The sequence below is a fragment of the Aquila chrysaetos genome, chromosome 4 (genome assembly GCF_900496995.4).
Source record: "Aquila chrysaetos chrysaetos chromosome 4, bAquChr1.4, whole genome shotgun sequence".
NCBI lineage: Eukaryota > Metazoa > Chordata > Aves > Accipitriformes > Accipitridae > Aquila > Aquila chrysaetos.
The window spans coordinates 5960919-6537634 of NC_044007.1; the positions used below are offsets into that span (position 1 = coordinate 5960919).

Sequence of the window (576716 nt, forward strand, 5' to 3'; positions counted from 1 at the left end):
CAAATGTACATTTCTGGGCTGGAAACGCACATTGCTGGGTCATGCTGAGCTTCTCATCAACCAACACCCCCAAGTCCTTCTCCACAGGGATGCTCTCAATCCATTCTCCACCCAGCCTGTATTTGTGCTTGGGATTTCCCCGACCCATGTGCAGGACCTTGCCCTTGGCCTTGTTAGACTTCATGAGATTTGCATGGGCCCACCGCTCAAGCCTGTCAAGGTCCCTCTGGATGGCCTCCCTTCCCTCCAGCATCTTGACAGCACCACACAGCTTGGTGTCAGCAAACTTGCTGAGGGTGCGCTCAATCCCTCTGTCCACGTCGCCAACAAAGATGTTAAACAGCGCCAGTCCCCATACCGACCCCTGAGGAACGCCACTCATCACTGGTCTCCACTTGGACATTGAGACATTGACCACAACCCTTTGAGTGTGACCATTCAGCCAATTCCTTATCCACCAAGTGGTCCATCTGTCAAACCCATGTCTCTCCAACTTAGAGAGAAGGATGTCATGTGGGACAGTGTCAAATGCTTTGCACAAGTCTGTGAACATAGGAACTGTGACAGCTGAGGGGTCCAATTCATGATCTTTATAGATGGCAACATGTTAAGCTTCTATAAGGCTGTGACTTGGGATTTCAAGCCTGATTTGAAGAGCACTGTATGAAGCACCTTGGTCTGCCACATCCTCTTCTCTCAGAGGGAGATGGTAATATAATCCTGTGTCTGGGTTGCATGTAAGCTGCAGAACAAAGAAAAGTGCATGAAGGAAACTGAGGGGGTGTTAAAGCTATGATACCAAGCTAGCTGGTGACCTTCTCACCAGTAGCTTAATGACTTTGACACCAATTTGCAGCTGTTCGTCAAAATTTAAAGGTGAGACCTCAGCACAGAACATCTGAAGGATTTCCTCCAGGTACAGTAATTAGGGCATAATTAGAACAATTTACATGGGAAGCATGTACTGTTCCTTCCCTGGGAACACTGAGATCTCTCCTCCCCGTGCTATGGCTCAGCTGCATCCATCAATGCAGGGGCTGGGCATCACACTGTTATTTCTTTCCTATTTCTGACTAATTATTTAGGAGAGACTTAGGCCTCTGCTGCACAGAGAATCATGTTTTGGGAGAATAGAAACATAAGAAATCTGGGAACAGGAGATTGTCATCTCTCAGCCACTCCTATCGCCAGGTGCTGAGCCTTTCTCTTTGATCTGTCTTAATGGGCAAGAGGCAGCAAGTTTTCTGACTGTGCCAGCTTTAGGTCTTGTTAAACCATTTGAGCTCACTGTTTCCTGTAAATATAAGCAAATACGAGTTTCCAAGGGAAATCCCAATCAACAGTGTTAGCAGCTAAAACTGGAGGACCTCTTCCATCTCACTAAGTATAGCCTCCTAAAAATACTTCATTTTGCCCCTCTGAAGGTGGTTTTTCACCCTGCTTTCCTTCTCATGTGCGTCATCATGTCCGAAGATGACTCCTTGTATGCTTTATGTATTGCTTTGGTCTTGATAATGGAGGACATGGGCTTATTACTAGTCTGAAACCTTCATCTTCAAGCTGATCCATACTTCCAGCTGTGGAAGACCAGAGAAATCCTTGGTATTGGCTAAGAGGGTGAGAATCACCCTGAGTTTTCATTCACATTATAAGCACTCACTTCCTTGAGGGTATTTTTGATCTTACACAATTCTGTTGATGACATTTGATAAAATTCCGTTTGAATACTCAGCAATAAGAAGAGCTCACTCAACACCAAAAGTAGCTCGGGAATTTCATTGGATGGCTTATTGAGGATTAAATGGCTTTCAGTGGAAAATCATCTTTCCTATCAAAGTTTTTCCTCATCTCAAATACAAGGCAAAAGCTTTCTGGAATATATTTCAGGGCAGCCTGAAATAGATTGTTCTTACCCTTATCTAATTTTCACTTGAAAAATAGTTACAGGTTTTCATTTTCCCTTCACCTCACCTTCCCTTCATTTAAACTGGGTGAACTAAGTATCTTTATGCTTCTTTTCCATTTCATCCCTTGCAGGCCTTTTACCACCTGTGCTATGTTGCTTTGTTTCAAGCTATTTTAAAACTTTACAACTTCAATTTCTATGAGACTGAGCAAAATACTGGCATGACAGACATCATTAGTAAGACTACATCAAAACTATTCTTTCATAAGGGGATGTTGTAGACAGAAATATTCAGCTCCCTACATTCTTCAAAATAGGTACCACTTGAACATCATAAGAGGAAGTTATATAAGATAGCTTTCTTTCTCTAATATGTTGCTTTTTCAAATATATCACCCTGCCAGGCACGCTAAAAAATGAAGCTGCACAGAACAGTATTGATTAGCATATCATTAGTTTCATGAGTAGAGCCTGGGATTATGGGTATGCTGTGGGTAAACCTGGAGATGCTAATGACAGCTGTGAGCAGAATTCAGATGAAGATGGACCATGCTCAAGCACCAGCTCTCAGCAGAAGTGGAACAGTTCAGGTGTATAGCTGGCTATAAATGGGAACCTGTACTGAATAGGACACAGAGTGGCAACCTGATTAAAACCTCTGTGTCCATCTGGAGTAGCTCCACTGAATTTAATGTACATAGAATCATAGAATCATTTTGGTTGGAAAGGACCCTTAAGATCATCGAGTCCAACTGTTAACATAACATTGCCAAGTCCACCACTAAACCATGGCACTAAGCGCCACATCTACACGTCTTTTAAATACCTCCAGGGATGGTGGCTCTACCACTTCCCTGGGAAGCCTGTTCCAGTGCTTGACAACCCTTTTGGTGAATAAATTGTTCCTAATATCCAATCTAAACGTCGCCTGGTGCAACTTGAGGCCATTTCCTCTTGTCCTATTGCTTGTTACTTGGGAGAAAAGACTGACCCCCACCTCACTATAACCTTTCAGGTAGTTGCAGAGTGATAAGGTCTCCCCTGAACCTGCCTTTCTCTGCACTAGATAAAACCAGTTCCCTCAGCAGCTCCTCATAAGACTTGTGCTCCAGGCCCCTCACCAACTTGGTTGCCCTTCTCTGGACACACTCCAGCACCTCAATGTCTTCCCTGTAGTGAGGGGCCCAAAACTGAACACAGGACTCGAGGTGCGGCCTCACCAGTGCCGAGTACAAGGGGATGATCACCTCCCTGCTCCTGCTGGCCACACTATTTCTGATACAGGCCAAGATGCCGTTGGCCTTCTTGGCCACCTGGGCACACTGCTGGCTCATATTCAGCCGGCTGTTGACCAGCACCCCCAGGTCTTTTTTTGCCGGGCAACTTTCCAGCCACTCTTCCCCAAGCCTGTAGCGCTGCATGGGGTTGTTGTGACCGAAGCGCAGGACCCGGCACTTGGCCTTGTTGAACCTCATACAGTTGGCCTCGGCCCATCAATCCAGCCTGTCCAGATCCCTCTGCAGAGCCTTCCTGGCTTCCAGATCAACCCTCCTGCCCAACTTGGTGTCATCCGCAAACTTACTGAGGGTGTACTCGATCCCCTTGTCCAGATCATTGATAAAGATATTAAACAGAACTGGCCCCAGTACTGAGCCCTGGGGAACACCACTGGTGACTGGCTGCCAACTGGATTTAGCTCCATTCACCGCAACTCTTTGGCCCCAGCCATGCAGCCAGCTTTTTACCCAGTGAAGCGTACACCCATCCAAGCCATAAGGAGCCAGATTCTCCAGAAGAATGCTGTGGGAAATGGTGTCAAAGGCTTTACTAAAGTCCAGGTGGACAACATCCACAGCCTTTCCCTCACCCACTAAGCAGATCACCTTGTCATAGAAGGAGATCAGGTTAGTCAAGCAGGACCTGCCTTTCATAAACCCATGCTGACTGGGCCTGATCACTCAGTTGTCATCTCAAAGCTGAAGTCAGAATAGCTGAGGTAGGAGTCACATCCGTAATACAGCCACTTGGATCCAGATGTCTTACTGAAATATGAACATGGTGTTGCCACTAAGGCTGCTACAGACTTTAAATGGCACAAAGTAATAGTACCGAATAAAAACACAATTGATCACACATTCTCCATGTGCCACCTATATGTGCTGTCCTGGTGTCCCCAGGAAGTTCCCCTACAATTAGTTTGTGATTTTTCACTATTGCATGGAGGCCACTTGCTCCAGGGCTGACCAAACATAGCCATTAGAAGATAAGATCTCATGAGATGACAGCCTGTGTAGTGTCACTTGTTTCTTTTTATGGACTTTTTTGCTTCTATGTCTTTTGCTGCTTTTGTGAAGCAGTGTTTTGGGTTTGTGTGGTGGGGTTTTGGTAGGAGGGGAAGGGGCCACATGGATGGCTCCTGTGAGAAGCTGCTAGAAGCTTCCCTGGCTCCAAGTCAGACCTGCTTCTGGCCAAGGCCGAGCTCATCAGCGATGGTGGTAGCGCCTCTGGGAGAACAGATTTTAGAAGGGGAACCTGCAGTGAGTGAAGGGATTGGAATGTGAGAGGAACCCCTCTGCAGATCCCGAGGTCAGTGAGGAAGGAGGGGAGGAGGGGATGCCCCCACAGCCCCTGGTGAGACCAGACGGCAGGCTGTCCCCCCCCAGCCCATGGAGGGCAGCGGGGGAGCAGATGCCCACCTGCAGCCCGGGGAGAGAGGAGCCCACGCCGGAGCAGGGGGATGGATGCCCCACAAGATGGCCGCCGCTCCCTGGGGAAGCCCGTGCTGGAGCAGGCCGTGACTGAAGGACTGCGGCCCATGGGTAGGACTCATGTTGGAGAAGTTCATGGAGGACTGTCTCTCGTGGGAGGGACCCCACGCTGGAGCAGGGGACGAGTGCGGAGTCCTCCTCCCCCTGAGGAGGAAGGAGCGGCAGAGACAAGGTGTGAGGAACTGACCCCAACCCCCATTCCCCGTCCCCCTGCGCCGCCGGGGGGAGGAGGTGGGGAGAACTGGGAGTGGAGTTGAGCCGGGAAGGAGGGAGTGGTGGGGGGAAGGTGTTCTAAGGTTTGGGTTTACTTCTCTTTATCCTTGTTTTGATTTGATTGGTAGTAAATTAAGTTGGTTTTGTTTCTTCCCCAAGTTGAGCCAGTCTTTTGCCCATGACCATAAGTGGTGAGTGATCCCTCCCTGTCCTCGTCTCAACCCATGAACTTTTCTTTATATATTCTCATCATCATCCCACCAGGTTCAGGGTGGGGAGGAGTCAGCGAGCAGCCTCATGGTGATTTGTTGCCAGCTGGACTTAAACCACGATAAACAGTATCACAGATAAGGTCACTTTAGCCTACCACAGGAGGATGAATTAGCCAATAGAGCGTGTATTCAAAACTGGCATGTATGTCACGTTCAGATTCAGCTCCCTTATCTGTAGCCACCTAAAATTTAGGAATCTAGTCTAAGTTACTTTCTAGACTCTGACAGTAGTTAGTGGAGAGAAAGAAGTAGCTCCAGGGGATAAAACATCCCATGATAAGACAGAAATCTAAGATAGGTTGGAAGACTGATTTTCTGGGGCACATTTTTCTTCTGGCTGAGTTTTACCCTACCCACCATGAGTTTGGATTTTAGAGCCAACTTTCTGGATTAGCTATTTGGATAATACTATCCACAATTTATGATAATGTGGTGGGGCCTAGCCTACAGCAGCCTACCTGAAATTATGAGCTGAGATTGTCGTTTGGTTGAATGAGTTATTTCCCCATCCTGCCATCTTCTCTCTGCTCACCATCCCCTGTGCTTGGCTTTTGTAGGGCAGGCTTTCTCACCCTTCTCCTAATCAGAATGGCTGCACTGCCTTCACTTCTTCCACTTTGAATTTTTCTGTAACATGGAAGACCAGAATGCTGGAGTATGTAGGACTCGGTGGAGGACACTACCTAGCCCAGTGAATAAGGCGGTAGCAAAGAAAGGGAGTGGACCTGAGAAAATGGGCGTCCATTTATTCTTCCCCTGGCCCCAACCCTCCTGTCAAAAGCTGCACACAGATCGAGGAAGTTAACATGGTAGAAGAAGCAGAAAAGAGAAAATAACAATCCAAGGAAGTAATGATTTTTGCTTTGGCTAGTGTCGTGGTTTAACTCCAGCCGGCAACTACGCACCGCGCAGCTGCTCGCTCACTCACTCCCCCCTAGCAGGATGGGGGAGAGAATCAGAAGGGTAAAAGTGAGAAAACTCGTGGGTTGAGCTAAAGACAGTTTAATAAGTAAAGCAAAAGCTGCACATGCAAGCAAAGCAAAACAAGGAATTAATTCACTACTGTGCTTTTTCTTCACATCACTTACTTGTTTATATCTGCCACCTTTTTCCATGAAAAGTATCAGCCTACAAACAAAAATTACTAGACCTAGAAAGAAACACCAGCTGTAAATCTGAGTCTTGTGGGGCCATAGCACATTACTTCCTCTGGAAGCATTGCTTTCCCTTTTAGGTGTAATCATGCAGGAAGTTTAACATTAAAAACAACAAAGGAAATTCTTACTGATTTATTCAACATTGTAAAGGCATAACAAAAAAGCAAGAAGTTATCCCTGAAGTGCATTTTAAAGGACGTGCACTGCATAGCAAATGGATTTTAAAGTAAAAGTGTGGAAAAATGAATTAATTCAAAGTTTGCTCATGATACCTGAAACAGAAATGCATAAATGAAGAAAAAGTGGAAGGAAAAAGGTTATTCAGGCATTCCAGTGTAAAAGCTGACTGCTGTGGAGAAAAGGAAACAATCAGAAATGGTTATAGCCACAAAAATAGAGTTTTGTTATGCATTCATGAATTTACAGAAGTTTACATGCTTAAATCTCATTGCCAACTGTAAAAATTAATGACTTGCTTAAAAGTCCAGATTCATACTGCTAGTTTTCAGATACTTAACTGAAACCACTGCTTGTGTCTGTTTGGAAAATGGATCTTCTATAGAGAGATCCTTCTTCAGAGTAATTTATCCCATCCTGAGGTCTGAGTCCCTGTCTGGACGATTCTGGCTCTACTCACTGGGTACACAGGCTCCTTAGAGAGAGGATGGATAAATTTTTTTCTACTTGATAGATTACATCTGGTCCTCAGTGTTACTCTGGATATTGGCTTTTCAGAGTTCACATAGTAAACCCAGATATAGGGATATCTGCTGTGAACTGAAAATATGCATCTGATAATGAAGGCGAGGTTTGTTCATTTCAAGCCTTGGTATACAGGCAGCCCAAATAACATGCACACATATTGTCAGATTCTTAAAATCATGTGTTTCCTAATGCAAATGGAACCACTGGAGCAACTCATAAAGAAAAAAAAAAAGTAATCTTGGTAATGAGATTGGCTATCTTTCAAATAAAGCGTTTTGCTTTATCTGTTGGGCTTGATGCATGGTAATAGCAGGTGAGTTAGACAAGTAATGATTATGAACCCTTGTGTTATTACAACTCTGCAGATATCTGTGCAGGTCAAGAACCAGTGGCATGTAGGGTGATTTTTGAATGGGAAATTGCAGAGGAATGCGAGGGCACCTGGGCATAGCACCAGTGAGGAGCAGCAGAGTCCCAGTGCGTTCCCAGTAGGCACTTTGCAGGGCTGGACCCCTACTCTGGCAGCATCCTGACTTCATGTCAGAGCAAGAGGTGGATGTCATCACTTGAAGGAAAGCTGGAAGCAATACTGTGTTTCATTTAATCCCTTATTGTTAAGGCTGGTGGAAGGACAGCAGAAATTGATTTTGTTTTGAGGTACTAATGAGTCAGCTAAATGGGATGGGGGATAAATTATAAAACTGCTTAAAGGAGCTTGTTTCTGATGTGTAGAGGAAGATGAAATGATCAAAGGGAGCTCACTGACACTGATGTGCCCAGCTTAGCTGCAGCCGGGTGAATGAGCAAAAGGAAAGCTGCAGTAGCCAAAGAGCAGAAAGGAGATGAACAGAAGAGAGGGTTTTATCTGTGTGCACAGCCAAAGTAGGGGAAATACTGTTTGAGAGGGTTTTGTTAAAGAAAGGACTTATAATATGTAGAAGGGAGAAATTTCTATCCTGACTAAAATTAAAAGGCAACAAACCTAAGTAACAACCAGCTGAGTGCAGTTCTGCGGCAGAGGTAGGATGGAAAGAACGCTCTGGTCAACATAAGATCATGAGTCTGGCTGAGATAATTCTGAAAAATGAATGATAATCAGCCTTGTGGGATAAAACCTTGATAAAGCATGCTTCCTAACAACATCTCCAGCTTTTCTTGTGCACAGCTGAGAAGTTGCTTTCATTCCCACTTTCACAGGACAGTCACATGTAATAATTAACTAGCCAGTAAACACCACATCAAACGGGAGTAGCACAAACTGCTTTTAATAAGAGCAATTAGGAATGACAGAACAAATAATTTCACTCTTCTCAGATATGTCAACTGGTACAGAGACCTATTTTAGTTAACAGCATATGGCTGCTTGAAATAAATCATATAGGTGAAGGGGCCAGCTCTGGAAAAGCAATGATTAATAGAGACAAGGGGACAGAAGGACTTTGGTAAGTAAGCCTTTGCAAGTGCTTGCTTTGGTGTGGCTGCCCAGTAAATGTCTGCTCAACTACCTTACTCTGGAAGTACCAAGATTGCAGACACTGAGTTTCCAGAGGTAAATTTCTCAGACACTCACCACTTTGCTCTTGAATGCGTTTAGGAGTGCCTCAGTTTTGGAAATCCTGATCTGCTCATGTATCTATCCATATAAAGTCTCTTGTGGTGATCAACTACCTGTATCTGTCTGGTAGAAAGGCTTGGAGCATCCCTTACAGATCGGGCCTAGAGCAGGAGACAGAAAGATATTATGACACCCTTTCATTCAAGAGATGAGTAGTTAGAGCGCTCATGCAGGTTTGGGAGATTTAACTCCTTCTTTTGCCTAAAGGAAACATAGAACCACAACTCCAAATCTAAGGCAAAGACCTTAAACACTTGGTTTGAGGATGTTCACCAAACTACTAGGGAGTAGCTCTACTCCTCTAGTTCATTGAAGAGGTTTCACTTTAATTTAAATAGTGATACATTCTTTAGGCTAAGAGAGAGAGAGAAAGTGTGTTTTGCTTAATGGTAAATCTCCCCTTGGAACAAAAAAGGGAAAACTTTTTCAATCTTTGCTTCACTGAGCACCTAAGGGAGGAAATATAAGTTAATGAAATGTTTGCGGCAGGCAGGGGGAAGTTCTGTGTAGTCACTGGGTTCACATAATCTTTTTTAGACTCTCAATCCCCAAACAGTCCCCCCTTCAACATGAGGGTCACACTAGTTCTAAAACTGCTCTTAGTATTTCTCAGAACAAAACCCTTTGGGCAGACTGAGAGGAGGAGATGTGGATTAAGATCGGCACAAGCAGGGCAAGGGAACTGATCTTGAGAGTTTACCATGTGACTGTGAATAGTTTATTCATTGAATTTTTGGATGAAAACCATAGCTGTGGCTGCTCTAGCTGTGTTTCATAAGGAGCCTGGGTACAGAAAATACAATCATGGAGTGCTTATGTTTCCTTCATGCTTTCCCCTTGCAAATCTCTTTGGTAATACTGGAAGAGGAATTGCGATCTTATGAGTCCTCCCTGGGTTAGATATGATCTAGACCCTCATCTACTCTGACCCCTCAAAGCAAACCCATGTACAAAGATACACTGTATGCAGCAAGTTAAGTGCCTGGAGTGACTACTGTCATTTCTGGTGCATCATGGATAAAACAGGAGATAAAGAAGGATTTTGCAGCTCCTAATTTTGAGGGCTCTCATCCTGAAATCCTGTTGACTCACAGTAGATTATATGCAAGCACTGTGCATACTGATGGGAATTAAATCTATCTTATGCCCAACAAAATACAGGAATAAGTAGTTAGTTGGAAGGAAACATCTGGGCCATTCAGTGCAACCCAGCACTCTGTGAACACCAGGAAAGATCAAACCAATATTGCCTTTAGATGAGTCTACAGAAGGTTTCTTGCATATATGTAGTTGCTCTGATACATGTGTGGGTAAATACATATGGTTGTATCTGCAAAACAAAGGTACTAGTGCCTGAAGACTTTGTGTACAAAAGTAAGTGATCAGGGATGTTTTTGTTATCTTGAGCTCCTACAGTAGGAGGGAATTAGTTATTGGAAAATACAACTGGATGAGCCTAACGACAACTTCTAGTTAATTACGGGTCTGGTTAGGCATACCTTAGCCATCAAAAAGATGATTACAGATCAGCATCTCTGATCTACAGCCACTGAGTTCTCTACCCCAGATCCACAAAACAGACAATAGATGTGAAGGGTCTGTGCTTGTCTGAGGGTCATAGACCACAGCTGCAGGATACTTGAAGGCACGCTGGCCTACTTTAGATTTGAAGCATGCATTTCTTCTGAAAAGAAAGTCAAAAGCCATCTGAGCTCCACCCTGCAAAGCAGAAGCCAAGATGGATCCTATCTAACTTACAGCAGATGAATCAACTGCAGGGGACATTTTTAAAACAAAAAAAGGAAAAAGGTAAACAAAAGGAAGCCATGTGTGGTCTGAAAGTCATTCTGGAGTGGGGGACAAGTCTCCCATTTCTACTGCTGTAGTGTAACATGCTGCACTCTCCTACGCTGCAATGTGAGTGATATATATGCTTTTAGCTCGCTCTTACTTGCTTCTGCTGTAGGCTCAAACCCACTAGATATGCAGGAGAATTGACTGAAACCTGACCAAGCTAACCAACCAGACCTACCAATGAAACATGCAACTTTAAAATCAAGTTTGGTCTTTATAAAGTTTAATCTAATAGCAGCTAGAAAAGGAATCCACTTCAAGTTTAAGAACTGAAGTTAGCTGTGTTCAAGTTCATGTGTTTCACTTGCCGTTCTAATTTTAGCAATAATTAGCTGCATGTATTTTTTCCTCCTAACAGGAAATGAGGTTTTAGCTCTACCTTTGGGCATACAATTGATTTCTCATCATACTGGAGTTGCTATCAACCTGTGCTAATTGGCACTCTAAACACTCAAATTAAAGAGGGAGAAGGCTTATTCTGTCATCCTGGAAGCAGTTTCTCCAGAATAAGACTGGAACGTGCTGGCAGAGCGGCATGATCAAGGTAGGCTTTACAATGCCTGTGCTGTAACTGTTTTGAAGAGATACAAGGTGGGTCCCCAGGGATTCAGTATATTACAGTTTGCCCTGCCCTAAATTCACTTCAATCTGTTTCAAGGGATTATTGATCTGAGTGTTAAAGTCATTGGCCTCAGCATTTAACTGAGGATATGAAGAAATACATTCAAGTTAGCACCACCAGGTCAAAGACACATGTGAGACAGAAACCATTTCTGGAGTTCCCATGAATTGATCCAATAAAAGATAATATCTTTGCTTTAAGTCCTTGGTTCCCACACGTCACACTTTATTTCTATATACAGTCATGTCTCCATGGTAAGCCACTCTGAATTTTTTTTTTTTTTTTTTTTTTTTTTTTTTTTTACCAAGTCAGTAGAAAGCTAACAGAAAACCAAGAAAGTGAAAAGTTTTAAAGATAAGCTAGAAATTATCATAGAGGACAACAGGAGATAAGGAGATAACTGGATATAATTCATCTTCTACTCTGGGCTGATAAATAGTCATATACAATTGCTCATGGAGCTGTGTTTTGAAGTAATGGGTAGCAATGTGTCCTTCAGCACCTGCAGTTCTCGGATGCTCTGGGCACAAGGACAGTATGGTTTAGGGCTGAGAAATTCCAATTAGCCCGACAGCAGCAGAATCCCAACCCCATTCATTTGAAACCATAGGGTAGGATTGAAATGTCAGAATTAATGATTGGAAGATGTGAATAATCGGCTCTGCGAGCTGGGACTCATCCAGAGCCCTTAATATTTGGAGACTCTCTTAAGCCCTACAGCATGAGATTTAACATTCTTTCTTAATATTTTGATAGGGTGAATTATTTTAATTAAAAATTTTAATCATCAATAAAAATAACTGTGAGTACTCCTGATATCTATGTAGATACTCTATCCCATTTAGAATTCTGCTATTTTTTGGCCTCATCCCCATCCTATAGCAATTAATTACAGTTTAATCACATGGTGAGTTAGAAATGACATTCCTTTGATCTGCCTTCATTCCTCACCTCTTAATTTCTTTGAACATCTATCCGGACTCATGAGAAAGAAAAAATTTTCTCCAGAGCATTCATTATCTTATATTCTTTTACCACATCCCGTCCTAGCCATCTGTTTTCTAAAATACATAATTGCAGCCTTTCTGAGGTTAGAATTGAAAAGTAGTCTACAATGTCCTTTGAAAAACGGATCACTCGCACTTGGAAACTTTTTCCCATGAACAGCAACTCCTGATACGCTGCATTCAGCAGTGAGCTACTACGCATATTTGAATGCTACTTTACTTTATTATCTTCATGTTTCTCACTCATGTGGGTCATCTAATTGAAAGGGATATAGGCACACTGACTTATAGCAACACTGAGGCTGAGATTCTCTTGTTGCCCGATTCATCTTACCTAATCTGTTCACTACAATTTGTTATACCTCAGACTTCTCAAAGTGCAGAAATGTGAGTGTCCTGGTTATTTGTTTGGGGGGGGACGACACCTTCTCTGACACCACATACCATAGCACCATAGCAGTGCCCCACCAAAACCAACCAACCAAAAGAAAAATTTTAACCAGGTCAAATAATTTAACTTTTCCTTTCCTTCCTGACTCTGCCCCCATATAACTGGCAAGCCCTTAACTAAAGCCCATGACCCAGGAATTATTTTTAAAGCAAGTGTAAGCTCCATTACCTCATTCGAGCTCTTCTGTTATGTCGAGGAAGGTTTGAAGCTATGTAGGTGTGTTCCCAATAAAAAGATGCTGCTCTTTGCTGGAGTGGTGAGCTGTCACCAGCTAATTTGGGGTTGTTGGGTAGTGGAATTCCCATAGTCCTGCAGCTATGGGATACAGAGCATTAGTGATGTGCTTTCCTTTGAAAGCAGGCGCTGTGGGTCTGGGCTGTGCCTGCTGAAGGATCAAAAACGTGAGATGAAGACATGCATGGTTGTTCTCCCTAAAACAGGGAGAGCTCTTCCATGCTTTTTCTGGGTCTCATGTAAGATAAAGAGCCATGCTTCAGCCCTCATTTGTCTAGATATGAATGATAGGATGCGCAGATATGCTAAGATAATTGGGAGTCTAAGACCTTGCTTAATGAAATTAAGGTAGAGAAAACTGCCTATAAATATACTTGGAAGAAAAGAAAGGTAACACCACAGAGGGAACAGAGGTATTTAAGCTAGATAATAACAGACTTCAGTAAATAAATGTTGAACGTTAGACAGATTTTTTTTTTTTTAACCAGTGAAAATCCACATAGGTAAACCCCTCTGAAATGACCGAGAAGAGGATAGTGAGGAAGAAATTAAATCCTGCAGGGAGATAAAAATTAATGGGTTCATCTTAGATGTCTGTCCTTCTGCATGTGAAACAAATAAACCAAACCCAATCTGCTTCTATGTGACTTAAACTTGAAAAGCTAGGACAGGGATAATGGGGAGGGGACAGGAACACTTGGAAATTGTTTCAGGAGTAAAAATAGAAAGAAGAGCTAAAGGTTAAAAAAAAAATGTTTGAAATGTGATTCTTTGGAAATATAACCTGCCCTCACAGCAGGGAGCAGAAAGGAAAAACTCAGCACCTGAGATTGAAAAATGCAGGAGAAACACAACAAATGGCAAGTCCTTACATGTGGCAGTTGCTTGGTTATATGCGTAGAGGGCAAGAGGATGCATCAGGAAAAGTCACATTGCACAGGAACAGAGCAGCTGATACCATCAATGTTTGCACATCACCTCATTAACACCAGCAGGTTCTTGCCAGGTGCTGTCTTGTTTCAGGGCTGGAGAGAAGGGCTGGACACAGCCCTGTCACCACGGTGCTATTTTTATCCATAAGCAGAAGATTTCTGAGTTGGAAAGGTCTTCAGCTAGTAAAAAGTAGCACATTTGATTTTAGGAAAGACTCACAGCAGCTCTCTGTATTCAGGTGCAACAAGCAAGCCTTATGCTTGTTTTATTCCCCAGTACAGCTGCATGGTACAAGTGAAAATGCACAAAATATTGTAAAAGACACAAAAAGCCTTCTGTGTTGGTTTGTTTTTTGTTTTGTTTGGGTTTTTTTTTTTCCCCCAGAGGAAATAATCACTTACAACTCCAACTTCAGTTGTTAGACTTTCAGTTTCTCAAACTTCAGGCCTGAAATACAAACTGAAAACAAAATAGTGCTGTTGCAGACAAAAGAAAGAGGGAAAGAAAAAAAAATCACTTGGATGCCATTGTTCTAGGTCTAAATCAGACTGACAGTCATCATGGTCAGCTATATGTTATAGCAGAATCTCATTATTGCAAAATGTAGTTATCTGCATCACTCAAGTAAAATTTTATTCAGCTACTATCTCATTGTTCTGCTTTTGCAAACACTAGTGTATTAAATACATATGTCTCTAAAGGGATTGTTGCTCCTAATGCCAACACGCTTGCTTTCAGACAAAACAAAATGAAACCAAGCTTCAATATTATACATATAAACTATATGCATTGACATGAGCCACCACTTGCGGCAAGACAAGCTCACCTAATGCTGTTAGTGATGCAGTGGGTGTAGATGAATATGTATGCACATGTTTGGGATCTTAGTCCTTCCCACCACTTAACATAATCTAGATTGTGGTGGAGCTTCTCCTATAAACACTCTGCCTTCTAAGGCATGTATGTTTATTTTTAAAAGACACCACCCAGAAGAGCAAGCTTGCTGAAACTGGTAAGTTATTTGAACTAAGAAAGAATGAAGATAGAGAAAAGCAGATTTAGAAAGAAAGAAAAAGTTATTTTGCATTAGAATAGGATAAAGGGGTAAAGTAAGGTGTGGAAATAGATGTTGCAGATCAATATTGTGCTCTGTGCAAGGAGACATTTCAAATCTCCTAGCTGTCTGTCAGTCTTGACATTAGTTCATTATTGTGCAAAATTTTGGTTATTTTTTCCCTGTAATTGAAATGCATTGAAGACTCCTGTTTGAATGAGGTATCAAGATCAGCTGTCAAAAACCAACTGTAAAGGAGGTGAAATACCATATCATCTGTAACTTCATTAATGGTATTGTCTTCCCCATGATGATGGCATTCTGTTCTCTCCATCATATTGTTTTAGTTATCTGGTTGAGGCAAAGGTAACATTTTAAGATATTTACTGATAAAATAAGGGAAATCCGTGTTGCATAATACTTCCAAAAAATTATTTCTTCTGTGCTGCACGTGGAAATTGGGATGCTAGTCTGTGAGCTTTCTTTCAGAATCTTGGTATATTAGTATCCATAATGAAGCGTGATGCAATAAAAACCTTGTTGAAACAAATTATTCAAATAAAATGAAAAGAGTAATCTGTTTATTTATTTGCTGATCCCCAGCTTGACTTTCCAGCTCAGTGGCTTGTGTAAAGTTCTCCTGTAAGTTATGGGCTTGCACACAGTTGTATTAGGCTAATCATAGAAATTAAATTAGACTTTTTAATTTGAGACTATTCTGTCTTTTTTTTTCTTCCTGGGTAAAATATCTATGTCTGCTGCTTCTAGAGCAGCAGAAACTATTCCAGAGAGTAGCTCAGAAAGGAGGATTGCTGTAGTGGTAGATTGTTGTAGTGATACAGATCTTAAGACATGATGCAGTCTTCTCCATTTGGGATTGACTGGTTTGGGTCAATTAATAGGTTCAGCTGCTCAGGTGAGTTTGACTGTTAGGGATGAGAAAATTCAGAAATGTGGTTTTCTTTTAAAAAAGAGAAAAAAATGAAAAATGAGAGCAAGCTGGAAATAAAAGATCTAAGATAAAATTACTGTTCAGCTCCAACCCTTTGGGAAAGGATGGTAGCAGTGAAGGAGAAGTCTATCTGGAAATCTCCAAGTGATAGGGGACATTGTACCTATAAGTGGTTCCTGCAGGGTGCAACTACAATGTATGATCCTACTGCAGAAAGTTTTGTGGAACAGCATTGCAGGCCAGCTAAAATGGAATGAAATTAGCTGTTCACCAACTCTTTGTTGAACACCACCAAAATGGGCTGAAGGAGGTGAAGTCCTCCAAGCAATGTACTTCTTGTCAACATGCTGAGGAGAACTACTGAAGACCTAAGGGAGGGCTAAACGTACAGGCATGGATGTCTGTGGAAGTGTGGGTTGTTTGTTTTGGTGGTTGGGTTTTTTGTGGCTTATTTAAATTTCCTGGGGTAATGCTGGGAGAACCATGTGGTGCATTGTCCTGGAAGACAGGCAGAATCATTTTCAGAAGGAACAGAAGTTGTGGACCACCACTTTGATTGTTGTACAGGCTGGTTGTCTCAGCAATGCCACAAAGTAACAGGATACAGGCAGAGGGATGGGTGGCATCCATAACAAACCATTAAAATACTGTGGTTTTATTGTGGAGGGATGTTCCACAATAGTCAGACAACCAACCCTGCTCCCAGGGAAAGCAGCTGCCTACCTTCCCCTGGAGCAGAATGACTAAAATTTACATCCTGTTTGCCTCACTTGAAGTCTTGGCCTCTGCAGAGCTTTTCCACGCAATTTATCTGGCTCGACTGGAGCTTAGTGGTTCGCTCGCTCTGGGTGACCTCCTTTCTGTCATGAACTCGGGTAACTTTTTCCACAGACCCTTCAGTGTGCATCGCTGTGGTTTCCTGGGCTTGGCAAGATATTGCACACACCCTTCTAATCAAAGGCAATGCCAGGTAGAACTTGCTGGAGTGTTAGCAATGGTTTAAACACAGTGAAATGTAGTGTGTGAAAGGAGATACTTCAAAGGACATTTGAACTGATGAATGTTTTGAATGTTTACTGATGTTACGCTCTGCCGAAATTGCCAGAGATGAAGGTGTGTGGTAAGAGCTAGCGAGGGAAGGTAGAAGGTTGTGGGTGTTCTCCTGGCTGTTTGTGTGTTTCCCCTTTGGGATGTCCATTAGTGAGGTGGGCCGGGGTGCTCCAGCAGTTCTAATCTTGCTTTGCTCCTTTTAACTCTCCTCTAGAGATCGGACCTTCCCTGGTAGGTATTCTTTAGCTCTGCCATCTCTCCTGCTGGTATTTATTTACAGATTCATTAAGTACTATTTTCCATAGTTAGTTTAATTAGGGACTCCTCAGCTCTGATAAAAGATTGTAATAAAGCTTATATAATCCCTGCCTGGCTTATTTGTTTGCAGGCTAATTCTCCAGCCATGTTAACTTAATAAGACATCTTTTAATATTCTGCTCCACCTGTGTTTCTGTGATCCTAGTGGAAAGCTTTGCTGGGAAACTTGGCCAGCCTGTATGCAAGGGGGCTGCTTCAAGGCCCTGATTTTTGCACTTGTTTCGGAGCTTCTGCAACTTCACAGTAACACTGAAATCAGTGAAATGGACCCCCAAACTAGAAAGGTCTAGGCTCTTCCTAAAGATGGGTTCTAAACTAAGCACTCGATTACTTTTTTTATGATAATATTTTTACTCTGGATATGCACTGGATAGGATTTGTGGGATGAAATCCTGGCATCTGAAGACTATTTATTAACTCTTATTTATTCTACTCCACTCTCGTGAGACCCCACCTGGAGTACTGTGTTCAGCTCTGGGGCCCCCAACATAAGAAGGACATGGACCTGTTGGAGCCAGCCCAGAGGAGGGCCACAGAGATGATCAGAGGCCTGGAGCACCTCTTCTATGAAGACAGGCTGAGAGAGTTGGGGTTGTTCAGCCTGGAGAAAAGAAGGCTCTGGGGACACCTTGTAGCAACCTTCCAGTACCTAAAGGGGGGCTACAGGAAAGCTGGAGAGGGACTTTTTACAAGGGCCTGTGGTGATAGGACAAGGGGTAATGGCTTTAAACTGAAATAGGGTAGATTTGGATTAGATGTAAGGAAGAAGTTCTTCACTGTGAGGGTGGTGAGGCACTGGAACAGGTTACCCAGAGAGGTTGTGGATGCCCCATCCCTGGAAGTGTTCAAGGCCAGGTTGGATGGGGCTTTGAGCAACCTGGTCTAGTGGAAGGTGTCCCTGCCCATGGCAGGGGGGTTGGAACTAGGTGATCTGTAAGGTCCCTTCCAACCCAAACCATTCTGTGATTCTATGCCTCTGATTGTGCCAGATGCTAGTTGTTCTCAGGCCCCTAACTTGGGTGTTAAATGCTCTGGTGTCTGAGTTATTCACACAGAGCTGAGAGATGTGACACAAGACCTGTAGTAGCCCTGGTCTCTTCTGGAGTGGGAGCTGGAGGGCAGCAGGGGAGCCTGAGGCATCTGAAATAGCATCAGATATCTCCATTTAGGCAGCTGAATCCCACTACAGGTGAGAACCTGTCTGATGTAAAAGCATGTCCTTTTTTACCATAGAAGAATCTTCTATTAAAGCATATTCTATCTAAATTTGATAGCTTGTATTTTAGATAGCATATACTGTAGAGAACAGATGTTTTGATGTTTGGCACTTCTGGCCACTGTTACAGTGACTAACAACCAACACAGCTCTTTTGCAAACACAAAAATCTATTAAGCCACAAGTTTTTAGCACTTTCACCGAAGAAAAAAATGTGTCAGTTTTCCATGTCATTCAACATTTCTGTGCATGTCTTTTTAATTGAAAATAACAAGCAATGATATAATAGGAAGACTATGTAAAATTCCTTTTTAATCTGAAGTTTCAGAAAAGAAAAAAACAAACACATGGAAAATAATTTGAATAAGGTGGGGCAAGCAGCTGAAACCCTGTGGGGTTTTTTTTGTTCAAAAGCTTTCCCCAGGCACTGTACTTTTAGATGCTTTGTTGCATAAGCATCTTGTAACACAAGGCTGGACTGTGTTGTCATGGAGACTTTCAGGGTACCTCATCATTTTGCTAGAAAAGACAAATTTCAGAGTGGCTGTCATTGTATTAATTTAGTCACAGGACCAGAATTCCCATTGGTGTTGTCCCTTCAGTCCTCGTTCTTGTTTACACTAAATCTTTTTTATGCTGTTGCAGAGTGTAAAGGTGGTTGCATGTTCTTTTATGAAGCTGTCTTCATGTGAATTCACAGGGCACAGTGCAATAAATTAATGTGAAGAGGGATTTATGGCCAGGTTGAGAAAAGTGTGCAGAAAGGCTTCAGTTTCATGAAGGCAGAAATCTGTGCTGCTATCACCAGAAACCCGGTTTACTGTTTGCTCTGTCATGTGGCACTGACCGCCTGGAGCCTGGAGAAAAAACATCTAGTTGCTGTCTAAGATAAAACCTGAATAGTACCATTATTTCTCTCTGTGATGATTCCAGATTCAGTACCATGTACCAAAAGATCCCCAGCTGACATTGGAAATGCTGAATTTGAATGCATTTAGTTGCAAAATGGTTTGTGTGTGTTAGGCTTTCTCTGCTCACAAAGACTTGCAATACAGAGATAAATTTGCCTAGCACAGTGCCTAGTGCTAGGAAAGCTTCAGACCTTCAGGGCCAGTGGTCTTAAATGCACACAGGTGCCTACCACTCCTTCAAATGGGATTTGCCCTGCAGTTATGCAGCAAAATGGGTATTGCTCCTGGTGTCTGCAGGCTTGGCCTCAGGCAGCTGCCCACCTAAAAGGGTTTAAGAGAAAATCAACATATAACTGCCACAAGCAGCTTCCAAACATGATTTTTGCTCTGACTTGTGTCTCAACCTCCCAGCCACCCTCAGCTCAAGTTTGCCCTGACATCCACCCCAGCCTCCCTCTTTGGGAATTCATGAATCCTCCTTCGCTTCATCCTCTGCTTTCCCTGCCCCAGCCTCGTATGCCCTCAGACCTTTACGATGCTTTTGCTCCTCTCTCTCTGCTCTGCCTGTCAGTCTCCCCTCTGCATGAAACCAAGGAGGTTACCTTATGCTGCTGGTATCAGACAGTTATGAAGAATTTGCAGGGATGCAAATCTCTATCCAAGCCCTTCCCCAGGAGGTATGTGTAGGTGGAGTTGACAAATGACATGAAGCCCTCACAAGGCTTTTTCAGACAGACGATGTAGAAAGAAAATGGACCTGTGGTAGTCTGGGTTGCTGTGTCCTCTCTGCTGTCTCTCAGATTTATTTCACCTTTGCAGGATATAAAGATTATGGAAACCTATTTTAGGCTGATGTCCTGAAAGGACTGTTTGTCCCTATGACTACTTTATTTTTTTTCTTTTTTCCTGTCCTCAGCTGGAGGCAAATCAAAATGTCTCTGGGTGGTTGTAAATTGTCAATGTGCATTCTCATTATATCTTTCCAAGTCAATTGATTTCAGGACTCTGAGATAAGACACCTGCACCCCGCCCCCGTTTCAGGGAGCAAGGGGGCTACACTTTGGGTTTTAGCTGCTTGGTGAAAAATATCTTTGCTTTCCCCTTCCGAATGATGTTTTCTTCCATGTTAAAAGATTGGGGCGGTGGGGGGGAACCAGTAAAACCCCAACTGATCGTAGGGAGAGAAAAGGTTCCCCAATGCACAAAGGCTCTTCCCTTCCTTTTTTTGCCTTCTAGATTTCTCTTTCAAACATCTCCCCAAATGCTTCAGTCCTCCTTTTGATCACTCCAGCACCCAAGACACACCATCTCCCACCCCATGGGTCGTCCTGGGGCTCTGAACAGATAGAGTCAGGCGTGCTCCACCGACAGAGCAGCAGAACAGGATGGGTCCTGCTTGCTCCAGGGCAAATTATGTGGTGGGGCTCAGCGCCATTGCAGGACCACCTGGTCTCTGGTACTTCCATGCAGAAAGCCAAAACTCATGTTGAGACAAGTGATGAGAAACCTGAGTGATGAGACATAACAGCTCTGCAACATCTGCTAGCTGTGCTCAGAGCACAGTGGCGCAGATGTAAAAGGGAGGTTAGGTACTGGGTTTGTTGGTAGCGATTGCTGCGGTTGCAGTAACACCCAAAGCTTCACTAGCCAGAGCTGCTGTTGGAACCAAGGGCAAATTTGCCTGCTAAAGGGATGATATATTTTATGAATCATCTTGTGGTTCCTCCTCCAGGGTGCTGGTTCCATTGGAAATGCTGAGGGAAACCTCATCCTTAACGCATGAATCTAGGAAGACTCTGCCCTTCTTGAATCTTTTTGATCTGAAAAAGTGAATTGAGAATCTCCTAAGAATTTGACAAGTTGCTTTTAAGTCTTCTGGGACTTGCTTCTGATATTCCCACACATAATTTCCCACAAGTCTGAAACGTCCCCAAATTCCTAGAGATGCTTGCATCCGTGGGAAGGAGAGTCAGGTCTAAACTGTCACACAGATTACTTTTGTAGAGCATCTTGGCATCTCTTCTGGTCCCATCTTAAGTCAGTGGGTACCTTTCAATTTACATTTCCTGAGAATAGTTTCCAGAGAATGTTGTATTCTGCTGAACACCCCCAACCTATTCATCTTTACATCAGTGTTCAGCTTCAAGAAATGCAATGAGGTAGGAAGGGAATTATCTGGTGTCTGTCCTCACCTTCAAGTGTGTTGTAGTCTGGAGAACTGAGAGCTCCTACAGAGTATGGGTTCCTGCACTGCTTCTCAAGAATAACCAAAGACAAAGATCCTATGAGTTCTCTCAGCAGTGGGATGCAATATCTTTCTAAAAGTGGGCATTTACTCTTTATGCTTTTATTTTATTTTCTTTTATTTTGTGGTATATACAGGGATTTCCAGCAGAAAGTGTTTCAGTTGCTGCTTTGCTAGTCAATGACATCTTTGTTAAGGCTGTGTTTTTCCCCAAAAAACAATTGAAAGAATTAGAATCAGGTATGCAGTAACAGAAGAGGACTGGTTATGGTTGTGGTCTCTGTAGAAGATTCTAGGCAGGTTATTTAAGGCCTTTTGACATGATACTGTTGGAAAGGGTATCCTGATTTTAAATGCTTTTTATTTCAAATGTGTTGTAGGTGCTTAGTTCCACTAAAAAGCCTCTAGGTCTCAGGAAAGCTAGGCTAGGCTAAGTGTTTGGTGGTTATTTTAAGCAATCTTTTGCATTTAGCAAGCCACCATAAATCTTACTTAGAAATGTCAGTATATACATTTGTAAAATATGGACATGATAAAGCAGACTGGAGCTTTTAAGAAATGACAGAAAAGCAACTTCTTGTGCCTCTTTATCTGGCTCTTGTTGGTCTTCTCCAAATGCAGCACATTAGCCAAATTACTTGCAGTGCATCCTACTAATGCAAAGTGTGCTTGTGGAATAGGTAGGGATATTTCACAGCCCCTAAAGACATTCCTCTACAAGCAGAAATAAAAACCCTTAAGATGTATAAAATCCTGCAGTAATCTCTTTCTTTAAGAGATCTTTAAATCTATTGTATGTAGTGATTGACTAGAATGTCCCAATTGCGTTTGCATACAGAGAACTTGGAAGAGATCGATTCAATGATTTAGTTAATTGCCCACCCTGCTTGGCTCAGGTGGGTGCATATATACCAGTTATATTTATCTGGGAGGTGCTCCTTCCCTCTCTGTCCTTTGGACTTGTTGTTCCCTGTGCTGTTACTCAATCAAGGCTTATGGGAAAAAAGGGATAAATAAAAGAAATGAGTAAGATGCTTAAGCAGTCTGTAGCAGTGCAGCAGTGTGGAAGGTACACAAGGTGCCCTGCACATCTGACCTCTCCTTCAGATACTGCTGCATGCCTTGTTAGGTAGGAAAGCTGAGATGGAGGAATTAAGACCATGGCAATTAAAGTGTTGCCTCACACTCAGAGTTCTTTGTGTATCTAAATACAGTATTTAGGTAACGTTTAGCTGATCAGTATCTGTGAAAAATGTTATTTAATTTGATGTATGCCCTACTTCAGAGCATGTCTACAAGGCAGGGAAGTTCTGTTGCCACATTTTTAAAGATCGGGTGCCTCAGTATGTGATAGAGAAGTGACGTGGCTCGTATGACTGAAGAAGTCTGTCCTGGGCTGGGATTCAGAGCTAAGTCTCTCGAGCAGCGAACAGAAAACTTTGCCACGTACCAAATTGCCAGCTCTGACTTCATGCCACTGAAATATGGCAAACAAAGCTAAAGATACCAGCCAAAGACATTTAGAAACCCACTGTGAGCAGACACAAGTCCTGTGGCACTCTTAAGCCACCTCTGCAAGCCAGTGAGTTACCAGAAATCTTCTGGAGCAGAAGAGAAAGGACAGATTCAGGCAGGATTTTAAGAGTTAGCTTTAGACACAAAGATTATGCTAAATGGGACTTGTGGATAAATCCCCAGATGAGTTTTGATTTCATTAGTCAGTGGGCTGAGACCTCACTATAGAGCATACGTACGATCTCAGCGTCAACTTCCTTGCTTTTATTTCCTCCTTCCTCTTGTCCGCGGATGCACATATCTCTGTAATTTAGTGAGACAGGTGCTGTGGCCATAGATTACGGCAGCCCGGGGGAAGTCTGAGAATTGCATGTAATATGCCAGCTTGCAGCTACACAGCCAGCTCTGCCAGCTCACGCGGGTGAGGGTTCGACCTTGCTGTTCTGCTTTGGAATGCCATTCTGGATGCCAGAACAGAACACACTGCACTTGAGCGCTGTGGTTGTCCGTAAGCTCTTCAGAGATGGAGAATGATCTTATATCCTTCTGTCCATCAGTGAATGAAGCCAAAGGCTAGACACTCTGACTTCTGTCACCTGAAATCCTGGGAAGATTGCCATAACACACTCTGTTTCATCTTCCTTTCTAGCTGTCAGCTTTACTGCTGCCTGACATAGCACTGTTCACCCGAGGCCCTCCAAAGTCAGAGAGTCCTCAGGTAGTCAGGCTGGAGAAGGGGGAATGAAATTTCCTTATTGTGGTCCCACTTCTGCCCCTAACCTAATAATCAGGTTTTGTGTGTCTTTATGTGTAAGTCATTTTAAATATCTGATACCATTATGAAACACCTACCTGCCAACCACGGTGGGACATCATAAGGCTTAATTAAATGTTTGCAAAGTATTCTGCCATGCTGAGACACAAGGTGCTACAGAAGGCAAAATATTATTACAGATAAAAATTCTATCACAATCTGGGAAAGTAGGTGTCTATTTTAAAAAAAAAAATAGTGTCTAGTATAGTCACTTGCTGTTGCACTCTGCAAGCACAGTGTAACTCATGAACTCTAAGAGCTTCTCCCCCAAAGCAGGTCCTTGGTTGACACATGAAGCTGTCTCACTCAAAGCAAGTAAATTGTGAGTGTAGGACAGATACAGAGCCAGAAGGTAGGATTAATTCTGTTTGATTTTTTTTTTGTGGTTTTTTTTGTTTGTTTGTTTTGAATGCTTACCTTGTTGTCATCAAGAACTGAGCTATCCACTTAACCTCTCTCTTTAGTCAGGGGAGATAAATAAGTTCTTCTACCACAGTCCCTCAGGCCAGTTTTGGCTCTTTCTTTGGCGCAATATGAGTTTTGCCCTAGATTGTCACTAGAAAGGTTTAGGCTTTTAATTGTATTTCTATATGTACACTGTATATATCTAAATAGTCTGTGTCTTGAAATGTGGACCAAGTCAGCCAACACACTGTAGAAGGATTTTGGGAATAAGCATAGAGCTCCCTTGTCATAAAGAAATCCTGTATATAATCATGATGGGTCTAACATTCTGCAATGCATCTGAAGTGCTACAGTATGCCAAAATATCTCCAGCAAAGGTGAAATCTGGCTTATGCTGAGACCATGAAGATAACCTTATCTCAGTCACTGAGTCTCAAAATGACTTTCACAGAACTTTTCCCCCAGAACATGAGGTGGGCATCAGTATGCTGTTCAGACAGTGGTGGTGTTTTTTTTCTGCAGATGGAGATCTTCGGTTGTTGTTTATCATATCCGCAAACTGCTCAGCTTGCTAAGGGTGAGACCCATGGATTCTGCTTGTTCATTCACTTTCCGTGCTGTTACTTGTTTTGCATTTGATATCCTTCTCTGGGTAAAGCAACTAGCACTTATGTGTCACTAAGTGGTAGCCATAAAGGAAATCAGCTACGCTTGTCTCTGCTGTCACTAGAGGGGAGCAATCCTAAAGGCAAAAGAAGATGGTGTGAATCATCTGTAAGAAGAAAATAAAATTCCCATCTCCTTCTGCACAGTCTCCAGGCATCATTTGTACTCCAGCACAATCACAGCCGGTGGGAAAACTCTAGATATTATTACCACTCTTGTTTTTATTACCACCAATCTGGAATTAGAGCCGTATATAGTGCTATTTGTCACAGTGCTATCTGAGAACAGATTACAAACATCACGATGGAAAACTAGGGCAGATAAACTGAGGATCATTTGAGGTATATCTCATGTTCTCTTGCTGGGACAGTAAAGCTTGTTTTGATCTTCCATAACTTTAAGGTATAGAAGCCAACAGGTTCATGTTACTCAGAAGGAATTAACGGAAACATTAGTGCATAAAATATTTTCCTGGGAAAATACTCCCTCTTTCCTCTCCAGGGGAAGCTATATGGTGTACATTTTTGGGAAGTTATTGCAGAGCTAACAGGTAGCAGTGGAGAAGGTGGAAGTGGTGCTGGAAGACTGGAGTGGTGGGAAGATACAATGGCTAAATGTTGGGGTCTGCTAGAGGAAATTGGACTTGGACCAGTTGGTAAAGGCAGAAAAGCATTAAGATCTGATATGTAAGCTGTGTTCAGTGATGTTGCAGCTCCTGTTTGTCCAGCATAAACTACTTGAAGCAGATTTGATTTTAATGGGGAAGCTTCCTGATGTTGACTGAAAATTGAGCTTATTAAATTAATTCTGATTGTGTTTAATTAAAACCTAAAAACAATCTGCTATCTTTGGCTCTATCAGTGCTGAACACTTTTATAGGACAGTAAAGTTATAAGAGCAATTAATATATGCACTAATGCAGAAGGTCTAAATATTTTCAGTGCAGTCAAAGTATCTTAAATAGCACTTAACAGCATTGCTCTTTGCTGTTACTCAAAGAAAAAGATTATCATTCATTTGAATAGGTGTTAAAAGCATTTGTGCTTTTGGAAGCATTTGGAGTCATGGTGATTTGTTCTTCTACCCTGGCCTTAATTATTCTCTTTCTTCACTAATGCCTGTGGTCTAATCCAGTGTACCCAATCATTAAGGCAAGAAATCTTGCAGGTAAAATGTAGGCTGGGATGGGTCAATAGCTCTGCTTGCTCCTTCTTCCTTTCTCGTCCTGTTCTACCCCTACTGTTGCCTTCATGTCTCCAGGAAGGAGGTGGGACTGGGAATGATCTTGAAATGGTAGTTGTGCCGTGTGTTCTCACGCAGCCTCCCACCTCTGCTTTGCCAGTTATCCCCTCCACAGTTAGAGCCAGCCCAAATGGATTTGAAGTTACTCATAGCCTCGTTAATCAGGTGAATTGGTGGTACTTGTAGGTCAATGCTTTCTGTTCCTCTTCCCTGTTTCCATCAATTTTCAGTATCACCTACGTGTTTTGGAGGTGAGAAGAGACCAAAGCGCGAGGAGAGTTGCTGTTCTGGTGAAAGGACTTAGAAACAGATCAGGAGATGAACCTGCTGAGGCAGAGATGATGGGAGGAACTGGGATGGATGGACCTCAGACTGATGGGAATAATCGAGTATCAGGAAGGTTTGCTCTAAAAAACCTGGAACCACTTGACTAAGAGTTTCTTTTTCCCATCTGGGATGCAGAAATAGTTCAGTGATGTGCACCATGTGTGGTTATAAAACATAGATTAATTTTTCTGTGAGAAATGCATAAGTAGACTTCTTTTTCTTCTGGTCCAAGTGTTTGTAGAAAGCAATCTTTTTTTGTGACAGATGAAGTAAACCAAATTTTAAAGCTCTTTGACTCCTTCAATTTAATTATTTTTTTTTTTTAAATCTCTTTTCTAGTTGTCTTTGTGTTCAAGTCGGCCTGCTTATACACTAACTGAAGAATGATTTGTAAAGAGATGAATCCTATAAAAATGCTTTCCATGGTGTCTTGTGCATCCTGAATTCAGGACTGAACTCAAACTTAAACCACTTTAAGAACAACTTGAGAGTTGTTCTTGAGAGTTCATTGAATCTTGAGAGTTCATTAGTAACAAAGATCAGCTAGTGAAAGATGAACATAGACATATTGAAAAAGCATACAAATCAGTGAAAGCAGAGATGTCTATGTTTGTCTGTTGCGGTTTTTTTTTTTAGAAGCAGGTACAATCAAATGCTCTCTTTTCAGAGTTGTCAATCTGAAGTGTTAAAAATTCACAGAGCTAAATTATACTGGGTTCTTTTTCTATCTTGTCTCTCATTTTTTAGGGATTACATTTGAAAGATTTTTCTCTAACAATAAGGATTAAATATGCTACATGAAAATTGAATTTTCACTTCAGACCTCTGTTTCTGCAGTGGAGTAATTTAAGAAAAACAGCAAATGTTGTCCAAAAAGAAAATGTCAACTGAGTAACAGCAGTACTGCAAAGTTCCTTTGGATTTCAAGAGAACAATTGCTAAATAAAGCTAAACTATATGTTTCGTCAATGCTAACTGTTAGTGATGTGAAAAGATGTGCAAGAAAAAAAAGACAATGAGACAGTATCATAAAAAGATGACTTTATTGTGAAGCTGAAGGCTGACTTGCATATTGTGTAAAAGTGCATCAGATGTCCAGCAATTGAAGTTCTAAGCTGTCTGCCTTCTGTATCTTGGCAATTTTATTCTGAGGGATATGGACAGAACAGCTAGGCTCAATTATTACTCACCCGTGGACTCTGGATCAGCATTAATCACAGTACTGACAGTCAAATAAACACAGGATGTGCCATGTACCAGAGATATTCTGTAAGCAGAGAGTAGAGGCATAGCTCTCAATGTGAGTACATGCATATACAGCCACGTGACCTGGAGACCAGCTGGTTGGAAACTCACAACTACTTCATAATACTGACGAACACAAGTGTTGATCCTGTGGTGAGTGGAAGGAAGCTCAACTTGCATTTAAATAGCAATAATTACTATAGATTATCATGGTAGAAAAGGAAGTCAAAAGCTTAAGCCTTGGTTCTACATATGGCTATGTGAACAAGTTACCACATGTTAGACAGTCTTCTACATGATTTTTTTCATTGTGATAAAGGCACCAGTACAGACTTTAATAAAAATAAAAATTAATAAAAAAACCCAAACCAATTTAAACAATAATGCTTTTTTAATAGCTTCAGCTTCATACTAGTTTGACATGGCTATCTAATCTGTTCCAGACATCCTTTTATATTAAATGTCTCAGTAATGGAAGATGGTGTCCACATTCCCATTACTGCTATGAAGATCAAATGCATAGTCAATATGATGTACAGTAAAAGAAAACCAATTATTAACCAAGATGTTAATGAAAAAGGTTAGCTAGAAAGATGGAGATTGCACTTGGCCATTTATTTTGTGTGATTAAATTCCAATGGATCATGTGGTGCATTCTTCAGAGTTTCTTTAGAGAAAAATGAATAGGGGAAAAAAACCCAACAGAATGGCTTGGGAGACTTAATAGCATATTGTCAGTCATTCACAACTCAAATCCAGTCTCATTTATGAGTGAGGAAAAGGTTTTATTGTCTTATGTCTGTGAGGAGGAAGGGTGTGGTTCATGGTTCAGTTCCAGAACATATCAGAAAGAGCCCCAAAAAGTTGATCCCCTTGTTTTTGTTAAACAGTTTGTTGGGAGGAAGTCATTAGTACAGTCAGAACATTCCCCTTAACAATATGATTATGCAGACATCAAAGACTAAGGAAAATGCTGACTAAATGGCTTTTTAAGAGCTTATCTGTCTCAGGAATTTGCCTGGAATGACATGCAGTTTCTTCAGAACAGTGTTTTTGTGTTAGTTAACATATGTCTGTTTGGGACCAAACTTAGAGAAGCCTCAAAAGGTCACTTGGAGCAGGATGAGCATCACAAGAGGAGGTTGGGAGTGATGTATTGGCTGTCCATGCTGAAGTTCACCTTGCAACAGCTTTGCTGTACAGCCCAAGAGCTGCCCGGGACAAAAGTAGGTTGTCTGGGAGAAATTTGCTTTTGCCATACTAGCCACAAGGAGGACACAGTTTTCCACGACTATTCATTGCATTGTATCTGAATGTAGTAAGAACCTTATTTGTTTCTATCTGCATCAGAACTAAAAATGGCTTTTCTGCGTTTGTGGGGCCTATTTGATATCATTCAGCTGGAGGATGTATCCTTCATGAAATGGCAGTGGATTTAATCTCATTCTCAGACTAATAGCTTGCATATGATATACTCTATCATCCTGAAAAAAACATCTTTGCAGGGGGAAATCTTGCAAAAGTATTCATGTCTCCAAGTTGTTCTTGCACAATTCTTCTGTTGTGTTGTTCTGGCAGGGGTTCCTTTTCTGCTGTATCGCAAAGATTTTGAGATAGTTAGCTCTGGCTGCATCATGTTCAGTGCCTTGCCACAGGCAATGATCCTGTGATAGCCTGAAATTCAGAAATTTGTCATGCGCCAGCCTAACATATCCCAATGTCATGGGAGCTCCCAGTTTGTGTGAGGGATAAAAAGCATCTCCAACATGGGATTGTATCATCATACGTTTGCATTGCAAGAATTTGTGCTAACAATCTACGTGTGTCTTCGCACAAGGCAACATGCAAAGCAGAAACAGTTCTTGACAAATTTAATTTAAAAAAAAGAAAGAAGAAAAAGAAAATCCCTGCTTTTCACAAAATTACAGAACATATTAGTCACCTTGACGTAGAGCCTATTCATCTTTTCCATTGTAATTGTAAAATGAGTTCCCTCCTTGAACCAAAGCACAAATCCTTCTTTCAGGTGAAAAAGCATAAGCTTTAACAATATGAGAAAATTCATTTCTTATTGCCATCTGCCTCTGGGATGTGAAAAGGAAGGGGATTGATGCTGTATGGGCTCTGCTTTTGTGATTTAGTTAATCCTGCTGTGATAAAGTCCCACATCTGAAGTAGTGACTGTCAGCAGTTCCTCTGCAATAATGCACATGAAAAAGAGTGTGAACAAAAGAAATACAAAGCCAAAAGAAAAAAGAAAATGCAGGAATTTCAGTTGTAATACTCCATGCCAGCCTCATGATCAAATTAGGCTTACCAAGCTGGTGAAGAGGGCTTTAAACAAAAGTTACCAGGGGAGGGGAACTTCAATCCATCCCACTCCTACCAGTTTGATGCCAGTGCCAGCAATAGATGCCCAGAGCCTGGAGAGGGATCACAGGTCAGCAGGAGAGCACCTGAAGAGCAGCACAGAGGAATTCCAGCCACTCCAGGCAGTAAGTCAACCTTTGCAGGGGCCCAACTCCAACGCCTCTATGTAAACGCACGTAGCATGGGGAATAAACAAGAGGAGTTAGAGGCATGCGCTTGCAGGGCTATGATTTTATTGGCATCATGGAGACGTGGTGGGATGGCTTCTATGACTGGACTGTTGGAATGGAAGGGTACAGGCTCTTTAGGAAGGACAGGCAGGTGTCCAGCAGGTGATGGGAGGTGATTCTCCCCCTCTGCTCTGCTCTCTTGAGACCCCACCTGGAGGACTGCATGTAGCTCTGGGCCACCAACACAAGAAGGACAGGGACCTGTTGGAGCCAGCCCAGAGGAGGGCCACAAAGATGATGAGAGGGCTGGAGCACCTCTCCTATGAAGACAGGCTGAGAGAGTTGGGGTTGTTCAGCCTGGAGAAGAGAAGGCTCTGGGGACACCTTGTAGCAACCTTCCAGTACCTAAAGGGGACCTACAAGAAAGCTGGAGAGGGACATTTTACAAGGGCCTGTGGTGATAGGACAAGGGGTAATGGCTTTAAACTGACAGAGGGTAGATTTGGATTAGATGTAAGGAAGAAGTTCTTTACTGTGAGGGCAGTGAGACACTGGAACTGATTGCCCAGAGAGGTTGTGGATGACCAATCCCTGGAAGTGTTCAAGGCCAGGTTGGATGGGGCTTTGAGCAACCTGGTCTAGTGGAAGGTGTCCCTGCCCATGGCAGGGGGGTTGGAGCTAGATGATCTTCAAGGTCCTTTCCAACCCAAACCATTCTATGATTTTATGATTCTACGGTTCTATGAAATTAAATATTCTTTGTTTTCGTGTTCACTGCAGATTTTCTACCTTCTGGAGAGTTTCATAGGAAAGATGGTCCAGTGCTGTGTGAAAAAGCCTGTGCACTCAGAAAATGGAAGTTATTGGCTTCTGTCATGACCTCTGGCTTGTCACTTGGGCCTTCTTGCTGAGGACCCTGTCTTAATTACTTTTAACCACAGAATTAGCTTTGAACAGCAGTTTTGTGTCACAGGCTTCTTTATTCAGCAAATAGCAAGCCCAGGAATCCATGGTTAACCAGGATACCATGAGATGGAACTGCCCAACAGCTGCCAGGTGAGGGATGTAGTGCAGGTCCCTGTTATGTGCATTTAAACATGTTCCTGTACATTATATCATATATTTTCCTATTGGCCGCTTTTGTTTGTCACACATTTATTTGAACTATTTAATCTGTGTGCTAAGCATTTACTTAAATTCCAGATATTATTTATGCTACAGGTTTAATTTATATTTCATTATATACAAGTGTTTTGGGGTAGACCTTGTGCAATACATGTGATCCTGCTGTTGATGGGCCACTCCAGACTGATAGCTCAGCACCATGCTATAGAATCAGAATGGTTTGGGTTAGAAAGGACCATTAAAGGTCATTTAGTCCAACCCCCCTGCAATGAGCAGGGACATCTTCAACTAGATCAGGTTGCTCAAAGCCCTGTCCAACCTGACCTTGAACGTTTCCAGGGATGGGCCATCTACCACCTCTCTGGGCAACCTGTTCCAGTGTTTCACCACTGTCATCGTAAAAAATTTCTTCCTTGTTTCTAGTCTGAATATCAGATGTGTTGCTTATCCTAGTAATTCTCCTGCTGTATCCTCCTTTCTGTGGCCCAGTTGTGTTGGCTGAGCCCCTTGTTCTTCAGGTTTTTGCCTGTATGCATCACCCTTCATTCAAGCATTTGAAAGCACATACTGAATACTCAGTGACATACTGTATAAACCTTACTGTGGTGGGTTAATGTTGGCTGGCCATCAAGTAACCACAGAGACTTTCTCTCACTCCTCCTCAGCAGGACAGAGGAAGAAAATAAGATGAAAATCTCATGGGTCAAGATAAGGACAGGGAGATCACTCAACAATTATCATCATGGGCAAAACAGACAAATTGGGGAAGCTTATTTTGATTTATTGCCAATTAATAATAAAGTAGGATAGCGAAAAATAAAAACAAAACTAAAACCACCTTCCCACCCAACTCCTCTTCTTCCAAGGCTCAACTTCACTCCCAACTCTTCTACCTCCTTCCCTTTGAGCAGTGTAGGGGAATGGGGAATGGGCTTCTTGACAGTTCATCGTGCTGCATCTCTGCTGCTCCTTCTTCCTCACGCTGTTCCCCTGCTTTAGTATGGAGTCCCTCCCATGGAAACAGTCCTTCACGAACTTCTCCAGCTAAGGTCCTTTCCACAGGCTGCAGTTCTTCACGAACTGCTCCAGCGTGGGTCCCCCATGGACCAGAGGTCCTGACAGAAAATTTGCTCCTGAGTGGGCTCCTCTCCACAGGCTGCCGTTCCTGCGAGGAACCTGCTCCGGTGTAGGGTCTCCATGGGCTGCACCTTCCTTCAGGGCGTTTCTACCAGCTCCGGCGTGGGGTCCTCTCTCCCCGGGCTGCAGGTGGAGATCTGCTCCCCCGTGGACCTCCCTGGGCTGCAGGGGGACAGCCTGCCTCACCAGGGTCTTCCCCACGGGCTGCAGGGGAATCTCTGCTCCGGCGCCTGGAGCACCTCCTCCCCTCCTTCTGCACTGACCTGGGCGTCTGCAGGGCTGTTTCTCTTACATGTTCTCACTCCTCTCTCACAGCTGTTGTGCAGTGTTTTTTACTCTTAAATACATTATCCCAGAGGCGCTACTAACTTCTCTGATGGGCTCAGCTTTGGCCAGTGTTGGGCCCGTCTTGGAACTGTCTCTGTCTGACATGGGGGCAACTTCTGGTCTCTTCTCACAGAAGCCACCCCTGCCCTCCCCGCTGCTACCAAAACCTTGTTGCATAAACCCAGTATCTTTACATTAGTGATCCAATAGCTAGGTGTAATGTTTCATATGAACTCTTGAGTAGATTATTTTATTTTCTTTTCTCCACACACAGAACCTATCTGGATGTCAGGGAACCCTTCCTGGTGTAGGTAGAAAGTTCAAGGTAAAAAATGCTATTAACATGCAATTTTTTTCCTCCCTTATAATGAACATTTATTCTAGAATGGATTTTTTTTTAAAGGTGATTTTATCATAACCCCATAAAGCTTATCCTGAACGTTCTTAGGAAAGCAAAAATAAAAGAACCACAAAAATGTCTTTTCCTCTTCCATGAAATCTGAACTGATTTTTGAGACTGTTATCCTTTGTTTCAGCTGGTACCCAGACTCTGTACAGCATGGTGGGAGAGTTACCACAGGCATCAAGGATTGTTCTGACTATTGAGAGAGATGCTGGGCACTGAGATTTGAAAAAATCAGAAGCCTCGTTCTTCTCTAGGAAAGCCGATGGTGTTTCGGTGAAAGACAGGGCAAGATCCTGTGACAACAAAGCTGAACTCTTATACCATTGCTTGCAGATGCTGATCTTTATTCATCCTGAAAATTGCCACACAAACTGAGAGGAAAGGATCGTGAACATTTATCTTATAAAGCTCTTTGTAGGAAACACCAGTCTCAGTTGGCCCAGATGCAATCTTAGATAGGGTCAGTATCATATCTCTTAGAAAATATTTGACCTAGTTCAAGGACTGTTTAAAGAACTCAAAGGTAGGAACACACTAAGGAAGAAGGGTTTTTCCTGCTGCACTAAGTGAAAGGTCTAACGTCACGGAGTAGCTCAGAATAGAAGATTGCATTGTTCCCTCTGGTCTTATCTTGGAAACCACAAATGTCTGCAGTGGGAGATCTGTGACCTTTGCTAAGCTTTGTAATCCTGTCTTAGATTTAGCCTAAGAGTAGCTACAGTGCCATATTTGTTAATATTGCACTTAGTTCCCCTCAAAAAACTGAGTCTGTGTCAATTGAAATTATATTTTTAGCAGAACAGATTGCAGGATTCCTTTATTTACTGATGTAAAGGTTAAAAATGCAGCCTTTGTTAATCCAAGTACACTAAAAGTATACGTGAATGTTCGGATGACAGTTGACTTTGGACTGTCTATCACGTTTGTGTGCCAAGCACTGAAAACACGTGCTTGCCAGCAGGTCCAGGTTGGGAGATGATACTTGCAGCAGGAGCCACTTCTGCCCTAATTGGAAAACATCTGAGCTTTCTGAGAGTGCCGTGCCTCCTCCGGGGAGGAACGGGAGCTGGGAGGTATCCCAAAGTGCTGCTTAGCCCCGTGGGTTTGGGCCTTGCAGCAGAAAAACTTTGGTGCCTTATGCTTTGTAGTGGTCATTTTGACTGTGGGATCATGTCTAAAGTGTCTCCAACTGGAGCCCAGAAAGACCTGAGCAGTCTGTGACTTAAAAAGGAGGCTTCCAAGATGACTGGCCCTTAAAAATGATATAGTGTGTTTTCTGAATAAAATGAAATATGAAATGAAATAAAAATGAAGCAGCAATATATATTGTTAAATTGACACTAGAATTGAATGAGGGTAGAATTCATGGCTGTGCACTGTGATTTAAACACATCTCTGTTTTGTGCTCCCTCTGCTCAAGAGACTGTTTCTACCTTAACCAGAAAGGAAATATTGAACAGTATTATTTGTTTCTTTTGCTGGAAGTACCTTTCTTAATTTAATTTTAACTAGTTGGTGCCAGATATTGTCCCTCTGTAAGGGCTGTGTGAGGCAATAAATATCTGCCATGCAGAAAGCCAACTCAGCCAAGGCTGTTGGTTTATTTTAAACAACTGCTTTGATTTTTTTTTTCCTCTGGATTTACTCTGTAGTAGGAGATGACACTGTTGTCTTGTGCCATTAACGTTCTTGTCCAGTGGCACAGCCTGTTAATTAGGGAAAAGAGATAAATTAAGAGCCAGGTGGCAATCTATAAATATTGATTTTAAAAGATTATTTTTCTTTGTATCGGGCTTTAGCGTTTTTATTTCAGTACAAAAATAAAAAGAAATATGGGTGGTGTTTCTTATAATTTTTGATAGCCAAGTTTCAATACTACTAATGTTACAGTAGTGTTTGAACCATTGAACATCTCAGTGCCTTTTATTTAGTTATGTCCTTCTTAGATTTTTTGCTCACTTTGAGATTTCTAGGTGTTGCTATCTATTTCTTTCACAGTGATTGGTTTTCTGAAACTGCCTGATTTGTGGGGTTTTTCTTTTTCCTCAGACTTTTGAGAGATGCAGAAACAAATTATTAGATTTGACCCCCATAGAAAATATGAAATTATTCTGCAAGACGTTTGAGGGTGTCTAGTCGTGTCAGAACTGAGGGATATAATTTACTGCTAAGTGATCCTTTGGGCCAAGGGAACATCTGCCCCTTTTAAACTATACCTTAGCAGTAGTATGAGAGTTGTGATGGGAGGAGGAAATACAGCAGCAGTGATCCAGAAATCATTGCTGCCTTGACCCGTTCCTCCTTTTGGTTTGCTTCAGAGCCAGAATTTCAGTTAGCCTACCTCTTGGTCAGAGCATAGAAAAGGGTGATTGCAAGTGGGAGAAGGCACAGAGAGGAGAAGGCTTCTTGGCCTCCTACAAAGACTTGGTTGCGTGGACAATTTTCTGCGTGGACTGTAACTCTCCTTTTCCAGCATACTTGATTCAGACAACTCTAATGTGCAGACAGCAACTCTCCAAGCAGAAAGTAGGCAACTTAAAGAGTACACAGCAATGATTTGTCGGCTAATATACACAGTAGATATCTAAGTTTAATGAGCTAGCAGGTTAAACATTAATATGCTCACCACAGTGTTTCTGTAGGCAAGGCACTCATCAATCAGACGGGGAAGGGCTCATCTCCATTGCTCCCTGGAACAGGCTGATCCCTGATGCTGCTGAGCTGCCATCTTCTGATTGCCTGTTTTTTTAATCAGGGTCTCATAACTTTTCCATGTCAATATTTTTTCCCTCTTGAATTCTGGAACCGCTAGCTAATGCATCTCTGCTATTATTTTTCTGTCTTTGTTTTCACTTTTCTGGTCTTGTACAGTTTTAACTCTTGGGTGTTCTCACCATGAGGATGGACATGTTCACAACCATGTCCCAACAACGGTTTTATTAGGAAAACAGAATCAGGGTTATGCAGCTGTTCTGCACCAAGCTGGGTCTTGGTTCACAAACAGCTGAGTCCTTCAGCCAAGGGCAATCAGAGCCATAAGGAAATAAAGAAAAACTGGGCATTATAATGGGTAAGCCTCTACTGGATGTATCTGCAGGCTGTCGCATGTTTTATATTGAAGTATTTAAGAATAGGTTATGGACAGATTTATAGCCTGCTACTACTGGAGGTGGAGAAGACAATATCTCATCAGTGAAGTCTAATTTATTTAGCCTTTTGTGTATGTAGACTGCTTTATGGTCCATTCTTACCACGACCAATTTGCTGATTTGCTAGCAGACTGATTTAGGGATGTATCTGTAATATTCCATGATCCATTTTATCTTCTTCTGTTCCTTTCAATACTCTTTGAAATCGGACCTTACAGGGTTCAGGATTAGTTTCCAGCTGAAAAGGTAATGTTCAACTTGCTCCTTTCTCCTATACTGTCTGTCTTCTTGACTGAAAGCTAAAATGCTCTTTGCGTTACACTTGGAGTTAATACTGTGGATCTGACAGCGGTGTGCGTGAATTGTTGCTGCTCTGCTGACTTGGATTTATGCTCAGAGTTACTGTATTGATTGTCTAAGATGGCATCTGATTTTTTTGTCTGAAATTATACTGTACAAAACCCAAATAGAACTTGTCTCCATCTGAAGGCTGATCTCTGAATCCGTGCCTCCCTTCTCTTCTTCTCAGTGTTTTCAGTTTAACGTGCATTAGATAGGAAGGGGCTTACACTGCAACATGTTAAGCAACCATGTAGATACTCTGTCTGGTAAAACAGTTGTTCAATTACACCTTAATCTTTCTTCATTTTATTTATTTTTTCTTCATAATCTTAACTTTCCTTTAACTTCACTTCTGATCCCTGGACCCTAATGTGAACAGCAACTTACTACCTGATTCTTCACTGTTCCTATAGCTATTTTAGTCTAGAAAACTAAGCCCAGCGTGGCGTGAGTTAGAGGGGGAACGGGATTGCTACAGTGCTGTAACAGTGGGACCCTTGGCTTCTAGAGAGCAGCTTGTATCAATTTCAAAGCAGCCAACGGTAGGCCAAGGAACACCATTTGCACAGTGAGAACCAGATGTTTCATTACCTGTAATTCTATTTCTGCATGTCAGAGTTGAACACCAAATTTTGTGGCTTTGCACCAGTCTCGTAAGCTGGCGAGAGGCTTAGCGCTACCAGGTTGGGCTAAAATTCAAATCTTTTTCATTGCTGCCCTGAGTCAACAAGGTCTTAACAAGAGTGGAGGACCAAGAACTGTGGAATAGCAAATAGAGTTTCTACATAGCAGAGTAGAGAGCTGATGAGTTAATATACACCCAGGTTGCATTATTTTTCCAAGGGAGTCAGGAGGAAGCACTTTCTCACTGAAGCTCTTGCTGACTTTCCTATTTCTGCCCTGTACACATCTGAGGACACGTCAGGAGCTCCCTGAAGGGAAACAAGAGTCTCTCCACAGCTAGAGACCTTCTGTGAAACTAGTCAAGGTGAGATAATTCAACCTTTGGGTAATGCAGGGGCTGCCTCGCAGGTTTTGTTAGGGTGTACAGTGGTGGCTGGACTAGTACCTTTAAATGTGTCAAGATAATTTGACCTTCCATTACTGAAATCCCTACATACTTCTGGAGACAGAATGAAGGCATAAGCCAGGTCTTGGTGATGCTGCCCTAAGGCTGATTAACAGAATTTATGATCTCTGTGTTGGACACTGGGAAAATAAGGATCTTTTGTTTCTGGTGGACTAGACACAAGATGCTTGAGGACTGGACTTTTTGATCCGCAGATCAAACTAGACTTTTCTAACATGAAAGATGCATTTGGAAAGGGGTGAAAAAGGCTATTACTATGTTATGTACCCTACAAAACCATCCACAGATGGGATATTTTGATAAAGCAGCTGTCCCATCCAAATGTAGCAGAAGCAGTTGGTTGGTTCCCACTGAGACCAGAGAGACACTTGGCAAGATTCTAACAAAATGTTAATGTACTGTGAATGTATCTGCCAGCCAGCCATGTGAACTGTCACTGTTCTCTGCTACACACTGCAGCGTGGCAAGGGCAGGGCCACGGGCACTGAATTTCAAGGCATTTGTCAGAGTTGTCCTCTTGGTACCGTCTCAAAACAGATTGCATGCCAGCAGCCAAGTTTTGTTCAAAGGGAACATCCAACTGCATTACTGTTAGCATCTTTGCAGCATTATGGGCTAGCTGTGCTCGTCCCCGAGTGATTCCTAAGCCTTCATCTGAGGAGCAGGCTTACTCATTGTAGAGCAGGGACACCTGATGATTTTTATTCATTTATCTATTTATTTATTGCTACGTTTTAAGCAACCTTTAAATTGGCATAATGTACTTATCGAGCAGCACTGATTCGGAGGAGAGAAGAAACACAGTGTCAGACAGACTTCACTGGGTTGTGCTGTACAGCTATTAAAAGACTGGATCACAGCAGGAACTTGGGCACCGTGAACGGATGCATCTAGGAGGGGTGGAGTGGTGGAGGGGACTGTGCATCCCTAAAATAGGCACGGCATTTGATGCAGCTCTTCATGACACCTAAATTAGAATGGTTGTGGGTGTGTGCCTGACAGGTTGTCCCTGCTGAAGATGTTACTGCACCACTGTCATCCACAAAGACTGAAAATAGGTAGAAAACCTGGAGAAGATCTGCATTTTTAAGAAATGACTAGAACGTCTTAAACACTAGGAGAACACCGCTCTGGTCAGATGGTGTCATGTGCTGCAGGCATGCAGATTTGCTGGCACTTTTGAAGAGTGATTCCTCTGTTGCACTTTCGCAGAGGTTCATGTAGATGTGTCTCCAGTTGAAATCCATTGTATGCTCTAATCCATGCTGTATTCCCCAGTGTCCTACAAGGTATTTTAACATTTAGTTTTGCTACAACCAGTTCCTACAGTTCCCAGAAATGAAACTAACCTTGATGCATTGACCCATGTTCTTTTTAGCTGAACTCTCTAAAGCAGCATTGCTGCATGGGACCATAGCTTTTTTTAAGTACACATTGAGTATGATTGTAATAATGATGCTGACTATCGCTTAAAAGGGTAAAGAAAGCATGTTTTCTTGCTATTATTGTGGATATTGCTTCAAAAGTAGGATGTCTAAGGTAAAGTAAATGTGAACAGAAGACCAGAGGCTTTGGGATGGTTGAGCAGTTGCTTTTTGATAGAATAATTGCTTACCTTTTCTGAAAATGAGACTTAGACATATGTAATTGAAGTATCCCATACGTTATTTTATATGCCTTTGTTGGAGATGATAGGAAACTGAAATGACTGCAATACCAAGACTCACATACCTTTAGTAGTTACTAGTGCCAATATAACTAAGCTCTTCTTTAATTAATGTTTGAATATAATTAAGCAACAGCAGAATGTAAACTTAATGCTGAATTTATCATAGAAGAACCTTTCACTTACACAAAGAACAAGAGCTAGGAAGAATGAAAATTATGAGTCTTCTGAGATTATGTGAGTGTATTAGTCTGCATATTGCCTACTACATCTCTGTTTCTGAAACAACTGCACCAGAAGGTGGTTTACCTTTCTGTCACTTAATACACTGAGCAACATTAAATACCTTGATGTAATTAATTATGAAAGTAATTTTATCTTAATCACTGCATATCTTCACAAACAATCCTTGCTGCGTCATATAAATTGCCAGTAAAAAATGAAATTAAAACAAACAGGCACATAACATGAAAAGTTAGGGTGTGCAGCTTATGAGACATAAGTAGCAATATAGGAAAAATATAAGCCTGTGTTTTCATTTTAAAAAGAGCCTATAAAATGCTTCTATGTAAGTTTGTTTTTAATGCAGATGAGACACCTCTTCGAAGGTCAAAATACTGGGAGTTTCAGGGTGTTTATTTAAAAACATAAGCACGTATTTATTTTAAAATAAAACATGGCCCCCCTTTGACAAAAAGTCATCAAGTCTGCTGTGTGTCTGGATTTGCTTTTCAATCAAATCACATTCAGATTATAATATAACAATGTTTATCAAATGTGTGTTTCTGTGAAATTTCTTGTGTTTTTAATGAAGAAGATAGGTAGATATATGCTGCCAGAAAGTTCCTGTGAGAAAGCAAAGAGTGGGATATGATGGGAATGATTCAGGAAAGAGCAGTGAAGAAAGAAAGGCAGGCTCCGGTCTGTGGGAGCAGAAGGTCATGGAAGGAGAAGATAAAAACTTGATGCAGGCAAAAGGAAGACAATAAAAGTTGTTAAAGAGTTTGGCTGACAAATATTAAGCTTTGGGCAAGAGAGATGTTTCTTTCCTAAATGATTATTCCAAATACAAGGAGAAGAGAATGAAGACCTCAGAAAGAAGCAAAGGCTGCAGTAGCTGCAGTGATGGAGAAAAGTTGGCCGAATGCTTGAGGTGGATGGTCCATGTTGCTAGATGCTGCAAAAGAAGAAATCAAAGAATTTAGACATGCCTGTTAGAAAGCAACAGAGAGGATGTTCCACTGTGGCTGTGGAAGAAAAAGGATAATCAGTTAACAGATATTTTTAGGGGAGGGAAAGGCCATTAAGTTACCAATGTTAATTTCATGCATAGAGCTGCCCTTGATCCCAATCAACAACTGCTGCTTCCAGTTCCTGTCTGAGCTGCAGTACGCATCTTAGATGGAGATGTCAACTGATGATGAAAGAAGGATGGAGAAAACAGTTGAGAGGCCTGATATTTTTATTTTTTATATGATCTTGTTGGAAAATCCTACTGAAAATAGTATTGGAGTTCTCCGATCTTGTCACACAGGCTGTAAATGAATCTGCCAGATGTGAGGGACAAGTGAACCTCTTGTTAGAGTTGGCTGCTTGATGGCCTGCATGGAGATGTGAATGCAAAATTGGGCAGAGGCCAGTTGAGCTTTTGGAAATTGCCAGGTTTGGGAGACAGAAACAAATGCTGGGTGAGTGTGGTGAGTGTTTGTCATCAAAGGAAAGCCCATATGTGTCAAAGGGGTGAACTAAGGACAGGTCCTGGGGACACATGACCAGTGGCAATGTGTTCAAGAAGATACAGGAGTTACAACACGAGACAACTGAATGAGGGCTCAGTGCAATAGCAAAAGGAAAAGGGGCTACTTTGTCACAACAGACGAATCAGACCACATCCAGCAGCAAATAGATCCACTGTAAAGACATCAAAATGGTTTTCAACAGGAACAGAAGAAACTAGACTGCAAGGGTGCAGCTGTATTTCTAAATAAAACAGGCCAGGCATTGGTCTCCAGGCCTGACGTCAAATGGCAAGGCGTTGCTTGTACCCACACAACTACACTCCCTCTCCTCCCATTTCGTCAGCCCACATTGCCTTCAGGGAATGGTTTCTGGCAAGTGCTCTTCCTAAACCTGCCTGAAAGGCTGCTAACTGACATTCTAATTACACTGGAGCATGCATGTGCTAGCAATTAAAAGCCATGAGTGACTGCAGCTAACGTTTGAGTCCATGTCATGGCCCCGTTTTTATGTACTAACACATCTCTCACCCAATGAAACAGGGTGGTGAGGCCATTAAAACCGCAAAACAGAGTCTGCCACCACAGTTTGAATATGTGGAGAGGGACTTATGGGTTCAAAGATGGGGGGTGAAAAGTATGTTCTTGCTGTACTTGGGAGACAGGCATGAATATGACAGGCACTGAATAAGGAGGAGAGAATTAGGCTGAAAATGAGCCAGTCAGAAACCCTGGAGTGATGGGGTCAAGAGGGCAAGCCAAAGAAATAGAGATCAAGAGCAGGGGAGACAGCTCTTAGTCAGCAGCACTGGAACAAAATCAAATGAATTTCTCTCTAATGGCTGGGGGTCCTTTTATATCATTTCTCTGCAGTGCTGGCAGCAGCAATATTTGCTGTAGCAGATGTGGATTTAATTAATATGCAGCTTATTTCTTTCTCTGGGTCACTCTGAAACCTCAAATGGAGGGTGAGAGTGTGTACGGTGAATTGCTTGCAAATTCAAGTGGGGTAAGAGGTGATGGTGGGGTCACTCCTGGAGGTCATGGTGTGAAGGAAGCAGAGATTGCTGTCTCTCACCCTCATCTCTCAGCTCAAGTTGAGGTCAAGGGTACGAGTGAGACATAGTTGTTTTTTCTGAAATTGGAGCCCTGGACACTGTAGCCAGTACAGTCTTTAGGGAACTTTTACAGCAGCTCATTAAGTTCCAGACTATCGCATTTGGCATGGCTGTGTAGGTCACTACAAAATTTGTTTTCTACTCAGCTGCACTTCCCTGAACCCACTGAAGTCCACTTTCTCAGGAGGTGTTTCCCTAGAGAGTGCTCTGTGATAGCAAAGAGTTCTTACAGGAAAGGATTGAAGGGATGGTGTCAGCAGCAAAGGTCTACTTTTATTCTGCACATCTCCCCCTTCCCTCTTGCAGACGTTTTCACAAAGCTGCCACAATTGGCTTCTATAAAATTGATTTAAATAAAAAACCAAAAACCAAACCTGAAAAGTAAAGACCTTGGGGGAAAATACTGAGATTTGTGGAAGTGAGAGGTAGATTTTTAGAAAGATGTGAAGATTCTTATTTTGATGGATAGATTTATGTTTGTTGAATGGGATTGCAAAGGATTTTAATGGAAAAATTCACTCCATAGCAAGAGTTGCAGTGTACAGTGAGACTGGAAAAAACATTTCTATTCGAATGCCATTCACACAGGGTCAATGTCTGATATCCATGGCAAGGAAGCTCTGTGGGCAATTCCACATCAGAAAGGCTGAAGCAGAGCTAGCTGGGCTGAGCCTTTCAAATGTGTTTTTGGCTGATGCAAGATTGGGGGAGGATAGTTTCAGTTGGCACGTGTCACTGAATGGAAAATGATAGCAGCACTACAGAATGGCTAAATAGGTGGCTGAGAATAAATTTGTTCGATAATACCAATAGTTGGAAATGTTGGTAAAGAGTGGACAATTCAGGATGAAGGCTTAAGACAGTCTTAGCAAAGATTGCTCTGATTCCTCTGCTTGTTACTGTCTGCACTCCTAACATCATTTTGCAGCTCACATCCCCTGTTGAACCTACCTCTGCTTTCTAACCCTTCCGTGATGACACCAGACTTTGTCCAGGACCTGCCTGCTAGCCCAGATCTATAGGATCATAATCTGACATGGTTGAAAGGAAGCTTTGCAATGTCCATCTCCGTGCTCCAATGTGAGGCTCCAAAGAGTGACTGATTACCCTCTATGGCCAGTAATTTTATAAGGCACTCTCTGCTGCAGGTTGTAGGCATAATAATTAGTTGGACTGAATTTGGCTTGGCTGATTTATAGCAGGAGAGGACAATAAAGTCTTTTGGCTCCAGCTATGGGGTCATTAGTTTTTTAATCACCAAGGCAATACAGGGTTGTCTCTGATGATAACAGATTTCTTGTTCCCTCTTTCTATTTAGAAATATCTCATTTGCTAAGTGGCTGCCCTACTCTTCTTGAAGCACAGCCAGGTAACAAACAACAGAAAGAGATTATATTAAAACATTCATGTTAAAAGAAAGTACTCAGAGCTAAAACCACTGCCAAGGGCTTGTTCAAACTCAGCTTTAGTGGTTTGATTTCTAATAGCGGATTTGTTTGTTCCCCATCTGAAAACAGAACATGAAGCAACATAAATGAGACCCAAAATTTCTAGTGTCAGAACAGAGAATGGCAGTCCTACTTCATGGCTAGGAATGAACTGTGTTCATTTGTGAAGAGTGATCTTTACAACGAGGTCATTCATTTGTATTATGGTTCTGCTAAGGAAACTCTTCTCAAGGGTTGAAAAATATTTTATATGAAGAGAGAGAGATGAATTAGTATTACTGTTGTAGTCTGAGGGCCTAAGGATTTATGTAAAGCAAGGTCTGTAAGGAGAGGCAGTGTCTCTTAATAATAGACATACCAAGACAGACAACCTTCCAGGCACAGAAATCCTTTTTAAAAGTGACTAAACATATACTTGTGCTAAAGAGCTTCCTGCCTAGCTGTGAGTATACGAGTAGGTAGATCGAGTTGAATGGGACAGTGGACTCATCTTAACATAAAGTGATTAAAGGCTAAACTAGGACTGTTAGGGATGTCTCCAGGGCATCACCTGCCCCCTGGGAAAGGGGTCCATGCTTTCCTATCAATTGTAGTGACATCCACAGCACTTGTCTCGTTTTGTATTTAACTTTCAGCTCCTGGTGTGCTGAGGATGGTGGAGAACTGTGGTGTCCTGCTTTCCTGCATTTGCTCTTCACATCCCCAGTACTCCCACTTTATCTCATGGCTGCCTAGTTTTTAGCCTCCTGTGAATGATGTGGCAGTGAAAGCTCCACCAGTGAAGTGTTGAGAGGAAAATGAGGGATGCAGGAAATATGGAGCTGTACTACTTTTGGGCAACTCAGCTGCCTCTCCCATACAAGCATTGTGTTAAGGCTCTGCTGGTAACACTGCAGGAGCTCACAGTCTCCCATCACCTCTACTCACCTTCAGACTGGACGTGTCTGTTTAGGACCAGGATGTCTGGACAGGATTTTGTAGCATCTTACCCTTCCCATGATCACTCTATATTCCATGACAAAGAAACCCTCCTTCCCATCATCTCAAGTCTCTTCTGTATCAGATTCTGTTCTGTCTCCTGAAAGTCATTTACCTTTTACTGAGTCCTGCTTTTCATTCAGAGCAGTGAGTCCTTTCTGCAAGGTCTAAGTATGAGAGGCCTGCTGTTAAAAACCATGAATGAAGACTTAGGCTTTGTTTTTGAGTTTTGTCTTGGCTGATTTGACACCTATTTTATTTCTGGAATATTTGTTCAAATAATGAACTTCTTTTTTCTGTCCCATTTTTAGCCTACCACTATGTTCTTGCAGTTTACTTGCCTTTTTCCAGCTGCTCTGACTTTCCTGCTATGGTTTTCTTCTGCTTCCAGACACCACAGAGTTAGTTCCTAGGACTGACACAGCCACTTAATGATCTCCCTGGACCCTCAATTCCTCTTAATCCTTTGTTTTACAAAGTAAGTTTTACCATCTCATTGTTCCATCCAAGCACTTGTTGAAGCCCAAAGTTTAATTCAATTATTAGGCTGATGTTAATTTACATTTACATTGTTTTTCCTGCTCAGTAAGAGGTAGCCAAAATCAAACCCATATCAAATGACTTTCATGTCTCTTTCTCTCTAAACTGGCTTTTCATCAACGTGCTCCAACTTCATGGCTCTGGTGAAGTGCTCCATGCCCCTCTCCCTCTACACATGTTTGCATGAGGGACTTGTTTAAATTTTCCAGTTACTTTTCCAGGAAAAGCCACCCTGGTAGAAAGTGTTGCAGTCCTACCTACCTAGACAGAATTAAGGTAATATCTCCTTATCTCTAGCCATCATCCCATCTCTCATGGATTACTGCTGTTACACACATTCTTGAGCTGTGATCTTCAGTCCTCATTGTCTTCAGTGATAGAATAGAATAGTTCCAGTTGGAAGGGACCTACAACGATCAGCTAGTCCAACTGCCTGACCACTTCAGGGCATGGATTAGCCTAACTCTATTCAGCAGGGAAAAGGCGATTTGCATCAGTTTTGCATTATACCCATCACACTCTTTGCTGCTCTGAGTGTGTTACTCAGAGGTGGGCCTTCCTGGGCAAATGGATCCACCTATGTCAAGTACCCTTATGTACAACAGTCTTGGCTGTGGGTCTCTGTTGACAGATGTTAGGATTTTTGAGACCTTGGAAGTAATTAAAAAAAAAAAAAAAAAGATACGTTTCTGACCTTTTCACAGGCTCGTAGTGGAAAATCAAGGGTTACTGCCTCTTTTGTGCAAGTTACAAACCCAAGACTTTCCTGCACTGTTTTCTACAATGAACTCTTTTTGATGTGAATCTAATACTGATCTCATTTGTTGTGGGCTAACCCTGGTAAGCAGCTAAACATGACACAGCTCCTCACTCACTTCCACGCCCCGCAGTGGGATGAGGGAACAGGAAAGAAAGAGTAAAAGCAAGAAAACTTGAGAGTTAAGATAAAAAATAAAAATAATTTCTGCTACTTTTAGGGAAAGACATCTCATAATTGATCTGTTTTCTGCATTCAGTGATGAATATACCCAAGTTAATTGTTTCAATACTTACTTACCTTTTTCTGATACAGAAAACATAGTGTATGTCTAGCCTGACTTTCTTTAATTTACAATCCTAACTATCCAGATCCTGGCTTTAATTCTGCTCTTGTAAGAGAGCTTTGCTTGATTGTTTGTGTAATGAAGAGAAATGTTAAGAGCAGCTGGTGGAAGATACTAGGACTTGTGTTTTCCTGGGCACAGGAAGTTTTATTTTGGAGCTATTACAAAGACTGTTTCACAGGGGGCAACTTTGGCTTGCCAGAGTGTGTGCTCTGGCATTAACCCAGCAATGCACTGTACAATCTGCTTACCTTTGACAATGCAAAGATGCTTTACCACCTCACTGGCAAAAGTACTGCAAGTCCCAGAGGATCAGACCAGTGAAGACTGCCACAGAGCAAAAAGGGCAGAGTCCCTTTATTCCAAAAGGGGTTCTTACACTATTAGTTGGCTCAAGAGAAAGTTCAGAGAAGATTATAGATACACCTTCAGTGTTCAACCCTGTTTTGTGAATGGTTCATTTCGAACCAATTTTTTTCAGGTGCCAGATGGCATTCAACAGCCCTGGTTTTTCATTCCATGTGTTGAAGTATCAACCATTCACTAGATGCTCATAGTCAAACTGTGCAAGACCAAAGGTCTTACTGGCCCTGGGGTTTGAAGTGGATATCCAAGGGGGAGTAAAAAAGAGGTGAGTATCCTCGTATTATTTTCCCCTGAGGTATCTCTTCCAGTCTTCTACTATTTTCACCTTCAGACACTTCCTGAGTCACAATTCGTGGCTATGCTTTTGGAAGCTCTCAGTGGATTTCTCTTCACTGAACTTGTCTCATCTCGCTTTGACACCATGCATGCTCAAAATTATTCATCCCGTCTCTGTGGTGCGTAATGCCCCTGTCCAGTCCACTTCCTGCCCCGTCCACCCCCCAAAACAAAACAAAACAAAACAGCAACCCCCCCTAAAACCCAACCCAACAAACCAAAAACCCAAACCCACAATTCTTTGCACAGACAAAGCAAAGAAACATGTTTCCTAACCAAAGTCTACAAAAGCCTGGATTGTTGCAACCCAGGAGGGTTGTTTCATGGAAAAAGAAATATTTAGAGCTGTAGGTGTTTTAAATCAACACCTTAGCACCTTTCAGGCGTTGTATACTTAAGGGGTAGGAAGTGATATATTACAAAATGTAAAAAGTCTATTGATGCTCTGCTTTTTTTTCCCCACTTGTTTCTTGGAACCAAAGGCCAGATGGTGGCCAGGCCGATGAGGACAAAGAAGGCAGTAGTTCATTCGGCTCTCCTCATTGGCATCTTTTGAAAATAGCAAGGAGTAAGAAAAAACACATCCTTTTCCATTTCCGAGAGAGCACAGAAGAGGTTCCAGTACCACTCAGATGCATGTTAAGAGAGCAAGGTTTGATGAAGCTTTGACCTTTCCTTCCCATTTAGTGTCCTACATGGCTAAAGATACCAAGGAAGATAGGATAAAAATTCTTCGTTAGGAACTGTGGCAGTAGCAGATTACTTTTTCTGGTATCAGAGAAGGAATTGTACCTTTCTCTCAAGTTTTACTAATTTGACAGTTCCTGAGGAAAGTTGTAGGTCTGTGCTAACCTCCCACATACATTTAGCTGGGAATGTACTAACTATTCTGATAGTATAGTGCATTTTAAAAAAAAAAAAACCAACAAAACCAACAAAACAATTATTACGAATGAGAAGGAGGTATTGCTAAAATTCGATCAGCTCCATGGCTTTTTTTGGCTGAGGAAGGTGATTCCAGTGGAAGAGATTCTTATCTTGGTGAGACCTCAAGAAAAAGATCAAATAATCAAATGGGCTGAAACAAAATAAACATCTCCAAAATTCTTGTCCTTTTTATTTCAAAGACTTTGGAATACTATGCAGTTGTCAGGAGGTTTTAAGTAGTTTCACTCAGATTTAAATAACTGCTTCACTTTTACTCTGTTGAGAGCTCTGCTATTGCCTCTTGCTAGCTTTCTAAGGTCAAGTCTCTGGCACTTTGGATCCTGTGGTACTGTTCCAAACCAAAATCAGCCATGTAAGCTGGTTTCACTCCATCTTGCATGTAGATGTTTTGCACCTTTTCCAGCCTTACCACCTCTTTAATAGTGTCTGTTAGCTTTTGTTTCTCTGGGGTTTTTTTGCACTTTAAGTATTGATGAAACTTCCTGAGTGAGTTTTTGTTCTTTAGGGTGACTGTGAAAGGTAGTATGCTCAAGAGACCAGCAAAGGCAAAATGAAACCTTAGCATACCATTTTGCCGATGTTCCTTATTTATCTGATGCATTCGGAATTCACTGGAGACCTGCAAAGAAATGCACTTGTTTGAGGAATGATAAACACATCTGGAAACAGCAGTAGAGCTCATATAATCTTAGAGGGAAATAGGCACTTCCTTTCCTACTCCTGAGCTTCCTTCTCTTCTTCCTCTCCTCAGTTACATCTAGAGCAAGAAAGTAGATTGATAGCTAAGTGGTTAAGATTGGTGATACTTCCTATCTACAGAAAGCTACTGAAACATATGTTGTTCACTTCTGACCTCGGAGGTGCCTACTGTATTGAATGAATGAATACATCAACTGTGCTTACCCACTTAGGTGTCCAATCACATAATAAATTTGAATTACTCTCTTTCCTACCTACTTTACTTCATTGAGGACAGAATTGATAGCGATGACATACCTGTTTGTAGAGAAGTATTTGGTGGAGGTGTTGGTTGATTCTTTATAGTTTTTGAACTAGTGGTATATGAACTGTAGCTCTATATTCAGCACAGTTTCAAGAACAGGCTCTGAAACAATTTGTCAGCCTTGATACTGAGCCAAAGATACTGAAGATGAATTCAATGAGAGCTGATGAGACCAGCACATATCTAAAGGTTAGGTTAGAGCTATGGGTCTGGTTTTCTTGGAGATCAGGTTCTTGAAAATTTTTAAGAGTAATGCACTTTCAGTAAGCCCAATAGTTTGAAATTTGCCTTAGCTCTGTGAAAGCACAATGAAGATTCTCTGTGCAAAAAAGCTGTAGTTTTTCTCTTTCAAAATAATGAATATGGTTTCTCGCCTTCTTTGGCAAAGAGCAAAAGCAGGCTTCTATTTCTAGCATCTGTACTTACTAAAGAGTAGTGTGAAGCTGTAATTCCTGAACTAGAGCTTTCTGTATTTTTATTTTCTTCGGTTTTCTAGAAGATAGCAAATACTCTCTTACTTTTCCAAGCCTATCCTGCAGGGCTTAGATCAGGAACTAATTTGCCTATCAGTCACTCAGCCAGCTCTATATTTGTATTTTCAGTGGAGACTTGATTACATAGACTCAATGTGGGGTAGATGGTGTCTGGCTTGCAGTGATATACTTGGAAGAATTCTGTATATAAAAGTATATTCAGTGGGTGAAGAAGTGAAAACGCATAATTTAATTCCATCCTTGTTTAATTCAATGTTTGAGTAAAATGGTAGGAAGTGTTGACTGTAGATCAACACAAGCTTTGCTATCCTGGAAAATGCCATGGGGGGAACATCCATTTCATTTGTGCTACTCAGTTCCCTTCGGCATAGAAGGACTATATTACAACAGTAACTGTGTTTTCATATTGAAAAAACACTGCTTATTTTTGTTCTCTAGTGATCAACGCTCAAAATGAGTTTAGAAGACAAAGTGTGGCATTAGGATTCTGCATCCAGGGCGTATCACCTCACCAGGAACAACACACCTGGTTAGCTTTTCCCAGTGAGACAGAAAGCTGACCTCCTGAAAAATGCCTACAAATGTTTAGTCTGAACCAGTGTGCCTGAAAATGGGGATTTTGGTCATACTTGGTACAAAAACAAGATAGTGTTATATACCACCCGACATCCCTTTGCTTTGAAGATCATTCATGATATTTGTGGATTCAGTTGGTCTCTTTAGTTACCCTCTTTTGTTTTCCAAATGGCTAAACAGGAATTCTCTAGAGAGCCAACCTCACTTACTCCACATGACTCCTATTTACCCAGAAATTCAGATGTTTTGATAAGTCCTGCAAAAGAGAAATTTTCCTTGGAGAGAAAGACTTCACGGGTAATTGGCAAAACATGAAGTTTATCTATAGTCCATGTAAGACAGACCTGTAAGGGTAAAGACTGTCATGAGGACAAAGTAGATTGCTCTTGTGTTTTCTGTGGCTTAGGAAGGAAGAGAGCTGGGAAGGTGTGCAGGCTCTGATTTATGAACGCTAAGGCTGAAAAGGTTCATCATAGTTATTTAACCCAAGTCCCCCCGAAGGGCAGATGATAGAAGAATTTTTGCACCATGTTTGTATTAGAGCATATCTTTCTTTAACATATCAAGTCTTACTTATAGGAGCTGAGTGTCAGTAAGCCCTATGTTTTTTCTTATAAACCATGCAGTATTTGTGAAGAACATCATGGCAAAGGAAGTATTTGAAGGAGAATAAGGTAGCCCACTGCATGTTTCTGGAAGGTTGCTTGAGGGCAGGAACACCAGGGAAAGATCAGAAAACATCATTTGAAAACTTTAGTGAGCTGTGATTCTTACTAGTGCTGAATGAGGGATTAAGTGAGGAAAGTACAAAAAGTGAGGTGAAAGGTTAGTATTCAAACTTCTTTTGGCAATGGAGGACAGGTAAAGGGTTACTGAAACAGAAAATAACCCCATGGCAGGCTAGGAAAATGGCCTTTGAAACATCATGCCAAGTAGACAATGAGCACAGCAAAACTGCATTCATCAAGGCCAGGGAAAAGGCTGTTGCTAGTCAGAGAATGAGATAAGGAGAGCCAGGGGATGAGTTTTAGGTATGTGCAGAGATAGCAGAGCCTTTGTGGAATGAAACTGCCAACATACAGCCTAAATGTAGGGACCTAGATATTTTCATTTAAGTTTAAGATCTTGCTAGATTAAACGTTGTATTGCAGGCATAGTAATGATTAAATCCATAGTGATAAAGAGAGTGAGTGGCTGGAGGTCAGCTTTTTAGGGGGAGCTTGGCCATAATTCAGCAGAAGCTCTAGAGCTGTCCATGCTGTGTGTTGTCACTGCTATTTATTTAATATAGAGTAGTGCATACAGAAAACCTCTTTCTTAATTTATTTCATTATTATAATTTTTGTTCCCCAAAAGTATCTTTGAAAGGGAAGCTGAAAATAAAAGTTTTCATTAAATGCTGCCAAACATGATGTTTGTAATTAAAAACAGTAAAGAATAAACAAACCTCCAAATCCCTGTATAATCAAACACAACCTTTTACAATAGCTGGTTTTCAACAGTTAGTAGATTTGTGGGGAGCATGCAACAGGAAAAGAAAAATGTTAGCTTTCACAAAACATTGCCTAGAAGTTATGGAGAACATGAGGTGCAGGGTGAGGATCTTCTAGTCAACAGAAGTGTTCCATATCTCAGGAAAATAAAGATGCCTTGGTACCTCTATTTCTTTCAGCGTAATTGGAACCAGACTTAATGTTATAGAAGAAATACTAACATTTAGAGTGATGGTGGAGGGGCTGTAAAGAATTCCATGTAAGGATCTCATCTACAGACAGAAAGCCAAGATGATCTTCCCAAATAACGTTCCTCCGCTAGATGAAATATCTATGTGAAATACCCATAATGATTCTTTGAATATATATTCAGGCAAGACATTCTTCCTGTATTAAGTCCCCTAGGACTGAGCCAAGGGTTGAGACTGCAACAAGGAGCATTTTGCAATTTAGCTATGGCCTGATCTGTACTGAACAGTTTCCTCTGCAGTTGGTAATGTTCAATGCTCTGTCATTACCCTGAAAGAGCAGCTTTTGTCTCTCAGATGATCAGGACAATGACGTTTTTGTAATGGGAGTATGTTTACGATCACTTTGTTTTTCTTATCTCTGACTGATGTTGTGTTGTATTGATAGTGGTATTAGGAAAACCTCTACTGACTCGTGAAGAATGCAGAAAGATTTTATGGGACAAAGGCAGTCAGTTGTCTATGTAGAGTAAGTTAGTTCAACAAAGATAAGTCAAGGCAAAGATACTAGTTGTGGCTCTGCAGGAAGCACATGTCATGCTTGGTATTTGAAAAATCAGTCCTCTGGGTTGCAAACTTTTACAGTCTTCCATTTGTATGAGCTTATGAACCAGCAGCTCAAGCTGGTGAACTTTTCATTTGATAACTGAAGCAGGCGGAGTTTAACAGTTACATCCCCTTCCCTTCCTCCTTTCCCATTGCTATTTCACAAAGATTTTCTCCGGGAAGACTAACAAGTCTCCCTCTTACCAAACTGTATATGCATTGATATTGGAGTATTCGGGAGACTAGGGGTACCAAAGATACTCTACTGCAGTCTTTTCCTACATAGCTCTCACTGATGTTTCGGTAGGCCTAGTTTTGTGCTCTCAGCACAAGGCCCTAGAAAATGCAAGTGCTTCTTACTGTAAGAAAGATTAAAATCCTTGCACTTGTTCACATTGAACTCTTCATAGAATTTCAGAGTCTTTCTGGAAAGACTGTGGGAAGCAAATTAGTGATGAACATTTTTGCAGCCAGAACGGGAAAAAAACCAGCATGGGGAAAACATCATTGCATTGTTGTAAGAAGATAAAATTCTCAGTTTTGTTATTGTGAAAACTACAAATCTTAATGGGAATTTAAAAATTCAGAATATATTGATATGCTCTATCGAATCTATTTAGAACTTTTGAAACATCTACTTAAAAATCTCTTAACATTTTTGTCTTTGTTTGTTCCCTGGCCTCCTTCTCTGCCACATACCTCTGAAAACCCAGTGCGGTAGGTTTGTATTGTCTCAAACATTTGTACTTGTGTGCATTTTCTCTCTAGAAAAGATTAGTAAAACATGCGTAAGGATTGAATATACTTACTGAAGTAGAGGTGCAAATGAATAACCCAAGTAACCTAAGAAGTTAATAACAGTAATTGAGCCCTGTCCCAAAAGAGGGAAAAGGATCCTGATCATTACTTTACTGATGGTAGAACTGAGAGCATGAAGAATGGTGCTTGTCATTTCACACTCTACTGTGATACAAGCAGAGAAGCAACCACATAAGATGCTGGAGAAAAGAGACAAAGCTAGAATTCTCTCCCGTTTGTTTATCTTTCCATGGCTGGAAGGTGGCTTGAGCTTGTTTCTTGCTTACTTCAGAATATCCTGACCCCTCTTCTCCATCTTCTCCTAAATGCTTTGATTGTACCTGCCTGTATATGGAAGATTATTTATTGCTTTAATTTCCGTGGTATGTGGTTGCTGTGGTTTGCTTCAGACAATATCCTGTGGCTTTGGCTAGCTTCCAGTTTGGATACCTCCTTGTGTTCATTGTGGCATCTTTATTTTCATATCTGCTGATGAAATATGTTGTCTTGAACGTTCCTTAGGGAGTTTTCCATGCTCTCCCCCTCATCTCACTTTTTATTGATGTTTTGTATTCCCAATGAGATTTGATACCCAAGGACTTCTAGTTCTCTGTGTTAATTTATTGTCTCTCAGCCCTAAGCAACCCAATAGCGCTACATGCCATATTAGCAGCTTTCAGAGATCTTGGCTTTAAATTTGAATTCTGTGAATTTGCATAAGTGTTTGATTATGTTCTTATCTAACAAGGGGGTGAGAAAATATTTTGCCTTTTAGCATGACCATACTGATGATCAATTTTGTTGTTCTGCAGTGCCTGAAGGCTTAGGATAGTAGTGGTAATGTGTAGCTTTCCAAGGACAGTCTGGCTTGCAGGCCATCTTTGCAATTTGATTGGGCTGATGAAAAAAAAAGAGCCAGGATAAGAGATTAAATTTCCATTTTCTTTCATATGAACGTTATTTTCTCTTGGTTCTTTTTGGTAATGAGAATTGCATGCTTCTGTGCAGTTACGTAGCAGGATTTCCATAATTGCAATTTAGCTCTGCTGGCTTACATAAATAACTATCCAACTCTCTCCTGCCTCTTAATATTGCCTTCTAATGGGCTTACCTCCCTGTTGGAGGGTGTATCATCTTCTATGTGGATAAATTCTGCTGAGCATGGGGTAAGACTTATTGCTAGTGCCCTGCTGCAGAAATTTTTGGCATGTCCCAAAGGTCCAGTTCATCTAAGAGTCTTCCATCAGATTGCAGATGAAATGAGTAAAGGAACAAAAAACTTAACAAAAAAAGAAATTAGGGTTTCTTTATTTTGTTGTTGATGGAGGTCTTTCGCCTTCGCTGAAGCAGATCATGCCTGGGTTCACTACTTCTGTCACTAAGCTAATTGCTGTGGAGTGTTTGGTATCTCTGAAAGTTTTTTGGGGCAGACTTAACCACTTGAAGTGTCCTTCCCAAACAATTTAAAGATTAGTTTTGAGATATAGAGGAAACTCCATATTCCAATATCAGTACCACCTAGCAGGAGAGACCACCAAATGTTACTACAGCATTGCAGTATAGATGCTCTGAATACTCTAAATATATTACATTTGGGGGTTTAACTTTGAGTAGTTCCTCAATGTTTCCTTTCACTTCCACAAATGAACCCCTTCACATCTCTAAAAGGATCCCTATTGCATTCACTCTAGCTATTGCTCTTTCAGGAACTTCATACTTTAAACAAAACAAAACAAAACAAAACAACAAAACAAAAAGAAAATTTAGAATTATGCAGAAAGGAAATAAAAATAGAAATCAAGACTAATTTTGTGCTCTGCCCCTGGCAGTCAGCCTTTGCTTCCCACCTTTCTCTCTTTCCATGAGTGTCTCTAATGATTGTTCCTCTTGCAGGCTCCACCAAATTTGCTAAGCCCAGTTAACTCCCCAAGTTTGAAATGGCTTGTTCTTTCCTCAGAAGCAATGCCACCAAGCAGCTAGTAAAAATGAAGGTCATCACTTTCTACACTCTTTGAGAGACACTCATTAATGGCCAGATATTGGAGGATCACCCCCCAACAAACTCTGGCTGAAACTGCTGGGAGAGATGTAGCTGCAAATACAGTCCTCTTCCAGTTTCAAACACTGCTGTCAAATTAAACTGCACAGTGCTGTCTAAAGGCACTGTCCAAAATATGGTCCTAAGAGAAAGACTTTAAGAAAGTGTGTGTGTGTGGAATCACTTCCATTGGCTTCTATTATTCATGTTCAGCAGTACACTGATGAGTGGCAAATTCATTTATTCTTTTGCATAGCTCAGGCTTTCATACAGAAGCGGAAAGATATTTCAAAAGCCAGATAATGTGATTATGAAAGCATAAAGAGTATCAGAGAGGGTGTGTGAAGACAGAAGTAGAATTCAGTGTGGTAACTTTTTTTTTTTTTTAAGAAGGCTGAATTTTAAACAAACAGTTCCCTTTTATGTCCACTGTAACTGGAATCACAGTTGCTGTTAAGAATATTGGAAAGAAACTTTTATATGTGTTAAATGTGTAAACAATCTATTTTACTTTCTTGAAAGACATCTCAAACAATCATTTGGTCTAAAGTAGGATGGTCATCATTATTTGGAGAGAAAAATGTGACTACTTTTACAGTTTTAAGTGCTTCAAAATAGATTTCATTGAAGCAAAAACCCCAACTACTTCTGATTTTGCCATATGCAATTTTAAAAAGCAAAGTAGAAAACACATTGTGATATATAAGGACTGTGTTGGAGGCTACTGAGAAAAAAGTACATCTTTACTTGAGATACTATGTGCAGAACTGATGCCTTATCTCAAAAAGGATATTTCAGACCTCAAATGAATGCAAAGAAGGGTGATGACTCTAATAGAGTGTTGGGGGAGGTCTCCTCTGAAGCAAAGCTATTAAGTTTAATACTATAAAAGAAAAAAAAAATAATACTCTAGAGGAAGTAGATCAAGAGCTTCTGTGTTTTCCTTATATCTGAACATTTGGACCAAAGCACAGACAATGAAACTAAATAGTGAGAAATTCAAATTCAACCAACAAAAATGTTCTTTTCCACACAATTTGTGATTAAGATGTGCAAACTCCTGAGAACAGCAGTGAAAGTGAATTAGAAAGGGATTAGATGTTTATACATGGATAACAAGAGACTCAGGGATGTTGGTGGTAAACGTTTTGGAGCGAATCCTAAATGTTGTGCTTTGTGGTATCCAGAAGACTGATAAAGATCAGGTGAGATGGATCATGTTTCCCCCATGGGAGTTTTAAATGTGTCACCCTTTGAAGCCTCTAATTCCAGGGAGATACAACACACTAATAAATAGATGACTTCTCTGATCCAGGATGGTAATGTGGGATAACAGGTAAAAGTGCCTTAGGCTTTCAGCTAAGAGTTTGAACGTGATTCAGCAAACCATGGGAATCAAGTATGTACTCGAAATTAAACACTTGTCTAAATGAGGTGTTGTATAGGAATATGTTTACTGTCAAGAAAATGTTCCTCACCATAAAATGTTACAGGAAGAAGCTGCACAAATGAATGAAGTCAGCATGAATTTGAAGTTTTCCACTGAAAGTTGTAAAGTTTTTTCTACCTAGTGTATAGTCAGCCTTAATACTTTTAGAGAATATTGCAGGCAGGCCTGAAGTTTCTTCTGCTTAGCAAAATGTTTTCACTGCTGCAATGGCCTCTCCATCACAACTGACTGGCTGTATGCTTGATTTTTTTTTGTTGCAATGGTGCACAAATTCAGGAGCTGCATTCTAAATAGATCTGTGCAACATAAGCATATGTCTGTACCAAAAAAAAAAATTCAAGAGACCTGTGAATACCTGTTGCTTTTCGAGTTGGAATGAAAAACTTCAGATCCTGGGGGTTTTTTGTGTCTAATTTACTATCATTAATCCTGCTGACCCATCTCTATTTCTACGTGCGTTGTCTTTATGAAAAGATCGACGAACAATGAGAAAACTCAGGTTTCCAATTAACCTGCCGGGCACCTTGTTTTTTTGTACTGTGTGGATTCTGTGGGACAGTAAAGAAGTTTAAACTCTGCACTTGGTTGATATGTGTATTTTGAGATACATAGGGTTTCCTTTCCTGTTCATACACCATTTAATACAACACAGTTACAGGCTGAACAACGTACAAGTACACCTATATCCTTTCTCTAGGAAAGTATAAAGAAGAGGCAAGACATAAGAGGTGTTGTGTTTTTGAAAACATATTTCTGGATGGGCAATGCATTTCTCTGATACTTTATTGTTTAATTTTAACTTCAAGTAAATATTGTAGACAAAAAAAATTCCTTGATGTGTTTTTGCTCAAGAGCAAGGTGTATGCTCCCTTTTTAATGGATTCATAAAGGGAATAGTAGCAATGCTGTTTCAGCCTTTTCCAGCATCTAAATCTTGCTAAACATTTCAATAAAAATCATAGCTACGGTGAATAGTAATTAGGTTTATGAACGAAAGAACAGTTACTTCAGGTAATAGAATGAGGGCCCCTATTTCTCACATTGCCCAGGCAAACATCCGTTGTTGTTCACAGTTAACATAACTGCAGGTCACAATTGTTTCATACAAAGCAAGCAGTGCAATTCCGGTTTGAGAAATTTAAGGCCAGAATATATCCTTGTACTTTTTAGTACAGTTGTTAAGTTTTACCCAGTTAGCCTGTGCTTAGTCCTAAAGCTAGCTGAAATTTCAACTGCAGTTACACTGGGACATGAGATTTACCATCTCTTAGAAAGATGACTCTCTGCCCTATCTCCAGGTATTAGCCAACCTTTTCCAGTTTAGATGACCAGGGTGTTCAGAAGAACTAGTTGAATTTGTCCAGCTAGACCACACCAGGTGCTCTATGCACCCAGTTAAGCATTTAAAAACTGATGAAAAATATTTAAAGGAACAAACTTTATAAGAAGCTTCCAAACTTCTCATTGACAGACCCTGATATGAGTTTGATATTCAATCATCTACCTTTTTTAGCAGTTCACTTCAGTAAAATTTCCCTGGTTTATAGTGCCTCATATGCTGCCCAGTTTCTTTGACTGTTTTGAGTAGCTCACAAATTTTTAAAGTGCACTGTGTTCTTGAACACCTTCTCCTGCTGTGTCTGGTTGCTTAGGGGGGCAGAGGAGGTGAACATAGTCAAATAAATTTTTTGTACCAAAATAATTGGATCAATTCTGTTTAGTCTGCCTTATCAGAATCCTTTCGACTTGGCGAAGTTCTGCATTTCAACGGATAATAGTCCATAAAAAGACCCTTTTTCTCCCATTGAAAAGGTTAAATAAATAATGAAAGGAATGAGAAATACTGCACTACACTCTGACATTATGCAATCAGTGTGGCTGATGTGATTTATCAGTCTTTTACAACTCCTTTTGCTGCCAAAGGAACTGTTCCATGAAAAATATTCTGTACAGTGGTAGAGACAATTTTTTAGGTATGTCTTATTTTTATGGCTCACATCAATGTAGATTCACTAAATTTGTAGAAAACCCCCACCAGTTACAGAAATCTTCCCTTTGCTTCCTTCCATCCTTATTTTCCACCAGAATTCCCCGCATGGGGACTGTGCCCTCCTGCTTCCCTCTGAACCACTAAGCCAGCAGCCCAGAGTTGTATGCCCACAAGGAACACAACTGTTTTCGTTGCTATACGCTTAATATTTAATACGTAACATTCAGCTCTGTGTTCTAAGTTAAATCGTTCAATAGACTTTGTATTATTCAATAGGGGAAACTTAGAATGTTAAACAAGCAGGAATTTAAGATTCATTTATATGAATGGGCCTGATTACACAGCATTTCCTTGCTTTATTGTAGGTTCATTATTACTTTTAATTCTTTCATTATTTGATTAAGTTGAAAGTGAAGCAGTTTGCCATCCAGGACACTTCTAGCATTGACCTCCTTTCTTCTAGATAAGTACAAATATGCAGCTGGTACCTAGCCCGAGTGCGTAATGCATGCAAAATTAATAGATGGGCAAAATCTGCATGAGTGTTACAAAACCAGGACAAATGAATGTGCTGGGAATTTTTTTTTTTCCCCTCCATATAGTTTCTTACAGAGGTTTAGAGGTATTTTTGCAGACTATTCTTTTATTAAAGAGGGTGGAGGATTCATACTTGCTGGCACATGTGAATTACTTATGCATTCCCAGCTCCTATTGTTATTTATCTCACAATAACAACGGGACTCTCCACTGGACTGATTTGCTGTGCAAGCATGTACTAAGACTAAGGCATCTTCAGTGAACCACAGAGCTCACAACTGAGTCTAGAGAAAGGACAAAGAAGAGCAACACAGATTTTCTATGTTTTATTTATTGACCAGGGATTTAAGTACGAAAAAAATCTGGGGCCAGTTTTACCAAGGTATTTGGTTGCCTCACTTCGATTTAAATGAATGAATTAAGTGCCAAATTGCCAGTTAAAAAAATGGCTGACAGTGACATCTAAAAAAATTATACCAGGTCTTGGCTAGAGGCATAAATTGCCCTCAAGTTTGCTTATACCCATTCTAAAATAAGTCAATTTTTTAGCCAACAACCACTGGAATAATTTGGTGCTTGATAAATATTACTAACCCTCCCCACAGCCCATGCAAAACCTAAAGCTGCTATGACATGATTCCTCAAGAAGTAGGAGACATGGCTGTTAGCATTTATCCTATCTTTCTGCAGCAACAGAAATTCAATCTAACAAATCCCCTCTGAGATCTGAGGGAGAAGACGACGTCTAGTGGTATCAAGAGAAGCAATTTTTTTCTCTTTTCAATCCATGACAAACCTTATCAATCTTGCCTGGGCAAAACCACCATTCTTGGATCGTTAGAAATCATCTTGTAATTTTCCAAACTAAGTCTATTTCTGAACGTTATATATCCAACTGATCTTGTGCCTGTATCATACTTAAAGTTAGCTAACTCTTCCACTATCTTGACATTCCTCCTTTACAAGCATGAGTCACCATATTCTCCCTCAACCTTTGTATTCCTATGCCAAGTCGAGCTTTTTGTGTATCCTTGTTCCTCAGTGCTCTTAGCTGTCCTTTTTTATTCCTCTTCCCATTTACATTCTTTTCTCTTGAAAGCAGGTGCTTGCTCGTGGGTCTGAGCTCTCATATGCACAGAAAGGAAGCTCCTTGGAGACGAACAAAGATGAGGCGCAGTCTGTTGGATATGTGGCAATAAGGGCCATAGTAGATCACAAAGGAAATAAATAAACTTTGAAGACACAAACTGGTGTTTACTTCCAATCCAGGGAACACAGTTTTATCCTTATTAGCATATGGTTTAGTATCCCTTCACTTTTAGGTCATTCGATGGCATTCTGTTTTTCCACACAGACATGTCATAACATCCCTGCTGAATTCACAGCAACTAAGTATATCACACTATCAGGTGCCCGTGCCCAGGCGCCGTCAGCGGGGCTGCGGGGCGGCCTGTGTGAGGAGAGGCCGGGGCTGCCCCGTGCCGGACACAGCCGGTTCCAGCCGGTCCCAGCCGGCTCCAACGGCCCCACCGCAGGACACGGCTGAGCCCCTCAGCCAAGCTGGGGGAAAACAGGTTCCAGAAAGGGCCGAAGGCGGCACAGGCAGAGGAGGAGGAGGAAGCCGAGGAGGGAGCAGCAGCAGCAGCAGCAGCAGCAGCAGCAGGAGGAGGAGGAGGAGGAGGAGGAGGAGGAGGAGGGCGGGAGGCGGTGCAGGCCCGCAGCAGGGATCCCCTGCAGCCCTGGAGAGACCCCGCTGGAGCAGAGACCCACCCTGCAGCCCGGGGAGGGCCCCACGCCGCAGCAGGGGGATCTTTCCTGCAGGAGCTGCGGCCGGGGAGAGCCCGGGCGGGAGCAGGTTGTCCCTGAAGGACTGCAGCCCGGGGAAGGGCCCGCGCTGGAGCAGGGAGACGTGTGAGGAGGGAGGAGCGGCCGAGAGGGGCTGGGGGGGACGGACCGCAACCCCTGTCCCCAGCCCCTGCGCCGCCCCTCGGGGGGACACGAGTCGGGAGGGAAGGGGTGAAGCTGGGAATGGGGAAAAGTTGGGGGGAAGAATGGTGGGTTTTTAATGTTTGTCTTTGTTTCTCACTATCAGAATCTATTTTAATTGGTGATAAATTAAATTAATTTTCCTTGGTTTGAATCTGTTTTGCCCATCATAGTAATAGGTAAGTGATCTCCCTGTCTTTATCTTGACACATGAGCTTTTTCATCCTATTTTCTCTCCCTGACCTGTTGCTTCTCAACAACAGGAGCTGCTTGGGAGTGAGTAAGCAGCTGGGTGGGAGTTTGGCCCTTAGCCAAGGCTAACCCACCACAGAGAAATGCAGGAATGGCCACATTATCTGGTTCTTACAAGGCTGCTCAGCGATTTTTAAAGGATCTCCATGTCCCTTGTGTTTCACCAAGGGGGAAATAGCACCTGTTATGGGATCAATTGATGTGCCCATTTCACCCTGTCTGAGGGTTTATCATGCTCATGTTGCATTTCTTCTCTGTTTTTGCATGGCTGAGGAAGTGTCTTGCTCTCCTTGCTGGGCCAGAAAAGACTGGAAGCATGAAGGTCGTGGTCTGCATTTTTGCATGCTTGTGAGAGCCCACTGTGAGCCAGAGGTCATATAACATGGATACATGTGTCCGTACCCAAGTTAGTAAGTCCTTCTGAGATCCCTTGAGATATATTAGTTCAGGCTTTGAGCCACACTAATACAGCTGCATGTCTCTGCCTAAACACTCAGCCAGCAGAGACTGGCTATTTTTGTTTCCTCTGCCTGCATGAATCCACAAGATATATTCCGAGTGACCCTGCACTGAGGTTTGCCAGGAAAAATCATGGCTTGAAGAATAGCAGATTTTTTAATTTATTTCAGCATTTAGAAGGAAGCAGCTTCGCAAAACTTCTAGGCATGATCTGCATAGCACTAAATGTTATGTGTGTGAGATACTGCAGAGTCTATATTTGCATTTATGCTGAGAGAGCAATGCTGCAAAAGGAGGTGTGTTTGTAAATAGTACTGAGACATCCCTCTGAATTACAGCAGTCTGCTAGGTTCCTGGTGGTGAGAAGAGACACGCTAAGGATGTGCAAAAGAGTTAAGCATAATTGCTTCACCCCAGGTGTGATTCAGAGCTTTCTGTGAGGCTGTGACTGACTTTTAAAAAAAGTATTCTCTCAAGCTGTCCTGAGATATGAGGTGAATTGTCTCAAATGTTTATGGGCTGGCTGCCTTTGGCAGCGCGAGGGAAATAAATCCTCTAATGTGCATAAATGTGCATGTCACTTCTGCTGTGCATGTGACTGTCTCTCTACCAGAGACCACCAGTGGCTGGGAGTGATAGAAATCCCATCTTTATCACCCAAATGCAGGAAAATCAGTGTATGAGGTTGCAGGGAAGGGGGGTGTCATAATTACACATCAGTGTTTACAGGGGTGGCAGAAACTAAGAATCAGGCTGGAGCGAGGAAGCATGCGGTGAAATGAGTGCCAAGCAAGTGAATCTCATTTTTAATGTGCAAACATTTAGCCCTGGGTGTTGGTCAATGCCTCTCAGATATGCTTGCAGTACCAGCATGTGCACAAAGGTGTGAAGGAACTTACTGGTTTGATCTGCGCTAGAGCTCACTCTGTGTAGAGTCTTATTGCCATAAGTTATTTCCCATCAGCTGCAGGAAGCATGTAAGCAACAGTCCTTCAACCTGGAAGTCTGAATGAGATTTTTCTTCCCATGAAGTTTCCTGCTTTGGCTCACAAGGAATATTTAAGAGAAAATAAAATGCTAAGCAATTATGATCACTGGCATAGATATTTAAAGTTAAAATAATCCCAATTGCTCATGGAATGCAAAAATAAAGAGTAAAATTGCTGGAAAAAAATTTTTAATTCAGTGGCTGAATGACGAGCAATAAACTTGATGGTTTGTTTCTAATCTGCCCTCTAGTGTTCAGGACGCCTTATCCTCTGGTGGGTGCTCCTGTCCATGGACTTTGAGCATGGCAAATGAACAAGGGAAGTGCAGAAGAAAAGGAAATGGAATAATGATTGAAATAGTGGAAAAAACTTTCTAATGTCCTTCACAGTATGAATTAAAAGGATTCAGTTTATTTCATTGATTTGTCATATTAGAAAAACGGGAGAAAAAAAATACATTGTAAAACTGATCAACAAGTCCGATCTCATTTCAGATTTCTTAGTCTTTTAGAAGATGAACCTGATAAAGTCTTTATATTCATGTGAAATTATGGAAAGATTGATATGTAGTTCAGAGATTATTTTCCTTGTGATTGGAATAGATTTGTTGAACTTTCCTAGAAATACCTTTAGGGTAATTTAAAATGTAAATTTATGGTAATTTAGACCTTGAGAAATATAAATATGAGAATATTTTAGAAAACAACTTTGTTTTGAAACTGAGCTTATCCTTTAGAACCAGCATTGTATTAGTCATCTTCTCCAAATATTTTTAAAATTTCAAATTCAATAGAAAAAGAGGTTTCGCATAAAAAAGTATTAACTCATTCTAGAAAGATGGATTGAAACTGTATTTATGCTAAATCTGTGCTAAAATGATTCATAATTAGCTTAGTTCCATAAGACCCAAATTTATATTTGTGCCTGTGTGTACAAAAGCACACACACATGTATAGTATCTTGTCAATACATGATTACGGACCAAATCATATTGTGTGTGTATACTAATATATGTAATGTCTGTGTGCATTTGTATAAAGTCATATACATATATTTACAGAGTGTATCTGTGGATATATGTATGAATGTATTTATATACATATATTTATGTGTATATATGTAGGTGTGATCCTAGATCATTGAAACATAAGGAACTAGAAAACTGGGACTTCTGAATTGTTTATGTAGATTCTGGAGGATCTGGAACAGGGTGCTCAGCCTCATACTTCAGACCACCAGCTGAGTTTCCCACTATGGTATTAAATGGTACTTAAGACATTTGACTCTTAGCCCCAGCTGGAAGCAGAGATGTGCAGCAGTGCTCATGCTGTCCCAGGGGAGACCCTTAGGAGGCTACAGTGCCTGATACCTCTTGGCTGTAGGCTGGCCCACCTTCACTGAATGGACAGAGAAATCACTAGCTTTGGTAAACGCTGGTTCTGGTCTCCAGGCAAATTTCCTGAAAATCGGGAGACCTCTCAGACCTCCAGCAGGGATTCAGTCTTCTGGCTCCCTAAGAAGAAGTAGCTCAAAATGACTGATAGCTTGATTCTGATATTTTTCCTAGCTACTGCTGAGGGGAGGCTGGGGATAAGCTCAGATGGGTGTCCTTTGAATGGCTTTCTGGAGACCCAGGTCTCTGCAGAAGAGAGACCTCTCCTACCTAAGCAGACTCAATTACCCCACTGGGATTTTCCTTCCAAAGCACGACTAGCCAAAGCACACAGTCCTGTTGCTCAGTGCTAGGATTGACAAAGTCTCCCATTTCAATCTCTTTATGCCCTGTGCAGAATCACTTCCAACTGCTTGTTGGGTGACACATCATTATTCTGCACCCACCCTGACCCTGTTTTTCCTTATGTCACAGCTGTAGCTCAGCAGAGGATTTATTGAAGTTCACCCAGAAGTGAGTAATGACCCTGTTTGGTGACAGAACAGAGCAGAACAAAACCAGTCCCACTTTCCTCTGTTTCAAACAAAAATACAGGTGTGAGATATCTGGCCACATTAGCGAGACTGCTTTTTGCTGGAAGGGAAAGGTATAGCTAGCTTCTGAGGACTGGGATTCTGGAGGAGCATGTGGAGTTGATAGCAAGATAGCCAGGGTTGGAATGAGCCCTCTCAAGGTTTTTGCCACCTTATGGCCAGTGACATGCAACATGCTATATGTTGTGGTTTCTGTTAGGAGGTATGGCTTTGTGCTGTGGCCAATCAAGCATAAGGACACTCTTTTGCCTTGTTAAAATCAAAACACTGTGCTGGTTTGGGCTGTTTATGTAGATTGCAGAGGGGCTGTTACCATCCCTTGTCCCATGCAGAAGGGCAAACAAGGGCATGGTCTGTGATGGGAACTGGACAAAAAAATAGATAAGGGTTCATCACTTCTCAACAGGCAGGCTGTGAGAAGAGCCTTTACTGGTTTTCACCTTGATCTTTCCCTCCTTTCTCTTTCACATATCTTTCATACCTGGGTATTGGCAGGGAACCGGGTCATGCAGACTTTCAAGGCAGAAGGAAATATTTACTTTTCCCTTTGTATTGAAGAGAATGAGTCTTTCTCTTGCCCCATTTAATTTCAGAGCTGGGTAATGAATGGGTATGGCTGTGTTTGTGAGTAGAGAAGAAAGGAAAATAAAAAGAATGTGATGTAATGCTCTGATAAATTCAGTGATTATCTTTAGCATTTTTTAGTTTTCCTTTTTATTGGTTTGACATGTACCTGCTGTGCCAATCTGTTAGCCAGAATGTCGTCACTGAGAAGTACGCATGCATATGATCTCAGTTTTTCCTTTTACAGACTGAGTGCAAGGCAGGCTACTAAGGGAGGATTTGGAAAACTGGGAAAGTGACTTCTGTAGTGAGCCAAGTCATAGGTATCATAGCATAATTCAGGAGGTCTTTAGCTCAGCTCCCAGCTCAAAGCAGAGTCAGTTGCGGGGTCAGTTAAGATTGCCTAGGGCTTTATCTAGTTCCGTCTTGAAAACTTCCGAGGATGGACACCACACAACCTCTCTGGAAATGTGTTCCATTGCTTGACTGTCCTGATGGGGAAAAGGTTTGAATCCCTCTTATTTGAGCTTATGCCTATTGTATCTTGTCTCCCTGCCATGCGCTGCCATTAAGAACCTTCTTCTATCTTCTTGATGACCTCTCCCCATAGGTAGCCTCTCCCCTCAACAGTCCCTCCAAAGCAGTCTTTTATCCAGGCTGAACAAGCCCTGGTCCCTCACCCTCTCCTTACTGGGCAAATGCTTCAGTTGCTACCTTCTCAGTGGCCCTCTGCGAAACTTGCTCCAGTTTATCCATTGTTCTTCCTGTACTGGGGGGACCAAAACTGGATGTCGTATTTAGGTGCGGCCTGAAGAGTGCTGAGGAGGGGACGGATAATCCCTTCCCTTCATCTACAGGTTGTGGCCCTGTTGTTACAGCCCAGGAGGCTGTCGGTCTTTGCTGCCAAGGCTCATATTCAGCTCACTGCCCGCCAGGACCCCCTGAGCTTCTTCTGCAGTGCATCAGCCACAGCCCTTGTTGTTCCCAGTGCTTCTTCCTTCCCAATCCCCTACACTGAATCAATGGTTCCAAGGATACAGTAGTGTTTGTAAGAGACATGTTTTGCAGTTCTCCTCATTGGTAGCTGGATCTATATATAACAATAAACTTGATGTTTTATGCCATGATGTTGCTGTGGGCAGAGTAGTGCCAGGTGCCTCACGCTCCCACCTACACCATCTGCTATGGTGTGTGCACATAGAGTTTCCTACTTGCACTTATGTGGCAGGGAAGACCATAAAATATACTCTGGTGATGGAGCTGTGCCCAGGGCTTTGGCTCTGATTAAGGCTCTGTTGCTGTTAGTGCACGTGGGAATTTTTCCTGCTGGGGTGGAATGAGGCAGGGGGAACAAAAACATGGTTTTACCCTCAGATCTGGGAAGCAAAGAAGGAAAAGCTAAGTGCCTTTCCTTCTGTCACATGTATGCCCAGCCTTTGCAGTCATCCCCTGGACTCTGACCATGCTAAATTATGTAAGGTGAACTGCAGCTGTTCCTCTAGAATAACAGGGGCAACTTACAGGGAAAATCCTCAACAATCTTCTTTTTTCTTCTTTTGGAGCTGGATAATTTCTTGTCTTAATCAGTATTTTTGGTAATAGCATGAAGAAGGGTATTCTGCTTTGATTGAATGCTGAATGTGGGTTCTGCTGCGGGGTTCACTTTACTGGGAAACCAAATCCCTACTCGTTCATGTCAAGCCTCCAGCTGAGAAGTTAGGAAACACAAATGCCCAAGTCCTTCTACCTCTGGTCATTCAAATATCTTTAAGTGTCAATATCCAGGCTGTATGGTCTCAGTGTTAAAGATACGCCTACATGGGCTGGGACATGCAACGAGAGGGTGCTACATTGTCATCATCCCAGATTAGCTCTAACTCCACATCTACTCCATCTTTGTCCTCCCCATTGAGATAAACCATTTGGTGGCATGTATTATCACTGACTCTTGTCATATGCTCAGTAGAAGAAAATTGACAAATAAAGAGAAGGAAATGTGTTTGAATTGTGTACCTGTGGACTTCAAGGTAAATCCTATGGTATGGCAAATCCCTGAAGTCTTCCAGCTGCTCTCTGCACCTGTGGTTTACCTCTTGCTTTAGACTTGGAGTAGTTCTTATTTTCTCTTCAATAAATAATAAGATATAAGAAGAACAGCAGATATCTACACAGATATTTAGACATGGTTCTGTGAGTTTTTATGCAAGATAATATCTTTCACCTTTCTTTGAACTACCACAGACCGAAAAGTGTCATATAGCTTGCATAGCCCTTTTATGAAAGCCCTTAATATTTAGCTTATCTTAAAGTTACAACATGTGTGTTTCAAAACCACTGTTTGGCCTTGCATGCAAAGAGAGGAGGGCTTTTTCGGCATTCGCTCTACAAAGCAGGTCAGTTTAGTTTCTTCTGATTAATTTTTCTAGCCACCCAGAAGACAGGTGAGAACTAGTCCTTTAACACTATGTAGCCATGGTAGGATTTCAGAGGTTTAGTAAGACTGCGACTCAGACACCATGCTCTGAATGGCAAGCAATCTTCTGCTTCCAATCCTCAAATTATATAGGCAAGCTCAAAAATTGTAAGGCACTTCAACAAGTCCGGGTACACAAAACTCCCACCTTTCTATCTGAACTGTATTTGTTCTCTCCCAAACATCCCAGAATTTTCTTTGATTTTCCAGTTCATTCCTTTCCTGAAAATAACAAAGAAAATGAAAGCAGGCATCAAAGGAAAAGCTTCCCTGAAATGAGCCCGCAGCTGCTCTACAAAATGATCAGAGAAGGTTCCTGGAATCTTGTCCCCAACATCTGATTATCCCTTAGGCTATGTGGTGCATGCGCTTGCTATAATGCACAGCAATTACACAGTAGCTGTATTGCTATGGCTGCGGCAGGGTAACCATGGGACGGACACTTCTCTGAGTTGATTCAGGGACAGGAAAAGTAGAAATGAAATTTACTTTAACACCAGAAATCCTTTGTTATTTTTATTTTTTAAAGTGAGAGACCTCATGACATTTTAGCCATTTACAGAATGAAAGAAGGAAGTCATAGTCTCTCAACCATTAATGCTTGTGAATGGGTTACTTTGATCTTCCAGCCTTCTCTGCAGACTTGCCAGAACAGAGGAACTCAGCTTTATGGTATATATAATTTTCATGGCCTTTTGGTTATAGGTTCATTGCTCCTCTCTACCATCCCTTAGATTACTTTATTGTAGCTGTTACAAACTTGCTAACTTGGCTTGCCTTGCTGAGGGAGGATCTGAAGCTTCATGCCTTCTAGTAACTCAAGAGAGGAGAATGAACACAAGGTAGTGAGAGAGGGAATCAATGGGTATGTATCTTTGCTTGTAGATTCACTTCAGCAATGTTGTAGGAGATTCACTTGAGCAATTTTACATTGCATTTACACTGCATCCAATAGCTGTGCAAGTCTTTCCAAAGCAGTCTGCAATCTAGACGTGCCTCCAAAGTTGCTACACTGAGCTCCTTCCACCTCATGATGCTATGAATGACCCATTTGCTGAAAGCCATTTTGAATATGAGGTAAGGAGGTGTCCACTAGCAACTTCTGTTATTAACAGGGGTGGCTGGGACACTGATAAATGTCCTATTCTGGTTTTATTCCAATGGAATCTATAGAGCTGTGGTAGAAAGGTGGCACTCATCAGTCTGGATAACAACATCTTAAATTGCTTTGCCCAGACTTGTTGGAACTGTTTGGAGTTTGACTTTTCCCTGATCTTACTCCTTCATACCATTGCATTTCCACCTTCAGCTGAGTAAGACAATAATGTCTCGAGCAGTTTCCATCTTACCACTGGTTAAAAGGGCTTTGGAATGTCGTTGACCGAGAAAGCAATATGGTAGATGGAAGTTATAGGTCAGCACTTAAAGCAACGTAAACTAGGTGTTCAGATCTCAAATACTAACTTCCACCACTGTTGAAAGTGGTAGTTTGCCACTTGTTTTTTGTACAACAGATTGCCATCCAGTGGCTGAATAGCGTGTTGCATGCAAGGATATCTTTGAGTAAGCTGTTTGCTACCCTACCCATTTTCTACCTGTAAGACATTTTCTCAAGCACATTTAGCTTATCTGTACCGTGGTTCACCTAGAGAAAAATGAGGATGATGTTTCTCCTCTACTTGCAAGGCTGAAATGTGAAGCTTATTGGAAGAAATGTTAGACAAGTGTTTGGGTCTGATTTTTTTTTTTTTTTTTTTTAATCTTTATATGCAAACTCCACTTAATAACAAGGTACTACTAGTACTGTCTGCCAACTGGCATTTTGCATTATAAAAGGCATATATAAAAGAGAAGCTGAAAACCACTAGGGAAGAGTCTTAAACAAACAAGCCCATCTGGCTGTTTAGTGAATTAATATGTATTTTAGGCGGGAGTGATACCAATGACTGTTGTTAAGGTTGTCCAGCATTTCTTATCCTAATACTCTAGCTTTTATTGCTTATCATTTTGCTGTATCTTAATTGCTTGGGCTGAAACACTTTATGCAGGGGCATCTGCCTTGCACTGAATTAATTTTGGAAAACTGCAGCCAAAATAGTTTAGCTGTTTCCATAAAAGAATCTAGGAGAAATAATCAGTTTTGTCCAGATTAGAAATGGATCATATGCTTTTCTCTGGAAGACTTGCACTCATGTGCTTGGGAGCAGATACTCCAAAGAGAAAAGAGAAGAAGAAATGTGGTCTTTCTGTTCCATCCATCCCTCAGAACTTCTGTCTTAAAACAGCCCAGAAACCTTTGGATAAACTCAGTTTTTTCTGGTGTTTAGCAGCAGCTAGACATAAACACCTAAGTTTCTCTGGTATGTTGACTGCACTGGATGTTTTCCAGTCTGTGTCAAAGAAGAATTTCTCTGGAACTTTTCTTCCTTTTTCTGGGATGATATAGGTTAGACCAGATCTAAGGTGGGACATAAGGTGGGAGGTGGGACACCCAAGGTGGGAGGAAGGCTGCCTGCACTGTGCCCAAGCTAAATAGGGGAGGAAGTTGCCCTTATGATTTACAACACAACATTGGCAGAGGGAGGTCTAGGACGTAACAAGACCTAGGAAGAGACCAAGTGATTTGGGATTAGGATATTGTAGGTTGACTGGAATGATTGTGTGTAAGGTGTGACTATACGTGTATGGCAATATGTGTGTGTGGAGGAAAAATGAGGTTATGTGTAAAACTAAGGGAGAGGTTAGCAGTGGGTGAACTAAGTGGGCAGAGATCAGGAATTTGTAGAATCCATGCTGGGAGCAGTGGAGTATAGGACTCGTTCATGATTTCACAGAATTGTTGATGTGGGAAGGTATCTCTTGAGATCACATTTTCCATAGCCCTGGTCAAAGCAGGATCAGCTAGAGCAGATTGCCCAGAACAGTGTTCAATCCAGTTTTGAATATTTCCAATGATGGAGACTCTACAAGCTGTCTGGGCAACCTGTTCCAATGTTCAGAGAGTTCAGCACTGACCTTCAGAAAGTCTCAGCTGCTTGTGCGGATGCCTCTGAGAAAGTCCATGCCTTGTTTTCCATACACAAAATAAATGACAATGACAGCCCTTTTTCCATTGGGATGTTTAGAAAAATAATGATTGATTGTGATTCTGTGAGGTACTGCAGTAGTGAGGGAAGTGCTCTGCAGCTCCTGAGGCTGTCCGTAACATGATCTTTCAGGCCTGGGCTGGGTTATTCACAAAATCCTCCTCCCCTGCCATGGGCATAAAGCTGAAGATGGAGGATGATAATCTTGCATGCTTGGGTTCATTTTTTGCTTCAGCCATTGGCAAGATAAGAAACATGCCTCTAAACCAAATAACTGCGTTTTGCAGAGGACCCTAGAAAGTTGTGCTTAAGTAGGTAGCCGATATTGGTCACTCTTTAAAGATATCCAAAATGTGTTTATCCCTCATTCCTATAGTTCACTCTCAGTAGGTGAGTTATTTTCCAGAACTTTGGTCTATGGTACACAAAGACACTTTGGAAATTGTTTTTGAACTCCTAATGCTGCTGTAGCTCCTTCAAGTCCTATCAGATGTTTGTATCATGTTAAGCATTTGAAATATGCTTAGTTTATTTATTCTGGGTTTTCTACCTAGGATGCAATCTTCCAGAGTCATGAATAAGAAGGCCGTATCCTGAGATTTCCAACTGCCTTTCAGGTAAGGGAAGCACTGGTGGGTAAATGTAGCTTTTTCATATTTAAAGCAAGGCTTTTTACCTGGCTGGTTGGCTGTAACAAGTAAGATGCTGGACTACAAATTGAATGGCAGAATGAAACAAAATGTTAAATGGATAGCAGCTGAATGAGGAGTCTGTGGCTTGAGGATGGGATAAGTGTAAGGACTTGTAAGGAGAAGTATAAGCTTACGCCCTTGAAGCTTTTCTTGGATACAACTATTAAAGCAAGCCAAGTCTTTATGATACTTGTATATATTATACTAAGTGTTTTTTGTGTGAAATACAAATGATAAATTATACTTTATACTGTGAGGGATTATTCTTTTTCTAGTGCTGTAGTCTTTACCTTTAATTTCCCTGTATGATACATGAAAATGCTGTGTTATTTTAGAAACACCTTTATACTGTGGTACTTCTCAAGAATCTGTTATATTTTTTAGAATCATAGAATGGTTTGTGTTTGAAGGGATCTTTACAGATCACCTAGTTCAATGCCCCTGCCAATGGCAGGGACATCTTTCCCTAGATCAAGTTGCCCAAAGCCCCGTCCAACCTGACTGAACACTTCCAATGATGGGGCATGAATGATGGAGCTCTGACTGTCACTAGCTACATCAAAATAAATACAGATATGTTTTAGTTAACCATTCTGGACATATTTTATCAAATAGCTGCATGAAAGGCATCTTCTGATCCCCTCTCCTGTTTTTCTCCTTCTTCCTTTGCTTAACTGCTCCTTTGTTGCATAGCGTGAAACTGGATTATGTGAGACTCTGTTGCTTTTCGCACCAGAGGGTGTTTCAAATCCTGTTATAGCAATATGGTGCAATGCTTCCTAAAAGGGTCTTGCCATCTGAACGCTCCTAGAGGGTATAGAGGATCCAGAAGAAATCAAAGCCTCAAGACTGAAAGTGCTTTCTGTTCTTGTGGGCCAGGTGCTTTCCCTTTGGACCTTACCTTTTCCCGAAATTATAAAGACTGAGTAGAAAGAAACAGTCCCTGGAAACTGCATCGCAACCAAGAGGTAAATTCAGCATCTCAGTTAGTTAATCAAAAGAGAAGCTTAACTTTCTCTGTCCATTATCTACAGAGCTGTTGAGTCTCCTGCTGCTAGCCTGAAGCTTGCATTTGGCCCTACCTTCTGCTCCCCAGCCGTGGTGTTGACGTCACACATCCACATTGCGCTGTCACAGGGGTTTTGTGCTGCAGGCTGTGTCCCAGAGCTTGAAGAAAGCTGTTGCAGCCAGGATGTGGTCTCTGCCCGCGACCACTCATTGGGTGCTCCAGGTGGAAGCTTAGTGTTGTGGTCTTTCCCTGCCACATGAGACAGCTTGCGAGAGACATACTCGCTTCCTTGTCCTGTTCGTGTGTTTAACTCACATGCTTGTGCCTCATCGTGTAAGGTTTTATGTGCTGAGATTCAGATACCTGGGGAATTTTGCAGTTCTGAGCTGATTTCAATTAATTTAATACTTTTTTTTTTTTTTTAATCCTGATTTTAGCAGAATTGGTAGACTGACTCAAGTAGTGTAGAGTAGCAGACTGAAAAGGAGTCTACAGCCTGTAGAACTTATTCCCAGCCCAATGTGGGGCCTGCAGGATGGACTGCTCCACTGAACATCTATTAGGTATCCTGCTACCTAATGGGAATATCTGCTCCAAGTTATTATTAAATAACCCAAAGGCTCGACACAAAGAATCTAGAATATGACATTTGCTGCCTATGCTGGGCTCTGGGACACCAAGTATGCCCAAGGATCTCTGTGGTGTTGAGATTTCAGCCCATCTGGGAACATTCAGCAGCTAAACAGGCACACAGGTATCTTCACTGATGAAACCTCAGGCTCCTGTGGGGTTAAGGTGGCAGCTAAGAAGGCATTTCCAAAAGGTATGTTTTGGTTTTAATGTTTTTTGACAGGCATCAGAGCTCAGATGTCTGATTTGGTGGGATAGGTCTTCCAAAGAAGAGTTGGGGTAGGATTTGCCTTTACCTCAAGTGTTGTAGATAAGTACAGGTAAGTTAGTCAGCCTTGGTGTCTTCCTAACAACAGGGGAGAGAAAAGCAGAGACAAGGGAAAGTTTAACTGATTTGTTTCAGAAGTCTGTGTTAGGCTAAGTTGATTTACCTTTCTTCAGTATTTAAAGCAAGAAAATAATCTAGACATGACTAAGGTGCATAAACATAGGTGTCTAGTACCACCTGAGATGTCCTAACAGGTCTGTAACTCCTAAGCAGGGCTGGAAGATATGAGATAGGCTCTACCCTTGAAAATGAAAGCTATGACTAAAAATTCAGCCTTTCCTCTAGGCTCTGTCAAATATGACTGTGACATGTCCTTTCTTTATAGGATCATATCTACTTATGAAATCAGCATGCTTTACATATTGTAACATGACTTACTTCCCTAGTGAACTGGTGAAAGTCATTGATCCCACCATGCAGGACCTCCTTGTGTGACTGAGGTCGAATGAAATTTTTTTGCCTTTTCTTTTGTTTGGTTGGGTTTTTTTGTTTTGTTAGAGCTTTATATCCACTTTGTACTCCCTTGGCACAGCTGAAGATGTGCACTCTGCAGGGTCCAGACACTGAGGTATAAGAGCCATTGGTTTTAGTGGGTTCTGCATGTCCTTAGGGGTGGATTTTTCCTCAATGTTGCAGATTAGCACCAACAAGAGAATTAAGGTGGGCAGATCCTCAGTGGTGTAACACAGCTATGCTGAGCCAAAGCACCTGAAGCCAAAAGGACCAACTATCTTCTGCTATTCTGATGTGCTTTCTTGAAATCAGAGATGCAGCTCTCAAAAAAAAGCCCTAATGAGCAAAGTTGGAAAATATAAGCTTGCAAGCAGATTACACATACCTCAGCAGATACATTTTGCAGTATGCTCCCTGATTTAGCAGAAATAAAATCTGTTTGTGGTTTCAGTGATCTATTCAGAATAACCATGGGTTTTGCTGTCAGCTAGTTAGTTATGGAGTGGGTGATTTAGATTTGCTCACAATCATTACTGCGATAACATTGTCTCCCCTTGTACTCAAAATTACAGTAGGGAATACATAGTCCACACATGCACCAAATATTATTTTTTTAGCTCTTGAGAAAGGGTTCAGACTACTGTCTAATTTTACATGCATGACATTTTTAAAGATTAAAATAAATAACATGTTTCTTATTTCTTTTTTGAGTGGTAGAAAGGCCTTTTGAGTCAACCATTCCATATAGTCTCTGAGTGGACATCAGAATTGTTGCCTAAAAGGATATTAATTAAAAAATCTATAGGGGGAATGGTTTATATGATGACTAGTTTTGTAAGATACATGGAGGCTGGGAAATGGGAAGCTATTCCAAGGGAGTCTGACAGTGTATGCTGGCTGGCACATTTTGCTTCTCAGTTGGGTGGTTCCAGGTTCTCCCATAGTAATAACGTATACAGAAAATGCCTTTATATGAACCACATTGTGACTCTGCAAATGAACATGGTGTGGAGACACTGTCTTCTAGAATACCTTGAGAAGAGGTGCCGCCAGCACACCTCTTACAGCTATTTCTCCAGGTCTGATACTTTAATAGGAAACACCACCTAGTGCCTCTTCTTGGTGGCTCAAGCTCATAGATTCGTATCATCTGCAGCATCCAGGCTGCAAGCAGAGCTCTGGCAGTAGGAAGCAAATCCCTTTAGAAAGTTTTAGCTAGTGATTTTTCTTTTTCAGTGGGTTTTAAACAGGGTTTCACAGTGTCCTGCAAACAGTACCAGCTCTTGAAAGAGCTGTCATGGCTTATGAGCGTTACGCAGCTTTGCGCTGACATTTTTGGATGGAAGTGACATTTGATTGTTCTGACCTTGCTGTGTCTTGTGATGTTCCGGTGCAAAATGAGAGCCTCATGACATATGTATTTGATAGATAAATGGCAACTGAATGCCTTGATTTCACGTGTCTCTCTCAGTTAGGACTCTGCATTTTGATCATGTGGCAGTCCATCCACCTGAGGTCTTTTTCCTTTCTTATTTTCAGATCCCTAGAGAAAGGGAAATTTCAGCTTGCTTGCTTCATGCAATTAAGCATGAAAGTATTAGTGTCCTGGGCTGTGTAAGAGGGTTCCTTTCTGAAAGGTTTTTTCCCCACCGTTTTGTGGTAAAAGGTAGTTCTCTCTCTCACAAGGAACTCGCTTATAAGGGGTTTTCTCTATGCAACCCCCCCCCCCCCTTTACACAAGAAGACAGTAAAATCCCACTTTCAAGTCCTATTTTAAAGAAAGAGGACTGTCCTTCAGTTTAAAAGAGAAAAAGTTTAAAATTGCATCAAAACAGGAACTTTGAAAATGATTCCCCTCCTCAGCTTTGCTGTTTTGTTCACTTCCATATGAAAATGCAAGGCATCCCTGAAAAATGAGACTCCAGCCTCCTGGAGGCTGGTGTTCGACCTTTGCAGGGCGGCGAGCCCTTTACCCGCAAGCGTAGCCCGCAACCATTTCGAATGCATCCCTCCATCTGTTTTCCCGGAGCCCCAACGCCGCGCCAAGGAGTGACCTCCGTCCTCCCCGCTGTCCCTGTCCCTCTGGAAGGACTCCGGCGTGAAATCCCCATGCCCGTACACCGAGGACCATTTGACCGCGACGGGTGTCGAGGAGATTTGGGTGCTGGGGCAGCTGTTGCGCCGAGCGGTGCCCGCCGTCGCCGCCGAGTTGGGTAACCATAGCAACAGCATCACCGCCAGCATCCTCCTCCTCCTCCTCCTCCTCACTCGGGCTCTCTCCTCCTCCTCAGCATCGTCAGGAGCAGCAGCAGCAGCAGCAGCAGCAGCCCTGGCAGGAGCCAGAGCCCGGCAGCTGAAGCTGCAGCCAGCTGCCTGCCCGTCCCCTACCTGCACCGTCACCCAGCCACAGCACCCACCCCGGCCCCACTGCTTCCCACGGGGGGAAAAATAGGAGAGAGGGAGGTGCACCGCAGAGGGATCCCAGACAACCCAGGTAAGAGCCGTGGGGCTGCTCGCAAACTCCCCGCGATCGATGCGGTGTGTGCCTGGCGTGTGTTTGCGTGCGAGTGTTTGTTGCTAGTTTTCTGGCTCGCTCCTTCCACCGGCGGTGTGGTGACAATTCAAGGCAAGCTTGTTTTCCGGCTCATGTTTCTCATCTCTGCCATACTGTCCCTCTCCCTCTCCTCCACCCAGATACATAAGGAATAATAATATTCCGAAAGGTTGGTAGAAAATGGGGTGATCAGGGAACCCAACGTGATCGGTGTTGAACAGCTGCGCTTCCAAAATAAAAGTGGACAGCAGCAGTAGAGCAAAGGTTGACATGGTAATTAATAATCCTTAAAAAAAAAAAAAAATCATGCGACAGTGCACTTCTGTCTCAGCCCACTCCACAAATAAATCTCTCTCATCATATTCAGCAGAGAGCTGTAAACCAGAGAGGTGTACGAATAGCCAAGACTAGAAACCTCACTGTGGTCCACAACTGGCACATTTACCTTAAGTGCTTTAAAGCCAGACTAAATCATTGCAATAGCAATACAATCATGCCTGTGAATATATGTATACGTATATTTGTAAAAATACTGCTCTTACACCTTTACACCTTCTAAGAAAAAAAAAAAAAATTCTTCTTAAAAGCTGTGGGTGTGATGGCCGGGCAGTAAGAGATGCTCACTTCATCTGTGTGTGAGAAAGCATGTTCTGGGTACATTTAAAAAGGTAGGAAGAACAGCTCTAATCCAAAGGCATATGGGGACAGTCCTTGTCATTTGAAAAACAGAAGAGATCCAAAGCTGTGGAGTGTCCTTGTGCAGGCAAATATCTGTGGATGAGTGTATACTTGTCCGAGGAGCATGAAGGGGGAGAAAATAAGAAGTAAGTTTAAGCCAAGCGGTAAGTGTTTGCTGTGTAATGACTGCAGAGAGCTCTTTCCACTTCCACGTAACTATTTTCATTTATTTATTTATTTATTTTGTCAGCAGTAAGGAGAAAGAGAGCTGCTGCTGCTGTCTCTATCTCCTTCTCTAAACCCCTTTTCTCCCTGTCTGGTGTCCTGATCTTCCCCTGTCCTCCCCAAATCATCCCTGTCTGTGTGGCTGGAAATGCCGCTGGCTTTAATGATGATAAACATTTTAAAAGAAGGTTTTTGAGCCTGTCCTATAATATGATACAGCTATAATTCTGCTTCTTATTTATACTGTGGGGACAGTCTGGGTATGACCCAATACCAAGTAATATAGCAAAGGCAAAAGGCACCTGTCTTTTGTGTTAAACCTGATTTGAAAATCACAGGTCTTTTTGGTCCGAGTCCTGTGTTTTTCTACTTGTCTGCAGATCCTTGTAAAATCAGCAGGAGCTGGAAGATAATTTGACATTATAGGTATAGAACAGAAAGCAGAATTGGGCCCACCTTTTCTCTCTGATTATAAGTATCCTCCTCCTGCAAGCTACAGGAAAACAAGGAATTTTGTTAGGCAGGACCTCATGCCCAGTTCTTATGCAGAAATGTTGTAAAAAATTACCTGGGAATTATGTCCCATGCCAAGGGAACTTAGGATGAGGAATATAAAAAGAAAACACAGACAAGTATTTGGAATCAGTGCTTTGATTTGCAAAATAATTTCCTTAGGAACCTGACCTTATCATCACAACAGGTCTTCTCTACAAGGAGCTGTTTGATCCATGTTAATAACAGTGCTCATGGACACCAAGTTTAACTGAAGGGGATGATTTTGGATACTTATGTTAATTAAACTGAGACACTGTAGGGCTACAGTCCTCAGGACACTAGACTAGCCTGGCCGCATTACACAGTGTATTTTTGTGTAAGATTTGGTGTCTACTTCAAAACTAGAGGATATTTAAATCTTGCAACTTTTCCTTTATAATAATAGAGATGGAAAAAAAGTGCCTCTAAAAATGCCTGTAAAAAGAGCACAAACCTGATCGTGCTTCTGACACTGAGATATCAGTAGCAGAATCAAAATCCTGTTTATACATGTTGCAAATATGTAAATTTTGTCAAGGGGCACCTCAGTAAGGCATGGAGCAGCGATCCTCTCAGCAGCGCCAGCAAATGACTGAAGGTCAAAGGGCTTCGGGGTTTACACATTAACACTTTGCAAATATTCTTATGTAGTCTTACATCGCTGCTAGCTGTGGGCAGATGATTATGGGGAAGTCAGAACTCATACGTGGACTTTTGATTCCTGCGGAGCTGCAAAACTTCTTTTAGAAATGAGTCTGGGATAGGCAGGAAAGGTTGATGTTTTCATGAGCACTCCTTTGCCATAAAAACCCTCTGCGGAGGGCTGTTTATGGTAAGTCAGGGCACTGAGTCTGATAACAGTGTAAACAGCAAGGATGTTCCCCACCTCAGATAACCAATTTTTAATGCTCAGTGACCCCCACCCTTAAACCTCTTTCCCTTGTTTAAACTGCAAAGCTTAGTAGAGATTTTTTTTTATTTTGCCTTGTGGCTTGTTCTATTATATTTTATTTGTTTAGTAGTGTAGGAGAACACCGTCTTTCTTTTGCTTTGTGCATGGCTGTTAAGAGCTGGTCTCTTGATGCCCACTTAGTGTTGTTCACTAGCACTGTTCTAAGGAAAAAAGCTATTTTTCTATCTAATGATATTACTAAGCATCTTTTAAAATCCCGATTCTTATTTTCATTACTCACCCACTGTGTCTCTTGGAGCTCAGAACAAAGGAAGACTTATACAATAGTTGCTCTTCTAAAGTCAGCGTTTGCCAACAGGTTGAGACAGGGATTTCTGAAATGCTGCAGCCAGGGCTTTTTTTTTTTTTTTTTTAAATAAGGAAGCTGCCGTTTTCCAGATCCTACTCTGTAGTAACCTGAGGCAAGAGACGATTTGATGATGAATGTTGTACCTTGCATTTAGTTTAACAATGTTATTCATTTTATTCTGAGGCTATGTGTAAACTGCCATTTATTACTCCATTCAATAATCATACTCTGTGATTTTCCCTGTTGCAATATTGTAATTTTTTCCCTTTATACTGTATGGTGATTGGCTAGATTTGCTGCTTAATGAGACAGACACGTAACCATGGAAAATAAAAGTTTTCCCAGTGAGTAGGGGGAGGGTGAGATCCTGCCTTGTAACTAGCAGGAGTTGCGGCCCATTCATACCTGATAAGGAAATAACCTTTTAATGCCAATATTCATCTTCTTGAGGGATCAGTCTGGTGTTGGCAGGTTCTCCTCAAGTCTAAATCATACCCATGCCCGCTTAGTATGGACTTTTGTGTCCACCTAGCAGATACCCTCACTAGCACCTGGAAAGTTTATAATTCCTTTCTAGTCCATTGGCTGAGGTAGTGGAAGCTCTTGGTCTCTCTGCTCAGCATCCCCTGGGGTCCACCAGCTTCCTTGCTCCTGGATTAAAACCTTCCCCCCGAGTTGGTGAGATAGATAGACTGTGAGTCTGTGCTTCCCAGCAGCACAGCATTAAGAAAAGTGTGTCTAAAAGCATGAATAGTGCAGGTGTCTCACTTTGTGTGTATTTCTTCTGATCTACCCTCTACCCAGTTCCCTTCCTTGCATGCTGGCAAAGGCTGACATGCTGCAAAAAATCCAGGGCCTGCGATGTAGCCTGACCTTTGCTAACACTGTTCCAGGAGGTAATGGACTGAAACTACCCAGAGCAGTTGTGGCTGCTGGGCTCATCGGAGTCCTTCTTCAGAAGGTCAACACTATGACATGCCTGGTCTCAACTTGTCGGGCGAGTGAGTCAGAAGTTGGCTTCTTCCAAATCTTCCAAATCCAAGAAGATATGATTTTATTCTCTCTCTAATCCTATTATTAGTGCCTGCAATGTTAAGGACTCTGTTATTCAGCAGTTTTACTTCTTCCCAGTTTCACTGCAGCAGACGGAGCATCCAAACAAAGTGTAAAAGGGAGAATTTCTTTCTTTTCTACACTGAGATGCTTCTGACATCCATGTGTTGTCCCAGATCAAAAGCAAATCCCTTGGAGGGGGGTGGGTGCTCTCTCTGGTCCTCCTACAAATCTGCCAGGATTCTCTTGGCATTTCTGCTTCTCTCTCGGGTTCAGACATGCCTTGGTGTGTTTTCTTTGTGTCTGGAGCCCTCACACCTCAGATGTGGCTATGTTTCAGTACTGAAGTAAGCCTTTTTTATGGCTGGGTCAGATAAAGAGTGATTCTGGTTTTGCTGACATCCGCAGAGAAATCTAAGCTCATCTTCAGTGGACACAGAGGGATCCACAAAGTTTACTTCTCTTACTGCACGTGAGGCACTGTAGGTAGATGCAATATCCTGATATGTTCTTGATACCTGTTGTGTTTTCTCATCCTTAGGATCATAGGTGTAAGACAGCTTAAGCAGTAGTTTGACCTTCTGCTGGTATATATACTTACCAAATCCTTGCTTTTGTATTTTCTCATCTGTGTCTAGCAGGTATATTTATCTACATTTGTTCTTATTTGTTCTTAGCTATATGGTGTTGTCATGGATAGGTCAGGCCTTATGCATTCTATTGGACTTTAAAGGTGGAATTGCAGATATTACTCATTATACGACAGACTTGTATTGATAATGCGTAGCAGTGGTGCTACAATAAGTAGGAATCTGTCTCTCTCGCATGGAAATTTCAAATTCTGACCTCCTGGTAACAGTGTGGCTTTTAAGGATTCACAGCATGCAGCACAATGACAAGAGGGACTTTCTTAATGTAATTTGGCTTGATAGGGACTACTTGTGCTATTAGGACCCCAATGCCACCATTTAACAGCCTGGAGAGCAGCAGGCTCTTTCTTTGTCCAGCTAGCTGGGCAAACAAATCTCTCCTGTTGTCTTACTACCCAGATCTGCATGACTGGGAAGGAATCTGGCTCTCCCAGCATCTTCTACCACGTAATTTTGGTTCCTAACATGCTGCTAACATTGCATTTATTTCTGATGCTAGAAAGCAGTGTTCCATTACTGGTTCTTGGCCCAAAAACCCATGAGTATTACATGGAGGATGTGGCTTGAGTGAAACGTTGTTTGTATCTCTGTCAATTTGTCAGCCCATACTGGCAAAACCACTGTGGCAGTAGGAAAAGCAATCCAGTTTTCTGAGAATGATTTCATAAAGAACAGAGCAAAAGGACCAGTATTTCCCTCCACTGAGTCCTCTACAAGTGGGGTGTTTCAGTATGAAAATTTCCATCCCTATTATATTATCTCATTTCCACCCACAGCCTCTTGTTTTTCTCAGTGGCTGTGACTTGACCTTATTGTGGGCAGATGATGCTTGTAGATGGTGTAACCTCATGGTCTAGCCAAATAGGCCCTTGACTTGTGAGTGTCAGTTTTGAGGATGTTTGCATGAAACAACTGCTGAAATGATTTTGTTCGCATAAGAAAGTCTCCCACTTGTTTTAGAGGTGGTGGGGAAGCATGGGGCAACACACGATTATGGAAGATCATGCCCTTTGTGTACCACTTTTCTGGATTTGTGTGATCTAACAAAATTTGGGTTCTTACTGGTATTTTGGCTTCTGCAGAGGACTGAGACACTGAGCTACAGGTTTTGAGCCTATGATGCAGGCTTGCTAGCTGCCAATACCCGTAGCAAGTGTTCACCCTCTGTGTGATTGAGTACCTGAGTTCAGCAGGTACTGGCTTACATCTGCACAGCTCTTCTGTACTATTAGGACCCAACTATCCCACGTCTTAAGACATGAGGATCTCTGTGGGACAAGGCAGATGGAGTTCATTAGAGCTGAGCAGCATCTGCTGCTGCAAGTGACTCTTCTTACAGGCGCTTACAGAGTACACTACGCTGCATAAATCTATTCTACACCATGCAGCAGCACAGCCCTATTTATTTTCTTTGCCTGACTGTCTTAGTTTAAAATCTCAGCTGAAAACTTCTCTTTTCTGTCCATGTCTCCTCATTGTTTTCTCTCTGTTTTCCTCTCTCTTTGCAGCTGTGTCTAAGCTGAGCTGTGTGAGGGTACAGTTTGCCAGGGTGGATGTTAGAGAAAATAAAGTTGCATTGTGTTATGTTCTAGAGTGCTTTGCTCTACAGTCACCCAGCCCTTTCACCGCTGGAGGCTATAGGATGCTTGCTACTGACCTCAGAAACAGCAGGATTCAGCCCCATGCACAAAAGTCTTTTCAGAAGGAAAGATAATGCACAAGGCTGTGAAGAGATTGTTTTTGAGAAAGGCGTGGAAGCCTGAAGCCTGTTGGTGGAAAAGCTTTTGTTGGCTGCCATAGATGGATCAAAGTCATGCTACTGTTTTAGCCTGGGATGTCACAACCACCAGAACGTTCCTTGTCTTTGTGTGGGGAACCGAGCAGCAAAGTCGGGGCATTGAGAGACAGAAGAGTGACAAGGTAGAGAGATATTACTTCAGCGAGGCTGCTGTTTTTTGCAAGAAGTCAACAACTGCAGGTTGGCCCAAAATGGAGAGGAATAATAATTCCAGAAGGTTATGTGAAAAGCCCTTAGATACGTTCTGTCTTTTATGGTGGGAAAGGGAGGAATAGGTTTTGGATTGCATCAATTCTTTTGTCTGCAGAAGGAAGAAAGATTGTTGGGGAAAAAAAAAAACAGCGAAAAAACTAGTGAGGAATGATCAGCAGACTCTTGCTGATTTTTGGTAGCACTGTAAATTAGGCCTTGTTTTCTTTAGGTGACTTGCGTTGGTAGTGGGTGACATTAGTGCTTTATTAAACTTGCCGTGCTGAGAAGCTCATCGGTTTAGTGTAGCTAATAATAATACCCTAATCGAGAAACAGAAGGTGGGATAACTCAGCATCAGAAATTGGAATGCAGAAATAGTCGCTGCTAGTTGAACTAAAAATACACAATAGCATAACCCGCTTGCCTACAGCAGCACATGCTGAACACACATTGGGCTCTGGTGGTGGGGGAAATGGCTTTCCTTTGTTTTCAGCAGCTGCTAGATCAGCAGTGCTCTGTGGTGACCCGCGTGTGTGACTGCCAAACTCTACCTCAGATGTGCAAGGCCCCTTGTAGCAAGTTAATTAGTACCCTTGGCAAGTTAATAATTCTCCAGAGCCATAAACAGACTGTATAGGGTGAAGCAGACTATGTAGGATGTCTTGGGAAGCCAGTTTGTCCTAGGGTGGGACTATGTGAACTTGGTAGCACCTGATGAGGTGGGAGTGACGTGCAGCAGGGACAAGGATGTCACCACGGCTGCTCTGTTCCTCTGCTCCGTGCTCCTGCTTGGGGATAAACAGCAGATGTCAAGATCCCTGCTGAATTATGCGCCTTGGAGTTATCACTGTGCAAGGGATGTTTGTGCTCAAAGAGGTTTATCCATTTTTCTCTACGGCCTCCCAGGGCATACCCAACCTCTCAACTTAGGCTTTACAAGGGTGAAATTTGATTTAGCCTGTATATGTTTTTTTCTGCTATGAACTTTGAAGTCTCCATGACAATAAGCTAAGAGTGGCCCAGATGTGGTGGTGATGGGGGGCCTTCAAATAGGTTAGTTAGATTAAATTAGGACACATCTAATGACAGAATCAGCAGCGCAACATGGAGTATCTGCTGCATTGTCAGATGGTAGATCAAAGATGAGGAACACACTGTAGATGAAGAAAGGTTCTCAAGGAAAAGACGGAGTTAACTGACTGTGTTGGGCACAAGTGTTGAGACATCGTCTCTGGATAAAGGACATAAACACAATATATTGCTAAAAGAGTGAAGACAAGAAGCAAGGGACGAATGCTCTAATTTGAAATTTCTGCATTACGTGTAATAAAACCCTGGCTGCGGTGGGAATCCTTCACTGGTTTGAATACAGAGACAACTGTGGCTGGGATAGGAGTGGGCAAGGGTATGACTGTAGCTGCTTTGTTCACCACACCTGCAGACAGGAGGAATACAGGTGCCTGCATCAGCACTCCTGCCTTGCTTCCCCCCGCAAAGTCAGGTGTCTGCTTACCATACAGGCACAGGTGCTTCCCTCAGAGTAGAAAATGACAGTATATTTAATGAAGAAATGTAGCTAACAGAACTGTTTTTAAAAGATTTAACCTAGAGGTAAGCCCTTTCCTCAATGCACCTGAGCTTTTCTTCTGCCCTTTTTCCTTCTGTGCTATATTACAACCAGTAAATCTGAGGACATCAGTCTCCCTTGTGTTGCACCTGAGACTCTTTGGAGTCATGGGGATCAGCTGTGGACAGGCCGGGCAAAGCACAGAGGTTATTTCTCTTGCAATAGGTGCCTCTTGTGTGGACTTCTCTGGGCTGAGGTTACTCTAGATAAAGGGGGCACCAGGAATGACAAGCGTGCTTTCCTGTCCTTCTTAGCCAGCCTTAGCTTCTTTCTGGGACTGCTATTCTACTTACTCTTTGACGAAATGAACAGCAAAAAGCCATTTTTGTTCATAGGATAGGTTCATATGATAATTCAGGTTGGAAGGGAACTCTATTCCAATCACTTGGTCAAATAAGGGTCATCTGTGCGGTTAGATCAGCTTTCTCAGGGTTTTATCCAGACCAGCTTTTTACTCATCTATAATGAAAAGTGGGTGGCCTGTAAAAGCTTTTGAATTGCCAGGAGTAGGGTCAGCAGGAGCTTCAGAGAGAGATTGTTTGAGAGAGAGAGAAGATCTGACAGCACGTGCAAAGAACATTTCCATAAGGACTTCTGACCGTGGAGATACCCAGAGGAAGCTGGCAGAGACTCTGAGAGGAGAGCAGCATGCAGAGCATGACAGAGGTGAAGATGAACTTATCAAAAGCATCTTTGGGCTGTCAAGGGCAGGTTTATTCCCAGGCATAAATGGCTTCCTCTGGGGACTTGGGGAATACGTGTTGCCAGGGGGAAAGTGCTGATGTTTATAGTGAAATGGGTCCGGCTTGCCCTGCTTCCGTACGTGGCAGATGACTGTTCTGGGAGATAATGCCTCAGGTCAGTGATTTAATTATGTCTAGTTTGGAGACCTTTTACCATACCTGAGATAACTCAAGGCTTAAAGGATGACTTTTGGAAGAATCATCTGTTCAGCAGCAATAATCAACAATTACTAAGAAAAGATCACCTTACTTAGTCATTTCTCTCTTATCCCATCTTTCCACCAAAAGCTCAGTTTATAAATGCTTTGCTTTCAGGACCAGTACCACTGATAATCAGAACCCCCTCATTGTAAGAACATTTAAAAAAGAGTTTGAGGACCAATTATATAAATGTTTCCTCTTTTGTAAAACAGCTTGGGACTTGTAAACATACTGGGTCCACATCTCTCTAAATAATTCATCATGATTAATTATTTAGTTGTGTAAGCTGTGTTTTACGTAAGGAAATGCTTTTCTTAATGTGAAGGAAATGCAGATATTTTAGATAATTTTGAAAGAAGTAGCTGCCATTTCACTGTTTTGCTTCTGTCTACGTTGCAATTGATTTTTGTCATTAGTGTGTTCTTCAGGACTGGCTAATACCAGGTCTGTAGCATGTCAAGGTGACTTCCTCAGCAGCAAAAATCACAAAACCTTTCAGCAGAATAAGGCTTATCAGAAGTCAAGGAGTCCACTTCTTACTGTAGATGTGCAAAGGGCATATTTTAGAATCATTGTTTATTTTCCAGATGAAATTGGGGATGACAACTTTAATCCATGGGAGAGGAGTAAAGGTGAATGCTGTTACTGATGGAGGCTTTTGTTCAATGCTTTCATTTTTGAGCTTCATTTGTGAGATTAACTTGAATTTTGTTCTCTTTTTTAATATTTGGATAATTCTCTTGCATCTTCTTTTCTCTCCCCTTCCTTTTCCTCCCTCAACAACAGATGATTTTGAAGACAGCATGAATGAAACAAAATGTTGGCATGGTCTAGCTGGATTTCCTGACAAGATAAACATTAAGTTAAATGTGAGACATATGCCTTAGTGTGTGACTGTAATTTTATAGGTTCTTTTATATGTTATGGTTGGCAACAGAATCCCTGTAGCCTATTCTGGCTAGAAAGAAGAGTATTTCTTAGTCTTAAGACAGACATACAATCTAAAATCGGTATATACCACTAGCTGTACGGTGTTAGGGGTGGAGTGAATCTTGGTTATGAGTAGTTTCCATTCCAACACATTTTATAAATAGAGATGGTTATTCAGCCATGGTGCATTTGTGATAGGGATGATGGTGTCATTGTCAGCAGTCCTCTTTTCTGCCTTTATCCCACCTTTGGTGTTAAACTGTCTGGAGGCAATGCAGCTCCACTTACTCCTGCTGTGGCGTATAGACTTGCATTGGGTGAGGATATTTCCTCTAATGGTTGCACGGGTACAAAATTGGAGGGATATTGGCTCCAGCTCATCCTGTGAGACATGAGTTTGTGCAGCCAGACCACTGGAGAGAGGATGAATACCATGCCCCTCCCTGCCCATCCTTGATTTTGGGGACCAGTCACACAATCTGGGAGCCCTTTGAACTGCAATGAAGTCTGCTCAGCCCCCTTCACCTTTTTATGCAAGGATCTCCATGCAGAAATGTTGTTGCTAGTTCACGTACAGGAAGATGCAGGCCCATGAGTATTTGCATTTTATATGAGATCCTGGTCATGGGTGGAATTTAATTTGCTTTACTTTAGTGATCTGCAGTGGAGTCAACTTCATCCAAAGTAGCCACCAGCTTTCTTTTTGCAGACAGGGCAGAGAAACAGATATTTCTAAGGCACTACACAGACAACTTTTTTGAAATGCCTAATTTAGGATAGAAAGATCATGCTCAAACTTTGTCTCCACTGTCTAAATAGGAACCTGGACAAATAGTGGAGGAACAGCCATTTACACTGTAGGTGTCTGTCATTTTACTAAGTGTATACAATCTTATTTACTGTCAAAGTATGGAACAGAGCACGGACATCCTGAGCCTTATCCCTCTTCTCCAGGCACCACTGTCACTTGTTTGTAGGTTTCCTGAGATGTGTGGCATAGTGATATTTTTGGGTGAAGGATCATATGCAGGCCTCCTGCCTTTGTTATTCAGGTTTCCAGTCTGTTCTGATATTTAGCATGGCAAGACCACCTTTCCTCTGATCTGCCATCACGTTCCTCTGTATGGTGTCCCACTTCGGACTCCTGGCTGGTTGTTGCACTACCACAGCGAAGGAATGGTGAAGCAGCCCCTAGCCTTGCTTCACATTTACTTATACTGAAGGATTTTAGTCGTAAGATATAGTCAGGGAATAAATGGCATATTTGGCAAAAATGTAGTGTGTTTGGAAACTGCATTTGAGCTTTGAGGATGCAAAACCCATGAGCCAGCTTGGATAACAGAGGCACTATAACTGCCTTAGCCTGGTGCCCAGCTGCACCAGGGACATCACTGGGATCCACAGCTGTTTGGTGGGGTGCTTTAGCCCAAGCAGAGCAGCATCCTTTCGTTGCCCGTGAGAGAGCTTTTTCAGAGATAGCTTAAGCACACCTCTGCAGTGGTTCAGATGTGCAGTACCCTTTGTTTGGAGTATTAATTTAGTGCTTTGTGTGGGTGCATTTATGGGAACGCACAGCTTCTCTTAAAGAAATACGCATGTTTCTGGTATTTGCAGATGTTACGGCTGCACATTAAGAGAGAAAAAAAAAAAAGACATTTTGGTAGAGGAAATTTCCATTATTCACCAGCAGTTCTTTGCAGACAACACTTTTAGTTGTGAACATCTTATTTGTACCTTAATAGCTTTTTCTGTGTGGGGAGAGAAGAGGGTTGGAAGTTGATTCCCAAAGGGATGAAGTATGTCTGGTAGTAAGCTAATCAACAACCCTGTGAAAAGAATTGTACCTTAAGGCCTTGTTCCTACAACCGCTATTAGAGTGACAATAAGACATGCTGAGGCTTGGGCCTCATTGCCTTCGTCAGGACTCCCACCTGGACTTTGCCTTTTGTTACTCTAGAGCCTAAACTTCTAATGTGGTTGTAGATTTTTTTCCTGGCTCATCCACGGCAAGTCTTTCTGACTGGTTGAAGTCAAGGAGAGCAGCAGTATGATGCCAGACGAATACCTAAAGCCTGAGGTGTGTGGAATTGAGGAAAAATTGAAAAATCCAGACAGTAAACTAAGCCCCAGACCCATGCCTGTCTTCCCCCACCCCATGCACAGACCTGTCAACCTGGATTATGTATGTAAGATGCAGTCAATGTGCCTCCGTCTCCAGGTCCCATGGTGCCCAGTACCACACTTCGCAAGCCACCATCTCTCATGGCAACTGCTCTCCAGCTGGGGGATGTGCCGTGCCAGTCCAACCTGCAGTGCCCTCACTGGCTGGTGGTGCAGGAGGGAGGCCGAGATAGTTTGCTGCTGCAGATGCTGCCATGAGTGGCTCTAGCTGCCGGCGAAAGTTGTGGCCCTTCTCCAGCCTAAGAATAGACAATCCTGTTGCATGACTGTGCTGATGCTGTTAGGGGATCTGATGGGACAAAGAGCACTGATCGTCCAGTTCTTCCCCTCTGTAGAGCATGCTGCGTTTTGGAAACTTATTCCAGAAATTGTCATTCCTGTGTCCTCTTGGACATTGCTGACAATATGTTGAGAAGACAACTTAAATGCTTGTTTTCTTCTCTCTTCACCGTTGTGCAATGTAGTACATGACCTTGCACAACTGTTGTTCACTTGATTTCTCTGGTTGCTCCGGTAGGATCTGCAGGTCAAGAGGGTGGGTTGTCACCAGGAACCTAAACTATTAATTTAAAAATGTTGTCTCTTCCAGTCTGGAGCAATGGAACTGCTGAGACAGAATACAAACTCCTGCCTTTTAAGAACAATATTTACCTTGTTTTGTTTATGAATCTTTGTCAAGTCTCAGCAAATCTACTGTAAGCCCCAAATCAGTGTCGAATACATAGGTTTTTTTCCAGATCATTGATTTAATGATCAACAAAGTAATAAAAGTGGTAGAAAATGCAGAATTATTACACTTAGGTGAGACTTGTGGAAACTTAACAGAGCTGTATGAAGGAAGGTGAAATTATCTTTTGATGAATACAAAGTAGTGTACAATGGAAAGAAGTACCTTGAATGATTCATAGCCCTTGCTGAGTTCTAAATAAATTCTCACCACTTGAGGGGACATCCTTCAGAAAACCTTTCTGCATGTATGGTTATCTCAGGAAATAAAATCCTTTGTGAGTAAATAGGATATTTGGTGCATAAGAACTGGGTTGAAGATTATTTCTCAATATAAGAATTAATCATGGGGTTTTGGTTTTTTTTTTTTGGTTTTTTTTTTTTTTTTTCCCTGCAGTGAAGTATTTGTCAATTAAAAAATGTTTTCACTTAAATTAAGATCAATCTGTGGGAAGTATTGATCTTCTAAAATTTGTTTTGGGAAAAAGCTGGAAATTAAGTGTTCTGTAATCCTATTGGAAAGTTCAGGGTTTGTTTTGTTTTGAAATGCCTTTTTTTAATTTCAAATTGCAATTGTTTTAGGGGGAAAAAAAAAAAAAAGAGCTATATAGATTTTTTTAAAAACCCAAAACCTCAAAATGAAATGTGCTGATTCACTGAAACACAGTGTTTCAGATCCATCAAAATATTTTTACTTCTGTCAAAAAATGCTATTTTGTGGGAAATAGAGAGTTTTCATTTTGAGTCTGAACACAAATACCCACCCACTCACAGTCAGGAAATTGCTTGCTATAGGTCCCATGGGCGTGCTCTCCAAAACATTACAATGTCTTACCAGAAGCATGGCACGGCATCTCCTAAAATGGTGCGTTGTAATCTGGTCATTGACTCCTATGGAGTCCACATCATAAGTAGAAGCCTTTAGAAGCGGGTGACCAGAATTATTAGTGATAGGAATAATTTTCTATGCTTTGGATTTGAGTAGAATGAATATGTTATTTCAGCTGTGAATGTAGAAAATCCCTTAGCTGAAGGGCCAGGTACTGATGTTCTCAGCTCCTATGAAGTTAATGGAAAAACTTCTCCTTGGATGGGGAAGGGTTTTCACTCCTGGTTTTAAGATCAGCAAGGTAGTTTGTGACATTTACTCAGGCTTGCAGCCTGTCACCAAAACATTGATCACCACCCTCTGAGTGTGGCCTGTTAGCCAATTTCCCACCCATCTCGCAGACCACCCGTCCAGTCTGTATCTTGCAGTTTGTCTCATAGATACAGTTTGTCTAATTTTTCATTTCAGGATTTTTTTTTACTTTTCATTGACACTTCTGTCATTGGTCTTGCTATTGTCTGTGTGCCATGTTTGTCTCCAGTATTCTGAAGTCAAAAGGTGAACTCCGACATCTATTTCTTGGATCATTAACTGCTATCCATATGTAGACATGTTTGTAGGTTTTTTTTTTTTTTCAGGGCTGAAATTATTAGGTCATAGTGCACATAACACTAGACTTTAGTACATAGAATACTATCTGTATTTTGCTTTGCTTTTTAAATGTCACAGTGCCTTCCTTGCTAAAAGCATTCCGAAAGCCTGGTTTTGGTGCTGCATACTGTGTTATGCAAGATTTAAAAAAAAAAAAAAAAAAACCAAAAACCCAAACCTGTTAATTTTTTTTATTTTATTTTATTCTGTAAAGGTGAAAATTCCATTTGTTCAATGTATAAAAAAAAGAATACTGAACTCTATACTGAAAATGGAGGGGAGGAAATATAAAGGCACTGCAGAATGCCGGGGCTCAGTATATACACAGAGAAATAAGACACTTGTGACAACAGAACACAAAACTGAAAACGGTTTTTTCCTTTTCCAAGTGCATGGTGAAGTTGTCCTATAATAAATTGATTATTAGCAATCTCTTCTTCAGGGCTCAAAGGAGACCCATCTTCTTTACCACAGTAGATTAAAACATTCAGTGTCATTCTCAGGAAAAATCCCCATTGTGCCATAGTAGGATTTAATATTTGCCATTATCATGTAGCTGTGATTGTAAAAGGCAGTTGTTAAAAACCGCAGTGTTCATGATGGTGCGTATAAAACAGGAAGGCTAAAGGTAGCAAAGCTCCAGTAGGCATTTTTCTTTTTTTTTTTTTTTTTTTTTTTTTTTTTTCCTTCTAGCTTAGAAACACCCCTTCACAGCTTGTGCCCTCTCTTTTCCCTCTTTGCTAGCATCTTCTAAGACTTCCCCTAGGTGACTTGTAGGATGGGGGCAGAGTTATGTTAAATAGCTCTCAATATAAAGGACCTCTCATAATGCTTGGACCCATTTTTATCTCCATGTCCCCATACCACAGATTGCTGCAGAAACAAGGGAAATCGTCTCACAGCTACTTCCCTGCAATTGTGTTGTGCCGTTACTGGTTCATGCTAACCATCCCAAGCATAATTCCCTGAGTGGAAAAGGTCTTGACTTCAGTGGTGCTTCAGCACGTAATAGGGTTGGCCTGTTCATCTCCAGTTTCGTGGACACGTGCCGACCATTGCCTCCTGCTGACTTGCCCTCAGCTCTTCTCTCCTCATCTCTGTTGTCCCTGCGTGGGAACCTGCCACATTTCGGTTTCATCTCAGTGATAAACCCAGCAAACCACCATGCTGACAGCTGGGGCATGGCTCCCAGGTATTTGCTTTCCCTTTTGTCTTTCTCCCCATTAGCCAAGACAGAAAGCTGTGCTGACCGGAGGGTATATCTCCTCCCTTTCCCTCAAATCTCTTTCATCTCCCCTTTTGCCCAGTTTGGGAAGGATGATCTTGAGGTGGGCCTATCCTTGTGCTTCTTTGTCTCATAAGAGATGCTCAACTCCTTCCCTCAATTGGCTTGGTGTCTCTGTCTCTGGAAGGAGAATGTAAGTTCTGCATCCTGGAAACGTGTTCAGCTCTGAGTATTGAACAGGTCCCAGAAAGCAACTGAAGTGATGTAGAAATAAATATCATATTTTTACTGATATCTGTAGCCCCTTTGTCTTAGGTGGGCTTGAGATTGCTGTATTTTCTGGTAAAAGAAGTTGGATCATCCATGTTCTTCCTTTCATTCACTGGCTTCCCTGTCCATAGCTTCATTCCCTTTCCTTCCAACCTATAACCAATCTCTGTTTCTCCAAAATCTGAGCATCTTTCCATAGGAAGGGGGCTTTCTTTCCCATCTCTTTCTTCTCCTAAAAAGCTCTAACCATCCAGACCCCCTGTACTGGGGAGGTGACCAGTTTTTCCAGGTAGGACCACGTTCTTATCTCCGCTGCCATCTGTCTCCTGAAAGGACCCCATCCTCTTTTAACCTAGGGAAAGAAGAGAAAGAAAATGGCAATCTTTAAAATTATTCCCCTCTAAATGGTTGCAGCTAATTATGAAGGCTACAGCTACTGTGAGATCAGCTAATAAACTCCTTGAACGGGTCTCTGAAGTCTGTATTAGAAGTGGATGAGTCATAGTTGCACCAGCTGATTGCAAATAAGTGGGTGGGAGGGGAATAGGCCTTGTACTTTGTACTGGCAAGGTATGAATAAAAAGCTATCAGCAGGCCTGGGAAATGAGCAGGGGTGAGTTTGGACTGACAGCTCTGCAGCAGGGAGATGGAGTCAACCAAGTGCTTGTCAAAGAAGTAAAGCCTGAGCTTTTAAGTGAAGTCACACCTTGAAAGCAACCTGTCTGAATGATGGAAGTGGGAGATCAGCAGAGGATCGGTCAGGCTGTGAGGCTATGTGTTTTAGCGCATGCAGTGTAGGATTTAGGCTCTGCTCCTTGGTCTGACTACTTGCATGTAGCTCCTTGAACACCAACATTTGCAATAGGAATGCACTGTCATTTGAGTCAAATCAGAAAACACGTTCAAGTTTCAGTGTTTAAGATCAACACGATGAAACTATCTGCATCTGTGGCCTGTTACAGATGGAGACTCCAGATGCAAAAGCGAGTTCTGAACCTGTGTCTGAGCCTAAGATTTAGTGAACTTATGTCAGAAGGTCCTCGCTTGCGCCCAAGATCTTGCAGAGGCTAGGGTGTGTTGTGTTTGATTTGCAGCAAAACTCTACAGCTTTTTTTGAGCGAGGACAACCTAGAATGAAGGAAACTGGGAAAACGATTTTGTACACCCCACTGCAGCAAAACACCCTGCCCTTCCATGTATTGCTGCTCAGCCTAACTGCTGTTTGGCTGTTACAGCACTAGATCAGAAGAGGTTTGTCAGCCCTGTGAAGCTAAGCCTTGGCCGGTAGCTGCTTTCCAAGATGCAGGAGCAAGTACCATCTGTGTGGACATCTTCTGCAAACACTGCCCCACTGATGGATGAAAGTTCCTGTGGGTCATAAAAGCATGCATCAGTTTGCCGTGTTCCACTAAAAATGGCTGTTTGTGTGATTTGTATTTTTGAAAGATAAAGCAGCCAGAAGGATTTACAGGATTAGTGTTCACAGATGGTAATATTCAAGAGTGATGGGGAGGGTCAGGCATAAGGTTCAGAAGATATAGGCCTTATTCTTTGTCATTGAATGTACTCTTAAGCAAGTTAGTTCTGCTTATCTTGGCAAACTCATCTAGCCTAGACCAGCTACAGTGTTTTCTGCTCTTTCTGAGGAGATAATGCAGGAGATAACCTTTTTGGGCACATCTTGTTTGGGTTTTTGAGATGTCATCTGGCCTTTTAAGGTCTGCATGTTGGCTTGCTGCTTTCAGCATGTCATAGGATAGACAAAGCAGGATACAGTCCTGCAGGTGGATAGACAGCAGTGGATGGAGAATCATCAGTTAGGTTTAGCATGGGGCCAACAATGCATTTCATATGGGGAAAATAAGAAACTATGGACAACTCGTGCTTGGAGGATGAAGACAGTATGAGAATGTGGTCTCCTTTCAGTATGAAAAACCAATCCACACTGGCCGATCTAGTTAAAAAGACACCATTCCACGGCAGGTTGAAGGAATTCAGCCAGACATATCATCAATAACCGATTATTTGCAGCTAAAATTAGACCTGGAATTGGCATTTTGTATCTTAATTAAAACAAAGCTATCTTTATCAATAAGCTATGACAACTTTGAGCAGACGTTTCCTAGTGAATGTTAATTCCTCAGTCTCTTTTGATTAGTAGATGGGATTACATTAAAATCGATCCTCCTCCCGAGGTCCATTTGTGTGCTCTCTCTCAGTATTGAATTACGTAGCTGGCCTCGTGCCAGGCACAGGTCCCCCATCGGGACAATGAAATCACAGCTGCAGTGATGCTCATTTGTGTTTTACGGTATGCCATTTATTTGTTACAAAAGGCTCGGGAGACTTAACGCCTTGGTGAGATATTATCTTAGGCTTCAGATCTCTGTCAAACCTTATTACTCTCTTTTCAGTTTGGTTTGCACATAACTGGCTTTTGAAGATAGGAGGGGAAAGGGTAAGGAAGAAAAACAATGTCATATTTAAAATCTAGCTCTAGTGAGATTTCCCTAGTTGTACAGGCTGATCCAAGGGAATTGTTGAGTTTCAGACTGGGACAAAATGTCACTGGAGGAGCTCAGAGAAACAGGCATTGGTTTGGAAGCGTGTGGATCTTGTAAAAAGATGGGTTCCTCTGGCTCAAAACCGAGCTTTGAACTGCAGAGCCCTGAAAGAAGCTGTTCCAAAATTGTGCTGACCTGTTGTAATTGTTCTCTGAGGGTCCCTGTGAAGCTGGTGGAAGTCAATGACATGGTCCTTACTGAATTCAGGAGCAGAGAACTCCTCCAGTGTCTGTTTTCTGTTTTAATGTTGTGTCTTAGAAATTGAGAGTAATTAAAGCTATGAACAATTCTTCCTAGGGAAATTGAAAAAACTTCACAAAAAGTAACAGAGAAGAGCTGTTGACAGTCTGGAAAGTGTAAGAGCTGGACAGCTTTCCATTTAACTCCCTCCCACCTTTTCCATCTGTAGCTCTTGTCATCAGTCAGCAAGCCAGCCAGGAGATGGTGATAGCTAAACGGTGTGCATTCCCCTAAGGTTCGAGATTATATCTTTCCTTTCCTCTCTGATATCCTTTAATAGTCGGCTTTTATAAAGTGTGCTGTGTTCCTTGACTTGTGCAGTTGTGATCTGGAAGCTATCTTCCAACACCTGACTGGTTCACTTGGAGTTACATGAGCATCTCGTGAGAGTGTGAACTGATGTCTCAACTGAGCTGCTAAGCATAATTTTGAGCCTGCCAAGGCTCAAATGTGAAGTGGAAACATATATATAATTTAGGCAGGAAATATAAAACATTATGGGATTCCTTACACTGTTGTAAACAATATTCTGTTTCACTTTGCTTATGTGATTTGGCATTTCTAACAGAATTAATGCTCTGTGATAGCACTAAGAAGGACGCTGCCTGAGTGGAATGGAAGTAATGTGGGATGCGAGTGACTGATGTTCCTTGAAATGAGGAATAGAAGAGACTTCAGATAGCAGACTAATTATGTAGCTTGTTTATTTTTCAACGAAGGGCTTATTACTACAATTGGTGTCAAATGGAGAAGAGGAATCAGTTATTCACTGTCTTGGATCTGTTTACTCTCAGATCTGCAGGTTTGTCTTCAAATACCTAGAGATGTGGTGGTAAGAGTTTCAGAGGAAGAAAGATGGACACAATACCTTGCTATATTTTATAGCAGTGAATCTCTGGTGAAGAGCTACCTTGAATCCCATGTTCAATTTTATTTATTTATTGTGGTAGCAATACCCAGGGTTCGGGGTAGGTAGTTTATCATGTTTGATTGTGCTTCAGCCAATATTTCACCTGCACCTCACTCAAGTTTTCCAAATATATTAACTGCTACACAGCATTGTATGTTTCTCAAAATTATACAAAAATTTGGGAGGTAAGGCGTAGGTGCTAAATGTTTATTTTTTTACTGTGATCTTTCCACTCAGGAAAAAGCAGCCTTAATTAGACTGGTTAAGACACAGAAATGCTAACAACCTTTACCAAGTGAAGTTGATGATGATAATTCTGTCTTGGAACGACAACACGAACATGAACATATGTAGCTTTAAAACAGTCTACTGTCTTTGTAGTGCACTAAGGCAAGAAACTTCCAGTACAAAACTGAAAAAGAAACATAGGATACCTTCAGTAGTATGAGTCTTATTAAAAAAACCACCCAAAACCTACTGATTGGTTTCTGTACTTCAGATGTCTTTCTAAAGCTGTGGAGAACCTGCATAATCCAGTTTCTTCTGTTTTTGTTTGGCATCTGCAACGTAAAAAAATGGTTTCTTCATGCTGCTCTTTTCCTGTTGAATCAGGGCCTTTGCACTCTGTGTCTCCAAAGATGCTGTGGTGTAGGTTTGAGGTGTGTTTTCTTGAGATGCTCCCTCATCTGACTCTGTTCAGGGTAGTCCATTTTATAACAATAGCTGACCAAAAAATGAGGAATGGTGAATTTACCTCTGTATTTCAGAGTGTTTCTTCAGTCTCATGTGGCAGAATCTCTTTATGCAAAGGATTGTTTTGTTTCATTTAATTTTCCTAGATGTTAGTGGCTTTCTCCCAACACAAAGAAAGTTTGTGCTAAGCAAACCAGATCTATTTTTTTGCCTACCTACCTGCATGCAAGCTGGAAGTTGCTTCTTTCCGCAGCAAGCTCCCTACTGCTGTAATGAGCCTTGGAGAGCCTTGGGTTTCTGTGTACCCAAGCTCTGTGGCTGCGCTCCACACGCTTGTATTGCCAGAAGTGACTGTTTACCCATAATGCTTCAAATGCTGTTTTTCAGCTCAATGATTTATTTTGGGGATTGGGGAGAGGCTGCAGATCTCTTTGACTGCCACAAAATCAAATAAACTAGTAGATCTCTGCATATTTTTGAAAGCAAACTGAGCTGTTGCTTAGATTTGTTTAATTTTACTAGAAATGTGAGGAAAAGCATTTTGGGAGCAATCAATCCAGTGGTGCCAACTCAGTATTTGACAGACAACATGAAGAAACATCGCAAAACAAAGAAGAGTGATTTGGAGCATACTGTGGGTAGAAAGGTCTAATCCCCCGAAGATTCACTTGCGTGAGTTTAGGCAAGGGTTTGCACTGTTAACCTGCAGTCTCTCTACCCTGGGTGTTGTGCCTCCAAAATCAGGCTAGACTGCAAATGGACTTGAGCTGCTATGCATCTAGGTTGACCTCAGTATCAAGTTTTGTCTGGAAAAGCAGATTTTGTTTTCTTAGGTGTTGCAAACAAGTTCACTGTACAAATGCTCCATACACAACCAGTGAGACCAGTTTTTGCACATTGTCCTGGAAGAAGACTTACAAGGCAAGTCATATTGCCTTTAATTTGGTATTTTTTCATTAGTGGAAGGATGATTTTACTTGATTTCTTGTCTAGAGAGACAACATTTTGTTTGAGCTCTCTGGTTTAATGTAAAGAATAGATTAATTTCTTTGGGATTTCTCAACCCAGTAGACCATAGTAGATAATTCACTTATAACTTTTTTACAGTGTCTGAGCTACAGTAATGCTGCTCTTGCTCCATCAGTGATGCAAATCATTAATGACTCCGTGGTGAGCCAGGCTGACCCCTGCCCAAGTCACTCCTTGCTGCAGGTCACCATCCTCTGTTGACCAATGCAGAACGAGGTGGCAGCACTTCGTGGCCAATTAATTGTCAAAGTGACTTTAATGAAATTGGTGAATATGAGACAAAGTGAAGAGTTCAGAGCCTGCTTTGAAGCAAAAATGAAGTCTGATTTGCAATGAGTATATTCACTGCCACCTATGAGCATGATGAAAATTTAGAGTTTCTACTAGTTCCGGGTATTTTAAGCTATTGAAACTGATCTCCAGGCATGGAAGCAGAGAAGCTTTTTTTTTTCCTTCCTGCCTTCCCCCTGCAGTAATGCTAAAGCACGTGAGATGGACACAGCCAATGATTCCAGTCAATCATTGTGTGTAGATAAGGTGGCTCCTTGAGAAATAAATCTGCATACCTAGAATGACCTGCTGGTGCCTAAACTAGAATAATATCCCTATGAAAGTTAGCTTCTCAAGATAGTGACACTCTAAAGTCAGGGCAAGGTGTTTATTGGCTTAAATAAGACCAACGTTTCACCTGCTAGTTTTTCAGAATTAAGCCTTCTCAAGCTTACTGCTATGCAATCAATAGCTGCTGCAAGAACAGTATCCACAGATGGAGGGTGAATAGCTCTGTAGTAATTTCAGATATGAAATTTTGTTTTTCAGTTTATCTGCATCTAGCAATTTCTTAATTATAGTACCCAGCACTTACAGCTATTTACCTCTTCAAAGCACTGCACAGTTATTAACAAATTAATTGCTGCGTTCAGCTCTGGGGCCCCCAACATAAGAAGAACATGGACCTGTTGGAGTGAGTCCAGAGGAGGGTCACAAAGATGATGAGAGGGCTGGAGCACGTCTCCTATGAAGACAGGCTGAGAGAGTTGGGGTTGTTCAGCCTGGAGAAGAGAAGGCTCTGGGGACACCTTGTAGCAACCTTCCAGTACCTAAAGGGGACCTACAAGAAAGCTGGAGAGGGACTTTTTACAAGGGCATGTAGCGATAAGACAAGGCCTAATGGCTTTAAACTGACAGAGGGTAGATTTGGATTAGATGTAAGGCAGAAGTTCTTCACTGTGAGGGTGGTGAGGCACTGGAACAGGTTGCCCAGAGAAGCTGTGGATGCCCCATCCCTGGAAGTGTTCAAGGCCAGGTTGGATGGGGCTTTGAGCAACCTGGTCTAGTGGAAGGTGTCCCTGCCCATGGCAGGGGGGTTGGAACTAGATGACCTTTAAGGTCCCTTTCAACCCAAACCATTCCATGATTCATTGCCCTGTAAAATATCCTGATAGTTATATGATTATCTGGTCCTCCAGTAAGTGAGAATAAACAGACTGGTTGTAAGACTAAGCCACATATGGTAGAAAATTCAAAGAAATTTTTGTAATGTGACAACACTGAGACCACCCATTATGAATGCTTGTACTGTAAACTTTATCCAATGCTGCAGTATAATTCCCGTATTGTGGCAGATGACTTGGGAAGAACAGCAAGAGCCAAGGGAAGTTTGTCCAGTCATGGGAGCAAAGAAACTTCTTCTGTTCATATGGGAATCCACTGTGGTGGGAGTGTGGCTTAACAGGCGGAGAACTATCATCTTTGTAAGCTCCTCCTGAGAAATGGGAATGGAAATTCTATGGATGAAAGGACTAATGTCTGAAGTATTGCAATTAGAAGCACTATAAGTGAACAGAAACTGAACTGTCGTTTTAGGAAGGGGGAGCTTCCATTTTATTGATATTCCTTCTTTGCCTTCCACAAATTTAAGTATTTCCTTCTAAGAAAATATGATCTAACATGAAGATTAATTAGACTGTTAACCACATTTATCTCCTTTACACAAGAGATCATTCCCTGATGAGGGGGAGAAAGGGATGTTTGATAACGTGTAATGAAAATATGGCAATTTAGGGAATTAATATAGTGTAGTGGCTGACGCAAATGTTTTTCTATTTAGAAGACTAAGGATGTTCGGCTGTCAGAGCCTTGAGAGTTAAATGCTAGGAATGATGGACCCCTAGTGTCAAGGCTCTAAAACAGGCAAGGGGAAGAGTTGCTTGCTGAGGGCAAAGATGAGTTCTAAATGACATGGGAATTGTTCAGTGCCTAATAAAGCTTCAATTGCTTTATCCCCCTTACAAAGTCTACAAGTTTTAAAATGCAGATGTGCCTATTTAAATGCATTTATCATATTAGGGCATCTTTAAGGCTTGCTTTGATAACTTTGCTTAGACTTTTTGGGGACTGAGGTACGGGTTTAGCCTTTGTGAGTGATAATGGGAGTATATTTAGACTGTTGGCATGAAAAGGCAGCTTCTCTGTCTAATAGCTTTCTTATGCTTCCTTCCTGTGTTGTCTAACGGGTCCATGCAGATTTAGGTTAATAAAATGGTGAGATAAGAAATCACTGGTTGCCTTCTGAAGGATGCAACCACACGTCTCTTGAAAGACAGACTTCTTTTGTGTCCATTTAACCTCTGAGGCACTAGGAGAAAGCAATACGTTCCTGTTTGAAAATTTCCATCCCTTGGTTTTGGACCATCGTCAACGTGTTGTGTGAAACACAGCTTTGAATTACAAAGGTTCCTAAGGCAAGTGGGTTTGGATGGTGCCCTGTCAACTTGAAGCTGTAAGCGCAATTACATTCTTCTTGGTGATACAGTCCTGCAGCGTGATACTTTTAGACTTCAGTTTCATTTAAGTTTCCTCCATAGCTTATTTATGCTCATCTCAGGATCACATTTCAATATTTTTAGAGCCTCAAAGGAATTGAAGGTCCAAAGATTGCAAAGGAATAAGGCATGAGCCCTCTTCCCTGACAGAAAAGTACCTGGAAGTTATGGAGGGTGGAGACTAGAAATTACCTGCTCAGTTTTCATCACTTTTGAGATTATGGGTTCTCTGTGTGAGGCTGTGGGTCCTCCTGCAGAGGACTCTTTCTCTCCTTAACCCTTCTTCTTTTGTTCATTGCTCTCATTTCTTGATTAATTTATTCCCTTTCCTTGGAACATTCATGTTGTTTTTATTTTTAAAACCAGGTTATGCATCTCTTTCCAATAGCGTATGTCTGTTCTGCAGCTTTTAGCTGGAGTTTTTTGCAAGAGACACTGAGTCAATGATTTGGCCACTAGATGCTCTTGCCAGATTTGTTCCCTGCCATTACAGTAGGACTGACAGCATCTGTCTGGGTTTTGGTTTGTTTGGTTTTTTTTTTTTTTTTTTTTTTTCATTTAAAGGAATGAATCTTCCTAGCTGATGAAACCCACTAGCAAAAAGGATGGTTAACCTGTCAACGATGTTTATCCATATGAAATTATCTCATTCTGAAGATGTAGTTAAGATACTGTTTTCTGGGGTTAGGAATAAAGTCCTCAGACTTTAGTTTATTCTAGCACTTTAAAATTTAGCATTTAGAACCTTCTTTTAAAAGATTAGTGCAAAGTTGTTGACTAAATGGTTCAGTACATCCTCTTTATATAACCCTTTTGCTGGGCTGGATTCCAGATTTTCTTGATTTCATATGGTTTATATCTCCTCAAGAGAGATTAATTCTATGTTAATTACCATATTAGGGTCAGCTAAGTTAACAAATATGATTTGTGATTTATATAACTTTAAAAGCACTTTACCTGCTAACTGGTTTTGGTGTCATGTTTGAATACATTCAGGAAGGATGTTAATAATAATAATAGGCCAAATATTTTCACATATGAATATAAAGATCTAGGCTTTAATAAGTGGCTTTGTATTCTGTTGGACTTTGTGCGAGGGGGACTACCAATACCAATGGGAAGGAAGTTTTAAGTCTTTACTGAGGCTCAGTGACTACTACTGGAATACTTTATTCTGATTTCAAATGGGTTACTAGAAAAATGAAGGGTTTTAAAAAGAGTTTCAAAAATATTGAACTTCTTGGAAATAATGAGAGACTGAGAAACAGTCTACTCAGCTGAAAGGCTGAAATTCTGATTTTCCTATTTGAGTGCACTGGAAACTCTGCAGGCTCCCCCAATTCTATTGACTGCAATGGGGAGAGTACCTGGGTGCACATGTAGACACCTAAATTCGCGTGTCTGAATATGGAACTGAATCCCATATGAAAAGGTTCTTTAAATATTCTACATCATTACGTGGTAGTATGTGCTTCATAGTCATCTCTTTCTCTTTGTCTCAATGGTGTTATTGAGTGTGTCTTCCACGTTCGCTTTCAATACCTTTTTGTGGGTATTCCATGTAATCTTACTACTGTGGTATGACCAATAGTCATATCATGACTACTTTGTCCCACATCGCCCTGTGTCCCATTGCACTGCTGTTTTTCAGCAGTGTTGGCAATCTATAGTACCTATGGTTTGCATCATTTGATCCAAAGTCCAGTAACTTTCCTGCGACTCTCTGTCTACCGAAGCTTCCTTGATCTGTGGCGCTTCACTCTGATGTTATAAAGACAGAAAGTTCCTGAAGTTCTCAGATGTACCCCACTGGAGACCCATAGATTTCCTGGGACAGGGACTCTGTTTTAATACAGAACCTACTCTGTTACAAGTAAAGCTCACTACAGATTCAGCACTGCACGTGCATTTTCAGGGTTGGTTGGTTTTTGTTTGTTTTTTTTTTTTGAGAGTCTGATGCATTTTTATAGCTGAAAGCATTTAATAGGAATGCAGATTGTTACCCTTCTTTGAAACTACTGCTGCTCAAACTCATTTTGTATTGTTACCAGAGACACTGATCCTGGGGGAACCTGGCTTCTTCATAAGGCACTCTGTTCCCTATCTTTCAAAAAATCTAGTTCTGCTCTTCATCCCTTCCTACCAGAGTTGGTCAGGTTGTATGGATATAAACCAGCACAGAATTAATCCATTCTGTGCTCATCATTCTTAATTAAAATTTACCACATTTAACCTTTGAAATGATCTTCCACTCTTCTATTTAGAAATTTTTTTTTTTTTTTTTTTTTTAAATTCCTTGCTGTTTGGCTGTGCTGTCAGCCAGAAGCTATTGAAAAACTACAATTCTAGCAGAGAATAGCATGAACATCCCAGTGGAGATCTGTCTCTGAAGTGATAAACTGACCAGGTCCTAGTTCCTCCCATAAACAGTCATGCTGTGTGCAATGTTTTGTATATATTTCACCGAGGTTTAAAAAAGGATGCTTGATTGAAGCATTAAAGATTTTGAAACACTCCCATTGTCTGCCTGTAATCAGTGCTATGCAAAAGAGTTTCAAAAGTATTCGAGGAGAGATTTCAGGTCTAGAAAAACTAATCATGAGACTGCAGTAGGGATAAATGCAGGTTGGTAGCCATTGTCCAAGCCCTTCAGCCAGGTTTCCACTTTGCCAATTCCAAAGCTGTCTTGTTAAATATGAGCTAAAGAAAACACTTGTGGCATGAAGTAGGAATGGTTGGTGGGCATTTGTGGAAAGTGGTTCAATACCAGCAGCAAGCTGCTGGAGCACAAATTGCCTGGTGTGCTGGAGGAAGATGATGATGTTTGGAATAGCATGGGAAAACCACTATCATTTGAAGTACTTTCCTGGGATGTGTAGCTCTCATGCCTGAGCATTTCACTGTAGCCTTTGAGCCAAGTGAGCGCTATTTATTCTGTGGGTTTGGGGTTTTTGTTTGTTTTGGTTTTGTTTTTTTCTATAAAGGGAGTAGAAACATAAAAGGAATGACTCATCCAAAGTCAGTTATAAACTGTGTCACAACACAAACAAATTCAGATTTCTTGTATCACAAGGTTGCACAGTGTTCATTGAATCATTCTTCCACCCTGAGGTGAGAGCAGGGTGCCAGGCTGTTTTGTATTGAACAAATACCTATGCAAGAGTGGGACTGTGAAATGAAGTTTTGGAAAGCATACAGGGACCACAGCAAGCACAGATTTGAAGAGCTGCTAATGTTTGCTGTGGATCCAGCCAAGAAACAAATGGTGGAGAGATCCAAGAGCTAACTAGATCAGGTAATTTCATGAAAATGGTTAGTGAATAGAACTAACGTTCACTAATGTTTAGTGAATAAAAATTATGCTTATAGTGACTCTCTGTCTCTTGACCAGTTACAATGGCTGAACTGACTATGAGGAAAACAGAGGCAAAACTCATAGACAGAGGAAAATTCTTTTAGAGTTCATAGGACTTTTACACCTTTATGTAGTTTCCTTTGTTTGGAAATTTGGCTATTTAATTCCTTCCAAGTTCTTAGCAACATCCAAGAGTGCCAGCAGCTACCCCTGGCTATATATGAAAATCCACTCTATACTGGCAGGCAATGGACAGATAATAATTTCATTTCTTCTCAGCTGAGTTATGAAAACGTGATATTTCTGTACATAAACCTTAGAAAGTCCAAATTATACAGAATAGTGAAACGTATATTCAGAGACATCAGGCAACCAACCCCATGCATCTATATTTTATCTTCTGTTCAAGAATAGCTGAAACATTTTAGTCTTCAATAGCATCAGACAACTACACGACACCTTGGAGATCATCTAATGATGATGAAAAACGTAGTTTGTTAGACAGCTCTTCTGATCTGTTTGAACTCTATGAAATAAAAGCTCTTATGTGTGTAAGAGAGGAATTTTTCAGTGGAAAACCACAAAGTGACCTTCCAGAAGCAGCAAAGATTGACATAAGTCTCACTGTTCTATTTGTAGGAAATATTTTCTTTTAATGTTCTTTAATTCAGATAGTGACATGAATGCCTATTAACAGCAACTAAATGGAAAAAATTAAAAAAAAAAAGTCCAAAGCCAGAAAACTCCTCTGTGATTCTGGAAGAGTAATCACAATTGTGTGATCGCTGCTGGTTTTGAGCAATTCTTGTAAGAGAAAGGCAGTGAATCCAGTTCTGACTGGGCTTGCTGCAGAAGCCTAGGCTTTAGTAGAGATGTATTTTGATTTCTTACTGGTTTTGCTTCTGTAACTTGTTTCAACATTGTTCATATTTGTCAGGATCATCAAACTTGAGGGTGCCCTTTTTGATTTTGGATTTGAGCCAGCAGTTTAAAAGGGTGCTCCCTCAGCAGCAAGTACTAAATCTCAGTGAAGTGAAAGATGAGACAACAGCATAGTGACTGGCTGCAATTTGAAGCGTTTTCAGCACAAATGACAAAAAACACTCTTAAAACTGCACGGTCTGCTTTTCAGTGTTGACGTGCACTTGGCATGTTTGTACAAGTCTTCATTCACGTTCTCTTTATGCTTCGAATAAGCACTTGGGGTATTTTCAGACACTCTGTGTCAAAGGATGTGCTCAGATATGGAACAAAACCCTACTATTATCAGGCCCGATGCGGGGATTGCTAGCCATGTTCACAAACAAGAGGAAAGTGGTCTTCTAGACATATAGATTTTCCCATTAGATATCATCATCCAAGCAACAAGCATGGAACTGATATAAAGAATTGTCCTGCAGTCACATTATTTAACTCGACATGTGTGTATAATTTTGTGCACGTGTCCTTTTGTACGCATGCATGTGTCGGTAGGCATATGTCTTCTTTCAGTTTTTAATAAACATATTTTGAATTAACATCAGCCCTGCCATTGGGATTTCTAGTCTTCCGGTGTCTGTGGTCTGTTGACTAAGGAAATACTTCAATGGTAATATATCTTCATATCTTACTTGCAATCTTTAGATACCCAGCGATTCCGTCTCCCTCCTGAGGAAAAAGAAAATACTGTTTCTTTTTAAAACATTTAGCCACCTTTTTGTAGTAACAAAACATTCTGGGCTGTTGAGTAGCAACGAGGAATGAAGACAGACTTCACAAAATACAGCATTGTAGATACCTCCCGTGTACACTTCTTGCTGCAGTAAAGTGTAGTAATCCACTCACTCCGCTCAGCTGGAATTTTATATGTTTCAAAGTATAAGAACTTAGTATATTTTAGTGTGAAAATCCCTGGAAAGGAGGGATGGGACCTGCTTCATTGCTTTAAGCTATTGACTGGGTATAGCAAGATTAAGAATTTAATCATGAATTTACCTAAAACTGAATTGCATTGGATACTTCAGATTCAAGACTGCTCCCTGGTATTTCAGCTCTCATCTTTGCTGGTTGAATGTGTAGACATATATCACTGTATTTGTATTCCAGGTTGACACAGTACCTAGTGTCTGGGCTAAACCTGAGCTTTCTTTACTGAAGTCCTGATTGAAGCATCAATAGTGGATTATTGGGTTTGAGGTTGCTAGATCAGATGCAGTCTATGGCTGAATATTGATTTCTCACATCCAAAATAATGCACCGGAAAGGAAGAATTCACCTTAATTTTTTTCTTTTTTGTCTTTTCTGACTCCTCAAACCAAGAAGCAGCATTTCCTCAGGGTGGAGGGAGGGTTTTAGCATGGGGAAAGAGGGAAACAACAACTGGTTTCTCATCCTGTAAAGAATCCCATTCACCCAGGTTGTGCCATATGTATGCTGGCCAACAAAATACAGCTCCTAAGGTCAATTTTCATGTGTACCAGCATTGAAGGAAGACGATATCTTTCATATCTTGTTCCTGCAGCTCAGCCTGGGCCAATATTCACATTTCCTGTAGTTTACTGTCTTGGCTTGTTGGTCTTGGGATTTTGAAGTAGACAATTAGCAGTGTTTCTGTAATTTAAAAAAGGGAAGAAAAATCAATTTCTTAAAGTTTGATCACATTATGTGGGGATTTTTTTTACATTTTTTTTTTTAGTATTTTGGGTTTCTATTCAGTGTAGTGGTTGCTTATTTCAACCTTTCATGCAGCAACAGGAAAAAATGAACTAGGACCTAAAATTGGAATGCTTTTATTGCAAACCCTCCAAAATTAACAACATTTTTCCCAGGCATGGTGTTGACCATGGAAATACTTTCTTTTCTTTCCTTTTTTTAAAGTTTTTTGTTTGTTTGTTTCCCATTACACCAAATGTCTGGTTATTAAATCTTCAGATGGCAATTAAACAATAAAGAAACAACAATAACAGCAGACCCAGCACAGAACAAAGAAACAAAAAGATGCTCCTATGATCCTCTTTGTAGTCATTTTCTTATAAGATTTTTTTGAGACTTTGTCCATTCCCAGCTTCATATCCTACTTCGCCTTGCATTGCTCCCACTTGAGCTTGAGGTAATATTATTGAATAGGTGGCTACAGATTATAGAGGTAAGTTCACAGATGGGGGAATCATCCACATGTCAGATGACACCTTGTGCGTTTTCATTTTTTCCATTATCCTCCTCCACTTTTAATAAAAGAAAGAAATTTCTCTTTGACCTTTTTATCTTCTCAAAAATTTCCCTATTTTTAAATAAATGTTGCCTAACTAGGGTGCAATGTAAGTACTTTATTAAGCAGAAAGTTTTTATATCATAGATCATGACTATATTAAGAGAACCTTTCACATACGAGTGAGCCACATGATGTTTGCTTTGTGCAAGAAAAGGCAAATTCAACACTTTGCTCTGCAGTCTACAGCTCTTAGCACTTTAATGTCCAGTGGTTAGTGTTGATAGGAAAGCACCAGTATGCTTAAAAATTCTGGGGGAAAGTTATTGCCTCCTGACCATACCACAGATGCTTTCAACTCAGGTAAATGAATAAATGCTTTACTGTACAAATCTGAAGTTGCAGAGTGTTCTCCTTAAAGCAGTATCAAAATGTATTGCTGAACAACCTTGGCAGCTGGGGATACATACAAGGAGTAAATTTACATGATGAAATTTTGAAAATTTGTCATGTGCAGGTACACACTAGTTGGAATGGAAATTTATGCACCATACTGTTCCTCTGCACACATAGTAGTCTTGTGTATGTTAGAGTTTATGTGATCACACATTTGTTAGGCAGGTAGCTACATGCCTGTTATAATGAACATGAGTGGTTGTGTTCTGTTTTGAAAATCACATTTTATTTCCTAACTGAGACTAATGGCGATATATTGACTGCACAAAAACAGCTCATTGGTGGATGTGTTTAGAAGAAATGTCAGTTCAGCTGACTAAATGACTTTGAATTACTAATGGGAGATTTTTACAATAAAAGAAAATAGCTTCTATTGTTCCCTCGATTTAGATTATGAAAAAATCCATTGAAATGTTAATCTCTACCATGACTGCTGCTGGCTAACAGTTGTGTTGATGTCCTCTTAGCAACAGTGAATAGCTCCTAAAACGGATATTTTGGTATTTCAATCTCTTCCTGGCACAAAAATTATACAGAGGGATAGGAACGAGTTCTGAATTGGTGGGTTGTTTCAAAAAAAGTATGTACCACAATATAATTTGTTTAATAGCTATTTGAAAAAGCAGATGTGCAGATAGTGTATTGAGCTAAATGAGGTGTTGAAGGGGTTAGGCATTTGCTTGCTTGGCACATGCATACTTCAGTAATAGAAGACTTTCAGGCAGGCTGTATACAGTTCGTTTTCAGTAATTATTAGTTACTTAGATTATTGGTGACTTGCTGATGTTAAAGTACCAGTGTGATTCATTTTAATGTACTTTGTGGTGCGGACATAGAGGCTGATTTCCAGACTAGCTGGGCTTCCACAAATTGCAGTTACTGTAAGCTGCAGGTGTTCAGAAGCTCTTGAAAGGAGAGGTGAGCAAAGAGACTTCAGAAAAACTCTGGTTTGCCTGCAGTGCTGTTGCAGCTGCAGCCCCTGCACCTCCCCTCACATTTAGAGTTAAGTAACATCAAAGCTCAAGTACCATCCATGAGATTTTAGGAATTTTAAATTCTCTATTTGGGTGGTTTGATCACTAGAGAAGACTACCTGAAGCAGAAATTAATCTCCCATTTCCCAGGAGAGAGGTTTGCCAGTGTTGTAGAGGGTTTTCAGTTTTAGAATGGGTCTTTTGTGATTTATTTAAATTGTCATATTTTGTATGAAAAAAATTAAACATTAATGACAGTGCAGTTGGAGCCAATGTCTCTTGCACCCTCTCCAAATTCTTTGGCCCCCACTTGAAGGCAAATTTTCTCTGACTAATCAAGTTTTTAATTATTTGTATGCTTTGGAACACAGCCACTGGGCAAAAGCCGGGATGAATCATCTTAGAATTTCCCCCTGATTACAGGACTGTGAGGACGGTGAGTACTGGGCTCCCTGTTCTGGTTTGGGAAGATGGAGGATATAAAGGTGAGCACTCTGCCTCTCGGCAGTGACCTAGCCACTGGAATGAGAAATGACACTGATCTAACTTTCTTCTCTCCTCTTTTTTATGAAATAAGGCTCTTGCCTTTAATAAAACTGCCCTGGAGAAGAGAAAAAAAAGTTTCACCTAGTATTTTTAAAATACTGATATATGTTTTATATTTATTCCTATATGCATTTAAAGTGGGGAAGGATAGGGTGACAAGAGGAACAACATTTTCATTTAGGTTGATCTTTATATTACCCAGCCAGTAAACTTACATCCTCTTCCAGTCTTCCCATTCATCCTTTAGAATCTTTCTGCTTGTTCACCTCTTTCACAACACAAATATTAAGGAGACCCCAGGAAAAAGGTGTTCATCTTTCTGTTGCAAAGGCCAGCCTATGGATAGTAGCAGTGGAGAAAACAGTAAATTTACAATTAACACATTAACTCTTTGTTTTGATTTCAGAGCTAACGCTCTCGTACAGTTTCAAAACCAAGTTCTGCTGAGTAAGGAGATGACAGCTACTAGTCAGTATTTTCAGGTTTCACCTCTCAATATTCTTTAAATTAGACTCAAAATGTGAATGCAGAAAGTGATTTAATACTATGGAGAAACTTTGCAGAAAGGGCTGACCCTGACTATTAATTGCTCCACATATTGCTGCGGTGTATGAGCACAGGTATGCATTTAAGTTTGCAACCCTGACAGTCTTTTTCTCTAGTCTGCCTCATACCAATGTCATCAGGTCTTTTGCTCTCATTTCTTCCACTCCTACTTTTACACTTAACTTTGTAACACGGTGGACGTGGGCATATATGAGGCAAGGAATGAGAAGGGTACCTCGGCTTGGGCATCATCAAATCCATCACCTTTATATCTTGACCCCTGGACCTCCCAGGCCAAAGACTCCAGTGCTTGTTGTACCACCAGCCTACAGTGCTCACCTCCATCCTGGGCTACCCTCGTCTCTTCGCTCTGCTCTCCACACGTGCACTGCTTCGTTTACCCTTCTGCACCCAGGCCTGCAGGATTGAGAAGCATGGAGTGGTTCGGGTGGCTCGGTAAAAGCTGTGAGTCTCACAGTCGTGAGCAACTCTGTGTAGGTGTTTGTCAGGGGCCTGCTATGAAAGCTCAGAGAGCTGCAGAGCTTCCACCTACTTCCCTCTTGAGATAGTACCTACAGCCCATCTCATTTGTCTGATTGTTCTCATGCTGTAATCTCAACATTGCAGAGTCCTGGGGTATAAGAAAAGGACAACAAGGAGGTGGACCTGACAGCCTTTGTATAACACTTGAGGATTTTTTTTCTTACAGTTATGACTGATGAGTTATGCATTGAATTTTTGCTCTGAAATATTCTTGCCCCTGAAGAAAAAGCCACAATAGCTCTGTTGATGACTTTCTCTACAGTTGATGAGTTTCTCTACAGTTGATGACATTTCTCTACATATGCCAGCAAATGTGGCACTTCATGGTACCCTTTCCCCTTTTATCCTTCCTGTTGTAACAACACAGATGTGTAGTCTTAAATGCCCTGATTTAGCTATGCCTCTCGGGAGGGGATCATCCTTATGCTGTAGATTTATAGTCAGTTTAAATAGGCATCATGATTAGATTAAACCGTCTGTCATCCATAGCATGGCTGCAAAGGACTGCAAAACTTGGTCATATAATTAACGACTAATTTGGGTTGGAAGGGACCTCTGGAGATGATCTGGTCCAACCCCTGCCCAAAGCAGGGGTGCCTCTGAAGGTATACCAGCTTGCACAGGGACATGTCCTGTTGAGTTTTAAATATCTCCAGGGGTGGATATTCCACCACCTCTCTGGGCAAGTTCCCAGTGTACAACCACCCGCAGAGTGAAAAATATTTCTCTTCCCTCCGGTCATAATTTCCTTTGCTGCAACTTATGCCCATTAACATCCAAGCTAAATATTTTGGCTGATGTAATCAACTCTGTCTCGTATATAAGGTGATCCTTGGATATTTATGCAGATTTTTCTGTAGACAGAGAATATTGTTGTAGAGAAGTTCCTTACTGCAGAAAAAGAGGACAGAACTTGGATGTCAAAGATTTCACCTGCCTTTTGTGTAAATCCTGGGTGCTCTGAGTGACATCTTTGTTAAGCTAATATTCTACTGGACCCATAGCTTCCAGCAGCAGGTGCAGGTCCTTGGCTTTGTACATATCAATCAGGATAACACAGAGGTTAGCACCATTCAACTTCAACTGTTGAATGCTCAATCCTACCAGACCCACCTAATTTCTCATCTGTGAACCAAGAAAGCCCAAAATATTAGCTTGAGGATGTGGATGTTAAAAAAACTATATGAACAGAAATACTTAGATAAGCAGAGAAGGAAATAAGTGAGGTATGACTCTGCAGAGCTGAGTAAGAAGATGAGAAGTCTTTCCTGTGAAGAGTCAAGATGGAAGTACTTTAATAGAGAAAAGTGACTGGTTTTGAGGTGTCACTACAAATCTGGTACATTACTTTGCAGGTTTGGCCCTTCGTACGTGTAACTGAGCGTAGCTCTATTGACTTCCCTACATATCCACTGCTTCAGGCTAGATGAGCATTTTGTCCTTAGTTTATTTTCATTTTTATTTAGTACCCATGGCACAGTGATATCACAGTTACTGTGCAAGGAATAGAATGTTGTGTTGGGTTTCCATGGCAAGGTTTTGGTAGCTGGGGGGCTAGAAGGCTGGCTTCTCTGAGAAGCTGCTAGAAGCTTCCCCCATCTCCGACAGAGCCAATGCCAGCCGGCTCCAAGATGGACCCGCTGCTGGCCAAGGCTGAGCCCATCAGCGACGGTGGTAGTGCCTCTGGGAGAACAAATTTGAGAAGGGGGAAAAAAGTTGCTGGGGCACAGAAACTGCAGTGGGAGAGAGGAGTGAGAACATGTGAGAGAAACAGCCCAGCAGACGCCCAGGTCAGTGCAGAAGGAGGGGAGGAGGTGCTCCAGGCGCCGCAGCAGAGATTCCCCTGCAGCCCGTGGGGAAGACCCTGGTGAGGCAGGCTGTCCCCCTGCAGCCCAGGGAGGTCCACGGGGGAGCAGATCTCCACCTGCAGCCCGGGGAGGACCCCACGCTGGAGCAGGGGGATGCCCGAAGGAGGCTGTGACCCCGTGGGAAGCCTGCGCTGGAGCAGGGTCCTGGCAGGACCTGCAGACCCATGGAGAGAGGAGCCCACGCTGGAGCAGGTTTTCTGGCAGGAATTGTGACCCCATGGGGGACCCACGCTGGAGCAGTCTGTGCCTGAAGGACTGCACTTTGTAGAAGGGACCCACGCTGGAGCAGTTCATGAAGAACTGTAGCCTGTGGGAAGGACTCACATTGGAGAAGTTTGTGGAGGACTGTCTCCCATGGGAAGGACCCCAGGGTGGAGCAGGGGACGAGTGAGGAGTCCTGCCCCTGAGGACGAAGGAGCGGCAGAGACAACGTGTGAGGAACTGACCCCAATGCCCATCCCCAACCCCCTGTGCCACTCGGGGGAGAAGGTAGAGAAAATCAGGAGTAAAGTTAAGCCTGGGAAGAAGGGAGGGGTGGGGGAAAGGTGTTTTAAGATTTAGTTTTTATTTTCTCATTATTCTACTCTGATTTGGTTGCTAATAAATTAGATTAATTTTCCCCAAGTCAATTCTGTTTTGTCTGTGACAGTAATTGGTTGAGTGATCTCCCCCTGTCCTTATCTCGACCACAAGCTTTCCATCTTATTTTCTCCCCCTCCCCAACCAGCTGAGGAGGGGGTGTGATAGAGCAGCTTGGCAGACACCTGGCATCCAGACAAGGTCAACCCACCACAAATGTGCTAAACAAATACCACAGATCAAACTGGAGGAAAAAATTGTGATGAAATATTTTCCTATCGGAAAATGCTGCTTTTATCAAAAAAAAGGTAGCAATTTTACAAGAAGGTGTTGATTGTGATGAAATTTTGCTTTGAGGGGGAAGAATAAACAACAGAACTGAAACATACTGAAACACATCAGCAATGCCAAAATCACCTGTTTCAAAAAAAAAAAAAAAAAAGGTATTAGAGGCTTCCTTTCACTCTAAAGCAACAACAACAACAACTACTCTGTGCCTCTCAAAAAAGAAGAAAAAACCTCTCCCAAGTTTGTTCCACTGAAAGTCTTTCATAGGAAACCAAAATTCAGCATTGGTTCTGATTCAAAATCCAACCTTTATCTCTGAGGAATGACTTAATATTGCTTTGTTTGGATCTAGTCTATGAACAATGTGATCGGGGGGACTGCTCAGGGTCCCCATTCAGCCATGTACTTACATCTGTTGCTTTCTCAGCTTGCATCTGTAAATATACAGAGAAGTTCAGGACTGCAGGAGGGATTGACCAAATGGGTGTCCTTCCTGGAGATTTACTCCATGCTTTGTAATTTCACTGAAGGTCCTCCAAAATAATTTATCATTTATATACATAGAATCATAGCCTGATTTAAGATGACTTCTATAAGTCACCTAGACAAAACCTGTGCTTAAAGTAGAGCCACCTTCAAAGTTAGGTCAGGTTGCTCAGTGCCTTGTCCAGGTGAACTTTGGGTATCTCCACGGATGGAGATCCCACAGCCTTTCTCGGCACCTGTTCAAATGTTTGATCGAAGTATATACATATAAGTATATAAACATTTCTGTTATTTGTCAACTTGTTTTTGAACTTCAGAATTAAATAATTCTGTGTTTTTCATAATTTTCCTTTAAAAATTTGAAAACGAATTTTTTTTTTTTTCCTGTCTCGCCTTTGTGTAACAGGAGATGAACATTCCTGTATCCAGTTGCATCTGAGATCTGGAATTTCAAGAAAAGAGCCAAATATTTGGAAAAATAATCACATTTTCACCATTTCCTCTTTTATGTCTTTGTCCTCTCCCTTCTCTTAATCCAGGGTGTGGAATTTTTCACTGAAAGAATTAAGTCTTTTGCAGTAAATGTCTCCAGGTTAAGTGTGTAAATAAAATAAATAGAAAAAAACACATCACAAATTTTTAAGGTTGGAGAGTTATTACAAAATAAGACATGTTAATATTTCCCTTTAAGTTTTGGAGTTTGGCTGAACGATAAAACAAGCAGAACTTTGCTAAAAACAGTGGAGCACTTCCTATTGATAAGAAGGGTCTTGGCATCTCTTGGCATCTCATCGCAGGTTCTTAACAACTTTGGTAAATATTTAAAACATACTGTTTAAAAATTAATACAGCAGCCATCCCTGGTGAAATGAAATAATTGAGCCTCTAGGCACCACCATCATAATACAGCTAATTAGAATAATATCAGAGAAATGCAGACCAAAGAATAAACTTCTAATACTGGCTCCATAGGACATTATAATCCATTGGTCTATTTGGGGTCCTTTGATCTTTCCTCAGCTGCTGGAGGTACCCAAGCACCAAAGGAGACACTGAAAACCGCAAGACTGATGTTTTACACTACAATCATCTCCCGTGTATTTTTTTCCTCTTTCATGAGTCTTATCTGCTTTCTGTTGTAAATTTCAAGTTCTTTTTTTATTGTCTTTGGAATTTGTTCCATTTCACTTCCTTATACAAAAAATAAAACCTCTCCAGGTGTGGAGGATGCTACAGCTCTGGGTGCTGCCCGGATGGGTGTCACGGGTATCACTCAGTGTCACTGGGAGATGACTTGGGACAGGTTTGCCTCATAATCACCACCTGCATGCAGAGACACTCTGCGAGGAGGGGAGGTTGTGCCTTGCCGTGCAGATGGCACGTACACCTGGTGATCACAAATACCTGGCGCTTGGAGTGGGTTGCAATGAGTGAGGTACCCAACCTCGCTGAAGTTGGATCTGTTCTGATGGCAATATTTTCCCCATGGTTCTCAAGTGAGCATCAGGATATCTTTCCATCTCTTCTCCAAAAAGCCCTCAACATTGTAGTATGTATTTTGTATTGCTGGCTGGGGACACGTTTGCCTTGGTGACCCACGGGGAGGAGGAGAACCATGTCCCGCTCCACCACGGCAGTGCTCCCCATAGCCCTGTGCCTCCAAGCAATTAATTCACCACAGCAGAGAGATCTCAAACCGGTGGCAGTGTCAGCCTGCATTAACCAGAGGCAGGATGCGTAGCAAGCCGCTGCAAGAGTTCTGTTTATCCTTTTGGCTGTAAAAATCCCACTGCTGTGGAGGCTTACAATCCACTCTGATCCTAGATTCCCCTCCTCCTAATTCTTAGCCCTGCTGCCTAAGATCACCTTGCCTAAGCAAGAACTGGCTTGCAGTAAATAAGGCAATAAATACTTCATTTCAACAGGCCAAGTGACTTGACCCACGATGATTTCTTCTGGCTGCCCTACGGTATTTTGTGGAGATGTGGGTCTCTGTTCTTCCTGTAGCTGGGAAAGAGTGAGGAAAAACTCCATCAGCAGAAAGGACCCTCTGCTTCCCCAAGCCTGTTGAAGCAGGATTTCTGCTTAAATTAAACAGCTTTTCTTATGTAAGATGGGTGCAGTTCTCTGGAAAGCTGTTGTGTCTCCCACAACCTGAACTTCCAGTCTCATATCCTGGCTTTTTTCTACTGTGGCAACATTCCCCCTATACAGTCTGTTAAATATAGGCTGGGTAGTTGAAAGATAACTGAACGTTTGTTATAGCAAATGAGGCAATAAATGTCTGAGGTTATGGCGGGCAAAAAAGTCAAGTTATTTATCAAATTGCCATAGGAAATAGCTTTGCCAAGCGTTACGTAATAAACTTTCAATTATCATTTTTATACTCCTACTCCAGAATGCTTCTCAGATCAGATTTGCTTTTGTTGGTTAAAATAGGGTGAGAGGTGAGTTGTTTCGCTCTGTGAGGAGAGAGGAGATACATGTCCCTGTGTGTGCTTATGTACTCTTAGCTGTGCCTCTACAGTTCTCTGTTGCTCTCTTTTTTCCCCCTCTTTTTTTGATGATGTTCTTTTTCTTTTTCTGCCTGGGGACTTCCCCCAACCCTGGATTAACTCACCTACATGCTGATATTGAGGATTTTAGGATAATCCACTAAATGGCTCTTAGAAAGGTACTTACCTTCAGATTCAAAAAGATGATTATACTTTGTTATTGTTGTTGTTATCTTTGTAGTATCATCTTTTGCCTGATATGAACTTCCCAGCTGTATATCGGCTTCTCTGTCATCTTCCTTGTGGTATAAGAGAGAAGGATTTTCCCTTCTGCTGACACCTGGTTTGACATGCTAACCAACAAAACACAAGCTGTGTTTAACGTTCAACCTGTCCTTGATTTCACTGAAAGTCAAGTCAAGCCCAGATGAACTTTTCTGTAGAAGCAGAATCTCTGTGTCAGTTGATGAGGAAAAATACCCAAGGAAGAAAATCCTCAGTAGTTAAATGAAACTAAAGCTCTAAAGTAATTGCTTAGAGCACAAAGAGATATTGGAAAGCAGTGAAAAATTCTTGCAAGCAGCTCACTACTGAGCAAACAAGAAGGCAAATCAGAGGTAGGAAATAGTAGGAAATCAGTAGTGAACAAGCTCAGAAATTTGTTATGCCATTGTATGGTATGCCATCAACAGTGAGTATGCACTTTAAATAGTTTATATTTCTGTCTGTTTAAATGGTTTATATTTCTGTCTTTGTTTCTGAAAATGTAGAGTGGAGCACAAGTCATCACAAACACAGAATAGTTTCTGTAATGAAAGAGGCAAATAGACTGGTGTATTCAGCTTGGGGAGGAACTATCTGGGAGCCAGAGCACTACTGCAGAGGGCTGGAAGGGTCTGTAAGGAGGATGGCTCCTTGCTTTTTCGGACTCTCTTGGTCTCTAAAAATATGTTGTAGGCCTAGAGGGACCTTTAGTTTGATCATTTATGAACGTGCTTACGGCATTCTTTGTTCAGCACTTTTCTCCTGATCTGCTCTTAGCAAACATTTCACTGCCTACACGTAGTTATAGAATAAGGATGATAATGTAAGTTTACTTCCCAGGGGAATATGGAGATGAAGCACTGCTGAAGTTCCCATATGATGGGTTTTGTAGAACCACTAAGTTTTGCCACTGATATATTTTCTACTCTTAGGAACAGTAATGAAATACAGTGTTTTATACCAGAGTCCTTATGCATAAATGTTCATAAGTTTGCTCAGAAGAGGCCACACATGGTCAGTCACTACTGACATACCCCAGAATACTTTTATCCAAGCCCAAAAATTTTCTGAAGGGTGGAAACAAATTTTTCTCCTCTTCAGAGTTTATACTCTCCTCACTTTATTTTTATACAGTGCTGTTGTAATTTTTAAGATCTGCTATATCTGGAATCAGCTCCGGCACCTGTCTGCTTAGCCAGCAATTCACAAGCTAGCCTTGTAAAAGCAGTCTCTACGAAAACCTGCTTGTTAAAAAGCAAGCTTCCTCACAAGCTTTCTAGGGTACTGAATTCCCACTGAAATCCAATACGTTCTTTTATAACTCCGAAATAGCTAGTGATTTCAGAGGGAGTCTGTGATGTGCTGGTTCTGTAGAATTACAACCTTAACAGCTGTAACATCACTAAAAGGCTTATTCCGGAGAAAGACCGTGTCGTAAATGAGGTGTTCAAAGACTGAAAGTTCCAGGTGCAGCTTGCTAACTGTGCCTGCTGCCAAAAATGATGCTCCCCAGGAAAGTCCTACTCTCTCCACATTTATGGTTCTTCTTTTAAAATACTCAAATTTTAGAAAGCTTGAAAATAAAGGGCACCAGTAAGGATTTTTGTTGGTTTCTAAAGTGATGGAGTTTCAGATTATGAGGTCCCTGACAGATGAATTACTATAGTTAGATCTCTGAAGGTTAAGGGCATTGTCATACTTATGCGTCCTCTGTCCCTTCATGGGAAATTTTTGCCACGCTAGCCAAGGAGAGTAAGGGTGGGAGGTATCTGAGGTTCATTTCAGAGTTCAGCTTATTAGATGAAATATTGATGAAAGTGGTATCTTACTAAGGAAATGTGTTGGAAACTCAACAGCACACATAGCTTCTTCAGCCTGTGCTCTAGCAGACAAACTTCTGGTGGAAGGCTGAGAGTGACAGATAAGGACTGCTTAGAACATCAAGACTAAAATTCTCAAAGCCAAAGCCAGGAATTTAAATGTAGGAGTTGCCAGGCAGGGCATAAGGTGGGGACATTTGGTAGTAACTGAGTGTTGACAATGTTTAAGCCATGTATCTCCACTCTGATCCTTAGGGTGCTTCCTTCAGTCCACAAACCCTTTCCCTTTACAGCCTTTGCAACCAGCATTTTGGCTTTGGGATGAAAGCACTCCTAGATGCTGTATTTGCAGTACAGTTTGCTCTTTACCATATGCTTTAAACATGTCCAGAAGATGCTTTCTGAACTGGGCCACTCAAGGGACCTCATCAAAAAGATGCATGTTTTGAAGCTGCCCTGTCCCATTCAGCTGGGAAATGGGAACAAAGCTGCTCAGCCCTGCCAAAATTATGTCAGTTGGGCCTTATACAGAAGTGGAGGTACCAAGAGAGCTCTGCCAGTAAAAACTCAGATAAGACACTGCATGGGGTGGAAGAAGAGAAGTGGGAAGACTGGTTCCTGACCTTAATTTTGGCACAGTAGGGCTATAAATACCTGAGCCATTTTGTGCTTCTGGATTTTAAATATTTGAGAAATTTGGGCATTTTGTTATGCCTAAAAACCCCATAAAAAACAAATTGGAGTTTATTTTTTGTGCAGAAGATTCTATGGGCACAGCAATCTGGATGGAAGAGAAGTTGAAGCATGTTGATTTTTCTTCAAAAGGGGTTGCTTCAGATTTAAAGCAGTGTTTTGCCAAGTTCCAAGGGTTAGTTACATATTGTCACTCTGCCTCTATAGGGCTGATTAAAATGGGTCTCCTCTCTCAGCCTGGTGCTCTCAGGACACAAGTTACCATCGTATCAGAGAAATACAAACCAAAGGGAAGAAAATGTAAGATTTACAAGTTCTTATCCAAAACAGATTCCTGACCTTTTTTTCATCTATATGTCTAATGATGGGTCCATAAAATACTTTAAAAACCAGGTTAATTTTAGAATTGTTTTATCTTTTTCTTAATGCTGTTACATGGGTTTGACTAAGAAAAGTATATTGTTTGTTTCAGAGCACAATTTCAAATTTGCGTTGAGCTGAAAGGATCAATAATAAATTCCAGCTCAAACTGTGAATCTTCTGATGCTTTTCTAAATGAAATCCAGTGTTGTGTCAGGGATATTTTTATCCCTCTGACACAGAAATCATGTTTTTCAGAAGCCTCGACTGCAGAAATATTGGCTTAATATACAAGAACAGAAAAGGACAAGATATTTTAAACATATAGTGGGAAATATCCTTCCATGGCATAAGCAGGCAAAAAAACCCCCTTGATCTCAGTCAAACTAGTGATATTCGCTAGCTGAGCACCTGACTATGACGAGAAATATTCCAGATATCATGTTGTTCAGATTCCCTGCTGTTTGATAATTAATGTTCTTTATACAGTATCAGCCCACAAACCCATTCATCTTGACAGATTCGTGAGAACACTTTCTGTAATTTTCAGAGTCATTTGTATCTCCTGATCTTAGTAGTGACATGTAGTCATATGAAAAAAATTTGAAAATAGCCATTTTACTGCTTTGGATGGGAGTGGGACCTTTTCCGGAGGAAGTTTTATTGATGGCCAAATTTGGAATGTTTCATAAATGAGATGCAGAATTTAAGTAATTTTTTACTTCTACAGACACAGACGTTTTTTTCTAGCTTAGCATGTGCATGAAATAAGATTATGTGCAATGAGTAGATTTCAGTAGAATTGCATTTTATGGCTTAGTATATCTTTACTTTGACCACACAAGTAGAAACAAGCTTCTTCCACTATGCTGAAAAACAAAAAAAAGCAATTTCCACACAAGTTATTACAAGTTGTTCTATCTAAAGGAGAGACATCTGCAAAGAGGGGTAAATGTCAAAATCTACACTGTGCTAGAAGGGTGTACAATGTTAAACGTGTTATTTAGCCTGCAATGATTTTACTTCTACAGTACTGAAGCTGCTTTTGAATTTAGCAGATATGGTATCAAAGTTCACTTGATGTTTTAGATGCTCAACATCAAATTTGTGTGAGAATCTAGATCACTAAAATAATAGTCGTCTGTGCTTTCTAGTGCACATAGTGTTGCTATAGATAAAGTCTTAACAGTGACCTCAGATGCAACTTTGGAGTAAGAAGACAGATACAGTGGTTTTTATTTTCTCATTTCTCTGCTATCACCAAATAGGTGTTTAACACTTATAGACAGAGTACAAAGCTATTCTGTTGACGCCAGCATGACCAGAATTTTACCCAACATCATTACTCTTATTGCAATCAGTATATTCCAGGAATCACTGGGCTATTACTCAGTGTGTGATGTTGTCTTTGCTGCCAAGATTTTATCTCGAAAGACACACAGATGGCATATTTCTGCATATAAACACAAAGTAAAAAGTGCTGGAACGGCCTAAAACATGTTCATCCTGCGAGAGTTAGGTCCTGCAAACAGGACTCCAACTCAGCCAACACTGACTCTCCTTTGCAGGATCAGGATGAGATTCTAGACCACGTGAAATGTATATCCTGGCCCACATTTGATTTTATTACCTAGTAGCCTGTGTGTTGCTCAGCTGCTGTAAAGCATGAAACGCACACTCAGGAAATGCTCTGCCATCTTCTGTCTCTGCTGTCAGGACATTATGGAAACACGACTGCATTTCCCTTATGACAGAAGTTGTAAATAGCTTGGGTCGTCTGTCTTCATCTGCTTCACAGTGATATTTATTCAAATGCAGAAGAACAGAACATTTCACAACTTGCTATTTATGGCCTGATGAAATCATGTGCCTGCCATACTCGTATGTTCTGTCTGTTTTCCTAATTTTCAGGGCTGTGTGAGAATTACATTTCATGCATGTCTGGCTGCTAATTGGAGGATGAAATCAGAAATCCAAGATAATGTTTATCCAATACAACAAGTTCAAGATTGTGATTAAAACTACGAAGACTTGTTGAGACTTCGCCTCTTGATATCACACTTTTTTTCAGATTTTAAGCTTTTTTTTAAGAGAGGCATCTTGTGAGACACTGAAAACTGATGTTGATGATGATAACGCGAGTTGGAGAAAATAAGCCTCTATATTTTCTTGCCCAGAATGACAGGCCATCACTCCTGGGGAAGAAGTGGTTTGCTGCTTTGTTACTTTGTGCTAACAATAATTCACATTTCTTTAACCCAGAGGAGCATGAAAGTGCTCTCCAGCATACATATATTTCATTTCTTTCCATGAGCTGAAGAAAGCAGCTATTTTATAGCATCAAAACTGGAAATTGGTTTGAAACAGATAATATGGCAGTGGAAAATTTATTAGCCAGAAAATGTAATTCCTTTTTTTGGGAGTTAGGTGAAGGGCAATGGAACTTCTACCTGTGAGTGGACAGGACTTAGTTTCATAGTATAATTCCTGTTACATCTAGGATCTTTTTTGCTGTTATTCAATCTTACCTTTCCTTTCCATGGAATTATTAGAAATTAGGAAAATATAAAGAAGATTAAAAAAAATGCCATTTAAAATTACTGAGTGTGATTAGTCTGATGTTCATACACTAAGTCCCTACATTGAAGTTTTGCATCCATTTTTAAATCTTGTGATTTATTTTTCTGTTGAGATATACAGTCTGTAGGTCAAAGTTGCATTTAGATGCCTAGCAATAGTTTTTTTGTCTGATAAGTATATAATTGAAAATTCTGTTTTCTTTAAGGGGATTGTTTTGAGTTGTGTTTTGGAGAGCAGTGAAATCTAGCAATTGAAAATTTAGAGTTTCAAATGCGTCTTATTTGTCTATAGATATGTGTGGATGTCTAGTGGTATTTCTAAGAAGCAGGTATCTAGTTCCCAATCAATACCCACTTTTCCAGAAGTGGGATTTCTCATCTGTCTTTAAGAAGTCTACATCAGAGATAAGCACTGAGATTCCCCTACTAATCTGTGGAGAGAAAGGGTGTGACTCATTTCAGTGTAAAATGGATGTAGAAAAATGGGCCAGAGGAATCTCTTTCTAAAGGTGTTTATTTTTTTTTCTCTTTGCTAGACAAGCAGCCCATATGTAGAGATAGACAATGTATATACCTAAAATAGGTGAGATGAATTTCAGTTTGAGAGTGGAATGCATTCCCATATTGAGACACCTTCATTTAGTTGTTAATGCACACAGCGTATGTAGAGATCCAAGTGTCTAAGCTTCCCTTACAGCCAAAAGAGATGCAGTCACTAGAGGCTGAATTAGTTCAGCTGGGTGACTGTTTCAGGTTAAGTTCAATCACTTTCTAGGCTTTATTCGTTTGTAGACTTTAGAGGAAAGACTCAGTTGCCTAACCATAAGTGTCTGATGCTATTTGAGAGGCTTTAGGATGCCTCATCTGGTATTTAGCTGCTGCTTCAAAAGGAAACGGGACTCCCCTACATTGTGGGTAAACTGCCAGTTGTGAATAGATGTCTTATTTTATACCTTAGGGGGTATAAAATGGCACTAGATGTCTATGTTTAGGCATTGGAATTTCTCCCTAGGTGTCTAATTGCTACTGAAAATAGAGTTTTAATAATTTCATATATAGTGTTATGGGTGAAAATAGTAGAGGTTCGACATTCTGGCTATGCATTTGAGTCTGCGAGATGTCTGAAATTACCCTTTTCCTGAAGTTTCTGACATAAACATTCACAGCGGTCAAAATGAGAGGCAAAAATGCCATTGCTTCTAAGAAGGCAACAAAAAGACCTTGGAGGCCCTCTGTTTATTGCATCTTGTTGATTTTCAGATTAAAACTGAAATGTTTGCTTGCACAACAAGCTAGTGTCTAAAATTCAGAGTGAGATGCAAATGTGAAGCTAGTTTCAGCCCTGCAGGCCCATCATCACTTCTATTGTAAGTTCTGGAAATAAAATTACACTTCTGACAAAAACCATACAGAATTTTTAAATTGGCTAAACCCTTTACAACAGAGGTAAAATGAGGTCATAAGAAATCCAAGAAATTTGCTGGGTTTTGTTCACATTTTGTTAAGCTGCACATAGCACTGAGTGCACTGTAAGTTCTCCTGATGTTCTACATATTGATGGTATTTCTAATACAAAAATCAAAAACAATGAGGGTTAAGCATTTGATTGTAGGACACCAGGAATGATTAATCTGTTACCAAGAATTAGGCTATGAAAACCCCTCAGGAACAGAGCAGACGTTTGTGCCAAATATACCTGCTGTGAACAGGGATGTTCACGTGACAGGGACTTTTATTTAGATGTTGATGTACCTAATTTTCTTATAGCTTTATGGTTAACTACATTCTTTTGACTTCAATTTCATGCGCACCTCACTTTCTTATTTAGAGACTGAGGAAAAGTCCTCTGCTTGTTTTAATATAAATGCTTGATCTGTGCCTGACAATCATGTCACATCGTGCTTTAGAAGCTGTTAGAGCTTCTCCTAAGCTGAGTCTTCATTCTTAAGAGATCTTGAATGTTCCCTGTGAGGTATGTAAATGCAAGGAGCTCAAAAATTTAGCAGGGTCAGGATTTGGAGGCTTGGCCTCTATAGAGTTCAGTTACTTAGCAAATGCTGTCAATAATTTTTGAGATGACACTTTATTTCAAAGTATTAAGCAGCAAATTATCTGATGAGTTCCAATGTTCCAGGGGAAATCTGAATAGTATTGTCTTTCAGGTTGGCATAAACGTAAAAACCTGAGCTGTGTCTCATCCTTGTTTACTAAAGATTCCTGCTTTGAATAAGAAGTGTTTAATCCAAAATGCTGTCCCAGTTTCTGCTTGGGTGATGAAATTTCCTCTGCTCGTAGATAACCTCTCTGCTTCTGATTAGGTGTTTTATTCTTAATGAATTCCTGGCCTGGAGTACCTGAAGTTGGTTTGGTTTGGTTTTTAGCTCAGCAGCTTGGTGTGTGACTGTGCAATTGCAGTGTTGTAGAAGATATTTGTGGTGATATATATTTTCATCAAGATATTCTTGTTCCTGGAATTGCATTGTACTAGTGAAATGTGAGCCAAATAATCAAAATTGCACCTTTGCTGGCTGCAAATTGGTCACAGGGAGTACGCAGTGTTGGGTGCATCACTTCATTTTGCTGACATTATCCCACACAATATGAAACGGTCTAGCAGGAAACATTTCATTTTTTTCAGGTGGAGTTACACCTTTCCATCTGCTTTTTTAATGAAACTTCATGAAAATATCCAGCTGGACCAATGGATACCAAGTAGTATCTTCATACAGTGTATTTTTATTGGATGCATATCTAATGTTCTAAAGACATGAGGAAGAGTGGTAGTAAACTTTCTGTCCCTACTGAAATGACAAAGCAGGACTTCAGGGTGGAAAAGCCATGTAGCTGGGAGAATTCCTCCATAATTTCCAAATTTGCAATATTTTGTCCTGGGAAGAGTTCCCTTGTGATGGTTTCCTAGAATCTTTTCCCATGTTATGTCTATTTGAGTATAAATATTTGTATGGGAAGTGTTGGAGTTTCTACAAAGTTACAGTATTTAGTGTGTTCACAGTCTGGTTCTGGCTGCCAATTGAAATTGTGTGTCTGCATTACCTAAAACAACAAAAAAGTAAATAGAGCTCCGAGATAACTAGCTGTAAGCCATGGGAAACTAGTAAAAGCAGTCATCACTGCTATATTGTAAATAGTCCAGTACCCAAAACACACTTACTACTGCTATATGGCAGTGATCAAGAACAACAATGAAACATTCCTTAGTTTTTCTAAGTATTTCTGCTGTATGGTATACAGTGCCCCTGTGGACACAGAGCTTTGACAAAGGACGTTAAAAAAACCCAAACAACAAAAAAACAGGCAAAAAAGTTACCCCTCCTTTATTTTGCTTGTCAGGAACTATAGTCTGACAATGAATTAGGAAGGACGGTTGAGTGGACGTAAGACGGAGAACTTCATCACAGTGTTTTGAAGACGTGATGTCTGTACAGCCTTGTCCTCACAAAGTCTCCAGATTTCTGTACCTGATGGGGTTTCTCACATGAATGACCATATGAAATTTGTTCTACGAACTACATTCTTTCCCCAACTTTCTTCTGTGACTTGCTAGAGATGGAATACTGAGTGAAGAGGAACCAAGTATGGTTTTGCTATGTAAGTTTCTGTATTGCCTTCATTCTCCAATGACTGTTACTGGAACTGCTGCCCATTATTTGTATATTTTTCAATAGTATTGCTGTTGTAATGAAAAGATTATAAAGTGTTTGATGTCATTCCTCTCTGCCTCAGCTTTTGGAGTGATCATGAGGATAAAACTCTGCTGCTTCCAGCTTCCAGCTTTGCTATTGGCATCTTCTGGCAGGATTGTCCTATGCATAGTCTTGTCTGTGAAAGAGGAGTTAGGAGAGAGGTTAGACACTTACCTAGACCAAGAAAATCCTGACGAAGCCTTCAACACTTTGCTTATAAGGCACCTAGTTATTGACAGAAGGACATAACGGGCCTTTCCATTAGTTGTAAAGATGATCAATTCCCACAAAAGGCCCCAATGGATCCAAAATCAAATTCCTTCCTTCACTTCATTATTAACCCCACTGAAGACCCTGAAGGAAGGCACTGCTCATAAGGTTTCAGGACTTGGTCTGTGCTTACAATGGCAGAATAACAGCTCTGGTTAACTCTGCAGTTAAACTCAGTTTAACTCTGCAGTTAAACTCCTCTAGAAACCACCGTGGCCTCAGAAGCCCCATTTGAAAGGGCAAAGTTTCTCTGTTGCCAACGCTTCAGCAGGTGATTCTCTCCTGGGTGTAGAGCTATTATGAACACAGTTCTGTCTGATTGTAGCAAGAAGCATCTCCTGCTGCCATCTGCTTAGACCTTACAAACTGAGGGCTATGTCTAAATAGTGGTCTCTATAACTTCAGGCTATGGCTACCCTGCCTGCCTTAAACCAGCCTGTTTGGGCTCTGGTGCCAGTGTAAATTGTGGCAGTAAGAGGCTCATTACAGGCTGCAAAAAGACTGCAGAAAGAGGGTGTTTTCATGCTGTGCATACTGTGCTGCTACCACCAGACTGTTATCTGCATCAGAAATGTGCTGTTTATTGCTGGTTTATGTACATCTGCAGCATGCCATGGACATCGAGTCTGCTCACACTTAATCATTGCTCGGAAAGCAGAATTTCAAGGGACATGGAGGTGGCGTGGTAGGATGGTGGTACTGGTGCCTCAGAAGCTGCCTTTCTAGAAAGCTCCCTGTGTTGCCCAATTTTGCTTGGCTGGAAGTATTTGGGCACAAGCAAAGAGGATTTCATAGCCTCAAGCTGGTTATCTTTATCTTGTTAGCATATCTCTTTCCTCTTCAGGCACTGTTTGCTTTGCAACTCAAGTAAATGCATTAAGGACAACAAGCCATTAAAGTGCATTAAGGAAACAACTCAAGTAAGTGTGTTAAGGACAACACCAAAGCCGACACTTAGATGCTATGGAGAATCAGTAATTTGTGCCATGTAATGGATTACAAGTCCACCAGCTCTCTGCAGGGAAATCCAGCTCCCTGTCCAAGTGAACCTCAAGAGCTCAACATCCATCGCGCAAGCCCTTACTTGTTTGTGAAGGGTCGTTATCTCCATGAGATGACCGAGCAGCATGATCACAGCGTGACAGGTTTGTCAGGCAAAGCTTGAGGGACAGCTGTTCTGAGGCTGGAATAAGAGCCAAGGCCTCCAGGAAAAATTACAGCCCTTCTGTGAGGCAAACTTTCTAGCTGTGCAAAGCAATCCTTCTGGTGAAGTTTATGAAGATGCTGGCCTGAATTTGTGAAAGAACTGTTTTTCCTGTTGCTTTGATAGACTCTGCTAGCCTCGTTTTATTCAGCAGCTGTACCTCAGGCCCCGTTCTGTTGGCTCCATGTCTAGCAGTGGCTCACTTGGCCCTTTCTTTTTTTGTCACAGATCAAGCAACGCCATGACAAATAAATCAGCCTTTTCCTCTGTTTGTAAACCACTTAGTTTAGCTCTTGCTCTACAGCAAAACCTGGTGCAGTTATTTATATCAACATGGCCCCAAGCACTTAAAACAAGTCAACATTCTGATTATGGCTCTGCATATTTTATTGCCTATATTTAAATCATGCTGCTCTAAACCGGCACCTGTTCCTCCATTACCGCATTCCAGTTTAATAGTTACTGTCTGTCCAAAGAGCCATCATGATGGAAAATGGTCTACAGATTCTTTACTTTCTGTACTAGTCAATGACCCTTGAAATAAACATTTGTTTCAAAGTTTGTGTGCAATTTGTTAAATATTTTACTGCTGAGGTTGGTTTTAAAAAATGGGGGTTTTAATTGTTTATTTTTTGTGGGGGGTAAGCCTGAAAGTAAAACACCATGCTATATTAATTTCAGTATTGCAGATATTCCCTCTTCCAGTAGTACCAAGACCCTAGTTCTGCTGATGCTGCTCTGACCATGTCTCTCTGTCAAGTTGTCTTGCCAACATCCTTATCTTCTTCCTGCACTGTCCCAGCCTGTATTTTTGGTGATAATAATCGAACCCACAACTGCTTGTCAAGCTTTCAATGCTCTGAGCTCTCATCTTGCCCAGTGTGTAAGAGTATGATGCTGCTTGCTGTGCTGTTCTCTTTTGGCCCAGCGCTGCAAACACACAATTCAACACCTCCTTACCAGCATCAATAGCTTCACTGATTCCACATGAAACCTTAACGCAGCTGCTGATTATGTTTACTTTGTTCTCAATTTCAGAGAATTTTATTAAATAAAAAGGGCTGTGTTAAGAGCTTTTAGCTTGCTCAAAACTTGGATCAAGCAATCAAGATATCAGAGAACGTGACTTGCTAAATATGCACATATTTTCTTGACTCAGCAGAGTCCTCTCTTTTTTCTTAGGATCCCTTGTCTCCCTTATAACACAGCTTCTTAAATCTGAAAAAGGGAAGAAACTCTTCTAAAAAGTCCAGATTCATTCCCAGAACTTGTCTGTCCTGAACACTGCAAGAGGCAGATGTGATTTTGTAGATCAGTGTCTGATCATAACATGATGCATGTGCATTAAGCAAGGAGAGAACGCAGACTCCGTGGCCAACCTTAACTTTGGCATTTCCTATCTTCTAAGTGCTGAACACCTTTCAATCCAGTGATACTCTGACTGTTGATTCCAGCTAGATGTCTACATCTGTATCATGAAAGGCGAAATATTTTAGGGCAAAAAAAAGGCAAAATGTTGTATCATTGAGTATTTGCTTGTTTTTTTCCTTTATCCTTTTTAAACACATATAAGGCAATAATATCTACAGAGACACACACATTCTGCATCTCCCACCCCTTTCATGTGTGATTCTGAAAACACACTCAAAATCCTGTTTAAATGTGCAATTTTGCTATGAATGACATTCATCTAACTGGATGCGAACTTGGCTTGTATGTCTACACCTGAGCAAGTTGCCTTCAGATCCCTTGCTAGTCAGCACAAAAGTAGGTGTCAATGGTCACAGGAATCTTTATTACAGTGTGACTCTAAACACCTCACACATATGAAGGCATTTCTAGTTAGTGAGATGAATTTCATGGGCAAGTGTCTGTGCTTCAAATTTTTCACAAACAAGGATAATCAGTGTGATTAATATAAACTATGTGCTTACTTACAGTGTCCTCAGAACATCTGAAGGAGACTATAACTTGTCCAAGTGAAACTCTGTAGTGAATTTGATCAGGCAAAATGCAATCTAAGCATTTAAAATCTGAGAAGGACAGCTGAGTTTACAGCACAGTTAGACAGTACCATGAAATTTTTCGTGACCAGAAATGGAAATGCAGTCAGAACAATGCCAAAAAACATATAAACCATTAGCCTTTCACTGTCTTAGCTGTCACTAGTTCATTAGCTGTCACTAGGTAGTAGCATCACGGTGATGTTCAAGTCCCTCTGTTATCTACTTGGATTCTTTGGTGATGTCTCTATTGATGTGACAGTTTGTGTTCAAAAGCAGATAGCTCCTTTACTTGTGCATCAGGCAGCCACATGGCTCTTGCAGGAGGATGCATCTCATCCATCTTCTTACATGTCCTCTCCAGCCTTAAAGCACCTGATGCTGGAACTTTTCCAAGGAGGATCTCATCAACTTGCTGTCACGTCCAGATGTGGCCTATTCAGAAGACAGATAGAATTGATCTTTAGGTGTTGCTAAAGATTTGAATAAGGTCAAACATCTTGATATACTCCCAAGGACTTAGTATAGACCTATGTCCATGGAGTTTGGAGATCAGTCAGGTATGAACTTGAGTAGAACTTAAAAAAAAAAAAAAAAAAAAAAAAATATTGTGGGGTTTTTTTTGAGCACAGGAAAATAATATATGGTTCGTGTCCTAAAGGGATCTAATTTCCTGTACGAAACCAACAAAAAAGCCCAGACTGAGAAGAATATAGCTCCTTTTATTGGTGAGGGGAGCACAGTCACATGTGAGAACGATGGATAATTCTGTCTGAGTGTCCTAAATAGGCTTCAAATAACTTGCTGCTTTTTAATGCAATTTGTGTTTCTAAGACTGACAGTGGGAATATCAGAAAAAAAGATTCAGGTGAACCATGGGAATTAAGACACAAAAACTGCTGAAGACTGAAGATGATGGTGTTCTCAGGAGTCTGGAGTTTTAGCTCACAGTTGTGCATAAAATTTTAAAACTTCTTTTTCTTTTCAAGGTCATAAAGAAGAAACAAAATTTGGGGAAGGAAGAGGTAGGGAAGGTGTGAAGAAGAGAGGATTATGTAGCAGTGGGAAGCTAGTCCAAGTGAAAGTCTGTATTATCTCCTTTTTCCTTCTGTTTTTCTCTCCCTCCTCTTCTGTCTGAATTTTTCCTGCTGTTACATTTTGTGCACAATACCAACAACAGGTTATTATTAACTGGTGTAAGCAGATAGTGATTTGTGCTGAGCTGAACTCAGAACTGGTGTCCTGACAGGCACGTGCTAACAGAGGACAAATCGAGGTTGCTCTTCATTCTTTTTTTTTTTTTTTTTTTGAGTGATCTGACCTAAATTTGCACAGCTGTGTTCACATTTAATCCTGCCTAATAGCTCAAAGGCTTTATATCTCATAAGAGCAGCCTACTGGCACCTGACATTTATTCTGGCCCTGGTTCAGTTCTGCCCTACAAATCCTCTGACACAACCTGGTATATTTGTTTTTTTCCCTAGTAGATTTATTCCTCCATCTAAATACCCTTGAAATGACCAGTCTATGAAGGGCATAATCTAGACCATTGCTTCTCAGCCTTCTTGGATTTGGTGACCTCTGCAAATTCTCCAGTGTGGATTGGTCCCACAAACAGAATGTGAGAGGAACTGAAGTTGTTGATTTGTTTTCCTAAGTGAATTTTTTTGGATCCAATAGGTACACTGTTTTCACCCATGACTATGTGTACCATATATTTGAAGCTATTATCTAGAGTGAAGGTTCTCAACTGTGAGGTGTGAGTGGTTTTACTCATAACGTTAATTTTGTTGCTGGAGGTTGAATGGGTATCTACCCCTAGTGAGCTAGGTATCACTGGTACTTTGTGAATTCCACTTGTGCTGGCAAAAGACAAAGCACAGTGGAGTTTGTAAATGTAAAAAAAATTACATAAAATAAACCAAGTCCTTTCTTATTTGCTCCACTCTGAATGCTCTTTGAGTTATGAGTAATTTTTTAAAGGATCATTCATTATTTGTCTTCTGTTTCTCTAACTCATAACATTTTGGCGGTAGCAATCAAGGAACCTTGGGAAAAAGTGATTCATGGTGTAGTACTCTTTATGAACATGTGTCTAATGCATTTGACAATTTTGTGGATATTGATTTTCCTGGGAATATTAAACAGCAAACCTTTTTTTTTTTAATATTGGAAGATTATTATCAGGGCTTGCATCCAAATTGAGTTAGCTCATTAGACTATAATAAACAAATTAGTCTTTAACCTTTTGAACTAGGCTAAATGCTTATGCAGTGGAAAAAAACCATGTTTAATAGATATGATTGAATAAGACTAAGTGTCTTGCATTTTTTTTTACCTGTATCACAAGTCTTTACTTTGGCTTGCATATTGAAGAAAAATTCAAAGGATTACAACAGACTGGAAATGTAAAAACCTTAGGAAAAATAGCTGCAAGGGATTATTGCTATCTTGTGCTGTGATACTAGCTCATTCTGCGAACTGTACTGGGTAACATCAGGTAGTTGTAAAGATTGGGGATCTTACAAAGTAATCCCTGATACTTCCATGACTAGACAGAGCATTAGAAGGTTTCTCATGGCTAAGAATAACACGATTTCTGAAGAAGACCTGGGACTGAAGTCTTAAATGGTAATACATATTAAAACAGAAAAATCACAAACAAGAAGTGACCTGAAAGCTGTGGAATTTGTAAGTGCATTTAGGAAATAAACTAACAAGCCTTCTGGCTGACTTCTAAACCATAGAATCGTTTAGGTTAGAAAAGACCTTTAAGATCATCAAGTCCAACCATAATTGTGTATGTGCATCTTCTATGCAAATTTTATTGCATATATTTCTTGCTTTCAACTTCATTACATACTGTTGAGTGAGGCCAAATATTGAGTGAGATGATATCTGTTTTCCCCCGAGTGTAGACATTTTGATTTATCAATCTGTTGAAATTCTTGTACTTGAATATGACAAACTGGTTACTAGGCAGAGCTTTTCGTTACTATTAAAGCTGTGGCAAAAGGTGAGTCTTGAGGGATCGCATGCTTCCATGGTTTTCCATGACTCAGAATAAATGTTCTAGCTTGTTGACTGTGTTATAATAAGATGAAAGCTCTAATTAAACAAGTCAAAGGGACATAAACCCATGCTTGAATCATTTTGCTGAAGTAAACCCATAATCTTTGGTGGTTTCCTCAGGGTTGACACGTGTCTCAGGAAAAAGGAAGTTTCTTAATAATTCAAGTAAAAAGTTTCTTAATAATTCAAGTAAGAAGTTTCTTAATAATTCAGGTAAAAAGTTTATATTCCACTAATTCTTTAGCCTCAGCAGTGCTGGGAAAACAAACAAAACTCGTTTAGGAAAAGAAGAGGTATTCTGAATAAAATTCAATGCCACCTCTACCCTAGAATAGTCTAAAAATATATTACTCATGGGAGATTCAGGTTCTAGGCCCTGTTATGTCAACAATTTGTACTGAGAAAGGCTAAAATATAAAATATTGTAACTACTTATTTAATAGTTTTGCTAAAGAAGCCTTGTCTTTCTGTGTATCTTTAATATTGTATTTAGATTGGCTCCTTTTAAAAGTGTAAAGGAGATTTCTTGCCATCATCCAAAATCTTAGAAGAGAATTACTGGCTTGCTTAGTTTTAACGAAATGAGGTGTTAACTTTTGAAATCATTGTTTTGTTGAAGACCTCACCTCTCCCATTTTACTGATGTGCTGGCAGAAAAAAAATGGCAGGTTCTTTAAATTGGAGAAGGGTTAATGACAATGTTGTAGTGAAAGGACTTACTGACATCTGTGACTGCTTTGACTCAAGCAATTAATGTATGCTCAGAAAAGGCTATTGAGATGCAATCACTGCCATAAAACTGGAATCCAATTCAGCTGCATGAAGGTGAACATTGGAGCAATTTAATTAATAAAGAAAAAAAAACAAACAAAAAAGAGACTTGGTATAATCAGTGCAGTTGTCTTAATTCTTCAGTCTCAGAGCTTTTTTTTTTTGTGTGTGTTTATCATCCTCCTTCTACTGTGTTCCTCTGTTCCTTACTTAGAATTTTACAGTGGGTGAAGGCATTTGTGGAGAGAAGAATAAGGTTATCTCACTGTGACTTTATTCTAAACACTTAATCAAGAAATTCTTAATAAATAAAGAAATAAACAAATAAAAATGTCCAGCTTGCAACAAACTCCAGCTTCTGAAGAAATTCACAAGAAAATAAAAGATGCTTTAAAGCAGTGAGGACAGTGGTGCTATACTGGAGATAGTACGTGCTGTGTTTCCTGAGAGGCAGCTTTATTCTCCTACATGAGTGTTTCTAGGTTTATGAGTCATTGCCCTTTATCACACGGTTTTGTCCTTTTGTCCTTGGTGTTTTGTGATTTAGGTTTTTTTTGCTGGCGTCTGTGATGGAGATGGGCAAGAATGGTGAAAGCACTAAAAAAATATCTGGTTTATTTTTCACTCATATAATTGCACAAATGATAGAAAGTTCATGGACTGTCCAAGTATGCAGTGTCCTCTCCTTATTTCCACCTTGCTCTGTCCCCATCTCACTTTCCTCTACTCCCTTTGGTTGGGTTGATGCTGATTGCTATCTCAGCAAGGAATTGTCAAACTTGTTTTTAGCTTCAGGGTGTTTAACAGTTGTGTGTGTGGTACGTAACCAACTAATCACCTGCTGTCAGAGGGCTCGGTCAGTTGACTCTATCTCTAAAATGTCATTAGCACAAAAACTGTGAGTCGAAAAGATTGCAGGGAGCAATGGAAGATAAAGCTGAATAAAGTTATCGCGGTTTGACCAGTATCATACGTTGAACAGTCTCCAAACCAGAAGGTATCTCCACTGACAACAATGGAGACGTGGGGAGTAAAATCAAGCCTTCCTTTAAAAATGCAAGTGAGACAGTCTCCAATCTTTAAACATATACATTTTCATAGAGCTTTATTTGTATGAAGGATTCTGATTTTCAGTTAGCATCTCTTTGCTGCAAGTAGAATGACAATTGAAAGTGACTGTCTCTTGCGAGGACACCGACTCCGGTTGGAAAGACAAACTGTCAAAGTGGTGACCCGACTCATAACAGCGGTGCATGCAGGACAGCACGGAACAACCAGTGGCAATGGCAGCACCTTATGAAGCAATCCAGTGCTTTGGAGTGATGAGAATGATCATGGGGACTGCTTTTACAGAAGCATATGACCAAAACAATTCCCATGTTGCTTTAGTAGCTTTACGTTGATATTTACTAGTGCTGTCTTCAGTTGTCTTCTGGAAAATACCAAGAGTTTGACTTAAAACCAGACATTTTAGAAAAAACAATGTGCTAAAGCCCTCCCAAGAATCACCTCTATATTTTTCTTTAAACTGTTTATTAGATAAATTGATGATACTTCAGTGCCGGCAATATTCCCTACTGCATTTACAATGCTGATGTAATGGCATCCTTCACTTCAGTATTATTTTTACCGACTACACCTCTATTTATAAACTAAGGTTGTCCCACATAGTGATCAGTGAATAAGGGGTGGTCAGAGGTCCTTTACAAGCCCTGGTTTCTTTAAGCAGGCACCTGGTACAGCACAGAAAAATTAGTGCATCATTTTAAACACCTGTGTATTCTTGATCCAGGGGGTGCCCACAGCTGTTTTGTCAAATTTCATAGCTTCTTTCATTAAAGCATGATGCCCATGTGTTATGGGTTTGTGTGGTGGGGTTTTTTGGTAGCAGGGAAGGGGGCCGCAGAGGTGGCTCCTGTGAGAAGCTGCCAGAAGCTTCCCCGGCTCCAAGTCGGACCCGCCTCTGGCCAAGGCCAAGCCTGTCAGTGATGGTGGTAGCGCCTCTGGGAGAACAGATTTCAGAAGGGGAACCTGCAGTGAGTGAGGGGATTGGAATGTGAGAGGAACCCCTCTGCAGATCCCGAGGTCAGTGAGGAAGGCGGGGAGGAGGGGATGCCCCCGCAGCCCGTGGTGAGACCAGAGGGCAGGCTGTCCCCCCCCAGCCCAGGGAGGGCAGCGGGGGAGCAGATGCCCACCTGCAGCCCGGGGAGAGAGGAGCCCACGCCGGAGCAGGGGGATGGATGCCCCACAAGATGGCCGCCGCTCCCTGGGGAAGCCCGCGCTGGAGCAGGCTGGGACTGAAGGACTGCGGCCCATGGGTAGGACTCATGTTGGAGAAGTTCATGGAGGACTGTCTCCCGTGGGAGGGACCCCATGGTGGAGCAGGGGACGAGTGCGGAGTCCTCCTCCCCCTGAGGAGGAAGGAGCGGCAGAGACAAGGTGTGAGGAACTGACCCCAACCCCCATTCCCCGTCCCCCTGCGCCGCCGGGGGGAGGAGGTGGGGAGAACTGGGAGTGGAGTTGAGCCGGGAAGGAGGGAGCGGGGAGGGGAAGGTGTTCTAAGGTTTGGGTTTACTTCCCATTATACTTGTTTTGATTTGATTTGTAGAAAATTAAATTGATTTTGTTTCTTCCCCAAGTTGAGCCTGTCTTTTGCCTATGACCATAAGTGGGGAGTGATCCCTCCCTGTCCTTGTCTTGACCCACAAGACTTTCTTTATATTTTCTCCTCATCCCACCATGGCCAGGAAGGTGGGGATCAGAGGAGGATGGTGGGGAGTGAGTGAGTGGCTATGTGGTTCTTTGTTACCAGCTGGGCTTAAACCATGATACCATGTCTCTGAGGAGGTTTTCTTTGAACCTTACTAATTGCCATGATGATGAAGTGCACCAGAGGCCACTTTTAGTACTTGCCAGGTGTTCCCTGAAGTACCAGGTCCTGCTGCTGTGGGCTCAGTCCCTATAGCCATCTGATGTAGATTTATGTGCTCTGATCCTCTGGTGTGCCAGTAGGGTGGATGGAAGTCCAACCTGGTATAGTAGCTATTTACTCTTTCATTCTGGTGATCAGTGAGGGAAATACAGTTACAGGAACAGGTATAAAGCATGCAAAATAAAATGTAAATATAGTGAAGACCTGTGTGTGTATTTCCAAGTATTTAATTTTTCATTTACCCTAGCTAACCTTAGCTTCATGTAATTCTTTCTGTCTTTGACAATATTGGTGCTGGTCTGGACTGGCTGGCCATTCATTCACACCTCTCCTCTTTAAACTGGTGTCTTCAAAAGCATGGAGTTTCCTTTGATCCTGAGCTTTTTGTCTGGGGAAATATGCCTCAGCACAACATGCAGATTTATCCAGAGGCAGTTCTTCCAATTAGCGCTCTCCTCAAGGCTAAATACCTTGTCAGAGTATTGCTTTGTGGTATTGTGTGGTTTTCTCTTGGCTTCCCACACAGAGTCTGCTTTGCTTTGATACTGTACATTCAGACAAGACTATCAAACATATAAGCAGGTGGATATGTGATATACATGCCTTGTAAACTGTATACAACTCCTTAGGCTGTGTAGAAAGGCAAAAGGAGAAAGGATTAGTCTCATTCCTGTTGAAATGGTGGGGAAAGAAAAAGAAGAATAGTACTTTGTCAAGTAATAGTGTTTGAGTTTACCTCCACTGCTCCTAAGTCATGGCCTGACATGACCTAATGTAGAGTTCCTTACCCTGGAAGTATATCAGCTGGGTAGCTTAACAATTGTCCTTCTTTTCTTTCTCAGAGTTGTACGCAGTATATGTAATATATGTCTACATCTTGTGTCCCATTCTTGTCATTCCAAAGTCAACATCTGCAATGTTAGTTTTTGAGAAGGGTGAATGAAAAATCAACAACCTTTTAACTTTGGAAAGAGCTCTCTTTGAAAAATGATAGTGCTTGAGAGGATAGCCAGAAAGAAAACATAGTTTAAAATAATGAGTGTAATAAGACAGTTAGTTGGAAAATTACTAATAAGGAGTGAGCACTGAGACTTATCAGGCAGCTATGGCCTAATGCTTATCTGAGGACTTCATGTATCAAAATTCTCTTCATTCCTGCTTCACTGGAGGAAATGGTCAAATCTCTGCGTGCCATGGAAATTACTGGTTAGCACATATGGAGAAATTCTTCACTTTGCAGTCTGAGCTAGATGTCCCCTTAAAGACCCATATGTCCCAGGGGAATTATTAATAGCCTTGACATGGGTCTTCCTCATAGATTGTACTTGGCTGCTGTCAAATAGCTACCGAAATGATGTTTATGAATGTGTTAAATTTGATCTCTAGCTTCTCAATGAAGCTATAGACAGTTTCCAGACAGCTTGCAGATTGCCAGAAATAGACTTGCAAGGAGAAAAGGGTAAATAGAAAATTCAGAATCTGTCCTAAAGCTGTAAAAGCCCTTGGCTTGCCTCTGCTACAATTAGGGAAATGTTAAGGGTTTACACTGGTGCATTAAATAGAGCTGGTTTGGAAACTTACTTTCTCAAAGCTTCCTTGAGTAAGGTATGACCTCCTGAGGTCCCTTCCAACCTGAATTATTCTATGATTCATTGAATGTGTGAGATATTATCTGTAAATGGCTGTAATGCTTCCAAATCTTTATCTGGCTGTTGTGGTCTATTAGGTGCTTTGATTGTCAGCATTTTCCTTAGAAGAATCTCTTCCGTGATTAATCTTTAAATTATTCATATTCCCTCAGAAGCTTCCCTTCCAGCTTTAGTTAAGTCATAGGAGGGGTCAAAAGCAAGAGAATTCTGAATTCTGCTCTCATCTGTCTAGGGTTTTTGTCTTTTTGGCCTGTGCTTTTACAGAAATGAGCTGTGCTGACCCTGGATATCTGCCATTTGGTAAAACAGGAAGAAAAAAATCAATTTCCCATACAAGAGTAGCCAGAGAGTTAATTAAAATTTGCTTTGAGATTCTTGCACATAATACGTTATTTACTTTTTGCTTCTTATACTTTCCATAATATTATCATTTTGTCCTCAGGCTTAATTAGACTTTTTACCTCTCTTAATAAATGCTTTGATCTGGCTTTTAGCGAGTCTTCCTGAAGATGGAGCCCAATGATGTTACTGGAAAGATTCCAGCTGATTTCAGTCAATTTCAACTTTGCATGAACCCTAAGATGCTGAATAAAATGTAGTAGTCCATTCATGGATTTGTTAAGTAAAATACTTCAAATGTTTATAATGCCTGTGTATATGTGTTGTTTAGGTGATGACCTGAAAAAATCATGTCTGAGGTCCAGGGAACGGTCGAGTTTTCTGTGGAGCTACACAAATTCCATAATGTGGACCTCTTCCAGAGAGGGTGAGTTGATGTTTCCATTAATTTGCAGCTGGTAACAGAGGAGTAGTTTACAGAAAAGAGTTAAACTGAAAAACAAGTTCTTTTCTGCCAAATGCAGTTATATTTCATGCAATCTCCAGGGCAGGGAAGGATGTCATTGGGCTTTCATTGCTGTCAAGGAAGATCAATGTACATTACTTTCACTATAAAGTCAGACTGACTGACTTGTTTTTGTAATACAATGTTGTAATGCTCCAAATTATTTTAAGCATCTGTTCATATATAAGTACAATAGCTGCTTTAAATGCTTCTGGACTGGTTTTTAGCCTCTGTGCTAAATGATAGCTGCATTGAACTATAATGAAAACATGTTCATTTTAGGGTCATAAATCTAACGACTGTATTTTTTTAATGAAATTTAGCTGAATCCCACCATTTCAGAAGGGAAAATGAATATTCATGTTTGTCTAAAGCTCTAGTTCTGGTGGCCCTATTGTTTTTTCATGTCCCTGTAAGTTAAAAAACCATGTACAACTTCTAGTTTAAGTAAACTTTTGCCCCTATTCTTTTGCACCACTTCTCCTGATAGTTTTTTATAACAAACTGGTGGCTGGGATTGGAGAAGCCTGACCAAGTGTGAGTTGTTACTGCTTGCATGTTGGACCCCACAGGTGTTTTTCAGTGTGGAAAAGATAAAATAAAGAAACACTTTCTAAGGAGACAAGAAGACCCAGATAGGTCAAAAGAATGTACTTCATGGACAACAGTGGGTCTAGCAGTATATTATTTTCTTTCTTCTATGAAGACTGATGTATACAGAACACTAGATATTCTTTCAAGCCTTAGCTTGGCACAGGGGTGATTCACAGCTGATTTGTCCATCTTGAGCACCAGTTCCTGCAAGAAAACCATGGAATTGTTGCAGGTATTGGGGTAGATTAGGTAGAGCTGTTTCCAGCTGTATGCAGGCTTTTTGTTATTCGTTTTTACTGTGACGAACTATGTGGAAAAGATGCTGTGAACGAGAATGAAGGAAACATGGCTCTATTTTGTTTTAACAGCTGGCATCTGTCATTCTGTTCATGTCTCCAAGTGAATATCCACCAACTTCATGTTAGAAAGCATTCTGACTATACCAAGTACTTGTGTTATATCGAAAAGAAAAATCCTCCGTGCTTGTCGTGTTTGGTTTATCTGAGTTGTAAAAAAAGTCTCCTGTGTATTCTGGTCCTTATGACCTTAGAAGACAGTCCTAGCTATAGATTTTTTTTCTTGGCATCTGGTGATCAGTGACTTTGATTTTCCTCACATTTGAAAATCCACACCCATCTGTGGGTTCAGTGACTTTAGACAGTAAGACGTTCAGAGGTTAGCCAGGAATCTTCCCACTTCTCATGTTACTGTGTGACGAGCTGCCTGGTTTTGTCATATTCGTCTGCTTTTGCATTCAATAATTTCCGTAAAATGCTTTCTTTGGCTTTGACAGCCAGATCAAATCCCTGGTGTGGGGGTAAACCTAGCATTAACACAGCTAATATATTCTACTGTCACACTAATGAGTTCCTAATTACCCTTGCTTTTTTCCCCACTGGTGCTTACCTTGCTTTACTGATTAATATTCCAAACACATGGTACTATAGGTTATACTGCATTAATTTGTTTACAGTAATTTTTCTTTCTATGTATCCTGCATAGTATTACATTTGCTTTCCTTCCATAGTTTTAACCTTTGCGTTTCCAACAAAATCCTGTATTATGTTTCTCATTTGCCAATCAGTATCCTCTGGCTGGCTTTATCTAGTCAGCCACTCCTATCACTGTAGCATGACAGTGTGAAGAAAAAGAGTGGATGAGCTTGCCAAATTTCATTTTAACTTGGGCACACTTTTTATTTTTTTCCCCTACTGCCATTGTTGATATTCACTATAGACACCTGGGATATCTTGGATTGACATACGGTCTCTCAGATGAGAGGGTGGTAGAAGTAATAATGATGGGAATTTCCTATTTAACCAGTGTTTTTCTTCTTTGAGTGCCTTGTAAATTGAGTCAATATCATTCTGTCTTGCTGAAGGCCAGAATGGTGATTTATGAAACGTTGTCCATCAGGATAGCAGCAGAGCTGAAATGAATCTTAATTTCTGTGGGAACCCAACGTGCTGTGTTTTTTAACAAAAGCAAGAACAACAATGAAGAGTATTAGTAATAATTTGTCACCTACTTTTCCTCTTAATACTTTGGTACAAAACCAGAATAAAAAACCATAGTCAAAAACCTGATTATGTATCTCCACAGATACATAACAGTCTTGCTACTGTATGCCTAACTGACATAAGGTTGAAATTCCTGGGTTGGAACCATGTAACTGTGCATAAATAAGGATGGTATTTTCCAAAACACTTAGTCTTGGCTAACTGTCCTTCTAAACACAGTACCTTTAGGGAGAGTGTGGCTGGGCCAACAGTGAGCCCTTTGGAGAAGAGCATTCCATGCATAAAGGAATGAATAAATCAACAAGATTTAGCAAGAGAATCCAGGGAGAATCAGTCTTTCTGGAGCCGTTAGGTGATGGTTAATAATCAAACTTGATTAAGGACATGATCTGCTGGCCATAAGCCACAGAGTCAAAGTGCTTTAAAATGTTAGGCCTTCAGTAATGGTCCTGTTCTATTTTTGATTGCACTGGAAGCTATACTGAATTCTGTATGCACACACAGCCAGTTGCTACTTCTCCCTCCCCACAAGAAATGGAAGCTCCTGAATCTATCTGAATTACACCTTGTGATATTTGAATCAGGTTTCTTAACCTGTATGAATGGTTAATATTGAAAAGAGTCTCTGATAGAAAAGTAACGAGTTTTTGGTTTTGTTTTTGTTTTTTCAAATATTTGTTATGGTTATATGTTTCTGGCATATATAACAGAACAGTCATTAGTAAATTATGTGTTGCAGGTAGTTTACTTTGGTCAGTTGGTGTTAAATTTATCTTCTTCTGAAGCACAAACATAACAGTGTCAGTATTTATAGACATCAAAGGTTAAAGGCTGTAGGTGCTGCTATAGGGGAAGAAAGAACCTTTTCTTTGGTCAAACCAAAGGATTTGCAATGCTGTTTGATGCCAGAGTTCTAAAGGTTAGGTAATAAGTAATGAAATTTCTGGGTGAAAAAAACATTTTTAATTTTTTCATCCTTAATTCTTTCCATCATGTGCTGCTTAATAACTGGTGACAGATATTTTCTCTAGTGAAATTAGCTAACTCATTCTGATTTTTTCCTTAATGGAGTAGGAAATAAAATTATCCCTGACTGCCAGAGATCAATTAATTGATTTGTCTGGTTCTGTCAGAAGCAATCCTTCTGCACCTTTTTTTTCTTAAAGCTTTTCAAAATCTATTTGACAGAAAAAAATTTGGGTTTTTTTCTGTCAAAAACTACTGTGTTCACAGGGTAAGTAACTTTGAATCTGTGAGGGAATAGAGGGCAAAAAGAAGGTGAAATAGTGACTTAATAATGCTAGGATTCTGGTGATGATGTATTATAAAACTAGGATCAAGGTAAGTCATTAGTTACCAATCACAGGACTGAATGAACTCCTTATCAGTCTTTTCGCTCCTCAAATTCCAGGCTGCAATTTGTAAGTGTCTAACACTTACACTGGTGGTTTATGTGTGTAAGGGGTGGTGATGATTAAAAATAAGTGCAAAAATGAAGTCCAGCTTCTTCTAAAATGCGTGCAACATTGCCCTGGAGAAAGATCAGAAAAGATCAGTGGTCTCAGAATTTGCAAGACCCTACAGGTATTAGACCAAGTATCAGTAGTATTCAGAGCTGCTGAAAACAGGATCTTCTGCCTTAACAGACTAAGCCTTTATGTGGCAAAACATCCCTGTTGCCTACCAGATGGACAACAGTATTTCAGTGTACTTAGTCATGAAATCATCCCTTCAGAGAGAAAATGCAGCAGCTCCTTTCCTCAGCAAACTGAGGTTTGGCAGTCAACCATGTCACTCTTGTCAGGATGCATACCTGGAAAATACACATCATATTCAGAGGTTGACACCTTACTTCCCAGAGTCTTTGAGGTACAGTGTCAGGCTGTGCAAAAAAACCCAACCCCATCATTTGAAAGTCTAGGACAGAGGCGAATCTTGTTACTTTGTTCATAACAACATACATTTCTTCAGACTTCCCATGTGTAATGAAATACAAATCTCTTTTAGACTGTAAATCTGTGTCATTTTGAAAATAGTTACCTAGTTCATTTATGATGCATGGATTCTTTTTAATAAAAATGAACCCCCCCACCAAAAAAAAAAAAAAAAAAAAAAAAAAAAAAACAAAAAAGAAGAGGGCTAGTAGGCATGCTGAAGTGATGCATTTCTAGAGTAATGAGTGCTGTCCCTTGGAACAGATGTATTGACAGAACTGACTTTTTTTCTTGGCATGAAGACTTATTATTTCTGTGACTCTTGAACAGACCTTCACTTTAAGGCAGCATCAGATCCGCCCCCCCTCCTCAAAAAAAAAAAAAAAAAAGCTCAGGAGTAAGAAGGCAATGACTGTCTATGTGGTCATACTGTGACAGTCAAGAACCTGTTGCACTGAACTGACAGGGTTGAAAGCAGCGTAGCGCAGACTCATACTCGTGAAAGTAGCTGCTGTTCAGTAAGCTAAACATCAATGTCCCAAAGTGTAGCAACTGTCCAGGAGAATCATGTATGATGAGTTATTTTCATGACAGTTGGTGAAGACCATTCTCTCGTTTGGTTGGTTAGTGTAGCCATCTTTAATTTTCAGGCACCCTGTGTCTACCAAAGAGAGGTGGGATCTTCAGTGCCAGTGGTAGGGGTTAAAGATTGAAACTAAATAGAGTGGAGCCTAAGATATGAGACATTTCTGCAGGTGAAGAACAGCATTTCAACAAATTCCATTGACCGATGATCAAAAAAGGGGAAAGTAGGATACTCTTGTATCTGGAAATTATCTTTCTCCTTCAGATAAGCAATACTCTGAGTTATCTTACCCTAAATACATTAGGTAACTGTTCTGTGTCACTTTACTTACAGAGAACTGAGCCAAAAGCCAACTCTAACTCACGTGATAGGTTGGCTAACCAAAGCAATATCACAGAATTAGTACAATCTAGATTCAGAAATAAGGGGCCTGGATAGATAGTACTCAGGAACCTGAGACAATGTTTCACATGTTAGATGTGGCAGAGGACCTTAGTGTGTCCTATCTGAAATGCAGCCAGTGTACAGTGATGAAAACTGTGTCTTGCCTGCTGGAGTTCCTTCTTCTGTGACCTACTGTGGCCAGTTCCCTTTGTGTCTTTTCTGCCACTTTTGTGTAATAATTGATGATTGTACGATTAACCAGAGGTTGTAGAATCAAGTGACATTATGCAGAGAATATGCGTATCCATCTGTTGCATATAAGTGTGTCACACTACAATGGTTCAGTGAGTAGGAGAGAAAGGAGAGGTGAACCTAAGCAAGACACAAGTTAGCAATTAGACGACAGCTTCTTGTAGAGTATGGCTCACTATCCTTTGATGAAAGGTATACATATATAAATATATTTATATACACATAACTGGTCTGCCTCGCCCACAGCTTGGGACTGTCCCTAGGCTGCTTCCTGATAATAACCATAACAGATAGGACTGATATGCCTATTATCTCTCCTTTCATAGGATATACTCTCTTGCTCTGTTGTCCTAATGTCAATTTTTCTGAGCTGCAGAAATGTCTCCATGAGGGAGTTGCTACAAAACGCTGCACACTGTCTCCTCAGCCCCACAGGCTACTGTGAGCACAGTGGACACCAGATCATATAGGTAGTTGATGTAGAAATCAGAGGATAACTTAATTTCTGTCTTCAGAGTACTTTGCAGCCTGTGGCCAGATTCTAGACAAAGGGTCTTAAGCTCAGGATTAAACATGGTGATCAGCAATTAATTTTTTTTTTTTTTTTCAAAGTAGAACTTTGTGTCAGAAATGGAAAATGCACCTTCATGAAGGATCATCCCTTCTCTGGGACCTGACTGGAGCAGTGCAGTGAACCCTACAGGACAGGGGATCAACTCTAAGGGTCAGGAGTCTTAGAACTAACCTGGCATTTCTGACAAGAGCACACAATAATGTGTTTGCGTGTACAAAGAGTATAAAGTTAAAATAAAAAACACTCTACTGCTCAAGTTTCTACCCAAGGGGAGAGAATAAAAGTTATATGAAAGTTATATGAAAGTTACCTGAAAGACATTGGTCTCTGTGGAAGCACTACTGAGGGTTGCTCAGATATTAGTGATGAGTATCATATAAAAATCTCATACAGAATGGGATTAAAAAAGAAAAGGCTTGTCAGCTGGTGTGTTTATGTAAACGTTTGTAACTAAAGGCGGCTATAAGATTTTTGGATGTTTAGACAAAATGCATACCATAGCAGAATGGACACTTTGAAGTGATCTTGTCAGCAATGGGTTGTTATAACAGAATAAAATAATACAAACATCTACATCTCGGACAATATAGGGGTTTCACTGTTCTTCCAGCCTCAGTTTTCAAGACTGCTAAGCACTCAGGAAATCAATTCAAACAATGTGTCATTATATGTTAATCAGGCTTCTATAGACTTCTTCAAATCTCCTGACATTAATGGAAGTCTCACCATTGGCTTGTTGGATTGTGTCTTCTCTGATTTACAGGCTGGCAAGCAACGCACCTCTGTAACTTGTGCCTCTAAAAAGCTTCTTTGTGATACTTAATATTAATCAATGACATTTCTAGTCAGATTTCTATGCCTGAGTTTGTAGCTAAGCCTTTGGCAATGTCTATGCTTTTGATGCAGGTCCTACCCCTTTTTTTAAAAGCTGTGTTTCCTGGAGTCAGGCATTAGACAAGAAACTCTTGTATTATTTAAAATTAACGTTTTAATGCTCATGATTGCTATGAAAACCATGGAAGGTTGTATCCCAAAGCTTCAAAAATAATTTCTTATTTATTAGTTTTAAAATACATATTTAAAATATTAACTCCAGGTTACATTCACTTGTTAAACAATCCCTTGTTGCTAATCAGTGCAAAGAGTGGAAAGGAAGTGTGTTCCTTGCAAGCCTTTTATTTAAAAAAAAAAAAAAAAAAAAAAAAAAAAAAAAAAAAAAAAGAAGAAGAAAACCCCAAACTTGGCTAACTGTTGTGTTTGGCTGACCAAAAACTAAACCTTTGTCCCTTAACATCTGGATACTAACTCCTTTAAGGAAAGCAAATATCACCCCAATCCAAGTGACATTTACATTGCTACTTTGATGACTTTCTGAGAGAATTATGTCAGAAAGTAGCTTAAATTTCACCTACCATGATTTACATTTACATGGACATACGCTTCAAATGTTGACTGCAGTTCCTAATTCATAGAGTTACAGATGGACCTGTGTCTACTGCTGGGAATCTCTCAGCTCTGAGCATGTGTGTATGTGGAGGGGAAGAGAGTCTAAGCCCTCAGGCTTGTGAAAGGATGTGTACGTGTTGCAACATTTTTTTACTTAAGAACAAGTGAAGTGACACGTTTTTTAAAGCACTGAACTTAACTAGAACAAGCCAGAAACATGACACTAGCATAGATTGTGTTGGTGCAATTATTCTAAACAAGAGAGGGTGCCAGAAATTACTGAATGAGCATCTCTGGTAATAAAATAACTCTGAGGTGCTTCAAAAACCCACTGTGTTCATTGTGTGCAATTTTTTGGGAATGGGAAGTTATTCCCCAAGTTTTCATGTGAGGGTGATTGTGGGGCTTTGCAGTTCTTCTGGCTCTTTTCCTCTCTAAAGCACTTTGCAAACAGCAACTAATTGAGGCAGATGAAGTTATCTGTGTTCAGAATGTGTTATCACGTTGTTACATGCTGCGCATATCCCTAGAGGAAGCATGGCGTAATCACCAGCAGCAAATCTTGTCTTTAAATATAGGACAAGATGTTGAGAGAACAGCTACCCTTCCTACAGTTCCTGTTGCAAGAGGGGAAAAAAAAATATCCTATGAGGGTAGTCAGTCTCTGGAATTTGCTGTCCGGAGAGTCTGGGATATTTCCATCCTTGGAAGTTTTCAAGATCTGACCGGATATGGCCCTGAGAAATTTGGTCCAAATTCAATAATTGGTTCTGCTTTGAACAGGCATTGGGCTGGAGACCGTCCAAGTTCCCTTCCAGCCTGAATGACTCCCTGACTCTAGGATGAGTGTGACCATAGCCTTCCTTGGCATCGAAACAACCCTGTGCAGCTTCCATCTGCATCACTCAGTTTCAGCCCATGCAGTAGACACTATGTTTCAGTGATTTATTGTCAGCATCATGGTCTCCAGTAATTTGTCTAGCTGTTTATCTTACAGCACAAAATAGGTTTATTTGATTAACATTAAAAAGTTATTTTTGCTGAGAAATGCAGCTTACAAATAAAATTAAGTTCTGCTTCTCATCTATATGCAATGCTCCACACCTTAAGTCTTAATGTTATTGTGTCCAGTTCCTCAACAAATGTGTCACATCCTGAAGGACCCCAATTTTCAATGCTGTGCTTAATGCCACCTGATTCTAAGAATTTATGGGGTTTGTGTCATCAATTCTCCGTGATATCATTAAGCACAAATACTCAGAGGGTAAAACGGTTAGACCTGAGTGCATTAATGAAGATCACAGCTGTCTCTAGCAGACCCAGGAATGAAAAGCAACCACTTACTGTATAAAGTCTATTGGTTCAATTAGAAATTCACCTCAAAGACATGGTTTTAGCCCATTAATTGAAAACCTTTGCTTTGCTGAACTTAAAACTTAATTAACTTTAAGGGTGATCAAAGCCACTCTGTGATACTCCAGAGGATAATACTTTAAATTTAAGATCTCTGCTTGTAAAAATGTTTCTATTTTATGAATTGGATTCATAAAAATGGGCAAAGCACTGCTCAGTTGCACACCAAGAACTTTGAAGAAAATCTTAAGATGGTCAATTTTTAATGTTATAGATGATAGAATGAGCTGTCTTCCAGGTTAATGACTGACGAGCATTAAAAGCTGGCTAAATCCCAAAAGTTTCATTTTAGTTTCTTCTTCTCTTTTTAACTATATTTTTTTACCCAAGATTTTAATCTAACATCACACCTTGCATTTTATTTCCTAAGAGAGTGGATCCCATCTGTTTGCGTGACATTCCTTTCGGCTAGCACTCTCTGTATGATATATTTTAATGTATGTCTTCCAGGAGCAAGCAGAATGCCTTCTCTCTCTGTACCCTTACTTCTTGACTTCTGAATTTTCCTGACGTGTCCAAAGCTATCCACCTGGGTAGCCAGAATATCTATATCAAACTGTGCTCTGCATAAGTATCAATGCCTTTTATCTTTGGATCAGAAATCACTTTACAACCTTTACTGATCCTTCAAAATGTCTTCCTTAAGTCCTAGTTGTTTATAGTCTACAGATGGGAAAAAAACTGAGACAACTCTAACAAGACTAGGATTAGAAAGAAAGCTAGGAAGTGAATGTATTGATTCACTAGATTATAGTTAAACTTTTTTTTCCCTGATACCTATGACTAAACAGTGGCCAATTTGCTGAATGTTGTACAATGTGTACTTTTAAATAAGTTGTTTTAATGACTTGATATCATTGTAGTGTTCATGACCAAGAAAAATCAGCTGCCATCCCATGTGTGAAAGGTGACTGAAGTAAAGTGAGCACACTCTTTCTTGACATATGACTCAGCCAGTTCTTGTTGTGCTACATGGGCACCAAATGGGAGCAGAACAAGTGGTGAATCTGGCCCATATGGGTTGAGAAGTGATAAGATGACATTTGGAGTTCTCATAAGCTCTCAAATTAATATAACATTTCTGGGCTCTCCAACATGTGTTTGTTTTAAATATCCATGTTGTCCAGAATTTTCCCTCTGATATTGCACATGCCTGGTTTCAACTCTGTATTGATGATTGCTGGGAATTATATGTGAAAAGTTTCACACTGCCATGCAAATTAGGGTTGAAGAGAAAAAACACACCAGTAATTTCTCTCACTGTTATGTCCCTAATTTAGTGCCCCATGCCCATCATTTTCAGAGAGGAAGCACTGCCTAGTGGCTAGGAGATGTGGTTCAGCTCTATTGCCCTGCCCTATATTTGAAGAAATCTTGTCTCTTGTCAATACTGTCCACACACTTCAGCACAGCTTTGTAAGGTGCATTTTAATGTAACTGTTCCAAACTCAAATGATCTATGACTGTTATTATTTGTGGGAGTAAGTAATGAGTTTGGGGAAATTTCCTGAGGTGGGCTTGAACAGCCTTTGAGCTCATCAGCTATTATCTACAAACATTGGAGTAGTAATAATATCTCAGAATATTGTTCTTAACAGGGTACAATCACAAATTCTCAGATGCTGTGATAGTAGAAAACATCATTGTGCATGGGAAAATTTTGTTCTGGAGTCTCTCTGACTTTTGTTTTCCAGATACTTTTGTATTCAGCTTAAAACATCCCAAAGTCTCATTTTCAGAATGGAAAACTGTACACGATCTCCAGATAGATCCTTTTAAGATGGCTTATGTTGGGAACCCAAAATCATTACTCTTTTTTGACACTTCATCCTTCAGAGTTGCCTTGAGATAATAACTGTTTGTGTAACTGGATAGTTTAATTCTATGGGTGCAATCAAACTATATGGTGTGTATACTGCAGACAAGGTGCACTTGAGATGCAATGGAAAAAACAGTTGGCCTTTGTCCTTGCATTAATGGAGTTCAGTATATTGTGTGTCTGGATGGGAAGATCTTTTTTAGCACTTTAATTACTTACTGTGCTTGCTGCAGCAAAAGTGCATTAACAAACGCAGATCAATTTCTCCCATCAGTCCATGTCCACTTTGTTACTTCAGAACGTTCACTCATTTGTGGGGGTAACATCTGCCAAGAAAAGGTTTCACAAATAAAATGCAGCTGAAAAATTAACTGTTCTTTAGTAATCTCTTGTTTCTGTTTGGCTATGCGTGATAAATCTTTATAATGATGTCCTGCAACAAATGAGAAGTCAGTTTATAATGTGAATGTTTGGAGTGATGTCTGCAACCAGCCAACACCAAAAATGCTGAGGAAGCCATGGATTTTTAATTTATTTTGTGGTTTTTTTGCTGACCAGTTTAATGTATTCTCCTTGGTTTAGTTATGGCCAGGACTCACAAGTCCTCCTCATAAGATAAACTTTGCGAAGCAGAGGAAAGAAATAAATTGATGTAATAGACCTACTAGAGCTTAAGAAAAGTGACTGGGTGTGAAGATTCTCAGATAAGAGCAGCCCTGGTTTGTTCAACTGCTGCATAATGAAAGAAGGCTAAATCCTTTAACGGAAGACATACTGGACTAAAGTTCTTACTTTTGGCAATGGGCACAATACTTAAATGTTCAGATTTTAGTAAATAGATAATTTCATTTAAGCCAGTAGGTCAAATTATCAGTTTGGGATGAATAAATCTATTTAGGGCTTGCCCTAAATGTGTTCAGATAAAGAAAATACACCTCTGCTCCCCTACCTTATGGAGTTATTGAAAGGCTAAATACATTGGCGGTTTTTGGAGAATAAACCAGTAAGAAATATTTCAGAGAATGAAGTGGATAGGAGGTCTGTAAGCATTGAAAGCTAAGAATTTTTTTTTATCTAACCTGAGCTTCTGACAATTTTTGTTCCCTTACTTAAAGCCGTCACACCCATTTCTACACAGGGTTTCTCTGAAAATCCTTGATCTCTGATACACGCTACAGCTCAAAATTGAATTAAAATTGCATTATGAGTCACAACAGGCAACCAGCTTTCCCATTAGTTTGTGACTTGGTGTTTGCAAAAGGGTATGGATATGTGTGATCTTCTAGCAGATCTCACCAATGGTACTGTGCCTTCTGATAACAAGAAAAAAGCTGTCTTTCATTGATGTGGCAGCACTTTGGATCCAATATTTTGCTTTAAGAACTTTTTTCCAAGTAGAAAAGAGCTATTGGATGAAGTTGAACGTTGGTGTTGTCTTCCTTCACTTGCCCTGTCTGTGATGATGTGGCATCCCAGTAAGATGGAAAACAATCAAGAGTACTAGTAGTCTGTGATTCCAAATATATTGTATTCTATTTCAGATAACATACAAATGATGCAAGTTTCTGGAAGTCACTGCTCCATGGTTTAATTGAGTTCCTGTAGCAGTGCTGTCTCTTTTAACTTCCATGACTTTTCACAAATTCTATAGTCAATAAGATAACCTGTCCTTATGGCACTGATTTGAATAATATCCAGCCTCTTTTGGCTCTAGGAACACTTGAGTTCTCATCTTAAAGTTGTATGGTACTATTCTTGTAATTACCATTTGAGCTTTTTTTCTGGGGGAAAAAAAAAAAAAAAGAACTTTTTTCTGAAGTGTTTTCTACCTCCACTGTGCTCAGTGATGTAGAACTCAGTGTTTCCCTGTGAGGACCCACTGGGACAGTGCCCAATTTTACTGTGTTACATGTTCTAACTGATGAGACTGGCACCTATCTAAACCCATATCAGTCTATTTGTTGAGTTGGTGAGATCTCTTGAAGGATGTAACGTTCATGCCTTTTGGACATCTGTCTTTGTTCTCTGTATTTCACAAGAGAATATTGTATTTCAGTGTGAAAATAGTTTCCTCTTGCAAGGTTTGTTGTCTACAGCCCTATATGCATCATCATATCAAAAGTTTTATGTCCTACATGCTAACTCTGCTTTCCTGTGTTAACATTGCCATAATTTTTGATGAACAATGAGAGAAATTCTGTTATCTCACTCAAACTTTTGTAGCACCTAGATTACTTCCATGGTCTTGCAGCTGATGGCTGAAATTTTACCCTTCTATTATATCTTCTTGCCAGTAAGAAGTCATTAACATTTTCCCCTGTTGTCAGCTTCTAATGCTTCTCTCCTTGAAAGCAATGCTGGGTTATTCTTGACCTATTGCACTGCTTCTCGACTTTGCAGAACTTAGTTGATGGTCAAGCCTTTTTGCTACCTGCTGATAGACACTGTTCTTTTAGGATGGTCCAATCCAAAGATTAGCCTGGTATCGGATGGCATCCTATATTTTACAAGATTCTCTCCTAGCTCTGTACCAGCAAGGTACACAATACGCTGAAAGTCCTGGCAAAGATTAATGATAGTAGGGAAACAGTTAAAGGGAGCCAGTGAGGCTTCAATTCTCTAAGGTAGGTGGCCAATTGATTTGGTTGGAGAGAGAAAGAATAAACAGATTAGGATTACTTCATCAATGTCTATCCATACTCTTGCGATGCTCCTGAAGTGAAGAGAATATTCTTAAGATTAGGCTGCTGCCAGAGTTATTATCTGGTTGAAATTAACATTTATTCCACTATAATGAAACACCGAGTTTACAGATTCAGGCACCGTCTGAGATTCTTTTTAGACTTGCCTGTGATAGGGGTTTGAGGAGTCCTGGCTCCCTTTGCAGGATCTCATATGTTTGATAAAAGATTTCACATATCTGTCATTAGTCTCTTAAATGCTGGCATGAAGATCCAGATCCAGAGAGGCTTGTTTCTGATGGTGTTATCAGACTGACTGTTTAGGTGCTTTACTTTCCAGAGTGGAATTTACAAATCTGATACATAGTGAATGGACAGAACAAGATAGGTGAGTCACTGTATTCTGAAACAGGTTAAAGGGTTAGAGAAATAAGAATGTGTAGCTCCATCACAGTGAATTCACTAATGTCAGAGGAGTCCTCAGTTTTTATTCTTGCTTCTGCTACTGCCTAATATACAATGCTGATTTGAGATCCAATTGATATTTTTATTCGATGAAAACAGGAACAGCCTCAGCAGGAATGAAAACAATACCATATGGATAAGCACAGAAAAGATAAAAGATGCAGATGATCTCAGAAATGGGAGGGAACTGGACCTAGCTATGGTTTGACTTAGGTCACAGAAAAACTGCAGAAAAGTATAGCAGCACTCTCTCCTCTGGAAGGAGTCTGCACAGACCTTGACTGAGCAGATGTGATACTGAACTTCAGCAAAGTGTTCAACACTGTTTCCCACAGCCTCCGCCTAGACAAACTGGCAAGATACAGACTGGATGGGTGGTCTGCAAGGTGGGTAGGAAATTGGATAACAGGCAGCAGGCAGAGGGTGGTGATCGATGGTTTTTACTCAGGCTGGCAGCCTGTCGCAAGTGGGGTCCCCCAGGGATTGATACTGGGCCCCACACTTATTCAACATCTCCATAAATGATCAGATTGACAGCACCCTCACCAAGTTTGCTAATGACACCAAGCTGGGTGGGGAGGTGGACACGTCAGAAGGGAAAGCCGTCTTACAGAGACCTGGACAGGCTGGAACAGGGGGCAAGCAACAACTGTATGAGGTTTAACAAAGTCCTGCACCTGGGATGACCTAACCAAAGAGCCCAGTACAGGCTAGGACCTGTGTGGCTGGGGAACAGCCTTGCTGAAAGGGACCTGAGGGTGCTGGTGGACAACCAGCTAAATGGGAGTCAGCAGTGTGCCACTGCAGCAGCAAAGGCAAAGTGGATCTTGGGATGCATCCATCGGGACATTACTAGCAGAGATAGAGATGTGACCCACCCACCCTGCTCAGCACTTGTCAGGCCACAGCTGGAGTACTGGGTCCAGTTCTGATCCCCACAATTCAAGACATGGACAGACCGGAGAGGGTCCAAAGGAGGGCCATGAAGGTGATCAAAGCAGGGCTGGAGAACCTGACCTATGAGGAACAACTGAAGGAGTTAAGTCTTCTCTCGCTGGAGAAGAGCAGGCTCGGGGGAGACCTCATCACAGTATTCCAGTACTTAAAGGGCTGCTACAAGGAGGACAGAGGCTCTCTCTTCAAGAGGAGCCACATGGAGAAAACAACAGGCAATGGGTACAATTTACACCAGAAAAGGTTTCATCCCTGTATAAGAAAGAAAATTTTTACAGTGAGAACAATCATTCACTGGAACAACTTCCATAGCAACATGGTAGAGTCCCTATTGCTGGAGGGTTTCAAGATGTGATTAGACAGGCTGCTAGATCATTTCATTCAGGCTCCCTTTCCCATGAAAGGCTGAGCTGGGTGATCTTTTGATGTCCCTTCCATCCTAGGCTATTCTATGATTCTTTGACTCTATGAAAAGTATTTGATTTGTGGATCCTGATGGAAGATAAGTGTGGGTTTCACTTCTAGCTGTTTCAGAAATAAGTCCCTCCTCATACCAAAAGCAGATTAGCAACCAGCTTGGAGACTTTACTGGTGTAAGGCTAAGTGGCTGCAAACTCTTGGCACTTCCAGGATTTGGTGGCAGCTTAGGTGGACACATCAGTTGTCTCTACTGCTGTGTTATTCAGAACTGCTCTGGTTCTATTTTGTGTTCTGTGAAAAATTTCTCCTGGCAGAAAATTTCTGAAACACAAGTTTTTGTAATTCCTTACATGATTAATATTAATATTTTTAGGATTAGCTCAAAAATGAGGTCAGAGCTTTAGTAGAGGGTACAGATTCATGATGCAGTTAGGAATGAAAACTCTTTTCACCTCCCTGTACAGATTTTCTGTAAAGGAGAGAGGACTCATATTGACAAAAACATTGTGAAGAGAGGTTGCGATGCAGTTAGTGCTGAAACCATTCTGCAGAAAATGGGATTTCCGTCTCTAGAGCTGTCAGGCTTGTGCCAGCACCGAGTGTACTTTTAGAAGAGAGTATTCATCCTTCTTGGAAGAGAGAGAAAAGTCCCTCCAGTGCTGCTGAGAGTTCAGTGAGAAAAATAGGTAAATTTGGGTAAGATCTCATATTTAGCAATTAGTTTTATTTTTGTGGAGTGAGTGGGTAGAAATAGAGATGACCCATTTCCTGAGAAAGAGTAGGAAAGAAAACCTGATGCAGAAAGTAAAAATGAGGAAAGTAAGGAGAAAGGGAGGAGGAGAAGGATGATTTCCTTGGGGTGCACTGATTTGGTCACACCCAGTCCTTGTGTGGCAGAAATGCACCTGTGCCTGAAAGTCTGGAGTCTCTTCATCTACTCATTCAAGGGGTGAGTTTCTTGATTTATCTCTTGAAACACTGTTTGTAGGAAAAGGAAAGCTGAAGAGTCACTCTTATCCAGTGGATCAGGTGTCCATGCCCAGGCGCTGGCAGGGGGGCTCTTCAGGCAGGGCCTGTGTGAGGAGAGGCCGGGGCTGCCCCGTGCCGGACACAGCCGGTTCCAGCCGGTCCCAGCCGGCTCCACAACGGCCCCACCGCAGGACACGGCTGAGCCCCTCAGCCAAGCTGGGGGAAAACAGGTTCCAGAAAGGGCCGAAGGCGGCACAGGCAGAGGAGGAGGAGGAAGCCGAGGAGGGAGCGGCAGCAGCAGCAGGAGGAGGAGGAGGAGGAGGGTGGGAGGCGGCGCAGGCCCGCAGCAGGGATCCCCTGCAGCCCTGGAGAGACCCCGCTGGAGCAGAGACCCACCCTGCAGCCCGGGGAGGGCCCCACGCCGCAGCAGGGGGATCTTTCCTGCAGGAGCTGCGGCCGTGGAGAGCCCGGGCGGGAGCAGGTTGTCCCTGAAGGACTGCAGCCCGGGGAAGGGCCCGCGCTGGAGCAGGGAGACGTGTGAGGAGGGAGGGAGCGGCTGAGAGGGGCTGGGGGGGACGGACCGCAACCCCCGTCCCCAGACCCTGCGCCGACCCTCGGGGGGACACGAGTCGGGAGGGAAGGGGTGAAGCTGGGAATGGGGAAAGTGGATGGGAAGGGAGACACCCTTCTTTATTGCTCCTCCTTTCCCTCAGGGTTAAGCCAAAGGCCTAGGAAAAGGGCAGGGAGCAGGTATTGTTTTAATGTTTGTCTTTTTTTCTTACTACTGAAAATGTATTTTAATTGGCAATAAATTAAATTAATTTTCCCCAAATTGAGTCTGTTTTGCCCATGCCTGGTAAGTGATCTTCCTGTCCTTATCTCAACCTATGAGCTTTTTCTATCCTATTTTATCCCCCTGTCCTGTTGACGAGGAGGAGTGAGTGAACAGCTGGGTGGGAGTTTGGCCCTTAGCCAAGGTTAACCCACCACAGATACACAACGTTTGCAATTACAAAAATATTTTTCTTTACATACAAGGGCAGAATATTTCATTTTGCTGCCAAAGAGTTTTTCACTACGCCATGAAGAATCACATACAAACAGGGACATTTTGAACTCTAAATGCATTGTTACAGGAGCTAGAAGTAAACTGACTCAGAAAAGTATACAAGGTGGATTATCATAAAGTTCTTCTTAATTATTTTAAACATACTATTAAACTAAAAAATGGAAAATCATTCTGTTGCATTCTGAAGTGATCAAAAACCCCATACAACTCAAATGTAAACTTTGAACCTAAATTGCAAGTTTATTGCAAAACATTTCACTTGTGTGATGTTTCCTGAGAACCTGCACACATCTACAAACACCGATACAGACATTTTCTCAGTTAAATGCTATTTCAAGAAGCCTTCCTGACTTAGCTTTACCACAGGCTCCAGGCAGTGTATGGAAGAGCCCCAGAAAAAAAGAGTGAGAGTGTGTGGCGCAGGAGCTACCAGTAGCTGGTAGGTGGTTGTTCACAGCAGCCATCACCATTCCCACCATCAGCATTTCCTTCTCACCTTCTTGGCAGTAGGAGAAACACCTCTAACAGCCCAGGGAACCTCACCCTCACTTTGGAAGTCATTGGAGGTGGCAAGAGGAAGGCTTTCCTCAGCCCTCAAAGCTCAGTCTTACACAAACATTGAACAAGGTGACAGGTCTGTCTGGCAGCTTCCTCCACGATACCCACTGCTGCTCTGCCAGGGCACGACAGCAAGTTAGTCAAACACAACTGCAGCACTCCAATCCAGACTCCACAGCCATTTATCACATCAAGTTTCTACAATTCTCACCCCAGTTTTATTCTCAAGCTCTTTAACTTTTGATGAAGGTAGACCTAAAATTAATAGTGTAATAGGAAGGCAATCCATACCCTCCTTGCAGTACAGTAAGTAGCCCTTGTCTCTAGCTAGAAGGCTTAGTGGGTCTAATGAAAGCAAACTTCTCACCTACAAGGAGATGGTAGCATGCAGACACAAGGAAGCATGACAAAGGGAGTTGTTCATTCAATAAGAGGAAATAATTAAATTCTAAATGTATGGCAGCCCTCCTTTTTATTTTTTATTCTGACAGAAAATCCTGTTTTAACAACAAATGCTGTGCAGTTCTGCAGACCTGAGAGGTACTTGGTGTGATTCATTCTCACCCAAGCAAATGGTATGCAAGGGCTCTCAGCATCTTCTTAAAGTGCTCAGCATGTCCCAGAATCAAACATAGATATGTCTACAGTCCAGGATTTAGGGCTGGAAGCTCTCAAGAGCTGAGTGCTCTGGGTACGATGTGGAAAAGATATAAACAACTTTTGGCAAACGAGCACTAGTGTTAACAGGAGAGCTCCCATATTTCAGTGCATTACTGAATCAGAGCCTACACTTGGCACTTGATGCTTTTGAGGCAACGCTTTCATTTGGATCCAGGTAAGTTGCAACCTTGATCATTTTTATACTTCTAGCTTCATGTAGACTTCATCAGAACATCTCTTCTCTGCAGAAACTTGCAGTCCTACAGGCCATAAAAGCTCCAGCCCTTGCATCCCTGCAGCTCTCTGACAATTATACCAACCACCACTCTTTACATCTCCTTTTATGCTCATCTGAGGGGCTCTTGCCCTTTTATGCTCATCAAGATAGCAATGCTGCCTTTCAATTGGTCCCATATCCATACTCTTAAAGCAATTTGCCCTTTACTTCCCTTTCAGAGAGCGTAGTAAAGTAGGGGTGAAGAGGGCGGGCAGTAGAATGGTGAACAGCTGAGTAAAATGAAAGAAATGTGCTTTATTGTTGGAAAAGAGAGACAGAAAGGAAAGGGCAGAAAAATAAGGACCCCAATAAGGATATGAGTACTTATATCCTTGTCTCAAAGGCAATAAGAAACCTTGAAAACATAGCTTAATTTAGTCTCACAGTCAAGTAGTAACCTTTTTCAGTTTGCTCTTACATTATGTGAGCAGCTAGAGATCAAGAAATTTTGTGCTCTTCTAACTGAAGCACCTGGAGAACCTTACACTGTGATAATCTCAGAGAGATAAGTAACCCTTAACTGACCTGGGTGAAACAAGAGGCACTCTGTAGCAATCATTTTATAGATATAAAATGAGCTGAGTATTCCTGAAAGTCATTGGTTTTTTTTCTTGTTTCAAGCTTTTATATTATATCTTTCTTACTAGAATAAGACAAATATGGTGTCTCATGAGAGTTCTAAAGTGTTTCTGTAATGCTTGTAGACTGAAATGGATAAACAGGTTTGGAGATGTGGTTATTTACGCTAAATTTTTCTAAGTTTTGTATCTCATTCCTGGAAACAGGAGACAACAGAAAATGATAGCCAGGAAATGGCTTCTTGGAGGCCACTGCTTTAAAAATTATACAGATTTTTTCATATCTCAGAATTTCCCAGAAGATTGAAAGCCAAAGTGACCTTGAAACAGAGATGCAAACTGAGTGGGGACATAATGGGTATGTGTACCCCAGCAGACCAAGGAGAGATTTTCAATTCATTCACAGCCTGGCAGTTGTCTAATCCCAAATGAACACAAAACCTGAGTATCTTCTAGCCATTGACTCTGAACTAGCTTCCAAAAGAAGGAAGTTTGGGGACATAAGCAAAGTGAAGATGCAGCGTGATCTGACACACAGTGAATCATGATCCTGGGACAAGTTGTGACACTTAGTCCATCCAGCAGATCCCTAAATTCTGCTGTCACTGAATTGGTCAGCTCAAATATTTGGAAGTCTCATACAAGTTGCACACTTCCTATGATGGAAGAAAGTCATGCACATAGGTCAAGTTGCATGATCTCAGCAAAAGACTTGATTTGTCCAATGGCTATGCCTGTATCTCTCGCAACTTCAGTACAGTCTCCTGGTCCCTGATCCCAGCCAACCATTGCTCTGGTACCGATCTACCATCACAGGACTCAGTTTTGGTCATTGCTGACTGGCTGGCAGAACGAGGAAAGGAGAGGATACGTGTTACCATACTGCAATTCGACAGTGCCTCCCACCAAGGCCTGACATTTAGAGGAGCCCAAAAGGAATCCACACCCACTGCTGCCTCTTGTCCCCATAGCAATTTAGTGTTACTGTCCCTGCTTCACATCACTGACCCAAGCCATCAGGTCTCCGCTCTGCTCAGGTGCATCAGCAGATACAAGGTTGAAGCGTCTGGCAATAGCACACAATGCACTTCCCAAGGGCAATGTAGAGATGCATAAAACTGAGCCCAGCGATGGCAGATCAGTACCAGAGCAAAGAGGAATTCAAAACAGCCATGCATCATAAATTCTGAGAATTCAGCATTTCTATCTGCGTCCAGCTGAATTCCTAAGGTACTTGTCAGAAAACAGAAATTTATCTCAGAAGTACAAAGACACTGTTTCAGTGGTTTCTGCTGAAATTAAGCTTTATTTATTCTTGTTGGGTATTTTTAAGGGGAGTATATTTTTTGCATTCAATTCACAGAATCATAGTATACCTCAAGTTGGAAGGAACCCATAAGGACCATTGAGTCCAACTCCCTGCTCCTTGCAGAACTACCTAAAACTAAATCATATGACTAAGAGTGTTGTCCAGATACTCCTTGAACTCTGACAACCATTTCCTAAGATGTCTCAGGTGAGTTTGAGAGGAATTTCATCCTGTTCTCTTTTGGAGCCTGAATCCTAGAACTCATTACAACTCTATTTTCTCCTGTTAAAGAGAATGGGGTTGCAATGGTTCAACTCTTCTCAAAATGAGGTTCTTAATTCAGAGAGACAGCCTTATTTATGAGGGTACCTCCTATGAGATGTAAATACAGATTAACACATAACTGTGTCATACATGTAACAAATAATGAAATAAAAAAAAAAAAGCAGCATTTCCTGTTCTAAAAGACTAAAGATCTCAGTACAGAATCAGAAACAAACACTCAAACAACAGCTAGGAAATGTGGACACTTTTCAGTGTTTCATGATTAGGGCATGGAGCAAAAGCTGTACAGTTTTTGTACAGAGCATTAGTTTTTTGATGTTTCACATATCCTGTACAACTCCATAAGACAATAAAAAGAAAGTGATATGTCACAAAAATGTAAAAGAAATAATGCAACCCCTTGGCTCATGTTATAAATACTTTCTAGGACTGGAAGTGGAATTTTTAGCAAAGGAGAAATTAGAGCTTCAGTGTCTGGCAGGAAAGGACCACTCGAGCTTGCCCTTTCAAATGAAAAAATAGGATGTAGAACATGAAGACCAACTGCATAGTAATCAGGACCTGGCTAAGTAATAATTGGAGCCTGTATATCTAAACAAGCAAATTCAGTCCTTGAAAAACAGCTTGAAAACCAGTGGCAATTCATGTATAAATAAGCTATAGAAAGGAAAATTAATGGAATGCAAGAAATTAAGGAGCTTGAAGAACAGTTAAAACTTAAAGTAACATCACAGACTTCTGGAATGCTTAGAGAATACAAGGTAGAATTTTTGCAAGCAGAAATAAAGCAGAAGATGGATGAATACAATAAGTTTTTATTAGAAAAGGAGCAAAACCATCAAGAATTTATGGCTTGTGACAAAGAAATAGAGAAACTGGTGGCACACATACAAAAACTGAGAACAGAGGTACTGAAGTCTTGAAGACGGTAAGCTAGTTGGAAAAACAACTACAAAAAATTAAGAAAGTGGAAACAGAATTTAAAAAAAATGAAGAAAGATTACAACAGCACCAGTACAATAACCTGATTCAGATGTCTGCTCTACAGTTTAAATTGGATGATACAAGGCATGGCATACCTACAGAAGGCAGTTCTGATCAAGTGCTAAAGGAACAGTTAGAGGCAGAACAGGAAGCACTTGTGACAAAAGAAAGAGATTGCAGCCTTATTAGACCAAATAGAACAATATAAAGATAATTTGATCAGTAAAAATTAGGAGATATCACAGCTGAACTTGCAGTTAGAGATGCAGGAAAACTATAGGACTTCCAGCATCACTCAGCTTCAGTCAGAGAATGCACACCTGAAGGTGGACCTGGGTGTTGTGGGTTGACCTGGGCCAGCTGCTAGATCCCAACCAGCCTCTCTCTCACTCCCCTGCCTCAACAGGACAGGGGGAGAAAATAAGACAAAAAAGCTCTTTCGTCAAGATAAAGACAGGGAGATCACTTACCAGTTATTATCACAGGCAAAATAGACTTGATTTAGAGAAAATTAATTTGCTGATATTTAAAAATGGAGTAGGATGCTAAGAAACAAAAACTAAAACACTTTCCCCCCACCAACTCCTTTCTCCAAGGCACAGCCAGCCATACTCTTTCACTCCTCACTCCTCTCCCTGCCTTTTTCCCAATCTCAACCTTATTCCTTCATTCCCAGCTCCTCTACCTCCTTGCCCCTGCCAAGTGGCACAGGGGCTGGGGACGGGGGTTGCGGTCCGTCCCCCCCAGCCCCTCTCGGCCGCTCCTCCCTCCTCACACGTCTCCCTGCTCCAGCGCGGGCCCTTCCCCGGGCTGCAGTCCTTCAGGGACAACCTGCTCCCGCCCGGGCTCTCCACGGCCGCAGCTCCTGCAGGAAAGATCCCCCTGCTGCGGCGTGGGGCCCTCCCCGGGCTGCAGGGTGGGTCTCTGCTCCAGCGGGGTCTCTCCAGGGCTGCAGGGGATCCCTGCTGCGGGCCTGCACCGCCTCCCGCCCTCCTCCTCCTCCTCCTCCTCCTCCTCCTCCTCCTCCTGCTGCTGCTGCTGCTGCTGCTCCCTCCTCGGCTTCCTCCTCCTCCTCTGCCTGTGCCGCCTTCGGCCCTTTCTGGAACCTGTTTTCCCCCAGCTTGGCTGAGGGGCTCAGCTGTGTCCTGCGGTGGGGCCGTTGGAGCCGGCTGGGACCGGCTGGAACCGGCTGTGTCCGGCACGGGGCAGCCCCGGCCTCTCCTCACACAGGCCACCCTGCAGCCCCGCTGCCAACATCTGGGCACGGGCACAGAATACATCATAAAAGCTTATAAATGGGCTGTATCAGTGATCAATATATGTTTTATAAGCATTGTTCTGTACTGATACATGTTTTCCCAGTCAGCACCATCTACAGCCGCTATGAGCACTGTGCTGTTACAGTTTGGTGGGTGCTCATGAAGGGAAAATTTGCAGACAGACTGCTCGTGTGCAGATGTTTGTGGACCATTGACACTGGCTGTTCTTTAGCAGAAAGGGATCAGACAGTTTGTCTGAAACATTTGTGGTTGTATTGTAGGGCTTCCTCATGCACATGGGTATTGCACACTGTACTTGCTTATACAGTAATGTGATCATTTTTCTGATATGCTCCATAGGCTAATTTATCTGTCTGTCTTCAATCTGAGGTGTAAAATTATCACCTTTTCCCATGTTCTCCTGTTTGAATAGCCAAAGAACGCACCAAAATAGTTATATACAAAACAGCCAGTAAAGGAACAGGGGATGGATTCATACAGTGCACTGCCATTTGACTCACGCACTTTATAGACCTGTGAAATATTATTGACTCTGTTAGATATGTAACCTAAGGCAATATCACCACAAGCAAGGAAAATCCTCTGTTGTTTGATGCAAAGTCACAGAATTTTTTATGGCTATGCCTCTGATTTTTTTCACTGAAGTGAAAGGAGAAATAGTGATCTGGTTGCCTCTTTTACCCAGGCTTTCTCCCTATACCTTCAAGACAGGTATTGCTTTTCATTTTTCACTTTTTCAGCATGAAGCTAACTGGATGGGAGGCTTTTTTTTTTTTTTTAAGTTTCAGCCCGCAATGTCTGTATAGGAAATGATAGTGTGTTTGACTGAATATTGATTACTGTGTTTTTCTGGGAATCAGCCTGGATGATCACAAATGTTTCCTCTGTCCTGCATAAACTTCTGGAATATGTAGCAGGCAGCTCTCAGATGGTAACATGCTTGGGAATCCTCTTCTGGGGATCATCAGTGCAGGACAGAAAGGTCTGATAATGTTTCCAGAGAGGGAATGTCATTTTTTTCCAGCTGAAAACCCTTTCTTATGGCCAATGAAGTTACGTCTTGCATAGAAATTTGAGGTCTCTTCTCCTGCTGTTTTCATGAAGTAATCTGTCTTTTTCCTTGCCTGTAAAGCTTTTCCTCACTGACTTCCAGAACAGTTTGCTGCCTCAGCTCACCGGCAGCAGTAGTTCAACAGAGAAGTTTTGTTGACAGGGGCTGCCGGAGGGCAACTCCAACAGTGGTCTGTGGAGCAACAGAAACTCCAGGCTGGCTGATCAGGCTCAGCATACAGCTAGTTTGTTTGCAGTGTGTATTAGCTTAAGGGTTGTTTATTAAAATATAGCCTAACTTGAGATGAAAGCCTTGGAGCTGTTCAGGTATAATTCAAAGCAGGTGGAAACTATGGAGTTTTGAACTTGTCTGGCTCCTACGACAGTGTTACTGAGCCAATCTTTTTGATTTCCATGCTGCAGGAATGATCAGGGAGGAGCAGTGTGGTCTGTCTTGGTGGGAGTGATCTGGTTTGGTAGCGTGATGGATCAATATTATCCAACAAATTGCTTCTCTCAAACTACTCATCCCTTCTTAACCTGGGCTTTACAATGCCATTACCAGGCAATGGCAGGGGAAGACAAGTAGGCAGCAACCTGTAGGACTAGATGTGAGCTGAGATGCTCTGGCATTGATCTGAGAGGAGGAAGCAAGGGAAGGATGGAGTCCAAAGTGTCAGTAACAGGGCTGGTACCAGCCTGCTCCCTTGACTTGTCTCTGTTGGTTTTGATGTAAATCCTTTGGGGTTAGGTACTGCCCTGTGGTATGGTTAGATCACTAGAGAAGGCACAATGAATTATCTGAAGCTAAAACATTTTATTCTCCTAAAATTAATTATTTCTCCTGTGCATTTGAGTGCAATGTAATAATTAACAAAGACAGCAAAAAACCCACAACCCTCTGCACCCTGCCTGGTCATTAAGTGAGCACTTAACATCTGAGAGTGATTTAGGTGCTCGTGAGAGGAGGTCTGACCACCACAGTGCCAAGAGACTGAAAGGTGTCAGTAGCTTTGCCTCTTGAAGGGGGAGGCAAGGGGAGGCAGTGCCACCCAACACATCTGTTTCTGGAGTCAGGCTCCTGAGGGAGGCTTTAAGGTCAGCATGCTAGGTGAGTCAATACAGGTCGTCAGGGATTAATATGTGTCCTGGCACAGGAAAACAAAGTGAGTATTCAAATTATCTATTTAATTGTAAAGATGAGAAATTCACAAATGGCCAGTGAAGGTGGTGATGGCAAATTCGTTGCTACTAGGGTGCCCCATGCAGTCTGTCTGGCAAGAGAAGAGGGACTTGGAGTGGTATGCACTGTCTGCGTAAGTAATGTTGGTCCTGCAAATAAGAAAGATCCATGTCATATAAATCATCTGGAAATTTACTGAGCTTCCCCTAAAAGCAAATTGGCTTTTTCATTCCTGCTTCTGTTACAAGGTTGTTTCACAGTCTTAATCCTTTGCCAGCTACAACTTCTTATGTCTAAATTACATTTATTCATGGGCAGTTTAAATGTGGTTGTTCTTGTGCCAATGTTGTACTTTCTTGTACCTCACTCTTCTTCTTCCTTCCTGATGTTTTTCCTCCCAATGTATTTATAGATGGAGAGGGGATCTGATTGCTCTGTGTTTTGCTGAGTTAAGTGTGCCAAGTTCCTTTAGTTCTTTTCTTAAAATCAGCTTGCTGTTTCCTGATCTTCCCTTACACAGCGTCTCTTCCACATTAGCTGGAGATTTTCCGTGGTCTCCCTACTTTACTGAAGTCTAAATAATTTTTTCTGTACTGCTCTTGTCTTGAAAAAAAAACCAACCCACAACCAGCTGCTTACTCAAAGAGAGGTACTACCTAGCCTAACTCTAATGGGCCAGACCTAACCTAATTGTAGTAAGCCAGGAATTGTATGGAAATTTCTCATTTACTTCCTAATTATTCTTTCCTTCAAAATCTACTGTAAAACCTTATGTATTTCTGGGGCCACTCTCAGGGACCCGTAGTGATGTCCAATTCAGCCCTGTGAGAGACTGAAAGAGTTAATGTCTCAAACACTGTGGTGGGGCAAGTTCTGCTTAACGACTAACTCTTCACAACAAGGAACTCTGCCTAGCAAGGAACCACAGGTGAAAAGAAGCGGATCAGCACCCATCAGCAACAGGAGGGGGAGGGCGTGCGGGAGGGTGCGCAGCTCCCTGGTCTGATAATGCCGAGCAGGGCAGCTCACCATGCGTGGCCAAAAATCACGTCTGCAGGGAAAGGGAAGTTACTCCCCAAATGACCCCCCAAGCCCAAAGGCTCACAAACTGATCGTGACACCTAATTAGCCTAATGAGTTTGAGCACCCGCCTGAAGGAGGAGCAAGGATGATAAACGGGCGTGAACTGAAGCCCCAGGTGCACCCCCCCTCCGGAACTGGACCCCTCGGCTGACTGGACCCACGCTGGACCCAAGACCGGTGAAATATTTCTCTTTTTCTCTCTCTGTCTTGTTCTTTTTCCATTATCCCCACATCCCATCCCTTTAAGACACAAAACCATTGACCAAGTCTGGGACTAGGAGTGGATCCAGCTGCCCCTGGGCCCTTCTCTGAGGATGAGTCCAGAAAGCAAGGGGGTCTGCTCTGAACCTCCTGACCCGACGGGAGGGATCTCCTCATTCCCTGAATTGATGTATATGCTTACCATGGGTTACACCATTTACTGAGGTAGTCTCATGCCAATTCCTGTTGTGAGAGACCCCACCACCTGCTGTTACACCTTCCAAGTTCAGTTTGCTCCTGTCATGAGTAAAATCTTTAACTGATCGTTTGGTGTCGTTTCACCTTAATTTAGCCCGAGGGAATTCTGAATTAAACACAACTCCCTGGTCTGTCCAGCCCGTGTGGTGACAAGCCCCTTTGCAAAATTACTGTTTAGCTTCTGCTCATCACCAGCCCTTCTGTACCATTATGGATTCCTTGCATCTGTTGTAAACCTGTTTTACCAAGCGTCCAGTTCATGTGCCACTTCAGCCAAGGTTCTCCAGCTTCATCTTCACTAAGCATGCTGACTTCTTTGATTTTAGCACTTTGACTGTGATCTATTTCAAAGCTTTGTACTCCCTCCCTTTAGTCTTCCTATCTGTGCTCTTCATTAAAAAAAAAAATTGTAAGCAGGAGGACAAAATAGCTTGCTATTTTTGGAGGCAATATGATTTATCATTACTCTCAGACCCATGTCACTATCAGGCAGTCCTTTCTTGCACATATGTGGTGGAGGACCTCCTGTAACTATTTTTTTGGTGGCTTTTGCAGTGTTTACCTCAGCCTGATTTTCCAGGTTTAGGAATAGATTTTGACCTCCAGGTCCTGTTCCTATTCTTTGTAGTTTTTCTGTTCATGGCTCATATCATTTTGGAGAGGTTCACTCAGCTGGGTAGAAATAAAGCCCTTGTCTGTAGGATTTCTTCCCAAGCCTTAAATGGAGGCAGCAGCTACTTGCATAAAGAGAGAGAAGCCATGTCTGTGCAATTGCCTCCACCCAGACAGCAACCAACCCTCAAGGCTCTGCTGCTGCAGTGTCCACACAGCGAATGTTCCACTCAGCTGAGAACAGGTCATGTAGACTCTAGGAGAGCTCAGGCCACTAAACTGATCCCTCTTTTGCTTTGGTGGATTGGAAGAGGCTGGTAGGATGATCAGCCTATGAGGCCACTTCCCGATGCGACTATTAGAGCCAGCTGGAGATGGTTTGCTTCATTCTGAGGAAAACCAGAACCACTGTATGGTCAGTTGTACCTGTTGCTTCTCAGCATGATTTATGCCGTTTCTAGTTCAGACAGTACCTCACTGTAACAGAATGAGTGGTCTTAGTATGTCAAAACCATTTTTCATCTACCGCCCTGTTAGCAGAGACTGAGCACAGTATTCAGTCATACAAGTGTGGATTTTTGTAGAGGTACTGACAAAAAGAGTGTTTTACTTGTTATTTGTGCTCACATTAACATAGTTCTGTTTTACATCTTGGTCTCATTATTACTTGTACTGGCATAACCAAGAGGTGTGTAGGACGGTGGGGTGGGGAGGCGGAGATATTTATCTGTGTTTGCTGCTGAAGAAAATGTATGAGACTCTGCGTCTTGCAGTGGCCTGTATTTTGATCAGGAAAACCCTCCTCATAATGCACAAACTATTATGAAGTAGCATCCATCTTCACAGTGTGGGAGCAGGAACCTTCATTTTTATTTTTTTGCTTAGGCATAAAGTCCCTGTTTGGCAATTCCTCCCTGCCTGCAAAGACTCAGAGGAAGCTCTGAGGAGGAATGGATAGTATTTGCCTGTCTTATGATTTAAATATAGATATGTGGCTTAAAAATAAGAAAAAAAAAAAAAAAAACAGGTAATGGGTTTTATTCACTTTCCTGTATGGAGGTTGTTTATTTCAACTGGACAACAAGAGGTCTGGTGAAATTCAAATGAGATGTCTTTAGCTTTTTCTGGCCACCCGAGGTGAAGCTGTTCTTTGCTCATATTCTGCTTATGATATTTATAACCTCCTTTGGAGCTGCTGTTAACATTTTGCCTGAAACTTTCATTGAAAAATTACTTGTTCTCAAAGATTTTCAGGAAAACTATTCAATTTTAAAAGGAATAAACTGATAAATTGTGAGCATTTCTATTTCTATTTAATTTTTAATTTAGTCTTTGGGTTTGAGCCTTTAACACTTTCACTGCCCTGTGTGTTAATTTCCATGAATGTCACTGGGGTGTTGGGGGACTCCGATCTCAGGTCCTCTGTCACGTCCCAATTTCTCAGGATGACGACTCAGGTTCGCCGACTCCCAGGTCAGGACTAAGGTGAAATGACACCAGGGATCCTTTAACACACAAAACTCAACTTTTATTCACTCACAACAAGAATTCGCATGAAACTACGTCAGTAAACCGTATAACGTGTGCTAACCATACGTCCCCAAACATATACTACAAGCCTTGCTTATCTGGGGATCGCTTCAGGGAAGAAAATAAGGAGAACTCTCCCATTGTGTCAGAAGGTCCAGAGTGGACCCCCTTGATTTCTAGACTTCTTCTCAGACAGGAGCCTGGGGGCAGCTAGATCCACTCCTAGTCCCAGACTTGGTCAATGGTTTTATGTCTTAAAGGGATGAGGTGTAGGGATTATGAAGAGAGAGAGAGAGAAAGAAAGAGAGAGAGAGAGAGAGAGAAGAGGAAGATTTCACCAGTCCTGGGTCTAGCGTTGGTCCTGCCAGTCTAGAGGTTCAGTTCTGGAGGGTGTGTACATGTGGGGCTTCAATTCATGTCCTTTTATAATGTCCTTGCACTTTCTTCAGGTGGGCACTCAAACTCATTAGGCTAATTAGGTGTCACCTGCAGTTTGTGATTTCAGAACCTTTGGGAAATGGGTCAGTGGGCTTGGGGGTCATTTAAGGAGTAACTTCTCCCTCCCTGCAGGTATGACTGTTGTTCGATCTTCGGCCATCTATGGTGAGCTGCCCTGCTCAGCGTATCAGAATAGGAATTGTGCATCCTCCAGCAGGGCCTCTGTGTCCTGCTGTCCTGCGGTTCGTTGTTATGCAGAACTTACCCCACCACAATGTTTGAGACATTAACTCTTTCAGTCTCTCACAGTCCTCTACATTGCTGTCCTTCTCTGCCATTAATCTAATTGACCATTGAAATGCATAAATATGCACAATTGCACAGATCTGGAAACAACAGGATCTTCAGAAACCTTTTGTGTCTTCTGGGCATGGGACCATTCCCTAAAGTTTTTCTTTAGGAAGAATGTATCCAGGTTATAAATATCATAAGCAGAATATGAGCAAAGAACAGCTTCACCTCGGGTGGCCAGAAAAAGCTAAAGACATCTCATTTGAGTTTCACCAGACCTCTTGTTGTCCAGTTGAAATAAACAACCTCCATACAGGAAACTGAATAAAACCCATTACCTGTTTTTTTTTTTTTCTATTTTTAAGCCACATATCTATATTCAAATCATTCTAGTTCCATGATGGTTTATACCGGAATTGCTTTATGCCATTGCATTACCAAGGCCAGACCTTTTGGCATCAGGTGCCAATCAATCTGCAATAAATCATTTATTAGTAACTGATTGGTATCATACTTTTTATTAAAAATGAGAACATATTTGGTCACCTATAAAATGAGTGGCATTTTTGGCTGCATTCCTTAATATTGCAGACCTTACTAGTCTCCAGCTTTGCTTTACATATGGACATTTAACCTTAGAGTTTGACCTTAATCTGAGAGTTCCTTAGGTTTCTATGACTTTTCTATGCAGTTTTTGTTTTCAGCAGTTGAACTTGGTGGGTACGTGGGAAGATGTCTATTTATGACTTCTAGAGTATCTCTGACATTCAAATTAATTTGCCAAAATTAAGGGGATGAACAGGGAAAGGCTAAAATATGATGAAGACCTAGCTCTTTTATGTTGTTACACCTTGTCCATTTTGCAAAGGAAATAATAAAGGGTGGAAATGAGCTTGTTATGAAGTCATCAGTACTGACATATTTTCACGTGGTTTTGATATCCAAGGCTATATAGTAGTCAACAGTTCTAGTCCAGATGATGAGTGAAGCCAAGGTCTGCCCAGCATCCTCTCTTAGGAGCTGAATGTCCCTAAGTCCACTGAGAGTTTTAACTACATGGCCGTTGAAACTGGCACCCCAGGCACCTATGTATAGTCTCCTCAGCTTCAGGTGACTTAAACTGGAGCACCAGCCAAGCCACTGGAAAACAGTTTTCTAATGAAAGTATTGAGGGCTGCTTGAGATGCTTCTGAACATGGGACACATGATGAGGGAAGGCAGATGTTACCATTGCGAGGCAGTAGGTAGCCAGTTGGATATTTCCTGAAGGAACTGCAGCCTGTGGAAGGGTCCACAGTGGAGCAGCGAATGTGTGAAGAGGGTGGAACAGCAGAGAGGGGCTTTTATGGACTGACTGTAACTCCCATCCCCATCCCCCTGAGCTGCTTGGGAGGAGAGGAGTCAGAAAGAATGAAGCTGAGCCTGGGGTGGGGAGGGGGGAGGTGTTGTTTTAATGTTTGGTTTTATTTCTTACGACCCAATTGTGAATAAATTAAATTAATTTTCCCTCAGTTCAGTCTGTTTTGTCTGTAACAGTAACTGGTTAGTGATGTCCCTGTCTTTATCTTATCCTATTTTTCATCCTACTTTCTCCCACTGTCCTGTTGATGAGGGGGAGTGAGAGAGCATCTGGGTGGGAATTTGGCCCGTAGCCAAAGATAACCCACCACAATCTTAAGCAGCACAAATCTAAAAGAAGTAGCCAAATAGTTATACGGTGCTATTCTTAGAAATAACTCTAGTGGAATGGACACGTAGTAAAACATTAATATCTGCACACTGAGGAGTGTCCCGTTACTCTACTGTGGCAATCCTCCTTTAATACCACATTCCTGTTATTTGGAAATGATTAGACTGTATGGGTAGTCCAAATAGGGTATTTTTGTCACTTAAAAAATTGTATGGCATGTAATTTTAATGAAAATACAAAGTGACTTAAGGCATAATTCTTGCACTTGCTCTGGAAGAAATCAGGAGCAATAGCGTTAATTAAAAACTCCTACCACAGCACAAGGACAGCGTAAGGGAGAGAAAGATCAGGCAATTTAGATTTGGTTGCTGTTATTTTTAACTAGATACTGTGTGTATTTAGAATCTGAGCTTCTTTTATTTTCTTTTCTGAAAACTCAAATGTAAGTGGAGAATTTTCATGCCCAATTTCTTGCCTAAAACAGATACCTAAAATTCTCAAAGGTTGTGCTGGAACCATATCCAAGTTGGCAAGGATCTGCGAGTTGGAACAGGTAGGGTAATGTGAGCTTTCAGCTGTGAAGGACCATGACACAATTGCCTCTGAAGTGGTTTTTTTTTCTCCCAGTCAAGATCAGACAGATCTGGTTTATCTGCTATTACACCCCTAACAAAGATTTTATTGGTAAGTGTAACCTGTATGTGCTGTTGTTTATACAGCAGTTCACAGAAAACTAGGTGTTTTAACTGCTTATTTCCAGATATGGTTATATTCTTCTGAGGAAATAATTCTGCTAAGTGTCATAATGTCTTTAGGGACTGGGTGGACCTTTACAGTTATAATTTAACCTTTATTTCTGTATTTAGGGTCTTAGACAAAAATCAGGCTGAAAATATCTGCAAGCACTTGTGAGGTATGAGGAATTTGTAAACAAATAGACCAAACAAAGGGTAGGAGAGAAAACACAGAGAAAAGGGGTGTTACAGCAGGTCAGTGGGAGATCTGCAAACAGGTAGAGGTATCCTGAGCTACAACGAAGTGGATTAGGTACTGTACCGTACACTGACTTTTATTCCTCGTTCATGAAAGTGGTAATAAGGGAAGACTGGGATGAGGGTTTTTTTCTCTGTTTAGGCTGAGCTTATATTTGCAAACTTTCTAAAGTAACCTGCACCATGTGTAACTTAAGCCAGTGAAATCGCTGATGTTTTCTTTTTCTGTCTTCCTTCATCTAACATAGTGATCACCTATGGGATAGCAAATAACTAGAATACAGCTGGTTTAGATATGATTAACGCTAACATTTTCATGATACGGTAGCCTCAACATGGAGCAGCAGAATGATAATCACTATGTATAAATTTAATTTTCCTAGATGTGACATTAGCACATTTGTTGTCTTCCCATAGAATTTTCCTGTTTCTGTTTTGTATTAAATTTTTGTCACTCCTTGTCTGATCTCACTGCCATTTAGCATAGATATTTCTCTATGTCTCTTTTCCCTAAAAGAAGCCAAGAGCTTTTCACAATCTTTCCTCATTTGTCACACATCAGGCCATTGTGTATACTCTGCCTGCTGTAAAATAAGAGGGCCCTGATTAAAATCAGTATAAACCCACTTTAGTTAAAACTAAAAAGCAGAAGAAAAGACTCAGTGCTTCTGAGCATGCCTGCTCTCTCGAGCACTTCTGTTTGAGTGTGGATGCCCAGGATGTGTTCTTACAGAATTTTAGGCTGGATCAAGTGGTCACCTATCTAACATTATGTAATTTTTAATTCTTTCTCCCCAGGTATTACCAGATAAGAGTGGGACTGAAGATCCCATCCAGGATTCCCCACAGGCTGTTCGCTACGATTGCAGGACAGACAGGTAAGCATGTCCCAGAGGGATGTGACATGACTGGAGGTAGGGCAGCATGGAGGAGGAGAGTGTGTGTGGGAAACGCGTGAGCCTGGATTTGAATCCAAACCTGAATTTCCCTAATGATCAGTGGCTGTTCAGCTCTCTGTTGTGTTATGGGTTTGGGCTGAGTTGAATTTGAGTTTTGCTGCTTGTGTCTGTCAGAAAAGCAGAGGAAATTCTCACCATCTTATCTGCAAGCAGTCTCTCTTATATGTGGCTTTCCTTGCTGACAGTGGAAAGAGTTGGTGTACTAGAGGCGATTTCTGGATTAAAATTGTTTTAGTGTGTAGTGGGTTGACCCTGGCTGGACACCAGGTGCCCATCAAGCTTCTTTATCACTCCCCCTCCTCAGCTGGACAGGGGAAAGAAAATATAATGAAAGGCTCATGGGTCAAGATAAGGACAGGGAGATCACTCAGCAACTGCCATCACGGGCAAAACAGACTCAACTTGGGGAAATTATTTTAGTTTATTACCAATCAAATCAGAGTAGGATAATAAGAAATAAAACCAAATCTTAAAACACCTTTCCCCCACCTATCCCTTCTTCACTGACCCAACTTCACTCCTGACTTCTCTACCTCCTCCCTGCTGAGCACGGGAGTGGGATGGGGAATGGGGGTACAGTTAGTTCATCACACGTTGTGTCTCCTGCTCCATCCTCTTCAGGGGGAGGACTCCTCACACTCTTCCCCTGCTGCAGCGTGGGGTCCCTCCCACGGGAGACAGTCCTCCATGAACTTCTCCAATGTGAGTCATTCCCATGGGCTACAGTTCTTCAAGAGCTGCTCCAGTGTGGGTCCTTTCCATGGGGTGCAGTCCTTCAGGCACAGACTGCTCCAGTGTGGGTCCCCTGTGGGGTCCCAAGTCGTGCCAGCAAACCTGCTCCAGCGTGGGCTCCTCTCTCCACGGATCCACAGGTCCTGCCAGGAGCCTGCTCCAGCGTGGGCTTCCCACGGGGTCACAGCCTCCTTCGGGCATCCCCCTGCTCCAGCGTGGGGTCCTCCCTGGGCTGCAGGTGGAGATCTGCTCCCCCGTGGACCTCCCTGGGCTGCAGGGGGACAGCCTGCCTCACCAGGGTCTTCCCCACGGGCTGCAGGGGAATCTCTGCTCCGGCGCCTGGAGCACCTCCTCCCCTCCTTCTGCACTGACCTGGGGGTCTGCAGGGCTGTTTCTCTCACATGTTCTCACTCCTCTCTCCAGCTGCTGTTCCACAGCAGTTTTTCTTCCCCCTTCTTAAACCTGTTCTCCCAGAGGCACTACCACCATCACTGGTGGGCTCAGCCTTGGCCAGCAGCCTGTCCATCTTGGAGCCGGCTGGCATTGGCACTGTCGGATGTAGGGGAAGCTTCTAGCACCTTCTAGTCTCCCCTGTAGCCCCCCCACTACCAAAACCTTGCCACGCAAACCCAATACACAAAAGCTGTTGTGTTAACAATAGCTTTTAGAGAATAACTTATAGAGTCCTTTTGACATAATGTCATGCAGAGAGGAATAAAAAAATGTGAGTGCAGGATTATTGAGTTCCTGAGCTTGGATATCACATTCTGGCTTTTTTACTTTTTATATTTGAAAATATTCCAGTTATTCTTTTGTGGATTAAAAGTTTTCTTTTCTCTAAGTAAAAAAGTTTTTTTCAGTTTGGAAGTCTGGTTCAATTAACTAAGATACATTAAAATTCAAAATTATTAGACAAATTATATTTGTATAAAATGAAAATAGTTATACAAAAATATGAAGAAATCACCTGAAAAACAATTCTGAAACTCAAAATCTGAATAAATGAATTTATTTGGGAAATAAATAAATAAATGTGTGTAGTCCAGGTTTGGAAAACCTCTTAGTGTGAAAAATCCCCAAGGAAGAAAGGAAATTATTTTTCATCATGTTCCAGTGTAATTTGCCCTTGGCATATCCAGAATCCCCTGGACTTCCTTTGCTCTCTGAAAATGTCCTCAAATTGCAGTAGTTTCTGGCATAAGTAGTCTTGAACTAGTGAAATACTCCTAGTATGAAGATAGCTAGAATTTTACTTTCTAAGGGCAAAAACCCCTCAACAGCAAACACCAACAAACCCAAACTACTCCTATTCTGCATTGAACCAGCGATGGCTATATTATTTAAGGAAGAAACTGAGCTGTTTTCTATATTTACTTTTTATTCAGATTAGTATTTTCTTCTGCGTGATACATCTTCAGTGTCCCATCTTCTTTCACTTCTGCTAGAAACAATTTATGTAAAAGCATGGCCAGGAGAGAAGCGAGGCAGGCAGTGTGGTTACAGGATTAGCAGCTGGCTTCCATAGTGCTAATACAATCCAGACTGGAATCTAATAGCTTTATAGGGCTAACATCAAGACAGGGGGTATTTAAGCTGTTAAGGCTTTAAACAGTTTTTCCTTGGCTATCTTTGCAAGTACTTCCTAATTGATTTCCTAGGTCTGCAAGAGAGCATCGTTTAATGGGACTGAACTTAAAGGCAAACAGGCCATAATGTTCTTTTTGTTCTCATGCCTCTGATCTCTCTCAATGTGGGGATAGCTGGGATTGGACTAATTAAATTGCTGTGCATGTTTCAATAAGACACTCCTATTAAAGTAGTATTACAACAAAACAAGGTTGTTATAAAATAGTGAATAAACTCCTACCTCAGCAAGAATGAATGCAAAATAGGTGGGATGATACATGAGTTTGATTTAAAGGAAATATTTTTAATCTTTTCCTTATCAGGTTCATAGGATCTATGAGAACTGAGAATATGTTTTGAAAACAATTATGTAAATTTATAAAGTAAAATCTGTGAATATATGCAGTAATAAATTATATAAAATATGTAAATATATAAGATAAATTAGAGGTAGTATTTATCTTCCAGTGCATGTGGCCTTTTATTTTCATTAAATTTTGCAGGATTTACAATCAAACCATGGGAACTCACAGCATTGATTGTTTGCTTCCCACTAGATGTTTTCAGCAACAGAGGCCAAAAATAAGTAGTTTTCAAGAATTCAGCAGAGGGGAAGCTTAAGCCTGTATTGGGCATTCCTTTGGTGGTCGCCAGCCAAACCTGAACAGCAAGGACTCCATCCATGGCACAGGGCTGACAGGTTGTACAGGAAGCCTTGATGACCTACTACATGGTCCATATGTTGGCCGCATCCTGTCTACATTGTTGGAAGAGAATGGGCTATGTGCCCCAGTTGAAGCAAAGAAGAGCTGTGCTGGAGCCCAGTAGCTCCTGTGGTTTGGTCACTTAGGTCATCAAGGCTGCACATTAGCTTGTATTGAGTCAGGCTGTACGAAAATAAATATGCCATGTAGCATATATACATATGCACATATATATATTCATAAAAATACATACATTTCATTCATACTCCCAAGCATTTTTAGCAAGGTCGGTTTCCTTAGAGACAAGAGAAGACTGGTGGCTGGTGACTTTTTCAGCAATGAAAAGGAGAGAGGGAATAAGGCTTGTTGTGCACGGTCTTTAGTTGCTCTCATGCAGGTTTTCAACCCCTGTGAAATTTAGCTTCCTGTCTCTGAACAGATATCATGACTGATGCAGCCTGCTTCTGGCATATAAAGAACAAATTACGCTCTCTGCTTTTTCTTGTGCAGCTCATAACAGCACATACTTCATTGGCCTCAGCATCGGTTCTGCAGGGCTGAGCAAATGCAGACATATCTTAAAGCTAAACTCTAGAAATGCCTTTCTGAGTGAATTTATGGGGCTTTTGCTTCTGGTGCTCTTCAGTAGCATGGCTTGTTAAAGTTGCCATGTGATGGTGTCCACCTGTACCATACAGTGGGCTGAATCTGCATGACTCAAGAACGAACAGCTAAAGGAATGGGAAAAATGAATATGCCATCTCACAGTAGCACATTTGTATAATTAGCTCCTTGGCTGAGTTGTTTTATGATCCACTAAGTGTATTCTATAATTTTTTAGGCTACCGTATAAATTCTGGGACAAGGATACATAGAAGTTAGGAATGCGCATCCAGTGATTTCCAGGCTATATACATACAAGATGAAAAACTGCAGGAGCTTACCTAAAAAACATATCTTTAAAACATTTCTATTTTAAAGTTTACCCATAAGCACACAAGATCATTGGTCAAAACACTGGGAGAAATAACACTGGTCAGGAACAGTTAGGATTAGCTGTTTTATCTTGATTTCCTATTCTACCTGAAAGCGTGGAGAATGGTGGAGGCCAGAAAAACAGTATAGGTAAGGATTATTTAAGGAAGATGGTATGCATGGGGTAAATCTTAGCAGCATTATTGCCTATGAAGAATATGTGGGTGGATTACATTGTTGAAGATACCAGTTAAGCCAAATCTCAGGAAAAGTATAAATTTTAATTTCATCTGCACTGTTTTGCAGTAGTCTACACACCACCTGGATGCATTATTGTTTTGAGAGAGAATTATATTCTTTATCAGTGAAAGTTGTAGTCAGGTTTTTTAATAAGTTCTGTTCTTAGACCCACTATGCCTCATTCTCATACACTGCAACCATGGATAGCTGCTTGCCTACCAGCTTGCCTAGCTGTTTACCTTACTGGCCAAGGAAATTTTTTTGGTGGGTGAACATTAAGAAAAAAATTATTTTGTATAGCATATAACTAAAGAAATTAATTAGGACTTTGATTTGTGTCCAGATTTCCTTTGTTTGTCCCATCCAGAAGTACTACATTGCCAATTTTCAAAACTTTTCAAATAGACAATTATTTTTGAAAACTTGGCCTGAAAATCTAATTGCAATATCAAGTATTTAAGAAAAATTATTACCTGCTAGGCTAATATTTCTTAGATGGTAGCAGTGTTCCACCTAATTTTAGTCAGTTAAATTAGGTTATTGTCTAAGCATGCAGAAAGCCAAAGACAGCCAAGGAATGTGGTTCTTTCTTCATCTATCTCATATAAGGCAGGGGAGATAAGATGCAATATTTGTTCCAGACAAGTCGAGAAAAAGTAGCTGTCACTGCCATTACACATTAACTCTTTTGATTGGTGATGTAGAGATGTTTCATGTATACACAGTTTGATGCTTTCTCATAAAATGGAATAACTGACATTAGGTGACAAGAAAAAATTAGCATGATTTAAGTTGTGATATGCAAAAAGGAAAGTAGGAGAGAGTATCAGAAAATGAAGAACATCACTGTAACCTGTGTCTGCATTGTGCGATACAAGTTCATGATCACCCACACTGAATGCCCTTTCCTATAAATTAAATGTTGATCTGTGACTACCTTGCACCTAAGACCTAATCTGAAGGGTTATTTATGTTTCTGATATGCTCCTTAATGAACTGTTTGTGCCCATTTATAATAAACAATTAGTGATTCTAATCTCTTTATTAGTATTTGGATATCTCAAAGAAGTTTCTGGTGAAGGAATTCTACTTTGATTATTAAAGAAAAACCTTTTCTTGTAAATGGCTTCTTAATGCAGTCAAAACAAGTATTTGCAGTTAGTTGCTCATTAGAGCAAGAAGAAACAACACCATGACTTGTGGAACAGTATGAAATTGCAATCATTAGTTTCAGTAACTTTTTGAAAGGTAATTTCTACCTCCGTTAAGTAAAGATAAGCTTACTGCTTTTGAGGCATGAGAAAAGGGGGGAGATTCACGCTTTAGCAAACACATGGTTCTGTTTTCAAAACTTATTAAATTAATCTGAAAATAAATATGTATTTTATATATAAAATAAAGCATACCTGACAAATACAAATTATATCTAGAGGGGACCTTACTGTGAGAGAAGTTATTTTGGGGATGAGTTGTCTTAAAGAACCTCATTAGCTGAGGGAACATAAGAGATGATCACACATTTTAGGAATTGTTAATCCACAATCTCAACAGACCTAATTCTATGATATTCCAAGAGAAAAGAAGAAAGAAACAGAAAAAGATATGAAAAGGAGTAAACTGAAGATATTTCTGACTGACGCACTACTTCTGTGTGCATGTCTCAATCCTCTTCCAGTCAAGGCCTTTCATAAATGGCTCAAAGGACAGAAGGTGAAAAGATGTATTTGTGGCTGGGAGATTTTCCGTTGCAGACCCTGAACTATGCAGGACAGCCTCCCTTTCCCCTGCCAGAAGCTGGGGCAGATCATGTAGATGGCAGTGGCTTAGGCCACAGTCTTGGAGATGCTGAAGAGCATCCCAACCCAAAATTGAGACCTGGTCAGTGGAGAAAGTCAGAACTAGGAAGGGTCTGTAAGCACCAACACATACCACAAGTCTCTTCCCCACGCAGTGAGTGTGAGACACAAAACTTCATCATCAGTAGCCACCTGAAGGTCTGGAAGAAACAGAATCCAGTTGTTCAGATTGAGAGACCCAACACAGTATTTCTGCTGCTTGAGACCAAGAATGAACTTCAGCTCTGTGGTTAAATAGGCCATACAGCTTTTTCAGACCTACCACTGGTGTGAGTTGGACCTTCACAGAGCTCTCTTCCCTTCCAAGTTTACTTACACGTCTCTGATTTCCCCACGGAGCGATCCTTGCTGCCTTCAGTCTAATGTAAGGTTCAGTCTTGCAAGTTCTTTAAAATCCACCACGGCTCTAAACATTGAATAGTCATTTACACTAGTTCAGTAGGTAAATTGCATCTGTACAACTGTTTCCTGCTGCTCTGCACTGATGAAAAACTTATGTGGTGCCCTATTCTGATGTCCCACGCTTTACTCAGGGAATTTTCTCATCTGAATTAATATTTGGAATAAATACATGGAGTGTCAGCTACACAGGTGACACAACAAAAGAATATTTGCTCACCTAAGTTTCTGAAGCACAGAATTATTTTCAGACGTGAATTCTCTAACTGAACAAGGCTCCTGGGGAACTGGCAATGAGTTTAGAAACAGAAATAAACATTACAAAAAGCATAGATTCTGTTTGTTTTAACAAACCATTAAGTATTTAAGAAAGCAAAGACAAAACTTTCTGCTGATCCTAAGTGGGTCAGCTATTCTATCATCTCACATTTGGGCATGTCTGAGAAATGAACCTCAGTTTATAGAGCAATACAGCGATAAGAGACTGCATTTATGTTAGGATCTTTCATACAAGGAAATTGATAGGACATCTTGCTTTTTATCATCACTGAATCTATGTATGGGTAGAAAGGTAGTTTTATGTAATTCTTTCCCTGAGACTAATTCAAAATGTCAAAAGGCAAGGTTAAGATAAAGGATTCATCTCAGAAATGTGCAGCTTTAATCAAAATTCATGCTGAGGGAGAAAACATTCTGAACTTTTTGATCAAGTAATTTAAAAATAATGGTGTCTCCTTTATATATAATTTATCCTAAATAAAACATCTGCATTTATTCCAAATATAAATATGCTAAACATAATATTTCAAAACTAAAACAGGTCTCTTCAAACATTTAAATAGGAAAATGATGATGCATTGAAAGAGTTTGTGTCTGGAAAGTGTTGTCTTTGCACTTTTAAAGTAGGCTTATTTTAGCTCAGTTGTAAAAATGGAGGGTGTGCACGAGTATTACTCTGCTAAAGAATGTGTATTTTCAAGCTTCAGCAATTGAGTTTTCAAGCCTTCTAAAAAGCAGATATGCAGCTTAGTACATGCAGATAAATGTGGCAGGTTCAACTCTGTTTTTTTACCTTTAGAGCTGAAATTTTCAGAAGTCACTGGTTATTTGTATTGCTTCAGTCTTTTCTTTTTTTTTTCTTCAGCCTGAAACACTGAAGTTTCAGCAGAAAGGTACTTCTGAAACTGGGATGTCAAAGTGGGCTAACTAAATAACCTACAACAGCTTAAAATCTGTACTATGATCTAGTATTTCCTGTTCACTGAGTGCCAAAAAGGTGAATTTGCATTAAAAAATGGATAGCTTGCGACAAATTATGAAAGTCTTGACAATTGACTGCTACAAACCAGCATATAACAATTTTATATAGATCACAGGAGAAAAAAACACAAAATGTACCCAGAATTCTATGCAGGAGACAACCCTGTTTTACCAGCAAAGCTCTTCAAGTCTGTCGTCAGAGCCAAAATCAGAATGGGTTTGCCTTAGCAGTTCATGGCAGCTATAAATTCCCATGAGCTCCAAGTACCTGAAAGGATGGTAGAGCAGAGTTGGTGCTAAGATTGTATAACAGGTACATTGTCTTTCTACGGATGTGAGAGGTAAAACTGAAAGTTTGTCCCTTATCTCTTGAATTCAGTGTGAGCTTGGGGCAGTATCATGTGTAACGGACAGCTGTAATAACCTCGTAGTAATAACCTCATATTCCTTTTAGGTAAGATATATCAGAGGGAATACAACATACCAAATAGAGGTCTATAAAGATACTAGAAAATTCTGCTGAAGATGCTACTGTGCTGGATTTGTATTAGCTATGAAATAGGCAGACATCACAACTGAGTGTTTTCATAGAATCATAGCATCATAGAATCATTTATGTTGGAAAAGACCTTTAAGATCATCGAGTCCAACTGTTAACTTAACACTGCCAAGTCCACCACTAAACCATGGCCCTCAGCACCACATCTACACGTCTTTTAAATACCTCCAGAGGTGGTCAGTCGACCACTTCCCTGGGAAGCCTGTTCCAATGCTTAAAAACCCTTCTGGTGAAGAAATTTTTCCAAATATGCAATCTAAAACTTGCCTGGCAGAACTTGAGGCTATTTCCTCTCATCTTATCACTTGTTACTTGGGAAAAGAGACCCACCCCCACCTCACCACAACCTCCTTTCAGGTAGTTGCAGAGAGCGATAAGGTCTCCCCTCAGCCTGCTTTTCTCCAGATGAAACAACCCCAGCTCCCGCAGCCGCTCCTCATAAGCCTTGTGCTCCAGGCCCCTCACCAACTCAGTTTCCCTTCTCTGGACACGCTCCAGCACCTCAATGTCTTCCCTGTAGCGAGGGGCCCAAAACTGAACACAGGACTCGAGGTGCAGCCTCACCAGTGCCGAGTACAGGGGGACGATCACCTCCCTGCTCCTGCTGGCCACACTATTTCTGATACAGGCCAGGATGGCGTTGGCCTTCTTGGCCACCTGGGCACACTGCTGGCTCATATTCAGCCGGCTGTCGACCAGCACCCCCAGGTCTTTTTCTGCCGGACAGCTTTCCAGCCACTCTTCCCCAAGCCTGTAGCGCTGCATGGGGTTGTTGTGACCCAAGTGCAGGACCCGGCACTTGGCCTTGTTGAACCTCATACAGCTGGCCTTGGCCCATCGATCCAGCCTGTCCAGAGCCAGGCTCTGTAGAGCCTTCCCACCCTCGAGCAGATCAACACTCCTGACCAACTTGGTGTCATCTGCTGTTTTCTGCTCTTGTCTTTCTGTTTTTCTAAAAACTGTTTTCTACAGTTTTTATATATTTCAACTTGTAAAAGAAAGGGTGTAGACACCTTTGCTGAAGGCTATGAATCACCAGTTAAGGGAAGATCTTCTATGCATCTAAAATGCAGAAAGGAGTGAGGGATTATATGAAGGAACATGCAGCATGTCTGTAGCCATGTGTTAGAGGGGTTCCCCAGTAAGGAGCTCGTATAGCCTGATTACAGTCTTGGTCACTTCAGCCTCTTCATAAGTTTTACCTTCAGATTTAGCAGGAAATTCTGGGTTGAAAATTTTGCTACCAACCAAGGTGATAAATATGAAGTCTCACCAGTCATCTGAGCTGAAAGACTCTGGGGTCTAAATTAGTAGGAACTAAATGACCACAATTTCAGGAAGGTGCAACTGTATTTTTGTATGGACACCACAAGTATTTCTAAGTCTTTCTTTAAAAATACTTATGGATGGTGGATTATGTCCCAGTGTTCTGCTTGGCAAATCATTACAGACACGCCACAGGGTTTGATGGCTTCTTGAGAGTATAGGTTGTTAGGATGTCCTAGTGACTATGTTAGGATGTCCTAGTGACTATGGGATGTAGAAGATCATCAAAAATTACGATTTAAATATCCTGAGTTCTATAGATGACAGTTGCTATGTAAGAAGTAGATATTCATTGGTTAAAACATATGTATATACAATTACAGTTAATAGTGGTTCTTCCTTGGGGAGAGTATCTTACATGATTTATATATAAGCTCTCTAACAAACCTTATTTCACTAAGTTTTCTGTATGAGAAGGAAATAGTTGTCTTGTAATGATGTGTTAGGTTGTATTCTAAGGGCAGGCAATAAATCATCTGTAACCTGAGTTATGGCTGTGAGACGGAAGAAGCCCTGGGAACCTGTGACTAAGGGTAAAAATCATCTTATCTAACTGCTGATATCTATGCTGTGAGTGTCTCCACCTAAGCCAATCAACCAGTCTCCCTTTAAATTCAGAGGAGAGAAACAGGTAATTCGAGGGAGTAATTTAACATATCTATTTTAAGATGAGTTGAATCACACCTATTTCTGTCCATTTACTATAAAAGAAGTTGCAGAAACTTCTGCAGAGAGACATTTCTATTGTGTTTGTCAAAGACCTGGCACAAAAAGGCTGTGATTGCAGTTTGTGCCTTCATGTATGTATGCATACAAATTAGGCAAGTAATAATAAAAAGTAGGAAAGGTGACACAATATACAGAGAGAGCAAATGGTACCCTTGTCTTTCCTAGCAAAGAATCAGAGACGATAGCTTGATTCAGGATTTTGCATAATGCTTCCAAATGGTTTTTCAGGGTAAAATATAAGAGAAAGGAGAAGACACTAGTGTGAGAACAACTTTCTTATTCTTTTCTTTGGACCTCATTCTGCCACTAACAGGAAAAAAAAAGCAAAATTATCTAAAACATGGATTCACATTTTCCTTCTGGAATGTCACAGTGATTTATTAATTGAAAATGAAATTGTGGAAGTTGCATTTGTTTATTTATATTTTGTAAGACTAAAACTATGATTATATTTTCACCATAAAGTTCATAAATGGACTAAGAAGATACTAGGAAATAGAAGCCAGGCTTGAATATCGATGAACCAGGAATTGAATTTGAGGTTCAGCAAAGCATTCTGTTCTATTAACTGTTCTCTAGGACATGACTCTGTGGTCAGTAGCATTGAAGCTTAACATTATGTATTAGATATGACCATAAATTAGAAAAATGAGAGAAATTTCTGTGCATTCAAGTGTACATTCAAGAGCCTTTCAGAAGTATTTGCTTAATTTACTATTCCAGCCAAGGAATGTTGGGTGAACTTCCCGTCAGTAATGCTGACAGGGACTGCTCTGAAAAATCTTCTGGCCCACAGATTAGAACAGGGAACATAGACAGCAGGACAAACTCTGTGTCCTTGTCTCTGTCTTATCTGTAAAATGATGGTACTGCTTTAAAGATGCAAATATATATATATAACTTAGTAATTTTCCAAATGTGTAGGATAAACAACAGGAATCCAAATAGCTAGAGACATATACCCTCTAGCAGGTGATTCAAAATCTTCCATCAGCAGAAAAGCTATGTCCAGGTAGGATAATGATGTCACAATGAGAGGGAAAAGTTCTGAAGGATTTGTTCATGGATTCTTTTATGTCCAGAAAGGACTATTTTTATAGCTTGTCTGATACCCTCTGAACCTAAGCCATAAAATTTCAATAAGAGTTTTGTGCACAAAGCACAGCTCTGGTGTTTGAACTGGGGTATATCTTTGTAGAAGGATGTTCAATGCTAATTTTTAAGAGAGGGGTGTTTCTGGAGTGTTGTTTTGGGGTTTGGTTTGTTGGGTTTTTTTTCATTTCCACTGGAGAGAAAGGATTGGCCTGCTTTCTATGAATAACTCTTTATAATAGAAACCAGTGGAACACCCATTGCCTTTCTAGCAACTATAATCAGAAAGATATGATGTCTCCTTCTTTTGTGGTTTTAGTTAGTCTTCATCTTTTTTGTGCTCTTTGTATTGTTGAAAGAAGCCAAAAACAAAAAGTCAGATACGATCTGTTGGATTGGGCTTTGAGCAACCTAATCTAGACAAAAATGTCCTTGTCCATGCTAGGAGGGTTGGAACTAGGTAAACTTTAAACATCTCTTCCAACCCCAACCATTCTATGATTCTGTGATTCTAAGTATGAATGCGATGCAATGTTGTGTGGTGGGTTGATTCTGGCTGGTCACCAGGTGCCCACCAACGCCGCTCTATCACTCCTCTCCTCAGCTGGACAGGGGAGAGAAAATATAACGAAAGGCTCGTGGGTCAAGATAAGCACAGAGAGAGATCACTCCTCAAGTACTGTCATGGGCAAAACAGACTTGACTTGGGAAAATAATTAATTTAATTTAATTTAATTTAAATTAATACCAATCAAATCAGTGTAGGATAATGAGAAATAAACCCAAATCTTAAAACACAGTCTCCCCACCCCTCCCTTCTTCCTGGGATTAACTTTACTCCCTATTTTCTTTACCTCCTGCCTGCCAATGGCACAGGGGGATGGGGAATGAGGGTTGCTGTCAGTTCATCACTCATTGCCTCTGCGGCTCCTTACTCCTCAGGGGCAGGGCTCCTCATTCTTCCTTTGCTCCAGCGTGCGGTCCCTCCCACGGGAGACAGTCCTCCATGAACTTGTCTGTCACGGAGGCTCACAAAATCAAACAGGTGTTAAACTCAATCAAATTTATTCTTCAATCAGAATCATTTAGAACACTGACAACATTAGTAAAACACAGGTTCAGTGATGTAAGGGGAAGAATTACACAACCAACTTTTAAGAATTCTTAAGCTTTAGAAATGATGACCCAAAATGCGCATATCACTCACCTAAAAGATGCGGGTTCTCACCCTGCAGCAGTTACCTTGGGTGGCATCGCGACCCAAGGGGACAGCCCCTGACTGCAGACCCACTGCTCCGAGGAGAACCGACTCAATTTGCCCCCTGGCAGGGCTTCATTTATAGCCTAGTTGAATCTGATCTGTGGTCGAATAAGGTCATGTTAGTCTTCATTGGCTGAGGGCCAACGCTTCCTTATTCCTGACCGAGGTGTGTACCTGGCGGTTTTAACTCGACCCCACCATGCGAGGTCGACCTCAACCTTGACTTCTGGGGTTTTTTTCTCTTTTTCCATGGCCGAAATATTTCACTGTCTATCAGGGCAGGTGTACTTGCTGCATTCTTCAATGTGGGTCCCTCCCATGGGCTGCAGTCCTTCAGGCACAGACTGCTCCAGCGTGGGTCCCCGCGGGGTCACAAGTCCTGCCGGAAAACCTGCTCCAGCCTGGTCTCCTCTCTCCACAGGGTCACAGGTCCTGCCAGGAGCCTTCTCCAGCACGGGTTTCCCTTTGGGCATCCCCCTGCTCTGGCATGGGGTCTTCCGCGGGCTGCAGGTGGAGATCTGCTCCCCCGTGGACCTCCCTGGGCTGCAGGGGGACAGCCTGCCTCACCAGGGTCTTCCCCACGGGCTGCAGGGGAATCTCTGCTCCGGCGCCTGGAGCACCTCCTCCCCTCCTTCTGCACTGACCTGGGGGTCTGCAGGGTTCGTTCTCTCACATATTCTCACTCGTCTCTTCTGGCTGCTGTTGCACAGCAGTTTTTCCCCCTTCTTAAATCTGTTCTCCCAGAGGTGCCACCACTGTGGCTGATGGGCTCGGCCTTGGCCAGCGGCCTGTCCATCTTGGAGCCGGCTGGCATTGGCTCTGTTGGACATGGGGGAAGCTTCTAGCAGGTTCTAAGAGAACCCACCCCTGTGGCCCCCCCACTACCAAAGCCTTTCCATGCAAACCCAATACAACATGACCAGCATGAACAAAGAGTATGGGTTTGAATGCGGTAATTTCAATTTTCTTTTTACAGTTGCCTTATATACCCGTTGAGTGTGAGAAGAAATGAGTAAATAAATTGTACTTACATTTCATTTTGATGTTTAAGTTGCACAGACGGCGTGTGCGTGATGGTATAAAACTGCCTAGAGTCGAATCGCTTTCTCACTGATGATGTGTGTACTGCCCTTAAAGAAACACCTCATCGTGTAGGTGCTCTCATATCTTTCAATTTCTCATCTGTAGCGGGACTTTTGAGACATGCTGTAGGCAGCCCGTCCAGCAGTGCCTAGCAACCTACTACAGCAATGCTGATGATGCACTGATCAGTCCTGGCACTGGACCATATATCCCAGTGGAAAAACACCAGTTTTGCTTTAAACTTTGCTTGCCAGCATCTGTTTGCATGGAAAGTGAATCTGGTTTAACGGCAGCCTTGAACCATTTGCTGCCTACAAGGCCTGATCTTGCTCGCTCTCTGACAAAAAAACTTGAGAGGGAGTCATTAGGAAGTCAAGGGAACTACAGCAAACTGTGGTGGAAGGTAGAGGTCTAAGGAGAACGAGACCTCAGGTTTGTATAACATACTGAAGTATAGAACAATTCAAACCTTCTTCTTCCTCCTTTAGACTTGCATTCCCTGCTGGTGTGACAGCACAGAGCCTGCAGTTAATGCTGGAACTCAGCTCATTTCCTACAGATTTCTGCGTGCAAAAGTAATGTTGTGTATATATTTATACATTTACTTAAATACCCTTTTTGTCTTGGATTTCATGCAAAACTTTTACTCCTTTTCAGAAGATTAAAGCAATGGGTGTCCTGAACAGGGAACAACTTGCATTGTCTTTGCACCTGCATGAATGATTAGGAATCACTTGAAGCAGGATAACAAACCAAACGGCTCAAAGAGGTGCAAGTTATGTGGGAAAACCCCCACGCTTTGTTTTTCTCCTTTTCTATATCTGGGTTCATGCAAATTTGGGTCCTCTTTCATGTTCCATGAACAAATAACTTCCTCTACACTACATGTAGCCTCTCTGAATATGGCCTGATCTGTCAGAAGCAGACACTTTCTCTGGTAGCTGCTGTAAAATTCTGTGTAGTAAAATGCTGGTTTGTGACTTGAAGCTTGAAAACAATCCTGTTGGCTTAAATAGATGCTTCTCATTTATTAGATAAGCACTTGCTTAAAGGTTTGATAGATTGGGGATGAATGTTAGGAAAGCTCCTGATTTTACCTTGATTTTAAATTATATAGCTGGTGGCATAAAAATATATGGTGCAATAGCATGCATTTTATAGAAACTAAGAAAGTTCAAAATGGCAGACTTGGCTTTTACAGACAGGTGGTAAAATCTCACCTTCTACTGTAGATACCGTCTAACTTAGTCTTCCCCTTGCATGCGTGTGGAGGAAGTCATAATGCATATTAAAAATTTGTTACCACAACACCCTCCACTGGTAAGATCATAAACTCCCTGAAATTGCACTGTGTCCATTTAAGTGTGCCTCTGAGGACTGCATGTAAAGTGGGTAGATCAGTAGAGTAGTCGACTCACTACATCTTTCTTTGTCAAAGTAGAAAGTGATAAAGTTGGTCTCCAGCCACTAAGGGCCATAATTTTTTGCCCTAGTACTGCAGACTATAACTTTGAGAGATCTGTTTCACAAGAGTATTTTATAAATGCTGTGAATGATATTTGAGGAGCAAAAGAAAATATATTATGAAAAAAAGCATATAACTGATGGATGGTACTCTGCCTTCTGTTTTTTCTTCTTAAAGAAATTATATTGCACATTACCTAGTAGGCATCAGATGTAGTATCAAAACCTGATATTTGAACAAAAAAAAACCCCGACCCAACCCAACCCAAAAATAAATTAGAAAAAAAAAAAAAAAGGAAATAAACACAGTATCCCTTAAGAGTAAGAATAAAGCTTTCTCATTATGTTGGAAGAAACAGTCACAAAAATGTGTTACTCATATTTAGTTCAGAGAAACTTATTTCAGCATTTGTTGCTTTTACAAAAGAAACTCAATTGAAAGTATAGTGTGGAGAAAATCCTGGTGTTACTGACATTTCACCTGGTAAACAAATAAAGAACACAAAAATGAAACTATGGCCAGTAACCAATGTATATATCCAACACCCTGTGTCCAATGTACTCACTCAAGCCAGTGAATACCAGAAGCAAAACCTCAGACAGAGCTTAACAAAACCAAAAAACCCTGTATGTTTGTAGCACTGAACAATTTTGAAGTTATAAATGTGCCTGTGTGGCATGAGAGAGCTGGAGGATTTGAGGACCCAGGAGTATTTACTAGCCCTTAATTCCTATGATTGCTGGGCTCTTTTTCCCAGCTCTGATCTTGAGCTATCAGCCTTCCTCTGTTTTAGTTTCCCCATATGGGTAATGGGGTTAATTTTATCTGTATCATAAGGGTATTGTGAAACTTAATTACTTAATATAAAGAGCTTTGATATTGTTGGATATGTGACAGTGTAGGAGACCAGAGAATTATTTATGGTCTTGAAACTTTTTATGGTCGGTTCACAATTTAGAGAGCAATACAGTGGATCCAAAGAGGGAAATGTTTGACCTACTATTTCTACCACGCACTGTGTAATGAGTTGCAATAAGAACAGTAATCTGGGAGTCTGTAATGTAATTAAAACTGCTGACTTTCCTTCTAGGTGGGAGGTTTTTGAATATGGCTTATGTCCTAAATGGAAGCATGCTGCAGTATCATCATAGCTGATGTACAACATCCAAAATCAGGAGGCTCATGAAAATAGTTCTCCCCCACCTCTACACATTAACCTGCCAGAAATAACTAATATGCATTTGGAAGATCTGCAGCAGTGGACCAGCTTCTGCTTTTCACAATCTGAATACGGCCAGTGGCTCTGCGGTGACATCAGTCCCGTAGTCCTTCACGGCGAGAAACAAGGGGTTAGTTTGGTGGAAGGTGTTGGCCCTAAGCACTCCAGTCTAGGTGGAATAGTGGTGGAGTGGAGGGGTTTCTAAGACCTTCTTTTTTCATTATGTGCAAGGGAAAATATAAACCTACTTCTTTTATATACTCATCAAAACTATTGTCAATTCACCACAACTCCAATATGGGAGACTCCTCTCAGAGTGTCTGGTGCCTTGTTGTGCCTGATGGACACCTCTGGATCCAGGTCCAGGAGGTGAATCAACTGAGCTGAGCACAGAGCTGAATGCAGAGCTTTCTTGGAGGTCGGGCTGCCACCCCGTTGCAGGAGACTGCACTACTTCACTTGCTCCATGACCCTCTGTGCCCATCAGAGCTTGGAGCCAGAGGGACACTGGATGCACAATTTGTTATGAATATGAAACGGAGACCAGCTGAGATGAGTGTGCAGTTAAGGACTATCCAGAGGGAAGGAGAAATAAGCCTCAAATAGCAAAAATCACCCCCACCACCAGCTTAGCTACATCCCTTCCACACAGCGCCTGGGTAGCATAATATATGCAACCAGATACTGCCTCGGTGGAAATTTTCTCTGTAACACCTTCTTCACCTTAGGGCTGCTCTTAGGCAGATGACATTTTCCTGTTTGCTGGGCAATGTTCTTTCACTTTCTGGGAAACTTAAGCTTAATGCCTGTCATGTATATGGAGGAAGGTGCATATTTATGTCTTCAGAAGCAACAGAGCAAACAAATTAAAAATGTGGGCAAAAAGAACTATTTCATTTTAAACAGCTCATATATATTGATTAATGATTTTTGGTATTTGCTTATTAACAGCTACCAGGTCTTGCCACTTCTGTGTAGCACTTTCCATCTGCACCTCTCAGCTTGCCTTATTACTGTGAGTTAACTCAGCTTTAAGGCCAAGTTCTTGTGAGGTAAACAAGAGCTTATGTCTGTACTGTAAAGCACAAAAACATATTGAAGATCTTTAGCCTAGCTTTGACCTGGTACATTCTGCGACTTAATACAATACCTTCTCTAAACCAACTTACCTCCTGAGAGCATTGTACTTGTGCTGAATGTTTCTTCATCAGCGCATTGTATATTATTCATCCTGCCTCTTGATGTGATAGGAGTTTGCTGGCTCTTATCTTAAGTGTATTTGCACCATGCTCTGTTGTGCAGTTAGTATCATGCCAATTTTTTTCCCACAGTTTTGACCACAAAAAACCGCCCATAGCGCTGCTCACATGTAGGCCAAAAATTTTGTGTTTTGTCCGCAAGCTGTTCCAGGAGCTGGAAAACAGTATAACTGGAGGACAAGTTTTATCCATGGAAATAATGGAAATTACTGAGTGTGGTTCTTTAACGCAACTCTCCCTGAACCTCCTCTCTTTCCACTGAATAGTAGGAGGTTTTCCAACAGTAATGGTGCTTTGGTGAAGGTGAGGGCCTCGTGCAAGTCCAGTCTACTGTTGTGCTGAGAGGACTTCCAGTCATGGTGACTAATATTGTCTCAAAATTTCCTGGATTTGTCTGTTTATGCTTATCCATCTTTTATCTCTCATCTTACACTTCACCTAGAAACTGTTTACAAAAGTGAATATCACTATGATTTGGATTTGAGTTTTGCATATGTCTATAGTTTCTACCATACCCCTGATAGGGTTGAATCGTCTCTTGCATATCGGTCTGCCAGTCTTGGCATTGGACTTCAACTCACAATCTCAGGAGGAGGAAAAGGAATGTCTCACATGATCTTAGCAATAATTACATACTTGAGTAGTCTTAGAGTCAGATTGAGTAGCCTAAGATTATAGTGCAAGTTTCCTCCATAAGTAACACTGGAAGGACTTCATTCCACGTATCTGAAGGATGAATTTTAGGTTACAGTGATTTTCTCCTATTAGGTCTTGATTTCTCTCCACTGATCATAAAAAAATATCAACTTATTTAAGTTGCCTGTCTTTTCTGTGACTAAAATGAGACATGACAAATCCTGTGCTAAAAATTTTATTCAAGGCTTGCACAAGTTCAAGTGCAACTGAGTGGTAGTACTGGTATGATGTGGATCTGGGGAGCCTCATCAGTAGGCTCTGTTCTAAGAAGTATGTGGAAGTTAGGATTTGAGTTTTCACCATATGACCTACTCAGAAATAGCAAGGTTTAATTCACTCCCTTTTAAGTAGTGGGAAGTAGTGTAATAACTCCATTCAACCACTAATAAAGTAGGTAGTGTATTTGTGGGAGAAGACAAATCTCTTGTACATATAACACAATAAGGATCTCTGTGTTACTAGACATAATAATATTTGATTGAAAATACACTCACCAGAGCTCAGAGTCTCAAGATTTAGATTAGAAGAGACTACAAAGGACCTCTGACAGGATCCAAGGAATTACCATGTGCTTTTGTTCTAGTGTTGCACACAGGAAGCAAAAGCAGAGTTTTAGACTTCTATAATAAATTTTGCTTGTTTGTGGATTATAATAAGAAGGCTGGTTTTTGTTGTTGCTGTTGAATTGGGTTTTAGATTTTAATGAAACCAAATTAAACTGCAAATGGTTGTGTCTTTTGATTTCCAGTAATATAAGTTTCTACAATATCAGGAGAGGGGAAGACAACAGGGAGTCTAGACTGTTGCTGAACTGTGAGATCTGGCTTCAGTTTCTTACTCTCCAAAAGGCTTTCTCTCCAGTGTTAGGCAAGAGACAGATTCAGATCTTCAAAGTCCCTTGAAGGTCTAATTTGCATTGGCTTATACTGAGGAGACAGGCCCAAGTCATGCTCTGCCTCAGGTTCCCACCTGTAAAGGGAGTACGAACAATATCTACAATCAGCTTTGTGAGGGATAAAGAAGGAGGTGAAGAACTCGCACTGTGAGGATGTGGTGGAGGCTATAAAAATGTTCATGTGATGGATTGCCTCTAAGCCGTTCAAAGAATTTGAAGGCTTTCATGTCATATCAAATAGATTTAATCTAGAATGTTGATCACTGTTTACATTGCACAGCACCTGGTTTTGGCAGCAGTTAACTGCAACAGGAAATGGAGTGATTACACACAATGAAGTAAACTCTTTGAACAGTATCATCTGGAGGTGGGTTTTCATCCATTTATTGTTGTCCTTTTGGGATAAAAAGGAAAGCCCATTTTAAAATGTCTTTTTTTCAAAAAATTATTTTTATTTTTTAGTTTAAGTAGTCAGCTCTTTCCCCAGACTGAAATGAAAGTTATTTAATGTTTTTCATCTTTTTAATTGTGAGCCGAGAGGAGCCAATGGAAGTTATCAGGAACTTCACCTTCATTTACATAATTGCTATGTGGAATGGGAAATTGGCTTATGCAAGGAAAGAATCTGAGGCTCATTAGTGACAAGCATCTTCAGAAGCGAGAGTGCTCCCTGACATAGTGTTCAGTTGCAGGATGTGGGTGGTCTTAGGGGATACAGTTCACGTTAGCCAGCCAATTAGTGAAAACACAAGTGAATTGAACTGAATTTAGTGCTTGCCTGTGTCTGTGAGGTTGCTGGCCTGGTGATTGCAAACAAAAGCCTGATGACTATACTCATACAGCAAAACAAGATGGTGAATACAAACTTCGGGATGTATGGGAAGAGGTACTTCTATTTCATACAGTGTGACCACGATAGACCGAATATGTGCTTTGTAGTCTGAGGTGTGATGTAGAATATAATAATGGACAAAAAGGATAAAACCCCCTCCTTGTTCTTTAAGCCTTTATGTCTATCAGCAGCCTGGGGAAAAGGGAGATGCAGATACCTGAGGTAACCAGTCTATTCCTGCACGTAAGTTTGATTGCATTCACTTATGCTTCTTGATTCAAATGGCTGATCCACCACTAGGGAAAGGGTAAACAGTATGCTGATGGTGTTTTTGTATAAACAAGAAATTATGAAATTCCATCCTATTTCCCTAAAATAATTCAAGAAGGAGCAATACTTCCATGGGGATTAGTCATAAGGCTCACATACTTTACAGTCCACTGAAAAGCTTATTCTCTTCTGACCCAAACCTCACATTAAAGGCACATGATTTTTATGTCACTCCTATCTCTGCAAATATAGTTCAACATAGGCCAGAGGAACCTCAGCAGTATCCTTGATTTAAAAGATCATAAGGTGGCATTAAACAAGTGAAAAGCTAAAGATGTGACTGGATGAGTTGATCATAGTGTCTCCTTTTTTCACCAGATGATCAGAGACTCCTTGTTGTTGCAAGTTTTGTGACAATCCGAGTACAAGGTAGACTTTAGTATACAACCACTGCTGAAAGGGAACAGCATGAAGGGAAAAGCCATCCTCAGCTTGGAAGAGTTAGTTCAACCTTACGAAACATCTTAGTAGATTGTAACAGAAAAGAAACAAAAACACTCCGGTAGGGATTACCCTTTAAAGCCTGCAGGCTTGAGTTGAAAACCATCTCTTTTTCATATATTTTGAGAGAGTTCCCAGAAATGACCCAATTGTAAATGCTTCGACAATGTTCTTAAGCAGGAAAAGCACAGCTGGACTGAAGAAAGAGCTGCCGTTCCAACATGACCTCTCTTCAGAGGTGCTGATCCAGCTTTAGTTGAAATTGTGCTTAAAAATGGTGCACTTATATTTCTTTTCCTGAGAGAGTACTTTCTCAAAAAAAAATCAAAGTTCATATTAAAAGTATGAAGGAAAACTAGTTGAATTTGAGTAATTTGAGTAATTTTAGCCAGAGAAAAGTAGAAGTTAGTAAAATAGTAACAAGATACTAAAGAAACATTTACCAGGTGTTGATGTTAGTGTGCTTTAAATTATTCATTTTGTTGTAGAAATTAAGATTCAGTCAGCTGCTCAGCCCTAATTCTGGCTGATTTAGACACAGTTTCTGCAGGATTCAATCCTGCAAAGAACCTTCTTGCCTTTATCCTCTGCAGAACTTCATCTGTAACTAAGAAAAACAGAGAAAGAATATTTTTCTTTTCAAAGAAAAACAAAGCCTCGTTGTTTTATTTTGGTGCTAGTTTACTAAACTGACCACTTTTCCAAAAGTCCTGAGCTTCTAACAACCATCTTGGGCTCCAGAAAGGTCTGCATGTTTCAGAGAACCAGGATACTTTGCTTTTGCCCAGATTTCATTATAGAAGAGTACAGGGTGAGGGTATTGGGTGAGGACGTGTGTACTAATGATCCAGCTTTAAGAATATGGAGCCAGGATTTTAATCCAGTCACATGTAATTTACTTAGTGCCACAGACCAAGTGTCTGATAAAGCTGGAACAGGAGTTAGTAGTTTCAAGTTCAGTGCTGAGGTCATTGGAACAGGATTAGCATTTGTGCCGTGGTTTTTTGTCCTTGTCAACTCTGTATTTTTTGTAATAAATAAGGGAGGAGCACAAACTCTTCACAAATCACCAGTTAAATACCTACCTGACTGTGCATGTCTTCTATTTCAAGCTTATTTTGTTAAGAGGTTTCACAATAACTCCCACTGTTGCCTTCCAAAGATAAGATTATTCCAGCTCTGACCATCATTGCAAGGTTGGGTCACAAATTGATAGGAAATGTGATGGAAGTTCTTGAAGAGCTATCTGCAAAAAGTTACATCTACTGGTTTTGATTGACATGTTAAGCCTCTGCTGCTGTTTACTTACTCAAGGCTAGCTGTCCAGATAGAAGCATGATTTAAAATGTATAAAATATAAAGTAGACATGTGGTAGGCAGTGCAAGGACAAAATACCTGGCTTCAGTGCACAGAAGAAAACATGAGTATTAATACAGGAAGAGCAATGTGATAGAAAACTACTGAATATCAGTTGTAGTTTTTAAAATGTCTATCCAGAAAGTCTGTAACAGCTAAATATTAACTACTGCATGGAAATGGTTGTCATGCTGTATGGATAAACTCTGCAGTTCTGCTATGTCTCTAGCTGCTAAGCTCCTTCAATTCATGACTTGTTGACTGCACCTCTCCTATAAACAATATAAATTCTAAGTCTGACCTCTGAATTTGACCTTTCAGACAGAAAGAGAACAAAGGAGTATCCAGGATGCTGAAATACCACAAACTTAAACATCACCAAAGGAAATTTTTTTCAAGAAAATAAACCTCTGAAACCCACTGATGCCAAATACTGTTGAATTTGGTAACAGTGGACAAAGATGCTAAGAATATCCAGATATCTCAATAGGGATGTAAAGTAAACTGAAGGGATGCATATGGATCCCTCAAGAAATTTGTCTGCTTGTGGAACACTAAGGAAGCAACTAGATGTCCAGTACACTATTCCACATCTTTACCCGGAAACCAGGGAAGTTTGAACAGCTCATGCAGTAAGGTGTTTGTTACACAATAGTGATGATTTAGTCCTGAGAAAACCTATAAACTTTCCTTCCTTTCCTCTTTTTTTTTTTTTTTTTCCTTTTTTATTCTCCTTATAATTTATGAAGGTTTTCTACCATTTCTCCTAAAGTTCTTGCCAAGCCTATTCTGGATGATTTCCAATTTCCCCACAGTTTTTCATTCTTTTTGCCTGCGTGAAAAGTTCCCATCAAGTCTTTAAATTCCCTCTATTAATTTTAAATAAGAACAAGCTAACTCTTAGTCTTTTCCCCGTGATTCATATCCACAGGCTCTTATACAATTTCCCATAGCTCTCATTTTCAAGGACAGCCATCCTTACAAGGACGTGGGTATGTGGAAAAGCCTTATGCAAAATGCACTGTAATTTTTTTCTCCTTCTTAGTATCTGTAGGACAATCTTAACCTAAATCACCATTCCCTGGGTAATGGAAAACAACATCTCCTTGGGTTCCAGCATTTGTAAAGGCACTGAAAACAGAAGGGAGTTTGTTTCTACTAGTTTTGAGTCTTCTTACCCTACTGTATAGGTACTTTTCTGACTAATCTAGTGCAGTATTTGCTAGTTGAGTTCTCCAATATTTGTTCCTCTCTTAGACTTTCCTACCACCGAAATCCAGAAGAACAATGCACTTATGTGTTCCTTCTCTTAATTCAAAGGTAGCAGCAGAAATGATGGGTTGTTTCCAACATCATGTCACTTGAATATAAACTATTCATTTTCTTATTCTTTGGGAAAGAGTTTAAGAGCTAGGAAAGGAGCTGAAAGCAGCTGCAACACAGACCTGATCTGTTGTCTCACAGACCTGATCTGTTGTCTTCTGCAAATTTTGTAAGAAGTTATACCTCCAGGAAATGACCCTATGGACTTCAATACAAATCTTGCAAATCACATGTCCTGAATATTGTCAGCTTACATCAGGGAGGTGTATTTGTCGCTATGGGCTGCGCTTGGGATTGTTACTTCCAAAATTATTAGGAATGTTGATGGATAAGTTTAGAGGATGAAGAAAAAGAGCCAAGGTTTTATTAAATCTTTAGAAAAACTTATGAATATGATTGTCACCAGGCAAAAAAATATCTAGAGAAATATCTGCACAATTTATCTACAGTGGAAGCCACTAAAGACTTGCATCCCCGGTTCAGCAGTATTTCTCAGCCAAGTTAGATATAACAGCTGAGGGCAGTGTGGTAAATATTGTAATAAAACTCAGAGCTCAAAATGGCAGCCGCAGACTGGTTAAATGAGAGACAAAGTGAAGGAGAAATTAATATGTGGGAAACTGAGGGACAGAGATGCCTCATGATTTGCCTAATGTTTCTCAAGAAGATAGTGATAGCACGGGAATCCAGATCTCTTGAGTGCTGCCTAAATTACTGTAGCCACATACTCCTACAACATGATGTCTAATTCAACGGCAGCGCATATGTCTGTTTGGTAGTAAATACCGGATTTTCTTCATACTAGATGTGAGTTCATTCCCAGCTTTGTCATTGATTCTCAGGACTACCTTGAGTGATCTACCATAACTTTGTGCAAGTTTACTCTCTATAGTGTGGTGGCAATAAGAGTTTATTGGCACCTTTATTTGTCTTGGAGAGGTAAAGGCATTTAAAATTCTGAGTATAGGGGAGTTTATATGAGATTTTTTTTGATAGACAGGATTTGGCCCATTTAAGTTTCAAAGTCTTAGATGAGTTTTATTGAGGAAGGTAGGTAGGATTAGATTCAGGACCCTTTGTCTTATATATATTGCTTAGTCCACTTAAGAGCTTAGTGCAGGACCATGATATATATGCAAAGTTTATGCCAAATAAAAAGACAGACTGTTCAGAAAGTGATAACAGATCCTTTTCTTGAATGACCCTTAACTCAGACTGAAGACGATGAATAGCCTTACCAGAAAACAGCCCAGAGAAAGAGAATGGCTAATGATACTCTTGGCACATCACAGACAGAAAGAACATTAATGCAGTTTAATGAAATCCCAGACAGAAAGCCAAATGGCTTTTGCCGGACATGCATTGACAAAGTATGATTGGTCTCTTGTTGATATATGTGCATGTGTGATCCAGATGAAACTACAGGATTTCAACTGAGATAATGTGCATAATTAAAAAGCAAAAAAAAATTTACCGACGCAGTGGTAAAGGTTGATGGAATCTAATTGGAGAAGCAAATGAATAAGAAAAAATAATTCTATTGCATTTTTGTGCTGAGCTGTATAGACAGTTCAGCAATTAATTCACTAAACGGACAAGAGCTGGCTGACCTAGGAAAGGAGCAATCTCATGTCTCAGCTGGATGGGAAATTTTAAAATACCTGCTCAAAGGAATGTTTAAAAGATATAAAACACACAGAAGACTATTTTGGGTTTCAATTAAGCTTATGGCTTATATGGAAACAGTTCCTATTACACATTAGCAATATAGTTTGCTTATTTGGAAGCTACTTTATAATGATATTGTTTTTATTTTAAACAGAAACTGTTTTTCAGCAAATGGAACTGCGATCTATTTTTGTGTGCATGTGTGTTAATATTCAGGTGAAATTTTTATTCCTTTAGCCTCTCTAATAAGTGGACAAAATTGTCTTTGTACAATTTTGCTTGAGTATCTAAGTGCCACCTGCCTGCTTCAAGGGTTGTGTTGAAAATATGAGGCCTTGACATAACTTACCTGTGGTCTGATTTTGCCAATCTCCATCACATTGACTGCCTTTCTGGAGGCTGGTTTGTATTTTTTCACCTTGGGAAACCAGTGCTGTACATCTGTACCTGTGAAATGTCTCCAGAACAAAGATTGTGTAGTAATTTGTGGAAAGAATTGGGGTCAGAAGAGGAACATCTGATTTATAGCTGATATATCTTGCCCTGGGAAATCAGCAAGTTTTTCCATCCATTTTATGGGCAGGAAAGGAGGTATATGTGTTTCTACCCTTTCTCCCACTGTATACAAATACCAAATCTAGTGGTCAAAATCACAGACCACCTGGGCACTAGGATCAGGTCTCTCCTGAATGAGCAAGGGATCTGGTCAGGTCCACTTGAACGTGGAGGAAGAACATAATGTGGAGGGCTCACCTTGCAAATGTGGATGTGACAAACCCACCTTGAACATCACACTAGAAATTGAACCTGCAGCCTGTAGAATGAAAGATCCTCACTGCAGCTGAGGAATCAGGTCTCTTGTATCTAACTTAACTCTGAAGATTGATCATAGAAAGGATATGAAAGACGTCCTGACTGGTATTGTACACAAAGAGGAAAAAAACTGTAGGACCTTGAAGCTTTTTTTGTGTGTTTACTTTTGTGATCCAGAGTGGGGTTCAGAAACCTGTATTTAAATACCTAGATAACTTGCCTGGCTTTTCAGAAACACTAACCAGCAGTGGTGGCTTCGTCCAGTGGGAGTCTGAGGTCCTTCACTCTGAATCCTCAGGTTTTTTATTTTACGGTGGGATCTTAGGGACTACCTCTTTACATCTGACAAATTAGATTTATTGTCAGATTTTTTGTTAGACTGTCACAAAATGTTTTACTTATTTAGCTCACAGTAATTTACGCTCTGAGTAAAGTGCAACTGGCCGTAATGCTGAAGATAAAAGTTTAGTAAATGTACGACCTCCATCCATCACCTTCTTGAACACAGCAGGCATTGCAATAGTACATTAGGAGAGCATTTAGTTCCCAATCCATACCATTGATCAGACGACTTGAAAGAGTTACAGGCCCGTCTGGGAAATCTTTAATTTCCAGTTTGACTTGAAGTCTGTGATTTCAGCTCAGGACTTTCCTGATTCAGTTGCTGTTGTGTTGATGAGATGATGCCAGGTATGCCATGCAGCACTGAGGGAATAACAGGTCCTAATCTTATATCCATGCTTGAAGTGTCTGTAAAGTACATATATTCACATTTTTATATGTATTTCAACTCCTACATATCTGGATCTTCAAACATTTGTGGTGATCCAGCTGTCAAAACATGTGAGCAGTGGTGAGAAAAGTGGAAGGAAATCTTACCATTGGTAGCCAGAGGAAAAGACTAGCTGAAATGAAATGCTGGAAGTGTTCTCTTTCTTCTATAAGCACCACTCATTTACAAAGAGGTTGCAGAATTTATAATGGGCAACAACTACCTGATAGCTGGAATGAATTAACTTAAAACATACTATTTTCCATGTTCCTTCTTTTTAAAAAAAACAAACCAAACACCCTGATTTCTGCCAGAACAGTTCTAAACTTCCTGGAAGGTCAGTATGACAGTCTGAAATTGCCACAGTCTTGTGATGATGAAAGAGCTGTTTAGTGTTTGGGGTTTTTAAAAGGCACTTCAACTCTTCATTTGCCATATTTAGGACTGAATTATTTTTATCATTCAGTCCTTTCACATTACACAGCAATGCAGAGTGACATTGACACTGGAGGCAGTTATAAAGCATTTCCCTGAATGGTGTAAATTGACGTTTATACAAATGGACATTTATACAAATGTCCATTGGACATGAAAGTGAAATCTTGCATTTTTTTGATCTCATTAGGAGTTTTATTGTTCTCTAAATGGGCTGGAATCTCTCTTCCAAAATTTAATTTTAGTATTGAATCCTTCTTTGCTCCAGTTCTTCAGTGCTAAAAGCCAGATAATTTTGTGACAAGGTTGTTTCTTTTCTCTCTTTCACTCAGTACAACAGCATAGGGGCAGTGAAGGAAAACTCAAAACACTAAGAGCTCTGCTACAGTACATGTCAGTGGATATTTATTAGACACAGTCACTTTCTTTCCCAAAGTCACCCTTCCTAATGTACTTGGTGGGAACTGTACTTTGGCTCTTATTATTTCTCCAGCTTGTTATGAATTTCTCCCATATGTTAACACAGACATGTGTGCATCAACTGTAACTACTGTGTACCCAAGTCCAGAAAACCAGAGAAAGGCAACCATCTCAGTGTCTGGTTTGGGGCGGAATTGTTATAAAGAAGAAATGAAATTTCCAGCTGAAGTTTGCAACAGTTGCCACTACTTGATTAGTTGTGGTGGAGACCTATAATTAACTCTTATTTAAGAAGGCATATGGCTCCAACAGATGGTAAAGGAAAAAAAGCAAGTTAGATAAACAGGGCTATTTGCACAAGCTTTCTGGTCTCCTTTGGTTATATATTGCAGTACGGTGCTTAGGTCCTAGCAAGATGGCACACTGTTCATTCGAGGAATGCCCACATGTCTTAATTATTTCTAAAAAATAGCAAAATTAGTATGACCTGCAAGTGTTTAAGAATTTTGGCAATAGTAGAAGAAATTAGAAGACAAGGAAACTTAGAAATTAGAAAATCCATACCTATTTTGTAGGGACTCTGAACAAGAACCAACTCTCCTTGTGATGCTTGTGGGAATTTCAAATGTTGAACACCAAGAGACAGGACAGCCCAAAATGTGTGTCTGGATGGGTGAGGGAGGTAGTCCTCCACTAGACAGATCTGGGTTATGTTTATGACAGTACCAACCAGGACAATGTGTGCTGTAGAGATCACTCATATTACAAGTAGGTGGGCTACAGCTAGTCCAGACCGAGACTTTAAAGTCAATACTATCTATACCCATTTATTATCGCCCTCCCTGTTCACCTATGTTAATAGACTATGTGATTGCTTCCAATTCGCTTCAGGGCAAGGACATCTAGCTCAGTTTAAAATGCCTTCTGCTGTGATTTACCAACAGTTGACTTTCCACTGAAGCAGATTAGGAAAGATCACATGAACTGCTGACACAACATGTCTGTGTGGGTAGTAACATAAGGTTTGTGGGTAGGAAGGTTTCAAAACGCTCACATCTCTTTCTCAAGTGAGTGTGTTGCAATGCCCTTCATCCGTCTGTGCACGAGTGACCTGGGAGAATGAATCTGTCTGCGTTTAAAGGTATCATAAGTCTCTGAGATTTTTGTGTGTGGGAACCCAAGTATAGAGACTACGATATGCTTCTTGTGGCTCTGAATTAATCTGAAATACAAATGTTTAAGTGTGCACTGTTATTCATAAAGAAATATTTACAGTAAAGCTCTGTTTACAACTGCATCATCTTGATTTTCCCACGTTATTGAAGAGCATCTCTTTCATTAAAGCAAAACTTAGCAGAACCCTGCTTTTCCATTTATCTGAACAGCAGCATAATAATACTGCTTTTCTCAGACAGCAAGATTCAAGAAGTTGCCAGCAATTGAGTAATTATCTTGTTTCCAGTGCTATAGTCATAAAGGCATTAAAGAGGCTATATGTGAAGTTAGATCTGTTTTCCATATGGATTTTTTCCTGACTGTATAATGACTCCCCGTTCATTTTAGACCTCTCATACAATGCTCAATAAACCATGGAGAAAGAATTCTGGAGAAAGCAGGATGTAAACCTGAAGTCATCTTTCTAAAAGGCTGTATTCCCTGGAGTTGTAATTTTATATTTAGAATTAAAAAATATGGCTTTCTTTTTTCTCTGCCTCTCGTGGGGGATAGGAAGCGATGTGATCTCTCCAGCAGCAGACTGTCAGGACTGAGTCGTCACATTTCCTTCTTCCTTATTTTGAAAGAGTAGTAATTAATCTTACTTCTCTGGGCTACTGAATAGAGGACAGAGTCAGGGTAAACTCTATCTCTGCTCTTTCTTTGTCAAACCCCAAAGCTGAACTATGCTAAAAGCAGAGGTAATGAAGGGATATAAGTATGATGTTTTCCCCTGTAATTCTCAGCAAAGCTGTAGTGAAGTCCTACAAGTTTAACAGAAAAGTTGTATAGGAGAAAATTTGCTGTGAAGGAGGTTTTAACATGTTTCCTCTGGAGAACACAGTTTTTCACGTTTCATTTCAGTCTCATGCTCCCTGTTATGTACAGAAATCTAACATTATTTAAAGCTATTCTTAGCAAGGTAATAAATTTTAAAATAAACCAAGGACCTAATTCCAAGGCTTTCTTCATGCTTTTGGTACCTGTTGGAAACAGAGTTAAAAAGTAATGCAAAGTGATGTCATGATGATCACACTTGCTGTGCATGGTCTCTGTAGTACTACAACTGAGAACCTCTTCCTTTCTAACTGTTGTTTTTTCTTCAGAAACTCCCTAAAACCTACTGCCTTTCACTCATGGCTTTGAAGGTACTCTCCTATCATAGGAACATTACCTCATGTACAAATTCTGAGTTATGGACTGTACAATTAGGCATTTACAGATTTTAAAGCCCTGAAAAAATAAATATGAGCAAACTCCAGCATTTCTCAAAGGTCAGGTTATACTAATATTTTTGGGCAAATCTTAGGGTCTTAGATGGGGATGCTTACCATCCTTGAAAAGGTTTGTTGGTTAACATTTATTCCAGTTTTCTTTGTCAGTTACAGACATCAGGAGGAAGAATAATCACATGGAAAATCATATAAGCATAATATGGAAAGCATCTAGTTGTCAAAATTGGAGCATGCTAATCACTTGCATGCCAAACAGATTGCAGAGGGCATAAAAACCGGCCAATCCTATTGCTTTGCAAACAGCAAGGGTTCATATGACTTAGGTGGCTCTGGGAAAATCATTCATCATCAAGTCTTAGCCACACCAAGACATTGCCATTTCAAAGTCTCTCCTTGACAGAAATCAGAGGTTGAGATATGCGCGTGTCATTGTCAGCTGATTCTGCCAAGGTGAGTTCATTGTTTGTTTGCTCCGTGGAAAAGTTATTGACATAGAACAACTATAAAACATCTCAAACTATTTTTATAGAGGTTAAAAAAAAAAGTGAGTAAAGGATGGTTCAAATAAAGGAGATTTAAAGGGAAGAGGGAACATAATTTAGGCATGATGAAAGCAGAGGAAGGATGCTATAAGAACTCAGAGTTGAAAAAATTAAGGAAGTGGGATATCTGGAGAGGCCAATTGGGATAATTGGCCAGTGGAGTTTGGGAGGAGTGCTAATCTATCTGGTGTGTGTATTAGAATCATAGAAAGGTCAGGGGAACAGTTCTGACCTGCAGAATATTATCAACATCTTTGATTATTTTCCTCTAGAAATGTCTTCCTCTCGTCACATGAACAGAAGTGGTGTGAGGATGCTTCCGGGGGAAATAACACAAATGAGAACATTTGAAAACCAGGAAAATTTAGGTCCATGTCACAGCTTTGAACCAGCTGAGGGATGCTGCCAGCCTGGCCAGGCAATACTTTCAGTTAATGTACCAGTGAGTCCTTCAAGTAGAAGGGCAAGCTATTCTGGCATATCACACCCCTTCAAAACACAAATAGAGTAGCACATTAGTCAACTAAAGTTGATTTCATTATCAACTTTATCAAATTATACCTACTACAAGCAGCAAAGCCATGGTTAAGTGAGTTTGACCAGCTGTCACATGTCTCTGTAGAGGACTATGGTTTCTGGTGGTGTCCTTCAGATTCCAGTGTTTTTTCTTGAAGAGGTTAACCCAGGTTTTCTTATCCATTGCTTACTTCTTCTTACTTTCCTATCCCAACTCTCACTATATGCTCTGAGGCATTATGCAAAGCTATTCTATTCTCTTCTGTTACGTTCTGTTATACTCTATTCTATTTATTCTATTCTATTCTATTCTATTCTATTCTATTCTATTCCATCTAATTTTTCTATTCTTTTTTATCCCATTCTTCAGGGACTTTTGCACATCTGCCACAGACACCCACCACCAGCCCCCCAGTGCCATCCTACTGGCAGTGGTTGTCAGAAGAATATAGTTTCTTTTCTCACTAAATTAGGCTGAAGATAAGTAACAAATTTGTTTACAGATCACCTAACTATCAGTTCTTTCCTTATAAGATTACCTGGACAGATGTTTTCAGGGGCCTCCAGCATCTAAATAGCAAAGTCCCTCCCTGATTCTTTAAAGGGATGAAAAATTTCTGCATGATATGCTGCAATAACATTTAGAAATCTCCATCTATAGAAACTTCCAGATGGGAAGATTAGGTAGGCTAGAGTGTATCTGGGGGAGCTTCGTAAATTGGATATGGAGACAGTGGGAAAGCGGACATGATATACTGACTGGTCTGTACAGGTAGCCTATGCTATGTGTATGAAAGTGTTCACAACTGCAAAGAGCCTTTTTTCCCTTCCTTTTTTAAAAATGCCATTACTCAATAGTCTGTAAAGGGTTTGCTAGGGGTGGTGGTGTGGTAACAGTGTATTTCCTGTGGAAAGAATAGAAGGAGAGAGATGCGTCAACAGGCTTTTCTCATTCTCTTAAGTGAATGGTTGTTGAGCACAACTGTCCTGTTCATGTTCACCATGGTTCTTACCGCCCTGAGAGCTCTTCTACTTTCCAGATAATTTGGAGACCTATTCAATTCAAGGAAGATAAGCAGTAAATGGAATAGTTACTTAGGAAAAGGAAACAGGAAAATAGGATTCCTTCTAGCTTAAGGAACACTGCAAGTGTCACAAATAAACCTCCTAACAAGGAAATTTACTGAGCAAAAGCTCATTACCACAAAATTAGTCTTTCCTTGTTGAGTTCACCAAAGCTCAAGCCTTTGAAACTATGGAATAAAGAGCTACATGCAGGTCAATACAGTCTTAGCTCCAGCTCACCGGGGAGTGCGAGCTCCCAGCAGTTTCCACACACTATGTCTGTCTTCCTTGGACTGCATGTGGCTTCTGAGCAGTGCAGCCATAGCTCAGAGCTATTTGCGTAACTGAGGTTATGCTAGAAAGAGATTTGCGAAAGCCCATAGTTTCAAGCTTCTCTCTCACACCCTCTTGTGTTTTGTGCCAAAGGACAGAGGTGCTCGTGTGAATGCGGGGTGCATCTGCTATGTCTCCTGCCAGCAACCGTCTCTGAACAATGTCAGCCGTGGCAAATGCCAACCTTATTGCCACCGTCTGTTAGCAGACAAGTCTGCGGGTTTAGAGAGACACGAGTGTCAGAAGGTATCTCAGGAACAAGGGGAAGTTTGTAAAAGTTACCGGGATGATGATGTTTTCACGGAGCAGACTAAGAAAGAGTATGTTTGGTGCAGGTACCAATTCTTGTTAGTGAAAGAAGCTCGAGTATAGTCATACAGGCTGGTCTCTGTCTGTACCTTAAAGCACAGAATACATCAGTGAGTGCTGCTGCCTGAAGGGCAATATCTATGGAGATGTTGTCATTCCCCTTTGCTTTGAGAGGCAGGATGCCTGCATTGCTGTCAGCATTACTAAGACATCTTCATGCTGCCAAGTGCTCCTCTGAGAAAACTCCTGCCACAGCCTTATGTCATACTTTAAGAGGAAAAGAAGCAGGCTTTGGCCATTAAAATAGGCAGAGATGGGTTGTGTTTAGGAGATGGTTAGGCACTCATCTGCTGTAGTTCTTTGTCAGATCTCTGCAAAGGTAAATCTCTGCTTAAAGCTGAGCAATTTTTGTCCCTGTAGTATCACATTCACTCACATGGGTTTGAGACAACCCTAAGCATTGTAGCATGTCTTTGACTTCGACCTTTCCAACAAGAGCAATGACTTTTTGTGTCACCTTGCAAATCCAGCTCCTAAAGCAATTACACAGTAGGAGTGGTCTGTGCAGGAGTGTGTTTGAAAAGAAAATGACATTAAACTTTCCATTCTAGAGGAGTACCAGTATATCAATATCCAAATCAAATAACATAAAGCTTCCTTTGTCTGCCAACTAGGAATAAGAATGCATTATACCTCTAATATGATTTTTGCAGTGTCTCTAATATGATGAGGTTTAAATTAAAATAAATATGACTGCATGCTTTTGAAGAGCTAATCAGGCTGAAACATTCTAGCCTAACTGGTGTAGCACAAGAAATAAATGTATATTTATCTAGGCTGCCTGGACTTATGCGTAAGTATTGTGCAGGACATGTGATGGGAAGACAATAGCACGGTGAAACACTTAGGCTGTTCCTGGGTGTGCTTGGTAAAAGTCAGTAATAGGAAAATGGTTTGAATGTAGTCTGGATGACAGCACTATGGTCCTGCTAATTAATTAGCTCAAGTCTTATTTGTCATATTGGTATTTAATCAATTCTTCCCCCTGCCCCCCCCCTTTTTTTTTTTTTTGAGAAGCTACTTCTTTGTCTGCACTATTCCAGTTCCAGCAGACTGGCACCACAAAACCTAATCATTATAATGACAAAACTCCATTCACTTGTCTATGGGGGCCTTTAGTACTTTTTTTTTTTTTTTTTTTTGTACTGGGTTTGCGTGGCAAAGTTTTGGTAGCAGTGGGGCTACAGGGGTGGCTTCTCTGAGAAGCTGCTAGAAGCTTCCCCCATGTCTGACAGAGCCAATGCCAGCCGGCTCCAAGATGGACCCGCTGCTGGCCAAGGCAGAGCCCATCAGCGACGGTGGTAGTGCCGCTGCGAAAACAAATTTGAGAAGGGGGAAAAAAAGATGCCGGGGCACAGAAACTGCAGTGGGAGAGAGGAGTGAGAACATGTGAGAGAAACAGCCCTGCAGACCCCCAGGTCAGTGCAGAAGGAGGGGAGGAGGTGCTCCAGGTGCCGGAGCAGAGATTCCCCTGCAGCCCGTGGGGAAGACCCTGGTGAGGCAGGCTGTCCCCCTGCAGCCCAGGGAGGTCCACGGGGGAGCAGATCTCCACCTGCAGCCTGGGGAGGACCCCACGCCGGAGCAGGGGGATGCCCAAAGGAGGCTGTGACCCCGTGGGAAGCCCGCGCTGGAGCAGGTTTTCTGGCAGGAATTGTGACCCCATGGGGGACCCACGCTGGAGCAGTGTGCTTCTGAAGGACTGCACCCTGTGGAAAAGACCCACACTGGAGCAGTTTGTGAAGAAGTGCAGCCCATGGGAAGGACCCATGTTGGAGAAGTTCATGGAGGACTGTCTCCCGTGGGAGGGACCCCAGGCTGGAGCAGAGGAAGAGTGAGGAGTCCTCCTCCTGAAGAGGATGGAGCAGCAGAGACAATGTGTGATGAACTAACTGTACCCCCATTCCCCATCCCCCTGCGCCACTGGTGGGGAGGAGGTAGAGAATTTAGGAGTGAAGCTGTGCCTGGGAAGAAGGGAGGGGTGGGGGGAAGGGGTTTTAAAATTTGGCTTTATTTCTCATTACCCCACTCTGGTTTGATTGGCAATAAATTAAGTTAATTTTCCCCAAGCTGAGTCTGTTTTGCCCGTGATGGTAATTGGTTGAGTGATCTCTCCCTGTCCTTACCTTGACCCACGAGATATTTTCTCTCCCCTATCCACTTGAGGAGGGGGAGTGATAAAGCATCTTTGGTGGGCACCTGGCTTCCAGCCAGGGTCAATCCACCACATTTTTTTTAAAAAGTCTTTTATCTTCTTTTTTTTTTTTCCCCTAACCCACCTTTACCTCAGGAAATCTTTAGTCCTCTGTCAGTCTTCACTCACTGACTTCTGATTGCAAATTATGTATGGTTCTTGCACTAAAAAGCAAAGCAGTAGCTTTAGCACAGCAGAATAGACTGGTCCTGATTTGAACCTCTTGACAAACCAGCAGTCCCTAAGACTTTCTGACCTGGACTTTTATCTTGCCACAGCTCATGGACTCAAAACAATTCTGCAAAGGCCCAAATTCCCAGAAGTACCTTCTGAAAAACTATTCTTTGTAAAAAGCATGTGCCTGCTGGCTTCCTGATGATGATCACAGATCTGTCTCTCTTTGAAGGACTGATACTGGTACACCTTTTTTAAGCACACCTTGTCAGGAGAGTTCCAAAATGCCATCTGCTAATGGACTATATTTCAAAAGTTCAGATTCCTACAGCACTGAGTGCTGGAAAGGGACAAAGTTAGCTCTGAGTACATATTTCGGGAAGTTGTTGCTCAGGGGCTATGGAAGCAGAATTAACAGGGGATTCTGATTAACAGCCAAAACACAACTTGAAAGTACCTAACTCTGGCTCCCAGTTGTTCATTAAATAGTCACACGGTCATCACAGGCTCCTCTGGAAGGAATTCACTGTAGTAAATGTTGTTGCATCCAATGTGGGTTTGTACAGAAAAGCAAGTCACACTATTTTATTGTTAGTGAAAGAACTACTCAATAAGCAGTGGGCTTCAAGCAAAAATTTGCCTCAGTCTAAAGCATGAACTTTTTTTATTGTCAGATGAATGATGACTTAAATTCCATAGGCTCCATAGTAACCAAAACAAAATACACTGGAGGCACCTAGAAGTTAGGAAGGACAAATCTCACCTGAGTTTATGTGAAGTTCATTTGTGATGATGTGATATATCAGCACACATATGAAGCTATTGACTGAATTCAATGTGGAGAAACTTAGGGTTTTGGTTCTTGAGTTCCTCAGATTAATCCCAGTTGTATGGGCCAAATTCACAGCTCTCACATGGGTCAAGGGCCTGAAGGATTCCACAGGACTTTTAGCATCTTGAAAAAATGGCTGCTTTTTTTCTTTTTCTGTATTTTTACTTAAGATGCCTCTGCACTTCCAGGCTCTACATTTGAGATGTGCTATTGGCTATTGTCCCCCCTCCCAGATAGTAACTTCTGAGAGCACCAGAGCTGACAAGAAAACTCCCTCCTCTGAAAGATGCCCATTGCAGACAAAAGATGGAATTTCATAGGTGAACACCCACAGTCTTCATGGTGCTGAGTAGCAAACCTCTCCAGGAGACATTTGATGCCTTAGCTTTCATTAGAAATAAAATTAATAGGGTAAGTGCTGTCGCAGGGTCAGCTATTCTCATTTTGAAATCCAACCTGCCTACAGTTTAACATTTATTTTCTTTAAATACCATGTTTGGGAACCTGCAACCCACAATAACAATCTGCTCCATTACCACTAATTATTGAGAATGCAAGTGGTTAATTACAAGTACTAATACAACTGGCCTAGATAATCCTGAAGTGAAAACGTAGGAGAAAAAATAACCTCCCTGCAGAAATTACACCAGGAGTCTGTCTGTGTTTTGTGCAGGTGATTCCAGCCTTTGCTCAGCCTGTGTTCATGAAAACAACGTTTACAGCAGAATATTTCAGATTTTGTACAGAAATGAAGAGATCATTCTTAATGAATCAATGAACTTCAGAGTGCACCTGCTTCTGGATGGCGAAAGGGTGAGTTGTCTTGGGATGCACATAAAAACCAGGAGGGCTGGGATTCCTCTTACCTAACTTTAGCTGTCCATTGCAGAAATATCTCCTTTTGGGAAGTTGTCATGGAGTCCCTGTGCTGTCACAGGTCTCATCAATGTAGCTGGTGGAGGTAAAGTCATGATTTTTCTGACCAAATACCAGCATCTGCATTAGAAGGAGATTGACTGTCCTGAACCTATCATTACCTGTACTGACAAGGGTGCCTGGGGTGATTTATTTATTTGTAAATGCTGACACTATAAGCATCTGCATTAGGTCAGATAGACTCTCTGCACTGTCTCTGTTGAGTAGTCTACACCCTGACGTTCCAGTGTTGACATATACTGGTAAATCAGTATATCAGAAACTCAAGTGTATTGACCTTAATTTGTCATTTGTGCACTAGATCACTCATTCTACATATCTGTGTAGATTAACCTCACCTGAGAAAACTGGGAATCTTTGGCATCTTTCTAGGACCAGCTTCTACTCCTACCATCCGTTACTGCTATCTTCTCCTCCTCCTCTCTCCTAGTGACTGGTTTTTGCTACAGCAATGACGATACTGTGACCAAGCTACCCAGTCCCTTTCCACCACTCAGAGGTCTCCTCACCTTTCTCCTTAGCGCTTCTGACTGCAGGAGTGTACGGCAGAGTTGCTGGAGCTTACCCTTCCTATAGTCTACATACAACTCCTTTGCTTTCCGTTATGCCTCATCTAGAATAGGTTCATATTGGGATCCTTCTCCCCATTTGTCATGCACTCCTTCAAACAACACGAGCACCTACACAAGGGAAGTACATGATCTGAACCACCCATCTTGTAAAACACCTTTGGCTTCCTCTTACTGATGTGAAACTAATGTCTTCCAGTGATAACTCCTGTGCCTAGGAGCTACAAGAGAGGAGCAAACTTAGAGTATGGAGAGCACTGTTTTATTGGACTCTTAAACAGAAAGGGGAGAAAGTGTCACAGTAGAATGGCACTAAGACCTGGCCCAATGTGTCATCGCTGTGCTTTGCCAGCACAAGGGCTGGTACAAAATATATGGCATTAGTACTTGCTTTCAGTGATAATGAGAGACACATGGCATCAGCTGTTTTTGCAAAATCAACATGCCATCGAAAGTAGGTCCTACAGGTTATGCAGCCAGTGTGAATTAAATGCTGTGTGTTGAACTCAGGGTCAGAGATGCTCACCTGTCCTTCCTTGTATAACTTTGTATTTGAACATGAAGAGATTTAAAATTTGTTTTGTCCTATTTCAACACACGTATCCATGGTTTATATAGAGCTCTAAATTAAAACAGCTGGAGAACCTAAGTTAAGCTTATTTCACATACTTCCCTTTCCCTCCCACTTTCTTCTTGGTGTTTTATTTTGTTGTTGTTTTGGTTTGGTTTTTTTTTAACATAGTGTCATCAATTTATTCCTCCCTCAAACTGTTGTTTTGTGTTATATGAAAAATTACTAAATGCAAGTTTATCAATATTCGTTAGGAAAATGTTCCAACATGCTTAATTGAATATTAATTTTATCATTCCTCACTGGAACATCTCTGATTGAAAGTCCCTCCCCTCAAATTACAGCAGTTTCCGCTGTGTTGAGCAGGGATGATTTCTGATGATTTTTGCGTTAATATTCAGGAATGTTGTGCACCTCACAAAATGAAAAAAAAAAAAAAAATCATACAAGATTCCTCACCGCTAAAACTCATTCTGACTCTTGATGTGCTGTGTGCATCACACTTGTCTTTTCATAGGAGGTCCCTTGGGAAAAAGGCAGCTGCTCAATTCTATACTTACAGAATGGTTTTGCACAGAGAAAACTCCATTATCTCTGTATGATGAAGTTGCTTTGGGTTTTCACAGGTGTAGAATAAGAGGACAAACAGGTCTGTTGGTCCCAGATGAGCTGCTGAAGACACTTTAAAGAATCAAATGCAAAAAATAAAGGTCTGCAAAACTTTTTGCGTGTTGAGCAGATTAACAGAATTCACTTCTGCTTAATGCTTCCAGGCCTCTTTTTTCTGCTTTGATGTCTTGTCCTCCAAAACTTTACAAATTTGATCTAAATATGGGAGAGACCAAAGTGTGCCACTCCACTGGGCACCATGCTCAGAAGAAACCTACTATATCCACAACTACTCTTCAAAGACAGTTTTGCATCTCTGTCACATAATCTCATATGTTGGATGCAATCCTTGCAATGTGGCATTGGCAAAACACCTAGAGATTTGTAAAGTGTTTTAAATATTATCTCTGTTCATAACTTCTTAACTTATTTAACACACAACAGATGTGAGTCCTTTTTGTGCCAATTGTGTGCTATGGTGAGTTTTTTTGGTTGAGGGTGAAGGATCTGTTTGCTGTTTTTTCTGTAAATGGAAGTTATGACAAATAGACAAGCAAGTTAGACTGGGTAATGGAAGTATTGAGTTCATATGCTCCATGTGGTTTCTGCTGTCAGAACTGGAATTATCAAATATTATAAAAAGGGAGCAGTGTGCTTTCTCCTCATGGTGCTGGGGTACTTTTGTTGATGAGACAAGTTTCTGAGATAGGCTCTGTACAAAAAACCCCAAACAATAAAACCTAATGTCCATTTGCTACTGGTTTGGTTTGGTTTGGTTTGGCTTTTTCCCCCTCCTCTTGTATAACCCTAGATAAGTTTAAGTATAGATATACATCTTTTTTGTCTGCCATTAAATGGAAGAAGCCTCAATTATCCACCTAGAAGTGGCACTGAGCATACCTTTCACCATATAAATGGTGATTTAAAACTCTCTGGCTTATTAGATGCCCTTTTCTATATTATCCCAGAATGCAGCATTCTTTGAATTCATAGGAAACAATATTGCAGGCTGAGGCAGCCTTCAGTGTTACAAAGAAGTCTAATTTATTTTCATAAGCTTTAGCTTTCATTCTTATTAAAGCAGGAGCTCTGCCTCTTTCATCAAGCAATAAAACAGGTAACTTGTCTGTCTCCCTGCTTGCTGGCTCCATTCAGGGACAATTTTGTAGCAGGGAGAGGATAGAACGAAGCAAGCTGGGATATCACAGTATATTAGATTTTGTACTTTCCAGAGAAATTTAAGTGAGATGGGACATCCAGATCATTCAGTCTGACATTTTGGCTAAATGGTTACATATTATGGAAGTACGTAACAAGAATGCTGGAAACTTCAGCTCTAAGTATTTTCACAGCTCTTAAAAGCTAAGCTAAAGATGTAAATGTAAACCTGAAAAATTAGAATTCAAAACTGAAACAATGCACTTGATTCCAGGCTGGTTCAACAGAAATTGGAGTTCTTTGTATATGCTTTTTATTGTATAAAAAACTTCTGCTTTTCATATACAAATACTTTCTATTGCACAGATTCCAAACAGAGTTTAATAAAATGCATTTCCCTACCAGTACAGAACTTTTGCAAGAGAGGCAGAGGTTAGAAAACAGCCGGAACTCTGGACAGCACCTTCTGGAAAACTGTGTGTGCTCACAGATGAATAGGGGGTCTTTTTCCACAAGCTATAAGGCCCAAGGTGGGAGCACTAGGGGGAATGTAGGCACACCCCAGCAACAGAGAACATTATACTGAATGTGCAGACTTTCCACAAGACACAAGATGATGTTGCAAGAAAATGCAAAGTAATATTAAGCTGATGCAAACAATGAAAAATTAATCAAATGAGAAATGACAAAATTAATTTCAGTCTTGTTTGATTTTAGAGGAAAAAAAAGAAAGAATGAAATGCATGTACTATTTCAAAGAAAGCTTTCAAAATTTCTGTTCAGAACTGTCTGTCTTTATTTTTGACTGGAGACAAGATCAGCATGTGAAATGCAATAATATTGCCCAGAGGTCAGATGTTCTGAATTTCCCTTACTTTTATTTGGGTGTATGGAATATTACAGAGCAGAATGACATTCCTTGTTTAGTATGAATGTATTTCCACAAACACAGATCTTTATTTTCTCTTTCACAAGTTGTGATTTTAATCATTAACAGAGCTAAGAGGTCAAAGAACTTTGAAAAAAACACTGCAAGACCCTTTACAGAATACCTGGGAGGAAACTGCTTGGCTTAGCCAGTCAAACACTAATTATATTCCAGAGAAATTTTTCAGGCTGATTTCTTAAGTAGTTTGGTGTGAAAATTTAAAACTTTTCTTCATGAGAAAAAAACATAATTAAAAAAAAAAATCTGATAATGTATCAAATTTTTGGAAAATTATACAGTCTGTATATGATAACTGTGAAAAACATCATAATAGTCCCAGTATTGCTAAAATAAGCAACCCATATTTCATTTAAGGACAATATTATTTCATACAGGAGACTGAGGAATGATAGAAATTTCAATGCCTCTTCTGTATAAGCTATGGAAAAGCCATTTTGTTTTTTCCCATGTAAAGGATCTTATGCACCTGTGGTTCTAATAAGTGAAAAAAAGTAAAACACAGGAAAGTCCAGCAGGTATCAAAGCTGTATGATAACTTCTGTCATGTAATTACCGTACGTAATTCTGTTGTGTCTCAACCTGTGCATAAGCCTTTTAATGATATTTTCTCATGAAGAGTCCAGTGATTTTTGAACAACTGACCAATTTTCACTCATCTTAATATTTACACTTCCCATAAACAAAGGAAAATATGTAATCTCTGTAGTGAGAACTGTGATTTGATTTTATGTGGGTTTTTGCACTATTCAAAGCAGTCTGATTTCAATACAGTTTTGGGATTAAAAATATCCTATACTTGCACCTTAATGCGTGACCCCATGCAGTGATGAATATCTTGAAGTCTCTCAGACATCTGCTCATTGCCTCAAGGTGTTTTGAGCTAGTGTCACTAGCTATTGAACTTGTTTTAAACACAGACTCAGATTTCAGTGACAGTTGCTCAGCAGTATTAGGCACAGACCCAAAATTTCATTCCCTCTGTTGGAGGATGAGGTGTGCTTTGTCTGAAGCACTATACTTGAGTTGCATTCCTATTTTAAATTCAGTCTGTAGCTTCAACAATGATTATTTCCTTTGCGACTGCCAGCAACTGTGATTTTTAGTGACAACAATTCATTAAAAAGGAAAAAGGCTTTTTTTTCTGAAAGACATACTTCCAGGTGTTTTGAGACAAACACAAAAGGGAAAGCACATTTTTAGTGAACAGAAGCTGGAATTTTCTCCTCACATCTCTGTGCCTGTGGTCATACTAGAAGAAATACCATATTCAGAAGGGTTTAAATTTTACATCTTTGATAATTTTGTCAAATTACAATCAATCCTTGATTCTCAATTTTCTTGCTTCAACAGTAAAAGGTACACTGTAGATGGAGCTTCACCTTTGGAAAACCTAGCTAAATGTTTTGGGTTTCTGTGGTGGGGTTTTTTTGGTAGCAGGGGAGGGGGCCACAGGGGTGGCTCCTGTGAGAAGCTGCTAGAAGCTTCCCCAGCTCCAAGTCGGACCCAGCTCTGGCCCAGGCCGAGCCCGTCAGCGACAGTGGTAACACCTGTGGGAGAACAGATTTAAGAAGGGGAACCTGCAGTGAGTGAGGGGATCGGAATGTGAGAGGAACCCCTGTGCAGATCCTGAGGTCAGTGAGGAAGGCGGGGAGGAGGGGATGCCCCCGCAGCCCGTGGTGAGACCAGAGGGCAGGCTGTCCCCCCCCAGCCCAGGGAGGGCAGCGGGGGAGCAGATGCCCACCTGCAGCCCAGGGAGAGAGGAGCCCACGCCGGAGCAGGGGGATGGATGCCCCACAAGATGGCCGCCGCTCTGTGGGGAAGCCCGCGCTGGAGCAGGCTGGGACTGAAGGACTGAGGCCCAGGGAAAGGACCCACGCCAGGGAAGTTTGTGAGGAACTGTGGTCTGTGGGAAGGACTCATGTTGGAGAAGTTTGTGAGGGACTGTCTCCTGTGGGAGGGATCCCATGGTGGAGCAGGGGACGAGTGCGGAGTCCTCCTCCCCCTGAGGAGGAAGGAGCGGCAGAGACAAGGTGTGAGGAACTGACCCCAACCCCCATTCCCCGTCCCCCTGCGCCGCCGGGGGGAGGAGGGAGAGAAAGCTGGGAAGGAAGAAGTGGTGGGGGGAACGTGTTTTAAGATTTGGGGTTTACTTCTCATTATCCTTGTTTTGATTTGTAGTAAATTAAGTTGATTTTGTTTCTTCCCCAAGTTGAGCCTGTGTTTTGCCCATGACCATAACTGGTGAGTGATCCCTCCCTGTCCTGGTCTCGACCCACGAGCTTTTCTTTATATTTTCTCCTCATCCCTCCAGGGCCGTGGGGGAGGAGTGAGCGAGCAGCCTCGTGGTGCTCTGTTAAAGGCTAGGCTTAAAACATGACACTAAACATGTTTTATGTTATATATTTTATAGATCCTACCTGTCAGAGCAGGCTAGATGCCTCTGATATTGCCTTCAGTGCATTTTTTGTATCATCTGTTCTTAAGAATGTGCTAATGAGCTCAAGAAAGTAGAATTCATGTTGCCTAATTTGAGCCATCTAAAATTGAAATGTATCTAAACCAAGATATTTCTCTAGGCTCTATCTATTGTCAATGGAAAGAGGCAGCACAAACAGAAATCAATTATCCTTTTCTGATATGTACCTCAGGATGGGTTAGCTCACTGTATACATCTGCTTGTTGCTTTCCACTGACAAAAGACAGAACCTAGATGTCTTACCTCACCATTTTGTGGCAAAAATTGGGTAAAAAGAAGTTTTATTTATAATACCCTATCCCCAGTGAACAACTCTACTTTTCTACCTGCATTCCTTTGCATCTTCTGTTGTACTCTGGTATACAATAAAGGATGCTTACACTCACAGAAAAAGACTTATTTTGGTAATAAAATGAATAATTTTTTGTTCATATTTCCATTTAAGTTGATAGAAATAAAAACTTTTTTTACTACATTGCTGGGGAACAAAAGACATTTCAAAGGGGTCAAGGAGAAAGTTCTGGGCAGTTTAATCCTTCTTCCATTCTAATTTATTTATTTCCATTGGTAATAGTTACTTCAACTGTGCCAAGCTGGGATGTTGTCCAATGTAGTCCTTTCCAGGTGAAGTTAAGAAACTGACAGCTCCCTTCACATACTGTTTCATAAAATGCAATTAAAGTATTTTATTGACAATAAAAGAAGGGTAATCTTGCTGGTGGGACCTATTAGATGAAGGTACTAGTGAGTCGGCTTATGATCACATATGATATGTTCAGTGGTTTTGGCAAGTTGAATCCTACCACATATAAACATGTTTAGCACCCTGCAACAAAGTGAACAGTTAAACTTCTGTTAATTGAAGCTTTAAGAACAGCAAAAGCCTTTGAATTTTGCAAAGAAAATGGTCTAGATGAGAATCCTTGATAAACTTCCTCCATGAATCTGTCAAGGACCAGAAGGAGTGACTGGGAGGCAGGAAAGCCTCAGTTTGCTGAGAAAGAAGCTAAAAAGCTACTGATGAGAGAGCAGAAATTGTCAGAATTATTTGAGCCATTTCTGATTGTTTTAAACAGTAAACTTTGAATCTTGCACTAGTTACAGGTAGGTAACCGAAGGATTCATGGCTATTTCTCAACCAAGAAAATCTAGTCCTTGTTCTCATTCAGCTGACAAGATAACCCAAATGAATACTCGTTCAATGAGGGAGCGCAGCTTTAGAAATACTCCGCCGACTCTCAGTGTGCAAAGAGCAAACATCCGACAAATGCAGTGCTCTACACACTCTGGTTACTCTTGTCTGGAGTGATTTTTTTGACATGACAGGACACCCGTGAGCAGATAACACCTCTGACTGCTCTGGTTCCCTCTGACTCCTTCAGCAGTTACCTTGACTTGCTGTCACATTTGCTCCTTTCTGCCACTGTGGTGGGGTGCTGCTGTTGCTGCTTATTTTTGCCTTTGCTCTTATCAGACAAACCCATCTACTTTTGCCTTCAGTGTTGTAGGTGCCAACTTACAAAGGTAACCTTACCTTTCTCTTTTTGTAGGTGGAAGATGCATTGAGTGAGGCAGATTTTCAGCTTAAGTTGGACCTGCACTTTACTGATAGCGAACAACAGTAAGTGCTGTTTTCAACCTCAATTAGTAATGCAGGGGTTTGTTCAATTGGGAAATTACTTTGATGAGGTGAGAGTCCTTTAGAAAAATGGATAGCTTTGATAAGTCTTTCCTTTGCCTCAGTGTTGAAGTCTTTCTGTTTCTCCTCTCTGTATTTGAAGAGTGTATCTCATACTCCTCTTTAAAGCAACGGTTTTTTTTCTTTACATGTGAAGTTTTCAAAGGTGTTAAGTGTTGCTCTGTGTCTGCTGCTGTTAAAGTCAAAGGGAATATCATCACTCACCTCCATGTGAGCAGGGGCTGTGGTTCAGGAATTCATTTATCTCAGGAGAGAACAAAGTATTTTCTGGCTCAAGATGGGTATATGAACATGCTAAGTGCTTTTCTTGTATTAAGAACTAAAGCTATCTCTATATTTTAGGAGGAAGGACTCTTCCCACTGAATTTGATTTCTTCCAACTGCATTGGATTCCATAGTCTTAGGTGAAGTGGAAGTTACATCCCTTCCTGAGACATAGCAGAAAGTGTGATCCCAGACATTATTCAGCCTCACTGAAGCACAGAAAAGGCTTCCAATGACTTCAGCAGCATTTTATGATGGTGGAGGGGGTGCAGAGAAATCATTTGAGCTGTGTTTCATGCTAAGATTGAACGCATGTGATTTTATTCATATCCATAGGGCACATAAACAAATTTCAAGAACAAGTTTCCTTTACCTTCAAGATACAAAAAGTGAAAACTTGTTCTCTCAGGCAGGTGGGACTGGATCATCACTCATTAGCTGTGATGCTGATGGGTCTAGAAAAGAGAAAAAACAACCATTAAGTGACAGCCAAAAATAAAAAGGACTGAAACATTCAAGTTATGAAATTGTGCTCTAACACATACATTTAATTTCTGTTATCATCTGAATTATTAATCTAATTTACCATAAAATAAGCAGTGATTTTTAGAAAAGGATATACTGCGAATCTCATTGAAACACTTCTTGGCACTAACCATGCACCATACTCAACCATCTCATCATAGGTTTTCTCAGCTCTGGGAAGCAATTGGCTTCAGAAGGGTCTTTAATGCTGTAAAACAATTCTTTAGAAGTGAGTTTCACTTGCATTGGGAGGATGTGGTTAGGCATGCTCCAGGTTTACATCTCAGCCTCCTGCCCCATAGGTGACTCAGATGTCATGTGGTTGACTGCACACTAGGAAAGTTATTCTGGAATAGTTATAATCAAACCTTAAATTAAAGTCTTAATTTTTATTTAATGAAAAAAGGAGAAGCCAGTCCAACTTGTATTGTTTCTCTGCAGTTACTTCACCTACTCTTTTTTTTTTGGCCTCTTGCAAAAAGTTTTTCATAAGATCAGCTATCTGGAAAGGTACCCTGAATATTTTCATCTCTTTCTGACGCAGGACTGCTTCTAACTCTCATAGATTGCCTGAGTGGATTGTTCTTACACTGAAAATCACAAGTAGTGAGCTGCCCTGGCTATGAACACTCAAATAAGCTGAGCAGTTTGCTAAATGCATTTCCTTCTGCCCCTTAGTTCTTAATGTTGCCAGAACAATTGCATAGGTAGACATCAAGGAAAATCACCAGGGGAAATCAGAATTGCATCACATCTGTTCTTCTTTTATACAGTATATTTATATCTAAATCTGTTATTTAGTTTTGGACTTATATGTGTATGTATATGTATATATTTATTTATATTTATGCTAGGCACAAGTACAACACAAGACATCAGTTATGTAAACCCCTATGAAGCTGGGAAGTGATAAAAATTCACCTCAAGCCGTTTCCCAGTCTGCTGCCTGTAGCACATCACAGGCTGTGACAACTCAAGCTCTCACCAACCTTTGTAAACCTCTTTCTCTTCCAGGCTGAGAGATGTTCCAGTGATCCCCATGATCAGCAGCCGTACACTGTGTCTTCACTTCCACCCCCGGAGAGGTCTGCACCACCATGTTCCTGTCATGTTTGACTATTTCCACCTGTCAGTGATATCTGTCACGGTGCATGCGTCACTGGTAGCATTACACCAGCCTCTGATCAGGTAAAGGACACAGAAATGTCTGTTGGAAGGCAGAGGAGATTCCTTTTCTGAATTCATTTGCTTATTATATAGGAGAAGCAGAGAGAATAATTTAATTTGAATTTTTTTGGTCCTGGGTTAGGATTCTGGAGATTGGGGTTTAGAGCCAGCCTCTGACACAGGCTCCTTCCCTTGATGAGACACTAGGGATATGATCAAAAACTAGCAAAATCTTTGGGAAGAGGTTCAGAAATTTTGATTAGTCTCGATCTCTCTATTCCCCATCTGTAACATGAAGAAAGTGAAAATTCTCTTGGCTGTTTTTCCTCTTTAGTCTAAAAGCAACTAAGAGCATTTATATTTTTTTCCCCTGCTGTTTTCTAAAGCATTTAGGACAGTTGGACTCTAATCTCATCTGTGGCCTCTGTGCATTAGCATAATTCATAATATGGCTGGAAGGAGGCATGCATGAGTCAGTACTGGATAAGGCTCCGTTGAATTTTTTCTTTGCAGCATCATCTGATTTAACCATGCGGCAGTATAATACTAGCTGCCATGGGGTCTAGGTGTGATTTATGTTATCTGATTTGTAATGACAAGAAAATAATTCAGAACTCCTTCAAATAAAACAGGGCTGGAGGTCAATATCCTCTAATATTTAGAGCAGGCGAGGGGAAGCAAAGGTCTTTCTGGCAATTTACTTTGTGTCCAATCTTGTCATTGCGTGAGATAAAGAGTGCTGAGAGGGAGGGAACTCCTTTGGTCCTGAAGCAAAATGCAGTGTTGTCGTGGTTTAACCCAGCAGGCAGCTAAACACCACAGTTTTATCAACACCACAGTGTTATCAACATTATTCTCATCCTAAATCCAAATCACAACACTATACCAGATATTGGGAAGAAAATTAACTCTATCCCAGCTGAAACCAGGACAAGTGTTCAGCGTAGTTCAGCTTCCCTTACTCCAGCAAGGCCTTGCTGTTTACCAAATGACCAGGAGACTCTTAAGTTTGTCAAATACTGTGCAAAGAGCAAATAGCACTGTGTCGGAAAGAAAAGATGAACCTGCAGACTCTTTTTTTCTCAGGTTTTGTGTTTTGACTTAATACATCTTTGCTTCAGTTCACCATTTATATAAAGGCATTGCTTGTACACAACGCCATAGAATGAATTAAGATTCTAAGACGCTGAGTTGTGACAGTGATGCGAGTCATATTAGTAGATCAGACTGACATATCTGTCTTTTCTTCTGCTGCTGAGTTACAGGTAACTGTCATATCTCTCTTCTGTTATGTGTTGACTTTTTAAATAGTGAATTAGATTGTAACAGACTACTTCTAACCAGATAATTTTGCTCAGATAATTTGCCCATTGTTCTACTCTATAAAAGGATGAAAGAAAAAAGTTATCAGGCTTAATGACTGTTTTCAGTGCTTTGTTATCCTCTAATGAATGGAGCTGCAGAGACTTGTTACTGTTATTAGTCATAAATCTTGTGATGAGCAACTGTTCCATAGTCAGATTAGTACAGCTTTTAAAATATTATTCTGTGGATATTTATGAAGTATACAATATTTTTACTTAATGCAGTGGAATGAAGATTTTTGACAACACAATATAGAGTCTCATTTGCGTAAGCCAGTAAAATAATTTTAAAGTGTGATACTGAAGATTTATCTTCTTCTTGATAAATATTCAAAACCCAAAGAGTTTTTATATCATGCGTTCTCTAAATATAAATCAGGGTGAAGACACCAGTGTAAAAGAAATGCCAGTTCTAAGCGTTCTGAAACAAAACCAGCCAACTAAAACTTACTTGTTTTTGTCACACCTCAGAGCTTTTCTTCTTACCACTTGTCATTGGAGTTTACTTGGAACATAGAAAAAAAGGTTTAATTGCAAAATCAGATCTTTATTTTTGTAACACAATAGAACTTGAATGACTGGAAAGTCTTTTTTGTCATGTTATAGAAAAAATAAACACCAGAGAGTTACATTGTCTGGGAAAAAATATCTATGCAGTATTTCACTGTGTTTTGATTTGCTACCTTGAGCTGTCCCATCATAGTATGTACATTACATGTATATACATATTATTTCTACACATATGTATACACTTAAATGTAAAACAACAACAGTTCTAGACCTACCCTGAAAATAAAGATCACACTTTATGTAAAATTGAAATTTACTGTTGTCCTGAAGTTGTCCTGGAAAACGACTTTGCCTGAAGCACAGCTATCTGCTCACATAAGCCCTGTGGACCCAGCTTTTCATATTTCGTTATCTCTGTTGGCAAATCGGATACTCTTCCCCAAAGTTCTTCCCTGTTGTCTGTATTGAAACAGTGAAAACAGTAGGGAAACCAGCAAGACCGATTCAGGCCTTTCCCTGCAGGGTAATGTACACCCACAAATAGCTGTTGTTGGGCAAACCTTGCCAGGGTGCCTCCATTACCTCCTGTTTTTTGACAAGTGAACATTTTGATATCGATGTTTGTCCTGGTTAATTATTCTTACATAATAAATATTACATTAGGTTTGATACTTCGAAGCCCTCACCTCTTACCAAATTGAGAATGAGTGAAAATCATGTTTCTGGGACCCTTTGCAGGATTCTGGATGGAAATTTTGTGATTCAGCTTTTCTAAAGAGTATAACCCTCAGCTTTTAAATGGGGTCCCAATTCATGCCAACTGCTAATGGCTTTATGCATTTACTAAGGAGGTGAGAGGCTGGGTGGTAAGGTGATGAGGCAGACTTGCAGTCAACTTACCTCCAGCTCTGTTATCTCTACAGCAATCACATTTGGTCTAGATGTGGGATGACCAGGAGCATGGTGGGATGCTTTGGGGCTTGGATCACCTCTTCTCTTGGCTCCTTGGGCAGGTGCATCCCTCTGAAATGTTGCTGCAGACCGGACTCTGAGCAGCAGCGAAGGGGTTGGGTGGCTTTGACTTGTCCTTACAGAGCACTGAGCCAGAGCTTGGTTAAAAATTCTAACTTTTTGACCTTTAGAGTTGTTTGACTTCTCTAAAAAGCCCCCCCAGAAGTGGCTGGGGAAGCTGGACAGCTTGGGGCCAAGTCCAAAACTTTGGTTTTCCAGGTAGGAGTGCAATAATAGGAGAGAACAAGGATGTAGGGTGCAGTGGTTGCGATAGCTATTGTCTCGACCCAAAACACTGCTTCCCTCACCTGCGTCTTGCCGTACATCCAAACCCTTCCACCAGAGACAGCAGGACATTGTCACACCACTGCTTTCAAAACACAGGGCTCAAGCTGTGCTGCTGCAGACCCCAAGCCCCTTGCTCTCCCACAGCGACAGCTGCTGTGCAGGGCGGTGGTGTCTGCACTGAACGCTTTTGGCAGCTGCAGATCGCAGAGCAGTATTTTCAGACTTTGGGGATGTGGGAGAAATAGACGAGAATATAGAGCAGGCGTTGGCTGGCACGTCTCTCCTAACATCACAGAAATGACAGTTCTCTTCGGAAAGTAAAGGGCGACCTCATTTTACCCAGGATGACAGAAGATGATCTTAGCGAGTCTGTCAAAAGATAAACAGAAAAAGTAAATGACGTTCAGGCTTGAGAGTACTCCTCTGCTGAATGCACTGGCCTCTACAAACTGCTTAAATACCTTTTTTATTCTCTTACCTAAGCTCCAGAGGTTAGGTGTGAGTAGGCAGTTGCAGGAGGAAGGTGAGGAGGAGTTAGGGCTTTTGGACTCTGGTTTTGTGTTTTGTATGGATCAGTTTGGTTTCTGGCCTGAGGCATTGACTTCTCCCTTAGCTCCTTGTCACTGGCTTTGCAACTGGTCCAGTCTATAAGTAGAACCAGCCATTATTAGCCCAGCATCAGCTGTTAGAAAAGGCACTTCGCTCCAGCATAGTTCAGACTTCAAGAAATACTTCTGCTTTTCCCAAAGGAATACATCTACGTCTATGGTGTACAGGTCTACTTAGTCTCAGGCATGCTGCAATCTCAGTGCCTTTCTTATATTGGACTCATTTAGAAAGCAAACAGCAAGAAACGTGGTTATCCGCTTCATTAATTCCATAGACCTCTGCACCACTCCTTCCCGAGAGGAGTTAGCATATGCTACTGTTTATAAGTAAAAATAAAGCTAGTAAATAATCTCTGAAACAAGTACCCCAATACATAGTTTGACACACATGCACATAGTTTCCTACACCAAAACCAATGCCCTTTATGTTGTATTTCCTGTTAAACAGCATGGACAACAGGATCTGGTTGGCATGTCTTCTACTGAAAATTTATCAGTGACTTCAGATGATTTGTACTTTCTTCCCCTGAAAGCTTTCTGGAAATGTAAGACCTGTGTTTCAGCACCAGACTGCTACTATCTGTACAGAATGGTCTACCCAAAGCTATGCTTTATCTAAGGACTGTGCAGAATCCAGCTCACCCGATGAAGCATCTGCAGTCTTACTTTGGCTCTTGGGCTTCAGCTGAAAACATTTTCAATCTATCTGAAAAAAAAACCAAACCAACCAAACAAACAAAAAAAAACTCCAAGGGGAAAAAAAAGCAAGACTTGAAATTGCTGCAGATAAGCGAGATCCTTCATCAGGCACCTGGCAAACCTGTTTTCTCTTGTTTACACAAGAAAGGGGTTTCATTTCCTTAGCTTTCTGTATTTTCCTCAACTTTCTATTCTCTTCCCCACTTTCACACATACGTTTATGTGAAAAACAAAGTAGCCTTTCAGGATTTTACTTGTTAACATTGAATTCTTCATTGCCCACATCCAAATCACTGTATGAGAAACAAGAAATCTTGGTGGCAACTGAGATGGGGAAATAATATAATAGAAATTTTGCAGGTGGAGAAACTAAGACACAGATACTGAATTTTTCAGTGCCTTGAGCTTGTTCTGCTCTGGGAAGAGGGAACAGAATCAAAGGGACACAGGGTATTTAAAGGTTTCAGGCATGACCTAGTTCTGCTCTGCTCCACTGCACTGATGAATCAGGACAACCCTGGCCATCCTTGGGCAATTTTCTCTTGCCTAAATTCTTTTATTCCCAGGCATTCTTCTGTTCCTCAAAAACATGACTGATATATCTATATGTGATACACACGTTGTACTACCCTGTGCACCTTGAATCTGGGTGCAGACCATGCACGTCAATTTTTCTACAATTGTAAGTGTAGCTGGCACCTACTAATGGGCAGCTTATATCTGCAACTGCCACAGATGTAATCCTGGGTAGTAAAGTTCATGACTTATTTTCCCTCTCCATCCTATTTGCAGATAAATTAATCTGTAGAAAGAAGATGGAATATTTATGCAAGAAAGAGCTATTGCTTCCATAATATGTTTATTAAAAGAATACTGGTTTATATTTTTTTTCCTCTAGGAACTCTTGCATAATAACTGGATGATTTTTCCTTTGAATTTTCTTTTCTTTATTACTGTTTGTTATGTATCTGCAAAGATAAACCTCCATTTTGACATGCCATTCTCCTGAGCTACCAGCTGAGAAGTCACATAAGAAAAACCTGACTATTTCTGAGTCAAAAAAAAAAAAAAAAAACAACCAAAGCCAAAACCAAAAAAAAAATCCCACCCAAAACTAAATAAATATCACCACATGACTTTACCTATTTCAGGTTTTATAGCAACTAAGGTTAAGTTCAGGACAAATGAACCAGCGTTTTCCAACAATCAAAATCACGAGAAATTTCAAACCAGATTCCCCCTCTGACTCTGGGATCTAGGGAGAGATATCTGTTTGCATTACAAATTTTATTTTAATAAATCTTATCAGTTTTACCCAAGATGCTCAGAACATTTTACAGTCACTGATTATAATATTAGTGAAACTCTTTGTGTAAGAGAAACATGTCTAGAGGAGCACAGTCTGTAAAAATCCATATATTATTCTCAAAAATAAATAGCAGATCATTCATGTACCCTATGGCCACATGCCAGTAGTAATTTACCAAAAGCTATATTAAAATTTTGAGTTAAACACTGAGGGAAGTCAGTGTTGTGCATTACATCTTTCCTGATCTGTGGGAGTTAGAAGGAAGTTCCTGGTGAAATGCAAACAGTGCAGTCTGTGGAGAATGTGACAGTTTGATTCTGAGGTGTATTATTTCTATGGGACTTACTTATATTTTTCATTTTTTAAATCAGTAATATTTTATGCATAAGGGACTGAGGAAAAAAGAAGTGGTTTCTCCATAGGATCCAGCCTCAATGGGATGCAAGTTCATTTCCTGATCTGTCACTCCTGGTTCAGTCACAAGATTATAATTTCTTGTCATTAGAAATGAGGTGATGATGTGTTTTGTTTGTTTGGTTGTTTTTTCACAGTTTGACCATTTCATATAGTGCAAGATAGGTTTTCTTCCCCGAGGAAGATTCAGGTCCCAATCTGTTAAATTTTTTGCCCCATTCTGCTGCAAACTACAATTTGTGAAGAAATTAAGTTTTGCTTACTAAAAACCCCAAAAGGTCTTCATTTTGAAAAAAGTGAACAAAAAATTAAAAAAAGGTTATTTCATTTTGGGGCAATTTAATCTCAAAGGGAATATTATGTTTTATTAAACTGGCCTAAAGCATTTATTCTGAATTACTTCAATAACACATTTGAATTAACATTTATCAGGACCAATGAATTTCTTATGCTAGGGAACTGTCATCTCGTTTATATGTTAGAGAATTGTCCAAAGAAGATAAAAAACAGGGAATGATTGTTTAACAATTTGCACCATACAAGAACTAAGAGGTGCCACATTCAATTCTCCAACAGCAGGGTCAAAACAACCAGAAAGTGCAGCACATATTACAACGTGCAATTCATTCCAAAAGATGTTACAGAGGCCAAAAGTATAAATCAGAAAGGCATGGACACAGATTCATAGAGGATAACCATGACTGCTGGAAATAATTGCCTGAATATAACCTCTGAGTCAGAAAGTTCTTAATTTTTTATTGATGGTATCTTGCAGGCTATACCACAGGAAACAACTGGACTTTTCAAGGCAGCTTACTATAGTATGTGTCCATAGATGGCTGCTGTAAGAATTGTGAGGCTCCTCTGAAGGATAAAGACATCTCATGGATAAGGTCATCAAAAGAACAGCTCTAAAAAAAAAAAAAAAAGGGCAAAAAAAAATTGTTTCTTTCACTGAAAATATTAATAATTCTGCACACATGTTCATTCTCTCGGACAGATTACCTCTTTTAACTTTTTTATCCTGACTCCAAATAAAAGCTAAGGTTAACATACAGGATGATGATCTAAATGTTGATATTAAATCAATGTTATTAAGTAGATAGTCCAAATGGACATGTAAATAACCAAGGTTCAAGATTCATACAAATAAGCATGGTTGCAGGAATAATTGGTAAAAATAAATACAGAAAAAGAATTGGCATAGCTAATTAACCTGTTATTGCTAATAAAAATTGTCTGCCAGTATTACGTACTTCAGAAAGCATTAAAGGAACCTCAACAGTTTGTAAGCCTTCCAGTTAAACTTTGCCTCAACAGACAGATGACATTTTGGCAGGTTTCCCAAAAAAGGTTTTTGTTTTACAGTGCTATGTGAAATCAATTTCCATAAAACCAAAAGATTAAAATCCCTTCTCTGCTGTAAAAGCAAAAGATAAATAAATAAAAAATGCATTAAAAAGTGCTTTTCTCGGCCTTAAAACCTTTGAAAGCTTTGCTAATATTCAAATGAGGAGTTTTTTGTGTGCAGGCAACATTTGTTTAAGCTTCTCTCTCTGATACCCAAGCAATCATCTTTTATTTCTGTTCCTTGAGCCTTTCCAGCAGACCAGGGCAGAAAACATCATCCAATAACAGCTGCAATTATTCAGAGCAGTGTTTCTCCCTTGCCTGTTTGAAATTACTTTCATTTATTTATTTATTTTTATCTTAGATATTGCATGTAGGAAATACATGGAAAGTCTTCATGCTGCTTAGCCATCTAGAAATTTCTTGGATCACATAAATTAATACATACATAAGCAAGGCCAGATATGTGCTAAGGTCTTCTCCAGCACCCTGCCCCTTAAAGGATGTCCTTTTTGTCAGTATATGAATGCTAAGTGATATATAGCAAACAGCAGTTTTGATTTAGGGGCGAGGCAGGGATTTGTGATTAACCTTCTGAAACCGGTCCAGTTCCTAATTTTGCTTGAGATTCTTTTTCTGATGTTGCACACAACAATGAGTTTCCCTGCACATCAGAACCTCACCTGTTATTCAGGTGATAACAAGTATTGCTGCACCTCTCTTTTGTCTTGGATCCTTAACATAAGCATCCTTTCTTTTGTTGTATGTTTTTGTACGGCAGCCAGGACTCTTACTTGTCCTTAAAAATGAATCAGGTGTAGATATCCATGAATTAAGGCTGATCTTAGCTGATGTGGCCATGTGCATCTACATAGAGGAATAACCTCAGATTGGAAAGTTTTGGCAAAATGAATGACACTGCCCTGTGGCTTTTAGTTCTGGCACATCACGATTTTAAAACGGTTTTTGTGCTCCCCATCTTGGAAGTTTTTGTTCTTTCAGGGAGACCAGGTCTCCTGGGTATGATGTAATTTGGGATGCCCGGATGGGTATCAGGTGCCTCTGGATGGTGATCCCAGTCTGGAAGCTGTAGCATGAACTCGGTGGCATTACCTCTGCATTAAGCACAAACAGCAAGTGTGTTTTTCTTTTCTCTGCAGTTCATTATTTCAATTCCACCTTTGCCTACGTGCTTTTTAGGAACACTTATGGTTACTTGCATCACCATTTAGACTCAGTAATTTGGCTCATTATATTCACCACAAGTAGCCTGATTTCTCTCTTGAAATCTTGATGTAGTTTATGTACAGCACATGTTATCACAGGGGCTAACAGTGGGGTTTATCTCACCTAACTTCAGTCCTTTATGAGGCAGTCATCCTAGCCTCTCTTTATAGTCCACAATAAGAAATAAGCACTTTGAGGGTGAAATTCGTCTGACCTATTTGATATCACTACTTCAGAAAAAGATGACTCATACCCTGGAAATGCCAATTCCTCTCCAGCAAATATAAAGGCAGCCTACATCATTAGCTGGGATGTAGACATTTGCTCAGATTAATCCAGAGTAAGAGCCTTAGCTATGCATCAGGACTCTGGTGGGCTCAATGCTCAGTAAACTCCAAACAAGATGTTCCACTCTTAATGGGTTCATGCTATAAGATAGGAGACATACAGATACAGTCAGAAGAGAACACTGTGACCACACTAGTCAGCACTGAGAGGTAATGACCTCAGCACTAAACCAAATTAAATTCTGCCTGGTTTTTGAGGAAGAATTTGGATAACAGAGAATTCGTGTTGCACATGGGTATGGGAGAACACATCCCAAATAAATGGACTGCAGCCAGCAAAATGAAATGCAATTTTTGGACTGAAGTCTTCTCGGTTTAGCACTGGAAGGTTATGTAATGGGACAGTGAGAAGTGGGAACTAAACTTCCAACCTGTAGTAAAAGATTGGCATGAGCTATAAAGGATATGGATAGTGAAGAGAGATCGTGCACAGTTCAAAGAGGAAGGCTGATATGGTTAAAGCCAGAGAGAAGGATGTTGCATTAATCAAGATGCAAGGTGTTGAGAAGTTGGATAAGAGTATTATCTATGTGGGTAGACGGAAAGGTTGTATTGTTGAGATGTTATGCTGGAAAAACATCTGTGAGACAGCAGAGAAAGGACTCAGTGAAAGATAACACTCAAGCCACTGGACTGAATGCCAGGAAAGCAAACTCCATTCACATAATTTGAGCTAGTGCATACTGGACAATGTTCATTTTGAAAGGGAAACGTGGACTTACAGTGTTAGCTTGAAATAAATAAAAGCAAAAACCACCACCACCAAAACCAAAACTGCAAACATTTTCTAAGAAAGGAAATAGCACTGGGACAACAATGACTTTTCTCTAACAATGCTGCTCTGATTATTTTTCTTCTCTATTTTTCTTCTTTTAGTTTTGCTCGTCCAGGGAAAGGTTCATGGCTCGGTAAAGGCAACCTGGAGGCAGGACCAGACCAGTCCAGTATGTCATTAGAAAATCTGGTGTTTGGAGCTGGCTACTGCAAACCCACTTCTTCAGAGGTAAGGAGGGTGAACAATGATGTCTTACTTCCATTTGGTCACACAGAGTGTCCACATTATCTGTGAAGAATGTGCCCTGGTTTATATTGCTAGTAGAGGGAATTTGTTGGAAGAAGAACCCTTCAAACATTTCTGCATGAACCACCTGGCACTTAGATACACTGTTCCTGGGTGTTCAGTCCCCACCTATATGAACTGTTTCAGAAAAGTTCAAGATGCATGGATATACCCCTGAAAGCCAATGATACTTTTAAGGCAGGATTCACCTGATCACGTGTCTCCTGTAAGGTGAAATTAATTATTCAGTAAAAGATCCTTGCTTTCAGGTCTCATGTTCGACAGCCAGAGGACTTGAGTCATTATTACGGATGTTGTGAAGGAAGGGTAGGTGCCTGGAGTATTGAGTATTGCGTGTGTTGGTGACGGGGTGTTACGCACATTGCCTTACTCAAGGCAGATCCCGCAGTTAGTGTATGCCTTCGATCTTATTACTTACCGCAAGTGACGAGGAGAGCTTGTTGTGCAATTTTTAGTACAAAGTTGTTTGTTTGGAAAATAATGATTAACTGTTTTAATTTGTTTGTTTGTTTACATGCTAGCTTTGAGGTGTTTTTTTGTCAGAAATGTTTCCTCAGATCTAGAAACTCAACCCAGAATATTGGAATCATTAACTTGTTAGGAAACCCTGATTTAAGGGTTCTGATTAACATGCTGCCCTCAGCTTCCCTCAACCTTTCCTGTCAAAGCTGTTCTGTTCTGTATAAATATTAAAAATATGCTAGCCTACAGCTGCTAGTGCAGAAGAACTACAAGGGAATTAACTCAGGCTGAGACAATGTTTGGCCTGAGGCTGCTATCCGAACCATTGGGTCATTGTACGCTTTTGGCAAACAAACTGACCTCAACCTCTGCCTCTCTGGTAGACAGTCACATCATATAAATTTAAATAACTGATTCAAGTGTTTGTCTTTGTAGACTAATCTCTGTGCATCTCTGTACATCACATGAGAGAGGCTTCTTTGGAAAGTGATTCCTACTTTTCATTATCCTTTGGACAAATCTCTATTGTAAGAAGATAAATGGAAAGGTTAAGTCTCCACTCCCATTTTTCCTTTTACTTTCCATGGAAAAATCCTAGTCTGCTGTGATTAGGAAACCTTATTTCCTTCCCAAATGTTTTCCTTAGCTGCAAACTCTATTTTCTACCTATTTCTGTTGACTAATCTTCTTTGATTAGAGGATTTTTTTTTCTTCTTTTCTTTTTTTTTTTAAATGACAGCATAATTGTGGTGGGTTGACCTTGGCTGGATGCCAGGTGCCCACCAAGCTGCTCTATCACTCCCCTTCTCAGCTAGACAGGGGGGAGAAAATAAGATGGAAAAATTCATGGGTCAAGATAAAGGCAGTTTAATAAAGCAAAACTTTTATTCTCTACTTCCCTTCAGCAGGTGATGTCCAGCCACTTCCCAGGAAGTGGGGCTACAGTACACATAGCAATTGCTCCAGAAGACAAACATAGTAATGAATGCTCTTCCTCCTCCTTTCTCTTAGCTTTTATTGCTGAGCAGACATCATACAGTATGCAATATCCCTTTGGTCAGTTTGGGTCAGCTGTCCTGGCTATGTCCCCTCCCAATATCTTGCCCACCCCCAGCCTACTGGTGATGGGAAATGTTGGAGAGACAGCCTTGACGCTGTGCAAGCACTGCTCAGCAGTAGCCAAAACACTGTTGTATTATCAACATCTTTCTAGCTACCAATACGGAGCACAGCACTACAAGGGCTGCTATGGGGAAAATTAACTCCATCTCAGCCAGAGACACAGCCCAACACAATAATTATTATCCTAGCAGGTGACCTGTTAAATACCAAAATCAAAGCACTCTGTCATCAACTGGCTTTATCACTCTGCTACCCTGCAAGTCATCAGAACTTCATACACCAAGCAATCATAAATATAATGCTGCACATTCCACCTCCACATGGTCAGATGTGCATTTGCTTACCTTCAGAGACCTCTGTAAGTCATGAGATCTGTTCTTGATCTGAGCATTTTAATTTAATAGACTGTGATGGCTTTTTTGCATATGCTATCCATGATGTATGATAATGAGCAAAGACTATTTCTCTTGGTTTCATGTAAAAAATAAAAATTCAGAGCTAGAAAAGAAACTGCTGTGGGGATAAACCTAACTCCAAGTGAGGCCCTTGTGACTGACTGCTGGTTTATGTGTGAGTTCATATCAAGCCATAAGGGACTGAAGGAAGAGAAGTAATATTTCTTACAGTGCTGCAATGCTTTGCACTGGTCAAGTTTACTTCCCTTTACAAATTTGTAGATTCCATTCCAGGTTGTTTGAATGTGTTTGTTAAATGTAACTTCAGTTGGACTATAGACGTGTCCAGGTTTGGGGAATTTCCCAATAGCTTTCAGTGGGCATGAGAATAGATCCTACCCTTTTCATTAGGTGAGAACTGCAGACCTCTCTACTCACTTTATATGTATTTTTGGTTGGACCTTGCCCACTGCATGTCTAAACTAGTAACTGTTGAATACCTTAACTCAAGATATACCACACTTGTTTTTTGTTTGTAAGCTACTCTGATTTGATGCAACTGGCTAAATCTAGGCTAGAACAATTAATATATCTTGTCTTCCAAGGCAGACAAAGCTTCACTGGGCAGCAGGACATGGGAAAATGAATTTTAAAGAGTTGTTGGTTAGTTCCTTTTTATGTCGTAAAATGCGGTGAAACAGTTAATATTGGTCTATTCTGTTTTTATTTCTGTTTTGTTTTGTTTTCATCTCTGCAAAGCTGAGTTTGGATCCTTCTAATTTCATGTACATTTCTGTGTTTTCTTTGATCTGAGAAGTCTCCATGCTTAAGCTCTTAAGATGCATCTCCAGGGCAAGTGTCTTCTGTCTGATGTCTTTTCTAGGGAACAGAATCCAATTATTCAGTTCTCTGTAATACTGCTAACAGTTGAGACTTTTCTTATTTGAGATTTGCCTATTGTGAGTAAACCAAAAAGAGCTTTTTTTCCCCCACAGTTGCAGCCAGATTGTTTTTCCAGAATACTTCCATTTAAGCGGAAGATTGTAATGGGTAGGAACTCTAAATCATTCCTATTGCACCCTCTTCCTCAAGTCCAGGAGATGCATGGCTTAAAACCTCAGTGAATTAGTGGTTCACTGGGTGTGAGGTACTTACTAACTCTGCAATTTATTCAATTTCATAGGTTTGACACAAATTCTACAAAGTCATGAAGCAGACTGGCTTACAATAGTAAAATTTGCCCTCACTAGTGTCATCACAGTCAGTAGATGTACTAGTAGCGTGGTGTATTTGGTTTATGTGGCAAGGTTTTGGTAGCAGAGGGAGATGGGAGCAAGGGTGACTTCTGTGAGAAGACACCAGAAGCTGCCCCTGTGTTAAACAGAGCCAGCTCCAGATGGCTCCAAGATGGACCTACTGCTGGCCAAAGCTGAGCTCATCAGTGGTGTTGGTAGCATCTATGTGATAACATAGTTAAGAATGAGGAAAAAATGCTGTGCAGCAGCTGTGAGAAAGATGAGTGAGAACATATGAGAGAAACAACCCTGCAGACCCCCAGGTCAGCGAAGAAGGGGGGGAGGAGGTGGTCCAGGTGCCGGAGAAGATATTCCCCTGCAGCCCGTGGGGAAGACCATGGTGAGGCAGGCTGTCCCCCTGTAGCCCATGAAGAACCCATGACAGAGCAGGTGGCTGTGCCCTTAAGGAAGGTAGTTTTAGATTTGTTCTTATTTCTCATTCTACTCTGTTTAATTGGTAATAAATTAAATTAATTTCCCCAAGTAGACTCTGTTTTGGCTGTGACAATAATTGGTAAGTGATCTCCCTGTCCTTACCTTGACCCATGAGCTTTTTGTTGTAATTTTGTCCCTCTGTCCTGTTGAGAAAGGGGAGTGATAGAGCAGCTTGGTGGGCACATGGCAGCCAGCCAAGGTCAACCTACCACACCTGGTTCAGACAAGATTTGAACACATAGCTTCAGTAGAGTAGTGGCTGGATTTACAGTAGTGCTAAGCCTTCAGAAAAGCCAGAACTGTGTTGAAATCTGATGTTAATACTACTAAGTCATGTTTTCCAGACATCTCTTGAATACAAAGTAGAGGACTCATATCTTGACATAACTCTAGGTCATACATCCCATTTTACCTCTTTCTTCCTCATAAAACACGGGTGCATTAGAAAGCTAATTTTCTTTTTAGGCCTATAGATTGACTGTGGAAGTTCTCATCTAGTTTATGTAGTTGATTTGCTTTTTCCTTGCTGACAATGCAAGTGACTACCTTCATTTCTAAAGAAAGTCCATTATCAATCATCACCTCCTCTTGCCAATTCCTGAGCTGATCTTCTGTGTTTGGGCTGCGGAGGTGCTACTGCTTAATGATAGATCCTGAATGCTCCTCATTCTGCACTTCTGACTTCTCAGTGTGGAGACTAATTAAATGCCAGTGGCTTTGGACTGTACATGTGCATTTTCCCTAGCTCTCCCCAAGTGGCTTCTGAACACCGCTGACAATTTCCTCATGTCCTGGCTTAGCAGAGTAGTTATAATAATTAATCCTATTTAAGTTTTGTTGGTTTTTTTTTTAAGTTTTCCTCTCTCCTCCCAGTCATCTACCCAGCAAACAGGGATCTTCCCTTTCTCCATTCCTCCTTCCCTCCCTCTCTAATATTTTCTTTCTATCTATACTATACTTTGCCTTTCAAGCACAATTAAGACAACAAAGATATTTCTTAATGAAATATTTTTTTGTTGTCAGATTAATATGAAGGAAGATGCTTTTGTGGTCAAAAAACGAGTAGAGAACAATCTACAGAATAAGAAAACGTGCTAGTACTTTCCCAAGCCCTCTTCAGCCCATAACCTATACTCACAGGGAATGTATATCACCGTAGATTAACAGTATGTTCAAAGTAGGATCATATCTACTGCAGGCTTGGGAGACCTAGTGGGATGAAACAGACTCACTCATGAGCTGTGTGTGACTGGCCTCCTTCAGGGGCATCTGAATTCCCCTTTGGGTCTGCTAAATTGCTTTTCCCTGTGAGGAAGTTCAAGGGGTTGTTTTGGATGTTACAAGGTCTGTATCTGAACCTCACACTGACTCATGCTTTCAGGTGATCTCAGCAGCCGTAAGAGTCGGGCACCGAAAAATACAGATCCTACATCTACGATAAAATAAAAAGAAAATGTTCCTTGTGGAATTGAAAATTGAATGGTCACTTACACTTCAGGAGTTTTATGCCTTACCCTGTACCATATACCTCTTCTGTACCCACTGTTGTCAGGCTGTTTTAATGTCTTTGAAATACTGTGCATTACGTGCCTGCTGTGTTATAATCAAGTTGCGTCAGTGACATACTGGGGGTTATTAATAAACCATGCTCACAATAATCTTATTTTCACCTGGATAGCAGTTGCACTGCAGATAAATTGACTTCTAAGTAATCAGATTTATTAATCATGTAACTTCCCATTAATAAGGCACTGGTGTTTGATAAGAAGTGTTCTTCTTCCATCTAGCATTGACGTAGCTATCCCAAAAGACATAAAGTTTATGCCTGGCATAATACAAGAACTAGGAGTGTCATTCAAACAAAATTGCGTTGATGATAAGAGTTCTTTTCCACAGTTTGCTAATATTTTCTTCTTTTCAGCAACATATGAAAACCTAGGCTGTTTCAGCCTAACACCAAAGTATTCTTCAAAACCACATTTTTATATCACATGGGAGTCATCTGTGGTTTATTCTTCCTTTCTTCTGTATAGTTATAGCTCTTTGGCCACAATACTTCACTTTTTCAGGTCTTGAAAAAGGAAGGTTCTGCATCAGAGAATAGCCCATGTAGGATCCATTATGGGGATTGTAGTATGCCCTGAAATCCCAGTTTAGCTGGGAGAAGATGAATACATAGCTGAAAACTTCATTCCTCTTCAGATATAGGAACCTTAATATAGAGATTCCTGTTATCCTTTTTCGTATTTATTGGCACCGCAGCCATCTTTCTCACTTAATTCCATTGTTCCTTTTTTTTTCTAGGGCTCCTGCTGTGTCCTGACCCCAAAACAAAATTGTTTGAGAAAGAAGGGGGGCGGGGGGAGGGAGAGAGAGGGAGAGAGGGGGAAAGGGGAAGGCTGAGGGAGAGGGGTACAGGTGAGGGAAGGGAAGGCAAGGCACAGAATAAAACGATGTTAGCTTTGCAAAAGCATTAAAACTTTGCAAAAGACTAAAACTCTGCTGCTTCATTTTAAAGGAAGGGGAATGTGTATTTTTCTCTTTTTTTCTCTTTGAAACTATCAGACATTCTCTATTTCCTGCTAGAAAAAAAGGCACCTGAAGTTTAGAGGGCTGTGAAGTTGCCAAGCCTTTTTTTAATTTCTTTTTTTTTTCTTTTTCTTAACTATGTACCAAGGGAGATGTTTTACAAACAATGCCTGATTATTTACAAACCTAAGGCATAGTTAAGATTCTGATTTTACCTATTTAGAACTTGAGTATGTAAGACAGCTGGTATATATTATTCAACATTTAAAAAAAGATCAAATTTTAAAAAACTCCAGTATTCAAAATAGCTTTTACTTATAATTACTCCATATAACTAATCGAGACTGCAGAAGTGTAGTTTACATCAGAATTTCATCTGGAATTGTTAATTTTACAAGGAAAAGGGGTTTTTTTTGGTCTTAGACTTCTCTGCTTTGGTGTGAGTGTGGTATGGAAAGCCGGTTTCATGTGTTAGCATGTGTGATTTTAAAGGAACAGGATTCTTTCAGTGTCTTGCTTATGCAAATGGTGATTAGTTGTGATTGGGACTTTAGCAGAAGTCCAACGCATAATTATTCTGAAATAGTAAGAGAGCTGATATACTGTTCTTTATAAGGTATAATGACAAGTACTTTTAATCAGGGCGTTCAGGGCACCATTTGTGATAATTACTGATGAAGTCTTTAATCTCCAGTTGCCTGAAGATAAATGGCTGATCTTTAGAAAGAACTAAATGATTTCCTAGCTGTAGCAGAAAACATGGTAACTAATAATGTGACAGTAACTGGTTTCTTTAATCATTGGCATATTTCTTTTCTGTGGCTCTTACTTTTTGATCTGGCATATGCAGGGTACAGCAAGGCAATGATCTGCATTATGATAGAGTTCAAAACTGAGATTAATTTGGGATTAGGCCTAAAACATGATGTTGAAAAGCTTTGCAATCTTTTCACTGTGGGTGTTCGATGAAAATATCATGAAATTATCTGGAGATTCTTGTGAAACTCCAGACAGGACGGTGACAGAGCCTCCTTCTGGAGCAAATCCTCAGAAATTGCTCATATTGGACTGATAATCGTTCCTTTTGAAAAACAACAGAATTTGCATAGGAAGTTCCACTTTTCGTATCTATTTTTTTGCTATTTTTCTGCAGTGCTTATGTATTGGAAAGAATCAGATTCCTGCATTCTCTTTACAAATCTCCCTGTTTCTCTGCATACCACTGTGAAAAAGTCAATCACACCTAGACTTGTATTACTGAAAAGTAGTTTTTTATGGCTAATTTAGACCAGTTGTGCATGGTAAAAGGCAGACTGAGCATGGAGAATTTATTTCTCCTTCACAGCTACTATTAGAGTTACGTACTGAAGAACTTATTTGGCTCCCATCACCATAATTTCTCACTTCGGGCCTGAAATCCACTGATGCGGTTTGTACAGTCATTCACTTGACCAACATTCTTTCAGTTAAAGTTTTCCCTTTGTACAGATTTCAGCATTGATTTTTGAGGAAGTTTGTAGGAAGGGGCTTGGGAGAGATGTTTCTTTCTTTCTTCCCTGAAATGGAGTGCACGAGCATAAGGAACAGCCTTTCTACTCTTCACTTTAGGAAGTGGACTTGGCTGCTCTCTACCTTTTGATAGAGTGCTCTATGATTCAGTTTTTCTTTCTTCTCAGTATTTTTTTCCCAGTGGTACTTTGTTGAAAAATTATCTTTATATGCCCTAAAGAACACTACAATAATTCCCACTGACTGATGATGAAAGAGTTCTTGAAAGGAGACCTAATCAACTCTCATAGCTTCCAAGCTGATGGCCTTTCCAACAGGAGCACAGATGCCAACAACAGCACAGTCAAGATCCATCATCTGGAATCTAACCCTTTGCTATTGGCAGGTGTCCCAGACAGCAGCTCAGGGACTGGGGAATGAGAAAAGAGATTCCCTCTTTTCCAACCACTTTGTCTTGTTTTGTGGAAACAAATCTTCAAGTGACAGCAAGAGCCTGTACCTCTGTTCAAAGTCATCACGCCAGTCATAATGACCCAAGAATCAGTTTCACAGTTAATATGAATTGTAAGTTTTGGTGCAGTCCTTGGGAGGAACACTTAGAAGCGCAGTGCCTACAAAATCAGCTTGTGCACAAATGATTGCCCCTCCTCCAATGATCTCACGAGTTCTCTGAGGAACACATTTCAGCAGTCTGACAAACAGAAAAAGATGGGCTAAGAGAATAGAGATGGGTCAGTGTGTTATGAGTCTCAGAAGTACTGCCAGACAGAGGTGAATAACATTAGACAAAAGTTTAGCCAATATAGATAAAGCATTTTTTGAAGTTTCATGGCAAGATAAGAATAATTTTAGAAGCTCTTCAGTACAAGAATAACTTCTTCCAAAGTTGATTTGACTTAATCACATGTTCAGAGTCCATACTGGAATGTTTTGATGAGTGGCAAAAACAAAAAAAAATTGGGGGGGCAGAATTGGGTAATACTTCAAGGAAGCTCTCAGCATAACTGAGAAAGGTGTGTGGGTATTTGGGCAGTTAGACATGAGCATTTGGGTGAGAATCTGGGTCTACAGATTTATTTAGGGTAAGCTAGACACAGCCAGATGCATACGAGCTTACGCTACTTCATTGACTGGCACAAACCTTGAAAATCAAGCTTCCAGTCAGTCTGGTTTTACAATAGTATTTACCTCTGCTGTTCCCAGTTTCATAGTGTGGTATTTGAGTAGGGTCTGGTGCATTGATTCTGTCTGTGCACTCTGTCACTATATTATCCCAGGATAGCTGGATGTGTCATGAAGTGTGAAGGACCTGCAGTATCATTCATCTGTAGCCTCTAGTTTCTAGTAAGTCAGATAAGGCCAACAGCCTATTCCCATCCTTTTCCTCCTTGTCATGTTCATATAATCATAGAATAGTTTGGATTGGAAGGGACCGTTAAAGATCAGCTAGTCCCCTGCCCCGCAATGAGCAGGGACATCTTCAACTAGATCAGGTTGCTCAGAGCCCCGTCCAACCTGACCTTGAATGTTTCCAGGGACGGGGCTTCTACCACCTCTCTGGCAACCTGTTCCAGTGTATCACCACCCTCATTCTAAAAACTTTCTTCCTTATATCTAGTCTAAATCTACCCTCTTTTTGTTTAAACCCATTACCTCTCCCCTTGTCCTCTCACTACAAGCCCTATTAAAAAGTCTGTCCCCATGTTTCTTATAAGCCCCCTTTAAGTATTGAAAGGCTGCAGTAAGGTCTCCCAAGATGTTCCAGAGAAAGCCATAAAGTCAGATGAAGGCACTATATGTCTGCCCTTTGATGACCCAAACCAAAAGTAATTGTCATCTCACAGGTTTTTGTTAGGTCTTGAAGCAATCTGCAACATCTCTGTTGGAATTAGGTCTACCTGGCATTAGTAGACAAAATTGGCTGATGAGAAGCAAGGGAGAAAGCCTGAACAGGACAGAGGAGTACCTCCAAAGCAGTGTTAAGTCATGTTCCTGGTGGTGGTAAAGCACTGTTTCTGCTCCACGTATTGTGTTTCTTTTGTAAACAAATACAGTTTGACTCTCCAGAGCTGTCAGTCAAACCTTCTTTCTCCTCTACTGAACTTACTAGAAGTATTTTATTTAAAAAGATAAAATGGTGGCCTGCAGAATAAATGGTAAGCTACTCATGGCTCATGAAATTTGGCTGTCTTTGAGTGTAAATTACTTGAGGGCTGGTATATGTACTGTGCATAATACAGGACGTATCGACTGGGCTAGGAAAATGAACCTGTGAAAATGTAATACTTATGCAAATTTATACAGCTCCAGCTATTCAAAAGTTCCCCATTTTGTTACAGTAAATTACAGCAAATTAATATAATTGCCTTAAAGTAACATACCCAGGAAAGTTTCTGATTAGCCATTACTTCTGTTTCAGTGTTAAAATAGCAATTGTAGATTTCTGAAGTGATAAAAAGGTCTGTATATTGTTTTATAATTGGCTTCGCAATTTGATGTATGTTTGCATGCACGTCAAAGGGCTATAAATGATTCATTGCCTGGGAGTGTCATAATTGAAGACTTCAGGAATGCAGCATAATGACAGCATTAGACATTGAGCTGTTTCCTGGCAGCAAAAGGCACAGAAACCACATTCCCCAACATCAGAAAAAAAGACTAGCTTTATAGCACCTAGGCCAAAGCTGAGCAGTTCTTATGCAGACTGATTGTTTGCAAGAAGGAAGGTGCCTGTAAGCAGAGCTGTAATGATTATTTTGGGGTGTGATTGGTTGAAATAAAGTAATACTCCAGAAAAAAAACAGGTTGTGAAACACTGCTAAGAGAAAAGTCCAATGGATTTCATTTGGTCACTTTGAAAACTTGCATTATCTGGGTGATGGAACTCTCTGAGCCACAGAATTATCTTCAGCAAAATAACCAGGAAAGGAATGGAAGTTGATTTGTCTTACTTGGTTTTACAACAAACCTTGGGGTAGGATCTTGCAAGAGATCTTCTGTTGATTATTTTTCACAATACAATAATGGACAAAAATTCAGGTAACCTGAAAAATAGCATATTTAGAACCAATAAAAAGATTCTTTTTTTCTCCATTTTCAGAGACCATAAGATAGCTGGTATAACACATTGCCAGAAGGTGCTTCTGTGAACTTTGTAGGATTTGCCACAATTCTGCAAAATGACAGCACTGACAATTCCTACAGTTCTTGTTCAGAAAGGATGGGAACTGTGAGGGCTGTGGCATAAACCAATATTTGGGCAATTTGAGGAAGACTTTGCCTGAAAGCATGCAATTTCTGGTTGTCAGGGCTTAAGTTTGGATTTTCTTTTCTTTGTTTACCTCTGTCTCCTCAGTGAGTATTTGATACTTAACTATGACTGGTTGCAAAACACAAGACTCGTTGGACTTCTGATCCAGTTTGACAAAGCCTATATAAGTCAGCATATTTGCTCACATCTTTCAGAAAAATGAGTAGTCAATCATAAACCAAGTAGAAAGAGGGGGATATGCGAGAACATTTACAAATAATAATAAAAAATAATACTGCTATCAATAGAGACATGATTTCTTCCCACCTGCATATGACTCATAGGAACCTACTTGGTAACACTGTGGCTGTGTAACAGACTGAAAGAAACAATAAAATAAAAAAATCTCCCTTAGTAACGAAATGTCAAACTGCTTAAAAAAATGAACCCATAAAGGCTGAAGTAATTTGTCACTGCCAAAAGACAACTAAATATTTCCTCTTTAGCCATTGTTTGACAGTGTTACTAATGTTTAAATTTACCAAGCTGAGGAAGAGATCAGAAATAGTGTTATGGTTGTTGTAATTTTTATCTCCATTTGTGAAGACAGAACTAATTAACTGGCATGCAGCAGCTACTCTGATTATAGACACCTTCACATTGAATTCTGGGCAAAGCTCTCACATACATAGATTTGGGTGGGCATGGCTGGTGCCACGTCCCTTCTCTTCTGTGACTGTGTGATCAAGAATTAAAATGACCCACTAGGAAGCTATTTTCATATAATACCTATTGTAAAAGTCATTTCAGAAGCCAAGCCAGTGGGAATGGAATGACAGGATTCAAAGTGATCTTGGCCACCTGCAGAAGTAGTCTGAAAAGCAAACAGTGTAATTTAAAAACATCCAGTTCATAGACAGGAATGACAACATATCACAAATCCCAAGAGGCTCATGTCCCTGCACGGTTTCTATTAAAATAATTCACAAGCCTTCTCAGTTTCTTGATGTCACCATGCTATTTCACGAGACAGTAGATATGTGTTCCCCACAGATAATACCAGGGGGTCTTGATTAGAGCAAAGGCCTAGGCCTTTAGATTGATAGGGAATATAGACAAATGCTGTAATGCACAGACATCCTGTTTCATCTTTTTTTTTTTTTTTTTTTTTTGGTCCACTGTCTTTGAATTCTAGGTTCCCCAAGAAAAGGAAAAGGAAATATATCTTATTTTATATTGCATGATGCTTGAATAATGGTCCTCAGATTTTGCTTGTGGCAGCATTAAACTCGTAAACGTCTTTTCTGCAAAATATGAATTGGAAATGAGGAAATTAATCACCTCATTTAAGTGGGGCTTGCTTTTTGATAGCCTTTTTAGTATCCTTTCTGCACTTTTGTACTGCCTGGTTCTTTATATATTCCTTTCTTTGGACAGGAGGATCCCTTTCTTTGCCTTTGAATCTTTCCTTCTGTACAAATGTCAAACACACTCATCTCAATATCTGAGAAGCAAATTCTATTTCTACTTGTAAGTCTTAGAACAGTCATGAAAGAAGAGATACAGAAACAGAATACTATTTGGAGTAACCAGCAATCCATCTCCACACTTTTCTTATTGCACATCTTCTAAAGTGAGACTCCAGCCTTATATCTTCATCTAATTTCCCCTTCACCTTCCTCATAGACCAGGATCCATGTCCACTTTGTCACCAAATTCCCTACTTGCTAGCTGTGGGCTCTTTTTGCCTCTGCTCAGCTTACAGGTAATGTTGATACATAGTCAATAGGCTGCACCAATGAACTCACCTTTCAATTCAAATACATTTTTCTAACTCAGGTTACTGATGTGTATAACTTGGGCGTGATTTGTGTATCACCAGTGTCATAAGTACCAGAACTTCCTCACTGGTATCTTTTACTCAACCTCCAGATTTGGAACAGTCTTCAAAATAAACAATTTTTTCAGGCTGCAGTAACACTAAAAATCCATCCCTTATCTTATGAGAAGTTGCTGCTCCAGTGTTTGAAGTAATTAACTCTTTCTCCATATATAGACATATTTGTAGCTGAGTATAATTTTATTTTAAGAGAGCAGCAGGATGCAAAGTGGTTGTGCTTTTTCGGCAGCTTCGTGTGCTGCTGTTGCAAGGTCTTCACACATCTCACACACAGTTTTTTGGGAAATTTCGCTAGGCTCAAGCTAAGTTTTCATTGTCATGTTCTGCTGCATAAACAGAGCGAGATTGGTTGTTATAGGTAGATTTCTTTAATGAGACTGCTGAGTTGATCCTGTGCTTAGTGGCAAGATATCAGTCAGGACACTCTTCCTCTGATTCCAGTGATAATACTACACCTTAAAAATAGGACTTATCAAATGTTTGATCACTGTGATATTGAATTTTGAAGCAATTGCTGTGAACATTTTGGAAAGGCAAAAAAGGAACCAAATTTCAGAAAGTCCAAATGGAGTAGAAGTGGGACAATTGCAGTGCAACTTGGGTTATTTCTCAAAAGGGAATGATGTGCAGAGGATGCAGTGTCAGCCTACTTCTCATCTATGTTGTAGCCCATTGGTATGCTATTTTGCTAATGGGCAGGAGAGCCCAAATTCTGTGGTCAGAGATAGGAATGGGTGATGCGATCACTGAGTTCGGTCCACCACCTTTGTGGGAAACTGTAAAATAGGAATGTATTATAGTAAGTTGGAATATAATTTCCATATGAACATCCTCTCTGCATCCTACTATTTACTCTTCCTGAGCTTAAAAAATTGTTATGGCATCCTGTGCTATGTTACATGATTCAGCACATGGCAATTTATCTAGCTTCACAATGTACAGATAAGTTAAAGGTATGTTTTAATTTGTATCTGTAGCGCATTAAGAGGGTGTGCAAGGTCTGTCATGGTGCTTAAGTGACAAGTCTTGAAATGTAAAGCCACAATAATCAGATAACTTGCAATCGGTATTAAAAATGTCTTTAAAAAAAAAAAAAGAAAAAAAGAGGGGTGATTCATTTCACTCTGAACAAGGAAATACTTTCTTTCTAAGTTGACCTAACATGTTCTTTTTTTCCCCATTTGGGCATCGAACTGTAAAATCAATTATTCCTGTAGCTCTAGTCATACGTGAACAGATCAAAGCCTGAAGTCACTTTCTCTCCAGCAGTGACTGTCAGTATTTAATAGGAGCCTGGCATTTCTAAATAGGAAGCTGTGGTCCTCGCTGTTGCTTTTATTAAATAAAGAGCATTTCAGAGTGACCATTTGCTCTGGGTCTCTGCATCAGAAAGCAACACTGAGCCAAGCAGTTCGGTGCATGCAGTATGATAGAAGTTCACTGTGATTAATAGTATATTGTGACAAACACTATAAGAGAAATGGCATCTGCAAGAGATCTGGTTTTAACTAATTTGTTCGTCAGGTCCAAACCAGCCCGCATGCTGTGGCAAAGTATCTTCAGTTGGCTCTTGTATCATCCATGGCCATACCCTCCTGCAGGGAACACTGCGGGGACAACACAAGATGGGACCTTCACTCCCTGCACACCACTTCCATCCCAGGTCCCCCCCCAGTTCCTGCTTTTTCTCTAAGTTAGAGGATTTCCAGGCTCACACTGGACCCAGACAAATACATGCTCTGGGACTCGTCAGCTCCTTGGAGCCAGCAGTTACTGCTGGGTGAAGAATCCAAATCATTATGTCTGAAACATTCGTACTGTTTGAGGGAAGAAAATATCTATTCAAATTCAGGATGCCCTGCAGTTGTCACCCTCTGCCTGCACCTGGAAAGACTTGCTCGTATGATCTTTCTGAGCATTAGTTTTCTCATATGTAAAACACAGAAAATGGTACTGACTTATTTATGACGAACTTCAGATTTTATAAATGATAACCGCTATATAAAAACAGAGCCTGTTAATCTTTGTGTGTTGTTTTTATTGCCATTGATATTTCAGTATTTCCAAGCTAACATAAACATAACCCCCCAATTAAATCCTGATTCTTGCTCCAAAAGCTGGACAATTAAAAAAGTAAATTAAATTAGAAGCTCTGTTACCTCTAAGCCCTAAAATGTCACAGTTCACTAGGAAAGGACAGTTCAAAACTGTATGAATTACTTTCATTAATTTTTTTTTAGTAAGTGATGGGGTAGAACTTCTCTGCCCATCTCTGAATTGTCTGCATCCGAGCTTCTAGTTCAATTTTCCTTCATGCACAGTCTGTGGATAGCAAGGAGCATTTCTAAGGAATAGTGCATTATAACATCAACATTTGAGGTAGAGGGGATGAACTGTGCTCCAAAAATGCCTGTTTCTTTCTATGTGTTATGAAGGGAATCCAGGGTGATAAGCTGAGCTGGACATGTTTACAGTCCAAATATAAAAGTTTTGCTAGATACTAAACTCACCCATCCTATGTGAGCAAACTGGGATGTGTTAGAGCTTTGATCACTACCTATATAATTATTTGAAAACTTTTTAAAACAGAACTATTAGAATGCTATAAAATCCTGGGAAGCACACATTTATTAATTTATTTATTTATGCATGTATTTAGTATCAGACAGTACATAGCATTGATGCAAAGAGAAAAATTCCTCTGCCAGCTGCTAACCTGCATGATTACATAGTATAAAGCCATCTACACCCCAGCCAGAACAGCAGCTGAACACATCCTTCCTTGTTGCTATGTATAAAAGTTGAATCAAACCATTTTTGGTATTTTCTGTTATCCTGAATGCCAATTCTAATGGCACAATTGCATTATGCCACTGAACAGGATCTCCTTCTGTGTGTGTGAGTGTGTACATGCAGGTGGGAAAGACAAAAAACTGTTAACAAGTGTCCTTTTAAAACTTGACTGGTTTTATGCGTGTTGCCTGCAGCGATGTGTAATAACAAGGCAGTTCTTCAGCTCAGGGGTCCTTGTTTGATCACAGCAACAGGAGTGGATTTACTTTCCTTATCTGTAAGTAAGCAGCATGGACTCTCTTTAATCAGAAAGGACAATTTACTAAGGCCCTTTTTGATGTCTCCACTGTATCATTTTGTTTAGGAGATCAGAATTTACACCATATGTGTATGTGTGTATTTATAAATATTAAATGTAAAATTGCATAGAAAGACCATCTTTTTTATATATATATATGTATATGTCTGTCTGTCTATGCATCTAAGCTCATCCCTTTTTTGCATAAACAATTATTTTCAAACAGTGTAAAAATCAATCGGTTTTTCCATTAAAATAATTATTCAGTATTGCTGTATCATCTCTTAGCCAAAGGATACTTCAGTGTGCTTTGTGAATGTTCCCTACACAGACTCTTAATAATAAGAAGATGAAGATATGGACTAATATGTGTCATTTTCATACATATATCCAGAGGCAAAGGAAAGCATATGACTTTTCTTGTGCCAGATCATTCAGTGCTCATCCTGGAAGAAGTATGTCTCCTGTCAGACACCTGCTCTAACTTTCATGAGATGTCTTCCCCAGTGCTTAATTTACTGCTAAAGAAATGTTTTTATGGCTTTAATTTTCTCTGTGGTGATGTATAACCCTAGAGATCAGGTGGAGGAAATGAAATTTTTTCCCTTATTCATCATCATCAGAATTGTTTAAAGACTTCTGTAGAATACCCTATGTGTGCTTTTACATGAAGACCCATCATGACTGTAGACACTTGTGATGATATATATAGAATGTAACTTGACCTCCAGACACTAGGTTCAGTTTTCAAAACGATGTGGGAAATAGACTTCAGACAAGCTGAGGAGATTTCAGAATTTGGCTTCATTTCTAATGAATAGAAATTAAAATTTTTGAAATGTCCCCTAAAAGAAAAATGTGGAAAACACCCACAACAAACCAAATCACCTGTGCATGGAAGAAAGCTTTTCGTTTTGTTTTGGACCTTTAAACTGTACAATACACTGCTATCTGAACATCATCTTGATAAAAAAGAAAATGAAAAAAAAAAAGCCAGAAGTTTTATGTGAAATGAAAAATCAGAGTGTTTTGTTCTAAGAGTGTCAATACAAGACTTTTGGAACTTTGCCAGCGTTTTACCAGATTTTTCTCCTAAAAGAACTTTAAGGGAAATCAATGTGACCTGTGAAGCATTTTCATTTTACTAGAATGGTATTTTTAGATGGAAATTTTCCTATCAAATACTTTTTTGACCACTTCTTTCTCAGCCACTTGTAATTAAGAAGCCTACAGCTTGTGTTTTGAACAGTAACTTGTAGTATTGAAACCCTGAGACACAACCATTAGAGCTGACCAGGATAATCCTCTTCTACTTGTTCAGAGGATGGCTCTTTTTCAAGTCTGACGGTTTCTGTTTTTCAAGGGTCTCAAGTCAAATACTTTCTTCCTGCTAATTTTGTACAAAGTGTAAATTATCACTAAATCTGACTCCAATCTCCATTATTTTCTCTACTGCATTATCATCCCACTGGTTTTGACAAAGTAACTCTAACTTTAAGTGTTAATATAAATGTCAAATTGTATCTTGTATTTATGAAATACCAACCTACATTTTCTTACATAACAGATTTAGTGAGAGGCAAAGCATAAATTTTTCCATATATTGTCAATGTCTTTCTAACCATTGTCCTTTATTGACACTTTTGGTTAGTGTTACTAGTATCATATCAATCAAAGGTAAATATAATACATTGATTTTATTTTTCTTTTATTTTAGAGCTTTGGGTAATGAAACATATCATATAGGAGACTAGTAAATCAATACAAGCAAGGCAATTTATTAAGTTGATAGACTATGCATATTCAACTGCATCCTAGTCCAATACATCTGTTTATCTTACATGTTTGGTTCTACGTTTCACTTTGTTTGATGGAAGGTACTTAATTTTCCCAATTTTCCATAACTTTCTCCCATAAACACATTGTCTTCCTGTTAGTGCATATTAAAATAATGAGGTTTATGGGAACTGGCTTATGTGGTTGTCACCCATCTCTCAAGAAAGTTCTGTGTTCGCAGTTCTGCTGCTGACAGATGGAGAACACAGAGATGTATTGTTTTTCTGCCAGGTAGGATCAAGGTTTACCAGTTTCAGTAAATGGGGTAAGAACTTTCTCTTCTCCCACCACTGGTGCCCTCTGCTCAAGCTGTAGATTTTACATTTTACATTTACAACACTGATGTGATTAACAGGTGTATATCATATCTCCCTCAACATGCATAGTCATGTATATCCCTTCAAGTGAAAAGGGAACATCTGTGGGTCTACTATTGGTTTCTCAGAAATAAAAAACAGGGTCAAAGGAGGGAGAGAAATGAAGGTCAGGAGAAATGAAAAACTAAAATAATTTTAGCCATTTTGTAAATCTATGTTTGCTTTCTGTCTGCTTGGAGGGCTAGATATAGCACACTTGTTTTTATTGGGGTCTGTGTCTTAACTGCAATATAAGTAATATGAAACTTTTGGAAATTATGCTTCTGAAATCATTTGTCAGCTTTTGTAAAATAAAGCATTTTATCATCAGTGACAAAGGCTACAAATTTAAGTGATAAGTGTGCTATGAAGTTCAAGTTCATTGTATAGTTACAGTTATGGGATAGTAGGGTGTCAGGGTTGTGACTGTGTGGACACTCAGTGCACTTAGGCGTTAATTCACTGGTGGTCCAGGAACCCCTCAATTTGTCACCTATATGGATGAGATAATGGATCAGCCTGAGAGAAGGTGGCAACAATTAGAAGCAGCATTAACTCATTGCTGTAGAATCTTTCTGGGTGGGAATTTTGCTCACACACAGCGATTCCTCCAAGCAGCTCCTAGAAAAGCTGACCAGTACAACTTGTGTGCTTTGGTATAATGACAAACATTCTGAGTGGTCGATCTGGCTGTTCCAGAGATTCTGATGGGAGGTTCCTGGTGCAGAAGTGACCAAACTGAACACAGATAAGACTCTTGTGGGTGGTCAATAGGAGGTATTTCTGCAGAGGTCTTTCTAGAACAGTCTTTCATAAACAGTTGAGATATTAATGAGATGTTTCATATGTAGTTTAAGATACTCAATAACAATGGATGATGCATGTGCTGGAGTGGTCACACACCGCAGCCCAGCTCGTATAGGAATTCTGCAGAACAACAGTTGTTGGAATCTCACCTGATCCAGCTAAGGATCACTGTAAGGACCCTTGCGATGGAGACTTACATGATCCTCTGGACAGCAGCCAACTGTTCTATTCAGGAGGTTGGATTCCCATAAAAGTGTTACCTCATGCAAAGATCCCAATGAATTAGGGTTTGGTTGGTTGGTTGGGGGGTTTTTAACAAACACTTTGAGGATATAAATATTTGTGAAATAATTAACAAGCATAAGATAATGGGCATAATATAAGCTGCATGATATAACTCCTGATTCCCTTCCTGTTTTGCTTTTTTTTTCTTTAATTATAAAATACAAGTATCTCTCTTTGTCATTTGTGTTCCTACACATGTGAGAGTATTCTTCTGTTCATATGCTTCAGTCATATCCCTAATTACCAGAAATTGTTATCTTTTAATCCTCTTTCTTTTTTTCAAAAAATGATAATGAGGTGTAAACACTGATGTATTAGCTCAAGCCATAACTATAATTGCATTTCCAACTACCAAATAACAGGAAATCTCCTATCTTAGAAAACAATCTCCAAAGTAGCGATGAAGAATCTCCTTGGTCAGTGAATTTGAAGCTAGAATAAAATTTATATATTAGGTGACCAATATGGACATGCAGACGAATGGGCAGACACTGTGCTCTCAGAAACTGCATTCATCTTGGGATGCTGAGATCTATTCCTCTATTTCAAGCAGTCCTCTAGATCTTTGATGGAAGTAGGCAAGGTAGGCTAGTTCTGTCTGCTAATGAAATACTGCTGGAGACTGCAAAACTTGTCTGTATACTCTGGAATGGCTTTTTAGTATCTTAAAATTCTTGACAAGCAATTTGAATTTGATTCTGAATTGTGAAATGCTGTTTCAAATTAGATTAAACATAAAGGGTCTAATTTACCAACTGTTAGTGCTATTGTTGAACATTGCACATAGTTAACATAGCTTGTGAAATTACTTTAATACAAAACAAATACAAGCAACTTACTGTATATTACGAAGCGTAAAATTCAATTGGTGCCTTTTGATATTAGATGGATTTAGTACACTGGAAGTGGATATTCACAAATTGTTCTCTGCATTTGAATAATGAATTGGCATGAACCTTATTTAATTACAGTGTTTGCTTTTCTCAAGTAATTTTCCTTTCTTTTGTTATAAAGGAAAAGTACATTTATAAAGTAATACACTCTAATTATAGGAGAAATCTGTTGACTGAAAAGAGCATTACACAGGAAACCTATTCATTTAAAAGGCTGATTTATTTAAATGTATTCAGCAGGGATATTGTCAAGAATGTTTAGTTTGTTTGGGGTTGTTGAGTTTGTAGGCTATTATACTTGGCTGGGTAAATCTAGAAGAACATCTTAGAGGACAGATGGACAAGAGACAGTGAAGGTCCAGTGTTGGGATCTAGCTTTGCAGAACATGATCAAATTGAACTGAAGCCTTTACATTTCCAAAACACTAGGCAGTTGTTTTTATCTGGCGTTTGACTAGGTTTTTCTTTGTCATCACTTCTCCGTAAACTGAGAAGCGGAGAAATTAAGGCTACCTGTACGTGATACTTCACGACATCCTGCAAACATACCTTAAGTGATATATGCTTTTTGTTGTAATATGTACACTTAGGTGCTCACCTGACACTTAGGAAAATTAGTTTCTCTATTTTGACACTGGGAAGCAAGAAACTATGAAGTATTTTACATTTACTCAGTCGCTGAGGTGAGCAGCTCCAGTGCTGGCATGATTGGCAGCAGAGGGCTCCAGTGCGGTGCACAGCGGGGTTTCCTGAACCCGGTAAACCTCAGGGGGGATGAATGTCCCACCAGGAGCCGGCAGCTCACGCAACAGCGGCTGACGAGACCTATTGCCAAAGCGGGCAGCTCCAGTTTGCACAGCAGGGCGCGAAGGAAGGGCACTGTAACTCTGAGAGCTCAAGCAGGGAGCAACAGTATCTACCCAGCAGCAGGCCATGTTCTCTCTAAACTCTGCACCCGCCTCGACTGGCGCAACTTCCCAGGCAGAGCTCCGATGGAGCGTGCTGCTGTCCGGGTGTCCGTCTGCAGGCCGTGCCCTGCTCTTACACCAGCGCAGGACGGCAGCAGTGAGCACACCTGCGGGAGGTGTGCCCAGGGAGAGGAGCTCCTCCGCTTACTGACAGAGCTCGGGGAGGGGGCGAGGAGGGCGAGGGGTGTCAGGGAGTCGGAGACAGACGTAGACTCCTGGAACTGCACCCTTCCTTCCCTGGGACTGACCTGTCGGGCAGACAGGACACATGACACAGAGGATTCCCTATCCTCTCCCCACCCGGCAGAAGGTGGTGACTGAAGGGATAGGGGGCAATGGCGACAAGGTCCTGCCCGGCACAGCAGGCGCATCTCCTCCATGACTCCCCCACCTTCCCAGATGCCCACGCACAATAGGTACGAGGCTCTGCAAGTGGAACCAAACAATGACAAGGATGATGGTTCATCTAGGTTGGAGGTGTCGCCAAGGTTAAGTCGGCCTATGCCCTGTGTCAAAACTGCTTCCATAAAGAAAAAAGGATGGGTTATTGTCATAGGAGACTCTCTTCTGAGGGAAACAGAAGGCCCAAAATGCCAACCGGACCCACTTCTTAGGGAAATTCACTGCTTATCTGGGGCCTGGGTTAAAGATGTGATGAGAAAACGTCCTACCATGGGACTTTAGTAATGCCTTTGGCACTGTTTCCCAGAGCATTCTCCCGGAGAAACTGGCTGCTCATAGCTTGGACAGGCGTACTCTGGGTAAAAAACTGTCTGGATGGCTGGGCCCAAAGAGTTGCGGTGAATGGGGTTAAATCCAGTTGGTAGCCGGTTACAAGTGGTGTTCCCCAGGGCTCAGTATTGGGGCCAGTTCTGTTTAATATCTTTATCAATAATCTAGATGAGGGCATTGAGTGCACCCTCAGTAAGTTTGCAGATGACATCAAGTTGGGCGGGAGGGTTGATCTGCTTGAGGGTAGGAAGGCTCTACAGAGCCTGGCTCTGGACAGGCTGGATCGATGGGCCAAGGCCAATTGTATGAGGTTCAACAAGGCCAAGTGCCGGGTCCTGCGCTTGGGTCACAACAACCCCATGCAACGCTACAGGCTTGGGGAAGAGTGGCTGGAAAGTTGCCCGGCAGAAAAAGACCTGGGGGTGCTGGTCGACAGCCGGCTGAATATGAGCCAGCAGTGTGCCCAGGTGGCCAAGAAGGCCAACGGCATCCTGGCCTGTATCAGAAATAGTGTGGCCAGCAGGAGCAGGGAGGTGATCATCCCCTTGTACTCGGCACTGGTGAGGCCGCACCTCGAGTGCTGTGTTCAGTTTTGGGCCCCTCACTACAAGAAAGTCATTGAGGTGCTGGAGTGTGTCCAGAGAAGGGCAACCAAGTTGGTGAGGGGCCTGGAGCACAAGTCCTGTGAGGAGCGGCTGAGGGAACTGGGGTTGTTTCATCTGGAGAAAAGGAGGCTGAGGGGAGACCTTACCGCTCTCTGCAACTACCTGAAAGGAGGTTGTAGCGAGGTGGGTGCTGGTCTCTTCTCCCAGATAGCAAGTGATAGGATGAGGAAATAGCCTCAAGTTGTGCCAGGGAAGGTTTAGTTTGTGTATTAGGAAAAATTTCTTCACCAGAAGGGTTTTTAAGCATTGGAACAGGCTTCCCAGGGAAGTGGTCTACTGACCACTTCTGGAGGTATTTAGAAGATGTGTAGATGTGGTGCTGAGGGCCATGGTTTAGTGGTGGACTTGGCAGTGTTAGGTTAATGGTTGGACTCGATGATCTTGAAGGTCTTTTCCAACCTAAACAATTCAATGAGTCTATGATTCTACTTTCAGTATTATACATTGTTTGATGCCTCACTTCTAGTTTGGGGAGCACAACAAAAGAACATATTCTATAGGAGATTAGACAAGGTACAACCTTATCAACCTCCCTGTCTCCAGTGTTTCAAATCTAGCACTTACAGGACTAGTTTAGTGTCCAAAGTTGGTAAAACTTTTCCTTCTCTTTTTTTTTTTTTTTTTTCTCTCCTTTTCTTTCATCTGGGATCAATACAGCTGATGTTATTTCAAATATCACAGGAAAAAAACAATTCTTAAAACAAATCATTGCAGAGTCTGCAATTATCAGCAATATTTGCAGTTGTTTACTTTATTTCCCTGACTGTCTCTTTTTCCATCATGTCTTGGCTTTCTTGATCTATTTTGCCTCTGAGATTTTGGCACAATGGAAGTCATACTTTTCTCTGGTGGCAGTACTATTAGCTTCTATGTTGTCATCCATCTTTGCTATCAGAGTGCCTTTAGGTGGTAAGTCTTGAATTGAACATTTGTCAGGTATTCATTTGCTCCCAAAATTTTCAGCATTAGAAAAGGGCAAACGCCAGAGATACAGTCTACTGTTACAGACAGAGAGGGTCTTGAAAAAGGAAATCAGTGCATGTGTTTTACAAGTAGCATAGAAAAATCTGTCTACCTACAAACTAATGAGATTGAAATAACAGTAGACCAAAGGAATTATCTCAAAATGTCATGAGAATCTTTACAAAAGGAACTAACGTATACTTTTACAATGGATATTACAAGCCCGGCGCAGCCATCATGCTTTGTGCAAGCTGGGATTGTCAGCTTCAGTATGAACTTTTGTTTTAATAGTTTTGTCTTAACCAGAAGTAAACTGTTATCTGTCCTCCTGATGCAAGAAACCCAGAGACCTGAGCTGTTTAATGGGTCATAGCCACTGGTTTTCTTGACTGCTAGTTTTATGGCAGTGTTTTTCCTTAGAATAGCATGTACCATGTTTGTTACTGAACTTCATTTGTTAGTATTGTAGTCTGAATCCCTGTTTCGGGCTATAACCTAGGAAATAGGGGACCACCTAAATAAATGCACCGAAGAAGAAGCAATTAAAAGAGCGAATGTGGAAGGTTTGCAATCTTCAGGCCATCCCAAAGGAAGACATTTCTTGACATTTCTCAGCTTACTGAACAGTGATGGATAAGCTGATTTAGCTGAAGCAGTTTATAATGGCATTATCTGACAGATGCCTGCCCTTCTGGGGTCCCTGCAGACGAGGATGAACAGACCTTAGTTCATATTAGCTTAAACTATCCCTGAGGTGGGCTTAATAATCGCTGTTATGTCCTGCTCTGCATGGTGTATGTGTGTGACAACTTTCAGAAGAAACAGTCCTGTGAGAGCAGTAACGTCTTTAAGTCACTGAATCATGGAATAGAATCATAGAATTGTTTAGTTTGGAAAAGACCCTTAAGATCATTAAGTGCAACTGTTAACCTAACACTGCCAAGTCCACCACTAAAACATGTCCCTAGTGCCGTGTCTACACATCTTTTAAATACCTCCAGGGATGGTCACTCAACCACTTCCCTGGGAAGCCTGTTCCAATTCCAGGACTGCACCGTTTGCTAGTCAAACTTCTACCATCCTAAAGCATCTCCTTTTCCAAAATGAGGATCCAGACTGAATTGTATAGAGTATGGCTGAAATGGTGGCAAAGGCTCTGCTCTTTCTCTTGATTCCAGAGGACCCTAGAGCTCTGAAACAATTAATCAGGAGGTGACTTGTGTCTGTTGATAAAGAAATAACCTAGTTCCCCATACATACACTCTTGCTATTCATGCATAAAAAAACCCACACAGTGACATCAATCCTAGAGTTGTGTTTAGAGTAAATAAACAAATTCATATTGGCATTTAAAATTTTCAGGTGACAGATTAGTAGAGCAATGACTCCAGGTGCCTGTTGCTTTTGCATGGCAGTGTCTCTGAAACTGATTGGTTTGGGACTTAATGTTAAAGAATCTTCAGAAATAGCTGACATTTTTTGGTTTTTTGGATTCATACATATATAATTTATTTCCTGAAAGCCTGAGTAAATCTGTGGGGTTAATTGACAGAAATGATTGAAAGAGGACACAAAGCAGGTAAATTCTTCTCATTCCTGTGTCTACAAAAGAGAAAGTAAAATGGAGGTCCTTAAAAAAAGCAGATGCATTTCAAGCTCTCTGTTATAGGTAGCAATGCTGCCAAAAAAAAAAAAAAAGAAAGAGAAGTCATGGCAGCATCCCTGAGAACATTGCCAGCAGTTTGAGGGAGGTGATCCTTCCCCTCTCCTCAGCACTGGTGAGACACATCTGGAGTACTGTGTCCAGTTCTGTGCTCCCCTGTACAAGAGATGTATGGACTTACTGAAGCCAGTCCAGTAAAAGGCACCAACATACTCAGGGGCTAGAGCACATGATGTACAAGGAGAGCCCAAGAAAACTCGTCTTGTTCAGTCCAGAGAAGAGAAGATTCAGGGGGAATCCAGTACCTAAAGGGAGCCTACAAGAGAGCTGGAGAGGGACTTTTTACAAGGGCATGTAGTGATAGGACAAGGGGTAATGGCTTTAAACTGAAAGAGGGAAGATTTAGATTAGATGTAAGGAAGAAGTTCTTCACTGTGAGGGTGGTGAGGCACTGGAACAGGTTGCCCAGAGAGGTTGTGGATGCCCAATCCCTGGAAGTGCTCAAGATCAGGTTGGATGGGGCTTTGAGCAACCTGGTCTAGTGGAAGGTGTCCCTGCCCATGGCAGGGGGTTGGACTAGATGACCTTCAAAGGTCCCTTCCAACCCAAACCATTCTATGATTCTATGAGTCTATGAATGTTACTGTCATTTACAACTATCCGATTAAAGAACAAAGAGAAGATGAAGCCATATTCTTCTTGATGGTGCATGGCAATAGGATGAGAGGCAGCACAGAGAAGTTGAAACCTGGGAAATTCTGACTTTGATACAAGGAAAAAAAAATTACTGTGAAGGTGGTAATGGAGCATGTTGCCCAGGGAGGTGGTGGAATCTACCTCTTCAGAGATGTTCAAGACTCAGCAGGACACAACACTGAGCAACTTGATCTGATTAGACCTGTTTTAAGCAGGCAGTTGGACTAGATGATCTCCAGAGGTCCCTTCCAACCTAAATCATTCTAAATTTCTACAATAATAACCAAGTTATGCTGCTAACATACAATGCTCAATGAAGTCTTTTTTTTTTTTTTTTTTAATAATGGTTCTTTCCCCATTCTATTTTTTGCCACCATGTAAATCTTTCCAAAGTGTACCCTCCTAAACCCTGTGCTTCAGTAAGTTCAACTATCTGGTCTCTAAGAATTTTTATTAATTCAGCTGAGGTCAAATTTGAAAAAGCACCATAAGAGAAGTGGGCAAACTAAAGAATTTTAAGCAGAGCTAAGTGATAAAGACTTTAAACATCTTTAATTCACATAATTTTTGACCCCACCTGCAATTTCATTTTCTTATTACTTTTTATTTTTTAGTTTTAAAGAATAATCTAAGCCAAGAGAGGCTGAAAATAGACCTATTAAAGTGTAGTCTTGCACAACAATACCATGTTATAGTATTGATATGAACTATGAAATTATCTCACATTTTTCCTTCTGCTTGTCAGTGTAGCATTTAAATGCAGGAGTATTTTTTGCTTAAAAAAATCATCAATGGATTATAAAAGAGGACATTTTTTCATGACATTCTATATCAATCCTCTTCCAATTTTCTGTTGTTTCCAGCAGCATTTATTTATGCTCCCTTTTTCTATATTCCATGGTGAGAGTAAAATAGATTCATGCTGAGGCTGGAGGTTTTGAAACCTTCCAAGAACAACCAACTCCATCAGTTATCATCAACCATTTCTCTGTGGGTCCAGATGAGCAGTCCCCTTTGTGTCTACCATATAATGCTAGCTAATATCTTGAAGATTTGCATGAGAAAGCTGAGGGGAAAATCTGAGCTTAAGCTAAGAGGCATGAAATACAGGCTTTAGGGAAACAAAGGGAGAAAAACACAAAAGATGCACTGGTGTGTGGTTGGCGAATCTTCACTGTTGCTTCTGGAGATGCATAGTTATTGGGATTGTCAGTGTCTGAAAAGGCAATCAGTACCTAGTTGGCATGTAGGCATGGTACTCTTATCCCATCAACGATAAGCAGTGGACTAAGTTGCAAGTTGTTCATGTTTCTCCATAGCCATGCAACAGTGAGAGTCCTATCCTGGTGTCTTTGTGCAGCCCGTATGCTGTAAAAAGCACACCTAGATGTATTCTCAATTTACCTAGTGTTTCATAGAGTTCAAGGAGCACCTACGTGGCTTTCTGACTGCTCTGTTTTCATAACCCTTTCTTCTCCTGCAATACAGATAACTTAATCCTGTTTGGGGGAACAACAACTAGATACAATCATTGATTGCAAGTGTTCACACACACCTTTCTACTGCAACATTGGATAAAAACTGTAAAATGCATACAGAGACCTCAGAAATATGAGCTGTTACTGATAGTTGTCATACTACTTCTTGCAACTATCCATGAAATACTGGGCACAAACCCACAGTTTAATAAATAGTTTTATTTTAAATCTGAGCAGTGCAAATTTCAAATACGAGTAATTTATATAAGCAGTGTTTTTTGACAGAAGTGAAAACTTTTGATTTATGGCACCTTAATGCAAACTCAGCTTATGTTCTAAGTGTAAATGTGTTGTTTGGGAAATTTCTGTATTAAACATGCTGTGATCTCTCCAATTACATCTCCTCCCACAAGAGATATACTAATCCAGACATTGATCCTGGACTACAGAGTGGCTCATATTTGTCGATAGTATAGAAATGCCATCTGTATTTTTTTCCCTAATACACATAACAAAGCATGCCACAATACCATCGAGCTACAACTTTTGCACAAGGGGATAAGAGGATACGAGGAAAAAGGAAAGTGAATGTAACCATCTTTATAGTCCTTTGCATTCCTCCTCCTATAGCAGAGAGGGTGTGTTTTGCACAGCACTATCTACATTATGGGGAGACTTTGGCTTCACAGTGGGACATGTGTGAAGGACAGAGACGGACTGCTCTGTTGGAGTGTTTGGACTGAAGGTCTTTGTACCCGTGACAGCATTGCTGGGACCTAATAGTTTTGGTATGATTTGGGCAAAATGTACATGTAGAATGAGATACTATTACGATTACACATCTAGCTAGTTAGGTGGCTAGGAAGTAGGGACAGTTAAAATCTCTCTTTGGTGCCAACTGCTTGATTAGAAATGAAAGGCTGCCCACAACTGGATTTTTGTGGAAACCTCTAGGACAAATGGAGACCATGAATTTTAATCTCTGCATTTTATTTTCTTGATACTTTTGTTACATAGGGCAGCTTTTATGTCCCATCTGAAAACTGCATGCAGCATGCATACAAATGGCATAAGGACCTCTGTTTTCTGCTCTTGAATGCTCAAAGAGGACTTCATATGTACTACACCCTCATAATGAAGGAGATTCCTGATTTACCACAGCTGAAGTTGGGTAAGTGAACAGACATTTAAAATCACTGATTATTTTACAGTGCTACATTTTCAATACACACTTTAGTCCCAAAACTCCTGGGCTGTTTAGAGATTTGGGAGGACTTTTGTTGTGTTTTCTGCTTAATGTTTGTTCTGGCACACTGTAAAGGTGACTGCCTTCTCATCTTATGCAAATCCTTTTATAGAATGTGGCCTGATGTGTAGAGGGATAAAATCTTTTGACAAATTTCTCAAAATACTTGCCTTTCATTGATTTTTGGCCTCAGTTGCTTTTTGAAGACTTGAACTTCCAGTTCTGAATTGCCATGAGATCTGGGGAAGACTCTAGCATATTTTTTTTTCTCTTGAACAAAATTTTTTTAAAAAATGAAAAGAAAAATCTGAAAGGTGATATGGGTGTTTTTGAAACATACTCCCTCATTTACAATTTGCAATGTATTTCTTCCCTGCCAATTACATAATTACAACTTGTTCTTTAAAATGATACTGCTTTTCTTCCTAATTCAATTGTTTAATAGATTTTCTGGGTTTGGTGGAGACTTTTTTTGGCTGGTCGGGCCTGCTAGGTCCAACGTGCAAGCAACTGGCTGGCTGGATTTGCGGGATGGAGCTCTGTAATTTGTGTTTAGTCATGTTTGTAATGGGAGCATGAACTCCTGTGAAAATGAGGTGCATCTCTGACTAATTCCAGCTCTCCCACCTGTTTCTCTGAATTCAGGGAATGTGGCTCATGATGTCACATCTATGTATTTGTGTCTTTGTATTTCTGTATACAGGTTTTGAAGTTACCAGTTTGTTATGTTGCTGAGATAATTATATTAGGAGAGTTGATTGCATTGGCCAGCAGATTTAAAAAGGGAGCAAAAAACATTTTCCAGTTTCACTGTGTAGTGCTTGTATACAAGAACTATCAAACATAATACATGATGCTTTACAGACTTATGGGCTTGATAGTTCCTGTTTTCCACTTCATGTCTTGTTCCCCAACATATATTTCCCTTCAAGATAGCCTAAAACTCATAAGGTGGGAAGAGCACATACTGTGTTATTCAATCCAGCTATGAGAAAAAAAAAAATTACAGCATTTTTATTTGCAACTTATGAGCTCTCAGACAGAATCCAACATGCAACAAAACTCATGCTTCAGGCATCTTGGTTGTCAGGCACATGATACATGATTTGTGTCTCACCTGGACAGGCTTATAGGCTGGGAGAAGGGAGAGTTATGTATGGTTGGTTGACCACAACTCAAGACCTACCCCAGAGCACATATTGGAATTCTAAATACAATTAGCTTGGTTTTCAAATGACTACTGGTACTGAAGCAGGCACTTAATTTGCAAATGTACTTGTTGTAATGCATGTAAATTTGCTAAATGCAAATACCCTTTTTAAGTCTCTTGAGCAGAGTGCTATTTGCATCATTTTATTCACAGTCTGAAAATCTACTGAAGATTTGGTTTTAAGGCTTATCTTCTGATGCCTGTTGCAAAACTCAGCAAAATCATGGGGTGTAAGATTCACCCAGTATGATGCATACGAAGCAAATTTTTATATCTTTCTCCTTACAATCACTGGGGAGAAACAGGCCCATTCAGGACAATAAGTTATGTTATCTGACAAGTAGTGCTTTTTACTTTGGCGTGGCATGAACTGTACCTTGTACTTGCTCATTTTTCTCCACTGACCAGGGGGAGAATGTAAATGACTCATTCACCTGTAAACATCTATATTGATCAGATTAATCTCATCAATTTTCTAAAGACAGTTAAGATAAATCCAAGGCTATAAATCTCTGCAGATTTCTTAATTCTTTTTTTTTCTAGCTCCTTGATTAGTATATTAAAAAAAAAAAAAGCTTAGTTTAGACATTAAAAGTGGGAATGATTGTTTCCCACGTTTTACCAGCTGAGGATGGGTCTTCTTAAGGCTGTCCTTTCCCGTTCCTTAGTACTATTTCAGAAGAGTCATTTGGGCATTGGAGAGGGAATTGTTGGTTGTTCTGCTTTGTTTCTTTAAGGATACTATTAGAAAGTTCCGCATTGCAAAATCAAGCTGCCAAAGTTGGAGAGTTGATTTATGTCCTCCTTTGCCTTATAGTCTGTGGTGCATTTAAAGTGGAGTGTCCCTGTGCTGCATTCTCGCAGGACTAGATCAAAGCCCGGCTGCTTGCTGTAGGAGTGGACAGGTACTTCACACTCCACAAGGCAGTACAGAGATGCCCAATCTTTCTTTTACTAGTCAGATATCTGGTATCACTTACACAGTCCTGTGTAGCACAATGGGGAGGACCATTTCTTTCACATCGTTTTCTCAGACTTTGCAACAGTGAGACTTTGCATTCAGTTCTGGAGTTGGCCATAAATACCAAAGGCTGACAAGCAAACTTCTAGTAAAAGAGAGGGTAGACAATGAAAAACCAAATTCTGTTGTCTTTGCCCTGACAACAACATTCCAGAACTTCTACAGGTTTAGTGGTCCAGCTTACAAGAGCAGAAGTTGTGCCTGCACCTGTACCAGTACAAGGTGGGTTGTGGAGTGCACACATCCGAACAGAAACTTGTCTGTCAGGGAAGAATATCAAATGACCTATTTACTTCTCACATGAATAAACAGCAGAACATTAACATTTCACATCTACTGTTCTCAAACCTGATCTCTTTCTTTGTGTTTTTTCCCTAGAGGAGCTATCTGTGGAAGAGACGTTATCTCAGCTTTGTATGGAGCTGCAGGTATTTTCTTCAACAGAATCTGCCCATACGTTTTTCAAGTCCATTCTTCAAGTGCAGTGAGACAGCCCAGTCATGTATCAGAGTGGGGAGAAAAGAAATTTGGTGCCATCAGAATGTTTGTTGAATGTTTCTCTTCCACCAACAATTTCACATAATTTTGATTAGTCACTTACAAGATGCTTGTGTCACTTTTAACAAGTCACCAGCTGGATTGCTTTAACATCCTTCAGTGAACCTAGCCCTGAGCATCAGAGTATGCAGAAAAAAATTATTTGGGGGTAGGTTGCAATTACAGCTTTTATGCTGACAGGATAAAAGATACTTTGGCAGGTTGTACAACCATATCTTTTCAAATAAAAATGCCTAAATGTCTAGGGAGGCTCATGGGAGGAAAAAAGTGATTTTGGCACAGAAATGACTGAACTGCTCTCTTGAACTTCCTTCTGCCACGTTTATTTCAAGTGAGACACAGACAAGTCATCAAGGGTGCCAGGAAGAAATGCAAGCATCAGCTGATCACTGGGGAAAATGCTTTATAATCAGAGACTTAATAGATTTGATTTGCTCAGTTTATTAGCAGGAGGGACAGCATAGGGAAGAATGACAAAATAACAATTAAGAAAGGGAAGCTGAAGCCAAACCAAACTGGAAGTACATTCACACTCCAGTTACAAATGTTTGTCAGCCATGGGTGAAAAATGTTTGAAATGGCAAATTTCTTAATTTTAAGTCACGACTTGGATACTTTGCAAGAAATCTGATTTCATATAAATTTGATTTAGAGAAACGTAAGTTATTGGGCTCAGCTCTACTAGATTTAGACACTAAGTGTATAGGAGATCAGACAACACAATCTAGAGTGTCCTTTGGACTTATTTTCTCTGAGTCTGGAAAAGTCCAAATTGGCTTAGCATACATCAGAAAATGCCAGCATTAATTTCTCTATGTTTTCTAATTCCTGTCCAATTCTTGTTCTTCCAAAAAGCTTATTGACTTGTTTTGCATGGCAATATTAATAAAGTCACACTGCTTTGACTGATTGAAAGCTGCAACAGATAGGTGAACACAACAGCTAGAACAGCTGGTTCTCTGGGGTGTTATAAAAACTTTGGTTTTCCTGTATGCTGTGAAAATGTTTTGCCTTAGCATCCTGGGATGATAGCTCTCTATCCATCTATCCATAAATTGATGATAAAGACAATGAATTTGCAGAGACTCTCAAGACATAAAAGTTGAGATCTTGTACAATATTGATGGGACATAGGTGCAGCTGCAGTATAAGTGCTGAAGTCGTATGTACCTCTGCATAGTATACAGATTAGTATTGGCAATACTTTCCCAGTATTTTGCCTCAAGGAGTATGTGAACTGAAACCATTTCTTTTCAGCAGAACATACGAAAACCAGTCATTTATAAAGGAAGAAAATGCTATTAAAAACCACACAGAGAGAAGCCTGTAGGGTTAGTCTCATATTACCACTGTTTTACCAGAGCCAGGTCAATTTTTAAAATTAAATACAAACAAAAGAAGAAAAAAAGTGAGTTTAACCTGCCATAGCTTTGTATTCAATCCAAGAACACAGCAGATACTCAATGCAGGAGAAAGTGGAAGGGATTTTTTTTTTAATTGTGTGATTGATTGATTTGTAAACAGACAAGCAAAAATAACTCCTCAAAAAACCCTCTCGATTTGTTTTGCGTGACAGTATTGTTAAAGCCAGACTACCCTGAGTGGGGATTGAAAGGTGCAGTCACAGGGAACAGCCCAGCAGCAGGTATGTGAATGGAGTAGCCAGAATCACATTTGGTGATCATTTTAGTTGCTGGGTTTTGCTCTGAGGAACTGAGTCTCTGGGATTTGACCTGCGTCACTAGTGCTGCTAAGCTCTTGTCCTGCGTGTGGCAGTGCAGTAAGACTCTCACAATTAGAAGTAGGCATCGTCTTTTCCTTCCTTCCTTCCTCTCGAATATATTCAAAAGGTTAAGAACCAATAAACTAGAAAAATAGCCATCATACACCTATTCCTAGTATGGCTTGCATTAATAATGCATCTTCTTTGAAGACTGTGCTTTCAGTTTATGATCTAAGAGGCAGCTTACTGATTAACTAAAAAAAAAAAAAAAAAAAAAAAAAGACATACAGCATATAAAATTAAGTGCAGTAAATAAAGTCGTGCCCTGACTATGCAAAGAGAAATGTTTGGGCAGGATCTTTTGTCTACCAGTATGCCCCTGATTTTTCCAGTACCAGCATGGGTACTGGAGCTTGTGCCATTTTGGACAAGTCATTAAAACAGAATAGCACCCAAACAATGCAAACTCAGTGACAATATCTGTGTTATCCACACATATATTTTCTCTGTTTCTCTCTCTCTCACACAGACAATTTGTTTATAATCATGGCTTAGTTTGCAGTGTCACCAATCTGGAAACTACCTGCATAATAAAATGTGAAAAATAAGCAGGCTTTCAGCTAGACTGCAGTCCTAACCAAAGAAAGACCTGGCCAAGAAATGATAAGCAATTCCTCTGGTATTAGTTCTGGAATATTTCTGGTAGTATTACTAGTTTCATGGAAGCAGGTAGGCACCCTAGGAACAGATGAAGGCTCAGTTCTGTACTCTTTCTGCCAAAACATGGAGGTAAAATACAATGTCTGTCTCTTGTTGAAGAAATTGTGAAACCAGGGAGATTGATATGCAAAGACTTTGCTGCTGAAGTGCACTTCCTGGGCTGCAGAGCTTTAGCGCAGAATTGCAGCCTAGAGCTGGAGGGCACGGAGAGCCCCAGCATGTCCTAGTGTGGGAGAGAAGCAACAGCAGACTCTGGGATGTCTGTTTGCATCATGTGTTGAGGACACAGTGTTTTGGTTTGGGGTTTGTTGTTTGTTCCCCCCCTCAATCACCCATCTGGTGTCCTAGTGTGACATAGCTGAGAAGGCTTCTTTTGCTATCAGAAAGGAGATGATGGGCCATGGTTTATTATTTCAGAGCATCCAGCACCATCTGGTGGATAATTTGGAACCCACTTTCTTTGATTTTTTTTTTCCCAGTTACTACATCTGCAGTAATGTGTCCACAAAAATTAAGGCTGTTCCCTCAAGCCAAATATGTGGCTTTTAAAGAGTAAAAGCAAAAGTCTCACCAGCTTTATATGGGGTAAAATAACTAAAATTAGTAGCTTTAATAATAATTCTAAATCAAGAGGAATTTTTGTTGTTGTAGTTCTTAAAAGGACTTAATCTAACATATAAACCGATTTTCCTTCATGACACTGTCTTGATCTCAAAACGTCCTTTTTCTCCTGCAGCTGCTGAGCAATCCAGAGAAGATAGCAGAACAGATAAGCAAGGACCTCGCCTGGCTTTGCTCCCACCTCCTGGCCCTGTGGACCCAATTCCTGGAGGTGGCAACGCTCCATCCAGAAGTTACAGCTTATCTGACTCAGGAACATCACATGCTGAGGGTAATGTTAAGAAGTTAAAAGCTAGTTCGGTAATGGTAACCTCCTTAAGACATTAAATTATTTATCTGGATATATATTTCCAATATTATTCTGCCCCTATGACTATTTACTTGAAATGGGGCGAGCAGGATAAGAGGCAAAGAAGAGGTGAAACCCAGGATTTGAAATTACAGATTTCAATTTCTGTATTGAAGGCTGTTGCTTTTATGGGACCCAAGATCCTGTGTAAAATGAGTGCACTTTGAACACCAGAATCAGACATGGAACAGGAGGTGGGTAGGAAGAGGTAGATATCATCTGTACTTGCTAGATATCCATAAATCATAAACATTTGTTTTGAAAAGCACAAGCATCACAATGACAAATAACCAAAAAAGATTGTTTTATCTGAACTTCTTTCACAAAACTACCATGAGGAATATAGATCTGTTCTCTTCACTATGTCACATACATATATATATATATATATAGCTAGTTCTTGCCTTTCTCCTAGTGAGGTGCACACCACAAAATATTAATATTGTTCATGTGGAAATTGCTTCTTGTACTTGATAATAAAGAATGCACAAAAGCACTTTTCTTTTGAGCTAACTTTGTCAGATCTGCTTATCTGATTATTTCAGCAAGTATTGTGTCTTCCATTAGGACGTTTTTGGTTATTGACCAGACATCAGTTCAGCACATCACCTGAGCAGAATTCATAGTCTGATCTAATCATTAGAATAGGGACATAGAGAAAAGGGTAGGATTCACCTTGCTTAGCTTTAGGAGTCTACAGTGTAGGTATTGACATGTTAGCTTATGTCTGGTTCCCGTCAAAGTCAGTGGAGGTCCGGTTACTCTCCAGAGTGACCAGAACAACTCTCCGGTTGCTCTCCCCAAGAGCACAGTCAAGCTTGCAAAAAGAAGGCATAAAATGCAGGAAGAGGTGACTGAGTCACAGATGCTGAGACTCCCCTGCTTAATTTGACTAGGTCTCCCTTGACTGTGAGAGGACCTGGGTGGCTTTCAGCCAAAGGACCCAACTCTGTGTGCTCCCAGCTCCAGCAAGGTGAATCCCACCCTGTGGTTTGTTCCAGCTTTGACTGATGCCAACTGCCTGCTTGACCTTTGGCAAATTACATATCTCTGTGTGCTTCAGTTCCTCCCCATATAAATTCTGTGTAATGATACTTTCCTAACTCTGGAAAACAGTTTGAGAGCCCCAGATGAAAAGTCATACTGTTAAGATACATTTTTTTTGAAGAGATGCTAGTCTTTTTTTTAGAAAAGCTGTTTGTTAAAGCATAGCTGGAATTTAGGGAGATGCCGAGATGCTATGACATATGCTTTTCACTGCCATTTTCTGACACTGTAACAGAGGTCACTTTTACAAATATTATTAGTAATGTATGGGCTGCAGTTTAACAGCTTAGTACATTTGATTGCATATTATGCTTGATTCATTTAAACTCAAAGCTTATTCCAGGGCAGATAGCAGCACTGAATTTTTTATAGCTTATTTCACACTCTGTGCTCTGCCAGCCACTTCAGATCTGTGGTTCTTTTGTAATTGATTATCCAACACTGAACAGACCTAAAGTCCATGAAGAGATTTGAATAGCTCTCATTTGTAAGTATCATGACATAGGCAGATGTGTTTCTACCATGATAGGGCTTATTATCCTCTAGGCTGATATATAAGACTTCCTTTACTCTCTTGGCAGTCACTGTGGATGTTCCCATAGAATAGATGATCAATTATGAATTGTTCTAATTTAGTAACTCACTCCACTGCTGCTATACGGTTTGCATGGTGGGAAAGGAAGAAATCTTCCCCACTTTAAGAATACAGGGGGAAATGGTAAATTTGACAGCTTTTAGAAAAGTAGTCAGAAGATACACGTAAGCAAATCTTGATTTACTGTCAAGGGACACTTCTTACCTCCCAGTAAAATAAGCAACTACACCAGCTGCTTTGTGCTGGAGTGGGAAAGTGAAGCAGAACTGAGCTCTTTGGTTTCTTCTGTTACCAGTGTGCTGCAATGCAGATGAAGCATACTAAGGAATCTGGTCCTGACAATCACTGCTCTGTTATTAGCCTGATTGTACTTGGCACCTTTCAGCAGGTCTTAGGTTTAACTTGTGTGTTTCTCCCCCAGGTGAGGAGATTCTCAGAAGCCTTCTTCTACACTGAGCATGAAAAACTCGCTGTGCTCACGTTCCAGGAAGGCCTGTAAGTAACTCATTAACCCTCCCCCATCACTGGAATGACTGAAAATGTAGTTTAAAACATTTTGCAATCAAGACTCGGGTCTTTTTCTGCTGGATATGGAGGAGTTTGGTTTGAGAGAAGTCACTGGGTCTGTTGCAGCTCCATAATGTAAAACCATTGAAATCAGTGTCAAAAGTAAGTGACTCCAATCAGGCCCCAGAAATTATTGATTTCAAGATTCCTATATTCTAGGGATTTGATGCAGGACATCCTCTTTCCCCACCTCTCTTCTCAGTGGCAGTTGGGTGATTGCTATTCAGAGAGTATCATCTCCACCGACACCACCAGCCTCAGGGCAGGCAGAAATACTTTTTTATACCTTTCTTCAGTTAACTTCCTAAACCTACTACACCAGATCCAGTACTGGTACTTTTAATGGGAAATAACTGCTGACAAGCAACAAAAGCTTAACATTTAAAAATTTGCTGTTTACCATCCCTAATATACATTTTTGGGGTAGGCAGTCATGGATTTCTTTTGATGTTTAGTCCAGCCCTACTTTCTATAGCAGAATGGATCTTTAAATGGAGACAGGAGCATTAAACAGACAATGCAAAGCTGTGAATGTTCACTAGATGCAGCAGTGGAGGACAGGAATGTGGAATACCACTACATTAGCTGGAGGAACTGTAGGAGTGATGTGAGCTCAGGGCTGGTAATTAATAGACCAAGAATCAACAGTGCAAAACAGTCCAGGAAAACAAACATTGCACTGGGCAGCATTCATAAAAATATGCTATAAAACATTGGCAAAGTAAGTATTTCATTCTGCTTGACACTTCTTGCTTGGGACCAAGCTGGGCAGTATGAGGAGCCAGTTTTAAAGCTACACCAGGGCAAATCCTGCCTTCAGTTTTAGCCAATGATCCCAAGTGGAGCACATGGACCTGATCCCTGAAGGCAGAGTTCAAAGATGTTCATATTTGAATTTCTGAGTAATGAGGGATGTCCAGACTATTTGTCTACTGAAACAGCCTGTTACCATGGGGGGACCACAGCATTACCAGTGTGGAAACCCATCTTTCAAAAGGGGCTTAAAGGCCATGACATCAGGTCCTGTCAAGATGATGAGGCTTAAGTGAGACATCTGCTTCTGCCCTAGTGCAAAGAAGAAAATCACTTTCTCAGAGCTGTCACTAGGGACATTAGGGCTGATTCAGTGTTGATGGAAAGGGCCATGACTTCATTAGTGAATGGGTTGTACAAGGCTACCTTGTTCTGCCAAATTAGAACAGCACCATGGCTGCAGGGACCCAGCTGTGCTCACTTAGCCCTCCCATGTCAGGTTTTAAGTGAGCTATGTACAAACCCCATGTCAAGATCCTGGGGTGAGGGCACAGACACTCATGGCCCCATTCAAGCAAACATAACCCCACACACAGGGAAGTCTAATTGCAAGAAGTGCTTTTATTTCTCCAGGCAGCAACAGAACTAGCCCATTTCCTGCAGATAAACATATTATTTCCTCAGTAATTATCAAGGGGACTGAGTAAAAAAAAGTAAAATAGTTTACAATATTTAAAAGTTGGTCTATGTGGTAATTCAATCTGTAAAGGCCTCATGGCAGAGTCATGTTTTCTTTTTCATATTCCTAGATGATTGTCGTGGTTTAAACCCAGCTGGTAACAAAGCACCACACAGCTGCTCACTCACTCCTCCCTCCCCAGGCCTGGTGGGATGAGGAGAAAATATAAAGAAACACTCATGGGTCGAGACAAGGACAGGGAGGGATCACTCACCACTTATGGTCATAAGACAGGCTCAACTTGGGGAAGAAAAAAAATCGATTTAATTTACTACAAATCAAATCAAAATGAGGATGTTAGGAAGTAAAACCAAGACTTAGAACACCTTCCCCCCACCCCTCCCTCCTTCCCAGCTCAACTCCACTCCCGGTTCTCTCTCCCTCCTCCCGCCGGCGGCGCAGGGGGACGGGAATGGGGGTTGGGGTCAGTTCCTCACACCTTGTCTCTGCCGCTCCTTCCTCCTCAGGGGGAGGAGGACTCCGCACTCGTCCCCTGCTCCACTGTGGGGTCCCTCCCACGGGAGACAGTCCTCCATGAACTTCTCCAACATGAGTCCTTCCCACAGACCACAGTTCCTCACAAACTTCCCTGGTGTGGGTCCTTTCCCCAGGCCGCAGTCCTTCAGTCCCAGCCTGCCCCAGCACGGGCTTCCCCAGGGAGCGGCGGCCATCTTGTGGGGCATCCATCCCCCTGCTCCGGCGTGGGCTCCTCTCTCCCCGGGCTGCAGGTGGGCATCTGCTCCCCCGCTGCCCTCCCTGGGCTGGGGGGGGACAGCCTGCCGTCTGGTCTCACCACGGGCTGCGGGGGCATCCCCTCCTCCCCGCCTTCCTCACTGACCTCAGGATCTGCAGAGGGGTTCCTCACATTCCAATCCCCTCACTCACTGCAGGTTCCCCTTCTTAAATCTGTTCTCCTACAGGTGTTACCACCATCACTGATGGGCTCAGCCTCAGCCAGCAGCAGGTCCAGACTTGGAGCCGGGGAAGCTTCTAGCAGCTTCTCACAGGAGCCACCCCTGCAGCCCCTCCTCTGCTACCAAAACCCCTCCACACAAACCCAAAACAATGATGTAGTTGGAAAACAAGGTCTTGCCTGCCAGAGTATTATTAATGTTGGGGGTGGCAGCAGGGAGTATTAATTGGGTCCACAGAGTCTCCAGGTGAGATCAGCTCTCAGCATGCCAGGTGCTGTACAACCACCTCAAACAGTAACAGTTTTTTCCCCCAGTTCTTTCTTCCTTCTTACCAGCCAAGAGCTTTTTTTTGCCTCCCGTACTGTTACTGTGAGATCTGTGTGAGGCCATGCACCTACATGCCTGGCAGAATTTGACTGCTTAGACAGAAGAGGACACACCACTTTCAGTAGGTTGGGTATCACACAGGGTGGGAGCATCTAGCACGTGACATATCCTCCCAATATTTTACAGAAAAAAAATTCTCACACCTTTCAATAGCAATGATTCATCTTTTGTTGCAAGGATTGGTCTCAAAGCAAATTTAGTTTATTATTTTTACATGTGGTCTTTAGTAAAATGCGGATGCTATTAATTAATATGTCAGTGAGAACTTTATTATGGTGCTGAGAGTTAACTCTAAACACCCCGGTGTTGCTGCAGGCAAAAATGAGCAGTTAAGTGTTTTTGACTCCTGTCTGAGTCATATTTTAGCAACCAATGACTTGTTAATCTTTGAGGAAAAAATAACTGGCCTACAGGTAAGAGCAAATGATCGACAGCAACAATTATGTTCTGAAGTTGAAGCTGATATGCTGATCTGAACAAGTTATTTGTGTCTGGACATAGGAATCTTCCATGCTGGCATGAATGACAAATCTGCTGTTTGAGTTTTGCTTCATAATGTGTAAAGTGTGTTTTTTCCAGTTAACTGCCACATGATGATTACCTGCCTTTTGTCAATGATAATCTGAAATATTGCCATTGTGCTGTGTATGGGATCTGTGCAGAACTGCTTTCAGCTGACCATCTATGAAAAGCTTGTTACCTTCCTCTTTTTTCCTTAGGATAAGCAGACTAATTCATCAGAGAGTCAACACAAATAAACAAACTTTGTATTTGATGTTTTTTCCATTTTTTGAGGGAGATGCTTACATAGGAAAGCTCATCAGAACTAAAAATTATTGTACTTATTACAGCTGAACCCACATCCGTGTGCCAGTTTAATGTCACATTCACTGATGAAAGCCAGGTAGCATTTTACAGGGCCCAAAAGATGGAAACAGACAGTTATTCTAGGTTTGCCAGCAGGCAGTGGCTGAATTGATATGTCTTAGCTCTTCCAGATGTATATGTATGTGAGATATCACAGTGCTCTGAGGACTGGTGTAAGTGAGATAGAGAGCCTGCTGTGCATCCTTCTCGGCTTTGTTCCTTTCCGTACTGCTCAACTAAATTTTTTATTATTGTTTCCTGCATCTGGGTTTTTAAACCCTTGCCACAGCCAGAGTAACAGACCTCTTTTCCTGACCAGAAAGCCGGCTGAGGGATCCAGTCTGAGCCAGCTGCCGTGACCCCTGGGATGACAGCGATGCAGTATGGTAGCTAACAGGAGCCTGTGGCAGAGGCAGCTAGAACAATTTAAAGAAGACAGAGGTTTTTGCAGTGAGGGAGTGTGCAAGTTGTAGATATCTCTAACTGATCAACTCACGGGAAAACTCCCAGGAGCACTGGGTACCCCCTTATCATGCAGTAGTGCCTCCTCTCCTTTTAAGCACGTTGCCTCTGTCCTCTGCCTACACATCCAGCTTGGCTGCTGGGCTTGCAGGAGTGATGGAGAAACAGCACAATAACTACTCATACGCTCAATTTCTTTTGTACTTTGCTGCCAGGATCCAAAGTCATGGGCAGATTTCTACAGAAATTCGTAATTCGGAGTACTTCACCAGCATGCCCCCGCTTCCGGCAGAATGCCTCGACATAGATGGGGACTGGAACACGCTCCCAGTTATCTTTGAGGATAGGTACATGGATATGCCTTGCAAAGGTGAGTGAAACACCGCAAGGTACAGCTTCATGAGGCAGCTGGAGCTGAGGGAGGTTCACTTCCCCAGCCCAAGGTAAGCAATCTCACATCCCTTGGACTGACTCTGGCTTGGATCAGTGTGATCCACTATGTAATACAGCTGAATTCTTGTTTTCCCTAGTAGCAAACTAGAGTATTTCCTGTAGCTTCATATTTTTCATCTTCAAAGCAAGCTGTTTAGTTACAAGAGCTGGATGCAAAATCTAGAAAAAAACCAAAATCTTTCAAATTTTTGTTACAGTACAAATTTAAAGGAAATATAGCACTATGAATTTCATCCCCAGTGTGACATCTAGTGGTAAGGAAACTCAGAACAAAACCCCACAATATCAGCATAAAGCCCAATACTGTCCCTGAAAGGCAGCATTGCTTTCCAAAAAAATATTTTCCCCTTGAGTACCCAAACTGAATTTTTAATTAAGAAATTATTTAGTTCCACAGATTTGTAGTAAAACCTCATAGCCCTTGGTTCCCTTTTCTTTTTACACATTGATTAAGATTAGCAAGGAAGCAATATGTATGAGTGTTATAGGTGACCATAGTCTAGTAAATATGGCCTGTGGTCCAAAATTACTCCTCTTCCAGAGTTACCCAACTGCCTAAATTTTGACAATGCTTATTACAGATATTTAAACTATTAAACTGAGTATTAAACTGACTCACAAGCAAGAGCTATACTATGAACGATGTCATATGACAGCAGGAATACAAAGAAGTGTCAGCTTTGTTTTGCTTACCTATGCTGTAAAAACTAGCTGTTTAGATACGATTATACTGAGGAAACTATATTTTATTGATATCGTCTTCTTTGGCCTAATTGTAACTGTTTAGTGAGTATAATTCTAGCTAAATGCACTCTGGAATTTGCATTTGTAATATGCCTATAATGTATGTATAATTTATATAATATAAATATACATACTTTTTTAGGCCTTACCATCACTTTTTAAAGTCCCACATCCCCTTGGGGTAATTTGTTGTGTTCTTGAAGGTACTACTTCTTTTTTTCTTTCTTTCTTTCAGATCAGAATTTGGAAGTTTTCCCTGATTTTGAGGTTCCTGCAAATACTCAAATGGATGTAATAGATGACAACGAAGATTTTGCATCAAATGATGCCACAGCAGTAATGAAAGGAGACTTTGGGAAAGGTACTTTGCTAATACACACAGATAGGATAAACAGGAATCCCTCCTGCATATACAGTGCTACTGAAGGTGCTGCTTATACAGCTAAGAGTTTAAACCAGCACTCCACATCTCAGGTATGTACAGCAAACAAAGAAGGCCAAAGGAAATCTGAAAATATTTTTGTTTCAAGTAATGAAACTACTTCTGACTCAGAGCCAGGCAATACAGAATGCACATCAGAAGACTTTAAAACACCCGAGGAAGTTTTATTAAAAGACAATAGGTTTGTGGCAGATGTTACCTACAGAGATATGAAACCTAGCAATAAGGATTCCCACAAAAGTGAGCCCGTGTTAATTGTCAGTGCTCAGTATGAGTGTGGAGCGTGTGGAACTGATGGCTTGGAAGACAGGACTGAAATACATAAAATAGATGAATCTAGTCATCCTGAGAATAATTTCACTTTGTCTGAGCTTGCACTGAATGAATTAACTAGTCTTGAAAAACCAGGAGATCCAGACACCAAGGCCCTGCTCCCTGTTTTGAAAGCTTTGCCCACACACAGCTTTGAAGTGAAATTGTTTACAAAGGAACAACGAGGTGAGGAGTGTGAAGAATTTACCCTGATGTCAGGGGTCATAAAAAGATCCTCCTCTATAATATCTGATTCAGGTATTGAAAGCGAACCAAGTTCAGTGGCGTGGTCTGATGCTCGTAGCCGGGCATTAGAGCTGCCCAGCGATCGAGAGATCCTGCACCACTTGGTACGAAGGCACGCCATCCACCGAAATTCCCTGGAGGGTGGCCACACAGAAAGCAATACCAGCTTGCCTAGTGGGATCCAAGCGTCGCTCACATCCATCAGCTCTTTGCCCTTTGAGGAAGAGGAGAGGGAAGTGGAGCTTACCAAACTGACAAAATCTGTCTCAGCTCCTCAGATCAGTAGCCCAGAAGAGCCTGCAGAGGAGGTAGATATATCCAAACACAGTGAAGCAACTTCAGGAGATTCAGGAGGAAACTTAAAAAGTTGCATGGAAACAGAGGGTGGGGGTGGAAAATTAATTGTGGACTTTTCTGAGTGTCAAATCACTACTGAAAGTGGACAGCTAGAACCAAGAGGACATAGCAAACCCTCCATCAAACACAGCAGCAGTAACACTGAGTTACAAGGGGAGGAGGAGAAGGAAGGTCTTCCAGAGACTTACTGTAGTTTGGAAAATGCCAGACCACCCATTTGTCCAAAGCAGCTCCGAGATAACGTCTCTGAGTGCCAGTCACTGGAGAGCAGTGGTGAGTGCAGCTTAAAACCACCAAGGGCTTGTAAATACTTGGACAAAAATATAGATAAGTTTGATACATGCATTGAGGATCCAAAGGATAAACTTCAGCTGGACACTTTAAAAATACAACAAGGCTTTTACTCCAATAGCAGAATTTCAGGAGAGGAGAGTTTCTCACAAAGCATAAAGCTGGTACCAGATTTTTGCTATCCGGTTCCAGCTCCTTCAGAAACCTCAACTGAATTTGGCTCAATGCAAGGAGAGTGTGGTAGCTCTCTTGCTGACGAGGGCCCAGCAGTGTATGCAGAAATGCAGGGGTTACAAGAAATTGAGCTCAACGACTCACCTGCCTCAGCCGACCCTGCTGCAGGATCTTGCCAGGCTGAATATCCTCAGGAACCCAACAGCCAAGAGCATAAACATGTAGCTAATGGCACCGGGTTTCATTTGGCAACGACGGAGGGAGTAGCCCTGGAAAGCAGAAAAGCTGTTGATGTGGTTAACCTCTCCGTCTCTTGCACAGCCACGTGTCTTCCCTTTTCTTCTGTGCTCAAAGAGACCCCTGCTATGGTTGGCTTCTCTGCAAAGCAAGCCGCGTTCCCCATCACACGCCAGCCTCTGGGCTCTTTTGGAGTTGTCTCTTCTAATTCAAATGAGATGGATGAAGAGACCAATGAAAGAATGCTGAAGTAAGAATGTCTAATTACTTTCTTCATTAATGTTACTGTAATGCCAAGAGACCCTGACGAAGTTCAGGGCCCTAATACAGTAAGCATACTGTAAGTCTGTACTCAGAGACAGTTGCTGCCTGAGGAATTACAGTATAAATAATCCAAATAGACAAATGGTTTATATAGGATAAATAATCTAAATAGACAGGAAGGTTGAAAACACAGAGAGACTGAGAATGTCAAAGACATTAGGTCCTTAATCCTCATGAAAAACAGTGGGATTTAGGTGTCTAAATAATCTTTATGATCTGGCCCTCCTTCATGAAGTCAAGGTTACCCAGCCTTGAGTATTGATCCCAGATAGTCAGTTCACTATGGCAGTTCCATAGCTTCTTTTTCTCTTCTGCTTAAATAATTGCACTCATTAGCTAAACTATGAAACAGGAGCGCAGATTGGCTGCTAGGATCTCAGCTTCAGCTCCTCAAATGGAAAAATGGGAGAACTAGCATCCTGGGTAACTGGAAAAGAGGCTTTTATTTTTTTTTTTCTTGCTTCATTGCCCATTGCAAAAGTGCCACATTGTGGCCTTGATGTTACAGTGGCCCATTTCACAAACTGAGACACTAGCATTTGTATACTTCCGTTATATTTTGGTGTCTCTGCTGTGCTGAGGGAAAACAGTATGGGAATTTCTCAACCCATTCAGCTACCCACAGTGTTGGCTGTCTGCATGTGCATTCATTTGTGACCCAAGGCTTTATTTTTATTTTTTTTTGAAAGCATCTTGAGGTGCGTTTTATAGACCCTGCTGTAAGTCCTGCTCAATCTAAGCACAAAATTTGTTCTTTCTTTGTGAAGAAAAATATTTAAGCATGTATTCATGCACATGAATCCAGGTCATCCAGGTCCATGGCCTGAATGCTAGATTTTTCATTCTTGTGGCCCTTTAAAGTCAGTTGCGCTGACGTAAGTAATTGCTCACCATCATATCAAGTGACCCTAAGCTATTCCCAAGCTTTAAAGGTTTCTATTTCCTAACCTGGTCCATCCCAGTTTTCTACATAATTCTACACTTATGTTGTGATTATTAATTCCTAAAAGCTCTGGATAAGTTTTGCTACTTCAAAAAGCCACTGCAGAATTTGGTATCTTCAGCCAGCAGAATGCTTCAGGATGAATTCATGTGTCAAATTTTAGGCCTTGAGTAGGAAAGGGGTTAGCTTAATTCTTTCAGCACTGAGCTGCTCTTCCTCTTAGCTACTAAATGTTTTCAAAAGAACCTGAAATCAAACTAAACAAAAAATATCTATCATATGAGGTGCATCCTTTAACTCCACAGTCTGAGGAATGGGTAGAACACCTTCTACTTGCCTATAAATGCATCTGATGCTATTAAAATGATACATTTTGCATTTCAGTATCTGTAAGTCCCATGACATTGTTAACATGCAAAATTGCTAATTCTGTATCTTAGTCTCATTGTTATGGGCCACCAGAAAATTATTTTTTGTAAGTCCTTCATTCCTCTGGCAGGTGTGAGGTGCTAATGGGCTTTAGCTATTCCATGTATGTAGCTAAATCACTCAGAAATAAATTTTCTTCCCTGCATCCTGATTTCTCTCAATCAGAATAGTTAAGAAATAGTATCCAGGTCTGTACTTGAAAGTTGCAAACATAATTTCTTGCAACTTGCAAACATAACTTCTTGCAAATACCACCCTCCTCATTTCTAGTTTGAAGGTTTGTTGTTGAACACCCAGTTCTATTGTGATTAATTAATGTATTCTCCAGTTTTTATCAGGCCAAAGAAAAATTTAAAAAAGAAATGAAGATTGAAGGATTTCTGTACAGTGACTTATCTGTACTAGCTTCTGATATACCATATTTTCCACCAGAGGAAGAGGAAGAAAATTTGGAAGATGGAATTCACCTGGTTGTCTGTGTCCATGGATTGGATGGTAAGGCCAGGAGAATTGCTGTTTGCAAGTCATTTTGGTGTAAACAAAAAAAAGGGCACATGTTCAGGAAGTATGAAAGAATGGGGAGTCGAGTCTTAGCTAAGTATTTAGTCCTTATTATGTTATTCAGTCCATTGTAATAAAGGATCTAGGAAAATATCAAATATTTGCTCTAAGTAATGGGCGCTGCAACTTCTTTTGTTGTTGTTTAAACAGAATTCTACACCAAAGTACATCAGTCCTTCTGTGTACAGGAGGAGTGCATTACAGTAACTCTTCTTGTCTTTCCACAGATGCTTGGTTGTTTTGCAGTATGTCACCAGGATGAAAACATTATTTAAATCCCCCCAACACTGTTACAGTGTAGATAGCGTCCGGCTTTAGAAAGTGAGAGAATAAAAATCATTATTCACTGCAGAGGAAGCATGGCCTGGAATTTTTACATATATGCTTTCTATCAGAAAACACGTATGTTAAACTTGAAACTTCTCTTGACAAATTCTTGGTATCAATGGGAAAGGTGTAGACGTGAACCTTGAAACTACAGAGAAGGAGGGATAGAGACTGAAATCTCAGGCATTCTCAGAAAGGTGGAAAACAAACACTTGCTGGCTTGAGCAAGGACCGTTTGCCATTCAATATCTCAGTGGCAGTAATGTCCATCTCATGAGGTGGAGGTACCTCCTTTTCCAACAAAACATTTCAGAAGACTTCGGAATTTTCTAGTATGGAATGGGGCATCTCCCAAAATATTAGGAGCCTTCTGACAGTATTTCAGCACCATTTCTAATTGTGAATACACAGAGGCAGGCTATTTTACATCTGAAGGTACAGCCCTATACCCCAGCACATGTGCCAAGGTCCCTGGCAGGGCTGCAGTGTCCCCTGGGAGCCTCACCAGCTGTGAAGCTGGAAGGACAGACCTGTTTTTTGTCTTTTTTGTCTTACCTCTGCTGTTCAGCAAATAGGGGACAGAGTTATTCTGGGTCTGATCTTTGCCCTTTCTTCCCCACCATTTATACAGTCCCCAGCAGCAGGAGGTGAGGTGCAGCCCCACCTTGCGCAGGCTGTGGGTGTTCTTGCTCTCCCGCTGTTTCAGTTCATGGTCCTGTGCTGTGGTGAGCTGTCTTAGCAGCACTTAGCAAGAGCTCCCTGGTGTCAAGGTTTATAGGAAGATGAATGTATTAAATTGACTCTATATTAGTTATTTTTTCTGTTGAATTACATCTTACAAAGTACCATTTATTTCTAGGTAACAGTGCAGATCTGCGGCTCGTAAAGACTTTTATAGAACTAGGACTCCCTGGTGGAAAACTGGACTTCCTAATGTCTGAAAGAAATCAGGTAGTACAGAGCTAATTTCTATCTTCCTTTAGATCTGCTACAAACTGTTGACATTGCTGAAACAGGGCCTTCAGCAAAGCCTTTTCATGATCTGAATGAAGCAAAAGCACCAGGGAATTCAGGGAATTTTCTGTAGTATTTAGTGCAAAGGCCTGGTCCTGTTCCTGTCTGATTTGATAGGGTGTTCAAACCCATCAGAAAATATTCCTAGCATTAAAGTCAAAGGAAATTACATTAGCAGTTGTAGGACTAGACCTTAGAAGAAGGAAATGGATTTATCCTGTCAGTTTGCAAACAAATTATTGGTATCAATGGGAAAGGTGTAGATGTTAACCTTGAAACTACAGAGAAGGAGGGGTAGAGACTCTGAAATCTCAGGCATTCTCAGAAAGGTGGAAGTTGCACAGCCTGGTGCCTCTGCCTGTTGGATGCCAGACAAAGCAGCACCGACAGAAAGCAGCAAGTTTAGTGATGCTAAATTCTCCGGAGGGTGTAGAATATCCAGCAGGTGTTGTCAGCTCCCTTTGCTGCATCAGCCATTGTTTCTGCTGTTGCAATGTTTGCGAGATTTATTTCCTGAATGATAAAGAAACGTCTTCCAGAAAAATTCATTGCCAGTCTAAGCAGAGAAACAGAAATGAATTCTGTGCTTTGCTCTGCAATGAACCCATATTTATGACACAGATGCCTAACTTTATGCACAAGATAAAGATTTCCAGTGCCCAGTCAGAAACATTATTCTGATTTACAAGTAGTTGAGAAACTTGAGTCAAAACTTTCCAATCTTCTTTGTTCAACAGCTTTTATATTTTGAAGTGGCCAGTTGGTGTTAATCATTGAACTTGCCACATTCCAGTGTACATCTCTGTCAGTAGCAGACCTGCACAGTGAAAGTAAGCAAGATGAAAATAATGAGGAGACCACTTCAGACTTGCATCAAAGCCTCTTCTCATGTTTTCAGAGAATGGAACATCTTACAACATTTCTATTTAACATTATCCAGAGTCCATAATGGGAACTTTTAGTGCTCTTATAGTCTGGGAAGGTGGGGAAGTTCCCATGGCACTGGAAATAGAACCCATGTGGTTTGATGATTATTTGGATGCTCTAAAGAATCCTGCCACCCTTTTTTCCCTGTTCTGAGAACCACACTGAAAATGACCCAAGAAATCAGTCATTTAGCTTAATTTTGCCTTATGGAAGAAAATGCAAATCCCTTTTTTTAGGCATTCATTTGTGATACACTTGGCAAGCTCAGTCAGGCTGAGATGATACTAAAGGATGGAGATATAACCAGTTGAAATATGAAGCTTGATGTGTTTTGTTTATGATTAATGTTCAGGCTGATATTCTTCCACTTTTAAACAACCTGAAAGATTTGGGATAATAAGCCTAGGAGGAAATAATTAATTATCAATGCAGACAAAACAAACAGGGAGAAGGTTAGTGGACTGTTTGTAGTTTGTGAGAACATTTATTTTAAGGCCGTATTGCAAAGTGAATATGCTCATGTTTTCCTTTGCAAGAGCTGCAATTAGCAAGATGAGTTGTGTCACAAAAGCATTAATTACTGATATGTTTGCTCTGAATAGCTCTTGCAGCATTTGATGATTGTTTTTGTGGCATCTCATTAGTTACAAATTTGATTTAGAGTCCTGTTGGATTGCCAAATGACACAGTTCTGAATAAGATCTGCCTGCAATTGTATAGACTGGACAACATATTATTTGTTTTATTGTATCACAACTGGCAGTACTGTTTCAAGCAACAAATTGTTTGTCTCTCTCTAGCGCTCATTTTCTTACTGATAACTGTTGAATAACAAACACACAGCATTTCATTAAGATGGCCAAATAATCTTGTGATTACATCCTTAGCATCAACATAACCCACATGTCAGTGTATAATGCTGTAAACTAGTTTATCGTAGTAATCTGTTAAATCCTAAATGCCTAAAGCTTTTCTTTCATGTGCAGAATATGGTATCCAAAGCAGCTAAGCATTAGTAGTTCTCACCAGTGTCAAGTCAGGCTGCTTTAAGATCATACTTATGACTCTGGAATCACTCAGCCTAATATTGTTAATCTTACTATTAATAAATTGTAGGTCTGGGTTTATCCCATCATGACACATGCCAAAGTTAGAGGCACAGTCAGTAGTGAAAGAGAAGCAATCACAGGAGGTAATTTAATCCCCTTAACATATGAATTGTCTTCTAGAGATCCCTATTTCCATGCCCGACAAAGTGTAGGGTTGCTCTAGTCCTAACTTGGATTCTCAGGTTGTGTTCTTGAAGCTAAAATGCACAATATAGAGTCAAAGAGACTCTATGACAGAAAATTTTGCCTTACCTTACCTACGAGCTCACTGAGGACAGTGAATTTCCACAGGGGCTTTAACATTAGCTACGTGACCCACACTGACCCATGGTACTGTTGTTACTGTTGATGCTAAGTGAGAAAGAAAATACTTGTCTTGAGTAAGTTTGCAATATTAGTTGGAAGCTATTTGCTAATAAACTGAAAGTGAAAGTTAATGACTCTGTTCTCAAAGGAGAACTTCAGTTTTTAGAGGACCTGGAGACTGAGAAAAGTCCCCCCTTCCCCCTTAAGCATGTATAAAGAAAATTTGGACTGGTTATTATGTCTCTGCTTGCATTTTACTTTGAAAATAACATCAGTCTGCGATAAGTGCAATTTATTTTAATTCACTGACTCATTCCATTTTTCATCAGACTGATACTTTTGCTGATTTTGATACAATGACTGACCGATTACTGGATGAAATTATTCAGCATATCCAGTTGTACAACCTCTCCATATCCCGAATAAGGTAAGCATTCTCATAGTTAATAGTCTGTAACTGTTTGAGTTACATGAGCAGCATTCAGTGAAATTAGCTTTTCCAAAAGTGCCCTGTGTCAAAAGCCATTGAATCAGTGAGATGAATTTTTACATTGTTATAGATGGAAAAGTGTCTACTACGCTAAAAAAAAGTGAAATGGTAACTAAAGGATGTTACTGAAAGCCCCGATAGAGTCCCCTCAAGAGCAATTTATGCCACCCTTGTGTTTAATTTAAATAAAATACAGATGGTTTTTGTGTTAATGTAATTCTTTCTTTCCCAACAGTTTTATTGGACATTCCCTTGGTAATGTCATTATTCGATCTGTACTAACTCGCCCCAGGTTTCGCTATTACCTCAACAAGTTACACACCTTCCTGTCCCTCTCTGGGCCTCATCTGGGAACACTTTACAACAACAGTACTTTGGTTAGTACAGGTAAGAGCTGATGGAAAGCTATGACTGGCTGCAGTCCATGGGAAAGTGCATGAGAGAGCAACACATGGAGGTAGCAATAAATCGTAGTAACATGACTTGTACACTGAAGTTGTGGAAATTATTTGCTGAAGACTGAACCCACACAGAAAAAATGGCGATGAGAGGGGCTTTCAGTATCTACTACAAGGTCCAGCACAGTGCTCCCTGGAAAACCCAAGGATGTGCAGCAGTGAGAGTTGTCCTTGCTTCCACTGTATTCTTTCACTTTTCCGTATACTGCCAATAAAAAGCGGCATCTCCAGGGCTGAAGAAGACACTTAGAGTGCTATGGGAATGGAATGTCCCACAGTTCAGCCTTCCTGAGTGTTTATGCTACCATGACATGGATAATCATAGAATCATGAATCATAGAACAGTTTGGGTTGGAAGGGACCTTTAAAGGTCATCTTGTCCAAACCCCTCCCTGCAATGAGCAGGGACATCTTCAACTAGATCAGGTTGCTCAAAGCCCCGTCCAACCTGACCCTGAATGTTTCCAGGGATGGGGCATCTACCACCTCTCTGGGCAACCTGTTCCAGTGTTTCACCACCCTCATTGTAAAAACTTTCTTATATCTAGTCTAAGTCTACCCTCTTTCAGTGTAAAGCCATTACTCCTATCCAGTGAGACCCTTAGACTTTTCTCCCTGTTGATTAACAATACAAGAGGAAACAGGCTTACACTGAATTACAGTGCTACCCTTACTGTAGGCATGTCTTTAATCCCCTTGGTTGATAATTAGCAAACAGGATAAAAATATGCACCAATTTTCATTCCAGGTCTGTGGCTCATGCAGAAGTTGAAAAAGTCAGGGTCACTTTTGCAACTGACCTTCAGGGACAATGCAGATCTGCGCAAGTGTTTCCTCTATCAGCTCAGCCAAAAAACAGGTGAGTAGGGCTTGATGTGGTTGTGCAACTATCAAGGGCTACTCCAAAGGATTGTGCTGGATTGCCATGTCCTCCAGGGAGTAAAGGAAATCTGCATTTTGTTAATGATCTTTCTTTCAACACTCTTGCTTTCGAGAAGGGCTGCTCTGTCTAAAATCTAATATGTATTTTATCTGCATTTTTTCTGTGCCAGTTATCAGTGAATATATTTGCCAAACCGTTACCACCAAATAAGACCTCCATGCTATAGTAAACATGCACCTAAGTTTATATTCTGCAAGCAAGAAATATCATGCTTGACAAGCCACCATTGCTTAATTTATGTTACTAGATGAAAACCATTTTTCCTTTTTTATTTTTTTTTAACATCTCTTGTCCCTAGGAAATATGACTGTGTGAGATGAAGAGCAAATTTTATTCATGTCTGTTGTGACACCTTTGTACTACAGAGAGAGAGATGTATGGCCTCACACTGGAAAAATGATGTCTAAATAGAGATCTTTTTACCCTTTCCTTGGTCTGTCATGAATAAATGAAATAAATCAGGCTTTTCTTAAGAAAAGAAAGGAAGCATGATCCTTCTGTTCAAGCAAATGTTTTCTTTTAAGAGTTATTTTGAATATTGTGTGTGAGCAAACTGCTGCTAAGTATATAATCACAAGGTCACTACTTGATATTTAATTTTTTTTTCATACTTTGGTACATTGCTAATAGGAAACAAAGACTATGTTAAGATGAATATAACTTCTTAATTCTTAGTTTGACAGGCATAAAGCTGTTTCATAATTTTATGAACAAACTACATGACATAATCAATGACAGGTATCTTGGCATTATTTGAATTTCCTTATTTGCATTTTCCCTTTGATTCCCTGGCTCTCATTTCTGTGGAGTACAGTTGATGTCTGTTTTACTATGTCATGTTCAAATAAAATTGGGTCTACACAGGAAGCTCACATTGTAAGTTCCCAAGCAAAGAATCCTCAAGAATGTGTTGTGGGTCAAACCGATTCATTGTTTGTTAGCTTGGTAGACTGGAGATCTAACAGGCTATAAATGAAGGTGTTGTCCTTGTAAAAGCAGAAAGCAGAAACTTACTATGAAGAGGGATGTCTGTAAAGTCAGAACCATCCAGGTAGATGCTTAGGCAAAAAATCTGAAGAAGTAGGCAGGTCCATATGTGAATGTATGAGCTGGCATACTTAGTCAAAATAGAGGTGCCCCTCCTCTAGCACCCTGCTCCCAAAAGTAGTCGAGAGAACCTACAGAGGGAGAAATATCAGAAGCAGTGTTTTGCCTACTTTCCTGGATAACTTTTTAAGCCTCCAGCAATTTCTGACTTTCTTCTTAAAGTAGAAGTCCCTGCTACTTCTCAATCTCTTTAAATGTTCCTTATTCTTGTCTTGAAATCAAAAATAAACATTATTCCTTATTGAACTTCTTCACATAAGATTTTAGATATGGTAACACTCACTGTTGCTTCTCCTACCTTTTACCTCAGACTGAAGTCACAAACTGAGTTGGTATGATTGCAGAAGAAGAAGATGATAAACAGTTTCAGCCAGGCTTAGTAAAGGCAGCCAACAGGACTCTTCTTTGTGGTAGTGATGGTCAACTTTTCTATTAGAATCTAGAAATCAATGGACTTGCTTCTGGGCCCTTTTCACATAAGGGGGAGGGAAAGATGAAGGTCAAACCCACAGCTCTTCTGTGTTCAGGATACTCTCTGGACTAGTAGACTAGATCATCTGCGTCCATTTTCCTACTTTTCTGCTGAATGTGGGTGATGGAGGGCTCAAGAGACCACAGACAGGGCAAACAGCAGGAGCCTGTTTCCACAGTCCATCAGTGGCCCCATTGCCTCCAGGGAAGAGGGAGGATTCCTGGTTTCCAGTCCATGTACCAGCAGTGTGTATTTATCAAGGGACTGCTGAATGCAGGGACTGGATCCCAAGGCTCCCTCAACACTGATGTAATAGTATGACATCATAGCAGTGCAGCTGGTTCCTCTTCTCCTCCCTCTCTCTATTTTGTTTGAAAATTGTACTAATTTGTTGTGTTATTTTTCTAATGTGATCCCCATTCCTGTGAACACTTATTTATCCAAAACCACTCATTGACTGTAGTGGGTCTGTACACGTGTTTCCAATGTTTAGAGGCATAAATATTTGCAAAATTAAGGTTTTAATCAAACACCTTTTTCAAACAGAGACAGTTCTTACTTTTTGTGTTGACATATAATTAACCTGTATGAGTGTTGATAAGTAACACATAGTTTGCAGAAGCAGCAGAAATGGGTTTAAGTAATTATGAGTCTTTTTAAGCTTGTGTTGCATGTTTTAGTTATCATCTATTTTGCACTGTAGATTTTCAAATGTGTTTGAACATGAAGTAGTCATGCTGACACTGTATGTATTTTGATCGCTGTGCATCATTGTGATAAATGTATTTAATGCATTTGCCACAGGTCTTCAGTACTTTAAAAATGTTGTGTTAGTGGCCTCACCCCAAGACAGATATGTACCCTTTCATTCAGCAAGAATAGAAATGTGCAAAAATGCACTTAAGGACAGACACACAGGTATGTTTAAGATCCTTTCTATATTTAAAAAGCTGTTGAGAAATTGTGTTTTTGCGTAACTGAGGTCATTGCATTAGAACAGTTTTTCATCAGCATGATGAAAACTCAAAGTTTATTTGATAAGGAAGAAAGTGTTCTCTTCCCACAAGAAATTACTGAAATCAATAAAAGAAGCCTTTCAAGCAGCTCTTTGTCTGATGAAAACAAATTTCAATCAGGTCATAATCAAAGGTTTCTTACTGCTTCTTCCCCTTCCCTCTAATTTATTTTTTTAAAAGTGATGATCATAGAACTAGCTCTTGCCAATGTTTTTTCTGTAGTCTACTGATTTACTAGTATTGTCTCACCTTTGTTTCACGTAATGTAACCTCTCTCAGCACATCCAAAGTCAGGGGGGTTTCCCTTTGTTTTCAATAGCATTTGGATGACTGCCAGGTAATTTAAGGGATAGATCTAAAATCATATTGGTTTGTAATAAAATCTGTAAAGCACATCAGGACTCATGCCATCAGAGGCCTAGCCCTTCTGTGGGCTCAGGCTGTGTCTTGTCCCAGGTATCGCCTTTGTTATTATCAGTCTCCCTCATTTATAAAATGTTTCATGGCTCAGTTTGGTACCACTTCCAGAAATAATGTTCAGTGTAATTTCATACCCGTTTCACATATGTGATTACCTAGAAAATGAGGTACTCTTTGGAAGTAGAAAGAGACACCCAGACCCAATAACCAACATGGTTGCCTTCAAACATCTTACCTAAACTACAGCTCTTTCTATCCTAGTTCAGATATGAATTAAAAGGTAATTTTCTAACTCCCACTTCCAGTGGTTGTTTCTCAGGGAGTTGTTTGACCTAGCAGGAGCCAGATCTACATTCAGCGTAGATCATTTATGAGTACAAGTTTCCCAAGCCATTGATTTTGCCCTATAAATTCCTCAACTATCTGCATCGTGTCCTTCCTGCATTAGATTCCCCAGAGAAACCCTAATGGACCTCTATGTCTTGCCAGAAACTTTTGCATTTGAATTCACAGGCAGTGTGAGTCCAAGCCTCTTCCCCTGAAGGAAACAAAAGCATTTCCTTCCACCACAGAGGAAATGAGACTAAATGCTGAGGAGCGTCCCACTTTTCATGCTAGCAGCTTTAGCAGACCTCTTCAGATGGTCAATGCCTCCAGTAGATTAACAGCATCCCAGCACTTGGCAAATCTTTGAAATGGACTGCTATCTCTTGCATTTTGGCCTTGCTTCCATTTTCCGTCTCGTTGCAACTCTCATTAAATGATACTGGAAGGAAAGAGGGGATCTGGCAGCTTTGGCATGTAGGTGTGACATCTAAACTCTTTTGCAGGTCCTGTTTATGCAGAAATGATTAACAACCTGCTCCAGCCTTTGATTGGGGCGAAGGACTGCACTTTGATCAGACACAACGTGTTCCATGCTCTGCCCAACACCGCCAACACATTGATAGGCCGGGCTGCCCACATTGCTGTGCTGGACTCTGAACTTTTCCTGGAGAAGTTTTTCCTCGTGGCAGGACTCAACTACTTCAAATAGTGCCTGAAGTATGGGGTAACAGAGGCAAACCTTTTCACTGAGTGGAGGAGAATCCCTTAGCCAAAAGATTACAGTGTTAGAAATGAGATCAGGTGGGACTTTCAAACTCTCCATTTCCATTTCCGTTTCAGAGAATAAAGTGCTATGGCTTTAAGGCATTCAAGCTTCCAAATACTGGTGCTTTTGGAAGAAATAAGTATTCCTCTTCAGTTTCTATGTTCTTTGTCCACATAAAGACATGAGCCACTTCTGAAGTACAGAATCAGAATAAAAAGGCTAATTCTTTAAATGTGATTGGACCAATATGATTTGCGTTTCTCCTGAATATTAACCCAGGAACTTGGCTGTCCTTGATTTAATGCTTTATTTACGTATTAACAAAGCTATACATTTGTAGTACTTTTGGGATAGTTAACACAAGAGGAAAAAAGCATATATGAACTCAGGTTAAAACCTCCTTTGTGATGAACTGAGAAGCCTGAAAAACATTTATGAAAGTTTCAATGTTTCCATTTGTTGAAAGAAAATATTTGGGTGGTTCCATTACTGGTAATTGTAACATACATACATTCAAATAATGGAAAGGAGTGAAATTTTTGATACAGAATGAAGAAATCTTGATATTTGTCTTCTAAAAAAGCCCAAAACACTTAAAGTTGGGAATAATTTTGTTCAAGTTAGAAGCTGCCAAACCAAGAGGACTCCATTGAATTACTTGTAAAATATCAGTGGCATCTATTAACATTTCTTCTGTTTACATTTATAGAGGATCATTATTGTGCTTGTTATAACCTTAGAGGTACAATTTTTACTTTTACATTTGTATGTAAGTACATTTAGCCCAACAAATTTTTATTTTTTTAAAATTTATTACTCTGATATGAAATTCAAAAGCTAGCCAGTAATAACCCTAAAAAACCCAATCAGATAAAAATAGGCTGGAGACAGAGTGGTAAGGATTGTGGAAAGCTTAAAAAATATAAGGATGTCTTCTTAGGCTTCTCTGCAATGGTCTATTAGTGTTTTACTAATGTCCATTTGCAGTGCTGTATACAGTCCTAATTCTTATATGGTTACAGCTGGTTGAAACGTTTAAAACTTTAGTCATACAAAAATATTCAAGTCATTTTTAAGGTTTTGGAAAAGAACCCATTTTTTCACTTTTTTAGGTTTTTTTTCAATTTTCATTAAAATTTTTATCAAAAAGTTATCAAAAAGTGACAAATTTCAATAACTTTCTATACATTTTCATAACATTTTGATAAATTTTCAATGTCACACCAGTTTTTTCAAAAAAGAGTGAATAGTTCTTCACAATTATTTTTGTTTGGAAGGCAGGCGATTTTCTAATGCAAATATAATCTGTTTAAAAACATAAAGTTACCATCCCTCTATATCTTATGACAAAAGCTATAAAAAAATGACAAAGGTGGTTTCAGGTGTCAAGACTCTCATCAGTAAATTAAGATCAAGATAGTGGAGATTTCTGAAATAAGAGAGTTAAAAAATTTAAAAAATCATAAACTCGCAACTACAGGGAAATATTTGTACATGTAAAAAGTAAAAATAGGTTTTTTCCAAAAGAAGAAAAGTGGAAAACTTACACAGAATTAGTTCAAGAAAAGAGTTGCTAGCAGACTGGTAAAGGCTGCTAAAGAACAAGGCTGGTTTGATAATGTAGGCATGTTTTTAAAATAGGAAGGAGAAAGGGTGAGAATAAGATCACCTGAAAATAGGAAGCTATATTGCACATAAAAATCATCTTCCCCTCAAAGGGACAGAAATTATATAGAAACCGTTGGTGTGTTTCAATATTGACAATTTTTTTACATATTAAATATTACCTCAGTACTTGAATTAAATAAGTAGATACTATTTTATGGTTTTTTTTCCCTTTTATAAATTGATAGTTTAAAGCTAAAAGCCAGATTTACCCAGTTAACAAATAAATTCTGCCAGGAATCAAGAACTTCTGTTTCCCGCTTCTTGTTTGGGAAGTCTTTATCACTTTTCGACCTCAACATTTTAGTGCCAGCTACACTTATATATCACAGCTTACTTCCTTCTTGGTAAATTGTTTACAGAATTTTAAATATAATGGGACATGTAGGTTAAGCTGTTATGCAGTGTAGTGGCTTTGAGCCACAGACGTGGACTTCTAAGGAGTATGTGAAAAACAAGAAAGAAACGAAATCTCCAACCATCAGCAAGCTTCAGTGTGCTGTATGAAGGTCTGCTCCTCTTTTAGAAAATCTTCAGGAGTCTGCCAACAGAAAGTTTTGAAAAACATTGAGAGGTTAGTTTACACATATATACATGCCTAATGTATGTATGTGCATATATGTATGCAGTGTGTACAAAGAAGTGTGCTTATTTCAAGGTCTCACACACGAGCTTTTTCAATCCTGAGTATACTGAGTCTGACAACATACCAATGTAGCTGTTCTTACATTCAGATTGGTGGTTTCTTGCCTTTGCCTTGTACATTAGACACAATTCCCAGCCTTCTGTTTGCATGATTATGAGAGAAGGGAAATGTGAAAAGGTCTCTTTTGCATTGCTGCAGAAGTTGGTGGGCCTTTCAGTATGTTCACTTTCACATTCTACGCTGCTGCCAGCACTCTGACTGATGGATAAACATACCAAAAGGTTTCCATTTTCCTATACATATAATATTCTTCCATGGCTCAGAGTCTGATTTCAGAATTGGAGTTGGATTGTACATGGAGTTGGATTAGGTCCATACAACTTGCTCCTTGTGGAGTATGGCAGAGAGCTTCTATGAAGCCTCAGAAAAATCTGGGAGATGTCATTCCTGTGAAACGATGAGACACAGATTTTATCTTCCTTATTCTGGCAGAACATTTTGGGAAATATTGGCAGTAACGGTCTAGCTAAGCATTCATTTTAAGGTTCTTAGAATAGCCTCCCCCTCTTTTTCTTCTTTTATTCTTTTTAGCCTTCCCCTCTTTTTCTTCTTTTATTCTTTTTAATGGGATGTTGCCTTGATAATGACTCTCAATAATGTAAATCCACTCTAATTGTGTAGACTATATTGCAAAGAAATCTTCATCATCATTATGATATAAATAACATCTAAACAGTTGGACTTCATCAAACTATAGCAATCAACATGCACTTATTGTCAGATTGTTTTGATTTATATATAGAGAAATATATATTAAGAATTACCTTCATAACAAATAGCAAAATAACTGCATAGTTAGCATCTTTGTTTCTGTCTTGACCCTTGGAATTTTAATGTATTGCCCTTTAACATAAAGCCTTTTTAAATACATTTAAGTACATTAGGAGCATTGCTGCAAGGATTTCCCTTCAAACTGCACAAGCTCCTCTTGGCTTGATATATCTATGGGGGCAGTGCTTAAATTCTTAAGTGAAGCTCTCACATTCACAGTGGATAAGACAGTTTTTCAAGAACTTGGACAGAGGAAGGACAACCATGAAATTTTTGTAGCTTGTCAATGCCCAGAGCCAGCTCTGGGCTTAATGTTAGCTATATTTGAAGTGAAACTCCCTTCACTTCTATAGGATTCTTTAGTTAAGAAAAAAACAAAGCCAGCAATGCAGTGTTGTTTCTTTAGCATCTCGAAGTCTTACAACCAGCATGGAGGATCTCCTGGCTCCAACAGGTAAAGTGCATTTGGCTATTGAGGTTTTCCAGTGTTAAAGATGAAGCATGGGCTATAGCCCACAAGTAATTTCTCTGAAGGAAAGGTGATAGCCCACATGTGGGAAAAGAGCAGCAAAGAAAGAGGATCTCAGAACTTTGAAAGACAGGGGCAAAGACGGGAGGAAGGAAGGCAGATAGGAAGGTGCACCAGCAAGGGTGAATTTCATAGAATCATAGAATGGTTTGTGTTGGAAGGGACCTTTAAAAATCATCTAGTCCAAATCCCCTGCCATGATCAACCATCAGGTTAATCAAAGCCCCATCCAAGCTGACCTTGAGCACTTCCAATGATGGGGCATCCATAACTTCTCTGGGCAACCTGTTCCAGTGTCTCACCACCCTCATTGTAAAAAAATTCCTTACAAAGAATTGAAAAACTCAACACAGAGTAGTATCATCTCGCTTAACTAGGCAATTGCATTGTAGATGTCTGTTTGTGGCCCAATAGGGAGAGTTTAACTACTTTTATGATCAGTGAAAGGAAAGATGCACTTTTAGAGTGTGATTTATCAAACATATTTTACTTTTTTGGTCTAATTTTCTCTAGGCCTGTTGTTTTCCACTGACTGTGCATGATATCAGATTTAGCTATCTTGTTACTTGACACCTACACTTGATCAGATGAATCTCACACAGTGCTGGAACTCTTACAGGACTTTATCCCCACCCCAAAGGCCCAAAGAAGGGATATTGTGCTTTGAAATAGCACCTGGCCCTTGAAGCCATTTCCTTTTCAGTGACGGTTATCTAGCTTGGAATGGCACAGTAATTCTGGAAGAAAGAAGAACAAAAACTTATCCAGTTTTATTGACAAGTTCATGGAAGGACATGCTGAAAAGACACAAAGATGCCTTGACTTGTTTTCAATCTCTATTTCATCTTTAAATAAAAATTATATATAAGCAGTCTACAGCATTTAAAAGGATTGGCATTAACCATTTAAAAAAATTCAAAGCACTTGAAAACAGTGAAGTTCTAACAATTTAGTGGATATCATGCCTTTATTAATAGCTGGATTAAATTTTTCCACTGTTTTGGGGCTCCTGGAGCCCATTGAGCTCCACTTTTGAAAGAACTTAATCTCTTCAGAAATGCAAGATTTGTTTCTTGAATATGGATGGAAAGAAATTGCAGTAGTGACTAAGTGTGAGTAGATGAGGGACAGAAGAGCTAGTTCTTTCTGCAGCTGGGCTGAGGATTTTCAAGAGGGTGGTTTTCAATCTCCTGATAATAGTTGCATGCTGACCTACATCAAACCTGGAGAAACCTCTCGAGATGTTTCTACTTCAAGGATAGAACTCAGCCTAATTTCATCACCTAATTTGTGCTTAAAAATTAGTTGCAAAATGAATTTGTTCTACAAAAATAAAAGTCTTAATTTCTCTATGTTGTCAATGAAGAGATGTAGGTACTACTGAAAGTCTGCAGGAGTGATCCTGTTTTCTGCTTTGGTGGCATTCAGGGTTATTAACTCTTTTCCCTGACCAGGGAACTTATTATGAGACTCACTTTTTGGGTGTCTAAGATGTAGACAAAAAGTAGAGGCCTAGCATTCGTGGACTGGATGACATGCCTAATTATTAGCTCTTCAGTTTTTATACTTAGGTGCAAGTTTTGACTGTACACTTTGATCAAAAGCAGACGCTGAAGAGATGAATCAAGCTTCTTTAAAATTTGGCAGGAAATGTGTCGTTTCCCAGCCTCCAATGGATGCTCATATTCTCTTTAATGAAATTGTTAATTTGTTTTCAAAATCAGGTTTGTCCACTGACAATAGAGGAAATTGAAATTGCTTAGCTTTAAAGGATTGTATTCTGCAGGCTTAAAACCTTAGCACAGAGTTTTGGAAATTACTAACAGGAATACTGAGCACTATTTTACCTCAAAGCAATTAATGAATATCCACTGACCAATCCTCTTCACTGTTGCCTTGCCAGAGAAAAGCCACACTTGAGAGAGAAAGCTATCACAAGACGATGTGAAAACTGGGAATTCAAGCCAAAGCTTTCATTAGAATTTGTACGTTCATCTGGTCCTTTCTGCATGTTAAAAAAAGATATCTTCCTTTCTGCCTCTGCATTTGAAATAGCTAAGTGGTGATGCAGAAGAAAGGTGAGATCTCCTATTAACAGGCTTAGACCCTTGTGAAGGTTTATGCAAATATCTCATGAAACTTTATATATAATGAATAGTCATGGGGCACTTCTGCAGCAGTCTCAGCACGCCAATATGTGTCAGCCTAGCTAAATGATTATTTTCCTTGTGGACTTAAATTTCCATTTAAAAATTATCATCAGAACAGCCTAACATATTTCACTCCAGCTGGTCATTTAGATGCTAGAGGTCATGTCCACGGAGAAGTGTTGTGGAGTGTTTTATTTCAATACATGTGCTCAGCAATTTTGATGTTGAATGTTGTTGAGAAATTGACAATTTCTAGCTCAATCTTTAGTATCTATTTACCCTCTCCCCCAAATTTCCAGTGTGTATTTAATCATTTAATTGTTTTCAGGTATAAATCAGTATAAATCCAGGTCTGTTGGAGTCAGAGTTCAGCTTAGCCGTTCTCACTCTTTCATGCAGTTGCTTCATGGCAAGCTATAGTACCAGAGTCTCAGGAACTTCATAACATATAGTACAACTGTGTGTGCAGATAATCACTGAAGTAAAAATTAGTCTATTAATACCATTAATATTTTGAGTCATAAAATACTTTGCCTGGGACTTGTTTAGCTACAGCTGACTCTTCTCTGGTTTGGTTTTGCCTTTTAGATCAAACGCAACAACAGCAAGATTGTGCCTCTTGCTCTGTTTGTTCATGGTTCCCCTAATTTGCTGTCCTTTGAGTAGCCTAAATTGCCCTAAGCTACTATTCTGCTTTGCCCAGACATTCCCAAGTTTGCATGGTCACCTTTCCATGATCTGACTGCATCTCCTGCTTTTATTTTGCCTATATCTTTTATGAGTTCCTCTTTTCTTTATTCCTCTGCTCTTGCCATCATGCAAAGCTACAAAATTTTCTAACTATCCAAACAAGGCAGTTACTTTCTACCATCCTCTGAAGTACTGTCAGTAGTTTCAGATTTTATACTGATTTTGACTGGGATGCAGTTAAATTTCTTCATAGTGGCTTGTATGGGCCTATGTTTTCCATTTGTGCTGAAAACAGTGTTGATAATTCAGGGATGTTTTCCTTATTGCTGAGCAGCGCTTACACAGAGTCAAGGCCTTTTCTGCTTCTCACCCCACCCCACCAGCGAGTAGGCTGGGGGTGCACAAGAAGTTGGGAGGGGACACAGCTGACCCCAACTGACCCAAGGGATGTTCCAGACCATAGGACTCCATGCTCAGCAATAAACTTGGGGCCAGGGTGTGGATGTTGGCCAGGGCTGCCATTGCTCAGGGACCAGCTGGGCATCAGTCGGTTGGTGATGAGCAGTTGGGTTTTTTTGCATCTCTTGTTTTTCTTGTTGTTTTCTGGTTGTTTTTTTTTCTTTTTCTCTCTTTGTTGTTTTTTTAACAAAGTTTTTTTAATTATTAAACTGTCTTTATCTCAACACATGAGTTTTCACACTTTTACTTGTTGTCTCCCCTATCCCACTGAAAGGGGGTGTGAGCGAGCAGCTGTGAGGTGCTTAGCTGCCTACCAGGGTTAACCCGTGACAGATTTGTACAAACCCAGTCCTTTAAGCTGCATTTTATGTGTGTGATGTGAGGTTTTGATTAAGTGATCCAACAGAACTTTTCCAAGAATTTAAACTTACCCTTCATGAATCCTTAGTGGGAAGGTGAAATACAGATCCCCTGGTAAATTTGGGCTTTATGGTGGACAGAAGATATTTTACTGATTCTAGATAGGTGGTGTACTCAATTCACACCGGTTTACTCCAATCTGCTTTGCACAGACTTTCAGCATGCTTTCTCTCCATCATTGTCATATGCTGCCAGATGTGACCTCCTTCCTTCCTTCATTCCTTCTTCCCTTCCTTCCATGACATTCATGGTTGCTCAGAATAGATTGCTATAAATTAAAGAAAAAACCTGTCATACAGGTTATTAGCATCTCTTTAAAACGATAGTACTAAGTGAGGGATATGCCCTTTTATAGAAAAATTAAAGAGATAATTATTTGTACTTAAAATGTTCTATAGGCCTGGTCCAGCTCATTCTGAATTAAATTAAAAGCTCTCAATACGTTTAAGAGTGCCACGTATAGCCATACACAGAGCTTCTTGCCACAGTGAATATTCAGTTGGTAGTGTTTGCTTCAGAGACTGTGAGTCGGTGCAGATATGCATTCACAAATGTATTCAGCACTGCCATTGCATTTATCCAGGAGTGGCACATAGTGCTCACACATTCATTTCGATCAGTTTTCTCAGCCTTTTATATGAGAACTGTCATCCACCTATCCAAACATGTTACAGATGACAAGAATATTTTGTTTCAGAAGGAACAGCTGCAAGTCTCCCAGTCTAATTGCTGTTCAAAGCGGGATTATCATGAGCATCATGGTAAGGTCAGCCATGTCTTTGTCTTGTTGAGTTTTGAAAACATCTGGTGATGGATATACTACATCTACTCTGGATTACCTCTTCAACTACTGTACATCACTCCTAAGGAAAAAGATAAAATAAAATAAAATAAAATAAAATAAAATAAAATAAAATAAAATAAGAAAAAAAATCCAGTTTGAACTTTCCAAGCTTCAACTTCTCGCTGTTACCTTTTATTATATCACCTTTTTATTCCATGGCGAAGATCTTGTTTCTGACGTACTTGTGACTCCCTTTTCAATACCTGCAGACAGCTCCTAGATTGTCACTTGGTCTCCTCTTTGCCAGACTAAACAAGCTTAATTCTCAACCCTCTCCTCAGAAGCCATGTGCTTTGACCCCTCACCATCTTGGTAGCCCATTGCTGGGCCCTTTCCAGTTTCTCAACCTTGAACTGTGTTTAGGAGGCCCCAGGTACTGGCAAACTTCCTTGGATGCTAGCTCTGGTGCAGACGGGTGCCTGTTTCCAGTGCAGGAGGGGCTTACGGGCTGGTTGCTCTCATCACATTCTCTTCCTAACTCAGGTTCTAATCTGAAGAGCTGGAACTGTTCTCCAGTTGCCACAATTTGCAAGCTTCCAGCTTGCATCCCCCTATGAGTTCATCTTTACTGCTGCTCCTGTGTTGTCTTGGTTAAGGTAATCGCACTAAAAAGGGCAAAGAGTTGTGACCTGCAGGAGCATGATCATGGACTCAATGACAGATCAATATAATCATAGTTGAAGACTCTTTACTAGAGCATCAGACATCATTTTATACATTTGTTACATCCGTACATGTGTTTAGCTATTTTACTATTGGTTACACACATTATTCACGCACTGTCCACGCGCCTAGTTACACTTAATGATTGGTTATATCAACACTGTGCACCTGCATAAACATAAGACATAATTGGTTATACTAACTAAAACATGCAAAACTTGTCTCAGTCTAATTGGTCAAGATAAACTGCCGAATTGAGGTTCTTTGTGCCAAGTTCCCTTTATCGTGGAATACGCACCTGTGTTCTTCTAATTGGTATCTTTCTTATTTTTGTCTTCTTGTTTATTCTGTTCAAGGCCTTCTAAAGACGTCTGGAATGCTCTTGTGACCATTAGCTAAATATGTTCCCACAGTGACCCATGGCATCTCACCACCATTTATGGGCCTCTTTTTCAGCACACAATACATTTGCCCCCCCCCGTTGCACCCTTGGCAAGCTCACTGCCATTCTAATCGTTTCCCTCCTGGTTTTGCACATCTTATTTGGGGTGATCCTAGTCATTGGTAAGCTTTAGGCACAGATAGGGAGGAAGCCTGATGTGAGTCTGCTCCACCCTTGCATGACAGGGATGATCACTTACCTTGTGATCATCAGGTCCACGGCGTGCTGCTTTCTGACAGTCTCTGGTCTGAAAAAGCTGCTGCTGCTGTTTCTTCTCTATTTTAATAAGACTATATAATACATACGCACTTCCCTAAAAGAAATCCATGCACTGAATAGAAATGCTTATGAAAACAGTTTAATCAGTGTAGAGCTGCTTTAAATGCAGATGAGTCAGGCCTTCCCTGCATAGGATAAAAGCAAAAAGAATAAATTTGTATAAACTCTTCTTATGCAAAAGGTCAGACTAAATTAACTTCTATTACAACCTTGAAACTTGATTTCCCTGCTTTTGAAAATTTAACTCTCTACTTTCACCCAAAGTGCTGCAAGATCCTATTATCTGTGTAGCAAACTAACCACATCTGCCTGAAACTGATTTGCACACATACATATATGTGCCAGAAGTCCATTGCCTATATGCATGGAGCTGCACATCTTCAAGTAGCTTCTGCCTCCAAAAATATGAAACTGTGACACTGTGAATAGGACTACTCTTATTTCAATCCAGCATGCCTTTCAGCCTTTGAAAGCTATTAGCTACAAACAGTTTATCCAAAGGAACAAAAAAACCTCCTCTACATAAAAGTCCAGTCTCAAACAACTCTTTTTTTTAGAGTGGGTGGTCAAACCAAAAATGCAATGATCTCACATATTCTATACTTCCCATAAATGGGGTTACTCTAATAAGTATAACAGCTTCTGGTGCTGAAAGCCCCAGTATTTCCACTTTCATGGCAGTTTCTAGCAACTAATTTAAGAAGTTTTTCATTCCTTACTGGAAGCATAAGTGCTAGTAGAAATCTACCTGTCCCAATCCAGGAGAAATGCTTACTTACTCTTTGCTATTTTTATATGGGTAAGACTATCTGCATCATTCCCAACTGTGGAAAGATGTCAAGACATTTATGATACACTATCATATATGGAGCTATATGCATGGGAAAGGTTGAAGAAGAGACTATGGGAACCTTTTTGATGTAAGGTGCATCATCACTTTTAGTAAAAATGATAATACAAAATGTAGTTCTTGTATACCATGTGTGTGGTATACCCTACATACATATGTATTCAGAAGATGTCTTTTCCCTTATGTAATGTATTTAATGTTCCCATATGTAATGAACGTGTATTCCCATACGCAGTGTATTGTATGCCATACAGTATTAGAAGCTGGTGGTGATTGTTGAGCCTAACAGGTTTCTGTTACTTTTGGGGGCAGTTTACTTTGGTTGTCTTCCAGAGCTCCTGTGAAGGAGCAGTTTGCTGGCTTCATCCACCTCATTGGAGGAGAGAGATTGTTTTGCAGAGTGATTTGTCAACCTCTTGGCACACCATTAGTCGACTAATCTTAGCTAAGCAGTCTTGAATTTGATGTGTGTTATCTACCACCTCCATGGTTTCCATGGTCAATGCAACATGTCAAACCAAGCTGCCCTATCTCCTGAGACAGTAAGCTTGTCACCATTTTTTAATTTTCCTTGACATCCATCCTCTTCAACCAAGCATTCATTTTTAAGCTGATAGACCAATGATTTATCAGCTTTGCCACTCTTCTTACTAATTTTATTCTTGTATGTATTTGACCATGCATCCAGTTTGGGAAATTAGCTATTTCTTTTTTCTGCCATTAAATCTTCTTATGAAGTATGAGGGACATCAGTCTAGACAAGCCATGGTACTTTGCTACTGCATGTCTGCAAAAAACCCCACCAAAACCCCAGTAGTAATCTGTAGTGTTTCCTAGGTTTATTTTCCACTGTGTTTGTTTTGCCAAGAAAGAAGATGCACTGGTGTTTTGTCCCCTGCCTTTTACGGTCTCCACGTGAGTAAGACTCCAGATATAGCTCTGATAGACTAAGGATGGGAGAAGGCAAAGATGCAGGATAAACTCTCCTTCTGTCTATGATGTAACAGGAATATACACCCACCAAGATAGCAGTAATGATGGAGAAAGCAAAAAGAACAGTTTCCCAAACTCTGTCCACTTCACCAAAATAAATAATTCCAGAATATTATTGTATGCTTAGGAAAAGTATAGGGTCAAAATCAAAACACAGATCAGTATATTATAAAACACAAAGTTCAGAAATAAATTGAAATTTAAGTCTATGTTTTGGTACTTGGATTTGTCTCTAATAGTAAGCTTTCTTAAATGCTGACAGTTTAACTGAGGACTGGATTTCTTGGACTTGAACAATGAATCCCTTTATTATTGAGTGTTTTTTTTAACCACAGTCTTAGACTAAGGCCTCAATCATCTTCATAAATCCTTAATACATACTCAAGTCCTTTAAAAAAAAAAAAACAAACCTGACCTTTCCACTTATGCTTAGACAATTAGCCACAGCATCTGAGAAGATATCAGAAAATTAAACTTTCTCTGTATACAGAATTACCTTCAACAAACAGTACAGGCCTCAACTGGGAAGTTTGCCTGCTGGGGGACCTTCTTTCTTGTTTAGAGGGAACTTATGGTAATGAGTCTAAATTTAGGCAAACCAAGAAAATAGGTGAATCCTGTCCTCTCTCTTACCCTTCTGTTCCACACTGCAAATTCACATTCAGGCACTTAAAATTAGAAAATTCTGGTTTATATTCCAAACAAAACACATCTGTGAGGCAGGTGTTGATTGATGTCATATCCTTCCCTATATGCAATGTACAAACACAATTACTCTGGTTTTGATGCTGGAACCATTATCTTGGTTTGAGAGTCTTGGAAACCTTGATGAAACATTCTTTAAAGTGTATTAAAATTCTAACCCTCAAAATCTAACTTATTAATAGTTAAAGTTAGCAATGTCATCAGAAATAACTTCTCAGTTGTACAGTATCTATTCAAATGGAACACCTTACACTGCAGGATTAATTCTCAGCTCAGTGGTAACACCTAAAATTGGACCTTCGCTGTTCCTCAACTGACATGTGGAATAGAATTCTGTGGAGAGAAGCATAGTTCTGTGAAGATCCTTATCCTGTGTTTCAAAGAGTTATGTTTTACTTATTTTATTAAATGATGAGAAAATACCCCTTGGAATTAAAACCTACTATTTCCTTTAAGTAATTAGCTCTGAAAGTGGTTTTCTTTAAGCACACTTTTACAGTTTTTAGTTAACAAGGGCAAGGCTAGAAAATTTTTAAAAGGAAATAATATTTTTTTTCAGATAAGCAATGGACTAATATTATTGGGCTGAGTTTCAAGTGATTAATTTCAACTTTAAGCAGTTCAATTTTTTTTTTTTTTATAAAAAACTATAAAAAATCAAGAGGCTGACCACTGGACTTACTAACCATTTGTACCCATGCATAGTGGATGTAAAATACCAGCATTGGTATACATGCCCATGTTCGTGCACGCAGGCTGCAAAGCAATGCGTCAGAGATATATTGTTCTCCAAGTACTTCCTTTGAGGCTGATTGTTCAGGGCAAGCAATATGCATGATACAACTGGTGCATGTAACAGTAAGTACAACCTTCTGCAAATCTGGATTTAAAGTTAGTAACTTGATACTGAGGCTGAACTTTGCAGATGAGTAGTCTATGGTATTTTTAATTATAACCATTTCTGTGGTCTGAATAAGAGTACAACTGATTCTGTCATGTGACACTAGAGGTTGTACTTTTAAATGAGACATTACATTTGATTGAGGCAGTTATGATTCTCGCAAATTATATTTCAAATCAGACAGAAGAGGCAATAATTAGACGCTTTGAGCTTAGGAAATCTGTACTATTTATTTATTTATTTTTAAGATACCAAGATTTACAACACATGCTCTATCTGCCTCTCTCTAATTTACTTCCCTTTCCCTAATGAACATTTCTCAACTGCCATACACTTCAATTTTCTTTAACTATGTCTGTCAAGATTTAAGTGAGACTTATATCGAAAAAACAAAACTGAATCTCACAAAGTGGAAACAAATGAAGTTGAGTCAATTCCATGACATTTTAGGGAAAATGGAGATGTAAATCAATTTTCTTGAAATGTAGGTTCTGACTCAACAGCATTCAAAAGGTCTTGACTAAAGGTCTGATCCTGAGAAATGCTGCTCAAACGCACTCTTGGTATAATGGGCCAGATTCCCAAGCAGATTAACCTGATAAAGCGGTTTATACAACCTAAGGATCCTGCCAAATGGCAGCCAGTAGCATTCACAGCATCTCACAGTCGGACCACCAGAAGATAGCAAATGTCCTGGGTTCTTTTTAAGGCCAATTATCCAGTTGGTCAATTGTGTTTTAAAAGTAATGTCTTTTTAGACAAATGCAGACCTCTCCAAGGGATCAAGTCAATGGATTAATGTGGACAGATCCTTATTGGTTAAGGGAAAGGGCTTTTAATTTTTAAATCTACTACTTTGAATCATGATCATACAAAAAAGCTGAAGAAATCTGACATGGTCCTTTGTATGAACAAGATCATGAATGTAAAGCTTATAATGCCACTGTGAAATTTTAATGCTTATTTATTATGGTTATGATGAAACCTGTATAATAAGATGATGATGATAATAATAATTATAATAATGAATAGTCATCAGTGCCAATATGATTCTACTATTTTTCTACATATGCTTTATCGTGGCATTTTGTGTAGCTTGTGTTCTGTGTAAAGAAAAGAAATGTCAATAAAATCTTTGCTTCCTTTTGTCTGTACTTTGTGTGGTTCTTGATACTTAGACAGGAAGTTCCTCAACTCCTTTTGTCCCCGTAGCATGGGCCAAACATGACAGTGATAAAGAGAAGTAGAATAAAATATTCTCAAGTATGAAGCAACAGAATAGATGAGCTATATAAAGGACTGTGGTGGATTCAGACTGTCCTTCTGTTTGAAGAATGCAAAATAGCTCTGACTTACTGAATCAGTAATTATTAAATAAACTAATCATGGCCTGAAAAAAGCCCTTTAACATGGGGCTCTTTTTGACCGATTAAATGAATGAGCCCTTGAAGCAGCAAAAACTTGAAGGTAGCAAATTAGGAAATGCTTGAACACTTTTTTGGTAGGTCTTTCTGTATTTAGTGCCTAAGAACTCATTTCAGGAATGTAACTCATAAGTAGACTTGAGTTCCTCTGGCCCCATATATTGAAACTGTGAACTTCCTTACACCCAGCTGCACACTGTCATCAGGAGGTTACAGAAATTGGTGGGGTGGGGTTGGAGGGGTTTGTTGTTTCTTCATGCCCCTATGGTGATGTCTATACCAGATAATAGAAAAACGAAAGTACATTTATGCTTTTTGTCCAGTCAAATGAACAGGGACTACAGCCATAAGTTCTGGTCTTACCCCACAAATTTCCATCAAAATACATCTGTACTTAATATAGTCACAGCTGTATATCAAAAACACAAGCGTCTGTTTATCCTTACCTACTAGCAATGATATATCCCTCTCTGTCTATTTGTTTAATTTTACCCCAGAGATATTTACAGACTGCTGATGGCATCAGTGGTACAGTGTGGTATGATGGGATCCATCACTGGGTACCTGTCTTGGGAAATGGAAAGGATGGAAGTGAAGCAGAGCACAGTGCCAGAAGAAATTTCCTGGCCCTGTGTATCTTTACGCTATTTCAGACAATTCTTGCGGAAAAAAGAGGCGTTCAAAGGTGTCTTCCACAGAGACTCCAAAAGACAGCAAATACATGGAAAAGGTGATGGAAGCTCAGACACAAGCAGGGAGGGAGGGTAAAATTTAGGGGATTGCTGCCTTCTTGTTGCAAACTGATTAGTAGCCAACAAAGGTCTGTGTTGTTGTGTCTGTCTGTATAGATAGTTTTTTTTCTGACTCACTTCTCAATCATATCAAATGGTAAAGCGACCAGCAGCAGGGAGGGGATAATTAATGCATTGTTTAAATTCATTTCCCTTTTGATTATAATTACAGTCCACTCTCATAGGCAGAAAATGAATTGGCCTCACCTTAATCCCAACAAGTCATTTGCCCATCCTCAAAATGTTACAGGAGTCGGTATATTTTCTGGGATTTGACAGAATGCACCTCAAAGCAATCAGGATAAGCAGATAGGCAGATACTCTTATCAATGTCAGGAAAGACTTGTTGGCACAACTGTGCTGGAAAGCCAAACCAATGCCAGTTTTATGATGTCTGGCCCAAATTCATATTTTCAGTCCATTATTTAGAAAAATGCTAAATACACCTTATTATTCTTGTAAGTCAAATTGTGATACCATATGGTAAACCATATCCTCATCAGATTCTAGTGTTGTGTTGGGGAGTCCTAGTGAAGGAACACCATTGACTTATTGTCGTGACTGTCCAGGATGAAGCAGGTATTTTCCAAAAAGACCTATGGTACAGTCCACACCCTGGTTAGATTTTAGTCTACATTTCAGAGACACGCAGGTTTCCTAGACCGATAAAGTAAGATGAGAGCAATACTTTGAAAGCCAGGTTTCTGTTTTCTAAAAGGCAATAGACAGATGCCTGTAAGGGGGAAAAGGCTCTGTCTGGTCCATTGGATACCTTCTTAGGCGACTGTAACAGCAAGGGGCATGTATACCCTCGAGACATAGGGTGAATCACAGCTCCATGGCAGGCATGAGTGACGTGAAGCAGAGAACAGGTCACAGGAGCTTTTCTTATCTTTTCAAGACTAGGGCCAGTCAGTGCTTTTTTTCCTTTATGTTTGAAGAGCTAAAATCAAGTAGGCAGCCTGGTAAAATGTTACTCTATATAGCCCAAAGTGAATCTGGTCTAAAGCCTCTTAAACACCTGGAAGCACAGTGCATTCTGCATGGCACCAGCCTGTGTATGGCTGGGCTTTGGTCCTGGGCTCCCAGACGTAACTTATACCTGTAGCTGTAACCTGTGTCCTTTCCTATAATCTTTATAGCCCAATTTCTCTCTCCTTTTTGTCTAACCTGTGCCCTCAACACAAACACATCCTTCTTCCCTGCCCATTACCAAAGATAGTACATAGCATGATGGACAATTGACTGTGAAAGTCAGGAGGCAAATTTAAAACTAGAGACGGAATTAGTGCAGACCCAAACACCTGTTGACATAATTAAGACTGTAATTAGCAAACAAATAAGCCAAAACTGGTCTGCTGGACTTTGAGTTCATTACTGTGCTGGAATTGAGGCCTAATTAGTCAAGAAAAGAATAAGACTGTGGGCTTTCTGCGTTTTCATCCTTCCGGGTGTCATTGATCACTGATGTGTCCAGAGTGGTGGTATTAGCAACCTGTTCCTCAGCTTGGATGGTTCCTGAGAGCTCACACTGGCCTGATCAGGTTTTCATTACCATGCCCCAAAGAGATTTCCTCTCAAATTGGAATCAGAGAAGGAGTGAGACATATATTCACACATGCTCTCACATACACACACACGCACAGAGATAACATTAGCATCTACTTTACTTACAATTAATTCTGCTGTAGGCCTTTGTCCAAATAGGCCACTGATAGCTTCATATTCATACAAAATTGCACGTATTTGGAGAGACAGATGAAACCTGGGCTGTGCTTTTCTTCCTTGAGCCATGAAATTGCAAATAAGAATCAACACCCAAATTGGAAATGCTATCGTTCATCATTGCTTGCCTTTTCTCCCTCTCATTGCATGTCTACTGCATTTTGTATTCAAACTCAGCCTTTAATTAATGATTACTAGCAATTGTTGCTCTTGCATCTAGACTAGGTCCATCCCATAAGCAGTGTGAGGTTTCAAATCAATGTTCATTGCAGGGACTGCAGAGAGTGATGGTGTTACTCTATAGAAATACGGGAAGTCTGCCTTGCACTGTGCACTAGGAATAGATTAGCTCAGGAAACACTGGCTATACTCCATCAATTTGTTTAGATAGCTCTGGTGATTCCTCTACCAAATTTCCAATTATTTTGGTGGACTTGGACATCAAAACCATAGAATCGTCTCACTTTAAATTGTACAACCTCTTGCCGCAAGCATGCATCTTGCCTGCTTGTATAATCCAAAGCTGCGACAAGCTTTTTAGCTGAGAGTTATTTATGGATTACCCTGTCTGATCTTTAATGTGGAACATATACAGCAATATCTCTCTAGTGCCGCACACTACTGTGCTAACTGTAAAGAAGCAGCAGGCAGCTCAGAAAGAACATCCTTAAGAAGCTTTGATAAATCATAAAAGCAATCTTTACATGGCAGAGAGACACAGCTAGTCAAAATGAAAGCTATTTTAAATCACCAGTAATAGTAACTGGAGACTCTCCATGTCTGGGTTAGTTGTGAACTTTCCCAAGAGCATTTTGTGCTACGTGGAGTTGTGACTGTGAAATTGGCATGCTGCCTTGTCTCCTTGTGACTGTCTTTGACAAGCAATGTCTTTGGCAGGGCTAAACAGGCAGCAAATCTTTGCTTCTAGTCTCAACAGTAAGCTTTTAAACCAACCTAGTACCTGCATGGCCATGTCATTTCCTCCATAGCTGAAATGCCACTGACTAAACTGGTGAAACAGTGGGGTGTCATTACCAGCCCCGAATAACCTACAAAACCATTTTGTACATAACACGAAGGATGGCCCTCACCACTGGCAAATATCAGAAGGAAAACAGGAGGAAAGACTCAGATTTTGTTATTTCCCAAGCCACAAATCACTAACAGATGCTTTTAAATATCACAGGGATTGTTAGTCCTACAGTCAGTGGACAGTCCCAAGCGAAGCCTGAGGAAGAGGTCTTCTCCCCTTGCCAGGCAGCCACAAGATGTCAGTGTTGGTTCATACAAATACGACGAGTTGTGCATTTCCTTGACTCTCATGGTGCACCCCGGCAGGACTATGACGGGCCAAGGAGATGATGTTAGAAGCAACCCCAGGTAGGTGGCAAACCATGCCCAAGCATAGAACCAGGTGCACAAACGGGATGGTGATAAAGGCAAAACTGTGTGTTCTTCTGACGTAAAATTTTGCCTCTGGTAAATAATTTATCTTTTCTAGACTACCATCATGTATCCCGAGGGTATATGAATCACTGTTTCCTTATGTTTTTCCGATTGCAGATGACATAAATTGGAGATTCAAGCCCAGCACATGGCTTAGTGCCCATAAGCTTGCTTTGTGTTTTGCTTCATGACTTTTTTAGAAGTTGTCCACTGAGTTCTTATAAATCTAGTTCTTTTACAGGCTGTTCAGGACTCGCTGCTTCTTATTAACAAAATTGTGAGCACAGATTAGGCTATTCTACTGTCAAAAAACATGAAGGCACAGACCCTGCTGGAATTTAACAGAAAGATTTCAATGGATCAAGCTCGTAACACAACAATTGCCATGATACGTTAGTCAAACACCACCTTTGCACTTCTTACAGGCTTTCATTTAAATGGCCAATGAATCTTTGATATCGACAAGATCATGGAGCACGATCATGGAGCAGATCCTCCTGGAGACTATGCTAGGGCACATGGAAAATAAGGAGGTGACTGGTGACAGCCAACATGGTTTCACTAAGGGCAAATCATGCCTGACAAATTTGGTGGCCTTCTGCAATGGGGTTATAGCATTGGTGGATAAGGGAAGAGCGACGGATGTCATCTACCTAAATTTATGCAAAGCATTTGACACTGTCCCGCATGACATCCTTGTCTCTAAATTGGAGAGACATGACCTTGATGGATGGACCACTTGGTGGATAAGGCACTGGCTGGATGGTTGCACTCAAAGAGTTGCAGACAATGGTTCAATATCCAAGTGGAGACCAGTGATGAGTGGCGTTCCTCAGGGGTCTGTATTGGGACCAGCGCTGTTTAACATCTTTGTTGGCAACATGGACAGAAGGATTGAGCGCACCCTCAGCAAGGTTGCTGATGACACCAAGCTGTGTGGTGCAGTTGACATGCTGGAGGGAAGGGATGTCATCCAGAGGGACCTTGACAGGCTTAAGAGGCGGACCTGTGTGAACTTCAGGAAGTTCAACAAGGACAGGGGCAAGGTCCTGCATGTGGGTTGGGGCAATCCCAAGCACAAATACAGGCTGGGCAATGAGTGGATTGAGAGCAGCCCTGTGGAGAAGGACTTGGGGGTATTGGTGCATGAAAAACTGAATATGACCTGGCAATGTGCACTTGCAGCCCAGAAAGCCAATGACATTTTGGGCTGCATCGAAAGAAGTGTGACCAACAGGTCGAGGGAGGTGATTCTCCCCCTCTGCTCCGCTTTCATGAGAGCCCACCTGGAGTACTGTGTTCAGCTTTGGGGCCCCCAGCGTAAGAAAGACATGGACCCTCTCGAGCAGGTCCAGAGGAGGGCCACGAAGATGATGAGGGGGCTGGAGCACCTCTCCTGTGAAGACAGGCTGAGAGAGTTGAGGTTGTTCAGTCTGGAGAAGAGAAGGCTCTGGGGAGACCTTCCAGCAGCCTTCCAGTACTTAAAGGGGCCTACAGGAAAGCTGGGGAGGGATCCTTTACCAGGGAGTGTAGTGATAACACAAGGGGTAATGGCTTTAAACTGAAAGAGGCTAGATTTAGATTAGTTATTAGGAAGAAATTCTTTACTGTGAGGGTGGTGAGGCACTGGACCAGGGTGCCCAGAGAAGCTGTGGATGCCCCCTCCCTGGAAGTGTTCAAGGCCAGGTTGGATGGGGCTTTGAGCAACCTGGTCTAGTGGAAGGTGTCCCTGCCCATGGCAGGGGGGGTGGAACTAGATGACCTTTAAAGGTCCCTTCCAACCCAAACCATTCTATGATCCTATGATTATGTCCTCCAGCAGAAGGGAATACTTCTGTGACATGAAGTTTACATGGAAGCATGGATGTATTTTTCCATTGGAGAACATGCAAATACTGAACTGGAAATGAAACAGCTCTGTTATTTGTGTACTCTATTCCTGGATTTCTCTTCAGGGTTGCACATCCTTAACCTTTTTAAGGAATGATGCTGGAGAGCTTATATTGAAAAGCTTAATCCATTCTACTGGTAACATGTCAAAGCTCGGCTGAAAGCATATGCTGGATACAATCTGTAAACTTTCTTAGGTTTCTGGGTTTCTGGTGTTCGACACTTCCTTTTCTATAAGATGATTCATACACAGAGAAAGATTAGCACTACATTAGAACAACTCTGTTGTTAATGTTATATAAATTCATCTTTTATCTGTTGCCATATTTTTTACGGTATAAACACAAACAAAAGCAATGAAAAGCCAAATCATAGTTAAGTACTGAAATCCTCTTAAACCCCTTTAGTAGGCAGACAGCTGTTGGAGTTGTTATAGTTAAGGAACAATTTTCTATTTTAGATTAATATTAGGGGTTTTTTTGCATCATATTTGTTTAAAAGTCTTCCAGTGTGGTACTCTCCGGAAAAACAGATGCAGCAATTGGGCCAGCTTTTGAATGTTCCTCTGCTGCCATCAGCCACCACCTTGGCTGTTCTCTAAGGGTATCACAACAGCTATCTATGTGTCTCCTTCTCTTTTGTTAAAATGGATGGAAATTAATGGCTGTTAGAAACACTGAGGTCTTTCCAAGCTAGAGTTCTTTTGAAGCATTCTGGAAAAGCCTTGATATTACTGACTCTTCTGCTTGAGATGGAACAAGTCCATTTGCATAATATCCTTAGCTCAGGTCATATTCAAGCGTCACAGTACACAGCTCTGCTCCAGAAGAAAAATCCGAGGTGAAAATGTGTCAGAGCTAAAGTGAAAGTACTTCAGCCCTTCCAGTTTCCTTGGCAAATGTCAGGATCACACTATACCACTCTTCTTCCTCTTCCATTCCCTCATACTCCAAAGGGAGGGAGGCAGGATTCAGGGCACAGACACTACTTTCTGCATTACCCTGGGATCTAACAGGTAGAGTGGAATTACTTCTCTGAGGGACAAGTGAAAGGACTTCTTTCAGCTGATCTTGTTTTCAACCAACCTAAAATAGTGAATGCCACAGCCTCTCTATAAAAGGCTTTCATATGGGCTTTTTTTTTCATAAACAAATGAAAAAGGAAGTTCAAGCATGAAAAATACTTCCAAGCACACAATTCTTCTACCTTCCTTTGAACCATAGTGCAATATCCTTCAGTTTGTCTTGGAAGAAAGTTTCCACCACATAATAAAGGTCCCATTATGCAGATCCAAACACTGTAACATACCTCTATACTCTCTCTCCCTCTTTAGGACTGCACTCACCAGCAGCATGTGCTGAATGCCCTCCTGTCCAGTGCACTTCCCATAGGAGTGCAAATTACTCATTAATATTAATTCTCCAGAGGGGAACTGAGTATGTTGAATAGAACATTTTTTACTATCAGGTGGTTTATCAGTTTTATTCCCATCCTGTACCACAGGTTTCTTGGAAGAAGCAGACCCAGGAGTACAAATTCTATACGGTGGTCCTTGGCTCTTAGAAGTGTTTGTGGTGTACAACTTTAGACCTGTACTGAGAAAGCTCTGTTTGCCTTAACTTTTATTTGATAAGATATTTTTATAGGTCCAAAGTGCAATGTCCTCGAGGGTCAGGTGCACCATCATCCTTGTTCTGATGCAAATGGCTAAAATGAGGTATCAGAGGCCAGACCAAGTACAGTCCTAAGGTAGAATGCAATACATGGAGTAGGGGAAATTAATAAGGAAGACTCATGTAAAAAAAAAAAAAAAGAAAAGAAAAAAAGTCCTTTTTTAGAGACCACTCAGTCAAGACTCTGTCAGAGGTTTTTAAAGCTTCAGACACATTAATCAAAACTTTTTCAGATATCTCTGTAGTGCTCACCCTTCACAGAGGAAAGAAACACATTGTTAGGCTGAAGTGCTAAAAGACACAAGTAAAGTAGGAACAAAAAAAGACAGTTGAGAGACCCTGAAAACACTCCTATCAGTCACAAAGTTTTAACCATCTGATTAATCTTCACTGGGGCAATTTTGAAGCAATACTCCTATTAGACAAGGGTGCTTATATGTTTTGGAGTGCTTATATGTTTTGTAGTTTAAAGGCTTTTAACAGAAATTCTTCGATGGTTCCCCAATCAGTGCAAATATTGAGCCCTCCTTTGAACAAGACAAAATAGAAAAGTGAAATCAATTGAACACGTCCTCAGATTGTCAGTGTACGCAGGAGAGGTTTGCAACCAATCCTAAAGGAGTAGTGTGGTGGTGAAGAAGTATCAATGCTCCGCTTGTTCTCTCAGGGTAAAAGTGTTTCAATATTCCCTCAGTTATTTTGTAGACTATCTTCTTGAGGAAGTGAGGCTTATACAGTCCTGCTAAACATTTCAGCTGGAGTCCAATTTCATAAAAATTTGATGGGGGGATAGAATTCACTAAGGTATTAAGTTCTCACTCCTTCTGTAAGCAGGAGAGCCCATCAGGTAAAAAAAAACCCCAACCCTGAAGTGCAAACTTGGTTTTTATTAGATATGTTAATCTGCCCATTTTCTTTTTAGCAGCAGAGTAACTCACCATTAGTATAGACTTAAGTTTAAAATGATTATTTATGCTTTTGAAATTAATGCTTAAGATTAAGATATCTAAAGTTACTGAGTAGTTCCTGGGGTTCTTAAGTAATTAAATGAACTGTGATGTCTCCACTTTCTCTCATTTTTCCCCTTAAATTTAAAAAACACAGCTACCCTGCTTTGCTAGTAACCAGGCAATATTTTTTTAGCTCTGAAAGGAGTTAGCATTAATAACTGAGTTGCCATTGTGCTCATCTGAACACTAAAGCAGCCTTAACCTACACTATAAATACTGAGGGGATTAAAATCTCATGATGTGACAAAGTTAAGATTTCTATGTCTTGAGGAAAGATAGAAGAGGTAAAAGGTATAGGGAAAAGACCAGCTCCAAAATTTCTCTCAGTTTGATGTCCTGTATTGCTGCATTCAATCTGGGCTCACAGCTGGCTGGTTCTTACTCTGCGCTAAAGAAAAAGGCTACAAAATTCACCAAAGGTCTTGTTCACCCACTCCATCTTCATCAGTGGCAGAGGTGGATAATGTCCTCACCGATCAGTGTGTCACATGCCCTTTGTGGGGTTATAAACAACTACACCAAATGCAAATAGGAGAAAAATCATTTCCAAGGTACCTGTCCCTTCAGGGTACCTCCTCTCTTCACTGCAGTAGCTGTGTGGTTTTGACTAAAAATGTTTACTTTGGGTTGGAAAGGCTGATGGAAACCAAAACCCTCATCTCACACCTCCTGCTGTCACCACAGGCAGGGCAGTACTGTCAGCCACATATTTATGTTTCTTAGCCTGACCCACCGTCCCTTCCCACCAGACTGAGAAGGTTTTGTCCTCGAGCCAAACCAGAGCTAAGTGACAAAACCCACTCTTGCTTTGTTATTTGGTTGCCGTCAAACTGTAACTGATGGCTTTTGACAACATGCCTGTGTCTGTTAAAACTCTCAGATGCAGAAGACTCCCGATAAGCTCCTAGCATGGGCACCGTGGTGTTTGTACAATGGGCAGTTAGTTCAGCTTTCCTGGCCGTTACTTTCTACAATCCTGTGGCATGATGAATAGCAAATTGTCCGTGTTATCTTTTCTCTTCTGAGGCTTTTTTATGCTTAGCAATAGCTATGCTTTCTGACAGAGCTAGCTGGGACTCCTCTCAGGTGAAATATGATTTGGGGCAGGATCGTAAGTTGTTCAGTGCTAGATCTAAATTATACAGCATGCTTGCTTCAGCAGAACAGAATACGACCCTACCTGGTCTGTGCCTGTTCCTCTGACCAAGAAGCAGAGTTATTTTGTCCTGCCCCTGCTGTTACAAGGGCCGTGTGATGATTATAGCATCTAGTCTGTTCAACAGTCCCAGCTGGCCCTGGTCCTCACGCTGTCAGGCTTCCTGCAGACTTACCTTTGAATACAATGGGAAGTTCGTAAGTCAGGCAGTGCCTGAGGACACATAAGATGTGACTGGGAAGCCAACCAGAGCCCTGACATCTGGCTGATTCTGCATTTCCTCTCATTGTGAGGATTCATATATTACAGGCAGTTGGTCAAAACCTCATGGTTTATGCACGGTTAAAAGAACTATTGCGACGATTCTGGCAGGAGAAAAAGGGATCATGGAAGGAAGGAAGGAAGGGAGGGAGAGGAAGAGAGGAAGGAAAGGAGGAAAGGTGAGCTGATAAAGGGTGATAGCAGATAACCAAGGAAGATAGCTTCTACGCTGTGGAGACTGCCATATAAAAAAAGTCCAGGAGGATGTATGTATAAAATATTCCCTTTTGAATACTCAGGCTGGAGGAAGAAGAGCAGGTTTTGTAGCAGCATTATGATCTCCTTTTCCTGTGGGAACAGAAAGGCAGTGGGTGGGAAGCACCTGGCCCTTCTCCCGTGTACCATTTTCTGGCATGTTCCAGAGCAGCAGATATGAGCTGCTCACAGAGTGCTATGCTGTACATCCTCAATGCATGTCTTCACAGGACAGAAGTGAGTCTGGAGGCAAAGAAGTAACTCTGAATAGATACAGATCCATTTGTTGCATCTGATTAGCATGCAATGTTTGAAGGATTAAGAATAAAGATAGGGGAGACTGCAAATCTGAGAAAAAAATTGAACAGAAGTCAACAAAAAGCCAAGACAAAATAACACAGCAATTAATTTAAAAGACAGAGAAAAGGCCGTAGATCTTATGTGTCATAAAAGGTACTAGTGAAATTGAATCTGAAACTGAATGTACAGCGCTGGCCATTTCCATCTAATCAATGTTCAAAAATGATGAATTGAAATAAGGAGATGAAGGAATGTATAAATAGACTAATATGAAAACAGAGGAGAAGGAAAACCTTTCAAGACCTACAGAGCCTGGACTTCATCTAAAAAAAAATTCTGGTAAAAGGGGCAGGAACACTGCCTGCAAATATTAAGGAGGTAACACTAAGGGAGAAGAATAGCTATTTTTGTTGAAGGAAAAATGATAGAACAGAAAAAAGAAACTCTGATAAACTAACTATGAATGTAATTTGGCTGAATATAAAAGGCTTCCAGCTACCAAGCACTACGGTCTGAAACAGCCTTCCAGTGAGAGTAAAGGGAAGTGGAAGATGAGCTACCCTCAAGTTGTTGGTCAGTGATTTTATAACTGAGGTTCCAGAACACTATTTTCTGCAATAACAGTGAGCTGAGCTCTGCAAGCTAAGAAATCCCTTTCAATCAAAAATCATACTCCTAAACAGACCCGTGTATCCAAATCATAATTTGATTTTCATCGTGTCTCAGAGCAGTGAACTTTTCTCTGTTCAGCAAATCTTTTTCAGATGTTAAGAGAAAGGTCAAGAATAGGGAAAAAGAATGAGAGTGAAAGCTAATATTTACTATTTACAAAAATGGTCATGGTCAGCTATGAGTGAAGAAAGAATAGAACCATTCACAGCTGGCAAGCAACAAATTTCACAAGTAAGTTGAAATGTGAGATTTGCTTCAAGAGAAAAGTAGGATTTTTTCTGGAAAGATATTCATGGCTTAAGTTCGCAAATTATATGAATGATTTAGCTTAAAACCTGTCTTCAAGTAATTATTTGAAAATCAAAGTTCCATTTGCCTTCAAAAAGATCCAGAAACCTACGTCATTCAAATACCTTAAAAAGAAATAATTTCTCATTTATGCTGCTGTCTTTCAGAGCACCTTGTATCAGGGCAGAAAAGCTGAGAATATGAAATGCTGACTTGAAATATTCCTAATCCTTTGCCACTAAGAAAAATTTCTATTTACAGTCATTTCAACCAGTACTAGTGCAGTACAATATACAAAGAAGAAAATGACTATGCTTGCTAAAAACATCTACATACCTGCGTGGTACCGTGGTTATTAATCTGTCACTTAACGTGGACACCCGGGACTTTCAAGTTTCCATCTTTATCTCATGATCTGAAAGACTATCTTCCCTTTTGAATCAATCATCAGTGAGGATATGTAATTTACTTGCCAGTCATGCATGTTATACCATTAAAATCAGCCTCAATGAGATGAGTTTTGGACTCATTGACAAAACCACTGAGACTCTACGGTGAATATTCTACCAGCAGAATTTCACCTGCTGCTGAAATGCATTATGTCCTAATTTCATCCACCCTTGGACCACATTGTGTTAAGCACTGCAACTTAACAAAGTTACAAAGAATAACTGGCAGTTTCTGCCCTCAGTCCCTGCAATTTCAAAGTATGACCAAAAGGTAACTGGGAACTTTCAGAAATGGAACAATCTACACAGGAGAAAACTGTCAGCTTTCATGTGCTAGACATGCAATTGAATTACCTTCTTGAGTTTGATTTCACTTCACTGGGACCAAAACAGGATGCAGTCTGTAGTCGTTGAGAGAAAAGCCTCATCAGCACAATGAAATGGGAAAATAACCCTGAAAATAGTGCTGAGGTAAAAGCCCTTCCACTCCTGCTTATCTTTCCAAATGGCTGGGGGTGAGAAAGAACATGTTGCTAACTGTGTAATGAGGCACAGATTGAAAATTGCTTAAAAGCCTGTGCACAGTAACGGGGAGGATTTTACCCAGTGGCACTCTGAGAAAATTATTGTAATTGCACTTTTTAGTTATTATCAACTTGGTCTCCAGGACCTCGGTAAGTGCCATTAGACATCTGCTGTGGGACTATTCTCAGCAAGCAAAGAAGCCGCCAAGTCCTTTAAGAAATATAAATAAGTGGGGCGCACACATCGTGTTTTTTTCCTGTAGATGTGCCTCACAAATAACATTATGGAGATTTATTTTTTCTGTAAACTTAATTATTATTATTATTGGGGTAGGTTGGCATATGCTATTTGCTGTAATGAGTGCTTTCCAGGTGAGTTGGATAGTATTTTTTCTACTTATTTTAATACCTATAATAGATGAACATCTGATTTAGGTGAAATTTCTAAACAATCCAAGAAAGGTATGTTATAAGTTGAAAGAAGTTGACTATCTAGACTCCTCGCTTTCAGAATTTCATAACTTGTATTTGCTTTACTTCTACCACAGCTCTGAAGGGTTACTCTTGTATAAAGAAGGGGAAATAGAGAGAAAAGGGATTGAATCTGGAAAAGAATGCATTGATTTAAAGAAAAAGTCATTATCTGTTCCAACAGTTAGGAATTAGGTGCCCAGCTCCAGGTGTGGCGCTCACAGCACTGAGCCTGCGGTAGGATTTCAGGTGCTGATTTCACCTGTGTTTTGTAAAATCATTGTGGGTTATCCCCAGTGGGCAGCTAAGCACCACACAGCCGCTCACTCACTTCCCCCCTCCAACCTGCAATAGGACAAGGGAATAGAAAAGGAAGAGTAAAAGCAAGAGCAGTTGTGGGTCAAGATAAAAATTGTTTAATAAGCAAAGGAGAAGTGGAAGAAGAGAAAAAGGAAACAAAATGAAACAAGCGATGCAAAGGCAATCACTCACCACCTCCCATGGGCAGACTGATGCCCAACCAGTTCCCGAGCAAGAGACAGCCAACCTCCCTGAACCTCCCTTTTTATTGCTGAGCATGATGTTATATGCCATGGATTATCTCTTTGGTTAGTTCTAGTGATCTGCCTGGTTGTGTCCCTCCCAAACTTTTGCATACCTTCAATGTATTCACTGTGAGGGCAGAGGAAAAAACAGGGAAGGCCTTGATGCTGTGCAAACGCTGTTCAGCAATAGATAACACAAGTGTGTTACCAGCACTGTTTTGGTCACAAATGGAAAACAGTGCCATACGAGCTGCTCTGAAGAAAATAAACTCTATCCCAACCAGACCCTGTACAAGAATAGTCACAAGGGAGAGCTCAGAGGGGCAAGACCTGAGTCCTAGGCTCTCTTTCACTGGAGATCTCCCATATCCCAAGAGACAATCCCAAAGCTATCCCAGAGTCTTGGCAGAGCTTGGGTAGAGATGCCATCATCCTTCCTGTGGAGGAGTCTGGGCTACTGCAGACATGGGAATGCAAAGTGTATCGCTGCGGAGGAAAACAGTCATGAAAGAGCACAAACTCATAGTAAGGATAATCGGCTGGGATGGGAGCATCCAGTTTTCATCCCTGCTCTTGGATTATTTCAGTTTGGTAGCCAATGCTTATTTAGCAGGAATAAGTGAAGGCTACATGTACACTATTAAATTAAATGCGCTGGGACTTTCCTCTAACAATGATACTACTGGCATGGAGTGGTCAATATCTACACTATTTAACTCTATTGCCTTCCAAAACAGGATGGCTGCATCTAATATGCTTCTTGGAAATGGTCCGTGGCCCACACTGACTGGTTAAGTGCCTGGGAATTGTCTGGAGAGTGCTGGTTGGTCCTCACCAAACCTGTGCCAGACACTAGTTTAACAAATCAGCAGTATAATACAGCGAGTTGCTGTCACTAAGTAGAATATAGACATTGTCAAATGGCCCAACAAGCAGATGTATATTTGCCCACTGGTGGCTGGATTCTCTGCTGTAGCTCTTTAGGATTGCCAAGTATCTAGAGCAACCAGAAGTTATCCTGCTTTAAAGGGACCCACCTCAGTGGAGGTGGCTCTTAAATGGACCCAACTTCAACAGCCCTTATTCTTCAAATCAGACCAACATTGAGCAAAAGGCAGGAAACTTCCTTTGCAGATGGAGTCTTCCCCTTGCAATAGCCACACTGCAGAAAATGCAGAGCTGGAATGGCAGGAGAACAGGGAGGGATTCATCCTTCAAAAGAGTCTTGTTCCCTCCCCATGTACTCTCCATTGTTTGCCCAGGCAAGGCGACGAGGTAGGGCAACAACAAATAATTGCACAATGATTCTTAGAGGAAATCTTGCTTTGCTCCCCTCTGCTCTATATTGTGCCTGTTTTCATGTCTTGTTAAAACTAGGACACTACATATAAACAAAGCAGCTAACTCAAACACTCTCACAGAAGTATCCTGATTATTCCTTGCCTTTTTTTTTTGTTTTTTTTTTCCAGAAGGCCTTACCTGGGAATCAAACGCAAAGCTGCTCTTCTCCATCCTTTGAATCTTGGTAAGACAAAAGGGAGAGCCTTGAAAGCAAAGGTAACTGCAGAAGAGCAGGCAGCTATTCACTTGTAAAGCAACCCCCTTGGGCTGATTCCTGCACTTTTTCTTCTCAGTTTCCCCTGATCAAAAAGCAGTCTCCACAATCTGCATAATACATGAAGCCGAGATAGCTAACAGCATGCTCTGGCTAGGCGAGCTCCTGCGTGTGTAGGGAGACTTTGATGTCTGCATGCTCTGAGTGGTCCTAATGGCAGCTCTTCCCCTCTTTGCCCCTGCACCCCTCAAACCCCTGCTCAGGAACAGAACTGAGGAATGACAGTTTCCTTCCTTCTTTCACTAGCATGGTCTCTTTTTTTTTTTTTCCCCTGAAAGAAACCACCCCGACTGGTGCTATCTGATGCCTTATGAAGCAAGCAGAGGACAAGATTCCTATCAAGGTGGTGAGGGATGAGAGGAGGAAGAGAACTTGTTTAGTGACACTGGCAGAGATGGATAAATACAGGGTAGTATCTCAGAGTGGAGCAAAAACCATCCCCTACCACTGCACGAAGGGAAGGGATTAGCTCTCAGCACAGAAACCATGCTTTATGGTAGGCTTCTACATGCTTTGAAGCACAAGCCCGAGAAATTGAAAAGGAAACAATCCTTAATCCTGCTTTTTTACGATTTAGTGATAAAGTCAAATCCACTTTGCTGTAAGTAGCTCAGCTGATTTTTAGAAGCCAGGCTATTTCCTGAGATACAAGGCTTTGCTTATATAAAGAGATTGACATTGTTTATTGGGGCAAGGGGAGGGGAGGTGTAGGCAGTGGTGTGTGGGAGAAGTTTGGATGGTCTTTGTAGAGGGCTGCCTTTTTTTATTTCGTTATTGGTATTGTTAATATTTATTTGCTGTATGATTCAGGGAGTGGGGGATAGAAAAGGAAGAAGAAATATGAGGACGGAAAAGTGTTTTGTCCATTTTTACCAAGACAGCCCGCAAGTCCATTCAACAGGTGCAGTCTTTTACTTCCAATTACATGAACATTTCTCTCAGAAAAAAAAAATAATCTGCTGTTCTCATCCTGTCTAACGCAAATGATGTAGTCTTAATTACATATGTCCCATCCTGCTAAAAAAGCCCATCTACTTATTCTCTGCATGGCTGCTGATCACACAGGAGATCTTAAAAGCATCATGTCAGTGCATTTCAAGGCCTAGCCCAATGAAAAAAGCTAACTGCAAAAGAATAGATAACTATAAAGCTATTAAAATTGTGTATAAACACCATTAACTATAATTGATATTTTAAATCAGAAAGCTTTTACTGATCCACCTTGACGTCGGCGGTTTAGATACAGGAAAAAATAGCTTGCAACAAATGTGAAAGGAAAAGCCACTAGAGTAGATGCATCCCATGGTCAGTCCGCTCATAAATCTGCAGTCCTACTGATGGCACTAGGCTTGTATTATTCATTCTAGAGAGGGATATTCAAGATGACTAATTAAAAAATAAGTTTGTATTGGTTAAATAATACCACCTTTGTTAGTAATTTCTGTCAAAATTTTTAAATACAGACTGAAAAAGGAGGAATTAAATACATGGTATTTCGCCTGCTTGAGAGCAGTCTACATTCAGAAATAAAATAAAAGGTTGAGCTATAAACCACAAATATGAACATCCTGCATTTTCATATTTTGGCAAATTATCTTTATTTTTTTAAAAAAGAACACAATTATCTGCTTGTTTTCATTTTATAATTTTCAAGGACCTTGGATCGAGATTTCTTTCATAAGCAGGAAGCAAAGCATTTCAAATTTTCCAAAGTACTGAGTATCCAATAACCCGTCTCAATGTAATATAAAACTTCTGGAGTCACCAAACAGCCCAAAATGAAGTGAAGCAGTAACTTTTTACACAGCTTCACATGTTCATGTTTATTGCCATCAGGAAACTGGAGTCCAGTCTCTTTACAGGTTTATGATACTGCAAATATCAATTCCACAGCCTTCTCCGTAGCCCCTCTCAGTTTCCATCCCTCATGTCACCCTGTCAATACACTCCTAATTTCTCCCTTCCCCCCTGCCCTTGTACCTCATGTCTAGCTACGTGTGAATCTCAGGGAACCCAAAAGGTCAGGTGGAGCATCTCATACTCCGGAGAGCTATAGCTCAGAGTTAACCCTTTCACTGCTCTTTGCATCCCGTATGCCCAAGACAACCATTTTGTTTTGCAAAGTAGAGGCAACAGGTGACTGCTTATCTGTGTCCTCTACGGCAGACAGCCGGACAATGCACTTTTCTCTCTTTCATTACTTTCTCGGTCCTGTATACCTTTCTCCCAACATTGCTTCTGTCCTGGAAGTCTCTTTAAGTTGGTGTCTTACTTTTCTACATACTGCTTTGAGGCAACCTGCCTATCTTTTGTGGGAACTGTTCCTTACCATTTGCTAAGTCACATCTAAAGAGAAATAATCAATTGCAACTCTGTAAGAAGTATTTATGCCAACATAAGTAACTTCAGAAAATCAACAGCAGGACTCTCAGAGTGTAAATGCAGCAATGGATATTCATTATTATTTGCCTGAAAATTCCCCCTACAGGGATAGTAAACCCAATAGTGATGCATCACCACTAAATTTGATTTGTCATTTGTCAAGAGCAGTAAGAGGCATCCTGGACTTTTATTTTGTCCTAGGAATGGGAATGACCCTGAGAATGATCTGTCATTACTATCTTTATTACTTTGATGGATTCACTAAATAGCCTACTTTAGGATGAGAGCTCAGTTGTACTGGATGAAGTGTGTACCGTGTCTGAAAGTCTGTCATCTAGGCACATGAGAAGTAAGTACGCAAGATGCACCTGAAAGTTGAGATATGCATACCAGAACATACCTCAATTAAAAATCAAAACAAAAGAAAGCAGAACAAAAGACTACTAGATGGGGATTTCTTCCTTTTGATTGAGAATAGTAGTAAATGAATACAGAACAAAAGGTGGGGGGAGAGGGTGCTTCTGTTGGAGACTCAGCTTGCTGATAAACTGCTTTTTTAGTGAGTCAGCCAAAGAGCTGAAATGAAATATGTCAATACAGTAGGTGGGCTGGTGCTGTGGATGTTGTATTTCCTGAGGGAGTGGGGGAAATCTGTTAAAAAACAAATAGTTGCAAGAAAGATGTTGACCAGGTTGTTGGGGTTTTTTTTGCTTGCTTGTTTATTTGTTGTGGTGGGCTACAGGATTCTCACTAATTAAAATAAATGAGTGAATATTGCAGTGAGAAACTTGCTAAAGAAAGACTTAAAGGAAACAGCTATGGAAATCACATTTCATAGAATCATAGAGTCATAGAATGGTTTGGTTTGGAAAGGGACCTTCAAAGATCATATAGTGCAACTCCCTTGCCAGGGGCAGGGACATTTTTCTCTAGATCAGGTTGCTCAAAGCCCCGTCCAAGCTGACCTTGTACACTTCCAGCTTCTCTGGGCAACCAGGTCCAGTGTCTTGTCACCCTCATTGTAAAAACTTTCTTCCTTATGTCCAAACTGAATGTACCCTCTTTCAGTTTAAAACCATTTTCCTTTGTCCTGTCACTACAGGCCCTGGTAAAAAGTCCCTGTCTTTCTTATAAGCCCCCTTTAGGTACTGGAAGGCTGCAATAAGGTCTCCCCAGAGCCTTCTCTTCTCCAGGGTGAACAACCCCAACTCTCCCAGCCCGTCTTCATAGGAGAGGTGCTCCAGCCCTCTGATCATCTTGGGGCCCTCCTCTGGACTGGCTCTAACAGGTCCATGTCTTTCTTGCGTGGGGGCCCCAGAGCTGGACGCAGTACTCCAGGTGGGGTCTCACCAGAGTGGAGTAGAGGGGGAGAATCACCTCCCTTGACCTGCTGGACATGCTTCTTTTTATGCAGCCCAGGAAGCTCTCTCTGTCCTTAATTCTTACCTTCAAGTGAAGATCTGTCAAGACAAATCTTGATGGGTGAAGGAGAAGGACGGAATGAAATAAGAATGGTAAATTAAATTAATTAAGGAAATTCAAGCTGGACCTTCAAAGATAGGTCAGAGCAATCCTGTTGAGATGCACATATTCAAAGAAACGTAGGAGCTATCTTCTTTCACTTCCTTTTCTCCACTTTTGCTTTCTGTCTTTCATCCTGCTTTACCCCTTTGTGCCCTACTGTTCAAAGTGTGTTGTCAGTCACCATCTTGTCTAAAAGAGGAGATAAGACTTAACTACAAATTAGGCCACCTTAAATATCCCCATCCACCAAAAGCAGTGTGTTCAGGGGCTGTACTAGTCTTTATGTTAACCCATTAGTGTCACTATTTTTTCACTATGATTGCCTTTCTCCCACCCAAATCCTCCCATTATACTTTTCCAACTTAATCAGGACACACAATACAGAGTGGCCACAACAGAGGACAGAGCTCTACCTCGGTAGATGTTCTGCCTCCCTATAACGACTTAGAGGCTGTTCCAGGGCAATATTGGTCTCATAATCAGAAACAGTCTCCTACATTAATTCAGAGTTAACTACATATTCATTTCTTCAGTCATTAATCATATCTTTTCTCATCCCATGTTTTGCAGGGGCAAACAAAATCTCCTTCAATCTTCTTTGGTGAAACAGAATTGACCAAATCTTGACGTCTGCTTCAGGATGGTCTGACCTGAAACCTAGGTGACATTAAGTAGTACTCCACTGACAAGAAAGAAAACAAATGCAGAATAATTATTCTGAAATATCACTATTAGCAGATAGTTGTAATAAATATGTATGTAGAAATGTTTTATAACTGGAAAGTGTTAATTTCTGAGCCAAAGCTAACTGCAGGGAATAACTTCAATCACTGCCTATAGGAAAAACATAGAATCATAGAATATTTCAAGTTGGAAGAGATCCATAAGGATCATCGAGTCCAACTCCCTGCTCCTCACAGGACTACCTAAAACTCAATCATATGAGTAAGAGCGTCGTCCAGATGCTCCTTGAACTCTGACAGGCTTGGTGCCATGACCACTTGCCCGGGGAGCCTGTTCCAGTGACCGACCACCCTCTCCGTAAACAACCTTTTCCTAATGTCCAGCCTGAACTTCCCCTGATGCAGCTTCTATTTCCTTGTGTTCTATCATTGGCCACCAGAGAGAGGAGATCAGCACCTTCCCCTCCGTTGTCCCCCTTGAGGAAGTTGTAGACTGTGATGAGGTCACCCCTCTGCCTTCTCTTCTCCAAGCTGAACAAACCAAGTGACCTCAGCTGCTCCTCATAAGTTTGCCCTTGAGGTCTTTCACCATCTTGGTCGCCCTCCTCTGGACATGGTCTAATAGTCTGATGTCCTTCTTATATTGAGGCGCCCAGAACTGCACACAGTACCCGAGGTGGGGCCGCACCAGTGCCGTGTAGAGTGGGACAGTCACCTCCCTGGACTGGCAGGCTATGTGGTGCTTGATGCACCCCAGGGCACAGTTGGCCCTTCTGGCTGCCAGGGCACACTGTTGACTCATATTCGACTTGCCATCAACCCAGACCCCCAGATCTTTTTCTGCAGGGCTGCTGTCCAGCCTCTCATCCAAAAATTATTTATCCTTTCTGCAATATGTATCATTAGATTACATCATCAGGTCAATGGTTTCTCCATTTTATACACAGAAAGTATGCAGAAAAAGGCAATATAGAACTTTTCTCGTAGATATACAAGAAAATAGAACCATGCATTTGACAAGTAGCATGCACTAAGCCTATGACCTAATCCCTGGTCTATTCAACTAAGTCCTGGCATCTTCTTTTCAAAGGACAAAAAAAATCTGCATTTCAGCTGAGAACTGTGTACTGCATTAAATTGTATTTTCACTGCATATTTCACTAAAATATATAATATTATATTTTCAGGTAGGTGTCAGTGCTGTGAAATGTCAAAGACTTTTTTTTTCTTTTACAAGGCATTTAAATATTATCACAGCAAAACTGCTGTTTAATTGACATTCCCTTTACTGTCGCTCAGACAAACAGAAGGATTAAAACATCAATTAAATGGTGATTATGACACTGTGCTACTTCACAGAATTTGAAATTAAATGCTTAAGAATAAACTTTTGTGGAAGCTGTTGAGGAACTATTTGAGGAAACAGTCCTGACTTTAATATCTGAAAATCTGATTTCTGAAATAATGTTTTATATATATATATTATTAAGAAAATGAATGTTTTTACTTCTATTTTTGTGAGTACATGTGTACCAACAAAATATGGTATATTAATAAAACAAGGACAAGACTCAGGAACCTAGGCTTTCCCCTAAACCATCTCTGCAAATTCAGGCTCTAGCCCATCAACATCTGCCTCCAGAACAGAGATGAAAATAGATGCTCATCTTTGCAGCTCAGGCAATCCCCTGGGAACTAAGTGTAGCTACTGGGGACAGTGAAGATGCTGAATGTCCATTACAGTTTAATGTGTGATTCTTTTGCCCAGTATACATAAATGTATGCTTTCATAGTCAATGTCAATCCAAAATAGACGTGGTCACTGCACTACTGGGATGCGGAAGTCCCAGCTGATATAAAATGAACTTAGTCTCTTCCTGAGTTGTGTGTGGGTACATTCGTGACTATGTAGGCACAACTTCAAAATAGAAGATTTTCCTAAGAAATGGCTAACTGAATGCTTGAAACGTAGGTGCTCAGTTTGCTAGACTGAAGAGCGTCTGCTGATGCAAGGTAGGGTCTTCAGAAAGCCAGGACACTCAGAATCACCAGCCATTTCCAAAATTTGCCATGGATAATTGTGGCAGGTAGACCCACCCTAATAGAAAGTGAAATTTCTCAGCCGTGGAAAACAGAAAAAAACCTAGAAGTGATACGCGCATTTTGGGTTATAATTTCTACAGCTTAAGAATTCTTAAGTTGGTTGTGTAGTATTAATTTCCCCTTACATCACTGAACCTGTGGTGTACTAAAGTTGTTGGAGTTCTAAATGACTTTGATTGAAGAATAAATTTAATTGAGTTTAACACCTGTTTAATTTGATTGTGTGAGCCTCCACGACAATAATCTTAAGAGCTAAAGATAGGGGAAGTGGGGGGAAAGTTTCATATTTAAGTGAGCTCCAAGCCATGTATCAAAAATTTTCGAGTATTGACTGCCTGCTGTGGAGAATGATCCAGGCATACATTAAACTTTACGTTATTACAGTCACCTGGTACCATTTGATGAAGCCAAATAGAAATTTTGGAAATAACAGGTTTTCAGCGCTTTTATCAAGAAATGTCATATAAAGCAGCATTTCTCCAAGTTGATAACCCCTTTAGGCAGTAATCCCTTTAGTCTGCACAGCTTTCTGTGGAGGGACTGTCTTTGGCTGGCTCCTCATGGTAGGTTCCACACCAGGACAATGGTCGAGTTCTTCTCCTTTGATGATCTGAGGAGCAGCTTGTTCAGTGCTCTGGCTTTCACTGATTAGGTTTTCATTAAGTTACTAGTGTTCCTTCACCTATCATTGTTCTTTGATCCTTGCCAGGTCCTTATGTTTAATTTGCTTAGCCTTTAGTCAGATAACAATATCAGTGCAAACTCTTTGAAGAAAGCACATCTTATGTTTCTACACAGGTGCTAGCCCCGGCTTGGGTCTCTAGTAGCATAATATTGTTACCAAATTGCACTCCTGGCTATGCCACTGGCTGGCTGCGTATTCCTAAACAACTTCTTAAACAAGTTATTTCAGTGTCTGCTCTCAGCTGATAAAACATGATGAATACAAATGCATGTAGTTGTCAGAATGGAGAATGAAGTAGTTCAGTTTCTAATCCATTACTAATGTGTAAACATAAGTATTAAGGTAAATTTCTAATGTTTTGAAGACTTCAGCATAGTCCTTTCATTACCATTGCCCCACATTAGTGTCTCAGCAGCTTTCTGGATTACGGACTTGCATTGTGCTGCCTGTACTATTTCTGTGCTACACTAAAAGAAGTCAGTTGCTGTTTCTCCAGAAGTTTACATCAACTTCTGTTCAGATTTGATAAGCACCCTCTCATAATGCGTATTTTGTGTACTGCATGGGTGACTGGAGATACGGTAATTTTTTTCTTGCTGGAACAAAACAGGGGTGTGTTCTGATATGTGGATATGATAATGAAGGGGTGATGCCTGCAAGTTCTTCTGTGTTTTCACTCCATCCACACTGTGCCTGATAACTGTGAGAAAACAAATCATTTGGAAGTCTCTGCCTCAATTTTCTCTGGAAAAAAAAAACCAAAACATTGCCATGGACTTGTTAAGTTTATAAAAAGAAAAATGCCTTAGGGTGGAGTGGCTGTAGTCAATGACTTTAACATCCTAAAAGTCTAGCAAGAAGATCCAATTCTCAGAACCAACTGTGAGTCTAAAACAGGCGAAGGATAAACAGTCGGGGGTGCGGGGGGGGAAACGGGCTCAGGAGGAGAGCATCCAGTCCTGTGATTCCTGTAGGGAATTCAATGACATAAATAAATGAGTCAGACATATTGCTACAGCAGATCCTCCCTAAGGGAATGGTCAACCCTGAGGAACTTTAAAGGAATGTATGGTTTTATTTCCTTACCAACAGAATTCATGTGCTAGGTATTGTGTTTCCATAACAACACAAATTTACTTAATGAGACAGTTTGCACAAAAGGAGGCTAAGGTCTCCAACTCTCTGAGTAGACTGATGTAAATAACTGTATGAGCCATCCAGCATGTACCACACAAGGATCAACACATTGGGTAAATATGGATGAAAAAAGCGGTAGTTCTTTCTTGTGTTTCTTCAGGTAATTTAAGCTATGATTTTGCCAGGTATTTAGTGCTTAGGATTTAGACCATAAAAGGACCCTAAGATGTCAATTCTGCTGGCACAAAGTTACGCACTGTGCAAAGTAACGAAGGAGGAATAAACCCTCCCGAAGGGCTTTGAGGAGCTGTAAGTAGAAGTACGACCACCACTCCGTGGTCTATTGTTGGAGCCCAAATTTAGCCAAACCATCCTTACAGGCACACAAACACACACTCATATGCACACGCACATACATACACACTCATGTGAGCAACACGGAACACAAAGCACATCCAATAAAGGAAGAGGTTAAGAGAAAAGTGGTCTGCTTAGTGCTGAAACCATCATGCTGGATGGAGCCTCCGGTCATATTCAGAAGGGGCCATGACCATAGTCGCAGACAACTAGGCTCCCACATGGTTTAGGTTCATTCTCTTTTTCTAGAACATTTTCAGGTTTTTTTTCAGATGACAGTAGATGCTCTGTAGCAAAACAGGATCCCATAGCACACAAGAGTCTGAAAGTCAGCAAAGACTTCAGTTGCTATCTGAAAATATATAGGCTGGAGAAATAGGGAAAATAATTTACTTACCTAAATTAGCATTTACCTGTGAAAAGAGAAATAATTATCATGCTCAGCTGAGCATAGATGATTGAAATATGTTAAGTTCTAATAATTTCTGATGATTGTATCACAAATAATGTCCCATAATGCCATACAAAGAATTCATGTCAACAAGAGTTCTGCCTGCCTTCTGCTCATGGAAATCAAACCTTTTGATCAATGCCTGAAATCATCCCTAAATCCATCTACATGGGTTCCCTATTTCTCTTGCCTGTTTTTCTCTATTTTTTCAAAAAAAAAAAAAAAAAAAAATCACTATTTTTCATGTTTTCAAAGGCTGTGAGTGACTGTGAAGAAGGAGAGACTCACAATCACTATCAAGAAAGTGGAATTTCAGTTTCCCTGGGACAGAAAAGGGAATCTGGCTGTATAATGGCCTGATGTGCCATCTTATTTATTTTAAAACTAAAATACTCACCCTGAGATACTGCTATTTGTTGTCTTTGCTGCCACTAACACATGATGAGTTATAATTATATGCAAAGAAATTCCTATTCTATCTGATTTTAATGCAGTAGCATGAATGAGTAGTAAATATGTGGATAATCCAAAGTATTAAAAAGAAAGTCACATTTTAGACAAACAAAAGCAAAAATCAACAGGTTTTCCCCTAAAGTATCTAGACAACCTTTTCTTTTCATGATTCATTTGCAGTTCTTCCCTTTTATTCATACCAAGCGCAGACCAAAAAGCAGTAGTAGGGACCTGTTATTCCATACACTAAGCGACACATGACCAGTTTAATCCAGTTCCCACTGAACCAATACTCTTGACTTTAAAACCATCGTTATGCTTGTCATGAAGAGGAGCATTTGAGTGTATCCTCTCGTGACTCTGGTGAAATGGGCGGAGGCGGACATTTTAATGCTGATAAAGTATTTGCTTATCATGGATATTTTCAGTTCTTTTCCTTTGAACTGACAGAGATTATGCCTGCTTTCTCTTCTCTCTGCCTCTGGCAACCCATTTTTTACCTCAGGGTATTTTCCAAGGTACAAGATGGGAACATGGGTACTAATCAGAGAAGGTGTCTTCCTGGGGATCTAGATCTGAAGACATGGAAGAAAAGAAGAGAGACATGAAGCACTGTCTGGGTCTTTGATTATCTTTCTTCCCTATTTTTTATTGGGTCCTAATTCTTTTCCACTGGCTTGCCTAGTTTTCAGCAGCTTGATTTTCCTTTCTAAATGAATTATAATGAATGCTGGGTCTTCTGGTAACAACTGGCCCAATTCTGTCTACAACATGAGTCTAAATCTGTAATTGCATTAATAGTGTCCTTTTCTTTGTTCACAATATGTTCTTTCCTTACTTTTAAATAAAAAATGCTCTCTGGAATTCCTTTCTTCTTAAGCTTTATGTATTCGTTACTCTCTTTCACACTTGGCTAAATAATTATAATTCCTCCCTTCTCTGTCATTGGTTTACTAATTCTGAGAAGCTTCCAGTCTACAGAATTTTAGCTCAGCAAGGGATGTGTTGAAGGGTAATACCATCATCTCAGTACTGCTCACACCTTTTCATAGAGGCAGGTGTCTACCCTTGCTGTCTCTGTTTTAGCTGTCCATCATGGTCACCTTACTACCTCTTCCTTCTAAAAGAAGCTTGCAAATCCATTCTCATTAGAGTCCTCTAATATGGTCCTAGTTAACCCATGATGCCTTAGCTTGTTTAATTTTATTCCCATTTGCTATGAAATTTCTTGGTGATTTCAGTTGCAGCAGAATATGGTGTGAAATGCTAGTTCCACACAAATAAATGGAAAACAAATTCCACCTGGGACTTAATAAAGGCAGCATGCCATGCTTGTGTTTTAGGTTTTTTTAATGTTACATGTGCTTTGGTTTCAATTTCCCTGTATCAGCAGCTTTCTTTAGGGAAGTCATTTGCTCCTGGTGATCACTTTTTCTCACATTTTCCTTCTCTTCATCTCCATCTTTTATTTTGTACTATCTTAGCACTCAAGGAATAAAGTGTCCTTTACCATCCCAGCACAGCATTCTAGGAGAGATGTGTAGGTTTGAATTATATGGTGTCACTGTAAATGCATATGTGTATACACTATACTGTACTGCTCTTGAAGCAAAAGTTGGAAAAAATATAAAGATAGGAAAATGACAAACATAAATGGTTGATTTGGGTTTACAAGGATATTTTGAAAATACTTTGGTCTTAAAACATCACTAGACTGTAAAAGGGTAAAAAAAGCACTGAGACTAAAGACTAAGGTCTTCTTTTGCTGCATTCTATCAGTTCATGCTGCTGCCTTCCATTAAGTTCTGTATAACTGCTTCCAAGCTGCTGCAAAAGAGTTTGAATTAAGGAGAGTTGTACCCTTGCTCAACTGCAATTCATTCTAGTGTCATAGCTGAAAATGAGGATAAGAGTCTTATGAAAAGCAAGACTTATGCTAGTAAATGCTCTCTTTCATGAGCTATCAAAGTGTAAAGAAATTGTAATATTCATAGTATTTGTTAGTTCTGGGCTGAAGGTGTTTCATATAAATGTAGGTAGGAATAGAACAAATGAGACAAGGTATTGATGGCGTGAATATATAAAAGAACTTATTTATGCCATCTGAATGTGTCAGAGATTATTCCAAGCAGATGTCTATTTTTTTTCCAAAGAATAAGCAAAAGTATAAGTTTTGTAACTGTAATGGCACATACAATCTTAATGAGCTCAAAGGCAGCAACCTTTTAGAATGTATTCTCCTGTGAATAAGCTGGGAATGTGATAAACCCATTGCTAATTAGACTAACAACATTCATCTGAAATGTCTCCAAAGAGGGTTTCTTTTCAAAAAATGGATTTGATGAACCAAAGATACTGCATTATTGAAAGGACCATTATTGTTCCAGTCATAGAAACAGATCCTGTGTTTACTCAGGTTTTTACTTATTTACAGTTTCACTTTCTTTTTTTCTTTTTTTTTTTTTTTTTTTAAATTCATGGTCCCACTGAAGTCAATAGGAAAGGATATGAGTTGTAGCACTCTGACATCTTTGTACCTGTGTTATATATACCTCACCCCCTCTATAAAGCATATGAGGCAGCTGCACAGACTGGTCGAAATGTGAACTAAAGACCATTCTCCTGCCTAGAGCCTTCTGCTTTAAGCATTTCGGCTCTTAGACATGATTGCTGCATGACTACAAACAGTTGGATTCTTCTTGCCTAACATCATCCATTTCAAGATGCAGGGTTTAGTATAAACTAGTGCAGGGTTTATCACATCCAGGGCTGCAAGCCTACAGTGCAGGCATCTCCATCTGCACAAGGAATCTATGTTGTTATTATAGTTAACAAAGATAATTTAATAGAGTCAGTGAGGTTTAGGAGGTCCCTAAACTCTACTAACTCTTTTGACCGTACAGGGAGCATAGTGTGACTTGATCGTATGGAGATACCAGCATGGTAGACACTTACCTTCGTTCAGCAGATGCCAGCTAGGTGCCTGGATTCCTCAGCAGTCTGTGAGAGACAGAGAGATGCTCGTTAGAGGGTGAATAATCTTATCCTAAGACTGATATTGAAAACAGGTGAAATGAATCACCCTCAGATTACTGTCTTAGAGGGATATCTAAGTTTTTAAGCCATGCTGGTGGAGGCAGTAGGTAAAATGCCACCCCTCCGAACCCAAGAGACCTTCTGTGAAAAAGACAGTTTTCTTTCTCATCAGGGCCTGATAGTACGACTTGCAAGCTACAATGGCCACTAGTCAACTGTAAGGATGAGAAAGAGTCCTTGCCCAGACTGGCGAATGCTAATTAGCGCGACTCTCCCAAAAGAGAATAAGGTAACCTGTGACATGGCGCTGCCAGCCTTACTTTCAGGGAGGTCTGCAGGGTGCAGAGCAGTGGTGGCAAACCCCAGGCTAAGCTAGGAGTGAGAATGGCTGGGTCCGAGTTGTGGCCTTCGAGCTGCTCCACCGCTGGCTTGCTCTGACTGTAGGGTTTTAGTCCCCCCTCCCTAGAGCCTATGGGGGATTGCTCTATGTACAAGAGCGTGTAAGGAGACCACATTCACTCCCTTATCTTTTAATTAATGCAGAAAGCAACAAGCCAAAGCACAGGCATAGAGGAATCGAGCGTTCTGCATTTTAGGGAAGTGACTTCATCTCTGGAGACGTGTTTCACACCCACTGCTCCAAACACCAGTGTTATCTCACTCAGTTCCATGACAGCACATTCCTCTTTTGAGTACTTGGAGAAAGGCATGGAACAACAGTAACTCAGCACACGCGTTGCACTCAGGTATAAGAACAATATGTGTCACAATCACAGAGCTGATATGCTTACAGGCATTTGCCTATCAACCTATTAGTCTGACATTCTTTCTGAAGAGCAAACAGAAGGTGGCATCCCAGCAAAAAACCCTAGATAACCCCAAATCCCAAGACTTTATAATCTAGATAACTCCCCCCCCCCCCCCCCCCCCAAAATCCTCACATAATGGATTTGCCACTGATCTTGGCAAAATAGATGGGAATATGGGAATAGAGGTTGTGTGGGGCAGGGGGCAGGCTCTGGTTCTCAGTTTAGACTTCAGAAAGAAAATCTGCAGGAAATACAGCCAGACATTTATCTTTATGGGTCTATTCACTGGGGACACATGCAATGCTGATCCATATTGGGAAGGGAAAGAGAGGGCAATTGGTGAGTTGCTGCACAGCCTTGGCCACAAGGACCATTACAAAGCACCACAACACCTCCTGCAGATATGATCCTCTCCAAGATCCCACACTGGTATTTTTTCACCTGGCCCAAATAAGGACCCTGTAAAGACAAAGTCAGGCAACCTATATTCAAAGGCTATAGCAAATTCAGATATGCAAATCCCAGATACCTGAACACCAGTGTGGGTTCTACCTTCTCTGTTTTGCAAAGGCAAACTAAATCCTGCCTGATGTCTCCATGTCACGGCAGGTCAATCAGTTCATAACTGACTCTAATTGGTACGGTGACGTACTTTACCTGCAGGCAAATGGCACTCAGAATGGTGTGAAATTCTCCCCTGCTTCTGAAAAAACATCAGAGCTTTCAAACTGATCTTTACATCCAACAGACCCACTGATCAGGATAATTGAGAGGCCTTTTTTTTAGATACACATAGCCATTAAAACCCAAGCCCACTGTGTAATAAATTATACACATCAGGGTGTACGAACATTCTTCTGCAGGAGCTTTAGAGGCTGCAGGACTGTGGTTAGCCTTTGTGTGTCACATATATACATAATTTCCCTGCCTGAATCATGCAAAGAATAGTTAGACCCTGCAGCTTCTCACTGTAGCCATGTGCTATTCCTTAGACGAGCCTTTCAAACAGAGTCTACCAGGAGTGCATTTACTTTCTGCAGTCTTGGGCAACAAATGGTGAGGGGAGAGACAGAAAGCAAGTCCCTGGATATATATCTCCAGGCTTTCTTTGATCGTTTCCTAGTTTTTCAACTTGATTTCAAGCTAGACGCTGTAGCTATTTTAAGATTTAAAGAAAACAATGCTGCAAAAAATAATAGGAAAGGAAAACGATATTAGGAGTACAAGGCGACTTTTGGGGTCATAAAGTCCAGTCCTCAAACTCACAGGAAACAATGCAATTAACGTTTGGCCCACAGACCACACACTTCAAACCCTGGGGCAGAAAATACTTTCAGTCTACTTGAAACTTAAATTTTATAGTGAAAGACCAAAATCTCCAAATATGATATGTCAAAGGAAAAAAATGCAAGAAATGTTGGGCATTGCCGGTATACTCATCTTCTGCAAAAGCCAGCAATGATTTAGGAAAAATTCATGTGTGATTCTAGAAGCAAATCATACTTTGCAGGTCTGCAGAGCTTTGTCCCACAAATTCCCTTCTGCTTACAGCCTGAAAATCATTTCAACCCTGAGTGTGTATTGAAGAAATGCCATCCAGAATTTGGACGAATTTCTGTATCTCTCCTGTCATCAGCACATCCCACTCTGCGCCCCTGGGTAAACTCTGAAATGTCAGAGGGCAACAAACAAACAAGCAAGCCCGACCAGTAATTAAAAACAGAAAGAAATGATGAGCAGGGGAAGAAGAGGCAGACTTTTTTGCCCCAACTCTTGGAAGTCATTAGGAGAAACTGCAAAACATGAGGTAGAGAATAAATACAAGCCAAGCAAAGAGCAGCCAGGTCTCCTTTCAGACCTTTGACACAAGCATACTGCTAGAAATCCCTGCAGACCTTCTTTGAAGGTCCACTTTGCCTATCTTTTATTCAGGAAAATGAGAACACCTTTGTACTCCATTTCATTGCCTCAGCTATAAGAAGGCACAGAAATGTGTCATCCAGCCTACTCCTTCAGCACCTGGAATGAATGATTTGCTGGGAGTCTAGCTTCATAATAGTGCTTTGCCTTCTCATTAAAATAAATCACAGAAAGTGTTGTCATTGCATGCTCTGGGCTTAAAAAGAAGTCCTCGGGTAGTTATTCATACCTTAAGGGACAGGCACAAAGGCAAACTGAACGGCACGTGGAGAGAGCATAGAGAAAAAGCTTCACAATGGGAGTGAGAACAAACTTTCATTGTACCTTCTCTTGAAAATTCAGATTCTGGGGTGTATTAAAGAGTCCCTGAGATTTTACATACATTTGGCTATGTTGCCATAGTGAAATACTTCAAATGATCATACATATATATATATATATATATGTATAGCTGTCATTTGGGATTGGTTACTCTGTGTGTGTGTGTCCATGTGCCTTTTTCCCTTAGTTGGAAATAGATTAATGAAATACAGCCTCTGGGAATCAGGTTGCTAAAATTTGAGGATTCAACAGATATTTGTATATGCTGCTGGGGGATATAGATGCATATATTCACAAATATCCATATATATATATGTGGAATACAGGTGTATATATGTACCAGGAATATTCAAGGGCATCACAGGACCAGATTCGTTACTTTCTCCCACTCCTGTAGGTGCTGAGCAGAGTATCCTAAAACCTCACATACAGTTCTGAAGGGGTTTCCTTTTTTTTTTTTTCCCAAGCTCTGGATATTGTCTCCTCACCTTTGCTCCCACCTCCAGGGCAGCTGTCAGGAGTGTGTCCAGACTCTGGGACAGGTCACCCTGATGCCACAGAGACATTATTAAACGTTATAGAAGGTGGTTAATTCCTGGGGAAGACCCTGAGCGTTGCAGCTCTGCCTGGTGACTCAGAGGCACATATGTCCCTTACATCACTAGATGGCACTATGAACTTAAAATCAAGGCACACTTTCCCAAGAGCCTCCCTCCAAGCCTCTGACACAGAAAAGAAATAGCAGAGGGTCTCTCTGGGGAGAAGAAAGGGGGGCAGAGTGGAGGCCAATGGCAAAATAATCTACTTTTTAATTTTTTTTTTAATTTATTTCCAGGTTCTTAAACACTTACATGTCTGAAAAAAGTCCAGGACTGTTAAAACCACAACAGAAAAAAGCCCTAGGCTAATTTGACTCCAATTTGGACGCTGCTCACAGAAAAGGTCTGAGTTGCATCCTGAGTCCTAGGTGGGCTGGCTCCATTCTCAGCTACTGCCCGTGAGCCTGTGGAGTGTTTGTGCCTGCGGCAGGAGGATAAACACAACATAAGTTGTCTCATTAAATTGTTATTGTCCTTAAAGCCTGGAAGCCTGTGGGATCAGCCCTGAGTCCTTTTCTTTGTAGTAATGAAAAAGAAAAAAAAGTGCTTGTTAGGAAAATCACAGTTAATTAAATTATGATCTGAAAGAAGCAGCAGTTTGCTGTCTTTACTGAGCTGATATTATCTGCCTCTTATGGTCGGTCAGTGGGAGAAACTATGTGCTCTCTGTTGCAGGATCCCTGCCAGTTTGGGCCAAAAAGCAAGGGGAAGCATCGATTTGTTCATGTAATTATGTGTGCTGCTGCTCTCCCTCCGGTTGACTGTGCTCTCCCTCTGCCTTCGTAAGCCAAATCCACGCACACATTCAGTCCCTCCATGCCCGCCCTGTAGTGTTGGACTGGTGCTGGGGTCATTGTAGGTGTGAAATGGGTGTGAGAAACTAAACGATCTACTCCAGGTACGTGTAAGGTCAGCAGGAGACTGACTGCTGGGAGCAGCAGAAAGCATTACTTGCTTGTGGGAACCCAGAAAAGGCAGGCTGGATGCTGGTACCTCTTTGTAATGGTGGTGGTAATATAGGTTTGACCTATATTTCTGAGAAGCTTTGGGTTGAGTCCGATGCTCACTGCCCTCTTCTAGACAGACACCAGTATCAGACGTGTCTCCTCTTCTCTTGTCACTGCCACAAACCAGTAAAATTCTATCAGAAATTATGGATGAGCTAATGTATTGTACTGGTCTAAATACTTCTGGTGCTCTCTGAAGTCTTAGAGATGATTAAATTGGTGTGTATTCCTGGTGAGGGCAGAGCAAATGTGAAATCACTGCTCCAGGATTCAGCACGAGGAAATGAACATTAGGCACGTAAGAGATTCAGGTTCCCCAGCTCCTAAATTAATTCACGACTCTGAATGAGACGCTTGGAGTCCCTGCACAGTGATGAAGAGGTCAGAACATAGAAATGGAACCTGCAAAAGACATTATCCTGAACAGAGAGTAGCAAAAGCCAAGTGCTGAGAAGGCAGCTGAAAATACAGCTCTTTCAAAGATTTGGGAGTTTAGCTCTGGCTTCCCAGACACTTCCATCTCTTCTGAGGATTCACTTATTTTGGCAATTCAATGTCCAAAATCCTCTAACAAACTGCAAGGAAGGCTCAACATCCCCCCCTTTCCATGTCTAGCAGATACAGGATACCAGTAATGCCAGAGTCCTGCTATGCCTTCTCATGGAGAAAAAGATCTTTATGATGTGGTTAAAACTCACCCTGTGAAGGAGGGAATGGAAATTCAATTACTATGTAAATATTTTAATACAAAATGCAAGAGTTTCAATGAAAAAACTGAGTTGCCTGCGTCCTGCTCCCCTCTCCCCCTCCCTTCCCTTCAGGATACTTTGTTGCCTGATGATTAAGGCTTAATCTTAGGAGATTAACGATGGAATATTGAAGTATACTTGGTCCTTCTCCATCCAAACTACAATAATGTCTGAGTGAAGAACACTGTGTGACAGTGAATTTCTTATGGGGGAATATAAAAGGTGTTATATGAAGGGCTTTATTTGCTGCTTTTTTTGTGGTTTTTTTTTGTTGTTGTTGTTAGCTGTTTTTCTTTTTTTCCTCAAAGCAAGCTCTTTGATTCTGATGGGCTGGAGGTTTTGTGCTATTTCTGGTGAATGCTGCAGACCACAACCAGAGCAAACTGTGAGAAAGTGATTGTGTGAGGGAATGAATAATAAAAAATCAAGAGGGTTTAATAAAATGTGAAAATATTGGCATGGTAAAGGCACTAGCTCAATAAAGAATGGACAATGCATGATTGAAGATGAGTGCCGTGTTGGTAAGCACTAATTCTGAGATTTCACTGTGAGGGAAAAACACTTTTCTTACAAGATACCGGGGCGGGGAGTAGGTTTTCATGTTTAAGAAAAGCTTTAAGCAGAAGAAAGTGCCCTTTTTTTTTTTTTCTTTTTCTTCTTTTTTTGCTTTCTCTGTCCCTGGTACACACACACAGACACATACACAAAGCTGTGGTGAAAACAAAAAGTATCTGTTATCCTCCCATTTCTAACTCCTTGACAGATTTTCCCCCCCCTTCTTTTTCTGCTGCTGTTGCAGCCAAAGTCTTCTGACACTTTTGTATTGCTGTGACACCTGCCAGGAGAGGGGAGACAGGGAACAAATCCTGCTTTTCCCTTCCACGCATCTAATGTCAGTTGTTGCTTTAGGAGTGTGCAGCTGCTGCTGCTGTGGCAGGACAAATAAACCTGTTTTACCTTCCTCCCCGAGAAGTCGTCACCCTCATCAGAGCCGCGATGCCTGCTTTCAAGATTAGGCTGACTTTTGGGTATGTTTTTCTTCAAATTGGGTCAGGTCAGGGGTGGCGACTTTCAAGAAGAAAGAGCGCGCTGCAGAAGGTGGAATGTATTAACGCCCTGGGTCGGTTGTCAGCCCTGAACATTTTCTTGAACTGTCAATTCTGTCTTAGGAGGGTGAATTACATTTCACTTTTGTGGTTGATTGAAGATTGATTTAATAAAGCAGCTACATCTGTGAATGGACCAGTTTATTTTCTCACAGTCTTCACAGAAAGACTTTGAGGGAAAAAAAGAAAAAGAGGAAAAAAAAACAGCTGCATGTCCAGATTCCCGTCCCAGTCCTGCAGCATCTTTTAGCAGAACTCTATTTAGGAATCTCTCTGTTTAGGGTTATGTGTAATTACTTTGCCACAGATATCACTAAACATACAATAACTATGTGGCTGTTTCTTTCTATAGAAACTCGGCTGATAGCTTACAACAGGTTTTGCAGGTAGAACAGACAATGCAGATCATACCTGTACATCTAGGATGGAGGGAGGGAAGGAAGGAATGAGGAAGGGAAGAAAGAGAGAGGAAGAAAGAAAGAGAGAGGAAGGAAGAAAGAAAGACTGCTTTATTTAGTAGAGTATCATTTTCTGTACACAAATTTAAATACAAGAGTAGTGATCTTGTTTCTGGGAAATGATGATTTAAGTCAGATCTGGTACTTGTGCAAGGGTGACAGCCTGGTTTTCCTCAGGCACGAGAACAAGATAGAAAGCAGCTGTGTGACAGCTGTTAATCCTCTACTGGAAGGCATCCAGATGCTATGGTGACAGAGCTGGCATAGACCCTGTGGAAAAGAAGGGAATAGCCCTAGAGAAAGTGTGCCCAGAGGATACAGTGCAGCAACAGTGGAGGTTTCTCACCATGCTTAAGCTAGTAGCAAAGCTTTTATTTCCACCCACAACACTAAAATCCACTGGAGCAATAAGTAAGAGTTTAATGTGCTCTGGTTTTTTATGTTAAAAGATGGCATCAGAGCCACCTTTTCAGAGTCAGTAAGCTTAATGTTCTAGGAGTGAGGTTCACTGAGCCATGTAAATACTTAACTTTTATGTTTCTTGCCATGTAGGGGAATGCATGAACTAGGCATCAGAGGGCTAAAATTGCTCTACAGTGAGTGAAGAACTAAGTCAACTAATAGGAAGTACTGACAAGAGCATGCATGAAAGCCATCCCTTGTGTATATAAGGTATCTTTTGACTTAAAATTAAGTGGAAATTCCTTGTGGTGGAATCTGGCCAGGGATGCCTAGTTTACTTATTTGAGTTCCGGAGCCAGGAAGAGCCCAGGGATGCTCAGCTCAGCCAAGGTGGTGGCAGACAAGTGTGACAAAGCAGGGCCAGACGCAAAGAGGTTGGGATGGGATCAGCCTTAACTGTGGCCTGGACTTCCATTCCAGGTGGACATCTGGTATCTAACGCTCCTTTGGAGCAGGCATAGTACAGGGATGATGTGAAGTCTTCTGGGGATGTTATGGCTGTTTGCTAGAGCAGTCTATTAGTGCAAAGTACTGACGTGTGATGTTCAAGTCATAGACACGCATAAAACTCTGCCACCGCAAGGCACCATCGCTCCCGCATTTCCTCAGAGGGAACCACGGTACAGGCTGTACTTCAGAGAAGGCTTTGGAAACCTAGTTAAACCCTGGTCTGCATGAAAGAGAGAAGACCCAAAGCCAGGCTAACCTGCCTTTAGTCATATTTTCACATTACCTTATGTTATTATTGATTAACAGGAAAAGAAGGCCCAGCATTGTGCTCCCAATCCAATGGCTCTTCTGACAAGATAAATCAGAGCCCACTTCTATAGCATGGTGGAGAGAGGATGAGGAGGGAGAAAGGGCAGAATGGGGAGAGACGAGGAAGGTGAAATGAAGCCACATTGCAAAGTGTAGTTTTTACCTTCAGGATAGGCAGCATCCAGAATTACCTCGAAAAACCTTTGCATGTAGATGATTTAAATTGTATCAGATGGGTTTTGTTCAGTTGGCTGGGGCGTATTTAAAAACAGAAATGACTGAATAGATTTCTTTCTATTTCTAAATGAAATAACTGCTTATACTTCGAGAGTTTTTGGAATGGGGGGGTTGTTGTTGGGTTTGTTTTTTTTTTTTTTATACCATAAAACATCTAATGTGAGATTAGGGGATTATTATTGCAGGGAACAGATGTACTGGTTTTATTCACCAAACAGGAATGTCCCAGATTGTCTTGTCAATGACCTCAATCCTGGATTGCCGTGATTCATCTGGGAAAGGAGCGCAATTCCATTCCTGTGCTTGCCAGAAATGTCCTGAATTCTACCGGTCCACTGGGACCAATCCAAAATCCTACTTGCAGCACTCGCTCTGTCTGACAACCCATACATCCCAGATTTTCCTAACTGAAATTTCAAACTTCATTATGTTGTTCCCACTTCTCTAACATACTTGTAAACCCTGGCCAACTTGATTCTTAACTCTTCTTTTCTGATCTCGTGCTTCAACATCTTATTAAGACTGTAACAGTGTTGGAAAAGGGAGCAGGTTTCCACACACTTTGGCTTTGATGCATACTGGGAAAAACACTGAGCTCCTTCTGAGTTTGTGAACACCATATTGATCAGCTTAAGGCAAGCAGACAGAGTCACAAAACAGTGTAGTTTTGACTCAAATAACCTGTAATGGCTCTCAGATAATACTGTTTATGGTTTGCCACCAAAACCAGTCAGTGATGATTATTTTTCACCTATCCACCAGAATAATGAATACAACGTGCAGGAGTTTGGGAATGGAGCTGCAGCACATCAGTGAATACATACAGATTTCCCTTGATCTGGAGGCATCTCTGAGCCACCATCTAGATCAGGACTGACAGATGCTGATGTGTATCCTAGGGGCTAACTCCACGTCAGGGGGAATCTAATACTTGGACAAAGCCGAAAGAAAATGAACACCTGAAAACAGCAGGATGAAAGTGATGGCAGATTTAATGAGATTGTGGTAGGATCATTGAATGCAGGTGCCAGCAGCCCTTCGAGCAATGAGTCAAAATCATACATTCAAAAAAGCAATACCAATAGCACCGTGAAAGGCAAAAGGCAAAGAGGCCTCAAAGGCCAGAAGAGGACTAGATCAAGTAAGTGATCATTCCAATTGCGTTAAAGATGGGGTTAAAAATTGGAGAATAGCTTTGTTAAGGGCACCATTTTAAAGGATGGTGCCCACATCAGAGGCACAGAGGACATTCACATAGCCAGCAGACGGCTTGAAATCCAGCATGTTTGATAGGTGAATTAAGGCAATGGCATTAACAAAGAACCTGACTTAGAGAGTCATGTAAGCACTGAAAGAGGCTGTGAGGTGCTCAGTGGAGCATTGCCCTAACTGTAATGTTCACAGAGGATTTTAAGGTTAGGCTTGAATCCTTGGAGCCCCAGTTAAGTTGCCTACCCTTCTTACCCAACATTGCTGAGAGGTTTTTAGAGGCAGAGACAAGACCCCGGCTTGGCTTCAGTCTTCCTCCTTGTCCTTCTCCCCATTTCCTTGTTCCAGGATCATCTCTGAATAAGGATTGATGCTGGAGCTGGGAAAGGGAAAAATGATAAGGAGAATCCCCCTCTTCTTGTTTTTCTTTTCTGGCCCCAGGCATGGGTTGTGCTGCTAGCAGACCTAGACAAGGACAGTTCTCTCACACACTACAATATGCTCACTCCCCTTTCTATTCCTGTAACAGAGATGTTATCTGTGTCTAAACTTCAGGGTCTCATTGAGACTTCAAGGTCACAGGGGACAATCACCTGTAGCTGAGCATTAGAACTCATCCACCATAACTATGGATCTGTTTCAGAGACCAATTCCTCCCCCTCAAAATCCAGGAGTTAAGGATATAATTTAGGTACTTTTACAACATGATAACGTTCCTATTGGATGGTTTCTTGATGAGTGCTCTGCTCAGTACACCATTTGGGGTTTCCAGGACCGCAGGTTTTGGCCATTAGAGTTGTTTCATCCTTTCCAATCAATAGAAATAGTTTTAGGTGAGATCAAGACCATCACCAAAGATCTGAAATGTCACTCTGGCTTTATAATTTTGGCCCAAACATTGGATTGGATTGTGTTGGATTAATGAATTGATTGATAGCAAGCAGCTCCTTGGTAAATACAAAATCAACAGGTATTGCAGGAGGACTGGGAGACGTGCAGGGTCATTCTTCAGGAGGTAGAAACCAGCATATGTGTCAGTAATCTGCATGACTCCCTTGTTGCCCTTACAGTCTCTGCAGGATGGGAAACTCTTTGCTTGGAGCTTTGTGAATAAGTACATTTCTCAAAAGGATTTTTAAAGCTTTTCCAAAGTCAAAGCTTGATTTTATCTTGTCACTGAGTTTTCGGTGTTTGTTAAGGAAAGCTCCATGCTTGTGTGCAGTGACAGATTCTGCTATAGACACCTACTCCAACTGATATTAAAAAACATCAATTCCTTTTAACACTCGTTAGCTATGTCAGGGTGAGATGACATGCAGGTATGGATGAAAAAGAGGTGATCCAAAAAAATACATGTTCCTCTCACATTACAAAAAGCTCTCCCACGACACCAGGAGTGCTAATGGAAGGAGCTACATTCACTATGTCCACCTGGGAAATCCTTTTAACCAGGCATCAGTTTATATAAAATCCTGAAATAAGCTATTGTTTACACAGAACAGATTTGTTCTTCTAGAGGGTAAATCGCTACTTGTGATTTTTTTTCTCCAGCAAAACCCGTATGATACTATTTAAATCACTAAAATGTCACTTCAGTATCAATTTCCCCCATGAAGGAAGCTGAATCTGGGAGAAAGACTCAGGACTGTAGAGCGAAAAATCACATCACCCTCTCTAAGGGGTGTTAGTATAATTTCCTGCCTTGAAATTCAGGAAAGAGGAAAGTTAAATTGATTACAGCAAATGACAGTAACTTCCATGGAAACAGCAAAACAAAAACAAAACAGAAAAAACCAATCATGATGCTACATGAACGTTCACCTCCTCTATGACTCTGGTAATCCACCCAGCTCTCAATTTGGAATTCAGTGCTGTCTTAGGATATGATCGACTGAGCCCAGTGTCCCATTTCAAGAGTCCTTTATCTGGTGTCCAGTATCCTCTATACTTGCCCCAAGCTCTGGCCCTGTACAGGTGGGAGGCTCTTCAGAAGGGTTACCAGATAGCAAAGAATCAGTTTATAATGTTGCAACCATCTATACTGTGGAGAGCTGCATCCCCCGAGCAGGTGTGCAATGGCAAAGTGTAACCTCCCTCAATTACAGTACACTTTGTTGTAATTGAGACAGCTATCTGGTTTTGAGTTAGGAAAGAGGAAGGCAACCTGATTGTTCTTTAAATCATAAGCTCTTTGGGGCAGAAACAAGGGAGGGTTGGGTGTTCTTATACAGAACCTGCTAAAGGAAGTCATGGTGAGAGATGTTTTGGTACTAATGTAAGGACTTAAGAGTTGATTGTTTTCATTTTAGATGTAAGAAGAGCTAAATGAGCCAGTATAAAATATATTTTTCCAGAAGCCTGAACAAGAACAAACTGATCTGCGTCCTCATTCACTTTGTCAGAAAAGTGCACTTTTCTATATGTTCAGAAGATGCCTCATCTCCTCCAGAGGAAGCTCTTGTCTGCCGGTGGAGCATCGTAGCTTCCTCAGATGTCATTTTTCTGCTCTGGTGTTTTGCCTCTAGCCAAAGGCAGATGTGAGTTTAATTTGGATTGTGTAATTTCATGTTATGCACACTACAGTTTTTTACTGTTTTCTGCAGCTACACTACTATATCTCAAGTATCATAGTACTGTTAACATTTAGAAATGGCTTATAAAATAAATTTGGTTTCATCTCATTGTGGTAAGGGTGCAATTGTAGCAAATTGCTGGCACAGTGAGTTTGGTGGGTGTGATGGGAAGAATCACGCCTTTCAGTGAAATGGTTTGAGATGGCAGAAGTCAGTCTGCATTTCCAGGTCTGCATCTCAGATGGCACCAACAGGGAATAAAATGTTCAGTGACTATTTTGATGATGACAGGCTTTTACCACACAAATAGACTGCTGCAAAAAAAAGCCTATTAGAGCAACAACTTTTACATGTATGAATCTGCACTGAGAAAAATATTCTGATATCTCCGAAGCCTCTTATAAGGAGGTTCACAAAACTGCTTTTCTGAGACAGTCAACTGACTGGTAATGATTATTTAAAAACCATCAACCCTTCTCCACTGCTTCAATTTATGCCTGCCCGTGGCTTTCGAGCTAAGAGATACTTATCATCTACGACTCAAAAATGCAGACAAAAAGCCCCTTTTGAAAACAGATGTCTGTGCTTCCCCTTCAAGAAGCCCCTTAAGTTCATGTTGCAAACCCAGGTAAGAGGAGCATGGAGTCCAGTGCTTCCAAGAGTTTTTTCATTGTAAACAGCTTTTATTTTTTCTCAGCTTCTTAATCTTTCTAATGGAACTAGCTTAAGATCATATGACAGAGACAACTTCTGATTGGTTTTGTTTATTTTTAGTTTGTTCATTTGCTTTATTTTTGAACCAACCTGGATTTGAAAGCAAAGCTTTGAACAAACCTGATCCAGATGTTCATTCCCCATTTTCAAAAGCCATTTTGATCTGTATTACTAGGCCCAACAAGAATAATTGTCCAAAATGCAGCAATGCTCAGCATTCCAGGCTGTTCTTGGAGAAATAACAGAGATAAATTAGTTTCCTTCTCTATTTCAGATTCCCTCGGAAAAAATCCCAGCCTATGGGAAAGAGACTTTGAACATCCAATACCCCTGAGGATCTGTTGCTCTTGTTTGTTTTCTCTATTCATTAATGCTCAAAATTAGCTCTATTAGGCAATAAAGTCATATACCCAGTAGATGGTGCTGTTAGTTTCATCTTTTCCCTCCATCACACCTGCTACGTTTTTAGAAAGAAGTGGGTCAAAAAAAAAAAGGGAGAGTTAAACTGCAACAGATTTGGGCTGTGTGCAAGTCCTTTGGAGTCAGGGACAAAAGGACCAGTCTGTACAGAGCTGATTTGTGCAGATGCTTTGGGTTCCCCTGGCTGGAGCTGGGACCACTCCATGCATCTAATAATAACCCCCTGTGATTGTCACTTCTGCCTGAGCTGTTTAGCTGGACAAACACGTAATTTCAATGGTAATTTCTGCACTCCTGAATGTATAGACATCTGGCATTTCCCAGGTACAGAACCTATTACACAGCCAGCTCTTGGCTGGACTCCAGTGGGATTAATTCTGCACTTTCTGTCACTTCTCCCTATGTGTGGCTGCCTTATATGAAAAGGACAGTCATTACAGAGAGTGTGCTTAAGAAGAAATGAGCAAGTCCCTGCTCTGCCCCTGAACACCCCCCAAACAAACAAACAACAAAAATCCAGTCTCCAATACCCCTCTTTTCCTCAGGAGTTTTTGCAGAATACTGCCAATGCATGGCTCTGTGAATGAAAATTGGTGGGTTAGAGCAAACATCCAAAACACACAAAAGATCTGACAGGAATATTTTTGGCAGCTGCATGGAGGTAGAGTGGGGGTCCATGACAGCTGATTTAAAAAGCACTATATTTAACAGGAAACAACAAAATGATCAGAAATAAACAGCCATCAGTTCTCAGCTTTTCTCACAGGAGAAGAGAAATTCCCTTCCCTTATACTGCTTAACTTTTTTTTTCCTTTTCCTTTTTTTTTTTACATTCACCAGAAGAAAAGGCAAGACCAAAATGAAGAAACATCATGCTCTAGTAATACTGCTTTAAAAAAAAAAAATTAAAAAAATGAAGCAAACTGAACTCTGAACTCTGGTAGTTTGTGAGATGCAGAGTTAATGAAGTCTGGTTTCTATGGACTTGAGTTTTTCAGCTGATCAACTGTTTAACTATAAAGAGTTTCTTCTCATATATCTTAGTCTCTTAATGTAGAGTTTGATGGTGAAATGCAGACTGCCATGTTTGATTACAGAAGTTAGGACATGAAAGTTTTTAGAAACAAAGTTATGAACATTTGAACTTCTCTACTCAGATTGCTGGTTTTGTGAAACTTGTAGGAAAGTAATTATCTTTGTCATCTCTGCTTCTGTTAGATTTGCCTGACTGCAGACAAGAAAAGTTTTGCTCTTGATCTGCAGAACACAGTAAAGTGAGGATGCCTGAGAATGAGCCAACCTACCTCCAGAGAAGGGACTTCCCAAATCTAGTGAGAGAGAGAAGAGTAAGAGTGAGATACTCCTACGTTATTGAAGAGGAAAAAAGGTCTCAAGATCAGAGCAGGGACATGGGCTACTCAAGTAACTGAGCCCTGGCAGAATTTCCTAACCTGAGCAAACACTTGTCAGTGCTGTTCCTGGGGTAACATTGCTTTTTGACATTTCTAGACCTCTCACAGGGCTTAGAAAACCCCTTTCTAGCATGTTCTGTAAATGCTGATGAGGTAAATGATAGGAGAGGTCATATTCTTACCCTGTTGTTTTCTTCAGCCTTTTCACTCAACAGCCTTGCTCATGCAAAAGTAATGCTGCCTCATACAACATAATCTAAAATATTGGTCCTCCTACACACTTTACTTGCATTTTCTGGTGACCAAGGAAGTATGAACTCTGACCAAACCTTGTCTTTCCATAGGGGCATGTAGACATTTTTGTATTTTATACCTAGCTGCCCATAAGATCTGTAGGACTACAGTCATATATGAATCCTCTACCTTTTCAGTCAATTTAGATGTCTTCAGCCATTACTTTTAATGTTGTTGCTGAGATTAGATTGAAGTCACACATATCCTTGACATTGGGGCCATATGAACCTGGGTGCTTTGGTAGTACACATAAAACCCTCTGTTTAAACCACACATAGATTTGAAATTAAATGTTCGAGAAAATTGGGGAAATTTTCACTACCTTCATGCTCATTTAGTACTTGTAAGTGAAATCTTTCCTTTCCTAATGCCACATCTTACTCTGTGGTCCTTCTGATGAGAGTCAGAATTTAAGCACTTATGCATAATTCTCCCTCCATGCAGTTTCAATCAAGCTGCTTTCGGTAAATCCTTAGAGGATTCTTAAATTTAACTCAATCTGCATCTACTGTGTAAAATCTCTTCTTTCAGCAGCTGCTGCAGTAATGGACCCTCTTCAGGGACACCTTGAGACAACAGCATCTTCAGAACGTTGAGGTTGGTTTAAATGATATGTTTTGATCTCCTGAGTAAATCTGTGATGGCCAGGATGGAAATGTCAGTATTCCCAGTCTAATTCCATGGAGAGCAATCATTGCAGCCCCAGAGATGAGACTAGACGTCTTTGCAACTGCTTTCCCAATTGCTGTCAGTGGCAATCATCCTGGTAGTCAAATCTGGCCCTGTCTGGGGAATTTTCACACAGAAACACACATACTCACAGGCACACAAACATATATACAAGCAAATAGATAAGAAAAAACTATATATTAACTAATATAACTTCATCAAATTAATATAGGTACATTTAGAGTCACTGTGAATAGGGAAATATTCACTGTAATTGCTTTTCACTACAGATTCATTTCAGGAAGATGAGGAGATTGAAATAAACTACTCTTGTAAAGAGGCTGTTCACTGGGAGTAAAAGAGCTAATTTTGTAGTACAAGTAGCTGTCTCATCACTACACTTTCTGTCTTTCGTGTATTTATTTATTTATTTTGTGGATACGGCAAATACAATGAAAACCTCCAGAACAATCCCATGGTTCATTTTTCATTTTCTGTGGAATAAGCGTGTAGGCTCTATGTTTAATACATATAGGACACCGTTCCAGGAGAAATTAAAAACTATACTCTCTTTAAAGACAAAACAAATAGCCATTATCTGTACTGTTTGGAATCAGCAAGAAACAGAATGCTTCAGTGTTCCTTACTCTGGTGATGAAAATGCAGGTTTGGAGTAAGTTGTGTGGCTGCTGCTTCAAACTTCATTTCATGCGGGCAGATGTGTATATGGCATGCAAGGACAGATACACAAAATGTGGCTTCATCTCAGAAATTCTCACACTTCTTCAATTACAGTAAGTGATCTGGTGGTAAAGCTTTCAAATACCCATGGCCACTTTTAATGTCACCTTGATAACAGACAGAGTGAACCTTAATTCAGGAAACTGCATGTTTAAAGCAAAACATTTGCTGTTATCCTTAATATTATGGACTTAAACCCAACTAGCTCATTTTCTCCTTTCATGGTATATGTGAATAATTCACAGGGACTAAATTCACTCCATAGACTCTTCACTGTTGCACAGATTTAGTTATTTATGGCTAGTGCTGAAGTATAGACATTCATGAACTGGTATAGATACTTAAGAGGAACACAGAAAAATGAACTAATGGTATAAAGTTGTACAAAGGAAATGAACAGCATTAGGCTTAAGGTTTTGTTGCTGTGTGATGCCATTGTACGCAACGTGCGAGATGGGGCAATGCCATGTCCCACGCCCTGTGCACTCCCTGTGAAGATCAGAAAGTTGCAGCTCAGTGACTGGGGAGCTTCCCCCTTAGATTTGTACTTTCTCCTGTTCCCAGTGGAACAACCGATTCCCAAGATAATTCCCACAAGTCTTTTGAATGATGGCATGGGCATCCCCAGCCTGGGCATGGAACTCCTCAGACAGATGTATGCTCCTTAGGTGCTTTTCTCCCATTTCCGTGAAGACTGAGCTGGATTTTTAAAGATTAAATCCTGCTCAGCAACTGAATTTGATCCTATAATCACTTGATATCTCCCTTCTTTCCCAAATGGATAAATGTGCATTCCTGAAGGAACCAAACCAGTGGCTACAACACTCCTTATTGGCCCTGTGCTGCCTTGTAGGAGAGGTCATTTACACAAGGCTCCATCCAAGCCTAAATGGTATTTCAGTGGCATGAACTGATGCAGGTTTTAATCTAAAAAGTCAATTACTAGTTGAAGCTAGAGACATACTGAGCTCTAAGCTGGACCCAGCACTTAAATCTTTTTAACTGGAGGCTGTACAGTTCCTTTCACTGCAACAGTATCTTAGTGACATTAAATGTGTGTTTTAATTGTTTGCTCGACTGACACAGATCCAGCCCTGAATAGATCATCATCCTTTGGGTGCTTACTAGTATGTGAAGGAAGTCTAGCTTTTGGAATTGTACTTCTATCTTATCAGTTATGTGAAAAATTATTGGACGACCACGATCAGAATAGGTGGGTATCCATGCTTTGGAAGAGGTCAGGTAAATCCTTATTTACAAGAGTAACTTTCTGTGATTGCTTGGCTGATGTAAGGAGGTTTTGAAATTGGGAGGAACACGAGGGTTGGGATATTCACCCTGCTTAGCTTCAGGGACTTGACAAAGTTGTCTTAGCCTTAAAGTTGTCTGAGCCTCAGGCGTCGTGGATGTACGTGTGGCTTTTCCTAAATTGGGTGCTCTGAGTCATACAGTGGAGGTGTCCAACTCTTTCCATCAATTATATAAGGAGTGTAAGCCCCAACATTTCTAAGGCATTAATTTAATCTACAATAGATTTAACTTGTATTTCTGCATTTCTTTAAAATCCTGTATTTCCTTGAAAAGTTAGGCAGCCACTTCAGACAGAGGAATGACACCACCCTTGTACCTTCAAACTAATAACAGAGCAGAGATACAGTACTCTCACAGCTCTACCTTCATTTTCCCTCTCTAGACAAGAAGAACAGATGCCTTACTATTAGCCACTGTGTTGTCTTTAGTATCTAGGCATGCAACTCTCAGTGAGGAGGAATGGAGAGCTGAAACATCTAGAGACAGAATATGAGGACTGGGGACAACTTGGTGCCAATGTTCATTTACTTTTGAGACTGACAAGCTGATAATACAGAAAATTGTGTAGTCAGTTTTCACAGTAAGACTACAATTTGCTGATGCTTTCTGGAGAGAGTTCTTATTGTTTGGAGATATTTAAACAATTACTTGGTGTGAGGCACAGCACAGCTCTGCTACCATACTGCATCAGTAATTATTTATTCTGATTGTGCTTGAGTGGAGATGGAGGGATTGATACACTATACACTAACAGGCAATATTTACTCCCCTATTGGTGCTGAAAAATTGCATGAAAGGGATGTAGTTACAGTTAGAGATGGATCAGCAGATAGTCACCTTCAAGAAAAATCCTTTTGTTGATTTGGTTAGGGAACATAATTTCATTCTGGTTTCATCTTTGGACGAATGGAAAAAACACAAAGCAAAACTCAACAAAAGGCAGCACATGTTGCTTCTTATTGTTTTTTAATTGTATCCCTTGCCAATGTTTCTAGAAATAACATGGCGTTGGAGCGAGTTCCTACAGGTTATAAGTTTAACCATACAAGTGCTGCATGTCTTTAGATTTTTTCTCAAATCTGCATCCTCTTGAGTTGAATGATGCTATGCCAGGTAATACCAGGTTATTCTGCTCAAGAAATCAGTAGATCTTCAGACTGCTAAATTCAGACCTCCAATATGTTGGAATTTGGTCATATCTTGAGGCTCTTACAGAATCATATGTATGGGAGATATTGCTTACAAAGTGAAAGGGGCATTGCAAAAAGGAGGGAGGCCAAGGACATGACCCAGTCCTTATTGATAGCCCTTGGATCACCAAATAGAGGAACACAGCTGTGGTCACAAAGATCAAGCAATGCTGATGTGCCTACAATGTCATATACAGACTATCCCTTTCCTTAGTACGGACGCACAATGTGAAGACTGTTTTGTACAGGGCCTTCTTTCACCCAGGCCCTAGGTGCAAAGGGCTTACTTTCAGGGAGCATTGTGATACTTCCAAATACAGGTTTGTAACTTCTCTTTTCATTGTCAGCTAGCATTTAGACTATTTTCTTGTATGTAAGAAGTTTGCCATGCAGCTGCAACAAAATCAATTTGTAAACTGTATTTTCTGTTAAGATAAATAAATCCTTAGGAATTACTGAAAAAGCCAGGGTCTTGGCATATTTCTAAACTCTTAAGCCCAAGAGCAGAATTCTGCTCTTAATTACACCACCACAGTCCAGAGTAACCAAATCAGGATTCAGTCTGCTGTCACCTAAACCCGAGTAACAAGACAGTGTAATTATGGGCTATTATTATGTGCTCAGTTAGAGTGATTATGTATGGGACTGATTCCAGTTTAACAGCCAAGGCTAGATTTTGTTTATTTGCTTGTAAAGCTTCTAGCACATTTCAGCCATGGTATAAAGAACCGCTACCAAGTCTTTCAGTAAAAGAATCCCGTGCAAATTGAAAGAGACACAATTGCTACAGCATTAGGTTGTTCCAAAGTCCACAAATGTGTCTACAAAAAAAAAAAAAAAAAAAGAGGAAAAAAAAAGAAAAAAGAGGAAAGCCAATAGTGAAATGGACTTCAAGCCCTTAGAGTACTTGTTTATAAAGCCATAGTATCCACATGACTGTTAAATCAAAGGAGGATGCCAAACACACAGAACTATGATGTGTCAGTTTATCTGCCTGGCAAACAGCTGCATGCTCTGTTCAGACTCCTTGCTACACACGGATTTCAGTGACTGAATCAAGAGCAAACAAAAACCATCAGCAGCACAAGCATTTGAATCCATTAACAAGTGAAGGGATGTGTTTGGAGCAACAACAAGAGAACATTTGTATATTCAAACTGATGAACATAAGTTCTCGGGGAAAAAAAAAAAAAAGAAGGAAGAAAAGCAAGTCAGCAAGTGATCTGGAATGCTGGGAGACTTATAGATTAAAGGAAAGAAATATGCAAGCAATCTCATATTAATTTTACCAGATTCAGTTTGATACATATTTCTAGCCTCTCAGGAGAATGGTTTGAATTTCAAAGGTGCTTCAGTGATAGTTCTGCCTGAGCCACAGTCTGGAATATTAAACTTGGAGTTATTATTTTCACAATTGTACATATTCCAAATGGTGGTCCTATATTAAAAACAAAACAAAACCCAAACCCCAAAACTGATTATTGTAGCACAGCACTTAATTATCAATATCTCACTCCACCTCTGAATAATTTCTCAGAACCTGCTACGCATTTTCAGTTGACTGCTTCTCGAGTCCACCTACTTCTTTACCTATGTTGGATATTTCCATAAGTGAGCGCTCTTTCTGTGTTGTTGCTTCCTCTTTTGAAGAAATCTCTATATTTATGGAATGTCGTGGTTCCTGTCCTTCTGTCTTTCCTGAGGAATAGTTGGACTTGGACTAGTCCTAACCCTGATTTTGAGTGGGAGGTTGCTAGTAATTGGTATGCTCTGTGAACCACAGTTCATCCTTTCTTCCATTTTATTTAGATCCAGCTGGGAAACAGGTTATTACGTTACTAGAAATGGCACGTATTGCTTCCATTAGTGAATACGCGGATGACATTGGAGAGTAATCTCCCCATTTTCTTTCATACAATGAAAAATACACTGAGACAGAATTCCAGTATGAAATCTGTACAAATTTTTATATGAGGTGTTAATAGAACCTATTCTTTCTTGGGGACAGACTTTCCTAATCTTATTCCCAGTGGTCCTCAGAAAAATCTGTCAGAGGTGACGGGATATAACTTTACTGCAAAGGTAAGTATCGTTTCAACTTGTACAAAAAACTCAAACACAAGCCTGACAACAGTGAGATTTCCAGTCAAATTGGGAAGTCTTTGGGGGATCTACTGACTGAAACCTGAATACTGTTCTTCTGTACACAGTAAGGGTGGCAATCTGTCTAATTCACAGTGCAGAAAGACTGTAATCAGCTAAAACAGAGGAAATTTCTCTAAAAGCTTTCTGTTATTCCCTTAGAGCCAAATTTTCTTAGCATATCCTCAGAAATCACCTATCATTCTGTATATACCAATTCAACATTTAAATCTCTTTTCATGTCATCCTTGCTTTTCATGTCATTCTGCTGTACTTTCAGATGATGTGTCTGAGATCACACTTGTACAGTGCTACCAGAGGCAAATATAGAGCATGCTATGGGTGGGCTCTTACTGCCACTCGAGATGCCCTCAAGTAAACAGGCTGTCCCCCAGGTGTTATTTCAGAAGATCACAGGTCTTCTGCAGGTATGACAAAGAAACCTACAGGAAATCTACAGAAACATGGGACCTTCTGGAATGGCCAATCAGGGGCATCTCAAATGGTGCTAACACCTACATTTGGGAAACTGAATCAAAACTCAAAGCTCTGTTTCTGTAGGAAAAACTGTATAAAATTCAGTTGAGTGTTGTCAAATGGTAATTTGAGATTGTGACACGTATCTCAGACATCTGCATGGGACTAGCTGATATGGCATAAGACCTAGAGGAGAACTGTTCCCTTTTGAAATAGCAGCAGTAGGACAGTTGAGATTCCTAGGTGGTACTACGCATTTACATTTAGGAAAAGTTGTATCTTAAATGCCTGTTAGATATCCTGTTCCCTTGTGGACACCTGCAAGCAGTAACCTAAACCCAGATTTCTTTCTCTTGATCATATTTTTATAAAAATTCAGTTGAAATCTACATATCTATGAAACCACCACCAAAGACCCCAAGTAAAGGGAAAATCATATCCTTCAGGCCCTTCCCAGCTCACATTTTCCCCCAATCCAACCTTGCCTCATAGATATATTCCAAGAATTAAATTAGGTAATTAACAGAAGTGGGGTTTATTAATGCAACCAGTCATCTACTGTACCTCAACTTCTAACTTCCATGGGTTCTTAGAGTTAAGCAATTTCACCAAATGTAGATAATCTGGCAGTAAAGGTGTCCTTTTTCTACCTATGTTAAACACGTCTATATATGTACAGGCATATATATTTGTATCACTGTCTTTCTTTGCAGATTCAAGATTTATGGCTTGAGTGTTATTCAAGAGGAACTCTAAGCAAACCATCACATTTTCAGGCAAATCGTTGTCCCCACAAGCTCCTTCTAACCTGTCTCTCTGTGGTTCTTCTGCAATCATTACTCTACTTATCAATCATCCTCACAGCCAAGATCAATGGGCTTCTCAGTGGCCTAGGAGTACTCTTATCTTTGCCACTGAGAGATGGCAAGAGGCTCCTACATTTTTGTGACAACACAGTGTGAAGCAAATTTATATACAACTGTGAGAACAATTTTAGAATTACTTTCTCCCTTCTTCCCTCCCAAAGCATAAAGCACTTAATGTTTTCTTGGTTAGGTGTGCTTGTGGTTGAGAAGCCACAAAGCAGAACTGGAGAATGTACAGCAAGGAAAAAAAAACAACAAAAACCAAACAAAACCTCAGCAATCTTCTTTCCTGTGATATCCAATATTAATCACACACACACCCCCCACACACCCCCCCCACGCCTTTCTTTGCTTTCCTGAGCTGGTCAGAAGAAAGAAGATGTCCAGGGTGGCACTGAATGTCAATGAGAGAAAACAGAGTTTCCAATGAAAAAGGGATGCAAGGATTATTATTTTTTTTTTTCCCCAGGAGGAAGAGGAAAACTTTGTCAATAAGGCAGGAGGAAAGCCAGGAATCTGCAGCAGGATTTCCAGAGGCAGATAAGACTAGACAAATATGGGGACATGACTACACTGAACACAGAGAGACAATAAAAATGCAAGACTCCACCTGCAACATGAATTATGGTATCTAAAAAGGGAGATCTGGAGATAGAGCAGCTATTAACTGCTGTTGGCGCTCCTGCCTTCAGCTCCTTTTGTAGTTTGGCTCTTTTCTTGGCTTCTTTGTCAAGCAACCTTGTCCTCATACTAAGAGTAAGGAATGTGCAACCAGCAGAGTTAGCTGAGGAAGAAGTACATGTCCAGAAACACATACTGTACTTCAGAAGTGATGGCAGGGGAAAAGAAGTGGCGCATCAATGACTTGCAGTTACATCAGCAAAGGGGTTGAACTCTGGGTTTCTCTATCCTCTGGATTTAGAGTCAGAGAATTTTCAGGCCCGAAAGGACCTCAGGGGATCTCCAGTCCAACCACCAACTCAAAGCAGAATCAGCTCTGAATTCAGACCAAGTTGCTCAGGGCTATCTCCAGCTGAGTCCTGAAAACATCCAAGGGTGGAGAGCCCATCCTCTCTGGGCAGCGAGTTCCTGTTCATCATCATAAAAACCTTTCTTTACATCCTGTCTGAGCTTCCTCTGGTTTGATTTATGGTGACTATCTCTTGTTCTTACCTCAGTAAAGAGCATCTATTTTCTCCATAACTCTCATGTAGGTACTGGGCACTGCTGTTGGGTCCCCTTGAAGCCATCCCTTCTCCAAGCTCAACAAGCCTAGCTCCCTCAGCCTCTCCTCATGGTACTCCAGTTCCTGGCCATCTCAATGACGTCCTCTGAACCTATTCCAGTTTCTTTCTTGTTACTGGTGCCTGGAACTGGATACGGTATTCCAAATGCAATCTAATAAGCACCAAATAAAGGCAAATAATCACTTTCCTTGATCTCCTGGCAATGTTCCTGTTCATATAGCCCAGTAAGCTGTGAGTTTTTATCACGCCAGGGTGCACTGCTGGCTGATGTTTAACTACTGTCCAGTAGGATTCACAGGCCTTTTTCAGCATACATTCTACGCAGGCAGTCAGCCCTCAGCTTGCAAATTTGTTTGACATTCTCTGGTTTGTAATGACCCCTTATTTTTCAACAAATTATTTTATTCTTCAGCCCCTAGGTGTGTGAACTCTTGGGAAAAAGGGAGAGATGAGAAGTTTACCTATTAATAAAATCTCATATATCTATACTTATTTCAGATCGACCTTTAGCTTTTTAATGCTTTCAGAGCACATTGTCTCTTGTAGCCCAGATGCAAGCCTGCCCTTGCCACAAGGTCTCCCCTGCAGTTAGTACTATACTAGGAAGAAACAATTCTGAAGAATAATATTTGCATTATAACTAATCGTGTCTAGGCAGATGTAGAGCAGTATGCTCAGTGCCATGGCAGTGAAAGGTGCTTGCAAAGCACGGACACGTTCTTTCTAATGCTTCTTGGAGACTAAACCCATGAAGATGAAACCTGTAGATAACTGAGATGGAATTCAGTTGGAGATTCAGACAAATTTAGGTGGCTATGATATGAATGTCTACACTGGAAAGATTTGTGAACATTTCTGTTAGTGACTGAGAATACAAATCCTGCTGCTAACTCCGTAGACGCTACGAAGATTGACATCACGGTAATGAGAATGAAGTTGGGGCATATATGAAGCGCTTGACTGCCTGACAACTGGGATTTCTTCAAACAAAATGTGTTTTAATACACCAGACTGAAAGGTCTGTGTTGAGGAACAAGACGTGTGTGCAGTTCTTAAAAAAAAGGAAGAGCAGTGAGTCTGCAAAGGAGCAGAGGCAACAGCAATGCACAGTGTGTAGTGAGGTCCAAGTGCAGCGCTGCAGGCGAAGGAGACTAATACAGCTCTTAGATGTACACTCCAGAGCAGTGCGAGTAGCAGTAAGGAGGTGACTTTTATTTGTGTGCTCGGTTGGTCACACTGCAGCCCTGAAGGTAGTGCTATTATTTCCTCCTTCTCTTCAGCTAGAATCTTCAGTTAGAAATGCCTCCTCCTTCCTAAACTAAGACAGAAGAGGTATTCCTGAAGTTTGCATGCATAAATACCAAGTTAGAACAAGTCAATGTTTCATCCTGAGGCTAAAGAAAAGAGTATGAAAAGAATCTTCCTTTATCAAGTGGTTTTCTCCTTCTTCATTCTTTCCAACCAGTAGTCTTCAGTGATGCACAAATTCAACACTGCTCACAACGGATTCTTCCTTCTTGTCAAGCCCTTTGCTGTGGGGTCTTTTCCTAGCACAGTCCATTCTCCTCCTGCATTTGTGTTGCAGACCCCTCCAAGGTCTCTTTCATTCCTCCTCTGCTCAGCTCTTCTCCAGCTGCTCCAAAGGAAAACTGTCTCCCTCCTTCCAGCAGTTTCTGCAGCAGGCAGAACAGAGACCCAAGCAGCATTCTGTCCTCCTTCCAGGCACACCTTTTTTAATAAAATATACTATGTGTAGTATTAAGTCTACCAAATAATTCGAGACAAATTAAATAGACCACTTACAACCAGTGTCTAGAAGTTCTGTTGTGTTCTGGTTTCTTCCTAGACGAACAAGGTATCGGACTGCAGGTGGGTTGGAAGGTGAAATTGCTTGTCTATAGGTACACGGTTCCTTCATATCTTGGACTCAGTGAGTGCTTGTTCAAGATACCTTGTCTACATGGATCTAAAGTCAGTCAAATCAAGATAGGGACAAGTCATCTGCAGTGTGATTTTGCAGGCATAACATTTTCTTTTTATGTTTCTTTTCAGTTCTGTACACTTCACTCCTCCCTGTTTACTGAAATATGAACATTAATATTTTTGTTCTTGTTTGTCTGGCACCTGTACTGCAAAAATCAATGTTCTTCTTAGGGAAATTATTCAGCAGGTATTAATGCTTCTTCATACAACTCCATACCCATTTTCTGTGTATTTTTTTTTTCAATTGCAAATTGAAAACCAGTATGAAAGTGTTACTGCTGCAATCACAGTTAAGTCTACTAAGTTCATAAAAGGAGAGAGAGAAAAAAGAAATAATTGAATTACAATAATATAAATACGAATGCATGAAGTGCTGAATGCAAAATTAGGTAGGGTGTTGAGTGTCTGTGTGGGGAAATCAAACTAGCATTGTATTAAAGCAGTTTGCCTCTGTCATGTAAATGGCACGAGGTGGTAGAAAGAGCAACAAGAGAAAAGCATAAGCTGTAGTTCTTCCAACACAAATAAACTTCTTTCAGAGCTCACTGAAGCGACTGTGGATCTTTGAACTGCTTCCATGAGAGACTTCTTCTTCAAGCATAACATGCTTCCACTTCAGCATGACATGAGCAATAAACAATTTAACTAGAACATGTGGCTTAAAATAAAGAACACACATAGAGCAGGAATCCAGTATGCTTTTTGTGAGAGTAGACAGTATCACACACTGAGTGAGGAGAAGAAGCCTTTCTTTGCTATCAAGGTGCCAAATTTGAATCACAGTGCTTGAGCTTTATTATTTTAAATTTTCTCTCAGCTGAAAGGTGTTAACTACTACTGCTTACTAAGAGTAGTAGTAGTAGTAATACTGCAACTCTTTGTCCTCTGACCTTATCTATTAGGGAAAAACTATTTCTGGTATGCCTTCTCAGAAAACACAAGTGGTGTTCAAATCACTCAGACCTAAAGATGGTGTCTTAAATCTCTGTATGTAGGATTTCCTGAACTGCTCTTTTCTTCCCAAGAGGGCATTCTGCTTTATAATCATCTTTTCAGGGACACATGGCATTTGTCATAAAAAGACAAAAAGGTTGGGATAAGTTCTTTATACAAACTTAAATAGATACACTGTACTCTAGGTAGCACAAGGAGTAAGCTAATCCATGCAAAATAAGAGTTATGTATATGCATTTTTTTCTCAGCATTTTCATTGAGATTTGGTTAGAAAGGAGATCAAGATAATTTTTTTCTCCCTTTTTCCACTCCACAATTCACTTCTGGTTCTTGTCTCTTCTCTGAGATGGCCAGAACCGTTCTTTTTATAGGTTTCTAGTACATACTACACAGCCTCCCTACCCAGCCTCAATTCATGTCCTGCAATTCATGTATATAATCCAGATTTAGACTATCTTGCCTAGATCAGTGTTTGCACTTAATTCAAGATTAAGTACTTGCATCTGAAAGGTTGCATATCAATGTGTAATACAGCATCTATTAGTTTTAAACCTTCTGTTATGTGTGATAATGTCTCTGGCTATTGGGCAATTTTTTTAGGCTCAATATGGAAGTTACAGAACTAAAAGAAAAGGGCACATTAAAACCCCACCACTCCCTCTCTCTCTTAAAAAAATCTCTAACATATTGAAATGATGAATGAATCCTGACTACCACTGAACCTCTACTTTTTCCTTAGGCTTCCCAACTCAGTGAACTTCGGCAGTATCTATACCTGTACAATAATAAATGTCATACCAATGTAAGTCTAGTGGTCTTAGATCCTAGTGGGATGTTGATCTGATAGATAATTAATATCACGTGGAACGTACATAAAATAGTTACTTTTTCAAATCAGCCTTAGACAGCAGTCATTTGTTTCTAATAAGTAATAGAAATCTCTGAGCATGTAAAACCTATGGATTTTGCAAACTTTTCCAGATTTAGTGTTGAGTTTGTTCTTTCTTCTTTTTTTTTTTTTTTTCCCCAAAACAGAACTTCCATTAAGAATCAAAACACAGCTTCCAGCTACTCATTAACCTGTTTAATTTCCTTAGTGGAAGTCAGAATAAAGAAAAAAAGAATTAACACTAGTCAAAGAGAAAATTCCTGGTCATTCATCTAAATGTTTCTAATTTTAAAGCGTAGCTTGACCATTTAAAAGCTAGCAGACTGGAGTCAATTTGTTTGTATAAAAGGCACCTTTGGCTTTAGTGACTGAAAATGAATGATGAAACAATTACTCTCCTAGACTACAAAACACTTATTTATAAACAAAACCCAAAGTATAGTACATTAGCACTAATGACTAAGTAATTAATTGTTACCAGCACAAAGTGCTGAGAGAGGTCTACATTGAGAAACATTATTATCAAATATTTCAGCTTTTTTCCTAATTTTGGAATTATTGTGTGACCTGCTGTCTTCTGTATTTCACACAAGTTGAAATAGTATAGCTACAAGTTAATGAAATGCGTTGTTTGGCATCAGTGATGGAGAACTTCATTACAACAGTGCTCCACAGGTCTGTAATACATACAGCTAATGGAGGGGTAATTATATAGCAAGCTAGAGAGAGTAATCCCTATTCTTCTCTAGCACACCTGTGTGACAAGTTTCTCCACTCACAGTTCCCTCTCCCTACCTTCCCTTCTCCTTGGCTCCTCTCAGGTCATGAGCATCTAGTTCCCAATGAGATTTTGGAATTGCAGCCTACTCTCTTTTCTAACTGAGGTGGCATTTGGCAGTTACCACCCTCTTCAGGTACCTAAGCTACTACATACAACCTTCTTTACAAAGGCAAACAAAACAAGCCCATCCTCCTTGACGGCACAATCTACTGAGAGGAAGCAGACATTGCTGATCAAGCCAGTCTTCAGCGTAGGAGAAATGAAATACAAAAATTTCTTGGTTGTTACGTTCCTTTGAATGTTAAGAACCCTATTGGCAGTAATGGGTTCAAGAAGGCAGCAAAACCCCCATCCGGGAATGCCCAGGTGCTACGATATACGTCTTCTCTGGCATGTAGATAAATGTAGATAAGTATGAAGGCAAAAGAACATTGGTGTGTGGAGCCTGGAACTGATGAAGAAATGTTTGAATAAGTAAAGTGATAAAAGGGGGAAGCCCTTAAGACTCCTACAATTTGGTTAATCAGACTAAATCGACAGAAGAGGAGGAAGATCAGAACACCAACTTTGCTGGCACATCCATACGCAGGATAAACCTCTGGTAACAGCTGGTTTTCTTTCACTAAGTACCAGCAATGTGTTTGCAGTTTACTTGTTATGCCATAGAAAAGCTAATTCTGGGGTATGGTGAGGAAAGCAAATTAAGGTCTTCATTGTCACTGTCTGCCTGTCTCAAGAAGCGATTGACTATGACCAATATGGTATTTTGGGAACAGCAAAGGAACATCCCGGACTGTGCTGAACAGAATCTTGTTTTTCTTTATTAATAAAAACAAGAAGTGACTTTGCCGAACTCTGCTCTCCTTTTTTATTAATTACTATTATTTACTGTTTGGCACAGTGCATAATAGGGAGAAAAGCACTTACTTTGCTTAAATGAGTTCAGAATTATATTATCTTGTGTGGTAAGAAAGAAAGCAGGACACTGAAAGTATGTAATTAACTTGTACCGTGAATGATGTGGCGGAAAACAAAGGCCAGTGTAGAGCTAATGTGATGGATGCAAAATAATGTGTTCTCATGCACAGCATTCTGGAGGCGTACATTATTCCCACCATTTATTGTGTTTCCTGAGTCATGGTGTTATTTGGGAAATAATTTGAACCAAAACAAAAACAGAGTCTAAATCGTATGCTTTTGTGCAGGAAGGAAATCTCAGTAAAAAGGCAAATAGTGTTACCTCTGCCCCCCTTCTTTGTCTAGCAATGTAAAGAACATTATATGTGAAGGAGCACGGCATAGCAAATAGCTCATTTGCAGCTTAACTGCTTGACAGTCCCAGGAGAAACTTTGGAGCCATCAACAAAATTGTGCTGGCTGCATCCCATTGGTTTGCTTTAGTCCAGTCACTTTGTATTAGCAATGTCACTCACTGTATTGCAGCAGGACAGACAAAGCATGATGTTTTGTGTCATGTGAAGGAGCTGAAAGAAAATGTTCCCTGAAAACAGTGGTGATTTTGTCTTTTCTTTAAATATCTCAAACCAAAATATCATCCCCATATACAGCTTTTTTTTTTTCCTGAGGATTCCCGTGGCAATTGTCAACTCTGCCTTGTGAAGGAATCACTTCACTCATCCATTTAATGCAGGAACCTCTGGGATGGAGAGTGACAGACAACAGGCAGCAACAACACAGGAGTTGGAGAGGGAACTCTGGGACAGGGACACCAGAGAAGCTCTCTACAAAGCACTTCCTACAGAGCACTTCAAAATAGCCTGGAATAAGTAAGACTTTTTCCTTTTCTAACCCCTATCCAAAGGGAGTAATTCACTCTCTGCAGCATCTTGGAATGGGAAGAGCCAATCAGTTATGTATACAGCCAAAGTGTTTTAAACCCTAAGCTTGTAACATCTAGGCCTCAACATAATATCCTTTGAATAATTAAAAAAAAAAAACACCAAAAAACCAAGCCCAAACACATTCAGGTGGGAGTACTTGTGGAGAACATTTTTAAACCCTAAGCAATTAATTACTGACACTTAAAATAAAAGTAAGTTTAGTTGTCTAAACATATTAGTACCATGGGAGATACCCTGGGGTATCAAAGACATCTGCATGTGACTCACAAATGTGACACTCTAAAACAACTTAAAAAGCACTGACTATCTATGTTTAAGTTATTGAATTGAGCCACTATATATACCACCAGAGGTCCAGAAGAAAATCAGCCTTTTCTGAATTTCATATAATGTATTTTGTTGTCTAAGTGTGGTTTTCATTGTGTAATTTTAGATGTTACAGGTTTAGTCATTTCATCTTGTCACAGAAAGTGGAGTCATGGAGAAATTTAACTGGGTATTGCATCTATCAGGCAATCCATCACAAAATGACAATGTAGTTCTTTTTTCAGAAGCTCATTCTTGTTCTAGATGTACATACGCCCTCTTAAGCTCGTTGTAGAAAAACTGGTTTTGTGAGCACCGTCACATCTTAAATGCCAGGGATCTCCTCATTCCCTGAATTGATGTATGTGGTTACCACGGGTTACACTGAGGTAGTCTCATGCCAATTCCTGTTGTGAGAGCCCCCGCCACCTGCTGTTACACCTTCCAAGTTCAGTTTGCTCCTGTCATGAGTAAAATCTTTAACTGATGGCTTGGTGTCATTTCACCTTAATTTAGCCCGAGGGAATTCTGAATTCAACATGACTCCCTGGTCTGTCCAGCCTGGGTCGTGACAATGAGGAAACACTTTTTTTACTGTGAGGATGACTGAGCACTGGCACAGGTTGCTCAGAGAGGTTGTAGAGTTGTTGTCTTTGGAAATATTCAAAATTCATCCAGAAACAGTCCTGGGCATCTGGCTGTAGGTAGCCCTGCTTGAGCAGGGGAGTTGGACCAGGTGACCTCCAAATGTTCCTTCCAACCTCAATCATTCTGTGGTTCTGTGATTCTATGAAAATGAACTTCTCAGATCAAGGAAGACTTTAAGTCTGATAAACTCCTTCCCTCCTCACACCCCTTATCTGCATATGCCCATTTCCTCATGCGAATGGTGACTACATATAAACAATTTCATTATTAAAAACAATGTTTTTCTAAAAACATTAAAAAGCAGTCAGAAAATATTCTTCAGACACCGATAGGAATCTTCAGAGTGTATGTGACCCACAAGACCCGCACCAAAAAAAGTAAAAAGCTACAACATGCCCATCTAATTACTGAAATACTCCAGGGTCCTATCAACATACCAAGTATAAACAACAGTGAGAACTGGAGCTATTCAAAATGAGAAGCAGCTAATTTATTAGGATACAAGACCTATAGAAGAAGAAAACAGAGGGATAATTCTCCTTCTCTCCTTTCTTTCCTCTTTCATAAAAATTACAATAAGGTTGTAGCTGCCTCATCTGTAAAGACACGTGAGGTGGAGCTGAGATTGCCCTGCACTGGTTTCTTCTCTCCAATTCTTACTCAACAACTTTTTTTTTTCTGAGACCAGAGGTTCTTGCTCTTACCATGTTATAACAAATAAAATCCAAGCCCCAAAAGGGAAAGGGTGTGTCCTTCCTGTCATATTAGATTTGTGCCATGGAAGACATTACTTTGGTAAATAGAGGCAGTTCTGTGCTAGACTTCAACAACTATTACAACTTTCACATGGAATCCTTATCAAAACACCCCCTCAGGAGAAAAAAAACCCAAACCAAACCAAACAAAACTAAACAAAATAAACTCCCCACAAAATAAACAGGAGATTTCCACCCCCCACTCCAGATTTTGTTTACATTTTTCATTTGCAACAGAAAGTACAAGAAAAGCAAAGGAGAGAAATTCTGACAAGGCTAAAGCTAGTCACCTTCATTAACATTATGTGCCCATTTTCTGGGTACAAAAGCTGGCAGTTTGGGACCGTGTTTTCCCAGTTTTTCCCTCTGACATAGTCAAGGTCTGACAGTCTTTGCAGGCAACAGCCAACAGGTAGTCAGCAGCAGGGTCATGTTAAAAGTGGTCTCTCATTTGTGCTAGAAGTCACAGAAACAATCCCAGTTCCTTCCTCCTCCTCTGCCTGTGCCACCTTTGGCCCTTTCTGAAACCTGTTTTTCAGTGCCAGGGCATGGACAACCTATCCAGTTTTGAAAACTGATGCTGAAAACCAGTGCCCCTTGCTTTGAACAGCTCTAACAACTGTGTACCCCTTCCACTGGCTGCCTCTTTCTCTGTCATTACACATAAGTCATTTGCCTTCAAAGCTCTTCAGAGTGTGTCTACACCTATATGTCATCATTCATCTGGTATTGTAAGGACTTTTGCAGTTCATACTGTACAACCTGCTTTATTTTCCACTTAGCTTTCCAGAGAAGCAATCCAGTGCTTTCCCCCATCCTCTACCTCAGGCTGTCGATCAGCCGATGAGGTAAACCTCAGCAAAGTCAATCAATTTAGTTTATTGTGGGGCTATTTGAAGTGAAAGAGGCACTGTGCTCAGACAGCCCATTTCTTACAAGCACGTTCGGAGGGCAGCACAAACCTTTAATGCGTGACAGAAAATACAGGAAAATGCATCCAGATTTCTTTCGCTTGTTATGGCCTTAACCACTTCCTTGGGGAAAACACAAAAGGCTGTATTCAGGATTTAATGGTCAGGCCTGAAAATGTGTACAGAGACATGTAGTCTCTTGCCTTCCTTGGTACCACTTAGCAAATACTTAGCCCTTACAACCTAGATGGAGGTTTTCAGCACCAGCTTTTCATAAAAGGATGAATTGTATTCAGACTAGCGATTTGGATTGCTGTAAGAAGCTGAGTAAAATTAAAGTTTGAAGACCCTCTCTCTCTTTCTGATAAAAATTTATATTATCTATATAAAAATCAGTGATCCAGACAATTCATTTTCCTCCCTTTCTCATTAATAAATACTTGGAATGAGACATTCTCAAAACCTCGAACACAAAGAAACTTACTGTCTGTCAATTCCTATATATTAGAACAGTTTTTAATCTCTGGGCAAATACTCTTGCATTTGTAGAAGCAAACATGGAGTGTAAGCTTGAGAAAAAAAGAGCCTTTGCCTTAAGGATTGGATTTGGGCTGCTTGCTAATGCTACTTTGCATTTGCTTCATTACCAGCAGGGCTCAAATTGGGTCACAGACTGCATGTCAGTAGAGTTCACTGCTGGCACTGTGTGTCTAGCTGCTTTGTTTTCTTCATCTCCATCTATTCACACCTTTCCCTCTCCTCTCAGTAGCTGGGCAACAAAGCAAAAAAGCTGCACAGAGATGTGCAGCGGGGCAAAACATGCTCTCCCCAATTAGGTTGCCTCCAAGCCTTATAATGAATATGTGTCCAGACCAACAGACTGGCATCTTGTTTCAACAAAGATTTGAATATCTAATAATAGAACCTGAGTTAAATGAACTGACTTCTTCTGTAACCAGTGAAGGACTGATTTCTTCAGAAGGGTATTCTAAAAGGAACCTGGAGTGACTAGACTCTGCACTTATGTTCTTCAGTTATGTAAAAAATAATAAAAAGTAGATTGGAAGGAACCTCTGGAGGTGTCTAGCCCTACTCCTCCATCAAAGCAAAGGCTAACTCCAAAGTTAAGTCAAGTCAGGTTGCAGACAATCTTGTCCAGTTTGGGTCTAAAAATCTCCAAAGATGGAGATACCGCAGATTCTCAGGGCAACCTTTTCCCATACTTCATCACTCTCCTGGGGGCAAATGTTTTCCTCCTTTCCAATCAGAATTTTCTTTCTTGAAGTTTGTGACCCCTGCCTCTAGTCCCCCCAATACCTCTAAGAAGAGCTTGGATCTGTCTTCTTTAAAAGCTTCTTTTATGTAATGATGGGAGCCCTTACAGCCACCTTTACCCATCTCTTCTCTAGGCTGAATAATTCCATTTCCTTCATCCTGTCTTTATATGCTATGTGCTGTAGGCCCCTGATCATCTTAGTGGCCCTTCACTGGACTGTCACTGGCTTGTTCACAAAAGTAACGATAATCAGTAGCATGAGATCACTCCAAAGGTATCGGCACTATTCATCAACTCCCATATGTGCAGGAAAGTTCGATGGTACATGGGGAAATTAGGATTTGCCACTGTACAGTTTCTTCCATTTCTAAGCTATGGCTCAGTACTGACCAAATTCTGTGAAAATCACTGCTTTTCAGAATCACACTAGGTCAGTCTTGCCAAGATCATTGAGTTCATCCTCCAGCAAAATGATGCCTTAAAATTTACAAAATTATTCTTGCTAAAACCAAAATAAAATCTGGCCAAAACCAAAAGAACCTGCTTTAAGAAGAATTTCAAAATGCAACTGAGCTAGAGAACTCTAAATATTGACTTTTGCATAAATCCCTTATGTATATCTAATTAATTTTTCACCGTAAGTATACCTGTATAGCCAAACAGTCAGGATTAAGAATGCAAAGGATGAATAATCAGGAAAAATCTCTATATCTGCACAAGAATTTTCTAATTGCCTCTAAAGAAATGCAGAGGAAGCCCCCTCACAACAGATGATGCAAAACAGGTCAAGTATGACCTAGCTAACTCTTTTCCATCCAAGGTTTAGTCTTGAAAATCATGGTTATCCAAACAAGCTTTACTTATCCATCCTGTTCCACTGCATTTAATAGACTTAAATGCATGATAATGAGTCAATACAGGAATACAGGTTGTGATACTCAAGCTTCAGTTAAGATTGGAATTAATTCCTCAGTAAAATCAAACAACATTATTTTATAATAGAAATAGAATCACTCATGAAGAAAAGTGCATTGCAAAAAAAGGAAGGCTAACCGAAATATCCAGTTCTACATATTTTGACTTCTCATGTTACTGAAGGAATTTGTCTCATGTGTGTATATATATATATACATAAAAATATATTTTTATATTTATAAAATATAGAATAGAAGAAGTATACAGGCAACTTTTTAAAATACTTCGGAAGGAAAGTAATATGCAATGAGTTTTATTTCTTTATATGAATTGTGAGTAGTGATTATCAGCATTTTTTATTGTTTACACATGGGAGAATAGTTTTACATACAATTTTGAGTTATACACATGCAGACATGCACTGACAGACATGCACACATGTAAAGACAGACTCCACTGAAGAACTGAATAAATTGCATTCTCTCTCCCTCTTTTTTGGATTTCAATGTCAACAAATAGAAACTCAATTATTAGTATGCAGACAAATTTCCCTAAATTACTCCTTTAGCCATTTTTATGACAATGCTGACAGTGTTATTACTGAGTAGAAGAGAACACCCTGCTGAACAGTATTTTCCTGCTTTTAGTATGAAACAAAGACAAAAGCTAGAAGAAAAAAAAATAGAGCTTTTTTGTATTTCTCTTTTGGTGATGTGCCTTTTATGCAAATATCTCATAGTTTTCTACAGTAATGGTACCATTAAATGCCTTGAGATTATTTGTAAGAGAAAAGTGTTACCTTGAGATTAAGACATAAAGTACTAAGTGCATTTTTAGGAACAGAGAAGATTTCTCTGTAAAGAAGTTAATGTTCCAAAGAAAGCTTTGTTTATTCGAAAGGTTTTATGGTTGTGCTGTTTTCTTCACTTAGCACCTTAATTCTCACGAACCATACGGCTGTCCAGATGTTTAAAATAAAAAGCCCATTTGGGTATTATCAGAGATTACTGAGAAAAGATATACAGACATGATGTTTAGCTATGCAACATAAATTCTCAGAGTGTGTAGTACCCAATAAACACCATATCCTAGATCTGATGAAACTGAACCCATAAATCATAAAAACTAGACAAAGGTCTCATAATAAAATTTACCTCTAGCCAGATGCCATCTGAAAAGAATCTACTAGCCAGGATGATAATCCTTTTTTCTTTTTCTTTTTTTTTTTTTTTCTCTTCTTCTCACCAAGTTATTATTGGGAAATGTGTTTACCAGGGGTGAATATATTTCTGCCCAACCCAGATGCACTTTTCAGATGTTCTTGTTGCTTGTAATGCCTAGAGAATAGGGTTGCCTAACATCTAAAATACATACATTCTCCTTACTGCCTGAATCTTTCATCTCCTCTCCTCTGGGGTTGCCTAATATGCTCACCAAGCTATTATTGTTTTGCTTCAGATAGCTTGGCCCACTTGCCGAGTTTCATTTGCTGTCACACAGTCACAAATTACAGCATTTACTTCACGCTACCTCCATTCCAAAGTATCAGTTTGCGCTTGCTGAACTGGAGAACATGATGATGGATCAAGGCGCATTTGCGCTAATCCATCGCAAGTTGATTCTCCAAAGAATGCAGCACAGTAGTAGTCTGTGGCATTTCCTTTCCATTTTAATTTGCTTATGCTGTTTTCTAGTAATTTTTTGCTATCCCAGGCTTTGTTTCAGTCACAGCAGTTTGCTCTCACTTTTCTTCCTTGGCTTTTGACAGATCATAAAAAATAAGTAAAGAAAAAAAAAGGAAAATAGAAAAGTGATTTTTGTTTTTTTTACTTGTTTTTTACCTTCATAAACAAATCTTTAAAGCTAGCCATATTTTCTGCAGGTGCAAATCACTCTAGCTCCACTGTGCATACCATTTTATGCCAGCTGAGGCTGTAATACAATACTTCTAAAATGCCAGTGATGTAGCCGTTGTCTAGACTTCAGTTTCAGCTGTAGACTCACATCTCCTAAAGGAATCAATTGCACCATGTTATCTATATTCACTGACAAATTGCATCTTCTGCTTCAAATCCTTTCAAAAATATTTGCTCCTAAATGTACGAGAATTCAACATTAGAGTGGGCAGTGAACGTACATTACATGGAAATTGATTAGCATGTGTTCGAAGAACAGTTCAGTTGGCAAATCCTGAAGGAATTGGTTGGCATTTATCTTTTACTTTATATGCTTCATTAGTGGTTCAGAGTCTGGATTATGGACCACGTCCCCACTACTGTAGCTGCTGTGTCTGCACAGAACAAGTCCTCCCTTCTTGAAGAGCTCGTTTTTAATGCTAATTTAACATTAGGATTCTTCAGTCAAATTCATCCATATAAGAAAATTGAAAAGCTTTAATTCCATATTCTTTTCATTAAAACCACAAGAAGAACAAAAAATTTAGTGACATAGTTGACAAAACATGGGCATAGTGATTTTAGTTTGTCAAAACTACTTCAATTTTTGTGTTGTCCCAATGGGTAACATAGCATAACTATCATTGCTGTGAAAGTTTTAGCTTAGATTTCCTTAGTGTTGCCTGTTCAAATTACTGATGTTCAGTTTGTGATGCCATTTTTTCCCTGTGTTTAATTTGCATTGGGGGTCAATTCCTCAAAGCAGTGCACAGCCTTACTTGCATGTTTCTCTCTGATCCTCCAAAGAAAATCCATTGCCGTTTTGCAGAAAGTGCCTGCTTTGCTTCTCTCAATAATTCTTAGAAAGTCTAAGCTGATGTGCTTATTAAAAAATATGAATGGAGTAGAACTAACTTCTCGTAAGGAAGACTTGCATGATGAAAGCTTGTGAGTTTGAGCCCTAAAGTAGCAAGGTCACCAGTTCATCATGCCAGCATTCAAAGTTAAAAAGTTATTTATTTAGCTAGAGTCCCTTGTACTATCACTATAACTTAGGACTTTACATTTGGCTTACATTTCCTGAGGTGTACCTTGGCAATATGAAGGATGTAAGAAGGGACAGTCTTTCTGCTGGCAGGATAGGGTTAGTTTGGATTTGCTAGACTTTCTGTGCAGTGTTCTTGTATCCTATCTCACTGAAGCATTTATACTGGCTTCTAAAGAAATATCTTGCCAAGCCGAGCTCATCAAGGATTGCAGTTATTGTTTTTAATTAATAGCAATCATAAGAATGTGTAGTTTTACCAGTTAAAATGTTTTGGAGTTTGTTTTTTTTTCTTTTTTTACACGTGCCAATAATTATAAAATCATCCACTGTACTGAAAAAAGGAGAATTGATTCTTAGAATAAATTTTGTTAATTGGAGGATAGGTTGATAAAACTACATTATGAATTATGACCTAAAAAGAAGTTTAAGTTTCTAGACATGAAGAAGCAGACAAAATCAATAGAAACGGTTTGCTTTCTTTTGAGCAAAGTTAAACTACATACACAAAAATAGCAGGATGTGGGGTTTGATTAGTAGACAAATTAGTTGCCTCTTCAAATTAATCGGAGTTTCACATCCATTTGAGTTTAGAAAGAAACAATCTCAGCACTGAATGAAAAAACAAACACTTTAACAATCTTTAAAACTTCCTGAGCCTTTGAATGCTGTGTGATTGACAGTGTGGTAGATACTGATTGCTGGAGCCCACCACATACATACAGGACACACAAGGCCAAATTGCTCTGCTTCTCTGACCAAGATTCATCCTGTCATCAGAAGAAGGAGCGTGATGACATCTCAGGAAGGCATTCAGACCACAGGAGATCTAAACTGACTTCTGTAAAGCCTTGTTCACTGCATTGACTACAGAGAAAGTGTACAGTAAGTATAGCACTAATTTAGTCTTGTTGGCTAACAAGATTTCAGTGAAATGAATCTGGGCCTCTATGTCTAAAACTGGCAGTGCTCACACACAAAGCTGTGCCTGGTTTTGGTGACCAGCAGACAGGTACTGTGGGAGTATTGTAGGTTTGCAAAGTCACAGGTGGTCTGGGAAAGATTAATAGGGAATAGTTATCCTCTCTCTCTTCTCAGCACAAAAACTATGAATCACCAAATGTAACAACTGTCAGAATCAAAGGAAACAAGAGGCGGTGATTCTTCATACAATGTGAAGTTGAACTTTACCTCAAGAGGTTTTACTCTAGATCCAGAGGCATCTAAATGCCACAGGAAGTTTATTTACTCATTTACCCATTTCTGTCCTGTATTTCTGTCCTGATAGGGCTGTCATATTTGATACCCAGCTCGTTCTGCTTCATCAGGATCCTTCCCGGAGGAGCGTGGTCCATTAAAGATTCCCAGAGAAAGCCTCACACAAGGCAAAAGTTTGGGACATCATCAATTTCTTCTCTCTGCCTTGAGCTTTTCTTCCATAATGACTCTCCCATGAGGTGGGAGAGTGCAGGTTGATATCCACCTCTACTTGTAGAGATTCAGTCCTACTTCTCTCATTTTCCAAGTAAGCTACTTTAACTGTCTAGATGTGGAACAGAGTGGGAGAATGAGGGAATTTGTGCATTTGTCATTCTTTACTCCCTCCTGAGGAAAGTAATCTACTAGATAGCAAAATAATTTGAGATTCATGAAACCCGGCAGAGCACAAGTGGGAGCATAAGTCTGTAGCCTAGTGATTAGGACCCCCTGGAGACCTAATTTACTCCTCCAACAATACTATTGCATGTAGAAATGGTTACAGGATAAAACACAGAATATTCACTTCTTTTTCACTCTGATGCAAAATATTCAAGTGTGATCTCCTTTCATAGGAATGATATTCTGAGCAGACAATAGCCATGTACACAGATGATTTAACAAGAATGGGGTCTAACATAATGGTTTGTAGCAATATATTCTGGTAGTTGCTAAAACCACTTTTGCTCATACAGTGCTTTTGGTTTTCCAGTTGTGAAAGAGCTGGTTCTGGACTCAAACCACAAAGCTATGGCTGATCTTACCAAACACCTGAAAGTGATCAAGTAGTAAGCAGATTCCCCAACCTGCTGAAGGTGCTGGTTACCAAGACTTCCAAATAAAAAGCAGCAGCAGCTACAAAACCAAAAAAATGCAAGTTAAATGTGACTTTAAAATCCTAAAGAAGGCTCCTTTAAAGTAAGTTCTCAAAATTAACATTTACTGTGAAATTTAACATTTCCTTTTCCAAGCAGCTAACAGGGGCAGCTGGCAGACACAACAGTTTGCATAGCAATTTCTGTGCTTTGCTTTGAGATCTCCTGAGAACTTCTGGGGCTGTCAGAGGACTCCTGGGAGCATTTTGAATTCCAGGGTGCCAGCTGAGGCTGGGAAAGGATAGCTACAGGAGGCCCTGATTTCCAGTAAGCTCTAGTAACTTCTAATGATCTCTGCCAACTATTCTTGATCTGAGGGTGCTTTGAACATTTTTTCCACAGCTGATTCTTGGTCAGGGTATGTCAAACACCTTTTTGACAAGTGCTAGGAAGAGGCCCATATAGCTGCTGGCCTTAGAGTACAGCTCTTGGATGCAGCAGTTGGTACAGAAGGGGGCACAGAAAAGGCCAGAAAGTCTGCTGCGGTCACTCTTTGTGCATTCAGCAATGACGGTGATATGCAACGGGGCATGGTCCCTGGCACCCACTGGAGCAACTATACTGGTACATCAGAGACCTTGACTGAGATCCCAAGGGAGGATACAGTATTCTGTGAGGGTAGTCAAACACTGGTACAGGTTGCCCAGAGAGCTTATGGAGTCTTTGCCCTTGGAGTATCCAAAACCCAATGGAACACAGCCCTGAGCAACCTGTTCCAGCTGACTCTACTTTGAGCAGGGGTTTGGACTATACAATTTCCAGTGGCACCTTCCAACCTCACTGTTATGGTTTAAACCCAGCCGGCAACAAAGCACCATGAAGCTGCTTGCTCACCCCTCCCCCCAGGCCACGGTGGGATGAGGAGAGAATATAAAGAAAAGCTCGTGGGTCGAGACAAGGACAGGGAGGGATCACTCACCACTTATGGTCACGGGCAAAAGACAGGCTCAACTTGGGGAAGAAACAAAATCAATTTAATTTACTACAAATCAAATCAAAACAAGGATAATGAGAAGTAAAACCAACCTTAGAACACCTTCCCCCCACCCCTCCCTCCTTCCCGGCTCAACTCCACTCCCGGTTCTCTCTCCCTCCTCCCCCCGGCGGCGCAGGGGGACGGGGAATGGGGGTTGGGGTCAGTTCCTCACACCTTGTCTCTGCCGCTCCTTCCTCCTCAGGGGGAGGAGGACTCCGCACTCGTCCCCTGCTCCACCGTGGGGTCCCTCCCACGGGAGACAGTCCTTCACGAACTGCTCCAATGTGAGTCCTTTCCACGGGCTACAGTTCCTCACAAAATTCCCTGGCGTGGGTCCTTTCTTATCTTCAGTCACGGCCTGCTCCAGCACGGACTTTCCCACGGAGCGGCGGCCATCTTGTGGGGCATCCATCCCCCTGCTCCGGAGTGGGCTGTGACCCCATGGGAAGCCCACGCTGGAGCAGTCTGTGCCTGAAGGATAATAAAAACAAATCTTAAAACACCTTCCCCTCACCCATCCCTTCTTCCCGGGCACAGATTCACTCCCAAATTCTCTACCTACCTCCCCTGCCAAGTGGCACAGGGGGGAGGGGAATGGAGTTGGGGTCAGTTCGTCATATGTTGTCTCTGCCGTTTCTTCCTTCTCAGGGGGAGGACTCCTCACTCGTCCCCTGCTCCACCGTGGGATCCCTCTCACAGGAGACAGTCCTTCATGAACTTCTCCAATGTGAGTCCTTCCCACAGGCTGCAGTCCTTCTGGAACTGCTCCAGCATGGGTCCCTTCCACAGGGTGCAGTCCTTCAGGCACAGACTGCTCCAGTGTGGGTCCCCCGCGGGGTCCCAAGTCCTGCCAGAAAACCTGCTCCAGCGTGGGCTCCTCTCTCCACGGGGCCACAGGTCCTGCCAGGAGTCTGCTCCAGCGCGGGCTTCCCACGGGGTCACAGCCTCCTTCGGGCATCCCCCTGCTCCGGCGTGGGGTCCTCCCCGGGCTGCAGGTGGAGATCTGCTCCCCCGTGGACCTCCCTGGGCTGCAGGGGGACAGCCTGCCTCACCAGGGTCTTCCCCACGGGCTGCAGGGGAATCTCTGCTCCGGCGCCTGGAGCACCTCCTCCCCTCCTTCTGCACTGACCTGGGGGTCTGCAGGGCTGGTGCTCTCACATGTTCTCACTCCTCTCTCCAGCTGCAGTTTCTGTCCTGCATCAACTTTTTTTTCCCTTTTTAAATCTGTTCTCCCAGAGGCACTACCACTCTTGCTGATGGGCTCGGCCTTGGCCAGCAGTAGGTCTGTCTTGGAGCCGGCTGGCATTGGCTCTGTCAGACATGGGGGAAGCTTCTAGCAGCTTCTCACAGAAGCCACCCCTGTAACCCCCCCACTACAAAAACCTTGCGATGCAAATCCAATACAAAAATTTAGGTTGTATTTCTTATGCTGTCCTCCACGAATATTTCTTTCCTGTTTTCAGCAGCACATTATGTACTTTAAAGACTTTTAACAGGTATGTTTCCAGTTCTTTCCTCTTTTGGCTGAATGGTTTCAGTTTTTTTCAATCTTTCCTAAAATATCACACTTTTCAGGTATGTGATCACTCTCACTCCTGTCCTCTGGCTTTTGTCCATAAGTCTCTTGGATGTGTTGTTCTAGAATAGGCCTCCCCAGTGCTGAATAAATTGGAAGGGTAACGGCATATGGTTTTGAAGGTTATACTACTGGTTTTACAGTCATGATGGAGGGAGGGGGTTGGAGGAGGATGACAGTGTTCACTTGTGGCCCACTATAACTTCTAAATACTTTTCTGTATAACGGCTGCTCAAGCAGCTGGTCCCCATTCTGAATTTTTACAGCTGATTATGCTTGTGAAGTGTTATACTTTGCATGAGTCCCTAATGAATTTCATCATCTTTTTTCCAACTGTATCTCCTGTGTCTCAGCATAATTTTGAATTCCAGTCTTGTTCTTGAGCTTCTTGAAGCTTGTTGTCACCTGCAGATTTAATAAATACACTTTCTATTCCATCATCTGGGTCATTAGCAGAAGTATTGAATAGCTCCAAAATGAAGGTAGATGCCTGTTGGATCCTGCCCAGCACTTGCCTCTGTTTTGACTATGAACCGCTGACAAATATTCCCTGAGTACAGCTTTCTAATTGTCTTTGCACCTACTCTGTGGTAGTTTCATCTAGTCCAGATTTCTCAGGCTTATTTTGGAAAATAACCTCCAAGCCTGTGTCAGAAGTCTTACCAAAGTCAAAATAGGACATTTCCAGCTTCTGCTTAATCCGCAAACCATTTCACAGAAGAACTAAAAAAAAACGTTGGTTTGACATGCTTTCTTCATGACAAATCTTGACTAGCTGTTGCTCCTTGTTCTTTCATATGTGCTTACAAAGTATTTGTTAGATTTTTTAGCTCTTTTTAACTGCACAAATCACGGTCACAAGCTATTGCTTATCATTTCATATATTCTTTAACCAAAGCAATGTTGGCTTTTTAAAAAAATGACAGGCGAGTAAAATTTGTCTTAAAATCATGTTGCAATACACATTATCTCCATGCTAATGATGCTTTAGTGTTTTGTGGTGAAAGAGTGCTATTGAACAAAAATATCTAGATATATGCATAGAGATGCAAAGCATCTTTTTTATCTATGCATATATAGTACCTCAAAGAAATCTGCTTTGCAGAAATACAAATACCTTTTGGTCATAGAGTCCATCACTTGAAAAAAAAAAAAAAAAAAGCTGGTAATTGCACCTTAGACGTCTATATGATAGAAGAAAAAGCTTTATGGTTATTTCAATTGCTAGGTACTCTAATCATGGAGACAGAATAATATGAAGGAAGTCGGTATTCTTATTTTATGCAGATAGGTTTTTTATCTAAGTTTGGGTGCTAAGCTTTTAATACAGCCAGTGTAGAAAAGTAAGCTCTGAATCACCCCTGAGAGGTTCTTTACTTAGGACTCAAACTAGAAGTCTGGTCAGACAATGTAATTAACCTCCCTTGTTCCTTTTCTTCCATTGCCCACCAACACCATGCTGCCCTATCCTCAACCAACTGCCCATCAACTTCAGTTTTTCATACCTTTCAGGTTACAAGGCTTGGATCTCTCAACCTTAATTTTACTATTGTGTACAAAATTGAATAGATTACAGTCTAAATCTCTGATTGTAATTCCCTTTGCTTTATTGTTACTACCACAAGTAGGATGAGGCTTAATGTTTGTTCAAGCTTTCTTTTTTATCCAGATTTATGCTGGGTCTTGCTTGTTCAGGGAAATCAGAAGCTGGCAGCGCTTACTGCACTGCAGTTTAACCTATAACTGGTGGAAAGGAATGATCAAGTTTATAAATATTTCCAAGCATTATTTCCCACTGTTCTTTGCTGCTGTTCATATGACACTCAGCAGTGAAGCTCTTTAGGGGATCCTCATGGGATGCTCATTAGTGTTTTCTAATTGCTCCATGCAGAGGGAAATAACTGTACATGGCAGGACTCCACCATTGCTTTAGCCTGTTTAACTCATGAGGCCTTAAGTTGTAAGTGTCAAACCACAGAGAATGAACTAATGAGAAAAAGATTAGTGTAACAACCCTCTAATGTGTTATCAGGAAGGCCCATGCTAGTGCATTAGGCTGTCTTTCCCAAGACTAATTTCAGCATGTCTCTGCTAAATATCTACTGTTTCCTGTCTTGATCTCCTTGCTCTGTCGTGCTAGGTTCAGCAACAGTCCGTTGTACATTGTGCTACCTGTCTCATCAGGGATTTGTCTCTGAACCAGCCAGAAGTATGCTTTAGGAATGGAAAATACCAACCTCCTCTTATATATTCAAGGCAGCAAACAGAAATAAATTTTGGAGAAAGAGAGATGTAGGAGTTCAAAAGGGAAAACAAAAGCAACAGTGCCTACCTCACACCTACAAAATGCTGAAGAGGAACTGAAACAAAGAAGAAAACAATTAAAATGATTTTTAAAAAATCTCAGCATAACAAATGGACTTTTATTGAACTATACATCTAAGCACTTAAGACTTAAAAATTCTCTATGCTAATCTGTAAGAACTAATGAAGGGAAAAAAAGATAAATAAGGTTATTTAAGAGGACATGAGCTTTACTTATTTATTAATTTATTTTCCAATCATAATGAATAATGATTATAATAATTCTGATAACAAACACAGATTGGAACAAATCCTTTTACTGAGGTCTAAATGCTAAGAGAAGCAAACTACATTATCTTCAATATATGATAGACAAAAAAAAAAAAAAAAAAAAAAAAAAAGCCCTGCACACCTAAGAAGTGTTGAAATTCAAAGCCAGAATATACACTCAGATTTTGCATAAAAAGCTGCTGCTGCCTCAGTTGATGAAGCAGTTGACCTGGCTGCAGCATACTTGTCTGCTATTTCTGCTAATGACATACTTAATACTAAGATTCAAGATATGCTAAGTAAAAAGGGGTTTTTTTGAGTTCTTTGATTAGGACTTTCTATTGTTCTCAGCAGTATAAATCTCCTTTTTTTCCTTTAATCCTTCTCTTTATGAAAACATGGTGCCTTCTTGTCATGGAGGAAGTTCCTGTGCAAGAGGATATGATGTATTTGTTGGCCTGTTGAGTCCATCTACGAATGGTTTAGAAAGAAGCAGTGGGCACCATAATGGTTTTCTGCTGGATCAGGTGATTGGGATGGAGCACAGCAGAACTGGGGTGGACACCCTTGGGTGTGATAACTTGACACCTGCATACCTCAGATGTTCTAGACAATCCGGTGGCACAAGTCTTCCACCTAGAAGTATGCACTGCAAGGCTCCTCTTTCCTGCTGCAGAATATAACATTATTCAGAGCATCTTTAATGCATGACCCAAAGTCATAACTGTGAGAGAAAATGTGATGGGAATTAAAACTGCAGAGGTATTGTCAAAGTGTAAGAATTGCAGGTACAGGTAAAGATATACGCATGTTCATGCTCTGGGTGCTTCAGAGATTTTGTCTTTTGTTTGGTTGTTTTAGTTTTGGTTTTTCTTAAGTTACAGCATTTTCCCAATAAATTTTTCTTGGTTTGTTGGTTGGTAGTTTTTTTTGCTTTGGTACTAGAACAAAAAGAAAGAAAGAGATTCTGGGGGATCTAGTTTCCCCTTTAAAATAACCTAAGAATCTAAACAATGATGAAAAAAAATTTTTATTGAAAAACATTTTATTCAAAAATAATTTTGCCTCAAATTGTTATTATTCCAGAATTCTTTCATTCGTGGTTTCAGAATAGTTAGTCCTTTGATTTTTAATAACCTGGTTACATATATTAGCACTTATGTTTATTTTCTTCCTCTCCTTTTTATAAATTTATTTGAAACTGTTACTCAGAATAAGATCCTACTGGGCATCCTGAACCAGGCTAACAGCTTTGTAATTGTCTTCCTGATTCCAATATATATGCAGAAGCAGAATTGGTCCTTTTTCCCATAAACTCCTTATCTGATTGCCTGGCAATCCCCAAAACCCTCCAGTTGAATCAGAAAAGAGTTGATTTCCGATCCTATCATATTAAAACCAAGAAAGATCAATAAAAGAAGCTATGCAAAAATTGAAATTCTAATTGGTTCTTTTGATATATTTAACATATTTCTGTAATTCTGTAGCAGGATCTGATGCGGGACAATGAAATCTAACAGCAGCTAACGTAGCTGAACAGCAGAGAAATGGTGCAATTTGCCAGAATGAACATTCTGCATTTTTCTACACAGCTAAATCTGTTTTTTTAATGGGATCTGAGACTTCCTTGAAGAAGAAGAAGAGGAATAAAATGAAGAAGAGGAAGATGAACAAGAATGAAAGGAAAGGAATTAAAATGAAACCACACTTGCGGTTGTCCTTTCCACCAAAAAACAATGCAAACAAAAGTCAGAACATTTCTGTTTTTTCCCAGTTTGCAAATTTTAATCCCTACACCTGGTCTGTACACATTTACTGTTCTGGGGTGGCAAGCACAGTTGGAATGGCTTGGCAGACACCTTGGAAGGTGACCTCTTCAGATGCAGTGGCTAAATCTGACAGAGACCATAAATCAGAGATTTTATTTTGGTTTCAACCACCTTATTTTTCTTCAGTTTAAAAATAAGAAGATAAGATCCAAAATAATGAATGCACTCACCATAAATTATTTTTGATCATTGAATTATGGAATATAGTTCTTACAAAAAAATTATACCAGTTTTTAGAGAAAAACAAATAAAATTACTTTGCTTTGATTTTAATCACATGGGATAGTGCAGGCCTTAAACTTGTATCTTTTTGGTCTTGACCAAAAACTTTTATGAAATGCTCCATTTTCCAGCTGTGGAGCCAAACTAATTTCTCAGAATAAGGCTACCATGCACTGAGAAACTTGACCTAGTTAAAAATTAATCCATTCCCTGGTAACATCTGCTTGGTAGAGTACCATGGGATAAAGCCCTGGAGGGAACAGGGGCCCAAGAAAGAAGAAAGATGGTTAGTATTCAGGGGTCACCTCCTGCAAGCTCAGGAGCAATGCATCCCAACAAAGCTGACTTCCTAGTCAGGCAAAAATGCCAGGATGCCTCCATGGATGAACAAGGAGCTCCTGGACAAACTCAAACACAAAAAGGAAGCCTACAGAGGGTGGAAGCAAGGACAGCTAGCCTGGGAGGAATACAGAGAAATTGTCCGAGCAGCCAGGGATCAGGTTAGGAAAGCTAAAGCCCTGATAGAATTAAACTTAGCCAGGGACGTCAAAGGCAACAAGAAAAGTTTCTATAGGTATGTTGGTGATAAAAGGAAGACTAGGGAAAATGTGGGGCCTCTCTGGAAGGGAAATGGGAGACCAGGTTACCCAGGATATGGACAAGGCTGAGGTACTCAATGACTTTTTTGCCTCAGCCTTCGCTGGCAAGTGCTCCAGCAACACCGCCCAAGATGCAGAAGGCAGAGGCAGGGACTGGAAGAATGGAGAGCAGCCTACTGTAGGAGAAGATCAGGTTCGAGACCATCTAAGAACCTGAAAGTACACAAGTCCATGGGACCTGATGGGATGCATTCGCAGGTCCTGAGGGAACTGGCGGATGAACTGGCTAAACCACTATCCATCATATATGAGAAGCTGTGGCAATCCAGGGAAGTTCCCACTGATTGGAAAAGGGGAAACGTAACCCCCACCTTTAAAAAAGGAAAAAAGGAAGACCCAGGGAACTACAGGCCAGTCAGTCTCAACCCTGTGCCCAGCAATGGTCAGTGAGCGGTGAGCAATTGCATTGTGCATCACTTGCTTTGTATATTCCAATTTTGTATTATTATTATCATTATTATTTTCTTCCTTTCTGTCCTATTTAACTGTCTTTATCTCAACCCATGAGTTTTACTTTTTTTCCCGATTCTCTCCCCCATCCTGCTGCAGGGGGGAGTGGGTGAGCGGCTGGGTGGTGCTTAGTTGCTGGCTGGGGTTAAACCACGACAGTCCTTTTCCGACTGATGCCCAGTTAAAGCAGCGATCCGCCCCCCTGGGAAACTCCCCCCAGTTTATATACCAGGCATGACGTCACATGGTATGAAATATCCCTTTGGGCAGTTTGGGTCAGCTGCCCTGGCTGTGTCCCCTCCCAACTGCTTGTGCCCCTCCAGCCTTCTTGCAGGCTGGGCATGAGAAGCTGAAAAATCCTTGACTTGGTATAAACACTACTTAGCAACAACTGAAAACATCAGTGTATTATCAACATTATTCTGGTACTAAATCCAAAACACAGCACTATGCCAGCTACTAGAAAGAAAATTAACTCTATCCCAGCTGAAATCAGGATAAAAAAGAAGACAGCATCTTTTAGGACAGTTGAGAAGCTGGTAAAATTGAACTATAGCCTTGCCTATTGGCAATATTGATAATGCCTCCATTATGGAGTTCACTAATTACAGAGCAGATATAAATTGTTATGTAAAAATATCGGTGAAGCATAAAGAGCAGTGAATGAGCCGTCAGCTTAATCTATCAGACATTACGGTGGCAACCCCTGGCACATTAAAAAGTTAATGTGACTTTAATAGGTCATAATCACACTAATAAAGTTTATAACTATTCACTTTAGTAGCCAGAGTCATTTAACAAATCTATAACTTTTGTTCTTGGGGTTGCATCAGACTTAAAGTACAATTAATCTTTAACGGGGCAGAGCTCTGCTTTAATGGAGTTTAACAGCACGAGACTCTGGGCCATCCCTTCTTAAACAACAGAAATAGAGAAGCTAGGGCTAAAAGATCCTGCTAGTCAATTTAGATTTGCACGGAAAACTTCACCTCCAGGGAAAGGGAGAAGTTTGAACGTATTCAGGATGCATCTCTTGGTCTGAGACATCATGGACCTCCTGGAGGTCAGTTCAAAGATCTTCCCTGTCTGCAACAACCAAGCCAATTATTGATGAAAATACCACATTGCCTTGTTCTTTAGGTTTTCTCGTTGGCTGAATAGCCTAGAAAATGTTTCTATTGAAGGGTAATTTTTATCCCAAACCAGCTCTAATCAATGTACTCACCTTAATCGGAAAGATCATTGAGGTGAATCCTGTCAAATAGAAAACCTTCTGTGTGGCCATTTATTTGGCACTGTAAGAACACAGAGCAACTTGGCCTAGAAAGGACTGGAGGGTGATATCTCTAAATAACCTTAAAACTTATTTTGATGGGTGGTTAGAAAAGAAGTCAATAGCATTATACTTTCCTTTGAGTGATGCTATACTCCCCTTGTCCACAGCAGAAGTGTTTATCCTTCAGCAAAGTTGGCAAATCAAAGGTGGATCGGTCCCACATCACTGCACAAAGAAAGTGACAGCAATCCCTGGTTTTCAGAAAGGGCTATATTGCATGAGAAAATGTCAGGGGACTGAAGGCCTTTGAAAGGCAAAAGAGTTCTACTCATTTGAACTTTAGTTTATCTGATAGAAATAGCTGTCAGATATATTCAGCTTCTCTTTCTTCCTTTCAGTGACTCTGAGACAGGTCTTATTGAGATAAGCCTAAGAAAGAGGAAGAAAGGGCAGATAGTCAGCATAAGGCAGTTGTATTGTGTAATGTGACAGAAAAGAAGAACTGAAGAGCTCAGCTGGAAGTCTGTAGTTAATGTTTTAAATATTGTCCTGTTGAGCTTAAGTGCTGGCCGAAGCAATTTCATGTTAATGACAATTCTGCTTTCAAGGCGTTCTGCCTAAAAGAAAAGCAATGCTGCTAAAGCGTTTAGCACTTCTCCAGAGTAAGCTGTGCCTCTGGAGGACCACGAGGGATAGAGGGGACTGGCTCCTGGGTTAAAAGACATGGGGACTCTTTCCCAGTAACTCATGAGAGGTTCCTACCTTTCTCAACAGGTGCTGAATGATGGTGAACAAAATGTTGAGAACAGATTATTCTGTTCTGTTTTGCCTTAATACCAGCCAGAATATGATAATATGGTAATATGATAATATCTCTACATCTTGCAGAAGAGCATTAATTAAGATCCAATCACTTTCAAGACACTCTATGGAAAATTGCAGAAGAAAAAACAAATAAGAGAATACATATTTACATCTGAAACTCACAAATAAAAAGAAAGAACTAGTAAAAGAAACCTGGATCCATCCTGCCACTGTTCTCATGGCATTTTTCTTCCTTGTACTAGTACAGCTGCCGTGGATCCCCATATGCATGTGGGTCGAAACTGTTTACGTAGCAAACATATAACTTCAACTTAATTTTTACGCTCTAAGGCATTTTTAGATGAACTACTGAAGTCAATCCTTTGCTTTTCTGAGTCTTGGTTTGAAATATTCCCTTCCCCCTGCCAGGGTTAGCAGTCTGATTGGAAAAATACCCTATACAATTCCAATAGATTAGCCTTAAACTGTCCTGTTTTCCAGTACTCTCATTTTCAATTACAATAGGTGTTTTGAGATTTTTGCCATTTTCTCCACATGTATTTTGGGGCAACATTTTAATCTTGCTAATATTCACTTGTTAATTCATGGATTGCTAAGCGACTATAGACACACTAAAAAAAACATGGAACCAAAGTCCTTACAAGTTCTTAACTTAAATATTGACCAACAGAAAAATAACAATAATGAGCCAGTCCCAGACTATGCTTAAAAACTTAATGATAGCTAATAATATCTATGTAAGGTCTTAGCTTCTTGTCACCCTTTCCTCTAATGAAGGGTTCTTGTGTAAACAAAGATCCTTTGAACTTTATCAAAGTCAGTGAACACTTGTTATTTCATTGAAGAGGTGATAGTAGAGGCTAGAAAACAGCAGTTACTTCACAACAGTATGCTAAATTGATGTTGCAGGTATTTGTAGATGATTTGCAGTAATGAAAATGGCTTTATTATATGTATGTAACCTGTAATTGAATGCATAAAGCATCATCTCTGAATACAACTTCAGGCATAAAGGCTAAGAACTTCCTGACTAAATGTGTGGGTCTACAGTGTAGGTGTCTACATTCAAGACGGTCATAGGCTTTTTTTCCCCTTAGTCCATGGAAGCCTGGTCAACATTGTCAATAAAGTTTGTGATGTGATTCAGTCTGTATAAATGTAAGCACCCACAGATCAGAGGGAGCTGCATTCACTCTGTTTATTAGCTCCCCATTAGGTAGAGTAGGAACTTGGGGTTCTTTCTCAGACTAGATTTTGACATTGTGGAATTGTGGAAGATAAATCCCCCACAAAATACTACTCTAATTTAGGGAATCAGATTTTCACGCTCTTAGCCAAGTATAAATGCAACCATACCCTCAGATAAATTAATGCAGGTCTCTGGCTCGGTGAGGCTACACGTTTGGGAAGCACTTTTACTTAGCTTAGGCAGAACACCAGCTTAGCACATAGGTATTCATGGTACTAAGGACAGACATATTGGACCATGCATAAATGAGCTATGTGTCCAGACTAATCTTTCAAAAGAAAGGTGCCACCATAACAATTCTCTGACAAAATAAGCTATGACACTTAGAATATGACCCCTGTTGCAACAGGTGAGCTTTTCTGAAAATCTGGTATCAATGATAGATGCCCAGTTCTTGACAACATTCTTGCCTTAGCATTTAAGCCTGCATTCCACCAGCAATCAACTGGGAGAGAGGTGGGGGGTTTATTTTTCCTGGTGTTTATTTTCAAACTTGTCAAATTGATGCAAGTGTTTTGGGACAAAGACTATTCCTTCTTATTTGTTGTTTCATTACCTTGCACAGGGGAGGCTTGGGCTACTACAAGACTCTGATCTTGGTTGTGACATAAAGATGATGTTTAACACTACTGCTTATTAAAAAAAAAAAAAAAAAGAAAAAAAAAGAAAGAATACCAATTTCCCCTCACTTAACTGAAGAAAATAAGAAGGGAACAAAGTCTTATGTCACTCTGATGAGCTTTCCTTGGTGCACTGATGTGTTTGTGGAGAAATGAACAAATTTTATGTAGGAAGGCTAAGTTGCTTCACTCCTGAGCTTGTCTGTGAGATCTAATGAAGGCTCAAGCAACAGAGCTTTTGAAAAGCTGGGGAATAATAAAAAGCGCCGTGCAAGACATGACTTTTTCCTCCTGCACTTTCATTTCCTAGGAAACAGATGCAAGATCAGTTGGCAACCTGGCATCAGTCTGCATGCCTTGTTTTAACAGAGTCTATTGTTCATAAAATGTTACGAATACAGTTACTCCACAGATGTGTGGAACTAAATTTGATGTGACATCAGTTTAATGATAACACATGAAAGATTCAGAAGACTTCTGGTTGTGTTGCCTCATTATATGTGTGATTGCCTGCAAAACCACTGGTAAGACACAGAAGCTGTGCAAATGACTCATTGATGTTGGCTGCTGATTAAATCCACAGTTCATGCAAATCTTAAAACCAAGAAAAAAGTGTAAGGGCAGTTATCTAACATTCTCCAACCTCATGAGACTTCTTGATGTTTGCTTCATTATTGTTTTGTTTTCTATATGCTTCCAGATAATTGTGATAAATTTTCCAACAATTCATGGGAGCTTAAATGCATGGTGAATGGGGCCTTTAAGGAGCCATTCTCTGCAAGTTCAAAGCTGGTCCAGACCATTAAGGACTGAAATATTTCTACTAAAGTCACATATGAAATTAATTGTGTTCCTCAACCGTGTCACAAATTCATTATCCCAACTGGTTGCTGGAAATCACTTGCTGAAAAGCCAAGGAGTTTGATGTCTGGAGGAAGTCTGTCAATTGCTTGCCCCTCCTTTATATATGTCTTTTTGATCTGCCAGCTGTCTGACTGGGAGCAAGACTGTGAGCAACTCAAGCTATCCATATATTTAGTGGCTATATGTGACTAGCTGGCAGCTCTCAGCTCTTGGGCAGAATAAGAGACTGAATAAGGGCTGAATTGTCTCCCTAGTTTTCTCAGTAGGGTCCATAATAGGATCCCTACCTTACTAAGCCACCAATTTTCAAAAAATATATCTTAGTATTTTTGTGGTTTATACTCATCTCTTCAGTGTTTTTGAAAGTAGCCAGTGAATCCCAAAGTTATCAGGTCAAATAGAACTGACAAGCAGAGAGATGGCAAATTCACATCATAAACTACATTTTCAGGAAAGCAGAGCAGGAATAATAAAATGCTTGGGGAAATAAAACCCCAAAACCAAACAAACCACAAAAAAAAAAAAAAACAGACAAACAAAAACAGCAATAAAACACAAACAAAAAAAGAGGAAAACTCCACTTAAGGTAGAATAAACCTTCAAGTTTAACCTTATACAAATATGTGTTTCAAAGGTCTAAGGGAAGCGTTTCTAGGTATGCCAGAAATATGTTTGAGCCAACTGGAATGCCATTAGCAAATAATCTGGATGTGTTACCTAACAGTAGGTGTGTCAGAGCAAAAAATTCTGTAGCTGACTGATGTTGCAGAGAGGTGCATCCTCACATACCCTAGAGCACTGGGTACTGCTAGACATTTTTCTTAGTCTGAATGTGCCTGCTCCAAGGCTACAGGATTGGCCATGAGCAGACTTCTGAGAGTGAACAATGTAGTCAGTTTGTCTGACCTCGAGTGTGATCTTACAGAGAGTTTACAGAAAGTTTTAGGGAATTAATCAGTGGACATATGAGCTCCATTTTCCTAGAAATGAAGGCCTGAGGATCTTTCATTGACCTAGGCTGACCTTCACAGATCTCATACTGCATTGTGCTTCATTAGGCTGCCCCATTATGCCTTGTCCATACCTCAGAAGCAGCCAGGGAGTGACTAAACTAGTCAAAGAAGTCAGGACATCTTGAGTTAATCCAATCTATCCTTCTTTGTAGAGTGAGTTTTGTTAAGGATGTAGCTTCTGCAAACACATAACTCGATCATTTTCCTCTTAGTTGTAAAACACCTATAACCTGTCTGTCATGAAGATACCTTAAGCTGGGGTATGCAAATAATTACACAACTCTTAGGTTTACACTCGCTTGAGAAGGTTTCCAGCAAACCGACTCACATGTGCTAATTAGCTAATACCTCTTTTCTTTATGACCTTTTGCATTTTTCCTCCTTTTCTTAAGGCCAGATTAACTGGTGCTAGCTCTTCCAACTACCTCCAGTCACACAGAATATGATTGTGTGGCACTAGATCAATGCTTGAATACTTTGAGTGGAAAGGGACCTTTTAATGAAGACAGTATTTCCCTCCCTCCACACAGCTCAGGAGCAAAGCAAGCTACTCTGCCAGCCCAAGCATTCTGTGATCAAGGTCTGTGGCGTCAGACTGCCTCCTTACTAACAATTCAGCTAAACTGCTGGGCTGACCTAGTGGTCCCTTGGAGGTTTTCTTTATCCCAGAGATGGAATAAATTGGGAACTGTACATTTAAAATGTCTACTGCAACAGCTTGTGCCAGAACTAAGCTACTGTGACTGTGTTTACCCTGAAAATGAAGGAGAAAGAAGTTAGAAATGAAAGAAAACAGAAGGCAGAACTGTACTGTACTCTGGTCTGAAAATCAAAACACAACCAATATGATTTTTTTTTCTTATATAGAATCACATTCGGTTTCTGTAATTGTTGCAAAACCTCAAGAGTCTGGAACAGGAAATGAGGGTTCAAAAGGTACACTTTCAGCTGACATTTTTTCCAACAAACTGAGACTAAATGAAAGGTGGAAACCCCCAAGGATACCCCCTTATTCCTTTTATTCTTGTTTTCCCCAATCATTTTAATTTCAAGAAGCTCTGTGAATCAGCAAGCCTGTAGTGAGGCGTACCTCTCCTTACCAGTTCGCTGTGCGTTTTAGAACAATGTGATTCCCTAAATCACCCCCCTCCTCCTCTCGCCGCGGAAGAGCTGGCTGTCTCAGCAGTCAGCTTTGCACAGATAGGTCCCCTTATGAATGTAGAAGTCCTCAGATTTTCTCTGTGATGTATCTTCAGTTTTCATTCCAAGACCTGATGGTAGAAACCACCCATCATGCTTTGCTGAGGTCACACCAGCGCACTCTGGAGTGTGAGTAGTGCTTATAAGGGGTCTGTGTAATACTTGATGAAAAAAAGAGCTGCTGTTAAAGTGAGTTACCCTCACTAAACAACACTCCTGGCATCTGTGCTGTGCGTACCTGTGCTGTGTATAGCCATGGCTCATTACTCATCACATTGCTTTGCACAGCTTCAGGCGATTTTGTGTCGTCCACTGAGACTGACAGTTGCTCCTCACCAGAACCCTAGTTCTGTAGTCAGTACACGATTTGTCTCCTCCTTCCACAGCTTTCATGCAATTCAGAAAGTCCTTTTCAGAGCTATGACACATTTTATACCATATTTTAGGGTCTGTGGCGTGCCTTCCAGGGATCCCCCCTGGACTGCTGTCTGACTAATGCAATTTCTACAGCCTAAAGGCAGCTTTACAACAACCATTCAGGCTTTCTGTTGACATTAGTCTGTTGGTATTGCATGCAGTAAATAGGAGCCTTTCAAAGTTCATATTCTTTATTTTTACATGATTTGATGTTACATCAGTGCCTCTGAGAGACCTGATTTATCCTACCAACAAATCTGGATGCCTTCTCAAAGCTATCCTACTTGTGTCTTCAGCTCACTAGGGTAGGTATCATCTCTGCTAAAGGAAGAGAAATTCATTGGTCATGCTAATGTTTTACCTTTATTCAATGGTGCTCAAGACTGGTTTTAGCACTACCAAGTAGTATGAAACTTCTTGTGTGTCTTTGTATGGGGCTGGCACTCCCAGACTAAGTATATATGCCAACAGGAGACAGCTAATGAAAATAACTTTTGGGTTGTGGGCAATTTGGTTAGCTCTGCAACTGAAAAATACAGATCCAAGTGCTCATTTGTATGAAGCTACAGTTCTCTGAAGTACTGAATGAGCCATTCCAAATGCAAGAGGCAGTTAGGATTTTAAAATGATCCAAATTTCAGCAGAACTTTTGTGTACCATGACAATAACATCCACAGGTTAGTAATTATTTAAATTGTTGGTTTCCAAAATATCTTTCAGCAGGGGGTCCAAAATGGCTTTATGGTGTAAAACAGTAAACTTACTGGCTTTAGGTACTTCCTACTATACCAATTAAGCACATAAAAAATCCGTCACGCAGAGGACAGGAAGTTTTATTTAATTTTTTGTTTTCACCTGCACAGGAGCAAGAAAACTTTTTGTACCTGGTTTGACATACAGTGTGATGTCTGAATAGTTATCGACATCAGCAGCGAGATTAGATACACGGATGTAGCAGTGTTAAGAAAATAGATCATGAAGAAGAGCTGTGGTGGGTTAACCTTGGCTAAGGTCCAAACGCCCACCCAGCTGCTCTCTCACTCCCCCTCCCCAAGCGGACAGGATGGAAAAGGTTGTGGGTTGAGCTAAAGGCAGGGAGATCACTTACCAATGACTGTCATGGGCAAAAGAGACTTGACTTGGGGAAAAATAATTTAATTTATTGCCAGTTAAAGTAGATCTGGGTAGTGAGAAACAAACCCAAACATTAAAGCAACACCTTTCCCTGCCTTGCCCCCTTCTCAGGACCACCTTTTCTCCCTCACTCCTGAATCCTTTCCCCCCCCGAGCAGCACAGGAGAGTTGTATTATCAAAGTTGGTTGGGATTTTGTTAGAAAGCTAGTTGAGCTAGATTTGTCAGGTTAATTAACCACCTGACTCTGGGACCTGCCCTGTGTGGTACTGTGTTAGCTTTGCACTAATGAGGGTGTAGCCCAGCATCTGCCTTTATCAGAGGAGACTGAAATTCTCTTACACTGTTACTGGAGGCTTGTCACGGATAAACCATTAGAACAGTGTCTGACTTTTGACTGAAACAAATCAAATAAAATGATTTCAGGTAGAATCTGCTTTCTGTAGATTTTCCTCTTTTAAAAAATTGTATATATAATTGAAAAGTTAAACTTGCTGCTATTCAGCCTGTACTGTACAGGTGGTGTTCACCAAGTGTTATACTTTAAGCACCCAATGGATCTGTGCGTCTGGTTGGTTGGAGGCCCCAAGCAGAGCACATATCCCATCGTGAACCATGGTCAGAAATTGATGCAGAAGGAAGCGAGACTGAAGTCCATTGAGAGAACCTGACAGAGGGGAACGTGGCAAATGAGTTACGAACAAATGAGGAATTCTTCAGCTGTTTCCAAATAAATTGTTTGACTCTGATTAAACCATTTTAATGCTATGATTTTTTCACTTAGACTTACCAATTGCAAAAATTGGAATATCTCATCTGTTCTACTATCCATGGTCATGTATCTAAGACAAACTAGTAACGTCAATTTGTTTTAAAAATAAACAAATATGACCCTGTGCCTCCAGATTAATATATATTATCATGCACTGAGCTATTTCTTGTTTATAGAATGACATTTATCCTGTCACAAGTTGATAATAAGCAGTGTGCTAAAAATGAGCTGAATTTATTTGTTGCTTCTGATGGAATTAGGAAATTTATTTATCTAAGGATTTGGTCTATAAATGTTTAATCTCCTTTTGGCAATGTTATTACAAAATTTTCTCCATTAACCAGTTTGCCTATAAACCACTTCAAATTTATTTTGGTTTTTTAACCTTTTTTAGCCCTTAGAGTAATTCAGTTTGATTTCTAACTTTTTTTTTTTTTTATATGTGTAACCAAAAAAACTAATAGCTAATTTATATGCATAGAAGTGAAAACAGTGAAGGGAAAATCAGTGTGGTAAGTTAATTTAGTACGTAGTAAAAAAATGTCATTTGACAGATTCCTGAATTTAGTTTAAACTCATGGAATAATTCTGGATAACTAGAAAAGACAATATTTTTTTGAAATGCTGAAAACAATTCAATTAGGAATTTTCAAAGGATATTGACATTCCTGACATAGACACTTGCCAAAAAAATCCAACTAGATTCCCAAAATGGTGGATGCCAAAAAAATCTTCATTTATGACTAGTGGTTAGCAAGCTTAGCCAACATGAGAGATAGATAGGCAGAAAGTCAGTAATAGAGGGAATGACTCTGTACCCTGGCCAACAGTACAGCCAAAGGGCATATTTGTGTTGCAGTACTTGATCTAGTGAATATTTAATAGAGTTGAATATGGAATAAAGTCAGAAGGAGGTACTGAGAATACCACATAAGATTGTAGCACACTCTGGGGAATTGGTTAATGTGGGTTCAAAGTCTTTCAGAAATAAGCAAGATTTGAACGTGGAACTCTCTATTCTGTGGGTTTTGTTTTTCTTTTTTGAAACACCTCTTCTGGGCAGTTCTGTGAATTGTCTGTCTTTGTTTTTTTAGACATACAACATTTTTAGAAATATCAGAACAGCTTCAGAAAAGTATTTTCAAAATATTTTTGTTCTTGGTCTAAGAACATGTTACTTACGTTTTCCTGCTATGAGAAGTGATATAAAGGACATGCATTGACATAATGTGGTGGTTTGCAACAATAATATTTTGGTGCATATTAAAAAGGATGGGAAGGACCTTGGTTGTTGTCTTTTGAGAAATGTGCCCCGATTTTAATCCTATATAACAAAAAAAGGATTTTTGTCTCCCACAAATGAAGAGTATCTCTCCACATTAGTATTCAGTCCCTGGCATTCTATTACAGCTTAATTGTAATATAAACAATCTGCTTTCTGATGAAGGAAAATACATTAAATGGTAAGGTTATCAGAAACAGAAGCGATTATTTTGAAAAACAGAGAAGTAAAATACTAAGTAAAGTAAAAAAGATACACAAACTTACATATGAAATACAATTAAGAAATTCAGAACATCAGTTATGTTCAGTTTAGTGACAAACTAGCCTGGACTACAAGGGTAGAAATATAATTTATATATTTCTATATATATAAATGAAAATATAGAAATATATAGGAAGAAACATACATTTTTGTATGTGTTCTGGATTTTGCTTTATAAACTCAGCCTTTTTTCCTGTAAGTAAGTTAGAAAACCATTTCCCACAAGATACCTTTCCTTATTAAGAAATAGTTATTGTTTCCAAAGTTAAATGGATGTTGGAGTTCTCAGCTCAATGACTCACATACTTTTTTCTTTTTCTGCTTCTTGAGTACTATCGTTCTTGAAACCATGGGTTGCATTGATCTGTTTTTCAAAGCTTATACTTGTTAGCTTTGAAACAAAGCATAAATGAGATGATAAAATAAAATAAAATAAAATACCCAAATAGTGACAGATTCAAAATGTGGTCTGTGTCTTTCTGTGCTTGTCTATACCATGGTATAAAGTCTTTTTTTATTGAAAAATGTCACCAGATGACTGAGACCACTCAGTTGTGCAAGTTCAAATGCCTTTGAACTTATTGGCCACTATTGTTGGTTATCTATCCATTTATTTAAAATAGCTAGGCACTTCAAAAGTTATGAACTCATTATGAAATAAACAACTGACTTCTTTAATTGTATTGGCTTTGTGTGGCAAGGTTTTGGTAGCAGGGGGGGATTACGGGGTGGCTTCTATATGAAGCTGCTGAAAGGTTCCCCTGTGTCCGACAGAGCCAATACCTGCCAGCTCTGAGACGGACCCGCCGCTGGCCAAGGCCGACCCCATCAGTGATAGTGGTAACGCCTCTGTGATAATGTTTTTAAGAAGGAAAAAAAGTTGCGGGACAGACAGAAATGGCAGCCGGAGAGAGGAGTGAGAACATGTAAGAGAAACAGCCCTGCAGACCCCCAGGTCAGTGCAGAAGGAGGGGAGGAGGTGCTCCAGGCACCGGAGCAGAGATTCCCCTGCAGCCCGTGGGGAAGACCATGGTGAGGCAGGCTGTCCCCCTGCAGCCCAGGGAGGTCCACGGGGGAGCAGATCTCCACCTGCAGCCCGGGGAGGACCCCACGCTGGAGCAGGGGGATGCCCGAAGGAGGCTGTGACCCCATGGGAAGCCCAAGCTGGAGCAGGCTTCTGGCAGGACCTGCGGATCTGTGGAGAGGAGCCCACGCTGGAGCAGGTTTTCTGGCAGGACTTGTGACCCCGCGGGGGACCCACGCTGGAGCAGTGTGCTCCTGAAGGACTGCAGCCCGTGGAAGGGACCCATGTTGGAGAAGTTCGTGGAGGACTGTCTCCCGTGGGTGGGACCCCACGGTGGAGCAGGGGAAGAGTGTGATGAGTTCTGCCCCTGAGGAGGGTGAAGCGGCAGAACTAACGTGTGATGAACTGACCGTAAACCCCATTCCCTGTCCCACTGCGCTGTTGGGGGTGTAGGTAGAGAATCTGGGAGTGAAGTTGTGCCCGGGAAGAAGGGACGGTGTTCTGAGATTTGGTTTTATTTCTCATTACCCTACTCTGGTTGATTTGTAATAAATTGAGTTAATTTTCCCCAAGCTGAGTCTGTTTTGCCCATGACGGTAATTGGTTGAGTGATCTCTCCCATCCTTATCTCGACCCACAAGCCCTTTGTTATATTTTCTCTCCCCTGTCCAGCTGAGGAGGGGGAGTGATAGAGCGGCTTTGGTGGGCACCTGGCATCCAGCCAGGGTCAACCCACCACATTAATTTACAACACTTTAAAAATATTGCAGATAGACAAATGACAGCTATCTGCTATAACCATAATAAAGGAAGACAAACGTGAATATGTATCTCAAATGTTATTCAAGTAAACTTTAGAATAAGTGATGTACATTCAGTGAAATTTGGCACAGATCTTGCATTTTAGAAAAGCATAATTTTTCCTATTTCCACACGGGTTTCCTGAAAAAACGAGCCAGAATGAATGATGACCTCAAAAGTGTTTTGATGTCAGTAATTCTTATGGATATTTTTAAAGTTAAGCCATTGATGAACTGGTTCTCAGAGCTGGGATCAGAGATGTGAACTGATTTCTTTGCTGGCTCATTCTACAGAAGTCAACAAAATTATGTAATGAAGTTGTAATTGGGACAGTGAATTTCTTGCCTCTCTGTAAGTGGGAGCCTGGGTATGAAAAAATGTTTCTTTAATTTATGAAGTAAAAATGTTAAAATTATATAGGAAAAAAAAAAATACTGATTTTGGAGGCAGGTCTTCTGACCTAGGGATACCAGACCTGCTGGAACAATGTCTCTTTAGGTCCAAGTTATTTCAGAAATGTGCTTCCATATTCAAACTATTTAGAAAAAAAACCCCATCACAGCTATTTCATATTCAGTATAAATCCTTCCCTGGAGGTCTGCAGTGAGCTTACAATTATAATTGTAAATTTTCAAATGGAAAGTTTTACATGCTAAGATATACTTCGTGTTTAGGGAGGGAGATCCGGAAGTCAAGATTTAATTGTTTTATACCTTAAGAGGCATGGGATGAAAATACTAAACAGCAACCACAACAAAATACCTTGTATTAGGAAAGCTCAAGGCCAGAGAAAAAAACCAAACAAACCTACATAGACGTAACTGTCTCCTAAAAATGTACTTTGTTTTAAAATGTAAATGAAATGTGCTTCGTTTCACTGTTCAATACTGCTGTGTAAATTTGCATATTATCTCCTTCTCCCTTTTCAGTATCCTCGACCAACAGCTGTGACTTGTCAAAACTTGCCAGCACAAGGGAAAAAGAAAATGAAGGGGCATATTGGAAACTGTGTCAGCTTATCTATTGCTTTCAGTAAAATGTAATTGCTGAAGATGCCATTAAGAGGTGTCTGAAAAAATGTGTTAAGGCTGCTTAAATTGTTTTTTTCTTCTCTCCCTTTAATAGCAGTGGTGTGATACCTAGGAAGGGCAGAAGCAAGAGAACAGAACATCTTGTGCGCTCTTCTCACAAGTTTCCTCCTGTGATGAAGGGCTGCTGAAGCTGATATCTTTGCAGTGGTTTTGACAGCGTCCTTTATCACGGGTGTTTTGCAGTGCCCTTTATATTCCTTCTTGGGCTCTGAACCCCTTCATCAGCCCCGCTCCTTTCTGATGCTTGCTTTCACTCTTGAGGCATCATATATTGTACAACAAAGAGCTAGAGGTTTCTGTGCTACCGTGCAGTGAGGTGAAGGGAACCTGTACGTGCAAAGAAAACCCCTATAAGGTGAACCTCCAAGCGTTGCCCTTTGTACTAGTGAGAGGGATCAGGCCTGTGTCATTGCTACTGAGAGTATATTATAAAAAGAGGCCACGTCTGGCTGGAGGAGTGAAGTATCTGAGAAGATGGGCTGAATTCTGAACCTCAGCTTGCTAATAAAGCTCCAGCACTTTGGTATTGCTCTGGCTGTTAGGTAGGAAATGAAGGTGGCCATAGAGCAGTGCAACATCTGTGGTCCTCAGTGCTTTATCCATGTGCTTTGTGAGATTCATACTAAGATTCAGAGATTGCAGTATTAGAGTGAGCTGTGGAGGACCTCAGTTTCTCACAGATTCCTTGTCTGGCCCCAGAGGTGAATCCCGACTCATAAGCATACCTTGTAATATTGGGATTTTGGTGCATTACTATCATGCAATGTTGCAGTGAGGGTAATAGATGAGACTCTAATAGCTCAGATTGTTCACTGAGCAGACCATACAGAGATGGAAGCATGTACTTTTATCACTGTGACTTTGCATTTCAAATTAAAAGGGTGCTTAATATCTGACAAGATTCAGATACAAGTAGGAATGCTCTAGTGGCAGAAACTTAAGTTGCTGCTGGGAAGGGAAGGGACAAGGAATGATATAAGGAGGGCTGGAAATCTCTTTTGCCTTGCAGGTGACAACTTTGTAGTTGAAGTCAGGATGTCAGTGGTTAGGAATGAAGTCTCTGGGCTGCCATGGGGTGATTTATGGAATGTGGGGTTATCAGATTGAAGTCCAGAAATGGCCTGAGCTGCAGTAAATTATCTGTGCTTTTCGGACGAGTGGATCAGGATTCTTTGTGTTTCCTGGATGGCCTCATTACGTTTCTATAATTATCATTTTCTTGATAAAGTGCCCGCCCTTGGTGAGACTCGGGGGATGCTGCACAATTAAAATAACAGATTATGTGAATGTAAGATAGTATACTAACAGTTAGAACAAAATTTGTCTTACAGAAAAAAAAGGGTTAGTAGTTGGGATTCTTCCCTAATACTAGAACTGAAGAGGGAGTACTTTCCTGGCAGTGAAAACCTCATCCATTCAAATGGGATAGTTTTTTAAAAAGTAGCCTATTTCTCATGGGAGCTGCTGACGATTAGTTGTCAACCAACCCAAGTATTAATGCCTGTCTCTCCTGTCTGTTTCCATGATTTTGTGGCAAACCCATACAATGGATTTTCTAAATTCTAACTAATTTCCATCTAACTTCCAGCTCTTGAGCTAGATTCCTAAAATTAGGGAGAATTAGTCTAGGTCATCAAGATATGTTATTCAGTTAAAAAATCTGAAATTCCAAATTAAATTCCCGCTCAAATAAGAGTGTAGGAATATAGGACAAGGACAGATCCATGGAGCAATTTAGGCACACAATTGTTTATCTGCTAAAGGGAATCAGGAGATTGAACAGGATTGATGACAAGCCTTCACCAAAGAGACCTAAGCATTGTGGTACTCAGTGATGCAAAGTGTGAGATGGAGGTGCTGATGTTGACAGAATTCATAATGATGGATTAAGTGTGTGTGCTCCCCATGCAAAGGGAAAAGTTAAGACTCCTGCTTTGTCATTCATACCAGCCCAGAAAATCATCAGTTCACCAACAGGAGAAATTCCAAAGAAATCTGTCCTTGATCTGAGTTCATCTACCTTTAGGAAATCACATCCTGGTTTGCCTTCCAGAGTGCAGACCTTTGTGCCATACTTAGGAGTCTGCTGGAAATGTGGTTGCCATTCTCCAAATTATATCTGTACTATTTATCCAGTTATTATCTAATTAAACAACACTTAGTTCTTTTCCCTCTTAGCTGGATGGCCTAACCAACATGCTTTAAGTTCAGGATTCATTCTACTTGCTTTTCTTTTTAGCCTCCAGATCTTGCCTTTTTGGATATCTAGATAACAGCTTTACCAAGATAGGAGGAAAGCACTTCAAGCTGACTGGCTAGCTACTGGGAAAATGCAGCAGTCGTCTCAGGAAGGACCTACAGATGAGATTTTATATGTGTCTTTACTATATCATGCAAAGGAGAGGTCTCTCTCCTTTCCTTTAGAACAGGCTAAGCAAATTAGGCATAGTAATAATTAATCTAGCAAATGCAGTGTCTTTAGGGATGGGGGTTGGCAGGGTCTGTTTCTGTTTTCCTGCTTCTAAGCAGGCTGAGGTAGAAGGTAAGCGCTAAACGAGCATCTTGGTAAGATAAAGACACTCAGTAGCATCATTCACATGCCTGCACTTGTTAAGCAAAGTTTCCCTCGAAGGTGACTCAGACTCCTGAATGCTGTGTGTTTAGGATCCCAGTCACCCTCCACAAAGTGAATATAGGGTCAATAACTGGAAGGTTATGGCAGACTGAAAAAAGGCCTTTAAGAAGCCCAAACACGAAGGCAGAAGGAGACTTTCATTCATTTTTATGTTGATTGGGTCCAAGTAATTATGCTAAATCTTTTTGCTTCTGTGAGATTACTTGCACTGTGTAAAATAAATATTTATTTAGCTCTTTCACCTTGTGGGCAATGCTATCATTCTTCTTTTAATTACTATACAGTTTTTAATAATGATGGGTAGCACTTGTCATGCTGCTTCCATATTCAAAGCACTTTGCAAATGTGAAAGGTGGTTATCTGTCACTGACTTTCTATAATAAAACTGTGTTAGAGAAAATACTTGGAACTGTTTGTTCTCTGCAATTTCTTAAGATTAAAATAATGCTTATATAAATAACATTAAAAAAAAGATTTCCTAGATATGTGTCTGAAAGCAGGTAACTAAATCCCTGGTTTATATTGGAAGTCAAAATGAGTTCCATAGGGAATAAACCTTAATTTCAGAGTATATAGGTGTTCAAAATTGCAATCAGTGTCTAAGTTACCATTACAGTTCATACTAATCTAGCCAACTCAGACAGCAGGATCTCAACCAACCATACAAAAATGCTTGTTTTGGACTAAGCTGCATTTCTGTTCAGCCACTTCAGCCCTTTGGTTCCCATCATTGCTACACACTCTACCAACAGCAAAGGTGACCAGAGATGGGAAGCTCAGGAAAGGATAGGCTGTGAACACAGCAAAAAAGAAATCCTGACTGACATGTCTACCTTTTATAAAACTCTTCTGCATGCAGGGTCCAAGTCTTTGATGGATGACAAAGGCATTGCAACTCAGTCCCATGAAACACGGCAAACAGTGGTAATCCAAGCAAAAAAAATTCTCGTTTCTACAGAAGCATGGTTTGCATTTACTTTACTTGGACAAACAACTCATGACAGACAGACATGTTTGGAAATAAATTATTTGCTGCATGTAATGTACAACTTCTTTGGTGGTAACTGGGATAGACTTCAAATTTTCACTCAGACAGTTACTGACTTCAGGATACCTTAATATATTTATATACCTATCTAAATATAGATAAAAATATATACACATGTATGTATAACTATATACATATATACATATGTAGTAATATAAAATTATGCAAGCTCCATTAACTCTTAGTGGCAGCTCAGGACCTTAAGAATGAATTTTTATAATCTGCTCTTGCTTTTCAGAGTACCATTTGCAATGCAATGAAATTAGAGGGGGCACCAACTGTAAGCATGATAAAGACCCCAACTACAACCTCTCGCCATTAAAAAGTAATAATAGAAGAGGAAGATATTTTGAAAGTGTGTCGTGGTTTAAGATCAGCCAGCAACAAAGCTGCTTGCTCGCTCCTCTCCTGCCCTGGCCCCGGTGGGATGAGGATAAAGAAAAACTCGTGGGCTGAGGCAAGGACAGGGAGGGATCACTCAGCGCTTATGGTCACGGGCTCAACTTGGGGAAGAAACAAAATCAATTTAATTTACTACAAATCAAATCAAAACAAGGATAGTGAGAAGTAAAACCAAACCTTAGAACACCTTCCCCCCACCCCTCCCTCCTTCCCAGCTCAACTCCACTCCCGGTTCTCTCTCCCTCCTCCCCCCGGCGGCGCAGGGGGACGGGAATGGGGGTTGGGGTCAGTTCCTCACACCTTGTCTCTGCCGCTCCTTCCTCCTCAGGGGGAGGAGGACTCCGCACTCGTCCCCTGCTCCACTGTGGGGTCCCTCCCACGGGAAACAGTTCTCCATGAACTTCTCCAACATGAGCCCTTTCCGCCAGCTGCAGTTCCTCCCAAACTTCCCTGGCATGGCTCCTTTCCCCAGGCCGCAGTCCTTCAGTCCCAGCCTGCTCCAGCGCGGGCTCCCCCACGGAGCGGCGGCCATCTTGTGGGGCATCCATCCCCCTGCTCCGGCGTGGGCTCCTCTCTCCCCGGGCTGCAGGTGGGCATCTGCTCCCCCGCTGCCCTCCATGGGCTGGGGGGGGACAGCCTGCCCTCTGGTCTCACCACGGGCTGCGGGGGCATCCCCTCCTCCCCGCCTTCCTCACTGACCTCGGGGTCTGCAGAGGGGTTCCTCTCACATTCCAATCCCCTCACTCACTGCAGGTTTCCCCTCTTAAATCTGTTCTCCCACAGGTGTTACCACTGTCGCTGACGGGCTCGGCCTGGGCCAGAAGCAGGTCCAACTTGGAGCTGGGGAAGCTTCTAGCAGCTTCTCACAGGAGCCACCCCTGCAGCCCCTCCCCTGCTACCAAAACCCCTCCACACAAACCCAAAACAGAGCGGTATGAAGCACTGTGGTTTGTACCATTCCCTAACAACTCATGAGCAATGGCTTGCTCAGCCCTTGACTTACTCCTGTCTTCTTGAAGTGTCATTTCAGAAAACTAATAACATTAAAAGCCAGGGTTGCTATGTCACATGCCTTTCCATCATTAGTATGTATGCAATAGAAAATCTGATATTACCTCAAGTTTTACTGTTTTAATGCCTTTTAAATGTCTACTGCTATATTAAATATTTTTGTGCTCTATGGAGATCAATGGCCACCAGTGTTACAAGTCCTTACTACAAACACAGGTGCTCACACAAACACAAACACACATACACAGACATACTCTCTTTACATATACATATGTGTGTATATTATATATATTTGTATATATTTTACACCTAAATACAGAAATTTATATTAAATGTTGGGTTTGGGTTTTTTTTCACCAAATAAAATCTGTTTTTAAAGTCAATGTACAGAGGTTGTATCTCAGTCCTTATATTGCAGTTGGCTAACAATTCACAAAACAAATTTTTGGGAAGCTTTTTTAGGCTAGGATCATTCTGCTGTCCAATACCTGTGGCCAGAAAGGAAAGATGATACGCAGTGAACACACCAGATGGCAAAGGCAGTTACAGTGGGAAGAGGCTTGGTGCTTTGCCACTGTGTGGACTGCACTGAACAGTGCAGCAAGCCAGTAAGGTAATGATGCGGAAAAAAATAAAAGGTTACAAACAAAATTTCAACAGAAAGGTGATCTTTTTACAGAACAGAAGGCAAGAAAATATTCAAGAAAAAGGGGGAAATCACACATGAAAAACTGATTATTTTTTTTTAAGATACCAACGCCATGTGTAAAATACCCATGTGTGATGGAGTTCTCTAGCTAAGTGGAGTGGGCTGCAAAGTGTAATGAACCCCCAGAAAAAATGTTAGCAAGAAAAAGGAAATCGTAATGGAAGAGGAAGAGAATGAAGGGTGGAGAATGGGAACAGAAAATGACAAACCAAAGATCAGAATTAGAATGAAAGCCACAGACAGCTCTGAGGCCCCTGCCTTTCTGGGGAAAAAGTCCTGTGGCCCGTGGTTTCAGGTGCCTTGTAGGTATTTTATTCAGTGGGAAAAAGCTCTCTCCATTCATTTAGATAAAAAGGTTTATGTGTTTTCATTCCTTCTTGAGGACAATGGAGGTCACAAAGAGGATGAATGATCATGACTTTTCTTTGGGAGGGAAGAACAGGTCCCAGTTCATGAAACTTATTATTTCATAAAATAAGTGATAGGAAAGATAGAGAAAATGAATGCAATACTTTTTTTTTTTTTTTTTTTTTTTTTTTTTTTTTTTTTAATTTTTCCCCTTATAACACACATAGTACACATTTATGAAGCATGACCTGAGTAAGGCTCTATACACAGAGCAAAAAGGTGATCCCTTTAGAAAGAGATTTGTGCAATTACATGCCAACAGAGGAGGGTAGCAGATCCAAAAGTGAGCAAGTGCAACAAATGATACAAAATTTTTAGATCAAATAAACATGATAGCAACATAGCAGCAGGTGAAGCACTGTCAGGAATTTTGTAAACAAGGCATGGTTAGTGAAGGAAGATTAATATCTTCTATTAGGTTAACTTACATAGCTTGGGAAAAAATGGGAAAACTTTAGGGAATACCAATTTTTTACAGGCATTGTAAGAAAGAACAATTTTAGGAAGGTGTTTGAAGGAAAGCAAGTTCTGTAGATCCTGGTGCGAAGTTCCTCCCATACATCACAGAAAGGATCAGATGTTTTATTTTAAAACAAAACATGGGAAATCTGGCCTGATAGGGTGAGCAAGGGAAAGCTGACTTGGTGATATATAGCAAAAGACAACAGCTGAGCTGTCACTGGGCAGGGCTGAGAAGGCACTGGATTGGGAATGTTACTTCTGTTTAATTTGGAAGAGAAGGGTGTTCCTCTCAATCTTTCTTTATGACGTGAAGAAATGGGAGTAATTTCTGTCATATTCATGATCTCAATGAGTTTTCCTCTGCCATTTGTGAGAGGTAGGACTTGTTGGTATCTTGGTCTAATCATGATGGCTATATTCAGTAGAAATTATGGTTTTCATTTTCTTAAGATGGAAACTGTTAGGTGATTAGAAAACAAAGACGCCTATGCTGTTTCCCTCTAATAGAAAATCCCAGGTGAAAATGTACCAGCGCAGGCTTCACATGCTTAGATAGTTTATTCTCCCTTCCCTTCCCTTCCCTTCCCTTCCCTTCCCTTCCCCTTTCCCTTCCCCTTCCCCTTCCCTTTCCCCTTCCCCTTTCCCGTTCCCCTTCCCCTTCTCCTTCCCTTCTTCCTGTAAATGGTACTGGGGGAAAAAAGAACCCAAAAAAAAGAGCAAGCTAGGAGAACATAGTAGATATCAATGGCCAAAAATAATCTTCATTTTATACCTATTATATATATACAGATATATGAGGCAGATACATCAGAAATGAATGGGTTAGATAAGATCAGGAAAAAAGCTACAGGCAAGTGTAATCAACATAGTCCACTTTCAGTGGAACAGTTATGATTTAGAGATGCTGAAGGCTTGGCCTATAACCTGCGGGTAATGTGGTTTTCAGGGCTACACTCAGATTTTTTCAGCCTTCCCTACCTACAGAAGAGTTGGCAATCGGCCTCTGGTTCTGTGAATTAGTCTCCAAAGGCTCATTTGAGCATCATGCACAGTGGTCCTTAACTAAGAATTTCCATTGTGCCGGAGCTGAAGTTGCAACCCTTAGCATTGTTTACATGGTACTGTTGCTGTTATTTTGTCTTGGAATTGCAAATTTCCTAGTTATGGGAATCAGCAAGTGAGAACAATCTCTCTTGTGGGCAAACCTTAACACGTCAACAGAGTGGAAGAAAATGTCGCTGCTGGCACATTGGAGAAATGCCAAGGTAAACTACTAGGCAACAAGTGGAAAATTTCACTCTGTAAACATTTGGCCTGGGACTTCATCAGCCAAAATCAGTGAATATTAGAATCAATAGATGCCCTGCTATGCATCAGAGTCTCTTAGCATGGTTTATTTATTATAATATATAATGGTTTTTTAATGAAGAATATAATTGGAACTTTTTATAACAGAATGAGTGGATATTCCCCCCCACCCCCTTCACATAGCTTATTGTTTCAAGTCATAAACACCTGACCTAGTTGTTTTTTTTTTTATTCCCCTCTGGCTGATAGTGGTAAAAAGTAGGTCAGGTTCAAATGCAATTGCTCTATCTGACATTTTTACTGATACAAAGCAGTTACATGAAGCTGTCACGTTTCTGAGTCCCTTGCTGCAGTTGGTAACCACTTGCTCCTACTAGATATGGTGTTTTTCTGAAATGTCTCTTTTAAATGACTGGACACTTATATTTTCATTTTATTCAACACTTTTTTTTTTTTTTTTTTTGGTGTGCCTATCAAAGAATGCCTACGCACTGTGCAATAAAACAAATCCACAGAATAAGATTTTAGTACATCAAATCTACAATTCCCTCATGCATGTTTTTACAACTGTTCCATGAAACATCTTTATCAATAATTTCATTTCTCAGGATTTTTGTTACTAAAGGAAAACCATCACTTCAGTTGTTAAAAAGTATCTCACTAAGAAATGGATTTGTTGCCTAGTAGGAACTCATGGAAGGAAGGGAAATACGGATAGAAAAAGCAAATAGAAGCAGGTCCCAAACCCAAGAAAGTGAATTCCCTTGTTCCCTGGGAGTCAGTGGTACGTCACTGCTGTAGCCCATGAAGAGCTTTAGACAGCCTCCAGGTTTTTTTCTTTTAGAGGAAGCACTGTTGTTGAGCCTCACAGTTAAAGAAGCCTTTCTACCACTCCTTCTCAGTAAATATAAATTGCATGTGAGGCACTGTTTGACAGGTCACAGCTTCCACAGACCGAGCCCTGGGTAACAGGACTGTAATATAAAATACTCCAACCTGGCCTGAGAGTGGGCAAATAGCTGGATTGCAATCCATCATAGCAGGCCACAAGTCTCACCACTGCTGGGTCAAAAATTCAGCTGTTTGTCAAATAACACTATAAATCATCTTATATGGGGGTTCTTTTAAGCATGGGAAGTGGATGCTAAATAGAGCCCGGGAAACTGGAAAACTCAACTGCTTCACAGTGCAATTTAGGCACCCAGCTGTCATAGGCTTCTGTGACAATCCCAGGTAAAAACAGACACATATGATCGTCATGACCATAGAATATTAATTTAACTTAGTGCTAGTTCTAGACAAGAGTGTAGGCAGCAGCTTTTTCGTCGTTGTGGTATACGTGAAAGTCTCATTTCTGCGTCACAGTCAGAACCCAACCTAAGAGCAATGAAACTCTGAACAAAAGCATTTCAGACTGATCTCTCCCAACCATGTGTATAGATTCGCTAACAAAATTCTGATCCTTGATATTGTATCAAACAGATGCAAAAAAAGTCTAGTGTTGGCTATGTACCTTGCTGCTTCTCTTGCTTTATTTTGTGTTTGGGATGATTATATGAAACACTTTCCCTTTAACATCTGCTGCCTGCCTGTAAATGATGAACTAGGTTCCAGACACAATTTCTGCAGGTAACCAGCTGTGATACCCTGCAGTGATTTATAATACTAAAGTGTTTATGGAGATTTTTGAATTTACATGTTTATGAAGTTTACAGTGTGACATAAGAGGGAATAATTTAATTGATGTTGTTTATTTTACTGCAGCCATGGCTCTGAGGTGCTCGGTACAGTAAATTAAGTTAGTGTGTACATCTCACTATTTGGTTGCAAACCTCTACGCAACAGGACATATCTTGTGGAGAGAGAAGTGTGTGAGATCAAGAACAAGAGTGAAAATTTTGTACTCTGAAAGCCATTCACAATGACTCTGTAATGAAATTTAGTTAAGAATTTAAATTGTTGAAAAATAAATAATCAGGCAGGGAATGGTTGTCTTTCATTGTTATGGAATTAAGCATCCTTCTGGAAGTCAAACATTGACTGTGAACATGTGTCACTACATGAGAAAGAAAAGAAACAGGTTCAGTAGAGAAGATCCCAAAGCAAATCGTTGTTGTAGGATTTTAGTGTAATTCTATTGCTACTCATCTTGCCTGTCATGAGAAAGACACAGAAAGGAGGCATCTGTTTCTATATGTGCAACACTAATTAATATGAAGGACTGTGTTTTGGCACAAACTACATGGAATAAGTTCGATACAGGTGTTACTGAAGTTGGGGCTGGTCCTAGGCTTTCCATCAGTTTATACAGCAATGCTCACTGGGTGACAGTAACTCACTAATACTGCAAAGCATCATCCTGTTTCTGGTCTTTTGGTAGAAATCAGAGGCTGGGAGGAATTTGGGAACTCTGAAGAGAATTGAATTGTACTTTCATTCTTCCTCTTTCCTCATCCCTGCAACCTCATCAAAGGGTGCTTTAATTTTGCTGAGGGTGGTACTGGTTCCTTGGTAACATCGCTCCATAGGATGATCTTCTATGCTGGATAGGCTTGGCTCAATGGCATGGGAGAGGTGGGATTGCTCAGGGGCTTTGCCATGCAGCATGAGTAAGGGCTATGGGAGATCTCCCTGCAGTGTGATAACCTGATCCCTACCCCTCTGGGACCCTTTCCCCTTTTTCCTCCTACAATAACGGGTCCTTTATCCCAGACCCCAGGCTGGGACCCATGTACTTTATTAGGTCATTACTCAAAGATTCAACCTGATCCTGTACATACAATAAGTCACCAGATTTTGTCTTAGCTCTTTGTCAGTAAGTTAGGAAATGCAAGAAACACCCTTCCTGGAAGTCAAGAAGGAGAAAGCAGTGTGAAAGAGATTGCCCAGTTCATTTGTTTCATTCCTTCATTTGCTTTGAGCCAAGGTGCTGCCTTTCCCCTTTGAGCGCACATGCTCTATGCTTGTAGGAAGAGCAGGCCTGTAGATACACCTCTAGGCAAACACCTGTTTTATTCCTAGTTAATGTTGGTGGCTTTGTCATACAAAAAAAAAAAAAAAAAAAAAAAATCTTTACAATCAGGTTACATTTAAAAAAAAAGAAAAGAAAGAAAGAAAAAAGGGAAAAAAAGAAAAAAAGTGCCAGGTCTGGTTAACTAATCTCATAGGCAACCACTACAGCTTGGCTTGCATCTCTATGTTGGTATCTCTTGCCTTCCAGAACAGATTGGCTTAATCCAAACTACTTTTGTGAACAATCCCTGTCCTGTGCAAGCCCCAACGCTTAGAAATGTCTAGGAATGGTTTGGGAGAATGCTGTCTACTTGCAGGACAAAACTAGGCTGGGAACATGCTAACAATTAATTTATTGGTATTGTTTATTGTGGGATAGTGCCTTGTCCCTCATCCAAACAGACAATATCTGGATGAAGCTCTGAACAACAAATCTGCAGTAAGGAAGACTGAAATCACAGCTCTAACCATTTTTGCCTGTAGAAGGGTAGAATCCAGTTTTCCCTTGAGCAGCAGACCATTTCAGAGGAAGATTTGTGCTAAACAATCACATCCACATGCTGTTCTTATGCTTGGACTGGTTACCATTCCTGTGGCTAGCCAATTTGCAAATAAAGATGGAAATGAAACAGTAGAAAGAATAAAAAAAAAAAAAAAAGACTATAGAAAATAAATATTAAAATAACATTTTTAAAAGTCATTATATGATTAGGATTATAGAAGAAAAGGAAAACTGAGAGCTTGACATTGTGTAAAAAAAACCCCAAACAAACAAATAAAAAAAAAAAACAAAACAGAAAAGCAAAAAATGCACCTTTCTCAAAAGCACCAGAAATAATAAATGGAATAGGAAAAATTAACCTTCCAGTCCTTCAGTTTTTTCTAAATTAGCAAAATAAATAACAATAAATTAGCAAAATATAACTAGGTGAGCAGAATTTTTGAGGTGAATATAAACTTCAATTTAACCAATTTACCTTTTTTCAGAACAATACTGTCTTGTTTACATTCTAGTTTTAGAAAATATTAGTTAAAAGACATTGATAATATCTTTTAAAAGAATTTTAAATCATTCTGCCTTCCTGCTTCGTGCTTTAAAGCATTTGCTTAAAGGAAAATTGTGTAGAATTTAACAGAAAATTTCAAGCATTCAAGAGTTTGTTGTTTCCTTGAAATGATCATCTGGCATTTAATAGAGAATTAGATCCCTGCTATTGAATTCCATAGGATGACTCAGATGTTCTACAGAGAACAAACTTTTTCTCTATTAAGTGTCTCAGATTTTTAGAGTAATTTCTAGAGAACCTAATTGATTAAGTCACAATTAAATTCTAAAGTACTTTCCCACCAGGGTACAAACAATTAACACGAGCCAGATTCTTCACTGCCTGACATTTTGTGCAGAGAGAATGAAAAATGGTTATGATGTGATATCATTGTACACACATTTTCTATTTATTATGCATTAATGCAGAGACCACAAAGTGCTCTCTCCTCATTTTTCTCTCTCTTCTTAAAACTCTTCATTTTCAGACTCTGTAATAGCTCCTCACACATGATGTTCTGTAATCCCTTTATCATTTCAGTTGTGCTTCACTGAGTTTTTTCAATAGCTTATCTATGTCCTTTGTATACTGCAGGGACTAAACCGTGCTCTCTACTTCGTTGCTAGCAATGCTAAGGAAGGAAATGCTGGAGACAATCCTTCACATCACACTCAAGTAGCTCCTATTAAGCCTTTTTGGTGGCATGCTTAAAGAAAGCTACTAGGAACTGGTGCTTTCACTGTATTAGTCTGAATAAGAAAGCCCACAGCCATCAATAATAAGCGAGAGACCTGCTGAAGTAGAATTATTCAGCTCTGAGCTGCAACTCCGGACAAAGAACAGCTTTTTATTAGATTACCTACTTGGAAAAAAAGGCCAGATTTTCAGGCACTTGAGATCTTTTTTAGTCCTTTCAAATGTCTGAGCCCATACATTTGTTTTGTTAATGATACAGAATCACAAAATCAATGAGTTGAGCAGGCACCTCTGTAGATTGTCTTGTCCAAGCCCCTACTCAAAGCAGGGTTAGCTACAGCAGGTTGCTCAGGTTCATAGCCAGTTGGATTTTTAGTATTTCCAAGGACGGAGACTCCACAGCCTTGCTGGGGAACCTATCTGACCACTCTCACAGTAAGGATGTTTTTTTCTTATGTTTACAGAGAGATTTGGATAGTGTCTCCGTATTCCTTCTGGATCACCTGGCCTGACTTCCACCTTTTGGGCACTGCCTTTTTGTGTTTGAATTTAGTTAACTAAATGTAGTTTGGTCTAATATAAGGCAATAATTCAGCTTACAGTGCCTGTCTCACTTGTGCCCTGAGGGCATCATGACTACCGCTACATGTCTTCTACAATGCTAATCATACTAAGAAGCAAAGACTGTTTAGTAAAAAGATACTTAACTGAAGCAAAACATATTTAGCTAATCCTAAATTGCCAGTCCTACATGGTAAATATACATTTGGCACAGCCACATAGGGTAAGGATTTTGGTCTGGAAAGTAATGAACAGCCTTAATATACAAAATGCTGGAGTCTAAAAATTATCCTTCTGACTTTGGCATAGCAGTGTTACAGGCAAGAAATATGACTAAAGATTTTTGATGAAAAGGACTATAGACATCTAGAGCACATTGCAGGAGCATCATTGTAGTAGCAAAAAAAGAACAAAAAAAACCCTTCTGAAAAATATCAGAGGCTTGCCATAACATTTCATAAATTGGTATCATTGCAAAACAACCTGCTTCCCCAAGAATTCTGGGTTCTCTGAACACTTTTCAGAAATCAGTTTCTCAGATGCATTTTATAATATTCTATTGGAAAAAAAAATACCAGAACATTTATTTACATGGCTACGTCTTAATATCTCTGGAGTACTAGCTACAGTCCTGTAAAAATAAACTATAACAATTGTCCTTCCACCTCAGTTCTGATAAGCTGGTCAATAAGTTGTTAAATGGTATTGATAATGAGTATGTTTTTTGAATAGCCTCTTCCTAAAGAAAAATTCCAGCTATGGATTAGTACTCTCAAATCTGACTTCTGTGTCTGTTTTACAGGATTTCTTGTTCAGAATACCTTAAAATTAGACATTAAAATCTCAAAAGAAAATGGGATGCATTAATAAATTTTAGATGCTTACAAATTACAAATGGGCACTTAAAGTCTCTATAAACTGGGACAAAAAAAAAAAGAATCTAATCAATTACCTTTATACTTTCTCTGCCAAGGTATGAAAGATCACCTTTGTCTGCCATTAAGTACTCAGTAGGCCAGTAGGCTACGTATATCCTTGGCAAACTGTATATCATGGGTACATTTTCATGCTGAAAAAAGTCCATATTCACAGATGGGTCTGAGATAGACAGCTCTGCCAGATCACCCACAGACCTTGAGGGCTGTCAGCCCACCTGAGAGCAAAGACTGAACTGAAATATTTTGAAATGAAGACAAGAAGCCTTAGAGCCAGGACTGCAGATCCAGCCTCCCTAGCGATGAGATGTGGGACCAAGCGCACATCTTGTGTGAATTAGGCAAAACCAAGACAAACAGCCATTTATAGCTGCAGGATGGGCCACCGTTTCTTTCAGCTTCCAGAAGCCTGCAGGCACTACATATATATGAACATTCAGGTGTTACCTAGCTTTGGTTTCTTTTCCATCCATAATTTGTGACTGTGCTTCTAAGGTATCTCCAAATTTAGCAAAACCAGTTCCTGGATGCCAAGAGGATCCTAGCCTTCAGTCTAGTGAGGTTAGTGTTGGTGTTGAGTGCTCTTAGAAATCTCGGAAATTTCTGACACTGGGTGGAGAAGAATCACCTTCAGGCTTAAAGGACAAAGAAAAGCAGGGCTGGCAATGGCTGGTGGTCTTTACTCCTCTTGCCATGTGGGTGCAGTGTGACAGCCGTTTTGTATACCCGAAATTGATATGTAGCAAGAAGTCAAACAACTGTACAAAAAATGAACAAAACAAAAACCAACAAAAAATGTCTACTGAAAGGAACCTGATCAGGCTTCTGCATTGCATAGTACTCCGATACAAGACTGATGAATTTAAGATGGAAGAAGAAGAATACGGGAGGGAAGGGATGCATAAGTAGGTGTGTTTACAATAAGATAGATAAACGGATTAGACACAGAGAAAACAGAGGTTTGATAGAATTGTTGGTGAAAAATGAATTCAAAGAGAGGATTTTTCTGATTTCTATTTTCCTTCCACCTTGGAAAAGCAGCTCTGTAAGTACACACTGAATTACCACACCTGTTTATTTAATTTTGCAAGTTGCATCATTTCAGTCTTAAACTTTATTTTATTCTTTTTCATTTGTTGGAAAAGAAAGAATGTTATTTTGGTAGGAGAGAGAATTGTGAACTATAAAAAATAATCTTGCTTGAGGCAAATATAATTTTCCCACACCCTGCCTGCAAATTTGGAAGAGGTAGTGAACTGCTGCCTATATATCCTGCAGTGGAAAAAGTGTTTGATTCGGAACAATGATTATACATATGTATATGTAAATATGTGTGTGTGTGTGTGTGTGTGTGTGTGTGTACAGGTACACATGCATAGATGGAAGGAAGCAGAGGGTAAAGAGCAGGAATACATCATTTAAGGAAGAGAACTTATATCAATTAGAAAGGCAGAGACCTAACTGATATCACACTGGGAAAAACTCTCCAGTCTTATTAAATGTTTCTGCTCAGACCCAGTACAAGGACAGCTAAATTAGTTCAGGTAGAAAAAACTTTCATATCTCCCTTTACCCCTCCAACTTCCTTACCCATGCTTACAACAAAATTTCATAAAGAATTTTCTGTGGGTATGAAAGAACTGAGTGCTTCATTATCATGTGCTTTTGAACCTGGAAAAAAAGAAAAAATCCTGCTGGAAAACCTTTATCTGTGGTATTTCTGGTCTGGTTCAGATTAGGAAGTTCCATCAGTTTTTAAAGAAAGGTTCAGTTTATGATATTTAGCAACCTCCAGAGGCTTGGGTGAGTCAGATAAGCTTCAGATAAACATCTGACCTTTGCAGGGTTTATCCAAAGTGAAGGGAAGCTATTGAAGTGCACCTATCGCTAATTCTGCACTTGTTCCAGGCGGGAAATTTTCACTGATGTTAATGGGAGCTCTGTGCACTGAATGAGAGGAGATTATCCGACAGATATCCACACAAAAGAAAAGTTACCAGCGTATGAGTCGGAAGAGAAAACAGTGCCAGAAAATTTGTTCTTGTGGTATGTCAGGTAGTTTGCTTTTTAAAATAACAGTATTACCTATAAAGCTAAATTGATTAAATTACAAACTGAAAGCAACATTTTGCTTTCAGCATATATTTCAGCTTCCAAGTTGCTTCCGTGTACACATGCTTGCAAGATCTAAAAGACAGTTTGTGTAGTTTATACAAATTGATCTGGCAGATTTAACTTCTTTGAAGTGCAGAAGTTAAAACTATTTTTCCTCTTCATTTCAATTCACTCTTAGCAAGCCAAAAATAACACTATCTATCTCAGCAGTATATTCTAGACTTCATAGCATTTAATTGGCCCAGTTCTTGTTTATACAAAACCAAAATGAATTACTCACCGGCACATGTTTAGAAAATAACCTGAAAACTGGTATGTTTGAAACACCCCTGCCAGGAAAATTGGCTGGATGCTCTGCTACTCCCTCACCTTACAACCCTGCGAGGCATCAAGTAAGAAGAGCAAACACAGCCCTTTCTCTTGACTACCTCAAAGCTCCGTTGCTTCTTGCTCTGTTCTCTCACTTCTTGACTTGTGGAGCAGAGCCGGACATTGAGAGCAGTTCAAGATAAAGCTGTAATGCAGGGGTTTGTATAACGTAGAAAGGGGACCATAAAAAAACCCCACTTCATTGGCATGACTCACAAATTAGGGGGCATTTCTGGCCTGCCAAGTCTGCAACACTTACTTGCCTCCCTGTTCTTAGCCTTAGAAATTCATTGGGAATATCTACAGCATCTTAAATAGCATGGACAGGAGCAGTTCACTGGAAGTTAAGAAACCAGGCTGTACTTCCCTAAAGCCAGGACGCAGAAACTTAACAATGGCTTTCAACAGAACTAATGGAGGGAGATAAGCTATGAAAAGCGAGATCTCTCTAGAATTAATAATGCAGCTGCACCAATTTATAACAGCTGAAGATCCAGTCTTTCGCCTATCTTCTTCCCTGATAAAGCTTTCTCCCTGTTTAAGAACAGAGAGTTTTCTTTTTTATTATCCTTTCTATTTTCCCCTCAATGGGTTATTTATTCATTGGAATGCAGAGCTGACCTCAGCTGAAAATTCACTGAATGTGGGTCCCGCACCACAATGCTTATCTCCAGAATCCCAGCTAAAAACCCCTGACCTGTGTATTTTCATTGTCCTCCCCAGAACTCTATTATATTCATGATATTTTTGACAAAACACAGTGAAAGAACAATGCTAGAGATGTGAATACATTTCCTTTCTCCCTCGAGCAAAACAAAACCTAGCCTGCCTCAGGCCTCCCTTGATGAAAAAAAGAGTTAATGCATTAAACATAGGACATATCCCAGAATTTTAATAGGATCTTTAATCCACCAAGTTTGGACATGTAATTGTTAACATTTTGTTTTTCATTATGGAATGTTTTGTGCTTAGGGTACTCCAAGAAATGAACATCTGGTATTAATAACTTTTCAGCATAAAAAGCTCAACAAAATTACAACTTATTGTAGTTGGCAGATGGGTTGCAAAAAAACGAAGGAAAAAAAAAAAATCCACAAGACACCAGCCAGATTAATCCACTGCAATATAGATCCTGATTTAATTCAAACAATGCATAATGCATTGACTTCTAACAATAGGTGGCTATTGTGAGCAGTCTTTTCATATTTAGGCATATTCAGTAATGATTATTCATGTAAACAGGCTTTTTGTTTACAATTAATCACTGAATTGTTTTGACTGGTGTGTTGGTTCCAGCTTTGATAGGAGATAGTACATGCATATTGTGGAAGGAAGAGTCTCAGAAAAGTAGAAACAAACTCCCTGTTCCAGAAAGCTCTTGGCACTGAGTCGCTACGCTCTGTTTCAGAAGCAGTAAGTAAGAGACTGAACAAAAAGTGGTTTCCTCCTTCCACCTGCCTCTGGCTGTGAAGGATCAGGGAGGGTCATTGTGTGGGATGACATTTGCCACCATTAAGAAAAACTTGCAGTACAAAACCGGCTTGAGTTGAAAGCATTTGAATGAAGGGGAAATCGTCATTGACTAACTACACTGCCACATCTCTCATTTGAAAAAGGGTTGACTAGACACATAGGTTGTCAGTTCTGCTAGATCATTAACTTCCAGCTTCCTGTACATCGTAAAGACTTGAGGGTCTTAGTTCGCAATTCCTTTGTTTCTTTCTCTCTTTTTTCTTTTCTTTTTTCTTCTTTTTTTTTTTTTTTCTTGTCTATTTCTTACAAAGGAGGTTAGAATTTCTTTTCTCACTTACAACTTTGTTTACCTGGAGTGACTCCAGGAAGTGAAACAGCTTTTCATGGAGATTCGTATTACGGTAAATGACAAAATTCTGACTGTAAAGTTTTCACCCTGAACTAAACCTAGAACTGTTCTGACTGTGCATGATGGACTTGGATGGTGTGGAGCAGGTACCTGTCCCATAACGACTGAGTTATTTCTGAAAGAATATTTTTTTCACTCCTAGAGGGAGAAAATATGTAGAGATTTCTTCCACATTCCTTTCCTTTATAGTCATCCAAAGGGAGACCATGTCCTTTGCTAGGTCAAAAGAAATCCAGTGTAAAAGAAATAGACTATCATAAAATCTGAAGAGGAAGAAACTTTAATAAAAGGCAAGGTAAAGAGATGTGAAATTGGGCAGATGAAGTTTGTTGGGAAGTTTCTTGCTACTACAGTTTTTCTCTTAATGTGACCACTTAGATAAAAAAATCTTTGTAGTCCAGCATCCTGTCGTCACCTCGTGGCTAGTAAATGCTTATGGAGTCAAAGACAGCGCAAGTGCAGTGTTATCCTCAATACACCCTCCGAGTCATAATCAGATCAGGTATTCCTGAGAAGCTGGTTACAGCTAGATAATCTTATTTAAAACCTGCAAGTGGACTGTCCTCCATGGTTTTGCTAAGTCTTTTATAACTTGTTTCTATGTTTGGCCTCGGTAACATTTGCAGCAGTGAGCTGCCCAATGTAATTATATACTATGAGAAAGATTATCTTCTCTGTTTTAATCCTGTTGTCTAACAGATTCCCTCAGTGGCCCTTAATTTTTTAATTGTGATAGTGAATATTTTTTGCCTTTTTTATCTTATTTGTGCCACTCATTATTTTATATACTCCTATCACAGCTTGGATTTAGAAAAACGACATCCTAACACTGCAGCTGAAATTACTGGGATTAAAGTGGGGGAACAGCAACAATGCTTTCAAAGAACCTGGGAATGTGATCCCATGTGTTAAATGTGGCTGGCAAGTGGTTGAAACAGCTTTAAAAAACAGCAAACTGCTCAAGGACTGGGTTCTGTTGTGGCATTGGTTGAAAGTCTCTTGCCTGAATCAATGCCACAAAATGAAGTTGAAACTCAATGCAGTCACGGTTAAAAGATGTAAGAGCCATTTTATTATGAAAAGTCTTGGGCAAGAAAACACAGAGCCACTGTATTGCCTCTTCTATACCCTGTTGGAGTGTTTGCTGTCCCCCTTCAGTGTCTTTGCACATAGTAGATCCATAATGTTAAATAACACAAAGCCAAGGATTAAGCTCAATCTTTCAACCATGATCTCCTAAACTGGTTATTACCAGTGTACTCCTGAGTTTGGTTGTGGCAGATGCCACCAAGCATTCTCCCAGATAGTACCTGGGCATGGTTTAACGGTCAGGGCAGTTCCCATCAGGCAGTATGGAGAACTTAAGATCATATTAATCTTCCTCCAGTCTATGTAGACCTCCAAACTAGCTCAGCAGGCTTTCATCCTCAGTTTAGTATGTAGTGACATTGTACCCTGGAGTGTGCAATATCAGCTTTTTGTTATACAAACACCACTATGTGGGGCTTCAACACAATTATTTCATCTGGGGTTGGGCAGGAAGGCACAGACACAAAGAGCAATAAGAACATCTCAAGGCCAAAAGATGCCTCATGGAAATGCGGGGTAGCCCAGGGCCAAATTTTATGTAGTACCAAGACTTAGCTCATGAAAATTGGATGCTGAGTCTTGTTCTATTTCAAAGTATAGATGTAGCCATACAGATGGGCTCCTGGCAGGAAGCAAGAAAGTCAGAACACATCTTTCCTGATATCTGAGCAGCAAACAAGCAAAATCTGTTCCCCAGGACTCAGCTTGTTCAGTTTTGTACCTAGTTATTTTGAATGATGTTAGACATCCTGATCTTTGAGTTTCTTGAAGCAGATGTTGCACATTCCAGGGTACTATGTAACTACACACCTTTTCTTGAAACTCAGAGCAAGAAAAGGTGACTAGTTTAGTAATCAGATTATCCTGATAAATTTGCATATCTAGTGAACGAGTCACCATACATGTCTCTCTTCCCTCCCTCCTATATTATTGTTTTTACCATCTTACCTGTTTATGTTGTAAGAAACCTTTGGGAATGGGACTGTTTCTTACTACATATCTCTATTGTATCTACTTCTGAGCCCTAGTTAACACCTGGGTGTTGTTATATTGAAAATAAAACCAGAGAGATCTGGTTGACAGCCTCCTGATGGAAATCTTCATGACAAAACACTGATTCAAGGGTAGCAGCTCTAGCTGGAAGGTGCTGATTTAAACCAAAAAATATTTTGAAATATAGCTCTTAAAAGTTTTGAAACATTTCAGATTGAAACAATAGGAAGCTACAGAAGTGGGGAAAAAAAAAAAAATCAAGTTTCAGTTTACCCAAACAAAAGGACTCCTTTGTTCACAAGGAATTTAGTTCTGAGAGGTTTTTTTCTCATTTCTTCCTGGAAAAAAAAAAGTCTTTTGTGCAAAACAAAAAATCTGTCCCCTGCCCAGATTTAATAATAAATGATGCAGTTCTTAATTTTTTTGAAAATTGGCAGACCATTTGTCAGTGCCCAATAAATTGGCAATACTTATGGGGACTCCTCTTAGAGATATTAGCCATTTGAATCAAGCAGCAGCATCTTTTGACTCTGGAAAGGTAGCTTTCTGTGTAGCTGTCATCCTTAAAGAATAGTACTCTTAAAGCTCAGCCTATAATCACCCAACACAACCTATACCATATGCAAATATGTAATTCACATGAGATTGGCTCCTGAGGGAATTCCTATTAGAAGCATGAACTGTATTGAGGGCGACAGTCTTTTTAGTGCCATTAAGGTAAATGAGGTGGTAATGGGAAGTGCAGATTATACTAACTTCAATAATTTATTTCATACTTCCCATCAGGGTAGCTTTTACAAACAGCTAGTGTTCTTAATTGAAATGTAAATGCATGATAAATTATGAAAAATGTATTACGAAAATAAAAACAGGGTAAAATAAAGGGAGTAAAAGCAAGATTCTTAAAGCACAGTAAAAACATGAGCTTACATGTTAATTAGATAGCACAAAAAGATAGGAAAACAAGAAAGCACACAGAGGAATGCCTGTGTGAATACAACGAGGCACACATGTCCACAGTATTAATGCAGTCTTGCTAGTTGTTACTGAGCATCCACGAGCAGCAGCGTATTCCTCAGTCTGTCTGTCTTTGCTGACCTAACATCTGGGGTTTACATGTGTACATCCCCTAACAGGAGGTTTGTAGTTCATGACATTGTTCTACATCAATGGAACGTGAACTACAGCCTGACCTCTCTGAAAGACCCTGGCAACGATTTTCAAAGGCAGTCAATGATTTTGGCTGCTTCAGACCTCCTTTTTCATCATATTCACATTCAAGGTGTCCTAGCAGGCAGGATTCAGGAAAGTGTGTCAGATTAGGCACCAAAATGTCTTCCGGTATAATTAGCAATTATGAAAGATCTTGATGTCTTCCGCTGAAGGTGGCCCTGAATAGCCCTGTTCATAGTCTCATAGACATGCTTTCTTTCCACAGAAATTTGAAAATAGGAAAATTTACCAGGCGGAGAAAATTTAATGGAAGTATGAATCATGTTGGCTTGTACTGCTGCAGTTTAGTTACAGTATGTTATGATTTTTTAACTATTTATAAGTTGCACCAACAGAGCCTGGAGAATACAATTAAACTATTGGAAGGTTACTGATCCAGGTTAATATTGCATACTAGAATAAAACACATCTCTACAATTTCTGGCAATGCCTGCACATGTCTTTCCAAAAGTATCTCATATATTTGAAGTAGCAAGTGTCTAATTAAAGACTAAGGAGGTGCCAGAAATTTCAGAAAACATTTGTTTAAGTCTTTTCAAGAAATGAGCATACTGTGACTTCTATTCCTTCAATAAGAGATAAGTTTACTGAAAACATTTTTGAAAATAAAAAATTTGAAAAGTCAGTAAGCCTTCTGATAAATTAGAAATGCATTTGTTCAAAATTCCTTGACCCACCGTAAGCCCTGAGTGATTAAATATAAATGCATTTTTCCTTATCGATGCCATAAGACACATCAGTGTTAAAAATGCATTAAAGAATCACTTACTAAGGACATGTCACACCATCTTCACTACAAGAATATCTGGACCTTATTTGGCAAATCTATGGAAGCCTTCTTCACTGCACAGAAGTCTGTTCTCTCACAAAACTTGGCAGGTCAAACATGATGTAAAAAGCAATGTGTGCAAGTCAGATTTCTTTATCTCACAGAAGGCACAAAGCAGCAAAAAAAAAGGTGACCCATTACTAACTGAAGTCTTTATGTCCTCTTTAGAGACAAGCAGCCTACTGACCTACCAGCAGAGGAAATCACCAAGATGATTCTCAAGGGAATATTCTTTACTGAATGTATTCAGTAGAATATTTTGTTAGAGCCACGGAAAATAAAAATTTAGTGTGAAAACTGCAACATTAGCTATAAAAGAAATGCCTTTGGCAACCAGTTCAGATTCATTAATGATCAAAAGACAAGACAAACAGTGTGTGGAGATTGGAACTGCTGGATGACCTGCTCAGAACCATGACAAACATTTCTACATACACTCTTTTCTGGGCCAGTTAGCCTCTAAATCTGTCAGGCCAAGGTATTTCTGTCACACCTCCAAAATGTAGGGAGGACAGAGAGGTGAATTCAAACTGCAGCAATTCTCCTATTCCATGGGCCACAAGAAGTCATGAAGGTAACTGTTGCCATCTCCATTTTATGTCCAAATATAGGGTCTAACAAATGTCTCTCCTCTACTTTAAGGAAGACAGATAATCTCTCAGGGAGGTTGTAAGATGCCTCTGGAATCGCTGTCACCAGGCTGCTCCCGACATCCAGAATCATGGTCCTTGTAAACATCTGCCTTGAACTGCCTTGACGGCTGTGATGGATGTCATTGTGCCTTCGGGGCAGAAGCAAATGGATGAAGAGCGGCTGCTGAGGTGAAAATCTGGCAACCCGGAGGCAAAAGTGGACTGTCAGATAAAAGCTCTTAGGGATGATAGGTGACATACTAAACCTAACAGCCAGGGAGGGGTCCCTCTCCTTCTAGATTACTGAGCAATATTAAGATGAAATAGGCCACCTTCTCTTTTGACTCAGTAGATAAAAATGGTATTCTGACATCTTGGACTATACTGAAAGCTTCAGCCTTTCGTCTTGGTCCTGAAAATGGGGATGCTGAAGAGAGATTTAAGGAAGGAGTAACATAGCTGTTAATGGACTGAAAAGCATATGATGACAAATGTGCTTCAGGAAGGCAGATGGGTCCTGGGAAACCATAGGGCCCAGCACACTTTTTAGATTTTTACACCAGAAGACTCTGTTATAGCATTCTGGGCTTGAATATTTGGACCAAGGAGAAAACTCAAACATATCTTTCCAAGAGTAATTCTAAACTTCTGTTATTGTTATTTGATTTCTCAAAGTTAACAACCTTCTCATGCAAGCATAGTTCCTCATACAGTAGTTGCTGAAATTCAGAGCAGATTCAGACAGACAAGTCTTTCATGAAGCATGGCGTAAACAATATTAAATACGAACTCTTTTGACTTAGTTCAGCTTGGAAAAAGGTTTTCAAGGAACCTTAATTAAATGCTCAATTGCTGTGACTAGGTTGCAATTATACAATTCAATAATTGAGTTAATTGGAGGATAAGACAATCTTGTAAAAACAAACTAACAATAACTCAAAAAAAGATTTCATATATCTGCTCAAACTCGAAAAAAAAAAATTACAAAGAGCAACAACTGTGATACCAGTGATGACTGCTGACAATACCACTTCTATTTTGCTTTAGATTTTTATCATATGTAGCAAAATGAACTACTTTCAAATGAGATCAAATGCTTAAGATCTGTGGACAAAAGATGCCTTCAGAGTAGATTAGTCTTCAGTTCACCTGAAATGCACAGTGACTAGATCTCTACTAGAATAGCCTGGAAGGTATGGTGAAGACCTCTGAAGGCCCATGGACTAAGCAGGAATAGCTACAAGTCATAGTTAAAAGTTTCACAAAAACTAGTTAAATCAAGCAGTCTGTACAGGCTCTTAAGTTTTGTGTGACAATCGAAAGAGAACATCAATAAATCAATAACTGCCTCTTCCCACTCTATTGTTAAATGTACTCTCCTATAATGCCTTGCCTTCTATTTAAAACACATCATCTAACATTATACAAAATGACATATGAGAAGTGATTTGTTCTGCCTCCAGAGGTTTTAGTTTTCCCACTCGCCATTTCTAAACTTTGTACTGAATATGAAATCAACAACTGATTAGGCTATAACAAGGAGAAAGTGTTATGTCCACTTCCTAGTCACTTTGGACTATTTTTATCCTTCTAATGTGAACTTTAATCTTTATAGTTCCACTGGGTCTTTCTGTACCTCTCATTTTCAGCTCTCCATTTCATTTCAAGGACTCTTCTTTCCTTTGAACTTTGTCTTGTCTTCTATTTTAATAATGGTCTTCTTCATTTTCCACCATATGTTTCACTTATTTCTCAGTGAAAAGAGAAAAAAAAAAAAAACCAAGGTCACTTTGTCAAAGAATCATAGTGGATATACATAAAAGCTTAACTTTCAGTGAAATAAATCATTTGGATGTATCACTGCCCCCAAGACAAATAGAACAATAATTCTGATTTCCCAAAATGTTTTATAATTTTCATTACTTTTGCATTAAGCTCACAGTTTTAGACCTCTGTAAATGCAGTTGAAAGGGAAGGAATAACATCTGAAACCAAGTAATTTTTTGAACATGGCCAGTTGGTCATTTGCTTAATTGCAATATTCAGTAATTGACTTGATTGGAAGATAGGACTGAAAATGTCAGGACCTCAGGAAATTATCTGATCTCATTTTGACACCAGATTTCTCACTTGGGTATTCACGTCTAACTGCAAGCATGTAATTCTGCTTATTTTGCTTATTTTTAACCAACGATAGTACCCAAGAACTGGAGGCCAGTATTGAAAATCTGGTTTCAAAAAATGCACCTTTTTTGTTTTTCCTTACTTTCAGTGGTTAATCACTCAGATTTGGCAATGATCCTTCATTGCTGAATGGGATGAAGGTGTTAGAAAAGATATGGGGAGAAAGATGGGCAGTTTCTCTATGAATGGATTATCCCATCTGTTGCAATGTTTTCCACTAGTAGTCTTCAGTTGTTTCCTTTATTTCTTCAATTTCTCTTTAAGGAGGATATATTTTTATATATTTGATGTTGATTGCCCAGAAAATTTCAGAAATGTCTCAGTAGGCAACTTATAAATGGCTTAAGCAAATGATCAGGGTCTATCTTTAGGTTTGTACAGAGGCACCTACTTTTCAAGACTTTTATGAGGTTTACAGATAAATTGAAGCCTGGCATAAGTAGCAGTGAATTAAATGCCCTGTGTGTGGCTTCTAAAGTTTGATTAATTAATGTCCATAAAGCATTGTGCACTACTTAGACTAAAGGTCTGTAAGTGCATAGAACAAAATACAGTAATTATTAATCCTGTATCTCACTGTGTGTGGGAGTATCGGCAGAGCCGCTTACTACAGGTACTATAAATTAGAGAGCCCTAAACTTCCAAAGCTACCTCCCCTGCTGTAGCTCCATTAGCTTTGCTGCTCTTTTCCTGGAATGAATTTGTTTTTTTGTGATTTGATGAAGAATAAAAATGAGGGGCCGTACAATGTTTTTTTACAGCTGTGTGCTTTGACACACAGAAGATATTTCAGCCCCTGTGATGACAGTGTGCCATTCTGATGAAATAATGCTGCAGTCACTTAATAACATGGAAGGAACAGATACAACCTAAACATGCAAATATGGTAATTACCAGCCTCAAACACAATTATCTCATGTGCTAGTACTCATAATGGGAACAATATTTCTGTACTGCTTTTTCCCAGAGTCATTTGCAAAACACTCGCTCTGTCTGTTTCCTTCCTTGTGGAAATTTGTCTCTCCCACAAAATTTCATTTTCTGTAATGACACAAAAACCACTGGTTCAGTGACCTTGGCAGCTCCTTCACAGGGTACATAATTTATGCTCTCTTTCTACCTTTATATGAACTGTGTGTCTCAGCTCCCACGAGCTGATGAGGGAAACATGCTTTAGCCCAACACATGCATGGTTGAAGATGCAATTACTGTAACTGGCTTTCCTAGCTTTCCACTGCAAGAGCAAGAGGTCAGATCCTCGGTGGGTCTAAAACTCGCTTCAGATTCATAATGACACTAGGATGATCTATGCTAGGAAAGAGTTTGTGCCAGCTTGTAGGTCTATATCAAATTTGGTTGTATAATAACGCTGCTCTGAGTTTTTATTCTTTAAAATAGTTACAGCTGTTTGGTACATCTTTTTCTTCAGCTATGATAATGCACTGGTTACTGCCCAGAGTTACAAAGGGAAGGGACTATTGTTATGTGAATACAGTCATCTAGTGAGCAGCTACAATAGATTTGTTTAGAGATTTGGGAGAGGCAAGTTGAATGCTTCCTTCACTTTAGGTAGAAACAAAGGTTAACTTTCTTCTAGTTTCATAGAACTTCCTATTAGATGAGATAGGGTGGTTCTTGTATTCAGATTATCCCTGATAATAAAGTAAAAAATGTGAAACATCATCAGAGACATTGCTGTAAAAAACTGTGATGGTTCCTCAGAAACAGAAGACAATCATAAATCTGAGCGAAAGGGTTTCTGTGAGATTTTTGGCCTCGTTTCTGTAGGCTGTATGTTGGTCTGAATATTTCAGGCAAGAGGAGAATTCCTGTATGCTCATGTGCACCCAGCTTCTGCAGTCAGTGGCAGTTTACACACAGAATATTCAATTATTTCCCATACCTGGGCTGCTACAGCTCCAGCTCAGCTTTCTCTGGTGGTCTTATGTCAAGATAGAGCTGCTAGAGTGAACCTAAGAGAGAGGTTTTCAGACTACTCTTTCCCAAGTACCTCTGAAAGGACCAAACTTAGATCTATAATTGTGCCCTTGCTTCTATTTTATAGTTCAATGTAGACATGAAAATTACTTAGAGTGTCCAGCTTGTTCCATGTTTTGTGCCAAGTGTCAAGATAGGATTGGCTTGGACACTGGACAAGTAATCTGTTACATAGCGCAATGAACTAATGGGGACAGCAAAAAAGTTACTTGGTCCCTTGAGAGGTAAAGATCAGCTACTAGAACAATGTAGATTGTTACAGAGTCATTTGTCATCTCCTGCTTGTCAGGTCTTTGCTGCTGTTGTTGCAGGTGGGGTTATATGGGAAACCAGCAGCTATTTCTGTGAAAATTGGCTCCAGCAAACTGCTTATGTTCTCTTACCTCCAGGCTGCGGTGGGAGAGTCAAATTGCTGTTCATTAAAGCTTTATCAGCCTCTCTACTCAGGTCCCACTTGTCAGTAACCACATGGCAAGATCAAGTCCTTCCCTACGCCCCTATTCCAGCAGCTCTCACAAAAATTATCTTGATGATTTTGCACTTTAATCAAACATTAGTATACTATGTAATTTCATTCTGGAAATAACATACACATGGTGTTATGGATCAGTGACAATTTCAAAAGTCATCACTATATACTTTTAGACACGACCAGAATCTGAACTCCATTTGTATTCCATAATCCATTTGTTTGTGGCACCGAAGATCCATGCAGTGCTTTGTGTAAATAATGAAAATGGAAACAATTACAGGCCATTAATAATTATATAGACAACACAACTCATTAATTTAACTCCCAGCCAAGAATATCGCCTTCACAGATACCTACTGAAACTTGGATTTTCAGCCTTCAACTCCTTTCTTGCAGCTATACTGTAAGAAACCCCACAGTTTTCATAGTATTAGCCCTTTAAACTCTAGACGTGTGTGGCTCCATTGGTTGAGTGCGAGACCTACTCACATGAAAAGAGAGAGCTCTTCCATCATGAGAGCAGAATTTGACCTCATTTTTTGAATAAGAACTGCTTCATGGCATTTTATAGCAGACAGAGCCATAGCGAGGTTGGTTGAAAGCAATGCTTTCCCCTACATGGGTCTGAGGGGCAGGAGACACAACTGGGATGTGAACAGACCAGTGCAAGCAAGTGCTGCCCACAAGTGCAACATGCTGCTTTGAAACCCAAGAGGTGTCAAAGACTGAAGCTTCGGAGTCCCTGAGCATCACCACTCAATGCACAGACAAGGTCATCGCCTCGAAGGGGAAGCTTGTGGATTTGAGCCAGGATAGGATTTTATTCAACACTAGTAATGAGAGGGAACGATGCACGACCACACATACTGTGGAGGTGTACTATCCTTTTTAGCTCAATTTTCATTACAAATTTTGACCTAAGCCCTGCAGATAAGACTACTGGTGGAAGAACCCTGTGCCCCATTGAAATTAGTGATACTGAACCCACAATAAATGCGTATGTTACAAGTCTTAAGCCACTAACCTGCAGCTGATTCTTCAAAGGTGACTCTCAGCATTGTCACAGTACCCCAGAGACATCATCAGAAGCATTAAAATTAGTATTTTTTAGTTTCCTATGCAATCCTTTGAAAACTGATATGTTTGCATGGGGCCTTAATGAAAGTAGAAAGAAAACATTTTAAGTTTGAAAGAGATTCACTTTGAATTTATAGATTTTTTTCTTCCTATGCATTGGTTACTCAAGACTAGAAAATTGAAGGATACATTCGCTGAAATTCATTTAACACTTTGTTATTTCAGGGCAATGGGATTCCCAGCACTATAATTAGAAATATTCTGGGTGTCTTTTTTTCCAGTGTTTTAGACTCCTCCTTTAGTTTCCTGTAACAATACCTTTCTCCTACCCTGATCTGATAACTTTCCTTTGGACCAGACTCTCAGGAAGTTTAATAGAAATGTATTTCCTGAGCGGGGCCTTACAAATTGTACCACATTGCATCTCACAATACCTGTTTTCATGTCCCACTAGATCATTTCCTCATGTCACCTCATGTCACTGCACATACAGTGCAGTTCATCTGAATAAATTTTGACATTTCCATCTAGGACCGCTTTCTAGTCTATGAAGCGATATAAATCCTTGTAGGGTCTGAATTTAGACTTCTAAAGTAGGTCATGGGAATTGTACTTATTAATTCATGCCTGTTCTCTCAGCTGACTACAAAGAAACCTAGGGTGACTAGCACAGCTGGAGGCATCTACCCTGAAGATCTCTAAAGCTGGATGAGATGAATCCCACCCCTGTTCCCTAATAAAGGCAAATTGTCAGCAACAAGGGAAAGTCAGATTCTCACTTGTTTGGCCCCTTGTTCAATTACCTGAATCTTTGCAGAATGACCATAAATATATCACGATTGACTTTTTACAACATTTGGGACGAATCTAGTTATACTACAGCCTGCAATGAAAAAGACTGTTTTATTACTCTTGCTCAAGTAAAAGACTAAATCTCTCCCTTTGTTATAAAAGGCCTACAACTATTTATCTGAACATGAGAACATTGATATTCTGTGATCCTTTTGTTGCAGCTGAGCAACAGACTGGGAGGCCCTGATGTGGAATTCACAGGAATCCCAGGAGCTATTTAGAAGCTTGATTTTTATTTCACAAAAAAAAAAAAAAAAAAAAAAAAAAAAAAGGAAAAAAGTGCTCAAAAATCAGAAACTAGGGTAAGGGAAGAAGGAAAAGCAAATGATGAACTATTTTGGAGAACTTGGGATCCAAGCAGAGACTTGGCCTACTTTCATTATTTAGTAGTCAGGAGAAGAATTTCCTCCCTCATGTCTTTTTTAAAACAAAAAAAACCCCTCCCCACCCCCCCCCCCTCATTCTCCTGCATAGAGAATGATCTTCTTAGTTAAAATGAAAATACCAAAATTTGACATTTTATTGAACTGTTTATCCACGTAATTCATGAAGATTCCTTTTTATTTAGGGAAGAGGCTAAGCAATCAGGCTGCGTGACAGATCCTGTTCAGGAGTATCGTTACCATTGTTTATTTTTCATTAAGTGGGCTATGCCACTCTTGAATTCCGAGACTGGGTGGAGTACTTCTGCTGAGACCTTTACAAATACTGACTTAAAAAGGAGGATGGAAATACCTGAAGTCCTTTGGTGCTTGAGCTTTCACTCCTAAATTTTCCTAGGAGATTCTCTCAATGGTTTCTGTGATGCAGATATCTCTGTTCTTAAGAGAGAGAGTGCTCTTTGAAACAATTTAGCCTGTAGACTACTAAGTGGTGACCATATGGGCAATGTGAGTTAGCTTCCAACTAGACATATCCTCTGAAATAGAAGCTCTAGACTGCATTGCCACTCCCGTAAGTTATCAAAGTCTCCTTCATATAATTTGTACCTCCTGGTGCAAATCCATCTTTGTCTTTTGTTTTTCATGGTCTGACTTATTATTTTGCCCTTTCTTTCCATTAATAGAAGTATTAGTCATTTCCGGGGGTGGGAGAAGAAGGGAAAGGGATCTTGAAGATATGTTACTACTGATTATGCTTCCAAACTGACAAAAAAGTGCCATTCCCAAATTTAGTACCATGCACTAGATTGCAAGACAGCAATGCACCATAAGTTACTGTATTTATGACATGCAATACAATATATGGACTATTGTGCCAAATTTCTGTGACAAGTGCACAAGAATTATTGAAAAAATACCACCCCATTAGGTACCAAATTAAATGGAAATTTATAGCTACCTCGGTTTCCACACCTGCAGGAATTAGTGTCAACAGTATATTTCCCCTTCTCCCCCAATCTTGAACACTTCATGCCTGTACCCATAGTATGAAGTAAATAGCATTCATCCATTAGGTAAATAAGTGGGTATGTGTTGAGGACAAAGCTTTTTTTTTTTTTTTTTTTCAGTATTATATGTCTGTGCACAGGTTTCCCAGAGGACCATGCTGATAAAAAGTAATTTGTGAAAAAGCCTGAACTGGGGAACAGAAAAAGGAAGCTTGCTGCAATTTATGTGATAGGATGGCTTCTATCATAGATTTAATAGGAACTTGGCATCCCTGTAAACATGATAAAGACCATTGATATTTGTATCAGATAGGTGATTTTCCCTGTCTGTGTTTCAACTAACATCTGAAATAACTTTCAAATAACGTAGCCCACACAATAACAGTGTGTCACCTTTGTAAATCAAACCTTACATAAGCTAGCAAACAGGAAGAAAAAAGAGACAGTAGCTAATTGAGCAGCTAATTATGCTTGATGAACTCCTCAGCTAGCATATACTAAATTTCCTGGTTAGGAGGCTGGGCTGGAGCTTAGGAAAGTTTTCCTTTAATATCTAATGTCCTGTCCCTCAAAGATAGCTAAGACTTGATTTTTAGAAGATCAGTTTAGGCTGCTAAATCCATCTGGCTGCTCCTAAATCCAGCATTTAGATTCTCAAAGACCCCTACTTAGTTACTTCTGGAAGACTTCAGGCGTTTCAGATTTCTCCAGTATGGCCTAAAAGTATATCATTACCAGGCACACTCAAAATTGCCTATGGTCCTGACATTTTAGAGGGACAGATAGGGTCTAAGTGTTTTGAGGACCTAGATTTCATGCCAAGCAATTTATCAGCAGGGCCCGTAGTCAGGGATCATGGGGTGCACCTGCTGGTTTAGGTTCTGTATCTCCTATATCTAAGGAAATACAAGGTAGTCCCTCACCATTTTTACTACTTTAAAATTTACCAGAGTTTGTTGTTCTTCTTTCCTTCTTCTCTGCTTTTCCTGGGTGGATTTGAAAGCATACCTCCTATGTGGATACTCTGATCACCAAGCTAGGACATTCTGTGTAAGGGTCCCTCAATTCCTCCTGCTACAGCAGTTCTGCTTTGCAGGAGACAATTTCTGTGGACTAGCAGCAATCAGAACAGAAGTTAGGGTTGAAGAATGAAGGGGATAAAGTTGGCTGAGGGAAATGTGGCTTTGTTAAACCTATCTGGGGAGCTCTACTACAGTGCTGAAAGACCTTGGAGTTAAGCCTTGTACCCACCTGAAAACAGCAGTAGCTGCTTAGTTGTAGTCACCTAAATAAATTCTGTTTCTCAGAACTCTGTCTGTAGAAAGAAGCTAATAGTAATTCTTGATAAAGTTACCATGGTAAACACACCAAGGGCTGTGAGATGAACAGGAGCCCTTGTGGATGGTGATTTTTGAGGAAAAAAACCCCAAACAAACCAAAACAAAAGACCAACAAATTGTCTAGAAAATGTAGACATAGATCTGTGATTTGAACAGGTTAACACTGATTATTAAATATGTGCTTCTGTATGGTACTACATTGAAAAATGTCTGATTATGTTTCATTTTCCTCTAAGCTCTGATTTACATGGATGGAAAAAGAAGAGATTAATCTCAATGTTCTCTCAAGGTCACACAATGACTTTGGGCATGTACGTCTAATACCTCTTCTCCAAGCATGAGTCTTTTTTTTTCACATCACACTTTTTCTTTTTAAATTTTATGAGTCCAGTTTCTCTGAAAACAATATTGTAAAAGGAAGTTCTTTTTCTCCCTGAACATAAACTGAAAATACAGCATAAAAACATTGATTCTGTTCTTACAGCTTGGTCGAGTCACTGTACCATGCTTTGTTCTACATAACACTGGTGTGTTGGGTAATATGACTTGGGTCTTTTCAGATGAGTATAACCAAAAGATGCAGATGTTAGCCCCACGGGGAATATATTACAAGAAAAGGAAAATAAATTCATTTACCAGACAATACAACATAATTTGTTTCCTCCAGAGAGTATATTTTCAGTGCAGATTTTATTTTAATAAACTTGATTCATACAAGATTTCCCAGTACCACTTTCAATCCAACTTCAAATGTATAAAAACCTCAGAATATAAATGATAGTTTACCTAATGTAACTTGAAGATTCAGCTCAGACTCAAGACTACTGATTAGCGTTCTCATTTGCAAAAGATGATGGGTCTGTATCTGACAAATTTTGAGACAGAATACTTATCTGCCTCTTGTGTCCCAGACTCAGGTTTATTTTTGTCTCTTGTGTTCCCTTCCTGTGCTAACTGAATCAACTTATTGTAAACCTCGCGAGGCCTGAATGAATCATCAGAGCTAAGTTTTGTAACGTAACTAAATAAATAAATAAAAGGAAGAAGACTGTTTCTGGCAGTGAAGCACTTGCTGGAAGGTGGTAAATAACAACAGCCTCCCTACTGGGTCCATTTGGTAAAGAAAGTTCTCTTTAATACAGAGATTATTTTCCCTCTGTTTGAAAACTGCCCTAAATCCAACAGGGAGTAGCCTGTCTTCTACCATCACCTACGATTACGCAGTCATAAAATATGGTTGATATAGTTTAAGTGGCAAAAGGATATCTTCCTGTTAGCAACACATCACACATACAGTTTTGATAACACTCCCTGGTATTTAAGCCAAAAGAAACCAAGCTCAGATGTAAGTCGCATGAATCTAGAAAGCTCAAGCTTTGCCACTATAAGTAATCTAGGTGCCTCCATGAAGAAAAACACCAAATTGCCCTTTTTCTGTGGCTGTAATACATACTTAAGAATGCACCTTTAACAATCTGGAGGAGTAGCTTTTGGTTTTTTGTACTTTACAATTAGCCTAAGTCCTTTCTGATGATTTTAGCCCTTTTGTCTCTGTGATGTCTTCCATAACTAATAACTGCCAAAGCATTGACAGCAGGATCCCTGACTGAAAGAGAATTTGAAATAAGAGCATAAAATGAATATCTGTGTGTTTTTTCTGGATGCGTTTTGCCATGTAACTGAAAACATGCTATTGGAGGAGAGAAGAAAAAGCAGTGGGAAGGGAGGGAATAGCAAAAGTACTTTGTGGGTAAGTACGTAAGTCGCAACGTTAAAGAAAAAAAACCCCACAGATAACACTATGGGCAAATCCATAAAACTAATAACTTGCTTGAAAAGGTGAATTGGACCTAGGTATATTTCATGAAGCAAAATATGGTCACTTAATATTCTGATCCCTGAAGGCTAATATAAAGGATTCATTAAGTTACCCACAGAGGCACCTATAGATGAATGTTCAGAGAATGGAGCTGACTACACTGCTGTTTTGTAATCCTATCTACTCTAACGATCATCCCTGCTTTAGTGATTATGGAATGAGAGAAAAAATATTACAGAATTATAAAGCAAGATGCCTTAATTTCAATCAGTGAGCATTGCATATTGATATTTGAACTTATAGAATTTCCTATAAAATATTTCGAGTCTTCTTGGGGAAATGTTGTGATATGATTGCAGCATGTGAGCAGTAGAAGCTCCTGACAACACAGCTAGGAAGATGCCAAGTAGTCTCTCATGTTACTTGTGTTATTTAAACATGCTTTATACAAATTTATTTTGTGCTATATTTTTTTGGTGATGCCATTCCTCTAGCTATGATAAAAACAGATAAAATAATTCCAAGATCTCCTAGAGGCAGCGGCATTCCTATCAGTTTCACTGTTATAACTGATATTACTATATTTATTTACAAAGTTTATCAGTTACAATGTGCTTAGCTGGCTTCAGCAGTAGAAGAGACACCTAAGCTTCATGCTTAATTGTGTTCTTCCTTCAGGACGTCCTAATGGAGGAGGACTTGCAGCTGGGAGAAAGTCTTGTTTCCATCAGAGGAATTTAATCAGTGGGATATAGAAAGCTGGTCCAATGCCATCCCCATGACTTGCATTAATGTCAGACACGTGGCAGAGCAAGGAGTGGGTAACGTGAATCACTGTGGTAAAATACGTGCTGCCCTTCCTGCCTCAGAGCAGGGATTAGCATCAGTTTTGCCCAGGCAAGTAAATATTAGGATGAAGAGTTTGGTTTTTCAAGCTGTAATTCACTCTACAGAAATTCAATCTGACGTATAAATATCACTTCTACCATATAGTACTGGGCTGAAGGAGGATTTCAGCACTGCTAAGACCTCTGCATAGGAGTGGGTACCATTCCTCAATACTTCTGCATAACCCAGATCGTGTTTGCCTTATCAGTCCCTTTGAGTGCTCATCTCCAGGCGTGACGGACTATGAGAGAGGGGATGGGGAATGTAGGCTGCAACTGCATCCTACCTCCTTTATTTGGGATATTAATTTTATCAAGTTCTTACCTCCTTTTTTCTAACTTTAAAATCTCAGTTGTTCAATGTTTTCCTTTTTGAGGCTGGCTTTAAAAATGGAAGTAGAATTACAGCTAAAAACAACCAAACAATCAAGCAAACTGAAAAATCCAGCAATAAATCCCACTCTCTTGCTCTGTCAGTCTTGTTAATTGCCACTTTATTTAATACCTTCCTCTTCTGCTAAAGGTTATTAAGAAGGATGTTGAAGCCAGACACACTTTGAAGCTGGTATTTTATTAGACAGAGATTACACTGTGAGATTTCCATCTAGGTTCTCACTCTAGGGACTCCCTCTGCTCACTGGTCCATAATGACTGACCTACATATCTCTGCCAACCAGGGTTTTGCTGGATGACTGCATTACCCAGCAGAATTTGACTCCCCTCACTATATTTATTTGTCACAGCAATTAAACCCATGTGTTGATTTATTGAGTGCAGGCCTGGTGTGAAATGTAGGAATGCACATGACTCATTCTTTTCTTTCTGACATTACACTACATCTGCCCAAACTGCATTTGGCTGTCTTCATGTTGCTTTTCACTTGCCTAGAACTACTTTTGGCTTCTAGAGACAAATAATGACCATATCCCTTTATTTTGTAATACCTTATTCTTTCCCTCTCTTACTTTTTCTCCTTTATTTTTATTAACTTTATGTTGTTCATTGATGCCATGTTTTCCCTTTACTGACTGACCTGGAATTTATTCCATCCCCCGACAGCCATTCACTTATGAAAATCTGAGCAAGACTTGAAGATGCATTGTAACCCTGGCTGGGGATCTGAGTTGGAAATGAGTATACAGAACCCCAAAAGATAATCTAGTGTTAATGCCTCTTCAATTCGCTTCTTCAATAAATGGATGACAGCTATGTCCTTTGAAAATTAAGAATTGTAAAGGGTTTAATCACAAAGGCTATGGCGTACGCTCCTGGATATAAATGGGTAATTGCCAGGATGGCAACTGGGGCCAAGTTTCATCAGATACTTTGGGTGCAAATCATACAGTCTGCATATGTGGTGTGAAAACATAGCTGATCTTCACATCTTTGTTTCAGCCTCCACTCCAGCCCTCACGGTGCCCAAGCTGGGCAGACAACAGAGTATTTGACATTACAGCGAGCCAGGAAGCAGAAGTTTTGCTTCAGACAGGGCTAAGCAGTCCTGCGCTAAGCTGATATACTCTGGTTCCTTGGGAGAGACAAACAGCCTTTCTTTCTTCATGCATGCTTACCATTGCAGGGACCACAGAAAACCCTTGGCCACTTTTTTTTTTAATGCTCAGCCTTGGAAGAGGCAGAGAGCAGTTCTTCTCTCTATTCTTCTTCTAGGATAAAGCCTACATCGTTACAGTGTTCCCTAAGGATATACACACCAACAGCTCAGTTCCTTCATCAAACTGAGAAGTTCCAAGCCCATGTTTTCCCCTCCAGGAGAAAATCTTTAAAGAAAAGTGGGACAGAAGAGGGGAATGCAAGAAAGAAAAAAAATATAATATTCTGAAAAGGGCAAGTTGTCCCTGTCATTCTGGGCACACCCAGAGGTCAAAGCAAGGAGCTTCAACCCTCTGTCACAACCAGGTGATTTTCACACTCTTAGTGAATATTCTTACTATTTTAGTGTTGTATTAAATGCAGACAAGCCATGCAAAAAGGAATGAGGTTAATTGTGCATATTTTCAAGCCTTTGTTGTTGTACAATTTTCTAAAGATAGGAACTATGTAGGTCCCTTTAGAAACAAGCTTGGGGCAATGAATGGAATGGACAAAGATGATTTTAGGGTAGATTTGGGAAAAATGGCCCAATACTGGCAGAAGGAGGGACCTAGGTACACTTTCTTGTCTTTGTCATCATTATGGTGCTCACCAGATCCCATAGTGTTAGGACCCTTGGGGAAGACTGACTTGTCCCACTCTATACAGTGATCCCAGACAGGTTTCACTGGGATCTATGAGCTAGAACGTGCATCTCCTAGTCATGTGAAGGGTAATTGAGACTATTGATGTTATGCAAGCAAATGAATTGTCCAGCTTCCACCTCTGTTTGTCATTTCTCTGACCTTTGAAATGGGGAAACAACACACTTTTACCTTTTGGTGCTTTTAATTCACCCATCTTTGCTACATGGTTACTGACTGGTAGGAAGGAATGAGCATCACAGTATGCTTAAGACACAGACTAGAATCAAATAATACATTTTTCCGATTACTTCTCACATTATACATGCACTGTGTGGGGTTGGCACAACAGCACAGAATTAACAAAAGTCATAATATCAAGGAAACGTCTCATTTGTTTCAAGTACTGAAGCTCTAAGTGTTTATAAACAACAAATTCACATTCTTCCTCTCCACTGACATAAGACTTGTCAATAGTTGCATTAATTTCCTTTTTAAACTCTTCCCCTTGCGATGACCTTAAACCTTGCCACAATCTACAAAAAAAAAGTGACACTTGGAATTAAATAAAATATATATATAAATAACTGGCTCAAATCATCCCCTATACAATAACAGATCCCCAATGTCACTTCTTTCCAAAGACAGTCAGACAAGCAGGACGAAAAGGATAGCAAGGAGGGGTTTCCTTGGCAACATGCACTTGAAAGGATTCAAAACTTTCCCCTTCTTCCTAAGACTTAATTTTTGTTGTTTTTTGTTTGTTTGTTTGTTGTTCCCCCCCCCCCCCCCCGACAGTCTTGTGTGAAGGGGAGGCAGGAATGTGAATCAAGCCACTGAACCTGATCACTTCCAGCTGCCAGAGGTGGTTAAGTACATCAGACACGTGATCTGGCCTCTGTTAGAGCCTGAATTGGCCGCTGCTCATGATGGACTCCACCACCTCTTAAGTGAGAAGCAAACTCTCCTTGATATGTTCAGAATCAGAGCTTATTGTTAGTCCTGTTTGGATTCACTTACCCACAGGGGTTTTTTGTGTTTTTCTTTTCTTTCCCTTAAGGCTAAGCCAAGAAGTGGGGTAGGAAAATTATATCCAACAACTTACATGATTAAAAGATTTTAAGACCCATGTTCATTTCACCTAATTTCAGGTGCCTAAATGTGAAGTGGCCATCAGAGTGGAATCGCTGTATGTTCTCATTCAGCTGACAAACATCCAGAGTAATTCAGATCTTTGTTGGGCTGTTTTGTCTCCTGCAAGCACAGTCCAGATCTGTTCATTCAGGGATGCTAGAATGACTATGCTTCTGTATTGTGTATCTCACTATGCATCTAAAGTCTTCAGAGACTATTTATTTCCATGAAAACAGCTCAAAGGACAGAAGAGTGCAAGCTTACAACAGCTTACAATTAGTCTAGCAGTTACAAATCTGCTTTTCTTTCTACTCATTCCTCCAATTTTCCAAATCAAACAAATATTTGATGGTTTCAGGCTTCTTCAACTCTGTTCAGGTCTCTGGAACTACTCCAGATTTACACCAATGAGCTGAGATGAATAGGACTGATTAAACCTACAGATATGCAGAATGAAATTTTGGTCCCATTGAAGTCAATGGGAAATTCCCATCCCATTGCGTAGAGCAGTTGCCATTCGCAGATTTAATAGGCATGTCTTTAATGAGGAATCAACTCAAAATATCTGTATGCAAGTTAGTCTGATATGAGTGAGGAAGGCCATAGCAATGTTGTTTTACCCTTGCTATTGTTCCATTTACTCAGCTGTGTTCTTAACTCTGTATCAGTTTTCAGTACAAGCTGTTTTATGAAGTCTGGTAGGAGAACTTCTTGTCTGGGCATCTTGAAGAAACTATGAGAAGGCAATTGAGGACTGATGACTCTTTCCTGTATTTAGTCTACAGGATGTGCATGGTAAGAGTTGTTAAATTGTGTTGCCTAGGTTTCTGTCCTTTATGAACTAATCTAACAATTAGTTCTTGTTAGTGCTTGATAACAGCACTATTGTGGTGTGAAGGAACATTGTGTGTGGATGCAAACCAACAGTTAGAGGCAATGGCCAAGTAATAACCTGCATTACTTTTATACCGGAGACAACCACTTTCTTTTGAGTCCTGTGACAGCTTGTTGTCATTAGACAAAAAAAAAAAGGACCCAGATAAGAACAGAGATAAATTTGGGGTAATGGGCTTTCATTTAAAAAAAAAATAAATAGATATGTTACACATAAAGGGTCAAAGACAGGCAGCTTGGAGAAGGTAGGCAGGCTGAATTAAGTTCAATATCAGAGAAATAGAGGGAAATTCTGTGACCTTTAGTACTCAGGAAGTCAGGCTGATAGATCAGAGAACCATAGAAGAGCCTGTGAAATAAGGAGGGGAAATATGAACTTTCAGTGAGGAGCAGATTGGGACATAGAGCAAGATGTCCTATTTACTTTCTTTGAGCTTTGATCTCTTTGAATTTAATATCTGGGGTATCATATAAAGCAATATGAAGCTTACACACTGCTTTTGCTTATTTGGAAAAACCTTATTTGGTCTTTGGAAATAATTAGGGTATTTTGGTTGTGTTTTTTCATAACAGCTATTCCACACATTCATTTTTTTCCATAATAATTAATTTGAACAAACTCCAGAAATATGTTTTAATACATTTGCAATTCCCAATTGAATAAGGCAGATTGCATTTTTACATCAGAGGACAAATCAGTGACTCTTTCTTCTGGATGCACTAGAATAGTGCAAATGACAACCCACTGGGAACCTTGCAAAGTCTCAACTTCTCATTTGTTTAACCATAATTGCATATTTATAAATTACCACAGACTTTCCTAATTAATTCTGTATCATGTGAATAACATTGGTTTGTAACAACCTGCTAAATTAGTAAAACCATTGCCAAGAAAACATAGCAGTCTGGAGTCACATTTAGTTTGAAGGGAAATGAAAGGCAGCCAGAGCAGAGACTAGCCTTTTGTTTCACTCATGAGAGGTAATTACCAACTCCAAAATACGTCGATAAAAGCCTTTCAATAAACTGACACCTTCTGCACATTAAGTCCCCAGAATGTTTTTAATTCTGTCAGACACAAAGGAGATATACAAATAAAAACACGATTTCTAGTCAAGCCAACCAAAGCAATATTATTTGGCAAAAAGGTGGTTATGATGGATTTCCTTCTGTGCCTAAGCAGTCAGCATATGGAACAGTACAAGACTCCATCATCCCCTGTGCAAAACTATCTTTGATTACCTGAATGCTTAGGTCTTTCTGCAATCAAACCTGTGGTCTGTGTAGTCAGGGGATCATTTGGATATGAGCTGGCAGATATGACACAGAATTTATGAGAAATCCATAAACCACAGCCGCTGGAAGCCAGGCAAGATATCTCAAAGGGCATTAAATGCCTGTGTTTAGGTAACTGAATCCTTCCCTTGATCTCTACAAGTCCATAGTACATGGTCTTCATTCTGCCTGAGATCAAGCAGCTTACAAATCCCATCTGTTTTTACAAGGAAAATCTTGTTATGGACATCTGATTGGCAGAGCTGAGAATTTCTTCTTAGTATAAATTAATGTATTAACTTTGTAAGCAAAAAACCTACAGTTCTTCTTATTAGGCCAGGTATACGGCTATACATTTATTACTAATAATGCACTTCAGACTGATTTAGACAAACTTTAGTATTTGCCCCCTTTATTGTTGTTACACTCAGCCTTCCAGTGTATCTCTGAATGCTAAGGTCAACGTTGCCTGTTTTTCCCAAGGACGAAGGGATTACAATGAGTTACCAATGACCCAGGTTCTTCACCCATCTTCACAAGCTACTTACGATGAGGAAGTTCTTACGCCAGTTTGGGGAGCTTCCTGGGTATATTTTTATGTGTTCTTAAAACAGTCTTCTTTTTTTCATTGGTTCCCAGCTAAAGTTTGAAGCTACATCATCACCTTTCCCTCTTCAATTAACACAAAGGCATGATGGTTTTTACAGAACGACAGCCCAGGTTTGCTAGACCTTTCCTTACATGGCATTCAGGGAGCTAAGCTAAAACGATTTAAGCTAAAACTATTTGGGCAATAGTCACCCGACAGCTAGGCAACTGTTATTACAGCTAAAATAGGCTAAAATCAGGTCAGCCTGAGACTAGCCTGGACAAATCCTGATTCCAACCTTTGTGAGTTTTTCAGTTATTTTTGCGTGACGTCATCACCTAAGTGCCATAGCTAGAGCTGTTATACAGGGCCATGACCTGTCTGGCAGCTGAATGTGCTCTGAAGGTGCTTCCAAGGGTTCCTTGAAAGAGGAAATGCTCATTGGGGTCTTTTCAAAGATCTCCGAGAATCAAGGAATACATTGAGTGACATTTTGGCCTGGAAGATACTTTCGGTGAAGAGGTAGCCAGGGATTGCCCTCTCAGTTTTGCCATGGACCTGAAGATTTGCCTTGGGTATGTGACCTCTCTTTATACTTTGCACTCTTAACTTGTATCAATAAGAAAATTAAGGTGAGGACTGTCCTGCATTCCCAGGACAATGCAACACTAGTGCTGCCTGGACATTAAGAAGGTCACCAAAATTGCTGGCCTGAGTACTCTAGCTGACATTTTTTCTCCTCAGAAATGTGAAATTCTTTAACTCAAGGGTTTAAAAAAAAATATATAAAAAATTCCTTAGGTTTTTCTTCTCTTTCAGATCTCTTGAATGAAATCTCGTAGAGCAAAGGATCATTGCAAACCTTTATGGCTGATTCCCCACCTTCAATGTAGGCTTTTCAATTATTTTTAAAACTTTTGTCTTTAATAGTAGCACAAGCAAACAAAAACAGTTTTCTCTCTGGAGAGAAGATGAGAGACAATGAATTGCACATGACCAATGTTAGTCACATTATTTGATGTATTGCTGGCAGGCATCCAAACATTACAGCAATGATGGCGGAATAATAACTTACAAAGAGCACAATAATACAAATTATTAGAACTAATACCTCCCTTGTCCATCTCATTTGCTTGATCAATAGCAGATCAGTCTGAAGGCTATTTGCAGTGCAGATCTTAATTGCAAAGAGGAATTTGGAGCTGCTGTAGCAAACTTTAGTAAGAAATCTAGAATTTAAAAAAGACTACTGCCTATTTTGTTAATTTGGCAAAGCAACTCCATGGGATTCTGATTCTATAAAATCTGATTCACAGTCAGTGTAAATAAGCATAGCTTCATTGAAGTGTGCTGGTTCGCCCTCAGGAAACACATGTTGTTGGTGTAAACTGAGTAATCCTAATGAAGTCAACGGAGTTTTGATGATTTATACCAGCTGAGAATGTGGCCCATATTGCTCCATTCATTATCTATTGCTAACAAGCATCATTAGAAGCAGTGTCTGCCCATGTCACTGGTCTGCAGAGCCATGTGAGCAACACCACGTGCAAAAAAAACAGTGGAAAAAGCATTTGGATTTTTTTCTGTTGCATTATGGCAATTTTTGCATTCCGGATTAGCATTCTCAGTTTTAATATGTTTGCTTACATGAAATGCAGATTGTAATTAAAATTCACATTCCTTAATTGTGCCTTCATTTGTATAAATTAGAATGTTGCTGTAGAAAAAGAGAAGAAATAAAACACCTTTCATTTCCCTCTCAATATTATATATGAATTAATAGTTAAATAAGAGGAGACAAAATATTTTTTCAGGGAATCAGTGTTAATTAGTATTTGACAGTCTGGAAAGGATATCTTGCCACAGACCATATATCACTTGCTTCACAAAGACAAAATGCTTCAATAAAATATTTTTCTGCCCAGGGAGTGAGGAATGAGCACTGGCTCAGCAAACCAGGAAAGATTTTGCTTCATTCTGCTCATTCCGGGTAATTGTTTGGAGCCAGCTCTGAGAAGGAATATGGGCTTTTAAGGTGGGACTTGAGTAGAATTAAGGCACCTGAATCCAAAAGGACTAATAAGGAAAATACTTTTACTTGGACTTAAGGCACCTGAATTGATGGAATTCAGTTCATACTAAGCCTTATCAGATTTCAGAAACCAGGCTGTCTTATGTTCTGGTGAGCACCCTCATACCCTCAGGAATATACTGCAGACAGAATTAAAGTTCTGTATAACAGGCTGGTTACCACACTGTCTTCCCAGAAGCAGGAGGCCTGCCTATGTGCATTGGTCTCCTCAAAGGAGTGCAAAACTCATCTCAAATGCTTTGCTAGAGACAGGGTTGCAGGGAAAGGAAGGTTGCTTTGTATTTCCTCCTTTGAAATTTTGCCAGTGGGAAATGATGATTTATTCCTGGGCAAAGGGCAGGGAGAGAGAAGTTAGGACAATATAGAGCTTTGTAAGCCGGGCACTGGGTTGATGCTTTTGTTGGTCCTGGTTGATGGTTTTGTTTATTCTCTCTTATTTTATGATGGGAAAATAGTTGTCTAAAGTACATGAGCAGCCTTGGCAGCCAGGACCAGACTTTGACCCCCAGGGCACCGGACCACGGTAAAAATCTTGAATAGTTTTGCATACAGTGGTAGATCTGCTAAGGGATGGGTGGGAGTGATGCCTCCAACCTGTGCTCAATGACCTACACCAAGATGGTTGGGGCTTTCCCCAGAAAGGGCATATGGGTACAAACTTTCTTGATGGAGAAAAAGCAAAATAATTCTTTCAATTGCTGGGCAAGATATAAATATTGACTCAATATTCACCGAGCCCTAGCTGAGATCTCTTTTCATTATTTCTTTGTTACTGTCACCGTGACAATTCTGGATATTCTGGCTATCCTCATAAATCACCAGTTGCTTATTAAACAAACCGGCATGTTATCTGAGGACCAGCTGCCAGCAAAAGAGATATTTTGAGGTCTTCAGCAGATTGTTGCTTCCTTGCAGTGGGGTCTGAAATGAAAGTAGTTTGTGCTCAGCCGCGACAGAAAATATTACTGACAGGTGAGGTTAGTTGTAAAGATAGCATCAAGCTAGCAGGACAGAAGGGCCTCACAGCAGTAAGGCATGACTGGATCACAGTCTCTGTATAAAGCAGCAAGCAGATGTCTCCTTGTGCTGCTGGGATTGTCCTATGAATAAGACATTACCAGGACAGAGATTTTGCTGCTAACAAAGGAGCAAACACAAAGAAGTGCAGGCACTGCTAGGCCTGGTTTCTGTAGGGTTTCCTTGCCTTAGCTCATTAGACTGAAAACTAATGGGCACACTTCGTAGCAAACAAGCACCACGCAAAGAGATCGTTATTTTAGATGCAAAGTAGACAGGGACTGAATGTTCCTTTTGTATTAATGCTGACCTGGTTTATCTGTAACGGGGTAGGGCTAATTCTGCATCGTACAGGACCAGCGTTTCTCCAGGCTGACATATACAGCTGCTTCAGTAAAGTATATGTGCCTAGGACTGTTTCACAGCAGTAAGGCCTAATGGTAGAGAATCTTCTGCGTCCATAGTATTATGTTCCCTTCCTCTGTGGAAAGGTGACCACCCACAAAACAAGTTGGGAATGGGTCCGAGGCTGTGCTGTCTCTTATACCATGGGTGGGAATTGTGTGGCAACATACCAAATGGCCCAGGCACAGGCCAGGGAGCATCACTGCTCCCAGGGACAGCCCTTGGCATTATTTATTTCAGTGGAAAAGATACAGCTTGAAAACCGAGCTTGAGTCCTATGTCCAGTGGCAGAAAGGAGAAAAAGTTCTTATTCACACAGTGGTTATTCACAGGTTAATGAATGAAGCACAGGGACTAATTAGGCTTGAGCCTTGAATTAAATTCATTTTCATGGGCTTGAGGTGGGGAATATTGTCAAAGGCATTTTTAATTGCCCGGTTACAGTTGCAACTGACTAAAGTTAACGACTATTTATACGTATCTTTAAAAATCAGGCCCTACATGAAAAATGGAAATCAGTGATCATTCCTTCTGTTTATGTATTTTGGATTAAAGTATCACAGTAAGGAGGACACAGAGCTTAATCAAATCCTCCCTAACATCTACTTTCCAAGAAGAGCTTAGAAGGGGAAATCCAAGGGTTGGGGGGAAATGAAATGCAGTCCCCTCTAACTCCTGTAATTAACCGTTTCTTAAAGAATGCTCATTAATTCATTGTGTAAGTCTGGGACTCAGGAAGCAGAGGATCCACCTCGGTTGTGCACTTGATGGTGCGTTTCAGGGCTGGTGACCCCATACGGGTGTCATGAGTACAGCTTGGTTTGGGGTGTGTTGCTGCAGAGATGCCTTTGGCAGAGTAGTGCAGTGCTGCAACCGAGAAGCAGGGTAGATATGCCAGTACTCCATACCCCCATTTGCTTTTTGGGATAAGCCACAGTCTCACCCTAACTTGGGAAGTGTTATTTCATTTCTCCAGGTGTGAGAGACTAAAAGAGTTAATGCCTCAAACACTGCGGTGGGGCAAGTTCTGCTTAAAGATGAACTCTGCATACATGAACCCTGCCCAGCAAGGAACCACAGGTGAAAAGCAGCCGCTGAGCACCCATCAGCACAGACATCAGCAACAGGACTGGGAGGGAGTGCTGGAGGGTGCGCAGCTCCCTGGTCTGATAAACTGAGCAGGGCAGCTCGCCCTGGGTGACCAAACATCAAACAATGGTCACGTCTGCAGGGGACGGGAAGTTACTCCCCAAATGACCCCCAAGCCCACTGACCCATTTCCTGAAGGCTACACCTAATTAGCCTAATGAGCTTGAGTGCCCGCCCGAAGGAGGGGCAAGAATGATAAAAGGGCGCAAACTAAAGCCCCAGGTGTGTGCCCACCCAAACTGGACCCCTTGGCTGACTGGACCCACGCTGGACCCAGGACTGGTGAAATCTTTCTTTTTTTCTCTCTCTTTCTTGTTCCTTTTCCATAATCCCCACATCTCATCTCTTTAGGACATAAAACCATTGACCAAGTCTGGGACTAGGAGTGGATCCAGCCGCCCCTGGGCCCTTCTCTGAGGATGAGTCCAGAAAGCAAGGGGGTCTGCTCTGAACCTCCTGACCCGACGGGAGGGATCTCCTCATTCCCTGAATTGGTGTATGTGGTTACCACAGGTTACACCATTTACTGAGGTATCTCCATGCCAATTCCTGTTGTGAGAGACCCCACCACCTGCTGTTACACCTTCCAAGTTCAGTTTGCTCCTGTCATCAGTAAAATCTTTAACCGATCATTTGGTGTCATTTCACCTTAATTTAGCCCAAAGGAATTCCAAATTCAGCATGACTCCCTGGTCTGTCCAGCCCTGGTCGTAACACCAGGTCTTTAATTTTCCACCTTTTAATGTCTTTTAAAATTTTTTTAATACACACTCTTTTCTAATATGTGCATTACCGATGCAATGCACTCTTTTGCAGTTGCAGTTCCTATTATCAAGCAATATATTGTTATCAGTAGACCAATTGAATTATACTTTTAATAACCTATTATGATTATTCATACTATGGTTGTACTCCAAGACTTCAATCAAGGGAATGATTCCATAGTGCAAGATGTTGTACGAGCCATAGATTTTCCCTCTGTAGTCTTTAGGGAGGTTAGCAAAATAAGATCTTAGCAGTAAAACCAGGCAAATTGAAATGAATTTATTGTAATTTTTTTTTCTTTGCTTTTAACAAGAAAAACCACCATGACAATAGCAAGAGTTACAATTGAACAAGTTCCAGGATCAAGCAGACTTGAGAATGGCAGTTTCAGCTGCTGGTCAAATTTATCTTTGATCCATCAGTTGAAGCATTCCTAATCAAACTGTTCAGAGTCTTTTTAAGCCTGTTTGACTCATCACTATTCATGAAGGTGAAATCATTTCACGTGCAAAATTACAATGACCTACTTGATAAGTCTGTGATAAAAATGTAGCTGACTACAGCAGAGAGGCAGTACTTGCACCTCAGAGATAAGTGATTGAATGAGGCAATTCTTTTCCACTGGCTTGGAAGGTCAAGGAGAAGAGGCAGAATTTGGGTGTGATACACTTTTCTATAACAGTGAGTGTATGTTTTCTTGTCTTGCTGAGCACTAATACAAACTTGCAAAGAAAATGGATCACCTCTAAGGAAATAATTCTTTAGCATTCATGTTAGAACTTTATTTAATATTTGGGATCAGATAAGAATTTTTTCACAAGTCTTTACTGATAAAACAATGGATTTTGACACAGTTTTGAAAACAATTAACATGTACATTGAAATAAATCTGGAGGGCTTACATTTCTTGATTTTTTTGAGGAATTGTGACTGTTGCATATAAATTAACAGATCTACATACATGGCACTTCAGATCAGATAAAGTACTACAGCTGGTCAGAATAACTTCCTTAATATCCTTGTCATTTGTTTGCTTGTTTGTTTGTTTTGTTTTTAATAAAAATGAAAAATATTCCAGGGAATATCAAGTTTCCATTCATTTCTGTGAGCCTAGGGCTTGGTTTGTTTCCTCTTTTTAAGGGGGTCACATATGCTTTCACGGAAAATATTGTCAAAATCAGGACGTATTTTTTCTCAATGAAATAGCTCCTGGAAATGAATAACATTTATTTTTCCAGCTTTGTAAATCCCCATTTCTAATAGCATATATTATGTCTGCATATTCTAATGCCCATTTCACCAAGCATATTTAATCTCACTCTGCCAATACTCTGAGCCAACCAGAAGCCGTGTAGCCACATAGCCATGGCAAAAGAAAGCAAATTATCTTTGAGACACATGTCCTTTCCTCTGTCCCCAAGATTCCTTGAAGTTGTTTGCGTACTAAGGTTTAATGATTGAGGTTGAGCACATTAGTATCATGTTAACATGTTTAAATGATTCCTGGCTCCAAATTAGCCCTTGTCATGTAGTACATAGTGAAACTGTGTCCTAGTTTATTCAGTCATGTTTTGAATCCTTCATGGAGTTAAAACTTGATTCCTGAACACCTAATTCCTATTCTAAAGCCTTAAGCATAAGACAAGCTTTACACAAGTTGGCCTTGCCAACAAAAAACATACAAAATCTTTCCAAAAGAGAAAACACAGTTGTGACTATCACAAGATGCAGGGACTTTGCAGTCTTTGTATGCCTCCCTCTTTTCTCGCCTGTCTCCTGAAAATGGATGTGACTTTTCTATTAAAGCCATTTTTAATTATGTTACAGTAATATCAATTTATTTTTTCCAGTTGTTGACCAAAATATGGTCTGGAAATGGAATAGTCCTACTTTGTCGCAGGGTGGGGGGGGGGGGGGGAATGAGAGAGAGAAGAGGTGTTCAGATCACTTAAAGAGTCACCTCCAATTGTATTAGCAATAGAAAAATGATTTAATAGAAATGTATATAATAGTGCAACTTCACAGAATTTGATGGCAAGGTTCATTCTATTACTTTAGTACACGGATGAAATGCACTCAGGAAAATTAGGTTAGAATCAGACTAAACTTATGTATATAGAGACTGAAATTGTAATAGGGTAAAAGGAAATATTACAAAGAAAAATCAAGTTAGAATTAATTTCTTGTGATTTGTGCAAAGACTAGGAATGTGGAAAAGTAGGGGAGACCCTCCTGTTGGGTCACGAGGTTCAGAGAAGACCCCCTTGCTTTCTAAACTCCTGTTGGACTCTAGGTGCGACTGGCTCGACTCCTAGTCTCAGACTTGGTCAACAGTTTATATCTAAATTGATTCTGAGTATAATAGCAGCCTAAAATTCATTCACAGTTGAATAAAATTCATGACAGTAATTTAAGTATAAATTTGAAAGTAATAACTTGTAATATACTTGCTATAATATACTTCCTATAGACTATTCAGGTTAGTACATGCGCATGCATAAAGACACTAAGAGATATGCATATAAGAGAATAAAGGAGAGTAAGAGATAAAATAAGAGGTATATATGTTAAAAATTCCCCTCGAGGCCAGTGAAAATGTTCACTTTGAATGTTTTGGCATCTTTCTCAACGGGCAAAAGGTCAAGCCTCAAGGAGCAGAGATTATCAGTCCAGGTCGTGTCAGCTTTTGGTGACAGACCTCCGATTTTCTCAAACAGGAAAACTTGCGAGCTCTGAGAGACGTCCCACTCAGAGGAAGATGTTGGTCACAGCCCCCTGCGGTCCAGGAGAGCCCAAAGGGCCTCCCTTAGTAGTGCTGTTTATAGATTTGGGTGCTGATTGGCTTTCGTCATTAACAAATTTCTAGAATCCCAGCTGCGCTGGTACCGTTTCATGTGCAGATAAGGAAAGCTGCGAGGCTGCCTGAGAATAAATTAAAACATAGATACAGGATGCTCCAAGATTGTCAGGGGAGCACTGTAATGTCTCAAGGATGTTATGAGAGAGAACAGGCTATCTCTACTCCCGTCCCCCGCCTTCGCCGGGCAGCAGGAGTCCTTGAGACGCACAGCATATCTCCCTGTCTTAGCTGTGTAAGAGTTCCTGGCACAGTCAAGGCTCGCTTAACTGCCTGACTCATTACGCTTATGCTAAGGCCTAGCGAGCCTTCCTGAGTTCGTAAATCAGCCTGGAGAGGGGGAAGGAAATGCACCACCACTCCACTTCCAGCTAAGCAAGAAACTAATCTGAGCTGAAATTTGAAAATATAAGTGATCAAAAGTTGCCTTTTAAGTTCATATTTTTCAAATTTTTCTGCCAGAGATTTCAAAGACATAAAGTACACCAAAGTTCTGTTGTCTTTAATGGGAGTTGCATTTAGTCACATGAAGACGGAAGTGGTTCTGCCCCTTTGAGCTGATCTTCACCTTTTCCATGTCAGTCAAAAACTGGAGAGCTTCATCTGTGGACTCCATCTGAGTTTTAAAAACTTCTTTAACTCCTGGAATATTTGTGTTTCCCGTAACCAATTATCTCAGACGTGTAACTTTATCAAAAGCCTTTTGAAACTCAAAGTTGATGGCAACCCCTGTGGTTTGCACATCTCGCCATAGCAGGAATAACTTCAGAAATGTGTTATCTGTTTCTTTGCTCTGCAAACTCTATCCTGATGCACCTGGAAATACGATCACTATCACTGATAGCTTTTTATCTCCCTCTGTTATAAAAGAAACAAACAAAGCACTCTGGGCTTAAAAAGTGCCAATTTCTTACCCTCGTCTCTGCCTCCCCACTAGCTTCTACACTGGTCTAAAATTCTGGGGGTTTGTTTCATCTTCTGTCCACTGCAAATATTTTGGAAGAAGCACCTGTGGTTATTTATCCAAATAAAAGTCGAAGCCTACAGTGTAACTCAGTGATGAGTAAGAAGCAGGTGCAAAAATGCAAAATGCTTCACAGGACATAAAGAATAAAAGAGGAAACAATAAGTATTGGAGAAATGGCTAACAATTTAGATTTGAGTTTATTTTTTAAATATGCTGTCTAACAATTATAGTGGTCATATTTCAGTCTGAACAATATTTCTCTTCTTATTCTACAGTCTTAATTCAGCATAAAACACTTTCATTCCTTCTTTCAGTCACTAACACCATCGACTTCTGCCCTCTTATCCACCTAGCCATCTTTGTACCTTACTGTTTCTCTTTTCTACTGTTACCTTTCTATAAATTCACAGTGACCTTGACTGTCCCTTTTACATTTTATTGGAATGCTTTTAATTTTTAGTGTCCTTCAAAATCTTCCTTTCCTGCTTTTGGGTATTTGATTTGTTACCATCTTCAAGAAAAGGTGAATGAACTACTGGATTATTGTATCTGAGGCACTGTCTTGATATAGTATTTATCTGACAACTCTAACCTTTAAAAGGGTCATGAAAGCATTTGGCTTTCCCCTGTCCTTTTTTTTTTTTGTTTTTTTTATTATATATTTCTGAGGGGTTTGTATGGCAGTTCAATTTTAACATCTTTCTTTCAAAGGTACTGGCCCATGATGGAGAGGGATTTGGTCTGGATAAACTGTGGCTTCTAGTCATATTGGAAGTTCTTGTGCATGTAGCTTGTATGTCTTTCTCATACACTTATGATTAACATATGTTTGGGAAAAGGAAGAATTTTTCCTTCAAATTTTTAAGGGACTTGAAACACTGGTAGTGTCCTGCGATTTTGTTTTTTCCTCTTTCAACAATATAGTTTAATTTTTGTAGACTTCTGGCCTTTTACCCTAATGGTATGAGGAAGCTATTCTTGCTATATGTGGAATGAAGATTTTTGTGGGAATTTCCTACCAAACATCTAGTACATGGTTGCCAATAATCCTGAAATATACAGCAATCCTGTGTTCAGCTAGTTATTAACTGTCTTATTCTGCTCTTCAGAATACAGGCTGTGAATAGCATGATTTTAAAACGACGCACATGAAGAAGAGAGAACAAAAAGCAGTTACCCTCCTCATAACTCTGAAACCTAAGAACTACTAGGTGGATCAAAATGCTCTTGGTGGAGTCTGAATGGTTCCCATGTTCCTGTAACTTACACCAGAGAGAATAGCTCTATTTGCAGAAGATGCAGGACTGCAACATTTAATGTGTCCTTTTGATCCTTACATTTGTCCTAGAAAGCCTCTTGAAAATGGAAAGGCATTGATTGCACTGGCAGATCAGAAGCCTTGGTCAAAGAGCATATTAGAACTGTTTTTCTCTTTATCAATGTAATTATTTAGGCCACTGATTTCATATCCGGGAGCCTCAGTTCCAAGACATTCCTGGTTGCAAATACCTGACTACTATTGATGGTAATGGGAAAGGACCTTCCACGCCCACTAATGTGGAATAAGCTCTAGTTTTAATCAGAGAGGCCTCCAGAGGATGGATTTGCCCCTGGATACCACCAGTCTTGGAGAGTATCAACTAAAATCCCAGAAACGAAGAAGAGAGTGAGAACTTTCCAGCAAATTTGCTGGAGCCTTTATTTCATCTACCTACAATCTTCCCATGCTATGAGTTGCATGAAAATCTTAGCTCTAACTCCCTCATTACCCCTCCAATTTAAATGTTTTGAAAGATCCAGTTCATCAACCCAAAATGCAATCAGCTCAGCCAGCTAAGTGAACACAACAGAGAAATCTATACTGGTTGCCATGCAAGGAAGAAACTCTGAGATTGATTCATTAGAGTCTGTCTTTCTTTTGCTAACCTGCTCAATCAGAAAGCACATCCTGTTGAAAATTTAAAGGACTTCCTGATAACTTAATAAAAATATGGAAGCAGTTCCTCCCTGTCAGCAGATTTAACACTGTAGTTTTCTGTTTGCTTCAAGTTCCCTGGATATAAATCTTTCCTCCAAGTTCCTCGGTTGTTGGAAGCAGAGGGTCTTGAGACGTGAAATCATTTATAACTGGTCATCAATAATTTGCAAGAATGCCTTCTCAGGGGAAAAAAAAAAGCAAAAAAAAAAAAAAAAAAGGAAGCAAAAGCAAACAAACCAGCTAAATTAATTCTTCTGCAGTATATTTAGCATGAACGGGCAACAAAGGCACAGCCTGGGGGTACTATGCATCATAATCTATCATGACCAAGATAATTTATATCCAGATTTCCCGCGCTGCAGGAGATCAGACTAAAGAGAGAAATCTCAAGTGAACAAAGGACTTTCGTTGTTCCTGCTACCTTTAGTAAAAATCTGAGCATTTATTTACAAACCCCAGACTTCTGTCTGGAGCTGGGCATTTACTTAACTGTATATCCTCAAATGGTTCTGCTGAGTTAATGAAGTGTGAATGGGTTTCAGTGATGAGCACAGGCCTTTTTGGATTCAAGTTCTCCACTAATAAAATCCAGATAAATGGGCATTTGAAATTAAAGATGCAGTTACTGTGTTGGATCATCAGGCCCATGTCCTTCCAGCTCAGAAAGAAATTATTTCCAGGAGGTTTTTTTGTAAAGAATTAGAACTGTCTCTCTTAATTCATGAACTGGTTCTTGAGAGTCCTACTGATTCACCGAAGAGCCTCTTCCATAATGCATCACTTCAGGGGTTGTCTGTGACTCAGTGAAAATAGCGCGGTTACTGTGAGTTACATACACTTGTAGCAGTGTATGCCAGCCCTCTTAGTTGTTCCACTCAACACTCAACCGTGCAAACAGTAGAGTCCTCTTAACTGCATTAGTCAAACTTCAAATGTCTGAGTCCTGGGCTGCATCTATATTAACAATGTAATACTGACAGTAGTTTTATTTTCTTTAGACTCCCTATAAGTAGCATATTGAATTTCCCTGCTGATATATATAATGGGGTTTTTTGTTGGGGTTTTTTTGGTTATTTTTAATTATTGTAATGTAATTGGTGATCTTTGTATGATAGTTCCTTCTGAGGCTCCCTCCTATAGGCATTACCCATGCAGCACAGTCACTATGAGATTTAGCTCAAGATCAAGGTGCTTTAATGTAGGATTCTGTATATAGGGGTCTACATATGAGTGGTATGTCTAAATTCCCAATACAGTGTGCAAAGATCTAGTTTATTGATTAACAGGATGGACTTGATTTTTTTTTTTGTTGTGGATTTCTCTCCCCCACCCCTCCAAACATAAGCATTTAGTGCCATTTGAGATACCACGGTGTATCCAAGGCATCCGCTTAGCTGTCAGGTATGAATAGGTCTGCTGGGAGATTTGCAACCAGGAGTGATACCCTATCCTTACGAACCTTGATCAAGCCTTGCTATTTAATACAGGGCAGAGTGAATTTCTATTACTGTTCAGACACCTACAGGTAGACATCTACACTTAAGGGTCTTTAACTGGAGCTGAACTCCTTCCTAGCTCTACAGTAAAAGCAACAAAGAAAAGCTGCATCTTTAATTAAGGTGGAATCAGGTTCTGTGTTTCCTTGAAAAGAAGAAAAGTTTTCTTACATAATCCTATAGTTGTAACCTGCAAGTGCTTTACAACCACGCACAGATTTTCCCAAGAATTCAGGAAGGATTTTTACATGCCTGTTACAGTGGAGTAGCTGAATTGAAGCGTTCTCTGAAAATAGAGATATGTTGAAGTCAGTAGAATTCACTTTATATTATTATAAGGGTTCACTCCTCTAGACTATCTAGAGCCTACGCGCACCAAATACTCTTTGTACGTACCTATAGCAGTGAACAGGGAAAACGAAATGTTTGACGTAGCTCAGGGATATGTGTTGTTTGGCTTTGGGCCAATATTTTCCAAAAAGACTGTCTGAAGTATGAACCTATTTGGTAAACATTTGCTCCTTTCCCAAAGTACTTGAATCCATTTTTATGTTAAAGGTGAGTTTTGTTTCAGAGCTGCAAAAGTAAAGCTATTGCTTTAAACATCGTAAAGCACCTGGTTAAGCACAAGCCACTCATCATTAAGATTTGGTAGCATTCTGCATGTGTGTATCATCTGAAAAACAAAATTGGAATTGAACAAACAAAACAAGCAAACAAACAACAAAAAAAAGCAGATGAAAAACTGAGGTGTAGGTTTCAGCAATTTAAGTCTCGTTCATCTTCAAACAGACTTAATGTGCTGTATTACAATCCAGCCAAATTACATTCAGATCTGCCATGAAAACAAATTCAGGTGCACAATGGGCTTAATTATGCTTTAGAAAATAGGAGCATCACCAATAGCAGAAGGGGCACTAGAAACTAGCTGCTATATTTTCTGAATCCTTTTCTTCTTTTGCAATCACCTTAACATTTATGTATATTAAAAAAAATACACACACACAGTCTCTTTTACTAACTAGTTGCCCTTCCACCCTTTCTCAAGGTCTTAGTGGGTGGACTGTGATGTGCATCCAGTCTTCAGCCTTTACCTTTTGTGACTGGTATTCTTTAGCTGCTCTAATGTTGCATAAGAGATGGCCACTTCAGCAGACCCAGCAGGGGTAATTGGACCCTACAGGAGTTTCCTTTTAGAAAATCATGATAGCATGCTTTCAGTGATGCAGAAACAAAGTATTACCTTCCAAAGAAAGTATTATCTATTAACTCTTTAAAGGAACAAAAGCATTTGGAGCAAAGTGCAAAACTAACAGAAGGGCTGAAAGTTAGGGCATTACTTACACTTTGTTGGAACTTCCCTTTTAAGAACGTGGAAAGTTCTCTAGAAGAAACAAGGATCACCATCTCCTCTCATCACCAGCATCAACTTGTCTTTCTCTCAATGACTAGATCTTTTTTACCTGTTATATTCAACCAGTTTCAATGAAGAACTCTTTATTATTCCAAGATCTTGGTGATTTTAGGTTTCCTTTGATTGCAGGCATGATCATAGGAAAAGAAAACTTTCAAGACAAGACGCATCTAGAAAGCAGTGGTTAGCCTGTTATCCTAGCTGATTTAGAGATAAGGCTGGTAATTCTTTCATTTTCTTTGGCTTCACTAATTTTTGCCCTTGAGAACTACAGTAGGCTGTCTACCCTGAAAAGCTTCTCTGTGCTTTGTATATTTTCTCAATTTTTTTTTCCTTGCTAGTTTTAGGTGTCCCAGGATTCTGTCCCTTCCTTTGAGAAGCCATAGACCCTTCCATGGGCCAACAGGTTTTTATCCAGAGATACTTTCTTAATTGTTTTTTTCCATCTATTAGCCAAAGTAAGGAAGACCACCCCACCCGAGAAGGCAACACATAAGCTAAATTTAATCTTTTAGACTTTTTTTATCTAGTTTAAATTTTCCATTATTCAATTTCTAGCTATTATGCTTTTCTTTTGAAGAGACACACAGAAATCTTTCCTCCCCCGAGTGTCCTGAAATGTAATAAGAAAGGGAAGGAAATATCCTTTAAAAATTTATATTGAGGGGTTATAGTGGGTGACATTGCAATTAGAGGTTAAGAAAATGCTAAAGGCATGTTGTCCTTTTAATAGAGGTTCCAATTCAGATCTTTTTTTCTCCCCGGGTAGAAGCAGGTATACAGGGACTCTGAAATGGATGCATGCAGGATCTGCTAAATGTGTTTCTAATTGTCTGAGTTTAATAATTGATAATATAGACATAGCTTGCGAATTTTTCTTTCACATAAAAGATAATTGTGCCTGAGTATAGCATAGTCTGAAATTAAATGTGTTAAGTGCTCCAGGGACTAGCATGTACGTGCTATGAAAGATCATTCCTCTTGATCAGTGTAAGTTAGAACATGTAACAACTTTTATTTATTTATTTAGATTGTAGTGGCCTTCAAAGAGCTAAAGCAGGGCTGATGAGCCATGATGACAGGTGATGTCTATTCTCTTCCCCATCAGGAGGCAGTGAAAGCTGTTGCCTACCTTCATTCTTCTATTCTTTTCTCCCCATCTGAAAGCTCAAAACGGGACCTCTGGCCTTCCAGGATACTCCTTCTAAGATGATCTGTCTTTCTTTTGTGCAGACCTCTCTTTTATCCCCTTTCTTTCAATCTCCTGCACCTCAGGGGAGTGAAGAAGAGGCAGAAAAAATGGCTTCAGGTTTCTCCTATTTTCTACTCCAACACTATTTGGAGGAAAAGGAAGGATTTTTCAAAGACTGAGAGAAACAAAGGGCACAGGGCACATGAGGAATGTCTTAGGAGGATATAAGAACCTAAAATTTTGGATAAAAGAAAAGCTATGAAAAGATAGCAAGGAAGGTGAAGTGAAAGCTGCTTGTTGGGGGAATTTTCCAGGAAACAGAGAGATCAGAGTGCATCAGAAGGAAAAGAGAGAAATTTATGCTGAAATATGACAGATGAGCAAGATGACAAATTGGGCAAGAGAGAGAAGGAAAGGAAGAAAAGAGAACCATGGGTGTGCAAGGTTTTTAGTCTGTGTTTTTAACACTCTTGTAATCATGGCAACAAGTGTGTCAGAATCTTCATATATTTATAGAAAAAGAGATGAAACTCATGGGCCAGAAAGGTAGGAAGAGTCTAGAAAATGGATGGAAGAAGAGAAGGGCTGTGGGATATAGCAAAACCATATTTTTTTGCTAGATTTTCAGAAGGCGGCATAAGTGTGCAAAAGAAATGGTAAACAGGCAGCAACAATTTTAGCAAAAAGGATCTGTGTTTACAGAGATTAATGTTAGGCCTGAATAGAAACCCATCAAAATTTAGAGCAGTATTGTCTTCAAAGGGCTTTGGATTAGGGGTCAATGGACTCTATCTTTTGAGATGCCTCATGATAACTTTTTCTAAAGGGATGATGGGCATTTATTACCAAGTAGCATTTTGGTTTAGCAAATGAAACATAGCCCAATTTTATGAAGTTCTTGTTGTGACTGAATCAGAAAAAAGGTACTTTCACAACACTCCGGCTGCAGTGAAGTGTCCACAGGTAGTTTGGAGTATTCCTTCTGCCCACAATGACTCGCTGCAGTGGGCTTTGGTGATGGGCTGAAAAGGGTAACTATTGACAAAAGAACTCCTGACTGTTTTCCACGATGCTTGCTGAGCACAAAGATAATTTTGCAGGACTACCTTTCCCTGTGTTGCTTGGTTTTCCTGGAAGGTAAGCAACAAGATATCACCTTCTGGAAGGCAAAGCGCAGCTCTTTTCTCCCAGATCTTTTCTGTGTGGTTTTGCAAGACTGTGCTCTTGAATCATCACATAGCCAGGTGACAAAGGCTCAGGGGATGGGTTGGGTTCTTCTGGTTTTATCTTGTTTTGTAATGATGCTCTTATATACTAGTCTAAACAGTACAAATACTACTCTGCTTGCAAAACTTCTGTGCCTTTCTCAAGTGTGCCCACATTAAATGCTTTTATGTGTTCGAAATCACAAGCTTTCATCTCTCATTCTAAGGCACAGCAGTCTTTAATGTGTGTGGTCAGGTGCCTGCAATTGCTTTCTTTCAATACAGAGAATCAGCACTCCAGAAAATCTGACATGAATCCTATATATAGGAATAACTCTGGATGAAAATGACTCCTCTGCTGCATTTCTGAACTAAAACTGCCTTAATGTAAAGATTTCTCTCCCCATTTGCACTCCTCTCCAATCAAATCAAAGAAATTCAGTGAAGCACAGGAAGCTGCACAGGAAATAAATAATAATAGTAATAGTAGTAATAATAATAATAATCTGTAATTTTAAATCATAGGCAAAAGCTAGCCATGAAATTAAGAAATTAGAATGAAATACACAATGGTTAATTTAAATGCAAAATTGACTCAAGAAAAGCACTTTTCTAGTGATAAGCAAATCTGTGTGTAATTACATCAATGTAATAAAGGACACTGGTAACTGCATATATTCTGTTAGTGAAGATAAATGGCAGCGATGCACAAGATGATCCTAAGAGCTGGATAAAAAATCACTGCAATATTACAGCAGAAATAGATGATATTTTAAATGATTCATTGATGACAAAGTAATAGTCATTAAAGCAAATCTAGGAAAAAAACAGTGCTAGAAATATGTTTGTGTTATATTAAAGATATGCTCATAAATATCTTGTGAAGGCTTAGTAAGTGGTTAATCAATTCCAGAAGACTGTCCAAGAGGTCTGTAAGTTTGTGATAACCCTTATTTACACTCATCTATGTAGTCTTTAACTAATAGACCTCTGGATCAGCACATGCATTATTAACACATACTAAATAAATGGCTATTATGATTTCTTTATATATTAGCTACTTAAGTCTGCTTTATGGGGTAAGGTACATTGGGGTAAAGTGAAAGCCCAAATACATTTAGACATTTATTCAGTGATAGATGAGAATACAAAGTTAACAAGACACTCAAGAACTGTAAATAAAACACTTTGCAGTTGACTAAATACTAACAGTGACGAATACTAAAGCTAATAACAGCTAGTTCGCTCACTACTGTCATCTTTCCTGTGTGACATGAGCACATCTACTTTGGAAAACAGAAAAAATACTTTTAAGTCTCTTCTTTTTTCATTGGTATTATGGCCTCAATAGACCATTATGATCCTTAGATCAAAAAGGTCTTTAGGTCATTGGCTTCTTTTTTGAGATAGTAACATTTTTTCCATTCTTGAATTAGTCTCAAAGGTTGACAGTCTTGCAAAGTTCAGCACAGACAATAGTTGCTTTGATCCAATGTCATAGACTCCATAAATAATTACCCTATATTTTCAAATAAGAAGTCACTTGAAACAAGGGACTTCCTACTTTCATTTTAAAAAGACGAACATGATCTATTATGAAAATTCAGTAATTTTTTATCAAGAAATGTGTGAACACAGGAGACCAAGGTATCTCTTGTAAATTTACATTTCCTAACAAAAGTGTTTCTTGAACATGGATTCTAATAGAAACATTCCTTCTATATAATTCATTAGCTGTATATGATTGAGAAAAATGCTGCCATTTTAGCTCATCAAAGGGTGAACACGGACAGGTCAATGTGAAGTAATTGTAGAAAAAAAAGAAAAAAGGTCCTCCCTTTTATCAGAGGAATGCCAAAAACTTTATACAATTTTTTCCAGTAAAACATTTATTAGAATATTCTATGCAATTGTGGCAGGAATTATGGGACTTAAGTTATAAGGGAGTTGTAATTATGAAAATCAAGTTTGTTCTTTAGTTATAACAGTGGAGTAGCTGTGTATCAGAGCTGTGCCTGTGTGCACACCCAGTGCACTTGAAAGTCTTAGCGGTGTGGTCCAAGATGTTCCCAGACAGGCATCTGCATAGACGTGACGATGGACTGCCTTGAGACAACATGAAAAGTCAAAACTAGGTGACTGACCCAGCCTTCACAATTAAGTATTGGACTGATTGTTACAGGAGCTGGTCAGATGGGAATTTCAAACAGTTCTATAAATTCCACCTGAGTCAACTCCTGCTGCATCAGGTCCAATTTGTACGTTTGGTGGGCTGAGTAAACTCCTGGGTGAACTATCCTGAAGACTTGCATATATCATTCCTGCTGCAGGAGTGTTGTGCATAGATAATACAGTTGTAAATAGACAATAGAAATGTTTTCTTGCAGAACTGGTTGTGTAGGACAGTAGACAATGCAGACATTCAAGACATGTTTTGTATGTTTTTAAGGTCTATCAACAGCCAAGAGTTACATATGTACTGAAGTAGTCATGTCAGAGTCTGGCCATCTGGATTGTACAAACTGAGCAAAGCAGTGTTTTGGGACATCTTTCTTGATTCAGGTGAAGATACTGATGCAAGGACCCTTGCAACAGAGAGTCCCATCACCATCAGACAGCAACCGACCATTCTATTTGGGCAAATGAAATTATCGTGGCATTACCATCTGCGAGAATCCCAACAAATTTGTTTGCTTGCTTGCTTGCTTGTTTGTTTCTTTCTTTCTTTCTTTTAAAAGTCTGTGTATCTGTGTAGCACAGTTCTGATCATTCATGTGTAAGTAAAGAAAAAATCAGATCAGGCTAGAATAGGTATTGAGACAAGTGATTGTACACAGGGAATGAAAAAAACATACCTCATGAGAGTGTACTGAAAGAGCTTGGCATATTTAGGATAATAAAACAAAGACTGTCAAGGAATATAATTGTGATCTATAAATATGCCAGGAGAGTAAACTTTAGTGAGAGACATGTACTGTTAAAGGACAATGTTTTTACATAGCTACTATAAAGTAGCTATGAATAGACAGATACTGAAAGCTAGAAGTTTATTTCCATGGAAAAAATGAGACTTAAAGTATTCTGGTAAAAGTAAATGGGTAAAAAAGCTGGAGTTTTATGGTGAAGCTATTAGATTTATGAAAGGGATCACATGATGCATGCCTGGGACAGCAAAGCACTGGACTTAGTGGCCCTGGAAGTCCCTTTCTTTCCAGTATTCCATGTTTCTCTTTTAAAGTGTTAGAGAATGATGGTCTTTTAGCTGTTGGATTTTCTATTCCTCTACTAGATTGAGGAGTGTAGTGAAGACTACCACCACTACCGCAGCTTGTTGTTTCCAGCCTAAAACATAGGCCCACAGGATTTTTGCAGTTTGAATAACTATCTGTTTTGAGGCACCTTCCTGAACCAACCATGGTGATGTATAGTACAGCAGTGGCTCCTGCATTCATGTACTGAGCAAAATAGGGTGGGTTCAGAGTCATTCGAAAACTGAAAACGACCATATTTTGGGCTGAATCCAGCCCTGCAAGCACAGTCTGTATAGAGTTGACTGACATTGTATGTTCTAAAGTGTCAATAAGCAAAGAAATCGCTGATTTCTGGTGGAGGTGCTACCCTCACTCTGTGTTGATGATCCTAATTAAGGATGTATTCAATGAATTTAACAACCCCATCAAATTGCTTATAGGATTCATCATGCTTCAGCTGCATATGACAACCTGTCATCTGGACAGGGGTACCAAAGCTCCATTAAGCTACCCTGCTCTGTGCTGCAAGGCACTGAAGGTACTATTTGTGTGAGTATAGTGAACCATCTGCAAAATGGAGAAAGCAAGATAGGGGTCTACAGGTCCTGTCTGGATATTTTAATAATAGCCCTCTTTGGTTAGACTCATTCCTAATGATACCTGTGAAGTGGGTTACATCTGCAAGAAGGATTTATCAGAGGCTGCATCTCTTACTGTCCTCTGGCTCTGTTACAACACTCTTCAAAGTAATAAAATTGAATTTCTGCTTTTTGGCACTAAGGCAAGACCCTTAGGCAGGAGAAAAAAAATAGTAAATGAAATAAACCGACAGCTGAAGATAATCACAAGTCATGTGCAAACAACCCCTCTTTTTCAGAGATGGTCTTTAATAATGATATTTTTCTGGATTCACTCAGATTTCAGCAGGCGCTCATCAGCAGCATAGGAGTCATTAAAAGCAATAGCTAGCTTTTTGCTCATTTCACTGAACACTCTTCACTTCAATGAGTTTCAGTTCAGTCCAATTAGTCAGTGCAATTTAGTTTGTTCAATGCAAATCACTGGGTTTTAATTGAGTCCAATTAGGCACAAATCAATAAAAGTCAATTCAAACTAATTATCTTCTATACAAATCAATACGATTCAATTAAAATCAATGAGGGTCTTATTCACTCTAATGACTGACCTGTTCCCCCTCTTCAGTTGTTATAAAAGGAGCCCACACACTGTTCAATGTGGTGGATCTTGGCAAGTGTATCTCCTTTACTGAGGGAATATAAATCATTAGCGAAAGTATGGAGAAAAAGATATGTAACTGGGTTATCTTTTTCCCATTTCTGACTCTTCTGCAGTGAATTTTCTCTAGTGAAATCTCTTTCAGATTATGCAAGTGGTTGAATATGTGTGCAAATTTAGACATACCTATGTGAAAACTGAGCTCTGCACTCACGGAAGTTAAAAACTGATGAATGTATTTAGTCTCATTCACGTTGTTTATTTTTACCCTAGAAATTCCTCTTGATTTTTAAAAAGTGATTGTACTTTGAAAAATTGTCCTGAAGTTTGTTGTTAGCAACATCTTTAACTGCTTAGCTTAACTGAGAGCAACCTCTTGCTGGTGTTAATCTATAGAGTAAGAAGTCTTCCAGTAAAGACCTTATTACATGCTTTTATAATGCGTACTACGAAGAAAGCCTCGCTCTAAGTAGAGTGGGGAGGCTATACACTCTGATAATCACAATCATAGAATCATTAAGGTTGTGTACTGGTTTTGGCTGGGATAGAGTTAATATTCTTCATAGCAGCTCATAGGGTGCTCTATTTTGGATTTGTGACCAAAACAGTATAGTAATGTTCTAACTTTTGCTGAACAGTGTTTGTACAACATCAGGACCTCTCTGTTTCTCACTGACCCCCCCCTCCCAGTGAATAGATTGGAGGTGTGCAATAGGTTGGGTGGGGACACAGCTGGGACAGCTGACCCCAACTGCCCAAAGGGATATCCCATACCAAATGACATTGTGCTCAGCAATAAAAGCTGAGGGGAAGGACATTTGGAGTTATGGCATTTGGCTTCCCAAGTAACCAATACACATGATGAAGCCCTGTTTTCCTGGAAATGGTTAAACACCTGCCTGCCAATACGAGTGAATGAGTTCCTTATTTTGCTTTGCTTGTGCACACAGCTTTTGCTTTACCTTTTAAACTATCTATATTTTCAGCTACAAACCTTCATGCTTTTACCCTTGTGATTCTTTCTCACATCCCACTGGGGGTAGTGAGGAGGCTGCTGTGTGGTGCTTAGCTGATGGTCAGAGTTAAACTACAACAGTTTGGCAGGGACCTCTTGAAATCGTCTAGTCTAGCTTATCTAGCAGATGAGCTAGAACTGGTTGTCCAGGACCACGTCAGGTCAGGTTTTGAAAATCTCCAAGGATATAGGCTGGACAGCCTCTCTACACAACCTCTTCAAGTGTTTGAGCATGCTCACAGTTCAAAAGTGTTTTTTCTGTGTTCAGATGGAATTTAATGAGTTTTAATTTGTGCCCATTTCCCCTTGTCCTGTCAGTGGGCACTATTGGGAAGAGTCTGGTTCCTTCTCCATCCCTTCTCATCAGGTATTTATACTCAGGGATAAGATCCACCAGAGCCTTCTCCAGGCTGAACAGTCCCAGCTTTTTCAGACTCTTTTCATATGATAATACAGATAAATAACAAGAATAACTTATGTAGCAAAACTTTTTTTTCTATCCCTACTGCATGCAAATGTTATTTTTAGAACTACATTTCTGACTTGTGTTTTTGAATCCAAAATTGTCCTTTCATAATTAGCATCCAGTTCTCCTTTAAGAGCTATTTTCTTAGGAAAACAGAAGGCAGAAAGCATATAACAAAGGCATTTCATGCAGGTTTTCCTTACAGCTGATTAAACATCCTTCGTATTTAGGGCATGCCTACATCTGCAAGTCTGCTCAGAAGGCGAAGCTTGAGTCTGGTTAAAGAACATGGCCCTAAGACTGATGCCGGGCACAGTCCAGGATCACTTTACAGCATATAGGGAAGGCGATGATTAGTGGTTTAACTTGCTGCTTAAGGTCTTAGCATGTTGTGAAGCACACCTGAGTCTACGCACCCAGCTTATGTGCAAACATGTGGTTAGGATGTGGGTACCTCGTAGATCCAGTTGAGCTAAGCTTTGCTCTCTATTGGGGCTCAGACACAGTGTTAGAGGCTTGGGTAGGTTTTGATTCAAGAAAAGGTAGAACCTGAGTCCCTCAGGCACCTATGAAACTCTCTTTCTATTCTGGTAATGCTTTCCTAGCTCTACTTAGCTACCTCCTACAGAAATGTACAGACTGTCTCTGAATTTAGCAAACATTTGGTCAAGCTTTTAGGAAGGATGGACCTCAGGGGGAGGCAGGGTGCGAAGTAGGTGATATTGAACCCATAAATGAGAGCAGAGAACTACGTAAACCGCTCACAAGAAGGGAAAGGAAGGTGAAGGTGTATTGAATAATGAGAAATGGAAGAGAGAAGCTGATAGACCAACAATGACAATTTAGAACAGCTGGACAGCAGGCAATACCCTAACTCCCATGGTAGAAGTAGAATTTCCTTCCAAAACAGCCATGTCAATATTCCTTCAAAATGATGAGATAACAGGAAAGATAACAGGACCGATAATTGTTGGATTACAAAGCAACTAATTATTAAGAAATTGTACCTTGTTTCTGCTAAGAAACCAAATGTAACCTGTTCAGTATTTTAAACTATAACTTGTTGGTCTCATATGGTAGAATAGATCTGCACTTGGCAATTTTTCATTTAAAGATGAGACTATTTTGCAATGTATTATTTTTATTTGTGGGTTAGATGTCATTATGCACTTCTCTAACAACTAGTTTTAAAATAAAATTTTGTATAGAGAGAGACTGTGCATCAAATTGATGTAGCCCTTGAACATGGAATAAAGGAGAAGAGATACTACCTTGTTTTCAGATTAAAAATTATATTAATTTTTTTTTTAATGCATTGTCTAATATTCATTGTGAATGTCCATAACACTTGCATTTTTTAAGAAGAAATTGTATTTTTTTTTATTGTATGAGCGATGAAGTTGTACGTCCTGGGCAGTTTTCAAAGCTTGGAAATAGAGAGAATCTCAATGTAGGCTTCAACACACAGATACAGGATGGTAGATTGCTTTGGTTTGGGCAGCTTAACCAAAAGGTTGTTTTATTTCTATTTACTTTACCTTAGGCATTACATGCAATCAACATTTAGCAAACACTAAAAATGTCACTGCTGCCAGTTAGATGTTTGACATATATTAATTCAATTAGCCTTATTCATAAAGAGTGAAGCTATCCTGACATGGCATAGAATTAAACCACATTTCAAGTGCAGAGATCTGTCATAATACTTGATATTGTGATTTAAAACAAACAAACAAACATATATATATATATATAATGAAAGCACAAAACCATCTTTTTTTTTAAATAAATGGCTGCAAGAGTGGGAAGATATAGTTGGCTGGCTTCTTAGAAAACAGCAGGACAAGGACAAGTATTTAAAAATCTTCAGTTAAGCTTTCCAATGCAATTTGAAAAATGGAGTTGAAAATGCAGTGCTAGGTTTGTGGAGTGGCTTTCGTGTGGAGTCAGATTATAGTATGGGATCAAACTACTTATGTTAACGCATTAGAGAAGAGATTATTAAAGGTTGGACCATGACCTAAATGACTCCCAAACTTGAAATGAATTTGGATGTTTTTTGTTTTACTGAAAGTGGAGTCACAAGCAGAAGTGAGATGGAAATTTCTGCCCTAAGGCCTCACTAAGAACAGTAAAACTGTTTCCTGAATTCCTGCCCACCTGTACATCTCCAATTTCAAATAAAGTACCTTGTTTTCCATTATATAAATCACTTCTTTGTACCAGATTGTTCTTGCTCATGCTGAGTAGTAACTATTTAAATGTCTCTACTGATGTCAACAGCTTTATATGAGATTAAAATACCACCTGACTTCCTGCAGGTATCATGTTATAACCTAAGTATGCACATTTAAAAATAGCATTCAAATTATTATGATTCCAAGGCCTTTTAGGACAAAAAAAGTAGAAGCGCTCTCTTTTTTTTTTTTTTTTTTTTTTTTTTTATTTCTACTGTGGAGACATATTTGTTCAGAAAGGGGAAGAACTGATAGAGGTTTTCTTAACCTTAAATGTCTTCAATGTTCCATCTTCTCAAGTGCAGTCATGGTTTATAAGACTCTATTACCAATTTGCAATGTTTCTGTTAAAGTGGATGCTCAAATGCACAGCCCAGTGGAGCTAAATGGATGTGGAGGCAATACTGTTCCTAAATATTTCTTGAATTGATGAGTAGACTGGGTAAAAAAAGAAAAGAAAAAAGAAAACACAAATTATACAAGACTATATAATTCAAGAATGCACATAAATTTGCAAATAATAGCTGAAGGAGCAGCATAACAAAATCAGATTAAAGCTTTATTGAAATACCATGAAAATTCATCAAATATATAATAAACAATTTTATACGGTATACAAGAGGTTGTAAAAAGGAGAAAGTGCCTGTTACTAGATCTATAAGAAAAAGTCCACTTGTTTTGCTCTAGGTATGACATTACAGTATTTATTTCAGTGCGAAAATAAATAATAACATATGGGTGCAGGTGAGTTGGACCAAAGAGGCATGTAACTTGGTACCTTGTATACTCCCTGAGTGCTCTCCCAGCCTCCTGTGGTTTGCTGCTGAGGAACTTCCAGAGTAAGAGTTGGTACCTTGCTACTTCATCGCTCTGACGGAATTCCCCTCTGTGACCTTGAGCAGCAGTTTGTACTCTGTAGTCAAAAAGACTTTCTTTCAGGTTCTGCAAGAAATTGGTAAGAATACAGTTCTTACTCCAATTAACTCTAATTGCTCCTGTTTTCCTAGAGCAGGCCTATCAGATATGTGTGAGATGATTTACTGCCTTCTGCACATCCCTATAAACAGGTTTTGTCATCCTTACCCAGTGATCCTCCCATTCCATTGCTCAATTTCTCTACTTCTTACTAAATTTTCAAGATATTAATTGTTCTTATACTCTCCAATCCATTTTCTTCTGATATTTTTCATATTTCTAATCAGTCTTTTATACTGTATAGCACATTTTGATTCTTTGTGGTTCCCCTTTTACCCTCTTTGTTATTTGACATTTCTAATTACTTAATTACTGAATGAAGATGGTATTAAAAAAAAAAAAAATATTGTTCTCATTACTGGAAATATTAAAGCAAAAATGTATACAAAAGCTGCCCAAGACCTTCTGACCATTTGAATAACCCATAAAGAGTGGATTTCACTTTTTACATCTAGGAAAAAAAAAAAACCAAAAAAAAAACCCAAAAAAAGAGGATGATAACATGTCTAAACAAAGTAAAAACAAAACCATATTTGTGAGATTGATTCTATTGAGTCCCCTATAGCTTTTGTCACTGTCATTCCTGTGGCCAGAAATTTGCCTTAAAGTTAAGAGAATGTGTGCAGGTAATCTTGGAAGGGTGGAAGGTACTGCTCAAACAGAAGGAAGGGAGGGAGGGGGGGAACTTTTCAAATTTCATTCTTCCAAATCAGGATGTTTCATGATACCACCAAACACCTTCTAAAGTTTTCTGTTATTCCTTTCCAAAATGTTTCTTCTGCATTGTTTTGGAGTCTTTGTCTTTTGGGTGGAGTCTGCTGGCAGGTTAGGTATGGGTTGGGAGGGTCTGAAGTACATGAGAGTAAGACTATATCATTTGTTTGGAAAGTAGCTAAGAGGTGGAGGCACTTATTCTTAAGAGTTTTCCCTGTGTTCCCTGTTTCATGAAGGAAAGGAAAAGTTTATAGCCCAAGTTTCTGAAGAGAGGAATGGAAGTAACTCATTGAAAAAGTGAAAGGTTGCCTTCAGAAAGAAGGCTTGGGCTTAGGACTGAAGGACCATGGATAGACCAACGCCACATGTGCTGATGACTTAAATCCTATTTCAGATTTCTTTGCCCCATATCAGTTAGGTTTTTATTATTAATAGTAATAAAGTTTCTGCCTGATGTCTTAATCCCTTCAACAAATTTACTAATTATTCAGAGATGATAAATTTTCTCTAATGACTAAACTGAGGGAATAGAGAAAGTTTGGCTGAGATGAGCAGAAATATTTTTATGGACCTGGGGCATGAGACTCACTTCACATACAGTGTTGCAAAGGTAGCTCCCTGCCCACTCTCTGAACCCAAATTACTGCTAGGTCCTCATAAGCTATAGATCTTGTACATCCAGTCCCAGTTTCCTTCTTATCCTGTTTATAGCTGGATCTATACTCAGGGGTACAAGGTATGAAGCGTGGATGACACAAAGCCAGAATCTCCTCAGTTAACTCATTTGGCTTCTTCCCCAATCTTTTTTGACATTTCAGTGGAACAAATGGGATGTTCTGGACTGCACAGCAGTCCACAGAAGATTTCCAAACATTTGTTTGAATTCTCATTTTGGCAAACATTGCTATGAATGTGGCTTGGGGATATAAATGGTGTCTGGTAAAACCAGCTGTATTTTGTTAGGGTCACCTCCAGTGGTGGTAATTGAGCCAGCTCTGTTTAATAGCTGTTTAATTCTCTTCCCCTTCAGTGTCACATTGAATCAAAAGTTCTCATTTTTATTTTCTTTATGCTTTATTTCAAAGCTAAATGGGCTGTACATATTACTGGTCTTAATCCTTCACGGAACTAGTGCAAACTGACATTTTCCACATCCCAGGGTAAGACAAAGATTAATTAAAACCTCATGCTGGCCTATTATCCACCTTTTTAATTTTGTTTCTAATTCCCATGAATTTTAGACTAACTTTAAAATGATTCATTTTCCAAATATGAATAAATCTGAGCATCAGACTCTCTCAAAAAAAACCCCCTCGGGAGATACCCGTGCATTGTTAATATATATAACCAAGTGATGACAGTAAATTTCCCAAGTCATCCAGTTCTCTAGCAAATCCCAGGCCAGTTTTGCAGAGTTCAGATAAATAGAGTTGAATGCCCAAACTTCTAATTGCTCATCCAGTTAAAGACTGTGAATCATAGTCATATGCATCTTAAAGGGTTACCAGGAAGAAAAAAGCAGTGGAGTTGTGGGGAAAGCTGAATAGGAAATTACTCTTTAGACTCCCTGTTTTCATCTTATACAGAAAGATACAATATTAGTTGTTTGTTTGTGTGCTTTTGTGTGACTCTTCTGTTACTAGTAAGCAAGCCATAACAAACAGATGCAATACAAGCAGTTAATTTGGAATGAGGGTTTGCACAATAAGGGCCCTGTCCCTTCAGGAGAATTGAGGAGGTAGGAATGGATGATGAAGAAATTCAGTGTTGCTGTCTTGGACTCTTCCCACTTTCTGTATTGGCCATACCTCTGAGGAAAATAACTTTTGCTTTGGTAATTGTTATTATTAGATGCTCAGAGAAATTAGGCACCTCAAAAAGAACAGAAAAAAAGACACGTTTGTTTACCTAGTAAATAAATGACCCCTAATATTTTGAAGGTTGAATTGTAAGTATATTCAATTCAGAATTGCTCAAAGTTGGAAGGATTACACACAAAATATGTTGTCCTTATGCTTTCCTTTAAGCATCTGACTGTACTACACAAATCTACTTTTAGCATTTATAGCATTTTGTGTGTTCTTAAGTGCTCAAGAAACATCCAGTGGCATTATCCAGCCACCTTCCATATCCTACCAGATAAGATCCCTGCTAGAGATATGAAAACATCTCCACTCCTGATTAGGGGTGAGTCCAACAAGCCCCGTGCTGGGGGAGGACTCAGTGTCACACGTCCACTTCTTCTCTAGTAACCATGGGCAGATGGAGAAAATACAAGACATGGACACTGTGATGATGGTGGCAGAGAGTTTTAAAGGGCACAGGTTCTTCTCTGCTCATGAGGAAGGAAAACATGGGCCACATCAGAGAGGGTGAAAAGGTTTTACTTTTCCCCACTTTTTTTTTTTTAATGCCCCTACTCCTGCTCCCATTACTCTTTTCACTTGGCCCATTGCTAAACATATCCACAAATCAGCGGCATGTTTTCTCTTTGGATTCACATTGCATAGGAGGAACACAAAAAAGGATCTTTGCTCCAATTAGGAAAGAAAGAGTGCAGGACAGTATGTCCCCTCGTAACCTGGCACAGAAGTAGAGTTCATCCCCACACACCCTCATACTGTGTCTAGTCACAGGAGGCAATGACAGCCTTGTTATTACTCAGGAAAAATCCAGCACACAGTTATAAAAATCCAGAGGCAGGTACCATTTGTTGTATTATTTTTACTTTTTTTGCAAAAAGTTTTATTCATTCACAGACTTGTCCGTTCCCATAATTCTTACTGTCCTACTGTATTAGTCTTTTGCTTGTATGAATTGTCATCAAGCAGCATTACCACATTATGCTGTTATTAAAAGCTAAAAAATGTTATAATTAGTTTAGAACAGAGAATAGAAGATGTAATTCTGATTGTCCTCACATTACGTCTGTTGTAAAACTATGTGCTGAACCAGATTGAATAATATAATTATACAAGATTTGCTGCCATGTAATTATACTCTCCTGACAAAAGTCAATTTATACATCAATTTGTAGTGTTGGAATAACTGTTTCAAAATAAATTATTCTATTAAAAAACCTCTATAATCAGAAAGTCAGGAGTAGGAAAAAGTTATATAAATTATTTCATACTCTTTTTAATATATTTTCTCCACCTTTCTAATGTATAAAATATTTTCTTGTTATTATGCTGGCTAGTCCATAGATAGAGAACACACAATTTACTCTAGCTCACAGGGCCAGCAAAAGCCGTTACTCTTGTTCTAATTCTATTCTATTCTTCACACCACATCATCACCATAGTACTGGGGTCTTTTCTAGAAATTAATGAAGCAGTGTCTTTAGGTGTTTCCAATGCAGAAGTCCCTACCTTTCTCTTTCTTTTCCAATTTTCTCTAAAACAAGCATTAAATAAAGGCCTTTGTTAATTTGTATTAATACTGTTTGGATTTTATTATGCAGGATATGATCCAATAGCTCATTTTCCACCTGGAACAGAAAATTGCAGTCTTTCAGGCAGTCTTAAAGCTCTACTGGTAGAGCCCAGGGAACTGGTATAACTCCCTGTCCTGCATACTCTGGCATTCAATTCCACCCACATGTACTGCAGGACATGCAATTTGGGTGCATATGGGATTACAGGTTCTTGTTTTGTCCATGGACACAGCATTTCTTTAAGAAATTAGTTGGAAAGTAGATGCTGCTGGAAAACCTATTGTCTTTCCATGCAGCTTGGTAGGAATCTGCGTGCCACAGGGAAAAGAGATGGAATTGAATGAATAAAAATACATACCGCATCAGGCACATTGAAAATGGCAAACATGTAGCTTCAGGGGAAAAAAAAAAAAAACACAAAAAAACCAAAACCCCCAAACCAAAACCACAAAAACACCTATCCCCTTTCTGTATAGAAATCCCTACTTTTCGCTTTTAAAATTCTCGGTTTCTTGGAGAAAGAAACTGTTTTTCTTGTTAATGTCCTTGTAGATAGTTTCCTTCCTTTGTAATATTTACTCATCTGTATAAAATTTTAGAAATTACTATGAAGAATAGAAGAGCAATGTCACTTGGGTGATGCTGCTTTGAATAAAAATGGGTTGGCAAAGAACAACATTGGTAAAATTAAAAGCACTGCTATTAATCAGCTGACCTGGCTGTTATTAACTCCAAGTCACTTGTGAGCTGGATAATCTAAGCAATTATTAAAGCATGAATGTGAATTTAGCTAATGCCCTCGTCCTCCACATCATTATCTTAGGCATAATCACCGTTTGGTCCTTGAATGTCTTTTTCATATGAGTACTGAAAGTCTCAGCATGCTGTTTTCTTTAGTGACTGCAAGATGAGGCGAAATTCCTAGCTAACATGGATCCTATCTTTTCCAGTATTCCTCTTGCTTATTTGGAGATTTGCTATGCCACTCATAAAAAAGACGAGATATATAAACGATGCATTTTGCAATAGCAATTTTGCACTGAAATATTTTAGTTCTAAAACTAGACCTGTAAGTGTAAGACCACGTAAGCTGTGGGAAAAGAAGCCTTTGCAAAGACAGATTTATTCCATCAGGGAAGTTGTTGAAGGCTGGTTGGATAAATTGCCCTCTTCCCAGTGCCTGTCTCTCTTCACTGACTGTTGAAGAAGTCTCCATGAGTAGCTAAGGCTCGATATCTATGCTGGATATTGAATCCCAACCCAGCTTGCAGAGTGGGCTGAGTGAAGAGGCAAACACTGTTTTCTCATCCCTGACAGTGATCTATTGTGCAAGCTGAACAGGGCACTCTTTGCAGTCCTCTCTTCGCTGTCCCTAGGACCTTAGTTTGTGAGTTTTTCATGGCAGTGACTCTTCAACTGTGTGTTAGTTGTTTTTATCACTGTAAGAAAAATATCTGTTACAGAGTTCAGGCTGTTCCACTCTCCAGCAGCATCCTTTCTTAACGAATTTATTTTGAGATTCAATTCTAGGATCACTTATGTTTCCTCGAATCCTACAGGATAAGATAAAAAAGGAGCTGCTACAGCTGTAGATACACAAGTAGCACCTTGTAATTCAGTTATAAAATTACTCATATATACATACATAAGTATAATGGGTACTTGTGTGTGTGTGTGTGTGTGTTATTATTTTCATTATCCTACCAATGCAGCTGTTGTGACTGTACACCTTGTGCATAACAGAGAAGCTATGTGTCTTCTAAATTTAGTGGTAGGAATTAACTAAAGTGTATGTCTTCCCATGTTGCTCTATTAAAAAAAAAAAAAAGGAAAAAAAAAGTTCTTCACTTTTATACTTCTTGAACTAATAATCATAACAAAAATTATTTGAGGCAACCTATGACATCTGTTATAGTGTCATTAGTATCCCTTTTGTTAAAGTGTAAAGAAATAATCTCAACATAACTGATAAACTCAGAAAAAACCCATAGCTGGAATGTGATTTATCTGAGAATGACAGGCCAATGGTGGGTGGGAAGAAGGCATCAATAAGCTACCTAAAATTGAAATGTTGTAACCTTATTTATTTAGAAGCTTTCTTTTAACATTAATGACTGCATTCCCTACCTTATGACTGCTGACATTTGACATGTCCTAGGGTATACCACTTGGTCTCTAGTTCTTGCTGGTACAGTACATGGGTCTTCTGTAAGTCAAACTTGATATTTACATATTTTGTACATACCAGTTCGTATCTACCAGTTCAGGTATTCTAGGACATTTCAGGTGGCCTTTATTTGACAATTGAGCTTAGCCTCTGATGAGCTGTGACTTACCACAGACAACTTGCTCAGCTTAAAACTATCGAATTTCTTGTTTCCTTGTGATTGTCCCCATGCTTGTTACCTGTACTGAGCTCCATCTAACTAAATAGAGCTGTTAATACTGTTATAACGTAAACCTCAGCAAGAGCCAATGAAGAGCTATTCAGTGCAGTTTTGGAGCCTGGGAAATGACTTAGCTACCTAAGGGTAGTCCCTGGTGCTTTTTGAGATAAACTACAGCATGTCACGAAGAGGCTCCATGTTGAAATAGCTAATCTCTGGTACCCTAACGTGTTTTATGTATCACCAGATGCCTACATGTGGGCGGATGGATGAATTGCCTAATGTCTACTGTATAGGTATTTGTATCTGAACCGACCATCTGTTGTGGGTTGACCCCAACAGGCAGCTCAGCCCCACACGGCCGCTCGCTCACTCCCCGCGGTGGGATGGGGGAGAGAATCAGAAGGGCAAAAGTGAGAAAACTCATGGGTTGAGATGAGAACGGTTTAATAAGTATAGCAAAAGCCATGCACCCTGTTGTGGTTTAACCTCAGTCAGCAGCTACGCCCCACGCAGCCACTCACTCACTCCCCCCCCACCCAGTGGGATGCGGGAGAAAATCCGTAAAAATAAAGCTCATGGGTTGAGATAAGAACGGTTTAATAGAACAGAAAAGAAGAAATTAATAGTGATAATGATAACACTAATAAAATGACAACAGTCATAATAAAAGGATTTGAATGTACAAATGATGCGCAGTGCAATTGATCACCACCCATTGATCGACACCTAGTTAGTCCTTGAGTGGTGATCCCCCGCTCCCACTCCCCCCAGTTTATATACTAGGCATGGGACGTCACATGGTATGGAATACCCTGCTGGCCAGTTTGGGTCAGCTGCCCTGGCTGTGTCCTGTGCCAACTTCTTGTGCCCCTCCAGCTTTCTCGCTGGCTGGGCTTGAGAAGCTGAAAAATCCTTGACATTAGTCTAAACACTACTTAGCAACAACTGAAAACATCAGTGTGTTATCAACATTCTTCGCATACTGAACCCAAAACATAGCACCGTACCAGCTGCTAGGAAGACAATTAACTCTATCCCAGCAGAAACCAGGACACACCCAAGCAAAGCAAAACAAGGAATTCATTCACCACTTCCCATGGGCAGGCAGGTGTTCAGCCATCTCCAGGAAAGCAGGGCTCCATGATGCGTAACAGTGACTTGGAAAGACAAACATCATAAATCCAAACGCGTCCCCGCCCGCTCCCTCCTTCCCCTCAGCTTTTAATGTTCAGCGTGACGTCATATGGTCTGGGATACCCCTTTGGTCGGTTGGGGTCAGCTGTCCCAGCTGTGTCCCCTCCCAGCACCTTGTGCACCCCCAGCCTCCTCGCTGGTGGGGTGAGAAGCAGAGAGGCCTTGATGTTGTGTAAGCACTGCTCAGCAGTAACTAAAACATTCCTGCTTTACCAACACTGGTCACAAATCCAGAACACAGCACCACATGAGCTACCGTGAAGAAAATTAACTCTCTTCCAGGCAAAACCAGTACACCATCCTTTATAATCAGTGGAGAGGAATGATAGAGTATGGTACAGCTGACCCATTTACGCTGAGCTATATCAGAACCTGGAAGGATTTTTTTCCTTCCATTACCTGTAATGGGAGCCTACATAACTAACTAACTTGTAGAAACATTTGATAAAGTGAAACTTACACTAGGTTGAGAATATATGTTGTTTTGCCTGGTGAAGATGCAGCTACTGTGGTTCTGGGTCTCACCTATGCCAGTCATCTAGATTCATGAATGTAAGTGGATAGAATTGCTTGAGATGTTTCTGATCTCAGACTACAGAAATCTTGTTATATATATTTATTCCCCTCATTATACTCAATTTACAAATAGCGTAGAAAATTAGGTAGAAAGTCTGCTGCCAGGATATCATGCTCCATGTTGAATTAAGTAGCTTTTAGACTGCCTTATGAAGAGAAAACATGTCATTTCTGTTTTCTTTTTTGATTGCAATCTCATTCCTTGATTCTTGTATGGTATAGTCCAATTTCATCTAAAACTTGACTCCAAGGAAATTGTAATCAACATTCTCAATCAGATATATTTTATAAAACCAAAAGTTATTAAAAATTTACTCGATCAGAACAAAAAATATATTTTGTGTTGTGAATTTTCCTTGGGATTTATTGACTCTTGCTCAAATGTCACTTGAGAGAAAAACAAATAGGTTTCAGACACTTACCAGCGGTTTGGAATTTATAGCTACTTATACCGTTCAGAGATTTAAAAGAAAAATGAAAACTGCTGGAATAAAAAACAGTCACCCAAATAGCTCCTAACAACCTAAATGATTTAGGTCACAACAAACTGCTTTGTCACAATGGAGAGTTAAGACTGTGTTATTGAAAGTTCAAAAAAAAAAAAAAAGAAGCTCTAGTTTATCCGTAGAAGAAGAATGCAGATTTATAATCATTTATTCAAGGGTACTAAATATGGCAAAAAAGATTTTCTAGGTGTTGCTAGTAGATAGGTTTTGGATAAAACATGCATTTTATAGAGGACAAATTCAAATTTTATTAAAATCATGTAGCTTGAAACAAACTTCAGCTTGGCTTACTGAAAAAGATTTGCCTGGAAGAACAGGAACATAAGAAAAATAGAAATATTTTAGGAAAATAGAAAATATTTCTGTATAAACAGAAAATATGTGTGTAAAAATGTCCATGTAGGGAAACATATTTATATATCAACATAAAATTGTACAGGCTTTTAACAGACTGCAAATTGAGAATTAATCAGGTTTAATCCCAAATTATTATGAAAGGCCAATAACTGAAACTGTATTTCTGTGGACTTCTCTCCTAATTCTGATGAAAGTATAAGCTTTGTCATTATGCATCACTTTCTATTTGAAATAAATAAATAAATCCTGACTGAGTATCCTTAATTGAGAAAAGACTTAAAAGAGGTCTTTTCTGGTTTAAATTGATTTCCTTGTCCAGCTGAAAACCAAGGGGGTGAATTGCTGTGTTACTACCCGTAAAACAGGTTTCATGTAGTCTGATTTCAAGTATTTGCAGTATAACTTCCACTACCGAGCTGTCAAATCTCTCATTAAAGCAAATTAAGTTTAGACTGAAATTATTTTGACCACCTGTTAGCAAGTATTTCAGCACACTATGAACTGTTCCCCAGCCCAGGAGATAATATCACTGTTGTATTCAGTTGATTATACCATCCCAGACTATTATGAGCAATGGAAGTGGGATTGTTGGGGAATTCATACTGGGATTTAGAACCTCAGAGACATACATTCATACCCAAGATTTCTCTATAATTTCCACAGATGGTTGAATGGTGGTTGAGAGCCCTCAGAAGTTAGTTAGATGATCTTAAATCAATCTCTTTGTAGATATGTCCTAATGACAATGTTATATACCACAACTGATAGTGAAATGAAAAATGTCGTCTCTCATGGTGAAGCTGGACTTAGGTACAATTTGAAGGAAGGTGAGTGGCTGAATATGGATGAATTGAGCAGGATGAATAGTTAATGTCACCATACTGCGGGCAACAGGAAAGAATTTTCACTTTCTTTAATTAAATATGTTTGTCATATAATCACCTCCATTAAGTACAATAGTTAGCTCTTGGATACATTAACTTAGCAGAAATCAAAATATAATTTTAGACACAAAAGAGATCTTTTGGCATCAGGATTGAGACACGTTATCTCTTAAAGAGTTAAATTCATTTAAACTTTCATATAACTAGAACTTACGTGATAAACAGCTGCAACAAATATGTGCTGACAGGTAAGACTTCCACTCTTTATTTTTACAGCTAGGGTCACCAATGCCAACTCCTTCAGCCATGAAAGGCCTCCCTCATCCTATGAAACCTCTTCTGCTGTGCAGGAGGTGGGATTGGAAGGGAAATTACACATTGAAGTTCTTTTTTTACACCATCTTCCCTGTTTGGTGGTACTCAAGGTATAGGAGATGTAACTGAGCTAATAGGGACTGACTTACTCCCTGTCGTGTGAGTATAGGTGTGTGCGTTGGGAAGGTTGCCCAAGTGTCCGTGGATCAACCATGAGGCAGAAGCGTGATCTGCATGCTAGAGATCTAGGCTTGGAGAACAGCAAAAGTATGTATCTGCTCTGCTCTCCAGGCAGACTTGCTGCAAGTTTTACAGGCTTGATTGAGTCATACATGAAATGACGGTAAATCAGAAGGCATGTTTTCACTAGTTTCTCAAGCCATCCACCAACAACTGGGCAGGAGGTTAAAATTCTCCCCGTGTATGGTGCAGCCCCTGCACTCTGCCATGCAGTTCTCAGATCATGTTTTCTGTCTGTTTGCTGTTCCTTCTGAGAGTAAGGAAATCTCATTTGATTCCTGAGGGATGGCCATGTAATTCTCAAACACCAGCATGGTGCATTTGTGTAATGCCCTCATCGATTTAAATGCAAGAAGATATACACTGAGTGAAGATATGTACCTACCAGCTATTGAAGAATTAATTACTGGGGCAATGACGAAGATTAAAAGCAGATTTAGTGAAGTGGACTTTTATTTTGGTTACTTGGTGGCTTAACTATGAAAGAATTAATATAAATTCTTCCCATTTGTGGGCTTAGATCATGTCGTGGTTACTCAAGTTGACAGCCATGCATTTACATTAATTGTTCTGGAGGAAATGGTCCTCATAAATATCATTTGGAAGGATTCCCTGCGAGTAAGATGGTAATCCTTTTCCACACTTTGATTGTCGCTTTCTGGTATATATACAATCATGTAAGTTGAAATGCTTGTAGGGTGAACCGTTATTCAATAAGGATAAAAGATCTGTGTTGGTGAATTCCTCTCCTTTGGAAATGTGACAGCATTTCGCTGTTTTCAGATAACAATACTATTCTGTGTTACTGCACTTTGGTGTCATCAACGCTCTATTTTTATACATTACAGCTGTCTGAGCCTCATAGGGTAGAGTTTTTAAAATGTCCATGCCTGATCAATCCTTGACCCTTCTGCTCACACAGCTATTTGGGATATCACTTAGTGCTATTTGCCACAGTGTTTTCTTGTGACAGGGATCTTGCTAACAATATACTCTATTGGTAATCACTCTTCAGGCTTAAATACATCCAGTTTTGTTCTGGGCCTGGGATTTAAAGAGCCACTTGAGCTCTGATTATGGCTTGTTTGATACTACTGGAGGCAATTATATTTTAATTGATCAGCATTATTAGTAATAATAATAGATTTATGGAATTGTAAAGATCCAATTTGATTTTTAATGATTCACAAATCAGGCAGTTAGTTAGTCTGTGCAATGTAGCCTCCTCTGATCCCTGGATAGCTGCATTTCATTTCAAAATCATGGAGAAGAAAATATAAGTTATTCTCCAATAGGCTTTCTTCTGTTTACACCCATTTTTTTTTTTTTTTTGGTTTTCAAGAAGAATACATTTTAGATTTCATCTCTTCTGTAACTAACTATGATTGTGATAAAGACCCAACATTATGGTCATATTCTTTAAATAAATATTACCTATGTGCTTCAAGTTGCTAATATATTCCTGAACTATTCATTTTAATACAGATTATTAGTGACAACAATAAGTAGCTGGGGAACAAACTGAAATTAAATACCTGATGGAATGTCCATGGAAGTGGTCAAAAACCTGAAACAATCATTTTTCAAAAAAGTTATGGTATTTGACATTTGCTTTCAATCAGAATCGGATGAAAAATAAACAACAATAAAGGGAAATTTGATGAGATTTAAAAAAAAAATTATAATGGAAAAGAAGTCTGAAAGAGATATTGAGTATTCATGTAGTTAATTGCAAGGGAATATGGTATTCCCCTGCACCCAGGAGGATCAGTGTTACTTAAACCATACCATTTGAAGTTTAATTTAACTTTTATTTTAATTCATGTTTGATTTTGTACACAGACACATACTGTAATGAAGAGAAGGTTGGGGATAATCCCACTCTAAACTAAAAAAAACCAACTTCCCTATAAAATTATCTTAGATTGTTTCAAACCATTGAAACTGTTTCACTGTCTTTTTTTTTTTTTGGAAAAATATGAAATCTTATGTTTTCTACATGTCTATGAGAAGATTGTATGTTACTATAACAGCATTTTTTGATGGAGAAAATAAATCCCAAGACATTCTCTCTGAAAGTTTACTTATTGGCTTTAATTATCTATGTGCTTATGGCTGGGATGCTTTCATCTTTCCCTAATAGCCATTTAAAAAAAAAAAAATAAATAAAAAAGAAGGTTAAGCAGAAAAGGTGAACTTTGGATTCCCAGTAAGCATAACTTGTTATTGTCTCTGCTCACTTTTCAAAAACTGGGAAATCCATTGCCGTCCCCTTCCTCAGGCCTCCTATGAGCTCTGTAACAACGCTGATTGAGAATGGCTGGGAAGGTGGTGGGTCAGTTTGTTGCCCCTCTTGTTTTTTGGAGGGATGCTCCAACCCATTGAGGTCTATGAAAATTTCTGCCTCTAGGTTCCAGGATGTCTTTGCCCTGTCTCAAATTAGGCCTGTTGGGAGATATTTTTGCAAAAACCCGCTCTATTTATAATGAATCCTGGCAATGGTTGGTCAGTTTTGAGGCTCTCGATCTACACACAAAACTCATGAAGTGTCCTTTTTTAATATAAAATTTCTCAGGAATTAAAACAGCTGTTTTCTTTTTTAATCTTAAAAACCAAAGTGCTTTCCCTTAGGTGTACTTCTTGTTTGGCGTGTATCATGTCAAATGAGCAGAGAGGGCTTGGTATTTAGAAGGCAGCAAACCTAAATTTCACATTTCCATGTGCAAATGTGCAGAGCAATCCCTCTTTGGCACTTCCGCTAAGCTTTTACTTTTAGTTGTATTATGACTTATGCAATGTAGCCACATAAACAGAATGGTGCTAAACCTTCCTCTAACAAACAATGGGAGACACAAACTACTTGATATAAAGAAGGTATAGGGAATAATGACTGCAAGAGTTTTTCTCTTTAAATGGGCTGTTGATCTTCTGCGTGAAGATGGTTAAATCAACATTCGGCCAGGAACTTGACATAAATTCCCATGAACTGTCAGGGTGGTCAATCCACAAGTACCTGCCTGTGACTACCAAGCTGTTCTGTCAACCTAAATATGTGGCAGTGCCTCTGTTGACTTTCCGTCCCATTCTCTGTCCTCTCTTTTTACACCACAAGCTCTTTAGACAAGTGACAACCTCTGACAATGCATTTGCAGAGAGCGCCATGTAACGCAAGATTAGTCCTGTCCTCTAGCATTGTTTCAATATAAATAATAAACATATAGAAGGATCAGATAAGTTGGAGAAATAACATTAGGTCCACAGGATATATATAGTTTTTTTTCTTTTTGAGCTCATGTTTCAATATTAATGAAGTTTATCTGACAGAATGATCTATAGGAGACATAGGAACAATGTAACCTTCATCTTGACTAACTCTGACCAAGAGAAGACATGACTTAGGAAGGAAACTTATTTCTGCTTTACGATTGACAATGGATTGATATTTCGAAGTTTGTTAATTTTTTCTGGCTAGAGTAAAATGTTGAAATATACAGGTCCCAAATTATTCTTATAAAAAAAAAAAAGCCATCAATTGCTTGCTTTGTGATTTGCTAAAAGATTATGCCATTTGCTGTTGCTAACAAAATAGGTTTTTTTGTGTAATTTATTGACCTAGGACAGCTCAGCAGAGATGCAACATCTGGTTGCTCAATGAAGTCTTGCATTTCACCCAATTTTCCACCTGGGTTGACTAGAAGATATAAATCTAAACTTGATAAATACCAACCACTGTTTCTGTGTCTGAGAAATTAATTTCCAAACTCCATTGTAAGACTGCACAGCAATCAAAAGCACACACAAGCAGCAAAAATAATATTGGTTCAGTGCATTATACTGGCAGCAACAACGCTCACCTCTAACTGTTCTGCCTCGGATTTCATTTGAGAAATATGCAAATACAAGGTTGTTAAAGTAACTGATTGCAGAAATATGGAATCAGTAGGGGTGTTATCCTTGCTGTCCTGGCTAAATTCCAGTTCAGGTAATTAAATTCCACCTACCTAAATTCTCTTGTTGTTTTATTTCTTCACTTAAACTACAGATATTTATTTGGCTTCTAAACAGTGCTGCTTTGTGAGTGTTTCAGCACCTTGTTGTATGCTTTGTCTAAATAAAAGCATGCATAGAGCTTTGTCCACATGAATATCTTTCTAAATTTATGATAACTATAATAAAGAAATCTTGGTATGTCCACTTGTGGCAACTTAAACATCCTCTTGATCTTAAAACAAGAAAAGACTGTGATATGAGTTTCCCGGGAAAATACATAGTTCCTTCTCACCAGATGTAGAAAATATGGAATTTTTGTTCATTTTTCTGTGTGAGGAAACGGGTACGAGAATGCGGTAATACCTGCACTGTCCACCTGGGGGAAGTTTTAGGACTCAGAATTTAGGCTTCAGGTGCTGGATTGATGCAGATAGAGAAAAGGAAGAGTTTTTTGATGCTATCATTGAGCCAATTTTGTTTGAACTGGAGGGGTAGAGTCTCATATGTTGAAACTAAGAGCGAACAGTTTTACTATCCCTTCCATAAGTGCATTGATAAGAGAGGGATTTATCTTGTAATTATGTCTGGCTGCAGATACAAATCTATTTTAAAATCCTTCCTCCCAACTCCATTCTTAAGAAATTCTGATCATAGATGAAGCAACCTAGATCTCTTTCTTACTTTTTATTAAAGTGTTATGAAGTTGGTGAAAGGACCTACTTTGATGAAGAGTAATTTAAAAATATTAAATCAGAGAAAAATAATTTGTTTGTAGATCGATCATTTAGTCTTTCAACTATTTGAAACTCCATTCCTTCTGATCTGGTAGGAGCACAAGAATATTGGTGCTGTCATATTAAATGGTTGATAATCAGGCTCTAAATAGTATGTAGTCATAATACCCCACATTCTATAAAGGTTTAAGTTTCATTTTGCACATAAAGGACCAAATTCACCACACCTTACTGCAAACATTGACCTGAATGCCCAGTTTGGGATTATAGTCAATTTTATCAATAGAAAAAGTTAGAAACTGCAGAGATAAACTCACATTGTAATGGAAAGGCTGTCTCTGGAAACGCCTGTTCTTCTGCACTGATTGTAAAGAGATGTTAGCGCAAGAGTATACTCCACGTAGGTCAATGTCTAGTGCCTGGTAGGAGGTATCTGAGTCCTCATCTGCAAACAAAAGTTGTGCATACTTAAGTACCGCCATTTAAAAATGGATTATGTAAATCAGAGGAATTCTTCTGTACAATGGCAATACAGTGCCTTTTGATTGAAGCTCTTTTCACGGAATATTTTTGCTTTCAAAAGTGCCAACAGAACCCAGGAATTGGAACTGAAAAAATACTTACAGACTCTACAACAGGATTTAGGAAATTTTGGGTGTTTAAAACTTAACGGCAGTGCCTTCTGGGAAGTTGCTTAGTCCTGGACCCTGTTCTTTAACCTAAATGTTAACTTGACATGTGCATTTCTACTTGCAGCAATGCTCAGAGTTATTCCTGCCAATTTCAGCCTCCTTTTGTGTTACTATAACCATGAAAAAGATCTTTAAGTGTATTAGGCTCCCTGGTTTGCAAACTAAACCTCATGCTGAGTTCTTAACAGATTTAGAGTCTATTATGCAATGATGTGTAATGTGTAATTGTAATAATGGCAGTTTTATTTTGTCTTTGCAAATAATGTTACTGTCAGGTGCCATTGTTTAGGAATATTTCTGAAGATAAGGGTAATTGTATGAACTTTCCTTTCATTTCCGTAATTTTCATGTGGTATTTCATTCTCCTTTATTTTTGCCACAGAGACATGGAAAATACAGTAAAATGAGGCTTGAAGTTTTGAGGTTGAGCAAAGTTGCAATAAAACTTATTTTCTGCGGCTTCACTTTTATTTACCAAAGCAATCAACTTTCTTATTGCTAGTAGATATTTTACAGTTGACATACTTAATCTCTGGACCTCCTAATTCCAACAAAATCAACTTTTCACATAATAATATAGAATTGCAATAAATATGAGAACTAATTGGCTTGAAAGAGTGCATTAGGAATATACTATCGGGTCATTAATCGGTGTCTGAGTTTCTAGAAATGCAAAAAATACTCTGCTGACTTGTAAACCGCATATGAATAATAAAAAGAATGGAGACTAGGCTGCTACGACAAAATTATCATGCACTCACCATCCTGACATTTAAAGAATATGTCAACAATTTAAAAGCTTCCCTTATACCAAAGATATATTTATACCATCTATCTTAGAATCTCAGATTGCTGGCACTTTTCTGATTATGCTAGCCTTCTGCAGCATAGAGCTTCCTGTTTATTATTTTAATCACTTTGGAGCAAAATAAGCCTGTTTGTTGCATATAAGAAAAACTCTGCATTTTATTAGTGGGTATTTTTTTTTTCTTCCAGATTTGCAGCTGATGTTTGTTGGATTTTTGATAATCTTTATTTTGTGTCCCAATAGAAATTAACATGCTAATAGGATTAGGAGATTTCTCGACTTCTAAAATTTTGATTTTTTTATTTCTTCTTCTACACTTGAATTATTTGTCAACTGTAAATGGTCCAACAACATTAGATAATAAGGAGACAGGTAAATTTTTGTTTTCATGCTGCATACTGTGTAAACTAAGCAATTCATTTCTAGCCCTGCTCCCTCCCTAAAGTTTATGCATTCAGAAATCTACAATGTCTTGCCTTTTTTGGACAAGCTATTTTGTATGTTAAAAAAAATGCAGGGTGGGAGTGTTTAAGATGCTTTAACATATCTTTTTTTCTTTATTTCCTCATCATCATTCTTTCACATTTTTCCTTCACCAAAAACTCCATCATAGTATTTTTTTAAATAAATCTGGAGTGTTTCGTTTTACTTGTATAAAGCTGTATTGATTCATGAATGCAAAGTGGAATTAGCATGCGTTTCTTTAGTTTCCAGTGTGCACCAGAGCCAGAGTTCTTACAGGATTTTGCACTTTGAAGGATAGCTCTACTGGCCTCTATTAAAATTAAGGTCATATTGTACTTGGTGGTAGCTTTAATCCTAGTGCTTATAAGTTATAATGCAAATGGTGGAAGCAACCAGAGTAAGATCAAAAAAAAAGTTGAAATGAGATTTATAAGGCTATAAAACAGCTCAGTGGGTCCACCTCTGTGTTACTGGGCACAAGGATGCTCCCAGGTGCCTCTATCCAGCCAGTAGACACAAATGCTGGATGTGTATCACCCCTTCCTGCTCCTTGGTTTCTACAGAAATAAAACCACTTAGTTACTTGAAGGTAGGAGACATGGTATTTCATAAATGCCCAGATGGGAAAATATGGTGGTAGGAAGCTGGAAAATGCATTAGTTTGAAGGTACAAGTGTAATTTGGGAGACTAAAGAAGTGAAACTGGATACTGCAGCTGATTGCCAGTGCTCTAGGTCCTCAAGGAGATGGCTGATCATCTGTCATTATTTTAGCCTTTAAACAGGCTGATTAAATGGTTGTGATCAGTCACAAATAGTAACTTAATAGATACCAGTTCTTATATTAATAAGCATTGCCATCTGATAGGCCCATAAAGCTCTTTTTCAGCGCTGCTATAAAGCAACGTATTTCCCTGTCATAACCGTGCTCAGAAAATTACTATTATTTTATCCTACTGTGATAGCACCAACAATACAATAATAATTGGCATGACAAATAATAATACACAGTCTGAGAGCTCAGTCTAAGGCTTGGAACATGTCAGGCTTGTAGGAAAAAACATAGCACCAGTTCTTTTGTAAAACACACATTGGTTGTCCTTACTGATGAAAATTTCTACCCACCATTACTAGTTAGTAGATTTTTGGCACTACAGCTGGAGCGATCATTTAGAAAGATTTGAAAGAAAAGAAAGCAGTAGCTTTACACATCAGTGGTTTTTCTGTGACTGTGTTTGAAACAGTTTCTTGAAGACAAGAGTAAGGTTTATGAAGTAAAGATTTATAAAGATTTGTAAAAGATCTTGAGAGAGAAGGTTTCGGGGGGGGGCGGGGTTTGGAGGGGGAGAGCGGACTAGCATATTGCCTCAAAATTAGCAGGAGATATTAAAAGGAAAAGAAAAAAGAATGGAACTTCACTGTACATACCAAAGTGGTATTTATTCCCAAAGCACATTTATTTCAGAAAATGATGAAGGTACTTATACAAATTTGGGACTAATCAACAACTTCTGCATGTAAGCTCCCACCATGGTACAGCTTAGAGGTAAACAAAATTGCAGAGTAAAGTAAAATCTGACAAGATCTTAGAGTAAGATAAAAGAGGTTGAACAGGAAAATGTGCAAAATCCTTTGAAAATAATGTAGATTATTATAAACCCACAAGGACTGACATTTGACTAACAGCTGTTGGTGGTTCTTTGCTGAGACAGTGTTACTGCATCAGTTTTTGCTGGACCATCCAAGTAACTCACTTCATTTTCAAAGAGACAAATCTAGTAAAAACATCAGGAGTTTTTCTTTTTTTATTATTTTTTATTTTTAATCCCCAGATTTTGTCACTGTAAATTTTATTGAGCTGGAAAATCTAGCTCTGGACAAGAAAAGCTCTGATTCAGACCATTCCAAGTTTTGAATCTGCTCTTTCCTAAAATCAAGTAGGTGAATAATGTTGACATTGACTTTCCCATAAAACCACCATATGTCAAAAAAGAGCAGGGGAACACTTATGCTGAAAAGTAAATGAGGCAAGAGTTCCTCTCTGATAAGTGGCTTTGTAAAGTATATAAAAAATAAACAAGAATAGAAAGATAAAGCAAAAGTCTTAGGTTTTAATAGATGGTGTATATTAGACCGTGGAGTACTTTTTCTTAAACCTGAATCTATTTTTCAGCTGCAAAATTCTGTAGAGTGAGGCAGGTCATCCATCCCTGAAATGCTCATCAGACGTGAAACGATTAGAGAGTGACTGTTGTCCTGAAATAATGAAGCACTGATTGTATGCATCTGTAGCTGAATAATGAAATATAAAAGGAAGAAACTTTGGAAAATAAAAGTGGATAAAGAAAAAAGGAAAAGTTTCCTAGTACAGCTCAAAGCTAGAATTTGTTTTATGAGCAGCTACTGTGTGAAAGCAAGAGAATGACTGCATGTCATTGTAACATTGCTTTCTTGACCTTCATGTTATGGGGAACCTACTCTTCCAAAGCATTTCTTATTATTGGCACTGCGTATTGGTTCTGCAGTGCAAACCTGCAGAGACAACCGTGCGCAAATTAAACTTGAGCATATAAATAGAGATTCATGCAGATTCACCAGCAGTACAGCCAGAGTTCTGGAAACAAGAGTTATCCTCAACCTCTTTAAACTCCTCTTGCAAACAGTGTTGTACTCTGACACTTAGAAAAATAACCTAGTAACTTCACGTTGAGGTGCCTGAGGAATGGAGACAGTACCTGTGACAGTAACCAATGCTGCCCCGTTGTTTCTTTAAGCCCCCTGCACTGTCTTCCTCTGCTTATTTTTGTTCTCAATAGATTTCAGTTTCTTCTTCTTTTTTTTATTTTCTTTTAAAATGAGATATCCTGGTATCAGATGGATCCTCCTGGACCAAAGACGTAGAAATAAGGGTAAAAAGATTTTTGTCTGAAAATTCATTGCCTCCTTCTAGAATCAAAGTAGTTCAGAGACTTTTAATATTAGTAAGAAAAGATCCTCCTAAAAATGTCAACATCTGGTCAGCCCACACTACTAATTATACCAGATGTTTTAAAGAAATTGACATGAGAATAAGGGGAAATATTTATTAGAGGAGGTGGATGTATAACAGCTAGATTTAAGATTAAATAGTGATGACTGCTATCTGCCATGACTCAAAATAACTGACAAGACTATGAGTAAACAGACTCAAAGATAAAGTTCACGGGAAGCTAGTTGCACTAATTTCAATTTAAGGTGTCCTGATGTAAGTACAAGCACATTGCATATTTCTGTATTCCCTGCACAATGCTCAGTATAACATGTTGAAGCTTAATTATTTACAAATAAAAATACAACAACACAGTTTTGCTCCTGTTTAAAATGAATCAGCTTAGAAGCAAATGTCCTTGCTTTTCTACCATGCCTGGTGAGATAACAGTCATTGAATGATTGCTCCCTGATGGAAACATATTCTGACCACTCACCTGTGGTTCCATTACAGGAAGACACATTCTCTTATGTGAGAATAAAGAGATGAAATTAAACCTGCAGCACCATGAGCAGATGCTTCAGTATTTGACCTTTTATTAGGTTTTATCACATAACAGTGTCCAACCTACCAAAGAACTTCTGGATATGAGTCCCTCCAGTCTTCCACATATCTTTGGGACTGTATCAATTTGTGAATGGGTATTAAAAAAAAGGAGATTTCTTCCTTCATTTGAGAAAAAAAAAAAAAAAAAAGACAAAAAAAAGAAGAAAAGAGAAAAGAGGTTTCATTGTTGTGAATTCTGGATAACGAAGACACTTGCAGGGAAGGACACTTATTCCAGACACACAGAGTTTTTAATAAGGAACATAAATGTCTGTCTTAAGTTTGTAGATGCAACTTGCAGGGTCTTGGCACTGATGCTAGAAAAGGTCTCAGATTTTTTGTTTGCTTATTTATTTTGGTGTGTTACAGACACATTTTTTTCTTGGGCTCTGGAAGCTTTACCCTCAGTCACACCTCCTGCCAGCTGGTAAGAACCCTGTTGCTGTTGGAAGGATTTAGTTCCTTAGCTCTCTAGTGGGTAGTTACTAATGTACATTAGTGTGTTATCTACATAAAATAAAAGTACGTGATTAAAGCGGCTTAGGATTAAGCCGTTGATGTCATTAACACTTCTCATTTAAATTACGGTTTTATACTGCATTAAGTCTTCATTGATAGTGTGCTGGTTGCCTCTTTCATAAGAAGATTGGTGGGGTTTTTGCCATCAGCCAAAATGTTTGAACTAGAGGTGGTGAGTACCACTCTTGCTGATCGGTGTGGTAATCAGGATCCACGAATATTGAATGCAGTGTATGGCTTTTCTGCTGACCGGTTACATCACTTATTTGTACATCTTTTTCCTCTGCTGTAGAAAGAAGGTTAACACTGTGATATCTGAAAGAGGTAATGATGTGACAGGTCATTCATTCATAGGAAGGAAAGACGACATAAATGCTGGCTTGATTGTTCATATGCTAATGTTCTGTGGAAAAGAATGTTCTGTTTGTTAGGCCTTCTGGTCTCTCTCTCCAAGAGATTAAATAAATGGCTTGTAACTATAGTGACCTGAAACCTGTCAAAAAGAGAATGCAGTGGGGCTTATTAAAGCATTAGCTTGCTTTTTACGTGATTCATTTGGGAAAAAGGCATACACTGTCTATCCCTGCCTGGAGTTTGGAGGTACCGTGCCACATATTCATCACCTGACTAGATAAGGTTCGAACCATATCTCCTAGGCTCAGTCTGCACAGTAAATATGCCTATCAGTTAAGAAATTCCATCACTGTGAAGCGATCAGAAACAACACCAAACAGAGAGGCTACCTTGGCCTTTCCTCTTGTCAGATGTTTTTTGTTTGCTTGTTTTTCCTCCTGCAAGTCTTCCGTGAAAACTATTCATTCAGAAAAAAATTAAACTTAAAAAGAAAGCCTAATTTATTTACATTTCCAAAATAGAAAGTAATTTAAAAATTATGTATTTAAAAGAAATACAGGTTTCTTATTTCAGAGGGCTTCTGGTTGTTTCTGTTGGTAGTCCAGTTTCATTCCTAAAACCAGCGAGGAGGAGACTGCAGGAACTTTTGCAAGAAACCTCAGGGACCATACCCACCAATTCTTACTGAGCAAAAAAAAAGAAAGCTTTTAATTTTGCATTTGCAAGCTGTGCTCTCAAAAGAAGCAAGATGTTTTGATTCTTGTATGAGCGTGTATACCATTTCTCCTATCAACATTTGGAATTAGTTTTTGTCATCTGAAAATGCTTCTATGGGCTTCAGCTCAAAATTTCCTGTAGAACTCACAGCCAAACTCTTCTAAGATCACAGTGCTTCCATATATTTAGACAGAATGACAAGGAATGCATGGATTGTTCAAATAGGACCTTCTTCAGTGGCTTTTGAAAAAAGTCATTTAGAGGTCATTTCTGGTTCAAGATATCTCTAAGCTGATAATTGCTGGAACTGGGGATGATACATCTTGTGAAAGGTTACACTACTTGTGACTTTTCCTGAAGCATCTGCTACTGAGAACTGATGAAGAAGAAACACCTAACCTAGACTGACCAACGGTTTAACTTGTTGATAATTTTTTCAGTTTTTTACTTTTTGGAGTGGTGATAGAATCTTACCCTTATTATGAATCTAAATGATAATTACTCCCCCCTGCCCTTGCCATATGTTTTATAGCATCATTCTTTCAATATCTAGGATTCCAATAGAATTTTTTAGAAGTATTTATCCTAATTTTCATGGGAATTATTCAAAGCTGCGTCAGGAGAGGTTCAGACTTGATACTAGGAAACAATTCTTTACTGAGAGGGTGGTCAAACACTGGAACAGGCTTCCTAGAGAGGCGGTCGATGCCCCAAGCCTGTCAGTGCTTAAAAGGCATTTGGACAATGCCCTTAATAACATGCTTTAACTTTTGGCCAGCCCTGAAGTGGTCAGACAGTTGGAGTGGATGATTGGTTTAGGTTCCCTTCCCATTGAATTATTCTATTCTATTCTATTCTATTCTATTCTATTCTATTCTATTCTATTTTTTTTCCTTCAGCCTGAGTGTTGAGATACATGTGAACAAACGCAAAAGCAAAACATGTCGGAATAGTATTTCTGAGCGGTATTAATTGCCATTTCAAGTGCTTTTCGACCATTTTGAAACAGAATATTCTGCTTCTGAAATGACACATTCCCAGACAAAATAGCTTCTGTCTTTTGTTCAGTCTCAGTTTATGTGTTGATGACTAGAATGTTAATGCAATAATTTACAGTTGCATTATCTTTATGGTTGTATATTATAATAACTTAATGGAGCAGAAATGCATTGCAGATGGACAGATAAAGACTGCCTGTGAAAATTAGAGAGAGGGGAAGTAGAATGTCTTTGAGTAGAGAACATACTGCACTGGATGGGAGATTGGTCATGAATATTAATATAAGTAGTGGGGTTTTTTAATCCATATTTCTTTCCATATTCCATATTTCACACATGACTTTGCAAAGCCACATGTTAGGTAAAGGCAGTATGATAGCTGTGAGTAAAAATACAATGGGTACTTTTCACACATTAGTAGTTCACAGAGACACAGCTATTGGTTACCATTTTTCTTACATTCAGAAAGACATCAGAATTATACCTTTTTTTTTCCTCCCCCTCCCCCCCTCCAAAGTGTGTCACTGGATTTTTAGCTTCTGCCAAGGCATTTACAAGACAAACAGGTACAACATCAATTTAACACCATGTCTCCCAGAATGACTGGACAGGGACTGTTGTCAGTTCTTGGAAGTGCCATACCAGGGAGAAAAGGAAGGGAAAATGGGAAAACAAATGTCATAAATGGTTTGAATAGACTAAGTTATGGTAGAAGATTAAAGGGAAAAAATATCCTAATAGCTCTGTTAAAGTCGCAACTACAAATCTCAGCCACATGATGAGGTAGCAAACTTGTTAGGATCTCTATAGAGAGACGTATCTGAAGACAATCTTTAGACAAGGTGGTAGATGAAGAAAGGCCCAGAAGTCAAGCAATTTTCACAAAGTCTCAAATTTAATAGAAAAAATTTGTGATGGGAAAGATAGAAAAGATTTAATTTGTGGTATTATATAAATCAAATAGAAAAGAGAAGTTAGGCTTCCTGAATTTCTCTCTAGCATTCCACTAATTTATATTTCCATGCATTTATTTATTATTATGTATAGAACAGTATCTACATTTATTGCCATCAAGTCATGATTTCTTATGAATTCAAGACCTTCTCAAAACTCTTAAGCATATTTCATTATATTTATGCCAACAGCAAAATCAAACAGCTGTATAATATATTCACCCTGAAATTTCTTTGTAATAAATATCCCATGGGACTTGCTATACAGTCCCCTTGAGAAGTTTATGAAACTCCCACTGATACTGTTTTTTAGCATTAAGTTATAGTCCTTAATAACCAGCTATTGACTCTAAAATCTCTTAGATTGTTCAGTCATTGAAGAAGAATAAATAGTCATAGGAGATGTATGAGGTGATTTGATTGACTTATGAGGAGGGGTGGGTCAGGCAAAAACAAAAAAATCATGTGTTATGGTATTCTTGGCTACGTTCAGTTTGAATAATTTATGATACTTCCTCTCACAGCTGAACGATACTAAGGTACATGCTAAGATTAGGTTAGTATTCACACAAATGCTTTTAGTTTATCAATGCAAAAAAAAAAGGTTACCTTAGTTTCTGTCTAAGTGGTGTGTAGCGCATACTCTAGGGCTTGGTTGTGCTTTAAGGTAATCTTAAAAAGCATTCTTTTGCCAAATTTTCTGTTAGACAGAACAGTTCTATTTGTATAAACAAATATTTTAAGAACTGGAGGAATAAAAAGTTAGAAAAGGAACAAATATCAAGTGAATTTCACCTCAGAAGTGGTAACTTCTAGAAAAATGAATACTTATAATGAAGAATTGTCTTTCCATTCACAAGTCTCAGCAATTAGTACTATGGCAAAAGAAAATTCACGTATGAATTGTGGGTCTGAGGTACATGTGCTGCAAGACGCATTAAGAGATGGTCATCAGGGACTTTGAATGAAATACTCTCTGAATTAACTTATAACAAGTTAATGTGCCAAAGTCATGTTCTTTCCAACAGTGGGACATATTAAGATTTACTGTGGTGCAAAGTAACCAGGCACAGGGGAAAAATCACCTCTCAGCCTTTATTCCAGGATTTTAGTGCACAAGCCCGAGTGCAAACTTCTGCAGCAAGAAGGATAACAACTGGCTAATTAGGTTCCTGAGGTTCCAAACGCTTAGAAGAGCTGAGGAATCAAAAGGAGGTGTGTGAGATTTTGAAATGAAGTAGAAAATGAGAAACAACCACTTCTGTGGCCTGAGGGTCTAGATTAAGTCTTCTATAGAAAACCTGCGTCCTGCTCTTGATACTGAGAAAAATGAAATTTATTACAAAGCAAACAAACAAAAGTCCAAGGAACCAGATTTGGTTTTGGTGTAACTTTACTAATGCAGACAACTATGTCGTAACAAGGACAAGTTTCACCTTCTTGCCAAAGAGAGGTGAGATTCTTATCAATATAAGAAGAAGAGACCCACATGTATAAGGAGGTTTATGTACGCTTAGAATTTGTCTTGTAGTAGTTTCTGGAGTGTTTTTATTTGGATGATTTAATTTACTAGCAGAAACAATATTCATTTAAATATATAGTGACAAAACTATTTATAAATAACAAGGTATTTTTCCTGTCACTGAAAGCGCATAATATTCTCTCTTACTCAGCACAGGTTCAAGCAACAGGAGAAACTGAACCAAATTTTACAAAAGACAACTACAAAATATCAGAGTAAGGAAACAGTGGCTGCCACGGGGGGGGTTATCACCTTAATTTTAAAAATACTGTGAGAGTTTGCTCTGCTATATGAAGGCAGTTTTTTTCAGACACAGATTTTTTTCAGAGAAACTGCAGCTGAACCACAGCAATATTTTGGCGAGTGTTAGGCAATGTTGCACACACATGTGCTTGCACATACACATACACACATTTTCTTTACATATATGTCTTAGGAAGTTGCAATTCATTTGAAAACAGTAAAATGCATCTATGTATTACAAACAACAGCCACAACTAATGAATGGAAACATTGGTTTGCTGTGGCTCTAGCTCACTGCTGGGTGCTGCTGGCAGCTGATAAACAAATTGACTCTTTTTCACCTGTAGTGCTGAGAAGAAGGAAGAGCACAGGAGCAAAGGGGCTTAGTGGAAGGGACAGTTGAGACCCTAAGCAAGTGACTGGTTCTGGTCACTTGCAATTTTCTGATGACTCCAGAAATTTGTTATTCAGTTCCTTCATGGTTATAAGGAAAATCAATTATTCATTGCAATGTTTTGTTAAGTGAATTCTATACATAGTCCTAAGGGTTTTTTGTTTGTTTGTTTGGGGTTTTTTTACACTGGTCATTTAAAGTTTCATTGCTAAAGCATGTCACATTTTCTATTTCAGTAGGTCATAAAAGAAAGAGTACAAAAGTATATAGTGAAGAATGAGAATTAGCCTTATGCAGGGATTGGTTATTCCTGGGCAGAATTTGTTAATATCATTTGTATGATACGTGATACTAAGCCCCAACTTGCCTTGGGGCTTAGCTGTGCAAAGTACTTGAAATCCATGTCAATAAATAATCCATTTCTTCTGTTAAATAAAACTATTGGGAATCTCCGTTTCTGGTGGTTGACTGGAACAGGGAATTTGGGGATGGGATTCATTCCATCTGTTTGTTGGTTATAAAATATATCTATCTACAGCTGTTCTGGCTGTTTAGGCTTCCACTATGGTCAATATAGTCTAATCAATACAGTCAATAGAGTTTAATGTGATTAATTCCGACAAATGTGTTTACTTTAGGGTGAGATAAACTGCTCAGACCTCAATTCTGTTGAGTTTATTGACTAATCTTCCACTGACTCAAAAAAGAAACTCAGAGTAATTTGGTCAGATGTCTCTACATCAAAGAAATCCATGGGTAGTTAAATGAACCCTGGAGCTTGTGATGCTCATAATCACAGAACTCATAATCTCTAACAGGCAGATCTTTTGAATTACAGAGTAAAGATTTCCCCTTTTGAATTGTGCTAGTTCTGGCATTGTAAATAATTGGTAGCAGGCAAAGAAATGACATTCCATTGCAACAAAACTAAGGTATTTGAAAAAAAAAAAAAAAAGAAAGAAAGAATAAAATAGTATCTTCATAACAAAGTTTGAGGGTATAAACATCTTACCTTTTACAGAAACATACAGTGCCCGTACAGATTTCCTCAGAAGTACTTAACCTTGCCTTATGCATAAATTGAACGCTTCTTGGAACACAAAATATAAGAAGTTTCACCACAGGCTACTCCTACCTACTTCTAACAGGCGTTGCTCTTTCATATCAAAGAAAATATGAATGGCTGTGAGCAGAAGAAGGAAATAGGGATTTGCCATGGTTATATTCCCAAGATAAAACCTGCCCTTGGTCCCTGTAATTTCTTGGGACAAAGGATGTCACAATATAAGTCACAAAAAGATCCTTTTCATGCTTATATTCTGTTATTTTTTTCATCTCGCTTTATGCCCTCCATCTGTTACAAGAAACACTTGCTCTCGCTGCGTTTTCTTTATTCCTTTCATATTATTATATATCAGTTATCTCTTGTTCCAGATGAAGACTCTCAGTCTGCTTAACCACTCCTAGCATGGAAATCACCTCCAACTTTCATCATGTGTTATCTTTCTCTCTATTTTTTTTTTTTTACAGTTTCATTATATTCTTTGCAATAAAATAACCACACATATCTCTGCCACTTCTATCCTACAAGAACTTTTCAAATACACAATTCACTTAATAGCAATAAACTGAAGGAGAGGTATTTCTTTAGAAACTGATTCCATATTTCCTAATGGACTTGTGGTAAAAGAACACTGCCTTGGTGGGTCACAGATTTCCAAGTTAGCTGGGTCTGTGTGGGATCTGATCTCTTCCTCCTGAGGCTCAGGCTCCCATAAACACACCTGGGCACAGACTGCTTTCCCAGTTCCTCTCCTGTGGTGCTCTGCTTCCATAGACCTTGAAAATAGTACAAGAGCTGCCCAAGCCTCCATCAGAAGGTAGTTGCAGACCAGCTTTCAGGTAAGGATTTCTGTACTTCTCTGGGTACATGAAAGAGTAAAGAAGATGGTTGCAGGAGTTCCTTGATTTACTCTTAGCACAAGAACCAGAACTCCTCTGCTCCTTTTGAATTTATTGAACAAATGAACAAAATCTATGCATTAGTTTCCCTTTTCAGACCATCCTAGGATTTGTTCGGTGTCTCTAGTGGAAAACTCATCCTTTGAAATCCACCTAGACATCTCTTTCTTTTCTGATAATCAACTAGCTTCTTTGGCTTAGGGCATTTAAAAGTGTTTCCATACATCTTTTGCTAGCTCTCAGCTCCTAGCTCCTTTTCATACTTCTGTGTTCCTGATTTTTCTTAGACAGAGCTGCTGAAAACAGTGTTGCATCTGTTAAGAAATCTTGCCATTCCACCAATGTAGAATGTGGCACAGATGGGCCCTGCTCCAGGATTTGTTGTCTGTTTCTATTACAAAATGAAGGATTCAACTCATGCTTATGATTTTAATGGTAACTGTTACCCTACAACATAAGTTGAAAGGTTTATTCTGAATTTGATAATAAAGATGAAAAAATGCAAAGTAGACATAAAAGCGTGGCTTTTAAAATGTCAGTCTCCTGTTGGGGGTTTCAAGCAATTTAGACTGAGTTTATTGAAAGACTGTCCCTTCAAACAGAAAGAATTTTAAAGACATGACCTTTCGCATAAAACAAAAGTGTAAAAAATGAATAATTATTCTATAACTAGGAAAACTACTCTTTTTCTTCTCAATATCTTTTTCATAATTTACTTCAGTGTGAAGATTCCTCCTAAAAGGTGTTTAACTCTATGTTATCTTCATTAAGCTCATTTCATAGATACGTCACCTCTAACTCCTTAACATATACATACACGATATGCTACAGTCCTTCGTAAAAAAGCTCCGCTCAGCCTGGATCCCCGTGCCTCTTGGCTACATCGTTTGTCTGTTTTGCTGCCTCCTTGTACGATTCCTTCAGAGGATCTCGGATGAGTTTTTCAATGGCTTCCTCTCTGAGTATCATGCAAGACTACCCTTGGTGGAAACAGACACAGTATGTTCCTATCACAGAACATAATCACTCCATTAAACTATTTTGAAGCTATTGCTCTAGACTTAGTTTTACACTATGTCTATTAATTTGCCTCAGCTTTAGTATTCTTGGATTATAATTGCCATAGCTAACAATAAGTGATTGGTAGACAAAACCCTTCCTCTGACATTGAAATTCAGAAGCAAGGAGACAGCAACGTGATCAGTAATTGCATGCTTCCCCTCTTTTTGCCTGCATTTTATTTATATTTTTACCTTGAAGAATCTTAATTGTCCATCTGCCAATTTTGTAACAGCTGACATCTTCTGCTTAAGTGAGACACACTTTCGATCTTTGCTGGGAAGAGTGGTTAGAAAGCACACAAAAAATAAAAAGGATCAGAGGATGGATTGCCATGTTAGCACACTTTTTCACCTCTCACTTATGTCCCTTCTTGATTCAGCCTCAGTTTGGGGGAGGGAAATGGGTGTAGCGCTGCTTTAAAAGCCATAACCTTTGGAATTAAAACGAGTTCTCAGCACAAACTGAGCAATAAAAAAGCAATCATATCACCAGGCTGCTGGCCCTTATTATTTTAGCATCAGTGTGATGGGCTTTAAAAGCTTTAGACATGCTGGGAAAGTTAAATACACGTGTTCCATTTAAAACTGACCAGCATTTAAATACGCAGACACCTGCCACGACAAGCAGTCAAGGGATTGCTCTTTCATTTTATAAATGGAATAAAACTGCTCAGTAGAATGGCATGACATCTGTGTGGATATTTGTTTAGTTGCTACTGGTATACTTAATGTAAGGGATTTAGAGTATTAGGCTCAGATAGCATACTGCAGACTCCACTTCCCCACAGTGACTTGTCTATTCAGTGCAAGATTTAAGTAGTTTAACAAAGTGATCCTTTTGTCTAGCATAAAATAAAGAAGTGTGTAGGGGTGAGGTGGCTTGTGTTCTCGTTTTCCCTTCCTGCAAGAAAACTATTAGCTTTGTTAACAGCAGGAACCATAAAATGCACGCACTCTTGAGATGCTGGCGCTAAGATTGTGCGGGGAAAGAAGGAGATGCTTTTGTTCGCTGGGCAAATGGAATAAAAATTCTGTTTACCTGAGGGTTTGAACAGAAATACTTGTATCTATTTAATTTTGGGGTGGTTTAGTCCTTTTTAATGTTTACATTCAAGTTAATTTTGAATTGAAAACATGCATTGCATTGAAACAAGTCAATATTTTGAAAATACCAGAGCTAAATATTTAGATTTCAAGATATTTCCTCCCTTGAATTCACACACAACCACAATGCCCTCCCCACCCTGCTCCCCCATGGCTTGAATTTGAGCATAGTTTCAGCTTTCCCAAATGTGCTTAGGGATGGAGAGATGTGGGACTTACTACTCACTGAAAATGTTTTGCTCATGGCTAGCTTTTTTCCCCCATGATGGAATGCGGACACAAATATAATAATATAGATTATTGCCAGTTGCAAGAATTATTACAGAAATTACTTTCTGTCTTTTTCTATGTGTTCTTTTTTCCTCACTCATTCTTTCCCCTCCACCAATACAAAGCAATCGCTGTGCCATATTTTTTAGGATATGTTCCTTCCACTGGCACTTCTTTTTGTTGTGGAACTTCTCAGTATCTTGATGTTAGCTCTTCCTTCCCTCTTCTCTTTTATTGACAATTATTTATGCTGGAAATAAAAAACTATAACAACGAGGGAAGAGAGTCATTTACACTAGAGGAATGAGATCTGCTTTTAATTATCCCACATGAATAATTTGTCAGTATCTCATTTCTGACCCTCTGTAAAAGGTGTCTAGCCTTTATTGTTTTACAGAGTAATAAAACCATTAAAGCCAATTTGGGATATCATTTTCCCTGCTGCTTTTCTTCCTTTTCCACTCAGATAAAAGAATTATCTGTAAAAAGACCATCTTCAAGTTACTGCCACAATCCCAAGGTGAAAAACGCACAGTCCTCTTTATGTTGTATGTTACTGTTGATGTAATTTAAAGAAGCACAAACCACAGAGAGTTAATCAATCCTACATCCTTAAACATAATTTTGTATCCCTGGATTATTGTGTAGGAGAAATGTGAAGATAAATGATTGTGCTTGAATTTGGTGCTGCTAGACAACATTTTTCATGTCATAAAAGCAAGACAGTGCTTCCTTATACCTCATGGATCCTATTTAAGAATCTAACTCCCTACATTGACTTTTATCTTCTAGAAAGGAACATGTAGAATTTATATTAAAAATAAATTCCAGAACAGCATGACAAAGAAAAAGAATCAAAACTGGGAGAGAGATTTAAGGAAAAAAAGCAATCTCTATTATGTACATACTTGCCCATTACTTCAGTACCTGATCATCCCTCAAGATTAATGTTTTAATACTACTTGAAGGAAAATTTCAGAGACAGGGAACTAAGGAAAAAAACAAAGGCTTGACTTCATTATAAAGTTAGTCAGGGACATCTGTATCTGTGCTTGAATACTTGACACCACACAATCCCCCACAAACACTGCCAGGATTTTCTGACAGTTTTCCATTCTGCACTGAGTCACCTGGGGCTCCATCACAGAAATGTGAGAGAAGACAGCATCAGACCTTCTGAGCTGCTGGCAATACCCTGAAGGAATGTCACCTTCTGAACATTTTAATCTGCTTCCTCAGTAAGAAAACCTGAATGGAAGCAAAAATCATGCTCTAGCTCATAACCGTTATCAACGAATCCAAGTTACAAGGATCACCAGATCCATGGAGGTTACAGAAGAGTTAAGAGCATCCAGCAAGAGTGATAAGCCCTGAAGGGAGGCAGGCACTAGGTGACTTGTTTGGTGGCACAGAAAGTCAATGGAAAAGCAGAAACATCAACAGGGTAGAGCAGGAAATTATTTTACTCTGTGTCTTCTTTGTCTATATTCTCCCCAGCCACTCTTACTTCTGATCCGTGTCTTTTTTCAAGTTTCATCCTTGTTTTGATGACTTCAAAAAATCAGGAAATAAATATAGCTTGGCTCTGTTTTTTTCTAGATGATAGACTTGAACACACAGCAAGTGGTTTTGCTAATTCTTTTTTTTCTCATCTGGGAGCAAGATATCCTAGGAATACAGTGAGAAGTTTTTCTTCTTAAGTTTTCTGGCTAGGATTTACTGATGACAGAAATCTAAGTAAAAGCTTCAGAATCCTTTTGGGGACTTCTTTAGGTGTGAACTTGCAAATAGTTTGAGAGTCATCCTTTCCTTTCTCAGGAACTAGGGAAAAATTATATCAATATGAGCGTTTGGGACACACATCAAACATTCTTTGGGACATGTTTGCTTGTGGTGTAAATGAGTGTATTGATACTGACTTGAAGGATACATCTATTCATATTTTAATTCAAAAAATGCAGTAATAATTAGTTATTGATCAGTCACTGTATTGGGTCTGGCTGGGATGGAGTTAACTTTTCCCACAGCAGCCCCCATAGTGCTGCGCTTTGTATTTGTAGCTAGAAAGGTGTTGATAACATGCCAACATTTTGGCTACCGCTGAGCAGTGCTCCCGCAGCATCAAGGTTGCCTCTCCAACCTCACCCCCCCCACCAAAGGCCAGTAAGCTGGGGGTGGGCAAGATGTTGGGAGGCGACATAGCCAGAACAGGTGATCCAAACTGACCAAAGGGATATTACATACCATATGACGTCAGCAAGAAAAGATAAGAGGAAGGAGCAGGACGGGCATTTTTTTATTAAGGCATTTGTCTTCTGAAGCAACTGCTATGTGTACTGAAGACCTACTTCCCAGCTACTGGTGGACATCGCCTGCTGATGGGAAATAGAGAATAAATTTTTTTGTTTTCCTTTGTTTCCTCACATGGCCTTTGCTTTTCTTTATTCAACTGTCTTTATCTTGACCCATGAGTTTTTCATCCTACTTTCTCCCCCTATCCCACTGAAGAGGGGGAGTGAGAGAGTGGCTTGGTGGGCACTTGGAAGCCAGCCATGGCCAACCCACCACAAACCCAGATAAAACAGGAACATAAAATTGTCATTCGACATCAACCCAGTGTTTAGTCATTTAAGAAATGAGACAAGTGGAAAGAAATTCACAGTGTGCTAATATTTCATCTACAAAAGCCTTTTGAATTCTAGGCTGCCAGCAGAGAATTGCGTGTATAGTCTTGTCAGTTCATGGTATCCCATGACACACTGTCATTAGCTGTTCAGGCAGACTGACTGAGATGGGTGCCAGTTATACTACTATAATACCAGCCAACCCATTATGTAGTCTCTTGTAATCTTATCTGGTATGTATGCAAAATGGTAAGTCAGCTTATGACCCACAACTAAATGGCTCATGCCTGATCCCACTAATTAAACTTACAAGAGCTGGTGAAAGAACATATTGGTGAGAAGGTAACCAAGACAGTCAACAAATTGGCTGTTATGAGCCCATGTTCACATAGTCTCAATTCTCTATTTTCCATGTCTAGGACCTACTAAAGAGCCTCTTCAGAGTCTAAAGGACCATGCAAATGGGTGTCACAGTCTACAGCTATACCAGTAAAAACCACGGCAAAGCCTGAACACAGACCATGATAGGCTATACCATTAAGTATTCAACTGTACGGATATGAGTGTGGTGACAGATGGACTCAGGATCAGAGGATGGTGTATATTAATAAAGAGGTAAATCCAGGGTTCAAAGAATTCTGGGTCAAATTTTGTCTTGAAATATTTCTTCTGAATTTGCTACTGAATATACTTGTGCCAGTCTGAGCTTTGTATTTTAAACTTTTTTGCTCATGATCAGCCACCACTGAAAACTCCTTTTAATTCTGTTGTTGTTTTTCTGTTCTACCTTCCTTTAGAAAATTTATTTGAATGAGACCTTACATTCTTTGGCTCTGCCTTCACTGAATGTCTTCTGAGTAAATTGCTTTCCTCTCCTGCCTCCAGCCCCCCTCTTTTTTTATAAACCACAGAGAAGATTTTTCTCAGCATCTTTCCAGGACAAACTTTTTTCTTATAGCTTATTTGTTTATTCAATTTACACTCCGTAGTCATACAGAGACAGAATGAGCTGTAATGTGATGCAGTGAGGACTAGGTAATTGCTTCCTTGTGGAGGGCTCAGGGATTTTTTCAACATGAAAGCCCAGAACGGCACAAGGTAAAGGTGTTCTTGTACTTATGTGTGAATATATACCCTATGCTTAAACTTAATAAAATTAGTACAAAAGTGTTATCCAAGAACAGAAGGCATAGCAGTCCAAAAAAGGCAGAGGCACAGTCCCCAGGCCTGATCCAAAGCCACAGAAATTAATGAAAAGACTTCCGTGTGCATTGGATCAGGCTGTAACCTAGTGAATAGCTGTGAGGTATATTTAATGCTGCCAGCACAGCTGCAAGAAGAACACAAACAAAAAGTAAATGATGAAGGGAGAGTATTTTCAGCCTGGCATCTGGGTCTTTTGACTGCCATTTCAGAAAGGAGATGGGAGGAGCCTTGCAAAATGCTATGATAATTGGCCTCTTCCTGCCCCATTGAAGGCCATCTCAAGGCTTTAAAAGTCAAATTTTGCTCATCTCTTTTTTTAAAATTGTATTTTAATTTCCAGCCAAATGAATGCAAGTGGCATCAATAATAGAACTCGGGACCTCCAGCTCTAGAAATAGAGGTTGTCTCCCGAAGGGCAAAGCAGCCAAAAAATAAAGTGATGCACTCATGAACACAGCTTTTGTATTCCGTCTTGAAGAAGATGTCTAATAAGTAAAGATCAGTATCAAGTTGAATCCAGTTCACTTGTACACCCAAATTTTTCAGCTCAGCTTCTCTTACACTGAGTTGTTAGCTTACAAAAAATAAATTCAAAGGTACTTAATCCCTAGCAAAATTAGAGCAGGAACTCAGCCAAAAAGGCACAATGTTAGTGTTTGCCCACCACTTGACAGCCTCCTCCAAGAGCCATCATTTAAAACAATATAAAGTAGCTAGCCATAAAATATCTTACAATACAGCCCATATTTATACACCTCCTTTTCAATTACAAATGTCACAAGAAGGAAAAATATAATTCAAGTAGCTTTCAAAAGTCTAGAATTTGATTCGTTTAAAGATTTAAATTTAGATTAAATTGAACAATGTTTCTAATTGAATTTCAATATTTTAGGAGGAAATGTCTTTGTGTCAGAGGCACTGTAGCCAATGACTTCCCTGATACATATATATATTTTAATTGGCTTACTGCTGTTTTAAATTAATGTGTTTCTATAAGTGAAGATGTACTTTGGAATCTACATTGGATACATATTTTTCTTCTTTCAAATGATTTTCTGAAGGGTAGGTGCCAGCATTACTTCAATCATATTTTTTTGATTGGTAGTTTCTTTAAAGTTTCAATGGAAATATAAGTTCTTCAAGGAGGGAATTAACTCTTGTTATATGTTTGTACATGATCTCTACAAGAGCCCTTTGGTGCTACTGTGATAAAACACAAAGACAAAATGTTTGAAATGCCACCGAAGTAGCATCCCAGAAGTGGACTATGTTCCTCTCCATCACCTTGTCATGGACATGGTGTCTCAACAACAAAGATTCATTGTACAGGGCTGAAACTTACCTCCACTCCTGTCTACAGGTTTTCTGCATGGACTGTAAAATCACCCTGCCAACTGGGTTGTTTGAAACATATGTGAAAGCCAGCACCAAAATCAGAATATCTTTTAAAAAGAATTTAATGTGAAATACAGAAGGGGAGACCATAGGCTTGCACAATACTCTATAAACTCCATTAAAAAATGTCATTTAGCACGTATTTTATAGCAGAAGCAACACCCACTGAGCTGTTCAGTGCCTTCTTGTCTTTCATCTGCCAGAAAAAATTGCTCAAGATGGGACTGCTTTGTTTCTAGATATTATTATTAATTCTGTTAATTTTTTGGAAGGCTGTACTAATTCATTGAATATACACATAAAGCATCAACTTGAAATAGGTGTTATTTTACAGTGAATCTTTTCTCTGATTTTTTTTGTCTTAGTATGTAAACAAGAGTTACATAACTTAAACACCCTGCTCCATCACTCCATTCTTGCTTCTGCTTTATTACTGGTATAAAGTTATTGGAAGGCAGCTCGGTCCCGCTCAGAACATCAAGCAAAATGTATTAATGTCCACAAATTTCTTCTAACTTTATCCACAAAACCTCTTCTTCTACAGTTGTTTCTTTGTCTGTACCCTTAATTGACAACATCCTTTCTCCCCCTCAAATTCTGTTTGCAAAATCTGTTTCTCTCTCCCCTGTTCTGCAGTCTTTCCATATATATGCATAATTTCATGAAGTTGCATAAAAAGTAGTTCTTCTCGGATTACAGTCAGTATAGGGGACCACCTCTTTTCTAAGCAAATCATTACTGTACACTTACTGCCCAGCAAGGTGACCTTTGAAGGATCTTTTTTCCTCATGCTTTTCCAGAGCTGGTTACTTGTATTGGATAATGAAGCAGACCTTTTGGTGGCTGATACCTGGCTGCCTCTAGACTAGCCATTTTTACAACTGTTTTTTTTTTTTTTTAAATTGATTTTCTCCAAAACCTTGATAGCTATCTTGGTTTTTCTTCCTCTGATCTTGAGATGAGGTAATTGTACACTTCATTCTGATTGAAAAAATCTCCATGTTTTACAGTTCAGTAGCTCAAGCTGTGTCTGATATCCTATAATGAGACATAGATTTGGGTTTTTTACTTTCTCTCCTTGCTCTGTGATTCTTTATCATCAGATGTTTATTCATGACACAACACTGTGTAATGAAAATTCTCCCTTCTCTTTTCCTCTTAATTAAAATCTTACCTTAATTTTCCCTTGCTTCTTAGAGTAAGATCAAGGAAAAGTGTGCTCTTTGAGACTGGATCTACAAGGGGATTAAACCCGTGGAATAATATCCAGACCAGGTGCTCCAAGCGCTTATGCTGTAATGTATGAAAAAGCAGTACGCTGCCTAAGAAGGGTGACACGTTGTCTGAATGTAGGAACCTGGACTGCTTGAAAAGCTAATGCTTAGATACCTCCAAAGCGTAATTCAAAAAAATTCTCATAAACTGAAAAGTCAACACCTAGACAACAAAAAAAAACCTCACAGGTCTGTTTTCCTGTCCTGCATCTCTGCACGTTATGGTGTAGAGCTCTCTCCCCAGGATGGTCAGCTACACCAGCAAGGACCGCTCAGGCAGGTAACAGGGCTGCTGCCTGCCTTGTGCAATATATTCCAATGTTTATGATACTTAGAAAGTGTTAATGGGTTTTGTGCTCCACCTGAGGGCATTTAGTTGAGCTTGAATAGATGCCTTGTACTTTCCTACATCGCTGCCCCTGGAGTTAATGAAGTCAAAGCACCTGCTGATCATAAGGTGCTGTGTAGATTCAGACTGTTAACAGAGCTTGTGCAAAAAGCAATGTTGATCTGGCATCAGCTCTTTGAGTTCTTGGCTAGGAGGAGAAAGAACTCAGCTCCTGTCCCTGTAACTCTTTCTATGTTTTATGTGTATGAACCAAATAATTCCAGGAGCTATGAATGTAAAGTAAAGAATGAATGAAGACGTTATTGATGCCAATTTAAACCCCATCTTTGTTCTGTGAGTCTGAACCTTATAGCAACAGTGTTAGTTCCTGCCTCAACCTGACTTTCTCTTCTTCCAAGCAATTTACACCTACAGTTCAACTGCATTCAGTAGGAGTTGATAATAGTCTTGCCCTTGTTACCTATTATCTATAAGGCTTTGCCAGTGAATAGCAAAAAAGTATAGTAAAACAACCGAGCATAACTTCTGAAAACTGCCCCCAACTCAGCGATAGATTTCAAACAGAAGTTCCTTTTTCTGTTTGGTGGGAGACCAGGATACAGACAGAAGAATATTAGTTCTAGTTCTTGTACTTCTTAGCAGTGGTTTTAAGCAGTAAAGCATTTAAGTATAAAACCAGATGAGTCATTCCATATTATGACCTGGGTGCAGACAGGTTTTAGGGCTGAATTGCTAAATACTCCTGCATTGCCCCTCACTCCATGCCACATAAAGCCATACTAAAAGCATTGGTGTCTCTGCCAGGGAGCAGCTAGGGCTGGCTGCTCCCAGGGGACGAGGAGGCAGGGAAGGGTCAACCCTCAGCATCCTGACAAAGTCTCTACAAACACTCTTTCTTTCTTTTTTTTTGCTACACACATACGCTATTTCTGTAAGTAATTTGGATTTGGGAGATTGGCTGTGCTGAAAATGACTGTTAGGTGATGTGCTGCTTTGCATAGTTTTCAGGGAAAAAAAAAAATCTCTAAACATTTGAGATACTTGTGGAACAGTATCAGCCATTTACTTTAAAGCAGGTGGAAGACCTCAGCCAGGAGTAACTCACAGGCAGGGCTCTAAGCAACTTGTTTTCCATAGGATCTGATTTGTTGCTTGCATCGCATTTTCAATTAGGACCTAATTCTGTCGCCCTTATTCCTGGGGGTAGTCTCATTACAAGAAGAGACTAGAAGAGCATAGGTTGTTAGCCGAACAAAGGCTGAGAAGAGATATGATTGCTGTCTATAAATACATCATAGGGGTAAACACAGGAGAAGGAGGAGGACTATTTAAGTTTAAGGACGATGTTGGCACAAGAACAAATGGGAATTAACTGACTATGAATAAATTTAGGCCGGAAATTAGAAGAAGGTTTCTAGTCATGAGATCAGTGAAGCTGTGGAATGGAATGGTTAAGAAGAGAGTGAGGGAAGAGGGAAATAATCTGTTTTAAAGAAGCAGCTAATTCAGGTTATGGAGAAGTTTGTGATGGCAGTGCTGTGATAGCACATTCTTCATCCAGTAGACTCTTTCCAGTCTTACACTCTTACTCTTTTTAATAAATTAAAAAAAAAAAAAAGAGTCCTTTAAATTTTAATGCTTAATAATAATCTAAAGTTTAAACTGTATTAGAAAACTCTGCCTGAGTGACATATATATAGCTGGAACTGGGTTTAATACATTCAGGGATATCTTCTGCAAAATAGGCCTTGTAAAACATTCAGGAACACAGTAGCAATCTGGATTATCTAGAGATCAAGAGAGACTACATCTCACAAGTGTTCTGAGCAGCATTCAGCTGAAAGCAGCACATTTTTGCAAACTTTGGTGCAAAATAATAACATGTTTGGAGGCAAAAATTATTTAAGTTTCAAGAGAAGGAGAAAACTGAAGCAACAATAAAAAACAAAAATGGAAAATGTGGAGGGGCAGGAATTCACACAGTCTATAGGCAAAGCAGTTCACTCTGATGAATTGCACTTCACAAACGATAGAGCTGGAGCCATTGCAGTGTTGCAACCAGGAGGATATGATGTACCTACCTTTTTTTTTTTTTTTAAATTGTGAATGTAAGCTACCTTAGACACCTTTCTGTCTAAATGGACAGTTTGGAGGTCAACCAGAGACACCTTAGTCTGTCTGCATCTGCATCCATGTTTGTGTACCTACTTTTAAATTATGTGATGAAGTCTGGAGCTAGAAAAGTACTGTGTGGTCTGTCTTTATATGATTGGGGTTGTTAGGCAAAATACTTGAGTCTTAAAACAAATCTTTGTAATCAGACTGCAGGAAGATTACTTTACTTTAGCACAGTATTTTAGCTATTTAGGAAATGAGTAAAAATATATACTTTTTCTCAATGTGAATTATTTATTCACCAAAGCAGCATATGAAGATGGTCTAAAATCTGACATCACTTACATAACTGGCACATTTAAGGATAGTATTTTTATTTTTATTTGCAAATTATACTGTGTAAATTATGCATTCATACAAATACTGCACTTCAAAAGACAAATAATATGACAGATGACAACGTTGAAAGTAACACTGTAAACAAAAGAAGCTTTTCTTAATATGTTCTGTACATTTGAGAAAAAATATTTTAAAGCCTATATTAGTGCCCATAATAGCATGCAAGAAAAAAACAACAAAGACAGACATGTAAAAAGAACACAGATGAAAGCCACAATAAGAATTTAAAATTACTAACTGTGGAGCCCGCATGCATATATGGTGGGGGGGTGTTTCAAGCTCTAAAAACTCCTCATTGGAATTCCTCTTGGATTTATCAGATCTCAGTCTTACAAGCTTCCTCAATGAATATATTCCCATCATACTTGTTCAACAGTGGGGGTGATTAACTACTGGATAAACTACAAAGGGAAACTGTAGATGCTCCTACAGTAAAAATCAAGATTGAATGCTTTTCTGGAATGTATTCACATCTCTTTGGGGATGAATAAAGATACAAATAGGTGACATTTGATTGTCCAGCATAAACATGAGTTCATATTAGAAGATGTGTAGCTTTAAAGACTACCATAATTTTAAAAATCTGCAAATATCCAGGGAAAAACAGTTATGTAAGAGAGAGAAAAGAAATGAGATGAGAGCAAAGTAAGTTATTCACTACTTTTTATGCAGCTGCAGTCACAAATTTACATTCCTATAGCTGGTATAGCACATATAATATTTAAAAAGGGGTTTCATTGGACTAAGTAATTCGTTAAAAGAACAAAGGCTGTAGCTAGTAATTTATCTATTAAATCTATGTTTTGCTAATTGTACAGATAAGTACTTGTTACTGTTTACCCTCTCTCTTCTGGGTATCTTCAGGACATTTATCCATCTATAGGTGAATGAGTTGTACAGTTAATATATTTTGTGGTGCAATTACAGTAGGGAATGCTTAAAAAGTGCATAAAAGGGGAAAAATAACCTTAAATTTCACCGTTGATCTGTAGCCATCTCCAAAATGCAAAATGACAGCTGTTTAATATAACAGAAAAATGATGTAATAAGAGGTTCATATAAAGTGTAGGAAAAAAAATAAAATCCCTTCTTCAATAGAAACTAGCAGACAAATTCTTATAAAGCAGGAGCTAAAACTTTGATTCACACTCTTGGATCCAAAGCTGGTCTGTGAGTCAAGGTAAGACCCATAATCATAATATGGGTTTTTCCTCCTGGCACTTGATCTGACATCTCTCTCATCGGATAAACTATTTTTACTGTGTGAAAAAGTAAACCAAGAGTCACAGATAAATGCACTCAGCCGTAAGTTACCATTTCTGCTTTCAAAAAGCTATACAATCTTGTCATGCTCTTTAGCGAACAGCATGTCTCATCTTATCAGAAAGATAGTGCTAGAGCTGGCTGGAAAACAACATTTCTGTGTCATGAAACAGTGACAGTTGTTTTCAGCTCCAGGTAAGGACAACTGAAGGTTTGAACATGGGTCATCCATCACCTAGGAAATTGCTTGTATCATCAGATTATTTAGAAAGTAGCTTCACTTCCAAATCTTTATTGGCATGGTCTTAAGAAATATTTGTAAGAAGACCTGGCTAAATTTCTGTGAAAAGTTTTTTGTTTCAATAAGAGGTCATTTTACAACAAAATCTTGTCTAGAAGACTGCTGACTGGCTTTAATTCTGTATGCCCAGAAGTAATAGTCTTCCCGAGGTGTCCTCTCAGAGGAATGCATGGAGTCTGCTGAACCATCATCACTGAGGGGGAGAGCTCCAGGGGGTTTTGGCTGCTTTTTCATTCAAATTAGAAAAGCAGTTGATCTTTCAAGATCTGTTATATCTTCCCACAGATATAGTTCTATTTTACCTACACCTACATTTACACTTATATCTAATAACATTGTTACAGATTTTTTCAAACTGAAGACTGTGCATTAATATAGTTTGAGGTTGCAAGTGATGAACTCAATTTTAACAATAATAAATGCACTCCCATCCCAAAATAATCTTTCTAATGATGATCTGTTGTTTAGAGTGAAAACTCTGTAAAGTGTAGGTAATTTTTACTCTCAAAATAAATAAATAAATAAATAAACCCAAACATTTGCTTTTTCTTTTAAATTTTCCAGAACATTTCTTCAAATTTAATGTAGGGTTCTTTGGACTGTGGTTTTGGTAAACCAGCCAAACATAAAAATGTTTATTTGAACTCAGCCTAACTTTTCACCTCCTACTACTGTGGTGGCCTCATTCATACTCCTTGCAAAATAGCTCAAAAAAAAAAAAAGACATAGCTGGCAGTTTGAGGAGCTCGAGGTGATAATAAAAGTCGAAAGATCATATTCAAGTACACTAGCTGAGCTTTTTCATGAAACCTGTATAATGCCTATTTACTCTGTTTTCTGCTTCTGTCAAATGCATTAATCTCACATTTCCTGAGTGCTACATTTGATCAAAACCCATTTGATTTAAAAAGTAGAGGTAAAAAAGTCTGAAATCATACTGTTGTAAAGAACTGTACTGAGTAGGGCAACAAATCCTCCATTTTTCCCTTTTCACTCCCTTTCACTGGAGGTTTTTTTTTTAAATAAAAAACCCAAGACTAAAGCCTCTTACATTTATTCTTCTAGAACGAAAGATGAATAGCTTATTCACTTACCTTTCTCTCACATATTTATTTTAGTCTACTCAAAGTTACTTGTATTAAAATGGAGAAGAGTGTTTGAAACTTGACTGTAGATGTCCTGGAATATTGGACTCTGTTTAACTTTCAGATAGTTTCTTAAAGATTTAGCTCTCAAAACAAACAAACAAACAAACCCAGAATCTTTGGTGTTAGTTTGTTAGTGCAGAACACAAAAATATCCTACATTGGTTCAATCCCAGACTTTCGACAGAATTATGGACTATGACAAGCTTTTCCAGAACTTGGCCCAGATTAATCGTTTCGAACGTAGATATTTTAAAAAGCCAGACTGAACAGGGGAACCTTCATTATTTTGTAGGAAGACCCCACAGTAACGTTGAAAGGACATATAAAAAGAGACTGACTGAGCCAGGACTCATATATGCACATCTTCCATATAGAAAGCCACTGAATGACTCAATAGGTAGCAATACAATGGTCATAGCTTATTGTTTGACCTTGGGTAATGTTCATTATATTTAAGCCCACACTAATACCCTAAACTTTGGACTTATAAAGCATCAGCTTTCAAGACCATCCTTAAATAAGACTCTACGTGAACTGATTGAAATCTAGTTTATCTGAAGGTTTGGTATAAATTATACCTCTTCATTGATGGCAATTCAATACAGAATTAGCAGTTTCACATGCTGGATATATTTCTCAGTTTGGTTATATCTGCATCTGTTTTCCCTTCTCACCACTGTGTCTCAGTACAGCTCTTTTCTTGATCCTCAACATTTCTGAAGAATTCAAATAATGTGCTCCTATCTTCAGAACTAAAATATGAAAACTGTGTTAATACTTTATTAACAGACTGATATTGATGAATATAATGTTTTCCCCCTGCTAAACTGGTTACTGTTTTAAGCGAATACTTTGTCACAGCAACTTTCCATCACAGTCTTGTTACACAATATTCATTATGGAAAGCTCAACATTGCATTTAATGTCCGCTTTGTAAATGTTTCCCCTACTTAATTGCTCTCTTTAACATGGCGATATCTCATTGAAATGGATAGTTTTCATTAAGTTCCTTAGATTATTAGTATTTATCATTCCTACAAATGCATCCCTAGAAGTCTCTTTCAGCTAGAAACCCCATTACAGTAAGATTAGTGCAAATACATAATCTAAGACAGCCTCTGTCCTCCAGGTTCTTGTTCAGACATTCATGACTAGAAGAAGTTTTGTAGACCTCATGATAAAGTAAATTAACTTACGCAGAAAACCTTAAATATATATGACTGCTTAACTGTCACTGAAATCAGTGGATAAAGCAGGACAGAGTAATTAAATTACTTTTTGCAGGTTATACAAGCATCCTTTGCCAGAAGTAGGAATGGATTTCATACATGGCAAGCGTTAATCCAGTACTTTTACTACAAAATTATCCTATCTTTCAAACCTTGCACAAAAAGCCAATAATAAATTGTGCTAGAAGAAATACTAGAAACCAGACTATGTATATCTTAATCTGGAAAGAACTGCTAATGACAATACCAAAACAAGACTACACAGAGTTGTTATGCATAATTTCTGGGTTTTGTTCATTTGTTTGTTTGGTTTTTAATAAACGAAGGCCTTGTTCTCCTCTAGAATAATAACTAGAAGGTTAATAGATCGCCTGGTTTAGAAATTGCATTGGTGAATCTGTAACACTTACAGATTTTTATTTGCCCTGTACAAGATAATCCTTGCAGCAGGTCTGATTTGGAGATAAAAAACTTGTGCAATATAGGGTAAAAATTAAATTTACATCGCATATTCCAGATGAATGTTACATGAGTGCATCTGCGGCAAAGTGTATTTGCGTAAGGTGGAGGGGATAACAGGAACGCATATTTAGGGGAGATAACATTGCAAATGATATCTGAAATTATTCATGGTGAATCATGGGATTTTTTCACCCCCTGCAACATGTAGACATTAAAATGACATGCAGAAGGTTAAACTTTGCATTTTTTCGCAAAAATCTAAAATATTAAAAAAAATAAAATTGGAAAGTAATGCCTAGAAACAGATGTTGTAGAGAGCTTTTTTCTTCCAGAGAGATGAGAATTTGCAATGCTGAGTCCCTACAGAAACTGAGCCCTCTGCAGTCCGCAGGGCTCCTTCCAGATGTAGGGACAGTGGAGTTAAGTTGGGATAGGGGTACTTGGCCTTACACAGTGGTTCTCTTATGGTCAACCCAGTTCAGTTACACCCCTAGTCTTGATGACTGAATAATTGATAAAATGAACTTGTGTATTTTTTAAAAGCCATGAATAATCTCACAGTGGCATTCAATAAAAAAAAAAAAAAAAAAAAAAGAAACTGTGCGTAATTGCTGAAAGATTGTATCCTTCCCGTTCTTAAATTTCCTGTCATTTTGATCGAATTCATGTGCTTGGTGGGGGCACAATATACTTTATTTTTATTTTTATCTGAAATATATTCCTGCAGTCACTTCATGGGTTACCTTCTATTGTTTTATGGGCATCAGTCATTCACAGATCACTGTTTGAAATACAGTGCCGGAGAAAATGAGTGTGATTAACACAGCAGCTATGTTGGCTGTTCTAGCTCTGAAACAACCGTTGCAAGGTGACACAGGAATCCTATTGCTATTTTGTGGGAACTTTATATAAAGCCCACAGTTTGCTTCAAATGAATGTTGTCCATATGTCTGATAATTTGTTTGCCTATGAATTTCTTTTCCTGCGATGTTCTTAGTTCAGAAAAAGGTTGCGGCAATAACAATATTCCCAAATCTATCAAAATAGGGAGGAAGTTTGCCACCTTTTCTGTGCAAAGTAATGAGAATTTCAATGTATTTAAATTGTAAACTCTTCAGGTTCATCTTTTTATGATTTACAGCACCCAAGTCCTCTCTGAGGACAATGTAATATAGTGTTATATATAAAATAATGTAACACAGTGTCTGGAAAACACCCAGATAGGATCAGGATCCTATATACCACAAACACTGGAGACGCAGCCACCCTGACACCAGCTTTCAGGTCAGTTCTCTAAATATATTAAAAATTTTGTGCAGTAATCTTCTTATTGGTTATCCTCTACATAACCATAAGTGCTACAAATCATCCTGTGTTCACAACAGCCTTTTGTCCAATTCTATTCTTACAAATAATTGTGTGTGCCTGCAGCAATGCAAATCAGCCTTGCTTCTATATTTTAAAACTTGTGCCCTTTCAGAGCTTCCTCTCACTTCTGTCTTCTAGTTTCTTTTTGAGAGAACTTCAGCTCATTCCATGTTGATCAGATTTTCCTCAGTTTAATAAATGGACATTTGATTATGTTGAGACGTGGGACAATTTTTCTTTGTTGATATTCTTTGTGGCATACTTAAATATTATTTAGATGAAGTCACTTTCCAAGGAAATTACTCTCTGCAGGAGCCTGAAAGTGGCAAATTTAAAAAAAAAAATTGGAAGCTGTGCAGTGTTTCATGCATGTGAATAGCTGGAAGCAGTTGGTTATGGAATTTTAATGGCTAGATTATAACCTCTATTTCTATAAAGAGGCACAGTTATTACAGTTTGAAGCATGTTGTAATTTTTAAAAAGTAATTGTACATGGATTCTCCTAAACCAATAATATACCTCAGACTGATTTCCTACATTTAATATACACTATGACACAGAGAGTGGAAACGTGAGTCTTCAGCATGAGCCTTCAGAGCTAAGGAAGAAAATTGCAGTTAAATTATGTTTATTCAGAAGACCTTTTTTTCCTTGTGTAAATCTTAAATGTAGATTTAAATCTTCCTTCCTTGCTATGATTAAGAGTCAAAAGAAAAAGAAAAAAAAGGGGGAAGAGGAACCAGCTACCCAGAAGGAGGATAGAAGCTGCAGGATATAGGTTCTATTCCGAGTTCAGCCTCTCACTAGATGTGGGACCCTGGACAAGTTGTATTTCTTTGTGGTCTTGGCTTTTTTTATGGCATGACCACATCACTTTAAGGTCACCCTTTCCTCTGTAAGGTCTCATCATAATGGGACTCTGAAACTTCCAACTTTATTGTGATATATCATCTATACCTATATACCTACATCTATACCTAGAAAGGTATCTATAGCTATTACCTTCAGTCTTCATGCTATTTTTAGGCATCATCTGTAACTGCTGGGACAGAGACTGGGGGAGCTTGAAATGGTGCAGTGAGTGGTCCCAGGTGACCCAGGCCCCAGGCAGCAGGAGTGAGGAGTCACACAGTTTGCTTGTACGTGGCTGGAACCAGCCTGAACAGACTCTCTGGCTCTCAGAAAGGGGACTGGACAATACTATCAGGTGAAAAGTTTATAAGCAATTGGGATAGAGCTCCCCTCCCCAGTAACTCCAGATCCTACCTTGTCTCAGCAACCGTCACGGAAAATATCATAAACATTAAATGAAAAGTGGCTCATCTAACTGATTTGCTTCTCATTTCCCCAGGCGACACCTGATTTTGACTGAAGGAGGCTCTTAAGAAGTGCTCTGTCTCATGTTCAAAGACATAGAAACCTTGAAAGGCAGCATGTCCTTCCCCTCTCTCCTGATAATGAAGCCTGCTGCTTGTAAATACAATAAAAAGTCCACTATCACTAACTTAAATTGTGTCCAAAACAGCAATTTGCTTCAGAAAATCCTGGTTTTGTTTGTTTGTTTGATTTTGTTTTCAATCTCTCTGTTGTCTCCAGACAGACAATGACAAGTTAACATCACCTATATGTAGATGGGTGTGAAAAATGCAGTGCTTCCTAGCGTGGCCTGAAGGAAAGGAAGAAGATATCTATGGGACAATTTCTTACGCCAAGATTTAACACCATACATGCAGAGGTATGTTCGATCCAGCCAATCAGACTACATTTAAGATGAAGTAATTCCACAAGCTCCCTACATGAGAGATGCAGGGAACCTCAGCACTAACCACTTCAATCTAACAACGTTATCTACTGCAGTGCATTAATTCCTAATGTAAACATAGATTTATGTGTTCATGTCTGCACTGAATTCTCAGCTGTAGTGTTGAAATACTCAGCTCAGCTTCACACGAGCAGTTTGTATGACTATCTTAGGAAGATAGTAATTCATAATATCTCTTGGGCCAGTTACAGGCTTGCTTTTTCATAGGCAAACAATTTATCTATCCTTTCCATAAATGGATACAACTTTGCTTAAATGTATATGACTGCTTAACAATCATTGAATTCAATGGTAGTCAAAAAACCTTACTACATTTGACAGAGGATTAATACATCACAAACGGGTTTTTACCCCTTCCCTTGTATTGTAAATTTGTTTCAGAACCTCAATACTCAAATAGCCAGAAATTCCCATTATTTTTATTCTGAGCTAAGGCTATGGTCTACTACCTATGCCAGCCTTTATGATAGTATAGTTTTTCTTCCTTGTCAGTGCTTCCTGGCCAATCCCAATGTGCATGCAAACAGAGCTTGTACATTGTTTGGCTGAAAATCTCTTCTGGCCTTTTTTTTTCTTTTTTTTATTAAAGATTTCAATTTCTTTAATTATCCAGAAGGTTTCTCTTTATTTATTCCATTTTGAGATAATCTTTTCTGAACTGTATCCACTATTTATCAGGTATTGGAACAGGCTGCCCAGGGAGGTGGTGGTGTCACCATCCCTGGAGGTGTTCAAAAAACATGTAGATGAGGCACTTCAGGACATGGTTTAATGGACGTGGTGCTGTTGGGTTACGGTTGGACTCAATGATCTTAAAGGTCTTTTCCAACCTAAACAATTCTATGATTCTACGATTCCTGCTGAACTGTATCCACTGTTCCTGACAAGGTTTTACCAGAATTGCTTAATAAATATAATGATTTTCCATCTCCACTGGTACTGCTTTTTCTGAGCCATCCTTGAATCGCATTAGCCTTTTTCAAGGTTGTGTTACACTGATGACTCATAGTCATCCTGTGATTAACAAGTACATGAGGATCCTTGTCATCTTATCTGTATGTTAAGCTCCCAGCTACTACCAGAAATTCTTATTAGTCCCTAACTGCATAACCTTATATTTTGGACTATTTCATTTTTTCACTTCAGTTCAGACATTGTAGTCTACAAGGTCATCTTTTCCTTTCTGAACCTTCCTCTGTATTGACAATGCCTCCTAACTTTGTGTCACCGTGGTAATACCTTTTGTACTGTACTGACATAATTAATGAAAGTTTTAAACACAAGTGGCCACAAGAAAAAGTTTTGATTTTTTTGTTGTTTTGTTGGGGTTTTAAAAAAAGTTTTCACATTGTATCATTTATACTTTCTTGATTTTCCCCTTCATTATTAGGGGGGGAAATTTCTTAGTAAATGTTTTCTTTGTCCTCACCTGCAGAGAAGTGGGTGTTAATTTTATACAATAAGTTTGAAATGCAAGAAAAAAAGGAGTTGTTATTTTGTATCTAGTCTCTGAAGTCTAAAAGCTAATAGAGGAGAAAATATGAAATAAATGAGCAAGTCACCAGATGTGAGAAGACATTTAAGAATTAAAGCATAACAGACAAGTTGTTGAGGTACAAAAAGTGGATCTTTTTCACTTTTTGCTTCCAACTTTTGATCTGCATCTTCCAAAACTTGTACATTTGAGAATATTGTCAGTAACGATTGTCCTGCTGCATCCAGCCCTTTGATGAGAGACTGCTGCTTTCCAGGGCAGCCTCTGCCTCCTCTTCTACCATCTCACGAGCTTTACACTCACTCTCAGCTAATAAGCTTGCTGGGGCCTGGCTAATTCAGCTCATGAAATACTCCAACAGGAGTTTTCTAATTCCTAAGGATTTCTAATTCCGGGACTCGAGTTCAAATCACAGTCTATTCACAGGGATTTTCTGCTGTTTATCCTGTGCTCTTACACCTCAGAAATAAAGCACACATCTTTGTTGGGGAGAACCTGGCTCAAACGATAACCCAGGTATTCCTCTTCATGAATGTAGACATTGACATCACCTTCCTGGTTTCTCTGGTTGCCATAGCAATCAATGGCGCAAGGGAGAGTGGTTCTGGCAGAGCACTGCAGGGAAAAATGTATTAAATTGAGCTAGGTAAATGTAGCTGGCATGAAGTAACACTAACAGCTTGGTTTTAAAGCCCTTTTTTGTAGAGGGGGATTTACAATGAGGAAGATCAACAATTTCTGCCAAAAACCGCCTCTTGAGCAGGTGAGCTAGGGGTGGAATTGAAATGCGGACATTTTTTCATATACATGGGTTACTGATTATGCTCTCGCATGGATTTAAGAAAACATCGCTATATCTCCCATTGCCTTCTTAGGGAAACATATTAGATGGGATGATACAGAAGGTGCAGTGAAATTATGCTTCCTGGGTACTAAACTCTCAGTGTAGGCACCCTCTTAACTCCAAGCACACGAGTGCGGGTAGGTGCAATAAGTATATGTTCAAGTGCTGGGTCTGAATCAAGCATTAATGCCATGAATTTCAGCTCAGTGGAATTAAACAGCATGACTGCTCTCATCCATACTAAGGCAGATAAGCAGTGTTGAAAGCACATGAATTCAATGTGTCCAGTATGTCCAAAAGCTCCTATTGAGCTTAGTAACTGCTGCAAGTTCTAAAAGCTCTGAAAACTGGACCTTCTTTGTACTCTGTTCCCAAACTGTCACTGCCAGAGAACTTCAGAAATTCACTTCATTTTACCTCCGTTTCCCTATCTATAAAAAGGGGGGAAAAAAATCCTGAACTCTTTACACAAAGTGGTTTTGAAAATCACTAAGGAACAGTTCATACACAAGCAAACATAATATACTTATTTATTTGATAATAGCTTTGTTTAATCAAAACTTTTTGATCTGTCCCTTTAAATGTATTTGGTGAGAGAACGCAGCGCGGCATTCAGTCTCAATCCTGAACAGTCAAAATCAAATAACTTTACCAGAGCAGTAAGGGAATAATATAGAGGACAATGTGGGATACAGAAATATCCAAACCGAGATAAGCTTTTGAACTGAGAGCTGCAGCAAGAGCACAGCACATTAATTATGATGATTATTTATATTTCAGAATTCTATAGCACTATTCATCTGCAACAAGCTTTCCAAACTATATATAGATACTGTAGAGAGGCTCCATAGTGAGAACCTTTTCTATAGCATCTCTTCCTGGAGGATGGTATTCAGTTGATATGGGATACTTACCTCAGAAGTTGGGCAAAACACTTTTATCTAAAGACTCCAGTCTATCCCAGCTTACAGAGAAACAGTATTTAGTTATTCAAATTGCACATGAAAGGCAGTCCTTCAGGAGTTTAAAAACAAATGACAATCTTGTTTCCTTAGTGCAGTTACTGAGTTTCTGGCAACTTGAGAGAGACTTCTCTGCCTGCATGTTTAAGCTGCAGTCTTTGTATTGGATAAAGCTTAAAACTGGAACACGTTGCACTGAAATTTTGGGGGATACAAAAGTTAATATTTTATTTATTTTGTTTATATATAGGAATAGCCTAGCCTCAAGGAGGCTAATAATTAATCTGATAGGAAATCACAGTCTGCCATTATGCACAGATCTTTTTACACTTCTTTCACTATGAAGACACTCTTCAAATAAAATTAAATTATTTTTAGCAATGAAGGGTGAAAACCTGGCCTATAATGGAAGTCAACGTTAAAATTTTTATTATGTTTATTGGAATCAGGTCTTACCTATAATACTGTTTCATCCTTTCTACAGAGCAGCAAAGGGATTTTTTTTCTCCTCTGATTCACATTTAGGCTGAATTTACTCTGCTGTGATGTATTGCCAGTTGCAGTAATTGAGGGGATGGGCTTTGCTGGAGGTTTGTCCATAAATATAACACAAGGCTCATTTGTGCAGCAGTGTAAAGGATCTTTGCCAATGTTAACACAAATTTCTAAGGCCTTAACTTATGTCATGGCAAGACTGTATTGAATTCTATAGCTACACATAATAACAATAAAAACAACAACAACAATTTCAAAATATGTTCACCCTCACCTTAAGCAATATACAGGCTAAATAGACAAAACAAACTTGTAACAGGCATCAGATAAAACAAATTCTGCATTTTCAGCTGAGATTAGGACCTGGGGCGACTCCAGCTAGAGTAGAAGAGAAAGGCTCTGACCATTGAGCTCTTGTTGGTTTTGAAAAAAATGAGCATTGAAGTCTTTTCTGCAGGACAGTGTAGTTCCAACAGAGACAACAGAGATTGGCAAAGCTCCAGGATCTCCAATTCCTGCCCTCGCAACCCTCTGAAGATAATGAAAAATACAAAGGTAAAGCTCAGCAGCTTCAGGTTTAGGGACCAGTTAGAACAGGACTGAATGCCCCTCTGCCTTTTCAAAGGGACAGATACAGCCTGGCTTTCTGACTCGTCTCTGAGCAGGGATATAATGGGTCCTGTCTTGTTTGGGCCATATCTGCCAGTTGCACAGATGTTCCCTCGTTAGCAGAGGTGATGGGCTAGATGGGAGCGAGCCATTGATGACCGATTGGACCATTCTGAATTAAAAGATAAACAGGAAAGAGCAGAACACTGGGCAACTATTTCTCTACATTTCTCCAACAATAAATGGTTCTGTGTGTATCTATGACAACGCTACAAGGATGGAGATGATTCCAGTGTTCACAGAACGTGTCCAAGTACAAACCTACAAGCAGAACAAGAGCAACGGAAGCAGGAAAATTAATTAGCTGCAACTGAGCAAAGGAGGCTGGAAATATTCACACACAAAAGTAAAAATGCAAGCAATATCATTTGCAAGAATTCAGTGAGGAGGATGAAGGAACTGCATCAAGTGTAAACTTAGGGAACAATAAAGAACCCAGGATGATCTTTAAAGAGCACTGCATGAAAAAAGCCACTTACTTATATTAAATTAAGTTTACATTAAACTAGTTATAAACATAGGCACGGAGGTTTTTTCTAAAATTTCACTTGCTTTATTTATTTTTAACCAAAATGTAAATTTTTTACAAACGAAGACCTGTTTTAAATGCAGTAGAAAAAGGAAAGGAAAAGAAAGGGAAAGAGACAATGAAAGAAGATCTACAGATGCCAAACGCATCAATAGTAACATCAGGAAACTTGTAATGACCTATCAATTATTTCAATAACTCCTGGCTTCCTATGAATTTCTGCTTTGTGATTGACTGATGTGCTGCTTTGCTTTTTAATAAGCTTTGCTCATACTTAGGGCACTCAAAAGAAAATTTCTGCTATGCAGAATTCCCCTGTCAAATGAAGTTTAAGTTCTCAGTGAAACCTTTTATCCACTCTGGAGAATATAAAAACTCTTACTAAGGCTACCTGATTTCTCCAGAGTTTGTAGGAGCTTTGGTTTTGCTTACATTGTAAAGCAGCTCTAACGTTGCAGTTGTCTAATGTTACAGTCATCAATGTTAATGGCACATTTCTTAGACACTTAACCCCTGAGTTCATTTTGCTTGCACATTTAAACTTCCAAATATGAATTTTGAAAGGAAGGAAAAGTGCTCATGGGCTTGTGTATACTCACTTCTTGCCCTCATAGCGTAGACACAGCCTTCGAGCTGTAGACACTACTATCAGTTTTGGTAGAAATTGATTGGCAGAGGTAAATAGGCATATATAGATTATGAATGCATTTCTTTCAGGTGGGATTCAGCTCCAGATGGTAAACCCCTGGATTTCAGTCTCTACATGAAAGTGCATACATGTGAGTGAAGTATCGAAACTCCTATTACTATCAGCAAATGGCTAGAATTTGATTCTATTGCCTCCAAATAAGCAACCAGTGCTGTCTGAGATACCCTGTGGTGCCCAAGGTATCCATGAGGGCCTGGCAGACATGACCAAGAACCTATGGGAGACCCATGCTATGTTGAATTAGTACCCAAAGGCCAGGTAGGGTATTCCAGATTTCTGAGAAGGCATGAAGAGACTTACTTCTGGGTAGCTGAATCAACTCCCTAATCAAAAATAAAATCTGAAGCGTGATTCATCCTAAAGTGAACTGAAGTGTTACAGCTACTCAGGTGAATACTTCTCCAGACTCTACTGAACATATTAACTAGATTTTCACTTACTGTAGTGGAAGCTTAGAAACTCTTGTCACATTTAGACACCAAAATATAGTTGATTACAGACTGGAGCTGAGTCCCATTCCTTGTTTCCATTGGAAACACAAGTAGACATGACCAAAGTAATGAAAAAGTGAGGAATAAAAAACCTTTAAGAATTTTCCAACGTATTAGAATATAAATGAATAAATTAATAAATTCCTTATTAACTTCTATAAGATTATTCACCTGCTTAAATTAGACCATGTGCTTAAGTGTCTTGCAAAAGCAGGGCCATATTGTGAAAGCAAAAAAAAAAAAAAAAAATCCAGAGTAATTTGCACAAAGCAAATCTTTAAAACACAAAGACGTGAAGTACTTTCAATTTTTCTTTGAGTCTGTGGGCACCTGCATCTGAACTCTTTCTCTCTTTTTTTTTTTTTCTTTAGCAACATGTTCATTGTCGTTAATCATGCCGCTTTCAGAAATGAAAAATTTCCTAATTAATTAGCACTTCAGACAGAGATATTTAAATGCAATTACATATTTGGAGCTTTGGAGTTTTAAACAAGCCTGATTAAAGTTAACATTGAAGTTGACTGTTGAATTCATATGTGAAAAAAAAAGTTCAGTTTTTAGGTATTTTACAGGTGTCCTATACATTTTTAGGATGCAGCATTCCATATGTCTCTCAAGAGCCTAATTCACTCCAAAAAGAAGGTCCCATTTATGGTTTATCAGGGATCAGCTTCTGACAGAGGTGAATATTTAAGTTATTCTCCTGCAAAACACATGCTAAAGTCTAGTACCATGACTTCTGTTAAAGTTATTTGGGCTTGTTATAGTGCAGTTAAACTAATGACTAACTTATTTTAAGAGGAGTGTCAATTTGGAACAGCTTGAAGATCTAAATAATAGAGATTGTATTGCAACACTATCTCTTTAAAAGACATTTTATCAAAAGCACAGCCAGGTAAATGCATTTGAAATAAAGCTAGGAATTTGTAAATAACTAAATATGTGAAGTATCTCGGTGATTTTGGCCTTCTCACTTGTTTAAATATCATTTTTGGTGTACAAAGTTCCTCTGCTACTGCTTAACTTGGAGGGTGCGTTGTGGATCTGAATTGTCTTTATAGGCAATTGCCAGAATTGCCTTTCTAGAATGCCTATCTAGGAACCTTAGTAAATCCCAGTCAGTGTTTAAATGACTGCACTCCAGTTCCAGGCTGCTGCATTGCACCAGACCTGTGCCATCAAATGCTTTTTATATTTTATAACTTAGAAAGTTTGAATTGTCTCATCAAGTTATTCTCCATATGAATTAATCAGTATTTCAAAAGCTACTGAGGCCCTGCTTATTCATAAAGTTAACCATATTTACACCTTTATGAATTATTGAAATCAATTATATTTGATCGTAATCAATTTCCATTATTTAAACAAATCTGGATGCAGAAAAATGTCTTCTAGAACTGTGCAACCGTAAAAGAAGTGTTCCAGTGTGGGCTGGAACATCTTTCCACCTTTCCCCTGCACGCAAAACACATGGGAACTTTGTAACTGCTTTATACTGGATATCTAATCATCATATAATTTAGGTTGTTGTTGGTCTTCAGCATTTCCTAGGAAAACAATTTATTTTTGTCAAGAAATGACTGGAGTTAGAAGTTGCTTTCTCTTTACTCATTTGTACTTATAAACTCCTGTTTCACCTGTTCACTTATTATCACTTTCCTCTGATAACCATCTTTGTCTTTATGCATGGCAGAATAAATCCATAAAAAAAGGATTTTTCATCAGCATTTTTTCAAGATGCTACAATACCTTCATGTAGACCATCAAGGGCCATTGCAACATTTCATGCCCTGTCTGTGATAAATTATTAGGGTGCAATCTGCAGCTACAAGTTAAAGCTATCATTTGAATCAATGTCAGTGTTAAAGTGCTATTGTCACCCCCTACTAACAGCTCTGTTGCTCACTGGTCACAGCTCCTGTTTCAATTTATTATTTTGGCAGCTCAAAACAGGTGATTTTTTTCCCTGAAAGCTGTGGGACACTGTACTGAAACAATTCTCTAATATTGGTTTAGAAAGAGTACCTATTAGCTTTTGTTTTCTGTCACTGTGTTGTCTCAACACCTGCAAAAATTGCTTCTAATAACAGTGTATTTGATTCTTTCAAAAACAGGGATTTGGAGATAGGTTGGTCTTTCACTTCCAAATATGCTTTTCTTGCAAACCCAGTAATGATAGAAATATGCATTTTTAAATGGGTAATACTGGCTGTTTACATTGCAGTAGTATTCAGGTCCCTCAACAAAAAATGGACCCCTTTGTGCAGGGTGCAGGCTACACACAAAGGAAGAACTCATACATGCTCTGAGACAGTTTTCATGTCATATTAGCCCTCATTTTAGCTCATTTTGCTCTATTTTTAACATTAGTTCTGATTTATTTTTATTATTATTAATAGTAGGAATGTAAGTCCTGAAACAGTCTATTAGGAATAAAATATTTCTGAGAGGCAATTAGGAATTAATGTTGACAGGGTTTAAAATTGAGGCATTATCAGTAGCTTTCAGGAAAATGATCTGATGGAAAAAGACAATTGATTATAATTTCACTTCCTCCTCCCCCAAAATATTAAAAATCAAACTAGCAAAAATACTTAAAAGGACTTCATGTCTGCAAGCTTGTAACAGTGTGGGTTTTTCATAAGCTGAAAGGGGATTTACCGGTCTGTGATGAGTTGTTAAAAAGAGGTGTCATTTTTCATATAGATTCTTTCACAACGTAAGTCAGTCTCTGTGTTGTCACTTAAATGCTAACCAGTAGCTGTAGCAGTTTAAATTGGCATTATTAACATTTATTTCTAAAGCTAGATGCTAAATGAACTTTGTTTTTGCTTCTACCTGTCTGTATTTCTAGCCACAGTTTGAATGATGGTAGAATAATTGGAATCAAAGGTGATAAGAAAATGAAAAGTAAAGAGAAATCAAGTACTTATGCCAATCAATCAGTAACTGTATATATTAGGGACAAATATAAATCTTCTCTTCCCAGAGATGATGGTTTAACTCATCCCATAATGTATAATTCACATTTCAAAGGCTGTATAATATAAATTGGCTTTTATATTCAAAATACAAATTGGCTGTTGCTCACTTTCTTCGCTTGTTCTTCCTTGAAGTCGCATGAGGAATCTCAATAAGCACCGTGTTTTAAAAACATAAGTCTGGAGAGACAGAGATGCCACAGTGTTTTATGGGTCTGAGTTGTATACTCAGACGGAGGGCCTCTTTTCACTCTGTGTAGGTTTTCTAATAGAATGGGGCTCTGGGACAGAACACAAAGAAATAAGCAGTAGTATGAATATATGCCACTGCAGAATAAACCCTACAAATATTCCAGAGGTACAGAAAATCAAAGCAAAAACTCTTATAGCTTTTGGTTGGCTTTGGATTAATGACTATCAACCTATACTGACAAGATGGGATGCAGACCTACTGTCACTCCATTGGAAGACCTGGGAACTCTGACCTAGTGGATGGTAAAGACAGTGAAGCGAACATGCTGTTCATTTTGCTTGACTTGAGGAGGCCTACAAATATAGTTTGCCATTGTGGCAAACTAATTCAGGGCATTCTATGAAGGATCTTTCACAGAAGGACCGTCATCTCATCTTTTTTAATACCATCATTGAGAAAAGAGATAGGACAGTTGCAGCCTACACCGGTTATGAGGACCACCTACATCTGCCCACTTTGCAGATAAATCCCTCCAAGCAGGCTGGCATGGCATCATAGATACTTCCCTAGCCGGTCCCATAGGGATCCCTCAATACATTTAGCAAGGCTTGTTGGCTAGGTTTGGCTCATATCCGTTTGGGGCCTTTCCTGAAAAACACCATGCCTATGGAGCTGTTGTACATACTTATACTGTTCCGAAATGAAAGTGCCTATATTAGCCACTGGTATGTTACATGTCTCTTCCACACCTCTCACATGAAATGTCACCTTAGTAACTGTGGACAGAATTTGGACAACTTGTCTGGAGTCCGTCCAAGGGACCCACACACTCCAGAAAGGAGGCTGCGGTGGCATCTCCATTTGCTATATTGTGTCATCCCTTCATCCCTTTATGGAAAGACAGTGGGATGTTCCTTCAACAGTGCTGCTTACTGGTTAGAGAGCAGGCTGCACTGGAGGTCGTGCTCTGTGTCTACCCTCCTCCTTCTTCTCATAGCACTGCTTAAAGCCTGAAGAACTGTGACCAGCTCTGTCTAAATTGGGATCAGGGATCCTGAGTGCTGTTTTTTGTTTCATCTTGTTTTCCAGGGAATAGCTGGTAATATCTCTGGATTTTCTGTATCATGATTCATAGAAAAGACATGTGATTTGTTCACTTACAGGTGGAGGGGCTGGAAACAAAGCATTAAAGGTTAAAAACAGTAGCTTTTACCACTACTAGAGCTATACATTTTTTTTGTTTTAATGCAAGAAACTTCTTCCATAGTATAATTCACATAGGCAGATCATTTTAATGGAATTTTTTGTGGGTCAGATGTTCTTTGGTTGCTTCTGAGGAGAAAGACGGAAGAGTCACCTACTTGTTTTCATGGCATTGATGTTTATGGGTTATAAGAGATTGATGCTTGAATGCCTGAATGGCATAATGTGAACCAAGGACAAGATCTTGTTTCTCCCACATTCTATGTGTGTAACATAAGTACAAAATCACTTTTTCTTTTTTTTTTCTATGAAAATTCTCAAAATATATCAGATGAAAGACAAAAGAAAATATGCTTTTGACATCCCTAAAGTTTTCAACACGATTATTTATCATATTCAAAAGGGTCCCATCAGTACATTAATTAAGATTATGTGCTTGAAAGGTAAATATTTTTATTCACTCTATACATGATCCAGAAAGTACGCTTCTTTCATAAAATTTTTTTGATAGACATTTAAGAGAAATAGAAAATCTGTTTGCAGAAGAGTTTCACTATGAAACAGATGTATATAAATGAAATACATAATAAGTGTTTCTTCTGTTTCTGCTTGCATTTGATGCATGGGCACATTTGGCTTGAGGCAGACATCTGTAAACATTGTAGTAACTCTTCTTGGTTTTCTGCTCATTGTGTTTATCAATATATGTACATAAAGATCAGAATATGCTTAAGCGTATCACTGAATTGGAGATATTACAGTGTAGGGTCTTGCAGGGAGTTTGGATCTGATTAATGCAAAGTTGCTATTAAAGCCAGGAAGTCAGTTACATTTAGTGAACAATAGTTAGCCTACAGCTCCCACCATCTATGCCTTTCTGCAAATATTTCTGATATAAAAAACCTGATCAAACTTGAAAAACCTTTCTTACGTCAGGCCAAAACTTAATCATGAAGCTCACAATTCTCCTTTGCTTAACCTTTCCTGAATCCAAGGGAGTGTAGTTTTTAGAGGTGATCAGTGATTCCAAGTAGCTAAAATATTTTGGGTGCTTTACATAGAGGAAACTAAGAAGCCCTTCCCAAATTTGAAGAATATTTTGAGGATGTGCTTTACGAAAGCTCAGGTGTTTTCTGTAGCAGTTATTGACCCCAAACCACTGAATATATTTCAAATACAAGAGTTTGGCATATGCATCACAGTTTTTGTTAATTTAGTATAACTAGTTTATGGAGCCAAGATGATGCCAAGTCTGCCATAGGAAGAAATGTCACAGTGTGTTTCTTCCGATCACATGCGATGGGCGTTTCAGTGGGAGCAGGATGTGTTGACAATCCCACAGGGAAATTCAAAGGTTCACTTGTGCTATCAAAGGTGACTGCAAACGTTACTCTTGATGGCACCAGATCTACATACATATCCTCCTCTAAAAGAAGGGAAAATAAAATATTCTGGTTTGGATCATGTAAGCTCCTTTGGGAGAATTTACTTTTCTGACAAGTATGGAAAGAACACAGGCAGTCCCTGGGTCACTTTCTTCAGAACTCTTGTGTTAAAGAGGTATCTGTCAGGACATCTAACAGATGATAGCACCTGGGTAACTGTGTGTTGTGACAACGGTGTATTCTGCTGTTGTTATATCAAGTGCTCGCAACCTCTGCCAGTTCAATCTGCTTGAGATAAAACTATCACTAAAGCTGTCTGCACAGGCTTTGTTTGTAGTAACACCATGTTGACTGAACTTTGCTAAAAGACGAAGTCAAGTGACAAACTGATCAAACATCAGCTATCCATTGTTGGTACTCCTGCCAGAGTGTGTCTTTCAATTGCCATGCTCTTCTGAGGTTTTGGGGAATATCTGCTGGTTTGAAGATTTGTATTCTGGTCTAACCTAATGAAAAGATATTGATTATTTTAGTTTCAGCACTGTTTTGTTTCACAGTGGCAGTTTGTAATACAATTTTCAGCACGTTAACCACCTATCTTGAAACTATTTTACGATGAATAGCCCTATAGATGAAATCAACAAGTTTTGACAATATCTTCCTTGTCCAGGATAAATGCTATTTACCTTCAAGAATATTTATTGGCTCTGGTACATGCATGTTGTTGAATAAAAAAAAAATACATTAAAAAGATCAAAGGTCCATTCTGAATCAGACAAGCATTGGCAAGCTTGAGAATGGCACATCAGTTCTGGTGGCCATAGCACCCAAAGGAACAATGTGACATTCTTTTACTACTCAACCTGAAAGATAAGCTATCCATTTATAGCTGGGTCAGCTGGGGTTGCATTTGATAGGACTCAAACTTTAGAAAGCTCAGAATTTCATCTCAGAATTTTAATATGAAGACCCCTAGTTAGAATTTCAATATGCTATACAGAGTATTTTTCATGGCATTACTTTAAAGTATTTCGCATATACCCTACTACTTGCAAAAAAAGAGCATAATCAGGAAATGATACAGAATTTATGAATGCCTACCTTTAAAGAAAGATATTATTAAGATATAGGTAAAATATTGAATGAAATTAAAAAAAAAAAGTTCATCAGGCTAATTGTCAATAAGCAAAATATTTTTATCTCTAAGAGTGGCAAACAACGCATTATTCTTTCTCTCAAAAATCCCCAAATCAAAACCAGGAACAAAATCCTCAAGCAACTGTGATAGAATGGCAGTAGGTCACCTGGGAATAAAAACTTTACATCCTTGCAAAAATCCATTTTGCACATAAAGATTTCCAGAGCAATGACAGAAGAAGAAAATGTGTAAGTTTTTGTTACTTATAGCTGAAATTGCTAAGATTCTTTCTTAGCAGATTGTTAATAAATTCAGAAATTCTTCTCTTAAGTTAGAAAGAAAACTCCTGCCACTTGTGACAATATGTAACATTCAGTACTTTTATGAGAATTTTCATTTTAAATGAAAAGGCGGAGATCTGCAACAGTAATCATGGCTAAATATTATTAATAATGGAGAAGTAAATTTTATTTTGTGAAAGAAAACAATGGAAGTTGAAGAACAATAAGATATGTTTAGTACAGATATAATTATGTCTTCACTGATTCTTGTGCAATACACCACATACTTTGTTGTGCCAGTGGAAACAGACATGTTGTGCTGTCTTTGCTCCTTCTAATTAGTAAAAGCTATCAAACAGAGCAAGGTAGATAGCTGAACTAGAAGAAATTATGTTTGCTTTGGAGACAAAAACTATGTCCTGATTAAGGGGTGCTTTGCTGAAATGAATGAGTCAAGACCATTTTACTGAAGTGTGCTCACTCCTAACACGACCATGTTGCTTTCAGAACCAGAGATGTTCTCTCCACGTGGCCTGTGAACAGCCTGTGCCAGTGCACACCTGGATATAGCACAGATGCCCTGGTACTCCTTTGTAGTCCATGAAGCTCATGCTGATAGAGTCAAAAGCATTCATGATACAGTTCATATGATGATTCACAGCCCAGACTTTCAAATGGAACAAATTGCACCCTAGACTCCCTTGACTCTGTTGGCTGGATATGCATTAACTATAAAGGTTGCTTAGGCTTATTTCTTTCTATGTTTGTATTTTCACTGCAGATGCCTCCATTAAATCAGATAGATTTGCTTGGCCTCTCTTTAATCATTGTTTGGGGTGACACTCTTCTGACTTGGACTACAAGCTGTGTCACTCTTCAGGGTCTTCTGTGAACCTTTTCCAAAGCAGAGACACTAGCTATAAATGTCATGGGCATGATTCAGCAGATACAGTATAAATATTTCTAATAAAGACATCTATGGTTAAGTGGGGAAAAAAAAAGACCCTACCATGATAGGCCAGAGGAATCCCACCCCTAGAAGTGCCCCTTTCCTTTCCACAAGAAATAGACTTGAAGGACATTAAACGAGATGTTGATCTTTGTTGCAGATATGTTAAAATGAGATTCAGTTTTCCAAATGCAGATATTTGGTACAATCCAAGATCCACAAGTCATATGCTCAGCCTATGTCTTGCTCTGCAAAAGGCCTTATGTTTCTTGTAGGTCCAATGTAGTTACTAGTCACATGAAGATGTCTCTGATATTCCAGGACATCTCAAGCAGCACTAGTTGCCTATATTTAGGTCATTCAGTTATGAACCTGAATCCATTCCAGATTGTTTTAAAGAGTGTTTTTGGCAGTGATTCGCAAAGGAAAAAGTCTTTACAGTTTACCTTTGCATTCTTAAACACACCAATAAGAGATGTTAGGGAAACGTGCATCTTAGCTTGCTTTCTTTAAAAATTCACCGTCTGGATTTTTTTTAACTATCCTTTTGCTGTTCCTAGAAATTTTGCTTAAAGGGACAGTCAGAAAATATCATCTGCTGTAGTTTATTATCTTTATCCTTTAGGTCAATTATATGAGGAAGAGAATCTTCCAGCTAAGAGCTTTAACCTTTGCAAACCACTTTATCTTTATTTATTTATTTTTGGAAATAAAATTTGATCTTAATTCTTTTCAGAATACATTTAATTGCCCAAATGCCCTTTCATAACAAAGGGAAATGTCATATAATTATTAGAGACTCAAACCAGAAATATCTGCTTAATCAAAAGTAGATAATCCATGTGTTGGTCTTTTAAATAAGATGATGGCAATGGCAAATGATTAGTTAATTATGATAGGAAAATTGTATCTAATCTCTACTGATTTGTGAGAATGTAATGCTGGTTAATTCTTGGTCTGTGTCATTAACAACCTCCACAGAGATGATGCTGAGTTGCTTTCTTATCATATCATGGCTCTTGCCCCACCAATTTCTGCTAATTCTTATTTTATTGAATTAAAATTGTTATTACTAGTACAATCATTCACAAAAGGTGACCTAGAAATTGATTGTCCCCACTGCAGGGCTCTATATATCTTTGTAACAGCACCCTTGACCCAAAGTCTTATCTCCACAGACAGAGAACTAAAGCTCAGATAAATTAAAATATCCATAAGGTTAGTCAAAGTGCATGTAGACAGCTCCCAAATTAACTCAGTGCCTTTTAATTTAGATTCAACTTCTAAAAGTCTTCTTGTTAGTCCCACTTTAGATCTGACAGAAGTTGCTTGAATTATTTAGGCTCTTATTGTAAAAGAATATTTATTTTTTAGTGTAAGCTGGACAGCTGGCTAAGCTTAAACCATAAAGATGCTGTGAGTTCACATCCATTCAAGCCAGACCTTACCCCAAAATATCTGACCATTGTGAAAGCTACCTCTTCAGATCCAGGAAACAGATCTTGCAAAACATTTGTCTGACAGCAGAATTTCTGCTCTAGTTGCCTGTTGCGAATTGCTAGGCAAGGGTGAAAGACCAAGAGGGAGAAATAATCAGAGAAACTTATTCTGTGGGTCCAGAGGCAACACAGCTGAGGGTAACTCTCCCACTCACCCAGCAGTGAGGTGGTGACAAGAGGTGGAAAGTGAAGTGAATTAGGTAGCAAGATGAAACCTAAACTCAGCCACAGTAGCTAAATTAGAGAGATTAATCAAGACTTCAGTGATTATCAGCAATACCATGCTTGTTTTGACTCACATCAGCCATTGAGAGATCATAGGACTGTTTCTGTATTTAACTGCAAGAGAGAGACATACACTGTTAATTTTAGGTTGTGAAATCTAGTCAGACAGGTTTTAACATATTTTTAAAATCAATATAATAAAAAAAAAGACTGCAGGCCTGGAAATAAATTCCAAACTAAGAAGAGAAAAAAAGCTAAACCAAAAATGAAAATAACAGCCCCCGTCATAAACTCCCCTTTCTGGAAATATGTATTTGTATCCAACCAAGGTATGGTCTCTCTGCTATTTTAGGCACGTATACTAGGATCAGATTAGCTGCATTAATTAGAGCAGAAACATGAACTGGATACCTTCTAAAAATAGTCTTTTACCTGATATTTCACTAGAGTGAGCTAGCCTGAATCACAGCGAGATTCTTCATGTGTATTTGCTGTGTTCAGCACTTCCCGAACACTTTCATCTCTCACCTGTGGCTTCTTTGTCTAATAGATGTGATATACTGAATTGTAGAGTTATGAGAATGTCCTCCTAGATCTCTGTCCTGATTTTGTTTGCCTTTTAGTTTTCTAGTATCATCTGAGAAGCTTATGCTATTGGACTCATATACATCCATGTAGGGATGTAGGCATATATACATATGCAAACACACATATCACCACATGATAAAATAGAAACTATGAGTACAAAGTAAATATTTACCAATAATTTTGTGTATATAAATAAATATATATATTAATCTATTCATATAGTCATACATATATAAGCATACAAATATATATAGATGGGTCCTGCGTTTTGACCCAGCTGGATTTTACCATCTGTCTACAGAATAATAAAGAAAATGTGAGAAATGGTTGCTTTTAAGATCTATGTAAATTAAAGTCTATGACATACAAAACATTTATAAGGGCTTTAAGAGTATATCTAACAAACCCTTATTAGCAATTAATTTCCTCCCTTTTTGGTTTTGCGCTACAGAAGTGTCTGGCTCGTGTGACTGATAGCCATTGGCCTTTAAAGCAGAGATTACAAGGGAAATAAGAAATTAAAATATTAGCATGTTTGTTTATCCCTTAGCTTTTTACTGCTATTAGTTTTGTCATTTCAGATGGCATAAATCTGACAAGCACACTGACTTTTCTATCAATGCCAAATCCAGTGGCAAGCAGTCCCATCAGGACAGAATTATTAGCATTCTGATGTTTTTATTAGGACATAGGTATACTTAACATGTTGTCAGCTTCAAACTTCCTTAATACAAGATAAAAAAACCAGCCAAACCCAACAAAACAACAATATTCTTTATGAGGTATTGGCTCGCTTCACTCCCATTTCATTCAGGAACATTACAGTTCAAGAGCCCTAATGCACTTGAATGTCTTGGCAAAGCCCTGTTATGACTCTTTATGGTAAGTTATCTTCATCAAATCATTTTACAAATGTCTGCACAGAGATAACAGACAGATGTCTTCCAGTTTGAGACTGAACGGCATCATCCATGCCTGCTGGACCACCTTGACTATTACTGTTATCCATCAGATGCATTTCTGCCACTTGTCTGTTTTTTTCACAAGCCTCCACTTCCATTTTGAATAATGAAATCAACCAATTCTGTGATATTCTATAGCTCGACAAAAGGACTCGATTGTGTGGTGTTGGGCACAATGTTGGCATCACACGTCTCTGATACACACAGGGATAAGTGCTTTCACCATCCTTGAAGACATAATGTGTAATCTCTGCTATAACTTCCACCAGACTACAAGATACAAAATAGAGTTCAAAAGTTATGCCAGCTTCTTCTAACCTAACGTAAATTACATAGTATTTCTGACATCCAATATGATCTCATTAGGAGAAGAATTTATCCTAATGGTTGACCAATTGCACAGAAAGGAGCATTTACAGAAAAACTTCAGTGTTACTAATACTACAGAGGACCCCAGTACATCCAGTCAAGGACTGAGACATCACCGTGTCAAGTACTGTAACAGTCGAGCAACATAGACCTGAGCAAAGCGGATGGAGGATATGATGAAGATTTTTTTTTTCCACTGCAAATTGCCAGTTTGTCTAAACCAAGTAATTATGCTGCTTTTGCTAATCACAGCTTTTCTCAAGATTTTTAAATATTAGCCTTTCTTTTTATAATGGCAATTTGGAATGTAAACTAACAATTAATCACAGTAAAAATATACAAAAAGTATAGAAATGCTTCAGCTACTGCAAATCATCTGTTAAAACATTTTTTAGTATGTGCATATATCTGGAAGTTTAACTTTTTATCCTGATTTTGGAATAAATTGTTTTGAAATTGTAAATATTTCCTAGGGTAAGACAACCAGTTAGCATGCACCTTTATAGTCAGTCCCTGCCAAGAACATTTCACATTTCTTCCTTATAATTTTTTAAAAAATATTTGTAGCCAAGGGCTCAGCCTGGTTTCTGTGAAATAGTTACACTGGAAAATTTTGAATATCTTCTCATTTCTGCAGATAATATTTTTCTGTATGTGCTTGTTAAAAATATGTGTGTGTATATATATGCAGATTCTGATATTCTTGAGCAGAGTCTTAATTTCATTGGTAATAGATGTATGTGAGGAGAAAAGCTTAAGCAAAGATTACAGAAAGTCACAGTTATGTAGAAAGGCTAGACAGTTACAATAGAACACTAGCATCATGTTTTAATAAAATATATAAACTACTGATTTTGCATAATAATTTCTTAATCTTATTTATAATTCCTGCTTTTGTACACCTTGCTCAGATTTTTTTAAACTTCCATGCAGATTCAATTACATGCAGCTCAAAAACTTAAGATGTACCAAGGAATTAGACAAAAATTTGGTAAATAGCAGCTAAACATAACAATATAAGAAATTTGTTGTTTTTTTTTTTTTTTAAATCTAACCAAAAGAAATTGTTAGTTCTCCTCGGAGCTATTTTGAAAAAAATAATAATATCATTAATTGATTGCAATTATTTTTTCTTAAAATTTAATCTTTGTAATTCTGATTTCTGTCTTCACATTGGCTGTTATAATTAACCCTTCCTTGCTGAAGGATTTTCAATTGCTACTGATTGTCGAGGTTCTCACTGAGTAAAGCTCATGATCAGTGTTAACTGTATGATCATATCCATGGGTTTAGAACACAATAGATCCGTATTCAGTCTAAACGTACTCGGCATGATAAATTTCACGATGGCACTATTTCACTATGCATTCAGCTGTCTTGAGTCATACCACCTCATGGTATGACATTACTCATTCTCAGTAAAATGAATCATATAATTTACAGAAACACAGGTCAAGCCCAAATTATGGAAAAGAACGTGCTGAAAGGAACTGGAAAATGAACTGGAAATTGATCCAACAATAAAAACAAGTTTCTACAGTTGAATACAAGTTCCTGCATAGTTTAATGCTCTCTTCTGTAGATTAATTTGGTCTATCTGTTGCTCTCTGAGTCATTAAAGATCTTATTTGTCTTAAGAGTTGCCCTGAGTTTGATTTTTCAATCAAGCTGCAGCTTAGTGAGAGTATTTCTTCTATCTAAATGCCATCAGCACCTGCCATAAGTCACAGTATTCTGCATCCCCTCCTAAATTGTTGGACAGCACAACAGTAATATAGATAGTTATCCAAGGCATGACTGCATTTCATGCATGAAACAGTCCAGTACATACAGGCCATGATCTTTAACAAAATACAGAAAAAAATATGATGCTTTAGGTATTGAAATTGAAATAATAGAAAAGGGCTTTGTGAAAAAAATTGGAAATTATGCTCTTCTCATAACTATCATATGATCCACACTAGACTGTATTCAAGTTATTTAAAAGACCTTTGACAAAGTTCTGTATCATTTGTGTCAGACGGCTGTGAATTAGAATTTTATAATTCTATAGTTGGAGGGGGTTTGAAGACATTTGACGTCCATCCCTTTATTTCAAGGCAGGATTATACCTACGTCATTTGTAAGAGATGATAAATGCATCTTCAGTTATGGACACTCTATGGCATCCAGGCCAATTAATTTCCCTGTTACATTATCCTAACCTCATTATTTCTTATTGTAGGAACTATGGATATGGAGGAAAAATTATTCTCTTCTCTGTTCAGAAAATTCTGTGCATCTGAGGACTGTTTTCTTATATTTTTTAAATCATTATTCATTTTATAACTTCAGTTTCCTCAGCTTTCATCAATGGTTTTGTTTTCTAGTTCAATCGTTCTTCATGATATCCTTGGTTCTCTCTGCAATGGACCCACATCTTTCTTGAAATGTGAGGTGCGAAACCAGACATAGTATTCCAACTGATTTTTTTTCTTTACTCTGGAGAGAGGAAGACTAATTTATCAGTGAGATTTAGTTTCAGATTTGACAGTAGGTGTCTTTTAGCCTGTGCTAAATCATTCATATTGACAGTACCAGCTAGGTATCTGTTCTTAATAAAGGGAGCATAAGAATCCAGTGAATGTGAAGACAAAGGTAGACACCTAAATTAGATGTTTTAATCTGTAGCTTAATGCCCACAACATGAGCAGAGTGTAATCATATTTATATGCAGTTCTATAACATTTGTCCTTTTTTTGCAAGAGTATGACATTGTCCCTTGTTTTCACCTTTGATTCACTGTAATCCTTAGATCATTTCCTATGGAACCATGCTCTACAACTGTTTATTTTCTATGTTAGACCTGTGCAGCTACTAGGTCTGGTATGCTGCACTCTACTTCTACAAATAACGTTCTTTTTTTTTCAGGCCATTGCTCTAGTTTATCAAGATCATTTTGAATTATAATCCTATCATCCAACACACTCACAGTGCCTTTCAGCTTTGTGTCAGCTGCAAATTTAAAAAGAATACCCTATATTTTTTCAATCTGTTTATTAATGAAATAATCAAACAGTAGCAGACCCAGAAAAAAAACCTAATGGAACATCACTCAGCATATTCTGATAACTAACCATTAATGATAACTCTTTGAATATGGATATCCAACAAGCCTAAATTCTACCTTTGTTCCAAAAGCCGTAGTATTCAGACAATATATAATTCTCAAGGAACACCTTCCACTGGTCTGAGTGCTCTGTATGCGCATATATGGAAGTGCCTCAGTTAGAAATGAGCGATGACTGCCTCAGGGTTTAGTACTGTTGATCATAGTAAGTCATCTTTCTTTTACAGCAATTAGCATAACTCAGTTTTCTGACTGCACACTAGGTGGCATCTCCATATGAGGATGAATAATGCTCTTACTTGGCTTAGTACCAGGAGGGCTCCCTGGGATCCTTCAGCATCATGAGGGTTAGGGCCCCAGGTGCCTAAAAATAATGATATTATTACTTATAAAATTATTATTTATTATTTATTATTATTGTTGTTGTTATTATTATTATTTCATTTTAGTGCTTTAAGAGCTAAAGTATTATGCAGAAGGGGGATGTCACTGCTGATACCATCCGTTTTTCTTCCAAAAAGCAAGCTGTACTCCATGTGCCTATCCCAGAAGAAAATTGCTGAACCAATTCTTGACTAGAGTTGGTTTATGCTTTCTTATATGACAGCTTTAAGTGGCTCCTGGAGCAATAAATGAAATGTGATGGAGAAATAAGTGACAAGTCTAGCTGGTCTGTCTAGCTGTCTTGTGTTCAGAGTGACTGGCTCTGTTGATTAAGTAGTGGATATAGATCTGGCTGTCACCACACACACACAAAAAAAAACCCCCTCCAACAAAGAAAACCCCATTAAAAACCCTAGCCTTCTTTTGAGTAATTTTCATAGGATTATATCGAAGAAGATGCAGTTTTCTTTCACCTTTGTAGGTTACAGTGATAAATGTGTTGTATCATTTGGAAACTAATGTTGTAAGTTGGATAACTGTACACATGGGTTAGCTGCAATCCTTACTGATTGATATGCCAGGGTCTGAACTAGGAACCTGAAGAAGTGAAAGCTTGTTTAGTGATAGTGGGAGTTGATGAATCAACCTATATAAACATAAACTGTAAATTCTGTCCATTATTATGAAAAAAAAAAGGTGAGTTCTTGACAAAATTATCACAAAATAACACTGCTAATATTGACAAGGCATCTCTAGATTTCATATGTGACACTAGAGTGAGTTAAAATACGAAGTCTAAAGCTAAGCTACCAACTGATCTGAAAATTCTATGTCTTCACTTGCAGGGATGATTTAACATGGGATAATAAAAGATGTTTCCCCATTTCTGTCTGTCCTGCTCTTACACAGGAGTTCAGTGCCCCTTTATTTTGGCTGCTTGTGAAGTAGCTGTTGAACCACTTACTACAGCTTCTCACAACAAAATAAACTGGTACAAAGTGGATAAGCAGCTACTTTACAAGCATCTAAGACATCTCTGCATTGATATATATAAGAACCTTTGCAAGTGTCAGTATTTAATCTGTCCCTAGTCATTACTAAGGGCTCAAAAGACTCATTTTTGGAGTGGATTGAGTAGAGATTTTGGTAGATTTTACAAATAGCTATACAGAAGCACATCATCATTGTTTATCCATGTTTTAAATGGGTCTTCAGGCCCCAGTGGCAGAATTGTTACCTTCTATCTAGACATGAAACTGTGCTGTGTTTCGGCCATGTGCTAAAAAAAATGGGTGTAGTCAATCTAATTAATCACAGGGGTTGCAGCCTCAAAGGTAGCTACAGACAGATGTAGTGTGTGTGCATATCTGTATATCTATATGCATATATTTATGCATATGTAACTATTCTGAACACACTTCAGAATCCATTCCTAATACCCAAGTATTTGATTCAGAGCAACTGTTACCAACATGACTGAAGAAAACTTAATTAGCTAGAGATGCCCAACTTATGCCCCAACCAAATTCAGAGGATTTAAACTCATTATTCCCTGATATTACATTTTTGTATCACAAATTTGACGTATTATATATGGTATCATGAAACCACCATTTACATTGCAATGAGAGGAGATCCAAACATGCATACAGCTCCCTTTACCTAGGCATCTCTGTTGTTACCTCTGTATCTATATTCAGGGGATGCTACTAAGGTGCATGTAAGAATTTGCTGAATATTATTGACAGAAAGTTTTCTTGGGTAACAAACACAACTTTCAAAGGAGTTCTTTTAAATTTTCAGTACCCTTTGTGGTTTTTCCCAGGCATGACATTCATGCTTGAATGAAGAATTCTATTCAACCTGCAGCCACCCACCTGACTGATCAGCTTGCTCAAAGAAACAACAAGAGGTGATACAGATCTAGTAGAGAAGTTAAATGACAGAAAAATCAAAGTTACAGCAACTCCCTCAGCTAAGTGATTTGAAAGGTCAAAGCTCCTTGGCTCTCTGCTAATAATTAATTTAATGTTATTTCTAGACCTTGTACAACTTTGTGCTGTTCAAGATTTGTTACCAAGAGCTAATAGGTGACAAAGTAAACCTTTGAAAATAGTCGATGGGGAAAAAAAGCAAAAACCTGGAGTTAATATCATTATACTCTGCTTGCAAACATTATATTAAGTTCAGTAGCAACATTGTTTTTGAAATACTATACTGGAACAAATAATTTTCTGTGGGAGAATAATATCATTTTAATACAGATCTGAGAGACTGTTCATTATGCTCACCCTGAAAATGGAGGGATTTTCCTAGCAGTGCAAGTTCTGTATTTCACCCAACCTAATTTTGAAAGTGTCAAATAGTCAAGCTGCCAAGACCCTCTTGGTGACTCCCTTCTCAAGCTGAAGAGTTGTAAATGTCTCTTGTGGTTTAACCCCAGTCAGCAACTAAGCCCGACCCAGCTGCTCACTCACTCCCCGCCCCAGTAGGATGGGGGGGGAGAATCGGGAAAAAAGTAGAACTCATGGGTTGAGATAAAGACAGTTTAATACTATAGAAATAAAGAAAATAATAATGATAATAATAAAATGACAACATCCATAATAAAAGAATTGGAATATACGAAACAAGTGATGCACAATGCAATTGCTCACCACTCGCTGACTGATGCCCAGTTAGTTCCCAAGCAGCGATCCACCCCCTGGCCAACTCCCCCCAGTTTATATACTGGGGATGATGTCACATGGTATGGAATACCCCTTTGGCCAGTTTGGGTCAACTGCCCTGGCTGTGTCCCCTCCCAACTTCTTGTGCCCCTCCAGCCTTCTTGCTGGCTGGGCATGAGAAGCTGAAAAATCCTTGACTTGGTACAAACACTACTTAGCAACAACCAAAAACATCAGTGTGTTATCAACACTCTTCTTATACCGAGTCCAAGATATAACACTATACCAGCTCCTAGAAAGAAAGTTAACTCTATCACAGCAGAAACCAGGACAATGTCAGAATATTGTTATTTGAGTTGGGTTTTTTTTTTCCATTTCTGTGTTTCATTGACTGTTAAAGCTTACACCTTTTCATACAAAGGGAAGGACTTTAATGTCAGACAGATTCAGATTAGAAAAACAAAAATGCAATATATATACAAGTAATTAAACACTGAAGTCTATATCTAAATGGGGTGGAAAGCAGTCTCTGTAAAAGAATTACTTAACCAGATTAAAATTAGGAGACTGAAAACCAGGATGGATTTTTACTAACTCCTGAGGAAGGCCCAGAAACTTTTTGGGAACATGGCAGTTAGCACAGGACAAAATCACTTGAGGGAGAGTTCTAGTTTAACGATATTGAGAGTTAAGATCCACTGCCCAGGAACATTCCCAGGCAGTGTTTAATTTACAGCTATGAATGTCATCACTACACTCTTTTTGGTGCTCTGTGCTGTAGTAGAGGTCAGATTAGATTAGTTCATTCTCTTTTCTGAATCTCAGATCTGTGATACCCAATTCCTAATGGAGATCACCGTGGAGCTGTCTTTGAAAGTCTGACCCTATCAAACAGCATTGTGAAGTGCTGAGAGCTTTTCTCAGAAGAAAAGCCATACTGAACAGAATCTGAAAAAAGAGCCTTCAGAGAAAGGCAATTTAGAGAAAAAATATGGCTTATATAAGTGGTAGATCTCAAAATGCTACAGCTGTTGGTTTATCTGAGTTTTCTTCCATTTCAAGCTGCTTTATCAGCGCTTCCTTTCTTTCATGCAGCATTTGATGTATAAGGGCTGCATTTTTGATGTCAAAGTCATTGTTTTCCTTAAAATAAGAACAATTATTTGCACAATGATTTCTTATGCTCCACCCTGAGCCAGGAGAGGCTGGATATCTGAAACGTCAAGTAACCTAATATAATGAATAGAGAATCAGTGAGAAGGAAAAACAGTGGCTGTAGCTAAGATGCAGGGTTACACACCATGCGGACAGCTTTGTGGAATTACTCTGCCATGTGCATAACCTTGAAGATAACACCAGGCTTGTGGTAATACAAGAAGCACAGTCACAATTGCTTAGAGGTGAAGTTTTTATACGAAAGAGATGGAGATCAGTTAAAAAAAAAAAAAAAGGAACAGATTAGGCAGGAAGAGGCAATACAGGCAAAATAGCAATAAGAAATTAAAGCTTTGTATTTCTGGCTGGCTCTGTCAGTGAGGTCAAGAATACAGCCCTGCACCATTCTCAAAGTACTTTAATTAGGTACCTCTCTTCACTAATCTATGCACCCTTGTTCAATCTGGATACAACTGAGGGAACACTGTTAATATTACTATTACTATTATTATTATTTAATATTATTATTATTATTAAAACAATAACAAGAAAACACATTGTTGAATTACAAGTTTCAAGATTTTTAACTTACATGAAATGCAGTTTACAGTGCTGCAGACTGAAGCACTTCTGCTCTTTTCACACTACCCACCTTCCAGATTTTAAGTTTTTTCCACCAGGAATTTGGGGGAAATATTAATAAATAAAAATTTTAAAATTTAAACTAATTTTTAAACAAGGTTTGTCTCCATCTGTTCCAGTACAACTCTTACACTAAAACCCTAATGGACTCTTCTAGCTACAAGTTTTGAATAAAAAATCACCACATAAATTACAGATTAAGTTTTAGATAAAATTTAACCCAGGATGGAGAAAGACAGAGATGTGTAATGCTCATTCTTGTTCTTGCAAACACTTACTCTTGTACTTAATTTTAAGAGTAATAGTAATCTCATTAACTTCTTGTATGGATACTATGCTTGTAGGAAGTAAGAGACAACTACAAAGTAACACAACATTTGGTAAACAAAGAGATAAAGAGAAACAGAAATTCAGAATGGTCCCTTGTTTCTCAGCATCCTTTCAAGACAAGAGTTTATCCATCAGGGACATCCCACCTGCTAATCCTCCTGCAAGCACAGAAACTGAAAGAAAGAAAAACTGTGGAGGTTTCATTCATAAAATTCAATAAGCTTGGCTAAGCTGAAAGGAAGCTTTCACTGCTCCCTCTATTCGTTTCCTGGCTTTTTTTTTTCTTCTTTTGCCATTATCTTTTTCTGTACAGACCAGAAAATAGACTTTCAACAAGAAGTTGTTTTATCAAATAGTAAATAACGCCGGATCTGCCACTTTTACATCCCTGGACCTTCCTAGTTTACCTGACAAAAAGAACTTGCACTTCTGGGTTTGAGCACGTGGCAGTTACAACCATCTATTCACAAATTTCACCAGACTGCTCTGGAAGTACTGTAACAGCACCTCCCTGGCATATTAACTTATTCTTAAGTGACAGATGAAAACTAATTTATACCTAAATTTCTTTAATTTTGTTTTCCCAGGCAGTAGAAATAATATGCCCTTTCTAAGGCTATCTGATCTATTTATATTTCTATGCCATTATAACAGTATTTCCACATATATAATAGATCTGTTATTTTTACCTATTATTTTTACTGAGATAGTGTCAAAAATCTTAGACTAATGCTTCCTTGTACAAACTATAAGGGTAAGGCAGCATTATCAAGGGTAAGGGCTTCTCCATCTGAAGCTCAGAGACCATAGATGGAGACAGAAAAAGAAAATGAAGGAAAGAGGATATCTTGGGCAATAATTAGAAGAAATAGTCCTGCAGCTAATCCAGTTGCATACCTTAAGTGTTTTGTAGACATCACAGAATAACTGTGGATTTCAGGACAAAGTATCCCTAAAGCTCTACTCTTAGGGGAGCTTCTGTTAGCCACGGGGAAAGTGTAAGGATAAATAAGAAAATATTTGTTTGAAAATCTATCCACTGAATGGCAGCTTTTTTCAATAGGGGTACATTGGAGCAGGAAGTTGGCCTTTATTTAAAAGCAAGCATGGGGTGCATATGGTGCATATGAAGAGCCTGGAAAATTGAAGCACCCAGCTTCAACTTAATGCAAAAGAACAGGGAAAGTCAGGAGTTAGGAGCACATAAAAGGGAAATGGGGTGAAAAGATGACGAAAAAAATTATTGTAAGAACATTTTGGATGGATGACACCAAAAATGATGGTCATCTTTGAGGCAGGAGGAAACAATATTGCAGCCTTCAAATATAGAAATAAAGAGAGTTTGGATAGGAGCTGTTGTAGTCAAAGCAGAGGCCTGTGACACTTATAAATTATAATCGTGTTAATAAGGATGTGCTTAATCTTAGCTTGCCTTGAATTGAGATATAGGTATGATAAAATATTGATGTATGTATTTTGTAAGTGTTATGGCATGGGCAAACACAGTGCTTAAACATGTCTACAGTAAGTATGTGAGCAATGTGAGTAATGAGGGGGCAAGCAAGGATTTGTATAGTTGCACTTAAGAGGCATAGGAAAGCATGCAAACAGCTACCACACAAGTAAGAGAGTCTGCAAGACAAAAAAAAAGAGTAAGATAAGCACAAGGGACAGCAAATAGGAAGGACACCCTGTCCATTAAACAAAAAACATGACTAGTAAAACCCAAAACAAGAAAGGGAGCCCTGGGAGCACATGAGAACCCCCATCTCCCCCCAGTGGGAGGGGGAAGAATAGTATAAAACCACATGACCAAGCAAAGAAAATTTGGGAAGATGTCTGCTTTTGTTTTGACTTACTTCATCAAAGAGCTCTCAAGCCTGATCACCTTGACCTGGGAGACCAACAACCATGAAGGGCTGCGGCCATCAGCACTACACCGCATCTTTTCCATGGTAACGTGTAGTCACAGCTAACTAGCAGAATAAGTGTTAAAGATGAACAGTTTTAGTGATACGTACAGATAGTGATTAACCATTAGCACAAAGTGTGCTGCTAATGAATGAATCTAGCAAAATTTTCTTTAAAATTTGAAGCTGATCTGACTTATCAATCTTCTAAAAACTCTTCCTGTGGTGATCTCTAGTTTCCTAACTGATAAATACTTACACATACATACAAAATATATATATTCAGTTACAACACTATTGTCTGGATGGATGTTTCCAGTCCGTGAGGATTGGAGGATTAGATCCTAATATTGACTTTGCACAGGTGATAAACAGAAGTTCTGGAAATACTAAGTGGTTATTCATGGTACTTTGGCTTTGTTCAAATTCACCTGTGATTATATGCTTTACTACATTTGTGTATCCAGTTGCCCAAACTGGGACTCTGATAGAACTTGCTATAGCTCCTATGCGATCTGGGCTTCCTTTACAACAAAGATGGTAGGCACAGTTTTCACTTTGATATGTACAAGACAGTCAATAGATGCGTTCACATCTGAGAGCGGAGAACTTAGTGGTTTCAGCTTAGACATCAACACATTGAGCATAAAGCAGAGTAAGGAATTTATCCAAGTTTGAGGATCAATATAGTAGTACATGCAGGGAAAGGGAAGGGGAAAGGGAAAGGAACAAAACCCAAACTTTAAGATTTTCTGTAAATATAATATAAATACTAATCATCTGTATTCTTACAGGCACAGGTTTAGAGTGAAAAAGCAAGAATTTTCAAACATGGACTGGTGCTGCTACTAAGGTTAACAAATTATTGAATTACAAGGTAGGGATTTGAAGAAATATACAGCATGTTCTGAGTGCCAAAAAAGAAACCAAAGATAGTTCAGACATATTAATAAGATTTCAAAAATATGAACTAATTTTGGATCTATTCCTCCTGGGTTTGATTCAAAGCTTCCATTGATTTAACTGAATTCTGGACTCGGGTTTCCAGTACCCAGTATCAAGAAAGTAAGTTTTGTCATTTTTCACTATAAAGGACCAAAAAATGTGACCAACTGAGAAGCAGAGGCATCTTATAAAATATAAAGGAAAGAGAGTTCATATTTTTCAGACTTGACTAATCAAATCTAATTATATAGAAAATGACATTTTCATCTTACATCCTAATTTATTTAACTAGACAGAAATCTCTTTGCCATGTTAGAAGCAATAATTGAGGACTAAAATACATTTCCACATTTCCACTAAACAAGAATGGTCAGCTATTTCTTAATGTGTTATAATAGCATGGCAGTGAATATGGCTTAGAAATAAGAGAAATTCTTGGACCAGTATTACTAAATACTTCAGAAAGTTTGTTTGTTTGATTGCTTACTTGCTTGCTTGCTTTTTTAACAGGAAACACTATGATAGGATGAAGGAAGTATGAAATCTCTTCTTTGACTGCTTTGTTATAATTGGAAAATTATGTTCCTTTTGCATGCTACTATTTCTCTCATCATTGTCTCATGGTTTATCTAATTACTTTATAAACCTTTATAGTAAGGATTTTAGCTTATTCTCTTTTTTAAAAATTATTTTTAGTTTTCCTACAGAATCTAAGAATTTGAGGAATTGATCTCAGTGTGAGTTCATAGGAACTACTGATTTATGCAATAATTGTTTCATAGACAGTTTTGTGATAAATTCATGATAAAACAATTTCATAATAAATTGTAGTTCAGATACTTAAAGATTATTCAACATACATGAAAACAGAACTTCACAGAAATAAGCATTCACTGTATAGCTACTGTTAAAGCAGAGTGGGACAAATTAAATGGGAAAGCATCCCAACAAAAGAAATTATCAGTGGAGTTAATCAATCATTGCTTTAACTTGTTTATTACACTTCACTAATGATTTCATCACCCCCAAAAAAAAAAAAAGAGACACTACCAAGAATTAATTTTAAAAAGGCATTGATAATAGTGTTGCACAAAGATAGATTTGCATGCACAGAACTCTACCCACAGGGTTCATAGCTGATGACATACACAGTTTAAAACTACCTTTGGGGAAAAGCAAAAGTGAGGGAAGGGGAAGGGAAAGGAGAAAGGGAAGAGGATGGTGAAGGGAAAGAGGAAGGGGAATGGGAAGGGAAGGGAAGATTATTCCCAGCAGCCAGCTGCAAAGACTGGCAGTGGTGTCCCCAGAGAAACATACTCTCAGTGTTGCCTCCAGTGCATCAAGTGCTGACAATTAAGACGCCTTTGATAATATTGCTTGTTCTGGTTTCTGATGCTATTAGTGCTGAATGGAGTGTGCGTAATCAGGTACAGGTGTCTCATGCTAGTGGCAGTCATGTCCCATGAGAACCCCCCCATAGTAATAGTATCTGGGCTTTCAAGTGCGAGGCCATGAACATAACAGTAGGACAACAGCATGAAACCACAAGGTAAGACTGTCCCAGAGGCACTGAAAAACTGCCTCAATAATAAGGGAAAGATTCAAGAGTTGCAAGCAAAGAGAGGCTGCAAAATTGCAGGTGGAAGCCCCTTAGCTTCCCAAAGATTAAGGCACTTAGAGCATTGTGCAACAAGAGGAGGACTTGGATTTCACTGTAGAGGACTGGGGGACCTCGAGAACTAAGAATATTGTATTATCCAATGATTCAATAATACAGAATTTCAATAATATACTTAAGAGAAACCAGCTTACCAGCTAGTTTTCTTGCTACATTTGCATTTAAAAGAAAAGAATATGCATTTCTGCAATGCATTTGTCTCGTCCTAGAGTAGACATTGAAATAGATCAGATGAGTTCTATCCTGAATACATCTGTTTATTCCTAGGGAAGCTCTGTTTGGTCAGTTCAGAGGCAGTCATCTGCACTAAGGTTCATGGACAATGTTCCCAGCCTTGGAGAAAAATAGCAAATCTTTTCCTAGGTGATAAAGTAGCAGCTCCAGTGCGGGCACCCTCCGCAGTGGAGTGCTCTGGTGCAGCGCACGGAGGGCGTTCCTGAAGCAGGGGAAACCCAAGGAAGTGGAGAGACTCGCCAGGAGCCGGCAGCTCCAGCCACAGCGGCTGAGGAGAACGGCGCGGGGCCAGGAGCAATGGCGGCCAAGCCCCCCACACCTATAAAAGAAGCCCCTGGGGAGCGCTAGTAGCCAAAGGGGGCAAATGTGGCTTGGCGCGACAGTTGGTGCGTGGGGAGGATGCTCTAACTCTGCCGGTTTGACCAGGGAGCAATGGTATCTACCCGGCAGCAGGCCATGTCCTCTCTAAACTCTGCACCCGCCTCGACTGGCGCAGCTTCCCAGGCAGAGCTCCGATGGAGCGTGCTGCCGTCCGGGTGTCCGTCTGCAGGCCGTGCCCTGCTCTTACACCAGCGCAGGACGGCAGCAGTGAGCACACCTGCGGGAGGTGTGCCCAGGGAGAGGAGCTCCTCCGCTTACTGACAGAGCTCGGGGAGGGGGCGAGGAGGGCGAGGGGTGTCAGGGAGTCGGAGAGAGACGTAGACTCCTGGAACTGCACCCTGCCTTCCCTGGGACTGACCCGTCGGGCAGACAGGACACATGACACAGAGGATTCCGTATCCTCTCCCCACCCGGCAGAAGGTGGTGACTGAAGGGATAGGGGGCAATGGCGACAAGGTCCTGTCCGGCACAGCAGGCGCGTCTCCTCCATGACTCCCCCACCTTCCCAGATGCCCTTGCACAATAAGTACGAGGCTCTGCAAATGGAACTGAACAACAATGAGTATGATGGTTCCTCTAGGTTGGAGGTATTGGCAAGATAAGTTGGCCTATGCGCTGCGTCAAAACCACTTCCATAAAGAAAAAAAGATGGGTCATTGTCATAGGAGACTCTCTTCTGAGGGGAACAGAAGGCCCGATATGCCAACTGGACCCAGTTGTTAGGGAAGTCTGCTGCTTACCTGGGGCCCGGGTTAAAGATGTGACGAGAAGACTTCCTACCCTGGTACGGCCCTCAGATTGTTATCCATTATTGCCTTTTTATGTAGGCAGTGATGAAGCTGCAATAACAAGTCCAAGGGCAATCAAGAGAGTCTTCAGGGCCTTGGGACCACTGGTTAAGGGATGAGGAGCACAAGCAACGTTCTCCTCTCTCCTTCCAGTTTCAGGGAATGATGAGGAAAGAAACAGGAAGACCCAGCAGATCAATACCTGGCTCTGTGACTGGTGTCACCAGCGGAATGCTGAGGGTTTTGATCATGGGGCGGTCTACATGACACCAGGCCTGCTGGTGACAGACGGAGTACACCTGTCTCAAAGGGGGAAAGGGTCTTTGCGCGGGAGTTAGCAGGGCTCATTGAAAGAGCTTTAAACTAGATGTGAAGGGGGAAAGGGATAAACCCAGGCTCACTAGAGATAAGCCTGGGGGTGGTACGCCAATGTTTGAGGGACCGTGTGCTAGCGACGTCCTTCAGTCTGCTCCACGATGTGCTGAGTACACACTGAAGATAACTTCTTGGCACAGGTACTAAAGGAGCTGACTAGGAAGGGTGCCTGCCTGGATTTGTTGTTTGTAAAGAGACAGTGACTCATGGGCAAAGTGGTGATTGGAGGCTGTCTTGGTCACAATGACCATGAAGTAGTTGAGTTTCAAATCCTCAGTGGCAGGAAAAAACTGCCAGCCAAACTTTGACCCTGGACATGGAGAGACCAGACTTCAGGCTGCTGAAGGAGCTAGTTAGTAAGGTGCCCTGGGAATCTCCTTTTGAAGGTACTGGGGTCCATGAATGCTGGTCACTTTTTAAGAGACATCCTTTAAGAGCACTGGAGCAGATAATTCCAAAGTGTCAGAACTCAAGCAAATGGGGCAGAAGACTGGCTTGGCTGAGCAGGGATCTTCTAGAACTTAGGCAGAAAAGGAAAGTGTACGGACATTGATGCAAGGACAGGCGACATGGGAGGACTGCAGAGATGCTGTTCACCACTGTAGGGAGAAAATTCATGCGGCCAAAGATCAATTACAGTTCAAGCTGGCCAGGACTGTGAAGGACAACAAAAAGGGCTTTTTAAAATATGTTAACAGTAAAAGGAGGATCAGAGAGAACATTGGTCTGTTGCTTGATGAGGTAGGTCACCTCACAAATAGGGACGTACACAAAGCAGAGACATTTAATACCTTCTCCACCTCTGTCTTCAACACCAATGATGGGCCCTGGGATCCCCAGAGACCTGTGTTGGAAGACCATGACTGGAGGGATGATAAACTCCCAGCTGACCCTGAAATTGTTTGAGACTTGCTGCTCCAGCTAGATGCACGTAAGTCAATGGGGCCTCATGGGATTCATCCCAGGGTACTGAAAGAGCTGGCTGATGTTATTGTGGGACCTCTCTCCATTATTTTTCAACGGTCTTGGGAGTCTGGAGAGGTCCCAGTCAACTGGAACCTGGCAAATGTTGTCCCAGTTTTCAAGAAGGGTAGGAAGGAAGTTCCTGATAATTACAGGCCTGTCAGTCTCACTTCAGTGCCTGGTAGAATTATGGGAAGGTTATTATGGGAGTTATTGAAAAACACTTGAGTGACAACACAGTCATTGGTCATAGCCAACATGAGTTCATGAGGGGAAAGTCCTGCTTAACCAACTTAATTTCCTTTTATGACAAGGTAACCCATCTAGTTGACCAAGGGAAGCCAGTAGATGTGGTTGGTTTGGGGTTTTAGCAAAGCTTTTGATACTGTCTCTCACAGTATTGTTCTGAACAAAATGTCCAGTATACAGCTAGACAAGTCCATAATATGTTCAGTGAACAATTGGCTGACAGGTTGGGCTCAAAAAGTTTTAGTAAATGGGGTTATATCAGGCTGGCAGCCAGTCACCAGTGTGGTTCCCCAGGGCATGATTTTAGGGCCAGTGCTCTTTAATGATTTATAAATGATCTGGATGCAGGAATCAAACGTACATTTAGTATGTTTGCAGTAATACTAAACTAGGAGGAGCTGTGGACTCCCTCAAGGTTAGAGAGGCCTTACAGAGAGATCTGGATAGACTAGAGAGCTGGGCAATCACCAAGCAAATTAAATTTAACAAGAGCAAGTGGTGGATTCTCTACCTTGGATGGAGTTATCCATATAAATTGGAGGATGAGAAGCTGGAGAGCAGCCCCGCAGAAAGAGATCTGGGGGTTTGGGTTAATAACAAGTTGAGTTTGAGTCAACAGTGTGCCCTGGCAGCCAGAAGGGCCAACTGTGTCCTAGGATGCATCAAGCACAGGATAGCTAGCTGGTTGAGGGAAGTGATTGTCCCACCCTACACTGCACTTGTACAGCCCCACCTTGAGTGCTGTGTGCAGTTCTGGGCGCCTCAATATAAGAAGGCCATCAAAGTATTAGAATGTGTCCAGAGGAGGACGACCAAGATGGTGAAAGACCTCGAGGGCGAGACTTACAAAGAGCGGTTGAGGTCATTTGACTTGTTCAGCTTGGAGATGAGAAGGCAGAGGGGTGACCTCATCACAGTCTACAACTTCCTCAAGGGGGGCAGCAGAGGAGGAGGTGCTGATCTCCTCTCTCTGGTGACCAATGATAGAACACGAGGAAATGGAATGAAGCTGTGTCAGGGGAAGTTCAGATTGGACATTAGGAAAAGGTTCTTGACTGAGAGGGTGGTCGGTCACTGGAACAGGCTCCCTAGGGAAGTAGTCATGGCATCAAGCCTGTCAGAGTTCAAGAAGCGTCTGGACAACGCTCTTAGTCATATGATTGAGTTTTAGGTAGTCCTGTGAGGAGCAGGGAGTTGGACTCGATGATCCTTATGGGTCCCTTCCAACTTGACATATTCTATGATTCTATGAAAAGTAACCCAGAAATAGAAAGATTTGTGCATGTATTTTAACGCTGGCACATACTAACTGGGTTACACTCAGAATCTTTTGGACAATGAGGAAGAACACCTGATATATATAAAGTCAAATAATTTACTGTTAGTGTAATCTGAAATCTTAGGCATCTAATGTTATTAGTCCAATGGTTACAGAAAAAGAAACAGTAATAATAAACATTTATTTACACACACTTTTTAGTTACTATCCCTTTCCCTCATATTATGTTCATCCTCTCACTTCTCCTCCTGATCATATGGTCAATGGTTTCATTCTGATGCTGGTGATGAGGATCTTACAGTGAGTCACCAACTTCTGAAGTTCTTTGCAGTGAGGATGTCGTAGTTTAACCCCAGCCAGCAACTAAGCACCATGCAACTGCTCACTCACTCCCCCGACCCAGTGGGATGGGGGAGAGAATCAGAAGGAAAAAGGTAAAACTTGTGGGTTGAGATAAGAACAGTTCAATATAACAGAAGAGAAGAAACTAATAATGATAATAATAACAATAATAAAAGGATTGGAATATACAAAACAAGTGATGCACAATGCAATTGCTCACCACTCGCCGACCGATGCCCAGTTAGTTCCCGAGCAGCCATCCCCCACATGCCAACTCCTCCCAATTTATATACTAGGCATGACGTCACATGGTATGGAATATCCCTTTGGCCCGTTTGGGTCGGCTGTCCTGGCTGTGTCCCCTCCCAACTGCTTGTGCCCCTCCAGCCTTCTTGCTGGCTGGGCATGAGAAGCTGAAAAATCCTTGACTTAGTATAAGCACTGCTTAGCAACAACTGAAAACATCAGTGTGTTATCAACACTCTTCTTATACCGAGTCCAAGACATAACACTATACCAGCTATGAGGAAGAAAATTAACTCTATCCCAGCCGAAAGTAGGACAGAGGAATATGATGTTAATGGTGGTGGTTTCTTTTTCCTCAATTTAGGACACCACTTAGGGTCATTTGTATGTTTTTGCTAACATGCTTTTACACTTTTGCTCTTTAGGGACTGGTGTGCAGCTCCATATTACATCCAAATATCCCATATATGGTGCCTTTTATGTGTGTTAGACAATGCTACTATGTTCTCTTTGTTACCCATAAAACCAGCTTTGTCTAACTCCATGTCTGCATTTCTTTAACTGGCCATGGGTGAGCTGGTTATAGCTGGGGGGTCTCCCAGTGCCAAGCTTGTGCCCCACCTCTTACCATCCCATGAGTATACCCCTCTCTGCTGCATCGTGTTTTTCCACTTCTCAAGGCCTCAACTATTGTACCAGACCCACATTTCTCTACACCACGTCATTGATTTAGAATTGTAAAACTGTGGTAGTACCGTACAGCAATAACCAAAATAAATCAGCCACAGCCATGTCATCAGAAGAAAAATTGTTGTTACGGGTAAACCAAGTTAAAACAAAGCTGCAGATATTCACACAGAGCAAAGCTGACAAACCTTAGTCCAGAGGCCTTGTAAATTCAGCACAAAGCTTACGAATGGCAATACTGTATTATGGGGCTACAGGGTAATAAATGTGATACAGCCAAGAGCAATGTAAATGTAATGTATCATTGGAGGTATTTACTGGGGAAGTAAAAATGTATTAATGTCAGGGTTAAATCTCAGACAAGAAACTTCCTGGAAAATGTGTGCAAATTGTTTTCAACATGTTTAATAAATACCAATTGAAAGGCAGAAAAAAATTCCTTGGGTAATCAAGTGAATGAAGAGCCTCTGTTGCATGAGTAAATGAGAAGATTTTGGCCTGATTACTCTAGTAAAACAAAAGCTAAGAAGGGATGTGATTGCTATCTATAAATACAGGTTAGAGAGAAGGATGTGTGGGAGTGCATGTAGCAAAGGAAGGCAGAAAAGAGCGCGCTAGTGGTGAAACACAGCCTTGGCACAACAGCAAATGAAAACAATGTCTCTGGAAATCAGAACAAAATGCCTAAATCTTAGGGCTGTGGCACTTGGGAATGGCCTTTCAGGAAGGATTACAGAGACAAGAAAATCTAACTTTTTCTGATATGCCATTATATACTGGGACTTCATGGAACACTGCACTGGCCTCAGTGCCGCAGACAGACCCTTCCAGTCCACAACTCCTCAGCTCCTATGACAGAGAAGAGAATGATTTTTACAGTGATGGCTAATGAGATTTCACAGAAATTAGAAATGAATGAAGGGTTGAGCAATGGATCCCCATAGTAACAGGACAGTTCTTAGAAAAATTTATCTGGTGGGAGTTAATGAACTCATTTCTGATGTTATCCTTTGAATTACTTAGGGTTATAATACTTTTAAAATATTGTAAGGGAAGTTGTTTGATTTATTTTGGTTTGCATTGTTTGCCTCAATTTCTACCTGGAATTAGAATGGATGAATTTTTTTATTTAATCAGATTTTAATTGAAAAAGATGAAATAAAAAGTTTTAATTATGTTGTTTGAGTTTTAATGTTTTCACATAAACTTTTTTTATTTACTTAAAAATATTATTTAAGATTTCAGTAATTAAAATACAACATTTGCATTTCAATTTGGTATTGTTTTCTGTATGCATAACTTGCTTATCCATCATGATACTATTTTAACAAGTCTATTCTATTTTATTCTGACATTTAACTTATTGAGAACATCTATTTGTTACTACCAGCTGACACAGCTTATCTTCTGTTCTTTTTACGTCACGATGCTTCTTGACTTTGACATTGACAGAAACTAAAGGAAATTGGAATTTCAGGTCTGGTTAAAACATATTCACTTAGGCCATAAGTTATGTCACTATGCAATAATACCTCAAATCTTCCAGCTAAACCAATTCAGATTTAAAAAAAAAAAAAAAAAACACAAAAATTTCAAATACAAGGCCTGTGAGATGAGAAATGAGAGACTCAGGTAATATTGGATATGAAAAACAGAGGCAGCCAGGTAGAGAAGATGCATGGTCAGATGTTGATGATACTTTTTAATATGTAACACTCTAATCATACTAGTATTTTAATGGTATACTTGCTTTTGGCACTGAATAGCAAATCCTATTTGGAGTGACAAACGCTATTATCATTATCAGTATGGGAAATAGTTTGATGTATAGAAGAAATAATATTTCAATTAGTGCAGAGTTGCATCCACACATTCTGATTTAATAAATAAAGCATTTCTAATATAGGCATGTTGTCCTGCCTATAATACAGCTGGTATAATAAACTAAGTAAAAAAATATGGATTTACTCTAACATTTTAAATGTTATGTTAAAATTCCATACTAAAATAACAACATTCTTATGTAATTTTTCTCTTAAGCCAAATATCCTGGAAATTTAGTTTTACTGGTGATTTTAAAAAAATTAAGCACTTCTTATTTGGAAGTAAAACATCAGATTGTCACTTCTTCATAACACAAATTTTAAATTTCTTTCACTTCTGATTTACATGATACTTAAAGAGTTTTTCTGAATATCTTTTGCTAGCATATATGATTATTTTATCATATTTCTTGGTAAAAAAATGTTTTTATGTATAGTAGATGTAAAATTGTGTAAGGACATATAATACATCTCCCTTTTGTTAAAGCACAACTTGTTTAACCAAGGTGTTGTTATTGTTTGTAGTTTTCTTTTCATATCACGGTACCATCTATGCTGGGTTTAATTTTCACAGTGTGAACTCAATTTCTGCAAATTCTGAATCATCAGAAGTAACCAAAAGTTTTGCTGTTTTAGGTATTTTCCTATACTTTTTTCTTTTTTTTTTTTTTCACAGTATCTTAGCTCCTCTTTAGATAAAATGGAGAAAAACTAACCTCTGTATTTAAAGATAGGGAACAAATAACAGGGAAATTTAATGAGTTGCCCAAGATCAGATAGCAACTTTCTAATAGAGATGAAAAATGAAATTAAGTGTCAAGTATTCTAACCTGCCTGTAATAATTACGAAAGGCAAATAAAGAAAAATAATCGTAGAATCATAGAATGGTTTGGGTTGGAAGGGACCTTAAAAATCATCTAGATCCAACCCCCCTGCCATGGGCAGGGACACCTTCCACTAGACCAGGTTGCTCAAAGCCCCATCCAACCTGGCCTTGAACACTTCTGGGCAGGAGGGATCCACAGCTTCTCTGGGCAACCTGTTCCAGTGTCTCACCACCCTCACAGTAAAGAATTTATTCTTAATATCTCGTCTAAACCTACCCTCTTTCAGTTTAAAGCCATTACCCCTTGTTCTATCACTATATGCCCTTGTAAAAAGTCCCTCTCTGGCTTTCTTGTAGGCCCCCTTTAGGTACTGGAAGGCTGCTAGAAGGTCTCCCCGGAGCCTTCTCTTCTCCACGCTGAACAACCCCAACTGTCTCAGCCTGTCTTCAAAGGAGAGGTGTTCCAGCCCTCTCATCATCTCTGTGGCCCTCCTCTGGGCTGGCTCCAACAGGTCCCTGTCCTTCTTATGTTGGTGGCCCCAGAGCTGAATGCTGTCCTCCACGTGGGGTCTCATGAGAGCAGAGTAGAGGGGGAGAAACACCTCCCTCGACCTGCTGGTTACGCTTCTTTTGATGCAGCCCAGGATATGGTTGGCTTTCTGGGCTGCAAACACACATTGCCAGGTCACCAAAAGCTACCCCAACTAGAATATATATATGTATGTATATTTTGATGAACCAAAGGGAGTGTGTTATTTATTACATATCTGTAAAGGGTTGGGATAAGGGAAATACAAAATGAAAACAAAAAGAAATGCTTATTACTCTGCTCTCGTGAGACGCCACCTGGAGTACTGGTATACAGATATGCCCATGTAAAGTGATTCAAGTGGAACACATCCTTAAACACATAACTGGGATATGAAAACTGAAAAGAGAACAAATTGAGTTCCCCAGTGATAATGTCTCGGGTGTTTTATAAGGCCTCTAATTCTAGTTGGAGTAACTTCTTTTCCTAACACTGGGAATTCCAAAATTTTGATGACACCACACCCCTTCTTTTCAGCATGGTTTTGCTGGACTTCTTTAGTGTGACTAAACAGGCCAAAGTCTGCCCTCCGAAAGTCTCAGATAGCAGTTATGCTAACCCCCCTCCTTACTTCTATGAGAATCAACAGTTCTATCATTTCATGATAGCCTTCTCTAGTTGGCTTACTCATCAGCTGTGTTAGGAAGTTATCTTCCACACACTCCAGGATCCTCCTAGACTGCTTATTCTCTGCTGCATTGTAATTCCAGCAGACATCTGGTAAGTTGAAGTCCTCCATGAGAACAAGGGCTAGTGATTGTGAGACTGCTCCCAGCTGCTTATGTAATATTTCATCTGCCTCCTCATCCTGGTTGGGTGGTCTGTAACAGATTCCCACCATGATATCTGTCTTGTTTGCTTCTCCCCTCATTCTTACCCATAAACACTTGACCATTTCATCACCATCATCAAGCTCTAGACAGTCAAAACACTCGCTAACACACAGGGCTACCCCACCACCTCTCCCTCCTTGCCTATCCCTTCTGAAGAGTTTATTGCCATCTATTGCAGCACTGCAGCTGTGTGAGTCATCCCACCATGCTTCTGTGATTGCAACTATATCATAGTTTTCCAGCTGCACAGTGGCTTCCAGCTCCTCCTGTTTGCTGCCCATACTGCATGCATTGGTGTAGGTGCACTTCAGTGGGGCTATTGATCCTGCCACCTTATTTGGGGGACAAGCCCTAATTCCTATGGGACTGTTCTCAGGTGCTGCCGTGGTTTCTAATGCATTGACAACCATTAGATCTTTGCTGTCACGTGGATCTCCATCCCCTACCTCCACTGAGATGGCTATGGTGGTGCGTGCATTAGTAAAGGCACATTTCAAATGTGTTCTAGTGCACTCAGCATTTCATGGAGCAGACTGAAGGACGTCGCTAGCACACCGTCCCTCAAATATTGGCGTACCACCCCCAGGCTTATCTCTAGTGAGCCTGGGTTTATCCCTTTCCCCCTTCACATCTAGTTTAAAGCTCTTTCAATTAGGCCTGCTAACTCCCGCGCAAAGACCCTTTCCCCCTTTGAGACAGGTGTACTCCGTCTGTCACCAGCAGGCCTGGTGTCATGTAGACCGCCCCATGATCAAAACCCTCAGCATTCCGCTGGTGACACCAGTCACAGAGCCAGGTATTGATCTGCTGGGTCTTCCTGTTTCTTTCCTCATCATTCCCTGAAACTGGAAGGAGAGAGGAGAACGTTGCTTGTGCTCCTCATCCCTTAACCAGTGGTCCCAAGGCCCTGAAGACTCTCTTGATTGCCCTTGGACTACTTACTGCAGCTTCATCACTGCCTACATAAAAAGGCAATAATGGATAACAATCTGAGGGCCATACCAGGGTAGGAAGTCTTCTCATCACATCTTTAACCCGGGCCCCAGGTAAGCAGCAGACTTCCCTAACAACTGGGTCTGGTTGGCATTTTGGGTCTTCTCTTTTCCCTCAGAAGAGAGTCTCCTATGACAATGACCTATCCTTTTTTCTTTATGGAAGTGGTTTTCACGCAGCGCATAGGCCAACTTATCTTGCCAATACCTCCAACCTAGAGGAACCATCATACTCGTCGTTGTTCAGTTCCACTTGCAGAGCCTCATACTTATTGTGCAAGGGCATCTGGGAAGGTGGGGGAGTCATGGAGGAGATGTGCCTGCTGTGCCGGGCAGGACCTTGTCGCCATTGCCCCCTATCCCTTCAGTCACCACCTTCTGCCGGGTGGGGAGAGGATAGGGAATCCTCTGTGTCATGTGTCCTGTCTGCCCGACGGGTCAGTCCCAGGGAAGGCAGGGTGCAGTTCCAGGAGTCTACGTCTCTCTCCGACTCCCTGACACCCCTCGCCCTCCTCGCCCCCTCCCCGAGCTCTGTCAGTAAGCGGAGGAGCTCCTCTCCCTGGGCACACCTCCCGCAGGTGTGCTCACTGCTGCCGTCCTGCGCTGGTGTAAGAGCAGGGCACGGCCTGCAGACGGACACCCGGACGGCAGCACGCTCCATCGGAGCTCTGCCTGGGAAGCTGCGCCAGTCGAGGCGGGTGCAGAGTTTAGAGAGGCCATGGCCTGCTGCCGGGTAGATACCATCGCTCCCCAGTCGAGCCGGCAGAGTGACAGTGCTGTTAGTGCCCTTCCTGCGCAGACTGCTGCACCGGGCCCTGTTTTCCCGCCCTGTTCGCAGCACTCCGTGTCACCCGTGCTCCCCAGGGGATTCTTTTACTGGAGGGGGGGGACTTGGCCGCCATTGCTCCTGGCCCCGCGCCGTTCTCCTTAGCTGCTGTGGAGGGAGCTGCCGGCTCCTGGCGGGTCTCCCCGCTCCCCTCAGGTTGCCCTCGTTCAGGAAACCCCACTAGAGCGCTCTGCTTCTGATTGCGCTGGCACCAGAGCTCTGGGGTGCTTTCTTACCTAAGAAGCAAGTTCAGCCATGCTGTCCCTTTCAAATAATTGAGTTGTTTTTTTTTTTTTTCCTTCCTTCTTTTTTTCTTCTTTTAATTAACTTCTTTTTCTATCAGGAGCTTTTATGGCTACTTTTACATCTTGTGTAAAGAAAAGGATCTTTTTTCCCCTTGCTTTTAGGTGGTCTTTGTGCCTAAAATCTTTGATAAAACACTCTCAAGCTTGTTTAAGGTTAGTTTCTTAACTGAATAAAAATGGGACCCTGAAGTACCCTTTTCCTTTCTTCCATCGGGAGTTAAACTGAATTGCAGCCACAAACTTCCATTGTAACATTTTGAAAAGTACATACCTGAAGATCTTTTTGTCATCATGCATGTATCTGCACTTTGTTTTTCTTTCAAAGCAACATAACCAGCAACAGAAGCCTTTTCATTCCTTTATAAAAATTTGCCACTTGCATGTTTCACCAAAAAATTAATTATGCAGCATATTTTACAGTCTTATCATTAGATTTATGATATGGTTTTCTGTAGAGACCCTTCATGACACATTAATGGTACAGATTTCTGCTTGGGCACTCCATGTCCCTGTTAGTTTTAGGTGGCTGTTTATAGCTGTGCTGTTATCTCTGTACTGCCATGGCTATGCAGCTATGAGCAAATAAAGCACTTGCCTCAATGCCATGCCTGAAATACACTGTAATATCCCTGACAATGGCAAAACCATAATTTTTGGTACCTAGGTGGTTAAAGGCCTGGAGTAATGCCACAGAAGAGAATGAAAGCCCACAGATGTGCTGTTTCTCTTGACTTTGAGAGGTTTTAGTGATTTGGCCATTATCAAGCCAAAGCAGTGCCAGTGGTGAGAATAAAGCATGAAATCTGAGTTTAGGCAATTTTGGAGAGGAGAAGAGGCTTACTTGGCAGCATAGGTATAACAGGCGATGATAGGGAATGCTGGCCCATGAAAAGGAGCTCTGCCTTCTGGGATTTGGATCAGCAAGGTGAAGGGACAGCTGCATAGACAGACATCAGAGAGAAGCAGCAACCAGGAAGGTGCCTATGAACTGGATGCTGATCTGAGCCAAAATCAGGAACTGCTCAAGGGGGAGGTCAAGACAAATTCTGCCTGAAATTTTATTGGAATAAGTGTAATTGCTCTGTCCAGACACTACATTTCAATTGATGTAAGTAAGATCACAGTACAGGCAGTAATCAACTTGTTATTTTTCAGGCCTCTTCATCTGAAGCCTTTTTTAGGCAAATGTTGTATCCCTACTAAGTGATGCCCCGTTCGATGAAGCCTACATGGACGAGGGTGGACAAGACTTACAGAGGAAGCACAAGATATTGTTGTGCTCCAGACACCAAACTTAAACAAACCAGGAAGGCAGCTTTAGCCCCACCAAAGTCAAAGGGATTTTCACAACCACACAATCGTTAGCACGATAAAGGTGAGGACTCACCTCCACTCCATGTCCCTCTGGTGGCAAGTGGCTGTGTATGGGTTGTCCCTGCCCAGGTGTTGACAGGGGTGAGAGTGCTGTGCAGGGTGAAGAGAAGCCAGGGCTGCCCCGTGCCGGACACAGCCGGTTCCAGCCGGTCCCAGCCGGCTCCAACGGCCCCACCGCAGGACACAGCTGAGCCCCTCAGCCAAGCTGGGGGAAAACAGGTTCCAGAAAGGGCCGAAGGCGGCACAGGCAGAGGAGGAGGAGGAAGCCGAGGAGGGAGCAGCAGCAGCAGCAGCAGCAGGAGGAGGAGGAGGAGGAGGAGGAGGGCGGGAGGCGGTGCAGGCCCGCAGCAGGGATCCCCTGCAGCCCTGGAGAGACCCCGCTGGAGCAGAGACCCACCCTGCAGCCCGGGGAGGGCCCCACGCCGCAGCAGGGGGATCTTTCCTGCAGGAGCTGCGGCCGTGGAGAGCCCGGGCGGGAGCAGGTTGTCCCTGAAGGACTGCAGCCCGGGGAAGGGCCCGCGCTGGAGCAGGGAGACGTGTGAGGAGGGAGGAGCGGCCGAGAGGGGCTTGGGGGGACGGACCGCAACCCCCGTCCCCAGCCCCTGTGCCCCTCGGTTGGGATTGAAGGGGTCAAGCTAGGCCTGGGGCAAAGGTGGGTGGGCATTTGTTGTTTTAATGTTTGTTTCTCACAACACAAATCTATTTTAATTGACCATAAATACTCACAGTTGTATTCTACATGGAAGTCCTTATGAACCATATCACATACGTGATATTCACAACACTTACTATTTAGTAATGCTTAATTCACATTTAGTGACACCAAAATAGCTGGAAATGCACTTGAGCCCTGAATCCTAATTCTTGCATAAGTTATGGAGAAGGTTCAAGTTTGTTTTTTTTCACTTAATTCTTAATTTTATTTTTTCAGTCAAGTACTACTATGCCATGTAACAATATCTAGATGGCTTTATTTGTTTTCTTTTTCTCTTGTGTTTAATGTATGTATTTTTATTTTTTTACTAATTTTAGGCTTAAAAAGAAGAATTTTGGATAATAATGTATTTATTTTCAACAACTCATATCAGCACTGACTGAATTACTCCAAAACTGAAGCTGAATAGAATCCAATTCAAGATGCTTTTATGCTCCTAACAACATCTTTGCAGTGAAAAAACGCAATATGGTGAGTGATGCAAAGGCTGACAGTTCATAGATAGAAATACCTGAGTCTGTTTGACCAAAACATATGTATGAGAGAGAAAGCTATTTGTTCGTGATATATGAGATGAATATTCCTGACCCCAAGAAATTGAGGGATGACAATCAGATGGTGATGATTAATGTTATGCAAACTATTTTACAAGTAAACCAAGAGCAGTGGAAATTGCTTTTCTTGCAGATGGGGGAGGGGGCTTTATGACAAATCAGTTCCTTTTTCTCTGTTCTGTGAAGTCTAGCATATTTCTTTATCAGAATGAAAAATAATAAAAAACCAAACACAAAACAACTCTGTTTTCTGTTCCTAGCCCCAACTCTCCATTTTTTTTCATATAAGCAAAATTGTCTGGTTCATTGCAGAGCGATAGGGATTAAATTAGAATTAAATTTGATGTTTAATATAATTCCACTTTCTCCACTCTACTGGTAAAATAAAATAATCATAAAGAGGCTCTAAAAGCAGGAAATAAATCAATATACAGAATATATTTGAAGTTTTCATGCACTCATGTTCTCTTCCTTTTTTAAGAAAGAATATTTTGCCATTGTTAGACAAGGATCCTCAGAAGGGTGACTGAATGGAAGGTAGCATAAATGCTTTCAGTTATCTGAACCTCCAAAGATTTGATTAATGTTGATTCATGCTGTCAAAAAATGTTTCCTCACCTGCTAGTGCTACTGCTATAAAATAGGTCTCTAGTACCCAAATTCCTTAGAAAAAAATGCCCCTCCATTGTATTTACATAGTTTTTCCTTTAGGAAGAAAAGAGGGAGAGTGAAGACATATACGCCAGAAAGGACCACCTAATGTGATGAAAGGATAAGATCACTTTAGAGTATTTTCTACAGATCTCCTGAGTGAATTTTTTTTTGCATGCTATGTGAATATGTCGTAGAAATATTGCTTCTGATAAAAGAAAATATTTGTGTCTGCCTCAAATTGTTATTCAATGAGAAATCATATACCTCCCTCATTGCCTGTGTTATGTTTTTACAGTTGAAAACAGCAGTGGGAAATGACTATTGATTTGTTGCACAATTTCTTCTTGCATTTCTACTTCATCACATTTATATACTACATAACCTCTGTGTGTATTCCTTCTTGGGACATTACAGGACTTCTACATCAGTTCTCTCTCTCAACCCCAGAGCAAAATTAATCAGAATATTAAACAAACAACTCAGACTTTCAAGTAGATTCACCTTCCAAGGGATATCTGTAGAGAATACCAACATAAAATATAATGGTCGGGTGCTCAGATGGTCTAAATCACCATAGGTCTACTTAATGTTGCAGCTGTATTTATTTACGGTAGCTGAGTGTCTTGCCTATAGACCATCAATAATGTTTATTTCCACCCAACCAAAGCTAGTCCTGAAACTGTAAGACAGTTTTCAGTGGAAACTGCAACTTTCTGAATTGCTTAAGTCAAAGGGTCCTATCTCCTAGATTGGCTTATTTCAACAGGATTGTGCTAAAGTAAATTAGATGAAAAAGCTGAATGAGGTTAAGGTGAGAAACCTCATAAAGTCAGCATAAAACTACTACAGATCAAGACAATTCCTTTGTCAATGGTCAAAGAGGAGCAATCATTGACATGGCTTATCTTCCTTTTCTCACCCCTTGGAGATGAGGGTGACACTAAGGGAAAAAGAAGTTGGAGTAATAATATCAACAGATCATGGATGCTATATGAGCTAGAGCTGATAAAAGGACTTCAATTTTACCATGCTTCTCTTATAAATGTGTATCCTTCAATATCCTGTTTTAAGCATTTCTTTTTTGGATGCAATTAAGTATGCATAAGGATCACTGAAGATGGCAATATCCCTCATCCTCCTTTAGGCTTGGACATCTAACTCTTAAGTGTCTGCCTGGGAATAAATGATGGGAATCTAGAAAACTGACACCTACAACGAAATCATTTAACAGAACTCACCTTTTACCAAGAAATCCCATTGATAAGAGCAATGGCCAGGCATTTTTCCCTCTCCAAGTAAAAGTTACTATAACTGGCTGATATGAGGAATCAGATCCTCTTAGTGCATGTGAGGAACAGCTGAGACATGTATTTGATTGTTTTCTTTGTAGAGGGTGAGCAGGAAAACCCATAAATTCAGAGATCCTGAATGGGTCTATCATTGAATCAGAGAATCATAGAGTGGTTTGGGTTGGAAAGGACCTTAAAGATCATCTAGTTCCAAACCCCTGCCATGGGCAGGGACACCTTCCACTAGACCAGGTTGCTCAAAGCCCCATCCAACCTGGCCTTGAACACTTCCAGGGATGGGGCATCCACAGCTCCTCTGGGCAACCTGTTCCAGTGCCTCACCACCCTCACAGTAAAGAACTTCTTCCTTACATCTAATCTAAATCTACCCTATTTCAGTTTAAAGCCATTAGGCCTTGTCTTATCACTACATGCCCTTGTAAAAAGTCCCTCTCCAGCTTTCTTGGAGGCCCCCTTTAGGTACTGGAAGGCTGCTAGAAGGTCTCCCTGGAGCCTTCTCTTCTCCAGGCTGAACAACCCCAACTGTCTCAGCCTGTCTTCAAAGGAGAGGTGTTCCAGCCCTCTCATCATCTCTGTGGCCCTCCTCTGGGCTGCCTCCAACAGGTCCCTGTCCTTCTTATGTTGGTGGCCCCAGAGCTGAATGCAGTCCTCCAGGTGAGGTCTCATGACAGCAGAATAGAGGGGGAGAATCACCTCCCTTGACCTGCTGGTTACGCTTCTTTGGATGCAGCCCAGGATACGGTTGGCTTTCTGGGCTGCAAACACATTGCTGGGTCATCAAAAGCTACTCCAGCTAGAATTAGAGGCATTATAAAACACCCGAGACATTATCACTGGGGAACTTGATTAGTTTGTCATCTCAGTTTTCATATCCCAGTCACAGGTTTCAGGATCTGTTCCGCTTGAATCACTTTACATGGGTATATCTGTATATATTGAGGAACCAAAGGGAGTGTGTTAGTTTTTTACGTATCTGTAAAGGGTTGGGATAAGGTAAATACAAGAAAACAAAATACAAGAAAGCAAAAAGAAATATGTTTATTACTCCACTGCACAGCAGCCTCTGCTACATGATTCCAGGGAGAGTCAGAGAGGAAGAAAGGTTTGGGTTTATGTGCCTAAATCCTCTATAGCATCTAGCCCTAGGGGTCCTGTGAACACTGTAAGGAGGGTGGCGGATGGCTCTTTGCAACCATAAAATCTTTGCCTCACTCTTTCATGCAGAAAACAGACACTGTATCGTACAAAGAGGGCCTGAAACTCTGCTGAACTTTTCCCACTAAAGAATAACATAGTGAGATCTTGGAAAAGGAAGTGCTGCCCCCCGTTTCTCCACCTTAGTTTTCTTTTACCAATTTCTCCTAAAGGCTTAGAGTGAAACCCCTGGAGCTGTATGCGGAGTGGTGAAAACAGCAGCATCCTCCATTTCTTCAGTATCTTTCAAGCAACATCTTCTGTTTCTACAGTATCTACCAAGGCCATCAGAATGTTTTTGAGTGGAAAAAGAATATGAATTTTAGATACTTCACAGACATCTGAGAAACTGCAGAAGTTGCTCTAGAAACTAAGTAGGGATTTGATTTTCAGAGGTTCTGATCTTCTGCTCAGGAATTTAGAGCCTCCAGTGCCTCTAATGAATTTTATTCTAAATTATTTTCTCATAATCACAAAGTCTATGGCAGATAAAAGAATCATGATCTTGTGGTCCCTCAGATGCTGTGAGTGTAAAACTCCACTTGTCCTTAGTGAAGCCCACAGGATTTTTCTTGCTCACATGAAGGCAGAATTCAGATGTAGGTATGGGAAGAGAAAGATAAGGAAAAATCTTAATCAAAATATATAAGAAGCAGCTTTTGGAAGTGATGGTCCTCGACATCTTATTTCTAAGCACCAAATTTTTGTTTCTCCTTAAGATGGTTTAGAAAAACAAAGCAATAACTTTACTGGGCCAAATTCAATTGGCGATTATATTTGCCTCTTCCACAGCTGCAAGTAACTGCATCAATTATCTGAAGTATATTAATGGATTAGTTAAAACAAAACACAATTGGTAATAACTATAAAGCCAAAAGCCTTTTGCCTAGTTAATGTCTGGGCAGATACATTAAGTTACTGAAAAACAAGTGAGACATGGAAAAACATAAACTTAAATATGTAGCATCCTCGAACAATATGCTTATTGCTTATTAATTTTACTGAAGTGGTATTACTGATTAGTTTAATAGAAAACATCATGAATGAAATTATCATAAACAGAAACCTAGAGTAAATCCCTCAGCTACCTAGTTTTCTATACTTGAAAAAATAAAATGATTGACTGTGGGCTGAAAAATGTATGGCAGACTACTGACAGCAAAAGGAGCATTTGAAATGTGTCCTTTGTCCATAATACCATTTCAGTATAGGCAGCTTCTTGTTCGGTATGAGCTGATGTTTCTGGACCATGCAAGATACAAAATTATTAAAAATTCTGAATTAAAGTGTTTGCTTTTTTTTTTCCCAAGACAGAGTGGTATCAGTAGTGGGGATTCCCTGTGTCCATTTGAATAGCAATTCAATTAATTGTTGCTATAGAGAGGATTTGTTGCATGCTGGCCTCTTTATAGAATCATCTATGAAATTGAGATAATTTTTTTTTTTTGCTTCACCCCCAGAAAGGTTTGTTTATTTGGTGAAACCCAAATCTGACTTTTTATTCTGTTGTCCCTTCTGTCCTTCCTCCCATGTCGTGGTTTAACCCCAGCCAGCAACTAAGCACCACGCAGCCGCTCACTCACTTCCCCCCCACCCAGTGGGATGGGGGAGAGAATCAGGAAAAAAAAAGTAAAACTCATGGGTTGAGATAAGAACGGTTTAATAGAACAGAAAAGAAGAAACTAATAATGATAATGATAACACTAATAAAATGACAATAGTAATAATAAAAGGATTGGAATATACAAGTGGTGCACAATGCAATTGCTCACCACCCACCGACTGATGCCCAGTTAGTCCCCGAGCGACGATTGCTCCCGGCCCCACTCCCCCCAGTTTATACGCTAGACGTGACGTCCCTTGGTATGGAATATTCCTTTGACCAGTTTGGGTCAGCTGCCCTGGCTGTGTCCCCTCCCAACTTCTTGTGCCCCTCCAGCCTTCTTGCTGGCTGGGCATGAGAAGCTGAAAAATCCTTGACTTGGTACAAACACTACTTAGCAACAACCAAAAACATCAGTGTGTTATCAACACTCTTCTCATACCGAAGTCAAAACATAGCACTATACCAGCTACTAGGAAGACAATTAACTCTATCCCAGCTGAAACCAGGACACCCTGCAAGTTTTATCATACTGAAACATACCTTTCACTGGAAAAGGTGAAAAAGAAATGAATAAGGGTAGAGCATGAAAGATAAAATAAAAGTTTTTATTTTCTCAACAACAGAAGAATAACAATGATATTGCATGCAAATAATTTCTTTCTGAAAAAAAATCTAGAGAAATAATTATTTCACAACTGCCCTTAGTAATGATGGACCATTCTGTTTATTGGAGTTAATAAAACAACATGACCACTTCAGCATTTAGAGGCCTTATACTATTAGTCCTCTCTAGGAAATCAGCTCTAAAAACAAGTCTTGAGAGAATATGACCTTTTTTTAAAGAGATAAGGAACTGATGCTCTGACAGTAAATACAATATGAAGACATAAATAGAAAACGATTTTGAGATTAGCTACAGTAAGCAAGGGATTGAACATTTGGATTAAATTGGAAACTGTTTGCCAGTTCTTCAACTGTGATACAGAATTTGTTTTTTAATTTTCCTTGGTGTAGGATCCAGTCAAACTTGAGATATTTTCATATTCATGGCATGATTTTGGAACAATCAATGTCATGTTTATGCAAGTATTGCCTGATTAATATGATCTTCTCTCCAATTAGACATTAATAAAGCTACTAATGAGATTTGTATCTCCTGTATTTAATTTAAACATTTATGTGAATTCCACACAAAATCCAGAAACAGGCCTCCTGTATTTAACAGAAGAGATGAGCAATAAATCCTAGACTGTGAGCAAAAGCTGGAATAGGAAGCACATGATGTGTGTGAAATCCTAACCCTTTGGGGGGTTTTGACTTCAAGAGAAGTAGCTTTGTTCAAACCTTTGAATTCAGTCTTCAAAGTAGGTCTCTACAAGTGTTCCCTGGGAGAAATGAACCAAGTTGACTCCTGAAAATGCGAACAGAGAAAGAAGCATTGCTGATGCCCAATAATAGCCGAACAGAGGGGGACTGAGACCCTCCCTAAACTGGGTGCTTCTGTCGATAGCTGCATATTTAAAAATGAGTTGTATTTCATGTTGGGGATGGGAGGCATTAGCCATTCAAAACTGCTACTTGGTTTATTTCTAATCGGTTCATGGGAGTAAGTCCCAAATGTGCCTGCATACCTGAAAATGGGCAGGCCATTTTACTTAGATGTTTTTGATTCATCTTTGAAGCATCCATTTTATTTTGTTATTTAAAGGTTATAACCCTGTAGATAAACTTACAAGAGCATGTCCTTTTGGATATCAAGACAAATCTGTGTCTAATTGTGGATCTTAAATGAGTATAAGAAGGATTACCTACCACAGTGCAGACTTGTCCATGTAAAATCAACATACAATTTTGGGACAAGATGACTTCAGATGGACAAGCTTTCTGCCATCTTTTAAAGATAGAACCCTATTGTTAGCACACATATTTTTAGTCTGTAAGTTCATTTCTGAATCTTCTCCTAACCTATTTTGCTAAACTTGCTCTAATAGCAAGGAAGCCTCTGTTCTGTTTTCCACACAATCCTATCCCACTGTAATTTCTTCCATCTATCTAAACCTACTGCACAATTCCAGTTCATCAAAACACATGTTCAGTGGATAGTCCAATTGTGCTGCATTCACAGCCCCTTTGAAAACTTAAAACATAGCAGTCCAGGTCTCTCTGAGGAGTTATTTAGCAAACACATTTTGTCTCTAAATTGCATGTCATCTGTGTTGCACACATTAGCATAAGGAAATAAATTTGCAGCTTGCTGTATTAAGGACATATTGCTAGAATGATATTTACTCAGGGTACTCTAAAGTCAGTCCAAATAAACTTTTCATACTACCAAAAAAAAGAACAGTGTCTTTATCAACTGGAGGTGGGGTGGGAAAAACACACAAAACAACAGGTGCTAAGGATTTAATTACTTTTTTGCTATATGTACAGAAATTGTTGTGTGCCTACCATATTACATTCTAATGAGCTATTGACAATTACTGCCATGCAATTAACCAGCAATGGTTGTCCTTTAGTGTGTCAATTGCTTATCTGTGGGACTTAATTTAAATGGTTACCTCCGTAGTCACACAACAGTCACTCATGTTGGATACACCATGCTTTTTATAGAAAGAATAGAGGTATAAGGCTGTTTAGGTGGACACATGAATTCAGAGCTGGGAACTCAACACAACTCACTTGTCTAAGTGCCAGTACAACTTGGGCCAAAATTTTAGGAAGTTACACTGGAGTTTATCTCACCTAGCTCTGATGTCTACAATATCTATGCACAAGTCCTGAGTAGGTCATACGCTCCTTATGATCAGAGTAGAGAAACAAATTTCATGAGGTGGTTGTCTCTACATTAAATATTTACTGGTGAATAAGGTAAATAAATGTTGATGGAAGTTACTTGCTCTGGGGAAATGTACGAGGCCCAGACGCAGGTTGTTTATCTGCAAATGCTTTCTAACTGATCAATGTTGGAGAGGTCTTTCTGATGTGAATACAGAAAGTGATGTAATAGTAATGCATAATTAAATTATGTCACATGGGAATAGGAAAAGATTAATTTCATACTTTTGAACGTAATACAGGACACTGTACATATTACAAAGATTCAAATAGAGATGGAGAATCCATTTAAACTATTTGCAATATCCACAGAGTTACCATAAATCCCAGATGATCTCTTTCAAGCCAGTGTGGGAATTCTGTGATTACCATCAGCACTGAATTAAATTCAAGTTTTGGTTTTGGTTGGGGGTTTTTTGGTAGACATTCATTTTCCTGCAGTCTCAGCTTTTCAGTATACACTATAAAACAAAGGTCTTTCAACTTGAAAATGTTGACTGTTGAGATCAAGTAACTCTGTATTCCTGCCTGCAATGTAATTCAACGGATGTTCTTCTTTTTCCTAGATTGAATGATTCTTGAGACTAAATATGAAAGGAACTGCCCTATTTAAGTCTTTTTATCCTGCAAATAAGTTGGCTGCTGGCTTTGTTTTATTTACCAAATACATCAGAACTAGGGACTATTTCTAAAATAGACAAGCATTTGAATCAGAGAACAATATCATTTTGCACTTACAGGTATGAAAATCTGCATTATTTAATCCAGGCATGGTAATGTGACCCAGTCTATGCAGTCCTATGTTCAAGAGGGAAAAACACACAATGTACTCTTTAGCTATAATTAATGATGGGCCTTTTAGCAGATGTCTGGGCTGAAATGCCATGAGTTTCAGAATGAGTGTAACAGTATCTTATTTTAAACCAAGGTCAGGATCAACTTTACAATTTGGATTTTTTCCCAAAACACCTGCATAGATCTGTACCACATCATCTTATAAAGATGAAGCAACTAAAACAGAACAGCTGAGTGTCCTTTACATAACTGAGAATGTCCTTTGGTTATTGCATCACAGTAGGTTATTTTGTTTCTGTATATGTTGTAAGGGATTAAACACCAACAGGGAATTTAAAATTATCATAAATTTTCTTAACTCTTGTAGTGCCACTTTCTTTGAGATGTGTTTTTGAGATGTGTTTTTGAGATGGGAACAAGTCTGAGGTGAAAATAAAAAAAATAATAGTCATGTTAGAACACAGGAATACTGGTGCTGGATTTACTCAACAATTTTTTTACATTTTATACTGTAGAACATGATTCCATCTCTGAAGTAGTAATACCAGAATGGCCCTGTCTGTATGAATTTTTGCAGCTGGGCTCTGTGGATATATATAGTTTTGGATGTAGAAACAGCTACTAGCAAACACCTAGCAGAAAAGAGGAAAGGTACACGCCAAGAAGTTTGGAATTTTCCCAAGGACTGGCAGTCCTTGTGATTAGCAGTCCTGTTTAATCTGCAAGAACTGATGAAATCAGCACACCAAGAGTCTGCTCAATCTGGACAAGGCCACAGGCACTCAGTAGTGTCACAGCTGAGTTGTGGAACTCAGACTACACCCAAAGGGAAGGCAGCTGTGGACGAAGACTACAAGGTTGCATAGGCAAATGCTGAAACAAGAACGTCTGTAGGACACTTTCTAAAAGCTGAACTAGTAGCCAGTGGCAAGTCAGCACAACCCTCCACTTCTGAGGAGGCAGTTGCTATTGTCAAGTTGCAGCTGAGATTGCTGAGTCTGCAGTTGAGCTACCCTCCAATCAGATAACTCAAAGTAAACGTGTGTGTGTATGATTGAGCACCACGAACAAGTAAATAGATGTGCTGTGTGACTAGTTATCCACTATTAATAGTAACAGTTTAGCTCTATTAATAGCAGCTTAGTGAAAAAAGGGTTAGATTCCTGGATGAGGAAAAGGGAATTTACAGCAATCTCCATATTAAAGGCAGGCAAGAGGTAGTACAGCAAGTAGATAAGATACTGGGCAGGTAACAGGAAATTGGGTTCCACATGCATGCTCTGTGCTAGCCATGTATGCAAGCAGTTAATAGAAAACTTCATATCAGAATAACTATAGCTTAATGCATAAGTTGCTTTTTGAGGTGATCTGGGTTGAAAACCCTAAAAAAGAAAGCATGGCCAAGTGTCCTCTAGTTTGCTTTTCTCTTGGACATGGACAAGCTGGGAGCAGCAGGCATAAGAAAGAGTTTATTTACTTGCCCAGATCCAGAATAGTATTCAGGTTTGTGAATCCAGATCTCATCTGCAGCACTAAAAATGTTCCCTGAATATGAATTTATATTTATACACATGTTCTTTGAAGACAATGTTGATTCAAGAACTTTCTTCCCTGAATGACTGTACATAATTTCATCTATTTTATGAATGGAGTTGTGGACTGTAAAATGAATTACAGATTTAGGTTAATAGTGAAAAAACAGACCACCCTCCCCAAAAATTCAATGCTCCCAATAATGAGGTGAGAACTTAATGTGAAACTTGACTGTAATTTATTACTCATGAAAGCTGCCCTAAGGCCTATGGTACTACAAATCACTGAATAACAGCAATAAAATAAACTTTACCAGTTTAGAAGTTCTTTTGTCGACTCTTGCTGCTATTTTATAGGTATTATTTGTCTTAGAAAATAATAGTTGTTAAAAGACTGCATTGTTTTGTTTTCTTTTTTAGTGACAAGCTGATCTGGTAGCAATCATCTGATGGAAAGTTTGTCCAAGTGTAGCGTTAAATGATAAGCCAGAGCTTTTGACATTGCTCAGTAGAAACATAAGATACAATTCGTTACTGGAGAAGCTGCTGTGCACAGTTTGATGCTTACATGACCCAACAATGACACAAATTCAGTCAGTAATGGAGGCTGGCAGAGTTTGGAAGACGGCAACAGGAATTCAGCGTAATAGAACACGTTGATGGCAGCTTGCTGCAAAATTAAATGCCCTGGTGCCTGCACTGATATGATCCAAGAGGCACAGTTCAAAGGCACAAGCTGATCTCAGCAACACCCCGGTCTGGACTGATACAGTCACTTGGTAGCGTCATTGGTGTTTGGCTTGAGGCTGTTTGCTGCTTACTGGAAGGACTTCAGCATCTATTAGAATGATCTTGCATTTAACTAGCAGAAAAATGCCTCAGCTGCTAAAAGAATGAAACTTCTAAAAGCATGCTATTATGAATCAGGATCGTTCCAGCACTAGCTGAGCATTTAGAGTTCTCTGGTGTGTGCATTATTGGCATCATTATCCTGATTATCAGTGTCTACTTGGCTCATTTATCTGTGGTTATAAATCTGTGTGCTTATGCTGGGTACTCACAGAGCATATAGGAATATTCCAGTGCATAAAATTTGGCCAATCATTTTTACAAGGTTAAAAGACCATTTCAAAATGACTAGCTCACTTCACCAAACCATAATTTTTTTTTAAAAAAGCATGCAAATTTCCTGTAATTTGAAATATCCACTGGTCAGAAGCTCCCCAAACTGTAGACTACACGCTTTATGCAGGTTTTTATGCTGTGCCAAGTATCTGAGGACTGGCTATGATTTACAAGCAGGATGACTTACAAAGGGCTCAGTACATGGTTTCCATCCCCAGATGCCTCTTCCACAGCAGGAATGGCTCAGTTGCTCATGTTGCAGACTCTGAATCTCTGTATGTTACAGTTGCTGCAGTAAGGAATATAAATGCTGTGTTAGCTTTTGCTAGTTTGTACAGTATGGAAATGGAGGCACTCCTTCACAAGCAGCTTAGAAGCTCCTACGTTGAAGCAGCAATATGTGAGAAAAGGTTTGAGTGCATAGTTAGGTGACCCATGATGCTTGGCTGTGATCACCATTTGTGACTCAGGTGTATGTTGAATAGAATTTCCTATGAGAGCATGATGTCTGAGATCCCAGGTCCAGGATATCTCTTTTCATTTTCTATACTAAAAAAAAAACCTAGAAAAAAATGCATCGCCACCACCACTGACAAGAACAAAACACCCCCCAGCCCTTTTTAATAATAATTTATTTGCTAATTTTGTCCATAAGATGGTAACTAATAATTTCAAATTGATACCTTAGCCTATGAAGACTTCTTGAAAGTTAAAGCTTTTGAGTTCTACTGAAAGTGTTCTTATGTAGTCCTCTTTGGTAAGAAGACTGGGAAATGATAACAAGTTATTAAATGTCTTAGGTAACTAGCATCCTAGAACTTGGTCATGCTTTGTAGATTTGGGTCAAGATGTCAAGAAACTGAACTGCTGTATTTCTTAGTCTGTGGCTTTCTTGGTTATGAATCACCAAAGTTTATTCTTTCACTGCCTCATCTCTTCCAAGTGTAGAATGAATACGTGACACAACCTCTTTCAGGTACAGCACCGAAGGGATTTGGGAGGAGGAAAGTAAAAGAATTCAGTTCTTAATGGGTAAAAATATACAGATTATACTGTTGTCATGATCTGAAGGGTTACCTGGCCTATGGGTGTGTAGAGATCGTGACCGTAGGTTCATAGGATTCCATAATACACAGAGGCTTTTATCTTCTAAATTTCTGTACTTTATTACAGATTACTACAAATACCACAAAAAATCACCACTAGCAAGTATACCTATGATTAATAAAGGGGATGTCTCTCTCTCTCTCTCTCTCTCTCTCAAGCTATCAGCAATCAATAATATACTATGAATCAATAGTATGGCAATAATCAATTACAGAAACAATCAATATTATAGCAACAACTAGTAACAGCAACAACCAATTAGGTATATACTATTACAGGTTACTACAAACTTACCATCAGTGAAGCAACTTATCAACAATATAACTGCAGATATACTTATGGCAGATTTCTTATAAGGATATGTAACAATACCGGTATCAAGTGAATTAGACAGATTTCAGAAGGGGCCAAACCATCCCGGAGGGGAGGACAAACCAAACTAATCCCAGAAGTGGGCCTAGATGGGCACCAATAAGAAAACAGGCAGAGTCTCACTTCAAAGATGATTCATGTTGCAGAGTCTGGGGTCAGCCAGGCATCCCTGGTGAGAGTCCAATATCTTATAGAAAGTTCATGTGGAATTCAATCTGTTTAGGAAAGGAAGAGTATGTGCAGTACAGGAAGTTCTCAGAGAGAGAGGCTCCACCGAGTCCTCTTTATAACATAGATACATGAGAGAGCATAGGACACCACCACTTCGAGCAGTTGATAGGTGCCGTTAATTTCTGGTTTTCACCTGTAACAGCCAATAGATGATGATCTATTGATCTATCGAAGATCTATCTGAGACAGCCAGCATGGCTTCACCAAGGGCAAGTCTTGCCTGACTGACCTAGTGGCCTTCTATGATGGAGTGACTACATCAGAGGACAAGGGAAGAGCTACAGATGTCATCTATCTGGACTTGTGTAAGACCTTTGACACGGTCCTCCACAGCATCCTTCTCTCTAAATTGGAGAGCTATGGATTTGATGGGTGGACTGTTTGGTGGATGAGGAATTCATTGGATGGTGACATCCAGAGGGTAGTGGTCAATGGCTCAATGTCCAGCTGGAGATTGGTGACAAGTGGCGTCCCTCATGGTGTCCCTCAGGGGTCCATATTGGGACCAGTACTGTTTAATATCTTCATCAATGACATAGTGGGATCAAGTGTACCCGCAGCAAGTTTGCAGATGACACCAAACTGAGTGGTGCAGTTGACACATCTGAGGGATGGGATGCCATCCAAAGGGACCTGGACAAGCTCGAGAAGTGGGCCCATGAGAACCTCATAAGGTTCAACAAGGCCAAGTGCAAGGTCCTGCACCTGGGTCAGGGCAACCCACAGTATCAATACAGGCTGGGGAATGAAAGGATTGAGAGCAGCCCTGCAGAGAAGGGCTTGGGGGTACTGGTGGATGAAAAGCTGGACATGAGCCAGCAATGTGTGCTCACAGCCCAGAAAGCCAGCCATATCCTGGGCTGCATCAAAAGAAGCGTGACCAGTAGGTCAAGGGAGGTGATTCTGCCCCTCTGCTCTCCTCTGGTGAGACCTCACCTGGAGTACTGCGTCCAGCTCTGGGGACTTCAGTTCAGGAAAGACATGGACCTGTTGGAGTGGGTCCAGAGGAGGGCCACAAAAATGATCAGAGGGCTGGAACACCTCTCCTAAGAAAAAAGGCTGAGAGAGTTGGGGTTGTTCAGCCTGGAGAAGGGAAGGCTCTAGGGAGATCTTATTGTGGCTTTTCAATACATAAAAGGGGCTTATAAGAAAGATGAGAACAAACTTTTTAGCAGGGCCTGTTGCAGTAGGACAAGGAGTAATGGTTTTAAACTAAAAGAGGGTAGATTTAGACTAGATTTAAGGAAGAAATTTTTTACAATGAGGGTGGTGAAACACTGGAACAGGTTGCGCAGAGAGGTGGTAGATGCCCCATCCTTGGAAACATTCAAAATCAGGCTGGACAGGGCTCTGAGCAACCTGATCTAGTTGAAGATACCCCTGCTTACTGCAGGAGTGTTGGACTAGATGACCTTTAAAGTTCCCTTCCAACCCAAACTATCCTATGCTTCTGTGATATTTTCTTTCTTTCAGACCATTTTTTATTCTTCAAGATGATTTTCCTGTTCTTGCAGTTAGAACAGTCAGTCGCAGTTACCAATTCTTACTTTCTCAGGATGTTTTCCCTTTTTTACAGACTATTTTGCACCTTTTCAGATAACAAATTGCCATTGCGGTTCCTAGCTAGCCACCAGGAGCCCACCAAGCCACTCTATCACTTCCCCTCCTCAACTGGACAGGGGGAGAAAATATGATGAAAGGCTCGTGGGTTGAGATAAGGACAGGGAGATCACTCACCAATTACTGTCAAGGGCAAAACAGACTCGACTTGGGGAAATTAATTGAATTAATTACCAAACAAAACCAGAGCAGGATAATAAGAAATAAAAACAAATCTGAAGCCACTTTCCTCCTACCCCTCCCTTCTTTCCAGACCTAACTTCACTCCCAATTTTCTCTACCTCCTCCCACTGAGCAGCGCAGGGGGACGGGGAAAGGGGGTTGTGGTCAGTTCATCACACATTGTCTCTGCTGCGCCTTCCTCCTCACACTCTTCCCCTGCTCCAGTGTGCGGTCGAACCCATGGGAGACAGTCCTCCACAAACTTCTCCAGTGTGAGTCCTTCCCACAGGCTGCAGTTCTTCATGAACTGCTCCAACATGGGTCCCTTCCACAGGGTGCAGTCCTTCCGGAATGGACTGCTTCAGCACTGGGTCCCCCATGGAGTCACAGCCTCCTTTGGGTGGATCCACCTGCTCCGGTGTGGGGTCCTCCCTGGGCTGCAGGTGGAGATCTGCTCCACCGTTAACCTTCATGGGCTGCAAGGGGAGAACCTGTGTCTCCATGGTCTTCGCCATGGGCTGCAGGAGAGTTTCTACTCCAACGCCTGGAGCAACTCCTCCTCCTCCTTTTTCACTGACCTTGGTGTGTGCAGAGTTGTTTCTCTCACATATCCTCATTCCTCTCTCCCAGCTGCTGTTGCACAGCAGTTTCTACTGTTTCTTAAAAATGTTATTGTAGAGGTGCTACTGACATCTCTGATGGGCTCAGCCTTGGCCAGCAGCAGGTCCATCTTGGAGCCAGCTGGCATTGGCTCTGTCGGACATGGGGGAAGCTTCTGGCATCTTCTCACAGAAGCCACCCCTGTAGCCCCCCCCACTACCAAACCCTTGCCACACAAACCCAATACATTATCAATGGTATCTGACGATGTCTGTGGTTTCTAGGTACCCAAGTGTACTTCAGAGATTCCAGCTGTACTTCTCCAGGATGCTTCTGGTTCATAGGCCTAGTTCCTAGGCTCACAGCCCCCAGGCTGGCAGGCATTTTCTCTGTCGATGTTTTTCAGCAGACATTTTCTTCTGTTCAGTAATTTTCCTTTCTAACCAGGTCGCCTTTATGGCAGCTTACATCAACTGTTAACGTAAAAACCAAAAGTAAACAAGTAAGGGAACCCTCAGATACTCCTACACAGCAGTTCTAATAAAAGCAGAAAGTCTTCAGTTTATGAGAAATTTTTTTCTTTTTAAAATGGAGCAGAATAAGAGAAATTGAAGAGGAAATTTTCTGTGTATGTAAGCATCCTTTATTTGCAGTTGACGTAGCCTTTGAAGAAACATGCAAGAAGTTGATGATGATGAAAATTGTCTTTTTCTGAAAATGCTGACAGCTGACCTGTCCATCAAAAGGACATAAACTGAGAGAGCACTATTTCTGACCGTGAGCTCTGAAGTGGACAACAAGGAATATTGACAGCTCAAGGGTGGTTTAGCATGGTCACTCAACAAAAAATTTAATTAAATATTATGTGTGGTGGAAAAGATTTCTTCACCCTCCTTTTTATTAATCTTAGATTTATTTTGGCACTTTGCTGTTTGTAGCCCTGAGGACAGCATATCAATGTTCAAATCACTAACACTAATGCAACATTTAAAAAGAAAATCAGGGTTGGTGGGGAAAAGATAAATAATACTCAATATAATTTACAGCATTATTCATCGTGCTATCAATTGTTAACAATATTTATCTTTCTGATTTTGACAAGTTTTCCTGTGTGCAAAACACAAGTCATACATTCTGCAAGCTGCCCACTCTCCTGGATTATGAAAAATAAACATTCTGTAGAATCTGCTCTTGTTACCTTTCTTGAAGCCCAATAAGAATATTAGAAAGTGGAGGACCTGAGAGCAGTGCTACTTCCGAAAATATGCCCTCAGACACTTAATGGCAGAGAAAGTCAGGGAGAGTAACAGAAAGCTAGTAAAATCTTTGGTCCTTCGAAGTCAAAGAGAGTTTTATCATTCAACTGACTGCACCTAAATCCAGAAATTCAGTTTCTAAAATTTTATATATGAATGAAAACACAAAACTACATCTCCATCAATTTCCCTTGTTGCAGACAGGGAATTGGCAGTGTGTTCAGAATGGAAACACCTTTTTCCATTTACTATATTGCCTCTACTAAGCTATTATTTTGGTATTCTTTATACCTGCGGTATGTGAACATGAAAACTGTAGACAAAAAATGGATCACAACTGTAGACAAATAAAAAGATGAGACAGGAAAACAGAGCAACCACTGATATGTCAGTTACTGATGGTGATAGCAGGGTAGGATTTGATTAACAGATGACACTGTGACCCACAGTGATGTAAGAGAGGTGACAGGCCAAAGGGTTATGTAGAGTATACACTATGCAAGAACATTAGAAGACAGAGCACTGACTATCCCACAGTATGTTTCTTCAAGGCCATCTGCACTATCCGTTAAGCTTCCCCTAATTGACTAATTAAATGTACTAATTGTGCACATATTGTGCTTTCCAAGACAGATGTGTGCCTGCCTGAAGTTATGTATTTATGTCTAATGAAACGACCTGAAAATATCTTTCTTTCTCTGAAACAATTTAGTTGCTATCTAGTTACTATCAGGAAGGGAGATAAACAGTAATAAATGGAAAGTTCAGGTGAAGTTAAATGATAGTGTGATTTTGGTCAAGTGAAACAGTTATTGGGATTATCTGATATCAGGCTCTTTATTCAAAGAAAGATATTTTATACTTGAAATGCTTAAATGTAGCATCTAACTATAGCTCAGGCACCAAACTGACAAATTTAAGGTGCTGTAAGTCTCCACTCATTTGTTGTTTAAATGAGATATCTGCCTTCTCTTAGTGATCAAATTTCTGTTACTAAAATAAATGTCCCAGAAGTTGCCATTTCTTTTCTTAAACTTCCTCTGTCTCTGTAGACTAAAGATTTGGTCCTCTTTGGATGCACACTCTCAGTGCAGTTACATCATTTCCAAATTGACTGATATTTAACTCCTCAAGTCTGTACGTCACCAAAACTTTGTAAACAGAAATCAAGTAGGATTCCCAACATACACATTTGTCATCTGGATAAGTCCCTGAGCAACTTGGTCTAATCCCATAGCTCACCCTTTGAACAGGAGATTGGACTAGAAACTTCCTGGTGTCCTTTCCAACCTAGATTATTTTATAGTCACATGGATTTCTGTATTCATGTTCAGACACCTTTTCTAAAGGATTTCAAGTAAAATACCAGCAGGGGGGGAGAAAAACGTGTCTACAGATAACAGATTAATTACTTGTTTGTGTTATGGAAACCCAGATTCAGATCACGTAACTATTACATCTGAAAGAAGGATGTGTATACCCATAGCCTTCTTCAAATAAAAGCTGTCTATGTTTACCTGGGACAAACAACACAGAGACCTCTCCTGGGAACAGGCACTTACCCCATTTCTTCAAGGAATAATAACTTTGTGTAGTTGACAGCACCCATATTCTGTATAAACAGTCTTTTTTGTGCTTGCAATAGAAGTGGCATCTGCAACACACTCAACAGTGATCAAAAGTTTCCTTTGTGAGTATAAGCCTCTTCCCAAACTGTACCCGTAAAGGAAGAGGTATTCTGGATTTGGTGTGTCAATACTCTTTCTACTCTGCTACCATCCCATTGTAGGTCTGTGCTGGTTTTGGCTGGGATAGAGTTAAGTTTCTTCAGAGTAGCTAGCATAAGGCTATGTTTTGGATTTGTGCTGCAAACAGTGTTGATAATTCAGGCATGTTTTCATTATGGCTGAGCAGCGCTTACACAGAATCAAGGCCTTTTCTGCTTCTCATACCTATCTGCCAAGGAGTAGGCTGGGGGTGCAGAAGAAGGTGGGAGGGGACACAGCTGGGACAGTTGACCCCAACTGACCCAAGGGATATTCCAGACCACATGACGTCACGTTCAGCATATAAAACTGGGGGAAGAAGAAGGAAGGGGGGGACGTTTGGAATGATGGTGTTTTGTCTTCACAAGTAACCATTAGGTGTGATGGAGCCCTGCTTTCCTGGAGATGGCTGAACACCTGCCTGCCCATGGGGAGTAGTGAATGGATTCCTTGTTTTGTTTTGCTTGTGTGCGTGGCTTTTGCTTTACCTATTAAACTGTCTTTATCTCAACCCATGAGTTTTCTCACTTCTACGCTTCTGATTCTCTCTACTATCCCACTGCGGGGGAGTGAGTGAGCGGCTGCGTGGGCCTGAGCTGCTGGCTGGGGTTAAACCATGACAAGGCCTCCATAGGAAGACGATTTACTTATTCTCCAGTGTTTGCATTGGACAACAAGGGTATTACTTAGCTAACCTATTTTTAAAGCAAACACATTCTTTCTGTCTCCTTTGCAGACACATCTGTATAAAAAGGAGTCCAACAATTTCAGAAAAAAAGCCTAATACTGTATTACTTAAAATATTAATTAAAGTAGTTAGTCAGCCCATAATTTTAGTCCAAGACAACTTTTAGAGTTTCAAGCAAAGCAAGCCCAGAAATTTTAGACAATCATTCTAAGCTCTGGTGGAAGTAATAGTGTAAAGAGTATGTATGAATAGTTTACTGATTAAACTGCTAAGTCACGAGGTAAAGGTTTCATGGCTAATATTCACACTGAAAGTGGAAGTAACATAGATCATTAGGCTGATCAGACAAAATGATGAGCCAGGAAATAATTTAATAGAAAAATTGACTCGAGTCTCTCCGCTAGTTTCTAAAGCAGCCAAAGAGGAGGAAGAGGACTTGGCTGACTATGGTTATGTTTTATTTGGGTCCTGTATGTAGGTGCTGTTGAAAGCAGTGCCTTGCTTGTGGCAGTCTGTGCAACCTGCCGTGTCACTGTCCTGTGTGTCTGTGTGTTTGTCTCTCGGGCATATGCACAGCTTCGTTACTGGTTGAACCTGCAAACCGGAAAGTAGCAGCCACGTCCCTCAGCCTGTGCAGAAACCCCCAGGTCCCTGGGGCACCAGACTGGGCTCCAGCAGCCAGGCAGGAGGACCCTGGGCTGGAGTGGCTAGAGGAGGCAGCCGTGCTTCTTACTTCCACTCTATAGCTGGTCCAAAGAACTAAGCAATACAACTAAAAAATGGTGTAACTTCAAGGCTGAGTGATTACGCTTGGTGTGGTGGTTTGTCAGCCGTATGGAGTGTTTCGATGTTGGTTAAGTGTTATAAATGGAGGAGTAGGAAGTTATGAGTTTACATATCCTCTGTCTGGCACGCTATTTTCCGCACTGCTTGAGAATATTGACTCTGCACAGGTCTATTTTGCAGCTCTTCTCCTCAAGTTTCTGAGAGACATTACTCTTTTCAGGTAAAAGGCTTTCTAAAGTAATGTGTAATACTGGCACTCACACTGAAAGGGAAGGTGGTAAGAAGCTCTAATTGTGACTAAGAAAGAAAAAAAAAGGACATTCTGACATTTTTTTAAACATGTGACTATTTTTTCTGGTATTTTTTTTTCTTCTTTTGTGGAAGAAAAGAAAACACCCTCCTTGTAACTATTTCCAGCAATGTCTTGCAATGGTGTGTTCAAATCAATTGTAGTGTAACTGCTTAGGAAGAGGAAGTTGCAAATTTTCTGCTACATTTATGTGTGAATTAGAGCAAAAAACCCTGGAACATGTCATAAATACATACAAGAGACACATGGATTGATCTGATTAATGCACCATAGTGAATAGTGCCTATTCTAAGACCAAATCCATTAAATACTTTTCTTCCCCTCTGCTGTCAAAAACAAAAAACAAAGAGAAAAACTTCAAAAAACCCAGATCATTACGCATCCCCGTGTTCCCTGGGCTCCATCGCAGAAAGCTGGTATGTAATAGACATCAGAATCCTTTAAAATGGTTATTTGCCATGAGTGCTTGACAGTTTGACCTTTCACTTCAGAATTACTTGTTGTCACTTATTGCCATACACCCGTGAATGTCACTCTCCACATCATTTTAGTCTGTCATTGTGACTGGTGGGTGGTATACCTGTAAACAGCTTTCTGTACTTTAGGTTTCCATTAGAATCACTCTGAGGTATGTAATATGACTAATACCTTTCTGAACCAATTATGGAGTTAGTCGTTTGTTTGTTTGTTTGTTTTTTTAAAAGTGCTTTCAGGCTTTTCCCTCCTAAGAATCTTAATTTAAGCTAAGTTTTGATAGCTCAGGTTCTTGGTTCAAAATATTAGAAAGACCTGTGCCCACTGCTCCCTGATTTAAATGCAAACTTTCTTGGTAGTGATTGAAACTTTAATTGCCATTTGTGAGAAAATTCTTTCCAAAACCAAAATTATAAAGAGGTGTGAATGTTATTTTCCCTTCATCTAACCTTGTTCTGAGGCATTTGGCTTAAAGTCCTCTGTGCCTTCGCGGTGTAAATGCTACATGTTGAATTAAATGCTTGAATATACACTGAAGCAAGAACAGAAATATTCAAATCTGACCACTAGGATGAAGCAGCATTTTTGTTCTCCTTTTGAATATTTTGTGTAACACAAAAATTGAAGCGGTATCTTCACCCCACCATGGCAGTGCCACTGAATAGCATAGGATAGGCACTATATCAATCTTTCTGATCTCCATTACAATAGGGGAGATATTCCAGAGTTATCAACTTCAAGTTACTTGCAGCTGTACAGACACTGTGTGCCATATAAGTGCCTAGGTTAACACAAAATCAGCATTTTATACTCAAAGTGATGCTTTTTCAGATACATTTGGATTGTGCAGTCTAGCCACATTTACACAGATATATTTGAAAAAATACTCACAGAATATTTGTTCATCGAAGTGACTTAACTCAGCTCCATGGGTATCCCAGCTGTGATATCCAAGCTGACTACCAAAGAAACATGAAGGATAGAGATCAATGAGTTTAATAAAGATATCACTGAAGGATAAAGCATTCCATGAAACCACAGTTTTTCAGATTTTTTTTTTTAATTCGAGCAGAAAAGGGCAAATTTCATATAAACCCCAGAACTCCTTTTAAAAAATGCATTAAACTTCCTAAGAAAAAACTGGTACATTCAGTGTTCCTTTAAAATGTTGTATATTGATAAATACCATAAGTCATTTCATCCAGGATGGTTGGTGCTGTTGGGAATTAGACAGTTTTGGACACATTCCACAACAGACATTTAATCAATGGGGATTTTCTTGAAAGCTGAGTCCTTTTCATGGAACCAGCGCTTCAAATCTAATGTGATGAGCAGACTTAAAAGGGGTAGTTCTGTAATAGGTACATTTAGCACTTACCTTATTTTCTTGCTGGAAACATCAAAGATGTCCAAGTATTTTACTCAAGCATGAGGGACTGATTTGAAAATGAACTTAAAGGCATTTCAATATCTACTTACACCTACTTCCCCATGTGATGGCTTCATAGTAATCAGAAAGATAACAGAATATTTTAACAAATATTTTGTCACATTGTGTGGTGCTATAAAATTTTATAACACAGTATATGCCACATGATAATTTCTATTACATACTTCATGAAATACATGATATGCTCTGGATTGAAACACCATTTTGTAGTAAATCCTTTTTAAACACTGCTTTTAGAATGAGTTCACTTAGGTTCACTTAGGCTCTTTTTCTTCAGTCTTTTTTTTTTTTTCTTAAATCTGATTAGGGATAAAAATGTAGTTTCAAATGTGAGAAAGACCCTGAAAGGCATAGAAGGCAAGGGGAGAGCATTCATTGAGTATAAGTGGCCATGTCCTCAGAGTGGGTCTGTGCTAGGAAAAGGTGTTCACAGGAGAGAGGAAAGGACAGTTTTTGCTTTGAGGGCAATGTTTCTGAGGCATATAGGAGACAAGGATACGCATCTATGCTAGGACAGATCCTGACAGAAAAGAACCATCTATTAATCTGTGTTCTGGTCTCTGCAGTGGCCCAGGACCAAGCCAACATACATGAAATGGTAAATTCATGGAAAGAACTAAAGATTGCCATATAAGGACTCCAAGGCTGAGTCTGGACAAAAGTGCAGGCTATTGTTTCTCAATGTATGCAACAGGATCAAGATCTGGTCTCTGGCCCTGAAAGCTAATTGCATAGCATAGGTCAAAGACAAGATAAACCCTGTTTTCCCCAGAACAGCTTCATCTGTGCATTGGGAGCAGTTGCTCCCAAGCTACCTCCTAATTGTGCCCAGGCATGGTTTGAGACAATGCAAGAATCTGGTCTGGATGCCCAACAGACCAAAACAGCAAGGCAAATCACAGAGCACACCTTCTCGTGGAGTTGCATCTGCTTTGTCTAGCATATCTGTGTTGTGCTTTTATTGGGACACAAAGTATCCACACTGCCCATTTTTTTCCCATTTTGGTGAATAGCTCAGCTCCTCATTTCTACAGGTAATGTAAAGCTGACATGATATTACTACAGTCTCCAATCAAGTGTTTGAGAAGAATTGAGCTCCTTACGCATATGGAGATTGGCTGCCCCCTGTACAGGTCACACTTACCTGCATTGCTTTGCAAACTCTTTGATGCTTTGCAATTAAAAAATACAGAAAAAGAAAGGGAAGGACAGAAATATCCACCTATTTGCAGTGATTCAACAGTGATGTGGAAAGTATTCTGTAACAGTAGTTCATATAATATGTTGCCAAGAAAACTATTCACTCCTATATGTTGAAAGTACATCTGCTAGATAACTCAATGTACTCAAAATATTACTTTCTTTTTCAGGACCTTCTCTTTGCTATAATTTTTCCGTATCTTTTTGCCTCTGTTCTACTTTCTTTTTTCTTCCTGTTTTCCCTATGTTCCAGAATAATGTTGTCTGTCTTCATCCTCTCTCAGTTTCCATTTTCAGAGCCTTGCCTACATAGGTCACAAACTCAAACACATAATCCTCTTCTATCTGAGCAAGGTCAAAATTAAGCAACATAAATTTCCTGTGATTAGAATTAGTTTCCTTTGCTTCAGATGAGACCTCTTGAGGGCAATCAAAACTGTTAAAAAGAATTGTTGCAAAATGAATACTATGGAGAAGGGATTTTTTTTTTTAAATCACCAAAGTCTTTAGTTGAAACTCCCCACTGCCTTCTATCAACCTTTGCATCCTTCTCCTGAATTTAGAGCATCTGTAGAGAATCAGCTATGAACTCAGTTTCTTTAGTTCACTAATACCCAGGGGGTTGACTTAGTTCTATTCATATTAAATAGTTATTTCCTCTACCCAAGTAAATCAGTGAGAGTGATTTCACTCTTGGAGTCAAAATTGTGTGCAAGGGTATCAGAATGTGATCCCCCTAGAAGTGCTTAATCCCAAATTGCTTCCCTAAATCAAGAACAATTTCAAAGCATACCCTAATGCCTACCATTTTCCTAACAGCGATCTTCTGATCCCTTTTAACCAAATAACATGCAGGGCTCTAAACAAGCAGATGACTTGGCAGTAAGAGGAACACTGCTGTGGAGTGCTATATCATCACTGTGTTTGCTGCCTTCTTTCGGCCTCTGCATTTTCTCATGTTATCTCCCACTGTGTCATATTTTGTCTTTAAACATTATTACACTAATCCTGCTATTTACATGCTGGTAGAGGCATGTGGAGTCCTGTTGAATCCAGTGAGATCACATATCTCATGTTTACTATCAGGGATTTTGATTAAAAAAATATATGGGACAGTCACAGGGGAGTAATCCTGGCCCCAGTGATAGTGGGGGGGAAAAAAAGAAAATAGTGATGGGAATTTAACCATTTAATTTCATGGAACCATTGAATTTCATGTCTTACTAAGTAAACGTGTAAAATAATCTCAGGACTGCATACAGACATGCATATGCACCAATATATGCTGGAGGCCACCCAGGTGGAAAACAGGTTGGCAGAAAAGGACTTGAAGGTCCTGGTGGACACCAGGTTGAATATGAGCCAGTAATGTGCCCTTGCTGGAAAGAAAGTGAATGGAATCCTCTGCTGCATTAGATAAAGTATTGTCAGTAGGTTGAGGGAGGTGATCTTTCTGCTTTATTCAGAACCGGTGAGGCCACACCTGGACTGTTGGGTCCAGCTCTGGGCTTCTCAGTACAAGAGAGATATGGACATAGTGGAGAGAGTCCAGCAAAGGGCCATGAAGAGATTTAAGAGTCTGGAGCACCTCACATATGAGGAAAGGCTGAGAGAGCTGGGACTGTTCAGCCTAGAGAAGAGGAGGCTCAGGGGGCATCTTATTAATGTGTATAAATACCTGAAGGGAGGGTGCAAAGAGGACAGACCCAGGCTTTTTTTCAGTGGTGCCCAGTGCCAGGACCACAGGCAATGGGCAGAAACTGAAACACAGGAGGTTCCCAATGAACATCAGGAAATGCTTTTTTACTGTGAGGGTGACCGAGCACTGGCACAGGTTGCTCAAAAGATTATGGAGTCTCTTGTTTGAGATATTTAAAAGCCATCTGGACATGATTCTGGGCAACCGGCTCTAGGTGGCCTTGCTTGAGCAGGGCGGTCAGAGAAGATGACCTCCAGAGGTCCCTTCCAGCCTCTACCATTTTGTGATCCTGTGAAATCTTTGCAGATCCTTGCTGTGTAGGATAGGTTTGGTGGCTGGAACTTGTTGAAAAATATGTTCAGAGTCAGTAAATGACATACTACAGTGAAAGAGGACTGGCAGCACCCATTTCTGAGTAACTACAGGAAGACTGGACATATAAGGATGTTTGTGAGATACACATCACAAGAATACCGGGAAAGTTAAGGCTTTAAATCTTGCATTCCCTGTTTCATCCCTGCTTAAAGAAATTGTTTATCATTTTAATGTAAAAGGTTTTGTTACATTATCATTTGAGTGGTTAGCTGGTATTTCTAAGTTGTCTTCCACCTTGAATTCTACTGAGTGAAATTTGTTTTGATGTTCCCTTATTTATTTAACCAATAAAGGAAGGAAAGAAGGAAGGAAGGAGGAAAGAAAGGAAGGAAGAAATGTAAATGCGCAAAGCTATGTTCATTTCACCATAGGAAGGAAAAAATAAAACTAAAAGTAAAAAAATTTTATTAAAAATCTCAATGAAATGGAAATTCCTTCCTTGAAAATCCTCCATGTCTTTAACACCCGTAAACTCAATAGTAAGTTTTGTTTTATTCTTTCCTTTTAAAGACTTGTTTGCAAATCCTTCAGGCTGGAAGGCGGGGGAACCCATTTGTGGTCTAAAGCAGGTTCTGGATAAGCCACAGGTTCCTTGGGCAGCAGCTTCTCTTCCTCGCTGGAAATGCTATGACATAAAGGTTTTAACTACTGCTTCCAATTAGTCTGAAGGGAAATGTTTGATATATTTCACAAAATGTGGAAGTATTTTTAGGTCAGAGACCTCCATCATGACGGTTGCCAGCACCTTTTGATAAAAAATTGGTAAAACTTTGACATTCTGACATCTAGAGACAGAGAGGCAGCTGCAGTTTCCAAACACGATTTTGAACTGATGCGACACTTTGCAATAAGGGCATTAACAAAGATTTGTGAATTGATTCCTTTTCACTGAAACTATGACTGTGTCAAAGATCTGTTAACACAGAGACCTTCCCCCCCCCCAGTTTCAAAGCATTCTGTTTTCTTTCCAGATTTTACTAGCTAAAACCAAAAGGTTAGTGCATTATCCTATACTTCTTTAAGCAGCAGTACCAGAACGTTCAGTAGATATATTTAATGTTAAAGGAAAAAATATTCTGCCAAACTGACAGCCCGAGAGAGTCAAGGCTGACGCAGCTCCACGTCCCCAGGTCCAACCAGTAGCAAGGCTGAGCATGTATTCCCAGTAGACACATGTACACAGAGCAGACCTATACACCTCATATACACAAATATATACATGGCTGGCCACACAGATCACGCACAGACACACAGAGCACCCACATGAACACACACAGCATCAAAGGCCTCATCCTGGTGTCCTCTCTGGCTGAGCAGGATGGAGGTCCACTAGTGAGAATTTAGAGAGTTACATCCATGCAGGGTGGATCCCTCCAGCAGCTAGGCTCAGATACTCACTCTGCCCAGCAGCTGCCCCTGGATCCCAGTTCCTGGCACCTGGTTGTACAAATCCCTGAGGCCACAGCCCCACTCCAGTTGCTGGTGCAGACCATCACACACAGACACTTGCATTTCA

The 576716-nt window shown here is 40.0% G+C and overlaps 1 protein-coding gene and 2 long non-coding RNA genes across 3 annotated transcripts; 2 read left to right on the forward strand and 1 right to left on the reverse strand.

Moving 5' to 3' along the window:
- Positions 1–14673: 14673 nt before the first annotated feature.
- On the forward strand, positions 14674–285419 carry FAM135B (family with sequence similarity 135 member B). The gene is made up of 22 exons (XM_030012198.1): positions 14674–14749; positions 71575–71637; positions 76424–76626; positions 138037–138132; positions 171348–171427; positions 208421–208560; positions 216566–216636; positions 218518–218691; positions 228674–228800; positions 257226–257379; positions 260064–260113; positions 263423–263578; positions 265720–265793; positions 270203–270357; positions 271420–273493; positions 275268–275434; positions 276687–276778; positions 279513–279610; positions 279909–280060; positions 280880–280990; positions 283458–283571; positions 284920–285419. The coding sequence occupies exons 4-22, from the start codon at positions 138056–138058 to the stop codon at positions 285123–285125; spliced, it is 4272 nt and encodes a 1423-aa protein (XP_029868058.1). The 5' UTR covers positions 14674–14749; positions 71575–71637; positions 76424–76626; positions 138037–138055; the 3' UTR covers positions 285126–285419.
- LOC121233253 lies at positions 138235–158831 on the reverse strand. Its single transcript, XR_005932233.1, has 3 exons — positions 158740–158831; positions 148316–148325; positions 138235–138245 (listed from the first exon to the last, which is right to left on the reverse strand). It is a non-coding gene; the product is annotated as an uncharacterized LOC121233253 (long non-coding RNA).
- A 263154-nt stretch (positions 285420–548573) lies between the features above and the next one.
- On the forward strand, positions 548574–554731 carry LOC115340498. Its single transcript, XR_003923072.1, has 3 exons — positions 548574–548782; positions 549814–549967; positions 553239–554731. It is a non-coding gene; the product is annotated as an uncharacterized LOC115340498 (long non-coding RNA).
- The last annotated feature ends 21985 nt before the right edge of the window (positions 554732–576716 follow it).

Bases quoted from the DNA above. Each gene is read 5' to 3' on its own strand.
- FAM135B (XM_030012198.1), top strand. From the start codon at position 138,056: ATGTCTGAGGTCCAGGGAACGGTCGAGTTTTCTGTGGAGCTACACAAA. The intron at 171,428-208,420 runs GTAAGCATGTCC...TGTTTTGTGCAG, and splicing joins TACGATTGCAGGACAGACAG to GTGATTCCAGCCTTTGCTCA. The intron at 216,637-218,517 runs GTAAGTGCTGTT...TTTCTCTTCCAG, and splicing joins TTTACTGATAGCGAACAACA to GCTGAGAGATGTTCCAGTGA.